Source organism: Aquila chrysaetos, chromosome 1 (genome assembly GCF_900496995.4).
Source record: "Aquila chrysaetos chrysaetos chromosome 1, bAquChr1.4, whole genome shotgun sequence".
In the NCBI taxonomy this organism is placed as follows: Eukaryota; Metazoa; Chordata; class Aves; order Accipitriformes; family Accipitridae; genus Aquila; species Aquila chrysaetos.
The window spans coordinates 77623286-78092297 of record NC_044004.1 but is presented as its reverse complement, the minus strand read 5'-3'; the positions used below and the strand labels follow the sequence as shown (position 1 = coordinate 78092297).

Here is a 469012-nt window from a genome sequence, read left to right as displayed (position 1 = left end):
GATAGTATCACAAAATAGGGAGGAAAGTACACTTCTCGTTCTGTTAAATTGACTAGAACTTGACAAGTCTTACATTTCACGTTAACATCTACCCAGTCTGTATTTTGTAAATGTACAAATTTTAGTGAGAAATCAATTGTGTGTTTCTTCTGTAGATTTTATGAGCAAATGTAAACTGATTTTTTTCACTGTCTTTGGAGCTATGCTATTTACCGCATTTTGCCAACAGTATATTTTTATTTAGTCTAAGCTTTACCTTTTATGTTACACTCAACGTTATCTACTCTTACCATGTGCTATGTCATGGCAATCTGCAAACCTCTTTGCACACTGAAGTGTAGCGACCACTACTGCATATCTTGGATTCACAGTAAGAGTTTTTTCGCAAGATTCTGCTGCAGTAATGTTTGTCACGCTTACTTTCTGTTGCTGCTTTTTGTCATTCAGTGGCCCTTAGAGAATGCAAAATTACAGTGACTTGAGCATAAATCTTCATTTTTGCATTGCTTTGATCAGAACTTGTTCTCCGAAGCCTAATTTAGTCAAGAAACTTGTCATTTAAAAGAGTGCACATTTGCAGGCATTTTTAACTGCAGTGAAATGACTACTTGATCATTAATCACTCAGGGTTTTTTACCTACCCTTTGCCTTAGATTTTTCTACAGAATGGCAGGAGTGTGTTTACATGCTTTTCCAGTGTGCCTTTTGTTAATATGACATAAATAACTTGCATCAGCTGCTGACATGCAAAATGTTTTGCAAACATCTTGCATACTTTTTAGGAAACGTACGGTTATGTATGGCTGAAACTGAAATATCAACTTAAAACATTAATCAGAATCTAAAAGGCCTCATGACTACAAATATGTGCAACACAAACAACTTCCTCCTACCTCAACTAGCTATATGTATCAGCAGTCTTTATAGTCAAACAGGTAGTTCTCTGAAAAGGTGTCTTGAAGCGGTTGTTGGAGCTGCTACAGGGGGAGCAAGCCAGCCAGCAAATGTTTTGAAAATCCACAGCAGAGCATGGCTGCTGTACAGAAGTCATGTGGCAATCCCCAAACTAGGGCCAGAACAGCCAAAGCCTCTGCTTCCTGTGACTGTAAACATGCAGCTGTCTTGGAATATTGCAGCCCAACTCCAAAGCAGTTTGTGCAGACCAAAACCCCCAAAAAGGTGTATATATTCTCACACTACATGTGAATTATTAGTGAGCTATGGCTTCTACCTTTACTTACGAATACGTGGGTATCTCTTCACCATCATTTCTTGGTTTCTGAAGTACTTGATTTTTCCTGCCTTATCTAACATTTACTGTTTAGGTACTTAGAAAAGGTCTTGGTTATTCCACATGGGATGTCTGCGTGGATTGACCCCAAGGTAGGTTTTACCAAATCTTTAGAGTTGAGGTTTCTCATGCTTAAGCAAATGATAAAGGAAGCCTAATTTATTAATAGAACTATGTTCAATGAAAACTGCTCCTGTACCCTCTTTCTGATTGTTGAGGGCTGGGGCAGCGATGCAGATAAGCATGCGTGGCCTGATACTGGCACATGGTTGTCTGCAAAGCCACATGTTTTGTGTGATGCTGTTACCTCGGGGTGCAGCTTTCTGCTGTAGATTAGAGGCTTTAGATGTAAACAGTTCAAAAGGTTATAATGTTTATTAAGTAACCTGATGAAAAAACTCAGTGAAATAATGGACATTCTAAACCCACACCACTATTACTGTGTTACAGTTACATTATGTAGTACGTTTTTACAGCTGTAAATCTATTATTAGCCTTAAATCATATAAACTGTGTATATTAACTATCGAACTATAATTCTATTTCCATTCTTTCCCTAATACTCGGCACTAGAGTACAAGTTAGCCCCTCCTTGGACCAGCCTCCTACACTGTCTTCAGACACAGACCTGATGGGGAGTCCAGCAGGTGTTCCAGGAGGTTTCTAGATTTGACTCTGCAGGTTAGCGTCACTGCTAGGCAACTTCAGCCTTGCTCGGTTTTACTGCTGTGGTCACTTAACATGTGGGTGGTCTTGCAAGATTCTGCGTGCTAAAATTCCTCTACATTGGCAGTACTAGTCAGAAGTCAGTAGTACTCATATCGTACTTACATTCTTAAGGGTGTCTTTAAGACTAGTCTCTCTTTATTTCATAGGCTCAGTGTTTCCTATGTCTTTAAATATTGTCTCACTTTGTTTAAAGGAGATTTTTTTTCGTTCTTTTTGCATGCTGTTTTAAAAAGTTATCAAGCAAGAAGGAATCTATGTAAAGAGAAGCATTATTCTGCAAAGATTGACAAGGTAGAAGGAACTTCTATGAATAAATTTCTTGCCTGTTTTCTCATCTTCTGTGTCATACTGTATTTAGGTATTACTGTTATTATGAGCTGCCATTTGGAAGGCATCTGATTTGAGAAGAGGGTGGAGCTGATCTTTTTGTGGCTGGGATGAGTGACAGTATTTTGCTTTTCGGAGTCCTTGTGGGTGGGGACAGAGCACTCCTTTACTGTGAGAAGAGAAGATAAGTAGAGCAACAGATACCAGCACTGTAAGTATTTTCCCGTTTTGGCAGAAAGCTATCATTAACACCTATTTTCTCTTTGCAGCATTAAAGAAAACTGCTGTTTTTTCCATTGTTAGTCTGTTTTTAAGTATAATGTGAAATACTCCATACCACACCCACCAGCAAAACACATCAAAGACTAACCGATAGGCTGATAACTGTTGTAGTAGGCTTATTTTCATCGATTACAGCTTGCATTGTTAGCATTGAGTGGTGGGTTTTGGATTGTAAAAGATGCTCTTATTAGTTGTTTCTTTCTGCATAAAACTTACAATGTCACACACAGTCACTTTCAATGACTGACTTCATCTTCATTTGAAGCAAGCACATTTCTGAGATTCCTCAAAAAGATCTTTGTGAATACTTAAGGCAGTATATGTTCACATGGATTTATACATTAATCATCAATTTTATGTTAGTTGTTTCTGGAAAGAATTGGCCATGTAAGTGTTCTGGGACGTCGGTACCTCAGTTACCTGCATAGTTATTAGTTCAGGTGCATTGTTGTTTTAATAATGTTTCCCTGTCTCTGAACATTTTTGAGAACTACATGTTTTGCTTATGCCAACAAGAAAAATGTATCCTGCAAAAAATACAGCAGAAAGCTTGTGTAGCTAAGGAGAACAGCTCACAAAAAAAACTTGCTGTTTTGGGTCTCTTTTCTGAGGGAAGCAACTTGGTACTATTACTTCTATACCTTTTGCTGTATGCCAGTGTAAACTGGTATTTTATATTGCTTTAAAAATGATATCTTGTAGGTGTCTTGTTTTGAGTCTGTTACCTGTATGCTTGTATGCTGGTAAATGCTTTTGGGGGCTGCTTTTATTGTGTTTAAAAAAAAAAAAAAGGCAGAGTAGTAAGTCACCAGTGAAAAAGACAGTATCATTTAACAAAGAATACTCTACACATGATTTTTATATGTTACTGAAATTTATTAAATATAATCTACAAGTAACTTTTAATAGTTTTTTCAATAAATAGTTTTCTCTCTAAGTTTATTGACAAAGTGAGAACCAATTAGTTTTCCAAAGTACATTCTGAGCCCGTAGGGCTTACGGAAAGGATCAAATGTGATCTTAAAACAGACTGTCTTACCACCCAGACTAAGAACATACAGTGGTCCCAAAATAGACAGCAAGCTGGTAAGCCACAGGGCAAAATATATAAGTTAGTGATAATTAAATATTTAAATAAATAATGTAGCAGTAAAAATAAAAATGGTTTTCTGATTATTTTAGCATAGATCTCAGAAGGTTGTTCAGTTCTTGGTGAAATGCAGGAAAGTTCTTCTTGTCGTTTGCTTCACAGATCTTGCATCCAGTTCCTCGGGGAATTAGGCCCTGCAATACAGATATTTTTGCTGATTGGTGATAGCTCTCTTGCCAGCTAGTTTAGCAGTAATGCATCAACTTCTGTATGTTAAGTTTTTCTTTAAGAAGAAAGAACCCTTAATATTTCAGGGGATTGGCTTTTTTCAGTTGGTAAGTGTTAAGGGATGATATGATGAAGCTGCTGCTTATAAAGGAGATTTTTGTAAATGTAAAACTACTACAAGCTAAACACATTCACTGTCTATGATAAATACTGCAGTAGAGGCAGATCTTAATTTCTAGCCTGGAGAGGATTTCTAAAATGATACAAGGATATCTCAGCCATGGAATTTGTTTATGTAGTGTATCAAGGGGTACTACATTTATTGTTGGGTCCTTTACAGTCGTAAATTTATGGCACAGGTTTTGAAGCCATTGCTAATTGTTATGCTCCTCAAGGCAAGTTTTTGTCAGTGTAAGATGTCTTGCATGATTCAGTAAAGAAAATAAATGTCATATTTTTTCAAATGTTGGCTTGTATAACTAGTACGGCTCAAATCTGGTTTACTCTATTGGATTATCATGCAAATAGATGGTGTCATATAGTTTAATGTTATGATATTTTTGTATAAAATCCTGTATTCTCAAGAGATGATAACACATAGACCTTGAGGCATAAAAACACTGATTCTGGCATTGTTTTTCACTAACACTGAAACACTTTTTTTCTTCTTTTTGTTTTTTAACTGGGTAAAAAGATTGCCTACCATAAGACTCTGGAGATTCTTTTTGATATTTCGAAGATTATCAACATCCTCATCTTCAATTTCATTCTCCAAGGTGCCCAGTTCTGTCAGGTAACATTGTAGAGATGTCCGGCTGCACTCCTGAAACAGTCAGCAAAATCATTATATATGTAACTTGCTTCCTGAGAAAAATTGATTTGATTTAAAAGAATCTCAATTGCCCATTGTTTTTATCCTTATATCAGGAATTAAGCTGTTGGTTTTCTACAACGTATAGTTCATTTATTCCCTCCTAAAGTCGTATTGTAAGGTGTTACATGTGGCCTTAGTTCTATGGTAGATTATTGTAGCTTTTGAAAAGTGAGTAATCTTTACAGGGCACTTGAAGTGTTGGGATATCTCTTGGGAACACGAAGCTGTAGTATTTGCTCCTAAACCAAGCCATACTCCTAGTTGTCATTTGGAAGTCACGTCTTAGCAAAGGGGTTAATAGTCAAAGCCCCTGTCAGTTTTACAGTGGCCTTTTTAGAGCCATCTTCAGTTAATGCACTTTGGTTGCTCTGTCTAATGTCTGCATCTGATCTGGCTTTTGAATATGGTAAATAACTTTACGCATCAGTCTTACAAGCTCTTTCAGGCACTCAGTGACAGTATGTAATTACTCTGCCTCATACATTTGCATTTAAGCACTGGAGCTCTGAGATAGTTATGTCTTGATGTTGCCAGCATATGAGAAAGATGACTCAGATAAGGAAGTGGTTGCAGAATCTGGCTTTAAATCGTTACTGAAACAAAATTACTGTTAAGTGAGAATTCTTCTGGATTAAAAACTTAACTGAAGGTTCAAAGTAGTTAACAGATAACTTGCATAAAGTTTTTAGCTACTTCCCAATGCTAAGTAACTTGATGACTTGATGCTCTTGTTTGTTGGTCTACTTGCACGCTGAACTTAAAAGTAGTACAGATCAGCAGCCTGTCAATGATGAACAGTGGTAAAGCTGTACTTAGAACACTATCTGCACTCTGATGTGCAATTTTTTAGAAAGAAGCAACCACGATGATAGTATTCTTGTGGAACTAAGTCTTAAGCATTAACTAAATACCATAAAACATGAGTATATAGCTAATATATCTAGAATGGCTTGGTAAAGTTTTGTTCCTGAAAAGAATTAGGTAGAGCATAATTGTGTTTCATCATTGGTGGGATATAGAAGACACATAACATCTTAAAAAGAATTGGCTAGAGGCTCTGCATCTAGTTTAGATAAAATATGGGCAATTTCATATAGATATTGCTTTATTTAATCTATTTCTAAGTCTAGTTTCATTCTCAAAATTGTTCTTGTGTTAGTGTTAATACAACAGTATTGCCTCCTGCAAATCTTACGCAATGCTTAAATAATTCATAAAATGTTTTTTCCTGTGAACGCAACCGTGTATTAAGCAGGATGAATAGGGAGGATTCCTGTTGTGTTACATGCTGCACAGAACAAGGAGGTAATACTGTACATCAGCCTGTTAATGTTTGAGCATACACATCAAATGCAGAAGTATCTTTAAGAAACTGCACTCCCCACACTGAATTCAAACTGTTCAGATTTGTCTTTTATATCTGCCCCCCTGATAAGTGAATTGTTTTGGTGTGACTCGATATATCATTTTAAAGTAGCCATACCTTAGAAATCCTTCTGAAAACAGAAAACTTAAACTCACCTGTTTCTCATTTGGCGTGTAAAGGTCAAAATGAATCTTCTGTAGAGAAGGGGGAGAAAAAGTTAATTTTTCTGAAAAAATACGTAGAAAAAAACTAAATAGAAAAGGATCTTACAATAGAAAATCAACCACTTACGTCCTTGCTTTTTTCCAGGAATTTTAAATCTTCTATTAAAGCTTTAAGAAGGCGGTCTCCTTCTTCTGATAGAGATGCTCCATAAGCTGCAGTCATAAGCATTACTGCTGAAATACAGCTGAAGATCAGTACTTTGCACATCATGTCAGTGTTCTGATTATCTGTATGCTAGTATTTGAGTTGTGATATATGATGAGAGCTGGTAAGTTGTCATTAAGTTGTTTAGTGTATTTATACTCTTCTTTTGGGGGGGGAAAAAGATGGGGGCGTCATGTAAAAGAGGTTTTATTACACATTTTTTCATATGTTCTACCTGTATGGCAAGAATCATTACTTTTGTTTTTCCTCCCCTGATGACACTTTGGAATTTTTATAAAGCAAGAGGGATTTTACCTACATTCACTGGTGTAAGAGAAGCCCACACTTACTTTGGCAGTCTCTCTTTGTGCTTTCTGCATGAAACACTTTTTCCCTCATGCGCTGTCCCACTCCCCCATAGAATATGCCATAGAATATGCTACTGCCACACAAAACGTTGTTCTGAATTGTGTAATTTAAATGTTCTATTTGTTTATCTGTATATATTTATCCTTTCACAAATCCTGTGGCATTATTTAAGTGAAGAAGAAAGAAGCATTCTCATTTTAGTAATTGTTGATTAAACAACAGGAAGAAAGTTGGCTTCCTGTCTGAAGGTGGTTTTACCTGTCATCTTTTGCAAAGACAGTTAGTGTAAGTTTAGGTGCGTAAGTCAGTCTTTATACCATCAAATTTAAAATGTTTATGAAAAAAACTTCAGCAGGATTCTGTTTTTTGGGGTATTAAACAATTTTTTCTATTACTTTGTATCTTAATGCTGTTCTTTTTTCCTGGTGCGTACCTTTCACTTTTCTCCAGCTTATAATGAAAATGCACTGCTTTTTAAAATATTTACAGATTTTCTTACTGATACCTAACCCACTGCATTTTGTGGTATGTATCACAGTACTGAAGTTGAGAAGCAAGCAGTCATTTGACACTGAACTCTTGTATAATATTGCTGAATTGTTTTTCTTTTCTGATTCAGGGATCTGTTGGCTGGTATCTTTGTAATGCGATGTGCAGTGTTTTAAAATTCATAGTTTTTTTTCATTTTGAGTGTAGTTCTGAGCCAAATACTCCCCCTACTGCCCAGAAGTCTCTAACATTATGTGAAATATGGTTCTTTTGCTCTGTGAATTTAGCTGCTGAAGCTCTGTGGAATAAATTCTGGGTTTGCATGCTACTGTGGTTTGGAGTTTTGTAGCATTCAGGATGAGCAAGATCGGATGGGCAGCTACTTCACCCGCCATTATATATAAAACTACACGTGGAAACCTACTTTACATGTTCTGATCATGCAATATGGGGGGGAGTGGATCTGATCAAAGTTGGTTAGAATATGCTTTTGCTTGGATTAAATACAGTCCATTACTCCAATTCTTTTTACTAGTATCTGTCTGCTAACCATTAAACTGGTGTTAATTAGCAGTGTGATCCCAGCTCCTGGAGAACTTGGTCTTCATTTCCTGGTTTTGAAATACGTACAAACATTTAGTATGTAAGGTCATACAGAAGTCCTAGTAGCTATTGTAGCTTGCAATATGTAGTATTTGTGCAGGTTGAAACCTTTTTTGGCACTGTATCTTTTGTCTCCTATTTATTCTTGATAGTAACCAACTGCAAACGAGTTATGACTGCAGAGGTGAGCTGCTGAGCACTGGGTTGTCAGCTTTTCTCTAGGGTGCTTATAAAGTTAGGTCGTTTTATTAAAGGTTTTTAGTTGTTTGGTTTAAGTTAATGTATTTTGACTGTGTAAAGTATTGAGAAATACCTCAATAGTGAGCACAAGATGCTTTTTATTTTTTTTAATTCTTGCTTGCTGTTTTCCACACTATTCAGTCTTTCCTATGTCAGCTCTATAAAATTACAGAGGTTTCTCTCTTCTTTGTAAAATATTCCATGGAAACACATTTGGAAGGACAGAGTTTGTGATTCTGAATCTGATGCCTTTCTGGAGTAGTTTTTAGCAGTTTAGTTTAGAAATTGCTCCAAGCACTTCCTTTGTGCTGGAGTGTTGGGGGTTTTTAGCATCAGTGCTTAAAATACAACACAGCCAGCACTGGATTACTCCTTTATTTTCCCAGCATTCTACTGTTTTCTTTTGCAAGTCTTGGAGAACTTAAAAAAAAAAAAAAAGAAAGCCTGAGCATTCTGTAAAATTTTTCAGCAAGTTAGCAGTTAGGTCTGCTAAAGAACTAACGCTATTTAGGTAACTAGCTCCCATGCATCTTTGGCCATAGGGCTTTTAAGAACGTTTTCTGCTTAAGCCCTTTATAGGCCATAGTATACAAAACCATGATTTTAGTTGTAGTCCAGGTGTAATTGGAAGCAGATATTTATCTGTTAATTGTTTTCAAAGACTAAAAGAGGCTTGCATTTCAGGGGCGGGGGGAATCTGAATATGCAGTATTTAATAAGTTGTGCACAGGAGTTTGAGTGATTAATTTTTCCATAGTATTTTGCTGCAGGCTTTGTGGTCCAGTGGAAGAAATCAATGGATCTTCTTTTGACCATTTGTATTGGATGTGCCAGGTGAGGGGGAGATGGCTTGGAGTCTGTTGATAAACCCAGAAACAGCACAAACTCAATGTTAACACACAACTTAATGTTTGGATTATACCTTAAGTTTTGGGAGAATCTCCAGCTTGAAAGTTTTAATCTTCACTGTGCTAGCTAAGCAGTTCCCAAAGTAATTAGATTGCTCTTACAGGCTATTCTGTCTTTGCTGTCTATGTGCAAGACAAACAAAATCTGACCACAAGTAGTAGAAAGAAGTTGAATCTAAGGGACAAAGGCAGAATGTTCATGGTCATGGTACTACTAAGACCGTAGGTTGGCTGTACAGCAGCTTTTGTGTCGTTGGTGTGCTGTCAAGATGGTATAAGCCCCCTGACAATTCCCAGTGGTACTATTGTGTTTGAATAGACTTGTGTCCAAAATGTCTTCATCTTTTTTTTAAATTAGGTTTTTCTTACTTGCATATTTTTCACTTCAGTGCTGTCCGTGAGATTACAACAAAGCATTAGTTCAGTGTATGCTCAGGGGCTCATGTACTGTCAGAGATGGATAGCTTTTTCAGATGAGAATATGCTGATGTGCTATAACTTTTAAATACAGTAATAGTTCTCTCTGTATGGTGCGGGACTTCTGCGCTGGCCACATTTCAGTAATTACGCTCAACCTGAGCTTGTGTTTTTTACTGGGCAAGGAATTACTTAGGGTTTTATTCAGGGGTAGAGTGTTTTAGATATCCCTCCCTGCTTCACCGCAAAGTAGATCGCATTTTAACAGGGCATGAAATTACTCCTTTAAATTGCCTTGGAATCATACAGGACAAAGCAGTGCTGCCAATGCTGAAACCCCAAAATCCTGCCTTTAAAAAGAATTGGAGCAAGTACTGGTCACCATGTCATACTGCGGGTTTTTTGTTTCGGTTTGGTTTTGGTTTTAATGCACAATTATGAAAGGTTAGTTCATTTATATCTCATTTTCTTTCTAAATAAGATAGCATTACCCTAAAACAACATTGTAAGAAAAACACTGTAAAATGCACCATATCTGAAAAGCTTTAAAAGCCTCACCTAAATTTTCAAGGAAGATTAATTAGCAGTAAAGCAATTACGTTAAAGGGAAACAATGTTTGTGGATCAGGAAGCTGGGAAGGGAGAAGAATGTTTGTGTCTTGCTGTTGTTTTAGTAGATGTTTATACTTTTTGTAGTACTTGTGCCTAATATAAAGAATAAGGGCTCATTTTCTCTTCTAGAAAATGAGTAAAAGTAAATGACACATGCTTACTAAACCCCTGATCTGTACAACTTCAAAGTCTGGAAAAGTTTTTACATAGGATCTGACTCCTCGCACTTTAGGCTTGCATTTTTTGTGTCTTTCTGAACTGAAAGCTTGCATATTTTCTTTTTTTTTTTTTTTTTCCTTTTTTTTCTTCTTTTTTTTTTGTTCCTTGCAAACCTGATGACTGGTGAATTTTGGAGAGAAGTTTTGGTTTCATTGAGGTGTTAGGCATCTTGATCAAGGTACTTGCCTCCTTTCTCCATCACCAGAACAAAGTGGTATTCAGCTAGAGTCACTGTGAATGTTTTGTTTGGTATACTTAAGTTCATGTGCAGGTGTTTTTCAGACTCCTACTATAGTAGCATGCTTTTACAAGATTACTGTCAGCAGAGTTGTAGGAACCGCAGCAGAGTTCATATGTCTGATGAAGGTGATAAACATTGATTTTTTGATCACGGTCTGTTGATTTAACTCTTTCTAGCTGTGTTCTAGACCCATTTTAAAGAATTTTGAATAGCAGAAGTTGTCTTCTGTTTGCAGATCTCCTAGTTCTAAGCAATAACCTGTGGAAAGTAAGCGTTTATTATTCTGATTCTGCTCAGTAGGGAGACTCATGTAAACATGTTGAAGTGAAGATTTGAATAAAGTGTTGAGTGACATTGTTTTTCATGTGATTTTAAGCCATCAAAAGGAGATAACCACCTCTTTCCTTCTTCAGCCTTTTCTCAGTCTTTCTCTTCAGCCAAGCAGTAGCAGAGGTTCGTGATCCTGCCTGCGTTTAAGAAATGGAAAATTAATTTTATTGAAGGTATTAGGTTAATAACAAAAGAATAAAAGTTTAACAGAAAATTAGCACTAAGCTGTATGAGTGTCTTACACCCTCTAAAATGGAGCACTTGCTTCCTAAGTCCCTGTGATCCTAAAACTTAAAATCTCTAACCTATTGAATAGGTGACTGCTCTATTTTCTGTTGAGCAAGAGCAACCACAGCAACATCCAAGTTACAGCCAGTAATCTGTGTCTCCCATGTTGCAGTACATTTTTAATAGATACTACAAGTAGAACAGTTTTCAGATAAATGCAATGGATTCCTTAATGTGTTAGTATTTAAATATAGGAGTGAACTGATGGCTGTGTTTATAAGGAAAGATAAGCAGGAGAAAGCATTAGATGTTTTTTCTTTATTGCTTCTAATGGGATTATAGCATGAATTTTGCTGATTTGCCAATGCATGTGGTATCGCTGTGATGATAAAGGATGATGTGGGATGTGTGACAAGGACAAGTGAAGCAAGGGGTAAAAGGGGAAGCAAGGAGTTGCCATATTGGATTAGAACAGTGGTTTTAACTAGTTGAATATTGTGCCTGATTAGGGCAAGTGCCCACTGTTTCAGGGGAAAGTGCCAAAAAAAAAAAAAAAACCCAAAGTGAGTAATTCTTAGAGTGAATTTTTCCTGCAAAAATAGCAGTGCGGTTTTGGGTTTTTTTTTTAAAGAAAGGGTTTTGGGTTTAGAAGGTTAACTAAAATGATCTGAAAATAGTTGACAGTTGGGAATCTCTTCACAAAATCTGTGTCTGAAGTGATTTTTCATTGAAAGGACCAACATTAAGAGGGAACACTTTAAAAAAAAAAAAAAGTTCTAATAATTATAAACTAGCCAGTCCTTGGGGAAAGAATTTTAATCTTTCCTTAGGAACTGACACACGAGTTTTTATCCTCCTAAAAGTCTTGTTTGTAATTGTTTAATAGGTGTGGATTTAGTTAAGTTATGGGATGATGGACTTAAGGGAGCCTTGGTGTTTCATGGCACCATGGATAGCATCAGCTAAGTGCATTCTCCCTAACAGTGTAGTGAGATCTCATAGTATAGGTCTCTCCCCTCTGCATATTTAGATAGTCATGAATCTGCCTTGCGCACAGCTGTGTGGCCTGATTTTCATTTTAGAGAAGTGGTGTCTTACCATGCATGACTGCTGAGTCCATTTTTTTAATGCAAGTCAATAAATGCTGATGATGCTGGTTCTTCCTTGAGAGCTTAAGAACTATCTCTAACTGAAGTTTTCAAAAGCAAGCTTCACTGAATGTAGAGCATTTGATGTACTCGCCATTACCTGATTTATTGTTGACAGCAGTGTGTTTTGAATATTCATTTCTGTTGGTGTATGAAATACATGCAACCAAAGATCATGGTGATTGTTTATCTCCACTGACTAGTAAAAAGCAAGAGCAACAACAAAAACAAAGGATAAGGGGAAGGATCTGAAGAACTAGAGGCTGGTCAGTGTCACCATAGTCCCTGGGGAAGTTGCAGAGCAAGTCTTTGGGGCCTTGAAGGACAGGGAGGTGACCGATATACCAAAGGGCACCTTCTCCTTTACCAGCCTGATTGCTTTCTGTAATGAAATGATTAGTTCTGTGGGTGGAGGGAGAGCAGTGGATGTTGGTTATGTCAGCTTTAGCAAGTACAGTTGCTGATGATATCCTTTCAAGATTGCGGAGATACGGGCTGGATAGGAGGACTGCAGAGTGGGTGGAAAAAACAGCTGGACCATCAGGTTTGAAGGGTAGGGATCAATCATTTGCAGCCTGTAGAGGCCTTGGGGTGTTTGTAATAGTCATCTCTTGTGGTGCAGGTATTGAGGAGGTAGATAGGCTCTTCTCTTGACCTTTTTATATTAACAGTTGATGGTACCTGCTAATGATCCCACTAATTGGTTTTACATGTGTGTAGAATGGCCAACAGGTTTTATGGACTTACTATAAATCAGTATTTTTTTAGTCACACAAGTGTCGTGACCAAACATGCAAAAATATATATATGGCAAAGATGGGTCATTTGATACCTGAATTATATTTAAGCATTGGAGTAGCAATCTTCAAGAAGTTACTTTTTATACTGTCATAATTATTGGTGTAGGAGTTGCTACAGAATTTTATTAGAACAAGAATCTGAAATGACTAAAAAGTCAGATAACAGTATGTGGTAAATGTTGACCATCCCTAACTTTTTTCCTTTAATTGTTGGCCACTGTAAATAGAATGCAGTTAGGGCGTTACAGGAAGAAGAGCTTCTTCATTACACATGAAGAAGAGCAACAGAAATTAAAAAAAAAAAAAAACAAAACAAAAAATCTCCTTTTCAGAAAGTAAGCTAAGATTATGAAGTTCAGAGTCAGCGTTTTCATTTTATGGTAAACTTTGGGGTGATTGCAAGTCTGAATGAGAAAATGGATTACTGTGAGAGTTATAGCTTAATGTAAAGTAAGTAGGGTTGATAAAAGGGTGAGGATTAGGACTGGATGTAATACAGGTTAAGATGGTGTGCTGTATTTGCAGAGGCAATAGTTGAATTTTTGCAAGATTTCTAGGTGAACTTGAGTGACTTCTTTTTGTGTAGGTATAATCTGTCTTCAAGAGGTCCAGCATACATTTATAAGGATGATTAGTCCTGTTTGTTTGTTGTTTCATTTTGTATCCAAATGGATTTTTTTAAGAGCTGTCTCCACAGTTAAGTGTTGCCAGTATCAAAACTTCAGTTACCAATTTCCTCTTAGTTGAATGTACACCAAACCTGCTAAAATTGTTCCTGATATACCCACAAAATAATACAAGTGTTAACCTCTACTAGTTTTGTTTCACACTTCTTTTTAGGTGAAGAACTCTAGAGACCAATACAAACACACAGCTGATGAGACACGGTTCTGTGAGTTTGACCCACTGATTTTGTTGGCATATGGGTGGAAAACTGAAGAGGTTCTTCAAGTGCTTGTTCTTAATGATTTCCAGGGAGAAATACGTATTCTGGACCTAGATGTTGTGTATTTCTCTGCTTAAGAAAAGGGAAGGCAAAATGGAGGTATTCTGAAGAGAGGAAATAAAATCAGAGTGTTGTTCTTGAATGGTGTCAGCATGGGTTAACTATTACTGGTGCAGTGTGATAGGGAGGAACTACAGAGTGAAAGTGTCATGAACCCTCTGGGGTTTTTTGCAGAGATTCTTTCTAAAGTTGTTATATAATTATTTGTTGTTTTAATGTATATCAAAACTCTTAAATACTTAATGTGGTGTTCTATGTATGTAACCTTTAGGAGTAAGCATTGGTGACGCCTAAGCTGTTTGGCCACCAATATAATCATCCTGGTGGGCATAAGACAAAGAGGTGCTTTATTGTGGCTGGAAAGAAACTGAGATCTGGCAAACACTCTAGGTAGCTCAAATTGGAACCATACTTGTTTTCATTTTGGAATGGGCAGGTCACTTAAAGGGTAGGGACACTCTGGAGGGAGAGATAAGGGTGCTTTCTTCCATACTTCGCTTTCAAAAGCCAGTAAATACTTTCATGTTTTCAGGGCAGAATCAATGTGTGGTGTCTCACTGGAGCTTCACTGTACTGGGTGGTGAGTGGTGTCAAAAGTTGAAGAAATTCTCATGTAATAGCCAGTAAGCAACCCCATGTGAAAACCTGTTGAGCCATTTGCTGCCGCCATGCAAACTCTGACCTTGATTTCTCCTTCAAATACTTCAGGAACGTGCCACAGCCTGCTTTTGAGTTGCTTTAGAGAAATTTTAAGTTGCTGTGCTGAAATACAGTTACTGCATTTATCTCAAGTGAGACACTGGGTGATGTAGAGCTCGCATCTCTATTCTTAAATACTGCTTGTTAGTTGTGTGACAAAAAACAACTAGGGAAGGCTATAATAGTAATTCTTGAAGTCGAACTTCGTATGCCTTTATTCGGTGCCAGTGACTGCTGTCATCATGCATGTGCAAAACCAAATAGGTTGGGACAGATGAGCTTAGCAAAATACTTCCTGATCTATAAATCAAAGAGAAGATGTGTCGTCATTTCTCCCCCACCTCCCCAACACCAAGTGTCCTGAAAATACAATTAAATGGCAGATGATGTCATATCTTACCCAAATAAGACCAGTCTTCAACACATTACTTTGTGAGAAAGGAAGTCACGCGTTCCTTTAAAAAATGTGTTAGCAGTTTAAGGTTTTAGTACTGCAGTACATAGATTTAGGTCCCACGTGGTTTTTCAGAGGAATTTATCTGAGCTGCAGACTGAATGTCTTTGCCAAGGTGGCTTCTTTCTATGGTTGGTAGTGAGCTTGTAGTATGGTAGAGGGATGGACTTGAGCCTGGTTTTGTAGTGATTGGGAAAGGCAGATTAGATATTGACAAGATGGACAAGGACCAGAATGGGAAGCTTCCTGTTTCAGACTCCTGAAGTGCAAACACCAACTGACTTTCACAGATGGATTCACAACCATAATAGAAGGACCTGGGAAATTCTCAGAAGATCATCTTGTTCATTTTAAAGCTTGTGTTTTTTCACTGTATCTTTTAACTTCTGTTACGGTCCCTCTAGGATGTCTAGGTGGTCTATGTAGGCCCTCCTGTATGTACATCTCTTGACAGTCTGGGTGCCTGCCATGTTGTGATGCAGTGTCATTTAATGAGAGTAGCACTAGGATGGGGATTCAGTTCTTGTGTTCTGTTCTTTGTCTTGAGGTACAGTTACTTGAGTGTATTTATTCATGGTATAAATGCTGATGAAAAAAAGCCACCTTTATTCAGCATACAGCGTGTTGAATGATTGTTGGCTTTTAAGGCAGTGCTATCTTGTCTCAGGATGATAACCATAATGCTGTTAATTTCAGAGAGGGCATTCACACACCAAAAAACTCAAAAATCCTCCCTGTTTTTTTTTTCTCCCATCATACACTGTGTTGTAGGGGACTGAATATGAAGTTTTCTGTCAGATCTTTGTCAATTTGAGAATCAGCCACAGGGGGAATCCTCTCTGCATTTCTGTTGCTCAGGTTTTGCAAGCGGGCTTTAACAGGGGCAGGTTACATGTTTCAACTCTGCAGTTATCTATTTGGGAAGACTAGTGCAATCAGGTATTCTTTTTTTGTTTGTTTTTTTTCTTTCTCATTTTAGCTATTGGAGAAAAAGCCTGAAGGCAAAAGATTTCTGGTTTTCTATACTATTGTTTTGCAGTGGGAAAGAGGCTGGTATATACACTGGCAAACTAAGTTGTTGCCAGACTATTGTCAGTCTCTGGCTTTACGAAATGCACAGTAAAATGAAAGTTGAATTCCCCTACTAGGTCAAAAGGCCAGTGTCAGATTATAACAATACAGGATGTTAACAAACCACAAACGAAGAATATTGTTTTACCTTACTGAATGCTATGATAAAGCACATGCTAAGCAGATGGCCTAGATTCATCACTAGATAGGGACAAAACCTATTGAGGTACAACAACAGTGCTGGCTGGCAGTAATAAAGGCTCAGAATTGTATACAGGCATTTTTATGACAACGTACCTGTTCTCTTAAAGTTCAGTTTCTTGATGCCGTTTTCTTTTTGCTCACTTTTCCCACTTGCTTCAGACTGGTTGTGTGGGATTTACTGGGGAGGGGCAGGGGCTTCCCCACACGTACTTACTTTGCCTACTGTCATACCCACAGCCAGTATTATGTTCCTGTACGTCCTGTAGATCCTGCATTCCTGGTTGAGTGTTACAAGCGTTAGTGCAGTAGAAGTGTGTGATCAGAGACTGTGTTCCTCTTATTCTGTCCATGTTAGGCAACCCTTCTGTCTGTAGAGACCCTGTGGAATTTAATGGAGTTCTGTTGAAGATACAAGGGATTTGTTTTGAAATAGTCTAAACAACAACATTGGGAGGAGAGTAACAGTTTATTTTCCTTAAATTCTGGAGCTATGCTTCATCACCTGAAGAGTCTGTTTAACTCAGTTCTTCCTCCAAAGGTGGCCACAATCAGAATCTTAGGGCATGTGATACTACAGAGTACTTTCCTGTATGCCAGCTGTTGTCAGCTCAGATGAATTACTCTGTCAGAAGTGGTTCCTTTGTACTGACTAACCCACAATGTATGTCCAAGGCCTGCCTTGAACCGTGCAAACTCTTGGCATCCACAGCATAAATGGTTAGCAAGTTCCACAATTCTGCCTACTGTGGGTTTGCTTGTTTTGATCCTGGTTCCTGCTAGGTTTATTTGATGGTGTTACCTTTCAGTCCTTGTACTGGAAGAGGCAGTGAGTCTTCCTGTCTACCTCTGCTGTGACACTCAAAATTGTGTACAACTTTGTCCACAAGAATTGCCTCTTTTCTAGGCTGTCTCTCCTGTCCTGCTTGTTTGTTGTACAGAACAACAGAAATTTGATAGTTCTTGTTGCCCCTCCTCAAGTCCTTTGAAGTTTTCCTTTGGAAATGAGAGGACTGCAACTGATCTTTTTTTTTTTTTTTTTTTTATAATACAGTTGCATGATAGTATTTTCTGGTTTGTTCTGTGTTCCTTTGCTTATAGTTCCTGCCATCAGATTTGCTTCTCCAACATAGGCTGCACACTGAACTGACATTGGCATGGCACTGTAACTCCAAGATCTTGTTTCTAGTTGCTGATTTTCAGATTTGAGGCCATGTCTTGTTTTTGTCCTTCACATGCTATCTTGCTTTCTTTGGTGAAGCTTCTCCAACTCTCAGCAACACACTGGTATTTTAAAGCAAATAGGTTTTAACAATTGAAAATGACCTGTGTCATATCATTCAAAATCTGGCTATAATCTGTCATTGTCAAATAGATGGCTTATACCAAATGTTTATTTGTCATACCCTTGATTTCTTAAGGAATTGCACAAACACATTTTATCTCTGTAGTGTTTGGGTTTGCTTTCATTGTCGTGCTAACATCAACTTGGGTGTTGCTCTTAGTTTAGTTCTAATCCATATACTGAAAGAATTGTGTGGGGTAGTGTGCTTTCTTCTTTCAGTCATCTTTGAATACAAGTCAAAACCTGAAAGCAGCATCCTTTTAGAATGAAGACTTTATCTAGATGCGCATGAAAAATACGTGATTCTCTTTACTTGCCAATAGTATTTCACCAATTTCTTCTTTCTTTTATTTGGTGCTGCAAGACTCCCTTCTGTTCAGTGGTGATGCTTGTTACAGCCACTATGCAAGCAATTTATGATGTAAGTTGAGGCAGACAGCATTTCTTAACTTTATGCTGTATTTGTCCCAGTTATTGAAAGATTTTGCTTGGAGTTACCCTAACCCCAGAAAGAGGTAGACTCTTTAGAGTTAGTTGGGTGTTTCCTTCAGCAAAAAATGTGACAACTGCTATTTAGAGAGAATAGTGTAGCTTTCATTTGTCATCTAAGCAATCTGTCATTCTGTGTAAGGAAGTGTGACAGTGAATCTAGTTTCTTAATATCTAATTTTAGGAATTTTTGTAATGAAATAACAACTGAAAAGGTGATGTCATCTCAACTTTTTTCCAGGTTCAGAGGTAAAAGGAATTCCATTTTCACTGCTCTTGTTAGATGATGTATGTCATAGTCATAAAGAGATTTTTTTACATGTGAACCTGTTGTTTGTGGTCTCCAAGGACTTAATATTTTCTTAGTGTCTGAAAGGTATGTTCTTGCTCATTTTTCTGGTCTATTCAAGACAACTAAATGATGTTTGTGACATTGTAAATGCCATTAGGCACAGCTGGAACTGTGAAGAAATGAGACCATTGTTGAGACAGCTGATTTGTCATTAAGGTGGCTTTCCATTATGGCTTCTGATAACTACGACATAACTAACAACGGTAAATTCTTTGCCTGTGGTGATGATGTGGTGTTGGTCTTGCTCCCTGCTTAGTTTCAAAGAATCACACCCTCATTAAATTTACTTTCAGTGGATGGATGATGGCAGGAAAGTGGTCTTCATCCTTAAAATGAAGAAGTTTATCTAGTAAGAGGCAAGTGGTCTATGAGCCCCTTCTGAATTCTAAGAATTGGGTATGTGCACCTGCATGCAGGAAGGTGTTCAGAAACTCCAAATAGGTGGTTACTTGTTCCTGCTGTGCTTTCAAAGTCTAAAATGTGGAAGGCTATACAAGTGTAGAGTGTTCTAGGCATGCCTGTTTCTTCTTAGGGGTTTTTTGAATGTAACACAGTAGTGACTAAATACAGTATTTGCTGGGGAAGAAATTGATCCCTAAGTCTTTGTCATCCAGTGTCTCAAAATGCTGGACAGTGTTGTCTTTTTCTGTCTGTGCATTTGAAATTAATTCTTAGAGGAACAAAGTGATGAAACAGTAATAAATATCAAATGCATCTTGACCTGTAACAGAGTTTAAGGCTTGATAGGAAAAGATTGTGCATAGCCTTACTTCAGTTGCCATGAGGAAGAGGAGTCTACACAGTAGCTCTACCCAGGCTAAAATTAACATTTCTTAATGCTTTGCTGATTTTCCTTGCCTGTTACATGTTCAACAAATTATTTCCCTTACAGCTTCTGGAGTGGAAGGAAGTGCTCTACTGTTGAGTATCATCTTCACACCTCAGGTGCTATGTGACATGGAAGGAAGGGGCAGGTGACTAAATAGGACCTAGCTATTAGAGTAGGGTTTATTTTCACATAATGGTTGAGGTTGGAAGGCACCTCTGGAGATTATCTAGTCCAACTCCCTGATCATGGTAGCGTCAACTAGAGCAGGTTGCTCAGGTTCACGCCTAGTCAGGTTTTAAGCATCTCCAAGGCTATAGACTCCACAGTCCTTATGGGCAGCCTCTTCCAGTGTTTGACCACTGCTGACATTTTGAATAAAATAAAAAATTAATAAGATTTTTAAAATCTTATGTTTAAGTGGAATTTCCTGTATTGCAGTTTGGGCCAGTTGCCTCTTGGCCCGTCACTGGGCACCACCGTGAAGAGTCTGGGTCTGTGTTCTTTACTCCTCCCCCAAATCAGGTATTTATACACCTTTATAAGATACCACGAGCCTTATATTCTGTGGGCAGGCTTATTCCTCCCCACGTGCAGGACTTTGCATTTCTCTTTGTTGAACTTCATAAGGTTCTTGCTGGGAAATTTCCCCACCTGTCAAGGTCCATCTGAATAGCAGCACAACCATCTTGTCTGTCAGCCACGCCTCCCAGTTTTGTATCCTCTGCAAACATGCTGAGGGTGCACTCTGCCCCATTGTCCAGGTCATTAGTGAAGATTTTAAATAGTATTGGCCCTGTATTGACCCGTTTGAGGGTTAACGGTGCCATCACTGATGAAGGTACTTTGTTGGGCCTTCCACCTACTCTCTGCAAATAGAAGCAGGCTATCATCTGCCCAGTACATCATAGCTAAGCTGATTATGTGAATATAGAGAGTAGTTTAGATGCCAGTTGGGGATGTCAAGGAAGACTTCAGCTCATACTCAACAGGAAGTTCTCTATTAAAAAAACTTCTTTTGAATTAGGTCTTAGTGGCCTAAAACTAAGGAGGATTTGAAAAATTGTCCTGATCTTACATGGGTAAAATGTAGCTGGTGCCACTCAGGAAGGCTATCTTGGCATTAGAGTAGTTCAATTCAAATTTCATGTCAACACCCAGTATTAATCAAAAAGCAGAATGCTAGGTACTACTAGGAAAGGAGAACAAAAAGTCTGCTGTGTAAATCTGAGCTGCACCCACATCTTCAATAGTGTGTGTAGTTCTGCCCCACATCTCGACACAGGTAGTGGCAAAGCAGATGACCAATGGAATGAAAACGCAAGAGACAGCTAAGTAAACTCAAACTGTTCAAGCCGAAAGAGATGTGAATGAGGAGAGATATTAGAGGCCTATAAATTCAGTGAGCTGACAGAGGGTAAAGAGGGAATATTTCTTCAGTTGAAGTATAAAGAGTGAAACAAGTTGAGGTGTTGGGTTCCAAATGAGATGAAGATTTCCTTCTTCCATCTTGGTGTAGTTAAGCAGAGGAACTCCTTGCTACAGGATGTTGTGGGTACCAAAAGCTTACATAGTTTCATAAAGCCATTAGACAAGTTTATAGCTCCAATAGTATTTTTATTCCTTTAAAACCAAAGATGCTGTCTTTTATTCAAGAAGTTCTTAAACCACAAATCATAAGTGACTCGGAGACTATACTGAAGACGTATCTTCCATAGGTATCCTCTGTTGGTCCTGTCAAACAAAATGTTAGACTCAGGAGACCTTTTGGAAAGAGAGTTGGAATGGATTATTTGCAGCTGTTGTTTGTAGCAGAACCCTTTCTTAAGATGATTGTATCTACACTAACCCTTAATGATGCAGGTCAGGGACACAAGGATGCTGGATCAAATGAGGCGGCTGTTGTTTCTTTTTCACTTAGCATAGATGGTGTGTAAAATTCTGCCTTGCAAGTTTATCCATTTTGTCCTAAAGACAACATGTGAGATTTGTGGTACTGCCTTAGTCTTCCTGTAGTAGATTAATTGATTAATCAACTTTAAAAAAAACTAAAACCAACTGAAAGTTGCAGTTTGCTTCAGAGTGGGAGTTTTAAGGAATACGCCACAGAAATAATGAATACAAATGCAAATTTAATAGTGATTACAAGGGAAGATTTCCATACTGGTGACCTGGCACAATGTGAATTTGATGATAAAACCAAAGAAAAAATATCTTTTGCTAGGAAAATCCTCTGTGGGTGTCAGTGGCTGATTCAGAGCTAAGGAGCTTTCCTGGTTCTTTCCCTTTCACTCATGTTGAAAATCATTTCATTACTAACATAGATGGAGCAAAGCCATCTTTGGTCCTAACGCAAATGCTGTAATAGAAAAGCTGAATTTCATATGTGTCTGCGATGCTTTGTAACTATTAAAAATATTTTTCCCTCTCGAGATCATAGTTTTTATGAGTTTGCTTTACATTTATTCCTATCAGGCACAGCAGTTCGGTATCTAGTTCATTTAAAAATGATAAGCTCAACACAAGTGATTTGTTTCTTTATGCATAGAAAAATCACAAAATCAGTTGATTTGGCATAAGGTCATCAGTACAGTGATCAGAGCTAAATTTTTATACTGCTCAAGGTCTCAGTAGTGTAAGTGTTAGCACTGTGCCTTTTTTGCATAACACTAAACACTTGACACACTTGCATATACTGCTTCATATTGCAGTAGGTCAGAGGGTTATTTTCTGAGACATTCTACTTTTGCCATAAGGGTTAATTTTTTTTTTTCTAAATGGACTGATAAGCTTTTCGAGATAAGCATCTCTTTACAACATGATGATACGGAAGCTGCAATTTCACCCAGCTGTTTCTAAAGTGCTGACAAAAGCTAGCTAGCAGAAATAGCTCTTCTGCTGTTTGTATGACTTACGTTCTGGAGTACGTCTCGTATGTAGGCTGACTGATTGGGACCACCACGCTGTGTATTTCCAATAGTATACAAGTTATATCTTCCCCATTTAGATTCCATTGAATTAATGAATCTTGAATCATCTTTGTTCACTTGTTCCCAATGACATGGCACTGTTTGACTTGCATTAGTGCTGGGAGTTGAAGAAGGCAGATCTTGCTAAATCAACCACCAGATAAAATGCTGTAGTTATTTTCTAGCTGTGATAATCTTGGGATGGAAGGGGTGGTGAGTGCTGTGTTCTGTTAGACAAACTGATGGTAGGGGACAAACTGTTCAGCAGTCCTCTCATCAGATTTTGTTTACCTGTACCTGCCTGGGCAAAGTTCTGGGCAGATAGTGCAGGCATATTGGATTTAATGCAGCATAAACTTTGCATATCCTTACATACAGAACAATTGGTGCAAATCAGATAATGTGCGTGGTATCATCTCACAATAAAAGCTGCTTTGTGTGTTTGCAATGACACAGAAGTGTTTTTCTTTCCAGATACGTGTTCTGTGATCCTGCACTGCATAGTATGAAAAATACTTTGGGATAGCCATGGATTTCGGGAGACTGAGACCAAAGCAAATAATGTCTGTAGTTCTTCCTTTCACTCCATCTTCTATCTGTTAATGTCATTTTCAAAGCAAATGTTGCTAGACAGCACAGGGTGAAGGATAAATACAGCAGCTTCTGTATAGATCTCTCCATTTGTGTAATGAGTTGACAGTCAAGACAATATAGGCATGAGAAAGAGAAGGCTGAAATTGAGGACAGACCTCCTTCAGGTCCTGCTGTGCAGCCCCGCTTTGTAGCGTATTACTTGAGACTTAGCAATCCAGACAAGGACAAGATGATGTTGTGCCAGTTCTCCTTAGCATGGAGAAATAATTGGTTGCTGCCGCCCAGATATTGTTAACCTCTAGACAGGAGGTAGGAACCAAGAGAACTCAAGTAACCAGTTTCAGCAAAAACAAAGTACTCCAATGAATGGGTATTTTCAGTAAAATAAATTTAAAATCAGTTATGGAATACAGTAAATGAAATAGCAATGTGGTTTTCATGAATTTAGTGGGAAGAATAGAATCTTAATAGGGAAATCTTTATGGGTTTTGGGGATGCTGAAAACATTATCAGATGGGTAGCCTATCAGGAAGAAAGTTTCAGATGATGTGAGGAAGCAAAGGTATTTTTTACCTGCAGAGGAAAATTGCCATACCCATCACAAAATTAAGGCTGCACGAACCCCCCTTCGGTGAAGAACCCTGTCTTACCTAGTTCTACACATATAGCTGTATTTTTGTAAGTGTGGCAAGAGGATGTGCCTAACTTGTTCCATTCTTTCTGGGCAGATAGACTTCAGTTTTATAATCATATTTAAGCAGCCTGATCTTGCTCTGTGGTCACTTCTAGCTGTAGACATGGTTCTACACTTAGAACCATTTTCCTTGATGTCTTTTGACTTAATTTAGGGTAAAAGCCTTACTTTATCTTAAGACTATTGAAAGGTCTGCAAAAGTCCTGTACCATTACTATTTCTCTAGCTTTCTTAATATATTTCCAACTTGCTCTTTAGGTTAGGAGTACTCATTTTGTTCTGTTTGTAAAGCCCTTGGGATAACAGGAATGTGGACTCACATGTACAGCTTGACACAGCCTAAACGGTAGGTTTGCTTTGTTACGTATTCAAACAGTTGTTACTGTGCAGTTGTCGGGAGGTAAGGGCGTTTGCTACTGGATCATTAGAGAAGTTGGTGGATTCACACAGGTGATCTCCACGGTTGTATTGGGGTCATTTTGTACTCTTTTCTGCAATGAAGTAATGAGTGTGTTTACCTTGGGTTTTTGTGCGTGTTGCCAGTTTTGCTCTTTTGCAACTACTCTGTCACCCAGCTTACCTTGTTCCCTTGGTTGAGGAACCCTTTCACTAACCACAGGGATAGTAAAAGGAGTCTCGTCACTGTTAACTAACAGAGTACAGAAAAGCAATGGAACCTGCATTTGTGAGATCGAAAATAAGCTTGTCATGTCTAACGTCTAGAGTAGACACCAGTGAGAAGTAGCTAGGTTAGCTGTTAGCTGTGCATAGTGGTTTTTACAAGCTTCGTGCAAACAAAGGGGAGAGCTTTGGGGCTGAGCTGGAGGAGAAGGCTGGGAGGTGTCCTCATAGAATGCCTAAGAGAAGGCTTCTACCAAGTGATTCATCCACTCAGGATAGCAGTATCTAGGATATGCTGTGCACCTAACTCTGGGGAAAGTAGAAAGTATATGAAAAATTACAATGAAATCCTTACATCAATAGAAAATAAAAATTATACGTCATAGGATGGTAACAGCATATTTCAAAATTGGAAGTCCTGTGGTAATTTTAAAAGAGCGCATGCACCTAGAACTGCATGTCTGCCCCAGCCACGTCATGACCCCGTACCCATGCAAGACCCATATGTACGTCACCTTCCCTCCTGTACCTTGGTTTTCTCAGAAAGGAAATGCAGTTGCGTGGGTTGGAAAGGAGATGCTGTGCATTCTAGCTAAGTTGTGATCTGGACGATTAGTAGAGCGCTCCTATCAGCTCACACCCATCTCTCAGTCTAAATGGAGAAATCAGAAACTATAGTGTAATTCTTCCCTTTAGTGCCTAAAGAGCATCATAAAATTCCCTGAATAATTGGTGGATCTTGGTAGAAGCAAGTTTTTCCGAGATTTGTGTTAGAATGGGGGGAGTAAATTTCTATGGTACTGAGCTAGTTAGGCGACTGAGAGTATTAAATTCCAAACCAGCGGAGACTACTTATTTGGGAAAATTGCAATAGAGATCTGAAACACTTCAGACCTTGAACATGTTTTCTATTTAAATGCATGCACTATTGTTTTTTTATTCATGTTATAATAATGCCCAGGCATGACAAGTGAAATCCAAATCAATTCTACATAAATGTAGAAGGAGAGAAGCTACTGTTGTATTACATTGAACGTGCGCCTAAATAATGATGGGTAATAATAATTCCTAGAAAACTTGTGTTCAGTAGGGTTCAGGTGTTAAGTCCTGCACATCTAAGTTTTCTGGAGTTTGGGAAAGATGTTTTTACATTTGTGGAGCTCTGGAAGCAGTTTTCAGCGAGGAAAGACTGAAGAGCATAGTAGCAGAAAGAATATGACTGATTTTCACAAGAGAAACTGCAGTCCTCTGAAGCAATGGATTATAATCTGAGGAAAGTGGGCTACTGTATCCAAATACCATAAAGTCATTTGGTCGTGACCTCATTATATCTGTATATTATCATTTACTTTTGCTCATCAGTAATAAAAAGTGCAGGAAATTGAAACTTTGATCATGTAGTTAGAGGTTTTCGAAAGGACCACAGTGATCTGATTAGAGTTTATTCTCTTCTTGCTCTATTTTTGCAGTCTTGATGGAATATGAGAAGTCTATTAAACCACAGAGTACGAGTTCAAATTGCATACAAGCTCTGCACAAGATGTAGGGTTATTTTGGGTGATTCCCTGCTTCAGTAGCTAGATACGAAGGTCAGTAGACTGTATTGTGGAAAGCAAGGTTGAAATTTTAGCGCTGAGTTCTCACTTGGTCTCTGGACTTTCTTATTGACAAATTTGGCAGTGGAAGCAAAAGTGATGGAGAAATTTGCTTGGGTATTGGTCTTCCCACCGTTATTCAAATTACTGTACTTTTTACTTTCCATATCTTGCTGAAGGAAAGATTGACAGTGATTTATTGGTGGCAAATGCATCATAGCAACTTCAGTCATATATTCCATAACCAAATGCGTGAGAGAGTAAGCATTTTGTCCCCCCGCCCTGTTCAGATCCCAGTTTAAAAGTTTTAGTAATAGAAAGGTTTTGATATAAATGAATAGGAGCAGAGAGGCCCTTGAACCTGTCATTTTGTGCCTATTCAATTTTAAAGCTTTTAAGAAAAACATCTTTTGGATTTGCTCTGTAGTGTTAGCATATCAGTAATATCAGCACCTGTGAAAGGCTGGCTTCCATGAGATAAAGTGGGGAACAGTGAATGTGTCATCAGTGAAAAGTTCCCTTTTTAAGCACAGAGAGTACCAGTCACTGAAACAAGTATAAAAATGACTATGGCTTACTTAGACTGTAATCACCTAATCACGCTTTTGCCTATGGGACGAGCTGTCAATGGAATGGACCTGATATTCACATCCAAATGTTAAGGTGTTGCTTTCTGAAAGGCAACACTGCACAGGAGAGAAACCAGGGTGGGAGAGGAGAATGGGATGGACAAAAAATACCATGAAGACAGATAACGTAAATGCACCTTCCACCTGTGGAAAATGGAAAAGCAAAGGACTTTAATCTGATGCAGCATATAGCCCATTAATACTGCAAATACAAATAGAATGTAAATATTTTGGACACTTCAGGATTTCACGTAGGGATAGTTACACCTTAGATGCTCAGTGCATGAAACTGCTACCATGTATTATCACAGTAATGATAAAAGGACTTTTCAGTGCCTTTGCTTCAGACTGAGGCTAGAGGAGGAGAAGTGAACATGCAATATTGTCGTTATTTTGACTCTGGGAAACTGTTTGCTATTATTTTTATGCTGATTTTATATAATATATTCTTTTTATTGCAAATCATTCTTCTTTTTATTGCAAATCATTCTTCTTTTTTCAGCCTTTAATGAACAGAGTGATCTAATACAAGGCATTTATTCCTAAATTGAGGTGTAAAGATTTGAGCCAGACTTCTGCTACTGGCTTGTAATCCCTACTTTGTAGAAGCCTTTTCTGGTAATAAGCTTTCTGTGCAAAATGGGAGGCTTTGATCAGCCTTTGAGTGCCCCAGGAAAAGTTCTTGACATTTCCAGGAGGAAATGAAACATTACCTCTGTGAAATATCTCCTGTTCAAAAGATTTTGTGATTATGTTTCAGTGTAGTGTGATTTTTAAATTTTTTTTTTCATATTTTGACATGAAATTACCATCAGATTTTGATTCCTGCTGTTTTAAAGAGATTTCTTACTGATGGTTCTTCCTGATCCTGTCAGGATACTGTAATTGGTTATGGAGTGTAAGACTTGCCCATTGTTAGCAGGAGCATCTGAAAATTGAAGCTGATAGAATTACATGTATTTGTGGGTGATTTTCTTCCTTTTCTGGTGAGATGTTTTTAGTTTTGGACTTCTGAGTCAGTAAAACACTTCATGGCTGAAAATTACTTCCCCTGATGGCAGAGGCAAATCATAGTACCCTTTGAAAAAGGGAGTTGGTATCACCTGGTAATATTAGACATTAAAATCTCTTAAAAATACTAAGCATTCAAGAAAATGAGAAAATTTACTCATGCATCAAACTGACCGACTGTTCACTAGAACAAAGTAGTAGAGGCAAGAAGCATACATATGTAGTGGAAGGAAGAAGGGAGTTCTTGGGAAGGTGTCACTTTTCAGGATGCCAACACCTAGAGGATGGCAAGAGGATTCTCTGACTTTTTAAATCCAAGAATCCATTCCCTGGTTTTTTTGGAGGTGTGAAAATAAGCTGTTGAATTCTACGATTTGTTCTCATACTTCACCTCTTTTCTTCCATTTTGTAAGTAATAGCAAAATTCTTACAGCAGTTGCTGCCAAAAACATCAAAAGTGACTGTCATGTTGGAACAATTGTGATTCTGCTTTATGTGAAACAGGAATCAACTGCTGTAGAAAATAGAGTAGTAAGAGAGATGGATAGTCTTCAGCGTGCTTTTCTGAAGCACTATGTGACATTTACACAAAACTTACAAAAGGTCATGGTAGATTTTTTTTTTTTTTTTTTTTTTTTTATTTATCCCCAAATGAAAAATGTCACTCCTTTGAAAACAGTGGTTGAGGCTTCAAAATTTAAGAAAAGAGTTCACTGCCTTTCCACTTTTTAAACCTAGACTTTGTTGCCAGATTCATGGAGGAACCCTATTATGTGAATCCAGTTATGCTGAGAAATTCTAGTTTATAATGCACAGGCCAGCAGTAATGCAGAAATGGTTATGTAGTGGAAATTTGGATCAAATTTCAGGTGGAGATTCTCAGCTTGAATTTTTCAGCTCTTAAAATTTAGTCAATTTTTCTGTGAAATAAAACTTTGTAGTGTATCTCTCACTGTTTAGTGACCGTAATTTCAGGAGGCTCATTTAGAAAGTGGGTATGCATATGGGCAGCGTGAGTATGGAGTGCAACATGCAGGTGAAATGTTTTAACAAGAGGATGGAGACAGGTTCTTTCATCTCATGGGCTGCATTTTCCAAAATAAAATCACCACTTTGAATCCTAGCCAGTACCCTGACAGGTGAAGGCTAGCCTGTGTGTTCATGGTGTACTAGATTGCAGGTTTTCTCTGCAGCTGTGTTCATAAGCATTATTAAATAAAACCATTTCAGAGTCTTGAGATACTCTCTTTCATGTTGCAAATAGACCACAACTTAAATGATGTTGGTATGTAGGGACCACAAGGAGTGGCGGTTCCTGTGACTTCACAATCAAATGTGAGACGAGAAACAAGAGAATGAGAGAAGGACCAAGGGCTTCTAATTCAGGTAATGTAGGGAGCTCTAGTACAATGAAAGTTTTTTTGGGTTGGGGTTTGTGTTTTTTCCTCATTTATTTTATACCAAATGGCTATCCTTGACTTAAGCACCAAGAAAACTATCTGTCTAAAATTTTGTTTCCTTTCGAGTATTCGAGTCCTTACTATTCTGAATGCTGGGTTATCTTCCCATGCTAAAACTGATCTCCTAGTATCTCACGAAATTAATGTACAAAGTCTGTGGGATTGAGACAGATTTCTCTTACAGTGCAAGAAGCAATAGCAATTTTGACCCCATTTCCTATCTTTTTAATAAAAAAGTTAGGATGAATACAGAATATCTTTTGTGGTTTGGGTTATAATTTCATATTAACAAATGTGATTCATATGTAGAACATAGGGGTTTCCCCCTATCGTGTATGGTATATCCTTGCTTGTGGTAATGCAGAGTTTTTCCTCTCCTGCCTGTTTAGTTGGCTATATAGTCTTAATTCTTCCTTTTCTCCTAGATGACTGTATATTAATTTCTTCCTTTCTGTCCAATGCTGGTAGGTTTTTGTAGGATTACCTGGTGCGGTGAATTATGACCTTAAGTAGGGATGTGGTTTAGAGACTCCCATGTTGTCATTCTAGTTATGACGGTGCCTCCCCTGTTACCTGGGGAAGTTTCTAACTCCTGCTTTAATCTTCCTCATGAGTAAATGAGAGTGAAATTTCATCACTACATTTTGCAGGAACTTTGTGCCAGCTTCTGAATAATCCAGTCCTCATCCTGATCTCACAGAAACCACAAAGTGCTTTGCATTGATGAGTCGCTTCATTTTGATGTACAGCTTTGGAGCACTTACACATACCTCCTGATTTTGGCTCTAGGTTTTTTCCCACTGGAATCAGTGATAAAATAATGCATTTTGGCTTAATGGTAGTAGCAAGGGTGACATGTAGTTCTGAAAAATACACTACTTATCTCTGGAGGGTATCTTCTTCCACTCCCAAAGTAATTTTATTACTTTATTACATTTAACTCCTGGATTGCCGTAGTAAAAATGGATTTTAGACACCGGCATCTAAGATGTGGTTGATTATCCTGGGTGCACCATCTTACTGCTTTAGCAACTAGGCAGTGATCTTCCAGGGTCGTGTGTAGAAGTTTGCATAATCCTATAAATGATTCTTTAAAGTAGGAATCGGGGATGTATGTGTCAAGGTCCAAGGTTAAATTCTAGTTCATAGCCCCAAAAGGAAGGTATGTGATATTTTAATGAAGATTGTTGTAATGTATAAGGGGTGAAAAAAATCAGCATTGTGTTTCAGAACAGTTTTTACAGTGACACCTTGTATTTGAAATTACTCCACTGCTTTTGCCGTAAGGGTTGGAGATTTGAAGGTCTGGTTTTTGGTTTCTGTCTCTCTCCCCATGGCTTTCTCTTGCACTCGTTACGGCTCTGCTTGAAAGCTAGTAGCATGAAGCCTGCATTGTCTTTTTCAAGGAAATGCCCCGAGACTTGCAGTGAAGGTGGAGTGAAGAAGGTGGGGTTTCTAGCTTGGCTACCAAACCTCTTTCTGAGCAGCATTATCTTGAGAGTGAGGCAACCTTTGAGTACCAGGAGTACTTGCATAATTTTACATGTATGCAGAATAACTCTGTGCTGAGTGTGCTGCAAGTTTCTTGTGTGTTCTGAAGCCACACATACTGTACGTGTTCAGCCAATTGTATATATCCATCTTCAGACCATCAGAGGGCTTTTTCAAACTGAGAACTTAGTACCTCATCCAGGGACTGTTGGCTAGAGATGCACTGCTGCTACCTTCCCAAGCTAGTCAATGTGTTAATGACGTTGCTATCAGAGCATTTTCTATTATATGGCTAAATTATTTTTCCCTAACACTGATTTCTTTATCTATGTAAAATTTTACAAGTGGTTACTGTGTTGCTTGTGTGGCAATAAGTAGTTCACTCACGGCTATTAAACTGGTTTTCATGAACTGTTACATGGGAGAATCCATATAGTCATAGTTTAAAAAGAGGAAAAAAATCACAGCAGTCCAAAGGTCAGATCATAGTCCTAGCAAGCAAAATTATGTGCTTTTCTCGCAAGGTACTGTTTGTCAAATCCTGTTGATTCAGAGTTGACATTATACACAGGGATCATGTAATTGATTGCTTCCATCTGTTGTACGTATGGTTAGTGCCTAGAGAAGGAAAGGGGAAATTCCTTTGTTAAACATCTCTGCAAGACTTAATTCTCCAGTTACTGCCTGAAGTATAATGAAGTCTGGTACCTATGAAAATCTATACATTTAGATTCTACATTCAGAGAAACTGGAGGAATGTTTTATGAGACATTGTATGTTTTATGATGTCACAGAGCAGTATTATTACTGTGCCTCCAAAAATCTTAGCTGTACATGGCTAAACAGAAATGTCAAAAGGTTCCATTTTAAATGCCTAAGAAAAAAAGGCCAAGGGTGAAACCAAGATCCGGGGGAGACAAATTTCCGATGTTCAACAGGAAGCATAAATATTCAACAGAAATGTTAGCAAAAGCATCATTAATAACTTTATAGATGTATACATGTTAATCTTCTCACTCATTTTTCCCCAACAATTATTATTTTGTTACTGGGGAACTTAAAATAACCTAAGCTATCTCATTTAATATTAAAACTGGAAGTTACGAAAGTGAAAAGAAATAATCTGTGTGTTTACCAAACACATAATGGTGGGAGGAGAATCAACCAGTGCTGTAGCCATGTAGTTTAGCCACTGCTAAAAAAGGAGTTGTGTTTACTCTTTGCTGAGTTCAACACTGTCAGTGTTGAACAATATCAAACAATCTGATGTTTGTGTTGTAGAGGTAACATCTTGCAGCTTCTTATTCTTGATGTTCTGTAACAATACCCAACTGTTGAATAGCAGTGTGAATTGGTACATCTTAATGCATTTTACAAAGAAAATTATTAGTGGTTTTCCTGTTTGCCATGTGTAGAATTTGAGAGAGGTAAAATGAAGTTTCTGAAATGCCAGCAGCAAAATCAGTAAGATGGTAGCAGTCTCTGAGGTTGAGTATGTTGCTGTATCTGTCGTGCTATTTTGGCATTTATATGGAAGCAAATGAGTTTCTACAAATAGCAAGCTGTTGGGAAATTCCTATATTTAAGACTATTCACTTTTAAACTGATGTCTTCTATGGAGGGGAATGTCAGTTTTACTGTTGAGCGAATGAAATTGGAACAACATGGCTGTAGGCACATGGGAATTTGGAATGGGAAGAGTTGTTAATACAGTTAGAAAGGTCAGGACATACGATTTTTTTGCCAGTTTTGCCGTTTGAGTTGCTGTGTAACCTAATACAGCTAATGTAAACTGTCTGTGTCTTAATTTAATTGTACATGGAATGGGGATGATAATTCTTTTCAACATGCATGTTCTGGGAAGAAAATTTAAAGTTGTTCAAGTGAACAACGCTTCTACTCACTACACCTGAACTTACCAATATTTCTAGTATATGACCCTGTTCTTGATAGCTCAGCTATTTATAGGCAGTTATAGCTACCTATAAGTTGTTTGGCTTGAAAAACTGAATAGAGTTCGTCTGTTATAAAAACGTAGTTGCTGCATGATGTGTATGTGCAATTTCTTGGTCCTGATGGATGACTAATACCTTTGGGATGTCTGTGCTGATCTGCCTTTGAAAAGGCAAGCAAGAATGGGTCTGCCACTTCCAAAAATAAGGCCGGTACGAAGTATTGTATTATTTCATTATTATGTTAATATATTCATTTTTACCTTATCTGGGTGATGACTTCTGGAGGAAGACACACATGGTTGTAAGATTTTTTAACAACGTTTAAAAAAATCTTGAATTCTTCATGTTTTAATTTGCATTATTCTGTAGTATTTTTAAGTAGCCTGTAATATAAACCTAAACCTTTTCAGCTCCTAAAGATTTTTACTTTTTTTTTTTTTTTTTTTGATGTCTTTGCAGTTCCCCTCTCCACAGAAATGGTTTAGCACCAGTAAAAGTTGAATACAACTTTTTTGGAGGCCAGTGAGTTGAAAAATAAGCTATTCATATGCTACTTGTGGTGTTCCTTGAGCTTGATTGGGATGCAGATGAGAACATGTGCCAGCTCTGGCTGCAGAGGAGACCAGACTCAGACAGGTCATGGGGTGTAGTAGAGAAGGGTTGAGAGAGAACAGCTGAGACTGGAAGAGGAAATGGTGCAAGAGCTGTGGGGAAAAAAGACATGGAGGGACGCTTCTAGGGTTCTGGGGGACAGAATGTGGCAGGAAGCAACTGGCTTCAAGAAAGGTGAGAGATTGTGGTTGGGGCCAGCTAAGGGTGCGGGGAGGGCGGTGGATGTAGCTGGGCAGAAAGGTGTTACTGGGAAGGGCTTTGGCTATGGCATGAGGGGTCTGGGTGTGAAGACTGAAATACTGATTGTCTGTGACAACTGCTAGGAGATGATGGGGAGATGAAGTGGATTGTACTATTCAATGAATGCGGCCGTTCTCAGAAAATATGGAATTAAAGCCCTTGTAGCATGTCTGCACAAGAAAGAAGTTGGCAATCAGTAATGTTTGAGTTCTTTTCTTTTTTATGTTAATAATCTTTTAATATTCCTTTTTCTATGCAATTCATTGTTTGCACAATAACATGGAATGCCTAAAATACTGAGGAAGTGGAGGGTACTAATATTAAGCATTTTGAAACATACTAAAATATACTTCAGGTAACTATCATTGTACCTGTGATTAGAAGCTCATAGACAAATTGCTTTGCATGCCCACAAGCAGTGACTGATGTTAAAAAGTTTGCCCCTTTCTTGTCAATATATACACACAAAGGTCCAAATATTCATTTAAATCTATGTGTGTCTGGACATTCTCTGCAAATCAATGGAAGCAGAGAGAAAAAAAAAAAACAGCGAGATCAAGCTCATTGGATTTGGGAGAACTCCAGAAGTACCATATAGTGCACTGGAAATGGAAAGCGTTTCTCTTGCTGCTATAGACGAAGGGGTGCGTGGGGCCTCTTGTACTGCAGTGCTTGTGAGAATCCTGAATTCTAAGTAGAAGTGAAAGGACTTTTACTTGTATTCAGAAACTAACCTGATGTTTTTTTCCATCCAGAAAATGATTGAAAGATTGTAAAGAGAAAACAACAAAAGAAAAAATCAGAGTAAGAAAATGAGTAGGCCTTGACTCAATGTTTTATTATATTTAAAAAGTACAGGTACATTAGTCATATTCTCTGAAGGATTTCTTGTAAAGGAGCTTTGCTGTTTGTAAGCTTTTCCTGTGATTAATTTTTTTAATAAAAGTATTTTTTAAATTAAGTGAATTGGTACTTCGGAAAGTGATAATTATGGAAACTGAAATTATCTGGTCCTGACTTTCAGGGACACTAAATGATGAGAGTACGGTGCAGAAGGCTGTGCAGAGGAAGCCATTTCTGCTGAGGTTGAGCTGGTGTGTGGTTCTCAGCAAACCCCAGGAGATGATACAGTACCTGTTGCGGGGCACCATCTGCTGGTGCCTCCTCATCTGGCTGCTGCGTATGGGTATATGTCATATACAAGGCGTAGTCTGTATGTTGTCTTACGGCATGGAGCACCTGCAGTTCTCATTGGGGTCAGATCCCTCTGCTTTCAGTGAAGGTGGTTGATATTGCCCCTGGTCTTGGATAATCATGTCCCATGACTGCTCCACGGCAAAGAAGTAATGGGCCACTGTGTATTTATTTCAGTCTGCTAATACATTGTGCTAGTAATGTTTTAATATTTTCTTAAGTGAATTTACAGGAGAGAGGAACGGAAGAATTGACTCCAGTGCTCCCAGATGGGGAAAAATGTGGTGGTATCAGAGTCAGTAGAATTCTCCATGCGATGCGTAACAAGTTTTGACGTACTGGCATCCCCAAAAGGCAAGACGTGGTATGCGTAAGACTGCAGGCTGCTACAAGGCAGTTACAGTACTTACACTCTGATGCACCTGCCAACTCATGAATCTGCTACTCTTTCCTCTTTTGTGCTGAAGGGCCGGATACTGTAGGAGGCTGGAAGGCGGGAGACGGTAGTGTGGAAATTGATTTGAGAGAGCTAGACAGTCAGAGTTACGTGAAGAAGTTCCCTGCTGCTGAGAGTGGAAGAAGTAAATGAAAACAGAACCACCACCATGAGGCAGGTGTGAGGAGGGCAGTTTAAAGGAGCAGTGTAAAGGTGACTGCCATTGAGACTTCATGGGGTTGCTTCAGCTGAATTGGAAAGTCAGCAAAGGGTCCCTGCAAAGCCAAGCGTGCAGCACACTTGTTGCACTTCAGTCTGAGATTGTAGGCTACAGCACGTTTCAGTAACCATTGGACACTTCCCAAATACCCGTATCCTTGCTGTCATCCCCTGCTGAGGGGCTACTTGCTAAGTTTTGTCCTGCAAAGTGTCACTTCATCTTACCAGCTTATTGCCTGGTTAGGCTTTTAACCATAGTGATAGAGATAGAGGCAAAATAAAAAGTCATTGTTGCTTGAGGCCAGAACTATAATGAGATCGTAGTACCAGGCAGGGAAGTTTGAAATTGTGGAACTTGAAATCTCAAGTTGCTTTCTTGCTTCGTATCAGCTTACAGGAGTCAAGAAACATGGAACTGCATTTATACCAGGATACCAGTCTGTCGAGCCTGTCTGTATTTACTAAAATCAGGGTTACCCTGAACCTAAGAACTTGCATGTTCTGAACGCTGTAACCGTGGCTGTTGACAGAAACAAGCTACCCTCTGGCAGTGAGACATTTTACCTTTCATTGAGAAGTAAGCTGCTGCAGTCTTCAGGCTGGGGACATGCACAGGAGCAGTTGCCATCAGGTAAGCCTCCCTTTACTGAGCTGTAGGTTACAAAGGAGCAGCTGATGTAGAATACTTTGCTCTGTTGCCTCTACTGAGTGCAAGGTCTTTGGATATGACCTTTTCCTAGTCAAAGCATCCAAGACCCGTATCTTGATTACTCACCAGAGATAATGATGTTGATCGTTTTGGAATAGTCTTTCCAGAGGCTTTAGTTAACAGTGTTAGATAAAATGGTCTTACCAGCAGAGAACTAGCTATTTATAGAAATGACTACATCATATTGCTAATTTTTGAGAGTCTGTGATTTGAGCTCTCTGAAAATAGCAGATAACCTATGTGAAAAATGGAGATTCATGACAAGACAGCAGTCCTTCTCCCCTTGCTACCTCCGAAGGAACGAATGCCACATCATGCTGGTGAGGTGCTGTTCCCTTAACTACCAAGGCATGAGATATGCCACCAGCACAGCTGCCTCATGCTACTCAGCCTCCCCTTGTAGTCTGCTGAGACCAAAAGTGGTGTCTGATTGCGTATATTTGTTGATGCTGCCTCTGTGGAGAATGCAGTTAATGGAAGCAGCAAAGGCAATCCTACTGGATTATTTTCTTAGTCTGCCTCACTGAGTCCTTGACACGCTGCTAGTGAGGAGGTGACAAGAGCATTATCTCCATCCGGTGTCTCCTTCGGCTTGCTTGGGGCCGCCTCCTGCGTTTGTTAATTTCTAGGGCAGAAACGAACGTTGCTGCAATAGGTAAGCCTAAGCAGCATTCTCTTGTCAGGTGAAGTTAGCCAGTTTGCTCTGCTTCTAACACTAGTGACTAAGACTTGCTTTTTTGACAGATGTTGACAGTGGTGCTTCTATTTTGCCAGTGAGGACCTATTCTCTTCATTTAAATCTTGAATGATAAGGTAGGAATTAAAAGTCGTACAGTGCAAAATAAGGGATAAGTATAGAGTAACAGGGAAGCTGCTTCCATGTTTGTTATGTTGCAAAGCAGCTAAAGTTTATTGAAGCTGTGTAAATAATAATAAAAAATTGGGCCACATCTGGTATGATTTTGGATATCAAAAGTCTGAGATCTAATTACTGTCTGACTCCTTCGAAGGTCATGTGCTAGAACCCATCAACATGACCAATTTTTAGCTGGTTATTTGTGTCCGTTAACTTGGGTGTGGTGAAAAGGGGAATTTGGAACTGCAAAAACTGAGTAATGGCAAAAGGATTCAAAAAATAAAGTTGGTGATTAGCACCAAATTGCTGTTTCTGCAACTGTTGTTGCAGTAGGATTCACAGTATAGAATTCAAGCGAGGTCAACACTGTGCTGTTTTAAAAATTCCCCTGTAACAATACTTCAGTTTATCCCTATAAAAACTCACATCCCCAGGCAGAGAGATATCCCCCCCTTAGAGAGATATCTCAAAAACATGTTAGAAACAATTATAAAAATATGAATGTAACCTTCTTGCACTAAGTATTAAACTAAAACAGCAGGTTACTATATAATACAATTTGTAGACTATGTGTGGGCCTGGTGACAGCTTAAAGGAAAAATGCTGGTTTTGAAATTACATTGGCTACACAATGAGTAAAACTGCCAACTTCAGCAATCTAATGTTAAACATCAAGTTTATTTTTCACTGTATGGCATTGATTGGGTTTTTTTCTGTTTATTTAGCAGTGAAGTGCTATCACTTTGGGACATTCGTAACTAGTCCAGTACTACCTGTTGGACAGGCAGTAAAAGAGTATGCCTCTGACAAGTGAAATAGGGCACATTCAGATGCATTTTTAAATTGTCCATCTCTAGGGTTAATAAGATCAGGGCATGCATATGCTGTATGTGTGAACTGTGTGATGGTAGCTGGTCACATATGTCTGGAAAATTTTTTATATATAAGCAGCATTCAAATAGAGTAACAGAAAGAACCACAATTTAATCATAGTTCATGATAACAATTATAAAATACTATGTTACAAATGTATGGAGCTACATATTTGTCTTGAACTTACAGAGTTTAAAATATGTTTATCACGTATTTTAAAGCATAGCACAACATTTCTTTAACTTAAAAACTGAGCATGAATTATCCAAAGTCATGTGACTGCTGATATCTGACTGTTGGTGCAGAGCAATTTCACTGAAATGAATTAGTTGTGTTGGTGCTTTGTCTTGATGGAAAATAAGGAGATCTGTGGGGGCTGGGAAAACACCTTGGGTGCTTTTGATTGTGAAATGGGTTATTGATGGATCAGTACTCATACAGAAACTTTCATAGAGGGAGAAGTTTTAAATGAGATTATTATCCATTTTTGTTCTCCCATTGACTTTTCAACCTACAGTTTCTTTTATTCCATAAAGGGATTTACTGTTTGCTGTATACCTCTGCTGCTCTTCGTCTGACTTTCATCACTGTGCTGCCCACTGAATTTGACTTAAAGGCTAAATAAGGCATATGCATCAGACTGGGAAATTTGCCAGACAATTGTCACAAACACTGAGATAAATCTTATGAGAACCAGATAGAACTGGCTAGAAAATATTTCCCTATCTCACAGAAGTGTCATTTTTTTCAATTTTGACCTTTTTTCCCATGTCACGCTGAAATGATGTTGAAAACTTCCAACTATTTTAATAAAAAACACTCAAGAAAGAGAGGGACTGATCCATAGCAGTCAGTAGCCTGTTGAGGAGGCACCTCCTCTGGCATCTTGGTGGAGCACATCCAAATAGAGAAGCCAAATAAAGCAGAGCGGGGATTGGACCCCAACTCCAGCAGTCGCTTCCCTGGTGAATGCCCATCCTAGAAACCTGCTCTCTGCTCTGGTCTGCTCTTGTTCACGTGTTTTTAATAGAAATTCTATTTTTAATAGAAATTCTAATTTCTTGTTTTTAATAGAAATTCCATCCTGGACCTGAGAAATGGTTTTTGTTTAAAGTTTTGTCAGACTGTTTCAGTGAAAGTTGCAAAGAAGAGTTTCAGTTTCAACAAAGTATTATCCTCCAGTGGAAAAACATTTCACTGAAAAATTCCCAGCTCAGTCTACTTCTGAGTTTGCCTTGTACATCATCTTTTTAAGGAAAGTCTTATAATGCAGAACATTCGTGCTTAAGGAGGACATGTTTTAAAGGCAGTTATTGGTTCATCACTAACAAATCCAGGTGAGGTTCTTGTCTGAGCACTGCAGCGAGCAGCCCAACCTGGTGTAGGTGCCATGGGTGTCAGCCTGGGGCAGTGATCTCGCCACAACCGGAGCTCCTTGAGCTGACTGGGCTCATCTTTATCCTGATGCTTGATTCTTGTTTACATCCTCTGGCTGCTTGTGCTGTTGTGCTAATTCATGTCGTCGTGCAAGTTCATGTGGTGGTGCAGTGCATGTGTCTGGGTCAGAGAACTGACCCAGATCAAATACAACTTGCCTTCTTGCCTTCCCACACCCAAAAAATGCAACTGTTGGGGGCTGGTAGGGGGCAGAAGTGGGAATGGTTTCAGCCAGCCCTGCTCCAGTGAAACAGAGGTGAAAAGGAACTTGAGGCAGTAGCTACCCAGTACTTTGTTCTTCAGTGCCATAAAAAATTCTTGCTGCCAGGTCAGGTTGTTACCTGGTATTTGTTCAACAGTTTGTAGGGCCATGGTGTAAACCAGGTAATGGAAAGAATCAGTCAGAAAAACCAGACCCCCGACCCCCCCCCCCCCCCAAGCTGTTTTCAACCTGAATCATTTTAGGTTTGGAGAGCAGTTGCAGTTATACTTGCCTAGCTAAGACAACAGTAAAGGGTTGGCATTCAGTGAGCCGAAAGAGTGGATGAGGATGGGGAAAGGAACAAGAATTTCTGAAGCTAGTCTCACCAAACAAAACTTCATCATATACATCTGTCTAAAAATATTCCTGTGAAGGTAGGGACTGAAGAAACTAGGGGGGGAGTAGAGTTCAGCATCTGTCTGACAGAACGTGGGACACCTGAAGAGACTGAGAATTGAAGCAAAGATGGTGTGTGCACCAAGAAGGGAGGCAGTAAGCTGATAAGGAACGCTCGGAACTATCGTTCAGTTGCAGATGCTAGGTTAGTATTTCAGAAGTGGGCCGAGTGCTCCACGGCCAGGAGGGCAGCAGCGCTCCGTGCCATGGGAAGGGTGGCCACTGCAGCACCGAGCCCCTTGGAGGGCAGGTTTAGTGATGACTCCAAGAGAGGCCTGCTAACCACTGAGCCCTCCCACCTCTTCCTGCCCCAGCGGCTCCCTGCCTTATCTTCGAGCTCTGGGCTGACTCTGGTCCAGCTGTTTCCTCGCGAAAATCAGCAATTATGTATTAGTTGCAGCTATCAGAGAGAAATTGTGTTTGAAACTGTTAGAAGGGACGTGTAAATTCTTCCAGGGATAGTAAAGAGCCGGTAAATTTTTCTGCTTGTTATTTGTGATTTGTATGCATATTAGTTTTCAAGTGACGCTTCTCTTAATGGTACAGTGTGGCATTGATGTTTTTGAGCTTTCACCAGTAGATTCCAAAATCTGAATGGCTTTTGCTGTTTTGTGATTAACAGGCTGTATATAGCTGAGAAGCTAGCAATGATATGGATTCTTCCTAGCTGTTCAGTATCCCAACAGCAAAGGTTTTATGTACTGGTAATGTGCCATCTTCAGCCTTTTATACAAGCAGACTGCAGTGGCAACTGGGAATAATTTTAGTGCTTTTCTGAGTATTAAAGGACCTGTGACATAAGGTGGGGCAAGATTTGCCAATACTTTGTCCTGTATGGCGTTAATGCAAGAGAGTTGTAAATGTCATGCACCTTTACACTGACTTTGTCTAAAGGAGAGGAGGAGGGTAGAAGAAAAAGAGAGTGAAAGAATGAATGAGGAGGGAATAAATTAAGATTGGGAAAGAAATTAATATAGGAAGAGGAAATAGAAATTACTAATCAGATGGCATCTGAACTGTGCCTGTAAAAGAGAACACAACATGGAACCAACAACAAACTCTCTTAAGAAACTTCGTAGGTAGGTTTATGCCTATTTTCAGTTTAAGTAAATTGATGTCAAAATATTTTTGCTTAAAAATACTAGTTTTCCACAAAATGAACTCTTACTCAAAAAAAACCCAAAAGCCAACCCCACCACACTGCAAAAATGTTCAGTCTTATCATAGAGTATGTTTGAGAGGTGAAGTAAATTGTGATGGGTGTTAAGGATTTCCTGTGTGTCTTGCTCACAGAACCCAGGCACAGAGCCTTTAGTTTTCTTGATAGTGCTTTTAATATACCACCAGGTAAGCCAGATGTTTCTTGCCGGGTTGGCTTGATTCACTGGTGTCTTTATATACTCCATTTTCTTAAGCAGCCTTGAAAAGGGAGATCATATGTGTGGGAGGGAGCAAAACATTGTAGAAATGTCCAGCTTACTTCCTTATAGATACTCAATTTAAAATTGGCCTCACCATTACCAAGTACGGATTGTCTGAACAGGGTGTCTTGTGCCCTTGTGAAAAGCATTCATAAGATACTAGGTGAGGTGTTAGGAGGATGCATGCGTGCATGCTGGGTGTCATATGTACATGTCTTCATACATGTCTGGTAAAGGTGCTGGACCGGATTCATTAGCATCATTTTGCTTCACTCTGTGCCTCTGATACAGAGTTCGTCTAAAGCTTTGGGAAAGCCACTGATTACTTTGTGCCTGACTTATTTTCCTGTTGGTAAAATAGGGAATAATGATATACTGATGAGATGAATTATTTATGAGGTCCTGAAACACAATGATAGTAGGCTTTATAGATACCTGATGCATAAAATAATGTTTTCTCTTTTTTTCCTAATATTCTTCCTTGTCCCTGTTTTTAACCTGTTGGAATTAACAATGTCTGTGCAGACATTATCCTGTTAACCAGATAAAATTATCTTCAGGACTGATCAGATCTGTTTCACTGAGTTTGGGCCATTGTCAGGTAAATGTTGGATTTTCTTCCTAAGAAGGAGTTTACCCAACCTTCAAGTATCTTAGTTTGTATTGAAAAAGTCAACCTTATAACTTTTGATCATTAATTCTTTCTCAGAAATGGGAGCATTGTCGCTCTTTTTAGTAAGTTACCTTTTTGAACATTATTTCCCCACGTTTGAGGGTTGGTGAGATTTAATTTTTTTAAAAGCTGGGGTGGGGAGGGGATGTGGAGGGGAAGGTCTGTTTTACGTTCTCAGTTGCCTGCTGCCCTCTTGTGCTATGATCTGGTCTTTACACTGGTGTGTTTACTTGCCATCCATAAAGGCAGTTCTAAGCTTGGAGTTGCTTCTCGATTTGATGAAATGCTGGATTTGGTGTGCCAGCCTCACATGTTTAACTATATTTCACTCCCTACAGATACTGTCTTCCGTTCAGCCCCTGTCTTAAACTGGCTCTGGCCTTGACCCCTTTTTTATTCATTGTCTCTACATTTGTTTTAAGGTTTTAAGGGAGGATGGAGAGCGCTGCTCTGTCACAGTGTTAAAGCATTTGTCTGATCTGTTGTGATAAGCTTGATAGGAAAAGTACTGTATCTTCTGTTACATCTGCTTCATGAGTGGCCCCCTCACTTCTGTGGCTTAAAAATTAAAATCTTTCTGGCTTCCTCGCTGTAAGGATGTTCTCCCGTTGGATAATCCTTTGATATTCAGCCTAGAGAGACTGCCAACAATTCATGAGCCATACTTTTTTGTGTGTGATTTTACACTGGTTGATAAAACAGCAGTTGTGATGAATAAGGAGTTTAATACTGATGTCTACTGGCCCTTATAAAGTTATGTTCAACTGTTTTTCCATTTTAATGGAATTGTACAGCTGATGTTTATGCATCATGTAACTGTCAGAAAATCCTTGAAAACAGAAAGGAAATTGGAGGAAGCATAACAGAAGGAAGAAAGTGAATTGGATTTGGAGAACAAATGTGGGAAGTTAGAACAATAGGAAGAAGAAGGATGGAGAATCAAGGATGGGCATGGAGAGGGGCACAAGAAACAGTAGGGAGAGGTTTAAGAATAAGGTCATTTTCAAAAAGTGAAAAGAGATAAAAATGAGAAAGCTCTTTACAAAGAAACTAAAAGGGGCAGGAGAAATCCTGATAGGTTGTTGGACAGTTAATGAAGGGGAACACGAACACAGCATCCATTTGTACAGCCTCTTACAAAGGGAAGGGAGAAGCTAAAGAGGCTAACTGGCACGGTAAAGGAGGCTGTTGACATCCTTCAGAAAACTGGTGATGTATTCAAATGAAGAAAATAGGATGATAAACCGGCAGATACAGTGTAAAAAAATTAATAAATAAAAGATGGGCTAAAAAAGAGTTTGAGGTAACATCTAGCAAAAATTAATACTAAAATCTTCTTTTAAATGTAGGAGCAAGAAGTGCTGCAAGAGTGTTTGTAAGATGATGATCAGCTATGAAAGGACTGATGAAAGAGGATAAGACTATCAAAGGCAAGCTAATTAATTATTTGTGTAGAAGAAACTAAAAAGTTCCATTTGGAGTAAAGTGAGAATGTTGGCAACTTTCTTCATGAGGAAACCATCAAAACATCTCTCAGGATCTGAAGTGGCTAAAAAAAGTGTGTGGAACAATGTTTTAAAACAAAGAGTAGCAGTCTGCTGATGATATTTCTCCAGGAGTTCCGAAATAACTGAATTGCTAAGTGGGGTATGTAACCTCTCACTCTAAACTGCCATGATAGCTGAGAACTGGGTAGCAATGAATGGGAAGCCGACATTTTAAAGAGGTTCCACAGGGCATTTTGGAAACTGAAAGCTAGTAGACATTACGAGAAAAAAAGTTAATTAGTAGGTACCTGAGTAAATATAATCTGCTTAAGAAGAGTCACTGTGGCTTCTGGAAAGAAAAATCCTGCCTTACACAGTATATTGGAAATCTTTGAAAGGATTAAGAGTCATATGGGTAAAGGTGATTTGACTTCCATAGTCATGTGGTTTTCCAAAACTGACAAAGTCTCTCCCTGAAGGACAGTAACTCTAGGCATCAGTAGACTTAATACGAGGTCATTGCATGGGAAACTAATTGGTTGAAAGATAACAAACAGAAGACGGAACTGATGGTGATGCAATTCTTGTAATAGAGATTACCTTGGAAAGTTTGCTGATGGTAGGGCAGTGAGGACAAGGGCAGAGCGTAAGAAGCTCTGGAAAAACCTTGTAAGACTGACTGGACAAAAGAGTGGTGAAATTCAGTGTTGATAGAGCTAAAGTCATGTCTGTGTGTCTGTGCAGGGGAAATCCCAACTTAACGTGTAAAACAGTGAGGTCGAAGTTGGACATAACCGCACATGAATGACACTTTTGGGTAACATGATACTTGCACAAAATTGTGAACTCAAGGCTCAGGAGTGCTCAGAAAAGCAAGTTAAATGTTAGGAATTAAGAATAGAGAACAGAAAACATCACTATGCTACTGTATTTGAGCAAGCAATCACAGGGAACGTTGCTGGACATAAAGATGGCAAGGTGCCTAAAGGCAGCGTGTGGTAAGTATTTGGTGTTTATGTACATTCAGAAGTAGGAGTCTTACTCCCTTCTTATGACAGCAATAAGAACAGGGATTTGTATTCACTGCATACCATATCAAGTCCCTGATTTAGGAGGATTGTCTTAAGTTCCATATACAGATGATATGGAGAGATGTTCTGGATGATCTCAGTTGACTGTACAGATAAATTGTTATCTGTTGGCAAGTTGGTACCAGCAATGAGTTTTGAGGACTCCATCTGTATTTTTTTGCCACAGCATGTAAATCTTTGTCATAATCAGTGTTGCTCCAGAAGGAGTTTTGGAGGTATTCATTAAAGATTCTTATCTTGGTATTTTGTTATACCTGGGAGCGTTACTGCCCAAGGACAATGCTACAAGTAGCTGCTATCCTTGTCAGCTTCACTGCAAACTTCTTTACTTCTTGGGGCTACAAGCCAATGTCAGGATAAACACCAAGTACCATGACCTGTGAGCCAGGTTTGATCCAGTTCTATTTTGAAGGTGATTCTCTGGAAAAATAAGCCAGCTTATTGTCCAAGAGAAAATAGAGAGACCTTAACTTAGCCTCAGAACATCTGTATATAGATAGTGTGCTTTCTCTTAATTTTAAACTAACTTTTAATTTTCTGAGTGACTCCATATTGCCATACTTTCAATCTTCATCCTCTCTAATTCCTTCAGAAGTTTTAGCTACCATGTAAACCCTTCATCCTCCGTAAGTTGTTTCTGATACTTCAGTCTGTTCAAGAGTGGTAGAAAATGCAAGAAAGATGCTGAAGTGATGGAGTCCTGCGATACATAAATAGGTAGAAGAGTGAGATACGAGAACACAGAAACAAAGCTTCCATCAGAAATAAACAAATTATTCTGTATGAGTAATGCCCCGTCTTTTGGGTTCTTAACATCTCTGGAGCCTAGAAAATAGAAAGTTTTTTGAGTATTTTTTCAGGTGTCTTCATTGTGGGTTTTTGAAACATAACACTTCATGATGTTACAGCAGTAACACGATTGGACAAGAAAAGAATATTGGGAAGTCTTCAGCTGTGTAAGCAAGAAAAGGGAAAACTAAATGGGAAGTAAAGAACTTAGTTATTATCTCTGTAGTGCATCTCAACGCAAACTGTCATGAGAATGATCCCCCCCCCCCCCCCCCTCCAGCTTACCTATTTTGTATCTGGAACTGTTTTGAATTTCCATACAATTATCAACAGGTGGCAGTACAGCAATTCAGATCATTAGCTTAGACAGAGAAGATGTTTGAATAGGAAATGTTCTCTTTCACCTTTGCTCCTTTTACAACATGGATCATAAGCACAAGTGCAAAGCAAAGAACACTATAGGACAATTTTGTTTTGTTCCCCACAGCTGTTGGGACAATATGCAGGGGCTGTAAAAAAAAAAAAATATTGAGAGAAAGAGCATAGCATTTCTGTGCAGTACAAACCAACATATTTGAGATGTTCCAACTCTGAAAGGGAGTTCTTTTACATCTATGTAGATATCCAGGTCAATTTGGGCAAAGTTGTGCCTAGACTTCTCAGCAGAGTTAAATAGTTGAGTTGGTCTAGCATTAGCACAGTTTTCCTTGGTTTGGGGGGCTCCGTTGTTCTCTGTTGCACCAGCGCATAGCCATACAATGCACAACCTGCGTTGTGTGCTGTGCTCCAGCAAGTACTTCTGAAGGTATCAGAAGCCTAAAGCCTTCTGTTAAAGCTTCTGTGTGATCTCTTGCAGGTTCTTTGAGGTCTATAGCATTACAATTGAAGTTACAAGAATATGTCTACACCGTGAACCATGTACTTAGGAAGGCAAAGTAGCCTGGCCACAGGGCTTCGGGGTCTATTTGCTTCCCACAATGCAGTGTCAAGATACTTACACGCTGTGAGTTGCCCACAGCAGAGACACTGTTAGATCAGCCACTAATAATATTTCTGAAATCATACTTACATATTTAATCTGCATTTGTTTTTTAGTTTCCTGAGATTTTAAAAGCAAAGAAATGTCTACTGCAAGTATTTTCCTTCCTGTATTTTCTAATGTGATTGTAGCTGTTAGGTAGAAATACTGAAAGATGCAAATAAGAAATAAAAGCAGTGTATATGTGCAAAACTAAATATGTTATACTAGGAAAGAGAGGTTGTAGTGTATTTAGCAAATATGTGCCTGGAGACACTGCATCAGCCACAGAAAGTATCCTGAACATTTTGGCTTGCATCTAAATCCTAGGTAGTTTGAGTGAGATTCATCTTATCTAGTCATAGGCATCAAATATGTAGTTATTTGAGTGAGGACTATTTCCTATGCTTTTTTCCAGTCACCTATATTACATACCTAGTTTGGAGTGGGTTGACTTGTTCCTGCGTATGTCTGCGTCTTTTCATTGAGTGGACAGATGGCTCAGATTTGACTAATAGTTAACTCTGGGTGAATCCCAGCACACCTGACTCCCACTGGTTCCTTGTGTGCCAAGATAGGAGGAATTGCTTGGATTAGACCCTATTGTTTTACTCTTCCCTCCAGGCACTTTTACAGGGTGACGTAGGCTGCAAATTCAGGTGTTCACCACCACTGAACTATTTGGGAGCCAACAGGAGGCAGCTGGCACATCCAGCTCCTTGGGAGTCAGTCTGATGGCTCTTTTTTGGAGAGGAAAATACCTATTAGATGGAGCAGAACTGCTTGTCTTCTAGGAGAGAGATCATAGCAGCATTGTCCTGCACATCGGCCTCTGTCCTGGGTGTTGGAGCAGTTTATGCCTGAAGACTCCAGTGTTTTACGAGACTTCCAACTTGTTTTTATTTATTTTTGAAAGGATTTTTTTTTTTTTTTTTTTTTTTTTTTTTTTTTTACGAAAATCAGGCCCAACAGATGCAGATGTGCGGTGACAGGAAACATAATGGAAGGAGATACTATTTGAGTCAGTGTTTTCTGAACAGATGAAAAGAGATGGAATAGCTGTTCAACTGTTTAGTCTTTGTTAGAACTTTGTCGTTGTTTGTTGGAACAAAGTCCATTTTTGTTACATTGTAGGGAAAACGCATTTTTATAAAAGATAAAACATAGCTACCCTTATAAAGTATAATAGCTAAAAATACTCATTTTCTGAGAACTTCAAAACATCCTATCAAATTAGGATGTGAAAGAGGATTGATATTTCAAAGCTAGAGAAAAGTAAGATGCGGAGAGAGAACAGTGAAAAACAGACTGGATAATTGTTACTTCTAGAGTTACGTTTTCAGGTGTTTGACTTTATTCTGTGTAGACTCAAACCATGAAGTTACCTGATTTTTTTTCATGTCAGTCTAAAGAAGTCTAGGTGACGTGATTGAACCTGCTGTGAGGTTCAGCTGCCGAAAGGAATTTATTAAGCCTGAAAAGCCAATTTTTTAAAAGATTGTCAAATGAGATGGGAACAATAAAAAATTAACAACACCTTCTTAACAGTTATATAAGAATGGGGGAAGATAAACTTTGTATACCATGTCCCTAATCTGATCTGGCAAAATCTATGGCAGTGCACGCTAGTAAAGTTCACTGAGGGGTCTTACGGGCCACTGTCAGGGTAGGAATGGTCAGAAGTTTTTAAAGAACAAGAGAAAAACGTATTAGCTAAAATTATTTAATGTCACAGGCGTATAAATAAATCAGACCACATAGTCCTTAGTATGAACATTCCATTCACAGAAATGAAATAAATAATTAAATTAGATGAGTCAATTGGTATAAAAATAAAGAATCTTCTCAGGAAAAGTAAATAATATACAGAATTATATATACCATGCTAAAACACATCTTGAAGTGCCTGCAAAGGACACTTATGACCAAAATCATAAATACATTGTAAAACCTCCCTGGGAGGTAATGAGTTTTATGGCTTACTCTCATTAAGTCAGTACATAAACATATGTTGTTTCTGCAGAGAGTGCAGTTAGTACAAAGAGAGTTCATCTTACAAATAACAATAAGTCAAGATTGTGTACACATCTGGAATTGTGATAACTAGTCCTTCCTAGGGTCACAAGTCCCTTCTGGGGCATCTTCATTTTTTCTCCTGAGAACGGTGTCGAAGAACAAGATGATGTCTTCTTGAAGACGGATCTGTCCTTACTGATTTCCTGTTCTTCATTTGGGATTCAAATAACACCCCCCAAATAATGCACTTAACCTTTCGTAACTCTGACAAATCAAAGAGTTAGCAGGAAGTCTCAGCATCGTGTGAGTTGGAAGCGTATTTGAAGTGTACAAAGTTGCCCACAGTGATTGTGCTAACACTGCCCAGAAGCGTGGTGTTAACTAAAATGAGCTGTGATAATTTTGTGATTATTATTCTCCACACATACGTGGACTGGATTGTCCAATAAATACAGTTTCCTGCAAGATCTCAGAACAATTAACCCTCTAAGTTACATTTGTTACAGTTTCTCACTAGTTTTTTGAATCCTATGAATGAGCGTTTTGAATTAAATGGTTCTGCAGGTACAAGAAATAGCCTCAGTTAACAAATGAGCATATTACATTTAAAACAACAACACCAAAACCCTTTAGCGCTATGCTTCGTGTGATAAGATCCATAATTCAAAAACAGTTTGAGCAAGTCTCTAAACAGAAACAGCTACATTACTTACTGCATTACATGCTGCCTTGTGTACAAAACCCAGAAATTGTTCCAGTGTAGGCAGGAGTAACTAGTTAGCTTATGACATTCTGGTAGGAAATTGCTTTTCTGTCGTAAAATATCCATCCCAGGTACAAAAGTTGCTTCTCAATGCTTTATAATGATTACTAATAAATATGTAATGTACAATGTTCTTTTTGTTAGGGCTTGCTAATCACATTTCATCTGTGCAACAAGAATTATAAGAGGCTCTTTTAGAATATTGGTTTGAATGCACTTAGTGAATTACTGGAAAAGACATTTACTAATAAAAAAATACATACTGTATTCTTTGTACAAAAATAAAGCTCTTTCCCTAAAACTCTGCACATGCAAATATCCCGTGGAAGTGAATGAAGAGTGCTAGTTTATCAGTCGGCTGCCTTGGACTCACCAAAAAAAGCACTTAGTTCATGATAAAGGCATTCAATTAAACTCCTCCGTAAAAATTTAAATGTAACATTGTGGAAACATCAGCAGGTAATCTGCGATTGCAGGACTTGCTTTAATATTTTCCCAGTTGTTTTTATCAAATCTGAGATTAGGTTTTACCCTAACTTTCTCTAGTTCTGTAACTTTAAAATCCATTGCAGTCACAGCAGCAGCTTTGCATATTGCTTACCAGTTGGTGATCAGGAGACTTTACGGGTAGCAAAGTCAGAGAAACGGGGATAAAAGGTGCAGAACACCATTTAAATTTAGTAGCTTGATTACTTACATGTGAGTGGTAGTTCATGTTTAGAATGTTAGTTCTCATGCAGTAATGTGGAAACATTGAGGTATGAGATAGAACATTACTCAGAGGAAAAGTGGTTTTTAAACAGAAAAAAAAAAAGAAAAAAAGACTATCTAAATCAAAATAGTCATCACTAGAAAGAAGTAGAGTTCACTGTGGAAGCTTGGTTCATTGTTGCCCTGAGGATCTTCCTTCCTCCTCTGACATATGTTTTTGAGGAGGTTCACGTTTCAGGACAGCGAAAATGTGGAGGAAAAAAAGCTTTTTGTATTAGTTTTCCTTTAGGCTGACATTGGTAGGAATGGAAATATTTTTAATACTACCTCATTATTTTTGGAGGTAACTAAGCTTGTCATTTTCCATCGGAACACTAGATGTAGTTTTCCAGTTTCCTCTCTATACCACATTTCTACTAAGTAGAGAGAAAATTAGGTGGAAGATTAATTTTTACTGGAAGATTTTACACACTCTTCCAAGATCAGTGTCCTCGTGTGGGGCTGATATCTGTTTGGGGGTAAATTAACAGTTACTTCTCAAATGGAAGAGTCTAGAGGTACAGAATCATTGCAAGCAGAATATGGTGGTATGTAATTAAGCTGCTAAAAACTAGTTTTAAGTGCTATGATACTCACTTTTGTTCTGAAAAGTTTCAATGCTATCTCTGGCTATAGTTCCACAGAAATGTTCAGGATTCAGAAGCTCTACAGGCAGGTTTCCACATAACAAAAAACTTGACCGATTTAAAAAAAAAATGGCAATTGAAACTTAAACCGTTAAAATGAATCGAGTAGAGAGAAGGAATAGTGTTACCGGTACATGAATATGAGTGTAAAATACTGTCTTCTGAGAGAGCAATATGCATTTGAGCTGCTTCACTGTGAATAATCATCAGTTACTGCATTTTGTTGGACCGTTTGCAGTGGCTGATCATACCAGTCAGTCATGCCTCTGCTGTATTTATCACATTAAGTTGAGGGAGTCTAGGTGGAATTCCGTCTTCTGAAGTGTGTTTTTCACCACAGAATCCTGTATCTCCACTTAGAGCATGTGGGTTACTCCTCTCCCTATTGAAACCCGTGGCAAATGTGCCATTAACTTCAAGATGGACACAGGCAGACCCATGCCATACAGTATGATTTGTAAATGTTTTTCCAGTATTCATAAGACAGTTAAATGGAGGATGTTTTTCCATAGTTAGCTAAGATACAGTCTAAAAACTTATAAATAAAATTGTCTGTGTGGTATTATTGCAGATAAGGAAATCGGTCCAAGTAGACACCTTCCGAGGTTTCAAAGCCTCTGATAATTTTTTTTGTTCATTTTCTTTAAAAAGTTTCAGACATCCTATATGAGATTCATTTAAGATCAAAGCAAGAATAACGAGTAGTCATCTCATGTATTTCTAGTTCAGCAGAAGGTGATAGTTAAGTCCCTTAAGAGAGCCTATTTTTGTGAAATTACAATTTAATTTTCACTGTAAGGTGAGGCGAGGATCACTTTCAAACAGCATCCATCTTATGTACAGCCATCCAAGTAAGACTCCTTAATATTTTGGAAGAGGCGTTCACTTACCACACACAGAGCACAGCATAGTAGCAATGGAAGATATTTACATTTTTCACGTTGTCTTAAATAACATAGTGTCTGCTTTAAATAGTAGATTTTCAGTAGCCTTCAGCTCTGGTGTGTCCTAGATTAGTCCTTGATTAACTGTAAAAACAATGCATTGTTAGAAATAGTGTAAAATAAGGATATCTTAATTGTTTGCAAAATGTCAAAAAGCACCCAGGAGGAATCAACACTGATTACCTTTTTGATCAGTTTTGCTAAGCTCTTCAAAAACTCTTTGGGGTTTTTTTTCTCATAAGATTCACATGAAGACTCACACTGCTGAAAGATAAAGAAAATCATGCCACTTCTAAACAGCGCATCAGAATCATAAATAATACTTCGAGCTTTCTCACTGAAAAATCAAGAGGGTTGTAATCAAAACCTTTTACAAATGGAAAAGCTGAGACACAGGCTATTTCAGAAAGGGAAAAAATACAGTAGCAACACTTTTTGTTCACTTTTTTTTCAGTAATACCTTGTCCTTTCGTCCAGCAAATTGCATGGTTGCCAAGTACATACATGTAATTGACTGCTAGGATCAGAGTGAACGCCTTTCCAAAAAGTACAGAAAATTGGACATTTTTAATTTCCAAAGTAATGAAAGGCAGATTGGTTTTTCTAACAAGATTGCTTTCTGAAATTCCACCATTGCAGGTGGTGTCTGCTATAGAAAATAAGGAGCAATGATCACGATTATGAGCATTGTGAGGAAATCCTACCTTTCTAGGGTTGATCAAGGTGAATCTTTTCAAGACTTTAACAGTTTGCGTGAATGTAGAATTTACTTGGCTGTTTTCTGGTTGTAATTTCAGTATGCCTTTCTGGAAGCAGGTCACAGCTGTGAACAGGCATCCATCCTAGGGCAGGAAAAGAAGGAACAGTCTTAAAACGGATGTTGCAGCACTTTTTCCTGCATCTGTTAGGTTGTGGTCCACGTGCAAAAGTAAGTATCCAGGATATTAATTGAGAAGATTCAACTGTACTCTTTGTTGTTGTTGTTGTTAGTTTTAGATATGCAAGAGATCTTTAAACTTTACTCTGCCTGTTCTTTGATAATTACTTAAGTATTTCCTCATAAAATAAATGCCTAAAATATCCACTTGGATATTAATCATGACAGCAATTGAAAGAAAATGCTGCTGAAGAGTAGATCATGTTACATCTAGTCAGTTTTCACAAGCACAGGTATGAGTATTTTCCTATTAAAAAAAAAAAGAATATCACTCTGGACTGTTCCCCAGTGCTACATGTGGGAATTTTTTCTTCCTAATTGTGCCCTTTCTAATATTACTTACTTAATAATTATACTTAGAATTGATATAGAACTGCGTACTTTCAAATACTAGTGAAATGTTCTCACTTGATAGTGTGGGAAAGGAAGGTGAAGTTAGTTAGTTACTTTACTAAAGGGCTAAGAGGGATTGAGGAGGAGAGGCAGGATACGGAGCCAGGCTCCTGGCTTGAATTGTCTTACTGTGTTGCTTTAAATTCAGGTGCACGTTAAACCTAAGTCAAGGAAAGTAAGCATCATCTATACATAAATTGAAAAAGAAGCCATCTATTCAGATGATATAAATTTTCTGTTGCTGCTGCTTATCTGGAATTAAAGCAACCTGCTGTTTTCCTTTCATGGTGTAGCTGCATATTAATTTTACTGATGCTAAAAGAAAGACTACAAGCTCTCCAGCGTCTCCTTTCCTGCGTAGTGGCTGTTTTCTTTCGCTAGGCACGCAGCTATGGAAAATATCACCAAAACTAACCTATAGTCAATAGAGAAAGAAAAGCAATGTTTACTGAAGCCAATTTGTAACTCGCTTTCTGTTTTCCGAAGAAGGAAACATTTAGAACTGCTGATTACACAAATTAGAAAGGCTCCAAAGCCATCATCCCTGTTTTGCATGCCAACTGCTACCGAAGCTGAATCTCATCTGGTTTATTAGATGCCGCTGCAGTTCGCTGCTTTGGCAAGGACAAGGCAACCTTCATGTATGTTGCTTACAGCAAATTTTAATAGCAACATTTTATATTGGTTAGTTATAACATTTTATTTTCCTTAAAAACCACACGTTTATGTTTGTTTCAAGCTTCTTACCGTAACCAGTCTTGCTTACTGGAAAAAAACCACTCGTTTTTAAAGAGATCAATTTTCCAGCTGAAACTGAAAACATTTTCTGCCTCATCCGTGATGAGCTGAGAAACCAGCATTTCTCATATATGCTGCTTTTTTTTTTTTTTTTTTTTGCTGAGTTAACAGTTAGCTATAGGCAGGCCAGCAGTCAGAGGACCACAAGGATTGTGGGTTTCAGTATGTTGTGATGGGTTAAGCACTTCGATGAAGAGCTTGAAAAGCATAGACCACTGGTAATGTCAGAGGGGGCCTAGGCAAATGTAAAATACTTGTATCAGAGGCAATTTGCGGCAATACTCTGCATCTGACTGAAACTACCTTTACAGATTAGCCTGAAAAGCCCTCACTTCCTGAATTAGCGATCAGTGGGGTTAGATGCTGATCTGATGTAAATCAGCATTGTGTCACTAGCTCCAGCTGCAATGTCAATCACCAGCAATAAATCTTATTTTCCCTCTGGTCTTGCATCACTTCAGTCTTAAGACTACTTTTTTAGGCTCAGCATATTTTCCCTTGAGTTGATATCCTTTGAGCTTTTAAACTTTTAACCTCCCTTTTGTTAAAAAAAAGGTATTTCATTGCTAAGTGTACAAGGAAATTGTGTGGGATTGAATTGGGGCTAACACTTAGTCCACTCACAGGAACCTCCAGGAAGTCAAAACAAATAGTGATAAACCACTGAATTTTGAATGTTATAAAAGGTAGTCTTCTTCCTGAATATTCAAGGCCAAATGTAAATCTGGCATAAGCAGGTTATCACAGAAGAAATACTTAGATATTTGAAATACAGTTCTATGAAAGACTTTTTATTAAATCCAGGGTCATTATAGTGTGATTGCACCTAATCACCCTGAGTGCAGCTCTAGCACACTGTAATTCATATCTTAGTATTTGGACAATTCAGTAGATGTAAATTTCACCCTGTAGGATGAAAAGTTTGTTAATGTGGTAGCTGCTGATAATTACGATTAGCACACTAATTTTTTCTTTCAAGTTTTTCATCAGAGGTTGAACCTGTATCAACTTAGTACCTTCTAAATATGTGAATTCTCTGTCTCCTCTAGTTTTCAGCGGAGGTACTCGGGACCTCCCAGAATCAGACTGTAAAGCCCTAAGCTGCAAATGAGCTGTTGTCTTCCTTCCTGAGGTGACCATGTTTTTTGAGAGAGAAAAAAAAAAACACCCAACCTGATTAAGCAATTAGTCACTAGTTGTATTTGCTTTGTTTCAGAGGTAGTGGCAAACACTGCAGTAAAATGACAGCTAATCATCTACTTTTCACTTTGACACCACAAGTTAGAAAGAGTGTTAATGAAAAAAACCCAGCAATTAGTTAGGGTGCATTAGGTTTTTGCACTGCAGTTGGTTCTGGCGATGAGAAGGAGTGTATCTGTTTTGGTGATGCTTCTCTATTTTTTTGGCAAGTAAAAAATGCAACAACTGTAAAGCCTAGGAGGAGGCTAACAAAACCTGTGTGAAATGAGGTGAGTTTTTTTCCTTTCTTCTTGTCATTGTTTTGCAAGAGTTTACAGTTGTGAGTAAATAGCTTTACACTCCAGGCATTTTTCAAAAAACTATGCCTAATGATCATTTTTGTACGTCAATCAAAATTGTTTGCTTTCTGAAATAGTTGTCAGGACTCAGAAGTCAAAATTACGGGTAAATTTAAGACAGCTAATAACAGAAGTATGACATTAGATTAGCCACAGCTAGCTCTAGACCTTTGTTTCATGTTGGGGATTATCAAAAGAAAGCAGGACGCGTTTAGCTTCTAGATTTCTAAGACATGCTGTTACTATTATTGGTATTTAATTTCACGGTAAATCCTGCATCCTGCCACTTTGAAGTATGCACAGGCTTTCTGTGACTGGTGTAATTTACTGCATATAAGAAGTTCCTGACCTTGGAACACGCAAAATATCAGCATTAAATAATGTATAAATAAATATCTGTATTAGGAAGGGATTCACAGGGACCTGTTCCTGTAATTTTAGCTAGTTATAATCCAAAGAGAATACTTGCAGAATGCAGTTCTATCTTCCCGTTGATAGCGCAACCCTTGCATTCGAATAGTCTCTGAGAAACCAGTGTGACTACATATGAGAGGAAGCGCTATGTAATTCGGCCTTACAGTGCCACTCTTGGCATTTAGCTTCAGTGGGAGGGAAAGTGGGGTCCCTGTGGCTTCAGCTCAGCAATGCTCCCAGTGCGGCTGGAGCTCATGGCAGCTGGAGGCACTTCCACTCCCACGACCTGCATCCCCAAGAGCGCTGCTGCTTATCTGGATCTTGTACGGATCCTTACTCTTAGCACCATTTCTTGAGTAAATGGAATACATACAGATTTGAATCTGTGGGTGTGTTAGAATACACACACGATAGCAAAGTAGTAGTTAAGATTACATAATATAAACGCTTCTGCCATTAAAAATCCAGAAATAAGAAACTTTTATCAAAGTATTTTCTTACTCAGTCTAGCTTGCATTAAGACTACTAGGTCAAAGATGTGAAAAAGCAGGTATCTGCTATTTGTCAATGGAATAAACCAGTACAAAATCAAATTGATGTAATTAGAAAGAAATGTTAAAGCAGTCTCACCGTAGGGTTTTCTGGTGTATGCAGCAATTCAACATCCTACAATAAAACAAATCTAAGTTAGAAAAGTTTAACATTTGAAAGTGATGTCCCTCACAAGATATATTCTAAGCAATGCATAATGCTTGAAAATAACTTCAATATTACAACAAATACTTTGCTTACCTTATCTTTCACTGTGGTTTCTAACAGGTTAATTGTCTTCAAAAGCTGTTTGTATTTTGCTATTTTGTATGGAGCTGCAGTCTGCGCCATACTGGAACAGAAGAAAAGCATACAGAAAATAATCATCCTCTCCATACTGATGAGTTTTGTTTTAAAACGTTCCAGGAGCAAAGTTGTTCTATTCAAGATGAACACTTCAGTTTGAGTTGTGCTCAGGTATGCTATGTACCTACCTATATATTGGTCCTTGCTGGAGATGTAAAACCCACCCATTTCAGTTTGGAAAGCTTTGTAGAATGGATTAATGAGTAACCCTTTTTTCTTTTCCACTGGCTAGATGCATGTATGCAAGTTTGTGCGTAGGGGGCAGGGATTGATGGAGTGAGCGAAAATATGCCCCATCTGCACATTGGACAGGAAAAAAAGAGAAAAGGGTGAATTCCCATTTTCACTTTGAGTCAAGAAATGAACGTAGTAAAAAGTAGGTACTTAGAAACCACAGACGTAGGTAAACAAAGATTCTGCATTTTTTTTCCTGTTTCTTAGAGCAACGAATCTCTCCAATCCACCTGAAGCTCTTCTGTACCATGCTGGAGAAATATGACAGGACTTCAGAACTTAAATGTATTTATCCTACTTTCTTTATGGCTCCAAGGGGTGTTTGTTAGCTAGTTCCCTCTGATGTCTGTGAACCGCCACTTTTATATTCTTAGCTTGGTTTTTGCGACAGCTGTGAGTAAAAGCTCATCTTAGCATTTAAGCCAGCTGAAGTTTGCTTTATGTATACTTGGGACCAATATCAGATATTTTAACAGCATCGTAGAGAGTGTGTCCACTGGGAGTGAAAGTTGCAGGGAAATGCATTGCCCTGGGAGGGGTGGATCCCTGTACCATGCCCGTTCCCCAGGTGGGAGCGATACTGGGAGATCAGGGACTGAATCCTGGTGAGTCCCAAGGGACGCTACCACTTTGCAGTGGTGGTCCAGTGCTTGTAGCAGCTAAACACATTCAATTACATTCTGCAGCGGCTAGGCTTGAGGTTAGTTTCGCAATTTAATGCAACCCCTTCAAAGGAGATGTGATACTGAGACCTGAGAATTCTCTTGAGAGTGTAGAAGTGCATTTGTTTTGTGTGAAATCCAAACAGAAGTGCGTACTTGAAAAAATGTAAAGCCAGAATAAAACCAGCAGAATTATAGGAATTAAGAAATAAGGCAGACTCTTGGCATTTCCTTCAAAACTGATGCCTGTTGTAATTAAGTATATATGCTGCTTTTGAGGAAATTTATTTAATATTTAAAGATGTGCATTAGCGAAGGGATTTTTTTCCAGCAAATGCTGGTAAGGAATGTTCTCTTATGGGGACTTCCACAGCTGCTTTCTTTCTAAATGACTGCCACTGAAGTTAAAGGTATTTAAAGGTATTCTTCTTGAGTATACTCCTTTTTTTTTTTTTCAGTTGCCTTCAGCCCTAGCCCAGTTTCTCTCACTCTCGCTGAGCTGCACTGTTCTCAGTAAGGCTCTCTGCAGGCACTAGGGACTTACTGGACTGCCAGCTCTAGGAATCAGTTTGTTTTAAAATCAGTGTTCCTAATATTTCCTCACAAGGAGGAAAAAAATGATTTAAATGGCTTTTATGTATTATCATTACTAAATGGTTATCAACACTGTGTTATTACCGTTAAAACGTTCCTGTGTGGAATTAGTAGAGGGCAGTTAAAGTCACTTGGACACCTTCACTGTGGTGAATAAAAAGATTCTCAAGTGTCTTTCAAATTAAATCTTTGCCTCTGGAAGTCTGAAGATTTCAGATGGCTTTGGAGATGCTTTACAAAATCTACACAGTGTTTGGACTTCAGTTGGGTGTCTAGAATGCTAGTCTGTGTAATATGCTGACATCGTATAAAATGCACCTGTATGCTTCTGTCTGGTGGGTGAATTTGGGTAGTCAGGTTGGATCACCTACTTCTTGTGGTTCATTTCAAAATGAGCATTTAAGCTGATGAGAGCTCTGTCTGGCATACTCAAGTGTTTTCTGTATACAAATGATTATTTACTGGATGCTGGTTTTGTGCTTAAGACATTTTTAATCTTTAGAAAATGGATAGCTTAAAGGAATAGATTTTACAGGTGGATACGTAGATACACATAACGCACTCAAGCTGTCATGTATGCACACACAAAATCTCTCCTGGTGAAAGGGATAGCTAATCACACTTGATAGAACAGAAATCCTGAAAAATAAGAACTGAAATAAGTAAGAAAAAAAATACTTTCTTCTACCACACAGTCTAAAATTTAATTTCTTCAAGAAAAGGTAGTATGATCTTTTTTTTTTTTTTTTTTTTTTGATGAGCATGTCTTGAAATAATTTAGATAAGCAGCACAGCTGGACTGTGAAGTAGGGGGTATCTCAATAGGTTTTATTCAGAAGTTGTGTTTATCTATAGCTAAGGCTCATTAATGGAAATCAGCAGCATCTCTTGTTTAAGGAACCATGTGGTGACCAGTACTTATTTTTATCCCCCTTTCCCCCATCCCATTCATGTGAAGTTTTGCAAAATTTTTTTTTTATCTGTTGTTCAACACCTCTGTAAGGCTGCTGAGAGGGTGGAGAGATTATTTCTGATAGTGGTATTCTTTACATGAAGAACTTGGGTTCTTAGCTCTGCTCCTCTTTACCATAACTGAACCTTTATCTTCTCTGTAGGTTTTTTAGTAACTTGGATGAACGTGCATTGTATTCTCAATCCAGTTTTTGACTATGCTGTTGGAAGTGTTGAGAGTCAAGGAGCAGGCTGGTGATAATGTCTGCTGCTACTTTTTATTGTCAGTATTTCAACTGTGAATTATTTTGTGAAGCTCCTTGGAGCCCAGCTACTGTAGATGATCATGCTAGCCCTGTCAGCCTTTATTTTATTCATCTTTATGTGGTTGATAGGTTGGAAGCTTTCCACTTGGAAGTGGAGTACAACTCTATTAGCTCTGCCTCATTAGGTGGTTGGCAGTTACTCATGCAAAGAGATCACTGGAGATTGTTTGCGTTGACCAGACAACTTCAGGACCACTCAAGAACTTCAGCTAATGCACGATGTGACTGTCCGTGTATTTTCAGAAATGCAGGACTTGAAGGGACAACATAGAGGGCATTGGCTCTTGTCATTGTACAGCCACATTGTATGGTGGCTTTAATATTTTATCATATCAACTAGAAATACTTCACCTGTTATAGATGAACATTGCATTTTTCTTTGTCCTTGGTGATTTGCTAGACAAGAGCATGCATAACAGCATTCTGGATATAGCTATGACTCTGGGAGTCATTTCCAGATACTGGTTCTGGTCTATATGGCCGCACATAATGACACCCTACAACTCCATAGCAGAATCATACCTGTGTAGCTAACAGCCATTTTAATTTTCATCTTTTGTTTTTTTTCATAAACTTGTAATAATTATGGATCTCATGGAGTGACCAGGTCTGCTTCTGGAGATAAAATCTGAATAACAAAAGAGTGAGATAATCATAAGGCTCAGCATGTTACTAGCCTGGACAGTCCTGAGATCCTGTTGCTTTAGGGAACAAAGAAATATAATGGCAGACAAAGGCAGCTTTGAATCCACTGAACCAAGCTGAAGCGTGGTGAGCACTGTTTTGAGGAGTTTGAGTCATGACAAGCTTCATGTTTAAGCAACGCTGTTATGTTAGGCTGTGGTTATTTCCTTCACGTTTAGGTTTACTCAGTGGTCTTGCAGACTGAGTCCAAGGGGGGAGCCCTGCTGATGGCTGGCGGGTTGTGTGTACTGTTTGTGGTCCTAACAAAACAAACCTTCTTGTACAGCACTGCACTGCACAAGGCAGTTTCTGATACTAGAGGAGATAAAAAGGTTGATTGTGGTGAAGACTACTGCATATTTTACAGTAAACCCCACTGTGTGAAAGAATGGCTGTATGCTAATACAAGAGACCGTTTGGGCGGTAAGTAGTAAGTGAAGCATCGTCATTTTCTACCAGAAGCATCACAGAAATATGGCAGACTTTATTCATTTGCTGGTCCAGCAGGATAATTCATGGATTTGCTGGAGGCAAACCCTCACCAAATTAATGGGACGTGAGATGGCTCTATCTGAGATATTCCTAAATTAAGTCTGTTATATTGGAAATCAGTTTTAAAGTTGGTGCAGTGATTGGAATGCGAAGCTAAACAATAGGTATTTGGCAATGCGGTAGTGGGTGGTTGCATATCATGTCTCTAAAATTGTATCGTCTTCTGTTTTGTGTTAGAGGCTATAAGGTCACAGTAATTGCTTGAAGAAAGGCATGCTGACAGAGAAAGTGAAATACAAGGACAAAGAAGGACTTCCTTTTTGTCTAGGCAGTGGAGAAAACTCCTTGATATCCCTCTTATCAGATAAGAATGAGCAACATGCTTTTTATATACGTCACTTCTCTTTTGTGGCTTAGGAACATGCTGAGTCAAATAATGACACTCTCTCTCGCACCGTCGCCTGCCCGGACCCAGAGGGATGGCTGCAGAGTGGAAATCTGAAAAACCTCCCATCCCAGGCCCGCGAGGCTGAGTCCTCCTCTTTCCTCTTTGCGACAGTGCCACCCAAGTGCTGAATGACTTCGACCCTGAAAGCCCAGTTCCCCCACCCACATTTTCCTTTACAGTATAGCTGAATGGAGGCTTTTCCCATAGCTTAGTCATTGCTATGGCTCAGCCAAAGAAACCTGTAATGTACAGGGCTGCTTTCAAAGAATTTTTATAACTTACGTACGTGAAATCTCATGTGTATACTATCTGTGACTTGGGGGGGGAGTTGTAGGAGAGCAAGGGGAGAGAGTTATGCTGGAATATGGGAGACTAGGAAGAAGACTCTTGTGTAACAGATTTAGGAAACCGAGTCTTTAAGATATTTCTGACAACTTTGCAAGTTAGTTCCACCCTCTTTCAATCGTATTTTCTTATTATAAGCTTTGGTATAATTCTTCTGTCTTTTAACCTTGCTTTGAAAAGAGAAAATCCAACCTGGGAAAAAATCTGTTTCTAACTTGTAATTGTATTTGCTATAAAAATAAGAGTACATACAACTCTGAATGTGGTGTTATAGACACTAAAAAGTTAATAGACTTCATACAGCAGTATAAACCCACTGACATTCTCCATGATGTTCCTCCAGAGTTAACGTATAGCCAGCTTCTAATCTGTACTGAAGTGGGTCTAACATTGGCTAATAAAAAGATCCCATGCAGTAAATGAAGGAATAGGAGGAATAAATGGAGCAGCTCTTAAAGGAGATTGTGCATTTCTGTCCTGAAAGAAAGTACTGAAGATCAAAGAGATGCCAAGCAAAAGCTTTTATTACAGAAGAGTCTTACTATATCATGTAAGGGTAATTACTTTGAGCAAAATATTTAAGACAATTCGCGGTTGCTGGAAAACAAGGAGAAGAGTATCACAAATGCTCAGCTGGCTGGGTTACAAAGTGAAGTGAACTGTTCTGTCTTCAAAGGACTTGTGTGAGTGCCAAAGAACCCCGTCTGCAGTTTGTAATAGGGGCTGAAGTGGTACCTGGGTATGTGGGCATGCTGGTGTTCGGCCTCTAGCTGTTACCAAATTAAAAAATCATTATCTTACACTTCTAGCAGTGAACATTACTGACATTATAATCTGTGGTTCTCAATTGCAATTAAGGCTGAGATGTGATGCCACATAACAGAAAAAGAGGCAATGTAAGAATGAAAGAGACTTGGTGGATGGAAAGTAGAACCTGCTTTCAAGAGCAGACAAAATCTTTCTGAATCTAGTACAACCCTGCTCATGGTTTTATCTAAGCTTTAGAAACAGCTTCAGCTAGTGAAGGTGCATGAGAAATGGAAAGCCATTTGCAAATGTTCCTGTATTGCCTCATTTGTTTGCTACGAGCCATTATTGTCTTTGTTCTCCCTGATTCAGCAGAAGTGTGTGACTATGACTATAAAGCAGAACAATTTAACATTAACAGCAATTGCATATACGTTAAATACCAGGTGCATCTAACTCCTAGGTCAACCCAGTGATGCTTGTTATGCACGTAGTTTGACTGATGTATTTCTAGCCTTACCAACTACCTATAACAAACCATATTGAGAAAATGTCTTGTCAACATCCAGAGCCTGAGACAAGCCAAGACCCACTGTGCACAGAACCAGATATTCAGAAGAACCGTTCTCTTGTGACCACGTCCTTTCAAGTCTTTCCTTCAATGTTGGAGCAGCCTCGCACTTCCTGGGTCACACCTTTCTCTGCATGTAGGATGGAAGAAGCCTCGCTGGGTCACCAAGTCTGGTCTTCTGCCATTGCAGGCATCCACGTCATATAGTTCCTTTCACATCTCAGCTAAAAACTCCTGCGTAAGGCCTTATCAGTTTGATCTCTGTAACGATAAGAGCTTAGAGCTTTTTCTGTGCCTGAGCTGCGTTCCAGCTTTTATAGGGCAGCTTCATTCTTATTTACAGTACTACTAATAATCTTTCCCCACTACCAGAGGACAGCCAAGTTCAGAAGACAAGGCAGCAGTTCACAGGAAGTCAAGCTACCACAGTTCTCTTAACAATTTGAGGGCAGAAAGTAGTTGTTCAGCTGAAAGCCACAGGTGGGGAGAGGTGGGGGCAATAAGCAAGAAAAGTCAGCGCTCTTTTCTGAGTTGCAACAATGACTTCTCCTGCAGCTCTAGTGCTTGATGGCATTGCACTGCAGATCCTCAGGTCTCCTTGTGAAACATGGCCCAGCAGTGTGCAATCTTTCTACCGCAGAAATGTTCTCTGTATGAAACATAAGTTTCCTGACGACTCCCCTAAGAGTCTGGCCTATGGTGTGAAAAGCAGTGATGTGGCAGTCCTGAAACCCAGCAGTATATGTCACGTTCGTTCAAAATGTTCAGAAAGAAAAATCCAAAGAGATACCTGCAGATGTTGGACAGTGAATGGAGGAAGCAGAATGGCACAAAACAGAATGCTGCCTTTGTTCATTTACTAATGTTAATGAACAGAAGGAGCAGCAGTCAGAAGAGAGTTACTTCTATGTTACAATATCAATAGCATAAAACAAATAAACCCCAAACCATTATAGGCTCAAGATGGACAAGTCTGGTGCAGAGTCTACTGCAGCCTGTGGGAATGCATTACATGTGTAACTATTCCACTGGCAGTTGGGCCTTCCTGTATCCTGACATGCCTTGCGTGGAGATCAGCGTGACACTACAACTTGTGTTTCAGTATCAGAATTAAAGGTTTGATGTTACAGATTCTTTTGGGAGTCACTCTCGGGATTTTGGTGAGGCTGCTGTGCTGGTGTGGGATCTCTGCAGCAGTACGATTGTTCCCCTCTTACACAGTCTAGAGCAAAATACAGGGTGCAGCCAGTGAGGGGCTATGGCCTCTTTTCCCTCCTCTCCAGCAAATCTGCCCTGATTTAAAGATCAGTACATAAAGTTATCTTTAAAATGCAGTTTTTCGCTTTTTATTGTGCTTTACTTTTTGGCATGTATTGGTAGAAGCAGATGACTGAATACCACTTTTATTTCTAACTAGTTTCACTTTCTGGTTCTCAGGTACTACCAAAATACTACAGATTGTACCCTCCTTCATATGTGTATATATGTTTACTGTCTATACACAGTTTCTATTAGAATTTTTTTTTTAATGATAGTGTCGGTTTTAAGTTCTATAAACTCATTCACATTGTTCTCCTGACCTTTTTTTTTTTTTTGTCTTCCCAGGCCCCGGAACAGTGTCATGTCATACCACGCTGAGGCATCTCTGTGGCCCAGCAAGAAATAGTGAAGACAGAGGAGCAGCCTGAGATTGCACTGGAGGATGTGGTCTGCCTCCCCTTGGAGCGACTCCCAAGTACCTGCTTGCAGACCAACTCCTCAACTTCTCCTGTGCGCTGCCACTATGTGTGCTGCAAACTACTGCATCAGCCATCAGATGCTGCTTGCACTTCAGCTCCTGCAGCATAGAAGAGGCTCTGGTGTCATGCTGCGTAAGCAAAGGGAAGGCTGAGGCAGAAGCCACCTCTGCAGGTCTCAGGATGTAGTAATGCAAGTGCTTTCTTCAGCAGCAAAGCCGTTTAAAGAGCTTTCTACTTCAGGTCACTGACACTCTGCTGTATCTCTGCATCACAGTTTATTGCAGTCTGAGGAGCCTCTGTTAAAGCAGCTTGGGTCATTAAAATGATCCAGGTGAAAAATTCCTCTTGCAAAGGCCTTGAGAGTTTGTTTGGTTTGCTTTGTTTTGACTGGAATCATTTCACTGTCAACTCTACTTTCTCCTTAGCACAACTGCCAGATTTGCAAATAGCAATGAGTTGCTATTAGTCAGAAACTCCTCTTCTGCTGGCTTTACTACTGATCAAAACTGTGGATCGCCTACACAACAAGTACCTCCTTAGCACACAAGGCTGAGGGGGCCAGAAGGTATCGCTCAGCAACATCATTCCAGGAACAGCAATTTGCTGCCAGTGCAAACAGCGTTCAGCCCTTCAGCTGTGGCTGAAATGCAATTTCTGGCAGAATCATTTTAAGGAACAGGATTTAGGGAAAAGTCTTTACTCTGCAGCCTGGTCTACATTTTGAGAGTCTTGCAGGTATAATATCACTCAGGCAAGATTCGTTGTTACCTTTCAGGCAGTTACACTAATACAATCTCTGATGTGGATTTGACTATACCAGTATAGAATTATCTTAAATAGGAATATTAACTATTCTGTTTTTCATATATGAATTACTTTGTGAATATGATGCACTTTGTTATGACTTTACACTTAAATAAATCTGCTATTTAATTGTTTACAGCATGTTAGGGAATGCTCTGAGGTGACTAGCTCATACTGTCCTTAACAGATAAAACTTTAATGTTGTATCTTTGAAAAAACAGCTTTTCTCGGTAAAATTTTTTTTCAGACATCTCTGTTTCTGTCTTCTATAACTAGACATATATAACAGATACAAATGTGTGTGCCTGTGCCTACAGATGTATCTTTTATATATGCACACATACAGATTTGAAAAGCTATATAGCACGGTTGTTTTGCATAATGAGTTTCATTTTTTTTCACAGGTCAGCACCTTAAGCGAACCTTGGAAAAACTATTGTGTGATCAGTCATCGCACTGAAGCAGCAGCACCCGTTTGGTAAAGGTAGTCTTGGATAAAAAGCTGAATGCTGTGGTTTCAGTGACTTATCGTTGAAACCTTGTGGTTTCTGTGTAGGAGGCTGTATAAGCTGGACACGTTTGACATCCTTGTTTCTAAGCTGTGAAATCTGTACATCTAATTTATGAAAATAATCTCTGGTTTAATTTTATTCTTTTTTTAATGAAGTCAACATATTTTCCTTGCATTCAGTGGAAACAATAATGGAAATGTTTTAAGATGTACTGTGAGCCTGTTTTGACCTCAAAAAGGGAGAAGAATCAAGATATTCTTAATTACGATTAAGGTCTAAGAAGGAAATTAAAATTAAATACAGGGAGTTAGCAGTGAGAGGAAAGCATTTCTCAAGTGTGGAGACAAATAGAGAAATTAACTGTGGGAAATGACATAGACATTATGAAATAAAAAACTTCCAAGTGAGAATTTGATTGAAAAAAACCAAACAACTAAGTAAAGTTATTTAGAATAAACCATGGTACTGGCACCATTTAGGGTAGCCAGAAGTATCTTTCAGGTGGTCTAAATAAACAAATAAGTTTACATGTAAGGTAAATCCAAGACTAATGAATCTAAAGGTAGGACAAAGAGGCAGCCGCAGCAGAAGCAGTTGCAATCACAGAAAAATGTAATTGAACATTAGATCAGTTACATGCTTTTTTCTTTCGTAGTTGAGTTTTATGCTACGTTTAGTGAATTCATTCAGTTTATTGAGGGGTGAAATGTGCTAATGTTGGTGCAATGGATATGGCAGGTACGCACAGCTGGAATTGGAAGAAGGGAGGGAGAGTAAGTTTCTGGGCTTTGCTATGCTATGTAGGTGTATGTTGTGGTTTAACCCCAGCCAGCAGCTAAACACCACGCAGCCGCTCACTCACTCCCCCCCCACCCAGTGGGATGGGGGAGGAAATCGGGAAAAGAAGCAAAACCCACGGGTTGAGATAAGAACGGTTCAGTAGAACAGAAAAGAAGAAACTAATAATGACAGTGGTAACACTAATAAAATGACAACAGTAATAATGAAAGGATTGGAATGTACAAATGATGCGCAGTGCAATTGCTCACCACCCGCCAATCAACACCCAGTTAGTCCCCGAGCGGCGATTCCCCGCCCCCACTTCCCAGTTCCTATACTAGATGGGACGTCCCATGGTATGGAATACCCTGTTGGCCAGTTTGGGTCACGTGCCCTGGCTGTGTCCTGTGCCAACTTCTTGTGCCCCTCCAGCTTTCTTGCTGGCTGGGCATGAGAAGCTGAAAAATCCTTGACATTAGTCTAAACACTACTTAGCAACAACTGAAAACATCAGTGTTATCAACATTCTTCACATACTGAACTCAAAACATAGCACCGTACCAGCTCCTAGGAAGACAGTTAACTCTATCCCAGCTGAAACCAGGACAGTGTAGCAGAAACAAATCCACGTCTGCATTGCCAGACTGGAACCAGGAGAGTCACGGACCCATCTGCATTAGCCTTCATTCCTTCCCTTTCTCTTCTCCCTTCCGCTTTGGTGAGTGCCTACCAGCCTGTAACTCCCCAGAAAGCTGAGCTGTAGCAATACAGGATACTCGAGCCTCTAATATTGGCAAATCCTGTTCCCTTCACTGTCATGAGCAATGACTGCAATGACTGCCCAAACCTTGAGTTTTCACCAGCAACAATTTTGCCCCTGGCAAGCAAGCTCCCAGAAGCATATACACCATTCCCTGTAAGTGAACCTATGGAAACGTATTAAAAATGAGCAAAGACCTCTGAAAAGAAGACAAAGGAGAAGAAAAAGAACATTCAAGGTACGAAACAAAGTTTGTTGCAGAACTGTAATTGAAACGACTACTTGTGTGAAAATAACTACTCGATGCATTTGTGGGAGTATAAAAATCTGTCTGAAAAGATTAGTCAAAGATTTCTGTGTGAGCAAAGATAGAAAGTGTGATCACCCACTGTCAATTAATTTCAGAGGGATGACTGCAAGATTCATTGTAATAATTTTCAGTAATTTCTATATTGAAACATCAGTAGAAGATCATAGATTTTAATTCCTTGCTACTGTCTGATTGGTCCTGATAGGAGAGTTGTTCCTTTTCAAGCAAAAAACAAGTGTTACTCTAATGTTGTACCTTTGACTGGAAAATTAAGGTGTCTTGTCCTGCTTGTGTTTTCCTTCCAGAAACCTGAGCCAGTAAACATGATGGCTGCATCTGTAGGTGAATATACAAGAAAATAGTAAAATTGCTGTCTTAAAGTAGTCTTCTGTACAATGACATTTTTATTGCCTGTTATCTGTGTGCTTCCTGCAGACTTAACACTTGGTACCCCATTCCTTGAGTAGACAGTGCTGCTTCTCTGAACTAACTTGTGGGAAACCAAGAGAAGAACAAGGAGGCACTGTGAAGATGCTAGTACAGAACAATGGAGGCTTTTGAAAATCACATTTTTCCCATAATCACTGCAAACGTGGGATATACAGATAACCAAGGAAAAACTCTCTTGGGCATCCAGAATTTACCCAGAAGCAATATCATAAGATTCAGCATTCCTCTCCATATAGCTGAATTTCCAGTCCTGATGCTCTTCCTCTGATTATCATAGGGATTACACAACTACTTTTTTATTGAAGCCGTGGAAAAACTCTATCTATGCCTCTGTTTTCTCTTTTTCTGTGTAACTAAGCCTATGGTTCTTAGATCCCTGGTTGGTGGCATTTTTAGGTGGTTTGTTAGCCACTACATTTCCATTTGTATCTCCGAGCCCGTCTTCCTCCTAACTTCCCTGCCTGTTGCTGGCCAGGGATAGGGAGTGAAGCACTAATGCCGCACCTCTGCCACAGGCACCCCTTCTCCCTCCCACGATGGTCGCATCCCGGGTGCGGAGGAGCAAAAGCAGCTGCTTAAATCTCTCCCTTCTGCAGGCTTGACCCCCCGCCGGTGTTGAGGGCCCAGCTGAAAGTCACAGGCGGTCCTTTTTTTCCCCATCTTTCTAGCACCAGTCATTCACCTGCTCTGGTGTTTGCCTCTCGGGGAACAAGTTAGGTCACTGACCCTGCCAAAAGTGTACCTTGCTGTGGCAGGGAGCTGTTAGGCTGGACCAGCCGTCACGGCGGTGCGTATCCTGGGAGGTGCTTGACTGCCTGGGCACAGAGACACTGCAGGTACCTTGCCATGCCTTCCCAGGGAGATATGCTCTTACCAGCTGAGAAATGCTGGTTTGCACTATGGGCAAATGACTAAGATAACAGTGGAAGCTTGCCTCAGTGGTATTTTCCTAGTTTTTTAAAGTCATCTTTCATTGTCCCACAGCCTAGAAGGTTACACCTCTTCTGTCACCCTTCTCCCGTTTTGTGGAGTACTTATTTTAATGCTCATCTTTTCAGGCATCTGATTTACGAGTGGACCATAGGCAATTGTTGCTGCACCACTGAGCATGGTGGACTATGACACCCAGCAGGCACGAGAAGGAGAGGGTGGCTGTGACTGTGTCCTACCCAGCCTTCACCTTCAAACCAGACCTTCATCTTCAAACCAGACCTTCACCTACTACTGCCATCAGCTGAGCCACTGCTGGCAACTTACGTGCTTGGAGCCCAACCACAGGCAAAATAAAATGTTAAGAGCTTAAATCACTAGGAAGATTGCGTTTTACTTGCCCTTTTTACTGGTCAAAGAGTGCACATGTACCAGTGCTTTTAGCCTCGACACCTTGATCTCCTAGAGCTGTGTGACTGTATCGTGCATCGCATGTAAGGAGTTGTTTATTGGACTCCAGAGGCTGCAAAATAATTGTACTTGATATTGCTGCACAAAGGGTGACAACATGAAAGGAAATGGAAACATTCAGGCTGAGAACAGGAAAACTCATGAGAATGTAAGAAACGGCCTGAAGAAAAAAGGAGACAAAAGATGTAATTTCCAAAACAATAACCGGAGATCAAAGGAGGCTGATGTTCTTTCAAATCGCTGTTTGTGGTGGATCTGCAGGAGAAGGTTAAAGGACATTATTTTGAAAGGTGCTGTGAAAAACACAGAGTATTGCAGAGACGCAATAGACCCTGTAGTTTTTTTCTTGGCTCTGTTCTTGCCGTTTCCCTCTGCATTTCTGTGTTGGCCATCCTGAGTTTTTCTGAGAGAAATGCCACCATTCGCTTCACTTTAAATTGTCTTTAAATTGAGCAGAGATCAAGCAGTTTTATCCTCTGATACAATCATATGCCATGGAAACTCTCCTTACTCATTCTCCAAGCTGCCTTGTTTTCTGCTCCGGTGCTAGATCTAGTTCAATGTTTTTAAGGCTCGAACTGCACAGATTTTTCCTTTTAGCGCTATTCTTCATCATATCCTGATTGATTTTATTGATTTTGTCCAATTTCTGTCAAAACTAATAAATAATTAGAAATATCAAAATGTTTCATGCTGACACTTTCATATGAGCATTTCGATTTTCCATTTATGATATTTCATTATGAAGTTTTGTTTTATTTGAAATAGTTTAAAAGCTGGGAAAGAAACATTTCTTCATAGTTTGATGCGGAATGACCGGCCTGAAGTGAGCTTTTTTTTTTCCTTGATCATCTCAATAATTGCAATGTGTTTGTGCCACTTCATATGTCTTCTGGCAAATGAAAAAATCAAATGCTCGCCTGTCGTGGTTTAACCCCAGCCAGCAACTAAGCACCACGCAGCCGCTCACTCACTCCCCCCCCACCCAGTGGGATGGGGGAGAAAATCGGGAAAAAGAAGCAAAACCCACGGGTTGAGATAAGAACAGTTTAATAGAACAGAAAAGAAGAAACGGATAATGATAATGATAACACTAATAAAATGACAACAGCAATAATGAAAGGATTGGAATGTACAAATGATGCGCAGTGCAATTGCTCACCACCCGCCGACCGGCACCCAGCTAGTCCCCCGAGCGGCGATTCCCCGCCCCCACTTCCCAGTTCCTATACTAGATGGGACGTCATATGGTATGGAATACCCTGTTGGCCAGTTTGGGTCAGCTGCCCTGGCTGTGTCCTGTGCCAACTTCTTGTGCCCCTCCAGCTTTCTCGCTGGCTGGGCATGAGAAGCTGAAAAATCCTTGACATTAGTCTAAACACTACTAGCAGCAACTGAAAACATCAGTGTTATCAACATTCTTCTCATACTGAACTCAAAACATAGCACCGTACCAGCTACTAGGAAGACAGTTAACTCTATCCCAGCTGAAACTAGGACATCGCCCTATTTTCGGTAATCAGTCTGACATATAACAGTAATTCTCTGTGCTTTCTTAGATCTTTATGATTCAGTTTACATGCTCTGAAACATTTCTATGCTTGATTTTTATTTTTTCACAGGTGGGAAACAATGCCAGGTTTATATACAGTGGGTAATCAGTATTCCAGAAAACGAAGGACAAAGAAGTAACTGTTGAAGTACACAAGAAAAGCCTGACCTTTGGCATATACAAACTCTGAAATTAGTCCTTGTCCTTCCTACTTTATGCATGAGGGTTAAGTGATCTGGTAGAAAAAAAGGTGCCAAAGTAGGACTACCCAGGCACTTGAAGGCAGTTTATAAGGGTCCAGGATAATGCAGGTTGAAGAAAATACTGGGACTTGAAGGACTCCTGGGAAGAGGGGGCTGGGAAACTGTGCACTGGGGAGAGGTCTGGGCCCCTTACCCTGAATTACTTGCTGTAGCAGTAAGCCTGGCACCGCTCCCATGGCCACTACCTCCACTTCCCCGGTACTATCCTTACGTGCACCTGCCCCTGGTGTTCGTCCTCGCTCTAATGCACTGGGTGACATACTTGGGTGACCAAGTATGAGTTGGCCATGGGGAGCTGTGGAAAATCTGTGAAAGGTTTGTGCAGCTCAGGGAATAGCTAGCCAATGCGTATCTGCTTAGGTCTGGGGACTGGAGACAAGGTGATGTCCTTCTGTGTTAATAACGTCTGTCTGCTTCTAACAGGGCCAGAGCAATTTTCTTTAACTTACCAGACCAGGGTAGGGAATCTGGATTTACCAGCTGTTTTGACAGGTAGTAGTTTCCTTTATCTTTTTCTCTTACATAAAGATAAATAGTGAGGTGCTTGGAATTTAAATGGTGTCTTTATATTTAACCTGTTCCTTGATGTTTAAAGAAAGACAAGTTTAACCTTTTTATAGGGTTAAGAGAATGGTCAGGAGAATCCAATATTTTATACAATAAATTGTCTTCTCTATATAAATTTGTATTTTATAAAATACATTGTCTTCTCACTAGTGTAAATCATTCTTCAGTGTAATTTAACATCTTCCATAAGTTAGATGGCCTAATATGGGTTGCTGTGGACTGCTGTACCTTACTAGTTCTTTAGACATACACAGCACTCCTTTGCACCTAGTGGAAATGGGGTGAAAGAGCCTTATTTAGCTATTTTTCAGTTCCCATTTTATCCACTGACTGGAAAGACCAGGCCCTTTGGGTGCCTGTCGCTCCGGACCTTGTCCTGTACTTCTTCCCTTCTTGAAGAAATTCAAGGGAGCTCACAACATGTGGCACTCAAGGCTTGCTTAAGGAAAAGCGTGTAACTCAGCCCTGCATTTCTTCAGTTTAAATGAAATATCCCAAACTAGAATATGAGATTTCTGTAAGAATAATGCTGTGCATGAACAAGACCAGATCAATGCTGAGAGAGAGCAGTGCATTGGTATGAATCAGAGTAGCCTGAAGCCACACCTCCCTTGCTTCTCAGTCTAGTACTGAGAAAGCTTTTCAGGTCTGATTAGTCATTTGAGTTAAGTGTAATAAATGTCAGAGAAACTAATTAAAAAAAACCCTCAGTAAATGTGAGGCATAGCTGCTCTCTAGTGGACTTGTGAATAGTGTCAGCAATGTAAGTACACTTAACATCCCAGAAAATAATCATGTAGATATCTGCTGAGAGACAGAAGATGAAAACTTCCTACACGTGTGAGTTCAGCTGCCTCTTCGTTTCCTTGCTGTCTCTCCCCTCCTTAGGTGGCTGACTTACACCAGGGTTACAGTGAAACAGCAGAATGCAATAGCAACTTCAAAAAATGTCTCCTGTCCAATGCTGTGGCGAGCAATATTTCATGATCTGTATGTTGTAGTTTTGTTTGCAGATGATGGTGTTTCCATTTAGCATCATGCGAGAGTGGCAAGTATCTTAGACCTGAGGAAAACTGCTTTATCAGGAAAGGGGAGGTGTACAAAGTACAAGTACTTCTTTCCTTACGCTGTACAGAAAGCTAGCAGAGAAGAAAATGCCTACAGCACATACGACCTTCACATTTGGGAAGGTGAGATCCTTTCAGTCTTTCTTGGGAGAAAAACTACTGATTTCAGGGGGATCAACATCAAATCAAGTCAGCACGTCCAGGCATAAGTGCATGCACACAGAGGACCTTGGGCAGCCTGGCTGCCCAGCAGGGTCTGGGGCTGGCTGTGGTACGGAGCAGTGCTCGGCCTACAGACGCTCCCAGGGACAGCAGGGGGCTGAAACGTGGCACTCCTGTTCCTGACCTCTCCAGCAGCTTCACTGGCTCAGTGTTTAGCTAGCTGTCCACTCTATGGCAAGAAGTTCTCCTACATTCACCAAAATGCCCCCCAGAAGTAATCTTCTGCCTGTGTTGATTTCTTGATGGGTAATCTTTAAAAGGATTTCAGAACAAACCTATCGGTTACATTCTTTTATTGCAGTAACTTCAGCAAAAATCGGTGACAGATTTCATAAGGGGCCCTGAAATAACTTGGGGACCAAATAACGTGATTCAAACCCACTAAAGGTTTATGGGAGTGACTGAAAAAGTTAGTTACTAATACTGTGAACAAAATTATTTGTGCAACAAAATAGCCTGTACTTAACCCAACCTTGTTTTTATATATATGCAAGAAGGTTTGCTTAAGATGTAGTGTATTTCAAAAGCACCTTTAGAAATAACCTGGACATTCCATTTCTTAGATTTTTAGTTAAATTACTGAGAATAGTGTTCCTACCATAAAGAAGTCTGGCAAAATACTGAAGAAGCGAAAAGAGTATCCTCTATTATGAAGTCTTAAACAACCGTAATCATTCATCTGTGCACCAACAAGTTATTGTGGTGCAATGGTAAAGACAGTGTATTTAGAGTTGTATTATCTAATTAAATTTTAAAGTAACAATACCCACCTTAGCCTACAGAAAGTTATAAAAAGAGAAGAAAAAAAGAAAAAAAAGGTAAAGAACAGAGTTGGTAAATGGCTTCTTTTGGGGGTCCTCTGGTCCCCTCCAAGGAAGAGTCCAGTATGCTGCCTGGGTCAAGTCCCTCAGCAAGATACTCCTTGCTTGGTAGTGTTGTGTTACACAAATACGTTGTAGTAATAGTAGTGGTATGTACCTGCTTATGAAGGAAAATAGACGTTACAGTAAATTTAGACGACGTATTGCAATCACGTGCAAAACTACCAGAACACAAGTGTGGAAGATAGAAGGAAGGATTGAAGTCACTTCTAGTAGACACAGTACCCCATGTTGATGCAATTACATAAACAAAAAATGTCCTTCATCAGTATAGCTCATTCTACCTAGAAAAGGGATTTAGTATGTGCTGGTGGAAGAATTCAGCTATAGGTCATCCGTAGTTATACCAGCAAGTCCTGTTAAGTATAAAAGTGTAGCACATCCTTCTCCCCAGTGGTCTGTTGCCCAAGAACAAGCTGCCTGAATGATGACTGGGGAGTTGAGGTGGAATTTCACCTGAGTTGGTGCTGTTAAAATCTCCATCTAGTATTTAGGGGGTTTTTTATTGACCTTGAAAGGAAACACAAGGGAAAAATGCCACTACGTTCCCTTCTCACACCAGCAGTGCAGAAGTACATGAGGCATGGTTATGTGGGGGTCAGCGAACACCCAGAACATACGCATGACTACCTCCTACCTTGGCTTTTTCAAAGCACCACGCTCTTTCCCACTGTGGTGGGTTGACCCCAGCTGGCAGCTAAGCACCCCCACAACTGCTGTCTCACTCCCTCCCCTTGCGGAGTTGGGGAGAGAATCGGAAGAGCAAAAGCAAAAAGACCCATGGGTGAAGACAACATTTAGTATTAAAGTGAAGTAAAGAGCAGGGGGAGAAGTGTTGCAAAGGCAGTCACTCACCCCTTCCCACAAGAAGACTGATGTCCAGCCAGCCTCCGAGCAATGGCTACCTTGGAAGACAGCCCCCACCCCCTGTTTTTATTGCTGGGCATAACTTTATTAGGTATGGAGTGTCTCTCTGGCCGTGTCCCCTCCCAACTCCTTGCCCACACTCAGCCTAGTTGCTGGGGTGGGGGCTGAGTGAGGCAACAAGAAAGCCTTGATGCTGTGCAAGCACTGCTCAGCCCTAGACAAAGCACTGGTGTGTTATCTGCACCTTTTAGTCAAAAATCCAAACTACAGCACCATATGCACTGCTGTGAAGAAAGTTAACTCCATCCCAGCTGGAGCCAGTACACCCACAATGATTTATGGTTTGATTGATTTGATTATGGGTCCTCTGATTACACCAAACCGCATGCATTCTTTTCTGGCAGGGACGAAGTCTAGGATTTCTGACTGCTAATCTGTTGCTCATTAATAATTATTTGCGTCTCCCATTGGGAAAGAGTTCACTGAGTCCTTGTCCCGTCACATACCTAGAAAGAGGGTGGTATTTGGTTCTGTACCTGAACTGAGGATCTAAGCTAAGCATCTGGAAGGGTTTCCACCTCTGCATCTGAGCACAGGTATTAAACACTTTTATTCAGACTGAGGAGAGATTTCCTTACCTTATTAGAAGTAAAATTCTGGATTTTGTAGTCTGTATCCCCAAGCAAATGTTGCTTATTTTACTTAATTGCAGCACTCCTCTCTTTTGTACCTGGTTGCCAGAATTTTTATTGCATCCCTTCTTGGCCAGGTTTCAAGTCTATCACAACTATCCTTTGAGGTTATGGATTTGGAATTTGTTTTTAAACTCATATGTTGGCCCTTGCCCCTTCCATTATGTGCATGTTTGAAGGTGTGTGTTGCGAGGTGCAGATCTTTCGCATTACACAAACACCAAATCCTTAATATTGCAGTATATATGCCATTTTCAGCTGATGCATGGTCTCCCCTCTCCAGCAGACAGGTTGTCGTATCTTCAGCACGGGGAGTATTGCAGCTCCGTGAACTGGCATGGCAGTGCACACAATCGTTGGTGATGCCTGAGCCCCTAACCCTCCATGAGAGCTGATGCTCAGGGGGGCACCAAGGATTCTCCTGCCAACCTTCAGGCTGTGGCTGTCCCTCTTCCCCAGGCCCAGAAACAGTGTCAGCTCCGGCATACCGATAGCCTGCTAATTAGGAAATGCCAAACAAAACCTTAGAGATAAGAGGTGACAATATCCCATATCTTAAAGGCACAAAAGAAAGAAGTTCTGGGTGAAGACATCTGCCTTCCTATTCATTTCACTGCCATCAGAAGCATTTTTGAGTACCTCATGATGGCACCATGCTTTCCCAACTAATACAAAGGCAATTCATATTGCACTGATTTCAGCCTTGTAAGCTGATTGTGCTCATAATAATCTCAACAATATTATAGCAAGTAACGTACCAACTCCATGCAGGATGGGGAAGCATATAAGTCTTGCTAAACCAAAAGAAAGATGCTTGGAAAAAATGCATGCTCATGTTGGTTATAGCCTGGGTGGTTCTGGGTGGCTTGTTACGAGAGAATGGGAAGTAAGTCTGACTTGTGCTACCCTTATTAACCACCTGATACATCTTTTAGTTCAGTGGGATTGAGGTAACAGTGGTTTAAATGAAAAAGGCTCAAACTTGAAAAATAAAAATAGGAAATGCTTTTTGTCTCCGTAGTGAACATAACAGGCTCATCTGAAGGATAACCTTGGTCTGTGAAAATATGTCAGCCTGAACTGTGCAGAGGTCAAAATATATATATGAAAAGTAATATTTTCTATTTCCTTTTTGTTCAGCTTCCTGTATGCTGAACCCAGGTTGTTTATTCTTCTGAATGATGCAATGGGTTAACGGATAGTATGTGGGTTATCAGTAAGGAAATCTGAAGGTACAAGGACCATAACAGTACCTTATGTTTCACTTTGATTAAACTGGTGGAATTCCGTGTAAATGGAAAATTGTGAAGGCGTATAGCCTTCATTTTATCAAGAGGATACAGTAGGAAGTAACTTAAAACACAAACTATCGTATTATTTCTTATACCTAAATAATGAAACGCCTTGAAGTCTTTCCATTCAAATCCGTGCAGTCTTTTTACAAAAGGTAAAATACATGTGTAGTCCTTCCTGCAAAGGCTGAGATTTAGGGAGATGTGAGGCTCAGGGGAAGGGTTTGATGGACTTACTTAGGAACCAAGATAAGGCTCCAGGAGGCTGCCATTCTCTGACTTGGTTTGCACAAGCTAATGAGTTGAGTTTCCTTCTGGAGACTTCTTTCTATGACAAGCAACCTTTTGCATGGAAAAGCACTTTATTTGTTTTAGAAATCTAAGTAAATTGAGGATATTTTAAATTTAACTTTAAAAAAAAAAAATCTCCTTTTTTGTTTCTTTACTTCTTTAGAGTGTGTACAGCAATGCAGGGTAAGATCAGTTGCCTTTTAGAAATAAAAAGAGTTGGTGCACAGGGAAGCTGCCCTCAACCCCCCACACCAGAGAGCTTCAACGTGCGTGCAAGTGACACACATGAGCGTGGCAGAGCTTCCTCTCAGGGACCCACACCTGGGCAGGCATCGTCCAAACCCTCGTGCAGTCCAGTCTGCTCCCCTCCAGGTAAGCCACAAGAGACGCCCGAGTACCTGTCCACAGGTAAAGGCAGACAGGTGTACCAGCAGTAGGAACACTTCAGTAGTTATGTTCACCATCGTGCAACTTGGTGGTTCTGAAGTACATACGGGTAGTAGGAACATGCCCTTTGTGTCTTACACAAAAATAGTTGATACTGTATGTGGACAGCAACAAACATTTTCTTTGAGGTGGGTCTGATGATACACGTTGTTTCTTTGCTTAACTGCTGTTGCTTGAATAAAGATCAATAATAACGTTTCTTAAAAAACAGCTGGGAGGGAATGCCCTTGGTTTACCCCACCTTAGTGCTGCATGTTGGTGTTTTGAAACTAGGGTGGGGTGGTTTATATTTTGATAGACCATTATCTAGGAGGGAAGCAAATAACCTGAAACCTCGACCTTTCATGTGCTTGTGATCTGAATAATGTTTTGTTCCTCACCAGTGGTGGTGTTGCTTACGTGCTGCACAACTGCCTGTGAGGGCAGCCAGGAGCTAAGGAGGGTCGTTTACACTGAAGGCTTCAGATGGCCTTTTATGTGATGTGGCTCAGGATGGAGGACAGTAGCATCAAATAACCATCCTTCACCTGAGTTTTTTCTCCATATACTCCACATACAGCACAGTGCTGAGCAGGTCAATAAGTAATCGTCGTAGGTCACGCACAGGGGAATAAATGAGCAGCAAGAGGTTTAAAAATAATGGAGAAGCGGCAGCAGGTAAATCTTGTGCAAGCTGCTTACAGTCGTTGGTGGTTCATGCCTGAGCACCTCATGGGGCCACTCAGTCCCATAGGGCAAACCTTTTGTGCCTCTCCTCTCTTCCCTGAGCTGTCGAAGGGGAAGCTGTTGGACTTCCCTTCCTCTGTGAAGAGCTTTGAGTGGAAAATGTTACAGAAGAGCCCTGGTGTTACTGTTAATACAGGCAGTCTTTTACATGACCATGGACCAGACCTAAATGAAGTGCACTTAGTTTAGGACATAGAAAAGGAGCCTCTTTTCCAGAATTCCTTGACTCTGGTACTGACAGTTATTACCTAACTTTCAATGTGCTGTACAGTAGAATAAGCAGGGCTCAAAGTATATAAGCTACAGCAATCCTCGGGGCAGTACTGTACTGCAAAGGATGAGTGGAACTGAGCCTGCTCTGACTTCCCTTCTCGAGGAGCCTTGCTGTGCTGATTTTATGTAGTCCAGAAATTTGTCTCCAAGCTCTTTGCATAGCCAGAATTAAATCAGTCTTGGACCAGGTTCCCAACAACTGGCTTGCGGTAGTGTAGACATCACATCAGTGCAAGAGAATCAGCTCAGACTCACCACTGGTTAAATAATCCTTTAGTACCTGGCTGGAAAGCTGAACGACCGCTGTACAAATTTTGCCTGAATGCAATACATATTAATGGTTTGCTGGACAATCTTGGCAGAAGTTTGTAGATGGAGAGGTTTGATGAGGACCACAAATAGTTCTGAATGACATCAAAGCCACTCTCCAGACTCCTCCTATTGTTAATTTTGTTGCTCACATGTGGGGCAAAAAAGGAAGTACTAGGTCCCACGCAAGTACTTTTGATGCTGCCGTGCCTGTTTAGAAAAAGGATACATCAATGGAAATATTTGGGACATGACTTAGGACAGGACTGGAAGGAACCTTGAGAAGTCACTTCCTCTTCCCCATGTCCGTATTTGGTATGCTTTTTTGTGTTTATTTGTAATAAATGGCAAGAGCAGACAATCTAAAGTGAGAAGCAGGGTGCTCAGCTACCCAGGAGATGCAGGAACATACTACAGAGTGCTAATGCTAACAGAGTAGATGAAGGCTGCCATACTCCTCTGTCCTGCCTCTGCTCCCCAAGGCTTGCAAGGTACACAAGTATGAAGGTGATCACCTTATAAATGGTAAGAGGGAAAGACAGGAGCTATAGGTTAGATTTAAAGGGACTTTTCTGATAGGAGGAAGAGGTATCTTGACCTCCTTTTGGAACGTGTCTCTCCTCATCTCTTCCCATAATTTTCTTCTTGCCCCCATCCCCCTGAATTTCCTGCCTCTTTCTGCTCTCAGTTGTGTGAGGAGGACTTTTTTTCCTTCTTGCTCTTTGCTTTCTTAATGTTACACTGGCAGCACTGGGGCACTCTGGCGTCTTTCACCCTTGCACCAAGCAGTAAACGTCCTTCTCTGGGTTAATGTGAGGTGGTAATTTTTTGCTGGGTAACTGTGCACCTGAGATCCTGTCTCTCACGGTCACGAACATTGGTCTCACCAGTTGAGAGAAGAGCACTTTCCAACGGTCTGAGATTGATAAAGGACCTGTAATGCTCAGGTCACCTCCAACTGCAGTTCAAAGGGCTGATGATGTGGTTACGGTGGGTGTCTTGGAGAAGAGAGGGTGACACTAGAGAGGTGAAGTGGAGTCCAAAATCCTTTGTGCCTGGAGGAACACCATCATGACTCAGGAGTGCCCTTGTAGGAGACAGCTACCCATAGGAGCTGAGCCCTGTGTTAGATGACCAGAGGTTCTTCAAAATTTGGGCTCCTTGGTAAGATTTGCAGACCAGCAGGCAAAGGCAGGCCCAGGTCCTGGGTGGTTGCAGAGCACAGGATGTCACCTGCTTGCTCCTGACTGGACACGTTGGGCAACTGCACCTACCCAAATGCCTGCCTGCCTGTCTTGCATTCTCCAGGAGGCAACATCTCCAGCACCTTTGGGAACAGCTGCTGCAATGGAGGTGCCAAGCCACCCTCTTCTCCTTCAAATCCTTCCTGGCAAACAGTTTTCCTGGGATGACTTCACCAAGTAAATTAGTTTACCCAAGGCTCTGAGAATTAAATGTACAGGCAGTATTTTTCTCCTAAATTTATAGGCAAGAGGTACACAAGTAAGTGACTTCAGCGCCTAGGATGTACCTCCTGCTGCAAGACGCAGGACCTGCACGTTGTCAGCACCGCTAAGAATCTCTATGGCATTAGTCACAGCTAGCTGCTACCCGCAGTCACTCTGGCTGTCTGAGCAAGAAAACTTGTGGTTTTATTTCAACTTCCTTGCTAAGAGTCTCAAAGCCAGGCATCCCCATTTTGGGCAAGAGATACACTCCCAAACCTGACTTATCCCTCTTACTACTTGTTATTTTACATCTGTTTCCTCCTTGGCTTTGATTTTACATTCCCCTTCACTTTGGCCCTGCAAGCACGTCAGCGCTTGGTGCTCCCACAGCGTTACGTGCTGCCTCGACGGTATCGCTGCATCCTCTCATCCGCCGCTTCCTCCCCCCTCGCCCCAGCTCCCGCCGCCCCGGTGCATCGGTGACGTCACCAGCCGGTGGCTGCGACAAAATTGGCGTGTCCGCATCACAAGCCCTGCAGTCCCCTGATGGCTAAGAAACGGCTCTCAAATGCCTCACTGTTTTTAAAGCCCACGTCTCCCAATTTCTTCTTTTCACCTAATACTGACCATTTCTCTCTCTGCCTTCAGAATCTTTGTTTCTGTTTTAAACAGATGAATTTTCTTTGACTTGAGAGAGGCTTTTTCATACAACTCTGCCACATTGATTCTCCACTCCTTCCTAAATCTCAGATGGAAAATGCCTTTTCCTGTCCCCAGACTTGTTTTTCTCTTCTGCTGGGACTGATTTAACTGGTCGTTATTCCGCACTTCCAACATTGCTCAAAAGATGTTGCAGAAAACAAAGTTGTATTGTATTGAAACAGAAAACAATTTCAGAATGGGATGAATCACCCTTTCTTCAACCCCCAGCTAAAAATCAAAAAAAGATGATTCACTGTAGAAAGTCTGTATGAGGTTTCTCAAATTCAGTTCTGGTTTATTATCTGTGAGGCAATTCTGTGCTTGTCATTCTGGCAATGTGGTATCATTTTACTTGAAAACGGCCTGGTGGTTTTATTGATTCATTCTGGGAGATGACTTTATTTTGTTGGTAAATTTGAAGGCTATTTTTTGCTTATTTCATGAAGCATTTGAAGCATAGCTTGTATTTCAGACTATAGAGTATTTTGGAAAATTTAAGCAAATACATAATAAAACATAACAAGAAGTATAATAAAAATACAGCACACTTAAAGCCAATGAAAGGCAGTGCTTTTTTACGCAACACACAATCAAGCTGTGGAATTTTTTGCCTCAGTATCATCAAGGGCAAGGCCTTTGTGAGATTCAGGACAATGAGGCACACTGATAACACCGTCTATAGTTAAATTACAGAAAATAGATAAAAAGAAATCATTGAAACGGGGGGACAGTGATGCCTGCAGTGCATTCCTTAGGATGCGGAAGTAGTGCCCGGTGCCGCGGGCTGCCAGTGCTCCCTCGGCTGGGCGCTGGGGCTGGTTTTCGGTCCCCTCAAGCTCTATCCAGCCTTCCAGTTCCCTTGGCATGGTCAAAGGCTGCAGCTGCCTCTGCAGCCTCTGTAACGCGGTTCCTCGGCAAGCAGGGTTGACACCTGGATGCGATGGGCCACTGGCTGACTTGCAGTTTGTTGGGGCTTTGAGGGACAGTGATCCTCCTACCTACGCCAGAATTCCTGGCCCTGCTGGTCAAATCAGACCAAAAGTCCGGCTCAGCATGCAGTCTGTGTTTCCGAGCTCTCTATGGTGAGCGGGGTGAGTGTTTTGTCATCTACATGAAAATGTATGTTTTTCACATGATCTTTCTGTCTACTTCTCTGTTATCACACCATCCCCAAAGAGGAAGACCACAAAACAGCTTTGGTAGAAGTTGAGTTGTGTCCATTAGCTGCGGGAGCAGTCTGGAGACCCAGCAGCTCTTTTGTGGACTGGAGGGGAATGGGTGCATTTTGGGGATTGGTCAGGGAAAGTAAGGGAAGTTCCTCAGTTTACGACAAATTGCACTGGATTTAAATAAAAAAAATTAGGTGTAGTATTGAAATACTCTTTATTTTGCATTTCCCTAACAGGCTTTTTTCAAAATGATTCCAAAAAAGATTGTGAAGTGACCAAGCGTTGCTACCCAGGCAGGAGCAGAGGAGCCGAGAAGTGGCACGTGCCTCCTCCCGAGCCCCCCCACCATGGTTCCTGCAGGCTCGACCCCGAGCACGGCAGGCAGCTCCTCTGCCAGCTCCTGTCTCCTGCAGGTCAGTGCAGCACCGGGTGACTTCAGGAGGAAGTGTCATTAAGAGGGTAACAAAAGTTACTGAAGACTGCCATGAAGCCCTACCGCATACGAGGTGTGGTATTTATGGCAGTGCTGACACGCATGCTGTGAATTGAAGAAAAAAGGGCACATGAGGTCAAATGGCCCAGCTCTTTGACTTTTCCTTGCTGAGGGCTCTCTGGAGTAGAAATCAAACTGCTGCATGGTGAAAGCTTTTTATGAATGACTTTTGATTAATACTTGTGAAGCTGGTGGGAGGGGGAAAGATGAGGAGGAATCAGCACTGAATGTGGCCAGAAGCACTGCTGCTGACAGGGCAAACTTGCCCTGTTGGCAGAAGCACAATGGCAGCAATGCTGTACAAAGATGTCCATGTCCACATAAACTGTATGTGCTGGGAGTTTCCCCAGACAGACTTTGTTAGGATTACCAACCAATCAGAAAGCCTCCTAACCGAATTTTCACAATCTACGCACTTTATTAGAGCTACTTTTGATGTACCTATCAACCCAATTTACTGTAAGGCAGCAAAAGTGGTAGACGTGATTTGGTTACGATTTATTTAGAAATTATTTCATATAAGTTAACTAGTGTGTGCTTTGTTCCGGGGAATTTGCTTTTCAAAGATATTCTTCCTAGTGTACTAAGAGTAGTCATATTCACGTGGGGAAAAATGAAAATCCCTCATCCATGACTGAATTTCAAGCTGAATATATCACAGAGAGAAAATAAGATATATATTTTTCATGCCTTTGGTGTATTCTAAGTCTGTGAGATGTCACAGCAGTAAATGACCATCTCTTAGGGGCAGAATTGGGAGTCTCAATCCCACTTCAGAATGTAATGCTTGGCCAAATGCTTTTACCAGGCTTAAGACAGTGAATTTTAATTGTGAGCATTGCTTAAAGCGTGGTCAGCTTGCAAAGGACGTAAATTACTTCCAGAGAAAGTGGGGACTGTTGGGAAGACAAAATGCTGGCTGTTGTTTGGTGTTTCACGGATATCCTAGTTTTGCCATGAAGAGGTACGGCACCGTCAGGTGAGCGTTTGCAGTTACAGTGCTTAGCTGGAGCCGTGATCGCCGGGCGTGTGAACACTCCTGGTTCACTTCGGTGCTAAATGAGTTGGGTAGCTTCAGCAGCGCACCAAGGTACTGTTTCTCAGCTGGCGAGCGCTTGCTACTATCATCATCTTCCTCTCTTCTCTTTGCTGGCTGTTAAAGATAGGGGACTGGATCTTTGGTTAGATCTGCTGTGACCATTTTCATACTTAGTGTATGCTGAATTGGTAAAGCCTAGTGAGGCATAATAATGTGTTAAACATCTTGAATTACACTGCATGTGCTCCTTCGGTGCCGCCTCAGTCAGTTCTCTTGGGTCAATGGCTGAGGTTGGTGTATCAGATGGGAAATCTGGCTCACTGAGAAAGGCTGTGTCAAAGCTGAGATTTCTGTCCTGGAACCGACACCTCCAACTTCCCAGGAAAGGCACTATTTCTGTTTGGGTAGTTGCTGATATTGAATCTTAGTATCAGCTATGACCGTTCCCCAAATACTGCAGCCACATTCTCAAATTTCAATTTCCCAAGCAATTTTGTATATCTGTCTGCTGTGCCAGTACTTAGTGGTGTTCTAAGCCAAATGTGTTTGTGCTACTGGTGGAGTGGTTTTTCCAAAGCACTGTTAGATGATGGCATGCCTACTCAGCGGAGGGCAACAGAGCCCAGAAAAAAGATGCTAAGATGAGCTCAGACAGCAAATTTTAGATGTATTTACTACACTGTAGAGCAGCAAAAGTGGTGTATAAGTTTTGTCACACACACGAGAGAACAGTGTGCTTTGTTCTGAGGAATTTGCTGTCAAATTAGAGATGAGGGGAGTTCAAAACCGGCAAGAGCAGCAATAATTATTCAGCCTGAAAAGAACTAGGGGGAGATCCAATAGAGGCTTCCACCCAGCTTCAGTCAGGCTGACAAGATACAGCTTCCCTTTACAAACCTGGATTCACTTATACCCATAGGTCATCACAGCTACAGCAACATGCGTACTGCAGTTTCTACCAGGGTGCTAGCAGTTCCTTTCACCTGCACATTGGTGTCCCTTTCTTCAGTGACAGAAAACCTGGGAATATTCAGAAACTGTTAGTAAACAACTCTCTGTCTACAAGTGTCAAAACCCGCGCCTTCAGAAACCCCGCTGGGGTTTGTGGTCACAGACGCTCACACCTGGGCACATGCTGGTGTCAACTTGTTCACTGTTCAGTGTTTTCAAAAAGCAAACGTCAGTGTGCAAATTTGTGCTGTTTTGTGGCAAAACGGAACATGGGGTCATTCACACATCCTTTTTGCGGGTGCCCAGGTGGTGTCTTCTGCTTAGAAATGTACGCCTTTAACATCAAATGGTGAATTAAGATATGACCAAACCTCAACGCTGTAACTACCATCAAGAATATTAAGCACGTGAACGGCGGTAAGGTGGTGTTTTAAAAAAGAACTGTTATGAACAAGGCAGCATAAGAAGGGATTTAAAGATACCTTGTTTTAATGAAGTGAAATATAAAAATGTAGGCTGATCTTCTGTCACTTCTACTGGCTTGCCTTACATTTTGCAATCCAGTGATTGCAATGAATAGCAGTATATTTTTATCCTGACAACAATTTGCTCACAGATTTGAATTTCTGAGGATCAAATTTGCTTCTCAATATACAGACAGGTGTTTTGTAGGTTTGGCCTTAATTACGGGCAAAGGCAAACTTGTCTACCAAAGCAGTGTTCAGCCATCTCAGAGTTTTCCAGCAGCCAGTAATTCTCAGATACTGAAAAAGTTGACAGACGTCAAAGCTTCTCATTCAAGACTGCCTTTAAAATGATATTGTCTGTCTACTGCAGATGTTTTCTTCCTGAAGACTAGTGTTTGTTTAGGTATTATTTCTGCAACTGGAGATGGCATAAGAGGTTTTTACTTGGTTGTCACTGTAGAAGGTGAAGTTTCACTAAGCAGAAAAGCAGACTAGGATTCAGATATTCCATGCAGTTCTCAACTGAATTAAATAAAGCTACTTAACGTCAATGAATGTGAAGTTAATTTAAATTTACATTTCTGTGAATTTAAGGCCTAAATAACCTAAAATAAAGAATTTTACGTTTACCAAGTCAAAAGAATAGCAGCAGTCACCGTACAGTTTGGAAAGGCTCCTTGTTCTGTAGCATAACCAAATGAATTCCTTTCTATTGCACACATAATCAGGCTCAGGGTAGAAACTTTGATTTCAGACTAATTACTTCTCCTAAAAGTACTTAAATTTGTAACTTCATCTTTGTAGTTTGCCATGCTGCTGCTGTTTATATTACGTGGAGTTTTACTTTAGTATTCGTTCTTACAGATCTGCCCATTGCTCCAAATCATGCGTAAGTCACTTGCTGTAGCAAGGATGAAAATATCTGCAATTAATTTTGGTACTCAGTGTTTAAGCGGTTGGACAAAGTATCAGAAAACATTTGCATATGTTTTATATACACAGTAATAAAAATGAGAGGGGTAGCAGAAGGTTTTGCCAGACCAATGCCAACCATGTTATATGACCTAAAGAATGATCCGAACAATGGGATAGGTTCATAAATACAGCAAAAAACTGTTGAAGAAAAATGTCTTTATCCACATACTCATGGAGTAACATTATAACATGGCCAATCTTACCAAGTTTCACAATGAATAGTAAGTGGGAACTGAAAAAACCAAACTGTTGCCCAAACATCGTTACCGTAAATGTAAAGGAAAAGAAACACTGTAGGTGGGGATAGTAGTTCTGAGCCATTCCTTTGGTGTCTTATATATAACTGTCCCAAAAAACCCCAATAGGACTTCACCGTCAGAAATCTCCCGTTCTGCAGACTGTCTGTCTGTTCTTGCCTCGTTGGCCGCAACCCCTGAGCACTTCTGACGACAAAAAAAAAAAGAATATCATTTGACGTATTTCACATTTCCACTTCTGTTCAGTGATCTTTTTTCCTTCTGTCTGCGGTTGTTTAACCTTGATCCAGTCATTCAGGTGAGAACAGAGAAAAGCGGAAACAAGTCGATGTTTTTTCCCCCCCGCACGTTGAGACGCAGCACGGCTACCATCTCAGCATGGTCAGAGAGGGACTCAATGGCCTTGAAGCTAAAGTGTCCTTTAAAAACAAAACAATATTTCGATTAATGCTCAGTGATATTTAATTTTTTCAGCCAAAAGCAATTATTTTACCGACTGGCTGCTGAAAATAGTGACTGTTGAATTTTCCCCAGGGTATGGCTTTTGAACCACGGAGGAGAGTGTGGGAAAGCACCGTTCAGGTGCCAAGCTCCAGAAGCTACAGTGCCGGCAACGATCAGTCCTACATTTTGCAAAATCTTCCTTTGCATGAGGTATGTTGTGCATGTTTAGGCCTTCTTATTTGCAAGCTGTTCAGCTGCAGTAAAACTTTTCAGTGGAGCAGGGAGCTGAGAAGCATGCTTAGGGATAAAAGCCAAGCTGGTCTTTCCAGCTTGCAAGTTGGCTACATTGCACTGGCAGCTATGAATTGGGTGACTCAGTCCTGTGCGGTCACAGTCAGTCAGAAAATAGCAATGTTTGTGGCACACAGGGTGGTGTGGCCAGTCCCATCCTATTCAGCAAATCAGTATTTAAACTGAGCACTGCACTTTTCCTTTCCCTGGTGCAACACCCAGACCAGCCTGCTTAACTTTTCAATATCCAAGTGTAATGGGTGACATTTGGGCCAGTGCTTTCAAAAGTAAGTCTTGGAAATTGCATGTGAAAATTGCCCCCTCCATTTAGACACCCAAGTAAAGTGCCTACCTTCAGAAACACAGTTCTGAAAACCCCGGACTTTATCATTAGTGACATTTTGTTGAGATCTGTTATCTGTGCGGTTCCACAAGTGACCTAGAATAAGAAGAGCAGAATTCTTGTTCTTAGAAATGGAAAAATTTGCCCTTTAGGGAGTACTCCACCACACAGAAATATTCAGGCATGTACAGGGTGGCCGTTTGCCTTTGCTTCGACTATCATTTCATAGGATGCTCTTTCTAAGCAGTAGTGGAATCGCCCAGTGGCGATCGACGAGCTGCAAAAGCAGCTGGAGACGATTCAGGATGGTTTTGTTCGCAGTGTTATTTTCCCAGGGCAAGCAGGGTTGGGGAGGATTAATACAGTGCAGCGCAAGTCTGCAGCAGGGCAGCAGAGCAGGGGGAATTCGTGGCACGCCACAGCATTTGTAGTGACTGCTGCAGGCCGCAGCCACAGTGTGGATTGAGGTTGCCCTCGGATTTGTCAGTGATTTAGCGTATCTGCAGCCAAAGAATCATCTGTCTGGCTTTCTTTTAGCTTCACTTCAGAAGAGCCAAAGCAGATTTCCTCGTGTTAGCTGCAGCAGGGTGCAAAGGCTTGGGACGGGGTTCATGATTAATGTCTGGGAGTGCCATACAGGTCCTGGGTGCTTAGCACAGTGAGGGGACTTGCGTGGGCAGCTAAGGACGTCAGGCGGGTTTTGGCTGTGTATGTCTACTGTTTCGTGTTGCACAGAGCCTGGCTGCGTATTTATATCAATCGGGAGTCACGCAGCATGAAAATACCGTACAACCATTTGCTTTTATCATTATATTATCATTATAAATATGCCACCCCAAAGACCCTAATTCTGGGTGCTAGCTTATAGGAAGACTAGACCCTGCCTAATCTCCACTAGGAGTTCTCTTCAAGTTAGTCAGCTCCAGTTAAGAATACTTATTTTTTCAGAGGTAAGCCAAGGCAAGCCAAGAGCAGAAGGTATAGCTCTTACCAGAAGGAGTAGTATCTTTGAAATTACTGGTTGTGGAGGGGTGTTATAGGACTCAGTCCGTATGTTGAAGGGTTGGTCAAAGTTGACTAAGGAAGGGGTCCCTAATTTGGATTAGTATCTTCAGGTACAACCTTGCAGTTTCCCAAACATAATCCTTTTCTGATTGAATAATGAAGGGGAAAATGGTTTGCTGAAATGGCATGTGAGAGGCAGAGCACTGTCTGATATTTAATCTGGACAAAGTTACATTAGGAAAAGAAAGACATAGAGGAGACTACGATCTATTTTTCTTATCAGAAATATGCAGAAAGAATTGCCATGCTAGGCGAAGTCTGCCTATACATCCTAGAAGTTCAGTATTTAGAAGAGGTAATCACCAGCGCAAGATGTTCTTTCTCTCTTTTGGCAACCTACACAAGAAGGAATAAGAATGGATAAACTACATGGGGACCCATCACTCTTAATCCAGAATACACCTGTCTTCACATGGAGCTATTCAGAAAGATCTGCTCTTCAGCAGATCCAGATTCTACCCTTAGAAATGCATAGCAGGAACATCAGCTTAAACAAGAGCTAGAGCCTTCCCAAAACTAAACAGACACTGTTCTGTAGTCTTACCTTTTTAGTGTGCATTCTCCCTCCGAATTACTCATCCATAAAAATGCAAATGTCAGTACTGAAATGAAAGCTGTTCAAGGGAAAAAAATAATGATTAAACCATTTGCCTCTGTCAATGGCTTGAAGACAAAAGCCCACATCTGCAGTTCTGCATTTCTTTGGTATAGGAAGCAAACAGGTCTGCAAAGAGGCTTCTTAAAATAAAAAAAATTTCAGCCTAACCGCTGGTTCTGCCTGTGTATTAGTACATCTCTTGGCTTGTAGGGGCTTCTCTTACTCAGAATTGAACTGAGACTGACAGTAACATTTGTTTACTACGTATCTGATCAACCATATATAACCTTTGCCAAAGCAACTGAATTAGGAAGGAGAGCAATGCATTCATTAGGATAGGAACGTAATTTTTAAGGATTACTTAAGATTAAAAACATACACAGGTCATAAGCACGCATGTTACTGGAATGAAGTTTTGCAGAAACCAGAAGACACTTGCTTTTTCAAGGCAAAGATTGCTAAAAAGGAATGTGTGGTATGACACAGAAAAAGGTAATATAAAAAGAAAATAAAGAATATCAGTACAAGAAGATATAAACTCCGAAGTCTCCAGCTACAGATCAGATACTTTACTGCTTAAATAGACTCTGCTTGTTTCCTCTAAATTCAAATTTGCAGTGTTGGGCTTCAGAATTCCCTAAATTTCCATGAAATGGAAGATGTGCAGCTGAGGGCTCATATCGTATCAAATGAAAAGGAATTAACAGCCAAAGACCTGCTGAGAAAACCTGGCATCATCCTCAGGGAATATTTTTCCTAAAAGCCTCATGCCTGCTTTGGAGTGAATTATTCTGAATAAAAAAGTAAGGGGTTTGCTTTTGGGGGGAAGAAGAGGGGTGGGTTTTTGGGGCTGTGTTGCTCCAGAGTATGGATTGCAGCCAGCGCGGGTTGAAGCGCCCGCTGTTACTTCTGCCCAGCACTTTGTTTACAGCTCACACTGGCAGAAGTTTTTATGTCAGGCAGCAGAGCGATTATCACTATTATTAAACTTCACTTCCAATAATCGATCCATTTCTGAGAATAAGAAAAAAATATATATGTATTTTAATTGTTACAGCTCTTTCACTGAGAGCCTGTAACAATTCCGACCTCTGGAACAAGGTTGTCATGCTTGTCTGCAGGAGAGGGAAGGTGTCACCCATACTAGTTTCACAAAACCACCTTCCTCAAATGCAGCCAGGTACCAAACCCTGAGCATCTTGCTGGCGGGGGCTTTCTAGAGGTTGACGGCAAAATTGCCCGAAGGACCTTCCCCTCCCTGAGGATGCTGTGGCTGAAGGTGGCATGGCCAACCAGCGCGTCCTGATCGGGGGAGCCAGCTGTGGCTTCAGAATTGAAATTAAGACTTTCTCCTAATATCCCCTTTTCCTTAATTTCCCTAACAGAGAAAGCGGTGGCGGTAGAGGAATAGAGATCCCGAGAGGGAGAAGGCTGGAGGGCAGACGTGTCGGGTTAGGCGAGGGGGAGCTGGACAGGCGAGGGAGCTGGCAGGGCTCTGGGGTGGTGGGGCCAGAAGAGGACAGGAGGCATCTGTGCTGCAGGGCAGGGGTGGCATGGCAAGGCAGAGCCGGTGCATCCGTCCCTCCTGAGGCAGGTCCACGCAGAGGATGAAAAACCTTTGTGCTTTCACGTCAGTCGCTAGCTCCAGAGGCAGAGGCCAGCGCTGGGGCTGTCCATATCCCAGCTGCCCTGGTCACGGAGAGCTGGCGCCCAGCTGATTTCTGAGCTGGGGATGCAGGCTTCCCTTTTGTTTTACATGTTAGAAATCAAATAAGCAAATCAGCTTTTACCTTGCCTCAAAAGACACGCTGGTAAAAGCTTGTTCAGAGTTCAGAATCCTGGGTTCAAAGTGAAGAAATTCCCTGACAACTTTACAACTCCTTTCTGCACAATGCCGGTGTGTTTATGTCCTTCCCACCCACCTTTGCTTTTTAAGGCTGCGGCTATGGCTTGCACTGTGAGAAAAGCCTTTACAAGTCCTCAAAGTTTGAAAATCATGAGTCAGACCCCTCAAAAGAGTGGGGAGGGGGGATTGTTTTTTATCTGCATAACACTCACTTGATACCTTTTATCTATGCGTGTGCATAAGGCAGTACAGTGTTAATTTTTTGGCCTCTGGGTAGGAGATATCTGTCGATTTGATGGTGTGGGGCTTTCAGCTGCTCCCTAGATTACCAAACCTGAAGTCAGGCTATGTCCTCTCATTCCCCTCCCACCTGTCCTCATCATCCCAGCAATTAATCCTGCCCCTGATTTGATCATCTTCCACTGACCTCCTCTAACAAGGCACTTACAGAAGCCATTTTGTCTGCACAGGTTCCTAGTCTTCACCTCACAGACTGTGAGTAATGCCTAGCAAGCTGAAAAAAATGAGATTTTTGCAACATGGAGCCAGAATTTGTGTATTTTCTAGGTGCCCAACTCAGAACGCCTGGGGCCTTGCTGAAAAGGTGAGTACTAGCAGCTCTCAGAAAGCTGTACCTGGTGCTAGGTTTTGGCACAAAATACTAGATGCTCAGGAAGATTAGGCTCTCAGCATGAAAAACTCACTAATTTTCTTGACTGTATTGCCTGTACTTTCTTTGTGGATGTCTTGTTATGAGTAAAATAGGGAAATACTGTGATGTTGCTTTTCAGCTGTTTGAAAGTAAACGTGTTTGTGACTGTAAGGAATGAGGAGATTTGGATGAGTACACCATGTAAAAGAATGTGGATTTCTTTAACAAGAACTTATGCTGGGTTTACATGGTGTACAAAATAATGCAAAGAATGAGAAAGATCAATAAATTGAGTAATTTTTCTGTCAGTAGCAAGAATCCTATGGAAAAGTCTGCAAGGTCATGTAATTAAAAACTAATAATGGAACTCAGCAACAGACTGAATTAATGTTGAGCAAGCGAATATAGCTATTGTTCTTCTTAATTATGAAAGTTTGGCTTTGCGAGTGTACTGCCCTTTCCTGGCAATGTTCTGTGCCTCCAGAGAGCTATTGATTCTGTTGAAGACAGGAGATTAATTAGTCATGCCACTCTTGGATTTTGAGAGAGATTTGCTTGAGATTCCAGCTTTATTCCAAAAGTGAAACGGTATTCTCTTACATAAAACCTATAATATTAAATCATAGTGTAAAGAGGTCTGTCAAAGTAGGAAGTATATTATTGAAATCCTATGCTTTGTCACCCCTACTTTTCACAGGACCAGTTCCAAAATCTCAAGACCTTCTCTCCCATTTTTAATTATATTTTTCAGCTTCTGCCATTCCTGTCAAAGAGTTACAGAGATTTCATTTTTGGGTCCTTTGAACTGGCTAAAGTAAAACTTGAGACATTGTGCTGACCTCAGAGTCCTCCTCGGTCTGGGAGCTCTAAAACAAGAGTTGTCCTCTTTGAAGGTAGGAAAAAAATTGCACGTTTACAGCTTTCATCTATCGCAAAAAAACCAAAACCTCCAGATACATCACCCAGTGTTGCTATAGAAATGCCTTTGTAATGAACCAGACAGATTCTGCTCACGTTGAAGCTGTTCTGCTCTGTATCTGGATTTTTCTTCACAAGCTGTCTGATGTGGAACAACTAACCTTATTTACAGCAGAGCCACAGGCACAGTTGTGGTGTATGCCCACACAGTCTTCTCTTAAACTTTTTTTCTGCATTAGTGTCTCACTGCTAACCTCTGTTTTCCTCCATCTTCCCATGTTTTTGTACCAGAGCAAACCTTGGTTTTAAGAGATAGGGATGAAGAGGAGGTGCTTGAAACGGTTTTACAGGGTTTCTGTGTGCAAAAGCATTTCTGAACCACTTACAATCCTTTGGTTAAAGTAGATCAATATCTACCAAAAATAATCCCTCATATGCATTTCCACAGCAACACAAGCAGCTACCTGTGACCAAATTGTGCAAGTGGTGCAAGCTGCACATTACCAACAGGATCCTCTTTTTCCTCATCTATTGCATTCTTAGTTATGCCATGGAAGTTGCATTTGACAGCAAGTGCTATGATGTGATATAAATAAATCAGCCATTCATAAACAGTTCTACAAATTATTGTTTTGTCACTGTTAAATGTCAGCAAATGTTCATTAAAAAAAAGCATTGAGAAAAATTTTTTAAAAACTAATAGAAGAGGGGCATACAGTCATCAGATGGCGTGATATGTGTTGTTTTAGCACCATGATTTTCATGTTGTAATTAACATACCTTGTCTGGTCTGCTGAAGAAGAAATTATCAAGGGCTTCCATCTTTTGATCATTAATAGTAAGAGACTGACTTAAATTAGAAAGGAAGTAAAGAGCATTGATGGAAAATTATCACCGAAAACCACATTGTCCTGTATGCCTGCAGACTTTACTGGGTATCCGATGAGCTGCTGAGTCACTAACGTCAGACATCGGGCTGCAAAAGGATCGAGGTTGCGTGCCAGTGTTTAAAAGGTCAAATGGAAAGCTTGACAACTGATAAATTTACCACACGAGTGTCCGTTGCTGGTCTGAGCCAACAGATCAGAGGATTGTGTGTAGTTTTGTGCTCAGTCTTTGACAGTACTCTAACCAAAAGGCTGCTCCCTGTTCCTTTCCTTTAATATGAGAAGACAAACCTTTCACTGCACGTGTGTGAACCTGTCAGCTTGTTACAAATGGATAAAGAAAGTGTGCATGTCACTGGAGATGCTCAAGAAATTTGTTGAATAGTACTGTATTTATGCTTGCTGCCAGATCAAAAACCAATCCTTGAAATCGTATGGCTGCTGTTAGTTTCAGAAAAACATACTATTTCCCTATGCTTTGCTTGTGCGTATCTGAATTTTAACACAAATTATCATATCTCTGAAGCCATGGAGGACGTAGTATTTGTTAGCTTCTGTTTGGTGTTTCAGCCTTCTGACCAGAAAGCTTGTCGCTCAGCTGAAGAGTAAGAAAGGGTAGCGTGTGGCATAGCCAGCCAACACTAGTGATTGTAAATGCAAGGAGTGAGCGACTGACGTATTGGCAATTAGTAATTTTGCAGTTCAAATCGATCAACCCTCTGCTCTTACCCTGGAGGCATCCTCAATGAGTTACACCCAACTGAACTCCCGCTGAGCCCTGTTTTCACCTGGCTGGTAGAATGGGAGAGGGCAATGTCTTGCCTTCCTAGCAGGAAAGCGGTTTTCCTCTATCAGGCTGGCAGAGGGAGGTCTCTGTTTGGGAGCTCTTGGCTTCCAGACAGGGGATGAGTCCTTTTCACGTTTGTTAGTTGTCCAAAAAAAAGCAGAGTGAAGCTAGGGCTGGCCGGAGAAATGGGGAAATTATGTAAAATCATCTTAGGAGAAGCTACAGCAAGGATTTCAGTCCTGGTTCTTGCCCTGAGAGAGGTCTGGGAGCTCCCCCAGGGACTGGCTGGAGAGGCCTTGCTGGAGGAGATTTTTCTTAAAGTGGGGAGGAGGGAGGAAGATGCCAGTCATCTGGCATCTGCTTCAACAGTAGATCAGTATCTGCCAAAATTAATCCCTCAGAGGCATTTCCACAGCCACATGAAACAAGCAGCCACCTGTGACCAAATTGTGCAACACATCATGTGTTTAAAGATGGTTTATACCTTTGTGCCAATCAGTTTTGGGTGTTGGAAGGGATTTGGATTGAGAACTTGCTCAAGTGACCGTGACAGCTTCCCTCCTTTTCACTCTAAGCCTTGGAGGAACTTCCTCCATCGCTCTCTGTTGTGTTATTCTTCAGCTAAAGGTAAAAATTCTTCCACATCTCCTTTAGAATTCAGTTTTTAACCTTTAAAAAGGAAATCTGCAAAAATGTCAGAGATATTTACCATTAGGAGTCAGACTGAGAGTAAGCAGAACTTGTGCTTCTAAATCCTGGAGGTGTTTTGTAACTGTTCCTCGCCACTGACCGTGAGTGTGACTTTGCCCTTTGGGCAGTTTTGAACGAGGGGAACACATGGAAGTATATCTTGAGGTAAATGTTGAATTGTTAGAGCATGGACTCTGAAGAACAAGCATATCCGCGCTTATCAAAACCAACTGGTGGAAAAGGGGAAGGACAGATAGGAATGGTAAGCAGGAGCCTGGTGTGCTTGTAGTGGTAAAAGTGATGTCCTGCTGACACACAGGTATATAGAGGACCTGGTACTTCGAAAGTCTGGCTTCTGGCAACTGATGCCTGTTGTTATCATAGTTCAGGCAAACATAAAGATGAAGGTTAGACATATATGTAATTCTCTTCTTCCTGCAGAGTAAGTATATAAGGAAAGGGGAAGCTGAAAAACACAAATGATTTTGGCATAAATTCAGATTAACTACATTACCTGCCTTAGATCATAGTAAAGCCAGGGTCATGCAGACATCTTTGTGTTGCATGAAATGGCTGTCCTGCTCTGATTCCTGCCTTGCTCGGATCAGGACTGCCCCAGGTGACCTGTCTTTGCTTGGCTGCCCATCTGACCATGGGAAGGGGCTTCAGTTCACCCATCTCTTGCCCAAGGCTGGGTATTAGGTGAGGTTACTTTGCACAATTCTATGCAGAGTTTCTTACTGAGTGCTTATTGAGTTACTCACTGCATGCATGACTGCCAAATCCTTTTCTTTAGCAATCTAAGGGGACATGCTCAGAATTGGCTGCAGCTCTTCCTTCTCTACAGCTCATCCTGCAGGCAGCTGCTAACAGTGGGTTTTGCCTGGGCATGCACAGGTTGCACTGATCAAACTGAAACCAAGTTAAATCAAGTAGTTGGCTGAAGTATTGCAACACCTTCAGGGGTCTCTATAGCATCAGCTCAGTAATAGTTCTCTCTGGTCATCTTGCCATCAGTAAAGGACACAGGTAAAAAGGCCCCCTGTGCTATTTTGGGAGTTTGTGTTACTTTACAAGAATAACATGATTCTTGAAATTGGTGCAAATCTGTGTGTAGTAGAGGTGACATGAAGCAGCTGACAGTGTAGGAGGAGGTGCAGAATGAGGTGGAAAAAGAGCCAGGCTCATTGAGGGCGAGCTGAGCGCAGCGATGTGAACAGGCAGGGGAGCTGCTGGCTTCAGGGCTGGGCTTTGGCTGGGACAGCAAGCACCGAGTGAGGAGGTGTGAGCAGCACCTCTGAATTGCATGGCTTTGGGGAGCAGGAGTGATTATTAAACAGCATTATGCCAAAGGTAATGAGGAAAGTTTTAGGTGTGTGTATATGGCAGCAGGCTAGCAGAGAGATAGTAGGAGTAATCTGGTGCTGGGGAAGAGCTTTGCAGAAGCAACAGCAAAGCTGGCTGTATGTTAGTGTGGATCTGTTCAGGGATATATGTGCACAGTCATAATTTAACAGTCGGCTGAGCAAAGTGACTGTGACTGGGGAAGCAGGAGGAATTGGCAACCCCATTTCACGCCCCCCCTTTCTGCCTTGCAAAGGGCATGATAACTCCCCAAGGTGATACTTCTCTGCAGTTTGCTGTAAGTTTTTTTCCAAGGCGCTCTAGTATATTATGTATGAATTGCCATTGCTGCTGTCCACGCTTCTTTCCAGCTCCCTGCTGGAGGCTGCATGGGCTTCGCAAGGCAGAGAAGGAGACTCGTGCCCTTCCTGTCCCACCTGCTAGGCTGTCGTGCTTAGGAAAGGACGTTGCAGTTCTCATGAGCGTGGCGTGGTATATCACGTTAGTCATAGCGCTGTGGTTACTGACAGCTCCTCACTGCTAAACCCAGGAAGGTACAGGAAGCACGATGGAGTACATGACCCAACACAAGGCAGTAAGAGGGCACCTTTGGTCCCTGACATTGTAGCTGCTCCAAATTTTTGCTAGGTCAGTGTCATGCTGGGTGCTTCTAGTCCGAGGATGATGAAGGCAGTATCTTGTGAGCTCAAGCTCAGCACAGCTAGCATGTCTTAGCGTTTACCGCTAGTGTGATGTTTACGTTGCAGTCCGCAGGTAAAGAAGGGACTGGGAGCATGGTGACAAAACCAAATAGCAGAGGGTATATCGGAGAGTGCAGCGTATGGCCATCTCGGCCAGTCTGCAGAGAGGTGGAGCAAGATGGATCACACCTGGCTCAGCTTTCCCCTGCCTGGTGTGGTGGCTCTGTGGCAGCCACCTGAGTGTCTCCATACAGATTGCTCCCGTGTCCATCAAGGCTTGTCATACCAGATGTGCTGCCAGACCCACACTGGCTCCATGTGGTTGCAAAGCCTTTCCTCGCTTTCCTGAGTGCTCCAGGAACTCAAAGCTCTCAGCAGCCTCAGTCAAAAGCACCCAAATGTTTTTTTGTTTGTTTTTTTTTTTTTACATCACAGCAACTAATCTGCAAGTCGGTAATCTAGGAGTCACCCTGCCCAAAAGCACAGAAACTGAGTTTAGACCTCTGCAGACCTAGAGAGCTGTATGGCTTTGTTTGCTTGGCCCGTGCCCAAATCTGCTGGCTGTGCTCTGGGACTCTACCAGTGTCTCCACACTTGCAGTATGGCTGATCTGCAACATGGATTAGGAACCCCAAGACAACTGAGAGCTGGCTGTACTTGCTGTTTGATTATTAAAGCCCTGGCATCTTGCTTCTCACTCAGACTTGCAACTTGGGCATCATCTTCGACTATCCAGATACTGAATACACACATCCAGATTTAAACATTAACGTAAAGGTTTTATTCACAGAGCTAAACTTTCTTCTTGTATCTTTGTTACTGCAAGGTTCTGCTTGGTGTTCACATAGTCCTTGCCTGCTACTGTAAAGCTAATTTTCCAAGTCTACCTCTGCTTAAATAATTTCTGTGATATCTCTCTACTGTATTAGATGCAAGTAACCGGCTGTGATGTACCCTCAGCCTCGCAATAGTCTCCCACTTGCTGTTGGTACGTTCTCTTCTGTCTCTTACTGACCTGTGCTCCAAGGCTCTACCACCATCCTGTTACGTATTTAAGAGTGCATGTTTTTTGGTATTTCCAAAGCATCCCAGTTTCAGTCTTCTTCAGATGGCTTTATGAAATGCCCATTTTCTAAGAAACGTCTATCAGAAGGATGTTAATGTTCCTTGGATTTCTGGCCAATATTGCCTTACGTATTATCTATCTGTTATGAGCTGTCTTCCGCTGAGGTCAAAAGCTTTCTAGGGCATGGGGCTATTACTGTTCTGCTTGGATAGTCCCTAAAAATCTCATATGCAAATAATAAATAGTGGTAGTTGCTAGGAACTCAGTGAGCGTTATCAAGTAAAATCTACTGAAGTTGATGTAATGTTTTTAAAGAGACAGTGCCTTGAACAAGCCAATTTCTCAATGGAAACTGCTGAAATAAGTGTCAAATGATTTCATTTTTGTTGAAGACTTATGCCGCCTTCTGAACTACGAAAGTTTCAGGATAGCAACAATGCCACAAAAATTACTGTCCTAGACTCCATTTTCCATTAAATACCTAGATTCAGTTTGAATCAGTGCTTTACTCTTAAAAACAAATTATTTTGTAGGTTAAAAGGAACTCATCTGCCACCTTTACATTTTCAGGTGGCATTCAAAAACCACCTTAAACTTTTGAACTCCAGGACAGCTCACACACTATTCATTGATACAAATGCATTCTAACTCCAACCTGTAAAAGGCAATTCACCCCAAGAGTGCGGCTATAGATATTTAGAAATGTCCCAGATGGTGGCCATGAAGTACCTGTAAACAACTACTTGGCCATCGCTATAAAATAGTTTGCGTGATAAGGGATATGGTGAACCCAGTGAAGGGGGAACCTGTGGTGTAACCAGCTCCTCCCTGAGCCAGGCCAAAGGTGGAGCCAACCCTTATGACACGTCTTCACAAGAAAATGCTGGTGGTGAACACCAATGTTAAAACATCCAAGTGGTGACCCAGTCCTGGTAAAGATTCGTCGGGCCTTGTTTCTCCCTTGTTGGCATAGATTACAAAGGCAGGCTCTCCTGTCTGCCCTTCGGGCTGCATCAAAGGCACTTGGTCTAATAAATTAATACATGCCGAGACAGAGTTAGGAAAGGCTGGTTTGTTTTTTCCCTTGACATGTAGCTTTTTTCCCCTGTCTGTGCTTTCCTGTTTTGGTCAATATGAGCACGGAACAAATGTGACGGCGAATGGATGCCAGGAGACTTTTTCTCTCCTTTATTTCCTGCATGGTCTCGCTTCTTAACCTTCCTAGGAGAAGTTCAGGTGGCTAAACAGAACGGGAGGACAGTGCTGGAGGCGCAGGGGCAGTGGCTTTGCTAAGGAGGCATAAGGAGGAGGAGGAGAAGCCTCCGAGGAAGCGTGGCACTGGCGCAAAAGGATTGCGTTAGGGTTGTGGGGTTGGCTGGGGAGCTGATGCCAGTTCTGAGCCAAGTGGCTTATAAGCCATTGGAGACTTGGGGTGGGAAGGCTTGTAGTGCCTAGAACTGACAGAGGCTGTTTGATTGCTTTCCCAACGCAATCCCTCCTGGTGCCAGCTCTGCTGCCACCTGTGTGTGTGAGCACACATTTGGGGATGACGGGTCTTGTCAACTTTACAGGAGCGGCTTCTCAAAAGAGCTTTTGTCTGGAGCAATTGCCCAGACAGCTGGGCAAACCCATGTCAGTCTGCTCCTGTGTTTTCTTTCCCAAGAGCAATACTCAACCTTAGACTGGAGCGCCAGGCTCTGGCCCCTGACCCAGGATGCTTGCGGTCTTCTCAGAATAACACCACCCTCAACACGAGCTTGGCAAGTGCCACGGGGAACTTGTAGAAGGAAACAATATGGATCTGTGAGCAATGTCTTCAGTTACTTTCCCGGCGGTACGCTTGCAGGGCGATCATCTGAAGCAGCATTGGCAGTATTCAACTGGTATTGGCAAATTCGGAGGTCGAAGCCATCCTGGCTTATTGCACCCACGTCTGCAATTGTCCGCTCGCGGAGAATGGCTGAGAGCGAGCCGAGATGGGTGGGAGGCGAGAGGAGCATCTCTGGTGACCTTCACTGGAGCCCACCGGGGCTCTGCTGGCCACAACATCATGGCAAGGCTAGTGACTTCGGTAAGCCCCTGAACTTGAAGGCAAACAGCCTGGGCCGGATGGCCCGTGGGGAAGACCGTTAAGGGCTGAGTGCGACCACCCGTCACCGAAGAGCGGAGAGACGGGCCGAGGCGGGACGGGAGGGGTGGTTTCCCGGTGGCCCTGGCAGAACCCCGCGCGGGGAGGTAGCGCTGGTCGTGCACCTTACAGCATCGGGGTTGGCACACCAGCGGAGCTGTGGGCAGGAACGCAGGCAGCGCCGGCCGCGGGCTCTGCTTGCCGCTCCTTGTGCCCCGGGAACCGGGATGCTGTCAGCGACGTCCCGGACGCTGGCCCTGAGCCCGCGGACGCCGCCCGCGCCACAATCTTCCCCTTTGTTTTTGGTGGCGAGGTATCCAGAGGCTGTAGCTGCTTTTCCTACACCCACTGGGAGGATGTGGGATTTTCCTGGCTGCGAGGCAGAGGACGGCTGCGAAACGCAGCAGCAAGAAGCTCTGCAGGCCGGGCCAGTGACTCAGCTGCTGGCGATGGGCAGGGGACGGTACAGGCGGGCTCTCCCCTCTCGGTGCGTGCGGCAGCCCAAGCCACGGCGCCTTGGATACCTTAATCCTTTTGTTTTCCACCCTGCTCTTAGTTTTGCCGCACGAGAGGTGAAGAAATTAATCTCGCCAGCAGGAGATACCCTAACTGGTTTGGAGAAACAAACACATGATTTTTATTTTTTAAATATTTCATTCCTTTCATTATAGTCATTTCTGCAGAAACACAGTCAGAAGTTGCTGTGTAGGAGTATGGATTTCTGGTAACAAGGCCACCTACACAAATCCACTGCAGGAAATAGGAAGCGCATACCTAAAGCCTTCATTGTCTAGGGCCCAATTTTGCAGAAGTGCTAAGCACCGCTTAGTCCTGCTGAAGGCAATGGGAATAGATGGTGCTGAGCCCATAGCAGGAGGTGGTCAGGATTGAACCATCCTAGATCTTGACTCAGTGAGTCATAGTAGTGCATGGCATTTGATAGTCAGGAGAATTCTGAATCTTTGCACAAAAATCCCCACATAATAAATAATATCCTGTTTAATACATGTATTGCATCTTGTTTTGGTACTAGGAAGAATAAGAATACTTGTTTCTTCCCACCCCGCCTTCTAAAAGCTGTTTCATTTCTGGGAAAAGCTCCTTTAATTTTGATACACAAGCATTTTCAACTCCTATTTTCTCTTGGATTTGTAATATTACCTTTTTTAATAGTCTAAGCAATAATAAAATTGTTTTCTGCAGAACGATTCTAAGCATTTACTTCACCCAGGTAGTGACCTAGTTTATCAGGATTTGACAAAGAATATTTATTTATTTCGCAGCATGAACAGAAATAGTATTCAAACCTGTCGGCCATTTTGTTGAATACTTTATTGGTTCCTAATATGAAGGAGGAAGCTGAAAAATGGCCATGTAAGGGATATGTTTACCAAACACTACTCTCAACTATGGTAATTTTCTGCTTAGAGAAAATAATTGTAGTTTTTGTACCCGTTTCACCTCTTATTTACAAAAGCATAGGTCTGGTCTAGATGGACTGTACCTGCACTGACATGGATTTTTTTTCACCTAGAAAAAAAATCTTGTTCTGTTTCTGCAAAATGTACCTGTTGTTCCACAAGTAACAGACGAGACTACTGGAACTGAAAAGGTAATTGAAAAAAAAATAAAAAAATCTTTGTTTGCTTACTGTGCTCATTTGGTGTTTTAAGCAAAGCTGGTTTCTGTTTCCTCATGTAACTGATTAGCCATCAAGAACTGAGTAATTGAAAAAGAGCTTTGGAAATGGTGACAGGGAGAAACGCTTAAAAAATTATGGGCTTTAATATTTGATTTAAACAGGACCACCAGTGCTGCCTACTCCAAGTTGCAGAGAGGCCTCATCAGACATCTGAAACAGAATGAATAAAAGGAATCCAGATGTTGAGGTTGGTGGATCCCTGTTTAAGATGAAAATGATAGTTCTGCGTGACCCATTTTTTTGGACCTCATCTATACGTGGGTCCTGTACTAATTTAGTTAACTTGATAGGATTAAAAAAAAAAAAAAAAGAAAAAAATTACTTTGTTAAATTCCTATACCTCCCTTTCCAAAAGGAGCTATTCTGCAGCAATCATCTTCAACCTCACATAATTGATTACATTGTATGGACAGATTTAAACAGAACATTCAAAAGATGTGTGGAAGCTGTGCTTCTGTGGATTTCTTTGGGTGATCACAGCATAACTATCTAAAGAGGAAAGATCTGGACCCACCACCTTAGCTTTTGTTTTAACATGGGGAACACAGACTTAAAAACTGAAATGGAGATGATCTGATAGCACGTTTTTAGAAGTCAGTACAAATGTTGCTTTTTTGTATTGAAATACCTTCTAGTGTTTATAAATCAGATCTGCAGTGTTTGTAGTCAGTTTTTCCTTGATCTTTCATGGCACTTCTCATCTGGAGGGCAGAAAGAATTTACAGGAAAGCATGTATGTTTTCTTTATGTTGAGGGTATTGAGCAGAGGCAGGTAAAGAAGGAACCATACTAGGAAAGAACGTCATACAATAGCATGGATGTGTAAATTTTGCTGGTTTTGTTTGCGCTAAGCTACAGTTTTGGGCAGAGAGTGCTTTAAAATAATGCTGGAAATGGGCTAGGTTAGCTGTTGTATTTGTTTCCTATGGGAACCTTTTTTTTTTTTTTTTTTTTTTTCCTTCTTTATTTCATGGTGTGATGTTTTTTATAGTGAAACTTATGTCACTACTAGAACCGGTCGGAAGCTTTCAAAGGAAGTAAAGTGGCCTTGAGAACAAGGGCCGGCTCACTGAGACTGCACCAGTTAGTTGCAGACCCCGAACCTGGTACAGGGAGTTCCTGTACCAGTTTCCACAGCCCTTGCTGGCCCAGTGGGAAAGAAGGACTAGACTTCTGCTCCATGATAACTCTACCGTCCACAGATCCTATCCTATTTGGGACTAAAATGTTACAACAAATCCACCCTCTTTCCAACTGAAGCTTCTAAACATACGCTCTCACATTTGTACTTTTTGCATGTCAGAAGTATGTGAAACTCTAATAATGGTAAGACCGCAAGATTTGCATGTGCGCATACAGTATGCGTGTGCGTTCACATGCATCCAGCATGAGGGGAATAATAAATGCATGTGAAACTGTTAGGGCTGTGCCCAGAATTTTGCACGTTTGCAGTTCAGGTTCGATAACTTTGCTTTGCTCTTATTCACTGCATCAAATCTAATTCAGACAAACAAAAAAATGACTTGAGCAATTTCAAGTTTAGTAATTAGTGGCTGTCAGAACTCCAAAGAGGTCAAGAGCTATAGCTTTAGGTCCCCAACTCCACTCCAGCGGACCCTTGAAATCATCAAGGGCTGAGGCTCTTAAAAGTAGGCACCACATCGGCACCATTTGGGATGAAGCCTGAGATGCTCATGCATGTTGTGCTGCACTGCATGGGAGCAGGTTTGCTGTGAGCCAGCTCTGGCTCCTGACTCAGCAGAGAGATTTGGATCATCGCTTTCAGACCCTCTTTTTCTCTGTACTGCTGAAGGAATTGGGCACATATAAATCAGGTTTTGAAGCATCAGACTTTGCAGGTCCTCTGTCTTGCTCCACCCTAATTCCACATCTCTTCCTCACAGGCCCCCTGTATTTTTCCAGCAGTAAATGTGAGCTGTCAAGCTCTTGATACTCCAAGCTGCCTTTAAGAAGTGAAGGCAGGTGTCCATCTATCATGCTTTTGACCTCTGGCCAGGCAGTTGCCCAAAAATGTATTTCTTGGTCATGCTCCACCCCACAAGGCCACTGGAATAAGACACATCCTGGTGCAGACAGTCTCCTAAAAGGTCAACAAACTCACCTCGGGGACAAGAGTCTAACTCTCAAATCCTTGTTCCTCTCGACGTGAAGCAAGGCCACGATTCCAGCTTTCCCACATCCCAAGGGAGGGCCACAAGCATCCTGCAGCGGGGGCTGGCTCTGTCTCTCTGCTTGAAGTGGTTCCATTTGATAGCAGTATTCCCAAAGAGAGAAAATAACTCTATAATACAGTAGTGGTCAGAGCACTCAGGGGGACTCTGCGAAAGGCAAGTTCTGTTCTCCGCTCCCCTGAGAGCGTGTGTGTAATTATTGATACAGACAGAGTGGGAGTTTCAGAAAGTGTGGTTTGGGGGTTTAGCTTTGAACAACCAACTAATAATTACAGCATTTTGCACTTGAGTTGTGTGAGAAGCCTTGTGTTGTTTTCAGAAAAAAATAATTCTGTATCCAACCACATATTTCAAGTGCCAGCTGGATGGTGTTTGTTAGCCTACTTTCGATCGTCATTAAAAGCCACAGAGGAGGGAAATAAGCATCACTCATCTTACACGTTAGTAACTGGATGCCCTCTAGCGAGACTGTCACGCTCTCAGATCTATCGGTTCTTTATTCCCTTAAAAGAGAGAACGAAAAGACTTTTACGCCTTTCCTTAATGTAAAATTTAGGAGTGCATCCTGTAGTTAAGCAGAGCATGTAATGCTCACTGAAAGCAGAATTTTATGCCTGCTCAGCAGAGGTTTTCACAGAAACTGGGGGCTGTAGCGAAGGGGCAGTCCTGGCCGCCTGTTCCCTGGCCGCCTGTTCACTGGAGCGATTCGGAGAGACGTCTGCCTAATCGCCCTGGGCATTGGCATACAGTCTGTTCACAGCTATGCTCTTTATATTGATATATATGACAAAAAGGGAGCTATCTTTGCAGAATTGTCCTCATAGGGGTTCTTTGCTCAAGTGTCAAGGATTATCCCAGCCTATAGACCAAGCAGTTTGTTTGCTGCCCTGCACCAGGAGGTATGTGGGTTGTTCCTGCCCCGTCACTCCTGTTGAAGGATGTCTGAAGAACATCCCTAACTGATTGTTTGCTCTTCCTGCCTGATTTTTGTAAAATGTGTCAGACAGCTGCGGCTAGTTTCTGTTAGCATATGTAACTGGGTTTTGAAACAAAACTTGGGTTTTGAAGCTTCTCAGGAGCAGTATTTTTCTCATCTTCATTCGTTTTTATCAGTGTAAGGAAACAAAAATAATTTTCAAACAAATGTAGCAGGGAGAATAAGTTCTGAGTGAGCAGGAGGGCCCCTGGCAATAACACCTGGATGCAGTCTCAATGGTCCTGATTTGGCTTTAACATTGATATTTTGGGAGAATGGATGTTTGCAAAAAATGCACCACCTAAAGGCAATACATTGTGCCGATACGCTTGCAAAGATTGCTAAAAGTTCCAGCCAGTACATGGAATAGACTTAAGTAGTATGGTACTGTAGAGGTTTTGTCAGGGTCACAGAAGGATTTAACCCATGTCAGAAAAACGTGTTCTGCTAGTGTTTCCATGTGTCAAATGTGGCAATGATGAATTCTGGCCCACAGCACTTTCTACTGCCCGAGTCTTTCTCAAAATCCACTTACGCTATCCAGAGGTGTTTAAAAGCAGATGTAGTGTGGTGATATTTGATTTATATGAACTCGGTGACAAGATTTCCAGGAATTAATACTTAACGTTTCAAATATGTGGTGTGACTTCACCAGATAGTTTGCAGGGCGTGAGAGTTGTTCTTCAAAACTGTAAATGACCAACTTAAATATTTTAGTATTAAACGCCTCATCAGTTTATTGAAATATTTGGGCTCTGTAAGTAGGACTCTTGGCATGTGAAAGTACACAAAGTTTCTTCTGTTGCTTTCCCCCCCATCCTCTTTTAAATACCAAGATTTGGCTTACCTGAAGCTATTATTTTTCTGCAATGTTGACCCTGTGCTTATTGCTCTGAAAACAAACTCTCACCTAGAGAAGTGAGAGCGTAGCACTCGTTACCAGTTAACTGCACGAGCACCTCAAGCAATGCAAGACTCCACCAGTCTTTTGCAATCCCCTGTGCCTGGCCAGCCTGCTGTTTTACACCCATGTGGCGTGGGTGTAACTGCGAAGAAGTGAATGGCCTTCAAGATTGCTGCCTTTATCCACTTTTCACTGTGATGTGGTGAGAAAGCGCAACAGTCACTCAGTATCTCAGGTTGCCAGCTCAGATTACTTAAAACATCTTTGTGCACTAGATAGTCACATCTTGTTTTTTTTGTTTTTCTAAAGCCAACTGAAGATTTGCTTTACTGTGGGACTGGCAGGATGGTGGGACTGTACCGTGGAGCTGAGAGATGATAAAGAACTTAAAAGTTGCACAGGGGAGATAACAGCAAAGGTTAGTTTAAAATTGCCATGCAATTGGCATATTTTGGAATATAACTTGTAAGTGTATTTTTTTCTCTTGAACTATTTCGTATTTTATTAAAAGCCCAGTACATTTTAATTTAAAAACATTTTTTCATTGGAAGTCAACTACAATATTACATCCCAAGTAGCTATCACCCTTATCAATGCTTTGATATTTAGGTGCTTGCCAAATACAAATTGCGGTTCCACTTTCCTTTTTGTACAGTGTCTTACTAGCACGAACACTCAAACTGAAAACCGGGCTTCACTGACGTCACAGAAGGAAGGGTCTCAGCTGAATGCACGTATTGCAGCGTCTGAATGGCAGCCATCAGAGGGGAATTTACAAATGCCAGGTAAGAACCCAGCCTCCCTGGCGGCATGAAGGGGAAGAGGGATGCAGAGGATGAGGGTCACAGCCTTCTGCCTCCCCCCCTGTCCCTGGAAATGCCCAGGTCAGTCTGTAGGGAACGCAAAGCAGGGTTGGGACTGAAGCCTTCCCCTCCACACCAGGTGCCAGTCAGTACGCACTCACACTGGTGACCACTTGGATTCGGGTGCCTTGAGGGATGTGTCCTTTCATTCAAGGCAACCCAAATCACTGCTTTACCTCCTTTTTGGTGCTTCAGTGGAAAGGAGTTGAATCTAAGTCTCCTGGAAGTGCCCCAGCTCTTATTTTTGAGAATAGAGCAAATGGGAGGAGGAGGAGGAGAGGGGTGCAAGTGATGTGTCTCCTCTAGTGAAAGCCCTCCATTTAGGGTAAACTACTTGAGTAGGCACTAGAACAGAGCCCAGGAAAAATGTCTGCTGGGTACCCTCCCAGTTCATTGATCTGAGTCGTGTTCTCCAGCTCAGTGAAAGAATGAAATTCTGGAACAGGCGGTTCAGCACCTGTTTGTTCCTCACACAAACTGAACTCTTGAGTTCTGCCACTGGCTTCCATCAGGCTCCTTTTCCTCCACCACACGTAGAAATGTAAAAGATAAAACTCTAGAAGGGACAGGAAGGATTCACAAGGGCACCGAAAATAATTCATGCAGAACCACAGCACTGCTGTGGGCTGCTGTCGATACTGTCGTGTTAGTAGTCATACTCAGTGCATGGGGCCAAAGAGAGGACAAGATATCCCTCACTATCACACAAACTAAAGCAGCATGACATGCTTGTTCTATTACGTTAACACTTGCAAGTTTTGTACTAATTCAGACACTGCTCGACATTCCAGACTTAAGAAATTAATGGGCAAGCCAGAAATAACATTTCATCATTGCAGTATATATAGTAGGTATGATTGTGTGTCTTTTTCCTACCTTCAGAAGTCAGGTAATGGGATTAGAACAGGAAGAGAGAAGTGACATGCATCATAGGTAAACAACAGTCATCAATCTCTTCCTGTGGCAGCATTAAAAAAAGTACAGTCACTCTAATAGGCTCTGGGATTCCCCATAATCAACTAGAACTTCAAATTTCCCTTTCTGAATACAAGTGGCTAGTACTAGAAACTTTTAATCAGCAAAGTGGAAGACAGAGAGGAATTATGTGATAGACTACTGCACCCAAGAATTTCTCTCTTAAAAAGAAAAGATAAACGAAAGTGAAAATATACTTGGTGAACCACTTAACACTTCAAAATTATTTTTGAAAATTTAGTTTTCATAGTAAGCACACCAAGTTATAAAGCACACAAAGTCCTTAACTTGCAAAACAGTTTTATTTCACACTTATACAAAGTTAATAGACGTTTTAAAACACTTACAGTACTATAGGTTACATCTACTGCCACTGAATATGTTAATAGGGGACTTCACAGGTCTCTTGAGTTTTCCAGGGTGCTACACAATCCCTGTTCTCCCACAGGTTTAAGCCTGCTTCTGTACAGGTTAGAGAGGGGCTATTTAGAGTTGCTCAGAGTACAAAACTCAGAGGACCAGGGCAGAATGTGCCAGGTCCGCAGCTGCACGCCGACAAGAAGATAACATAAATGAACACTTCTTCCTGCTCCTGAAACCAATTTCTCCCCCTGCTGGGCCCTTACAGCTCATGAGAGCTGAGGCAGCTGTAATGAGGAGCTAATCCAGGAATTGGCTCTTCCGTCTTCTACAAACCTTGTTAGCGCTGTCAAGCAGCAGAAGCTGCCTGAAGAAAAGAGGGATCTTAACAGATACTGGTGAAATATTGTTTCTTCCCTCCTCTTCCCATTGAACCCTTCTGACATTTTGCTACCTACTTGCCACTTCACTGTGAGCAGTAACAAACTCTCCTTTAGGTGCCTTATTAGAGAGAGATGCTATTTAGGATTATACCATTTCCCTGCAGTTTTGAAGCTGATTGTCTAATCAGGACCCAAGGATAAACCCTCCTGCAGCACCACGTAATTGGATGTCATGTTGTGTGTCACTGCTCTGTCACCATAACACAGGAGGAAATGTGGCTCTCCAGTAAATCCTAGACTGACGGTATATGCAAGAAATATTCAAGAAAATGAAGGTACTCCTAAAAAAACCCCAAACCTGTGATGTCTGAAATTAATTTGGATTGCATGGATCTAAATATATTCAGTGTTCCATGAATGTCCGAGGTGAGCTATTTTTTCACTTCAGATGCAAGTCCTCCCTGCAGCTTGACTGTAAATAGCCAAAGACAACATGTACCCTAGTGCGCCACAGAACTGAACTTTTTAGATACCTAAAATCCTGGCGTAACAGCAGCTCTGTTAAGACTGTCTTGGGAATGAGAACAATGGCACGGGATGTTGACTGGTCATATGATAAACTTTGATAATCCAAGCAGGTTACGTTCAAGTAAACTAGGTTTCAGATGGTCAGATAAACAGAGGAACATCTACTGATGGCACGCAGTTCCAAATGAAGAACCAAATCTGGTTATCTACATTTGCTTCCCATTAGGTCCCAAAACAACTTGCCATGGGAAAAGTGTTTCATACAGAAATGAAGACAGATATGCAATTGGTTTTAGAGTCTTTCATGGAAATAAACAAAAGGAGATAAATACCAAAAGATAACCTAAAAGCCTTAAAAGAAATAGAAATACTGTGCTTGTACCTTCGTTCTGTAGCCTTAGGAAAGTCAGAAGTGGCCTTTCCCAGCAGCAGTGGGAATCTTCACATCTCAAGTGAAATGCCTTTTAGTTAAATAGCTGAAACACAGCATTCATTATCCAAAATGGCAATGAGTGAAATTGTCGAGGGGGAGGGGAAGGGACCCTGTCTTGCAGGTTCACTTCATCCTTCCTTTTCACTTCTGCAATATCTCATTTTAACAGTTCTGGGTACTGAAGCCTCCCTTTCCCAATTAACTTTGTTGAAAAAGAAGAATGAACCAAAAATCTCTCCTTTCAGATCTTTATACGGCAAAAAGTACACAGGAGACACAAGCCCAGTTTTTAAGTCTTTTCCAGGTTATCTTTTGGAGCAGCTGTATAGCAAGGCAACAAGTATTAATATAAGCTAGTTTTCTTCATGATTCTCAAAAATTCTTGCTCACTTACTTCTCCATCTCCATCTCGATCAGCTTCATCAATCATTTCCTACAAAACACATTGTACATTTGATCAGGCACTGGACTCTAAACACAAGACCTTCTATTCCTTAAAACAACAACAAATCAGAAGCACTTCATGTGAAAACATAACTATGTATTTGATTGCTCTTTGTATTTCTGACCTCTCGGCCCTTTTTGTATAGGCATAAATTTCCACCCAATCCTTAGGGGCTATGGGATTGGTCTGTGCCTGTTAGAAAAGCTCTAGCAAATTGGAATTTACCTGAAGCTCTTCATCTGTTAAATTTTCTCCCAGCTCCTTGGCAACCCTTTTCAAGTTTTTGAATGAAATTTTTCCTGTCCCATCATCATCAAATAATCTGAAAGCTTTCAAGATTTCTTCTTTTGAATCCTTTTCACTCTAAAACAAGAGTAAAACGTACATTAATTAGAAAACACCTGCCACCGAGATACTCCTTTTCAATATTTTTTTATGCTGTCACAAGAATTTCTATTAAGAATTCCTACCATTTTTTGTGTCATCATAGCCAAAAAGTCTTCAAAGTCAATGGTGCCGCTTCCTTCTTTGTCAATATCTGCTATCATTTTCTTAATTTCTTCCTTCTTTGGCTCAAAGCCTAAAGCGCGCATCGCAACCTGTGCCAAAAACCAATTCTGTTAGGAAGCTGCCAGAATTATGGTGTCATCAGCTGCACTAAAGCTTGTTTAATTTCCTCGTCCAAAACTGTAATAACTCACTGCAATGGAAACATCTTGATATATCTTACCAGCTTGTTTCATCTTTCTAAACGGTAATAGCATAGGTTTGATATCCTTAAGACTCAGACCTATTTTCTCTTTAGATCCATGTGGAACGTGGATATATTTCTGAAGCTAAGAGAAACTTTTTGTGTCTAAATTAGGCCAAGGTTCAAATCCACATAGTTCCTAAAGGGACTGGATTATCAAAATGAGACTTCAAGGGAGGTTGGAGACCAGGGATGTGATGTCCTTCCATTTGAAATTGAGGGCAGAATGCCTGTTAATTTTGACGGGTGCAGAATTACATCAGTTAACTTACATAATCCAGTACACAGAGATAGAAGAAATCCATATGCATAGCTCTTGGCACTTCTGGCTAGGTGGTGGGGAGGGCGGAGCGGGAGGGGGTAGGAACTGACAATACTTCCTAAGTGTCTCAGCCTCAGCAAAGCAAAGACTGACTGCTGTGCTAGTTGAGGAAAAGAAAAGCAAACCTTCTGAGCCTTACAGAGCACAAGCAAAGTATTACTGTAAAAACAGTTGTGTAAATTATTGTACAAATGCTTAATATTAACATTGTTTAAAACCAGGCTCTGGCATTTCACCAGCCTAGAACAATTATTTTGCTACTTGGGTGTTTATTACTTTCTGTTGTAAAATATCCATTATTTTGAATTAATTTTGAAAAACACAGCATTAAACGGTCGATGCTAAAATGTTTCAGTCCATTTTAAGAACTGTATTTTAACATGTATCATCTGTGTTCAGAGAACACACTTTCCTTAACCAAGGGTAAGTACTTCCAAATAAATCCTGAGATAAGCCGCAGGCTTAGGTAACTCATGCTTCTAGGTTACATATGCAGAAATTGAGGCAGAGTGTGTGTATGTGAGAAATCAAGGTCAAGGAGATAATTAAGATAAAAGGTTCACGCTTAAAAAAGATCAAACACGTAAAAATATAGGGAGACAACTGAAAATAATCTTCTCCCTCGTACTACTGTGTCTATGCATGCGCACACACACACTACCTGAATTGCTACTAAAATGCAATTCAGATCTCTGTTTTGTTCTTCCTTAAATTTAAAAACGGGTAATTTTTGGATTATGTATATGAAAATATGGTTGTATCTTTCCTGAATGTGTGCAAAATCTGAGTGTTTAGTTCTGAGATGAAGAAAAAATTTTACATGCTGACATTCATCCCAGAACAACAAAAGTCCACTTCCCAGAAACAAGATCTTAGCCAGTCATGAAAATTGTGTACTGAGTGTAGCTAAACAGAGGAACTGTTTAGTTCCTCTAATGCTCAGATATTCAAAGCTATCTGACCTACTGTCCATGCGTTAGAAAAGCTCTGCTCTGAAGTATTACATACTGAGCTTTCTCAAGTTAACTATGTAGTACACCCCAAATTCAGTCATGACAGCAAGCCATTACTCGTTTGTACTCCAAAACTATTTTAAAATAGTTAGGGCCGGACAAACAGGAAGAGCAGCTACAATCTTGAGACCCTTTTTCCATCCAAGAAACAAAAGTTTGAAAACCTTCAGTTCTTTTATGTCGATGCTTCCAGATCCATCAGTATCAAACAAATCGAAAGCTTCTCTGATCTCCTGCTTTTGGTCTTCTGTAAGTTCAGGTTTCAAGCCGCTTTTCTTCCGCTGGGCTGTACCTAAGCCAGGTTTTCTATAGTTGGATGCCTTCAGAAAGTGAAGGAGAGAAAAGATAAGAAATAGCTCACTCCAGGGAAAATTCAAAACACAACTAAATTATAAATAACAACAGTAAAGCTGTAGCAGAAGCAAGAGACATTCTTTGCTGCAAGTGGTAGACGCTGGGTCTCTGTGCTTATTTTCTTACATTATTCTAGAAAGAAAACAAGCTGAAGACTTTGTTACTGGGGAATATGCATTTGGGCTTCATGGTTTCTGTTTTAAACAGAAAGATCATCAGTTAAAGGAGTAATGCCAGAAAAACAGGTGGGCAGCCTGAAAATGAACACTCCACTGAGGTGACTTAAGACCTTCTGCATGTCCTGCTGGTTGCTTTGATGTGTCAGGAGTGGTTTCACCTGGAAAACAGGAGTAAATCATCCTCACAGCTAAAAAGGTTGGTTGTATAGGGTCTTGACTGTAAGTGGGACTCAAATTCAGCCACTCCTCAAAGTCAGCACTGAAATGGGGTGTCAGAGCATCAGCTCTGTTGGAGCAAAGTTTAAAGGGAGCTGCATAGCTCTAGCCCGTCTGTCCACCACCGAGCTGTGGTGCTAGGTAACAACATGCTGTGGCAGCAGTGAGATAAACACAAAATCTGTCCCATAATGAGAACTAATCTGCTTGTGCTGAGCTGGTGCATTATTATCCAGGACACTTCTGAGACACCCCCCGCCCCCCACTCAGCAGCAGAAATATTTTCCTTGAGTATAGGTTTTCTTCTAAACAAGCAGCAGACAGATTTTAGTCCCTTAGTCTTCAATCTGCACAGATTAATGGGAGGAAGGGCAATCCCTCCCACCCCCAACTTTAACTGGTTGGACTTCATAGAAGTAAATAAATACCAAGAAAGGAATTTGTTTTCTAGCTACTGCTGAGCAGTCTCTTACATCTGCTGAATTGTTACCATTTTTTGGATCTCTTTTACATGCCCAGTGTCTAACACAGAAGATTCCATTTTGTTGTATTTGGAAATGAAATTTCACTTTTTAACATGATTTGTCCCTCCCGGGTTGGATTGCAAACCAATCTGTCTGGCACACCTCTGACTTCTCCCTGCTATTAACACAGGCCATCAGATTTTTACTACTTCTGCTCTGGGAGAAACCCATGTGAGACCTCTCCCTGACCATAAAGAAAAATATACCAACACGCTACCTGAACCTCTTTTCTTGCATCCTGCGTATGCACCTACAAATCTGGTGAAAACGTTCAAGATCCTGAAAAGTAGCATATGCGTTGCTTCCTGTTCCATTTACTTAAAAACTTGAGTTGCTCAAAATCCATTTTATGTTTCAGCTTCTCGCCTGGCCACTGCCATTTCAATGTGCTACAGGGGGACCCAGTGAAGCGGAGGAGGTCAGTAAAATGCGCTAAGATTAACCAGGCATATTTCCTCCGGCTCACCCCACACCCTGAAACGGGGTGGCGTATTTTGCGATTCTCTCGGTGTTTTACCGGGGGTGTTTTTCCATAGTGCCGAGGGTTTTTTTTTGGGGGGGGGGGGGGGGGTGGGGTGGGGGGGTCTCCTTTCCCTTTTTGGCCGGCGCGTCCACTTCCGCGTTGTGTGAGGAAACCGAGCGGCACAGACCGTCTCGGCATCCGCCCGCGCGGTCCCTACAGCCCTTGGAGCCCAACGGCTGCCGGCCCGCCCGAGGCCGGGGATCGAGCAGAGGGCTCCGGGGCCCCGGGAAGGCGCCGAGGAGGGGGTAGACGGCGAGGGGAAGGGGAAGCCCGCGGCGAAGGGAAGGACGCTCACCATCGGGACTGCCGCTCCAGGCTTGGCCCGCTCGGCCCCGCCGCTCCTAACGGCCCGGCCCGAGCGCACCCACCGCCGCACGCGACGAACACGCGTGCCGCCCAATGAGAGAGCCGGGCGTCCCGGAGAACCCGCCCCCCCTTCCCTAACCCGGGCCAATGGCAACCGGCGGGCTCGTGATGTCAGAGGGGGGGGGGGAAGCTCCGCCCGCTGCGTGTACAAACAAGCGGCGGCGGCGGTGGTATCCTGGCAACGGGGCGCGCGCGGCAGCCGTTGGCGGCGCGCGGCGGCCGTTTGCCTCGCCTCAGCCCACCTCACCTCACCTCACCTCAGCCCGGCCGCGGGGAGCGGGGCCAAACGCAGCCGAATCGGTGAGAAACCAGCCCCCTGCCTGCTGTGGGGACGGCCGGGGGCCTGGGCCGGCCTTCCAGCCGGGTTGGAAGCGGCCGGGCCGCCACCAGGCCCGAGTAGGGCAGTTGCGGGGCGGCTGCCGAGCGGCCTCAGCTCCTGCCGGGGTGCCCGCCGCGAGGGGCGCGGGCCTGGTTCAGCGTGGGCGTTTGGGTTCGGCTGCACCAATCTAGGAAGCTCTTTCTCTTCCTAAGTTAGTGATAATAGTGCTGGTTCTGAGGTAGACCAGGTAAGTCGTGACATTTAACCTGAACACTCGGTGGTTTAGTTGCAAGCAGAGAGTTTTCTACCCGTTTCCCATTGATTGTGCACCAGTGCTGGCTCAAGACAATGTGTGCGCATGCATACACGCGAGCAAGGCTTTATTGACAGCGTTTCACAGAACTACATTAATTTGGAAAACTGATCTAAAATTTTGTTGTTGAGTTGTAAGACAAAGCAAGTAATAAGTGTTTAGCATACCTCTTCTATCCCAGAGTTTTTCACTTCGGACCCGTAAAACCTGTGCGTATAAACATAAACTGAACCTAAGGTCAAGTCTTATTTCGCTTGCAGAGAGGGGTGATGAGGCAGGCAGCAGTAGGTCAGCATGCAATTTGGCTCAGCACAAGCAGTAGTTGGTGTCTCACAGATGGCCGTCCTTCACTACTAGTTTGTTCCTTCATTCTCTGGGATGCCTCCTTCACTTTGCTGACCTCACTTGTGTTTGACTCCGAAATGCGATGCCACTTGACCCTTTACCTTTTCCACCTCAGACTGGATGGAAAAAGAGGTAAGAAGTCAGGGGATGGGGGGATGAAAAGTTGAATTTTGGGTCTGCTGTATATTGGTTCCTACAGCATAGGATAGCGTGGTGTTCTTGCCAAAATAACATGTATAAAACAAAAGACGGGGAGGGGGGAATATCACAAAATCCTAAATCACACATGCCAGAGGTTGTGCACGCAACGAAATAAAAACATTCTTTCCTGTAAGTGCATGCTCTGCCTTCATCTGGTTTTGCAGCCAAGCTCTGGGTCCATTTGGTTCAGGTTTATGGATCTGCAGGAGTACAGGCTGGTGTCCAAAATGAAGCTACACTTTTGAAGTATGAGTTTAAGCTGAAAGTAAGGGGCACATTTTTCAACTTAAATTTCAGAGAAAATCTTAGCTACGCAAGTTGCAGTTGGTTGCGTTGAGGTTTGGTGAAAGTGCACTGACTTGATAGAAGGTGCTGGACTAACTCTAATCTGTCTCATAACCAGTCTTGGTTTCGCATTCGTTGCAATAAAAATGCCATTCTAATAGGACAGTGGCTCATGTTGCTGAGCTGAACCCTCATTTGGGACTGACTCGGGAGTAAGAAGTTCACTGAAAAATGGGAACCCCTTTCCCACCAGTCCTTCCATAGTTGTCTCCCATCCAAACTGCAGCATGGCCTTCTGCCCAGAGCTATGTGTCAAGGACCTCGGTAGTGAGAGAGCATTACTTGGCCTTTCAGCATAGCTAATTTAGCTCTTTCCTAAATTGTATGAAGAGAACCACAAATTGGTTATTTGTTCTTTCTATCAAAACAAGAGCAGGTTGAGAAGTGACTGTTACTAGTTGAAAACTGCTTGAATTCAGAAACAGTGATCTCGGAGGAAAAAAAAGAAAACAAAAAAAACCCCCACCAAAACCCAACTGAAAAAAACACCAAAAGCGATTGTCTTAGTAAATCCTTAAGAGAAATCAGATGGAATGATGAGTTTTGGGGAGAGTGGGGGAAACCTGTTTCATATTAGATTCCATGATCCAATTATTATTATTTAATCACTTCAATTTTTTTGTTTGTTCTTTTCAAAACAAGCTACCTGCGATATTAAGCTAAGGATTCCAGTTAAGAAAAAAGAGCTTTTTATTATTATTATTATTATTACTGGAAGTACTGATATGGATACATAGCTTGACTAGACCATAATCGCAAGACATTGCCAAGAAAAATTTCCAGAAAAACCCTTAAGCAGGTTGGATGGACGTTTTTGGATGGGCATTCCCAGTGCAGTTTTAAAGTCAAAAGCACCTGCTTATCTAAAAGTCCTTTTCTTAAATTGTTGATTATGGATAACTATAGACTGAAACAATTTCTTGGTTAATGATTCTTTTGGTACTTCAAAATGTATCTAGTAACTGAAGGGAAAGTCTGTTGTCAGTTTGGGCTAGACTAGAACTTCAGGTCTGTCAGCATGTAAAAGTTACTTCTGACTGCCTACTCTGCTTTTTAAATTCACACTTTGTCTTCATTTGAGATAATATTCAGATGGACTTTCACTTGAGTGGGACAGAAAAAGAGTGTTTTGGATTTGAAATAGCTATGCAAAGGGACCTTTAGGGAGATGAAATAAATTATTTGAATCTGAGCATAAAAGGTTTATGGCTAAGGGTTCTTAATTCTTGGTGTGTATACTTTTTCATTCAAAGAAAGAAAATAAAAAGGAAGCTTTAGTTTAATCCATGTGGTGTGCCACAGGACTGTGGTGTGGAAGGGATTTCAAGGGAAAGAACATTTATTTTTGGCATGTTAAAACTGAGTAGTAGATCAAAACTTGGCAGTCTTAGCAGTTTGCTTTGTGAGGTATGAAGAAGTGGCATTCCTTTTCGTGCACATTCAATGAAGTATTGATGTGTACTAAATGGAATAAATTGAATTGGAATAAAATAAGTTTGATTATGTTTTTCCAGATATGAATGTTAAAAGTCAGTGACATAACTGTTGGTACCAAGATGGATCTGTACAGAGCACTTCTGTTTTGCACATAATTGTCCATTCTGCTCTAATGAACTTTTCCCCTAAGTAAGGCAAATAACTGAAATTCCAGATAGCAGGTCAGGAGAGAAATGGTAGTTCTATACAATCTGCAAGTTCTATACAATACACTGAAATTAAGAGCACTTTATTATCTGCCAGCAAGAAAAAATTCTGTGGTGTTTTAGCAATGCACCATTTCAGCAACTATGTGCATCGATGTCTCATAATAAGTGCACAGGATGAAGAACTGTTTATACAGAGCGCCTCACAGGAGAGCTGTGTTCAGTGTTAGACTGTTAATTTAATTGTTGGCGATACATGCTCTGGAGTGCTGTGAGAATGGGGCAATAAGTCTGTGTTCTGTTCACAGATGCTGCCTGCTGCCCATGGCTTTCCGGGATATGAACGCAAGAAGACATATTGGACTTCAGCAACTCTCATCCTTAGCGTTAGCTGGAAGAACATTATTGGGGCCAATGAAGTCATGTAAATTCATTGTGGATGAAAGCACCAACCAAAGCACATTGATTGGTTCTGCTGTGAGACTGATTGAAAGTTTGGATTTAACTAGCGCTGCCGGACAGCTTCTTAATGAAACCATTCAGGCACAAAACAAAGAGTTTAAGACTGGGATGAGCACCCTGTTGTTTCTTATTGGTGCATGGAGCAATGCCGTACTGGAGTGCCTCCAGCAGAATGTTCCTGTTTCAGCAATAGTATCTGTGATGTCTGAGGGCTTGAACTCTTGCTGTGAGAGAGTCCAGTGTCTTCAAATATCAATACACGATGTAAATAAAGAGCTGTGTTCTAGCAGTGTTAGGCCAAATGCTTTTAAAAGCAAAACTTGCCAAATTGGACACGACAGTCTTCTAAATCCTCAGATTTTCCTGTATTTTCAGAAAGATATTTCTGCACCAGAAGAAGTAATTCCAATAAGTTCTTGTTCCTATCAAGAAGATGGTTGTAATTCTAACAAGTGCCTGGTTTCACCTTTGGCTGGCCTTGGTTCAATAGCTTCTCTTGTCAAACCAGCGGGTGACAAAAGTACATCTGTGATTTCTGGAAGTGGTGTTACCACATCCAGCTGTAACAAGTTAACCCATAGCAGATACTTCAGCACTCTAGGAAAAAGCCATTTTTCAAGTCAGCAAGGTAATTTTCAGGGATACTTTTCAGGACAATCAGCAGATCCATGTGAATGTTACGGTTTCGGACACCTGGCAATGGCTCTGAGCCATGGAAATCAGGCTAGTGTGAAACTGTTACAAAGCGTTGTTGCGTACCAACAAGAGAGAGCAGAATGCAGTGGCTCTTCCCAGTTTAACATTGCAGAAATTGTGACGTGTTGTTTACTGGGCCTGCCTGAAAACTATTCTTGTGTCTCCCCAGGCTTTGTCACGTTAGTATCATCAGAACAAGCCACAGTTATTAAACACTTTGAAGACAAACCCCTTCGGATTCTGCTAATGGATGGTGACCTAACTGAACAATATCGTCACTTAGGTTTTAATAGACCGTGTAACGTAAGGACCATACTGGAGCATCCTAGCCTGTGGGAAGGCAGAGCAGGGGACTTGTGGCTAAGCAGTATGTTAGATATTCTGATAAACTTTGAAGTAAACTTGGTTTTGGTCAAAGGAAATGTGTGCAAAAACTTAATGGAAAGATGCATAGCAAACAGTATATTGGTAATTGGTTTTGTGACTCGGGATGTGTTGCGTGCCTTTGGGGAGGTCACCAGCACCCAGCCAGTGACATACCTCACCCAGCTGAATGCATCTTGTGTGGGGAGTGGAGCCCAGGTGGAGCTGTGGAAGGCCTGCGATGGGCGTGCAATGGATCTGGGTGAGCTTGTGCCGGTCAGGATAAAAGTACAAGGAATTCCCCTGCTCACGGCCGTGCTTACCACCGCTGTAGCTTCGAAGATGCAGCTCATTGAAGACCAGTTCTGGACTTTAGTGTATCGACTCCATCATGCTTTAAATGACAAGAATGTTTTTCTTGGTGGTGGTGCAGTGGAGCTCTTGTGCCTTAGTCACATTCAGATGCTTGCAGAACAGCCTTTACAGCCAGCAAATAAAAATGCTGTGAAAGAGTTTCACAATCCTTGGCTGGCAGCATCTGCGACAGAGTATAAATCAGTTGTGCTCCAAGCATTAGCAAGTGGCTGGAAGCAGTATCTTTCAGTGGTTATGTGTAACACTGCAAAAGCTGCATCGGAGTTGGAAGCGTGTACCACAGTTGATCATCACCTCAAAAAAGCAGCTGACTGTGGCTCTCCCTCAGCATATATATTGAAAGAGTTTAGAAGAGGTGATCTGCTCAGGGGCGGTTCTGGTCCCTTCGCTGACCACGGAGAGGGTTTAAAGGTTTATGATAATGTTACAGCCAAGATGGAGGCGTGGCGGAGAGCTCTAGACTTGGTGCTACTAGTGCTTCAGACAGATGCTGAAATTATCTCGGGTCCCAAAAGGAATCAGCTATTGAACTCACATATGTCAAGTGAGTTTATGTTTTTATAGGACTTGCAGGCTTTATTTATAAGTCCGTGAGTCAGTGGAAGAAGTCCAGGTGCAACCTACATTTCTTCATAGTTTATAAAGCAAACATTGAGATTTGGTTATGACTTTAGAGTGTAACAGCGGAAATCAGAATGTGAGACAGTCACAAGGTAAATATAATTTCCCATTTCTAGAAATGGGAGTTAAATAACAAACAAAAATCACTTGTGGGCTTATCTCCAACCCCAGCCATGCGTTTCTAACTATTGATATTGTCTGTATGGATAGATTAATCCAGTCAAACTGACTAATCTTATTTAGCAGAGCAGATGTGCAGTTCTTTTTTTCATTATAATGAGGAGCACTGGGCAGGTGGGTACATGTCAAGTCTAGTTGGAGAAAAGTTTGATTCCTTGGATATGCTTGTGTTCTGAACATGTGCTGCCTGTATAAGGTATTTGGACTTGTGTTCTGTAAATTATTCTTGTTTAATGTCTTTTAAGGTCTTCTAAAGAAGGGTAGGGATTTCTTACATAACATTGGCATACTTGTGTTAAATGAAAGAATATATATATATAACGTAATTAATTTTTAGTTAATATCTTGCTCTTAATTTCTGTAAGTTGCAAATGTAAGATTTAAAGTTGCAATAATGACCGTTACATTTTACGCTGTGAGAATGTATTAGTAGATGCTACTTTTGCATATTTATGTGGGCTATATATCTCCTATTTTCAAATATATACTCTTTGGGATTTCTGTTGTTTTGACATAAATTCAGGCTGAATCCTCCTTTTTTGGTATTACAGACTGGATGTATCTCTAAACAAAGTTTTCTTTTACATTGCGAGTTGGATTTTTAGGTTATTTCCTTTGGGCTCTTTCAGTTACCCTTGCAGAGAGGAAAATGTTGTTGTATGTTTTAGCTGTTGGCTAAAAACTGAAAATGAATCTATCATGATGATTGAGGCAAGGCATTTTTACTGTGTTTCAGCACTTAACATTTGAAAGCAGATCCATGGAGAACTGGCACTTTGTTGTAAGAAAGAGGTGTGTAACCATGGAGATATTTTTTCTGAACTTGGCATTCCGAATCACACTTAAAGTGAAATGTCTCACCAGTCCAGTGAAAACAGCATGGAAAAAGGATGGAAATGGTGATACTAAAGCGGATTCTTGCTTTTAGGAACTTTTTCATTAAAATGCTAATGGCCGGTGGTACTTGGGTTAAGCACTTCTTGTGATTGCTGGTGCTGATGGCAGACGGTCCTTTTGTGGTGAAAGCCAAGAATTGGGGTGGGTTGAAGAGTGTTTTCTGAGATGTGATTTAGTGGAAAGGCAGACAGAAAGCGAGTGGTTATTTTACTGTTAGAGCCTTCACTGCTACTTATTTACTATTTTAAGTGGATGTTTTTTCTTCTGGACTTATTTTCCTTGCTGTATGTCCTCACTGCAGAAGACATCTTGGGAGAAGAGCCATCAGCTGCCTCAAACCCCCATGACCACTAGCAGTCCCCCAGTCGACTCGTACTGAGCCTTAACACAGTTCTCTGTCTCTGCGCCCTGTTGGAGTTGCCCTTTTCTCCTGGGAAGGCCCTTCCCTCTACCTGTGCGTTTCATGGTGCCTAATTGCAGGGGGCTTGAGTTAATGAAAACGAAAGACAGTTCCTAAAATGCTTCCCATGTGGTGCTAACACTTCAGCACTATATCCCATCATCATTGTCAGTAGAAAATTATCAGATACTGTGAAATATCTACCTCTCTCATGTCCTCCAATTTTTTTTGTTTCCTTTGGTGTCTTCATCCCCATAACACATAATTCCATAACCTACAATGCATTCTGCTAAAAATAGCCCTTTCTGAGACTTGCTTACAGCTTATGGGTCTCCATAGCTGGGAGTTTCCTGGAGAGGTGGGGTAGGCTACTGAGGTTCTAAATTAACCTTAAGCATGAGATGAAATTGGGATCCTTATGAACAGCTTTTGAGTGTTGAACCAACCAGAAGCCCTAACTTCATTTTTATGAAGAGAAGAATCCATCTAAATGCATTTTATCCTGGAGCTTTCTTCTATGCTAATATATGTTGTATGAAATTATATACTCGGATCTTTCATAGAGCTGTGGTTCACACTAGGTGAATAATTGCTATATTCAGTATATAAGGAAAAGAAAGACAGAGATAATGAAATTCATCCTCAAATATTGTTTAGATACATATAGGTATACATGTGTATTAAAGTAGTGTTACACAGTGTATTTTCAAAGGTTTCATTCTCCTTGCTGAATTGCATATTTTTATTTTTATATTTGTATTTTACTCGCGCGTAACTGCAAGGCTCTTACGGAGGTTAAGGGAGCATATTAATAGCAGTTGCCGTTTAGAAATATGAGAAAAACTTTTCTTTGTGTAGAAAGCTATGTTCATAGTATTTAGCCGTCTCTGACTTGAAACTGTAAATATTTTAGTTTTCTAACAAACTGCAGGATTCAGTGGATTTTGGCAAAATCTCATCAGTACTGTAGGGGTTTATAATTTTAATTTGAAACAGTAGTTCCTAGCAGCATAGGGATCTAGCTATATTCAAGTTTTGATCATCCTGCAATTATATTTTCATTATTAATCAGTTGGCAAGTGATGTTTAACTGCTTGGCCACACTCATGGTGTACTAAGAGATGAGGGAGAAAGTTTGGTAGATCAAAAGAGGCAGAAGGAGCTAGTGGCTCTTAGGTGGAAAAGAAATGGAAATGCAGCATATAAATAAATATATAACAAACTCTGCTGCTCTGCAAGTGTTTGCAGCTCATGTTTGGCTTTATACTGTTTTTCTTGAACCTCCTGTACTGAGCATTGCATAATCCCTGTTCCCAAGAAAAGATCCAGTTGCACTTTATTTGAATAATAGAGTTAAGTGGATTATGGAAAAAGTGCATACATGAATTGTATTGAGGTGGTCCAAACATCTATTTATAGGGCTCTTAGACACTGAGAGCTGACGCACCAAATGTTGAGAAAATCCAAAATGATGTAATTTTTCCAGTCAGGCTTTTAAAAAGCACATAATGATAGATTTAAATATTGTGATGCAGAGGTTTTCTAAAAAGCTGTCAGACATTATATTTTGATTATTTAACACTTGGTTTTCTACAGGCCAATGAAATGGAAAATCTTATAAACTAGCCAGATACTCTATCCTGGATTACTTAAAATTATTTCTTTGATATGCATAGAAGATTAACACGCATGCTGTCCTCAAGGCATGCTCCTTCTGCAGTGTGAAATACAATATAAACATGTGGCTTCCTCAGCTTCAAATCTCTCAAACCTCTTTGCAATATAGAATGGAGGTCCTGTGCGTGTCTGCCATGGCTCTCAGCGCAGGGAATGATTTCAACAACTACCATGGGCGATTTCACCTTCTCCCGGGGAGAGGCTCCTCCTAGGGTACACAAAGGCTGTTTGTGTAGAGTATGATGTGATGGAAGAGCTAAGCTTGTACATGCCTGGGAAATTGGGAAATGGCAGAGATTTTAGGGAAGGGATTGTCCCAAGGAGTAGGCAGCGCCTCACTCCCTGTTGAAACTCTGTCCTAGTCAGGTGCCTCGTTTCTCCCTTGCATCCAAGTATCGTCATTCCCGGCTCACTCCTCCTTCTCTTTAGGGCTGATGCCATCTTATTTAATGTTTATAAGGCCAACTTTTTAGGCCTTTCTGCTCCTTCATGATTTCCTGAAATGTAGTAGAGATCTTAATCATAGCAACAAGACCCTTGTCCCAAGCTGGGCTAGCCTGGAGGACACAGCCTGCTTGCAAATACTGGACCCATAAGGACTGACAGCCTGGTGATCAATGGTTGTCAAGAGGCATCTGATAGTTTGCCAGCTACCAAGTATGCTGAAAAAAATGAGCTAGGAAATGTAGGAGGCAATGGTCCTGAGGCAGGCCAAAAAATGACTGTGGGAGGCTGGAGGCTGGGGAGGTTAAGGGAGTTATGGAGCAGGAAGGGCTGAAGGAGAAAAACCTGAGCTCACAAGAGAGTTGGGAGAGTTGAGACAGTTTAATTGCATTGACTGACTTGATATCCCAGGCCGGGGCTGCTGAAGAGGTTGGGAGGACATTTCCCTTTTTTAGGGGAGGGAGGTACAGACAGGGGATCTAGTCTAGGAGAAGAGTTACAGAGTGACAAGAGATTTTCAGCTCTGCTCACAAGGACGAGCTGACTGGTAGACCTGAGTTACCCATCAGTTGCAGGAGGACTGATGTAGAAGGTGCATCTCTGCCCTGAGGGGTGAGTTGTCCTGTCAGGGGAGACAGGAGATGCCTGCCAGTAAATTGAAGATTCTCACTTTGGTTCTTGTGCTGCTTTGAATGGAGAAAACCAAGCATAGGCTTGGATGGAGAACAGCTAAGGTGCTACCACTAGCATCATGTTTATGCTGAGGTATTTTGAGATGTGTCAGCTGTAGCTTCTGAGGCTGTAGTAGAGGTTAGCAACGAGAAGGCTAACAATGTAGATTCCACATGCTAGGTGAATGAAATAAACCCCTGACCTTTACAGAAGTGTGCCCATGCCAAATCTGAGTTAACTCATGGTTCAAGTGTTTGTTACCCTCACTCTGTCACTTCCTATATATACCTTTATCTTCTAATAAAAATAGAGCTTTACTGAAACCAAATTTTACTAGTGTATATCAGATGGCATAACCACAAGTATTATAGAGGTAGGAATGTGCTACAGAGCACTAGCTAGTGAGAAACTGGTGAGGTGTGTTTTAGTTGTACTGCTGAAGTTGCTTTCCTAGCTGTATTTCTCTAGAGTTCACGGTGCAAGTAGCACATCAGGGGTTACCGGAAGGAGGTTTGTTGTGTTTTTGCAAAGCCCAGTTTTCTGGAGTTAGGGTAAATGCTGTCTATCTCCCCAGCCACTGGGAAGCCTGTCAGCTTTCCTTGCATTTCTTTTCAGTATTTGAGAGAAAACTTCATCGTCCCAGCACAAAGATGTTAGCTTAAATCCCAAAGGCAGAAGGAAGTCTTGATTACAGGGTTTTCCTCAAGGGTTATGTCTACTGTAAAGTGACCCATTAGCATCATCAGAAGATTTATTAGTTTCTTTGCCTTGCTACAGCACAGTGGCTAAAGAAAAGAAAGAGCAAAGGAAGGAGAACTGGGATGGTCTGTGTCACAGATGAGTTCTGCTATAGCTCCTTCTCTTCCCTTTGGACCTTCTCTGTAAATTCTCACGTGGAAAAACTGAAGTAAGAATAAATTGTGTGTGTGCATATATTTAGAGAGAGGGATGTGTGTGACTGGTGCTCGCAGCAGGCCAAACATGCTACTAGGGCATGCAGCAGGTGTCAGCTTGCTGCCCCAGCCATCCCACCCGTGAGCTCTGTTACCCTGACTGCCCCGCTGCCTTGGCCGGCTGTGAGCTGGCTGCCCTGCCCTTCACCTGCCCAAGTGGGGCAGGCAGGGACTGGGGAGCTTGGTGTCTTCCAGCAAAAGCAAAACTAAACCTCCCTGAGCCAGGCAGTCTGGGATCACGAATAAAAGGGGTTGTTTTTTATCGAGCCAAGATGGTTTGGAATGGCTTGGTGGGAGGATACGGAAACAGACTATTTGCGATGCTCTTGTGGGCTGCCCTATCTCCACTTCAGTTTATCCTGGGAAAGATTCAAGTATGGGGAGCAGAGTGGAATTTTTTTTGGAGGATTCAATGTTTTTAAAAAATCTGCCTGCTGTCCTGTGCTCCTCATTCGGGGGAATAACATGGTTTGCTCTTTAGCTTAGAAACATCACCTGTCCAGTATGTTATCTTTTCACATGTTGGGGTCCGTAGTTAGTGAGACTAGAAATTACCCTTTGCTATTTTACTTTAGGAAACTGATACAAACTCACACAATATATTTTTGAACAATGTAAAATGACACTAGCAGCTATAAATTTTATATATCTTCTATACTCTCCATGAACTCCTAGGCCCCCATAAAATGTTTCTGGGTGGAGTTAGTAGTAGTATTATCTAATTGAATAAGAAGATTACTCTGGTGTCTGTGTATGGTAGCTGCCTAACCTCTTTCTTTCCTTTTGAACTTCTTGATTTATTCCTGCCAGTGTTTGTTTTAGAACAAATGTTCTCAGCATGCGTCTTGCCTAGCGATGTTAAGAAGTTTCCTTGTCTAAGGCTTTCTGCAGTGGATCAAAGTAACTCAGGATCTTGCAGCAGGCCAGCATCAAGAACCGACCTCCTATGAAAAGCAGGTTGGCTTCCCATAACCAACTCAGGCAGGACATCTAGAGGAGTTGCACTAACTCTAGCAGGTAACAAATGAATGAAATGTCTCATTATTGAATTTTTTTAAAAATCTTTTTTGTGTTTAAACTCCATAACACCCTGCTATATGACAGTGCCATACCCCAGTGTGACAGCTGGTGCTTCAAGGATGCGCTTGCTGTTACTGGAACCCACAATGTTGCCAGGAATGCTGTGCACAACAGGCACTTTTGGGAGAACCTTTAACAAAAAAGACTTATTACCAGCCTTACAATTTGTATAAGGCAAACTGACAGGGAGTGTTAAATTGTTCAGTTGTTGGTTAACTTCCAAAATGTGACCATCCATGCTGCTGTTTCTACAGATATTTCCTCAGAGTCACTTGTAGAAGTGTAACTTGCTGATAGCACTTTGAAGCAGAGGGATTATATTCCAGTTTTATCCCTCTTTCCCCGTAGATCAGTAATCTTTTTGAGATCAATTCCACACCAATACAGTTAGAGCATAGTTTGTATGACACGAATTTGGAAAAATCAAAAAATCACAGACTAAATTCTGCCACTTGCCACCAGCATTGCTGCATTAATTAGCCATTTATTGCAAAGCTGCAGGACCAAGACCCTTTTCTTTCAAGACGGTGTGTTAACAAAGTGTGAATAGATCCACAGTCTTAAAGGGCTTTTTCTTTGTAGATAACATTGCTCCAAGAACTAATGTCCACAGGGATGATTTCAGCACAGTTGAAGGGAGAGTGAGAACAGCTCAGGGATGTGCACAAACTAGAGACTGGTTTTGATTCTGAATGGTGGAAGGAAGAAAAGAACGCACTGCTCCATCTATTTTGGCTTCCTATCTGTTTATTCCGTTAGTAATATTCATTTCTTTAGACTTTTGAAAAACACCCGTAGTGGTGTCTTTTAGCTGCATTTCAGTGATGGTTTGCTGTGAGTGCTGGGATTCAGTTTGTTGCGTTACATTTCTGAAAACTTTATTTTTTGCTGTTTTTTCCATTTTGAAAGATGCAGTTGCATTTGTGGCTGTCCATGTGTGCATGTTTTGCAAATTCTGGACTGTGTATTCCACAGTGCCCAGCAGAGCTGGAACTGTTATGTGCATTACAGTAAGCCTTAAGAACATCACCTGAGCTGGAACCTTATGCAAGTACTTCTGCAAGTCCTTACAAATGCTCACGATACTCGCAGATACAGCAGGGACTGGACAGGAGTGTGTAATCAGAGGAAAGAACGTCTGAGGTGCAAATGCACTTCTGTTCCCCTGCAAGCACTCCCTTTTCCAGGCATGTAGTGTGCATTTCAAGATTTTGCAGAGGAATAAAAATGAAGTTAACAGTCGCATGTCTGCAGTGTTGAGTACTTTGGTGGCTTCTGAAAAGCCAGTTTTTCTTAGAAGGGAGTTTCAAGCACTTGCTGCTTGAAGACATTGCCAGTGTAAACTAGTCACAGCGAAGCTTCCTGCAGACTGACTAACGTGTGATCTCTATGGGCCAAGTGTTGACCACAGCATTCACCATCTCCCTTGCATTAATGCCTTTGAGCTCAGAGCACTGAATCCCCACAGAGGATGTGATAGGGAACATCCTCAGCCACCGTGCAGAGGGACGGTACTTAACAGCCTGATGGTTCAGCAGGGCCATGCAGAAGAGTGATCAGTGAATTCATCAGTGCATGGATTTGCAGACAGAAACCCTGCATTGTGGCTCTAGTAGTGTACAGAGCAGTTGCTGGAATAGGGAGCTCACAGAAAACCTGTACAGGCTTCAGTGCCAGCTGCGGTGGTTGAGAGCAGGAGGGGAGGGAGTGACAGGGCCTTCCCTGTCACACATAGTTCAGTGATGGACAAGAGCAGTTTGGGGAAGAGGTGCTTCCTTGAGTAGAGGGGAAAAAATAGTTCCCTAGCTTCTCCTGCCTCATCAGGCTCTCGATGGCACTTGGGGAGTGGCTTCATGTTGCATTTATTCCAACTCCAACTTCACCAGCACCATCCATAGCAGCCACGTGTTCCCATGATGAGGTATGTTTGAGAGGAATCCTAGTGTGCTGTTCAGAGGGGTGGAAAGAAAAGCTGGGCCATGATCATGCACAGATGGTGAAAGAGCTCATGGGAAGTGGGGGAAACCAAGGCCTGTATTTGGTTTCCCTGCCTGGCAGAGATTCAAAACAAAAGTAAAATAGAAACTTTACTTTACAAAAGTAAAATAGTAGATGGAAAGGAATTCTTTCCTTGGGGACCAAGTGCTGCTTCAAACAATAGGATTATTTTTTAATTATTGCAAGAGTATAAAAGATAGCATGTAGTTTTTATTTAGAAGTAATGGGAAGACTGGTCCCTGACTGTCTTGTATTTCAGCTCAAATCAGTAGATTGCGGTTTAGTGCTATTTGCAACTTTTGTCTGCTGTGTTGTGAGACCAAATATTTAACCAGTGTTGCAGATTTGCAGAGATGACTAAAAACAACACAGTTGGTGAACTGATTTATTTCCAAGGTGTAATCTGAGTCGCTGCTTTCACTAACTAAACTTAAAATAAAACCAAACAACAGAAAACCCCTATTTGTTAGTATTGGAGAGCCAAAATAACTCCAGAGGAGTTGTATAAAATAAATTTTATTTATATATCTACATATATACATACACATTCTAGAGCAGAACAGACACAGTTTCTCAGCAACATTAACGTGTAGTCTAGTCACACAATCCTGAAATAGGGCAGTTAATCCATTCACCTCCTGTTTATGTCAAATAAAACCATCAAAATACCTCCTTTTTCAGAATAACTATTATCAGTAAATCCTAATTTTGTCCAACAACAGCCTTGTACAAAAAGAACCCCTCCAGTAAATTGAAAGGAATTATGTCTTGTTTTCGGTATTAATTCTTGTATTTCATTTGCTGCTCCCTGCATTTACAGTTCCGTCTGTGGGTTGCAGCTCAAAGATCCGCATATACCATGCACATACTATTTCAGGGGAAGCGGTCATGGGTGCAATTACATGTGTATAATTCTATATCAGTATAATGTCTCTGATTCCTCTAGTGATGAAAATTAGACAGTACACCTGCAACAATACAGATATGTTGATTAGATCAATTTAATTAACTGGCAAAGTCCTCCTAATATAACATTATTCCAGTTCCTTGAGTATGCCTTGCTCAAGGTAAGGGGCAGTCAGTGGTCAGTACCTTACTTCTCTTCATCTCTTGGTTTATGTAAGCACTGTTTAAATAACCATCCCAAGTAATATCATTCAAGTTCTTCTGGTTCAAGGATCCTTGTTTTCTGAAGCCATTTAGCTGTGACAGTATGCTGATGGCTGCCAGGAAACTCAGATGTAATTGGTAGTAAAGTGGTGGTGAAGAGAGCTTTACTGGAAAAGAAGCCCAAATCTTTCTTTGTTTATCTGAAGTACCAGGCAATTAACTTAAATTAACTTAAAAAATGGTTTTACGTGTGACCCTGGCTATGCAATTATTCTAGCTTGTGTTTTCAAAAGTATTTGACGTCTCAGAGCACTCAATAGAATTGCCAAATGTCAGATCACTAATTATTATACATGGAATTGCTGTGGCTAATACGGGAACAGCTCTCAAATCTCTGCTCCAGTGCTGGATACTCAGGACTGTTTCCCAACAGAGCTTGAGGAGGACCTCCAGCCTTCCAGATTCCTCTCACAACCATTCATAAGGCCAGTGAAACTGTGAAAGAAGAGAGGAGTTTCAAGGCCAGGAGAAGCTGGAGGAAATGACTTAAAATTGGTTATTCCAGTGTCTCTTATTTGTTCAAGTCTGATCATTAAACAAACATTATTAAACTGCTGAAGAAAGGTCTTCCAAAATACGGGGGCTAATTTAAAAGCACGTGACTTCTGTCTGTGCCAAGAGGTACTGCTTTAATTAACTGTGTTTGCTTACCTGTAAAATAGAACTTTAGACTGCCCTACAACTTGATGCTTAGAATTTAATACATGGCCATGATGTGAAGAGACATACAAATAAGATGTTCCATTCCCTGCCCTCCCTCAAATGCTCACGTCCATCTCTCGGCTAACAAGTTAAAAGAGGATTTGTTATGATTTGGATTTTCTTTTAAAAGTCCAGTCAAGCTGTTTTCTTTCTGTTTTATGTGTTGCTATGAGCCACTACCACAGATTCAGTTCTTGAATGAGAATTTACAGATGCTTTTGCTGATGTGCATGTGTGACAAGATGTTATTTCGCTGATATGTTATTCTCAGGAGACTGGAGGGGAAGGGGGAATCATGCTTTGGTTGTGAATTAATACAGGAACCAGTCCCTTTTTCATTAAAAATGTCAGTGAAGTTTCCATTGCTTTGGGGAGTTAAAAGGCTTGGTCCCTAAGAAACAGATTATTGCAAAAACATCATCGTCCTTCCTCACTCTTCTGCATACTGGAAAAGGGTGTCTTTCTGATCATTTCTTAGTGGAAGGAAATGTAAAACTGAGGACTGCTAAAGCTGATAAGGAATGCAACCTTCATTAAAAGCCGCTCTTTCTTGGATGAACCTCTAATAAGCTTTAATAGCAATAGCAATTGAGTACTTAATGATGACCTGGAAAAACTTTGCTTCAGAGATGCAGTAGGTTGAGCCATCCTTTCCACTGAAGAATTTGATGAGGATTAAGAGCCGAGCATCCCGTGTAGTTAAAGAATGTCTCCTGCATGGAATGTCACTTAGGGAGAATGGTCAGCTTTGGAGACAATCGTATCTAGCTCTATCAATCTGTTTCTCACCTCTAAAACTGCAAACTCTGTAGAGAAGAAATTCTTTACTCTGTTCATAGAGTGTGTAACAAAATGAGGCCTTGGATAACAAATAGGAGTCAGAATTATTGTAGTAATGAATGAATGTTTGATGTCATTTAAGATTTGGGCTTTTTCACCTTGAAAGACATTTCCTTGATTTGCAAACCTGATAAAGCTGATGGAATTTCTCTAAAAGCCTCCTGCATTGCTTGGCCGTACAGAATTCCCACAAGTCTGGACTCTGTAATGATAATATCTAGGACGGGGTAGTTCTTGGAGGGTAGTAGTAAACCTTGACAATGAACACAGTAGCTCTTTTTTGGAATATAGGGTGAAGATTAAACCACAGTAGTTATAGTGTGCCAGGTACAGCTACTAGTAGTCATACAACATACAGTGCAAACTCAGTAGAGCAGAACGGTTCTTCTACATACAAACTGGCATACTGGCAGGATGGAATGAATGTCTTCTTTTTAAATATTCTGGAAATGAAATGAGACTGCAGTATGTGGGGTTTTGAGTTTCACTAATTCTTTTTAGTACCTCTTTTAAAGATAACCTGCAATAGTTTACTTTACGTAAGATCTCTTTATTTATGGCTTTAATATTAATCTCCAGTGTCGCATCCTGGTCTGTTTATTTGTCTTGCTCTGAGAAAAGCGTACGAAGTTGCCTCTTGTCATGTTTCCTGTTTTGCTGATGTGATGCAGTGCTGGTTCAGGCATTTTTGACAGCAATGGTTTTAATATTGCAAGGAGAAAATTAACAGACATTATTGCTGCAGGTTTGAGGAAAATCCTTACCTCTTCTGTTTCATTTTGGTTGGGTTTTTTTGGTTGTTGGGGTTTTTTGGGGGTTTTTTTTGGGTTTGTTTTTTTTTTTTTTAAGTGGAAACTTAAATTGCTTTTTTAGAATTGTGCTTTCATCTGTGTCTGGCTCTTCCCCTGCTCTGTTTGCTCTTGAGTCCCCAAAATTAGCAAGAATAATGTTCTAGTTTGCAGTGCAGTAGGAAAGAATAACTTGACTTTCTAAAATGTAATAAACAGTGCAAGACCTGGAACAAGTACAGACCTTCAGACAAGGTGAAAGCCCCCAGAAGAATACGTCTATTCAAAATGTCTGTGGATGTCTGCAAATACTGCCAGGAGCTTAAGTCTTGTCCTTTCCCTTTCCAAACATGTGTATTAGGTTTTTCTTTAAAAATACATACTGTATCCTTGAACTCTTCCATGCTTCTAGTCAAAGAAGGTAGTATTTCCATTAGACTAGTTGATTCATACATAAAATAAAATCTGTGAGACATTATTTTGGTCTTGGTTATTTCCCTCTTGCGATATTAGATGGAAAACAATCTTTTTGAAATACTCAAGCTTTGAAAAAGAGCAAAAGTTTCTAGCTATTGTGGGTTTTTACTGTGGGCTGTAAAAATAAAGTCCTCTTAATTATGCTTCCTTTAGAATAGATTCATACCCTATTTTGCCTTCCCTTGTTTACAAATTCATTGCTTTCAGCAGGAATTTTAAATAGATGAAAACCTACGTGCTTTACTTTAAATATTTATCTGAAAAAAACCCAAATTTCCTGAGGAGAAAATACACTAGAAGTTACCTGGCTCGACATGTCAGGAATTTCACTGGTTTTAAATCCGTTTCTAACTGAACTGATCCAGCTTTGTTTAAAATGTCACTTATCCTCTAAGACCTGTATGTGCTATACAGCAAACCTCCTGTAGGTGGGTTGTCTTCTCCCAGAGGCCAGCTGTCAGCCCACTGGGATAGCTTGATTCCACAGAGCAGCCTTGCAGACCAGGATCTGGCCCAGTAAGGGACCTCATTCAGCAAAATATTCTGTACTGTGCCATTAATAATAGTCAGATAAATAATCTGATCAACTATCAGGCTCTATGTCTGTCTCTGAACTCTGGGACCCATGCATGTAGCAGCTGTAAACTCAATTTTTTAAGCCCATGTGCATTGCTCTGCTGATGCCTCTTCATAAAGAGAGAAGCACGGTAAATCTGCTGAGGTAACTTTACCTTCAGTCTGTTTCTCTTCTTTCATTGCACTTCATTTCTCCATTGTGTTTTGTGTTTTACTTTTAAATGGCACTAATTATAATCTTCCCTCCTCTTGTTGTTAGCAACAAAATATCTGCTTTACAGACAGATCAAAAAGGTTTTATTTTGTGTAGGAAGCTCAGCTGCAGACTTATCTTTTCATAATGCCTGTAGGTTAAATTAATGTAGATAAAACCCTTCTATCCCACAATCTGTTCTGTACCTATGTCTCTAAACGCACATGGGATAACTTACATATAATATGCATAGCAGATCACAGTAATTTCTTCCTTAAATATGAACTTTGTCATTCTTTTGGGGTCAAATATGATGGAGTGCGAGACTGTTGCTTAATGTGTCATCTGTTCCACCTGGGTGACACCCATCTGTTTGAATGTCACAAGCAGAGGCTAATTTTGTTGCTGTGCTGTTGCCAGCAGCCTAAGAAGGATTCTTTGTGGCATTTATTTACTCCTTTTTATTTGCCTTGAAATCACTGCTGATTACAGCCAAAGTTTCTCTTTGCAGCCTGTTGAGAACAATAGCAAAAGTCTCACTGAAATGTTAACTTACTGGGAAGGAGTCATAAGTGGTCTAGGATTTATTCTTGGATTGCTCTACTGTGTCACAATCTTTTATTAGCTGATAATGTCATGTTCTGTAACGACAAGACAGTCAAACAGCATATCTTCTACGGTAGAGGTTGTCTTTACATGAGTAGCTTTTTGTATTAAAAATCTAGGCAAGAGAGAATTCTTCCTAGGCCTCCAAAATGTGCATGGAAGGAAGGGATTAATACAAAGATGACAGCCTTGTCATCTGATCTAGCCTCTTAAATCCTTTAGCATGTGCCAGCTCCAGAAATTCTTCCAACTTATTTTCTTACAATCCCCTCTATATTCTGTTTCTAACAAAGTCCTGTGAGAATGACTGCAACAGACCAGAAAATGAACTTGGTTTTGAGTCACATTTGAAATTGGCAGGAAAGTGAGAGACTTAAAGCCAAACCCCACAACATCCTCAAATAAGAAATATTTGGGATCAAGATCCCAGTGTTTGCTTCTGAGAAGAACTAGGGCTACTTGTGATTTGCTGCAATCAATCAGTCCTGTAAAAGAAATGTCACTGAAAATGAAGCGAATGTAAGACAGAGTCACCGTGTAGCCTTGTCTGGAGGACAGTACCAGCAGCAGATGGGACTATCTCCCTGACGTTACTGCAGTAATATATAAGGCAGGCTGTAGAATATCATGAGTTGATTTTTTGTTGCTGTTGTTTTGGTTTGGTTTTTTAGTAAGTTGATTACTAGAGGTTGGCTACGGTTGATATTGTTGATATTTGGGTACTCGTGGGAACCATGTGACCTTCTCAAACTACTGCACTGTCTATGAGGACTCCAGTATATTCTATAGGAAACTGCCTATAGTCTGTGCAGTCTCAGAAAGCACTGCTCTGGGGAAGGATGTATTGCCATTCTTCCCTTTCAGGGAGAAAATCTCCATTTCTGTTTTTCTAGTTTTCCAGCATTACCTATCTTTTGTTAACCAAGTAAGCCCACACCCCATGCCTTGCCTCCAGGTAGGTCTTTAAAGGTTAATTACTTCATTGTAATAATGAATGTCTGCTCATTGCCTTACAGGTAGAGGCAGTAGAGATCTGCTGCTAACAATAAATGGCAATTTCTTATGAGAGGTTTTGTAGTCGTTGCAATTACAACAGATAATCTTTTACCGTTACATCAGACATAATTCTGAAGGCATTACATATTGCTAATATTTCAAACTACGCTTAGAGATTGATACGGTATGTACGTTGCAGACTTTGCATTAATCTGAAGCAACTCAGTTCCACAAGAAATTCTGGAGACAAGTAACCCCTTGAAGCCTAAAACTGTTGCACTGTTACTATTGCTTTTTCTTTTCATTTTTAAATCATGCAATTAATATTTAAAAAAAAACCCAAAACCAAAAGGCAAATACAGACCATCTGTGAAACAATGAAATTGTTAAAAGCTGCATCCATGAGAGATCTCTGGGCAGAGTGCCATAACATAACTAAGCATTCAGCGAGCATGATATAATTATAAATTAAACATCTCTAAATAAAACAAATTCCATGTTGAAAATAAAATAAAAATCTACCAGACTTCTGCTTATTTCTTTGTGGTAGAGGATCATGTTAATCTCGGTTTTAGAAATTACCATCTATCCTCTTGGATACTGCAAGGTCTGTGGTGTCTGCATGCTCTCTACATGTGGGGTTTCTTGGAGGGGGACCTCATCAAGCATTGCTCAAGTCCATATTTCAGTCAAAAGAGACTGAATTCAGGAGGATTTAGAGCACGTCTGGAGCTTACCAATTTTTTTAGAGATACTACATAATGGCATGTAATGATATTCTCTGTTTATGACATATATAAATGTGCCTCCTGTTCTGGAAAATGGTATATTCAGTTGATATCAGCTGGATTCATTTAAATAAAGGGTCATTGACAATGATATATTGAGACATAATCTTTTTACACTTAAATTAGAACACAGCCTCTAATACTTTCTCATTTCCTGTAGGTTTTTTAGTAACGTATCCTCTATCTTACTTTTATCTAAAGGAACATTTTGCATTTAATGATGTTAGACAGAACCCTTAAGCCAAACTGGATCTGATGACTCTTGGGACATGCTTCAGGTAAATACTGTTTCAGCAGTGTTATCTAAGTATTTGTAATAACAATTTATGTTATCGTTTACTGCTATATTTCCAGGAGGAGCAAGAGTAACAAATGGAAACTTTAGTTACTGAAAAAGCAAAGTCCAAAAAAGAACTTAAATCTTGTAAATAAATGAAATGGTTGCTGACACAATGTCTAAGATTATTCCTGAACATTTTTTTCATGTAAACCAGATTTATTTTTTAATTTTCTGTGCATGACCCTATCTTTCACAGAATGTTACCCTCAGTTTTAGAGGTTAGATCCATATGTTAAATAGATCTGTCTTCTCCATCAAACCCAGAAGTATTCATTAGAATTGAAGATGACTGTAATAGAACAAAACTCTCCAGAATAAAATTTCTTCATGTGGATCAGATTAATCATGAGACTGAATAAACAGATTACTTTATCATGGAGGTTCAAAATAGCTGCAAGAAAATGGTTTGACCAGTCAGGTACAAAATAGTACACCAAACATTACACAATTTTTGGAACCTTCATAATTAAAAGATAAAAAATAAAAGTCCTCTCCCTCATAGATAATCAGTTACTAAGACATTTGGAGTAGGAAAAACTGAATTTTGTGCTTTGGAGAGGAGCATAAAGCAATCGGTTTTAAGGGAAGGCTCATCAGGTGAATTTTCTATGGACGTTCAAAGTCAATAAAGATGTCCATGGTAAACACAAGTACTGTAACAAATGTAAAAATTCAAGCTTTTGTGCTTGCTGATTAGAAGTTTTGTTTTTCCATTATGACGTAGTTATAAAAATAGAGACCATGTATTTCATTGTGAATTTCTGTACTTGGTTTTGGAATGTTAACCCTAAATTTTTCTTAGATTTTTCAATACCTGTGAAGGGATATGATTTAATTTCAGAATTCTGTCTGATGTGTATTGTAAGCTTTACTTTGATTGTAACAGCTTTTGTTTCTGATTGTAAGCCAGTTAACTGAGATTTCTTCTGTTTTGTGATGAGTAGAAAATCTGCTTTCTTCCTCTTCCCCTCCTGTTTTTAAAAAAAGCTGCAGCATTCATAACAGGTTATTACTGCTCGCTCTCCTAGAAAGAACAAGAAATTAGAGCTCTGAAATGAAAGTAATTTAAAAATAATAATAGAAAAGTAATGTAGTATAGTGACAAAGGTCATATTTCGTGATCTGCCAAATATGTAATTCTGAAGCACTGAACAGGTGAGATTCTTGGTCCTATTTCAAGGTGGTGTAAGTATACCACCAATGTATTTCTTTACTAGAATGGCTGGCTGGGGAAATCATTGTTATTATTTATATCCAGTCTGTTCATCTCCATACTCTCCTCCCACTTCTCAGCTCTTCCTTTGTTTCCTAGGTGTGTTAAATCAGGAAGTCTTAGCACTGCTGTCACCCAGTCTGTACTTTCTGTCTCTCTACCATCTGAAAAAGTAGTCTCTGGACAAATTGGATTCTGGAGTAAATCTTCTGTGTGCCTCATGGAATAACATGAACAGGAGCAGCCCAGAGCTGTTGTGCTTAGTCAACTTAAAATGACAGCTGCTGTTAATAACAATTAGAACTTGTTAACACCAATTGCATTGGTGATTCTTATGAAATAAATGCCGGCTTTTTCACTGACTATTTAACTGAAGTGACGTATAGACAGATTATCAAGCAGCCAACAACAGCAGTAACTGGAGAAAGACTATGAATCCAACTAACTTCCTCCACTTTCAATTCTTCAGAGACTGTTTATTGAGATTATTCACTCTCCAGTGAATAAGAAATGCTGAGTAAAAGGATATTACATAAATTGGCTGACATTTGCAGTGGACTAGCTTATTCTTATTGCCTTCTGTGTGTGGTGGCTGTGTGTGTATTCTCACATGTGCCTGGTGTTGTCAATGAGCTCCGGACCCACTCCCCTCTGCTCCCAGCAGGCTGTTACGAGGCTGAGTTTTGGGGGTTACGTAAGAGACAATCCAGGAAAACGTGCCAAGCTATTTGGAATTTACCCTCAGCGCTAACCTCTTTCCTCCATTGTGTCGTACACTTAAAAAAAAATTTTTTTTTAAATGTTTTTGTTTTGTGGAGTGCCGGGTTGTGTCTCATCTGAAAAAATGATGTCTGTCTGTCTTGGGGAAGGAATTGGGTGTACCAAAAGACGCTTGCTTGCTTCTGGTTTCCAGGGGCTGTGGCTGTAGTCCCTGTGGTAAAAAAACCTCTTCTTTCTCTAAGAATTGGGAATTGAAGATTAACAAAGGCAATAGTGCACCAAAGGGAGATTAAAAAAGAGTTGTTAGGGCTGTATCTTTACCCTAACCTATAGAGTGGTACAACTGCCATGCAAATGGCAGCTGCATCCTGGGAAAGGGCTAGCAACAGGTACTATGTATAAGAACAGTTACTCTTTTCTTCTTTCTGACAAATTATTTGCCTTAAAAAGTAATGTTGTGAGATTATGGCCAGTGAAGATGGAGTCATTTCTAGGGAGAATAGATTGATTTGAAAATCATAAAACATGTTCCAGTGAGAGAAAGCATGTCTCATGCATTTCAATATGAACATCACTTGTTTGCTATGTGTAACCCTCCTCTGAGTTGTGCTCATTCTGAACACTGTTTTATATTCCTACACATTTGTAAGGATTTTTTTTTTCAACAAGTTTTGGTTGATCTGTCTTACAACACCAGAAGCACACCAGAAGTAGAATTTTCTTATAGTAGTCTGGAACAGTACAGAGTTACTTTATTGCATGTGATTTTTCTCTTGTGGCCTAGAACCTTAATCCCGATTCCACTGACGCTTGTTTTTTCTTTTAAAGGCAGTTGGGATCAGACCTCTGTGCCCTGCCTCTGCTTTGTAATGTATTGAAGATAATGCTTTTAAAAGTGAGGAAATTCTTAACCATTCTGAGCTTGATCTTCTGCAGGTTGAAGTCAATGATAGTTTAGTTAACTACAGCTGAGCAGGAATTACAGCTGAATTACTCCCAGTACAACTGCTTTTCATATGCTAAGATCAATAGATCAAACTCAGACATGAGAGAAGCAAATGCAACTCCTTTGTTTATACTGTTTGTACCACATCTGAATTCTGGCCAATTCCATCTAGTCTAGTAAGCTAATTGCATAATTTGTTCCAGTCTTTTCATCTCATTGCTTACAGCATGATTTGCCTTTCTTGCATGTAACCATCCTGGAAAAAAGACTTGTGTCTGAGAGGTAATGTAATTGTGTTTTCAATTATCCCACATGGTAGTAATCCAAACATCATAATACACGCTCATCTTTTTTTCAAAGACAGTGCACAAAGTTGACATAAAGAGACTGAATAAAAATAGTTAGAGACTATTCAGTGCTGATCTCTTTTGTATGTGAATGGAAGAACAAAGGTAGCGTGGTTTACTAATTTTAATAACCCAAACTATTCACCTTTGTCACCTCCTAACACGTGATATAGTAACACGCATGCTGCAGCTTTTTTCCTAGACCACTAGGAATTTGGTGTTGTGTCTTGGGCATGTGGCAGCCAAAAAGCGTTTGTTCACCCCCTCATAAAATTTCAAGGGCCTCTTTTTCTTCCTCTTCAGAAAAATTACTACCATCTGCTAAATACACTTACTTAAAAAATAACTGGATAAAGCTACAAATTATGCTTTTTTCTTTTTTACGCAAGTCACTTCATCAGTATTTCTGTCACATCTTTACTCAGTTGTCCTTACTGCATGTCCTAGACCCAAGCAGTTTCACACGTGATGCATAGGACCAGGACTTCTAGCGAGAACTGGCTGGGAACTCAAATGTCTTAAAACCAATGGCTACCATGATCAGTTGAAAGAGTCCAATAGATTTTTAAGGGATTTGGATCAAGGCCTGAACTGACTCCAGTTTTAGAGTGCTGAGACGCTTTATTGGTGCTTAACTTGGAGAGTATGGGAGATGCTGTCTGGGAATCAACTGTTTAAAAATGGTAGGCAAAATGGAGATACCCTAAAATATCTAGTTTCTCTAGAAAGTTATGCTCAGGGTATTGAAGGTAAGAATGTAAGGGAGAATGACAGAAAAGGTTTGATTTAAAGAAGCTTGTCATCAAGCTAACAACTCCAGTGAAGTGAATTTAATTGCAATCATCTCCTAAACTTGAAAAAAGTTTTAAATAGAGCTCCCAAATAGGTCCAATTGACTCATGAAAACACTGACTAATTGTGTATGTCTGCCAGTCATGTGATACTGGCTGGGCTGCATTAAACATGGAATCCAGTTAGCTCAGAATAATAATTGAACTAGTCATTTAATAAAATCACAGACTTTGTTAGCTGATTAACCTAACTTTATGTTTGTTACAGGCTTTGGAGAAAACATGCATTGGCAGTAACTCATTCCTTATTTTGCATTTTCCGCTTCTTCCCATATATATTTCTTCCTGCTCTCCTACCCCTAGCTCCTGAGAGCTTTGTTATGATACTTGTAACTGTCTCGTCTATTTGCCCTTATGGCACATGGAGACTTCTAGAAACCAGACAACAAGAGCACACACTGTTAGATACAGCAAAACATGAAAATGGTTGCCTCTAGTGCTTACAGAAAAAGCTTTTCTGGCTTTCCTAACCAAATGTCTTTGGGCTGTACTCACCAGGTTCACCTTTCTTTTCTTTTCTTTTTTTTTTTTTTTAACTTTCTAATACAGTAGGAAGCTTGCTCTTCCCCTTCTGGTGACTGTTGGGATGAGAAAACAGACTGCATTCCTCCTGCTTCAGAATTTCAGTCTCTTATGTTTGCTAAAGATCACAGTTCTCTGGTGATCCGTTCTGTTCTCCATTCCACAGCCACAGCTGGGAAAAGTATTTGTGCTTATCTGTGTCTCTGTGGAGAAACTAGCCACTAGGAAAACAACCAATGTTCCCTAAAAATAGCTATGCTCAATAGTAAATCTGTGCATGAGATCGTATTCTTAATCTGAAAATAAGTATCAGAGTTTTTTACGTTAAAAAAAAAAAAAAGTCCAAAATGGTAGCAAGCAATAAGGAAGAAAGGAGAACCATTGCTCAGCAACTAGGTAATGCCTTTTAGGATACTTGGTACCACTGCGAAAAGGAGGTTTGAATACGTAATTGTCCTTGAAAGTCATCTTCACAGATATCCTTTATAAAAATGAAGTAGTTGGCATGGCATTGGTGTCATTGTACAGTATTTATAATGGTAGGGATTGTGACAAAACACCTATTTAGTGAAAACATGTATCACAGGAATTCTGTACAGCACAAGCTGAAGTAATTTGATGTCGGGCCATAAAGGCTTTTGTATACTTTTCTTGGGAACATACAAGTGCCGTAGGTAAAAATCTGGCTGTACCTTCATGTAATTGTCATCTGTATGCACTAAAACCCAAAATCTAGAGAGGACTGCCAAAGAAGTCAGTGGGGAGGTGCTATTTGAGGGGTGTGAGTAAACAGTAATGAAAATTCCACCCAAATAGGTGAGGTAGCCTGGGGATATATCCTGTGCACATCTTGTTCCTCCTTCCGCACACTGCTATGCAGGGGGACTTTTGTAGACCTGCTAACTATGCATTTAGCCTTTTCTGTTGCCTTCCCCGCTTTGAGGAACAACAGCATGGTAGCTTCAGAGAGGCCAGGGAAGACAATGGGTTTGCTCCTGTGGGAAGTAAAAACTTAAATTATTTCATCACTTTCTCCTTTCTTGTATTCAAATCATTCCAGAGCAAATTTTCTTACGTCAGTAAAAATGAGAAAGGATGTTGGCTCTGAAATTTTCATATGCTATTTAATACCACCGCAGTTTGGCTAGCAAACTCTAGTCTGTGAAACTGACTGCCACTACCCTCCCAATTCTTGTCTGAACAAAAAGAAAGTTTTCCCTCGTTGAGTTATGAAGAGCTGACCCCCAGCAGCTGACACCCACAAGCGCACGCTCTGGGAGACTGAAGCTCCTCGAGGGATCCATTTCATCTGCACAGCTGAATACGGATTGTTGCTGTTTTGTACAAAGCTCACCATATGACAGATTACATCTTGCTTTCTCCGGGCCCACACAGATGGTGCGAGTGACTAACTGATGCCTTGATTTTGCACAGCCTACACACTGATGTCATAAGAAAAGGCTAATATCTCTGAGGTGAGTCTCCTTATTTGTTTGTATTCCAAGAACAACAGTGGGAAGTGCAACAATGGGGAAGAAATTAATAAAAGAAAAGCCCAACTTCATATTGGGAGCAACTGACATAAAATGTGATGTGTAACCCACTGAAAGGAATCATCGATATTAATTTGGTCTTTTTACAATAAATGAATCATTAGATGGCAAAGCCCATAAATTGATTCATAAACTGCTGTCACTTTAATATGAAAACTCTGATATTATTCTGAAAAATTGCAATTCAATTATGAGTGGAAATAATAGCTAAAATCCAGCATTCATCTTGGCCAGGATGCCCAGTGAATTTTACAAAATAGACTTCTGAGCACTCAGTTATATGCGTCCTTGCATGCATAATATATGCACGCAAACATACGCACTAAAAATGCTAGCTGGCCACCTTGGTTTCATTTAATTCATTAAAATCATTAATTGCAATTAATTTGACTTGCTGGTCATTGAGGGAAAGGATTTTACCATTATTTGCTTACTGAGTTTTTTGTTGTTTTTACAACTTACTTGTTGACTTCAGTGAAATTACTCGAGGCATGCGATTAGTCAGAATGAAAGCTCTTAATATTTACGGCAATAAAGTTAGCCACATATATTTTTGTTATTTTTCCCCGCAGTGAAGCACTCCTAGATCATGTACAAGTTTGTGATTGGTTGCAATTGCTGAGGTAATCTATGTAATAGTATCTTCTGTAGAGAAGAATGAAGAGTTTTGTGATAAGAGTTGTAGGAGTTAAAAATTGTTTCAGCTTTTCAACCTTTTGTCAGAAAGGAATTCATGCGAGCTTGAAACTGATCAGTTAGAATTTCATCTAGTTCCACAAAATTTTAGAGGAAGCCTTGTGACTGATTGTGTTATAACCATTAAACTTGTCCAGATGCTTCAGAATAGCCTCAGTTAGAACTTCTATAACCAAGGGCTGGAGAATAGTTGAAAGGGAGGTACCAAGCAGGGCGAAACAGCCTCCCTCTTCCTCTGCCCCCTCCTTCACATTCTGGGGACCGCGGGGCCGAAGTGATGTGACAGTGTGGGGCTGTGTTGGGTCTCCTGGGGCGGTTTGTGTGGGAAGCAAGGGCTGAGGGATGGCCTGAGGAGCAGGGCTCCCAGCAGAGCTGGCTGGAGATTGTCCAGAGTTACCTGTTGTACATAGGCAGGCATGCCAGCATGATGGTGATGGGCAATCTGATGGGACTGGAGGCTACCACCCTGCAAGGAGAGTGAAATGGGGAGTTGGGAACTACTGTGAGGAGGGAAGGTGGTTGGGGAAAGAAAAATGAAAAAGTCTATTGAAAAACTAAGCTACAAGGTTACGAGGATTGGCTGGGGAATGAGAACGTGGGCTTTGAACTTCAAGAAAGGAGGCAGGGATTAAGAAGAGTGGGAAAGGAAACCTAGCTATGGAGCACATGGCTTGGAGCCATAGTGAGATACAAAGGACAAGTAGTCCAGAGGACAGAGCTTGGCATGAGGAGCTGAGGAAAGATTTAGAAACAGGCTAGAAACCTGCGCCTGACAGCAAGGGAAGGGAAAGGAACAGGGTGGGGACAAAGGATGAGAAGACGAGACAGGCTGGGGGTGGAGGGTGGGGCAGACAAGAGAAAGGAAGCTGAGTCTGTGCCTATTTCAGTGTCGTCCTGGTTTTCATTTCTGGGTCTGGGGAGGATTACACAGCCTTTCCCTTCGTCTGCTGTCAGAAGACTGTGAAGTCCACTGATAACCTGCGTACATTGACCCCTACTACTGCTGCTCAATGTTGTGGGGGACAACCTTTTACTGTTTATGTCACAGAGTAACTGTGGCCTGTGGCAAAGCTAGTGGGTCCAGCTTCATCTCCGTTACCAGCTGATAACCCCCTTAGGGTATCAGTAGAGAATTTGTGAGTTTTAGATTAGGGCAGATGAACAACATTAACAGACCACTAAGGCTTCAGAGCAAACATTCAGACTGGTAATGGCACCTAGAACTCTTGCTTTTCACCCTTAAGTCTGTGTTGCTTGGTGTTTGTACCTTCAGCATTCTCTTTAAGGTACAGCTAGCTTTTCTTGCATGTTGTTGTAATGTTATAGGGGTCTGTAGAGAAGTTTTCCCAAATGCCATCTGAAGTGTGAAATGGCTGGAATTCATGCTTGCTATTGAGCAAGGCAGAGGTCAGTAGCTGGCCACATCAATGTCGGAGCAAACGTCCTCTTTAGCATTCACTGGTGGTTCTTTGACCAGGTAAATACAGCTTCTACGGAGAAAATTAACATGCAACCAGTCAAGTATGAGCAGGTCCTTCTCCTACCACTTTCCAGATTGTCTGCTTTCATGTCTGTAAGCAGTGATATCTTTACACAGATATTTGATTGGTGGTGAAAAAGCCAAATCCGTTTGCACATCAATTTACTATCACTGGGATAAGGACTATATAGCAACATACAAACCCTCTTCCCTCTTCAGGTTGCTTTCAAAGATCAGCATATTCTCATAAAATTTCTATCAAGTGCTTGCTTGGTGGAAGACTGCACTTGATAAAATTAATAAGGGTGTAACAAAGTGTTTTTTGCAGGCATTCATTCTCTAATTTTTCCTGAGGGGGAAAAATGAATTTAAGCTAAATAGTGATTGTCATGTAATGAGTATTGCTTTTGCATAGAAAAAGACAGATCACTGAGCAATTTCACCTCCCAGATGCTTGGAAGTTAATTATTGCAGGTCAGGTTTGAGATAATACCCTGGACAGTGTTGGCAAAGTCATTTTTTTGGCAGATAACAAATTCTGTTTTGGCTTGCAGACAGCAGATTACAGTTTTTTAAACTACAACAAAGAAATGCACTAAGCATCTCTCCAAGAAACAAACAAGATTTCACAAGAGCCAGTTGGCTTAAGTTGCACTTACAGTACTTGTAACTTCAGATGTAGGAGGTGTAGGTTTGTGTGCAGTAATGGTAAACTTAAAGACGTAAGGAATGATTTCATAGCTGCGAAAGGGCAGAATCGCAGAAAGCGTTTCACCTAAGCTAGTTGTTGCATGGATGGATGCATTGGGGTGTGGTGGAGCAATAATAACTATATCCACCCCAGCACTAAATGCTGCCTCAAACTCATTTGGGATAGTTCTCCCTCCCTGGAACTAAAACCTAATACAGCACAAGGGACTGCATAATTTATTTGCACTTTTAATAGTGTTCCAGGGCCTGTCTCTCCTTTCTCAAATACTGGTGTGCCAATACCCTGAACAGTAAACTGTATTTGCGAGAGGTTTAATGTGTTGACTGTGCTACTGGAATTCTGTTTGTGTTCTGCATATGATGCTTGGTCTGTGACCTGCTGCTACATGGCGTTATGCGCTGGGGAACCCTTCAGTGGGGCTTAAGTTTGAGGATCCATGGAAACCATCCTGAAACAAAGAGAAAACAAACGGGAGAGTTGTTGTGACATTCCTTCTGGAATACTATCAGTACAGATTGTTACCAAGAGAGAGGGTTTTGGTTTTGTTTTTTTATTCTTGCTATTTTCCACCTACCAGCTAATATATTCTACAGAAATAATGCAGAGCAAGATTTCAATTGAGCAACTGGTAGAAACTAAATTAATGATCTAGTAAAATAACGTTTTTTTCTTCTTTGTAACGTCTCGCTGATCTCATCTCTCCTTGCCCTTAAATGTGAAATGATGAAAGCTGCATGATGTGGTAACTCCTGTTCCTTGGGAATAGTCTCTCTTTGCTATATTACTTCATGAAGTTAGTTTGGCCTTGTACTGTAACATACCAGTGAACCGAAAGAGTATTTTCCTCACCTCCACCTGTATTTTAGTTTCCAACTGCAGTCCTGTCAATAATTTAGCATTCGCCAGAATTAGCCCATATGGAAGTTATGAATCTTATAACCCTTATAAGACAAGAACCTAATTTAAAAGATCTGCAACAGATCTTCCACTATTTCCTGATCACTTGCTAGGCAGTGTAACACAGTGAGAGAGACAATTTTGACCCAGAATTGTTTGTAGTCGATGTGGAAATGTTTAGAGTTAAAATTGTTGGAATTGTTGCAAGTAGACTTGTTGCAACCCGTTCTAGGTGGCCCTGCTTCAGTGGGGGGGACAGACCAGATGATCTCCAGAGGTGCCTTGCAACCTCAACTATTCTGTGTTTATGCGAAGATCCACTTCTTAAATGTTTGTATGTGCTCTGTTCAAATGGCTTAATGGGTTTCTTAAACGACAACAACAAGACAAGCAGACATTGGCTGCATTTTTGTATCTGCCTCACAAGCACTGATTTCCCCCCCCACTACAGGGAAAAAGATCTCCCTGTAATCTCTTAACATGTGTCCAAGCATTTCCAGTGCAAGAGCAACTACTTTACCCTGTAGTGATAGAATGAAATTGAAAGGTGTCTTGAGTCCTAAGCAAGGGATAAGTTACTTTGGGACAACTGACAGGAGTACTGACTTATAACACATCATAACATAACACATCATAACATAACACAACATACCATAACCTGCCTTGACCCAGAGCCCACGCTGGGGCAGCTCAGCCACCGCTGTCCTGGAGACAGGAAGGACAGCTGGACCACTGACCTTTTCAGCCACTACCCTTCCAGTGGCATGAGATCAGGAGAGATAAATACCTAAATCATGATCTTATGGTTATAATGCAATGCTGCAAGAAAGAAATGTGGCTTTATGATTGTTCCCACTAAGGAATCCCTTACCTTAATAAATTTGGATTTCTCTGAAATCCATTATTAACTTAAATTCTTTGAGGTCATGATATTTGATTTCAGAGTACTTTTTTAAAATTGTCTTTTTTAATGAATATTATCAATCTTTATATTGATGTCGTTTATTTTCTTAGCCTGGAGTAATTTTGCTAATTTATATGTATTACTCTATAGAATGTGGATACAGAGAGAGAGTGCATATATGTGTTTGTATATACATTAGAGAGAGGGAGAGTGGTGATTTTGCTAATTCTGAACTCTAACCTCCATAAATATTTGTATTTAGAACACTATTTCTTGTTTCTCATAAGTTGAGGTCACTACTATATCTCTTATATCTGCAACAGCTGTCACTGCTTCTAGACAGTTCAGTTCTTTTTCCAAGTGCAATCATTTTGGACCATAACAAATTTGTTTTACTTCCAATTTAAGTCTCACTGGATTGCTAGTTCTCTTATCTTCAGCCACCCTGGGCTGTTGTTTCCAACATCAACCATTTGTAAAGACAACCCAGAACAAAGTTTTGGCCATCTGTGATCATATTCGGATTAAGCATATATTCAGAAAATTTTACTTTAGAAAGACATAAACAAGTGCCTACTGGTGCTTTACAGGAATAAAATACTCTTCTGAACTGGAATGGAGACTCTAAGAGGTTTATAATAGGGAGGAGATTTTTTTCTATTGTTGATGTGATTTCTTTCTACTATTTGTACCAGAAAAAAAAGATGAAGAGGGAGGAAATATGCTTTTGTTTTTTAAAAAAAAAATATTGATGAAGTGTTATAAAGTCATCAGAAAGGTAAATGAAAAGCTGAACTAATGTTACAGATTTTTTTAAAAAAGTGACCATGCAAGAAGACTTTCTAAGGCTCTTAATAATATGCATATATACTTAAAATACAGAAACTTTTTCTCATAAGCTGCACTTACAAATGTGAGCAAAAAATGAGACTGCTTTCTATAGTAACTAATATTTAGAAGAAAAATTTAGTCTGTTATAGACAGATTTGTGGCTGTATGCTTCCATCATACAAAGCAGCTGAAGCATGCATTCAAGCTCCTGAGTGAGCATATGAATATTGACCCAGAATATAAATATCAGCTATTGATGGTGAAAGAACTAAGAATTCTGGGGAATAAATTGCTACTGAATTCTTAAACTCATGCTCAGACTTTGAAGGAAAGACATATATACATATATTTAAAGTTAAGCAGTAATTTTTCCCCAGAAGTGTGTTATCTCAAACATAAATAATTCACTAGAAGATGAAGATACTTACTATATTTCATTTATCCAGATGTCTGCCTGGACTGCCTGCACAAAAGCTGCTCTCTCACATTAAGGTTATCTTCCACCTGGAGGGAGCACTGAGGTAGATTTATCCAAGGGCCACCTACATAATGCCCATTTTGTGTTTGGGTTTTTTTTTTTCCTAAGCTGGGGGAGACATCTGGAGCAGAGAATTGTAACATCCAGAAAGTTAGAAGAAAGAGAGAGAGAGAGAATGCTCTTCCCCTTTCAGATCCTAGTACAACTCTGTTCTTCACAAAGCACTAGAACTACAAATTGCCTTCCTCTCACTTTGCAAGCCCCTCTTCCTGCAGGGTTATTTGGAGGAAGAAACAGCCTGCCTTAATGCTAAGGGTTGACCAAGTAAGGCTGAATTAGAAGAACTGCAACCTGCTGTTAAGAGAAGTCTACCTAAGTCTTGGCTGTATATAAGGTTTCTTATCACTGCATTCTTAAGATTCAGGACAGGGTGTGTGGTATAACATTGATGATTTGGAGAGCATGAGGCTTACCCTTACTGAGGCACCGCGCGAAGCCAGCCGACACAGAGGCTATTCCCTGCTCCGACCGAGACTTGGCACTCCCCGGTGGCGTGTCACCAGCTGTCTGGCAGCTCCTGCGCTCCTGTAAACCGAGGGCCAGACTGTGTGCTAGCGTAACGCTGAAGTCAAAGACACTTAACAGAAGATTTGGCCACGAGTCTTGAACTCTGTGGAGGACGTTGCCTTTGACAAGTGAATGTCTGAGAATTTGGTGGGAGGCATTCATCATCGATACATGCTGGTGAAGTGAGAGGGATGTTTTTTCCACTGCTAGCTGAGCGCTAGACAACACAGAGAAAACTTCAAAAGAGGCACAGCTTATCCATCTCTTTTTGGCTAATTGTTACTTGGACATGCACCAAAGAGGGGGATTGGGAAGCCAAGAAACCCAGAGAATCAAGAAGTGCTGTGATGGACTGGAGGCCAGGTTACATTTCAAATAGTTGGAAGCATTTCCTGCTGCTGTGGTGATACAGATCATCTGCTGATATGTCTTAATGGTGGGAAGATGGATGAGCTGAGGTGTTCCTGTGTGTCTTTGCTTTCCTGTAGTTTTAATTGCTTTTCAAAAGTGAGGGCTTTTTTTGGTTTGTTTTAATTTTATAGTAAATCAGGTCTTCTGCAGATTAATTTAGCATGCTTTTCAAACACCATCTTTATGATACCTGTGTGACCAAACACATTGTAGAGACGTAGTCCTAGCAAACTGTCGGGGGCATATGGCTGAAACCCCTCTAAAAGCAGTTTCCATGAAAGGTGATTGAAATTTTTTGGGGTTGTCATATGGCAGGATTTGTAGTAGTAACTGCTGGAAAGTCTGGGAAAGTTGTAGGCTGAATTCTTGCACTTTGGATTAAAAATGAAAAACTGATGGAGTTTGTTACTCCTAATTTAAAATACCTCAAAAATTACTCTTGCATTTTTCAAGGTTTTTCTGTAACCAGGCTAACAATATAATTTAGGTTTGGTTGTGTGTTTTGTTTTTTTTTTTTTCCCTTTCTCCCCCCCCCCCCCCCCCCCCCCCGATGTTCTGAGTATGATGCTCCTAAGGGTCTCTAGAAATTTAAGCAGTATATATTGAATAAAGGCGATGTTTGGACATAAGAGATGGTCCACAGTTACCTACTGTCGGAATGGGGTGTCTGTCTTGTTTGTGAAGTGCCTTGTGTTCAGTATGACCCCTAAATATGAGAGCAGCACTGGATAAACCAGGTTTTTCTCTCTAAGAGGTAAGCTATTCCTGCGAGGAGCAGGTAGTCGGACTCAATGATCCTTATGGGGCCCTTCCAACTTGAGATATTCTATGATTCTATTAGAAAATCTAGCTGGTTACAAAACAATGCAAGACAAACACAAAAATGTAGGTAATTTAAATAAATGGAACAGGTTAGAGAATATGTCTCTAAGTAGAAGAAGTAGAAGTAAGTAAGTATTTGAAGTAGAAGGAAGGTAGGGTTGAAGGCATTTTAACATGGAGTATGTTTTATGCAGGCCAAGAGATGGCTTATGAAGAGGGTTGGAAGCAGGGATAATTAATGGTTTGGGTGGAGGGGAAGTAGCCGTATGGCTGTAATTGTGCAGAAGATCTAAGCTGAGGAAGGGTGGTGGTAGGGGTAACGTGGTTGACGCACAAGAAAGGAAAATGCTACTGCCAAAATTGCTATAGTCAATGTTAAGAGGAATATTAATGACCACATTAAGAGGTTGGAGTGCAGAAGAAAGTAGAATGGAGAAAATAAAACTGCTATGTTTTCCATTTGAAGAAGAGAAAGGAAAATATATTAAAAAAAAATTAAGAAAATTGGCAGATCTTGAAGCAAGTGCAATAGCTTAGGGAGTATGACCGTTCATTTTAGCTTTGTTGTCTCTTACTTCTAGGCCCCACGGATACAAGCCCCAATGACAAGCTTCTAAAGAGCTCTCAAGCCCCATAATTTTACTTGTAGCTGCACGAGTTTTTAAAAGGATCATTTGATAAGGAATTTGAGCTGATTACCTTACCCACCCTGCCACCACTGGGTTGGGCCCCATCATGGGGGCCAGAGCTCAGAAGACTCTCAGAAATACCAGGGTTCCCGTCCTGTAAAACCTGGTGTTTAAGCTGCAGGCAGCTTGGTGGCAGCGCTTCCAGCTGGCCAAGGCTGCGCTCGTGCGGCATGCTCCCAGGGTACGGGGGCTTGCTCCTGTCCTGCCGTCCGTCCCTGTCCCTCTTCCCAGAAGATGGAATGCTGACCTGTGAGATGCTGAAGTGTGATTTCCCAGGGCAACGCTCAGGGTTTGATATGTGAGAGCTGTGAACGGCCTGTTGTGTGTGCAGGGGAAGACAGAGTTACAGAAATGGTTGAGCGAAACTGTGGATGTTTAGTCTTTAGAAAAAGTTTTTTGGGTTTTGGGGTGGATTTTGGTTTTAAAAAAACCCCAACTTCTTACAGGTTTAAGAATTATGTTTTCACCCCTTCCATTCATCTACCTGAATCTACCTTCATCTTCCTTCCAAGAAAGAGGCAAGGACTTTGGCAGACTCTACAATGCAAGAATGCAAAATGCCCTGAACGCAGCTTCTGTTGCAGAAGAAGAGCAAGAGGAAATGAGGAGGGTCTTCGCTGTTGGCTGTGACTGTCCAAAAACTCTCAGGTACAGCGGGAACACTGGGATTTCCAGGAGAAATAGCAGAAAGTGTCGTAAGTGGACGGGTGGCAAGAAGCTGGAGAATGTAATGGGGGGGGGGGGGAATGCTCATGAGTGATGGGGCTGAAATCCCCATGCGTGGAGAATGACGGCAAGTGTGTGACACTTGGCCGCGCCTGCGGTGCTGCGAGGGGGTGGCTGGCTGACACGGGGGTGAACCTGCGCCTGCCCTGCCTGCTCCATTCATCATGATTAAGTCTCTGGAGTGAGGAGGTGGGAAGCAGTGTAATTGTCACCGATTCTGGTAAAGATTTACAATTTATGGCTTGCGAGGGGTCAGAGTCGGGAAGGGAAGTTGGCCGGCAACAAAATTCCTTTATGTACTTGCTCGGAAAAAGAATATTGCAAATTTCATATGCTTGACAGTGTGTCTTGCTTTGGCGTTTATTTCCTTGTGCGGGTTGCTGTATGTTGGCTCTGTGAAATGAAAAGACCAGCGTTAGCTGTCCCATTGGGATCATCCGGGGCTGCTTGTGCTGCCTTTGAAGTCAGAGAGCTTCCCAAGGTGCAACAGGCGTGAACAGCCCACTGCTAGAGAGGAGATTTGGGGCACAAAGTGTGGATTTGGAAACAAACCCCTTCGTCCTGTTTCGTTGTCAGCCTCAAGCACAAAATGTATTTGATGGGTCGATACCCTTTATAAACCATGTACGCGTTTGTTTTAGAAACACTAGTAGTGTTGTTAGAAGGCCAGTGCCAGAATTTTCACATGTTGCCTTTTGTAGATACCAGTTGATCAGTTCGCTGCAGTTCAATGGGACCAGAACTGGTTTCTGCCCAGTAAATGCACCGAAGTGAAATGGTTGCCACGTGGATTTTAACAGATCAACACGCTTCATTGTACTGGGAGTTAAACAATTTAATAGGATACAGAGGCCACGTAACTTCTTCTGGTTGAAAAATAACTCTCTAGTTATTCCTAAAGCCCGAGGAGAAGATGTCCGACCTCGAGTCTGGCACGTTTGCTGCATCCCCTTTCCAGCGCTGCCGGAGCGACCGGCGGCGGGGGCCGATGCGCAGCGCGGCAGGGCCGCGCTCTCAGGGAACGAAGCCCCGCGATTCAGGCGGGGATTCCCCCACCCCGCTCCCGGGACGGCCCGGCCTCGGGACGGGACCCGCCGTGCCATCCCCGGGGCCAGCCGGCCCCGCTCTGCCCCTCGGAAGCAAGCGCCGTTCCGCGCCCGCCTCCCCCGGCGGCTGGGAGCGGCCCCCGGCGCGGAGCGGGGGCGGTCGGGGGCGGGGCGGCGGCGGCGGGGGCAGCCCGGTGCCGCCGGGGAGCCCGTCCCCGGCGTGCTGGGCTCTCCCTGCCCGCCCTCCTCCTCCCGCCGGCCGGCAGCGCCGTTGCGCAGCTCCCGCGGACAGGACGGGACGGGACGGGACCCTCGGCCGCGCCGGGCAGCGGGGCCGGCCGGGCAAGGGCTTGGGGGGGGCGGCGGCGAGGCGAGGCTGGACGGCCGCGGCAGGGGACGAGGCCGCCCGGGGCTGGCGGCGGGGGGCGGCGGGGGCCCGGCGCGGCGGGGCGCCGCCGGGGCCCGGCGCATGGCGGCGGCGGCGGCGGGGAGCATCACCACGCTGCCGGCGCTGCCCGACGACGGGGGCAGCGGCGCCTTCCCCCCCGGGCACTTCAAGGACCCCAAGCGGCTCTACTGCAAGAACGGCGGCTTCTTCCTGCGCATCAACCCTGACGGCAGGGTGGACGGCGTCCGGGAGAAGAGCGACCCTCACAGTGAGTGTCCCGCTGGGCCGGGGCCGGGGCTGGGGCCGGGGCCGGGGCCCGGGGCCGGGGCCCGGGCCCGGCGGCCCCTCCGCCCCGGGCAGCGGGGCTCCCGAGAGGGGCCGGCGCCTCGGCGGCCGTCCTGCCCTGCTGAAGCCTCGGCAGCGAGCTTGGCTTAGAAAGAGTGCGTAAATATGCATACACGCGCCTGTAAATAAACGTGGGTATGTACGGACGTGGGGTTTATTCATTTGCACGTACAGGTGTGTATCGCGGCTGGTGGGTCCAGACCGCGCCGGCCTTCCCACTGCCGGGTACCACCGCATCGGCACCGGTGGGATGCTCTGCCTCGGTGCAGACTCCTGTTGGCATCTCCTCATTCAACCTGCCGCGGTCCAGAGCTTGTCAAACGCACAAAGATTTGCTTACGTGCTTGAAGGTGTCTGAATTTGTTTGCGTGGCTCTTAAATGGCTGTAGTGGCACTTGATGGCTTTACACGGCAGTGGTAAATGTGTTAGTTGCATGAAGGTAGAAAGAAGGTTGGTTTTTCTCCCAGGAGCGGGTAAGTCGTCATGAATAGAAGTACTCTTAGCGTACAAGTACTCTCAGGAACAGAGATGTAAATCTGTTCAGGGAAGCACTGTTTATAACAACGTACTGTTAGAACACCTTTTTGGCTTAAAATGTTGCATGTTGTGATTTATTTTTGTTTTAAACTTAATCAAGGATGGATAAAATACAGATCAAACAAAACCTATGGATTCCAGCAGAAGCAGTTTGTCCCCTGATACCTGATCTTCTGAGGGAGGAAGAGGCTCCTGAGCTTGGAACACAGCCTGTGGGTTGAGTGGTTAGTCCGGTCTGAGGGTCCGTGACCCGAGCTTGCCTCTGCCGTCTGCAGTGCCAGGTGCCCACTCTCCGACAGGCCGTCTCAGATGGAGCGTGGGGGCAGGTTGCTGTTACAAATGCAGGCTGTTCTTTGTCCCAGGAACAAAATGCCTTTTTGCAGACCTCAGAATATTTTGGAAGTATTCAGTATGGAGTTTTGCGGATGTAGCGGCAAGTTTTTTAAATGCCCATGAGGTGTTTCCTTCAGAACAGGTACAAGCAGTTGCTGTATAGATGTCTGTCAGATAGTCTCAATGCAGTTCCTTGTTTGAGAAAAACTTGTTATTGTACAATGCCTGCACCTTGACCTGCAAGGTCAAGCAGCGGCCTGCCTGCAGGTGCTTGGCATAAAGAGCAGGTGAAATGTCTTACTGTGATTCTTTGGCTTTTTGCACCTGTGCTCTGAGTGATAGATGCACAGATGGGACTGAAGTCAGAGGACAAAGAGAAAAAAAAGCTTTTCCAACAATTCCAAAGAAATACTGTAACAGACTTTGCAAATAACAGTATTGCCAGGTTGGGCTTCAGTCTTGAGGCTATTTTGTGACTCTGGTAGAAATAATGTACCTGACATGGGCTGAAGATATATGTGGAACAGCATATTTTGGGAAAGTTAGCATCCTTTATTAGGCCACCTAGCCTTCTTAGGAAAAGGTACAGGAAGCTTTCAGACTTGGTCCTGCGTGTTTGCATTTCTCTCTTTCTCAGATACTGGTTTAAAGGGAAGCATAGTTGATGATGTGCGAGTAGTAACAAAATAAGTTTATTGCCAATGCAATGCAGTAAATCATTGCATGTGGACTTTTCAAATGTTGACGCCTAAAGCAAAGCGTTAACTTACCATATAGGTAAGTGCTTTGGTTTTCACACATACCAGTTGGTTACTGCGCAGGATCAAGTCTGTGCTGGAAAGCGTGCAGTAATATATTCAGCTTGCTTTAGCTTTTTGTATTTGGGAAACGGGGGAATTCTTACAGGATATAAGTCTCGTTAGTTTGTCAAACATGTCATCTCAACCCCTAGAAGTAGCTGTGAGAATGTGCTGGAAACTTGTTGCAAAGGGAGATGATGTTGAGTCGAGGACGTACAAGGCTGAAGCTGGGTCTCCAGACGTTGCCACGGCTATCAGGTTCTTGTCTCATTCAGTACTTGCTGTTTGTGGTGAGAAATGCCAGTAGTGGTGTGTGTTCTGTGCTCACCTGGCTGGGCCAAGCTGCCCTGAGCGGTGGTGGTATTCATTGTTGTCATCTTTTTCATCACAGAGCTCCCCCCCCCCCCCCCCCTTTTAAAAATTTTTCTGCCAGGAAAACTCTTACTAGTTTTATGTTCTTGAGTCCATCTAATACATGTTTTGTCTTCCTTTTAAGCCTTATCAATGCTAGACATTTTTTAACTGACTTCTCATGCTGCTTTCCTAGTAGTGAATTATATTTGAAAATCTTTCTGATGTTGGTGATACTGCCTTACTCTTTCCCTTTCAAGTTTCTCTGTTCTGCTCTATAGCTGTATTTTTGCTGTCTTTTCTTTCTGGCTCTCCATTTTGTCTCTGTACTTTTTTTTTCTCTGCCTCTTCAGTCTTATCTGATCACTAGTATTCTTTCCCCTTTCCTTTTGGCACTTGTCTCCCTGCAGCCCCTCTCTTTTCCTACCCTTTTTCCTCTTGAGTGAGCGGTGGCAACAGGTGAAGGAAAACCTGAATTATAAATGACTGGCGTGGCCTCTGCCCTCTGCTGCAGAAAGTCAGCTGCTGGGGAGCTCCTCAGGTACCCACCAGCTTGGCACTCTCTGGCCATCTGCAAAAAATCTGTTTAAAAAGACAGGTTTGTAAGCATGATACAGCTGGAGGGCTGGTGGGATTCACTTCCAACAAGTGCACCTAGGCGCAGGAGTGCCCCCGTGCCCGAGCTGCTCCCTTGTCCCCTGCTGTCACGCTCTCCTTTTCTCATTATCAGACAGCTCTTTTTGTTTTTGGGTTTTTTTTTTTTGTGTGGGTGGGTTTTTTTTCCTTCCTTTCTTTTTTTTTTTTTTTTTTCCTGGAGGAACTCTAGTTCTGAGAAGTAGAGAAATCAGTGCTTGAGGCGTCAGCGAGGCATGTTGCTGCGGCATTACATGGTTCACATCCTTAGCATCTTTGTTGTGAATACGTCATTCGATACGAATCTGCATGATGGTGAACTCTGACCTGGTGAATGCTGCTCTGTGGAAGTCCCTGTGAAATCTTGTGGTATGCCTGGCAGGTCACGTTGGCATGGCAGATGGCAATAAATCTTGGAGAACGTGAGAAGACTTTAAAAAAAGAAATAAACAAAGAAAATATAAACTTCAAATAACTCATGGTGTTTTTCTTACTAAAAGGTTTTGTAAGATGGTTTTGAGAAAAGAAATATAATGGCTGCAGAGAATTTGGTTTAGAAATTTAATTAAAGGGCAGTTAGGAGAGATTCTTGTGGTAGCTGCTGTTCTTATGAATTAATTGTACAAAACAGCATTTGGTTAGCACAGCCTCATTTTTACTTTTAAAGGAAGTTCTTATTTTAGAAAGCAAATGACTATCTCTTTATGTTTCAGACTAAAGTCTAATACTGTAAACAAATTTCCATGATCCATGTCCTTTTTTGCTCCCCTCCTTCTGCCTCTAGTACTAAGGGACGGCTTGTTCGAAATATATGGGCTGGTTTATGTCATGGCACTGATTGTTTTGACTGTTTTACACTCACCCCATTCACCTTGGTTTATTCATAATTGTGTTGTTAGTGAAATTGGGAATGGAAGTTGACGTCCTGTGTTCTGGAGGATTGGAATCATATGATTCATGCAGCTAAAAAACAGGACAATACGTCTTACGTGGTCAATATTGCCACATCTGATGTGTGTTGAACAGTGACTTAAGTGAAGTGCCCCTTTGGACACACCCTGGGGACTTCTGTTGAGTTTTTTTTCCCTTGAAGAGGTATGTTTCAGACAAACAAGAAACAGAAGGCACTTTCTTAGAGTTTTGTTGTTTAAAGCAAAACAAAAAACATGACTGTCTTTTTTTGTTGTTGTTGTTGTTGATCAACAACTTTTGATTTATGCCCTGGAAAACGTACAAAGAACGCAGTCTTTTTGGAAAGGCTTTTAGAAACTCTCCTGAGGTGTTTGCCTCAAAGAGGCTACAGTGTTGGTGAAGGGGAAAAGCAAGGGGAATGGAAAGGGAACTCTTATCCATACATTTTAGAAAATGTCTAATAGTACAGCTGGTTCCCTTCACAGTTTCCCTCACTGAGGAATGGTTGGCATTTATATATTTCCATAATTTCTCAAGCAGCTTTATTTCACGGTGAGCATAAACCAAGGCGTCCGAGGAATCCTGAGCCGTTCTTGTCCGCTCTTTAATGAGGTGACAAGGCTCCAGCCTGTCACTCGGAAAGGATTCAGCAGCATGAGCTTTTATCAACCCTGCAGATGTCTGAAATACCTTCTTCCCGCTCAGTAGCTGGCTACTCTTCCACAGATATCTCAAGAACATGTAAAATACGGTAATACTGGTCCAGGAAATTTTCTTCTTAAGAAAGTTCCTTTCATAAGTAGTTGTTAGTGTTATGATTTTTACTTGTATCATACACAACATTTAAATGGTTATGCTGTAAATGTTTTGAAAAGACTGTATTGGAGTATATGCAGACTTTTAGAGCATACCAGCTTAATCAAGAAGATAGAAATCTGATTGCTGTTTGTGCAAATGGAAGAAAACTAACTGTGATCCTCAGAAAGAAAAATTTGAGCAAATGTCAAGAAGTGTTTTAGTATGAAGTTTCAGTACCTGGTGCTTAGTTTTTTATAGGTGCGTAAGTTATCTGGGACTCAGAAGATCTCCTCTCCCATTTCGGTGTCCCACAGGTGTGGCCAGAGCTGTTGACAGGGCGTCCTGTTGCAAATCTTAGCACTAGGTGAGATTGACTTTTTTTTTAAATAAAAAAAAAAAAAAGCAAAACCTGGCCCTAAATGTCCAAATATATTGCTTCTATCCACGTCCTTCTGTAAACGGACTCTTTTTGCATTACTTTTGATCTATTGCACAGACCTTAACTGGTTTGCCAAGTACTAATGCTTTGCGATATAGTCAACACAGAAATTCCTCCTGGCTCTTAGATATAGCTGGTTTTAGGGAGTGAGGTAGCGGAGAGCCCCTGTGCAAAAAAGTTGAGGATATGCTTCCTTTGCATCTTTCGCTTATTTTGTCATAGAAATACTGTCATACTGTTTTCTGCGTAGTCCTGCAGGGTAAATTAATGAAATGAGGGACAGACCACCTGTGTTGGCTGGGCTTGCTGAGGGATGGTGCTGTTCAGTGGAGGATGCTCTCTCCGCTGTCATCGTGTCTGCTAATCCTCTTACCCAGATTTCAGTGAGTCTCACCCACCCCAAAGGTGTGTGACCGAGTAGCAGGTACAGTCTGAAGATGAAGCAAGGCAAATACGAGATGTCTCTGGTGGACAATGAACTGTCCTGTCTCTCCCAGCTGTTTCCCGCCCGGTTTGGAAAGGGCTGTTGGAAGAGTGTGGAAGGTTCCCAGGGCATCACCATCCACAGGTACACTAGAGGGCAGGATTTAGCCCTTAAATCTTCTCACAGGCTTTAGAAATCAGGAGCGCTTATAGGTACTTACATTTTCTTGTTTACAGAAAAAAAGAATCCAACTCCTGCTTACCTGTTGCACAGCCATAGCTAAATGAATAAGACAAATACAGATGACATATAGTAGTTTGACAGTAAACAGTGAAATTATGGAGATAGCTGCATAAATGCAGATTCTTGCAAAAGCTGTCTTTATGACCCCCTTATGTGGGTGGATTAAAACTTTTGGTAAAAACTGCAGCGACACATGTATGACATTTAGTGAAGTCAGTATGAAGACTCTGGGACATTTGGCATCTTGATAAGATGGGGCTGCATATTCCTGAATTGGTCATCAAGAAAAGGAGATCAGGTGGCTGCTGATGGTTTTTATTTGGGTAATAAATGCTTGAAATTTGTGCAGCTGGTTCTAAGAAAGAGTTTATTGTGTGGTGGAGATATATTTAAAAGCATTTTGCAGAAGGTGAACTATGTTAGTAATGTCTTTTTAAGATATGATTTCTTTTGACATACTAGATGAAGAGACTAAATTGCAGTTAGTTAAAACCAGTGACTTTGGGTTTTTCGCCTTTTTTTTTTTTTTTTTAATGTGTTCGGTGTATATTACTGAAGATTTTTAAAAGTTGTTCAGATTCATCTTCTGTAACAAAAGCAGGTTCCGATTCTGTATTCTGTAATGGAAGCAAGAGAAGTGCCAAGTGCACAGAGAGTTGAATGGGCAAAAAGAGGTAGCACTGCTTTCGGCAGTAGACTTAACAGTCACAGGGTTCAGAAGATGCTTGAAGGTAGATCCCAGAAAAATGCCCTCTTCTCGTGGTCAGTTTCCACAGAATACATATAGCTGTCATATTTTCTAGAACACAGGGACCTGTTCCACTGCAGTTTTTTGGGCAGACTTCTGTTTAATTGCTGTTTAATTTATCAATGGTTTCTATACACTTCAAGTTGTTAACACACCAAAGTGAAACATTTAACAAGAGTTTCTCTGAAAGTTTTTCTCCAAGCTTAATTTTTTTTTACCTTTTTCTTCCTTTTTATTCCCCAGAAAAATGTTTTTCTGATATTTCTTCATTTGTTCAAGCAGTTTGAACTAAGTCCATGAACCCATCCATAACTTCTGATGTGACCAAAAGAAAACTGAAATTTCTATTTTGATTATTATGTTTTTTAGCACGCTTGGGAGTATTGCCCTGGGATCACTGGCCATCTGTTGTTTCAAAATACTTGAGAGGTGATCTATTGTACTAAACTGGTTAATAATCCTAGAAACAGTGGAGCATTTTCACTGTCGGTGGCAGCGTGTTTAGTGCAATTATCTAGTAAAAACAAAATGGACTATATAACCTTAATGCAATCCAGTTTTGAAATAAAGGTTATCTTGAGAATGCTGGAGTTACTGAAAAAAGTACACACTTGCATGAAATCTGTGAATTTAATATCTATAGCAAGTGATACTTGAAATGTTTATGGCATGACTTTTGAAGTTTAAAAGTCAGTAATGAGATTGCATTTCAATTCTGATGGAGAATAATAGCTTTTACTTTTATTAGTACCTGTTTAAGACTGTGCATTTCAAAATAAAGCAACTCTCTCATCATTTGTCATTTTCAGTAGTGTGTTTTGTGGCAATACATGGGTAAACTTGAGTTGCTGTCTGCCTCTTCTGCTGCCTCCTGACTTCTCAATAAAAATATTTAAAGGGTGGCACTCTGGAGTGCTGGTGGCATTTCAGGATTATTATCTTATGTAGTTTTTTGTTTGTTCAGGGTAGGGCCAGATTTTGACTGGAGCCTGATACGATCATCCCAGAATATAAATGAGATGATGTCTACAAAGTTGGGTGGAGGTCGTCTTGCACAAACTGTCATGGTACACTTCTGGTTGAGTGTTCCTGTCTGAACCAATCACTCATATTTGACTTTTAGAGTTTGAAACCACAATGCTTGAGTGATTCAAAGGAGAAAGATATTAAGGGTACTAGGAAAGGGTGAAGTAGGAACTAGACTCTATAGCCATTTGCAGTGGTGATGGGGTGAAAATATGTTCTTGTATTTTGGGGCTTGTTAACTTGCCTCTTACCTTGTGACGAGACTTTAGCAGATCTCATAAAACAGCAGTCATTAGGATTCCGGTTGGAATGTGCAAGTCACAAAATCATGGTACTCATGGCTATGAAATACTGTATGGTGTTGTGTTTTGTAAAAGCAAGAGAGATGTCAGCTGTGATACAGCTTGAAAATATTTGCAATCTGTTTCTTGGCTCTTGCCTTTCTACTCTCAGGCTGATGCAGCCTGGTGCCCACAATGCCTGGTGTCCATCTGCAAACCTTTACCCTGCAGATGTGCTTTATTAGATGTTCTGTTGCCATTCTGTTGTGGTGTAGCTCTGGGGTTATTTTTGCTGATAAAGGATGTTCTTAACATACTCAAGTGTATAGGTATCACAGCATCTTAATCTGCTTAATCTTCTGGGGAAATGCCCGTAGCACCCCTTGGAACTGGCACCATTTTTTTTGGCAGACTGTATCTTTTCTTCGTGTTTCTGGGTACTGGGGGAACAAATACTCAAGTGTTTAATCTCTATCCACGTGTCGCCTTTTTGCCTTCCCCTCCAACTCCCATTGTTGTGTTTTAACATCACCTGCTATGCTGTGAGTGGTGACTGGCCAAGGGATCCTTTGGCCAGACATTTCAGCTGATCTAACAAGTCTCTGCTGCTAAAAGGGATGGTCTCTCCTCTTCTTTCCCCCAGTCTCAGCTGTGCTGTAGTTGGCACCACCCGTAGCACCCAGTTCAGCAAAGGGACGGATTGGTTTGCTGAATTGACAGAAAAGCATTTGCTCTCTCTCTCCCCCTTCCACTGCATCAGTTTCTGATGGGTTTAATGCATTGAAGGAGCTCACTGAGATGTCGAGAAAAGTGCCAGAGCTGGTGCGAGGGAGGTGGTAGGAGTATGCAGCTGGGAGTGTGGGATGGAGGGACAGGAACTGTCCCTTTCCAGTGGCAGCTAGCAATTCGGTTGTCACTGCCTGTCGTGTGGTACCACGTCCTGAACCTCTCGTCTGTTAGAATGTAGGACAAGATACAGTGTCTTCCTTGATGGATGACTTGAAGACAATGAACAGATAGAGTCTATGCGGTTGTCGCCTATGGTGCATTTCAGGTTAGAATAGTAATTTTAGGACCCTATTACAATGAGTGTTAATGCAGTCCTACAACCCTGGGAAGACCAATAGTGAGACTGAGATTGCTGGCTGTAGAGAACCACACCTATAGAGTAGCTTTGTTCAGTACTCCGCTAGGTCCTGTTGGTACCTGTGGCAACAGAGATGGATACAAAAATGAGAGCATTTTTTAGTGTGGCGAAGCAGCCATTGAGGGCCATATAGAGGCTGTATGGGGAGAGGCTGTCATCTCTGTTTGGAAGTCACTGAGGGTATCCTGCTGCACAGATTTGTTAGGCTGAGCAGTTTCTGGGAAATAGTATATGGATTCAGTTCACTGGGTTTCTCCAGCTGTAATGGAGCAATTGGGATGAATAGCTAAACATATGTCTGGCCATGCCTCTGAATATGTAAATATGAAGGATTCATTTTGTGGTTTTACAGATGTTTACAGAGTCACTATGGATGTTTCACTGAGAGTAATGTAGTTCATTCAGGAAAATTGATGAAAAAGACGTACAATGCTTGTGTCCTTAGAAATGCAGGAATTCCCCAGAGCTGAAGAGGTCTACAGAAGTGTCCCATGTTACCAGTTCTAGTTTATTTCAGTCCCAACCGTCTGCTTGCTTTACTGCTTCAAAAAGCAAGGTCTTCCAGAGCGTTTAACTGTCTGTGCTTGAGCTAGTACCAGTGATTGTAAGGTGTTACTATTTGCTATTGAAGAGCAGAGCAAGGTGTCTCAAAATGAGGCTGAATTTCAGTGGTTAAGCTCTAGTTACATGGATCAGTATTGTCTATGTGATATTATATTAGGAGAAAGCGCTGTTAGGAGTGAGAGACGTCTGGCCTGCCTGCTGATTTGATGTGATGTAAGGCAAGACATTACGATTGCTGGTGCTGGTAGCCATGGCATACTTTGGGAGTGTGCTCTTGCAGTGAAGTCTGGAGCAGCATGGAGATTTAAATCAGCAAATAGATTTCAACCAGCATAGTTGGTACTAGTAATGGTCTGGCTGAAGCAGCAGAGAGCCAAGTAGATTCTTCCAAGCTGCAGATTCTGAGGTTTCTCTTTTGTTACCAGGAAAGCGCTCATGTCCCTTCTTAGTATGGTTTGAAGGTATTCAGAATAAGCAGTGGGTTTTTATTTGGAGAGCTGGAAGCTGGGGAGGTGACTACAGCCTGATCCCTCTCTCTGTGGTCCTGCAGACCCAAGTTCTTGGCTCCCCAGTACAGGCTGGGTCCCACAGTGTATACTGTCTGCTGCCTCAGAGTGATCATAGGGGTCTGTAAAAGTGAAGAGTGTTACCCAAATGTATGAAGGAAAGTCTAAAAATGCACTGTGCATTTTATTATTCGGTGTTAGGGAATTTGGTTTTGTACAAAGAACAACTATTTATACTCAAGTGAGGCTGCATTCAAAGGCGAATTACAGCCTTTTTGAGAAGACTCCAGTTCACTACTATTCTGGGTCAGCAGTGATTGACAGCTGTTGTCCTTCATCGCAGCTCGTGCTGTTCCCCTGTGGATGCATTATTTAAATGTCAGCATAGGGTGGTTATACAGCTTAATGGAAGGGGATAAAATAGATGGAGGATGAAGTAAGTCTCTGGACTTAATGTTGTCTTTGCATTGTCCTTGCAGTAACCGAGGTGGACAGGCACCAGTGAAATACTGTATGTGCATGTGTATGGATTTTGATTGGGTTTTTTGTTAACTTTTTGAAAAAATATTTATTAAAGACTCCATGATTAATTCAGTTTCATTGGTATTGGAGATTGAGGAAATGGAAAAACAGCATAGTCACTCACTATCTCTGAACCTTTTGGCCAGATTAAGAGCAATCAAATCTAAAGGGCAACTTAATTCGTAGGAACTGCTCCTTATCAGCTTGTTATTTCTTCCTACTCCTGTCTGCTATGCCATCTCCCTGGCACCCTGGGTGCCTGACACAGTTCCTCTTTTACCACTGTACTTCAGACTCTCTTGAAATCCAATTTGCTGATCCTTCTTAGCATTTCTATAATTCAGCTTTTCCTTTCCAACTGGGACACTAAGGCTTATTAACTATGGGTTGGCAATTTCTGACCACTGCTCTGGCAGCCTTTTCCTTTCATCTCATCAAATCTGTTACTGCTCCAACATCAGTTACAGCCCTAAAATACTATGTACTACTGAATAGTTGTTGTGAGAGTTGTATGTGAAGAAGGAGCACTAAAAACACCTTTTAAAAATGGTACATTTTACCTTCTTGGTCTTCTGAAGTGACATTTTTGGGCTTCTCTCAGGTCATCCCTGTTTTTATGTATGTTTATTTTGCTGCAAGTCAAAAACAGGTCATAGTTAAAAAGAGATTAGTGAATGCATCGTAAACATAAGGAGCAGAAATTGTGCAAGTTCTCTGTGCGTCTTCTGGTATTAGTCAATTACATCATTATGTTGGCTAAACAGCTGTGCCAGCTTTGTTCTAAAGGTGAACAACTGAAAGTGGTTATTCTGCGATTTACTTCAGTGAATAGCAAATGAAGTGAAAGCAGTTGAAAGAAACATGATGGATTACCTTACCCTTGTTGAGAAAAGCCCTTTGGGAAAAATCCTAAAAAATGTGTGAACATGCATTCCTTGTTTTGATAAGGAAACCCTCAAACATTTTTCTAAATCAGTAATTTGGGATAAAGGTATTGGTAACTTGGAGACTAGGCTTTGTTACCTGTACCCAGTAATGAATGAAGTTCTCCTCTGGTAAAGTTAGTAATTTTTTCTGCCTGGTTTTGCCCTCTTGACTTTAAATGATGCAGTCAGCTCATCTGCAATGACAACGAGACTGCAAACAGTGTGGCAGCTAGGTATTTAGAACAATTTTATACAATGGTGTACTTGCAGTTTCTGGCATTTGAAATTCTTACGTAATGCCAAGCAATCGCTGTTTACTTTACTCAGCAGCACAAATACCCAGGTTGTGTTTTGTAAGCAGAATACAGAAACTCTAGTGCTTTTAACGTTTAAAAGACTTGATGAAGTTTTATCAACCAGTTTATGCAAGCCATGTGAAATGGAGAAATGTAATTGTGTGTGTTTTACACGCGGGCACACAGGCAAGGAGCACTAAACCAGACTGTTGCCAGAAATTATGTGTGTCACATTATTCTGAAATTGTTCCTCTGTGGGATGACTTTAATGTCCTTTATATGAAATGTATAGGGAGCATTTGAGGATGCTGTGTATTTGGTAATCAGTGGTTTCCTGGGGAGGATTCCCAGTGTGATAGATATGTGTTAGGTGGAGTTGGATATTTGTAGGAATTGAGGTTAAGATATAAATGAGAACAGATGGAGAACCTGAATAGGGAAATAATTTTCATTGTATTCAGTATTTGTACTACTTAAAAAGATGAAAACTCTTAAAATCTGTGAATGTCCACGTTATGTGGTAGACTAGGTTAGCGGGTTGATATTTAAACAGTGACACAAGTTATTATCCTGTTTAAAGCCTTGGATTTACTCTTAAGTGTAACCGGAACTTTTTGAAGTGTTTATATTTCAGAAGTGTATATTTTTGTTGTAGATGTTTACATTTTAAAGACCTTGGGTCTGTCTGCGAGTGGTTTTATGCCTCTGGCTGGCAAAAAGGAAAAAGATACACTTACAATGTTGTCATGCAAAAGCAAAGAAATGTGCCTTTGTGCGGGAGCGTGACTCACTATTTCTCAGTGCGACACTTCATTTGCTTGATTGTTTTTGTTGCTGTTCTGTGGTTTTTGTTTATTAAAAGACCACCTCTTCCGCTAAGGTTCGCTTGCTGTTTTTCATATCTGTTTCTCCTTTCTCCCACACACACATGTGTTCCAGGTTTTAGGCAGCATGTACTTCAGCAACTCTGGTGATGGCACAGTTGTTTTACGACGAGTGTATGAAAGCGAGCAAAGAGTTGTTTTCATGTTTGCAGTCTCAAGACTGGGGATGCCTTGTACTTCAATGCAAAGCTTATCAGTTAGTGGAAGATATTAATATGCCATAATATGTCTTTGAGAAGGAGACATCAAAAAGTGTCAGAGACTAGATGTGGGGAAGAGCGAGCCAAAGATATTTCTAATTCTTAGAGATAAGTTACAGTGGGCATCACCAGCTCATGCGCCGGGGTTTGGATCCGTCCTAGTGGGGAGGTTTCGCTCTGGAAGTGCCAAAATGGGGGTGTTAATCTCCTGTGCGTGTGTGTGTAGATGCATGTGTACCTTTGATGAACCAGCACTTGGGTTTGGCAGGGTTTATTACGTTAGGTGTGGACTCTGTGTGTGTCTTGCTTGCACACCTGGCTGGGAATAGATGTTGCCCCCAAGCGTGAAGGACTCAGCCAGCTTCAGCCACAGAGTATGTGGGAGTGGGAATTTGGTCGTAAGGTGTTGCACTTCGTAAAGCATTGTTGATTCTTATTTTTCCCCCATTTTTTGTGAACTTCCTTGCATTTCTGATACTTACTCCCTCCAGAGGTTGTCCACCTCTGTAGCAGCGAGACTGCAAAATAGTTGCTGCTTTATTCTTTTCCGTGGGCATAGAGGTGCAGGAGGACGAGTGATGGGGAGCTGGCGCAATAGCTTCACCACAGTGTCATTCGGGGGCCTCATGGAAGGATTTTCCTTACAGGGCCTCTGCAAATATGTTGGAGGTGGGCCCTGAGCCTTTGGCTGGAGTTTAGCTTTTCCACAGCAGAGAGTGCAGTAATGCTAGTCATTGATCCAGAGACGTGCAGCCTGGGATTTTTCAGGGGGTACATAAACTCTCCCTCCTTGTAAACCAAGTGAGAGGTGTTTTGCTAATGACTTTTTTAGTTCAAATAAAGCAGCTGTATGTTAGTGAAAACAGGGGTTGAAATAGTATCAGATTCCTCCTCTCTTTCCAGGGTCCATAAGCTGCTCTGTTAGCTGCAGTATCTGGGTAAGGTATGTGTTTGCTGTTGAGAAGTTCACAAACTCCAAAACAATCTCTTGGAGCATTGGCTGATCAATGTTGTTGGGCACAGAGTCCCCTTGGTAAAATGTATTTCACATCCCATTCTCACAGGGTGTTGACTGTGATGTTACAGTCATGAAAAGGTCTTCTCTTTCCTGCTGCCTTAAGAAGGTTATTTAAGTGAGAGAGGCAGAGCGGTGAAGAGCGGTGTAATGTAGGCGGTGTAATGATGCTGGCGTCTCGCCTCGGGGTATTCAGGGCGGCGTTTGGGGTCCTGCAGGGAAGGGTGGAGGTACTGAAAGTGGATATCCAGCTTGCGTGGTCCTGCCCTGTGAGCAGCATTTCGGTGTGGTGGGAAAACTCGGCAGAGCATGAAAGCAGCCGCTGCAAGGGTAGGTGTGCGTGGGGCACTGTGGTTGTGCCTTACGGCGGTAAGAGGTGTAACTGCAGGAAATATCGGTGAACCCTTGTGAGCTTTGATTTAGCTTGCACGTACGTTTCACAGTAGTGAAAATGGGGCAGCAGGGTTTTCACTGTGAACTGATGGAGACCCTTGAGCAGGAGGCTGGACTAGATAGGGTCCTTCTGACCCGAATTGTGTGAGATTCTGAGACCGTGGCTAGGTATTCGTGGTTTTAGGCCTCACTGAAGTCTGTTTGTAGGGATCTTTACTAGGTAGATTATAGTGGAAGTATAGCTTAGGCTTTAATCATACACTTACGCAGGAAATAAAGGTATCCAAACCAGGAGATCATGGTTGGTTTTTATTTTAGGGTTTCTCTGCTGCCGTGACTAGATTTCCTATTTCCTTGTGGAGGAGTAGCAAAATTGGGATTTTATGAATCTCTTTGGCTAATGCATCTCAAATTCCACCAACTTAACGTGCGGGAGTTTGCCTCACGCTCCAGTACAGTACCCTCATGTATTGCACACTTATACTGCCCCGTCTTCACCGCTGCTTGCTCTTTACGTCTCTTGTCTTTCATTTTTTCCTAACACGTTTCTGTCCCTTTCTTTCCCCACTATGACCTTTGCTTTCCCTCTTCCTTAGTGATACTGTGGCATACTCCTGCCCCAGAACATCTTAGCCAACGCAGCTGGTATGAGTAAAATAACAGCACGTGGCTTCGCGCACACTGATTGCCCCAGGCAAAGGACTTGGGCTGCAGGAGGCTGGTGGCACTGCTCCGCTGCGGCTGCCAACAACAAATGTCCGACTGGGAGTGTGTGAGAAAGGTAGTACAAGCCCAGCATTGAGTAACTTCCAAAATGTGCAGCTCTCTTTTGCTAAAGTATTAAGTTGCTAGATGTTGCCAAGATCTTCTAAATAAACCAATTTTGAAGGAGATTTTTGGCCGAACCCTTTATGATGCAGAGCAATGAAACCATTTGGGACCATTTAAGTTAGTGCAGTATTATTTGGTCTGGGCCATTAAAAAGCTTTGCTGGTTGGGAGAACTCTAAAAGGACTGTAGAGTTTTCATTGTACGTGTAATTTTTCAGTTCTAGCACTCAGGGCAATAAAAGAACTTTTGGAAAATGTACACATTTTCCGTATTCTCCACATTTGCTAGCATCTTTTCTGTCTGTGTTGTGCTACTTGTCCATAAAATTCTTTTCTCCACTGGCGTATGCAAAACTGCATTGGAAATACTTTTTTGAGCTCTTTAAGAAAAGATGGGGAAGATCCAGTTCATAATAGAAATCTGAAACCTTGCCAACCACAATGCTATTAAACAGCACTTTTCAACTTCCATATTCTTAGAAAAGTCTCTCCAAATTGTGAAATAAATGCCCATTTGTAACTCTCTCTCAAATATGCTGGCTAGTTTAACCTACAACTTGCAGATGTGTCCTGACCGTGTACCCTGTGAAAGAGGGATAGTCGTGTATGTGTAACTGTAATTTTATGTCCGCAATCCACAAATGACATGAATGCATGCAGAAATCTGTGCCTGCAGAGCTCTGCTGGCTGCAGGGGAGGAACACATCAGTGCGGTCAGTGTTTTGTCTGTGTTTAACGTCACAGGATCAGGACCTGATCTCAAAAAAACCCCACCCCAAACTGTTGAACCTGTTTAATGTATATATCAGGGAGTGGTCTTGAAGAGGTTTGATCTCTGTAAATTGTCTTACAACAAAAAGGAAAACGACTGTTTAGTCATTCTGCTTTTCAGATGCTGGTAAGACTCTCTGTGCCTGAGTGTCACTGTTGGAAAGGGTGCACCTGCAGATTTCCTGTGTTAATGGAAAGGAAGCTGGCAAAAAACCCCAGGTTCACCTTGTATGATCATTTGTGTCTATATGCAGAACAGCTGTATTTGTCCAGGAGGGGCTGTGTGTAGTGGGAGGTGGGGAAAACCCTCTACCAGGCATTTTGGTGCATGTTGCAGTGTGGTTCAATGTCCTTTAATGCCACGAATTGTACTGGTTTCAGTGGAAATTCAGGTTAGGCTGTAGCTCGTATTGTTCTTCAGCCAGACCATCAGCAAATACGTATTCTTAACACAGCCTCTGTTTGCTGTAAAGAAAAAATGTCCCCTCTCTATCCTTTTTTATATTACTGGAAGGCATAATAGGTTCACTCAAGCTACATCCAAAGTGATGTGTTTTCCTAATGATCATCTCCTTGGGTAAATGTAGCTGTTTGGATAATCTGCCATGTAGAGATGTAGATGATATTATAAGCAAGAAGACATATGACTGTAAAATAAAATCTGGAAATTCTGAGTATTAGATTACCCTTACAGCTTTAGAAGGTCGTGTGTGTATATATATAAAAATATAAACAGTCTTTAATGATAGCTCTAACAATGTTAGACAACTCGGTGCTGAGTTAGGACTCCTTTTGCATGTCCTGTCAAAAATGAACATGGTCAAAATTTTCACAAGATTTACTCTTCCTTTATTTTGGCTCAGCTATGGTTCACCGGACCTTGCTGTGGAAGGTTGACAAACCATTGATGTTCGCTGTTTTGACTGTTGCGTTGAGGTGCAGAGGTTGCCACAGATCCTGGTGGAAGAGCTGGGCTCAGTGAGCTCTCTCAGCTCGGCTGCTGTAAGATGAAGTCCCATGTTCTGGAAATGGTATGCACCACCCTCAGCAGCTGGAGACAGGATTTGGACACAGTCTGCCTGTGGAAAGCATTTTGCAGTTCAAGAGGATGACAAACAGTTTGTGATTTTTTTTTTTTTTGGTATGGGAATCCTTTTGCAAAACTTGAGGAAAAACTCATTATCATAACAGAATGACTTAAAATAAATCTCTGGACCCATAATTAAAAATTTGATTTGTACATTTACATGTTTTTCCTGTGCCCGAACACTTAAGTTTTATGATCTTACCTGAGGGATGGTGGTGCTGCTGCTGTGTGGGTGAGTTAAGGGAGGAAGGCCAGGGCACAGCTAGTTGTACTCTACTCCCGTGTTTATTATGGCCCAGAGGAATTGGAAAACATGGTTCTAAGGAGAAGAGTGTGATGGGATCTCCTGATGTCACGGGCAGGGTGAACAAGGAGAGATTTGCTTATCACGTACTGTCAGGTACTGTATAGTTTTTCCCTACAACTGGAATGTTTATAGGCATTTCTTGCTTTTGAGCCAGGTAGCTTTTAAACAGTCACCTTCTGGTTAAAAATTTGTTCAATGCCTTCTGTCGTGTGGGCTATAAATACCTATTGATTAGTTTAATTTTGGTTTGAGAATTTTGTCTTTATGTGGCTTGTTCTCTTTCCATCTTAACGATACCACATCTGGTTTTGCACTTTTAACTGTGCAGCTTGTCAGAGGGCTGTATGGTGGCTTCTTCTGGGACAATCTTCACTGCAGTATTACGAACCGTGTTGTTATATCCATAAATTGCATTTTGTTAACTGATTCATTTCTTCAGGTAACAGGTTTGTGATTGTGCTGAACACAGGAACAAGGAAATGGCTCAAAGGAGACATTATTTAGGATACTCTTATAATTTTATCTTACAGTATTAGAAATTTGTGTCAAAGGAAGGTTTTAAATCTGTCTCCTGAATTATAGTTCAGCGCCTTAACTTCATTCCATTCATGTTTTCTAAGCCTTTTTATATCTTTCCAAAGATGCAACTTTATCCTTCTTCCTCAGAGTTTCTACCTTGGCATGAAATTAAGTTTGTATGTCTTACACTTCATTACTTCTTACTCGGCAGAAAAAGGGAAGATGATCATACTTCGGCTTATTATGAAGAGATACAAAAGAAAGTCTTGAGAGTAGTAAATTTAATGAGTCCTTTTTAGTTGTCAGTGCATAAAGGTTGCGTAGGTTTTAATTGGGGATAGGACATTTTTTATTTTCATAACTTTGTGGTAACTTAGCCTCAGTCCTCAAGATGTTTGCTCAGCATGCTAAGTTCTCTCTTGTCACAAAACCAGCAGGCATCGACCATAGCCTCGCACTTGGTGTTCATCACAAATTAAAGGGCATGCTATGAATGTGAACAGTGAAATAAGTTACTGCTGTGCTGGAGGGGGGCCCTCCCAAAGGACTGCCAGAATAACTGGGAAAATGCGCCTTTTTGGCCCTCAGTTTGTTAATTAGCTGTTTCACAACAATCTCTGCTACTTTTTTGGATTACAAGCTTCTTAATTAGTTTACTTTCATTTCTGGTTTTGAGGTTCAAGTATGCTGAAAACAACTATTACGAGTAGATCTGAAATGATGGCCCCTGTCTGAACTATTGCTATTGGTGACCTAAAGGCTGCAAAAGCTATGGATCATCGGTGTCGTTACATTTCTCTTACGACTGATTGTACCAAGTTGCATTGAGCTAAACCTAAAATTGTTGCTTCTGGTGATTATTGCATGGGCAAAATATGTTTGATTAAAAAGGCTGTATTGTATCTTGTCATCTCCAGATCAACGTAACACTGTGGCAAATACTTACCTTGCATTAATAAAGCCATAAAATAACGCTGAACCTGAAAAACTTACAGTACTATTCTGGCTCTGTTTATTCATGGTTTTTTTCGAGTTGGAGAGGAAGATCCAGTGAGGCTGATTTTGCTTTTGGGGCTTTCAGTATTGTAGCGCTTTTCAAACTCTGCAGGAAAATCTTTTTTCTCCCCACCCCCTTTTAAAGAGTAACATTTCTCATAAGCTTCTCTGAACTATACAAATATTTTTACAGGCTTTAAAAACCTTTACTAAAAGTTTGTTTTTACAGAATCTGAACTTCTGGCCCCGTATGACACTGTAGGAGTTGGTGTGCTTTTTTTGTCAGGAGAAAGTCACGAAGCATAATAAGTCTGTACTGCAGTAATTAATATTACTTTTCAGATATTTCATACAGCTGTTTCTTGTTAAGTGTGTGGTGAAAGCTGTATGCTTGGGCACATCTCAAAAGTCCATTTCCCCCAGTCCCTGCCCAGAGCACTTCTCCACATTCTTGCTTCCCCAGAGGGCAAGGAGTTGCACTGAAGGTTTTTGAAGCTGTTCACAAGCCTGATTTTGGCCTAATAACTTGGGAGGGCTGTATTTGGGATACTTGATTCTGGGATGAAATTAAACATTTCACTTAACTTTTTACAACTACAGAGCTTTCTGTATTCCTTGGAAGTCTGGAGTTATTAGTGAGAGGGTTTGTTTTTTGGTTTTGTTTTTTTTTTTTTTTTTTTTTTTTCTTTATGGAAAATGGCCACAGGCAAAATTCATAAACCATTTTATTTTCTTCGGAGTGCAGCATTTGTATTAATATGGCTTCAGTTGTGTATACAAATTAGTGGATTTATAAGCAACTCTTACTGATGGCTGTCTGTATCTAGGGAAGAAATAAGATGAAATAATTTCAGTGCTTAAAAAAGGGTTTGCAGCAATTATCCTAAAGATTTCATGTTCCTGGTATTCTTATTGTTGGAGTTTCTTCAGTCCTGTCCTTAGGAGCAACAGAAGTAAACGAAGTAAGTTTTCATTTGTATTGCAAAAATCTCTTTTTCTCCACAACAAAAACCCAAATAAGCAGCAACCACCCTCTGAATCTCAAGAGATGCTCCTGCTCCAAAATTTACGGTCACTTCAAGCATTTATTCTGGTGGCTTAAAAGGTCAAGCTTTTTAAGGCTGCATGGTTAAATAGAAAAAACTATACACTCCACAAAAGCAGGCAGGTGAAGGAAACTCATGTTTGAGATGATGTATACCAATATTGCCACCAGACTTTCCCCCCTAAACTGTAATACCAATCTTACTGTACAGAACCAGGTATGAGTTTCTTATGAACCCTTCAAAGAAAAATCGGAAAACACAAACTGATGCCGAGTACTTTTGAGTGAATGGAGCACAGGTGTTGGTTCCTCTAGCTGGGCTTTTATCATGGTCAGATCTCTGTATAGGGTGTTCAAATCAGAAACGTTTTTAACTAATTCCAAAAATAATTTCTGGGATGCAAGCAGAAGCAAGGATAGGTTCCAGCCTAGTTAATTTTTGGAAATACCGATAGTCTCGCACCAGATGAGTCGTATCCTTCGTTCGGACACCTGATGGACACATAACCAGTACCAGCTTTTGACATCCTGCTTGTTCCTTCTTTAGCTGCTGCAATTCTTTGGCAAAAGTCTTCTTTGTCTTTATACATCCCAAGAAGGTGAGAAGCTGTTTCTCAGCTATTCCTCATTTTTGATGCCTGTGTTGCAATGATCTTGCTTCCTGTTATGGAAGTATAGCTGCTCTGAAAAATCCCTGTTTAGTGGAACTGTGGAGGAAAGCACAGTGTTGTACAGAAAAACAGTATTCAGCTGGGCTTGCTTCTAATTGCTCTTTTTTTTAAGTGAGAGGGTTTGCAGATGCGGGTTTCACTGGAAATGATTGCCATCCAGAACAGAGAAAAACCTAGGAATTTTGGGAGATCCAATTCCTTGTGTTCTACTGTTACTGAAATGGTTGTGTTTGTTTTTAGCAGAAACGACATTGAATCATACTGCTTGTGCAAGCTGGCTTGATGGGATGGAGCTGCAGGGAATGGGCATGTATTTTCTGTGAGGGGGAGGAGAAAGGACCATATGTCAAGCTGCAAGCAGTCCAAAGAGCTTATTTGAGTTGCTGTATGGGCCTTTTCCCCTTTTTAAAGCGATGTTTTAAATAATCAAAGTTAGGTTTTCAGAGGGAGATGTTCTAAAAATGGTTGGAAGAGTACTGCAAGGTTTCTGTGAGGTTTAGGACAACATGTACCTTGCTTCCTTTTCCTCCTCTCCTTCTCTAGAAAAATGGCAGTTCAACAGAGTGCTTAGATTTCTTTTGAGCAGCAAATACCTAAGTCATGTCGAAGGTATCTGGTGAACTTTTCTGTGGTATTTGGTGTAGTTTCTTGTATTGTAGTATTCCCCATCCTGTGTAGCTGATGGTTGAAAAACCTGAACTTTGAGGTACAGTGTCACAGATACTCCTGTGAAGGTTAGGCTGAAATGAAGTGTAGATGCAACTTCCTGGCTCTGCTCTTTTAACCCGTTAAAGGCTTGATTTATTTCTCATTCTGAATGCAATGACAGGAATAATCAGGGAAGAAAAAAGAAGAAAAATAGCAACTAGCTCTTCTGCATTTAGGTGGAGGCCGCTTTTGGCTTACAGCTTGAAACTGGACAAAGGGGAAAACATTTGTGTGTTAATCTAAACTACTGGATGTGATTTGTGGCTAGAAAAATCAGTTTAGACTTTGTGTTAAATCACAGGCAGTAGCTAAAAGCTATGTGATATAACCTTACAGATTTAAAAAAAAAAAAAAAGACTTTTTTTTAAAATAATTGATTCAAATAGACCCACTTTTTGTGTTCCTAATTTGTATTACACCATTTCTTGTGTCTTTGCTATCCTTGTGTACTTCTGCAGTTCTTTCTGTTTATTCTAACCACTTGTTGGATGTATGATGTAAACTAATAGATACTTTTCTGTTGGGAACTGCTACAACATTTAGCGAGTGATACGGTCCTGAGTGCTCTTAATCATAGTCCAGACTCATGCCTCACTGACAATCTAGCCATATAGAGCTGCATGCATTCAGTGTCTGATGCTGTTCTATAAACATTAAGAAATATCTCCGTAAGAAAATCGGCATGAAAAATTTCCATTTTCTATGAGCAGTTGACCATGCCGTACATGGTCCTTCAAGGAATTGTATGGGTTTTTAAGTTGCTTTTATGAGAAACAGAGATAGAAGAATAACTCACGCTTATTGTTGCCAATTTGACGATAGCTACTTTCTTTGTAATAAGCATTTTCTTTGATGAAAAATGAGATCAGAAAGTTAGAGGTTGTAAGTTTACTATCTTCACTGCAAGCTGAAGCTCAAGCTTTCTCTGGTTTTAGGTTTGAAGCAGTAGGCTTCACTGTCGGTAGCGGTAAAAATTTACTTCTGTCTTCTTTGTTCACAGTCAAACTGCAGCTTCAAGCAGAAGAAAGAGGAGTGGTGTCAATCAAAGGTGTAAGTGCAAATCGCTTTCTGGCTATGAAGGAGGATGGCAGACTGCTGGCTTTGGTAAGCAGCGGGGTTTTTTAATGTTTATCTCTGTATGTGTCTGTCTGTGTTGGTAGGTCCTCTCCTCACTCTGTATTGAGTAACCTTTCCTCCAGCAGGACTTACTCAACTTCTCTGTGTGGGATTTATCAGGGAGAAATTAGCTCTGCAAAACTTTTGTCAATTAATTGAACTATGAACTAGGAAGAGATGGGTATGTCTGCCCTCGCCTAGAAGCTGCAAAATTTAACTAAATGGCCTGTCTGAGAGAGAAAAACCATAGTGATCACGTATAGAAGGAAATTGAAAGAACAAATTAATAAAGTATCTCCCTTCCCCCTCCAAGTAATTTTCTCCTCTTTCACTTACTTTCACATGAAGTGATTGTAAAGACTCTTTTAAAGTAGGAAGTAAAGCCAATTTTTAAAAATTTTCACTTTTCTGTTTTTGATAGTAATCTGTATGTATTGTTTTCTCATTTTCCTCTTTGTAGAGAATCAAGTTTTTTTTGGTTGTGCATACTTCCGAACTAGAAAACTGGCAAGAAAAACATTTTTGAAAATGTGATGATAAAATAAAATTAAAAAAAAGTTATGTAAATGTAGGTAAATTAAGCTAGTCTCTAATGAGACTAGCTTTAGTTTAAACTCTGTGCATTTTGTTGGTATCAGCTTAATTTTTAACTGTGTTTTAAAGCCAATATGTTTAGCAGACTCTGAAAGTTAATAAGGTCTCCTAGAGTACAAACGTTGCTTTAAGAGCTGCAGTTACATTCATTTTGCTTGTGAGACATAGACACTGTAAATCTCTCATCCATATTTATAACCTTCAGTGCAGACAAACTTCCAACACTTGTGAAGTACCACTGTAGGGCATCCTACTAGAATTTCAGTTTGAAATAATCCCTGATGCTTTGGTATCTTGAACACAGCCCCATTCAGCTTCTGTGCAAGTCCTCACCGGTAACCGGTGTTAATAAAGAGAATTCCTAACCCCAGCTGAACAGGAGCTAAGGAAAGACCTGTGCCAAGGGCTGCAGAAGTTACTTCTGATTCCCCTCAGTTCTGCCTGTGCCTAAGTGAAATTAGTCTGAAGGCAAACAAAACACTTCAGCAATTTTACATGAGCAGGCATCCCCCGTGTGCTCCTCACCACGGCGCGTTGCTGGCTCCCGGACGCCCATTTTGGTTATGCCTGCGAATACAGCTAAAGAACCTGTTTCAAGTTACAGCATTATTTACTCAGATATTGTGTGACAGCTCAGTTGAAGAAAATGTGAGTAGTCGTCCACTGTGCTATTCTTGAATTAAGGATAATTGGGAATTTCCTGTGGTGCTGGTGTGGTGGCATTCGGCTTCCCGTGCAAATTGCCCTCCTTACCCTGAGCGACAGTGAATGGTCAAAATAGGGTGTTTAGCACCATTTGTAAAATTATAAACACCTGGGTGTGTTTATATTTGGGATTTCCAACCTACTGTTGCATGGTGGGTTTTGGTTGTAGAACATGCTTCCCTTGCAGCTGTATGCAGCAATTTTTTCTGCTTAGCTCTTGTAAGGCGATGTGTTTGGAAAGTATCTGCCGTTCACTCGGAATTACTCTCTCAAAATCTGGTAAAGTTGGGTCACTTTGTACTTCTCACTTGAGCTTATAAAACAGTTGTTTTGCTTTGTTTCTGGAAATGAGTATTACTTGAATTGTGTTTACTGCAAACACTACTTTGTACAGCTCTGCATTTTTGCTCTTCGTAGGTGAAAACTCTCTACTCTTAAGATTTTGTTCTTCAACCAGCCTAATGAATACTTCTGCAATTTCATGATCGTTTTCTGCAGCACAGGCAATGTTTTTTCCATGAGGATTTCCGTACTATTACTTCCAACAGTTTGTGGCCAATTGTGCCTCTACTGTTTTCTGCCTATAAACACATTCATGAAACTGTTCCTAATTGCCAGCATTTCTTTTTCAGTTTGAGCAGTGTTGTGTTTCAGTGAGAGCTTTGAAAGAGTATATGCTGGAAATCTTTGTGGTGAAGTGATCTCGTCAGTGCACATGAATTTGTATCTGCTGAAACCTCTGGTTATTTCTTTTAAAACATTATGGAACTGTAATTTCTAAACACCTATTTAGTTCTCTAATCCATAGTCACTCAAGTGCTGTTCTGTCTGTTTTAACATCTGTTTTGTTTCTTCTTTTTTATTACTTTCAGTGTCAAGCATCAATTTGCGTAATGTCCTTGTTTTATAAATATATCAGCAACTTCAAAAATACTTTTGCAAATTATTATTCAGTGCTGTTTTTCATCTAGTTGGATGTTTTTGTACTTGCTTTGCTGAAGCATGTCTTCGTGGTTTGTTCCGAGTTTGGTTTTGTAAAATGATTTATTGCATAGCCAGCGTATCGCTGCTTACACTGGTGATTTGTGTGGTGGTGCAGTGAATCGCGTTCTTGTCTTAAAAGCTGGATGATAGTGGGTTTTAATTTAGCAGTTTCATGCTCTGTTTATTAACAGCCTCAGTTGTTGTGAGGGAGAGGTAATCTTGACCAGTTCAGTCGCTGGAGAAAATGGCTGGTCATTAATGCAGCTAGTCAAAACCTCCCCTTGGAAAATGCTGTTTTCACTAAAAATATTTGTGCAGAAATGTATCTATTCCATCAGATTTTTAAAGGAAAAATTGAAACATTTCACTTCCGATATGGCTTATTTTGACTTTCCAGTTTCATTTAATTATAAGAATGAAGTATTTTCACTTTATGGAATTAAATGTGTTTGATTATTTCATTTCATGAAGAAATTTCCCAAAATTTCCAATGAAAGAAAGAATTGCACTTTTGACTAGCTTTTATGTTTCACGAGAAATAATTTGTCATTTAAGGATACGACCTGTTTGTACTGTCTGTCATGGTTATGTGGTTTTGCTATGACCAGACAGGTTTTGCCAGACCGAAGGACTTGACTTGAAGGGAAATTCTTCTCTTTCGATGTTATGGATTAAAATCGTGGTACAAGAATATTTGTGAGAATAACCTTCATTTCCTGGCCCTTGGGTAGTTAGAAAAGGCTAAATATGATCATCACCTTTCTTGGGCCATACTCCATCTGCTGTGGTAGTTAACAGGTTAACCCTCTGGTTTCAGTTTTGAGAGTGAACAAACTTGAGGAATTTCAATTCCTAATCTGAGTCCCAAATGTCAAAACTAGTTAATTGGCATAATGCGATACTAAGGCAGATGCAGTTTGCACTGAAAAAATCAGTCAGTGGGTGGCGTTTGGCCATGCAAATAAGGGAGGAAGAACTTTGTCGCAGGAAGTTGCTGCTTCTTTCGGTCAATTAATCTGCCCTGGGTGAATCACCGTGAGGATTTCAGTGGTCGTTATGGTTTGGCTACTGTAAGCGGTGGCACACTGCAGACCGTAGTACAAGCGCGGCTATGACCAACATCGCTAACGTTAAAAACTCCGGCACTCAGTGTTTTATTTAGTTGCTCAGACTTCTTCTGGATGGAGGTCTTGCTTGGCAGCGGACAGAACACAGACTGGCGGCAGGGCAGGCGCCGAGTGGCACTCGCTCCCTGCCACTGCCCCAAGTGTTTTCCCTTCCTTTATCCTTTTCATGAAGGACTGTAGAGTTACGGTATTTCATGATGTGCTGTGAAAGCTTTTGCTGCCAGATCCCCGCTTTGAATGCAGCCTAGACCAAAGAGTATTTAAAAACCCCATTGATATCCAGGGTTTTTCCAGGGGCTGCGGTTCACAATGTGGTGGCTGGCATCCCACTCCCGCTGGACAGCAGTCCAGCTTCCGAAATGTCGCCTTTGGCAGATGTTAGGGAATACAGAGTTCATGAAGCCTGAACCATCATTTCTCGCCTAAATGTTCACTTTTACGTCAAAATATTTACACTGGCAACGTACTGTAGGAAAGCACTGGTATCACGTATGCTTTGTGGAGAAATAAGGACTTGAGTGTCCAGAGCGAATCCCATGGCACCTTTCAAAATATCTTTATGAATGTTAAAAAAAAACCAACAAACTTTTAAATTTTTTTCTTTTTTCACCTTTTTTTGATTTTTTTCTTTTTGTAACACCCATAAATTGCCTGAAGAATCTGTTTGAGGAGTTCAATTTATTTTACCTTTTAAACCTGAGAGATAGGAGGAAAGCTAAATAAAAACGATGCATTTCTTTGAGTTGCGATTGCGTTTACTTTGTGGATTTAGCACGTAGGAGAGGGGGTCGTGCAAATTTGCCTTTTGTCCATTTGTGGGGTCTTGTAGCGGCTGCTTAAATTCGCTCCGGTTGCACTGGAAGCCATTTCCTTCCTTGTGGTGGTCGCAGAGACTCGGTTCCTGCCGCTGTTAGGCAGCCGACCTACCTTCCCAGCTCCACAGCCGCAGCCGACAGGGATTTGCAGCCCAGAAACCAGGTGGTGCAGCATTCGGAGGCCGTGCTCTGCCCGGAACCTCCCCAGCGCCCGTGGCGCCCGCTCCCTCGGTGCTTCCAGAAGTTCGGGTAGGAGGCGAAGGCGAGGTGTGAGCCAGCTGCCATGGTCTCTTTGCCAGAATTTCCAGCTTGGGCGATTGAACTGAACTTGCCTAAACTCCGCTTAAAGTTTGTTTTTGTTCTTAAACACTTCTTTTCTTCATACGGTTTCTGTGCCCTACTAAGGCTGCTGTAATCCATTTCAGGCTTGGATCTGTGGCTTGAGATGATTAATGGATCTGTTTTCACATTACTGGAACAAAAGGCATTAAAATACAATTTATCTTGAGTAAGATTATTTAAGATACAAATCACGAAAACTGTTAATTTGATTTCTGCTATTCAAAATGTAAAAATATTAGTGAGTTACAGAAATGAGAAATTGCATATGGATTTCCTCTTATAAAAGTTCTTTTCCTCAGAAACCAAAATTTGTATCTGGAAGTGGTTGAAGTGGAGGAAAAGAACTATTTGAAGACATACGTTTGGAGACAGATCACTTTATTCCAGACTGCATTTGAATGACTTAATTGCTTGTAGCTACAGAAACTTGGCATATATGAGGAGTTACTCTTCTCCTGTATGTTTTCGTGCATACTGCATGAAGTCTAGTTGTTCCAAGCTCACTTTTTAGTTCTAGTTGCATAATTTATATATTCGTGAATATTAACAGAGGATTGTAACGAAGAGTGGCCTGCTCATTTAGAGAATTGGTTCACATTCCCTGCCTCCTCTCCAAGATTTTACATGCTTTCTTTTTAGTGACTAGCTTTTTTCCTCCTCTGGCATTCCCAAAAATTTGCTGGATAAATGAGTATGACTGAATTGATGGACTGACGGTGTATATGAAAAGAAAGTGACACACCCTCCCCCCCCCCCCCCCCCCCCCCCCCCCCCCCCCCCCCAGCTCCAATAAGTTCTGGCAGTGTTGAACTTCTGCCATCTTTGTATTTGAGAAGATAATTTTGAGAAAATAATTTCTGTTGATTAAAGCGTGGGTTCTGCAGGCAGGTTTGCCACTGTGACCGCTATGAGAGCAATGCTATCCGCTGACAGGGATATCCTGTTGCGAATATGCCTTGGGATAAATGCAGTTAAACCACCCATAGTCATCCTCTTCCTACAGAAGGAGATCTTATTTGAAGCTGTTGGTACGTCCTCTGATGTTTTCGTACAGAGGAACCATGTGGTGTCTTGGTGGTGGATTTCAGAAAGTAAATAAACTTTCCTGTTTTCAGCTGACTGTGAACAGCTATAAATACCAGTCATAGTTAAATTAGCTGGGTTCCAAGTCCCCCAGGCAGTAATAACTATCCAGGAAAATTTGTGGGTTGAAGTCTTGCAGTAGATAATGCCTACCTTAGATGATCTCACTGATAGGAGTGGGATCATTTGAAAATGAAGACTCTTTCTCTTCAGTACAGTCAGCCCGAGGGATCAGTGGTTTCTGCTGTGTGTGGAAGAAAGTGCATCACATGGTATTCGTTAATGGCAGGCTTACCTTTTGAGGGCTTTATATGCAGTCGAGTGTCTTCTATCTGATGGGGATCAAGTGCAGTGTGTAACAAAAGGTATTCATAGTAATTCCCTGTATTGGACTCCCAGCCTCCACCCAATCTCAGCTTTGGGGCCTTTTCAGCCAAGAATTTTTTTTACTTCTTTAGTAAATTTTAGTGAATTTCTTTTCCATCAACTTGCCCAAAAGTGACCTGAATCCATGCAAGCTGGGAGAAACTGTAACTTCCTACAGTAAGGAGCTCCATGGCTCAACTTTTACCTGTTGTGTGAAGAACCACCTTCTTTTTTATTTGTAGGTGCGAAGGCATGTTAATTCCACGTAGGTGGAATTCTTTTTGAAGACTTGCTTCCAGAAGCAGAACAATTCCATAGATGCACTTCTAAACACTAGTAGAGTATGCTTGGTTTCTATGTGGAATAGAACTCTTTGCCAGGTCTGATCTTTTCTTAAAAGTATTTTAGAAGTTTTGAATTTTAAAAAATCTTGAACAGATGCAGGCTTGGCACTGTTTCACAGTGCTATAAATACAGACCTGAATTAACTTTAGGAAAGTTAAACCCCCAAATTAGAAAAGAATAGGGAAAGGCTGAAAGTCTATATGCCATGCTATTTATTTAATTGATAAAAAGATTGGTTTGAGGAAGGCAAGGGAAACACTGCCTTTTCTCTTACCTCCTGCTTTTCTTTTTGGTTAAGTTATAACATAGGATGAGACAGCAGAACTGCTGAGCTTGGAAGTCAGTAAGTGCCAAGGGACGGAATTCTTCATGTAATTGTCTGAATTGCAGATCAGAACGTTACATGGTGAAAACAAACTACAATCTGCTTGGTCTGTGCTAAAGACAATAAATGAACCATAGTTAAAAACTCCTCTTCTTGTAGGTGTTTTTAACAATATTTTCATAATAACTGTATCTTTCTTCAAACGTGAACTGCTTCATGTGAATTTCTTAAAACCAAACCTACTGCTAACTTATGTTTTTGGTAAGTTAGTCCCATGAATCTGAAGAATTGATTTGTGATGGAGTATCAATAATCCTTTTCTTTTTCCCTTTCAGAAATGTGCAACAGAAGAATGTTTCTTTTTTGAGCGTTTGGAATCTAATAACTATAACACTTACCGATCACGGAAGTACTCTGATTGGTATGTGGCACTGAAAAGAACCGGACAGTACAAACCTGGACCAAAAACTGGACCTGGACAGAAAGCTATCCTTTTTCTTCCCATGTCTGCTAAAAGCTGATTTCCATGGCGGATTCCGAGCACATACGCCACACTACACTAAAGATGTCGAGTTTCCTACTCCTCTCCGAAGTAGCAGAAATATAAGCAATTATTTGCTGATACCAGATTAAAAGATGAATGTTTCATACTGTCTTTATATTGCTCTTTAAACCTATTGTGCCAGTGTGTGTGGAGGTAAAATTACTTGGAAAATGTATTTTCAGGATGAGTAACACTTCTGTTTTCTGCTAGATCTCTATGTAGAGCTATTTTATTTACCTTATGTTTGCTTTACAGAGTAAAGGAAGACAAATCTGATGCACACTTATAGCAATATTTACTTTTAAAAATAATTTATATCTCTATAGCTTATTAAAGAATAGAGTAAATAATTACTTTCTAATAATTACCTAAAAAGAAGTCCATGGATAATTTTAATATGGTCTAAATAACAATACAATAATAATTCTAAATTATTAACATAATGAAATGTGAAATGTATTGCTATCATGTAATGTTTCTGTAGGACTCGGGCAGCTCCCTGTGGTACAGTTTGTAGAACAGGCCTGTGTAGACAGCTGGAAACTCTCTCATGGTTATATCAATCTTCTCAAACCCTTCCCGGTATCCGTAAAGTAAGAGTTTAGCTACGTTGCTGGTGATGGGAGTAGCGTGTTTCGTCCTAGCAAGCTCATCGAGGTCCATCCATTCGCACCTCAGGCACTCCTGCTGGCAGAAGCTGATGGTGAAGGAGGAGGGCTCCAGGCGACAGATGATGTACATATCCGACTTCCCAAAGGCTCCGGGGTGTTTGTGTTGCTGTCTTATGCTTAGGATGGACTTGAACTCTGACTTGATGCCAGTCTCCTCAAAAACCTCTCGAACTGCTGTGTCTCCTAGGTGAAAGAGCAATCCTTATAACACATGTAAGAATAGCTTAACACGCTTTAAACCTCTTGATCATGGAAAATCTCTTAACTCGAAGCGTTCTCTGTTCTGCTTTGTAAGCTTTTCAAAATGTAAGCCTGTTTGTTTCAACAGAAGGATAAGCTAATTTTTTGCTCCCATGCTACATGCCTTTCTAGCGTATATCCTACAAAATGATGAAAGCAAGAAGCTTTTGATAATACTGTACAGGGTGTGGTTTTGAAACGGACGTTCTGATGGTTGCTGGCTCCACTGATCTCTTAATCCAAGAGAGCATTGCACCCTCTTTTCAGGCCTTTGAATCTTAGCCCCCGTCTCTCTCCTTGCCTCTGTCCAGTTTCACATTCAGACCCTGTGCAGCTGAACACCTGGGCGTATGTCAGATCACTCGATCAAATCAGTTTCATTGCACTTTGCCACAAGGGGTAACAAAATGGGTAAAACTAGTGTTTGAAGAAAGTGAAAGTTGGCACGAAGTCCTTTTCAAGATACATCTTTAGGTATCTAGCAACATTTCAAATATGCCATAATACCAGTATAGCACGTAGCCTGTTCTTGCAGAATACATCTGTGCTGCAGGTGTACATTTTGTGTACATCAACCAAAGCGATGTAAGTGTTAACATTCCTCATGACAAAAGTAGCTGTAACTTCACGGGTCTCAAGTGTCTGTGTACTGCAATTACAGCCAGAGAATGACCCATCTATCCAGTACTCTTCAAAAGAGAAGATTTTTCTCTTGAAAAGTAACTTAAATTGAAGAGCCCAAATGAGATTTTTGATATTCCACTTATTTCCCTAAAGTCTGCAGTTTCATTGTAGTCAGGTCAAATCCTACTTGCCTGGGGTAACTACTGGTAGGTACAATATTAGATTTTTCCAAATCTGTGTGTCTTGTTTGAGTGGTAAATGCATAGAGCTGTTTTGCAACGTTATCTGCTTCCGTTAGTTCATTTTCAGTAAGAAATGAGTGTGTTGGCTTACTTCCAAAAGCAAAATACATTTTAAAAGACCTTGTAGAGATTCGCCTCCCTATGGAAGCTTGCATCTCGACATGTCGGAGATGAAAGATACTCAATTACCCTGGGAGAGATTGCATTTTATGTTGCCCAGGGAGGTCTCTGCGGTCCTCTGGTTTAAAACAGTGGTTGTGAAGCAAACTCCCCGTGGCAAGTGTTTCTATTATTTGGCCAGGGGCAGCATTACACACAAGTGGTCAAAGAATGTAAACAACTGAGATCACGAGGAATGCTGAGGCAGGCTATGGTTAAGAAAAACTGAAATAATTCGGAGTTTCATTTAAGCTTTGAGCTTTGCTGTTAGATAAAGTGCCTTTTTCTGTTTCCCTTTTATTTAAATGTGTATATATATAAAAAATACATAATGACAGTTAAACTAGAAGAAACACTAGGACTTGAGTTTGAGAAATACTCAAATACAAAAACGTGTGCACTTTGCTTAATCTGCATTATGAAACTATTCAGATTACTTGCACGAGTCTGTACTCATTAAAGTAGGCAGCCATATATTTTGTCACTTCATATAATCACAGGATCTTCAAGCATTGCAATTGCAGTTTGTAACTGTAATTTGAAATTTAGTCCCTTGAACGACTGTGAGTTTATAGGGTTTGATGTAAGGATAGAAAAAGGGAAGTTAAGCTCTCTTATATTTTACGCTTCACTAATTTATATCTTCTTGTAATATTAAGATGTGATGCAGAGAATCATATGTTTCATTATTATATAGTTTAGTAGTGGCAGGAGGGGAGCTGTAAGAGACTTGTTTCCTCCCAGTTGTTTCTCAATACCTACATCCAGGCTGCAGCCATATTCTCACCTGCTACGTGGTTATTTGAGGAATGGCCACTGGCTTACTCGGTAACAGTATTCCTCTGCAGAAGCTGTTGCCAGCAGTGGTCATTCTTTCCCCTCAGTACAAAAATTCCTCCGGTATCTCCTGGCCTACAGCCGCTCTCTGTTACTAGAAGTGAAAAGGAGCCTGGCTAGACAACAAACGCAGCATTCGGGATTCTTCTGAAAACGTGAATCCATTTCACTATGTTACATGTATTTGCGCTGTCAAGCAAAGAATTTTGATTTCTATCACCATGTTTGACAAAAAGACTTAAAACATGACTCGTGAGTTATGAAAACTACAACTCAGCCATATCCCGCTAACTAGAAACTTTCCCCATGTACTGAAATAGCGAACTGGAATACAAGCCCTCCACATTGTTGCAGGAAGACTGCTAAAAGAGTAGATATTTCTAAGGTATGGAACAGTCAGGAAACCCGGGCTCAATACCCAGTTTGCCAGAGCTGCTGCATTGCTCTAGGCAACATTTCCGAGTTCTGCATTTGTGAGTTATTGGAAGGATATATTCATACCTGAATACTGATGTGGGGCTAAATTAATGTGAGCAAATGTAAATTTGGAAAATGAGACCTACCTTATCACTGCAGTATAACTTAAGAATTAACCCGTCTGTGGGTCATAATTTTCAGGGGTGAGAGAAAAGGAGAAAAAGCACAATTTTCTATCTCTTCATAAACACCCTTGTTCATTCACCTCTGAACATAGCTGCAGCAATGTTCATCATCACCTGTGCTGCGCTGGGTAGAAACGATAGGTTTCCTCACATTGGCATTGTTTGTTAATACAGAAGTGCTGTAGGTCTCTGGTTGAAAGTAGGTGCCCGCAAGACTGAGGCAGGGCACTGAACGCTGGTCCTGTGCCAAGGAGCTCTTAGTCTAAACAAATCAAATGAAAAAGGGTGGAAGGAAGCAAGTGTATTTATTTCTGTTTTGCACATAAAAAGGGAGAGTTGGAAATTTCTGCTCAGTACATCATTGAGCTCACTGCCCTGGATTCCAGTGTGAGCTGAGAGCTCGCTGTTTCAGTTTTATTTGGGTTATATACCGATTACCTTAATCCTCTGCACTTTTGGCTCCTATTACAGCATATCCAAGAAGCCTACAAAAAATCAGCTGGCTTCAAGCACTCACTTGAGAAAAATTGTGGAAAAGGGTAAATGTTATAAATGCAAAACTTCTCTGCCCTGAACATAATGTTACCCCATTACCATTAAGGTCATAGCATCATGTCACTTCATCTATTCACCAAAGCAGCGATTAGTCATGGGAGTGATGTGGGTCACGGTGTATTTCAGTACTGTTAATGTCTTTGTAATTCTGTTGACGTCTAACCTGTTATCCTAGGACTTACCAATGTCTTCGCCTGGATTAGACAGACCTCCTGGAAATTTCCACGCATTTATAGTCTGTATTGGAGGAAAAAAATATTAATGAAGTATGCAGCCTGTGTTGTACTCTCTAATACGAAGGAGACAACTAATGTGCCTTTTTTTGGTGGAAGTTGCAGTATTGCAATGACTTTTACAAACATCAGTATGGCTTTAAGTAGGAACTTCTCTGTTCTTGCTAATGTGATGATCAGAGGTATCTATAGTCTGTATGAGATATCGGAACAAAGCATCTACTGATTGAAAATACAAACTGTCTAACAGTCATTAGACAATGTTGCTGCTAGATAACTAGATAGAGTAGTTGAATATTAAAAAAAGCTGCTATAGACTATATAATCTTATATTTAATCACTAATGTATTCCATTTCCATGGTTTTGGCTTTTAAAAAATGTATATATATTTAATCTTACAAACAGGTATTATGATTGTAGTACTGTTCTATACTGCACTGGCTTTAAGATGACTTCGTGTGTCTGTAATAACCATTTAGCGTAACTTGTTTGTTTTCATGGAATACAAAAACTGAGGCCTTGTGTGTGATTTATATATAGAAGCATTTATTGAATTGCAATAAAGTTCAGTACTTCAAACAGAATGTGACGTGCAGACTTGGTGCTGTTATTGATACTGATAAAGGAGTCCCGGTTCCTACACCTCTTGGAAATGCACGAAGATTCACAGGCCTTACCTTTACATCTATGTACTACTATTTTTATTTCTTTCCTTATTAAAAGTTTATGTAGGAAGAAGTTAACCTTCAACTAGAAATTAACGCAGTAAAAAGGTACACTGGCAAAAAAAGGTAGCTTTTCTTGTACATGCAGCAGAGAGAGGGAAGTCGCATGCTTTCCAGTGATTTGAAACCCCACCAAGTACACTGGAAAATGTTGTTGTTGGTTTTTTTTTCTGGGCGCTCTTAAAGGGCTTGGATAGGAATTTAAAGTAACAGATGAAAAATAGTGCAGATGGAAAAAATATATATTTGCCTATTGGCTTTCAGATTTGCTTTCAGTTCCTGGAAATCTTTGTGTGCTGTGGAATTGTCCTTTCATGATTAAACCCAAACTGCTCTTAAAATTCCACTAGCAGTTTATTTTTTTTTAAGCTTTCAGAACATCATTTGTATTAAAAGTCACCATTTCGGGGAAATTGTTCATTTCGTGGGGAAGGAGAAGGGAGAGGAGTGGTGGAACTGACGGTGGGAAACAACCGTCTGAGCCAATTTGCTTGTACCGAGATATTTTATTTGCTCATTGCACAAGAAATGCGTGGGTATTGATACACTTCAGTTTCTATACTGGATTTTATCCAGTCACTAAAAGACAGCTGTAAAGAGGGGAGTCAGAAACACTCACTTTTTTCCTTTCACCTTCCTCACTCGCTGCGCTGTCAGCTTTGTTCTGGAAAGGTACGCTGAAATAGTTGACCTGACCCATCCCACTTTCCAGAATGCACCGGAGGGAAGAGCGGTGCCAGACCGGTCCTCTTGTGTTTTGGGGCCAGAGGCTACGGAGGTAATGCCTGGCGAGTACAGAATTGGACCTAGAACCTGAACAGAGCATCGGATGTCTCGCTGTAACACTGGATAGAGATGTCTGCACTTAAAATGGCTGTGGGTGAGCTTTAACAAAACCACAGCGTGAAGAAGTTAAACCTTAAGCCTCCCGGGCTTAGGAAACTACTGTTTCCTTCTGAATATGCAGAATGTGCAATTTCCATTTTTGAGACCTGCTTAAGATACTTACTAAAAGGTAACCATGCAGTTTTATAATTTCTGTGTGCATAAAAAGAAAAATAAAGGTAGCATTTCTGAAGTTTACAACGTGCTGTTCCGTTCCTGGAGACTCTCTAGAACTGGAACCACTGCCGGAGCCTATAGCTTGCATGCTGGATTTATGCTTTAAATGGTAATTACTGAATGTAGGCCTGAAGGTCCTGCTACAGAGGAGTCCTTGAAATTTTACTTTATGGCAAGTAAAAATATAAAATTAATAGTTTAGAGGAAAGAGGAAAAGGGTGTTTCTCTTCCTCTGAACTCTTGCCTTAGAAATTCAACATGCTGTATGATTGAATCTGCCTAGGAAAGCACCCTTTCATTGAAGTTCATTAGCTGTGTTGTTACCAATGAACTGATGTTTTGGGTCCCGAGAAGAAATCTCTTAGTAGCTGGTTCAGGAAAGACAGAAAAACGTAGCCAGTGAGATTCTGGCATAGTTTTAACCATATAAAATGAAAATTATGCATCCAGGTATACTTCAGTCTACGTATGTAAGTTTTGATTGTTACCATGTTAAAATTGCAGTTAATCTAGAGACACTTTAATTCGCAAATGAAAGCATAATGGAAGCTAAGTATATTTTACGTGGAAGAGCGAGCTAGTGGGCTTTCTGCACGTGCTGTATTACAACCTAGGTTAGCCTGACAGAGGCTGGAAGACGTTACCAGGGATGGATGCTTGGTTACCTCAAGCCACATCACACGACCCACCATCACCACACTAATGCTCTCTGGTTTGGCATTCTTGGTAGCGAGGTCAAGCACTTCACTTTGTGAGAAATTAATGATCTTTACACCTGCTGTACTAAGGCGGTCACCAGGTCATGGCCAACCATGTTACCGCTTATTTAAAGCCACAGATATGCCTGGAATTTTTGAAAACAAACAAAAATCAGAAGTCTTCTCCCAAAATCTGCTCCGAGCCATGGGGGTTTTCCAGAGGATCCAAACACAAGATCAGGGACTCTTGGGTCACTTACAGGAGAAAGCGGAAAACTCAAAACAGAAAGGGTACACAGTTCTGCTGATTCAATCGCCAGTTATAATTAACAATAAAGCCGTTGATTTTCAAAGTCTATTTTTCTTTTTCCTTCAAATGCAATACAGCAATGTGCTGATAGATGTGTTCCAAGACACTCGTAAAAGGAAGTAACTTTTAAGGATCACAATTTTGGACTGGAATAAAAATGTCTTTGTTTTATACTACAGAGTAGGCTTATCTAGATGAACTTCTCTATTTTATAATCGTATAACAAACTTACCCTATTTCTGTCTTGTACGACCAACACCTTTCCAGTGCTTTCATCTAGAACAGCACCTAGTAGAGAGATAATATTGAAAAAGATTGTTAGACAACTACGTTCAGTCTTAACAACCATAATTTAACATGTTTTGATAAAGCATGACAAACCCCTAATGATACTCGTTTTACAGTTAGCAAGATTTGTATGGATGAGTCGCAGAAAGTGGTTTGTTGGTGGAAAGCTGATATTCAATAAAATATTAAAAAAGGTTAAGTATTCTGTACAAAAATTCAAAGTTAGCAGTACCAAGAAAAACACGTCCTACGTATCAGTCCCAGATTAGACAAGAAATGAAAGGAATAATTCGCTTGTGTTACATTAGGAGAACTAAAGAATGCAAGATCAAGATGTCATCCAAATAATCGAGCAAAGCTGCTTGCTTCAGCAGAGACGTGTCTGTAGTCTTGCTCAAATAACAGAAATTTTTCCAGTGACTCTGGCCGAGTAGCCACGATGGGTAAGAACTTTTCTCTAGTGAAATTCATGACAAAAGTCCCTCCTGCTGTAGTGAAGATTTGAGTGTTTTCCGGTTAATGCACACAAGGTTTAGTACTTGGTAGGCTGACTGTACTGATAACATTCAACTGGGTGACTATCTGTGAACTCTTACTCTACTACCCAGCTAACAACTCGTGATAGGAACTGCACAGTAATCTGAGTCAACTTGTTAATCAAAACGCATTGCTTCCAAGTGGAAAAGTGACGTTTTCACTTGGCTAAAAAAAATAGATCAGGATGTATGACTGAAAAGTTCAGCTTTTCCTTGTGTCCTCATGCTCAGCCCATGACTTTCTCCCACAGATTACAAGTTTTCCTACTTTTTAAACCCCAAGTGCTTTCATGTTTAATCATCATGTCACACTCATTGGTCATACTTTAAAAACGTCTTCCCTTTAGAACAGGTCTTTTTCTCAGATTTTCAAGTGCGCTGCGGTGAGCAGAATGAGTACTGTGGTGCCGCTTACCAGGCTCTTTTCCACATCAGTCATGCATGGGTTTCAAATTAGTAGTTCACGATAAAAAAATGCTTGTCATTTTACAGCAGGACGAAGAGTATATGGCCAGCTCTGTGATGATATATGCATTTAAAATGCTATGGGGAAGTATTTCCACGGAAGGGATGAGTGTCCAGCTCAAAACATCCTCTGTTTTTTAATAATACATGGCAGACTTACGTGTAGGAGGAATATTTAAAAGATGAAATACCAATCTTCCTTCAAGATATGTCAAAGGACGTGCTTTAAGAGGGTAGTCACATATCTGCCTCCCCATGGCTTGTGACTTTGATTTCATTCCTCCTGTAAATATTTAGCAGTGTCCAGGTTCAAGTACTGTACTGATTAAAAAAGGGAACAAAAGGAAAGCAAGAGCAACTTTGATGCATGCTGTGATTACAGGGATTATTTTCTAGAAAAGCCATTCTTCAGCCAAATGATTTGCTGAGACCAAGGAGGACTGCCGAAGACAGGAAAACTGCAGTTTGAATCAAACAGAAAGAACGTTTTCTCTCCTCTGTTCCCCAGAAATCGATGCCTGTGAATGTAATTTTTGGCAGTGAAATTCTGCGAGATGTCCAGAATCTCTGCTAGGTGATACCTAAATCCAAAGCAAGAAGAAAGGAAAAACACTAACGGGATTTGCTGTCTGGTCTCATTTTCCCATGTGTAACTCAGGAGTCCCTCTGCTGAAGCTCGCCGGGCTGCACCTGGTTAGTATCAGTGAGATCAGAGCTTGGCTGCAGGCTCTGAACGGTGGTTTTAAAACTCTCCCTCTTGCTACAAATGTGGTACCTGGAGCTTTAAATCATCCAACGCCAGGATGACTTTCTGGAAAGGTTTAGACTTGTAACCTAACCAACTAATCACTATTGCAACACTGCTTTGTTTTGAATGTTCTTTTTTGGGAAATAGGTAAGGGAGTTATTTTTAAAAAAAAACAAAAAAAGCCAGACCCCTTAGACAATTCCAGACAATGAGTAATGGAGGGGAAAAATATCTTCATTCTACCTGTTTTATTTATGACTGATGTAAAAGTGTATGAAAAGATGTTCAGTGTTGAAAAGCACTTGTCATCCATGTAATGAGCGCACACGTGACTGCTTGCATTGTAAACATCAGCAGACAGGAATAGATATTACTTTGTAAAACAACTTGGGAGCTGCTTTTAAATCACTTTTGATTCCTTGGACCACCACTACCTATCTAACTCCATCTTCCTGTGCAGTTGGACATTTCTGCAGCCATTCATTTTACACATTTCCTTAAGTAACAGGACTGGCCAAGGCTGGTGATTGTGCGTGTGTACGCGTGTGTGGAGACCCTTCTCGCTCTTCAACTTCAATGACTTGTTTAAACAACTAGACTAAGGTAGGTAACAATGAAAATAACAGCCACGTTGTAAGGCTTATACTACACGGGAGGGAGAAGAGAATGACTTTTACTTTTCTTCCTCAACTTGCCTTCCTATGCCTTTGTTATGTGGCATATTTACAAACACGTCACTTTCTGGATGGCAGACCACTTCCTCCTAGGAGGCGGAGAATTTTGGAAATGCTTTTCAAAAACATCTTAATCATTTCATACACCAAAAGCTTTTTTGTACCTTGACATATTTGGAAAATCCTGCCGCCTACAAACGGATGCAGTTAAGTTAGTTGGAAGACACACCACATATTCCACTATTTCTAAACAATAATGGCCAAGCCCAATGAGTAACGTTTGCTACTCTCTGCTTGGCGACTCTGATCTAGTCTGGCAAAATATGACCTGACCTTGCTTATTCACACCTTTGTCATCACTTGGCTGGATGATGCTGAGGCACTAGGCCTGGCTGCGCAGCGTTCGCTGTGTGGGAAACTCCAGACAGGATGAAAAGCAGCTGCTGGTCTACTTGGCAATGCAGGCTCGCTACCTGTTGTCTGCTCCCTGTGCTGGCTTCCCGCAGGCTAGCAAACCACTCCCAACGTCTCCGCTTTTTAGGATGCTCAAGGGACTAAGTCCTGTATTTAAGTGATTGGAAGACTCTCATAAGCAAATTTGCTTTTCTTTACCACAGAAACTTTCTAAAATACAGTTTTTTGTTCAGGAAATAAAAATGCCTAGGGTTTGGCACACACACTATAAATGCACATATTTAAGTAATTTAATATTTCAATAAAATTAATTAAAAATAGAATGAAGCCCTTCCACTACCCGGGCTCTTCCTCCTGAAGTAGAAAGATAACGGAATAAACATATGCCAGGTGGTAGCCACACTGCTTAGTGTATTCTTGGGATGTGTTCCAAATCCACCGAGAGCGAGTGGAACCGAGGAAAAAAAATATTGCATTCATTATGTCACACACAGAAATCTGTTTGTTTACCTGCCCAAATGCCTTCTTTAAGTCTTTACCTCTTTTAAAGAAACTCCCAATAATGAATAAAAATGTGCAGGTTTGAAAAGCGGTAGCAAAGAATACATACATTATTTGTTGTGCAATTTTTAAATCTGTGTGATAAACTGTGAAATCCATATACCTGCATTTATGAAACTTTTTCTTTCCTCAAAGTTTTTTCCTACTTGCAGAGTGCAAAGTGTTTCTCTCGAAGTACAACAGCAAATTATGCTCTGAAAGTGCATTTTTTTTGTATTTTCAAATGTTTTGAGAGTTTTTCAGAGTTACGTTTTTTCTTATATTAAGTCCCTCCTGATAACCATCAGGGTCACAACACATCTGTTGCATTATTTTCTTTTAAATAGCACTTTCAGCTATGCAAAACCTACTTCAGAAAAATCCCCTTTCAGTTAGTCATGTTTCCTCAAACATGCAAGTTTTAACCGTAAGGAGTAACACGGTGCTTTTGCTAGGAGAATGCATTATCTTACTCGAGTTTAATGCCACATATTTTAATGGTGAGGTTTTCATACCTCAGGAAGACATGCTCTAACATGTCCATTGAAAAAATCCAAGCCTGTCTTCAGCTTCTACCCCGCCCTCTGCTGGCTTTGTAAATGAAAACTCCAACTGCCGATAGCAGCAGCACTGTTTTGCAATAGAAGGCATTGTTTTTCCAAAACTTACTTTCACCTGACCTGCTGCTACATAGAATAATCCAGCTTTTATGAGTCCTTCCTAACTAGATTTTTCAAATTGCTGTTTATGGGTCTTAACACCACTTGGTGAAGAATTAGTGTCCCACACAGTCCCTGCAAGCCAAGGACAAACAAGTCAAGCTTGTAACGGGAGAGATTTACTGTCCTTCTGCCATAACTGCCGAGGGTTATATAGTCTTTACCAGTATGTGAGGGGTCCAAACCAACCTCCAGATTACAGGAGATTACTGAGCGATGGGACACATAATTGCAGATCTGTGGAAGGCTGCTGAAAGAGAGGGCAAAAACATTCAAATTTGGTGAAGCTGAGTTCAAGTTGACTGTGTTTTTGGCTCACAATCAGTTCCTTGTACTGTGCTGTATTAAAAAAAAAAAAAAAAAAATCAGAAACCCATCTTATCTAGTTCCTTAGGAATCTACTCAGTTTTTAGAGCAACTCCTTTCCAACCGTGGTTGTGGGAGGTCTAGATGGGTAAGAGTGTGGTGTTCAGATGTTTGTTTGTAACATACACTTGTCTGGGTTGTGGACTTCTAGGCACAGCTTCGAGCAGCTTTTAGACTGTTGTAATTTAGGCTAACAGTTGTGCTAGCTCCTGAGCAATCCCTGTTGGGTCAAGTCTGCCCCATCTACAGACCTTAACTTGAGCATAGTTTAGGCAGGTGCATACATCAAGCATCTACAATAAGGACAGGGAGCAGAGAAGTGATTTTTTCTAAGAAGTTTGTAGTTACTTTTTCACTTTTAAAAACCTGCTTAAACCTTGAAATCCTACCTCTCTCACCTGCAAGGTGAAAGCCAAGATGCGTTTCTCAAAATTGCGTTTGATAAAAACAATATTCGTGCGTTAAATTTTAAAGCTCCAGGACCACATTTTCTTCTCCGCGAGCTGTTTACAATGTTCTCAAACTGGAATTCTTTTGAACAATCCCCTCTCTTCACTGGCCTGGTCTTAGCAATAAGCACCGCTGCACAGGCGCATTCATGAACGACACGCTTCACTCTGTAAAGTTACCCCAACAGTAAGCCGCTGGTTTCCACGCGGTGGTTGTGGAGAAAACCAGTCGATTTCCTACCGAACCTGGTCCTAAGGTCTCCTTCGAAAGGCCCTTCGTGGGCGCAACCGCTTTCGTAGCTCACCTGCAACTCCCAGCTGGTGGCTGGCATACCCCGGCAGCCTGCTGGGCCCTTCTCCCAGCCACAACGCCAAGGTGGACGAACCCTGCTCGGCGTGGTGGAAGGCGAAGCCTTGCGAAGCGGCCGCCGCCGCAAACCCGCTCTGGAGGATGGGGACGCGCAGCCAGACGGCGACGCGGCCTTCCTCCCGCCACCGGGCCACCGCCTCTGCGAGAGAGACCAAGGGAAGGAGGGTAAGGGCCGTCTGCCGCCGGGATTAAGGCGTGAAACTCCGTATTTTTACCTCGTTTACCTCAGGGTCAAACTACCGTCGGTGCGAGGAACGCGTCGGCAGCGACCGGAGAGGAGGCGCCGCCACCTCGGCGTTTTACGTGCTACGGTTTGGCGTTTACACAGAAAAACGACGGCCTTCACCTCAGCCTCTGCCCTAAGGCGCAGGGAAGCGGGTCTTTGCTCCCTTCTGCCAACGCCCTCCACCACAGGGCCGCGGCTGGCGTGTGTGTGGTGTCTGTGGGGAGGCCGGCGGCCGCCGCCCGCCCCGCGCAGCGGAGGCGGCTGAGAGGAGCCCACTCACGGGACCAGGCGCCACGGGGGGACCCGCCGCCCCCCGCCCGCCCCGGCCCCCCTCACCACCCGGCCCGGCACTTGCCCCTCAGCCATCGCCCGAAGGCGGCCCGCTCCAGGCGGCGGGGGGGACCGAGCTGAGCCAGGTCCACGCTCACCCCCCCGAACTTGTCCGGCCGCTCCCGCAGCCCCGCCAAGGCCCCCCAGCCCCGCGCCCGCTGCAGCGCCCGCCACGGCCTCGCCATGGCGCTGCGCAGGGCAGAAGCGGCGGGAAGCGGCCGCCCACCCCCCCTCCCCGCCCGCCCCTTCCCCGCTCCCCGGGGCGGTGCCGGCCTCTGCTCCCGGAACCGCTCGGCGGCAGCCGGCGGGGAAAGCATGGCCGCCTCCTCCAGAAGGAAGAGTAAGGGGCGCTCGGCCCCGGGAGGAGGAGGAGGAGGCGGCGGTAGCTCGCCGCGGGTTGCCCCGCTCCCCGGCCCCGCGGAGGGCGGGCTGCTGGCGCTGGGTGTCGCCGAGGCGGTGGAAGGAGGTACGGGGGTGCGGGCGGCGGGGCCGGGCTCACGCCTGTCGCGGCTCGGCGGGCTGAGGGCGGCTCGTTTAAAAACGAGTTGCTGTAAGAACCGCGCTCCCCGCTCTCCCTCAGCCGGCCCGGGCCCGAGGGGCTGCCCCGTCCCCTCACGAAGAGGGGCCCCGCGGGGCGGGGCGGGGCCGGGGGGGGGAATCTCTCAGGTAAGGTCGGCTGAGACCCCGTGAAATTCGCCTTTTCTTGCAGCGTCGAAGAGCGGTGAGGGCCGCGGAAGGGTCCCGCTGGTAGCTAAAACGGGGTGGAAAAGTCAGCAAGCAGCAGCACGTAACCGTGGGTGTTTTCAGGCCTGTCAGAAACAAGCGCCCCCCGTTTTAGCACGGTTTCCCCCCAAGAGGGTCCCTGCGCTTCCCTCACGGCCGGGCACTGCGCCTCGCGAGGGATCGGAAGGGTTTTGTTAGTTGTACTGACCGGGGAGCGCGAGAAATACCGATTTCGTCCGATCGGTGAGGAAAAAACGACGTGTTTCTTTTCTCCTGAAAACGTTAGGAGATGACAAAGTTCCAAAAATGTTGCGAAGAGCCCTGGCCCAGCTGTCGCTGAGCAGCATGAAGTCCGCAAACATATGCATAGGTCGCCCGGTCTTGCTTACCTCTGCTGATGGGCGGCAGGAGGTGAGACTCTTTCCTGTTCCTACAAGCGCTTTTCTTGTGCTTTCCGTGTGTTTCTGTGGTACTCAGTAGGGACCAAAATGGGTCATGCGTTGAGAAAGATAGCGAATGTGCTTTTCCATGTTTTCTACACTGTAGTTACGTCTTTATTCGCAGTACTGAGAAAAAATCCATGCTGCTGATTTTTTTCAAGAAATTTGTAAGTCATGTGTGTGAATATATGTATTATATATGCACACACATGTGTCTTGGTAGCAAAGGAAGAGTATAGCCCTTTGCTTTTCTTTCTGCTTTGATGTGTAGCATTTCCTAGTCAGCACAGTGTATGCTTCTGTGTCATCTACAGAACGTGTAGAGACCTGGTGGAATTTTTTTATCTCCTTTGTAGGCAAAATGTAACCCCTTCTTTCTTGAAAAGCATCTGAGATTGTATTGTAAGAACTCAGTGCTACTTGTATCTTACTCTGTGGCACCAGCTTTTAACCTAATCCTTCTTCCCCCTCAGCCCATGTTTTTCACAACAAAACATGGCTTGCTTTAACTGAAGGACTGGAAAATAGAGGGGGGGAAATCTCAACTGACAGTTGTTTGCTTTGAAACTCTTCCTAGGTCTGTACTGCTTGGCCTACCACAGGCTTTCCAGGTGGGAAAGTTGGGCTGAGTGAAACCACACAGAAGAACCTGAAAGTAAATCCAGGTGATGCTGTCACTGTGCAGCCTGTGACCGGTGCAGTTATCCAGGCAGAGGAAGTCGATGTGAAGTTGAGGTATGGAGCTTGTTATAACCTAGTGACATACCATAAGGTATCTGCTTTGCACTGCAGATTCTCTTACCTCTTCGAAGATGCTATTTTTCTCTCTTGCTTTGATGGAATTAGTACCCACACAAAGTCAAACATGTGCAGATATTTGTAGGATTAAGACTAAAGTTTAGTAACTGCTGGCTAACTGCTGCTACCTCCTCTGTGGGCAGTGGAACAGCTCAGCTGTTGTACAAAATCTCAACTGAGGAGTGGTGCTGTTGTGGAGAATATAATGACAGTAAGCTTGTTAGACTTAATTAAAGATTCTTTGTTTTATGTTAAGTTAATGAGTAGTAATGATAGTCCAGCACCTGAAGCAGAGGTCAAGCTGCCTGTGTTGCATTTGCATTAGGCAAAGGTGTGTAACTGCACGATCAAGGCAGATTCTTTAAACTTGTAAGTCGCTTGTAAAGGATGAGGATGATCTCTGTGCGTAGAGTTGATGTCAGGTTAGAAGGAGCCTGTGTTGCTGCTGTTGTCATTAGGAAGTATACTGCAAACTGCTATCTGAGAAGCTCTTGTTGAAAAGTCCTGTTGCAGTTGAGAGAACTACTGGCTGACAGGCTGGGGAGAGTGAAGTGATTTTTTTTTTTTTTTTTTTTAACCACTTCCCTTCAAAACTTCACCCTTCTATGTGCCTGGTTTTGTGCTCTGCTTTTATTTACTGGAATGTTTTTTTAGGATTGGAAACTCTCAGAGGTGTGTTTTTTTAGTTGAAATTCACCCAAACAAGGGAACAAAAGGTACAAGTCAGAGTTGTCTTGAAATCATGAATGCTTTGAGAAATTAGCAGTTTACTGATCTGCTGAATGACTTCCCATATTTGTAATTTTCATAACATTCCACAGAGTCAGCATTTGGGTTGATGGAGAATCTGATTATAGTTATTTCCTAAACAGAGTTATTTTACAGTTATTTTTGAAAGTGTCCCAACACTTTAATTTTTATAAATGAACTTCACTTCCCTGTCAAACCTCTGCCTTCAAACATGGCATTGTCATCCATTTTAAAGGGGAGATGCTGTTTTCCAGCATACTGAATCTCAAAAAATTTGGTGAGGCAATTTTGCTTTTTGTCAGTAATATCAGTTTAGCTTTAATCATAGTTTTACTGGTTAACTTGGCTGCACATTGTCTGCTGACTTCCTGGTGTCAGCTTGCTTTGCCCTCCATGCCTCTCTTCTCACCAGAAAATGAAAAAAATGGTATCTTTACGGCTTTTTGTTATGGCTAATTTAATCCTACAGGAAGTTTTATTATTATTGCATACTGTTTGGTTATAGAGGTGGTTGAAAACACTAATTTCATTAAAAAAACAACCCCATGTTAAATTAAATAATTAGACCTAATCTATTTATATTTCCCTATGTTAATATGCAATGCATTCTTTCTTTAAAGCTGTGACTTTTACTGAAATCCACCTAAGGATGAGGTCAGAGGGATTGCATGTAATTTCTGAAATACTTAAGATTACTGTAATTTTTTTTTAAACTGTTCCACAGCCAGAGTTTTCCCTCTCAGCCAGTCAGGAGTCAGGCTCTGAGGACTGTTCCATGTATGTACCATCAGATTAAGTCATATGAATGACTGTTTTTCTAGAATTACTCTAGGAGAGAAAACATGAAAACAGTAATTGGTCTGGATTAAGCCTGTTAATTTACTACAAACCATAGTGCCATCCTATCATGTAAGAATATAAATTATTAAAAGAATAAATGGAAATCCCATTTGAGAACTTCCTAGGTTTCTAGACAGTACAGGTGTAGTTCATTCTCTGCAAATTAATACCTCTGGGGAGTTGCTTGCATGCATAATTTAGCTTTTTCTTCCAGTTAAAAAATCAGTCCCCCACCTCGGACCCCAACAACGTAATTGAGTATGTGTTTACTTGTCAGGAACGGCTATGATATTTTGAGAGCTCTCCTCTAAATTGGCGTAATACCCCTCTTTCCCTCAAGTTGCTTTCTGGATCAGTAGAATTGAGAAACGGGTTTTTATTTCTAGGTTTAGAGCTCCCCCCTTTGATCACACTTTTATTTGCAGCAGCTGTATCTGCTTTAAATGCCTTTGGTGCTGCTGCTGTTCAGCCCTTGGTGTACAGCTTTTCATCATACAGGTGTAAGTACTTAGAAAGGTTGTGGGCATTCATCTGCAAAGTGGATGTAGTGAAACCTTTATTTTGTTATGAAAACAGAAGGGCTAATGTGCGAGGCTTGTACAGATTGGCTGAGGGGGGTAAATCCTAAGGAATTAAAATAAAACGGTTTAATGGGCTTTAATAAAAGGTAAAGTGGTAAATGAAACAGCAAAAAGATTTTATGGATAAACCGTCACTGAAAAATGATTGAATCACCACAGCCTTGTACGTTGCAGTGTATCTGAGGAGCGGGGATTGTTAATGGTGTTTGTCCTCTCAGTGAGTTGTAAATGTGATGTAAAATGTTTTAATATGAACACCAGAGAAAGTCATTCGCATAAAACACCTTTTACGTTTCATTTGCTTTGGGCTAAGAGCATATGTGTTCAGTCGTGTGTTAAATCCCAGTGATGAGTTGGTGTTTGAGAAAATGCTATAGGTCTGGCCGGAGCTGGTGAGGGAAGTGGCTTAAGGCTTATCTGTTAAGTCAGTTAAACTCAATTAAATAAAAGACTAGAAAATGCATCGTGGGGAAAACTTGTACTGTTTTGATAGTGAATGTGCAGTGCTTAAGACATGCACAGTTTTGCAAGTGCTCAAGGCGCTAGTTCAATCAATAAAAGATGTGTGCGTGTGTTTGCAGGGCTGGAAGAGACCTACCTTATCTGTAATTTTTTCCAATTCAGTAAATGTAGCAATGGCCATTCTGCCTGGTGAGATGAGAAGCATGCATTCCATGATTGTAGTCTTTAAGAAATGGTAAATATAACTTATGATGTTGTTTATTGCAGCATTTTCTGTGGGAAAAACTAACCCAAAATTAAATATATACTCTTCTTTTGTTACAATGTGTCTAATACCTTCAGAGTTAAGATGGTAGGATGTGAAGACTGTAAAGTGCTCATCGCTCTTTTCTGTTTGTGGGGTTAAATCATATACTGTAAAATAGGTGGTATTCATCATCCTGGTGCCTTAGTGGTGTGGACTCTGTTTTGGTTTGGAACTAGTTACTGCTTGGAAAAACAGTTTGTTTTTTCTCTTCCTGCCACAGGGACAAAGATGCCACCATTAATGCTGAGGAGATGTCTGTCTGTCTACTGAGAAACCTAGGTACAAGTTTTGTTGCTTCTCTTTTGACTGTTTAATTTTTGTAGTAGATCATCAAGTTTTGGATAGAAAAGCAAACAGTTTCCTCTTACGTTCTTAATCAAGGGCTTATGGCAAAACAGAGGATGTTATTCTGCTCACACTTCTAGGGATCTGCCTTCTTTGGACTAAATAATTTTGCCACGTTGTAAATATCTAATTTGCATTAATTGTGATTCCCTTCCTTCTGTCCATTTTACATATTGCTGGTTGAAGTTACGGTTGTTTAGTAATCGTTGCTGGCCTTCTGGCTGATATTGTGATCCATTTCAGAGTTTACTTGCACTATCAAGAAAAAAGTGCAATACTATGCATTAACAACAAGGTAAGGGATCAGTATTGACATGAAATCCCATACTCTGAATCTTTTTTTTTTTTATGTTGGTGCTAAATAAGCAAAATTGCTCTTCATTGGGTGGTGGATATGTGTAAGGCAGGCAAAAAAGCAAGGTAAGTTATTCAAGGTAGCGCTGCTCAACGCACTCACTACAAATAGTTCTACTCAAAGGGAATCTTCTGGTTTAGGAATTAATAACAGTATTGCTATGCTAAGAAGCAGGAAACATGAACTGCATTCCAAATTCATGAGTTTGGCTGGAAATAATAAATCTTGTTTACATTTTTGCCTGTGTGTTTTTTGTGCCTGTACGGTGCATTCAGATCACATTTCATAATCACAGGCTAAAACCTTACCTTTTTTAGGCCGAGACTCTCAAAGAAGGTGGGCTAAGCATGAAATACTGTGAACCTATAAGGCACACAGCAAATACAATATTTTTACTTCTTACAATACTAATTCCATAATCTCCCTTTGTATGGTGTATGAAATTTAAAATGCTCAAATTAATGATGGGTTTAGTATGAGAGATTACATATGATACTGACAAATGTTTATCCAGTTCAATCTGCTTGTGTACAAAAGGATCATTTAAATTACCTGAAATTATCTTGAAATTGCCAAACTACCTTTTGTTATGTTAATTTATAGCACTCTTTAGGCTTCCTGATAAAGAATGATTCTAATACAAGAATGTCTGAATGTTCTTGCTGCCAAAGTAGATTGAAATTTCTTCTTCTTTGTCTTTTTTTCTTTTTTTTAATCTTCTCATAGATGGGAAAATAGTTTTACCAGGAAACTTCTTGGCTTTCACTTTCTATGGCAAACCTTGTAACATCATGGTGATGAAAGTGAAAGGAACTGATGGTGCAGAGCTGACTGCACAGGACAGTGCCATTTCTGGTGACATGCATGAGCCAGACCTTGAAAGATCTGATTTGGAGACAAGTACGTTAGATTTGTCCTTACAGCTTGGCAAGATGGACATTGACGGTAGTCCAGAGGTTGCATCCATGAGCACACCAAGCAAACCGATGGATCCAGGTTCACCAGTTACACCCAGTTCTGCTGTGGCAGCCAGCGGTCAAGACTCTGGTCAAGGAGATAAAACCTACAGCAAGGGAGATGGTACAGACCTCACCGATGATTTGGAGTTGGCTGGGAAAGGAGGCAGTGAGGGACTCCCGCTAACTGGCAAAACTGGAGCAATAAGCTGTACAGACAGTTTTTATTTCATTTCTTCAAGAACTAGAATCAATTTTATTGAAACGAGGACCAATGTAGCAGAAGATGTTGATTGTGAATCCCGAGTCACCTATGATATGATAGGAGGTTTAAGCAGCCAGCTCAAAACTATTAGAGAAACAGTTGAACTGCCCTTGAAGCAAGCTGAACTGTTCAAGAGTTACGGTATGATGCCTAAGAGTTTGCTTTCTTCATTTGGTACTAGTTTTTTTTCTTAAACATGACTCGTTTGGTATTTTGTTTGTGGTTTGTTTTGTTTTTTTGGTTTGTTTTTTTTTTTTTTTTTTTAAACCCAAGTTATTCCAGGAATATGCACGGAATTTTATGTAACACCGATCTGGTATACTTGTGTGTCCAAACAATGTCAAACTGTTTTATAATTATACTGTATGGATACTATGAGAATGTTATGATTGGCTCGTCTGAAAAATAATTGAGTAGGAAAGAAATATGTGTGTCTAAGAAAATTCAGGTATGCATAAGCAGAATTTATAGCAAATAGGAAAGACTTCTATACTTGGGTATTTGAAAGGTGTAGATGTGTATGTCATCATAAGACTTTAATTTGTTTTGGTAGAGTCAACTAATTATATTTTTTAAGTTGAGAAAAACGCAGATTAATTCTTCTGCTGTTTTTATCCCTGTGTGTTGTAGGGTTTCTGCAAAACTTTAAGGAAGTGTTTGAGGCTGTTTACTCAAACTGCGCAGTGCGTTTAGTATGGAATTACGGGGTGGAGAAACTAACACGATTACTGTTGCCATATATAGTTATATCTAACATATATATGAACTTAGAGGATTTTTGTGACAAAGATAAAACTGTACTGTGTATTTATCACAAATCGATATGTACATAAGCAGGCATGTCTGGTCATTGTACTTGTCTAGGTGTGCATCACTGTGAGACAGGGCTCTTGCCTATAAATATTTCTTTAATATCACGTCTTTGAGGCCTTTTATTTCTCTGCCTTACGTCTTCCCACGCATATGCTTTAGAGAGGAGGTGATTTCAGTGATCACTGGGGCAATTTCCATAAGACACAGGTAGCTCTTTTGGTGTGCGTTGCTTGGGCATGATCAGCAGGTGTCAGTGGGATGGTGTGAGGTGTCTTCATCCATGTGTGGTCCAGCTCAATTCGCTGACCTCCAGCCTCAGCATCACTGCGTGGTTTTGTGTTAGCAGAAAGTTTGCTTCAGCATCAGTGATCTTCATACTTAGTCCCAAAAGTGCTTGATCAGATTATCTACTAATTACGTGAGAGATGATGATGTTTCCTCACTAGTTACAAACCGTTAGTAACCATCCAAATGTGGAGAGTCCTTGTCAGCTTAGGGGGAGGGAGGCTGTCAGCTGAGGTGAGACCTCTAGTTCAGCAGTTCTATTTCTTGCCAGTACCAGAAACGCCACATGAGGGAGCAGCACATGCTTTAATGGACTGTTGTGAAGTAACGTGTCCATAAAGATACTTACCTCTATCTTCTGTCAGTTAGCAGCTAATTTTTTTCTTTTTGAGTATATTCGTTCCTAAGATTCGGCTTTTCTGTCCATGCCAGCTGTATTGTTCTCTGTCACCATTGGGATGTGACCTGCCCTTCGAGCATCATTCCCTGTCTGGTATTGCAGTACCCAACTAATGTTTCTTCTTTGGTCGTATTTCAGCAATGTGTTTTGTGCCAGGGTCAGTCCTTTGTCAAACGTTTGTCTCTTCTTTTTGCTTTCTAAATTTTAACCTTCTCTTTTCAGCTTTGTGCCCATTTAATTTGGCTTGGCTGGTCTGAAGCTTTTTTTTTTGTCTCTTTACCGGGGATCATAATATTACTTCATGCGGTTACCTGTAGTTTCTGTCGAGTTTTAGCTGTACACAGTGGTACATTGTTCTTCTTCTAGTGTCCCTTATGTTCTGTGCCTGAATGTTTCTGTCTGTTTTGGCTCTTAACATTCGCCATTAAATCCTTATTCTTTTGATGTGTATTTTTCATCTTTTTTTAAGTATTCTTGAATCAAGCCTCACAATCTTTCTGAAATTTTTTGGAGTGTTGAAGAGAAGTGGTTTTCTGATGTTGGAAATTTGTAATAATGACACTGTAAGAATCATGAATAACTTTATGTCCATCAGTGTACCGTATTAGGTACTCAGTCCAATAATTTTTTGGAAAAAAAAACCCCAAACAAACACCACAACGCATAGGGAGCATTATAATGTTGAACTACTGAAAAATATAATGATTTAAATAGTTGCTTTTTAAACAGAATCATTTGACTTTAAAAAATGTAGGTGTATGTCCCATATAAGTGTGCTCTTCCCACTGAAAGCCTACAATTTTATCAAAATGATATGTCTGTTAAAGAAGTTAATGCTGAGGTCAAGTTATAATCGGTAATAACTGGGACAGTGAAATGTGCAAGTGCAGGTTGTTCAGTCCGGCGTTTACCACAAATAACTTTCTTCTCTGTTTGTGTGCATGTGCTTGTTTAAAGGAATCCCTCCTCCTAGAGGAGTGCTGTTATATGGCCCTCCAGGTACCGGGAAGACTATGATTGCCAAAGCCATTGCAAATGAGGTTGGCGCTCATGTTACCGTTATTAATGGTCCTGAAATAATAAGCAAGTAAGTCCACGCAATTTATTTTCATTAATTCTATAACCATATTAGCCCAAAATCTGCTCTGGCATCTCTCCATTGTGGGTAAATGTAGATGTAGAATTGGCTATGGGCTATCTGCCCAAGAAAGTCAAAAACAAATGGGAAAGGGTTCTCTCAAGTAGGGCTTATGTTTCTTCTTGTAATAAAAGAGGTTTACTGGATTTGGCCAAGAAATTTGTGTAAGGCATGGACTAAATTAAAGAGGGGACTAAAACTGCATGTGCGATTGTGTGTTAGTTCTGCAACGAGAAGAGTGACTTCTTAAAGCATATATGAAATTAAGATGTCACTGCACAGACTAATGTCTCCAGGGAACTAATATATTTTTGTTCTTTAAAAATACAGATAAAATTGTTTCAACACAGAAGAGATAAGCTTTTCCCTTTAATCTTTCTTCTAGTTACAAGATGGTTATATCTTTTTCTGTGCCCCATTTTACCATAATTTCTCATCCTTGTGGAAATAAAGATTATTGTAGATTTGCATACACTTCAGGACTTTAAAAGGGTGCGCTATGGCTTTTTGGAACACACGAGCAGTAATTTTCCAAGTTGCCTGGAAAAGACCAAAAAATGTTTTTTATTAAAATATTTTAATTATTGTAGGTTTTATGGGGAGTCTGAATCAAGATTACGTCAGATATTTGCTGAAGCTTCTCTGCGGTACGTTCTTTTGGATAATTTTGTTCGTGTTCACTTATTTGCGGTATTGGTTCCAGCGTCAATGTTCTTAAAAGAAAAACATTTGCAAGAATCTTTGAATTGGAATTTTTTCCTGCAGTGGTTGTTTAAAAGGGAATAAATTTGTTTATATAGCGCTTAGCTAGAAGGAAAGCAGTGAAATTCTAGTATGCCTATTAAGTGCTTTTGGACACTACCCTTTTTAAGGGACTGTTACAGATGGTGCCAATTCGCTCGATCTTATCGTTAGAGCATTGTACCTTATTTCAACAGATGGAAGCATGAGCCAGAGTTTCACCTGGATCCAAGTTTTTCTGTCTAGTTTTATCTTTGGAGACCAATGTAGTGCTGTGCTGAGACATGGAAGCCAGCTCTAAATGAGCTAGTGTTGGTACTGGATATAGCATGCCTCTGGATTAGGGTGGCATTCTGCCCAAATTTATTAGACTTGGTTAAGGCAGACTTTAGACTTCCAGATGATTGGTGTTCATAATATATTAACAAAAGACTATTGCATACTGTATTTATAGAAGTAGCAAATAAAATGCTCTCTTTTTACTCATGAAATTGGTGTATTCAGTGGTGAATCTTTGGGAGAGAGTTATAGAAAAGTAGATTGGTAGGTCATCTTAAAGGTATTAATTGTCTAATATATATAGTCATTTTAGTTATCTCTTTGAGTGACATCATATTCAAGGATCAAGCTTTCAGTTGCCTGAGGGAATGGGATACTTGTTAATTTTTGTAGGAACTGGGTGTTTTCCATAAACAGCTTTGCAATTCTCTGCCTTGGTGTTTTAAATCTTCCTGAACACCTTAACTTTTTTTTTTCCCCACCCCAGTCGCCCCTCCATTATATTTATTGATGAGTTGGATGCACTCTGTCCAAAGAGAGAAGGGGCTCAGAATGAAGTTGAAAAGAGAGTTGTTGCTTCATTGCTGACGTTAATGGATGGCATTGGCTCAGTAAGTAGACTGTATTGAGACAATTAATGTGTATGGGGACTAGCTGAAAAAAGAAATTTTGCTTCTATAATGCAGCCAATTTTAGGTCTGTCATTTGGGAGAAAGGAAAATAGGCTTAGGTGAGACTTTATATAGTAATATAATGCTTTATTGGATGCTAAGCAGAAGACATAGGAGGGGAACGTCTCCTGATAACTGTGAGATTAAAGAAAAGTAAGTTTTCTTCCATTCACTGTCTTTCCTTTGCCTTCTCCCACTCTTGTAATTTTGGAGATAAAACTGAAATTTTAGTGATAGCCCATCATTGAACAAGCTAGGTATTTTGAATCGCTCTGAAATCAAAGTCATCAAAATACTTCTGGTGATATGTAGGCTGCATTATTAAAGGCAACAGCAGCTATTTCAAGATTGCCATAGTAATATTTAGGACATAAACAAAAGCCTACTGAAGAAACAGTAAATTTAATTGACTTGAGTACATTATGGATTAAGCCCATAAAGTTTGCCAATCTCTCATCTATTATTTTATGATTATTAGCAGGAAAGATGAAAGAAATCCATCCACAGCATGAAAATGAGTAACTCTGTTTATGTAATCTGCAAGTTTCTTATTATTTTCCTGCATAATAATTTCAGTTGCCCAGTCTGGAGTTGTTCACAGGCAGAACATATTTTCTGATGGCAAAGACTGATGGATATTCTTTCTGGAGAAAGTGCTTCATTCACAAAAAGAGAATGGCACTGCAAGAGACCTCCTAGCTGATTTTGCCTCACTCTAAATGTGAAAAAGCAGAGCTTGAGGAAATTGGTTAGGAGTTTTGACCTTGCTTTTCCTACTGAACCTACAGGAAGCTTTATAACCTCCTGTCTCTGCTGGTTTTGATGCCTTAAATGATTTGTTTCCCAACTTTGTTTATTCAAGGTCTGCTGATACCTCTTTGTTCTTGTGCCAATGCTACCTTTTAGCTTAAACGCTGTTTTTTGTTTCCTTGGTGCTTACTTTCCTGATACAGGAAAGCAAGTTCTTGGGATTAAAGTGGGAGACACTGGGATGAGAGCATCCTGGAGTAAAGTTTCTCTTGTATTATCTGTATGTGCGTGCAGCCTATAGCATTGCTAAATTGTGGTTAGGGATAGGTTGGATGAGATCACTCATGGGGTATATATTCTGAAAAGTTTGCTTTGTTCCTTTAGAGCTAGCAACAGGATTTTAGTGTCTGTAATAGCTGGGAAGAGTAAGCAAGAAGTATGTTTATAAGCTGCGTGACATTTAATTGTATTTTAAAATTAATATTTTGCATTGTTTGATGCCTTCAGGAAGGCAGCGAAGGGCAGCTCTTGGTACTTGGGGCCACTAATCGTCCTCATGCACTGGATGCAGCACTGCGCAGACCTGGGCGTTTTGATAAAGAGGTAGAAATTGGGATTCCTAATGCCCAAGATCGTCTGGACATACTCCAAAAGCTTCTCAAGAACGTTCCCCATTTGCTCACAGCCGCGGAGTTGGCACAACTGGCTGATAGCGCACATGGTTATGTGGGTGCGGACTTAGCAGCCTTGTGCAAGGAAGCAGGTAAGACTTTGTGCATCTTATTTAGGATCTTTACTTTATTGTTAGTCTCTTTATTTTGTTTAAAAAAATAAAAATCCACTGTCTGTACTAATAGCTTTTAAAACAATGACATTTAATTAATTTTTGTGTCAAAGAAAACATAGACAAGCATGGAATATGAGGAACAGCAGTCTGCTCCTGGGCAGGTCAGAAAAACTCTTTTGAGTATTAATAGATTTTAAAATTGAATATTAAGATTAATAACACTAGGGAATCCCCTGTGCCATTTCTAGCATATTAGATAGCTAGGTGTCTCTCAGTAAACCAATGGTTTAGTGAGTTGACTGATACATCCCTTAAGAGTTTTTCTACTCTAGAGCCTACCCCTTCCGTACAAAAATCCCAAGTCACTTAGGCTAGACAGCTTGTCCTGCCGATCCTTGTTCCCAGGGTGTTGAGACTGTGGTGTTTACTGTGGCTCCCTTCTCGTTTTTTTGTGCCTGTATTTCATTTGCTGGCAGATGAGGAGCTTGTGGCAGGGGCTAGGAGACTGTACGCACCTGGGACGGCTTGTGCCGTGGAGCTGGGAGAGCTGGAGAGCATGCCTTGAGCTGGGGGCTGGAAAGTGTCCCTTGGCCTCCAGTACAGGCACAGCCCTGGAGAATTATCCATGCATCATGCAGCCAGGGTTCAGTATGTTCCAGGGAATACTTAAACATGAGTTCACTTCTGTTTTCATTGGATGAAATATTAAAAGTATGCTCTATCAATTCTTACATTTTGCTCGAATGCGTGTACGCAGTTTAAGTGTTGGACCTTAAAGCTACCCATGAGCAGCCTTTTAAAACAGCCTAGTCAAAACACGACTCTTCAGCTCTGCTTATGCATATTTGCTCCCTTGTAGCTCGCAAATATGTTTGTTGTATGTGCTGGTTACTTTTATTTCCTTTGGCACTGGGACAGCTTCCTCTGGCAGCGGCACAGTGCATGGTTAATTCTTGCATCAGAATCAACTATGAAAGTGACAGAAGTTTTATTAGGGGTGATGGCACCTGGAACAGTAAGGTTTTTACTTGCCAGTTCCCAGAATTTTTAAGGGATAGTTCTCAAATATGAATTTGTAGACTTTTGTATGGGTCAAAAAGAAAAAAATATGTACAGACACAGACTATTCTTTTTGTAGCACTCCCCTGTTGGCTTCGGTTGTGTTTTAAGCTCTGTTTTAAGTTAGCAAACATTCTTTTTAAAACAAATATATACAAACAACAAGAAAAATAAGATAAACTCCCATTTTATTTTCCTTCCTTTGTGTTTATGGAAGCTTGTCAGTCTGCCTGTGTCACAGTCCTCACATAGTAAATACTTAACTAATGTAATCTACACTTTTCAGTGGAAAGTGTTGTGGTTTCAATTCCAAACATGACGCAGCCTAGGCTTTACTTGTGCATGTGCACATGGATTCTGGACGTTTCATAATCCAGCTGTAAATAGGCAATATTTACCCACTTCATGAGGGCCTCTTAGAAAACAAATTTTGAATGTTGTGCAAATTGAACATTATGTGCTATGTAGATCCAAAACTTCTGGCATCTACCTGTGACTGATTGCAGGACGCGCTGTTATCTGGGAGCTTTGCATCCAAACCAGTGCTAGGAATGAGGGAAGGAGGATGTCCCCTTTCTATTCATCATCTTTCCTGAAGTCTGAATCGATACTGTTAAATTTCCCTGTTATTTGTTAACTTGGAGTGACCTCTGCTGGGGAGAATACAGTCCAGCGCCGTTAACTCTTTGCAGCCCACATGTGTTTTTCCCTTTCAAAGAGTTGCGGAAGCATGATTTGGTCGAAGTATTACATAAACTGAATTTAAGTTGCTCATGGTTAAGGAACGTTCTTAGTTGGATTCTTTTTTTTCTGACTAAGCTCTTGTAATATAAAAAAAAAAAAGATATCATTTTCAACGACTTGTAAAATACTACTGCTTTCACTGGAGTTAAACTTAGAAAAGACTAGCTTTTATGAGGTAGTGTTTCTCCTCAGCAGAGCAAGGTTATTCCATATGGCAAATTTTCCAGTGTTTTGTCTAGTCTTGTTTGTTGTTCCAAGCAATGGGCTTCTATTGCTTCACTTAAGAAACTGCACTGTGGGCCAAGATAGCTTGCTGTCCAGGAATGCTCTCTGATATTCAGCCTAAGTTTTCCTTGTTTAGTTTTATCCCATTATTTCTATTTACATCCTTGTATAACACGTTCACTCTCCCTCCTCAGTGTTTACACCCTTCAGATATCTCTAGGCTGTTCTCATGTCCCCTACCTCCTCATTCATTACTGAGCCAAACTGTAAATATTTAGCTCGTTTAATCTTTCCTCATAAATAAGTCCTTCCTGCCTTCTGAGAAATTATGTTGATTTTCTCTGAACTCGCTCCAGTTTGTCAATAACCTTTTGGTAACGTAGGGCTCAGAATTGAACATAATATTTCGTATGTATTACAACATAAATCATGATATAAACATACAGTTAAGACTGCTGGTGCGCATTTCTAAGTAACCAAAATGCTTAATATTCAGACAATTAGCCAAGTTAAGAGTTCTTTCACAAATCTTAAGGTTATTTGAGCCACTTAGACACTATGTGTGTGTAAGTACAGGTGAAACATGGAAACTAATTTAGGAGCAGGAATTCTGAACTCAGAAATACATGTTCAATTTTTGGTACAAGATTATTGTCGCTTGCTAATCGTGTTGCAGTAGTGGTCTTTGGGAGACTATTGAGTCCTGGTTACCCTATTTATATCTTTAGGTACTTCATTTGAGGCTGGAAAGCCTGAAAGTTTACAAGCTAAATATGTTTATATTCTTAATACAAAGTTTAGATCATTTCCAAAGGACTCATGCTTCCTTATCTTTATACTTCAACTCTGCTTTTTTAACAGATTTATAATATTATATATATACAGCTTATATAAACCAAGGGTGTAGTAATTAATGTAACATGGTAAATGCAGTAATTGTAGGGCTATGACAGGGAAGCCTTTCACTTTTGCATCTGTAGTTAGGTTTCCGAAGATTTTCATTATAAAAGCTTTGATGTTTGTCTTCTATATAATTCTGAAGAGCATGTGTTAATGAAAATTAAATAGCTATTGTAAATATATTCCAACTGTTTTCTTGGCAGAAGTTGTTTGTTCTCTGGTGCAAGAATTGCTTAGTGGTACTTCTGGGGTCAGACAGTCAAGTTTTCTGTTCTGTTCAGCAACTCTGTGCATTTTCATGGAAGTCATTAAGAAGTTTTAGGAGCTTTTAACATTCAGCTTGTGCTGAATGTTCCTAGGCCCATGTGTATATAGTATGTACAGAATTGTGGTGTTGTGTATGCTGGAATAGGCAGGAGAGGAAAGGTGGACAAGAAACCTGGAGAATCTGTGCAGTGTGCTCTGGACTTTTACAAACGGTATTATGACCAAACACCTGTGAAATAGTTGTATATAGATGGATATAATAATCAGTTAAGAGTGTTTTTATTTTATCTCCTGAATTTTGAAAATATTAGTGGATTTTTCTTCAAATACCTTATTTTCCTCTACTAAAGACACAGTTCTAGCTTCTCACAAAATGAAATCACAAAGTTTTGTGACTATATAGGAAAAATGTTAGTATCATGAAGCTTTGTATTGTTGCAAGAGTTGACAACAGGGTGACAGGCATCAGCTCTGTATGTGTATCTATCTCAGCCTTAATTGTTGCGCAGAGTACTGGTATCCCCCCTCATATGTTGAGCAAGTATTATTTGTCTGTTTTACAAATAACTATGATCATTCCAGTAAAATTAAATGTAAAACTGGTATTTCTAACGTGGCACGTATCACTAGCTTAGATGCAATGCTTTCAGAATTAGTGTACCTCATCTCTGTTCAAGGTTACATTGTCTGTAGTGACTACATTGGAGAAATTGGGATTTTCTGTGATTATCTGCTGCCTAGCAATATGCTTGTGATTTCCACAGTTAACTGCATGCTTTCGTATAGGTTAACAGCATAGTACAGAAAACCTGCAAATACCTTTATGGGTACTGGACCACATCCTGTGGACATCAGCTTGCAACGAGCTCCTCATGGTAGACTCTTGAGGACTTGAGTACCCTCTGAGGGATTTACATGGACAGAATTCTTGACAAGAAAAGGGCTTAGTTATCTGTGCGGCTGAGAAAGTCATATTCTTAAGACTGGGAGAGGCCTAGTGTGTCCTAAGTTATTTAGTAGACTACCTTTTAGTGTGAACAGCTGCCTTCTGAATTGTTTCATCTCAAACAGAGGCAGTGTCTAGAAGATAGACTCTGCCATATCCTTGTACATAATGTCAGTATTTGTATGCCCCTGAGATCTTGTTGCTTCTGCTTTAATTAATTGGCCTCACAGTCTTCTATTAATTCTGTAAAAAATTATAATGGTTTTAATTTAACAGCAAAGATAAGCACTGCACTTTTTTTTTTTTTTTTTTTTTGAAAAAAACATATGAAATGTTAATTATGTAGCAGGGACATGAATGGTATAAACTGTACTGAATGTTAGAAGATGCTTAGCAACAAAGGTTTCCAAATATAGCAATTTATTATAAACTTATCCTTCTATGGCTGCCTGTAGCATTTCAAGAGGGTGAATATAAATATAGCTTGATTTCTTCAAGAAGTGGGTTCAGTCATATTGTTTACAGAGAAAGGAAGTATTTGCTTTGTAACTCTTAAAATTTATCTTGAACATCCTTGTTCATTACACATAATTTCAGTGTGCTGATATAAAACACTTGGACTGTGATAAGATAGCATCATGAGGAGAGGAAGAACAAATGTCTTTGTTTAAATAGTGGTCTCTCTTGCAATAACATCTATTTGGTTCCAGTGAGGATGCTGCATTACAACCACTGAAACTTTGAGACTTCTGTGAAAGAAGCACTAATCACTTTGTTTTGCATCAAAGGTTTTTTTTTTTCAATTGCCTGATTGTAATACAGTTAAAGGTATCTTTCATCTTGCTTAGCCTTTAGGATTATAAGGGTTCACTGGCTTCAGCTGGCTGGCTGTTACAAAAAATGTTACAGAAATAAGAAATTGAGCTACATCTTTGACCAGTATGAATCAGCATTACTCTGCTGAATCTGTGAAGCTACTTGCATAGACATATGATATGGTCTCTTGTCTTATGTTCATAATTTTAAGAGTCCTGTTGTTTGGAGATCTTACTGTCTATGGTGTTCATTTGGCCCTTTTATTACCCTTGCGTTCTGATGAATAATATAGCTAGGATGGAGAGTCTTTATGCTGTGCAATTGGTAGCTCTGTATATTGATTATATGTAGATACTAGATCTGTAAAAGTGCAAGTTATTTAGAGGGATACTGCATTTGGCTTTTGTTGGAGCTGAGAAACTTCCTGCTGTATCTTTTGTGACCCCAAAAAGAATTTCTGCAATCTGCTTGCATTAGAAAGGGAAAAAAAAAAAAAATCAGGCAATTGGAGGGCTGGCTCCTAGTTTTTTTGTTTTTCCTTGTAATTGACAGGGAAGTAAATTCCCCTGAAACCCAGGAATGTCTCTTTGTTAGATCTATGTGGTTTCCCCCCCCCCCCCCCCACTTCTGCAGTTTTGGTAGCCTGGCCACCTGCAGGAAACGTGAGCCATTTGGGCTAATGTGATCAACAGTGAGTCTCTGTGCACCCTGAGGACCAGCCACTGACTGGTCTTTCAATTAGACAAACGCTGCGTTCAATATGTGGCTTCTCAGCCTTGTATCTCAAATCTGAGCTCTTCGTTTCAGCTCAGTCACAGTCTTGATGAAACAGCCTAGTGTTAGGGCATCAAGAATATCTATGCTTTCTTTAAGCCATAAAGGTTCAGTCTGAACCTTTCCCAACAGGATTTGGACCTGAGTTCTGCTGGGGGTGTACAACAAATGTAAATATTTTTCTTGGATTATAATCCTAAATGTATGAATGTGGGCTGAGACACTGTTGAAAGTGTAGATTTTGACAAAGGCAATTGATGGCCAAGGCAATAGGATTGTTTGTTTTGCAGGGTGTTTTTTGGTTTGTTTTCAAATTAGCTGATTGCAGTTACAGATTTTAAAGGGAAAGCACTGCTTGACATGCTAGAGTTATCTTATTCCCTTATGGAAAGTGACTGAAAATACCATGTCTATGTTGTTATTTATTTATTTATTTTTTTAGCACAGAAAAAGATTGAAGCTATGCTGTTGCAAATGATCTGCTATTGCATTCTCTAACTAAATACTGGTTCCCATGGGACATTCAAAATGAGGTGGGAAAGGCTGCTTGCCTTTTCATAAAAAGGTCATGTAGAAAATGTGGGGTTTTTTGGGAGTATTAATAACACGTATAGTCAGATGGTCAATACCAAAAAATGTGTTCTTATGAAATTGAGAGATTTTTTCAGAAATGGCGGAACACTGGATTTTGAAATGCACTGAAAAGTCCAGACACAATACAGAAGTAAAGCTACAAATTAATTTTTGGACTGGAACAATTGAGTTTTCTGACACTGTGTTCCATCATGTTAATTTATGGTGTAAGAAGACCAAGAAAATCCAATCCCCATCTTCAGCATTCGTGAGTTTTAAGTTAGTGCTGTGTTCTGTAATTTTAAAGCTGGGTCCTTAATGCAGAAGGTGTTTTTAAACCAAAGCAATTGACCTAGTCTTCCATCTTAACAGGTTATGAACAAATGCGTCCTTGCTTGCACGCACACATAACAAAGCAATGTGGCTTTTTTGGACTCAGACTGTAACATATGTTTTTTGATTGTTTCTTAGAGTACTAACTCAGAATGATGGCTTTCGTGCAGAAGTGGCTACATCTGGATGCTGCTGAGCGGCTTGAAGGAACATGCTTGAGACTGGGTGGAGTGTGTTGACCTTATTCTTGTCTGTGGTATCCCTTGCCCTCTTTCTTAGGATTTCTTCCCCCCAACATCTCAGGGCAAAGACAAAGTCAGAATTGGTTTTAAAATGGCTGTCTTAGTTGAACTAATTTAAATGTCTACTTTCCCAAGATTCCACAAAAATTGTATTATTTTAGCTGCATAGGGTTAGATTCTCACCCTTTCACTTTGGTTCGGTGCCATTCTGATGTGATTGGAAAATTTCTGAATCTCCTTTTTTTCCCCCATGTCTTCGCATATGCTGAGTGCACAGATGTTTCCTTAGTGCGACTGTCTTTGTATCCAGAGAGAAAAAGTCTTGCTCTGTTTGCCTCTCTGAAGAGATGCTGGTGCACGTTATGTTGCTTTTTGTAGTTATTTTCTCTTACATAAAATCTTTTGCTTTTTTTTAATGTTTGTTTGTTTTGTAATGGTACTTGATTTTTGTTTTTGTATGGAGAATGTTGTGCTTACTGCAGTCAGGGCATGTGAACTTCTGGTTTTCATCATAACTAATTTTAAGTGTGTTTTTATCTGAAACTGGCTTGCAGTTAATTGGATGATGGGCCTGCTGACTTCATATATCCAGGTGTGTGTTGAGTACTTTATAATCTGTTTAAAGCACATCCCATTCTGTCTGCTGATATTTATATAAGCAGGAAATAAAGAATATTTTCAGAAGAGTTGATCAATAACTGTTAGTAATATTTTAAATTAACCTTCATGGCAGATAGACACTGTGTTCTTGCTTTTGCAGCTTCAGTGGTACAGAAGAAACTATATTATTAATGTGTGGCAATACATATAGAAACTTCTGCATTTGAATGGGTTGGAGGGTCAGCCCCAAAACAAGTTGTTTGGTTTGAAGGGTGAAGGGGTGCAGGATGCCAGAGTAGCCTGTGTGGGTGCAGCCCTACCTGTGCAGACCAGTGGGCTGGGAAACGGCAGTCAGAACATCATTCCTCAGCTTGCAGATCCTGAAAATTTAACATTATATCATTTTGCTTAAGAACGTAATAAATTTTAGGGCAGACATTAGGCTGTTTTAGGCTGGGTCATTGGCCGAGCTGTGGTGTGAACAGACAGTTTATTTTCTAGACCTGGGAATCAATGCAGTGTTGGTAACCCAGCTCAAAGTCACATTGACAGGAGTGGTGTGCTAGTCGCTATTCTACTTACCTGGTTTTGCGTTCCTCAGGGGCTTCAGCTCCTGGGATGTGTAGCTGGACAAGAGCTGTGTGCCAAGCAATGTTATTCCTGTAGCAACAGCAGAAATTCTCAGCAGTCTGTATAGCACCTTTGAATGAATTAAAATGATTTAACCGAGACTAAACTGATTTTTGAAGACACACTTCAGTCCATTTTTATTTAAAATTTAAAAAAATTTTTATCTTTTAAATTATCCTATAGGTTTGTATTTTTTCTACAATGATCTGAGCTGCTTGCTCCCCTGTGTTAACTTTAAAGGGTTTGCACATCTAAGAACTGAAGACAACTTCCTGACCTTTAATCTCTGAGAAGGGCTTGGCAAATCCGTGGACTTTTACTTGGTAATGAAACGTGCTGTACATGGAGTCATTCATCTTAACTGGCATTTTGCTAACTGGAAGGTATTCTGCAGACTTACATGCTTCCTTCTTCCTCTCTCATCATGTCTTTTCTAACTTTCCACCTCCTGCCAGCTGAAGTAGCATAACCATGCTCACTGTTATTGCTGACCAGCACACAAGCACTGCGGTGTTTTTCTCTTACTAACAGAATTCACGTTCACTGCAGCCCTCCAGTAACGTGGCATTAAATTATCGCTGGTGATTCAGACTTGGTTCCTTGTGATGCAGAAAGTTATTTTATTTCCTGGTTCTGGAGCAGGCTCCAGTTATGAATTGGAATTACGTATTTGGACTAAAACTATTTTTTCTCCAACATAGAAGCATACTTTTGGGGAAATTATTTGTTTGAAAGGCGTATTACATTTTAAGAAGCCTTTAGTAACTTTTTTTAATTTTGGAAAGGCAATCGTTTTTCATTTTGTTCTCTGTTTTGCTTTTTCATGATGTGTCTGGTACTCGTTTATGCTACTTTGTCTTGTTTTAGGCAGAATTTCATTTGACACAGTTGTGTTTTTAGATAAGGTATCTTTTGAATTTTGGCTAACGCTTCTCTCCTTAGTTCTCTTCAAATTTTGTTTAATCAGTTGCTTTGCTCTTATGTTCTTTGAGTGACCATAATATGGGAACGTCTAGAGCTCAAGTACAGTGTCATCTTTGTGAAGCAGTTGATATGCATTTGTTTTTCCTTTCAGCTTCTGTGCTGAGACTGGTTTCAAATGTAACTTGAACAGCAATGGTAACAGACTCTGTTTCAAATACATTTGAGGTGCAATTCTTCCCATACTAAAAATCTGTAGGAGTTATGTTCCCCTCGTAGTACATGGGGAGTGACTGACTGTGTTACAGTTCATCTCACTCCATCTTGCTCTCCTGGCTTTAGAAAGATCCGATCTAACCCATTTAGAGTAGATATTCATCTTCAGGTTGCAAAGTTGCAAGCTTTCTCAGTATCTGAGTAAACAACGATGTTTTCCATAGCTGTGCTTTTTTTCTGAGTAAGCTAGCATCAGCTATACTTCAGGCAAGCTATTTGTGTAGAAATGGTACTACAGGAGAAAAGTTCAATGTTTTCTGACTCCCTCTCAGGCTCCAGGTAAAACGTTTTCCTGGAATATATAATAGCAGAATGAGGATCTGAAAGCAGTCTTAGTTCTTTCGTTTAATTGATAAAAGATCATAAAAGATCCTCTGGTGAAATGTAGCTTCATTTATATGTCTGTGTTAGTTATGCAGGAGTAAAATCAGTTAGCAGTAGGCATTTGTATGTAGAATGAATAGCTTCTCTTGGGGGGACAGAGCTTAAATATTTTCAGGCAAAGTTTTCACAGGTCTCCTGACTTTAAATTTTAGCTATATTCTGACTTGACAACATTCCTAATCACAGTTAGACCGGCATTTAGGCACTAACTGTTGCTTCTTGTCTTTCTGCCCTTCCTATTCTGGTAGCGTGGCAGTCCTTATTTTTCTTCTGACACACGTATGACTAACCTTAGCTTAGGTACATTTATGTATGAGAGCAGGCTAGAAACAGACAGTCTGGTATTCCTTATTTCCCTCTGTTGTCACTGTCTTAGGATAAATGATGTGTGTGTACCTGATCTGTGAATAAACTGTTTCCTGGATGAAAGAATTTTTGAAAATAAAGTTCCTCCTTCCTTCCTTTCCCTCCCCTGTTGCACCTCTCAGCAACTTTTAGTCAGCTCCATAGACATGTTCCAGCAAATGCCGGAGCTCTTCACGAAGGACTATAAATCCCATACATAATCCCTACAGTAGATTAGTGCTCAGGTTAGCCGAGTGAATTTGCAATGTTATGGTTACAAGGGATTTAAGGGCATTATCTTTCCTGTGCAAACAGTATATGAAAGTTCTTCAGAGATTTTCCCGTACAGCGCTGGCAGCTAAAGACAAATTGCAGAATATGGTTTCAAGAGCAAAAGTAAGGGTATGTGCTTCCCGAAATTTTTTCTAAATAGGCATGCATTTTATGTACAGATTAAATAAACAATAAGTAAGTTAAAAAATATATTTATAGGAGTCTGGTGCATGGATTTATTTTTTTTAAATTCCTTGGTAAATATTTTGTTGTGTTTGATTCCATACTTATGTACATTGGAGAAAAAAAAAAAGACAAAACAAAATCAATGAAACAAAACAAAAAACCCAAACCAAAACACACCAAACCCCCCTCCAAATTGTAGAAGTTTCTTAGGATGCAAACGGAAGAAAACATCTGAATTTTTCAGCTATTGGGAATGGTGGTTCCTGCCTCCAGGTCAGAGGAAAGCTTGCTAGTAGTCCACAGACATCAGGTGCTTGCCTGGTACTGTTCCATTATCTGGGGAGTAAAGGGAAAAAGCGCCTTTGCCTAGACATATCCCTGCTGTCCCTCAGTGCTTGTGGCAGCTGCTCTTGTTACTACCTAGTGCTGTCTCACCGTGATGGGTAGGAGAGCTGGTTTGCTGGGTCTGCACAGGATGGAAGATCGACTGAACAGGTAAGGATGTGTCTGTGGGACGTTCTCAGTGGAGCAGTGATCCTTACCAGGTGATGGCGAGGCTTCCATCTGCTAGGCAAACAGGCTTTGTCTGTGTTACTGTATATTCATGTGTAACTGCAAACAGCATACCTACACGTGTTCACTATTTTTTTTTTCTTGGATTTGACCATCCAATATCTTGATATAATGAAGTGCTATAAATTCCCTTTTGTTTATGATGCTATGATATGTTCAAGAATACATGTGATTTGTAGTATATGGTACTTGAAGTTCTATAAAAGACTTCCTAGTATGATTTTGGGGTTGTTGTCATGAATGAGTGCAGAAGGCCATGCTGATTAAAAATTGCCAAATATAAAGCAGAAGAGCTCTTTATCTCAAAAATATTAAACAGTGGAATAACTTCTGTATCCATTGCCTGTGAAGTCAGGTTTCTAAGGCTTTTAAGTTATATGAAATGCTTTTTTCTATGCATAAAACTGTTAAATTTTGAAGTATAGTACGTAAAGATTTAGAAGTTAGAGGAAGATGCCCCATCCAGTGCCATTAGGAAGCTGAAATCTTTCTATGTGCTGTTGAGCATTCTACTTCCAGCCATGCAGGAGGGTATCATGTTGGATCTGACAGCTGTTACAGGGAGAAATGGTATGCGTCTTCTGGATTTGGCCATAATAATTTCAGAGGGAAATGCCAGATTAGCAGCGAAAGAAGAAACATTTCCTTTTATAAACAATCTTCAAGAACATTACAATTTCTTTGAAGCTACTTACAAATTCTTGTATTGGGATTCTGGTAGAGTAAGTCCAGACAAGATGGATTTGCGGAAGAAATAGCTGATGGGCAGTGAAAGATGCATGATTAACAATTCGGTTTTGTTCAGTTAATTTCCTCAAGTGTTGTGTATATTCTGTTTTTGAAATCTGAAGTATATATGTTCATCGTTTTATGTGGATGCTTTCTATTATTTACAGTAGTGTATAATTATACACAGACTCTGACAAATATAGCAGTGTCATAGAGTCTATTTTTAGGCTCAGACATTTGTGATTATGATCTAATGTGCCAGCACTTAGCCAAGCTATGAGCAAGAAAATCTTACAGCGAAACAATGCTATCGACCTCATGCATAGCCTGGTACCAAAGAAGGATCATCTGTTCCAGGACAGGGCGTTCTGCTGTTTTTTTTCCCCTCTGTCCACTCGGTTTCCTCTGTTCTAGACAGGCAGGATGAGTTGGTGAGGTAGAGCACACAGTTGCTGGACTGGAACAAATTGTTTATTTTCCATTGTTTGTAATCATGCATGACTTACTGTGCTTTTTTCTTTTCTTTTCTTTTTTTTTTTTTTTTTTAACTGGGATTTTCCATTTATACTCCACTGAGAATCAGTGTTGTTCACTGTTGCAAAGGCTGGCTTCCGACTTAAGTTTCTGCTCTGCATAGGGTAGTCCTAGGGACCAGTCATGTATCCCCTTACTAGAAATAGGTAGCCCACGCCTGTGCAAACAGTCCCACTGACCATATGGCAGGGATTTGTGCTGAAATAAAACAGTGAAAACCTACTCAGCCGCTTCTGAGCCTTGTCAGTCATTGCCAAAAGGCTATTGATATTCATTAATCCTTAAGAATGAAGTAGCATCTGAAAAGGAGCAAGCAAAGCTGAAACAAATGCTGTGCACAGAGTCAGTTTACAGCAATCACATATACTCAAACCAAAACATTCCCATGTGAAAGATACTTAACAGCTAAGCTGAGATGCTCGATGTTTTCTGAGGTGCTATGTCTGAATCTTCAGTTTATCTGAGTTATAACTTCTGTAGTGATAAACTTGGGTTTGCTGTAGTGTTTCACCTCCTTTGCCTCTGCGTTGCTTCTAGCAGCATGTTTTGCACCCTACCCTGCATTTCCCTACATTAAATACATCTTTCAGTGTCTCGAGACAAGGATGTGTTTTTCTGCCTCCAGCAAGCCACTGGCTGTATCCTTCTCCCGTTAATAAGACTTTGTTCCCCCCCTCTGGTTAGAGGTCAATCTGAAGTGCAGGAAAGAATGATTATGATAACAGGAGGAAACAGGAAGAATCATGCTTTCTTTTTCAATCTGTTTTTTATTATTGTTTTAATGTAAAACATTGTTTCAATTAAATGCTGACCTGTGTAGTGGCGTGTGCGTGCACATGCCGAAATGAATTCAGGCTTTGTTTGGAAAGCTGTGACCTCTTTATTCCTGTTCTGGATCAAGGCTGTTGCATTTCAAACCCACTGCTGAGGACTGAAATTTCACTCATACTCCTAGTAGCACTGGCAGTAACAATCCTTAAGAGCAGTATTCTCCTTAGCGTTTTTATGTGCTGTTCTCTCTCAATTTTTAAAATAAACTTGTTTGGTTTTAGGAATTCCTCATGTCATGGAAAAAAGATAACCATGACACGATTAAAATGCATCAAATGGGCAGTGGGCTAAAATGGTACCTGGTGGAGCAGATGTGTATAGAAATGAGGAGCAGAGATCTTTATCAGTTACTTGCTTTCTCTATGACTTAATTTCATGCTATATTATTTATTCTTTCATTTTTTTAAAGTGAGAGTGCCATGTGAATTGGCTTCACCAAAAAGAAAACGTAGGACTCAACCCCAATACCTGCTCCCACACCCAAAGTGTTAGCTGCAATGACACTAGAATAAGACGCTGAGTTTGTTATTTGCTTGGATGTAATTTTTAAATCTGGAGGGGGTGAACCTATGTTGTCTTGCTTAAGTTTTTTGTTTGTTAAAATGAACTGTTTCAGAGGAAGGAAGAAAGGGGGGGAGGAATAACATGAAAATTGTCTGGGTTGTTAAAATGAGTCAGTTATATTTTATACTTGTCCTCTGGTGACCAGATTTTCATTTTTCTCCTTGGCCTCATGGAATGTTCTTATTTATATATCTTATTAGTTCTGGATGTTCTGTGCAAGGGGAAACCTGAATTACAAACTTTTTTTTTTTTTTTCCATTATTGTATTAAGAGCCTGGGTATTGAATGCAGGTGCTCAGACTCTACCATAATTGGCAGTTTATGGAGGGACACCAGCTGTACTGCTTCACAGGGGAGATATTATATCTCTTCACACGTTGTATATATATTGTAGGAAATGCAGAATTCCTGTCATTGTCAGAAACTTTGCATGTCTGCATCTACCAGTGCCTCTGTAGAAAAAAGACAACAATCCGCTGAAAGTTAAAACCATGTCTATTTTCAGAAACAGCTTATCCCTTTTATTGTCCTTTCATGTAGCACTGATTGATGTTTTGTTTGGTTAAATATAAAAAAGATTTAACAAATGTTTGTCTTTTTATGGTCATGCAAGGCAAACTGGTGTTCTACTAACTGCCTCTTTTTTTTTTTTTTTTTTTGTAACACATGACAACAGATGATACATATCTGCATGTGTGTGGATGTGTGTATACCTGTATATAGGATTACACTCATCATGTAAAAATAAACTAAATGACATATTTAACGGTTTCAGTTCACAGAACAGGGTTGGAAATAGAGGCAATAGAACTCCAAATTCTATTAGACCTTAAAAGGCATAATTATACAGTGGGAAAACCGTGATGCTTCTGGGCATCTTACACAACAGGCTCCATAGTTGCTCTCTCTTGGGAATGCCTGGGAGCTGCAGATGGTACCGCTTGGTCCTGCTTTGAGGAGTATTGATATATTGATGTGTGAGTAGGTGGGACTTGTGTGGCTTTTGAAGGATCAAATTATAAGGGGAAGCTAGGAATTATTATTGAGATTTATAGGTATTGTATGTGAGTGATTTGGCCAAACAGGAGAAGGTAAAAGCTATGCCTGCGTTTGAAAGGTGTCATCGCTGAGGGGAATGAAGAGCCATTGAGTGTTGCAGGGAATCTTTGTGGCGTATCAAGAAAAATATAGGTATCTGGCATCTTACTAGGTAGCAAAATAGGGTTCCAATGAAAGTAAAAGAAATCTCATCAGTTTAAGAGCAGCTTGGAAAACACAGTCCTAATAATAGAGGAATGGACAAGGTTGCAAACGTCTTATGTGAGCTGACTTAACATTTGCCTTGAATATTAGTTATCCCTCTTCCTCTGTGGTTTAGAAATGTGTTTGGATCGATGTATAGACATTTAGAGGTTTTGCCCTGTTAGCTTCATTGCCAGGAACACAGGGACAAGGCTGTTTTGTTCTGTCTTTTGGAACAGATTTAGTTTATATTCTGTCTGTGGTGATTAAATGCCCTTTTTCTTGCTCTCTCATCAGAAGTGTCTTGCATGTTCTTTGACCTAGTTAAGGCCCGGCATTGAGACGTTCTTTTGAACATCATTTCCTTTCCAGTGCTGCTGCGTGTTTGTGTGTTGTACACTTTATGTTTGTGAGAACCAGGAGGAAGTCTACATATTTCCATTTTTTTTTTTTTTTTTTTGTTTTTAATAGGTTTGTACGCATTGCGGAGAGCACTGGGGAAAAGACCTAACCTATTAGACAACGAGGTGGCTGGGTCAGTGATGATTACTTTCAATGACTTCCTGCAGGGGATGAATGATGTCAGGCCCAGTGCCATGAGGGAGGTGGCAGTTGATGTGCCAAAAGTAAGTTATTTTTTGCAATACGCTAGCAACATTGTTAGAGCCACGTTAAGATTTGCAGTTAGGTGTGGAAGTGCCCTACCAAAAGAGAGGTATTTTGTGAAGTGGAAGCCTCAAGTTACTAATAAATGTTAAATATGATCTTTTTGTTTGCGTATTTGTCTATTGAATTATAATTTTGAAGACCCATTTACAGAAGCCTAAGTTCCTAATGCTTTAGGAAGAGTTGGTAGTGCAGGAGCATATCTCCTGATCTGTAGTTTTATATGCTGAGTGCGTTCAAATGGAGTAAAAAACTTAAAAGATGTTTGCTCAAACCAGATCCTGAACAGTGGTGAAAGCTGGAGCCTTTTGTAAAGCAGACACAAACTTAAGCAGAAACCAACTGCTGGCGGTTGTAACCAAAGTGTATTGAAACAAAGCTGTGAAGAGATTGATTGCTGTGATTTTTATGTAAAGCAGTTGACTCATTCTACATGTAGTTCATACTGCTGTGATCTGAATGTCTGCAGTGGCATTATGTGGTTTTAACTGAGGGCAGAATTAGATACTGTAGGTAGGTTATCACTGCGAAGCGGTAACCTGTCAGGGGCTGTCATCATATGAACAGTTCTTTTGGCAGTGCCAGGTTCATCTTTAGCCCGCTCACTGCCCTCTCAGTTATGTATTATGGTAGTTCAGTAGCAGACACAATGTAAATTGGGCTGGGGAACTGATCTGGTTTAAGACTCTGATCTGGCTTAAGAATATTCAGCAAAAGAAAATGTATTTAATCTTACTAAATCTTGACTCTGCGAGCCGTTGTGCTGGTGTTTCTCAGCAGCTCCCCAAGCCCTAGAAGAAAACATTTATGTCTCATTGCATGAAGATGAGTCATCTGGGAATTAGATTGCACAACTGTAGACCCTTATTCCCAAACTATAGGAATGGGAAATAAAATCTGCGAACAGGATGCTGCACACAGCCAGCTCGGATATCACACTTGGCTTGTTAAGAGTCCACGCTGTGCAGTGAAGTGCTGGTTGGAAATGCCTGGGCTGGCCCCTGACAGCTTTTCCTGGAAATGCTGTAGTGGCATCAATATCTGCAAGGGCTAATTAGTTCTGCTGAGAAACAAGAGTTACTAATTCTCTTGTTGCTTATTGTGCTACTGGCTCTTGGGCTCATGTCATTATCACTGTGCTGTGCGTTTTAGACATACCAGCCCATTTGGTGCTGGATAGAGTGCTGCTAAACAGCACGATAAAGACAGATAGAAGCAGGGTCTCAAGGTAATGCAGGAAACCTGTTCTGAATCCAGGTCAACCTACTACTCAGGCTCCTGTTGTCCACTAAACCATCCTGCCAGCGGCTTCCTTGATTGTCACTTGTTTTTATTTGTTAAACACCAGCTGCGTCACTGGAATACTACTGAAATTCATTCCATTATTGAAGGGAAGATAACAACGTTGTGCAGATTACTTTTGCGCTGACAGGACCTGTGTTTTTACAAAATAATGCATACCCTCTGAAGATGTAGGGTAAGTTTCAGGCCATCTGCTTGGTGCCTGGGGTGATTTTAACATGGAATCTAAGGTACCGGATACGACAGGTTTTGTGCCCTCCCACATCACCTACCAAAGGAGGTGCTGGAATTCAGTTTAACCTTTATTTTGGGCTGCAGAGCTGCCAGCTTACCAAAACAAAGGTAACTGAGCATGCTCAGAAGCAGTCTGAGTATCTGGAGATACTGACACAACCGTCCATGGAAGTCACAGTAGTGTAAATCCAGCGTTGTAACACGACCGCCACCACCCTCAAGGCTAATTACTGCATTACCATTTGTATTTGAGGTGGGGAAGTGCCCTAAGTCAGCTCAGGTCCATGGGTTAGTTGAAGGACCTTGGTTATGCTGCAGCTAGGTTGCTGGGATGGCAGTGCAGGGGAAGCAAGCAACAGGAACCCAAACTGCAGCCCCCTGGGGGGCTTGCGGGGGGCTTGGGATGTGATGCAGGAACACTTGCAAACATCTGAAACTCATTCGTGTACTTTAGCATAGTGTAGCTATTTTAAAAAATTTGACCACTGTGTGGTTTATAGACATGCACAAGCAAAAAGAAATTAAAAAAAAATATCTATTTATCATTGTTATTAAACTTAGGTTAGTGTAATTTGCGCTTTATTAGCAAATAAGTATGCCGTCTTTTCACCTGATTGTTAGTGTCTGAGTGCCAGTCACTTAGTATTTAATGTACTGTTATCCAGAGAATTTACATGTTTGATTTGTTGTTTGGAACACAGATTGTAGCAGAAAATGTAATGTAGCTTGTAATTCCTTGGATACCTTTTTTTAAGAGGAGTATGCAACATTTTATGTTGCATGCTTCTAGTAATGATTTTTAGGTATGTCTTAATCTAATTTTACAGACTTATTTTTGTTTCTTTGAGTAAAGTTGTACATTTAACTGCTCTGGTTGAAGTTGTATGTTTGATTTCGCTAATGGTTGCAATTAATTGGATGCTGAAGTACTTGGTTTCAGTTGGTTGAAATGAATGCAACTGCAGAGCCGTTAGTTGCATCATTCCGTGTCGATGATGCTGTCTCCTAGAATGCTTCGCTGTTTAATATTGCTATGCTTGAATGTCTACTTCTGCAACACCTATGGGAAACCTTAAAATTACTTGCTTGCCACAGAACTGATGCTAATAGTCCTAATTTCTGTAAGAAGTTCTTCCTCTCTACTAATTTACCCCTCTTTTCAATACAGTGCTTTCAGTCCGTGGACTTGGGCCACTTACCCATTCAACACTGTACTTAGTTGACCGTTGGCCGTGGTGTACTGTGATACGTTGCTTACGTGCTCTGCAGTAATTTATACCAACAGAAACTGCCGTACTTACACCTTTTGCTGCATTCTTATCAAAACGTAAAAATTATAGCTGGGTGTGTGGGAAACAAAAAAGAAACAGAAAGCGTGAACCGGATAGGAGTCCAGCTTTCTTCAAGAAACTTAAAACTTGTTGTGTTTTGTTCTGTTCTGTTTTTGTTTTCCCTGACTAATGTATCTTTGTGCAATCATCCTGTATTGATTAATCTGCAGATACTTTCTGTCTGTAAGGACAGGCTTTTCTTCCCCTGCTCTCCTTGCCCCAGAAGCTATCCAGCTAGACAATTAATTGTGTGGGTAAATTTGTTAGAAAATTAGGGGTTACGTTCCTTCAGATTTTGGAGTCTGACCTTAACACTGTTTGTCATCTAAAAAATCCTTGCTAAAAATAACTTCAAACACTAAATAAATGATCAGCTATGAAATTTTTTCCAAAGAGAAGACAGAAGTCTGAGCTACATTAATAATACCCTTTTTTTTTTTGCTGTTTATTGCAGATGTATTATTCACTTGGCAGCCCCCTTGGTGTGGATAGAACTTTTGGGCTATGCAGTTAGTTACAAGTAAAACCATTGATGTACATGCTGAATTAAACTGAGACTTTTGTGATTTTGAACTTTCTGTTTTTCATATGGTGGGGGTTTTCATATTTCATTGCTTTGCAGTAGCCACGTGTCAATTGCATGAGAGGAGTTCAAAGCAACTTCTAAATGAAGCCACAAGTAAACAAATTTTGTTGAGGGAGTCCTTCCCTTATAGACATGACACCTTTGCCATTTATGGGCTGTTGGGTTTTTTGAAGCTGGTATCACCTCTGATACTGAATGAAAATAATTACTTGTTTTGTCATGAACTCCAAATTGTTTCATCAACACAGAACTTGTTCTCTGAAATCTGCAGAACATTGAGCAGGCTGTAAAGAAAACTTAGTTTTCAAATTAGTGTTTGGTTTTTAGGTCCTAGAATTGAGTACTAGCTCCTTGGCTGTTTAGAAGGCTACTAGGCTAAATTGCTTTTTTGCAGTCTTTTGTCTTATTTAAAACCTCAAAAAACCTCGTTATATGCTTATACTTGGTGTAGTAGCTAAAGACAAGGAGATGTATTAGCAGTGACTTGTTTGGGTGGCCTTGAGCAAGTCACTTTTTGGTGTCTGAGGCTATTTGATAACCTTTATAGACTGCTTTGCAATCTGCTTCTGAAAAGTGCTCTATGACAAGCTAGTTATTAGGGGTTTTGTCATTGACATAAATGGAGCTCTTTTTTTAGTCCAAGTATATTTAAGATTACTGGTGGGGAAAACAGCCAAAATGAAGTGAGTTTGGGGCAATAGACAGAAAGTGAGGCTGTGTGCAGGAGGAGGTGTTGAAGGCAGAGGTATCACCATGTGCTTTTTTTGTGTTTCTGCTTTCTGCGTTCTTTTGTCCTTCCATTTGTGTTCCGATTACCGTGCACATTGGCTGTGACCAAGGCAAATGTAAAATACTTGCTGCCTGGTTCCATGTAGCATCTTGCTTTCTGTTTTTACAGAACTGTTCTTGAACTTTGCTATGTGTTACAACCTTTTTAGAAGGCTGCTTTTTCTGCAGCAGGGATTTAGGAGAGAGGGGATGCACGTTATAAATCAGGAAGTTAATACTTCAGTTCTTTGGAGACTTGCACTGTAGTTGCTATTCCTCCCTCTCCTATGGGTCTTTCTGAAATTTTTGTAGAGTGCTATGTGTTTTGCTTGCCTGTTTCACTCCCTTTACTGTAACTCAACGCTCAGATTTGTGTCTTTGCAGCCAAAAGGTTCTGGATGAGACATCCTTTGCATGTCTGCTTTATTTCTTTATTGCTGCTGCTTAACAGCCTCTGGGGAGTTGCTGCTCTGCATCGTATCTGAGCTCTGTTGACCTGTGGAGAGCTAAAGATTAGGGCGGTAATGAAATCTTGGTGTTTTACACGCTGTAGCAGAGCACTGTCTTTGTATGTGTAAGCTCAGCCCCAAGGCTAGTCTTTAAAACCATTTCCACAGTGACAGAGTATCACACTTCATTGCTCATGTTGCAAGAGCTTTCCTCTGAGTTTGTGTGCAGGTAAAAGAAGTGTAGCTAGCTGTCCAAATGTGCACACTAGAATTTGTGTTAATTGCAGTTGGGAAGTTACTGAAGATATGTGTGTGAAACCAATCCACCTAGTTCTTCCAAGATTATATGAATCCAAAAGAATTATTACTTTTGAGTGTTTTATTGTTGGTGGACTGTTTTTTTTCCCCTGCTTATCTCTATCCTTTTGAAATGACAGGGAAAAAAAAAGAAAGTTTTGTTTAGGACTTGAACAGAATGTGAAGGTAGTGTTTTATTAGCTATTTTTCTTTTAATGCCATTGCTTCTTGAATTCTGCATCTTGTATTATAGAAATTCTAAATAAGTTACCTGAATTTTTGACTGGTTAATTATTTTCTAACTCATTACAGGCAAGCTCACATTTAGTGGCCCTGTTTGTATGTTCCGACCCAGTTGTCTCCCTTTCCTCCCCTTCCTAGTTTTAAATGTAAACAAAATCAGAATAAGTCTCCAGATTACTGAAAACAACCTTGTAAGGTGGTCCTGCTTCACCTTTTCTGTACAATTCTATTGCTTGTGTTGATGTTAAATGACAGGTAGTGGGTCTGAAAAATCATTTGAATAATGCCTTAGAAGACTTGTGCAATAGTCTGAATATTTGCAAGAGGGTAAAAATAACGTTTAGTTAGGTGTTTTCTCCCTGGCTTTTTGTATGTGTGCAAAGTACTGCTAATGGATATCACCTTCTTTTGCTCAAAGTTACACAAAATTCCTGATGGCTTAATTAATTTAAGAAGTTCTTGTGCATGTTTGTCAAAATCTTTGTCTAGCTAGAAAGACATGATGATAGGAATGACTGGTCCATGCTTTACCAGATGTGAGTAAGGATTGACACTGAAAAATGAGAAAAGCTTATGTTGTATGTCTTCTTTCGTAAGAAAAAGTTGTTTAAAAGTGCCAAGATTCAGTTCTGTGCAGTTTACAGAGCTGCTAGGTAGAATTAAGGGTTGTAGGGATAGGTAATTTGTATTTGTTAAATGAAATTTAAAACACTGACAGTGTTTCAGGTCTGACTCAGAAACACCAGCTTTTAGAATAAGGGAAGATTGGGATTAACTGTCTTGAGTTTAATTAAGTTGCTCAACCGTGAAATTTGAGTGAAAAGGGGTGGCTTGCATGGGTGGAAACCTGGCAAGGTGCAAGTGAGGTATCTGACACACGTCTTCACTTTTTATAAACTTGTATGTTCGCTTAGTTGTAATTAAAAATCTGCAGGTGAATTTCTGTGTCTTGTTGTGAAAATTCAGGTGGGAAGGGAGGATTCTTCTTACCTTTAAGCACTTAACTGCGGTGCCTAAATTGGACATCTCCTCGCCATATGTTCCCTCTAAAGGAAAGAGAGAGAAACCGGGTGTGCGACCACCTGTCTGACTTCTGAAAGAGAGTTTGTACTACAGCTGAATTGCTCTGCAAAGTCTCTCTCTCACTTTTGACTGTGTTGGTAGCCCAAGATACCCAGCTTAAAGTTGAGTGGTAGGAATTTATACTCTTGTTTCCCTCTTCCTTTCCACAGCGTTGTGGAGTTTGTCCCTTTACTGTTTTTGTTGAATTCATCCAAACACTTTCATTTCAAGACTAGAGACTTGTGCACAGCCCATTTTCGTCTGTTTGCTACCATTCCTTTAAGCCGATTTGTGCAGTTAGTCTTGCTTGTAGTATGAAGCAGCACTTCAGAAGGGAATATTGGCAGGTTGCAAAAGTTGGCTTATAAGTTACCAGAAGTGACATGCTGCTTTGGTAATGCCCCTGCTAAAATTCTTTCCTCCCCCTGCTACTGGGATACTCTTCTGTGTCTGATTCAGTCTTAACTTCGCTCTGACCCTTACTGAATTTGTGTTTCTTTTCTGTTTTTCTTCTTTTTTTCCATAAGGGAATCCTGCTTTTGGCAGATCCCTCTGCTCTCAGATCCTTCTTAGTAGGCAATGGTGATCAGCTCTACATATTTCATACTTCCCCAGGCTTATAAAGTAATTATTTAAGAGCTAGAAGCTGTTGGTCACTAAGAGAAAGAGAGAGTTGGTTTGTGTTTTTTTTTCTAGAGTTCCTGTCACATATTCCTGGTGTGAGAGAGATGATGTTCTGCAGACAGCAGATCGGCAGCTCCTCACCTTCCAGGTAGCCTTTAAACTCAAAATATTTCTGAGGGCTTGACCCATGCGTATTGATCTTTGCTGTTTGCTCTCTGCTGTCTTTGTAGTTTTCTTCTGTGTCAAGGGCTGACAATTGAGAAAAAGTTTTATTTGGTTTGCAGTTTGCTTGGACTTACACAAAAGTGCTTGCACCACATCCAAATGCTCTTTTTCTTCCACTTCAATAGTAGACTGAATTGCCTTTTTCAGGGACTATCTATTTTTAGTTTCCACTCTGTGTACTGGTATCAGGACAATAACAATGGTGACAAGCCAGGAGCGACACCAGTTTTCAAGTTGGGAGAAAGGCGATACATTGCCTGTTAGTAACACTCTGCTTGCCTTTTGAGTGTAGCTGACTTTCCAGAGCTGAAGAGTGATTTATATCTAGTAAATTTTTGGAAGAGTGTTTTAAGGCAGAAGATCGTTTGATTTAAGTGCATTTTGACATGCTTAATATTTGAAGTGGACGGGAATGGATGGTGACAGGACGAAGAACAGGACGGGGGATGTGGGGAAAAGTCTCAGGCTTGCTGACAGCGATGGGGGGAGAGGTGTAGCAAGTTTTAGATCTGTCTGCTGTTTTGGGTAGGACATATTAGTTCTGTCCCGATGTATGCCTGATGAGCCTGCCTTGTGTCTTCAGCAAAGCAAATTTAACTGCAGTTGTTTTTTAACTGCAGTTGGCTTTGAGCGTTGCTTTTTGGTGTGTGGTTTTTCTTTTCTGTAGATACTTGTCCGGAGGATTGTTTGTTCTCAAGCTTCTAGTCAAATCTGCAGTGCCCAAGTCCTATGTGGGAGTGATAGTGTCAGCAGGTGGAGAAACCTCCAAAACTTCTAACACTCAGTCATTTTAGTGGGATTATACAGCTGGGATCAGGGCCTTAGTCTGCAGCTATAAATAAAACCAGCTTGAGCTTGTACAGTCCTTTCCTTCAGGGAAGGCATCAAAGTAATTTACAAATTCTGCATCAGCATCACATTAAAAATCCAAGACAACTGAGTTGTGACTTTGCTAGTGATCACGCAAAGTGTTGCTGCCTGTATGATCATGCTGTCATCTTATTGGTTTTTTATTGTGTTCTGTTGTTGATGTTTGAAGTAGATATGAAATATTTTACCTACATCCTCCAGGATAAAGCAGGTCTAATCCCCCTTTACTTTGTGTGACTTTATTAATAATTGCTTCTTGTTTAAAAAGGCTTTTTGAAGAAGTGACTTATTAAAAACAAATTCATGAAATAAACAGTATGCATTCTACAGAGCATTTTTAGGTTTTTTTCCTTTTTTAATAGTTTTGCTCCATTGTCTGAATTCAGCAAACTGGTCTGCCTTGCAGGTATCTTGGTCAGACATAGGAGGGCTAGAAGACGTCAAGCTGAAATTGAAGCAGGCAGTTGAATGGCCTCTCAAACATCCTGACTCCTTCATCCGAATGGGGATTCAGCCTCCAAAAGGGGTGCTGCTTTACGGACCTCCTGGATGCTCAAAAACAATGATAGCAAAAGCTTTGGCTCACGAAAGTGGTCTCAACTTCTTGGCAGTGAAGGTAGGCCATTTACTCTTAAATTTTCTCAACCTCTGCATAACAATTGATAGTTTACCAATTTCCAGGGCTAGAATCCAGTGGCTCTTAGTGTTTGTGATCGTTATATATGCTACCGCAAACACCTTATAAATATCAAGTAACGTTTGTGTTTTCTTACGAAAAGAACTAGTGCTTTCTTGTAGGCTTTTTAAAATTTTATTATTTATTTTATCATAGAACAGAAATTATATGTTGGATGGGTGGGTAAGCTGTGTAGTGACATTTTGATTATGGGTATTATTTAAAATGATTTTAAAAATGGAAACAATGGAATTCTTAAAGCAGTATAAATGAAATACAGCTCTGGATAGTGGGCAGCTCTTCGTACTGCAATAATTGCTTGCAAGGAAATATTGTCATCTCATCTCTTACATTCCTTTTCATTCCTCAGGAAAGTCACTTTCTTTATCTTACTGTTCATGTTTCATTACAGATTTTTCTTGCCCTATTTCCCTTTTTTCAGGGCAAATAGTTCTACTTCATCAGTTTTTAGAAAGTTTGCAAAATCAGTTATATCCAGAGTACTCTTGGATAAGTGGGATATTCTCTCAGCATTAAGAAACACTTTAAGTATAGAAAAATTTTGGATTTCATTGCCTATGAATCAGTGTAATTGATCACTGTGGGTTGTATGGAAAACACATGAATGGAAGTTATTTAATAATAATACTGAGCTTCAACGCATAGGAGAAAAAAAAAGATAGCAGAGTGATTCCACATGGGGTAGCCTTGCAGCTGTGTCAGAATGTTAATGAAGTGCAAGAAAAAACATTTGTTTAAGTATTTTAAAAGTATCTCCTTCTCAGCAGTAAGATCACGTACTCTTGTCTGTTGACCATCTCTTTACTCACAAAGCCGCCTGTGTTGTTAGTTTCTACACAGCTTCCTCCTCTGCCTGTCCTTTCAGACACACTGTAACTGTAGCTCTGGATCCTGTCCTCTCTGGGAGCAGAGGCAGTCACACTGACCCTGAAGCCAGCAGCCCTTCATTGCCTGTGCTTCCCGTTATTGCAGACAGGCCTCTGGGTCACGGTCACATCAACGAGAGCAGCCTTGGAAACCTCAGCCCTTAAGAAACACTACCTTTACTGCCTCTTCCATAAAGACAAAGTAGTTCTTTGTACTCCAGAGTTACTGGTAAACAAGGTAACCTTTTCCTCCTGCACTCTTTAAAAGAAAACATTCCTCTTTGTCTCGCCCAAAGCACTGATGCCTGATAGTGTGGGGAAAAGAGGCAGCAGTTGGAAAAAAAAAACAGTTAAAAATGAAAATTATTGCTATCCTGTATTCATCAGTCATAGCTGCATCAGACATTTTTAATTGTCCAAAAGTAAAAGGTGGCTCACGCTGAATAAGAGGTATCTGAAGATGCACTGATACGAAATGCTTTTCTTCATGGTGGAGTTCTGATGGTGCAAACCCCCCTGTCATTGACAAGCTGCAGCAGAAGTGGCTGGCTTGGAGAAACTCCCTTTTATTCCCTGTCGGTTTAAACCCCTTGGCCTGGAACTGGCCAAATATTCAATGTACAGATGTTTCAAGAATCACATCTCTGGAGCATGTCCAGCCTTGGATATGTTGACTCCAGGAAGGGAACATAGCCCACTTTCTCTAACTTCACATTTGCTTCCTGGACAGAAAAGGCAACATCCATCATGTACTAAATGTGTTAAACATCATTGTCTGTAGCACTTCTTAAAGCACAACAGGCATGAATTAATTTCCACTGCATGTGTGCCTGCAATAAATCTGAAGTAGATGAATATGTGGGTTTTTGGTTGGGTTGGTTTTTTTTTTTTGTTTGTTTGTTTGTTTGGGTTTTTTTTGAGAGGGGGGATTTTTCTTGCTTACAGTCCTATTAATATTCCCCTTCCCTACGTTATGTCTGAAATATCTGTCCCTGGAACTGATATCAGGCTTTTTGAAATGGAAGTGTGTTTCTTGATAATTTACTTTTCAGACTTGCGTTTTCCTTTTAGTCTCTCCTGCCCCAAATAAGTGACTTTGATGAAAAGTGTCTGTTGTACTCTTTCAGGATAGTTCAGGTGGCTGAGGTTCTTGCGTCGTTCTCGAGAACGGGCTGCAGGCAGGAGGCACAGCTCTAGCTATGGGAGTTTGCTGCTGGATGCCGTCTCTCCCTGTGTCTTGAAACCTGAGAGGAAATTGAGTACGTTACATGCAGTGCTTACTTGGTCCAGTGATTTTTGGAAGATGGACCTATTATGTCTGCATGCTACATTTAAGATACATGGGCACAGCAAGTTCAACTCTCAAGAAGTGCTGAATGTGCTGTACTTGTCTAAGTTGGCTGTCCTGCTTGGGTGCAACAGGTATCGCTTCTGCCCCAGCCTGGCTCCAGGAAGGCTTTGCACTATTTTCCAGATGTGTCTATGCAATGTCTGTGCAGCTTGGACAGCTGACTGCTAAATGAGGTACTCAGCCGGATTATATGTAATCTGGTAAAATGTGACATTTCCATGTGTTTTGGGCATGGCTGGTTGTCATAATGCCGTATGAGGCATGGTCAAAATAGCGCAGCCTCCAGCCCATGTCTGACTTGTCTCTAATAAGGTTTGGAAGATGGGCAAAGTCTAGATGTAATTTCTGGGCAGAGGAGCTGAAGAAAATAACGTGATAACAGACGTTTGACGTTGCATCCTGTTCTCTCCTGAAATCTATTGTGAAGTTTGAATGGTTAGTGTTACAATGAATGTGGCCCTTTTGTAAACATGCTCTTTGATATTTGGCCAAAACTTTTTATAGCTATATTTTCACCAAGATTGGTGACCTTTTGCTTTTCCAGAGGAAAGCAGTCAGTTGGTGGGTTTGTTTTACAAAGCAATCTTGCATATAATTCCTAAGGGGGATTGTTTATTTTTATTCCTTCACTTGACTTTCTTTGTCTCTAATACAATGCATCTGCTAAATTTACTGGGGAGGAGGTTGTCAACTACTTTCCAGGGGATGGCTCTGCCTGCTCCCTCCCACCACACCTTTTTCTAAATCTTTTGCAGCATTGAGGCTTTTCAGGGTTTTAGTGGTCATCTTGATTATTCCCCCTCCCAAACCTCTGTTACAAAAAGACAACTGAATTGTTCTCAACTTCTTGGAGAGTTCTCAGTGTTTTGCGGTCATGGATACAAGCGAGTATAAGACTGCATGAAGGAATGAATTAGGATAACTTTTTCTTTCTTCAGGATTGAACATCAGTCTTGACTTATCAATAGTTTTTGATCTGGTTGAATTCTTGTTTCAGTCAGCCTTCTATGCACTTTTTTACTTCTTCACACTCCTTTTTGTGCTCGCCCCCAAATTTGTAATTTTCTTCTGACATGTATTTTATGCATTTCCTTTTAATAATAGGAAAAAAAATTGTATACAGACATTGGACCCACCAATATTCATAGGATGGGGGTTATAATTTTCAGCTTCTGCCAGGCTGATGACACCTCTCTGTTATATACAACTGTCTCTGTGACATTTTTGCTTTAGGTGTCATCTAGCTTTCTGAAATTGAACATGAAGAAAATGAAACCCTTTGTCACTGTATTATTTCTGTGGGCTTTTTTCCCCCTCTTTTCACTGTTTATGTGGTGGGTATCTCTCTGTACTGTTTTGACAGTTCCTGCACTTAGGGTCAGCTTTGACTGCCTGCTTTTTTGAGATATATGTTGATTAGACCACTATGATTTTTATGGTGATATTGTGAGAATATTTTTGGAGGAAACTTCTGTATCTTGCTGTATGGCATAGAAAATTATATCTGCATTTGTCTTGCATCTTAGTTTATTTAGATTTGTTATGACTGCCCTCTCGGATTTTTTTTCTTTTTTAAAAATTTTTTTCTAAATTTTATTTTTAGGAAATCCTGTGTCATTGTGTTGGGCTAAGAATCTAATGAATATTACTTTTCTTCACGGGTTTTCTGTTGGTTTTCTGGGAAGCAACTTGCAGAGAATCTCTGTGAATTTTTTTTCTCTTCTGTTATTGTGGTACGTACATAATTCACTTCACTACCAAATAACAAAACCATGTCACTTTTTTGTTTTTAACCTATTTCAAAATGAACACTAAAGTTTGCTGTTATGTTGTCAGGCTGGGAGGCACCATCACAGTACCTACCCAGATAAACTCCATCACCCAGTTATAATGTGTTCCTTAGCTGAGGGTCCCCATAGGACCACGGGGACTGGAAAATCCTTTTGCCCCTTGAGTTGCCCATAAGCCCAGGATGCTGCATACTAGAGGGATGTATGTTGTTGATGGTATCCTGCATTACATTACCTTCTCCTTACTCACCCTGCTAAAACCAGAGGGAGACTTTCTACTAATTTCAGGAGGCTTTTGCTCAGGATTATATCAACGGGGGACTTTGAGTTCTGTTTTCTGTCCAACAAGCAGATTACCTGAGTTTACAAAATAAATAACAAGAAAAATTATGTAACTTCTATATGCTTGTAATGGTTTTGGAAGCAGAATTTTTCTTCTTGCTGCTTAGTGCTTTTTAATATTTGTCTGTTTAAAATCAAAACTAAGGCAAAAACTCACTTAGTGACAGTGACAAAAACCAGCTTAAATTTTCAGAAAATTTAGACCTCCAAAAGTCAAACCCCTCAGAATTCAGCTGAGACACACTAATTGTTGTAAACATAATGAAGCAATACTTAAAAAAAACCAAAAACAACAACCCCCCCCCCCCCCCCCCCCCAAAAAAAAACCCCTAACCACCCAAACCCATCCGTGACAGTAAGTAGTGTTTAAGGACATTAACACTGAGCAAACCGACGGTACAGATGATGTGTACTAAACTGCTCTAAAATACTATTTGCATTGGTTAGGAGCTCCAACTATGGAGTGGGGAAAAAACCCCAAGGTTAGAAAACATTCTTGACATTTTATTTGCTGTTACTTAACAGCTTGGGCTGAAGGAATCTTTTCTTTTTTCAATTAGCAGTAATTACAAAAATATACACTGTTCTCAAAGCTCTGACTTCACCTTGGCTTGATTTAACTTCCTGTATCACCCTGCCGATGCTTTTGTACCACTCCCTGTGCTTGACATGTGCTTAAGCTTAGTTTGTCATCTGGGTCAATTATGTCAAAATATTTTCCAATTGAAGTTTCCTCTGCTTTTCCCTTCAGCTCTTGGCTGTGGCAGCTCAAACAGATTAATGAGGCTTGGAAAGGCCAACTGCTTTGCTTTGTGAAGAACTGTCACTGAATTTTGGGGAGATAGTTTAGCCTTTTGATGGGGATTTTAGTGGGCAGAAGCATGAAATAAGAAAGCTTGGTGCCTGTAACTAGCTAAGCAAAATGTTTAAGATGAAGAATGAAGAAGCATTGTGGTTTTATGAGAAACTGGGGCAAATATTCGATAAAATTTCTGAAAAGATCCATAGTATCACATTCACAGTAACTTGTTAGTTAATTAGCAGGTAGTGGAACTAGCTGTATTTGAAAAATTTGTTTAACGTTCTTTACAAGGGATGACAATTTGAGATACTTTAATGAACTCTTTCAGTCCTGAAGCTATCTCCATGTTTTACTCAAAATAAAATAAGGCATTCATCCACTCTTACCATAAGCTTCCCAAAAGTGAACATGCAGGCAGAAAATTATTCAAAGATAATCCCCTGTCTCTGTTTCCTTGTCCCTTCTCAATTACTTTGCAAGATTAATTTTTAGTAGCACTTAGTTTCTTTCTCTCTCTCTCTCCCCCCCCCCCCTCTCCAAGTTACCAAGGGTTTGTCAGCAACCAGGTAAAAGTAGCAATTGTGGAATGGGGTGTTGCTTGGAGGGGTTAAGTGTCAGCAGCCAAATGTTTTGCAGTGCGGATGGCTAATTTTGTGTCGTCTTGGTCTATGATTTTTGATCCCATATGGATACTGCCCTGACGGTGCCAAGCCTGGTCCTAGACAGAGTAGTGGATGGCAGCTGTTTAGCCTGTAGCGAAAAGTGGTGGAGAATAGGAATGGGTGCTGAAAATCCATGATGAATGGAAATGACTCGCAAAGGGATTTCTTTGTGGATGGGGCAGGTGGGCAGGATGGGTTACTTCTAGATGTGCTTCAACTCTGTCACGATAGAATTTCACCTCTGACTTGATAGTGCTGGGCCTGTGCTGGTGCAGCACTTCGTGAGCATGCAAAATCCTGGTAAATTTGAGTGACAGCTAAGCCTGGGTGCTGAAGAGGGCCCTCACTGAAGGCACCGATGCATGCAGTGAATTTAATTCGGTATTGCCAGTCAGTTCACACCACACTACAAACACTGGCTTCTGTATGGTGTAAAGAAGCCTCAAAAGATTGTCATTAAAGTTTGCTAGTCAAGGCAAATGGCAAACAAGTGAATTCTGAGGCATGCCAATAAGGAAGAACAGATATTATATTTGTCTTCACAGTTTAATTACACTGCTTTTAGCAACTTCACTGCAAGGATTGAGGATGACAATTTTTTGCCAGCCTACTCCCTTAGACACTTTGGAACCCATAAGCACCTGTTGAAATTGAAGTTTTTAAAACACTAGACAGGTGTCAACAAGTTTTTAAGGTCCTCTGGAATGCAGGGCAGAGGGAGAGGAAGTGATTAAAATGGTGCATGGCGCTCAGCCTGGAGTTTACTTGTGCTGAGAAGTTGGGAGTGCTGCAGATTAAATCATTAAACAGCATTGAAAGAGAAGTAGGCTTTATTCTTAACAAGTAAATATAATGCGTTTTCTGAGCAAATATTTTTCTATGTAGCGTAACCAATTACCAAATCACACATGTACAACCTTTGCGTTAGAAATAGCTTTACTGTTAAAATAAAGGAAGTCTCACTGTTTGTCTTGTTAACTCTCTTTCCTGCAGCCGGCCTGAGTCATGTGTTGCTTTGGTTTGACTGTGGTAGGGATGGGATAGCATTTTGCTGTTGAGATTACAGTATCAAAAGACTATGTAACTAATTACTGAGTCTCTTCCAAATCAGTTAATGTTGTTGTAGTAGATCGTCTCACCTGCATGGTCATGGAGCTGGAAAGAAATCACCAAGCTTCGCTCCTCTGAGCTGGCTGGCTATCTATGCTCCTCCTGCAGTTTGATGAGAAGTTAGCATATCAGTGAGGTGCATTGCATCTGGGAGGTAGACGTCTGTCTGTCCAAATCACTTAGTGCGAATGTCTAACTCGGATGCAGATGTCTGAGTGTGGGCAATGAACATTGCCCTAGGTACACATTGTGAACAGTTGAAAACTAATTTTGGCACCCTCTGTCTTTTTTTTTTTTTTTTTGACATTTACAGTAGAGAGCTCAGTTTCTAGATACTTCCATTTGAAAGTAAATATTCATTATGAATGATGTTTTAATGTATGTTTGATCATTTCTACTTTGACCATGGCAAAGAGGGAATTGTGCATTATCTATTGTAGAGTAATAATCTGTAGGATGTGATATAAATTCTCTAATTAATTGGATTTTTAGAATATATGAATTGTACTCTGTGGCTAACATAGTTTAGTGTGTCTGTGTTAGAGCCTAGAACTGGCATGTGAGGTTATGGCAGTATTTTTGACGAGAGTAGACAGAGCTGTATGCTGGAGAAATCTGGAGCCATGTCCATCTGGTTCAACAAGCATAAATGCCTATCTTGCCTGATTGTCAAAACAGTAAAAAAAATTATTTATAGAGGGAAGTTACTGACTAAATTTCCTATCAGTTGAAAGTTACTACCTCAGTATTTTCAGGTGGGGAAAAAAAAATCTGCAAGTGATTTTAAGCACTGCTTAGAAAAATTACTGATACGCTTCAACTTCAGGGATACCAGATGTTCCTCTTGCAGTTTAAAAACACTTTGAGAACTTCTGTCATAACCAGGTGTACACAAGCTTATCTCATGTTGCAGCCTGTATACAGGGGTTTTATCTTTTGTGCAGTTAATCTTTCAAGAGCTTATTCTGATCGTATTTTAAATGTAAGGGATTTTCTTTTTTTCTTGCTTTTTTTAATTAAAAAAAAAAATCAACACCCAATCCAGATCATAAACAAGTGAAAGGTTTCGTGATACAAGGGGAATGTATCTTGTAAATGAGGATGGGATAGTCTTTAAACAGAGTATACCCGGAAACTATCTCTACTTTGAGGTTGAATAAACAAAACTCAGCAGTATACAGTGGGCCTGAATTGGCAGATTTTATACTATTAGTCTGGACTATACCTCACAAATGGTATGCTTATATGCATGGCTAAGCTACAACTACTTCTGCCAATTTCCTGCTCCAAATCTTTTGCTGGTTTTGGAGTCACTGTGCAACTGACCAGAAGGAACAGGTTTTATTTCTTCACGTCCCTTCATATGGAAGATGGCTTGTGGCAGAAGAGCACAGAAGTATGCATCATTAAACTGGACCATTTGTTACTACCACCTCTTGGTCAGTATATCAACAGCTATAAACAGCTTTTAAAGGAATCGTTAGGCTCACCTCTGGGCCAAAAATGATGTTTCAACAAATGTTGACTTGCTGACTAAGTTGGGCTCATGTAATTTGATTTTTGAAGCAGTAGAAAAGCATTGAAAAATAAAAAAAACCGCTCCTGGTATTTCTTGAGCGGCCTCCAACTTCAAAGCAACCTTCCTAAAAAGAGAAGGTGGGCTTTGTGAAAATTAGAAGCCGTGTCAGCAGGTGACTTTGTGGCGGCCTGTAGACTGCTTGTCATACAGATCTGTCTTTTGAAAGAACTGCCATCAAGCTCAGCTAAAGGTCGGCCCATTTGCAGACAGGGTAAGGCAGAGGTTCAGCTCGGGTGTGACCAGAGCTGACCCAGTTCAGTTTCTACATCCAGCTTCTTTGAACATTTCTAGTTTTTGGGTTGTGGTTTTAAGTGTTTGCATGAGATGAAATGTATACCAATTCCCCCTCTTCTGTGTGTGCTTTCTCTTACTTCGGAGTCTTTTCCTTTATTGCCATGTACAATAAGAGTTCTAAGCCACTTGCAATAAAACCATGGTTCTCAACAGTGGTTTTGGTATCGCTCGTGAGTGGTGAACTAGGAGACCTTCAAATCAATTTTCATGAAAATTCTCCCTGAAGAGGCACAGGTCATTAATACATAGTGGTCTTTCACCTGGAGTTGCTGCTTAATGAACAGAAAAATGGAGAAGAACTTCATGTCAAAGCTTACAGCAAAAACCATGCATTCAGAATAATTCTCTTTGGAAACGTTTTAAACAGTATTTATTGCTTTGATGTTGCCTTGATCATATATTAATGCTTAATTAAAAATAAAACTCCAAGCATCTGAAATTATATTGTACCTTAAAGCTCAAAGAGAGTAGTTTTGGTTTTAAGTATTTTTTTGCTCAGACAAAAGAAGAGAAAATGTCAGGCTATTTGATGTTGTGTCATAGTAGAGTAGTACACTGTTGGCACTGATGTGTATGATGTTGGTTTCCATGAGAATACTGATGTGAATGAAGATTACTTATGAGAATAAGGGCGTGAAAGAGAAGGTCCACAGGCTCCAAGAAAAAGTTAGTAGAAGAAATCTATAACTGTGGGTAGAATCTGCAGAGGTTTCTCAGTGTATCAGCTCAGTTTAACAGAAAGCTAGACAAAAAGAGAAGCCTGCGCTTTTGTTCCTTAAGGATTTGTTAGGCCCATGCTATCAGATTCCTCATCTGCACTGAATGTGATGAATGGCAAGGGCCCGGAGCAGCTGGGTTGTGTCTCTTTGAGCTGCAAGCCTGTTCTGCACAAACTGCTGCACGCTCCTCATGTTCGGTGTCTAAAGCGAACAGTAGGAAAAGGCTTTGTGTTTGTCACTCTTACCTTGTTTTTCCTTCTCTTTCTTTCCTGCATTCTTCAATTATGTGTCTGAATAATTCTGTTTCCACACAAGTATCCAACAGACTCCAATTCTGAAGTTGTTGAAAGCCTGCAGGTGACACTTCAGTTTAAGTTACTGTAGCAGTTGCTTTAAGGGTGGATGTTGATGAAAGGAAGCAACGCTAATTGTATCACATTTCCTATGCGCAAGCACTGCATGCTCTTCTGCCATCCCTTATACGGTTGCTTTTACGTGTGTGGTACACTAGGTTCGGCTACTGCAGTATCTCACCTGGTCCTTTGGATAATAGACAACTCTTTGAAAATAAATAAATAAAAATAGTGGCATAGCCTGGATGTTTTGCTGATATCAGATAGCTTCTGCTTTTCTTTTTAGAGTGTATGTTTCTTTCCCATACGTATGCGCAGGTACTTTCCAATGGTGCCAGTGTCAAGATAAAGTCAGTGCACTGTTATTGCGAAGAGTGGAAATGAGTGTGGAGAGGGGAGACTGCAGCAAACAGTGTGCTGCATTTTTAGAGTAGTGAATCTGTATTCTACCCATCTGGGTACAAAGTCCAGACGGTCCTCTTCAAAGAGGGGTTGTAACAGAAGCTCTGTCACTGCCAATGTATAAATGTGCTTCTGCCACAAATTCTTAATTCTAACATACCTGCTGTTTAAAGCTGCCTTACTGCTCTGAGCCAAGTGTTACCTGGAGGTACTCGCAAGCTATGAAGCATAGGAAGGTTGTTCAGTTTTCTGACTGTGAAGAAGGTTGTTGTTTCTGCTGGTGAAATCATGAGGACACCTGTTCCCTGGAAAATAGATTGAAGCCACTGGCTCTTTCGTTCAGGGCAGAGGAGAATCATCGTTGGCTGTAGCTGCAGGTCAGTGTTGATGCAAACCAGGCTGAAGTCCATGAGTCATTGCCAATCCCATGAGAATCTTAGTCCCATTAGGAAGCATTATTTAAGAAGCCTATTCTACAGGATATAGCAGAACAGAAAATACTCTGAGAGTTTGCCATTGTTTTACTTTTTATAATTGTAAGTACTTGTTCAAGACTTGCACGTTGACCCTGTGGTCTCCGGTCTGTTCCTAGTGGACAGGGCTGTGAGTATAAACAGGCACTGCAGCAGCTGGCACTAATAATCGTGCTTGGCATTCTCAGCAGAGAGGAGAAGGAACGCGAATGAGCTAAGACACTGAACAGCTTTCTCGCTGGGGATGGAGTGCATCATGGATGGGTTTCAGGTGTGCTGCTATGGCAGCTTCTTTCTGGATGTGCAAACTGTCAAGTTCAAAGAAGTGCTGTTAGACATTGGTTTAAGTCACTGTTTTGGTGCTTGGCTGGACAGGATGCGTGTTGACAGTGCAAGTGTAATTCATCTTTTTGGCTGATTTGCAGCCCCCTTGTTGCTGTTGTTGAGCCAACAACTTTTAAGAACCCCAAAGTGTTTATTTTTTTGGTTAATTCCATTTCTCATGAAAGTACTAGGAAAGTATTATGATGGGAGGACTAAACTACGTGCATAGTTGCATGCATGCATAGTGCTGTAACAAACGGAGGAAGACTTCGTACAGGTAGAAGGTAAATCTAAAAATGCAGAAATAAGACTTGCAAGTGGCAAATTATCAAAATTCCTTGTAACAGAGCATCAGTAATGCAGCACTGGCAGATTGTCTCGGTCCTTTTATATGTAAATGTAATGTGGTTATTAAACTTTTTTTTTTAATTTTGCAGGGACCTGAGCTGATGAATAAATATGTTGGTGAGTCTGAACGAGCAGTGAGAGAGGTGAGAAAGGGCAAGCTATACATAATGTTACACATCAAGCTTTCTTGGCATTCAAATTCTTTTCTGCTTATAAGGTTACCTTAAACTTTCCAAAAAATCCCCTTCTGGTTTAAGTTTAAAAAAGAAAAGGAAAAAAAAAAAAGCAGAAGGTATATTTTGTTTTGTTTAACTTTTTCCTGCATCGGCCTAGTGACGCATGTCAAAAAGCCTCTATCGCGCAGTATTATGAATAACTTCTAAGAGGTCTGGTTTTTTGTTTTTTAAAAAAAAAAAAAAAAGACAATGCTTATGTCTGTTCTGTGATGCTCTGTAGATTTTGAGGTGTGCAGGGGGTGATAGCATTCTGTAAAGATTTTCCATCCCTTAAAACTGAGTGTTTAATTGTTGTTTTTCTAGATCTTTAGGAAAGCCAGAGCTGTGTCTCCTTCAATTCTTTTCTTTGACGAAATAGATGCCTTGGCAGTTGAAAGGGGAAGGTAAGTAATCCTGTTACAAAAATCACAGACATTATTTTCTGATAAATTACTCTTACATTGTGCAATCACAACTGTATTACCTTTCTAGAATTATTTTATTAAATATATTCATTCCACATGCAGAAGGATAGCATTTCTGACTTGTGCATTTAACTTGGCATAAACAGGTAAGCTGGTGGAGTTCTTCCTCCTTTCTCATCTCATTAGCAGGAATGATTCTACTGGTTCTCATGCCCTTTAGCTCTTTTCTGTGGTTTTAGCTTGCATTTATTTCCAGTAACTAACTCCTTTCTTTTCCCAGGCTTGTTGCACTGGCCTAATATAGCGTCTTCATCAAGCAAACAATACAATCATATGCTATATAACACAAATTTCCAAGGAAGCTACTCATATGTCTCAATTTACACTTACATTTAAACATTTCACCAGACTGGAGAAAACTTCATGAAAAGATTTGGGAACACTTATGTCCTTTCATGTGTGATGCTAAAAAGGGATTATTGTGCAAGCAGCTAACAATGTTTTGTTTAATATTCTGCTTTGTGATTCCAAGAGATGTTTAGCTCTTGTCTGAAGGAGGATTATAGCAGGTTTTAGTTGCTACTGTAGCATTTAAGATTTGACAAGCTCTGTAAGTGGTCTTTCTTGGGGGATACCTTCTTATAAAATACTACTACTTGTTGTGAGCAAGTACTTTTTTTCTGGTTTGTTCTGCATGAAAAACTATCAAATATGTGCATGTAGAAAGTATTTGTCCAGTTTAAAGGTGCATCACAACTTCATCATTTTTCTGGAAAAGAAGCTACCTCGGCACCTATACAATCAGATTCCTTTGTATTGCAAAAGGGCAATTTGTATCTGTTATTCTGACATTTCAGTGACACAAATAAATTGTTTATGTTATAGGAGGTGGCATCACATGCAGCGTAGAGCTGCCCTGTGAAACTGTTAAGAAATAAACACATTTTATGGTGAAAATGCAAAATTTGATAGAAGACATCTTCATCAGCATCCTTCTCACATGCAATGTCTGTAAATGTGAAATTTGTAAACAGCCTAGAAATGTTAGCCACCCTGTGGTACATACTGAAACACCTGCCTGCTTATCACAATAGAGAAGTTGCAAAAATGTGTGCTGGAATCAAGCCGATGGCGGGGGGCAGGGGGGGAAGAATATCTTCCCCTGCTGCAATTTTTCATGTTTCATGTGTTTAGTTTTCAGAAACACCACTTCATAAGATAAAACCTTTTGGAAGAATAAGCCATAGTACATTTTAATCAGCCTTTTCACACAGTGCCCTAGAGGCGTTGAGTTTGTTTGTTTGTTTGCTCTATTCTTTTAGGGAGTAAACAACCCAACTTTACCTTACCTGGGACTGTCTGTGGGGGGTAGTAGGCCTGGCACAGCTTGCTGAAGAATGTGGTATGACCTGCTGCAGTCATGTTGTGCTGGAGACATCTGGTTTTGGAGCTTTAAAAAGAACAGGGTGGGACACACAAATATTTCATTGTCAAATCTGAACCAGATGGGAGGTAAAATATGTAGCAGAGTTCTCATAAAATTCATCTGAAATTAAATGGTGTAGGAAACCAGACAAGGCACTTATTAGAAATGGCCTTTTTTTACAGGCTGACTTTGCACAGTAGGAATTTGCAAATGCATTAGAGATGCTAACGATTTGTGGCCTCTGGAGATCCATTTCCTGTACTATTACTAACCATACTGAACTTTTCAAGGAAACACCTGTTTATATTGTCTCCCGGTTCCCTCTGTTGGGTGAATTAGTTTTCTCTGCCTTGGCAGTGAAAAACACTCTGTGATACAGCTTTGTAAAAGTTTTTCCTCTCAGGTTAAATCCTTGTTAGGATTCTGTGGGCTGTGTGCTTTGTGCAGAATGTGCTCGATCCCAAATCTCCTCTCCTGATCCTAACAGGACGCGTCCAGAGATACAGAGAAGCCTAAGCTGTTAAGTTGTGAGAGTAGTTTTACGCGTAGTTCAGATCTGAAATACAGATGTGAAATAACATTGAGTAATTGCTTAATGCTTTTGCTCTTCAAAGCACTTTGCCAAGTATTCATTAACCCATTATTACTTGTTTAGATTTGACTAAAGCTTGTGGCTTTAAAACACAAACGTTTTGCTCCCAACCTTCTGTAGAGATCACAGAACAATCCCTTCTCATCAGCAGGCACATACAAACTAATAGACTTTGTAATTAATTGGAATACAGGTAGATCAAGAAAGCTAAGGAATTTTCTTGTTTGCACCATTCAATATAATGTCTCCTTTGCATCATGTAGTGGAGTCTCTGTCACTGCAGAAGCCATTACTCCATGGCAAACACTGGAGCTGCATTCAGATATGCCACAGTGTTTTATTTATTATACATTCCCAAGCCATAACTCCATAATTGTAATACATCTAACACTCTACCTCATGTAACTGTCTCGTATAACAGTTTTGTTTTACACAATGTATTTGTGTGCATTTATTAGTTGCAAGACATAATACTTCGAAATCAGCAAAATTTACATTAATTGACATTTTTCAGTGTCAAAATGTATTATTTCTGAAAAAATGATTTCTTTTCCAGCCTGCTTAGAGGTTCCGTATGTTTTATCTCTATGAAATAAGCTCCTGGGTTTTTTTTCTTGTCTGTCCACACCCCCCTCCCAATTTTGCATGTAGGCAGCAAACTAATACATATTAATCAAAGAATTAAAAATGTGGGCTGGATACATATCAGCCTCAAAGAGAATTTACAAAAATACAATCCTGCACCTCTGAAGAAAAATAGTTCAGTGTAAGGAGCGTTTGCTTGATGGAGAAGTCTGGAATTCCTTGATGCAAGAAGATGAAAGGGTGTTTCTGAACGGACATGAGTTTCCAGTGTGGTGGTGAAGACAGATAATTTGAGCTGTATTCACTTCTGCATTTTGTTCTGCTGCACTGTGCTTCTAGTGCTCTTGGAAGATTTTTTCCCTCTCTGGTTTATGTTGAGATGTTAGAGGAAGTTTAGAGACAATTGAAAATAAAAAATTAGGAGCTCAATGGACTGACTATAAAGAAAAAGGGAGGCATTCACTATAATTGATTCTAAAAGATAGATGATAAACATGTGGAAGAAAAGATGGTAGAAAGTTAGAGGTGTCATGATGAGTGAGATAGGAAAAACTTCTGCAAATCAGAAAGGCTTTTGGCAGAGAATTCTTCACTGTGAGTTAGTCACATGGGAGGAGCTCCAGCAACGTACCACTTGACATCTTTCAAACAAAACTGACATTTCACGAATTAACGTGCAGCAAGGAACAGTCGTGCACCGGGAGAGGTGAACTATTTGATGCACGGAGCCTTTTCCACTGCTTTGTGGTTCTAATTAGCATTTGCCTTCCACAAGCGGGTTATGACTTTTTCTTCCTTCTCCTTACTTTTGAAAGATGTTGTTATGACTTTTTGTAGGAGAGACTGCACTGAAGCGAGACCCGCAGGACTGGTCCAGATACAGCAGCGCATGAGGAGGAAAGTTTGCCTCACAGTAATCCCTTGCCTGGACAAAGCTTGAGAGGCTTTACAAATTGCACAGCTGCAAAGAGTTATGGGTATTTGTTATCCCTTGGTATCCTGACCATGTAAAACCTAATTCTTCTGGCCATTAGAGGTTGCCAAGAGGGAAATGGCTTGGTAATTAGACTTGAAAGTGATGAATGAACATTGCTCTGTGTAAATGCGGCACAGACAGTCTGTTTGCTGAACTTAAGAAATCTCTGTGCTTTGGAAATGGGACATTGTTTATATAAGTAGGATTTTTAGGATTTTTGGTCAAGAGACATATTTGTTCCTTTTCTTGCTTTTCAGAAGCAAAGCATTTTCCCCTTTAACTTCCAATCTTTGTAATGTAAGATGGGAAATGTTGTAGACTGATGTTGAAGACACTGACAAATGCCATTTTCAAAGGGAAAAAAAAGAAAGCCAAGGGACAAAATCAGTACCTTGCGTTTGACTTCTGGAGGCCAAAACAAGTTGGTAGATGAATAATGGTAACCTTTTTCAGAGTGAGGGTAGAAGTGACAAAGTGAAGGGACTTTGGTACCAGTGCCCTGAAACTACAATACGATGATGCTTTTCTGGGGAGGTATGTTATCCTGTATGCTGGGAGGGAGAACAGACACATTCCTAAGCCACAACTTAAAATGCTCAGAACCTCTGAAAGACGTACTGTTTCCACTTTAGGTATTAAAATATTTGCAGTCTTAACTTTTGAGGTCCTCAGGCCTCTAAATGAAGCTGTGAAGAACAGCAGCTTCTCTTCTGTACTGTGCCACCTCTGCTTCTAACAGGGACTGTGATAAATCTTCTGTTTTTAAACCAAGCTGTCTGTCTTTCTGGAATATTTTAGCACATATTTATACTGTACACTTCACATATTACACTGTACGCTTGAACATACTGTCGCATTTTTGTACCTATGCAAATTCCCTGGTGTAGTCGGCAGCCCCTTGTCATGAAGGAGATCAGTGTATTGCAGCCGCGCAGTGAAACCTACGGGCTGGGCCCTGCAGGGACAGAGCAAAGTGGCATTAGGTAGGATCAAGGTTCTCAGCAGAAAACCACCTTGCACAGGGTAAATTACCAGTAGTAGAGTTGGAGGAGGTACTGTCACTCTAGTATTACTCATGCAAAGGCAATTGAACAAAGAATACATGGAAGAAATGGAGTTTCCCGTGCCACACTTGTGTTATGAGGGACCTGATTCTAGCAGCTGGCTCAGTTAGGCAAGGAGGCTTATGTTGGCGCTGGTTGTCCCTGAATTGGGGAACATCAGCTGATTCCCTGTAATACCTGAGCTGTGTTTGGATGTGATAGAGAGTTGAGGCATTCAAAACTTTTGGTGACTGCTGCCTGAATTCTTTAAAGTTTTGGAATTTGGTATCCAAATAGAAATATTGTCTGGGAAAAAAGCTGCATGTCCAGTGCCAACTTTCTATGTTAGGCCTAGCAAGGAGTGGTGAAGAAGTAAAGTTTTGAAACAATTTAATCGTACAGTAAAGCTTGTAATTTGCTTTGGAATAGCAATTTTAACAAATAGCATTACCCATGGGTTGTGTGTATATATGATAAATGTCTGCAATGCCTTTAATTTTAAAACAAACTTGTTAACGCTTCTTGTCTGGCAAGAATCATAGAATGGTTTGGGTTGGAAGGGACCTCAAAGATCACCTAGTTCCAACCCCCCTGCCATGGGCAGGGACATCTTCCACTAGACCAGGTTGCTCAAAGCCCCATCCAACCTGGCCTTGAACGCTTCCAGGGATGGGGCATCCACAGCCTCTCTGGGCAACGTGTCCCAGTGCCTCACCACCCTCACAGTGAAGAACTTCTTCCTTAGAACTAATCTAAATCTACTCTCTTTCAGTTTTAAACCATTGCCCTGCATCCTATCACTACACTCCCTGATAAAGAGTCCCTCCCCATCTTTTCTGTAAGCCTCCTTTAGGTACTGGAAGGCTGCTGTAAGGTCTCCTCAGAGCCTTCTCTTCTCCAGGCTGAACAACCCCAACTCTCTCAGCCTGTCTGCACAGGAGAGGGGCTCCAGCCCTCTGATCATCTTTGTGGCCCTCCTCTGGACGCGCTCCAACAGGTCCATGTCCTTCTTATGTTGGGGGCCCTGGAGCTGAAAGCAGTACTCCAGGTAGGGTCTCATGAGAGCCGAGTAGAGGGGCAGAATCACGTCCCTCGACCTGCTGGTCACGCTTCTTTTGTTGCAGCCCAGGATATGGTTGGCTTTCTGGGCTGTGAGCGGATATTGCCGGGTCATGTTGAGCTTCTTGTCAACCAACACCCCCAAGTACTTCTCCGCAGGGCTGCTCTCAATCCACTCATCACCCAGCCTGTATTTGTGCTTGGGAATCCTTTATCACAATGTGTTCTAAATCTGTGTTTCTTCCTTTTTGTTTAAAAAACCCCAATAATTTGTAACTTTGCCAGCCTGTATTATAATTCAGACGTTTGAAGTCAGTAGAGACTTTCGTTGGCATCAGTGGAAGCAGGACTGGATCTGTAAACCCTTTTCTTGAAGTCATTCAAGTGCATGGATGAATGTACAGGGTTTAGAGGGACTAATCAAGTCTGTTAATATAGGTAAGCCTGTTCTGTAGTGCTTGGGAGTGCTGTGGCAAAGCTGACCTGCAGCAAGATGCTTCAGCCAAAGACATGAATTTGAGCCTCTGTCTGGATTCCTGCCAGAGACCCATTTGAAACAGATACCAGGATTAGAGGGATCAGAAGTGGGCATACGTGGTGACCACTTCAAGTCCCGATATGGCGTTGGCGATGGAAAAAGGTCAGCTTACCGACACTAAATGGGCCCAAGCAGGCTACAACTGCCTGTGGGGTTAGGACTATAACGATTGAAGGTCTTTTTTTATTTTCTTTTCTATTAATTTTTTTTTTTTTTACTTTAAATGAAATATAAAGGGAACATACTTGTAATTAAAACTTATAAATGAAACTTATTCCAGATGAAAGTGAACCTCTTATACTTAAATATTGTTATAATGAAATGAAATCCAGTCTACTTAGTTACTTCTAGGTCTGTAATACTTCCAACTTAAACTGTACTTGTTTCCCTGGTAGACATGATTCATTACAGTTTTCAACTTGATTAACTTCTAGGAATGTGCAGAGGAGAAATGCTGAGGAAAACAGAAAGAAAGGAAATGGGAAATTTACTGCGCATCAGGTGTGTGTTTGGGTTTTTTTTTTAAGGCAATGTCTGTGTTAACAGAATAGGAGAACTCTTGACGTTACCATCCTTCCTGTTTTAGCTAGGCGGTGCCAGGGCCAGGTGAAAGCAAGGTCTAACATCCATCTTTCATGGACGTGTGTCTGGAATTAGTTGCAGGCAGATGGAGATGCACAATGGATCACCACCTGGGTACCTAAGGATTTGGAGATGTGCTTGGGGAAAGCCCTCTGGAAGAAAGCCTGTTGATTCCAAACTCGTCTCAGACTGGCTCCTTTCTTCCTTTTCTCTCCTTTCATTGTGTTTCATTTTTCTGGGCCTACTTCAGTAACTTCGGGAGGCTGCAATAATAAGAAATTTGGGCAAATGGAAGAGGCTGGTTGCATGACTGTGGAGGATTAGGATGTTTCTTCAGCAGCCTATAGCCCATTTGTTTCAAAGTCACTTGCTGACAGCAGAGTACTGTTTCCTGTTTTCACAAAGCTCATCTTCCCTTTTTAGGAAGCTTGCTTAGAAGTTGGAGGCCCCTCAAGGAATACTAGAAGTTCTTTTATTTTTCTATGCTTTTCTAATGTCTTAAAAACCAAAAGACATGAACCGCACTTAATCAGTGAATTGACAGTTGGCAAAACACTGTTTTGGCCTGGAGGTGACTGTAAAGCTAAATATTCTACCCAGTCTCTGAATATCCCAGACTTTCCCAGGTTTCCTCTGGAGATTTCCCTTCTGTAGTACTTGAATTTTGCTCTTGAGGAAACAGGGAAGATGGGAAACAATATAGTGGGTAATAGCTCATACAGGTGCATACAGAATACAACAGCATCTAATTGTAGGGTGCTGATGGAGGGAAGGATTTAGGATTATCTTCTTTCAGAGTTTTTCTGATGACACAGGCAGGAAAATTCCCTGTTATGGGGAATGTTTCTTATCTTAGCACTGGTTTGGTTGTTGGTGGGGTTTTTTTTTGTTTGTTTGTTTGTTGTTTTGTTTTTTTTAATGAATAGCCAAAATATTTAACTGGTAACGTACAAGATTTGCATCCTGTATATCTCTCCTAGACTATTTAATAACATCCAAGCCTGTAGTATCTGTAGTGGTCTGAATTAATAATATGCATTGAAGTTGTATCATGTATGTGCCAGAAGTTAATATGGCCCAGTGTTTTAATAATGATCGCTTAGGCCTAGGTATGCTTGCTATGCCTTTTTGATTTATGACATACCTCTTTTGTTGTGAATGCATGTACATAGAGGAATCAATTAGTAATTGTGGATGACAGTTACGCAGCTCAAAAGAGGAATCATGCTTGTAAGCAGAAATAAGTACGTGATGTAAAAGGTGTTGTGATTTTGAGGGGGAGAGGGAAAACTGCTGTGGGGAAAAAATAGTGATATTGTGCTGATTATGTAAACATACATGTCTCTGTAAACCTAGTATATTTAGTAAAGTTTGGGTTTTGAAGGCCCAGTAGCATTCAAGGGAAAAAAAGTTCAAAGCTAAGATAAGGGCCCGCTCTGCTATCTTCAGAAATGACAATATTCTCACTGAATTAATATTTCAGCAGGGCATACCTGTGTGGAAGAGCCTGCTTTTTCTACCTGGCATGGCAATATCTATTCTGCTGGACAAAATGCCCCACTGATAGAATTTCTGAGTGAAATTTGATATCTGGGAAGATGCTGCAATTATTATTTTTCTAGTAATGCTATTGGAGTAGATTATTATTATTATCTTTTAATGCTGTGGAAAACCTTGAACTGCTGAAGCGATATTTCACCAGAGTTTGTGAGGGAAGGAAATAAAACAGTGTGACAGTCAATTATGATCCCAGCAGTTGGACTGAAAAGACGGACTTGGCAGGTGCTCCTTGCTGACAGGTTACCCCTACAAAGCCCTGACAGAAATGTCAGACTCAATAAAAATCCTTCAGACTGTGTGAGCAAGGCGACTCTCATGTGGGAGCGTGCTGGCAGGGGGCTTTGGTATTTCAGGAACCTTTTACCTCAGTAGTTTGTGGAGAAGCGGAGAGTCCTGCCAGAAAGGTCTGTTTCAACCTATATTAATTTTTTTGATACCAACCATTTTGTCACGTCAATGAGTTTTACATTTGTTTTGGTAGGAAATTATTTCCAGAGATTCCAGTAAAAGAATTATTTGAGATTATATCACGTCCACAAGTATTTTTAAAATCTGTAAATTTTGATTATGATTGCAATTCTTTTGTTGGGGGGGGAAAAATAATAAAGTCAGCTTTTATCTGTATGTAAATCTTGCCTGATACGACATTTTGGAAAAGAAGGTGGGCTGTACTCCCATCTCGCAAAACCTGCATTATAGATTTCAGCTGTGTGGAGATTAATCCCTCTGCAGTAATTTATCCTGGATACTTCTCCTGAGGTCTGCCTCTTCGACCTCGCAGATCTGCCTGAGGTAGGGTCATCTGTGCAGAAATGGGGCTTTTCAGGAGAGGGGCCCTCTCAGACTTCCTTCTGGTTTTGTAGCTCCACAGTTGCTGTGAATTTAAGAGTGCTCAAAATGCTGTTTTGTAAATATTTCTTGCATTTCTACGTCTACCTTTTAGCAGTGTAACTAAATTAAAGTCCTGATTCTGAAGCTAAGGTGTTCAGACAGGCTTCAATGCCATTGAAGTCAGTGATGGGATGGAGAGTCACTGGTTCTCCTTTGCAGGATTTAAATGGTGATGGAGACTTAAGTACGCTTTCCAATGAAAATGACATCTGGTGTTCTGAAAAAACATTCATTCCACTGGCTTTGGAAGTGTTCTAGGTTGTCAGATGATGCAAGTGTACGTTTGCATTAGCTCGCAGTGGTGATGCTTACCAAATTTCATCATGAGTTGAAACCGTAATGACTACATTCTCAGACTGTTTTGAGTTTTCAAATATTAAAAAAATCTGTTAGATAAAGGGGGAGGGGAGGGGAGAAGAAAAGGAAGTTAAATAAGTAAAAATGTACAAACCAAGAAGTCAGTTGCTGTCAAAAAAATGCCTATAGCAAGAAGGGTAACAGATTTAAATCTGGTGATTTCATACATCTGGTTATGTCTGGAAACAAAATCTCCTCGGCTTGAAGAACTATATAAGCTAGTGAACTGTATGTACTCCTTGATGCAGTGATAGAATCAGGCTGCGGTTGCTTTTATATCCCCAGGAAGAAGTATGAGAGTGGTTTAAGATGTTGAAGGGGAAATGTTGGTGCCCACTGAGATCTGAATCCAGCTGGTTAGAGTGGTCATTGGATAAGGCCAAAGGAGATAAGAAAAAGAAAAGGTGCTATGGAGAGTCCTCACCTGTTATACTGAATTTGGAGCTGGGGCTTACAATCTCTCAGTTCCATCAGACAAGGCCAGAATTAATTCGGATTAATTGTGAGGCTTTGGTATGCTGTAGAATGCATGTTTTATTCTGTCAAAATATGTATTGGAAGTGCCTTTAGCTAAAATAAAATACCAAGAACAGGTTTTGTTTTTCATATTCACCTTCAATAGTCTGCTGTAATCCATGGATAGTCTTACCTTGACAGGCTTTTGCCATTCAGGAAGTTTCTCTGATGGTCAAGTGAGGTGCCTGTTCAGGAGTGCATGTGTGCTTGGTCTGAGACTGGTGGGACACTTGCAGGATTAGCTGAAATATCACATAGGGGAGGATATCCGGCTCTAACTGATGTAATAAACTAGTAAGCAAAGACATTTTTTGCCTTTAAGACTCCTTCGTTGAGGATTTTAAAGAAAGAGGGGTTGGCAAAAAGATTAAAATAACACATAGCCTACAGACTGATGTATTTCATTAGGGCAACACAAGAGATTACTTGAAATTCTCAGGCCCTTATGGAGCAGCCAGACTCCTCTTTGCTCACACATTTTTTTATTTTGAAGTTCAAGGTATTTCTGGTTAGGGCACGGCTCTTGCATATGCGCACCCGTGCACACATGGCCCTGCATGGATTATGTGAGGGGCTTAATTCTGACTGCCTGGATTTGCAGGTGGCGTGTTGACAGGAAATTAGTTTGTACCAGGACGTGCCTTTTGAGGACTATTTCCATGCAGTTGTGATGATGATATCAACGTGTGGAGGTCAGGTGGGGGGGGGGGCGAAGGCAGCCCCTTGGCTGGAAGTTGGTTTTGGCAGTGTCTCCGTGGGACTGGAGGGTTAATCATAATTTGTTTCTCTGGCTGCCGTTTGCGTCAAAAGTCTGGGCAGCCTTAATGAACGTTGCCTGTGTTAATTTGAAACCCTTGCTGGGAAATCATGGGAAAATGGAAAAACGCATACTTGCGTGTCACCCTTCAGATTAACAGCTTGGGCAGCGCTAGTGCTCTCGGAGCGCATGGTGTGGCTCTGATGCAGCTCCAAGCAGCTGGTAAAGAGATCTCTCACTGTAAACCTGTGCCTGCCTATGATTTTTATGGGGTATCCTGTTAAGGCAAAAGCTAATTTGCTGTAGACTGTGCTAAAAATGGTGCATCATATGACAGCTTAGTGAACTATGTAAATAAAAGCACTGAAATTGGAAATTCCTGGTGCCATAGGTCCCAGGCACCTCTTCATTTGATACTATTTTTACTATTGATATTTTTTGCATGCGTGGTTTTAAAATTTTTTTTACTCCACTTTTAACAGGTAATAATAAAGCCCCTAATAATGTACTGGTATCCCCCTTCATTGTTTGACCTTTATTATGCCATCAGTGATTGCTTAACTGCAATATTCTGATTATGCCCTAATTGCATGAAAGTCTTGGCAGTGTACATACCCCTGTAACAGTGGGGGTTTTCTTTAGAATAAATATTTTAATTTTTTTTTTGTTTCTTTTCAGTCTGAAGCTTGTAAGAGAAATGTTTATATTGGGAAAAGATGTAATATCCGTTCTAGCCACCTCTCTTTAAAACCAAATATTTCTTCTTTGTATCCTTTTAAAAAAAAAAAAAAAAAAAGAAAAAGTTTAGCATCTCCCCCAAGGTGTTCTAGCTTCAGATCCTTTCATGTAATGTTAACATTTTGGTCCCAGTCTTACAATTATTTTTTCCTTTGCTTAGCTTTTTCTTGTGTGCAGTCTACTGGGTATAAAGTTGAGTAAATGTGAAACTTATGCAAGATGGGAGGCCTGAATCCCTACTGAGACTAGCTTATGTTACGAAGTTGATTTTAATTTCCTTTAAGCTCTGTGTCCTTCGAAAAGCATTTACTATCCTTGTCTAACACCTGAAGCGTTTTATCATGTTCAGCCCTCTATAAGTCAATGGGACCATGACCCAGGGGTATGTTAGAAATGTTCTAATATCACATGGGAATTTCTAATGCGGCTGCAGCAAACTGAAAAGCTGACGACTAGCTAACCCAAGTCCCTTCTCTAATATTTCTTAGCAACCTAAATATTCTGTTAGCCAACATTTATTATAGCTCCTCAAAGATATTTTCCAGACTGGGTCTGATAAGTTAACTGTTCTGCACTGGAAGATTACAGGACCAGTTGCAGAATAGGAACGTTAGAGAATTTATTTGGAGGAGATCTGTACAGCAACGATGGGGTCATTACTGTTGCTTTGGCTGTGGGGCATTAAGGAAGCACTATGGTTGCATGAGTGCTGGTGGTGGATGGCAAGTGCTGCAGCAATATATGTGCGTAATAACTATGCAACTATATGTGTGTATTCTCTATCTGTTGGAAATAATTGGAGCACTTATATTTTAAAATCTAGTATTTCTTTTTGGATACCAGTGTTCGACAGGGTGATTGTACTGCATTTGTGTGTATAGGTGCCTGTATATCTCTATAAACATTTAAGAGTACTTTTGGAAAAGGACTTTCAAAAAATTTGAGGTTAAAAAATTATCTTAATTCTCTGCAGATTTGGGGTGACAGTAGAAAAATGTACGTTGCAGGAAGAAACCCGGCCTCATTTTAAGCATCAGACTTCTTTTTGCTTCTTAGTATGAAATTAGAGGGATCTGGAAGAATTGGAGAGATTAATTTTTAAAAATTGTATTAAAAAGGGCCTGTTTAAGGGTAGAGAAATTAAGCCCTCCCATGTGCAGTGGAGGGGGGAGTAGCCCTGGAAGAGCAGTCCCATTGCTAAAGGAAGATGTAGGTGCGTGTGTGCCGTCCGCAAGGGAAGGTTGTGTCGTAAACAGTGAAGCTTTTGGCGTGTGCCAAGAGCGGGGCTCCTGGTTTCTGGCAAAGGACGGTAAAACCTGCATTTTTGGCACTATCTAGCAATCCCCAACCACTTTGCCCAGCCTGCTTCAGCTTCCGTGTACCTGCTTAGCAGAGGGAACTTTTGGGTCGAGCTGCTGCCTGCGCTCGCCCCGGCCCCCTGTACTTTATGCATAGAGTTGGGTGCTACAAGGAACACATATACATCATTTGTGTAGTGCATCTGCCAACATGTGAGCGTATACAGGTTTCTGTGTATGGTCCTAGTATCTCCTAGGTCTAGTATCCTTTCAAAAATAAAAAATTACATAGTGTGTGGTTGCCTATTTTTTATACTGTTTCAGAAATAAAGCCTCTTTATGCAGAATTAGAAGGATATTATAAAGAACACAACCGTTCATGAAATGTACTATTTATCACAACATACATGCTTGGTCTCTTGATTTGATTTATGCAACGTCTTCCTTTTCTGCATTCTTTGTTATACGTGTGAATATATGTACACACACATATATATGTATGCGCACACATATTTATGTGTCAAAGAATTGCCTAGGAAGAAGGTAGTACATAATTTCATTATTCTTTTTAAAATATTAGATGCTTTAATGAAAATAATAGTTTATTTCTAAAATGCTTTTTGTTACATGTAATTAAGAAATTTGAGCAAATTTTCCATAAACTTCAAGGTTACCAGAGTTAATTCCAAACTAAAAAAAAAATAAAAAAATGCCTAGAATAGTTTATGCTTTGTCTGTTTAGGTTTTTCACATATTGGTGATTTCAAAACTGGAGTTTTCTGTTTCTCTTCCCCCCCCCTCCCCGGTATCTGGAAAATCAGCTGAGTTGAAGGACTGATGATACTATTATGAGGCGGTTGGTCAACACTCAGTTTCTTCTCATTTGATGGGGAGAACACAAAAATGTAGAGCAACTCTGCAAAATACTTAACTACCTGATGTTTTTATACTGCATAGGGTGGTGTAAGCACTGACTTGGATGGTCCTAAAAATGAAAGCTTGTCTGACTAGTAAAGAAGCTGCATGACTTCAGTTATCTTAAAAATGTTTATTCCAGACATCCACATTGTGTTGAATTCTTTACAACCTACATAGCACGGTAGTAGGTAAAAAAACCTCAGTTGCTTTACTGAATACCAAGAAATCTTTTGAAGGACTAATTCTCTGATTTGCTTTTACTCACTTCGTATGACTGATACTGTTTCAGGGATTGAACGTGAAAATAAAAATCAGAAAGAATTAAGATGAAAAGATGGATCCCTGTAAATTGAAAAGAACAGTATATTCTTTCCTTTCTCCAATTTTCTAGGAAGGGGAAGCTAATGCTGTGACTTTTTTTTTTTTTTTTTTTTTTTTTTTTTTTTAAATCAGCTCTTCAAGTGCTGGAAATGTAGCAGACCGTGTCTTGGCTCAGTTGTTAACGGAAATGGATGGGATAGAACAGCTGAAGGACGTGACAATTTTGGCAGCTACAAACAGACCGGACATGATAGACAAGGTACGAATAGATGCACTGTCGTATATCCTGTTCTCTTGAGAAGACCAGATTTTGGTATAATTCCGTTCTCTTGTACTCTCCAGACTGTTGTCTAATCAATTTAATGATTAAGAGTAGAAGTTTGAAAATGAAGATAGGGCAAAGGAAAGGATTATGGTGTCCGTGTTTCCCCCCCCCCGAATTTTTAACAGAAACAAAATGTTTTGTGATAGCCTTAAGTATCTGTTTCCTAGAAGAAATTTTCCTTAAATCAAGCTCATTGAACTTGTGCAACAACATTTCTGTCAAACTGCTGCTGTGGTTTTTGCTTCTGTTGTGTTTGTTTATGCAGGAGTTTGCTGGAGTTTGTTGGTTTCATTAGTTACTTCCTTTCAAAAGATTAAATATCTCCTGGTGCCATTAGCCTGCTGCCAGCAATACAGTTTCCAACTGTAAACAGTGCAATTTCTCCTTAGATCCTGCGGCAGCTCCGCTGGAGCGACAAGAACATTTCAAGTTTGTAAAAAGGGGAGGGTTGTAACACTTACTGCAGAAAACCTCCAAACACAAAACCAACCCAGCAGCCCTCTAGAAAATCCACTTTAAAACAGTCTACCACTGCTGTGTCTTCTCACAGCTAAGTGCAGTAGACGGACCAGTCTGAAGTGATTTCCTTTAAGATATGTTTTGTAGTGTTGGTAAGGTTCTTTATTCCACAACTTTTCACCTTTACAACGTTAATGAATTTGATGACAAGTTAATGAAATTTATTTTTCCTGATCTTTTCTAGGGTTTCTTATAAGTTTCTTAAATATTTTTAATGCTAACAAGTTCTCCCATTTTAAACTGTTTCTGAAATAGTCTTTTCTGTTTGTCTTGGAGCATTCAGACGCAAATACATACAAAGCACACTCTTTTAAATTAGTGTTCATATACACATGAAGTCTTAAGAAAAAAAGTTGTATTTTGGCTCCAGAACACAGGCTCTTCCCTTTTGAACTGGAGGAAGCCACACAGCTGATGGTGTCCTGACAAAGGCTTACTTAGAGCTTACTTACACATTATCTGTGTGCCTGCCATGCCAAAGTAGAGCTAGCAGAGTTTTCAGTAAAAGATGGTAAAACTCATCAGTGAAAAATATGCTTGTGCAAAATTGAAATTTTCAAGATTCCAGTTTTGTCAAATTGATTTCAGTTTTCTTTAGTGACTATTCTTCGGGGTCAGACTAAGCTGAATTTGAAAAAAATTCTGTTTGTTGAACAGAGAGGAGATTTCCTTCTGTGTCAGTTCAACATTGTACTGTGTTATCTCCATCACCACCTGGTAATTCAGTTCTCTGTTATTCTCCCATTTGCTGTATTTCTCTTGGGCCCACAGTGAATGCTATTTTCTTACATTTTAGTTTTATTTGAAATACTGGCTTACTGGGACAGTATTTATTTGAAATATTGGCAATATTGGGACAGTACTACCATGTATTAGGGGTGTCACCCTGCAATACCAAGAACTTTTAGATAGAACCTAAGTTACTAGATCAGTGCCAACTGTACCTACATCACTGATGCAGATCTGGACCTCTCAGCCTCGGACTGCAAGTTTTCATTTTAATATGGTGGGTAAAAATTTGACATCTTTTGTGCATCTGAATTTTATGGGGTGGTAAACTGTTAAGAACTAACAGCACAGTTTTGTTTAGATGACAACATCTCTTATGTATTCTTTCCCCAAGTAAAGCTGATAGTCTTGACTCCAAATGTAAAGAAAAGGAAAAAGTTGTATCAGACAGTGCCCCCCGCAGTAGCAAGCTGTGTGACTATAGGAATTTTGTTAGCAAGAAGCCATGAATGGATATTTTAAATAAAAATCTAAAACTGTTTTTACCAAGATATAATGGGAAAAAAAAGTTCTGGTATCTTTGTAGAAAGCATTCACTTACAGAATAGCAGAGCAAAATTTCACCAATCTGGAGGAATGGGATTTTAAACTGTGATTTAAAGGGACTGGAGAATCTCATTTGAGTTGGTATTGCTCACATCATGCTTCACCCAGACCAGACAGGCTATACCAGGCCACCACCTTCTCCTGTCTCTATGCAATATTTGCAGTGCACGAGTTGTACTTTTTTTTTTCCCCTGGAAGAAAGAAGACTAACACCAGAAAGCACTTGTATTGTGAACTTCACTTAATGGAAATCTTTCAGTATTGGCTTTAGTTTACTTTGTGATCAGTGATCCCTTGGAAAAGGTAACATTTTGTTAAATCAATTTAATATTTTATATGGACATACCGGTTCAGTTATGTATTACAATAAAGGAATGTCATGTTTTCATAGGTGTATGTACAGTAATTTTTAATGCATGAACTTCACATATGGTATAAAAGCACAAGGCAGTCTGTTTTCTCTACTTCCAGAGACTGGGAAGATATCTGGTATACTTTTTGTGACTATCTTTTAGCTTTTCAAACCAAGAAATGCTTGAGGAATATATGCTTTGTAAGTTTTATATTACATGCCTACAAAATTGGTAATAATCCATTCAGCATCTTCATTTATGTGGCTGCTTCTTAACTGGCAAATATGTGATGATTAATCTTTTGTAATTTGAAAACAGCACATGGGAATATCAAATGTAAGGGTACTCCCCTGAGCCTAGTGCAGACTTCATCATCCCTGCAAACACTACAGTATGTTGCTTTTGGGTAGTGAATAGATTTTGAGTCAGACTTTATAAAGTTATGTTTAATGGTAAACTTGTTTTGACTTGTTACAAATGTCCATTAATAAGGTAATTTCTCTAAGATGTCATGATTGTATTGAAATATTATTCCAACCTTAAATTGTGTCCCATGTTTGTAGCACTTAGCTACTTTGCATCCCATTCATGTGATGCTGGAAATACTTTGGGTTAGTTTCAGTTTTTCATAAGAAAACAAAACGGGCACATACTGTTTTCAGCCATGTATGATACAGAAAGTGATTTCTCTTGGAAGGGAAATATTCTGGAACAAGATGTTCTGAACATTCTTTGAAAGTGATACAGAGACAAAACACTCTGAGTCAGTAATAATAGTAAAATCTTCCCTTTTATTCTTCATTCTATAAGTAGAATTGATGAGCAATAATTGGTGAAATGCTTTTTGTTTTTGGTAACTTACCCACTGAGGAGTGATTTTTCATACCTAAAATATTTTACAGTAACTTTATGGAGCTGCTTATGATTCAAAGCTTGTCTGTATTTTCCCATGTATCAGTTGGCCTAACAAGAGAGATCACTGACCCCCCAAAACCTCACATAAAATATTTTGAACGCTGTGTATAATGTACTTAGCTTGAAATTAAATGTTCTATTCAGACATATATGTGGACAAGTTTTCAGGTGTAGTCTGACAGATCTCCGTGGAAGAAAACCTAGACCAACTCATCAGGTTTTGTGTGTCCTTTTTTAGTGGAACCTGTTTTTCTAGCCTTTTAGTACTGGGCTTACTTCTTGGGTGAGAAGGGTGACTTGCTATCAGTACCTGCTCACGCAGATATCTTTTTTTCTCTTAAGCAGTGTTTCAATCTCCATTAGCAAGGGTAAAGAGAAGGAAGAGAGACTGTCAGATCAGCAGGGACCTTGGTGAATGTTTTAGCACAGGAAGCAAGATGCATGTTGCTGCGGCATCAGATAGTTTTACCTCCTGCTGGGTCAAATTTGAATGTCAAACACATTAGCTGTGATGTAAAACATGAGGCGCTGAGTGAAGTGATGGCCTGTGGTATAGGATGACATCCTGGTGCTCCTGACAGCTTCACTTCTCCTTATCGTGGGGTGCAGAAAAGATGTATCCTCAAATACGCTATTTGCATAAGAATGACAGGATGTGATAGGACAAATGAAGATTAATGAGATGCTGTGCTGTCAACGTTGCCCATTGTCTCTAGATTGATGACGGTCTGGATTTTGTCCGTGTTCATGGGCTTCAGCGTAGTTTAAACATGGTATGTTGAATACAGAAGAGCTGATTCTTTACGAATGTTGTTAGTACAGGAGGGCTTGGCTCCTAATTTCAAAGCATCTTGCATGTTGGTATAAGAACACGTGTTCAGCGTATTGTGCCAGTGCAGAGGATTTTTGCTGCCTCCTTTTGCATATTTATTTTGCCTTTTAAAAAATTCCTGCTCCCTAGCCTTCCTTCTCACTTTCTTCCTCTTCTATCTTCTCTTCATTCACCTGCAAGTTTTGCTGTTCCTTAGATAAGGTCTGTTGGCTTCACTGTATTAACCACTGGGTTTGAATTTAGCTTATTTGGTTTAAGAACCACATGGATACTACTGAGATCTCTGTTCTGCTTATGTGAACAATATAAAACAAAACTGCAGCCTATATTCTTCCTAGCAACTGCCAAGCATGAGGAAAGGGAATAAAGCTCCCTTGCCCCGTCGTTCATTTGGGTTTGGAGGAGTCTTTTGGGCAGAGAAGTGAAACAGAGGTTCATCAAGTTGATCTGACCCTCCAAATGTTGATTACTGTGTAGTTATGGGACAACCTTAATTTGAAGTGGCTTGTTTTGATGAAAATAAAAAATGCATGATAGAGCCATTTGGCAGAATCAGTAAAGAAATTATAATTTCTTGCCTGCAGCAAAAGTACATAATCTTTCCTCTTCAAAAACATCAAAGTTCTGTCTTTCTGCAGGCTTATGGAAGAAATTCAAATATTTAGGTTTTCAGTTTTACAGGTTAAAAGGAATAGGAAAATCTTGCATATTTATTCATTATTGTCTGGAAATGTGTATGTGCTGTTATAAAGCAGGTGATGCTACAAGCATATGTAGCAGGCAGATGCAGTGGCACAAACTTAACTCACTACCATGTAATATATTTTCCTATTTACATATTTGCCTATTTGTGATTTCCATTTTGGTCAGATATATCTTACTAGAGGTTCTTCCTATGTTACAGCTTTGACTTGGTAGGATTTCAGTTTTCCCGAATATGGAACTGTAGAGTTACAACCCACATAATCCATCAGTCATATGCTATGTTTCCCTCTGAGACACCCCTCCAGTTGATCAAAGATTATAAAATACTCTAGGTTGGAAGGAGCCCCTGGGGGTCTTCTGGTCCAGCCTCCTGCTTCAGCAGGGCCAGCTTTGGTGTTTGGTCAGGTCACTCAAGGCCGGTCCAGGAGAGTTTTGAGTTTCTCCAAGGATGGAGACTTCACAGCCTCTGGGCACCTGCTGCGCTGTTTGACCACCTTCACCGGGAAGATTTTTTTTCCTTATATTTAATAGTCTAGCTTGCCGTAACTTTTGTCTGCTGTGTACCTCTGAGAAGTGTCTGGCTCTGTCGTCTCAACAAACCATCCCACTACTCCCTGCTGCTTTAGATGCGTGAAGACAGATAGAATTGTACATGGAATTGTGAAGGAGAACTGTGATTTTTTTTTTTTTTTTCTTCTTTTCTTTTCTTCCCCTGTCCCTAGTACTCCGGTGGTAAACCCCCTAATCAAGCTGTGCCTGAAAGAAGGCCCCACCTATGCTGAACTGCTTTAGGACTCTGGAGGAGGAAATGTAAATATCTCACTTTTCCACTCTGCTCTGCATTGGATTTAGCTCAAGGATCAGCAGTCAAGTGTCCCTTAGACTTGCAGTGATACAAGATGAGCAGGGTCCCAGGCAGAGAAGGGGGATATAATATGTCTCTGGCTGTCATTTCTCAGCATTGCTTCTGTGCAGATTTCATCCCGATTTGGAAGATGGGATACAAGACTGGGTGCTTTTTGGAAGGAGATGGTGCTGGGACACTTATTGCTTGGCAAAGTATTTTATGACAGTTGAATATATTAGTACTAAGTAAACACTAGTTAGAGTGAAATCTTTTTATATACTTAATTTGGCACTGCTAGGTTACTGGAGATGAAGTCCTGTCTCGGGACTGGTAGAGATAACTAACAAGGAAGTTGCTAAACTGCTTTGCTTGCCAGATACCATATTACTGAAATCAGTCTTCATTTGTAGATGGGCTTTGTAGGCATCAGGAGAATAGAACAGGTGGGAAGGTATTTCAGAGTAGGAATCAAAGTACGTAAATGTCTCTCCACACTGCTGAACCATTAATTATTATTTTTTTACTTTAAATGCTGAAATGCCTCTCTGCTTGTCAAAGGGCACTCCTCATATTCTTGTAAAGCCCTGGGATTAAAAATAGTGAGATTTTGTGGGTCTCCTTTTCAGTCAGAGAGCACCTAGAGTACTTACATCATTTTGCCCAGGTGCAAGTATGGTTCTTTGAAATAACAGAAGATGTGGGATTTCTTTTGAAGACAAGATTGTTCTGAAGCATATAACAAATTTTCAGAAAATGAAGCTTTAGGGAAAAATGATATCAAACTACGTGCCATTGAAAAGAAGATCTGATATTCAAAAATAGTTTCACAATCTTGGCACCATCACATTTTCCATCAATTGGTTTTCTCTGGTATGTGTTTGGGTTTTTACCCTTAATCTTGTTAAACTTGCAACTCTGACTAGGGCAAAGAGGTGCTCTGGAAAGTAGCTGTTTCTCAAAGATCTAATTTTGCCTTTATTAATATCAGATATTTACACTCTAGGGTGATTAAGAGCTTACGAAGTTTACTTAAAAAAAGAAGAGCAAAAGAGCGAATGAAATGATTTAAAAGTTGTCACACATTCTTTTCACCTGCGAAACTGAAATGACTAAATAGACACAGTGGATGAGCACTGCTGTTTACTGGCCTAGACTTCCAAGTTGATGATTTGAGGCTGGATTGCATAGTGAACCCATAGTCCCGAAAGAGCCTGACCGCTCTGTTTGAAGGCAGAGGTAGTTTCTGTGTTCACGTACATATGTATGAAGTTTCTCTTTAAGTCAAGAACTAGGTTTTAAGATTCACCTGAATCTCTCTCTCCCCCTTCCCCCGCTTCCTTCCTCACTGATGAAAACTTTGTTTTCTCAGGAGTAGAGCAAATAAAATATTTCCAGGTGTGCAAAAGTGATTTTTGTTTCCAACTATTCGATTGTCAGAGTGTGGAGGGCTGAGTAGTAAATCAGCCTTAAGGCTGCTACGGTTTTAAAAAACAAAATCTTAGTGGTGACAGCTGAAGAGCACAGTGACTTTTTCACTCAAGATTTATTACTTGCCTGAAAAGAAGGGTTGGAGGGAAAACTTGCTGGGCTGCATATTTTCTCCTTTAACAGATATACTATAGGGCCAGGATAAGTTGGCTTTATTTTGTCTGTGAGAACATACATCCAAACAAGGTATGTAAAAATACAATAGTTTTACTTCAAATAGAACAGAAAAGTAAATATGCCTGCTCTTATTCTTTATAACGGAAAGCATTCTTTACATCAACTCAGTCATGTATTTTAGCATCACTAATACTTTCATAAACTTCTCTGCAACATATGCCAGAAAACTTACTTGAAGGTATTAAAGCATATTTATTTCATTTGGAAAAGTACAAAGATAGGAAAGTAAAGGCCGAGGGCCAAAGTTTGTTCTTATTCATACCTCCTAGACTCACGAAGTCCAGATGAGGAACACAACGTGTTAGAAAGCCTCCATATTATCAACAAAGTGGGAAATTCGAAAGGCTGTCAGATTAATGTTTGTTGTGTAAATACCATCCCTCAGTTCAATGAGTCTGTAACTGTGATACCAGCTGGGTGTTTTTGGTTTTTTTGGGTTTTTTTTGTGTGGCTTGTTTTTTTTGTTTTGTTTTGTTTTGTTTTGTTTTGTTTTTAAACAGTAACATGGAAATGACACTGTATTTGTAAGATAACATGGGAACATATGGGGTTAAAGAGAATCATGCCTCTAAAAATAGGGTGCGTTTGAGCAGTACATGTAGGCCGGGTATAAATTCCTAAGTGTTGGGTTAGGTCAACTCTATTCTTCATGTGGGTTTAGTGACAAAACAAGCAACTTAATTTAGAGAAGTAACACTAATTTTATGACTGAGTTTCATGTACCTGTACAGCAAGTTTTAACTGCTAAAACTTGTGTGTGTGCTTATAAAGGTATAGATTTTCACTTCCAACTTGAATTCCACGAGAACAGTCTACGTGATGATAACCTCTTCCTTCTAAATCCTTTCAAATGACTCGTCCCACTTTGTGTCAGTGTTTGGGTCCTGCAGGGGTGGGGTACAGCTGAGTAGCTCTCCAGCGATGTGTGGTTTGGCTTGGTTCCCGCGGGAGCATCCTCAGGAGCTGTCAGGGCCTTGCTGGCTTGTAATTGGGAATACTGGGCTTTGTGGCAGATAAGCAAAGCGCAGCAAGGCATATTTCGCATGTTGGATGGCATGAGTCTTTTTATATTTAATAAGCTTCATTAGGGTAGTGGTAACAGTTGAGGAAGTGACATTCCAAAAAGTCTTGGTTCTTAAATATTTATGGGAGTGATGCTGAAAAGGGTGTTAGTGTAGTACGGTGAGCTACAGAAGCTAGAGGAACAGCTGCAATTATGGTACTTGGGCTGTAGCCATGGACACATTTAGGGCTTGCTTTGCAGTTGGTCTTCTGCCCAGCTTTCCTCTTTGTGGATGCAAAATGCACAGTATGTCTGTAGTTTTTTGTGTATACAATATTAAAACAGCATTACAGAGAATGTTGTGTTTGAGGAGCACCCATGAGTTAAGAACTGCCATAGGTAAGATTGCGTGTACAATCTTAATTCATTCTTCTTTGTGCATGTGCATCATAATGCAATCTTTAATTACATTAATTAAAGTGGTATTCATTGTGCATGATTAATTAAATTACATTAATTTAGAAAATTATTTTTACAAGTCATTATGATCACCGCCACTTTAATTACCTTACTACTCGCATTTCCTTACTTCTGAGGGCTTTGATTTACACTGTTTAAAGTCAGATGAACAATTACTAGTTTCTGGGGGGAGTATTCAGATCCCATCGTGTGGTGCCATATTGAGATCTTCGTGGTTATCAGCAGTACAGGACCCTCTAGATCTGCCATAGAAAACTTGTTTGCTTGAAATAGGTGGTAAATTGACAACAATATTTAACTCCTTTGCTGTTTTTTGTGGGGTCTAGCATGCAGGAATGGGACTTTTACCTGTTATCCAGGATATTTTCTGACAATATAAGAATGGGTAGATTAATTACTTTTTTTCAGTACTAATGTTTCTTCCAACTTTCTATAAGCATAACTCCTTCCTTTTATTCTTTCCTTGATGTTTCTCCCTGTTCAAATTGCCTGCTATCTCTTTATGCAGTATTCTCTTGGTATGTATTTCTTATGTCTACTGACTTCATGATCTTCAGCAAACTATTCATCTAATCTCAGTATGATTCTTGCTTCTAGTCTTTTTGTTCAGTTGACATCAACTTTTTTTCCCTGTGCTTGCGCTTCTCATTGGATACATTCCTGCCCAGCCGGGGTTCTCCAGTGCTCTTTTTCCTCCCAGGCTTCCACATCTAGAGTCCTTTCTTAATGAGCATCAGTTTTGCCCCAGTGTCCAGGCTCTTGGTTTTCATGTGTTCACTCCTCATATAAGGCTTTTCTTTCTTGCGGAGTCAGCTCTGGTGTCCTTTCTCCTCCTCCTGCTTGACTTAGATTCAAGTTGACTCCAATAAGAGAGGAAATAATTTTCCTGCTGTCATTTTGGGAGCCTGGATCCAGCATGGCCTGCAGACTCCTTGAACCTTGGTAGGATCAGTGTTTGAGTGGTCAAAACTTGGAAAACGTATCTGCAACATGTCAAGAAACGTCACAAAGCTTTTTCAAATTGAGATGTTTCAAGTTCATCTAATCTGGTCAGATCTCAAGACCTCCCTCTAAAGGTTAGAGTGAAATAATTGTATTGTTATTAATTTTTAAAAATTGTAAATAAAGTGACATTTTTTCTGGTCTCCTTCTCATGCAACAGCTGAAATGTTTTGACTGGAATGTTACAAAACAAATCAGTCGAAGGCAGCCAGCCAGCTTGGAAAGGACAAGAAGGTCAAATCTCAGAATAGCATAAGCTACTAAATGTATGATTTTATAATGTAAAATGTTGAGTGACTTCTATATTAAGTGTTGATACTTATCTCTCCCCTAATAGGGTGGAAGCTGTTTCAGTAAAAACGGAAGTCACGGTGAAATAGAAAGCCCAGGATTGTACACATCACTAGTTTGGTGTCGATCATAACGGAGTGCAGCTTGGGAGGATGAGGTGGCCAGTGTAGTTTCATTGTTTGGTTGTACACTTTAAGGTGGTTTGCAGTTTTAGTTTTAGGTCTAGAAAACCTCTGAACCTCAGAGCTTTATAATGAGCAAGTTGGAATAATGATCAAGCTCTCTACATTGGTAAAGGACTCTATAGAGCCCAGTGTTTCAACAGGTTTATTTACCTTTGTTTATTTACCTTCATACTCCATTAGTTCTCTGTCTCTGTGTCTTCATCTAATTCCTTGTTGAATTTAGGGATTAGCTGATACACACTTGTTTCTCAGTAAGAATATTAGTAATATTTTGCTTAAGGTTCTTTATGGATGTTAGATGCTATGATTAGCATTCCATTCAGTCCATTCAGTTGAGAAGGACTATTTTTTGTTTGTGAAATCTCTGTGGGGAGAAGGAAAAATAGGAATCATAGGCAGAATTTCCACTAGTTTGTTTGTTTATTTTTGGTGTTGAAGGAGATTCAGCTTTACATTTTATTTGCTCTATCAGTGATGAAAGCTGGATGTCTCGCACACATGACGTACTTACTGCTTAGGGATAAGTAGTAATGCCATTAATGTGCAGTGCATATAACAAAGATAATAGGTTTGTTCAGGAAAAACAGGTTCTTTCTATAAGATCCTAGTTATTAAAGAAATAATTCTTAACATCAAGCTAAATGAAGACAGTACTACAATAATGTGGCATAAGAGAAAAGGGAACAACCTGGGGTCATTGGTTCATAATACATCATTTTCATAAGGTATGTAGAAGGATTGTGATGCACCCATGCAGGAGCGCAAAGCTAGGGCTCTATTCATGTCCAAGTGAGACATTAACATCTCTTATGAGTAGTGGAACCTTGGTGGATGACTATTTAGGTCACTGGAGTACCTCAGGGTTGCATATGCCAATGTAATTTAATAACAAAACTTGTTTGAAGTTCTGTATGATTTGATGTATATACAAGTGTAAGAGTTGGCTCAGAATCATGAGAGTTTGCTAGATTTTTAGGATAACCTAGAAAAACTTGTAGACTACAAGGTATTTGAAGCTGATTGAGAGAGAAGGGTCTGAAAGTCAAATGAGTATTTTGATTGAGTGGTGCCAGGCAATGGCTGGTAGGACTCAGCAGTTCTGGAAATCTGAAGTGACTGCTCCTTTTGGGGGTTATGTCTGTTACATGCTCTTACTTAGCTGAGGAATTTAATTAAACAGGGTGTAGTTACTTCTTGCTTTGTTTTAAATGTACGTGTATTCCCTCCATGGCAAATTAAGCTTTGTGCTACAGAGAACCATACACCAGATGTACAGAAAAGATTTTGAAAAAGCCCTCTCTTAATTATGCTTTGTACACACTTTATAACAATATTCTGATTGCTGCCTACAGCATCTTCTTGAATTACTGTTCCCTGTCATGTGCTGAAAAAGGTGATTTGGGGAACTGTCCTTTTGTTTTGGTGATCACGCAGTACTGACAATTCTTGCTTTGTATTACTCATCTCTTTTAAACCTAAAAATGAACTTCTTCGGTTTTAATAGCCACTGCTTCAAATAGGATGTGTGTTCCATTTTCCCATTAATAGCCTCACTCAAAGTTCTAATTCCAACATTAAAAAAAATCTGTTGTGAAAATAGATTTTAGAAAATAGAAAGATCTATTATGAAATTAATTATATACATTCAAGTTACACTGCCACTGCTGGTATCTTTTCCCTGTAACCTCATGTCAATAGCTGTAACACTCTACAACAAACAAATCCCCCTATGTTTCTTTCCCCCCCTGCCCCCCCAATCTGCTTTGTTATTTCCTGTACAGGGAGTTTTGCTTTGGAAACTGTGTTTGGGAACTGGGTTGGCAGGATGATAGAAAAGGACCTCAGAACTTGTATCAATGCCGCTAGAGTTTTTCTCAGGTGAAGAGACAGAGACAGAGAACTAATGGAGTATGAAGGTAAATAAACAAAGGTAAATAAACCTGTTGAAACACTGGGCTCTTTATTCAGAGGGCTGCAGCCATTGCTGACATGTATTATGGCCTGTGTATGAATACAGTTCTATGTCACCTGCAGTTGTACCTTCTAAAACACTGCTAAGAGAAGGGAGGGCAAATTAAGCAGCCATCAGTTCACAGGTGGAAGAGAATGAAGTGAAACATCACTGTGGCTTTCTCATTCGTATGTCATGGACAAGTCTAAAATCAAAATAACTTTGTGGGCATTTTAGAACCTATTTCTGAACAGAGCTGATGATAATTTTTCACTTTCTCTCAAGAAAGAAACAAGAATGATGCTGTTCATGCCAAATCATGCCTTTGTGCCCCCATTCCATATGTCTCTGTGCTCTGTTTGTGGCAAAGCAGCTGGTTCTCAAAACAACTGATGTGCAAACCTGAAACTTTACCTTTCCCTAGTGCACGCCCTTCTACCTTGCTGTGAAGCTATGTAATCGTTTCTTTAAAACAAAACAAACCAACCAAACAAACAAAAGATCAACTTCCGAATAACTGGAGTAGGTGAACAAGGCAGTCCTATGCAGAATGAAAGGAGAGCCAGCTGCTCCTTAAACAGAAACTGGTTTATGCCTTTGATCATCCTTGCTGCCCTTCTCTGAACCATTTCCAGATCTATTATATACTTTCTGAGAGAAAGGGGCCAGGATTGCATACAGTATCCAAGGTGTTGGGTGCAACATGGATTTGTATGGGTGTGTAATGATGCTTTCTGTTTTGGTCTTTGCTCTTTTATTAGCAGCTCTGAATTTTTAACACTTGATTTGCTTTTTTGACTGCTGCCAAGAACTGAGCTAAAGTTTTCATCACTGTCTATTAAAACTAAAAGTGGTAACAATTCATCTCAGAGCCCATCCATTTATATACGAAGGAAAGATTGAATTTCCCATGTTCATTACTTTGCATTTACTTACACTGAATATTATCCAGTTGCTAAGTCTCCTGAGAGTCTTGGACAGTTCTTTACCCTCACCTTTCATCCTTGTTGCTTTGAATAACTATATAATCAGAAATTATGGCTCCTGTATTACATCATTTCATTAGTATTAGGCCTTGTAAAGGAGATGCAAATTTTATACAGGAAAAACAGATGAAATGAAGGGGTCTGTATTGTGTCACAATAGAGAGGTAACATAGGAAAGGCCTATACTCTGCCAGTACATGCTGTTATCTATAGACAGATCCTGACAAGCACAGTTGGACTCTTATTGAAAACAGAGGAATGAGAGATAAAGCATCACACAATATAATGAGCTTAAGAGAGTTTGAATTCCTTTGCACTGTTGCACATTGATTCTGAAAAGGAAAGGGAGAAGAACAGTAAGCATGGCACTTTTTTGCTATGTCTTGTCAGAAATGACCATGATAGGTGAGCTGCAGGTGCTGGTGTTGATATCTCTGTGGAATTAAGTCCTGTGACTGGAGGAAAAAGAAGAAAAACAAAACAAAACAAAGGCACAGATTGGCTTCCAGCAGGCTGGGAAATCTATTGTTTTGTACAAAGCATGCCTTTCTGTTAGAGCTATTATACACTAGTCAGCATTTATTAAAAATAAGCAAGTAGAAACAAAACAAAATGTAAAAAAAATTTTTTTTAAAGAGAAAAATCATTCTAAAAGAAGACTATCTCCATACCACAGTGTACCTTGTCATTGTATGGAGAGCATGAGCATGCCCATCTCTATAAAAAGAAGCAAATAGTGTAACCGACAGTCTTTGAGAGTAACTAGCTGGTATGGAAAAATCAATCTGCAAGGAGGACCATGTCTTTACAGCAGGCAGCAATGAATGCAGTAAAATGCTGAATACCAACCCAGTCTGGGGGAAAACACATGCTGACAGTGATACAGAAAATGGAGGGTATCACAGAGTTGGGTCTTGCAGACAGAGAGAGTATACTGAAGATTGCAAATAGCTTAACTGTGTTTCAGAAGTTGTTTTTCTTAGCAGTGAATACTTTCTGCAGAAGTCACTGAGCGAGAAGCAGCAACATTAGCCGGTTTGCAAGGCAAGTCTTATTCCATTACTTAATAGGGAGGCACGTGAGATATGTAAGCAAGAACACACGCCAGGGTGTGTGGGTTCATCAGTCAACATATGAGGTGTGTGTAATTGGCAAACACACACCTTGGAACGTGTTACTGCACTTATAAAATAGCCATTTATTTTAGTTTTATTAAGGAATGTAAGTACTCTGTGCTAGCTTACAAAATTATCTCTTTTTTTTAATATATAAAATTGAAACACCATTCTTTCATGCATTTAATACTGAAGTGTGTTAAAGTCTTTAAATACCTGTTTTAGTGCTTAAGTATTGTTTTGATCTGATATCTGAGCTTCTCTGTTGTCTTCATGCACTCATGATGCCATTGGAGTGGGTGTGAGGAAATGTAACTGGCTTCATCCTAGATTTCCCCATTGATTCCTATTCCTTGTGCTCCTCTGAGCTTCCCTGCCTGTACTTAGAAACAATGCATTTCCCCGGGGAGCTAGAGTGCAACTCTTATTCTTCACCCAGAAACATTGGCTACAGAGGATATTGCTCTTAAATAATGGTTTGGTTCTATGAAACAGAAATCAAGATAAACCGTTCATTTCTTGAAGGAAAGGTATGTCTTAGCTAGATTCAGCAGTACTGGCATGTGCTAAATAATGCACGTTTGCTGTTTGGAAAATAACTAGTGGTTTTTATTTTCTTGCTCATGTGTGCATTTTGCTATCAGAGTGTAGACTTGCCACATCAACAGGGAGGTATTTTATGATATTGCTTCAACTGTCTGCCTGCTCTCCAGAAAAAGTGTCGTCAAGGGATGGAAGAGTGCAAAGAATCAGTGTATATAGGTTTAAGTATAAATAGGTTGTGCTCCTCACTGCAATTATGGCTAGCGTAGTGCCTATAGAAGAATGACACCTTCTTATTGAAGACCTCTATATCCTTTGTGCATCGTGAACAAGAGTGCTTGTAATAGTGATGGAAACAAAGTAAAATAGCTGTAATTGCTGTAGGCACTGTACTTGAGGCATTAGGTGCTGCTCCTTCACTGCTTCTTGAGAAAATTGCTGATGAACATGCACAGAGGACAAAATTCTTCCCTCTTCTATGACTGTGCAACCCCACTGCATCTGAAGAGATTTCAGAATTATGACTGAAGGGGAAGTCTTGTGACTCCTTGTTTTGGGTTACTTGTATTTTTGGGTTACTTTGATTTCTAGTGGACAGAGGAAGAAAAGTAAAGAAGCCACTACTGAAGGTCCTAGATCATTTGCAGGATTTGTACGAGATCATTTACAGGTTTTGCAGAGAATAGGAATCTGTTATGTCTTTGTTTTGCGTGTGAAAATAAGAGTATGTTTCACAGAAGATGCCACATCACAAATAAAGAAACTGTTTGAGCAGACACGTTTCCACAACAAAGGCATATTTTGACGTGATCTGCCAGCAATGCTGTGACAGAACACAAATAATGTGAGTTCTTTGAAAAGGCAAAATATGAATTCGAACCATTAACCTTGTGAGACGCTGAATATATTTTAAAATAAATGATTTTAATTAGTACTAAGAGAATAAAAGTTGCGGTTTGATTCAGAATCGCCAGAATTTGTGTACCTGGCGTGCCACCTGAAGTTCTGGGCTCGTAGAAAAATTCAAACTCATTATTCAAATGGCAGCCTGGGTTGTTTTTGTTTTGTTTTGTTTGTGGTAAGACTTCCATGGGTTTACTTTTTATTCATGTGGATCTTGTTCTCATAAAAATACTGATACAAAAGATCTTAACCTGGAACTTGGGTAGGTTTGCTGGAACTCCTTCAGTCCACGCTCAAGCTTTTATAACTGTTTTATTTTCCCCTACTCCAGAGATGGCATTTGTTTCCAACACTGGAATCATTTATGCAGAAGCTTTACTTTAAAGCTAAGCGTGTATTTGAATGTTTGCAGAATTGGAATTTTAGGAACTAGAAAAAGGTGACTAAAGTTAGTATCTGATCAGGCAGAAGTATACCATGGATACAAACTGGGCTGAAACAGTCATTGTTTTGGCAATTCTGAATCCTTTTTGTTTTAACATTGTCTGCTTATATAAATATAAATATTATATAAATCTATTTATATAATATATTTAAATAATATAAATATAATCACTTGGGTTTTTTTGGTTTTTTTTTTTTTTTTTTTTTTTTTTTTTTTTTTACCTTTCTGATGTAATAAAGGAATGAAAGAACTACAGCTTTGGTGTACGAACAAATTGAGAGGAAGAAAAGTGGGATATAAGAGCTCTCCCGCCTCATCAAAGATGAGGGAGAGAGTGAAAATAAACCAGGTATTTTCTCAGCCAGATGGTCCTGGTGCCCTGAGATGATAACTTTCTGCACATGCACAGGCTGCTACCTATCGCAGACACTTATACAAGCTAAAGCTGTTTTTACTAGCACAGCTATTCCTATATGAACAAGAGAATAAATCACTTGAAGTCCTGTCCTCATCCACAGTATGGTCACTTCCAAAGAGGATGGTAGGCTTGATTGTATTCACATCTCGATTCCATCATTTCAGTATCAGCAACCCATTCAGCCCTTCATGAAGTATATGCTTTCTTGAAGGAAAGAAAGCAGCAAAATTTGAGGGTCTTGAAAATGAATTTGGTTCCTGTTGTGTGTCTGTGTGTGTGTTCATTGAGATACAATGAAACAAAGACTTTACGTAAGAAATATTTTTGTGGCAAAATGGATTGTTGAGATGTTCTCCCTTGCGGAGGAGTATAAAGGGTAGCCTATTACTATTTTATATTTTCCTTGTTTTTTTAATAGTTGCTTCAGCTATGTTTCTCTTTTGTAGCTATTGTACCTGATTCTCTGTTTCTTACCATCACAATGGTCCTGTGTGTTACATGCTTTTGTTTCAATTGTCATCTTATTTATGCACACTAAATTATTACATTTTCTGTGTTTATCTAAAAATTAGCTGAAGGATGCTAAATACCAGGGCATTTGGTCTAATTTGTTTTCTTTCAACATAAATACCTGTTATCACTAATTCTCTCACTTCTTTGCTACCAAGAACTGAAGGAAAAACACTGAACATTTTGAAAGCTTTGTGCACATGTTTTTAAATAAGTCTTCAAGTTCCCTAAACATGGGATCAGCAGATGGCAGTCAAACCAAAGTTCAATCTGTTAGCTTGCATGAAGATTTCAAAATACTGTGCCTGTAGGAGAAAGTGGAGAGGGAGAGACTGTGTGACTGAGTTGTGTCAGAAGAGATGTTCTTACACATTTGTAAATAAATATAGGTTTGTCAGACCTTAGAAAAGAGGAGCTTTGATTTCTGCCCATCTGGGATTTGCATGTGTTTTTTGTTTCAGGTCTTTGTACTTGGGAAGCTCTTGAATTTTTTTGACTGCAGCTGTGGATGTTTTGAAAAGATCAAACTGGTGATTGGGTTGTCTCACTTGTATTCTAGAAATCTGTCTATTTAAAAATATTTTCTTATTCAACATGTGTGAGGAAAGAGCTTTGCTTTTATGCCTGGAGTGTCTGTCTCACTGTGGGGTAATGTGTTTTTTATTAATCAGTTTATTTTTTTATAAAAAACCATACGCTTCTCTAATTCACGGTGGTTAATGCTTATAACAGAGATTTTTTTTTTGTTGTTAATTTTAAACTTTTACTTTAATCGTGCTGTTTTGTAGAATACCAGCTAAGTGGCTGAAGAATATTCAGTATTATAGGGTATTTTTATTTACATCCTGTTCTAAATAATGGTGACAGTTGTACACCGGTACAGATGTATTTGAGTAGTTGATGGAGTAGTTTCCTAAAGATGCACCATCCATATGGCATAGTTGTTACAAGGCTTAGTTAGTGAAGGCATGAGAACTGAAAGGAGTTGCAGAGTGCAAAGTATCATTAAGCGTTTATGGTACTATTATTTTGTTCTATTTTGACGTTTTTCTTTTTTTCACTTTGCAACACATCATCAAACTTCAACCCTTGCTTTTTCTCATTTTTTTTCTCATTTTCTCATTTATATTGCAAATTCTGTCCTCTGTTGTGTTCTGCCTGCTATTAGGAGGGGAGGGGAAAAAAAACAAACCCCAAACAAGACAACGAAACAAAAAACCTTGTGGAAAAAATACTCAAAGGTTTTATCATGAGTCAGTATTTTCAGTTCACATATCCCTTTCCCCTAAAGGGGTTAACACTGCTTATTAATTGAAGAGCACAGTTTATACTAAGCATTATTTAACATATACTGGTGGTATTACTGTACTTCCTGTTTTGTATTCACAATAATAGGTTTCTGAAGAGTTGCCTTTGTATAAATACCTCACTGACATTTTAGGCAAGTATATTCATGTCTTGGAGTAAGCACGAAAGAGTAATGTGTTGGAACACTGCAAAAGAAGGAAATCTCTTTGTGTTTCATAAATGATACCCCTAAAGCCTTTTAAGAATATATGTTTTTAAATGACAGCTATGCATTTGTTTTGTTTCTTTACTTTTTGTTATTCTGGCTTGAATTGGCTCTAATAAGCCATAAAGGGAAAATTGTAGTTTCGGCAAGGAATCTTCTCTGCGACTGTAGTGCTTTGCCAGTAAGTCTGAAATACTGTCATACAGAAAAGCAAATCTGCAGAATGTATCTGTGTTAAAAGGAAGCGAAAGCTTCAGAATAAACTTGAGCTACTAATGCAAGTACTAATTTCCTTGTTTATCTATTAGTCCCATTTAAAGTCACTTGCAAAAAATAAGGGAGCTGGGGGGAACCCAGGGAGTTAGGGTTTTCAGCAGACTTTGTGTCCAAGTTTTGTCTGTAGTGGTTGTGGAACTGCAAAGTTCTTATGATGGCCAAAGCTGATAATACACAATGGAGATCAGGTCAGAACTAATTAGGTTTTATTATCAAAAGCCATTTTCTAATGCTTACTGACCATCTGGTTATTTCTGAAATTTATTTTGAGTCTCTAGAGAAGGAGAAAATTAGAGATAAAGGCAATAGGGACTTTTTTACATTACCTTTGAAATTAATAGAAAATATTTAGCTTCTGTTAAGGGGTTTAAAGTCCTCTGATAATGTTTACATTTATTATTTATTTGTTTAGAATGCACAAGATTGACATCCTTGCTGAAGTCTCTAAAACAGTAATTTTGCGAATGACCCTTTCTAAGTCTTATCTGCCCCCCTGGTATTATTTATGCGTACTGTTTGTACCATCTGAACTTTTATGGGCATTAGTGGTGTACAGCTCCTGTGGTATGGAGGAAAACGCAGTGAAGGAGCCTCCTCTCCTTCAGAATAGCTCCAGGGAGCAAAGCCAGACTACACGCCTGCTGGTGAATTTGGGCCGTGCTTGCAAATCTGCTTTGCACCTTGCCCAAACCGAAGGTACAGGGGTGTAAACTCTGTCCAACGTAACGTGGTGGCATTTAACGTTTCTTGTGCAAGGTGACTCTCGGTCTGGGACTAAGTGACGTGCCTGGCAATGGCAAACTGGGTCTCTTGAGCAGAGACAAGGCTCTAGCGCTGTCAGTTGCTGTGGTCCCTCCACCCCCTCCTGTTTTGTGCCCTGCTCTCTCCTCCTCTGACCCTTTGAGCTATAGCAATGTGCTGCGAACAGGTGAAGAACACCCACTTCGTGACTTGAAAGAGCTCGCTAAAGGGCCTGATTCTCTCTGATCCTCTGAACGCTCTAAATCTCTGCAGCAAAAATATATGTCAATCTGTAAAGACTGGTAAGACTGTCTTCTGCGATGGTAGATAAAGGACATTTTGCCTCTTCCAGGATGGCCAAGTCTATGTAAATGGTAAAGATGGAAAGGTATATTTGGCTCAGGAAAACGTGTTTTAGTTGAATACTTCCACCCTGGATTGCCAGAGAAACGCAGGGCAGCTTTTGTGTCGTGAATGAGGAGGAAGGTGAAGTTCTTAAGGATCTTAATGGGCCTGTTCTGGTTTTTGAAAGTAAGATTCAAGAGTGTGGGTGATCTGGGCATAATCCCTGCAATTTTTCTTCCTTGAAGAAAGGCAAAATACATGCAAGGCTGCTGGAAAAACATGCTCCCAATGGCCACTTGCACTAGGCTTGAAAAGGACTTGCGTCCATCTCTCTTTCCAGCGCTAACTTCTGACCAATACTTGTGTAACACGGAAAGGTTACACCTTATCTCATTTTAAATTGCCCGCAATTAAATTCCGCAATTAAATTCTGTTTTAAATTGCCCTGCTTTCCCTTCCCACTCTCCTTCAGCTTCTTGCTGAGGGAGCACGGGTAGGGTTTTTGCCAGCGTGCAGTGGCTGCCCAGTATTTTCCATGCAATCATGCAGCAGCAGTGAGAATCCTATCTAAACAGATATCCCATCTAAACAGATGCTCTAAAAATAAGTCCCTGTCATGTGGCAATGGCAAAAGATACAAGAAACTGAGAAGGCGAGTCAAGGGAAAAGAGCAATTGGAAGAAAATAGAAATTGTTTTGTTTTCTTTCAGTGGGAGGATGGTGTTGCCATTATGGCTGTGTTTTGAAGTACTGCACTTACATCTACGGAAACATCACGTTATGCAGATGAGGCAGTGAGACAGTAGGGTGTATCCAAATGTTGGTGGCAGGAGAAAACAAAGAAAGAGGAGTATGGGATATAAAAGACAAAAAATAAATTGTGTAAGGGTTACTAGAACAATAATATTGCAGTTGTCTGACATGACACTGTTTAGCCTGGGCTGTATCACTGGTTCTGTTTTCTTTACCTTTTAATTAGTTTTTACCATATGATGTAGGCACACAACTGCTCTCCAGGACGCATGAAGTGGTTTCTTGTGTTCCAAAATGCATAGAAAAAGTAAACCAATAGCCAGGAGGATAGTTTTTTCTCCTTCAAATTTAAGCTGCTAGCTGTAGCTTTACGTATTTGTCAGTTAAAATCTCTGATGAAAATACTGTGAAAAACAGTCTCCTGTCTTCGTGCTCTCAGTTTCACTTCAGTTTTCATCTGGTCTGTAAATGACACTCCAAAGATACTGTGTGTTTAATCCTGAAATCATCTTTGTCCTGTTTTATAGTGTGAGAGGAAAAAAAATGTGGGGAATTTCCTTTTAAGATACCCTTGTTTCCTGCTTTCTCTTTAATCTCCATACAAGATATGCTTCCTAGAGAAATGTCATCTGGCAAAAGACTAGCAGTAGCAATGTTGTATGTGCGGGCCCTGAACCGAAAAGAAATTCAATTGTTGCACTCTTGTGCAAGGTAATGCAAATTACACACAAACTTGAATTAACAGAAATTTAAGTAACTTGGCAATAAACCTCCCCTGTGCGCTAATTTTGATTTGTCTGTCTGAAATCCTGCTCGTGTCTGGTCTGCTCACAAGGTTTGTACAGTTGTGACCGTGCTGGTGTAGCTGAACGTCCCCAAGAGCTGTGTTTTTCTAGCTAAGCTGGCAGAAGGCTCTGGTGAAGCAGCAACATACTCTGACAGGAGGAGATTTTCTGCTGATGTAGCAGTACCTTTTTGCTGAATGATGTGAGCCAAGCCAAAAAAAAAAAGCCAAAAAAAAAAAAGCCTCAATTTTTTCTCGTTCTTTGACTGCTGTGGTAGCAAAACCTATAGGTACCACTATGGAAATAATGTCCGACATTAACCACTCTAACTGAAATATTCTGGGCTTGCTCTTTGTTTTGGGCTGACCTGTTTTTTTAAGTTTTCATGACAATGTTGTAGCTGATTCTGAGAATTTAAAAAAAAAAAAAAAAGAGGGAATAATTTATCAAGATTAAATCAAGTCTCTGAAAAACTCCAGGCTCTTCATCTTTGGAGCATTGGTGATGATCCAAACAGGAGAATTGCTTTCCCTGGAAGGATTCACCTAGATCTGGCCATGCAAAATGTATTTGCTCAGCAAATTTAATCAGCTTATCACAAAATTCTGCAAACGTCTTTTCTGTGTTTTGGGTAGTCTGGACAACGTACTGCTTTCTGTGTGTTAACTGCAGTCTCGTCTTCCATGATGTCTTTTGTCTGTGAAGCACAAAGCTAGACTTTGGGCTTGGAGAGAGGGAAGAGGTGAGAATTCAGAAGCTCCCCCACTGTCCTTTGTGGGAAAGAAAAGGGCAAAAGTATAAAAAAAAACCCAAAAAACATGCGTAGTCATCTCTTGAGTGAATGTTAATTCTCTGCATTTTATGGTCATTGTGGCACGGTATCACAGACAGAAGGCAAGCAAGGAGCGCTCACCCTGTTTGCAAATGACATGATTGAGATGTTGCTTGTGGTCATATTAGATGCTTGTGGAGAAGCAGAGGTCTAATTGTAACTGTACCAGAGCTCTTAAATAGCATCCATTTAGTCACCCAGACTTTCAGAGAAGTCTGCATTTGGTTGTGATGCTGGTAACCACTGGACCACATTCCTCCTTAGGGGCCAGAAAAGGAAGCCAAGTCTTAAAAGAAATAATTTCTCTGCTGCCTTGCAAATAGTAGTATAATCCACAGGCTATGTATCTGTGGTAGGGCTTTTGAGGGACTGGTCCACGTACAGAATAACATCCTCCTGCTACCACAAATTGTTCTCTCCATCCAGATGGAAAGTGTCTGGTCTGCGGATTGGCTATTTGTATTAGTATATGCAGGAAGAATACTGGGAGCCCTGGTGGTGAGGACCGTATTGTGTCGGGCACCGTACAGTAAAGAACCTGTCCCTGCCCACCGTAAGAGGTGAGGACCCCAAGTTGCTGTTTTGTCAGCAGTGTGCCACATGGTAGGCTCTCTGGTTTTCCTTGCAGATAGCTCTTCTTCTAACCTTCAAAAAATACATAGAGAGAATCTGATAAAAGACATACTAAGTCTCTAAAGCCAGTTTCTGGGAGTTTACCAGACCTGCATGGGCAGCTGCAACCTTATTTTGTTCTCCTTTGTGTGTATGTTGTAGGGCCCTGCCTGAGATTTCACGAGCGCAAAGTATTTGTTTGAGGGATTACTTATGGATGGCTCAGTGCCAGTGAAAATATCTGCTCTGAGTGCAGCAACAATCAAAAAACAAACAAAGTGTTAAGATATACGCTGAGCAGTATAGGGTTGATATAAAAATAGTTTGGTGTTATGCTCTCAAATGGAATAATGTGGCCAGTGCTGATACGGTGCTGTGGAGGAGGTTCGGGGATCAGTAATCTCAATCGTTTGGGGAGTACAACAACTTGCAGATAAGGGAACATGTCTTTTATTGTTATAATTTTAATCTTGGCTGAATGTGAGTACAAAGAAGGCAAAAGCGAATGCAACAGTGAATAGGAAAGAAGATGGAATGAAAATATTATTTGTATTCCTTGTAATTTGAAGGAGATAATTATGGTGAGTAGATAAATGGCTAACTGATGGATAACAGTGCTAATTAAGTGGCTAGTGAGAGAACTGAATTTAAAAAAGTATCAGAGAAGAGAGAAATAGCTCTGAGTGATCACTGCCATACAGTGTCAATGAGATGAGCATCTTAGCCAGATTACACAACAAATTTTCTATTTATTCAGGTAATATTCTTGATTAGTAATAATAATCCTGATTTCAAGAAAAAATATTGTATAAATGTGTTTTGTCATGTCTATGTTTTAAAATGAACTTAAGTCTTTATAATAGACGATATTAATCATCCTCTGCTTCCTGGAGCTTGGAGGATCCTTACCAAGTAGAGACTGAAGGTTTTGATACACGAACAGCAGCAAAGGTGGTCGTCTGCACTGTGGTAACTCTTCCTTTGCATGGCACGTCCTTCTTTATTTGCTGCGGTAAATTGTGGTAACTTACCCATCTTGATTTGAGTCATAAGCGGCCGCATTGCGGGGAAAATGTGTGTTCCAGCCACCATTGCAGGGAAGCTGAAAGGCAAAACGTGGTTGCCACGTATAAAGTGTAAAGGTATGCAGCTTCTTGTCATCAAATGAGTCATGGTGGTTCCAAGTTTGTAAGTACATAATCAGCTTAAAGGATGGAAAGTATGTAGGTAATGTTTCTTACCTGATGACAATCTCTCTGTCAAAGATATGTGTGAAATGAGATGTTAAAATAGACAGGTATTGTTTTTGTATAATAATGCCTGCTCATTTTTTTGTTTAGAGCAGTTTCTTGCTTTATACAGTACTTTATGAGAATATGTTGTTGCAAGCTTTTTTATTATTATTTTATTTTTATTATTGCTTTTGCCATGTTGGCTGTAGAAGTATTGCCAAATACTGAGCTGTAGCAAAACCACATGGGATTAATCAATATGCTAAATAATATATATTATTTCACTTTTATAGGATAGGAATCCCATGTGTGCATGCCAATTAATTGTGTTCAAGGAGAGTTTTCTTTTGCACTGCTACTTCTCACAGGAGTAGAAATAATGCTATAATTGCAGGGTTTTTTTTTAATCTTTTCCTTAGTGGTTTTTTTGCTGTCTCCAATGCTTACTGTGAAGGTGAACGGAAACAATTTTTTTTTGTTGATTTGTTGCTTCTCTAAATGTCAGAAAAGCCAAAAACTAAACTATTTTCTCCTTTTTTGTTTCCTTCTCCTCCGTCTTTTCTTTTTCCCTGTGCTTTGGAATACTGCAGATTTGTTGGATGATGTTCTCTCCTTTCCTGCTTTTCCTGCTTTGCATCTGCCTCTTCTGCAATACCATACTGGCAATTAACAGGGGCAAAATAAAAACTTGTTCTATACAGGATGAATAGGCAAGCAGAAAAGCAATGCAGAGCTATTGCCCTCTTTGCCCTGTGTGCAGCAGGTGAATATTAAAATGTTTGTTTTAGATGCAAAGGACCTCTATACAGTATAGGCATGTACAACTTATGTTTATACAAGCCCAGATCTATTTGACAGCTTTTGAAGATATCGGAAATAGTGCAATAAGGAGCAGTACTACAGACATGTGAGGTCAGAGCCATGATGTTTTAACATCCCTGTGCAACTTGGATAATTTCATAGACAGTAGAGGACAAGTATCTTTTGTAAATAAACAAATGTCATAAATGATGAACAGTTAACTAATTGAAACTGTCCACCCCCAGTCAGTTTTATAAACGGACTGCAATATAGCAAGTCATATAGCATTGCACAATTTTTCTAAGAATTAGAGGAAAACTATTTTCTTCTAAGCATCAGTTTCAATAAAGTGGATTGATGACATGTTCAGTTATGCATATAGGAAAACTTGGTAATTTGCTGAGGTACATGATGGTTTCGCTGGCATAAATTTGACATGGCTGCATTGCTCAAACTCTGTGGCTGTAAGGAGGTTTCTCTAAATGTGTGTCAATAGAGTATTTAAACCACACCACACAAAGCAAACGATGTAGTGCCACTTTTGTATGTCTGTACCATATAATTTTTTGAAACAACTTTGTTGAAGGAAAACGTCTTAGTTGTTGTTATGATACTTTTTGGTTAATCATGAAATATACTCCTCCCTGTGCTTGTAAGAAAGGACAATATTTAACTAAGATACAGTAAGAACTAAATCTAAAATACCTTTTCTGCTTATCAGGTTGCTGGACTGAGAGGGTCTGATGCTTTGCAACCTTACCAGCCTAGGAAAAAACCCAGAAAGCCAAGTTCCTCAGTGAAATACTTAGAATCCTCAGTGAAGGGTCTCAAGGTTGCCTGTGGTGGTTTGCAAGTTGTGGATCCTTCAGTTTAAATCCTTACCCTGGTATTTAACAGTGCAATTTCTGAAGTTCTGGCCCCTGCAACGAGGAGGGGAAGTGTGTATGTGCAGCAGGGAGGCAGAATCAGGGTTTTGCTCTTTTTTGTGTCTTAGTGGTAGCTATCTGGAATGGTAGATGAGACTCTTGAGGAGGGTGACTATCAGATGGTATGCAGGGAAGGCAGACGATGGTGCAAGACAAACATGACCCACGTCTTCCTCTTGAAGTCAGGTGCTTATGTGGTTCCAGAAGGCTTGCTTGCTTGCAAGTGACAGTAGTAGCCAAATGTAGATAGTGATTAAGTTCTTGTTACCCAAATTTGAATAATGGAATTCTTCATATTTCAGTAGGTATCTGAATTTTTACTTTAGTTCTGATGTTCTCTTGTTCCCCCTTATCTCAGCTGTTTCATTTTAGCATGTCAAGGAAGAGGAAGAAAAAAGACTGCAAATGTGTAGGGGCAGTCTTGTGCCTGGGGAGCAGATTACCTCCGGGACATACAGCTGAAATGTTTGAAACGCCTTTGAGTTTGGCAGCTTTCCGTTTGCTTTCCCTTTTCCTTCCTTTTTTAGTCCTCCAGTAATAGCTCCCTTGTTCCAAAGAACAAAACCAGCACTTAGTGGTCTTTCAGAAAGATTCATTAAAAACAGGAATGGAGTAATTGTAAACAGGCACCCCCCTTCTATCATCCCCCCCCCCCCTTCCATTCTAGCCCAGGGCACAGCAGCCTTGTGTTGTCTGGCTCCAGACAATTTTTGGGAGAAAAAAAGGAACCATAGCCTTTGGAGGTTAAAATAACCTTTCCTTATTCAGCTTTACAGTAATTTCTTAGAAAACTGAAAAAACAACCCCAATTTTAATTTTTTAAAACACATACGTTAACTGATAAATGTTCTTCTGTAGTAAAATCATAGCATAACTCTTTCATAGTAAAATAGAAGTAGTAACCATGCTAAGATTTTATTGCAAAAGGTAGGAAGGGTGGGAAACAACAATGGGAAGGTTAATTATGGCACTTTTCTTATAGAGTGGGGTAATCGGTGGCTAATAAAGCTATGATTCACTCACGGTTTGTCATTTTTACAAGAGCTATCCAATAAGTATTGCAGGTTTGTTAACCTTTGTGCTTACCAAGAATTATTGGCAGTGGTATAGGTTGCGAGGAGTAGTGGTAATTTGCTGGATAGGTGACGTTCGTGGAAAATGTTTCATAACTAAGAGATTTTTTTAATTACAGAATTACGGAAGGGAGCTGAAGACGTGCTCTGGGTTCCTCTCCTCCTCCCTCCCCTTTGACTCTGCAGCTGCGGAGCCCTTGCAGAGTGCATCCTGCCTTCCCCACCCTCATCAGCTCTGCCCAGGACTGAACTAAAGCTGGGGCTGCTAAAACACCAGGGTTTTAGATGCAAAACCAGGTGCAAAGTATTTTAACACTTGCAACTGCTCCAAAATTTAGCTTTTTATTGAATGACGGGTAGATACTTACTAAATAATTACAGCATTTTTGAGAGACAGATGGGTTGGCAGTGCTTCTTGTAGAAGCTGGTTGGTTACCTGCACTACTTTGAGAAGCACTTTTCAACTGGAAAACCAGATGACTTAAAAGCAGGAGAATCAATGTGTTTGTCTGACATGAGATTGGGCTGCACAGAGATAAACTAGATCTGAATAAGCCAGACCAGGTATCAGGGAACAGTATGGTGGCAACAACAGTAGTGTTGCTCTTCACATGGTGTGGAGAAATGGGTCTGTATTTAATCTGAGGGTTGCATTAATTGACCTGTATGACTGGTACCCAAATTAACTTGTGAATAACCCTGGGTATCTTCTCATGACACAGTATTTTGCCTGGGGGATATAAGTGGAATTGCTGTGAGAGGATTTTACTGAATGGTTCTGGTGCAAAAGCTGTTAAGGCTCAATTACAGCACTGTTGTTGCCATCGTGATAGGGTAGTGTAACCACTTAAGAATAAATACCATTAGAGCCAACCTAAATCCGTCTAATTCATTCACTGCTGTTACACAAGTGATTGGGAGGAAATTAAATGGTTAGCATGCTGATGAAACTTTTCCTTTGGTTAGGATCTATTCTGTTTATTTAAATGCTTCTCAGAGTGCCCTTTTTTCTTTTTCTTTTTTTTTTTTTTTTTTTTCCTTTTTCTTTCCCTAAAGCAGAAGAGGCCAGAGCAGGAACACATGGGGAGGGACAGCACGTATAGGGTCTCTTCATGTAACAAATGCAGAGAGACAGGTTTTGTGTGCATGCTGCCGGATTGATAGGATGTGGCACGGCTTCTTTCACCTCCAGCCTAACCTCGTGGCAGAAGACAGTATAAGTGGTCCCATAAGCAATAGGTATATAATGGGAAGTCGTGCGTGGTTGTTGAGTCAAAGCTTCACACCTGTTCTGTGTCATAACAACTTCCTTTGCGCATGGGGGGAGCAGCGGAGGGGAAACGAAGTGCCCTACTTTTCTCGCAAGATCGCCAGAGGCATAATGTCTTTGAGTCAGTAAAAGCTCTCGGGTTAAGGGCTGGCATTAAAGAAATTGGCTCGTAGTTTTATAGCTTGCTCTTTATGTGCTCGAGAAATGGCTTCGTAACTGCTGTTTTATCACAGAAGTGGCTTTTTAAAATGTTTTATTATGCATTCCTCTATGAAGTGCTTTGGGTTTTTGCAAAAATTACTGTCAATGAAAAATATATTCTCTGAGTTATTTATTTATTTTAAGTATTAATTTATTTGGATTACTAGGTCCTGAGGCCTTTTCTCTTTCTGGAAAATCAGAACAGTTTTCTGTTCTGTCAGCAAAGCTTCGACATAACTCTTTTTGGCTTCTCCTCCTGAGCTTCCTTATAACTACGTGAACGTCTGCAAAGACCATTATTATAAAGGCCTCTGAAATCATATCGTGATGAAAGATAATAATCACTTTTAACATAACTTTTTTCTTTTGATTTCAGTAAGTAAGCAAAGAGTTCTCAGGAAAAAATCGTGAGCTGCCCCCTCCCCGCCCCCCCCCCCCCCCCCCCCCCCCCCCCCCAATACTGTTGGTTAACTTAATGTCGTTGGATAACTTGGTGCTTCAGGGAATGGATGTCTTACCTGATGAGTTATGGAAGAATATACCAGTCCCACACTTGATTTGCAGCGCTGTTACTCCTTTTCCCCTACTTTTAGTTCTGGAGTTGACCTGCTTTGTCTGTCCCAGGACAGTGTTTTCAATCAGAGACTGAAACGGCATCACAACTTGGCAGCATCCTCACACCCACACAACCACATTCTTCTGTGGTTTTTGACTTATTAATCTCAGTCCTTCGTTGGTTCGTCCCTATATAAGTAGGTGGTTATGCTGTATCTTTGGAGAGCATCATGAGAAGCTGTTTGCTTTGACTTACGGTTAGGGAAGATGGAATTTCTCCCTGAACCAGTTCAAGTCACATGAAAAGTGAGCAGAAGTGTATTATCATCATCTTAATAACAATATTAGTTTGGCTCAGTGTCATGCACCATAAAGCTGTTACACTTTGGTAATCAGTCATAAATACAAGCACAGCCAGGGCATATTACACTTCACCTTTGTGATGGGCTTAGACTGATGTGACTCGAGAGTGGTACTCAAGGGCTTTCTTTTATAATAATGCATGTATTCCGTTTCTTTTGGTACAAAGATCTTAAAGTTCAGATTAATGTGGTAAATGTGGTACTATATATCTGTATACCTCACACTCATCTATCTCTTCCTTCGCTCAGATCTATTTTTTAATTGTTTTACATTTTTTGTGGTGAAAGTCACCTGATAAGAGTGACCAAGCTTGGGATACAGTGATTAGTACTATCTTGGATCTGCAGATACCATTTATACAGGTGAACACAGCTGTTTCTGTCTGATTTGATACCAAGCTGCTAATTGCTGACGGCAGGTTTATTTTTGCTACTGTGCTACCATTTATAGCCCTTGTAGTTGTAGACTGTCAAAATGTTACGGGTTTGGGGCCCTGGTTCTTCATTCCATCAGAATTGTATCTTGAACATAGCGCAGGTGGGATGTTGCAGAGGTCATCCTGTTCTGATTTGTGCATGTGAGGAGCTACTGAAAGTTAAGGCACATAGGGAATATGGAGTACAAGCATCTTTAGGAAACAGGATCACTGGCTGGCCCCAGAAAGTCCAAAGCAGAAACTTCTGCAACCTGACCTCTCTTCTCTTTTGAAGTATAAGAAGTTTGAGAAATTTAACTGGTGTTCGGAGTCTTATCAGAATTTCTGAATGTGCTATTGAGAGAGTAACATGTGTGTTTAAAAAAAAAAAAACCAAACATAGTGATTACACATTGCTAAGACTTTATGATAGCCCAGTAACATAAAGCACAATTTTCTTGTCATAGAAGATGCCTGTGCTTTCAAATATGAAGACATATATGGAATATCTCAGCTTTCTGTACTTGGGATCCATGTTATTAGTTTTGACTTCCACTGTTGACGTTTTGCACAATAGCTTCTGTAATGTGTAAATATACAGAGAGTCCAGTAAAAGGGTGACGGTAGGTCATGGTCTCACATAGAGGAGATAATACTAGATTTAAAAGAAGAAAAAAAGCACACAGGCGATGTAAATTATACCGATGCAGTTACTTTTGAAGTGGTAAGTGCTGTAGTATTACCATAGTTGCTCTTCCTTGCCTTTGTTCTGTCATTACCTAAGAAAAGATTGTTGTTTGATAAACAACGTGCAGCATTGGATGCCAGATGAAAGCATAGCCAAGAGATTAGATTACATTATCAAGGGAGAGAGGAAGGAAGATGCATTGAGGATGGGTCTGTTACAAGTCACCAGGTAATTATCAATCTCCATAATTATAAAGGGGTAGCCTCTCCCTTCTAATGTCTGTTTTAAATGTTAGTTGTGATTAAAAGCAGATCATTTGGGGGGGAAGGAGTGGGGAAGGAGGAGAGGGCTTTGTTTTTTCTCCATCCAGATTGTTCTTGAAACAAAGAAAAACTGCAAAACTGCAAAAAGTCCTCTAATGATGCATATATACGTGCATGTTTGGAGAGCAAAGAAAAAGGGGATTGTGGGAGCTCTGAACTTTTGATTTCTCGGCAAAGTGGGTGTAAAAATGAATCTGAAAATAGAGTGTGGCATGAAGAAAATTACTTTTTCTTCTGGTAATGAAGTCACAGGTCTGGTTTAGCTAATGTGAAGAGAGACACCAATATCAAGTGAAACCATTTTTCAGAAAATGATGTGTGACTTCAAGATCAAAGAAGCAGCAGTCCCGAGGGCCCACTGGTCTTGTGCTCCCATGAATCCAGTGATCAATAGTGGTGTGATACATTGGAGTATCTCCAGCTCTGCTGTCAACATTGGTTTCAAAACTGAGGGAAAGATAAAATTCAAAATGACAGGTAGCTTATTCCATATTACAGCTAATGCTGGTATCTCCACTGGATAGAGAATACAGTTTTGCCACGTGCCATGTTTTTTCTCTGTGTCACAGTTCATTGTAAACAAATTAAATTTTTGCTGGCTGTAATTACTATAATCTTAAAAAAAAAAAAAAAATAGAGCACAAAGATAATCTCAGAATATAACCCAAGGAGTCCCTAGCATTGTGCCTAGTACTGTTTCAACCATTCTGTCCATCTGTCTTCTACAATTTTAATGAGGTGTTACTAATACCCTCTTTTAATTTCAGAAAGTCATCATTTATTCCAATTGCAGCAGTCATAGTAGCAGGCCATGTCCTATTGATCAGAGCAGAAAATGATGGGGCTAATTTCAGCATTCTTTCTGGTCCTACATTATGCTTCCAGTCTTCCCACTTGTGGCAGTCCCAGATGTTAATAAAAATACTGAGACCTAAACTTCTGAAGATCAACCTAACCAGCGTGTATCTCTTATATAGTGAAGGGCTGAGCTCTGTTTCTTGGAGTTTTTGGGCAGTGTCTGGAGATAATGGAAAGAAAGCTCTTCATTCTGGTAATTTTTGGATTTGTACCATAACACTGGTTTGTGCCATTCTGTAGAAGGATAATGCTGGTTTGATTCCCTGGATTTGCAGTGCAGGGGATTTGGAGGAGAGAAATCTAAGTGACCTGTGTGCTGAACTGAAAAGCTATCTGATTGATGCAATTGCAAGTTAAGGCTCCTGTGGCTTGAGGTGATAAACCCCAACTTGTTGTCAGCTTCCCCCCTCTTACAGAATTGGCCTAAAACTTAGTGTTATGTGTGAATTATGAGTTAATAGCTCTATTCTTTGCTTACTGGTCACAGGGGCAGCAGATGCTGACAGTATGGTGAAATGTCTTTACAGGTTTTCAACTTCAGAAGTACTGGATATAATAAGGAGCAGCCAGTATTTTGTGGGATAGATTTCAAGGGAAACCTGCAAAATATTTGCTTGTGGGGATGCGTATATTTATTTTATATGTAGGATGTTGAGAATTCAGTTTTTTTGAGAGCTACTTGCTTTATGGAAATTGCAATTTGATTACTGTATGTTGTCTATTTAAAAAAAAAAAAGAAGGAAAAGAAATCAAGAAGATCATCATTTCCTTGTCAATGGTAATTCTTTCCAATCGTATCTTTTTCCAGTGGAGTTGCTCACATTCTCTGTTGCGGTTACTGAGTTCTAATCATCCATGCCTTTCCAATACACACCTGACTTCTCATGTAATGTTATCAGCAGAAAGAAAATAATTCCTGAGATTGTGCAGATTGTTCTGTACTTTGAAATGCGAAATTATAGTATTGCAATTCGACCATGCGTATAAAACTGTTGATATTAAAAGAAACAGGAGGTTCTTCCCTCTTTAGAATCTCTACATATGTAGTTGAATAAAGGTCATTTTTCAGCCCATATGCTCATCTGTTCCCATGTTTGCTCTGATGAATACTATACAGCCAAAACAGGTTTCCATCCACATAAAGTTGTCTAAAATCCCACAGGTAATGCTGTGGAAATGCCTGCATAACCACTACTTCTCTGAATGTGCCATATCATCTTAGATTTGGGAGCATGATCTAAATTTTAAAGTACTAAGTTTTTAGTCTTCATGCTTAGAATATGAAGGTTTTTAACTGCTTAGTTTTGGTAAATTGTAAACATGAAGTATAAAGCCTAATGGTCGATACTCGGATGTTGACATTAGTTGCTCACTTGTGTCAATTTAGTAAGAAGCATTAAGCTAATGTGCTTTGGGTAGAAAATATGCAGGCAATAATTTCTTTTTTTTAAAGGAGCACTTCTGTTGTAAGAGTTAGTAGATTAACATGAACCCCCGAATTCAAATCAGTTTTCATTACTGGTCAAAAAGGAAGGAAGAAAGAACACACTTACTCCTTTCAAGTCTTAGACTCTCACTGGTGATCTGTGATGATTACGGGAAGGAAGGCAACGTGAAAATTACGCCCAATTCCCCTCCCAAAATTCTGCCTTTTGGCATGAGTTTAGAAAATTCCTTCTTATGCCTTCAGTGTTTATAACTCTGACATACTAGGAAGATTGCCAGGTTGGTGGGAATGCAATGGCCTCCATACAGCTAGAATTCTTTCTTTTCAATTGTATTCACTCACCTTTTCACCCTTTTCTGCCTGCCCATCCCCGTCGTTGAACCTGTAGTCTCTGTAGTAGCAATCTCTCCAGAGAGGTGAGGCTTGCTTGGTGCAGAACACATGGGCTTTCAGAGAATGTGTCCTGGAGAGCCAAGAAAAGGACAGGCTATGGCTAGAAACATACTTTAATTGGCAGAATATCAAGGTGCCATAGAAGCAGGGGGAGAGGGGGGGAGAAAACCAAATTAACTAAGTAGCTTTCAGAAACATGAGAGAGGCCTTCTGATTTGGGCTCAGACCTGTAATATGTCTTAAATCACAGGCTACTACCTCAATTAAGTTCAGTTGCAAAAGAGAGCAGACACATGCCTTTGGAAGCCAAAGGGAAGTATTGATAAATAGGCGGCATTAGATAGTTCTTCCATTCCTAACAAACAATATTGTTCAAGAGGACAATGAGGGTGCTGTTTTAATGAGATTCTAACCCGTGACTGGAGTAGCTTTGTGTAAAACATGAAATTTTGCTTTGTTGAAGGTCTGTGAATGGTACTGAAACTGTAATTGTGGTCGGTGCTATTGTGAGATGAAAACACTGGAAGATGTGATCTTTGCTATGAGCTTTCACATGCTCGTTTTATGTGCCTGGTGGCTCATGTATGAAAAGCCTTGTCGTAGTTTGAAGAGCAGGGAGCAAATTAACTTGCTAGTGCCAGAGACCCAGTCTTCAGGTAGTGTATAAATTGCTATGAACTCAGCAGCATTTATTGCATGATCTACTGTGTTTAGCCTGTTACTCTAGAAGAGTTTTGAAACACTTCAATTTAAAGTCCTGCATTACACCTGATTCTCTTTGAATTGATTAACAAATTACAATACAGGATATTTTTTCATATTCGCTACCATATGTAGTCCACATAATATAGACTTGTCTGTGGGAAGCAGCCTGCCCCGATTAAGTAGTACTTGGTAAGGTCCCAGCCTTACTGAAAAGCTTTTCCCCCTCCCCCAACTGTTTTCCTTTCTCTTCTCCCTCTCTCTTTTTTTTTTTTTTTTTTAAGTAGGTTTTGTAGAAGTGAAGTATTACTATGGTATTTCAGAGCAAATTGTGCAGATCTTAAAAAAAAAAAGGTTAAAAAAAAAAGGGGGGGGGGGAAAGGCTGGGGGGGGGGAGTAGAGGGATGGAGGTAGAGAAAAGCTCCACATGGCAAACTATTGTCTCCGGAAATCAAACACGCCCACTAGGTATTTTTCCATCGGGAACTATTGAATTAGTCCTCTGCATCCTGATCAGAGAGATTGTAAAAGTAGGACGGTTGCAGTGAATAGACTGGTTTTTGTCAATAGCTTTGAAACTGCCTGCCAGAGCTCAGATGCTTTTGTGCAGTAATTTGTTTATCATTACTTCCTTCCTGTGAAAAGAGAATGAAAGGAGTGACAAGCAAAATACACTTTTGGATGAGATGTAGCAGTTTGAAGACTGAATTATTTAATAAGAGTAATTTGATGGTGTGCCATCAAACATGAGAGAGAAGTAGTCTGCATTGAACTAGGTTCCTTGAAATACTTCTATGTGATACAGAAAAAAGGTGCTTAGCAGCACAAATTAGCTGCATCTCATGACTGCAGCGATACTGTTTGCAATAAAAGTATTTCTTGGCAGTCACAAGCCACGGAGTTATCAGGTTGTGTGACTTTCCTACCCCTGAGCTAGGAGTTGCTGCTGAGATGAAGTAACTGAATTAATGCGTGGGTTCTTCTCCTGTGCCAAAGCAAGCATCATAACTTGAGCCATGGAGGTGGTTTAATTGAACTCATTTTATTTGGGATTAATTGCAGTGGGTTAGGACTGATGAGGTCAATCGCCATGCTTCAGAGGAAGGGGAGGAACTTTGCTGAGACTCAGTGATTCCAATAGCTTTTCATTGTTGTCTGTACTTTTATCAGGTAGTTAAGAACGGGACCTGCTGCTGGCACCTGAGGTTTGAGTCTTGCAGCCTGTGAGAAGTGTTTCTGGGCTCTGCACAGGAATGTGCCATTGTTCTCATTGTCCCCTTTGGGGGGAAAAATTCTTTAGACAAATTTAATCTAAATTCTGAAAAATGTAAAATAGCAACCCTGAGAAATTAAGCGTTTTTTTCAAGTCTCTGCTTTCCTCACTCAACTCTGGTAATGAGTCTTAAAATTAATTTGAGGTATCCTGTACAACGTAGGAAGCAGTCTCATTTTAGGTTTCAAATATATGGGAATGTTTGTTTTTATAGTCCCTTGTATTTAGGCTCTCATTCTGGCATAGGGCTACTGGTTTAATTTTATCTATGCTTTTGGCTGACCTCTGTTGCCTTCACCAGTAATGGAAGTTGAACTGAAAAATACTCATCTTTAACTGGAATATGTCTGTGTGCACAGTGTTAAATTTAGGATTCAGGTCTAGAACCTGCGTGATTGTTTTATCAGTGGAAATGCAGATTTTAACTGGGATCAGAATTAGGCCTTCCAATGTGAATTCAGATGGAGGATAATATCTTCAGGCAGACAACACTTCGGTTGATCCCTCTTCTTTGATTGTGGTGTCTAAGTGAGGAATCTCACAGCTGGTTGATGGCAGAGGTGGTATGAATGAACAACCAGTCATACTAGCTAGTGAGCTGAGCACCAGCACGTTTAACCAAACAGCTGTGAGGTGATGCTTACAGCTTTAGATTTCTCTTGAATATATGCAAGAATAAGTTGGTGACCCTCCACATTAAGCACTCCCTATCCCATCTCTTGAGTTGCCTTGTCCCTGGAGGGATAGGTGTGTTCATGTATTAGGTTTTTTTAATGTTCAAAAGAGAAGACATAATTTCACTCAGCTCTTCTTCAACAAAATAACTTAGTTTACAAGCCAGTGCAGCACAGACTTGGTTAAAAAAGTTGAAAGTCCTCATCGTTATTTTGTAAGTACTTATTAGCTATTCATTTCTCTTCAGATAGCGTGTAGTGCCTGTTTTTTTTCACATAGGCTTGGCATAGTCAATAAGAAGGCTATACATGAATAATGAAGTCATAATAAAAGAAAAAATCTCTTGGAATATAGTTTGTTTACCATTGTATACTAGCGGAAGGAGAGAGAGGAAGTGGCATGGTTGCCACGTGAATGTGTTGAGTGGGTGGCATCAGAGCGAGTGGTACACTTGGTGGTGATGAGGCCATTGTAGCCTTACAGTTCTCTGCGCCAGCGATGTAAAGAGAGCCTGGAAAGTGCGACGTGTTTTCTTCCATAGTGAGTCGTGGGTGATTAGCAGTTGGCAATGAGCTGATATGAAATGATAATGCAAGAGTGGCTGTGGTAATTGTTGTGTTGTCTGTGTCTCAGGAAGAGGTGTGTCTGCCTCTTGCCTGCAGTAAAATTGATGACATGGTCTGATAGACAAGTGCTACATAAAGACTGAGAGGAATTTATAGGCACCTGAAGGCAATACAAGCCGATGATGAAAGGCGTTCTCAATGTTAGACACTAATTCATAGTGAAGTGAAATCCTCACAAGGGCTTTGTGTCTGCCGTACAGCTTACCAGGATGAAAGCCCACCTAAATGGCAACAGGTTGTAATTCAAACATGGTTTGGTGCCGTATTGAAGTTCACTAGAAAAAAAAGTAGAAGTATTAATTAGACCTTAGCTGCAAACTTCTTATTGCAGCTCTTTCATAAGAATCTCCACAACTACTGCACCTTCTACTCTTATTGATTTATTTATTCAGTTAGTTAGTTATTTTACTATCTGTTTTTTTTCCTTTTGGTTTTCTTAAAGATATGTATTCAATACAATAATATCGGGAAATACTTCTGAAGTAGCGTAAAAGATACATCTGAACTAATTTGGTTAGAATTTTACAATGACCTCTTTTGCAGGTAACCATTTTGTTCTGGGGAATAACACATTTTCTCAGTCTTGTCCTCTGCTTCCAAAGCCTGTTTCTTTATGTAGTTCATCAGGTTTCTGTGAAGTGGGAGTAAGGTGACACACTCAAAAGATTCAGTAGTGTTTAAGAGCAATTTCACTTCTTAAAATGTTGCTGAGGATGTAAGGACTGCTGTGAACTAGTACTTGTTACTTTATTGTTTTTCTTCCAGAAAATACCAGTTTCCAATGATAAGCCAAAGAATTGTTATAATCCCAAATGCAGAATAGAAGACTGGGGCAATTTATGGGAGCAGATTAATTACTGTTATGTCCTATGTTGTAATCCTATTGTTATGGTCGTTGTGGTCTGGGTCTGTAAGAAAGGCGAGGCTTGTAGAGAAATACATAAAAGAAATGGGAGAACTTTCAGGCACATGTTCCTTTGATCTAGAGAGTGGTATGTTTGCCAGGAACCTTCTTTTTTTCCTTTGTCAGCTGATTCTTAAAACATAGTGCTTTTCCTGTATCCTGTTGAAGAGAGAGTTGCAAACTGCATTTTGGATGGCTGTAGCAATCCTAGCACTAGGCAGTGATGACTGATGTTTGTAACGTATTGTCCTTTCAGAACCATCATATCGGATGTTCAGTTTACTGGTGAGAGGACATATTCTTTCATTTCTCAGACAGTAGCTGCTGAATTTCAATGTCTGCTGTAATTCTGAGACTGCGTTTTTATGTATGTATAAATGTAATTACATTGTGTAATTGTCATTGTGCTCATTTTTCCCCCACGTACTCAAAATCTATTTGTTTTCCTGCTTATGGTCTGTATCAGTAGGTTTGCTTGCAAAGCAAAAAGCAGCGGAGTGGCAGAATTCGTTCAGAAATGTTAGGGGTGCCAACAATTATGGTGATGATACAAAGTTCATAAGTATTGTTTTTATTTATTTCAAAACTCATTTCTTTCACAGTCTGTCTTTACACTTTTGTCGTCTTGTAAGTTTGAAAAAAATTGGACAAAGTTGTTATGTCCTGTAAAAGGAGGCCAAGTTGTACTTTAATGCCTAAAGTCATCTGAGTCTCTTCTCAAATATGCCAAACAAGATCTCCATTTCCAAGGTCAAAATCAACTGGATCCCGGTATCTCTGGAATCCTTTTTTTTTCTTCTCGAGCCACCTTGCTGTTCTCTGGATGGCATCTCCTGTTCGCTCTTTCAGTTCATTCGCTTGAGTTAAGTCTTTAACCAAACTCTGTGTGGGTTCCCCCCCTCCGCCTCCAAATCTTTCTCAATTGTTTTTCTCTGAACCACAACTTGCCCTTTTCCACCACTAATGATGCTTTTCCTTCTGACTTGCTCCTTTTGTGAACACTGGGCTATTCAACGGCTGAATTTCTCGTTGCTCCCAGCTTGACCTTTCTTCATTCTGTTGACTTCATGCTTTCAAATTTTCGCCTGCTTTTCCTCCCTCTCTTTTTGTATTTCTTCTCTTGTCTTTTCCCTGGCACTGTATTTCTCCATCTTAGTGTGTCCCACCCTTCCTGCTTCATGTTAGCTATCTCTCATTTTGTCACTTCTGGCAAAATCAAACACCTTTGTAAGGAAATTTCCAATTGTATTGTATTTTCAATTTTTTGCTTTGTATGTGGTTTCTCTGATTCTGCCCCTTTTCCAGTAATCATTTACTATCTGAGGTTTTACAAATTGATTAGTGATGAGAGAGGTACTGAGTCAAAATAGTTATTCTGAAAAAGTGAAAATAAATGACAAATTGGAAAAAAATGTATCTTGAAAATAATTCATGGCAACAGAATCGTCTTTTTCACATCAACGTTCTTTCCTCCCAGAGCTAAAACAAGCGGTTCCACAAAGCTGCAAAAACTAATGAAACTTCTGATGGATTTGTTTGTCTCCTGGTTGACTGACTTCTTCCGCTGAATTTTAGGAAGGCTGTAGCTGAACTTTATGGTGTATTAAACACCACAGAACCCACTGCAGGAAAGAAACATGCTCCATCAGCAGGGAAAAAAACTTAACTGGAGTTGGTGCCAGTCTAGACACCGAGTAGTTAATATGGTAGAGAAATGGTGCCTTTGGAGAAGATTCAGAGGTATCTAGTTAGGGGGAGAACTCTGATCACCTTCTAGCTCTTAGTATTGGAAAAGCCTTTGCCACGGGCGGTCTCAGACACCTGGTGAAAGGTGCGAAGGTGCTCCACACTTGCCCTTAACGGTGATGCTGATGGAGTATCTTCTCTCCGCTCTCCTCCAGTCATAGCACGTGCAGAATCGTCAAAACTCTGCCCTTCTGAAGCATATGGGTAATGTGAGCCAGCAGTAGGGATGACATTGGCTCGGTTATCCTTGGACGTGGTGTGATGACATAGACCTAATTTCCTAGTGAACCCAGACCAAAATGCGTCAATGGTCTCGCGACTTTGCAAAATACAATTCGGGAAGCTGAAGACTGATGTATGTTGGGGTTTTTGTTTGTGTGTTTTAAAGTATCTTGTTCCAAATTTCAGGACTTTGGGTATTTTTCTAAGTTCTGTTTTCTTCTCTTTCCTTTTACCCACTCCCAAAATTTTCTTCAGTTGCATTTCTTTCTTTACTGACTGCTGTCCCTTCCCCACCTCTGCACTTCCTTCCCAGATTTCCCTTTCCTGGTATTTCTTGTTTTGAACTGACAGTTGCTGTGTTATATGTCAAATCTTTCTGTTTTTTTCTGAAACTCTTTCAGTGAGTTTTGTTTCTTATCCTCTAATTTCTACTCTTTGTGACTTCTTCCTTGCTTCTCCCTACTGCCTATTAAAGCAAAGTCATTGTGTTTTAAATTCACATTATCACTGTCTTTTGACTGCTCAGATCCTTTTCTGAAATGGATAAGTGGTTTCTTTGGTAACAAAAGCAGTGATGCCACCCTGCTTCTCCTTCCCCCTCCCTACAATACCCAGTGAATTAAAGTTACAACAAAGGGAGAAACGAAAAAGAACTTGTGGTGGCAGAAGTGGGTAGCAGCATTGCTTTGGTTGCCATAGAAATTAAGTTGCCCATTTTGGCATGGAGCATGCGAGTATCAAGAGATTTAAGTAATGACATCGATTAAAATATATTGTGGGTTTCCTGCAAGTTGGCAACAGTCACAGGGTTATTCTCAGCTATCTGGTTTTTTTCTCTGCTCTCTTAACCTTCCTGATTGACCTGTTTGCAAAAACATTCTGTATCCAGTCGCTGCCTTCCAGTCGGCCACAGCCCCAAGGGTAAAGTTCACTGTTTAATTCCACAAGTGCTTATGGACAATGTGTATTATAAAGGTACACAGGAGACTGTTGTACTTGCTCTGCAAGTGTTAATGGAACTAGTGTATTTGTCAAGAGGGGAAAATACAGCTACCCCTGTGTAGAAAGCCAGGACGCTCACTTGGACTGCATGGAGAAAAAGGCAATAAGAAAAAGTATGTATTGGGAGAAGAACATTATTGGTTACATTGATTCCCTCCTCGTCTACAGGGTATATATACCTGGTGAAGAATAAAACAACAATTTTATATTTATGTTATCACTTTTAAATAACAGCTAAAGCCTTGCATCAAAAATAAATCACAGAATGGAAATCACTTTATACCATGTAAAGCATCCCATTTCTTATTTACTGCATTACTTCTTATTTACTGCTACTGTAGCTTTTGCAGATTTTCTCATACTTGAAATATCAGCTATTTAAGAACCTGGTAGGAATACATTAGGAATGTGTTTCATGGTAGAGATGATGGCTATTAACTTATTAGGCCAACTTCTGAAATACATTTTTCTGTTGATTTGGACATTTGGGACTGTTTGCAGATGTACCTGAGGGTACATCTTTTAAGAATGTGATTTTTTCTTTACTTCCTGGCAATATTACTTATATAGATATTTAACTGTATTTCATTTATTTGTCCTTTTGAATCTCATTATTTTTGCCAACAGAGGGAACCTTAGGAAACAATTCTGGATATGATCATAACATAATAATATTAAAGCAAGCATTGATTTTTCTAATCTAATCTATTCAGTAAGTAATGTGAATGGAGGAAGCATTTTTACTTTGTGAATACTTCTTTTACTTCTGTGCTTCCAAATCAGAGTATTAAATATAGTCATTTTTTTTAATTTAAAGCTGTTATTTTTCTGCTTGAATGTACAGCATTTGCTATACTTAAATAAAAAAAGAAAATTGGATCCCAGCTGTCCGCTACTGTTGCTTGCAGCAAGCGGAAATAAAAAAGTTAAAACTAAGGCTGAATGGTTGAAGAAAGTGTGGGATTAAGTGGAGCGCATTAATTGTTCTTTAGCATCAGCCTGCACCAGTGAATGTCAGGGAACACCAACATAAAGTTTTCATGTAAACCTACTACCAAAGCTACATAAATAAAGCTCTTGGGTGCTTTGAAATTACAGGCAGCTTTAAACCATGAGAATGCTTCCCATGAAAGTAACTAAGGTTTAGGCACTTTTAAATTCCATTGACAGTTGAGGAAATAACCTGTTATTTAGTCATAGAACATTTTTTTTCCCTTACTTTGTACCCATTGCACCAAATAAGGCTTCCCCTCTATTAAGTGTTACTTTTTACAGTTGCTAAAGAGACGCTTTTATGCCTTGCATTTATTGTAGCTATTGGTGCAGGGCAATGGTGACTAAACATGTTTTGAGTCTAATTGCAAGTGATCGGTTTTTCACTTTTCCTTACATGTCATTGTTTAAATTCTGCTCTTTTGACATGTTTTGTCCTAAAGCACTGCCTGTTTACAATTCAGTACTTCTATTAGCTTAAGGCCCAGCTAAGCAAATCCTGTTCTGTGTTAGTAAATGTCTTAGTTCTTGACAGATGTTGCAGGAGGAATCTGATGGATATGACATCTACAGCATTAGAGCTGCAACGATGAGAAATAATCTATATGTTGTCAGCTTATGGTAGAATCAGACCTCTCAGTGGAATGAAACAGTAGCTGTTTCCCACTACAAGTAACAGATACATTTTTAGTTGGTTTGTTTGGTGTTTTTGTAGTTTGTTTTTTTTTTAATTTAGTGGGGAAAAAAAAAAGGCAAATCTCTCCCACAATCTGAATTTGTGAAATCAGTTGTAGTTATTAAAAAATTTATCTGAACTGTTTGGATCCATAAGCATCAGGAGATAAGCATCAGTATTTCTCAGACTCAGAAGGCTGATTTCTAGTCTTTGTTTTATGCACCCAGCTGTTTTGGATTTACTGGGTCTACACTGAAAACCGTGGCTGAACTTGGCCAAGGAACTACATGACTTAATCATAGAAAGTTGTGTTATCTTATGAGAAAGAAAATTTTCATGATAGATGTAATAGTCCCAGAGCTGTCCAGCGGTTCCCAAACTAGCAGTCAGGAGAACTGCTGGTGTTAGCTTTCCTTTTTGTTTCAAGTTAACAGGAAAGGAACAAACGAGCGGTGGAGATAAAGACTTTATCCTCCAAGGAAGTTCTTTGATCCTGTGGTGGCTATCCCAGTGTAACTCCTCACGAGGACGCTTGTATGCCAGGATGAGGATTCCCTTTTTTTCTGTTTTTGCTGTGTACAAAATACAAGCAGAAGAGGGTAAGAAGCATTAATCCTGGAATACAAGTGTCCCAACAGGATTAGTATAGCCATTAATGTCTTTGTAGAGAAGCCTGAGAGGAGAGAGAGTTAAAGCAGTCTGTATTCTCTTAATTTTCTTTTAAGAGTTCAAAACACTTATTACCATGCCCGAGGCAAAGTTCAGAGTTGAGGGGTACTTCACTGTGATTGTTTTTCCATACCTGCCGTCGTCCTTGTGGGTATCACAAAGAGGTTCATGCGTATCAGGAGAGGTGAGGTGCTGTCTACTGAAACGGGACCTTTGCCACGAAATGGCGTGAGAAGCTGCTGGGAGCTCCAAAAGCACCAGTATGGGAGGGGGGGCAGGACCTACCGAGCTTGGTGCAAAGGCTCTCAGGGCCTTCCTCTGACACGTATCGCACCCAAAATCTGCATCAGGCTGTTCACCTGTAACGATCACAGGCTTTGGTGGTGGGGAGTGTTTGCTGTGAGGTGAAGTAAGACAAGATACGTGCTGCCTCACTTCCAGAGCTTGGGGTTATTTAGCATGTAGAGTGATTCTCAACTTTCTTTTTTTGTTTCTCTCATCAGTGAAGACATGTTCTTAAGGATAAAAATCACAGTGGCCTGAATAAGATGGAAGCTGCTGACAGCTTTACTATTCTTTTTAATGGCTGTTATTCTCTGCTAGCAATGTTGCTTTTCCAAAAGTATTTTTGTGGGCAGCGGGATTCTGAAAATCACATCCTGAGTGTTTAAAAGGTGCTGTATTTTGTCGGTAAATCTTTCTTACTCCTTTTCTTTCCCCAAATTATGCTAATGTAGGACTTACTGTTCACTTCTTTTGAGCATATACTACCCTGAAATAGTCCCCACCCTGCTTTATAGTTGACATTCTGATTTGTGCACAACTGCTAGTTCTGTAGGAATATTGGATCCTCAACAGTAACAGCTTGAATTTTAAAATATTTTTCCAAACTCACATACAGGCAAAACTATATTCTTGCTTTGTAAAGAAATGGCAGAATAAATCATAACTGTCAATCATAGGAGTATTCTTAAAACTTGCGTGACAAATTCAGTTATACTGAGGGCTTGAATTTTTTCAAGGTTTTCATGTTTTAAGAAAGAAGTCTTCTGAAACCAATTATATTTGTAATATATACCATGTGTGGAGCATTGTCCTTTATTCTTAATTATACTCTGCAGGTTGCTGATACATGTACCTTTTGAGTATATCCTTTGGCATCCACAAACGTAAACAAAGCTGCAGACACTGTATTTTCCTCTACCAGCAGCGTGATGTGTTTGTGAATTAACTAAGTAGCCTTGAGTTCTACATGGGTTTCCCCATTGTTGGAAAGGCAATCTATTCCTTTAATGAGACTGGAGATTAAGGATTGAATTAAAGAGAAAATGTGGGTTGATACAAGAACCTGTTAATAAATAAGTGAAATTACTGGTCTTTTCAGTTGAAGGTTTTGAAGGAACAGTTTTAATAGCTTATGAGCTGTTTGCTTTCTTTTGACAGTGCTGAAGTGTTGGGAGTGATTGTTTTCTTATGGTTATAACCTCTAAGGAATACTGCGCCCTTGGTTTTTGGTAACTGAGAAACCAATGCACTAAAAAAGAAGGCCACTCCAGAAGTGGGAACGTGTGATTTAGGAAAGATCATATGAAGATCCTGTGGTTTAGAAAAGATCAAGCTGTGGGGAGGAGAAACCACCAATATTTCTAGAGTGCCATAAAAAGATTCACAGCAGGAGGGATATTTTGCAGCCATATCCCACTGCTGAGTGAACCTCTTTAGCTTAGTTAGGCGTATAGCCACGTGAAAGCTTAAATAGGGAAACCAAGCACAGCTCCCAGATGCATCCTAGAAACGATCAGGTGTTGGTTAATGGACCTTATTTCTGTCTCGCTCCTGTTTCCTGTGCTTATCCTTTGCCACCTTGCGCTTTTCCATATCCTGCAGGGAATTTTATCTCGCTGCAGGGCGCTTTATCTCCTGTTGCATGGGCGCTTACCCCTCCCAGCTCCTTCGGGGGACACGCGCCTTTTCCCCTTCCTCTTCCCTGCATCTCCCTCCTGAAGAGAGGGACAGTTCAGAGCCAGCTTCTCTTATCAGAAGTTCACAAGGTACCTGGCGATAGAGCGGCAAAGCATTTGAGCTTGTGTGTAGGAAGGCGAAAGGACCCTCTTGAGACTTCGGTATGTGTTTCATAGGCATGGCCACAGGGTCTGAAGGCACGGGTGGTGGGAGGGAGCCCCTTTTAGCCCCACGTGTGTGAGCAAGAGGCCACCCTGCGGGGCAGGGAGAGGAAGCCATGGGACTCCTGAGGCGCCTGGGACCAGTTAGGCATGCTAATGGATTTTGCTCCTTTTGGTTCTGTTTGGAGGTACAGCAGGGAGTCAGCTATGGTCCAGGTCTCCTTTGTAGTTGCAGAGGAAGTTGCTGGCTGGAGATAAGGTTTCTGAAGATCCGGACCAGATCAGACTGCATGTCTGGCGCTCGGCTGTAACCGCGCAAGGAAGTCTTTCAGCATCAGGGTGAAATGAAACGCAGGTCAGAGACTATGGGGTCAGAAGACAAAAATTGCAAAGTTAGCTTGAAATTCCAGGTCAAGAGTTTTTCCTCCTTTCATTAAACAGAGCAAAAGGCATTTCTGATTACTAGTGACACTGATAACACAGTAGCGTCTAGAGATCCGGATCCTTTTGTACTTGGCCTTGCACTGGCTGCCCATGCTCTGAAGAACTTTCTTGGAACTTGGACTGATGCATGAAAACATATTACCATGCTTTTTGTGCAAGTAACCTATGACTTATCATGAAAGAAAGCAAGCACTGAAAACCTTCGTAGCTTGAGTGCTTTGACTCTCTTTTTAAATTATTATATTACACATAATAAAAGATACTTGCTCATATGCAGGGTGAACAAAAACATGTATGTTCCAGAGCCCACTGTCTCATAACCAAAGCCATCCTGGAAAGGAGAGGGGGATGTTCCCCTTGAGACCATTCTCACTCTCCTTCCTTCCTGTGATTTTGTAGCCTTGTCTCCCTGTCAGTGGCCTCTCTTCTTCATCTCATGCTCCTGTCTTTTCCTTGCCCAGGAGCTATCTGTGTGCAGGGACATGAGCATTTGCCCTTATAGCATCTTTTCCCCACCCCTCTGCAAAATGGACTTGCTGTTGATCTGTAAAACACAACCAGATTTTGTTTGTCTCTTGAATGGTTCGATTTGCTGTCTTCAAAGATCTGAATGATTTAGCTTTCTAAATCATTTGGCTGACGTACCGTCTTTAGGTCGTTAGTAGTCCAAACTATAAATAATAGTAGTATAGTGCATTTGCAATCAAAATACAGCATATTATTTTCTTGGAGACACTCTCACGCTTGCCATTCTGTCTCATTGCATACAACAGTGTATTTTCCTCCACTGTTAGGAGTTGAATGTTTTGGTGCCATCTGAATTAAAACGGTAGAACTGCTTCCCTTTCTCAAATAGCGGAGACTTTCGTTAAGTTGTTTAGCCATGTATGTCGGTTAATCCTTTTGAATTTACTATTTGTTACCTGTCCATGTTTGTCTCTGAAGTAACATACTTGATGAGACTGCAACTTAGTGGCAGTTTGCCATATATTCTTAGTTTTTCTTGGAACATTTAGTTTAGGAAGTGGACTAATTAGCGCGTAAACATTGTTTAGCAGAAGGACTCCAATTAGCACTGTTTGGCCTGGCTTCAGCGATAAACAAAGTTAGATGCACGTCAGTGTTTGTCCTAACAGTTTATAAAGTCTATTTTGTGGTCCTAGGGGACAGCACACACCAGATACATTAAATAGTCATTGCAGTCAAGGCCATGAGAAAAAGCTTACTGTGTCAAGCTTAATAGGCTGTGCATGATACATTAGTGAGCTAGTTTGGAAGCCTTCCATTAATCTTAATTATTCTAAATCTTTCCAAAGTATGTCTTTTTCTTACTATTGTGTATCTCCTACCATATGGGGAAAAAAAAAAAAAAAAAGGTGACAAATGCACTCTTCAATTACTTCAATTATTGTAAAGTAACTGAATTTAGGTTTTCAATGTGTATTTTAGTGTCGTCATTGTATTTTCCTCATTTTGTTCAAGCCTAAAACTAAGCTAGATTCTTATCAGTACAAGTATAGGCAAACTTCTTGCCCCAAGAAAATCGCTATCCTTATTTTGGCGTGACAGAATTAATACTGATAAACAGGTCGGATAAGGTTGGACTACCCTTATGATAATATTGCAAGTAGCCAAGTATAGTAATGTATGCATGCTTTGGTGGTTCTTAAGGGAGGGGTGCTTGTTCAGCTATGGTGGGCTTATCTATAAGAAACTGAAGACTAGAAGGTTGTTGAAGTGTAAAATAACCATTCCTTCTTTCCTGTTCCAAATGCTTTAGACACAATTTTTTTTTTCTGGTTTTCCTATAAATTCCTTGAGCCTGTAAAGGAGCAGGGGAGTTGGAGAGAGTGAGTATCTTCATGCACCAGTCCTTTGTGTTGTGACTTTTAATTTATGAGATAGTCAAACTGGAGCTGTGGCTGAATCTGCTAGTGGTATCTTTAGATTATATTCAGTATCAGATGACTAAAGTAAATCTGAAATATTCTATGTGTACTAAAGATACTTAAACTAATTGAATTAATCCTAACTCTGTGTGAGAGAAGGAAGCAGGGAAGCAGCTCTTAACGTTTTGCTGGATCAGCTGTATTTGTATTTCAGAAATTACGATAACTTGGGGAACCAAACAGGACAGGTCTATTCTTAGCTGTATAGTGGTTTGAAAAACTCCTTTATTTCTGACAGCAGTACACAGACCACAGAAGCAGCCCAGATGAAGAGAGAGCTCTGTTCGATCTTAAAAATCAGAATTTTCTACTGGAAATTGAAACCAATTGAAAGGCATTTGTAAAAATCTAATTCTGATTTTATGCATTAGTCAACTGAAAAGTAACAGATGCAAATAAAGTAAAACTATTTCCATCACCTTCCTCCTTCAGACAATGAGACAGATCCAAATCTTATAAGCACCCATGCAAGGGTGTCTATTCTTCACGTTGGCGCTCTAGATTGCGTGTATATTCTTTGTCATTAAACGATGCAGGATGTAGAGCTGCCCATTTACTCATCCCTGTGTGGTTAACTGGGAGAGCGACATTGTCCACTCACCAGGAGAGAAAGGAAGCTAACCTAATGTTTAACTATTTATTGCACTTTACTGTCACCCATGCTCCACTGTGCCAGTTTCCTTGTGTATGAAGTCAGTTCTTCGTGGCTGACATTCTTGATACTCCAGCTGCAGAAGGATCATGTGTTCCTCAAATTAAATTTGTTGCAAGTTTTTAATAGCAGTTGGAGAAAATCCTTCCTCCGAAAATAAACACCAGAATCTACCATTGAAACCAAGTTGTTGCTGAAGAGTATGGGATGTGATTTGTGCCTCCTAGGATGGGGTTTAAGTTACTTGTTAGATTTTAACTAAACACATTTGAATTTTCTAACATTTGTTTTCCCTTTTGTGAACATTTTACTGTAATTTTAATTTTTCTGAGTTACCGCTATGTCTTCTCATTCCCCAGTGTTCTTTCATTGTCTCCCTCTTTCCCTTTCTCCTCCTCTCATTACTCTTCTCACAAGCTACTAATAATTAATGTGTGACAGCAGGCCAGATTTCAGTTTAACAGAGTTTTGTGTCTGATACTTTACTCAAACACTTGAGGAATTATCAAGTGGATGGTGCCCAGGTCCTATGGAAAGTATTGCTTCTCAGAAGTTTTTTGTCTCCTAAAAACAGATTCAGTAAATTAGATTATAATTACATTAATTAGAAAATAATGGTCTATTCCTACCTGCCATCATGTGAAGATACTTCAGAGGAATAGCCATGTACCATTTAAAATTCTTTATTTAGTTTATAGTAGTGAAGGAGTCCTCCATGAGTTTAGCAACAGCACATCTAAAAAGAAGTCTTTCAATATATGCCATGTTAAAAGATGCACAGAAATTAATTCCAATTTAGATGTCCAATTTTCCTAAGTATTCACATTTGCAAATTTAGTTCTCACTTGCAGAGAACCGATGAATGGCGTCTCATTAATTTCCAATTTGGTCAAAGTTTTTGTTTGGTTGGTTTTTAAGTTACAAGGGACCACTCCTGGGAAATATTGCAAAGGCCAGGTTAAAAATGAGCTGTGGTAATAAAGTTCCCGTAAAAGATGGGAACTGATTGATGGCAAGGTAAGTTGATAAAAACTGGTCCCACAGCAGAAACTAAATTACTAACTGCTTGACTTTTCTAAAGCTCTACTTGCTTTCTCTTGTGCCTTGGAAACTTTATTGGGGTTCTAAAACCAAACACACCCCTGATTTAATTCCAGCACATGCCAACTGAGGGTTGTGTACTTCTCCTGCAAGTTGTAAGAGATTGCAGGTGTCCTTTGTTATGGGAAAGCACTTGAAGTCTTAACTGTTAGGAAGCTGCTGTGTGACTGTACTGTAGAATATACCTTTATGAAAAAATAAATCTCAGTAGCAGAAAAGATAGAAACCACTAGGGGAAAGCATGGGAGTGGAAGTAGGGTGGTACCTAAAGATATAGATGGTACTCTCCACCAAAACGTCTGAGGAGGTCACAGTCATTAATGGTGTTTATACATCTAAGAAACAGGTGAAACAGTGAGCAGCTGTGGTAGCACATGTTAAATGCATATGCTCAAAACCGTATGGGAAACTAAAAGTGAGCTAGAAATTGGATCCAAATTTCTTTTAAGTCCAGTAACGCATTTTTCTTAACTACTCTTTTATGCTTTTTTCCCCTCCCCATTGATTTTTTTTTTTTTTAAGTCCGCTATAGAACAGGGCTCTAGTGAATTGAGCAGCAACTCATTTCCTTTGCGATCGCCAGGAAATACACTGAGCAATTAAGGGTGGCTGGATGGGAAAAGGTCTTTCATTTCACTGAGATACAAAGGTTCCCAGGCCTTCCTGGCTTTTCAGCAGCCTACCAGGTGGTCTGACTTGGAGCTAAGTCCCCCATGTTCCAATGTCCATGGTAGCAGCAACTTTGAGGAAACAGGACTGAAGGCCTGAAATATTTAATTTTTTTTTTAAATGTGTTTCATTGCTTGACAGTTCTTTTGCAAATCTCAGTTTCTTTTTCTTATCTGTTTCTCTATTATCTAGATCAAGAGCAGAGTCAAAGAACTTCCACTAACAGCATATAGATTCATGCAGAGTAGTTCCTTATTAGGAAGGAATATCTCCTAGTAATCCTTGAATTCTCAATGTGTGTCAGGATTAATAAGTATCCTGTATGTTTTAAGGGAAGCAAAGGAAGGGTGACCGTCCGCTGATTCTGTATTGCATGCACAGAGATGCCTAATGGCTGTTTTTCTTTCAAATGTTGACCTAAAAATGTAACATTTCCCCAGCAATGCAAGCTACATTTGACAGCAAGTTGCAGCTTGTTGAAATGCAGTATGCCCACTAGTGTAAAATGAGAATATTAGTATTTCAAGTGGAAACATGACTTTGGCTTGAAACTGATACAAGAGATTTACAAGATAAAACAACTGAAAACTCCAGCAAGTCCTAACAAAATACTCTCTTTAAATAATGTGCACTAAGTAAATATTATTGTTTATTGAAAACCCTTTTGCTATTAGAGTCTATTTTTGTCATTTACTTCTATAGGATCTCAATAACAATGCCAATACTATTTGCTAGGAGGAAAAAAAAGTAAAACTCAGTTTTATATTCCCCAAAAAATTAGGATTTATTTTTTCATTGCTGATTTATCCAAACTGAAAGAAACTGAACTACACAAATATTCATAAGTAATAAATAATTTGACCTGAACTTCTGGTTCCTTACCTCCATTGTTGAGAACTCACTATCTTCTTTTAAAGAGATCTCACAGTCATAACGGATGCTAAATTCATTGAGCATTTTTGTTCATTTATTGATAGTTCTATGGATTTATTTATTGTTGAGGAGTTTTTGTGTGTGTTTGTGTGCATGTGTGGATTATCTCAATTTTGTCTCTCCTTTCCTTCTTGTTTCCCTCTCTTATTTTAGTGTTTGTGCCACGGCAGTGTTTCCACCAGAGTTTTGAACTCTGTTTGAGGTTCATAGCCAAATAATACTGTTATAAATGTTAATTCTTTTATGAACAGTAGCATAGTTTCTGTGTCCTTCAATTCCATGGCTTTTAAGTGTACTGTGATCTGTAAGACTCATCACAGGATTAAGGAGCAAGAAGTGCTAATCTGGGTTTTGCCCCTTCCTGGCTCTGTAGTTTAGGCTAGTCAATGTATCTTCTGCCTGTAAAAGGAGAAAGCTGACCTAAGTGTCTCAACAAAGTGGGGGGAGGATTAATTAACTGCATATACAAATTGTTGTATAGATGCTAGTAATGTTTCAGCAAGATTTTCAGATGGTGTAAACTGGTACAGTTCAGCTGAACAAAACAGAAGCTCAAACATAAGTGGAAGATATGTTGATATATTTTTACATTACAGTTCGACACCATTTGTTTCGAGCTGTTTGGTACATCATAAAAATGTGCATTTTGTTACAAGAAATGTGTAATTGTTTGAGGGAAATATATCTGACAATTTTTTAGCTCTGTAAAATGCGCAAGAACAATTTCACTAGTATTTCACTGTCAAAATACATGCCAGGTTTCAAAATTTGCCTGCACCTGCTTTGGCATCCAGCTAGAATTTTCTTTCTAAAAGGGAGGAGTACAGTCTGTTACCTGAAATTCTAAAAATCTTGTATTAATTTGAAAAGATCCAACTCGTCATAGAGATTGGTATCTTATTAAGTATCAGGAAAATGCTTCATCAACCTTCGTAAATGACAGCAGGGAATTTCGAATGCAATTCCCAAGGGGCCTCCACTGCCTGGGACATCCAAATGGTCTACTACAAAAGCTCTGATGCAGTCCTCTAGGAATCCTGGCCTAGAAAAATGTTTGTATGTTTTAATTTGCCACATCAATTTTCAGTGCATACTCTAGTTTACAATAATATTGTTTGTTTGTTGGAGCCAAGAGCAGGAAAATAGGAACTCTATGGAATCCTCTGTAGCTATTGTGGAGGTTTGGTAGCATTAGACACACAGAAAACTGTACTCCCAAAGTGGCGTTAATGTCATTGAAACACCTGATTTTTGTATAATCTTGTATTTTAGAAAGCAAAAGAGAGAGAGGGTTCTACATACATGTGCACATAATAAATGTCAGTCTGGTTTATTCTTTCAGAATTAATGTATGTGGAACTGGGACTTCTGTAAAAAGCATTAGCCTGGGTGAATATTCTTGCCAATGCAACATTTGCATGATTGATGAATGATGTCTTGGTCATGCAAACCCTTGAGGAACAGAGTACAAATAGCAGGATCATTTTTTTTAATACTTACTCTTTCAGAGATTTTTACAGGTAAATCGTTGAGTAGAGTGGAATTTAAAAAATGTTGTCTTTTGACCACAGTGGTAAAGGGTGCTACATTTCCTTCTCATAAGTTCCTGTTTGGGACAGACAAAGCAGATGTTTGGCTTGGAAGCAGGCTTTATTTGGCGTGGTGGCAGGAAGTACTGAAGATTTGCTATTGACATTTAGTCCCTGATGTTTCTGTAGACTGTAAGACCAATTTTTTTTTTCTTTATTTCTCTCTCTCTCTTTTTTCCTTTTTTTTTTTTTTTTTTGGTTGCTTGCTTCAATCTATGTAAAATGAACTCAAGTCATAATACGTATTTGGCAAGGGAGCTGGAAATACTGTATTCTGTTTCTTATACTCTTGACAGTCTTACTCATAAATCCCAGTCCCCTGATTCCTCTGATCAGAGTGAGATTTTTTTATGCAGGTGTTTAAAACGTGAAATTAGATGTTTCCCCCAAAGCTGTACGTCTGATCTCCATCATTGCAGCGATCCAACTAAAGGGCCTATCCTCCAAATCATTCTGGCTTAAGGAAGTTTCTTCCTGCATCTGGTCCATGCTTTGTAATATTAACCTGTTTTTTAAAAAAAATAAAAAATAAAAAAAGAAGAGGCAGGGGGGGAAGCAGCTGAGAAGATAACTGAGCTGCAAAGGCAAGCAAGCTGATTTGCATGAAAATACTGAAATGAATTGCTGTTTTAATAAACTCTGACAGGTTTACTCTAAAACTTCCAGGATGGGAGATTTCATGCACAAAGTTATTTTGCAGAGATTTTTGCTGCAAACATCTTAAGAGTTAGAAAAAAAACTTGACCTGTATTCTGTACTTGCGTATTCATACAATAGACTGTCAAGGTACTATTTAAAATAATGTGGTTTGGCAGAATACTTGGGTAACTTGCTGCTTTTCTGTGTAAGCTTTACTTTCCCTTCTGGGTGATAATCTTGATCCGGGGGAGGCCCTGAAATTGCCCCTCTGGTTTTCCTCACCTGGAGTCTGACGCCCTGGGCCATGCTGAAACGAGCACTTCGGTGCTCCACTGGAAGCGATGAAGTGATGCTCTGAACATTTTATATGCAGCAGATTTGAATTCTGCAAAAGTAAAGTTACTGGGGGGAAAAAGCAAACCCATGGAAGAATTCAGCTAATGAACTTTATTTTGCATTGATACCTGAAATATTTGGTTTTTAGTGGACTGGATTGAGATGGTTTGAATGCTATATTGAACTTTGTTTAAAAAATCTGATGCTCTGCAGGAGTGGGGCTGGGGGCAAACTGAACCTTGCTTTTTGCTTCATTGCTTTTGTTGACTGTGTTGGGAGGAGATACAAAAGAGAATATGGGAAAGGAAGAGAGAATGATAGAGCTGTACCCCACCTGCATGATAAATGCAAATGCTGCTTGCACCTTGAGCCGAATACCCAAAGGTTGATACGCACAGAGCGCTACTGCATCAAGTGCAAGACTTCCATTTCTAAGGATACTGCTTACCCGGAGAGAACCCAGCTGTTTGTGGGGCAGAGTAGAGCCTTAGAGCTGCTACAGCTTGAACTGTGTCTCATGGGGATATGAGGGCTGCTTATATTGTGAGATGAATGCTTTGGAACAAGAATATAGCTCCTGCTATTAGGCAGTCAACAAAAATTTTAAATGCCTTTTGTTCTTAGGGGTAGTTTTATAAAATCTTAACAACCAGTGGTTTCCCGTTTAATTTGAATATAGCTTAATTTACCAGCTTGCCTTTCAAGATGGTCCTGGATTTACAACCTGAGCCACAACTTCCTTAATGTCATGCCAGAATAGTTTTAAGGGTAGGATATATTCAAATAATGTGGAAAATGTGTCCAAGAGAAGGAGTGTGTGATAGCTCTCGGGTTACAGTGTGCAGCAGAGTCTGTAGGAGGGTGACATATATTAGCCATTAACACTTGAAGAAATTAGTCCTGAAAAAATAGTTATTGACCAGAAAGAAGAGTGAAAAAAAGGCTAACTACTTTTTTTTTCCCCTCGCTAGTTCTATTTTTCACCCCTTCCTGCTGATTCTTAGAATGTGGGTATTCCGTTTTAAAGAAGAGCTTATCTGTGTAATTATGCAATTCTCTTATTATATAGTGAGTGTATGGTTACCACCAGTCAGCAGAAGTAGCTCTTCCACATCAACTGTAGCTGTTCTTGGGTGGCACTGAAAAAGAGAGTGGTTTTTAAAAGTTGTTTGAAGAAACAGAAGAAATAGTGAACCCACTGAGCATGCAGGGGTGGAGTACTGGTAGTGTGAAAAGCTCTTCTTCTTTGGAGCAGAAGGCTTCAAGCGGTACACCATGAAATATAAGTAATTAAAACGTTATAAAGGCTTGAAACACAATGCTCCTCCTGTCCTCCCATAACTGGAATATTTTTCATTCTGTGTTTTAGTCTCAGGTCTTGTTTTTGTTTGGGTAATCTTTATATCAGGTTTCAGGGTATGTTCCTGTGCAGTTTTTCCTAGTAGTGACAGCCAGAAATGGTTTCCAATCCATTGTTTTTAAAACTTTTCTAGGGTATCTATGAATTAAATGAAACTGCCTCAGGTCCAATAAATAAATTTATTCATTAATGGCGTCAGAATGAGTTTTTGGAGCATTCTGAATTTCCGTTATTCCCACTCTAATCTCTAGACTATAGTCTATCACCAGGCCTTTCTGTGCAGGAAGAGCTGCCAAAAAATCAGAATAGGAAAGAATTATATGACTCAAGTTGTAGTCACGTTGTTCACAGGCACATTGCCGAAGCCAGCCTCCTAATGGCGTACCAATCCTGAGGGATGGTCCTCCAGTTCGGAGCAAGGATTGGCAGGGGAGGGGCTGCAGCTCACCTTTTGCGTAAGACTTTGACTTTTCCTTTTTCAAACCTGCATTTAAGGTTGACTTTTTTTCATGAAGTTAGAGAAAAACAAACAAAAATCCCCCCAAAACCAAAACAAAGCCAACCACCAGGCATGTGTCCTCTGTCTGCCTGAGGAGCTGGAGCGTGTTAAGAGCTTGCCAGCCACCCCGTGGTGTTTGACTGGTGTCCACTGGGCTTTTTGCTCCCTTGTCCACCAACCTCGTCGTAGCTGGAAAACTGCAGGATTTCTGCTTCTCTAAGAGTTCCCTTCTTTCTCCTAGCTTCTGAAATAGCTCTGCTCCCTGTGGAAAAAAAAAATATTTAAGGCAGAAAACTCTTCTCCTCCATTGCTCAACCAAAACATGGCTGTGCCAGCAAGGAGAACTTCCCTGTTCATAACAAATGAGGTTATCCATCTTTTCTTCCACTGCTGATCAGCTGTGCCAGGCCTGCCCACCGGTCCTGGTTGTTTACGCGTAGCTAGTTTGATGGGAAGAGATCTCAGCGGCTATAGCAACTCTGTTCTCTCAGCAAAGAGTATGTATTTCTTGGCACAGACCTATGTCTGTTGATCCCCAAATCAACTGGGATTAGCGTGGGAGTCTCTGGGAGTGGGTAGCGTATGCGGGAGGTGGCAATGTCTAACGGGCAAAGCACTGCTCTGTGGAATAGAAGTATAAAACGAAGAATTAAATTTGTCATAGAAACTGTTGAGAGCTACAGACGAAAAACATCTAAACTAAGTTAAAATAATCATTAAGCTCGGCGGTGGGTCTGGAGGCCACTCGCAGGCTGCTCATGTTGGTTTGTGTTAGCTTCAGACTGTGAAGTGAAGCCCTGCCCCAGTGGCAGGGGAGTTTAATTTTGGCAAGTGGGTTGTAAGTGCCGGATGCGGGTGTGCTCCAACAGCACGTGCAAAAAGCTTCAGCTCTGTCCTCGCCTCTGTCAGCAGCAGAGGATGGAGGCCGTGCAGGGCGGGCGTACTCGTATTAAGTCAATGCTGGCCAATTCGGTGGCTTAAGTAGCTAAGGATAACCGAACTTAAGCGAGGAAAGGGATCACCATCTGTTGGGAGAGGAAAAGCGCAGCCTGCCGTAGTGTCCCACAGCATGCTCTTCCTTGTGGTCCTAAACACGCTGGTAACTAAAGCAGGGAATGTCATACATGGCAGAAATGCTTTAGTTGGGGCCACGCTGCTAGCATCTACTTTACTCTAGGAGTCTTAATTGTGGGAATATTTGAGACACCTGGTGAGAAGGGGTAGAAATTTGTGGGGTTTGTCCTGCTCTGGTTACTTTTGATAGGAAGGTTTTGCTGCAGAGTGACTCCAGGACTTGTGTCTGGGAGCTAAAGAATGGCAAGGATAAATTTAAAGTAAATGTAAATTCTTTTAATCTCAGTTATATTTTAATTTCCTTTTTTTTCCCCCGGTAAAGCAAGTTAGCGCTTTCTGATTTTTTTATCTGCAGCGTTAACAACGAACAGTGATCATTGCCAATCCCTGTAATTACTATTTTGTGATCTTTCGGGAGCCTGCTGTACCGAGGCATTCTCTTCCCGTTGCTTCAGCACCTGGGAATTCAGGCTCCAATGATATTTTCCAGCAGATGTGACTATCGGGGCTTGTTTATTTTTAGCTGGGGATTGTGCACCTTGATCTCGGTGGGAAGCTTCCTGTCCTCATTGTCTTTTATAGCCGGTTGTAAAGGCAAGTGGCTTATAATGACCTACCCTTACTTCCCCTCGCTGGTTCCAAAAGACACAGGAATGTCATCATCACATGTTATAATTTACTCAGGGACTTTCCGATGAGGACCTCACAGGTTTAACCTTTCCAAAAGCTGTGTTTATTCAAGAGGGTAATAGCATTGGTAGCTTGAATGTTGAGGCTAGGAAGTTACCAGATTGTATCTGATAAGTTCATTGATTTTTTTTGTCCACTGAACAGTTTTTATTTTGGGGCAAGTGAATGTGTGTTTCTCAGTGAGATGCCTCTTTTGATCACCTAATTCCATTATAACAAAATTTCAGAGGAAAACTGTGTTTGTTTTGGTTTTTTTTTAATGTGAGATATTGAAGTATGTGAAATTCTAACTTTTCTTAAATTAATTTTAAATAATGGAGAAGGGGCGAAACATTCAGAAATGGTTTATATTTCTCCATTATAAATGGCAGAAGCTACTTTTTCTAAAAACATATTTTAAACCATTCTAAAACTTTAAGCCTTGTTTGTGTGTGTGCATGTTTTTGTGTGTGTGCTCCTGCACGTAGGTGCCTGTGTATATTGTGTGTGTTTGTTTAGACTGGTGTGACGTGCCTGTATAAAAGCCTTGTGTATCAGGTTGTAATGAAATGTTTTTCTCTTAAATTTATAAATACCTTGAAGAAAATATGCATAATATAGATGCAAAGTGAGCTCTGCATTGTTGCTGAAAGTGATACACTTCCAATTTTTGTTAAAGAAAAAAGCATTCAGCAAGAAAGAGCTCTGATTTCAAGATCGGTACTTTCTTTTGCCTCTGTGAATGTTACTGTTGCAATGCTATTTTGTCTGTTTCCTGTTATATGAAAAACAGTTTAAGGAGCAGATTTCCATCTATTATACTCTTTAGAAAACAGACATGATGATCCCAACTGATGGTTGGGTTTAATATATAGGGGTTTTGGAATAAAGCCCAAACTTGCAAATCATTTCACCTTGCTCATATAACTTGTTTTGCCATTGTAGGGAAATGAATGTTTGTGTCCTAAGTACTCTATGTGGTAGATAGCGGAAACTACATGCACACTACTTTTCCCCCAGGAAATTTTTTCCACTAACAATATACAGATTATATTTTTGGCAACTATTTTGAATTTTGGAAGAGGGACACGATACAAGGATCCCCTTTTAGTATTCTTTTGTTAATATGTAAAAAGAAAACAGACATGTCCTTTTCTTTGCAAGGTAAGCAATTAACATGGGAGTGATACTGCTGTTGATGCTTGCCATGTGATATTTATTATTGGGTAACGTTGTGGGAAGAAATCACCCATCTAATTCTTCAGGATTGTTGTGGAATGCTTTTTGAGGAACACGTGAGACCAAGGCTCTGCCATGAAGCACTACTCCAGATTATTCCAGAAGAGGCTTAAAGTTTCCTTAGTGTTTGCTTTGCAGGCAACAGATATGATGACAAGAGCACTTTTTCTGATTGTTTCGGTATGTGTTTTGCCATTGCATTGCGTTGTGTGCTGATAATCTTGTTAGCTGTGGTTTTGGGAAGAGGCTCAGAGACCTTCAGTTCTCCTCGGTATTCTTAAAAGAAAACAAAATGTATTGTTTCAAACACCTGTCCCAGGAGTACCTTCAGTGGGTTGTTATGATTCTCAGTGTACATTTGATCTCTCAGAATATCCTACAAAGATTTGACACTTTCCTAATTGCTGTTCCACAAACATCACCAAATCAGACCTCCCCAAAACATCTGCAGTGGTTTTTGTTAGAGCAGAAGGTTGTATAGAAGCTTCTCTTGTCCCTGAATAATTCTCAGTTAGGCCATCCTTTCCGTCCCTGACTAGGAGACGTCATACCTAAACTGCGTTCTGTTGTCAATGTGAATGTTGCAGAACTTTTGGTTATGTAAAAAAAGTCAATCTTTTATACCATGGAAAAAATTGATCAATATTTTCCAGTACTGTAAACCGAGAGAGATTTTTTTATTTTGCGTTTGTTCCAAGAGTCACCTTTTTAATGGTTTAGTCAATTTTGAGGACATAAATGATGTTTTCAATTATGTATCCTGCTTCTTGAATGCAATTTGGTTTAACCACACGTCAAGGCTAGAATTCTGTATAACCAAGGGGTGATGTATCAGTCCTGCTCTTTTCCTGAATGTTTACTTCCAACTGTGAGAAACTACACAAATTACGTACTTGGGAACAAACTTTTTAAACTATAATTTTCACAGTATCATCCTAAGCATGTAGTAATGCTGCCTTATTTATCCTTAGCTACTACTCTTCTCACTGAACTCTGTACGTGCTTGCTTCTTTAGGTGTAGAATGCAAACCAGGTCACCAAGCAGGATAAGTCCTCTTATTCCCTTTTAGGTGTAGGGAAGCTGATGGGAGACTTGCCCAAGGCCTCACTTTAAGATACTAGAAGAAAAAGGTATTTTTCGTGAACACCATTAATGGCTCAGAGTCCAGAAAGCTCCGTGTGGGCTGTTGTGTTTCTCTTCTCATCAGCACAGGGACTGGTGGAAGAGACATATTGGATGCACTGTGTATTTTTCGCACCTGCCTTTTACAGTGTTAAAATTGGTCAACCCAAAACTCAACTAACCTGTATAAGAAAGATTCCTCTGAGGTTGTCGTTCTTCTGTTTAAAATAGTATTGCTGGTGAATGAATATATGGAACTTTTTTTCCCACTGGTATCTCTTGTAGTCAACATTTGTCAAAACAATGATAAAAAGCGAGCGTAAGAGAAAAATCTTGGTGTGAAAGCGATAAAATGGTCTCTGGGGACCTGGTAGGCTGGTACAGAGAACTCCCTGTTTTGTTCTTAAACCATTTGTGTGCACTCCTGGTACTGATACTGAAAAAAACCCTCCCAACATGTACCTACAAAGCTCTGTTGAATGGCACATCCTGACATGTGAAAGGAGAAGTGGTGAGGCTGAGCTACCTGAAAGAATGGCTTGGCATTCCTGTGGCTGAGAGGAACTGCTTTTGAGGAAAGAAAGAAGGTGGGGAAGAGCCTGGGCAGTGATGAGTGTGTATGGGGGGGGGGGGGGGGGGTCAGGGAGGTAGGCTGGAGCTAGAAAGACCACATCCATGTTTTTCCAGGTGTCCCTTTTGTAATCTTTCATTATTTTTTTAGAAGAAAAGAGGCAGCAAGTCCAGTCATTCAGAAAAATAAGTGACAACAAGAGAGAGAAATCAGACTTGTGCTGTGCTTTCACTGTTTTACTGCAGTTATTGCAAGTGGTACCTCATTTTATAATGCTTTCTCAATTACAGTGTCTTGCACACACTCATTGCCCCTCATTTTCTTCCCCATTACTTTCTTGCTTTGTTTAATCCTTTATAATGCATCTAACCCACTGATAGGGTTGCTTGCAAAGTTCAGGCTGCTGTTAAGATATTTTTGCTTGAAATAAATTAAATGGTTCCAAATTGTCTGTGTCTAGTGTTACACCCCCCCCCACCCCCCCCCAATCTTCTAAAGCTTCAGATTGTGCCAGAAATTAGTGACTTCTTCACTGATCAAACAGGACTTCCAGAATTGGTGCTTGCCTTCTACCTAAATGATTCAGGAGGCCCCCTCCATGGTTGAAACATATATAAATGATGAAAACAATTAAATGTGTACATATTTTACAAGATTTAACTTGACAAGCCTGAATAAACTAGCTTCTGCCCTGCACCTTTGTTCTTGCCCTAGGTCTTTCTGTGTACTTGCGATAGACTTTCAACTCAGTCAAAAAAATTCTTCATAACCAAAAGACTTGGCATCAGAATTAAAACACAACTGTTTAAAGAGTTGCTCATACCTTTCCCATTACTTTGGCAATATGACAATTACAGGTAGAAAAATTAAGCCACAAAACGCTTCAGAGCCCCTTTTGTTGCAATTGTTCAGTGTACGTATTTTCACAAAAGGATGTCCTGCAAAACAGCTTGCTGAAGAGAAGAAAGTTGAGTGTGTGGTTCATTAAAAATCTGTGTTTTTTCAGGTTAAGTTTGCATCTTTACCTTGCATTGTTTCAAGGTAATTTTCAGTTATAAATAGTAAATCTGTCTGGAAGTCTGCACTGGTATATCTTGCAGGCTAGGTGTAGCTGTTGGCAAGAACTCCCATTTTGTTATCTCACCAAATTTATTTTAATTTTGATTTTATATGATTCCTCATTAACCAAAATATATTTATATATGGACGTTTAAGTTCAAAATATTACAGTCAGTGATTTCAGAAAAGCAAATACTATGCTGAGAACATTTATTCTAACTTTCTCAATGAAAGCCAATGAGAATATTTTCACGGTGCCTGACCTTGCAAAAGTGTCTTTTTTTCCCCCTGTTTTTCTCGAGAGGTGAAATTTAGTTCCATGTTGCTGGCCCTTTGACTTTGTTTTTTTCAGCATGTAGTTCCAATAGCTGTTTTTCTTGTGTTGCTTGTGAACCTGTTCAAGATGCTCTGATCATCAGTCCAAATTAATAGATTGATGCAAGTTCCTGAACTGGTGAAAAAGAAAAGCCTAGTGACTCTCAGTGATATGTAAGTTGTTTACATTTGAGTTTCCAGGTATTTCAGTTTTCTGATAGCAGCTTACTGGTAGACCGTCAAGATGGCAGTCACCTCCAAAATGTCTTACATTGAATTTACTGCCAACTTTAGCTCCCAGCAATAGTAATGATGAAAAGTCCTTTCTGATTGCAAGGTAGTGGCTAGATTACACTGGAATAAATTAAGGACTTTAAAGCATCATGTTTCTATCCTAATTTGCATCTTTCCTGTTTATGTTAAATAGTCAGCATAAAAGAAGATATTTTGAATGGTACCTTTACCATCTAACCTTTCTTTCCCAGCTGAATGAATGTCCTTTATTAGGTTGGTGTGGTGGGTTAATGATACCCTCATTTACTTGTGTAAAAATCAGTGTGTTCTTGGTGTGAAGCTCAGAGGAACAATTCCACTGCAGCTGAACTGATTCATGTTGTTGGATGGGCATGTAATGTATCAGTCCCGCAAAAACACAGGTTCATACCAGCTTTTCTTCCTTTCCCTCCCTGCCAACTTTTCCTGTTAAATAGAGTGATCTTAGTGGCCATAAAGCGTAATTTCCCTGTATATACAGCTTTCTAAGTATCAGAACTATGTATCTATGTGTATATATACATACACACACATAAAAATCAAATAATATAAAGGTGTAAGGAGAAAGCCTGATGGTGTTTGTTTTTATTTGTAAGTGATGCTGTAAGCTTCCCCAGAAGTTATGGTTGTCTTTCTGGTTTTATAGCTTATTGAAAGATAAAAAGACTGCACTGCCAGAATGAAGATACATCTGGTATGAAGGACGTGATTATTTCATATAAAATGATAAATAGCAATACCTTCTTTAGAATTCGGTAGTGCATACTGAAATTTAGAAATGGTATTTGTGGGTAAGCAATACAGCCAAGAAGTACTTCATGTACAAATATACTTATTCAGAATTTAAAATCAGCTAATGCATTTTTTTGTTTGTTTTCATGGAATATTGAATGGCACGGGAATTAACATGCTTGGGGGTGTGTTGAAGGAAAAACCTTCTCTGGAATTGCTGGTGGGGCAAGAATTGTTCCCTGTCCCCCAACCACTCTCCACGTTCCCTTCTTTTAACTCAGATGTTTTTGTAGCAAGAAGGTTTTTAAAACAATATTTTTTTAAAAGATCATAATTCAAAAATTGTCATGTGCCTCTTCGTCTCATTAACCTGTAGTGCATGATCTGAGTTGCAAAACTGACAGAACCATCTCGGTAAAAGTGCATTAAAGGATTCCTTTCTGACTTTTTATACATGTATTGTGTTCTTTATTATTTGATGACAGACTAGGAGATACCCAATGATTTAAAGGACATAATAATTTGGAGGAAAACTTGTCTTAAAAAAAAAAAAAAAAGTTGTTGTTATGATTGTAAAGAAACCTGAGACATGAAGTTATATAAGTTGCAAATAGTATTGAGCTCAGTTTACAGCATATCTGTGTGTGATGCTTCAGCCTCTCATATGACTGTAAATTAGTATTACCTGTCAACAGGTTGTTATTCTGTCTGTTTTGCCTATAACTATTACGCAGGGAGCAGGGGGGAAAGCCAGCTTTGGTCATGACCCAAAATCTGATGAAGATAGTGGAAAGGTTTTTCATTGACTTTATCATGCTTGAGGTCAGATCCTTGGAGTCTGAAAAAAATCCAGGAAAGGAAAACAAAACCAGAGGTTTGAAAAAGAATTTTCTGTTACTTATTTGATTACTGTATGAAATTATAGCTTAATTCAGAGCAAGTGTTTTAACCCTGAGTAAAGAGAAATAATTTTGACATTCTTTCATAAAGGAAAGCTTTACTGAATAATCATAATATGAAAAATTTTGTATTTCGAAGACTTAAAATGCAATTTTACGCTGATGGCAATTGTGTATTTTAAAATAGGTATTCATTTAAAGGAAACTAAGCATGCATTAATACTTGAGGTTATGATTACATGTTTGCTAGTGGTTTGTTGCTGCCCCCTGCTCTGTATGTGCACGTGCATTTGTACGCCTTCATGGTAATATGCAGTGAGGAATTCAGCTAAAAAAAGAGCCTAGCAAAAATAAACTTAATTTCCATTTTCCCGGTTGTGGTGCACACAAGTGCTTACGACAGCAGAGGACTGGGGGGATGTGGTGGTGGGAATGTCTGGTCAGGAGAGGAGCAGCAGTTTCCTGAGCTGGCTCTGCTGCTAGTAAGGTACCCACCACGTTGCATATTGTGCACAACTGCTCTACCAATTTATCAGATGATTTTAAAATCTTGGGAGCATAAGAGTAGCCAGACTAAGGATTCATCTAGTCCAATTTCCAGTCTCTAGCAGTTGCCAAAAAGTAGATGCCTAAGAAAGAATACAAGAATTACTTAAACTCCCAATTTGCTCCTCCTTGCAGGTACAGAGCATCAGCATGTTTATCGGGAATATCATCTACACTGTTTTTTCTCTCTTGGGTATTAGAGTAATTGCCGCATTATACACAACCAAATGGTGTATTTACCAAGAGAACTGCAAAACAAAAAAAGCGATAAAAAATTTTGCCTGTAAAAATGCAGAGTCACAACTGCTAGTTATCATTTTACAACTATACCTGTTTTTTCATTATAAGCATTGTCTTTTGCAATTTTGTTTTCAAATATTATTGGATCAGCTCTATTAATAAAGGTGCCTTCGGGATATTTGCAGCCAGTTAGGTGGTGTTCTGGGTACCAATCCACAACTAAGTAGGAAACTGTTTGTTACCTTTTTGTATGCAGCAGTAACAAGTTTTAACATTAAAGCATTATGGTATCTGACTGCCTACAGGAAAGGGATATAATATTCACTTAGCAGCCAATGAATGAATGATTAAAATCTTAAAAGCATTTAATAAGATTGAAACACAGAGCAGGGCTGTTCTCTGGTGTAAAGTTTCAGAAGAGGTTCACTGGGTCAGAGAAAGAGTACGGGAGAATGAAATCTTTTTTTTTTTTTTTTTTTTTTTTTTTTTTTTTTTTTTTTAAAAAAATAGTAGCGTTACTTTTTGCCGTCAAGTCAAGACAGCTCGAAGGGGAAAACCGTAGAAGAGTGGTGGTATGTTAAAAACAGTGCAAAACAAAACAAAAGAATTGGTTCCACACCTGTAATATGTTAAAAGAAGAAGTCATTACTATACAAACATGTGCATACACTTTCTATCCTGACCATTAGTTAAAAACTCTCCTACCAGCCTCACACACACACTCATACCCTTGTTACCCAGACACTCAGAAGACTTTGTAATCCGAAAGAAAGCCGACTGGTCTGGAAGCTGGTGTCCCTTTGACAGAAAGGGTGCGTGGCAGCAGGGCAAGACTGTTCCCATCCGTCTCTTATTCCTTATGTCCTGGGTGTGAGACTGTAAATATTTCTCCCTCCTTAACGAAACCCTACCTGTGTAGTCCCGGGAGGATCATACTCTGGCCGTAATGATTAGGGTATTGTCAACAGCATCTGAATTTAAGGTAAGTACTCAGTCGAAACTGCAATTGAAGGAGTTAGTTAAGCACATGGGCAGACTTGTTGCCTGTGACAAGCCCTGCAGAGTGTGACAGCTGCATCGTGCTTGCTTGCTTGTTCTCTGTTCAATACAATGCATTTCCTAAGCGCTGCTGCACGTAGTGGAAAAAACTCTTGAAAGGATGAAGTAGCCTGCATTTTCACACTTCTTTCTTCTAGACTTAGCAACAGACTTTAGAAGGTGACACCTATTCAAGTGAGCAGAGAGATTTAGTTGTAATGGTTGAATTTTTTAAATAACTGTTGAAGCATAGATGCTCCCAAATAGCTGATGAAAGAACATAGGCTTCCTAACAGTAATAGTAAAGGATACAGCTAAGGAATAGTTCTATATTACATGGAAAAAAAATACAAAGTAGCACATGTTCAGCATTTTTACAAGGTGTTGTCGTCCCCATGTCCCCCTCACAGTGGATTTGAAAATGACAGGCTGTTTATTATTGACATCTGAACAGTTCAGTAGATCAACATATTGAAAGTGGTTTGTGGTATTTTCTGCATTTGAGTTTGGTGACACTGAGTTACATCTCTCTTGAAGATGAGAAGTTATACTTGGTTCTGTAAGGACCTTAAGCTTGCCAGAGATTCCTGCTAAACAATTTCTTGTGAGCAAGGAGGGAGCCCCAGTGAGCTGATGTGCCAGGGCTGCCTAGCTACAGTCTGTGCCAGCTGCTTTCTTGATTCCCCGTGGTAAGGAGCAGACTGAGACGCACTATAAATGAAACAGGGAGAAGAAGGGACTTTGGAAAGATGAAATTGTCTCCATTTAATCCTCCATAGCTTGAAGAAACTTTGTGTCTGCTGAGTAAGTTATACTGGAAGTCCAGCTCCAGGACTAGGGAGATGTATGTCTGCATCTGAGAACTGCAATTCTTTTCCTGGGATTATTCCTCTCCACCCTCATGCTAATGCTCAGAGGCAGTGAAATCAGGGCTGTGCAGTTTGAAGTCAAAAGGTTCCCAGGAACACTGAAAAGCCTTTGAATACCATGGTCTTCATCTGAAAGTACTATTAAAATAAATTACACAGTAGGTTGGGTTTTTTCCTGAGGACCCTAAACTATTTCATTTTTCCTCCATTTCAGTCTTTCTGCTCTATAAAACCTGCATTTTGAGTAGAGAAATTGGATTTGAGTGGAATAGGATCTTCTGTTCATTCATTAGTTTTTCTAAATGACTTGATCAAAACTGATAATTGCCTGCGTAGGAGCTTGCCCGCCAGCCAGAGGAGAGCATGCGTGCGCTGTAGCCCCGGTGGGTACATCAGCCGGGGCATACAAACAACCACAAGCTTTTCAATCCGCTTCTCCTCTCCAGATTCCATAACTAACATTGATTTTCAACTTTAAGGAAACAGCGTACTGAGATAAGAATCTTAATCCTGTTGATAAAATAACAACCAAAAAAAAAAAAACAAAAGGAAAGGCCGGGCTAACAGGTTTCTCTAACCCAGAAGTCTGTGAGGTATTAGAAATACGTTTTTCCTTCTCTCTGTCTGTCTCCCTGGCCCTCGCTCACCGTAAGGAGAGCATCGTTGCTCTCCCTTTCCCCATCAGCGTTCGTGGCGGCAGCCAGTCTGGCCTGGAAAGGAGCGGAGGCTCCGGAGGTCTCTCTTCAGACCTGGAAACGTCAGTAATTCACTCCCTCATCCCGCTCTGTTTATTCAGGGCGCCGAGTGCCTCCTTCACCTGAGGACGTTGTCAGGAGGTAGCCGGAGGCTTTTGCACTGTGGTTGCGTGCGGTTCGGTTTTGGTACACCCTCAACGCTACGTGTGCATCTGTCAGGAAGGGAAAAACTTCAAGACTTTAAAGCACAGCACAAACCGGAGAGAGGGCGGTGGAAGGCACCCAGCGGATCCCCAGCAGAAGCTGAGGTCCTCGCCTGGACTGCGGCTGCAGCCTGCTGCTGGAGGAGCCGTGGTCCCCAGGGCAGGGACCACATCGCTCCGGCTGCCCTCCGGAGATGCGCGCTGCTGGTACTAGCACTGCACGGACCGTGCTGAGAGCGGGGTTGCGCGTCTCCCGTCAACTGAACCGGCCGGCAGCCACCCAGGTGGTGCCAGCTCCCGCGAAGGCCTGAGCTCTCTTTGTCCCACCATCCCTTTTTCGTGAGTTGTGGGCTGATTTTTGGGCAGCTTTGAGAGGCAGCTCTGTGATGAAAGGTGTCTGCCTGAAGTTCGGTGACGTGGGCTCCAGACAGGCTCACGTGGAGTGATGTCTTGGAAGGTGACTTGTTTCACTGGGAAGTGTTAGTTTCTATTACTTGTGCAAAATAATTGTATCAGCCTAGGTTCCACCCTAGAGGTGACTGTGATTTAGTACGGGATGCAGCGATGCAGTACCTTGTGCTTTAGGAGTCCTCGGTATGAAATGAGGCATTACACTTTTGTTGGGTCCTACTGCAAGTGTACTTGACTGTGTAGTTATTTCTACAAGGTTCTGTTGCTTCTTGGTAGATGGAAAAGCACAAGCATGGCTTGTAATGTTATACTCACAAGCTAGCACTTATAAACAAAAGTTTTACATTTTACTCTTGCTAGCTTGATTGAGAATATTCTCAGTAATCTGGGCTTCATTCTCAATAACTCTGTTTTAGAATAAAATTAGTTTGTTTTACCAATATTAATTGGCAAAGAATCTGATCAGAATCAGTGGATCAAAAAGGTATTTCTTCTTCGTCTGATTGCTCAGTGGAAGTGAAGAGGCTTTGTTGCTCTTCAAATGCCTTGCTCACAAAACATTCTGCACCTTTGCTCATCACGGAAGTAGTTATTTTTCTATTGCTCTTTAAGTATTTCTTGCTTAATTTGTTGGCTAATGCCTATCTGCATAGATGACCAAATGAAAGGACTTCACATGGGGTTATATTTCAAGGTCTGTTTCTCAACTTGTATAATTTTGGTGGGAGAAACTAATTGATTTTTCTGCCTTCCATTGCTCCATCTATAAAATGGAAGTTCTGATGTTTTTAGAAATACTTTTGCTTCTTGAAAATGTTGATACTTATGCTTAGAGAACTGAAGTTGCTTGTTTTTAATTAGTGTGAAACACTAAGCGGCATACTTGCTTTGTTTTTATATTTTTGCCGTAGGAAAAAGGGGCATAACACAGGTATTAAAGGGCTGCAAAAATCTCAGAAATGCAGATTCTGGTTAGGCTTTTAATAGCTAGCATACAGGAGAGAACTACATATTAATTCATTTTGAAATATTATAGTTGGGCATAAACTTTAATTTTTCATTCTTTACCAAGTGGTAATGCCTTTGGACTTTGAGGACTCGAGCCCATTTCTCGGAGACAGAGCACCAATAAGGTTCCTGACCGAAAGAACTGATAATCTTAGTACAAGACTTGAGGCAACAAATGACTACAAGCAGAAAGGTGAAAACAGCAGAGCAACAAAGACATGATGCACTGGCCTCAGCATGTTAATGGACCAAATTTTGTAAGGCTTGTGGGGTTTAATGTGGGTGTGTGTATTTCATAGCTATGAAGAGTCTGAAGAAGTGCAGATAAGACATGCAGGATAAAGATTATTGGCAAAAACCACTCCCAAGTTCAAGCGTCGGGGGCAATGTAACATGTTTTAGATTTTGCTCTGTGTGTTTGTTTGTTTGTTTGTTTGTTTGTTTTTAAGTACACCAAGCAGGTGAGGTGGGAGTTGGTATTTTGATAATGAGTGAATCTATTTTAGAAATGTTTTGCAGAAAGGACGTGCTAAGTTTAGAACTCACATAAGTGTGAAGAACTCGGGAAATGGCCTGAGTCAGAGGTGATCAGGTTATAATCTCAATTGACAGGGTAATTTTCTGGTTCACAATGAGTAGGAAAAGTGATGGAGGTGAATCAGCTGCTGTATCCATGTCATTCCTGAGCTGACGGTGGCTCTCTGCAAGGATTTTTTGAGATGTTGCTCAAGAATTTTGAAGAAGAGAGTGAAACAACTGCAACAGAGAAAATTTGAGTATTCAGCATGAAAATGGTAGTTGTACTTATGTTTATGGCTAAGCATGCTGAAAGGCAGCTTGCGAGGGGAGAAAAGAACCAAAGGCAGTGAGCAGCAAGACCCCTACAGGAGATCAAAATATAGGAAACTGTTGGAAGGGATGCCTACAGCCAAGTTTTGGGAAGACAAACACACAGACCTATATTGATGTCAGGTGACATCATTGGTAGATGGGGAAAAATAGTTTGAATATTGGTGAGGAACATGATATCAGTTGATGCGTGTGGAAGAGGCTGTGGTGGAAAGTGTCACTTGGAGACTGTCTGGGATGAGAACTGGAAGAATGGGATGGCACACGGAGATCGGAAGAGGCTTGACATTGGGGCAGAGGGGGTGAGGAGTGTGATTTTTAGGGTGTTAGAAACGAAGTGTTTGTTTTGTGGAATGAGAGAGGCAGAGAACCCAAAAGGCTGAGGACAGGACAGACGTGGATTTGAAGGACCCAAGCAGATGAGTTGGGTGAGTCCAGAGGGGCAAGTAGAGAAATAAAAGGGGAAGGAAGAGACTGGATGAGAAGAGGGGAAACCGCAGCAGCTGGGACAGAAATGCGAGAGGAAAGACTTGCAGATACGAATGATGGTGGAAAAGGGAAAGATGAAGGTATAATGTTTTGAAATTTTCTATGGGAAGAAATTTTCTAGATTATATGTGGGAAAGAAGTGGAGGCAAGGAGGAGCACTGAATGAAAAGTTGGTAAAAGGGATTTAGGATTTTGGAAATTGTTTTCACTGAAGTTGGAGAAGCAGAGCTGACTTAGCTGGGAATGTGGAAAAATTAAAAGGGAGATGAACTTGCAGTGGAGGACCTCAGCCAGATCTTGAGATTTCCAGCAAAGATGATCCATAGTACAAGAACAGGAACAGAGGAAATGGGTTTGGTCTGGTTAGGAACACGCAGGTTGCATGGCAGATGTTTGGTTATCGGTTTGTCAGTGAATATAGATAGTGTTTCTTAATTCACTGTTGAAAAAATTGTTGCTCTGAAAAAGCCTCAACCATGTTGTCCTCTTACAAAAAGTTATTCCTGTCCTAACATGCTGTAAGTTGGCAGGAGAAAGTGTGACTGTTCCTGCACTGTCTGGAATTTGGACAGTTTTTGGCTGTAACCTCTCAAATAAAGGTAACAATAACAAGAAGTAATTGCTTTTTTTTAAAACTATAAATTACAGACTTTGGTTTGTACTGTCAGGAATTTAGAGCTGGAAGCTAGTTTCTGCCACCTTGTTCCATTTATGCTTTGAATCTTATTTGATGAGTAATGGAAAGAACAGGCATTCGAAGTGAAGCAGAATGGAGTATCTGGAGAGAAATTTTTGGAATTCGGAGCAAGACTGTACTGAGGCAAGAAGAAATGGAGATGAATATACTTCAAGGAGTTGTGCTCAGAACCTTGCTGTTACAGAAACCAACAAAATCAGGAAATTTATCGCTGGGGATGATACACTGTCTTAGCTTGCTGATTACTGGTTGGTGGGAACAATAATGTTTTTTACTCCCTCTCATACTTACAGTCTACTAGAATTTTAGAAGTCTCTCTACTTACGTGCAGTGAAAGAAATAAAATGGTGCTGGGTAATGTGTATATATATCTCCATGAAAAAAATTTGTGTGGGTATGCAGATATATTGTTTATTGATTCTCAGTAACTATTTTGGATCTACTGGGACCATCAAATATTTGGATATTGGTTTAAGTGAGAGAAAAATGAGGCTTACCAGGGGACAATGTAAAAATCTCTTAAATTTATTATTAAAATCTTTTGGGCCGTAATCAAACCTACACTTCCCCCACAAATTGCTTCTGTTCTGTGGAGAGCTTCCTTTTCTAATGGAAATGGGATTTTTGAGAACCATACTTGGGCATACTGGGTGACACATTCCACTGCTTTTTGAGTTTCAAAGAGGTGTGCTTGAGCTTTCAAGTATTCTTGTGCTTTTTCTCTGCCCAGTTTATCCTTGCAGAAATCACAGAGCATGTAAAAGCCTTTTCATCCTACTTCTCTTTAGCTAGTATCTTGGCAAAAAAAAAAAAAAAAAATCCATAGCTAGTTTGGGAGAGGGACCAGCGTTTACTTTTAACATAGGATCTGCAGCCATGAGCAGCAGCATGACCTGCACTGGAGCTGAAGCTCAAGTTTGCAGAGATGTGTTGCTCAAACTGCTCGGGCTTGCAGTGGAGCTTGCATCCCCATCTCTGCTGGGATTTCTTTGGTCCAGTCTAGCACCGAAGTCCAAATCACCTGTCTGAACCGGATGGGAGCTGGAGCTGGGGTGTATAGAGCTAGCCTGAGATATGTTCCAGGGAAAGATGTGTTTTCTGCGGTAGAGGTATGTCTTTTTTCTGCGATACAGGTCAAAGCTGGCCTGCAGTGTCGTGCTATTACCCAAGCTGCTCACCAACAGCTTGTTACCTAAGCCAGCCACTGCAGCTTGCTTTTCCACTTCGGTGCTTTGTCACAGAGCTAGAGTTGCTTCTGATTGCTCTGTGGCAGTGATATAGAAGTTTATAAGAATTTAGGAATTGCTTGAGGCCTAGGAGGATTAAAAAGATGCACACATATAAGACTAGAAGCAAAAAACTAGATGCTTGATTCTAATTTGAACACCGACTTCCTAGGATGCTTCTGACAAACCACTAAAAGTCTGTGCTCCCCAATTTCTGCACTTGTAAAACCGTGGCGTGCCTTGTTTCACAGAGATGTTACGAACATAAACTGTTGCTGTTAATATTACAGTATTTTGAAGACATAGAGTTATGAATTATTAGTCTTACTGTCTGATGCTGTTTTGCACCGTCCCTCTATCAGCATTTTTATGCATAATGTCGGCGATCGTAGCTAAGTGCAGTAGGGTTAACAGATTCTTTCATAGTCCTGACTGCAACTTTTACATCTTCTAATTTTCTTTCACTTGTGGAGCAGCTTGCCTGACAGAAAATCAACTGCAAAACGGCAGTTAGAGACTAGGCTCCAACCTCAAGTCCTCTTCAGTGCTCAGACTTTAAGGCAGTGATCTCTGTAGGTGCTGGGTTTGGGGGGGTAGCATGAGAAAGCAGAGGGCTCAGAGGTCCTCAGGTAGTTTCTATAGGCGCAAATATTGGGGGGTTTGCCTTTTTGCCTCCCTGCTCCACCTCCAAAGGAAACATTTACTGCTGATTTTCTTTCCCGGTAATACTGCATTTCTTTGTGTTTTGTGTGAAGTTACAAATGAAAGTGAATTTTTTTTTTTTAATGTTAGAGGTCTGGCTTTCACACTCCCTCCCTTTCCAAGTTCAGGCCTGCACTCTGTCCGCTGCATATCTGATTCATTTTAGTTACTCCAGGGATGTGTTTATATAACCTTTTAATACCAAGGACCTAGGTGACCTTGGCATAACACCATGAATCATATATGGGAAATGTAAAGTTAGCAAGAAGAAATGAAGTAAGTGTATTTATGGTCAGAAAAGTAATTGTACAAATCTCATCTTAGGCAGCAGATATACTTCCTGTGTATGTTTTGAGTTGTCTCTGCTGACTTTCCTGACAAAAATGAACCCACAGGGAACTTAATTGGCTCTCAAAACCCAAGCTGATTTTGCAGGCTGATAATTAGTGTGTTTCTGTGAGCATATTTATACACATGTTGAAAATAGACCATATCTAATTTAGATACTATTGAGAGACACAAGACAGGGACATCCCATGGTGTGATTTCATTTATGTTTATTTATATGGATTTATAAAACTCATTAAGTATGCATTTTGTGCTGTGGACTCCCAACACATGAATCTACATGTGCATCACTAATTTATTGTTATTTTATATAAGGGCCTGCTCAGCACATCTTAAATCAGAGCTGCACACCGCCTAACAGTAAAACCAATGAGTCTAGCCACATAAATCTCTCCAGCCTCCGTCCATCTCCTCTTTGGAGTTCAGCTGCACTTTAAACACAAGATCATGTGTGGCATATACCTAGATTGCAAGCACTCAAGAATGAGTTATTCCCAAAACAATTTTTGAAAATTGCTTTTCCTGAAAGGACTCTTCTTTTCGTCTCTTCCCCCTTGCCCTCCAGCTGATGAAACTTTATTAGCAACTTGTACTGTGCTGAAGGTGTCCCAGAAAATTGCCTGAGCTGTAGTCATTTTTCTAGGTAATAAAGATATTTTATATTATATTATTAATTCAGTATGATATGGCCTCACTGAAGGTTAAACTTTCAAAAGTACTTTGCTCAAACTTTTTTAGAGTGGAGGGCCTGTCTTGTCGCTAGAAGTAAGAAAGGAGCAGGCATTTGGGACTCACACTCCTAAAGCGCCTTGAAAAATTTTGAAATGTGTTATGAAATTTAGATATACCTTCCCTAGCTGACTTATCTACTCATGTTTTGTGATTTATTCTAGCTAGGCAAACTATGGTCATGATTCAAAAGATCCCTGCTGGCCTTTTTGTGAAATGCTTTGGAGAAAACAGTATTTTCTACTATTTTATATCCATTGGTTGTCATATTTTTCCTCTGCCTTTGCCTCCCTCCAGGTGAGAGGTCCATTTTCTTTGACAGTGCTATATAGAGCATTTCCTACACGTGACATCCAATATTCAGTTGAATTTAAATGACTAACAAGTCATTATTTTAATATGTCAACAGAATTTTTAAAAAGTAGAAAACAAGTAGAGGCGCTAACACCTATGGTGTCCTTAAAAAGATATTGGAAGGCTAGTTGGTTTAGTAAACAAAGGGTCACAGAGCCAAATTCATGCATTTGTGGGAAAAACAGTTGCAGTGCCTGTGCATACATGGTTACTGATGGACATCTCTAAATTTCACCATCGGAATGCAGAGACAAAACCAACCTCTTAGGTCATGCAAGCCACCTCCCTGCTAACATGTGACTGTGCTCTGTGGTTGAAGCAAATTGGAGGACAGTGCTGTCTGTACTTCATGCAGAAACTTCCCTAGCATCCAACAGTGTGTTAGAGATTTAGTCTGGCTGGGGTTGGCACCTCTTCAGAGAGATGACATGCAACAGGTACACATAACAGTTCTAAGTCGCACCTTGCTTGAAGCAAATTTCAGTTACCGTGTATGTTGCAGCTTTGTGCTTGTGTCCTTTTATTTTGGAATGAAAAACCTTTCAGACTTGACCTTTCCAGAGAAATAGAAACTCTTGTAAAAAAACCCTGTGAATTGTGAATCCAGGCAAACACCAAATTAGTGTGAGAGAGAATAACTCACCCTATATACAAGAACAAAGTTATCATTATCATGTGTCCAGCTTTCTATTTTCCAGACTTGCCTTATGCTTCTAAAGCTTTGCCAAAACTCAACCAGTTATTTTTTAATTTTTCATATGTTTTGCTGAAGTATTATTTAAAAACTGGGGAGGGTGTGTACAAAAATAGAAGGTGCATCTGGAAGGAAGGCTTTCTTGTAAAATTTTTGTTTGGGAGAAAGAGGTTATATCATGTCGAAAAAATATTTGGAGACTCCAAATATATTTTTTCCTAATGACTTCTTTCTTCCAGTTAGACAGCTTGGAATGAAAAACCTACTTAAATGTCTTGTCTGTCCTCACATAGTGTGGATTAATTTTACCTGTGCCTGATACAATGCACATAGGCAAGATTACCAGTGTTCTGTACAAGCATCAATTAGCACTATCTTGTCTACACAGAGGAAGCTGCACAGCAAAGCAAAATGAGAGTGCTAGTGTGTTGCCGAATACTCTTTCTTCTCTCATACTTTTAACTCTCAGGACTGTGGAGTTTCCCTGGGCAAACTGCTTTTACTTTTGCTTCTTTTTGCAAGATGGTATGCAAGTGCATAGAAGGATTTACAAGCAATTGCACTTGATTTTAATTGGAGAACATTTTTTTCAAGCAGTTGATTATCAATAGTTATCAATAATTAACTATTTTTGTTCGGGGGGGAAACAGACCCATTACTTCATTTTAAACAAGTGGTTCCATCTCTGGTTCAGATGCATTTGGAAGCCTTTTGCTTTTTGCATAGCCTGTTGCATTCTCACTTTCTCCGATTATTTTGTTTTGTTTTGTGAGACATGTAAACCAGGCAGGTGGAGAGAAGGGGTTTACAACTACCAAAACCTGCATGTTGCATTGCACACCCAGATCTTTAATTTCTATTACCCAATATAAAGTTAGACAACAGTATTCTAGGCACTGAGAAATCAATCTGAAACATTGTAACAGACTTAATAAATGCCTTGATTAGTGTTCTAAACTTCTAGGTACACCAAAAGCCATTAGGTTCCTTGGAAGACCACTTTATAACCCCAGAGGTAAAGGCTGTGCAAGAACATACCATGCTTACTACATCTGCTAATCATTTATCAATCAAGGAGGTTCCTGCTTGTTCACCCAGCTACCAGCAGCTCTACATTGAGAAGGGAGTTGGTGGATTTTACTGGTTGTCCAGCTCAGCCATTTTGCTATTGCATCTACTCCTTTCAGACAGCTTAAGTTATGTTTCCTGTATGGCAGCCTCCTGTGTTCGTATGTAGTACCTTCTACGCTTAACCAAGGTTTGATTTTTTTAGTTAGAACTCCCCCACTTTTTCCTGAGTCCTTTATTCTCAAATATGCGCTCTGGTGAGATCTTAGAGCTCTATTAGGTTTGCTGTTGCGGCTTGAAAAAGAGAGGAAAAGATTCTCAAAATGGCAATCTTAAGTCTGTCCTTAGGCCTTAGTTGACCAAAGTGCTTAAGCAAAGTGTTTAAGTCCTTAATTTTAAAGGCGGTTATTCACTGGCTTTTAAACGTGGAAAGGTTTTACTGGCTGACGGTTCAATCTCCTTAGCTATGAGCCGGCAGTAGCTTCCCTGAGCTCTGTCTGGTCTTCCAGGCTGCCGATTTATTCTGGAAACCAGAACGGCAAGTGTGTGTCTTGCCCACTGCTGGGAATCCAAACGTCTTGGGCAAAAGAGTGTGGATTTCTGTGTCTGACAAATAAAATGAGGACACACTTGTATGACTCAGAGATTAAACTGTTAAAATGAAAAACCTGAGTGCAAAGGTAAAGATGTAACAGTTGTTAATTGTATTTACAAAGTAGAACTTGTTCTCTGTCCTCTATAATCTACATAATATTTAAAACAGAGCCAAATGGTTTGCCAAACTTTTGTGGCTTCCAGGCGCTTTAAGATGTTCCCTCGTATGCAGAGAGAGGTGATTACTGAAGTTCATCATAGGTACAAACACAGGAGAAGCAACTGCTGTGTTTTGTCAGGTGACGTGAGGGGACATCATCGTTCATTGGCCAAAAGTACTTTATCGCACTCATTCTTCTTGCCTCTGCTATTGCTTCCAAAGGGGCTAAAAGCATCCCAATGGGGTTGCAGGTCAGGGAGTGAATACATTTACTCGGCCGTACACCATTTTGTTAAAGGCTGCTTTTCATTGTGTTGTGGTAAAGACTAGGGGCACCCATAAACAAACAAATGATGGAAACCTTCTTCAAAAATCTGGCAGTTTCAGTAATTATTTCAGGAAATATCAGGCAATAGTATAAACACTGTTGTCAGTCTGTAGAAAGTATCTTTTCATTCATTTTTTATTTTATATGTTCTTGATAATTCTGGATACCTGAGGATATTCAGAAAATAGCTATATGTCATTAGATTTCCCCCGTTGTTTTCCTGATTGTTTCCCTCTGACATCCTTAATTTTTTTTTGTTTCAGAGGAGGAGGAAATCTTGCAGAAATTTTTCTGCATGCATTTCTTCTGCCATGGAGATGTATTAATATCTGTTTCTTTGTAAATATCTGTACTGCCTTAATTGTTTCTATTTCTACTTCATTTATGCAGAGTTTTATGGCCAGAAACCCATTTTAAAAGATGGTTCTTTAAGAAATAGTTTCAAAATGTTTGATATGTGTGAGACTTCAACTTTATGCTACAAAGCATAAAATGTTTTGTTGAGATTTCTACCTGTTTGTTGGAACAGTTTTGACAACACAGTCATACTGCTTCTCCTTCACGTGATATCCAGTCTTTCTCATTATCTCAGAGGCAACAGCACAAAAAGGGTCCTGCTCCTGCATTCCTACAGCGCTCTGCCTGCCTTCTGGAGGTGACCGGGCTGAGAGTGAGCGGTAAGAAAGGATGGGATGCACTAAGGAGCTGGCCCTCATTTCATTGGTAGCATTTGCTTGTAGGAATGATGGGGCTAATTCTCATTTTACTTTCCTCTGAACGAAACACAGGCTTTCAACAACCCCTAGAAGTCTGTAGGTTTTGTGTGATTACCTTAATTCCTTGAGGAGAATTTTATGTTCCGTGATTGCCTATACGGGAATAAAATTCTTCATACTGCATTGCACTGTATTCATATCCATTTATTCTCCTTTGGAAGTCAGTATGTTTTCATCTCATATTTGTCCCTTTTTATCTACGCATTGCTGCAGGAGGAACCTCGTATTTCTGAGAAATATTCAAAGCCAATTGGCAGTTAAGGCATACCAATGTAGTTAACAGAGAAAGGTCTGGCCTCACTTACTGTGCGAGCATACGTGTAACTGGAAACATTTGTTTTCCCTCTGTTTGTGAAATTGGGGAAGGCTTATTGCCAAGAGAGGAGCATCAAACAATGTTGTAATGTCTTTTGATGTTTCTTGCTTGGTCTTAAATCATGCTCTGATGTTAATTAGTTTGGTGGGGTGTTTTTTTTTTTTAATCATTTAATGATTCAACTATATAAAATAATTTTCTTTGCCTACACCAAAATATTGCAGACTGGTGAGATGCTACTTAAGGTTAGAGAGGCTATGTGAACACCAGGGTCTTACACAAAAAGTCAGTCGGTAACAAACAGAACAAGTATTGCTACAAATTCTTTAGCAGCCTTAGGGTCTATAGTACCAAATGTTGATAGGAGCTGAAAAGTACTTTCAGTAGCTCTTAGAGAACCAGAAGCCACCCAAGGTGAAAGGTTAAGAAGTGGCACACGGTTTGTAGAGCCATAGCAGCTAATATCTGTGCTTGATAACTTGTTTTTATTCTGAACCTTTCCAGTATTTCTTTCTTGTTTCAAATTTTCTTCCGTCATCAGAGCACCCTTTGTTTTCATGGAGTTTTAGGTTTCTGTAACCTATTACAGAGTATTTGTGTTCAGGAAAATTTCCTTAAATAAGCCACTATAGAGAATGGCCTTTAAACGAAGAATGGTCATTCCAGAGAATTGGCCAGTAAAAACTAAAATAAAATGAGAAAAAACACCTATGAGAGCTGAATCATATAAATTTATCTTGTGACTACACAAAAGAAAATTATATTCATTGCATTTCTGCACTTTCATCGTCTATATTTTAATATGAAAAATACCCAATCATTTGAAATATTACACCTATTTAACATCTGTTGTTACATTAGCATCTTGCCACTAGTCAGATCTTTTAAATAGGGTTTGTTCTTAGTTATGCTATGTTATATATTATAATTCATTATCCAGAGGCTAAAATTATTTTGTAGGATAAGTGTTAAGGGGTACACAAATAAGATGATAATCTTATTAGCGTAAAAGCATGTCATGCTAAATGGTTCTGGGTTTTCTTACATATTTACCTTGGGTTTGTAATGATGATGATGAGGGTAAAAATAAATGTTCCAATGGTGAAGAGCAGAAAAAGATTCAGCTAAGCTAATCAAACTGATTCCCTTTATAGTCTATTGCACTTTTATAGTCAATTAGAGATTTAAGGGCATAAATAACTTTATTTAGGTATCTTTTTTAATGAAAAAATCAATTACACCTCAAACTCCCCTATCAGTGGTGTGCAGGGTGATTAGCTTGAAGACAGGTATCTATATTTAGCCAAGTGAACCCCATTTCACTGTGGTTTATTATCTGACACTTAAAATATTTACGCTCGTGACACAACAATCTGACTTATCCTCCCCTTAAATAAGGAAAAAAAAATAATCACTGAATTATTCTAAAGAGAAGGTTTCTTTAGGCTCTGGTCTCATATGCTTGTGCCATTGCTTCTCTCTCAATAGGGAAACAAAGCCCCTAAATGTTTTGTAGAAAACTTTCATCAAAGTGAGCATATTCCTGAGAAATACTTTGGGTTTAGCAAAATTATCAATTTTATTTATGAGGCAGTCTATCAAGGAAAACCATTACCATCATTAATCAGTTTAATATTTCAAGATCTTGTCTATAGATGCTCAGTTTGGCAGGCATCATATTTTGCCTGCACAGAGAGATCATGAATTTTGAGTGTTTCCCTTCTTAAAGTCTTCAAAAGCTTTTGCCTGTGTAACACTGTTCTGAGAGACTGGAAGAGAAGTGCCTTAAGTATAGCTAATTATTTACTTACCTCATCAAAGGTAAGCAATACTTTTCCTTGGGGTGAGTATGTGACTCACTATACTTATCTGTATCTGCTACCTTTTCCTCTGCTTACTATAACCTTTTAATTTTTTTAAGTAGAGATAGTGGAATGTGAACACTGTTCCGGAGCTATCAGCTGGAATGTCAGTGTGCTGGAAAAAGAAATAAAATAAACCTTAAAATAAGCCCTATACCCCCAAACCACTTTGGACATAAACTGTCAAGGGACTTAAATGTAGTTTGTAGCAATGCGCAGAAGTGGGTATCTACCCATGATACTGTTAATATGCATGAACTATGGTTATAACTATATAAACTATGGCATCTTAAGACCCAATGGCCTCTCTGGAGGCTGTGTTTTTTATGAATGGCTGGTAATAAAGAAGGTACATATTGGGGAACAATGTGTTCCTCTGCATGCTCTAGGCTTTTGACTACTGTTGAGGCAGCAAGTGTTTGCCTGGCAGCGGGGCTGGAAGAAAGTGGGGCAAGACTCTTGGGAATGACCTACACCAGTCGCTGTGGTTCAATGAACACCTATGTTGCCAATTTGCCTACCATCTTCTACTCAAAGCGGTATTTACTTTTTTTTTTTTTTAATTTAAAAGACCTCATTTATATTAATTTCAAACAGATTAAAGACAGAACTGGATGGATTTAAAGATGTTCATGTAAAAGTGGGATCAGCAATGGGGTTCATACAGACATTGCCCATTCTTTTAACACCATGTGTTAACTCATGTGAAGGTAACGCCTGTTAACCATCCCATGTGACAATTTAATGATGGAGTCTCTTTCAGTCAGCTAATTCTGAAAATACTGTGTCTTCACTGACAAGGTAGGATGACACAAGCTTGCCTCCTGCCTTAGTGAAGCTGAAGTCCTAGATGCTTTTTAGAATTATTATAGGTGATCTAGATAGTGCTGCCTATATTTAAAGCTGTCCAACTCTTTGTCAAATGGTTCAGTTATAGGGATCTTTATACATTACGATTCTTTGACCATTGAGACCATTGCCTACTTCAAGCTTTCTTCATGTCAGCAAAAACACCACTTCTGTGTTGTTCAGGACAAAACTAACAGAGGAATGATCTCTTTCCCCACTGGTTGGTTTTGCCCATACTGATACTGTTTTGGGTTTTTTTACTGTGGTTTGGTTGAGCAGCTCTGTCACCCCTTGTACACTAGAGAAGGGGCTTCAAACTTTTGTTACGTGTGTACCTTTTGTTATCTTTGTGAAAGATTTGTCCAGATTTGGGCAGATTTTACTTCTAGTAAACGTTGATTTCTACATGTATGCTAGAGGCTTGATGGAGGTGGCAGCTAAATGAAACAGTTGTCATTGGGTGTGATCTATTCTGGCATTGCTGTCATTTTGGTTTTCTCACCCATATTGCTCAGAGGGCTGAAAGTTGAGAGTGGGGCACCCGGAGGTGTAGAAGAGTGGAGAGCAATGGCATCCATGTAGCTGGGTATCAAGTGGCTAAACAAATTGGAGAGAACTGATGTAGAAGTTGATACTGGTAAAATCAAGCAGATGGATCTTGTAACTGGTACATTAAATGTCATATAGAATCTAGATTTCTCTGTATACTTATGAAATCAAAACAGAGCTGTGAAACCCAAAGGCACAATATATTCTTCATTTTCTTCTGGTGAGTGGCCCACCTAATGGACTGCTACTGCTTTATTAGCTCAAGTGGTAGATGTCTGTACTGATATTTCACATAAAAATCTGTATTATTCCACACGGTGGAGGGTTTTTCTACTGTGTTTCCTTTTCTAAGAAGTCAAATGAGGAAAATTCCCATAAATGTTGTACTGTTCATAATAGGAAAGTTTTTCCTTTCTCATCATATAAAGTAAGCTGGGTAATTCTGGAAAATGTTGACCTAGTTCTTTCATGTACAAAACAAAAAAGAGAAGAAAAAAGCACAGAAATGAACAATACAGTTGATTCCATATGGATCTCCTTTTGCATTTTTATATATAAAATAGCATTATAGGCAATAGTAAATAGACTTCTAATGTGCTAGGGATTTAGCCTCAGGTATTTGGCTAGCTTCCCAAGTCCTGCTTCTAATGCTGTGTCAAACTACACAAGGATAACCCGTCATTGTATGTTATGTGTAGATGATAGTAAAGACTTCAGGGTAACATGTTTAGACAGTAGGAAAGGTTGGGCATATTCCCTGGAGGAGTTCTACTATGTGCTTATCAGAGGAATTTAAGAATAGACATTGTTACACTGTTCATCTTTCAGATTAATTTTCATTTATGGTTATATAGATCAGGTCTTATGTACCAAACTGGTACATAACTTTTATGAATTTCTGTGCTAAGAGGCAAACCATGTTAATGTGGAATAACTTGGAAGAATTTTTTTTCCAGCAAAATATTAGCAAATAGTTTCCATGCTATTATCAATTATTATCAAGAATAATTTCTAAAATCATCTGACCTTGGCTAGCCTGGATAGATAAAGCTAGAATTTTTAACCATTCCTATTTCTAGAAAGCCGACAGCTTAATTTTGTTCCCTTTGTAGTTCCCTTTAACATGGAAAAGACTTGATGCAGTTTCTTTATCTCACCTAAAGTTGTCGAAGTGTAGTCGAGATATCCAGAGCCATCTGACTGAAGAAAAACAGGCTTCATTTTCCTCTTATGTCAGATAACTTCCTGAAGATGCTTCTGTGGTAAAAAAAAGTAAGATCAGTTTTTCGTATGAATAATCAACATTTCTGATTCAGAAATGAGGGTTTTCTTTACTAACCACTTGGACTTTTTACATGAGATACCTAGTTCACTGGAAGTAGTACTTTGGTTTGGAAATGCTGTTACTGTGCTTGCTAGGTACTGTAGCTGAGGTGCTTCACCCCTCTGCTCTTGGCCAGCACTGGGTGTCCCCAGAGCCTGCGCGCAGGGGCCACGCAGCTGGCAGCTGCCCCACGGCACCGTGCAGCGGCAGGGACAGCCGCGTGCATCCCAAGGGACACGGCTCGGCTGGGGTGCCCGCAGAATGTGTTTCCACCAAAGTTTACGATGTCCAAGCAGAAACTCCAGGGAGGCACCACATAACCGTTTCTGAGTCTTTTACTTGCTTTTCTGACCCAAAAGTTCTTACCCTGAAGTCTTTCCCAGAAAACGGACGCAAAAGTCTGGGCAACTCTGGCTGCTGGTGTTTGTTTCTATTCGCTATCAAACTGCAGTGCTGATTATGGCAGATCCTTTCAAGAGCTGCTCGTGTGCTTGAATCCTATTGACATCTTTGGCTCTTTTGACGCATCTTAATGAAAAATATTCTCTCTCTGCTTTCTTCTTTTTGGCCTTTTCTGTTCTCTTCTTGCTCTTCTTTTTTTCCCACTTTTCTCTTGTTCCTTCCTCCATGGTCTGGCTCCAACTCCAGGTGCTTTTCTTCTGTGGTAGAAACAGTTAGTGCTGGTTTACATTTTAGCTGCAATTCCCCGGTAAGGAAGCTCTTTAACCTGGGCTTTAATCCCCTGGGGCAGAATAGAGCCGTCTGTAATCCTCGTGCGTTGATCACAGTGAGTTAGAGATAATTTCCGAATTCTGGAATTCCCTGCTGGCCAAAAGGACTCAATGACAGGATAATGAGTAAGATTCAACCACCCAAGTTTTAGGATTTTGAGGTTATATAAACTTGCTGATTCATATCATGGAAAAGCCACTGGCCACTGTTTAATTTCTGGGACTAGCCTCTGCTGCTCTAAGTATTAGCAAAGTGCCAGAGACGACAGTGGAGCTACGCTGGTTTACAACGTCAGGCTGGGGCTCTTATGTCTTAATAAGTGTATCTGTACATAGTTACAGTGATTCTCCCTTCAGTAGACTCATCAGTGAAGAATTTGGGAAGGTAATGGAAGTGTACTATGAATAATAATCTGAAGCAAGCTCTGAAAAATAAAACCCTCTGTAGTCTAATTCATAGAACTGAGCAATCAGCACTCTAGTTGAGCTCAATGCATACAAACACGGTATTGCACATGTGAGTAATATATAAGCTATATATATTATTAAATCTCATATTAAAATGATGGCTGCTATAGAAGAAGAGGTTTTGTCTTCAAAAAAATATGTGCATGACCCAGTTTCCTACTGGAAGAGTGAAAATTGTAGAGATTAACAGCTACTTTTCTACTTTATACTTTAATAAATGTTGCCTGAGTGATATTCTCCCATCAGTTATAAATGGTATTTGAATAGCTTTTTTCTGAATTAATTCTCAGATTTTTAGAGTGTACTGTTAAATCAAACCACCATTTAGAGAGATTTTTAAAAAGTGGAGTGGGTATTTTAAGAGTGTTAGAAAACAGGATTTGGAAGTCTGTTCAGGTCTTCAATTCCATGGTTTTCTCTAAATATTTTACAGCTGTTTGTAGCCTTTTGTAACTGATTTTCATTAGTTTTATTGCCTCAGTCCATTACTGCCAAGTTCGATGTAGACTCCCGCGTACGCGAGGTGGATTTGGTGCAGGCAGCGAGTCTGTGCGAGGGCCGTGTCAGTCCAGTTCCTGCCTATGGCTCCTAGTGGGACCACTCATTAAACTCTCCTAGGAGCACTGCGGAATAAACTGCATCTATGTTACCTTTCAAATAATGTATTGTAATTAACGTAAAATGACTCACAGAGAATAATTTTCTCTGATAATCGTACCATTATTTAACAATAATTCCTGTGGGTTTACTTTTAAGTAACTTCATGTGAGGACTGTATGTGCCCCCAGGTACTGTTTAAAAGCTAGTTGGGTAATTAAACATTTTTGCTGTAATTGTTACCTCTTACAGCTGCTTCACTGAAATTCACAAGAATGAAAACCTGAAGAAAAAACAGCAGGAAATACGTAATAGAAAAAAAAATATCTTTCAGGACATTCCAATAGTCTGTCTTAATTTAAAAGAAAGTACAAATAGGAAGTTAAAGGAATTGTTTCTGATGCAACTTGCAGTGTGTCGAGTTTCATTTCAGCAATATGAATAGTAACATCAGCTGTATTATGATAATTTATCATCCCTTTAGTTAGTATATAGTAGTTAATCGAAATTTAAAAGACATTTTATTCCAGGTTTATCAAGTCATAATTCAAAAAAAGTGAGAAGTAGTCCTTCATTTTGATAAATTCAGTATAGTTATGTGGTGATTATTGTAAAGATGGTGGAAAAATTGTTTCTTGCTGTTTTACTTTGAGTAGGGTAGATTTTGCCAGTGGATCAGACCATTTCTGCTTACATTGTCTATATTACTGTCTGCATGGTTCTCTAAGCAGTGGTGTTTATATTACATTATAACAATCTCAAATCCAGTTCTTAGAAAATGGATTATTTAGGGCATTTATAGTCTGAGTTCAAGAAAAAAAGGTGAATAATTGAGACAAGCACCAGTCTCTTCATGGAGATGCGTCGACATGGTCTTTTGTCAAATTAAAGTATTTTCATTTTGAATACGCTGGCAAAATCTGTTTTCTGGGTGTATGTTATCTACTTCCAATATGTATTTTACCTGAAACTGGCCCTTTCTTTGTGAAGGAAATGTCAGATGTGATACTGAAATCTCAACTAAAAAAATAATTGGAAAAACTTTTGGGACTCGGCCATTAGCCATTCTATTCCTGTGCTCAGCAAATGCTTCAAAGTCCATACTTTTAAAGTTCCATACTTGATTTAAAAGGACATACAAGGGCATAGCTGCAATTAAGAGTACTCCTCCAGTCCCTGTGCCTAGCCCCTCTCCATCTCCTTTGTTAAAAATACCTGCAATCTAATGTAGATCTGCACAGACAACATGCGGTGGGTTAAATGTCCCGTTCCACAGGTGGGCTCTGACCGGACTGTGCACCGTGCGAAGGTGACGTGTGCCCAGCTACGGCCATGAGAGCCTGCTTGAACACAGCACAGGGTCAGAGCTCTACATCATCCGATGACTGAACTGGCCACTGAAGTAAGAGGACATCTTATTAATATTACCTACTCTGAAGGAGCAAAATCACTTTTGGGGGAGTTCTGTGATACCCTCCTGTGGTGCAGAGTATCATAATTATTCTACTACCCTTCCCATGGCTTGGAATTTACTATTAGGAAATAAAATTAAAAGGCCCAACTGGCTGCATTGCATTTGGAGCACGGTACCTCTCGCTGCTTTCCCAGGTGCAGGCTTTTGTATTAGATCACCTTTGTCCCGTCCCTCCCAGAGGCTTGGGAGGGACGTACCCTTTAGCTTTTCTCTCCTCCGGTCGTCGCTTTTCTGTCATGTCGGCACAGGCAGGGAAGGCAGGGACATGGCTTGATTCCGTTCAGCCTGGCATAAACCATTCAGGTTTATGGATGCGGAACTGAGAAGAGCTCCTCTTGGGCAGGAGGAGGGAAATGGATGTTTTATGATGAAATCCGAGCAATATATAAACAGGTGAAGCCTGGTGTTCGAGAGGACGCTTAAGAGCTCTTTGAACTTCGGCAGATAAATGTTTTCTTCTCTTTGGTTAACAGCATTTGCAGGCGGAGGGCCAGGACCAGGATTGCTCACCCAGTGAAGCCCTGCAATTATGTACTGTAGCCGAGAAGTCATAGTTGCATCGAAATCTGACAGTCATAATCCCCAACTCTGTCTGGGGAACAATTTATTTCAGCTTATGTTTTAATTATCTTCATTTCTGTGTTTAAAAAGTGGGTTTTGATTCATTGTCAGCACCCTTTGCGTCAGAAATTACAGCACCAAGAAATTTCTAGTAATTCCTGTAGAAAAGCAAAGTGTTTCCTGTGTTCTGAATTGAAAAAATGGTAGAAGTGCAGATAACGATTCAAAGAGTAACTGCTGGGAATGTCATCATGTGCTGTGCATATATATAGAGGAACCTTCTCTCCAGAAATCTTCTTAGTATGTTGTTTAGTTGTGAAGTTTCAAGAAGCGGAGCTTCTGCCATTCAGTGTAGAAAGGTGCTCCATAGCCAAGTACGTTTTTGCTGCCTGGAAGTCTACAGTAAAATGGTGTCATAACTAGCCCAAGTTCTAGCAGTGCCAGGCTTTTCAAAATTTGGAAGGGAGGTCCAGTCCTTTGAAAAAGAAGACGAAGAAAAGAAACCCTTTCCTTCATTTGAGTCAAATATCTTACGAATAGATTTCAGCAGTTGCATGTTAGTCCGATCCATCTTCACACATCAAGTGTATTTCAAGAATAGGGAGGCCTCCCAGAATGGTATTTCACTATTTTTTAGTTGTGACCCTGTTTTTCTCTAGGAATCCCACTTCTGTCAGGCTTACAATTTCAGGTATCATGACTGTGGCCTTAGTTTTTGGAAACACTGATAAAGTTCCTTTTTCTCCTAACTTCCTTCTTTCTTTGTTTGGGTCCCCATCCCCACATGCCCTCAGGATGCTCAATGTTTTGTGCATGTCCTGACTACTGTACAGTAGGGCCCCATCCCCATTAAACGGAGTTCCTCATGGGTGGGTGGCATCTTGTGAGTACACTGTGGTCTGTGTCAGAAACTAAATTTAGACCAACATGCTTCAGTCCTGATGGTATCTGGTGTGTGAGAAACTAAAAATGGGGTCGCTTAGGTAAGTGATAGCAGCCAAGAAAGGACTTTAATCTTCAGTTTAGGTCCAGTGTTTTCCCTTTAAGTCCATAGAGGGCATTTGTTTTGAGGGTGCATTTGCTTTAATGTAGTGTTTACCCAAAGTATCTTTGCATAGGCTAAGCCGGTGACAGTGACAGTTCTTAACTGGGATTTGGTTTGTGCCAGGTCTGGGTTTTGGGGACATGTGCAAGCCTTCAGGGAACACCCAGGCAATTCGCCCAGCTTCTGCGATTGTTTTGTTTCTGGTGCTTGTCATGAGAGGAGCTGAATTTCCTGGCATAGACTTCCCATAGACTAATTTCTGCATGCATATGCTATTGGTACCAAAAGATTGTATCTTTGCATCCCCAGAAAGAATCTGAAACTCTGATTTTTCCATCAGAGCAGCTTGAGTAAAATGAAATTCTCTGATCCTGCATATTCTGGCCTTCAGCCAAAGCATGGCTTTATGGATTCAGAAACTTGAAGAATGAATATAATTTTCAAAGCTAAAGAATATGTGAGAGGAAATTTCAGTAGTTCTGAAGCTCTTACTGTTAGAAATGTAGGTACTAACATGAAGTAGGATTTTTTTTTTTTTCCTTAGGTTCCTTTGATAAATCCTAACCCTAGAGCTCAAGAGTTGTCCATATTCAAAGGGCAACCATTCATATTTTCTCTTTGTTAGAGGGCAGCTTTGAGTACTGATGTCTCTGTGAAGTTAGAATAATCTAAACTTAAAATGTCTCGATACAGTTCCTGCAATTTGCAAATGCTTTGGGAAATCCAGATCAATAGAAAATAGACATAGGTGTCTCCTTACAAGCCACATTGCCCTTGGGCAACTTCAAGCTCTGGGCACATTATTCCTAGACTGCATCCTGAACTGTGCTATTGTCTGTCTTAAATGATACGTTGCATGCCTACATGACATCTTGAGAGTATTACTACGGAAGGACAGATGGAGTAATCAAATTGTTATGTTAAATTGACTACAGTTCAAATCTATTTCTAAACAGTGATTAGAGCCCAAGATAAACCTAGTAGTTCAAAGTGACTCCCAAGCAACTCACTTAATAAGCTTTCAGGATCAAACACTGCTAAATTCTGGGAAGACCTTAGCTATGAACACGGAAGATATTTCCTGTTTCCGCTTTGCAAATGAGCAATAACTCACCAGTGAAGTTTGGTAGGAAAAACACAATGCTTCTTTTAAATGATGGTGCAGTCAAGTATTTTTTCTGCTTGGCTAATACGTTACAGTTCCCCAGTGCTGAAGAGTGGGATTCTGTGACACTGGCAACAGGATGGGTCTGAAATGGCTTCTCACTATATTAGCTGAGAAAATGTACAGCTTGGGTATGGTAATAACTTAAGTATTTATGTTTTGAAATTACTGAAGGTTTCCAAAATTTGCATTCCATAAGGAGAGTAGGCTTGTTCAGTTAGGAGGCTCACACCTATTTGGACACCTGTAAACTGAAGAAGAGTAAAACTCCCCCAACACTTAACAAGAAAGCCTATCTGAAGAGCAAATTTACCTCAGGAGCTCAGCATGGCTTGTTTTCCTCCTTTCTGCCTGACAGCTTCATAGCTGGCACAATAAATGCAGCTTTCCAGGCATTCAAGTATTAATAAATCATAGCTGGTTTATATATGTAAAAGTTGTCAAAATTATGCAAATTAATTCTTCAAACATACCCTTTCAGGGGGAAAAAAACAATTTCTATAAATTACACCACAAGTAAATGCAGTATAAAAAGAGAAAAGAGATACACTGATGACCTTATCACAGAAGCATAAACAAGTGTTTAAAAGGTGATAGGAAAACACTTAGCAGCATACATTTATACACTTCAGGAGGCCCACTAAGGTGAAAACAAATCTTTATAACAGAAAAGTAAGAAATTAAGCAATGGTAATACTAAACAGCTGAGCAGTGCAATAGTCTATCAATCTTGGCAAATAAATGATCTATAAGTAGATATCCTCATAAAGCTCACAGCATAAAGGGAAGGACTTGATACAAAAGCAAAAACCAGGGAAAGCTATAAATGAATACAGTCCCAGAAAATGAAAAAAGCCATTGGTAAAAATAACTGAATTTTTTAAGTATGGAGTCAGTAGAAAAAATGTGATTGGGGAGGAAAAAAAAAGGCAAAAAAAAAGAAGAGGAGAAATTAAAGATGGCCTGAACTACTGTAATAATTAGCGTGATGCTGTGCTTTTTTTGTTGGTAGAAAAGTCCTCTCCTGTGCTGTTTCAGGCAGAATGAAGGGATCAGTTGAAGTTCAGTAGAACAGAAGATCATGTGCTGATCAGATTTATCCGCACCATAACTCAACAAAACACTCATTTGAAACAGCTCCCCCAATGTTCTATAACCTAAATTATACTTATAGATTTAAAGATAATATTTGGCTGTGTCCATCAGGATGGAGCCTGTAACATCTTGAAATGACAGGGTATGTTAAGAGAAGTAATTGCCTCATCAAGACTTTAGATCAAGGTGCAGCTTACTTGATTGAAGTACACATTAGCAGGATGAATACTCCTTTATGCAGACAATGGTATCAAGTAGAGGTGCAATCTTTCACCTCTCCTGTTTGGAGCCACTGTTCATTTAAGTGGGAAAGAGTGGGAGAGAAAAAGTTGACTCAGATAGAACATGCATTATGTTACTTAACAGAAACCACAGCTAGGTTGTTTTCCAGGTAACCTAGATCCAACAGACACTCATGCACAAAAGAAAGGGAAAAAAAAAGAAGGTAAGTTAAAAAACAAATAGACATAATGAGAACCACAGTAATTTTTTCCTGCGATAATGTGATACAAAAACAAGCTATACGCAAACCAGACGTCTTCACATTGCATGGCAGTAAGGTGTGAACGAACAGGATGTGCAGAAAGAGAGAGTGTAATATATCAGCGAGACAACAGCTGCATTTACCAGCATAAAGAAGATTTAGGTGTTGATAATCCACAATTTAAAACCGATCTATGAGTCTTCCACTGAAATTTTGTTTCCACCTTAACAGTTGGATGTGAAAGCTGGAAATCCACCAACGGTACAGACAGATGTCTAAAAGCTTTTGAAAGTAAATGCCTCGGGGAAATAGTAGGTATTAAATGGAATGAATTTATAACAAATACTGAGATTCGTCAGGGAGTTGAACAAGACTTAATCTCCTAAATTATCCAGAAATGAAGATGGAAATATCTAGGATATGTGGTAAGAATGAAGCCAGATCTGATGCCAGACTGTCTGCCATGGCAGGAATGCCTTCAGGCTGACTGTAGAACATGTAAAAGGGGCTGACCAAAATAATTCCTCCATTGAAAAGTGCTTGGAGATGGAAACATTACCAGTGACTTCACAAAGCTGGGGACAGTCAAGGAGAAAGTCAGATGGGCAATGATCAGCAGAGTCTCACATATGTTTCAAGGAAATCTTGGCAGTGTAGGGAAAAAAATGTGAGTTGGGTGGCACCAAAGGTTTTAATCTAATATTTCATGTCTATTAGGGGCTATAAACACTTGGCAGACCTGTAAAATGATTTCAGGACGTTTATCAGCACCGCTCCAGGCCTAATGATTAGAAAGTACATATTTTAATCCCAGAGTCCAAGCTCTATCTGTCACTTGCAACTGGCAGCTGCAGTAAGCCCTGTAATTTATGTAAACTCAGCACCACCCACAAGTTTCTAAGATCAACACACAAAGTGGTTTCTGCTGGTATGAGGGAGAAAACCACCAGGTTGTCTTCCTGCATCCGGGTGGAGGAAGTCAGTGATTGTCTGCTTGCAATAATAAGAGAAGGCATGTCTGCCGGGGCCTTTTCTTCAAGCAGAGTATCTTGGCTTCTGACCCAGCCAGTGCACCACTGTTCTTAATTAGCCTGTGTCTTGACTATATTAATATCCTGGCATGTAGCTATCTGGGATTTTATAATCAAGCATGCATTTCTTCGGTATTACCCGCACTTTCTCAATCTCTGGAACTGTCACCTGCGCTGTTACGCCGGTGGCATCCTTGGTGACCACATCTGGCTGTTCCCAAAAAGTCGTCTTCCCCGATATGCTTGTCTGGCCCCAGAAAGGCTCCTTAGCTGCGTGGCCGTGTTTTAAAGACTCACGTTGCGTGTCTACTGCTAGATGTCCTACATCTAGCAGATGCTGCTTAGAGGCTTCTTTCCTACTGTATATACTTACCTGTTTCTTTTTTTTTTCCTCCTCAATTTATAACTAAAAATGGATTAGGAGTGCATTTTTTGAAAGGGGGAGAGGGCTTCGTTGGTGTTCGGACATGTGGGCTGCTGGGTAGTGAGTTAAAAACCTATACTGTGTCTTCTGGTTGTTGCTATACCAAAATCCCATGGTTGGGATTCAGAGGCCTGAACAGAGGCATCCTGTGCTATTTGTTCTGCTCAGCGGGCTCCTGCCTGGCCACCAGCTATCCCCTTGGCAGGGAGAAAGCCTCATTGGTAATACCTGCCAGCCTCAGGGAGACATCCAAGATACCTTAGCCGGTCTCAAATGGTATTGGCAACTGCATTGTACCCAGTATGTCTTAGTTACGAAAGGGGCAGGAGGGCTGTACCTCCCAAAGAGAGGGGTTTAAGACAGGATTTGTTTGTTTCACGCCCTGTCTTTTAGGAATATAAGCCTCAAGACAGATTTTAAAAAGACGAGATCATGTTGGTTTCCAATTTCAAGTACAAATGAGTGATATTTCTTATGTCGTGACTTTATTCGCTCTACGAGTTGAATGACTTTTCCTTTAGCTTACAGTTATTGTGACCAGTATCTACTTCATTGCTTCAAATGGTCTTCCAGAGCCATGGTAGTAAAATAAGATCTTTCAAATAATGAAAACCAGAAACTACTTTTTTTCTGCCACAGTGTTGGCTGTAACGACGGAAAGTCATTGATTTCCTTTTGAAACTGTTTCTGGATTGTTTCCTTGATGTTGCCTACCTCTCTGCCGATCTCTTCTTTCTTTAGAAGCAGCTTGTTTCACATACCTGGTTTGTTCCATCAACATTTCTTTTACACTTTGTTTATCTGTAGTTTGTTAGACAGGTCTGAAAGTTTGGTCACAAGCCAGGTAAAGTCATCAAGATTTTTGTGGTAGGGTAATCACTGAAGTAACCAGGTGTAAGCAATACAGAAACTGATATGACAAAAGGTTATATAAAAACGATCATGCAGCTTTACAAATACATCTTCTTGTGTGCGGCATGTTTTTACCGCTGTTTGTCACACACTGAAGTGTTCAGTCTCGAGAACTGTTTAGAGCATGTCTTCTTAATGAATCCTATGAAAACGGAATGTAGGAGATGAAAAGCTGTTACAAGGCAGGTCCTGATGGAGCTGACCTGCTGTGGATTTTTGTCATTTGAGGCTAAGTTGTCTCTCTGAAAAGAATTTCATCCCATGCTGGTAATTTAATCAGTCAGAGCAATGGTAATATAAAGGCATAGCTTATATATGGAAAATGTTGTATTATGTGGTAGATCATTGTTACAGCATTCGAAAGCTTCTGAGGAGAATTGTAATATTTTGGCAGGAGTTCAAAATTCTCTTTCCTACAAGGAACAGGTTTGGTGGTTTTTTTTTTCCTCTAACATGTCATTTTGAGGTTACATGGTAACATCTGTCAGAGCTATGCTAACCTCTGTCATCCAGCTGTTATAATTGTGGTATTTTCCTTCCTTTTCCTTCTCTTTCCTCTCCTTTCTGCTTTCTCTTTCTCCTCCCTCAGAAAAAAAAAAAAAAAAAAAAACAACAAAAACCACCTCCTTTTATACTGAAACTTCAGGTGGAATGAAGTGGTTATAAAAGCATCTGTCAACACAGGAATAGTTTGCCAAGCCAAGTATTTGGGTTGGAAGTCATGCCTTCCCAACTGCTTGAAAACAGGAAGTATCTCTGTTAAGTGATGGATAGCTCTACTTTGCTGAGAGGAAGAAAAGGCTTTTTTTCTTTTTTTTTTTTTCCCCCCCTTTCTTTTTCTTTTTTGCCTCTGGGCTAGTAAATGAGTTCTGCAGTTGTTCCATGTATGTAAAGAAAGACTCCTGCAAAAATGTGTATATCAGTGCACATGTTTGTGTGTGTGTGTGTATGTGTGTGTGTGTGTGTGTGTGTGTATGAATATACAAACTAAAAAAAAAAAAACCCCAAAACCAACAATCCACTTTGTACATGATCGGTCCCTGTCAGAAGCCAGCCCAGGCACATCTTATCCCAGTGATTCCTGTAAAGCTCTCAAAATCTGTCAGAAACAGCCTGCAGGATTGCAACGGCTCCTGGGTGATTAATTGCCAAAAGAGTCTGGTTCCAGGTTCCATTACATGTAATTGTTATCTTTTCTAAAGGGGTTCTTTTATTAAACCCCCACCCCCCAAAAAAGAGGGAAAAGAAAAAAAAGAACTGACATTCCTGAGGTTTTGCGCCTCTTAGACAGGAGCAGGGAGGACTCTCTTATGTAAACATACGCTGACGAGGGTGTGTTATGTTGTTTATTAGCTGATGATAGATATTTTTTTTTCTTCAGTTAATTTTAACTTTACTAAAAATCATTTTATTAGAAATGGGGAAGGAAGAGCTGCATAGCATTTAGAGGAGAAGAGGGGGAGTTCCAGTGCCTTCTCCACATCAAAACCTCTCTGTGAGACCCAGCAAGTGGCAAAGGACTACATCACTCCTGCTCCTTACCAAAATTGCAGGAAAAGAGCGAAAAATTGGGACATCCTCCATCTGTACGCCACTGCAGTAAGACTGCTCAGATTGGACATGGGGACAGAACAAGATCTTCTGTCTGAAATCCCCCTTGCAAAGGAAGCCAGCGCCGCAGCCCTGAGCCGAGACTCAGCCGCTCAGCACGGGTGCAAGGAGAGAGCGGCGCAGCTGCAGCCTGAACATGTAGAGAAAGAAAGGTCAGGCGCTGTTTTTTACACAGTCTGTGACTTGAAAACATGTGTTTGAGTGTCCTGAAAATATGGGCAGATTGTGTAGAATCTGCTATAAATTGCTTCAGTTTTTTCTGAGACCATATTCACAAAGCAGGGGTGAGGAAAGCCTGATTCCCTGTCGGTGCCTCCATGTCTTTGAATACACGTAAGAGGCTTGATTTGGAGCTGAATTTCTGTGGTGCCAAATTGGAATATCTGGAATTGTATCAGTAGGGTCGCTTGGATTTGCACTGCTTTTACTGCATTGAAAATGTGCTGTGATACTGACAGGTTTAGACTTTTATAGATGGAGGCCTGGGCAAAGCTTGGCTCCCAGTGAGCGCTGCAGTAATTTGTGCCAACTGGCCAATTTAACTGTTTGAAATATCAGGGGAAAAAAGCATGGAGATACTGGTTCTGCAGCTGCAGAGTATCTGCCTGCAGATGTTTCTGCCAAGAGAAGCGATTGTAACTCGGTTTCTTGAGATATTTTAATCCTATCTGAACAAAACCACATAAAAACGTGCTCTGGTATTGTCTGCATGGGCCAAGGAGCACATTGTTCCTCACAGTTGTGTTTACACGGTCTCATTGCTGCAACGAAACAAGTCTCCTCAAGTCTTCTTTCTCCATGATTCCCCTTGAATTAGCTATATTAATCAAACTCTTGTCAGTGGCAGGACTGTGAGGTACAGCAGTTGGGACAGTGATTTTACTCTTATTTAAAAAATGGGAATATTTTGGTGCAGATTTGGAAATACAAGCCTAGCTTTTTTGCAGAGTTTTTCTCCTTCTGCATCCACAAGCAGTTTCTTTAGATGGTGGAGAGGCGGTAACCCCACCACCCATCCCTCTTCCCTGCTGCCCGTTCTCCACGCGTGACCACGGCTGCTGTCTGGCGCGGGAGCGCAGCCCGTGGCGCCGGAGGGACGGTGGGACGTGAGCTTAGGAGGAGACGGGGGGGCACAGCAACCTCTTCCCTCAGCTGTATAGGCAAGATAAAGCAGTGGAATAATCAATCGCTGGCACTACACGCTTGGTGCAATATCCCCACAGGCAGAGGCACAGCTACCTCTAGTCCGGAGCAGCCCAAACCGCCACGGTTTGGCAGCGAGGTGAGGGCTGCGGTGCAGATGCCAGGCTGCAGGCAGCGCTGCCGGGTGCTGGGGCATACGAGCCGGCCGTACGGCGGGCGCTGCGTGGTGGTAGCGCGGTGGCTGGGGACTCGGCCCACGGTGGGACCTCATCCACGCCCGACAGCAGATGTCAGGGAAAGAAAATAAAAGCAAAAGCAGCTCTGAATGCTTTGGCGGTGCGGAGGCTCGATATGCTTTCACGTCAACTCTAGAAATTTTTGCTTCCTTGAAGCACTTTTAGCGCTGCCTATTTATAACTTAGTTATCTAAGTAACACTTGTATCTGTTTAAAATCACTGCTGTTGGTGGAAATGACTGATTTGCTGTGAAACATGCAGAAGCAGGGTATGTCATTCAAGCAAGTCACGCCAGTGGTTTCTATTGAGTCAAGGCAGTCCTTTCCCCAGGTTTCATTTTATAAGGAAAGATGAATTTGTTCTTTTTCTGCACACTGGAACTGCAGGGTAAACTGTGTTTTGCTGTAATGACTAAGAGACTGATTTGTAGTGATAGCTGAAGGTGTTAGTTCCTGTTGGTAGCCAGCAAAGAGAGCAATTCCAGAAGATACATTGAATTACACGGAAAAGTTTCCCTCTGCTGATAAGACGAACTGGAAATGGGTAAAAATCAGTGGTTGAAGGAAGAGGATTAACTAATGGTAGTAGACCTGGAGGATAAGCAAAGCGAGTAGATGAATCCTACACAAGCACGGGCATTTGACTGCTTAGCAGTGAAGGACAGATTACATTCTTATTTTTCAGATGGTTAACTCTCCATATCGCTTCATCTTGGCTTGGACTCGGATGATATAAACTGTCTCCCTGTTGAAGCTGGTTTACTGTTTGTCGGCGTATCAAACCACGTGTTCGTTCTCTGCCTTTAATTAGTACTTCTGGTTAATGCCTGAGTAAAATGTTCCCGCTGTGCTCACTGCCACTTGATAGTGTGCATTCTTCCTGAACACCTGCTGTCAGACCTATCATGTCTTTTCTTGTCAACTTGCACAATGCTCCAGGTCTTGAGCAAGACTGACATGATGGAAGGGTTGTACAGCCTGATTTTTAGAAATCTATGTAGAAGGTGAAGTCTTTGCGTAGGGACTGATAACAAGAGACTGCAACATTTTGTAAGAGCTAGTTTCCAATAATATCTAATAAAATTCTGTTTGCGAATGCAGTTTTTGAAGTAGTGGATATACTGTAGGTTAAAGAAGCAAAGTGCTCCACCCTGAGAGGAATTGTAGCTGTTGTGTAACGACGACAGAGAGTAATCTGCACAAATCTTGGGAGAAGTACAAGGGTGGTGATCAGCAAACAAGTCATCAAAGAGGGGAACTGGTTAGAGATGTTGGCATGTGCTGACGGTGGTGACAGACGTTGGCACAGAAGGAAGAAGGTGGGGAGGAAGAAGAGTGTGGGGAAAGGGGCTCTTGGCAAGAAAAAAGCAGTATCGCTTGACTCGGGAGCCTGTAATTACAAGACTCCGGCCTTGTGACACAGCAAATAAGCGTGTCACCTGAAACAGAGGAATTCGAGGTTGCCTCCTGAAGCAGCTCGTGCCAGATGGAGGGGGAATGAAAAACCTTATGGAGCAATAAAATTTAGCTCTCCACCGGACTGTGGTTTTTAAGTCCTTAACGGTGACAGTCTGATGTGTCTTTTCCCTTCGGCACCTTGTAATTCTGGTAATTAATCCATGGTTGCAAAAAGCTTCCAGTAGCCTGTCTAGCGAGCAGGAAGGATGAGCTTCCCGTACTTGAAACTTTCAAAGATCCTAAAATGCCAAGCGCTTCCTGGTCTGTTGCGTTGGGAGCATGACCTGCTCTGGCACAGAGCGAGAACGAAAACATCAGGCACCGAGGTAAGCCTCAAAAGCGTAGGAGAAGCACCTTTGTGGGAGCTGACTTCACTCCTACAAGAGATAAATGCGATGGCACAAGAAGGCCCTTTCATCACTATTAACAAATTCACTTCCTCAGCCTATCTTTTACCTTAATACTTTCCACACTTGCAACACATCTGTCCTGACATGTGGGCAAACACACTGAAAGGATCTCACAAACAGTTGTTGCTTGCACAGACTACAGGAACAATATGGCTGACTTAAAAATGCTTCAGATATGTTCAAATACTGTAGTGATGAAAGTAAAAAAAATTGCATTACCAAATTAGATAACAAGATATAGAGTACCTGTCACATTCGGGAGTCCATGTAAGTAGGGACCACAACCAGCATTCATAAATAGCAATTGTTAATTTAAGTTGGAAGGATTTAGTTACAAAGGAAACAGATCGTTCTGTTATTTCCAGTCCTCCCCGTTGTCATCTGTGGTCTAATCCCAATGGACTCCAAAGGCAGGATTCAACTTTTAGTTGCATTTTTTAGGTTCTGCATTAAATTAATTGTATTTACTTGAAAGGAAATGTCTTAGATTTAGTATAAAAATCTGTTCCTACTTGTGGAGATTGATTGCAGCAGAGAACATGCAGTAACATTGATTCTCCAGATGAACTTCGTTACCTGCTGAACCTACTTGCTTTCTCTCACACACCCTCGATATGCCGTTTACTGTGCAGCTTATGTTTTGCTATGCAAGTTACGTTTTGCTAATGAAAATTTTGTCAGTTTGCCACTTTTTTTTTAATTATATTTATTTTTTTCTAATGTCAGGTTACCCTCTTGCACCATTTATGTACGACGTTTTGTTATAAGATCTGATTAAGAATGATTTTGATGAGTTAGGCATGGCTGTAGAAGTATGTCTGTAGGAAAGCTATTTTTTCTATCCCACAGGAAGCTCATCAGCTGGGTATGCTCCTGTCAGTGTTATAATTCTGCATTGTTTGACAATGTAGTTCTTGAAATGGCCAAGTATCCTTTGAAAAAGCTAACTAAAGATGGATGCTTTAAAAAAAAAAAAAAAAAAAGGAAAAGAGGAGCAGGAAAATTAGCAAAGCCCTAAGGTTAATTCTAGTCCATTCTTAAGAGGAACCACAAATATTTTCCTGGCTTTACCTATTTAAGTTTTCTTTCCTGAAATAATTATCTCCGTAATTGCACACAAAATACACATTTTTTAACTGGCTATCTTTTCCAATGATATATTTTGAAGTAATACTCTATTTTAATTACTACAGAATTTAAGCATTTCTTTTTGAAAGGAGAGCAGTTTCTTCTTAATTAAAATGCTTTTTTGCTGTTGATGATATTATGTATTATGTGACGATTATCCCACTTGCCTAGTGCTCCCCTGAAGAATATTGCATCTGTGTACCACTAGTAACCTTTCAGTGCCTGTGCACTTAGACCCCTTTCGTAACTGTTGTGGTAACAACAAAAAAATTACATAAACTTGCAAAAGAATTGCTTAATGGTATGAAGTATTCTGGTTTCTACCAAAACCCCAATTACTTAATTTTGTGCCCTTCCTGGCCTACATAAATTATGCAACCCTCACATCTCAACATCAGTGAATTATGTAGCTCTGCGCACACATCAATTAATTTTGGCCCCATCAACTTCCCACCTTCTGTGTGCTCCTAGCCTCAAATCAGTTTTGCATCTCCCAGCCGCGAGCGGTTAATTTTGTACTCCCGGCAGCTCATATCTGCCTGAACCTGCAGCCCGGCTTCAACTCTTCACCCTCCCCCACCTGCCTCTCCTCCTGCACAGCCAAGCCACCGCCTTCTCCTGCCGAATTCCTCCTCCTCCTCTTCCTCCAGCGAGCATCAATCCCAGGCGGCTTCACCTCCCGCCTCGCCAGCGGGTCAGCACCGGATCCCAGTGCACCCCGCGGGCTGCTCCGGAGGTGACCTGGGTGTCCTTATCGTTCTCCGCGCGATTTCCAAAGCGCAAATTGCAAGAGCGAAGCTCCGTCTTCTGGAACGGCCTGTGAAAGTCACGGCGCGCTTGGAGCGACCAACCTCCAGAACCCTTCCCGTGGGGAAGCCTGCGTCACGCGACACCCCGCTGAGAAGAGAAATAGCTTCTAGGTCTGTAAAGGCAGCGGCGTTGAGGGAAAAGGTGGTGCCAGCATCCATCAAACTCAGCGCTGCTGCCCGCAGCAGAAGGAAGCACGACCTGGGCCTTGGTGTTAAAGCTGACACCGCTGCTGCAGGTGTCCACACCAAATGCCATGGTAAGCTTCTCTAAGCAACCCCGAAAGAGCTCATCTTCCTCCAGAGGGAACTTCAGTGTGCAAAAACGTCAAGAGGGGTATCTTCTTCCCGTATTACCGATCTCTACGTGCAGCTCAGTTCCGAGCCCTGCGTTATTTTGGCCAAAAAGGAAAAGTATCTCCATGAGAAGTATGCGGAGAACAAAAGCCTGAGAGGGCAACGTGACGTCCTGCAAACGAGGACGGCCTCGACTTGCCGTTGCCCTCCGATCGCTTTCAGACCAGCGGGCAGCAGAGCGGCTCTGCAGCCCACCTACAGCCTCTCACCAGGGATTTGCCCCTTCCTCAACTCTCTCCCTCTGCTTTTAGTTCCTCAGGAGCGTAGAGCGGAGGGGGCCGGCGGCTTGCCAAAGGGACAAGGGTGGTGACAGCAGAGCGAGAAGCGGTCAGGCTGTGCCCAGGGTCACCACATTTCCCATCCGGCTGGACTGTCGGGAGGGCTGGTGGAGACCAGCTCTCAGTTCAATCTGCTTTTCTCTCCAGGGGCCGGAGGGAATTTGACTCTTCTCTCAAGTGAGGTTACAGAATATTTTCTCTCCTCTCCTTTTTGTCTATGTATATTTAAGCAGCGAGCGCTGCAGAGACCGACTTGTGCTTTTTTTGTACGGTTCCCAGCACATCTGGCCGTCTTGGATAAGGTCCCTAGGCCTGATTGTAGCAAAAAGTAATAATAGCGTGTTTAAAACTTGGGCCTCCAACTATGACTATATATAAAACGCAAAGCTTTTGGGACGAACTGGAGGAAACACAATTTTTAGTAACTGAGCAAAAAAAAATATATTCACTGTTTTACATCTGCAGTTGTGCTTTGCAAGCGTGGGTGCTCCATCGCGTTAGAAGACTGTGTCTCAGAACTGAAAGCCGATGCAACGCAGGGGAGCGCTTGCTCCCAGCTGATTGGCATCAAGCATTTTTCCTGTCCCACTTGCACAACAGCCATGGTCATTCATCAGTGTGAAGCTAAGCTGGCTCTAGAAAACATTCTAATTATCTAGGCGTCCTGATTAAACCTGCCTTGATTTAAAAGAGGCACACCACCGTACTCATGTGAACATTTCTTGTTTCTTCTAAATAATAGAATTAGCTATGGGCATTTCCTTAAGAGCATGCAGAATGCAATTGCAGTATAATTCCTCTCCCTCCAAGCCTAGTCTTGAAACATGCAAATTTCTCTTTCAAGTGTGTTGGCAAAAAATGGCAATATCCTGATACACGCATGATTTAGACGGTGAATTACACACTGGTTGAGTTATCATCAGTGGGTTGAGTTCTTCGGTGAATGTATCAAGAGTGCTGTGAAAAGTAGCGCAGTCTGCTGAGGAGATACCAGTGGATGGCTTGCTTCTCGCTCTGTTTAGTAGGGATCCAGTGTTGGCCACTGCCAGGGACAAGGTACAGGGCTGGATACGGACCTTTAGTCTTCCCAGTACAGCCTTGCTATATCCTTAGATAGCTCGATGTAACACACCGCAGTGCCGTGCACTTTCTGCTGAGCGTTTTCATGTTCTGTTTTAAAAATAACAAGACATCTCTTAACATTCAGGATACATTTTTCCACTCTGAAGCGCCACAACAGTCTTTTTAAAGAAACTCTAGGAAGGGTGTTAACTTGATCAATGCTGTGCAGGAAGGAAAGCTCTTTCCTACTATTTTTTCAGCATGACTTTCACTGACATGATCAGGCTGGGAAAAGACTTATTGGCTGACAGCCCAGGACAGCCATGCAATATCTCTAGTCATCTGGAACTCAAACTACTCTGCCCAAGGGAGAACCATAACATAAAAACAATTTAGGTTACATGCTGAATCTTATAAACATTGTTCAGTTTTTAAAAAATAGTTTAAATACTACTTATGTGCATTTGCTATGCACAGGTTGGGTTTTTTTCAAATGTCAAGTAAGAAAGGCTGGCGGGGTTTTTACTTTTTTACTGTAGACGGTTTTCAAAAATCTTGGAGATTTTTAAAAATACAGGGAAATGAGCTTCCTCTCTTCTCATAAATTTTAGAACTTGGTTGCTCCTACGTATGGGATACAAATTGTTTTATATGTAGATAATGTTTACTTCTTGACCTCATCCGGAAAGCATAGCGTCACAGAAGCGCTGGTTGGAGGGGGCTTCCAGAGGCCCTGCGGTCCCCCTCCCGCACAACACGGGACTGTCACCAGCACCACATCGGGGAGGGCTTGGCTTTGTCTGGCCGAGCCACAAACCCCCCAAGGACAGAGTTTCCGCAGCCTCCCTGATGACCTGCCCCGAGGCTGCGCTTCTCTTGTAGAGATTTTTTTCCTCCCATCCAGTCCGAACCCTCCACGCTGCCCTTTGTGGCCGTTGTCCCCTGTTACGTTGCCTGTCGCTGCTTCCCGGCGTTTGCTCTGTCACCTTCCCACCTCCCCGGTGTATATATAATCTGAGTAACCCTGGGAAACCAAAGTGCAAGGGCCAATATACGTGCATGAAACTGCAAAGTTGGGGCCTTAGCTTGTAACTGTATTCATCTGCTGAATTTTCAGTTGTCTTGTGGCACAAGAGAAGGAAAAAACAGTGTTAATACATGCTAAAATGTATTAACTGCAGTGCTTTTGCAAGTCTATGTTTTTTTTCTTTCCCTTTTTGAAGCTAAGCATCACTGGCCTCTGCCTGTTGTAACCTTATTTTCCATTAAAAACTGTCAGAGTAATCTGCTCTTCTGTAAGCATGTGCAGCTCTAATAATTTGGGATAAAGCAACATGAATCCAGAATGTAAGCTTCACTTCAAAAAATCTTTTTTTCTCCACTTGTTGTCTTGATTGAAGATCTGAACTTGGGATGTGTCCATTGCCACCTGTCCTTCTGCCAAGTCCTAACATTCCAGCACACCTTGCAACAAGCCTAAAATTATTATTTTAGGAAAATTACTATGGTTCCTTTGTGATTCCTTTTTTCCATTAACTGGTATTTCTCAAGCTAAGTAGCCTTACTGTCTTTTCAGCAACCGATCCATTCTAACATAGGAGAATAACCCTTCTTGCACATAGCTTGATTGTTCTTGTGCAGCTTCTTGCTTTTGCTGAAATTGTTGGTTATTTGGTGGCATTGTTTTTAATTGAGTTGTGGTTTTTACTTTCTTGATGTGATGTGCCATGTGCTATAACTTTTTCTGTGATGCTTTCGTTGCAGGCCTTGCTGAGACCAGGACGAATAGACAGAATTATCTACGTGCCGTTGCCAGATGCAGCCACCCGTGGGGAGATCTTCAAACTTCATTTTCAGTCCATGCCAGTCAGTGACGAAGTCTGCTTAGCAGAGCTCATTCAGCACACAGAGAAGTACTCAGGAGCAGAGGTAAAACTTTCTGAATGGTAATGTCCATGGAGTCGGTGCACAAAATTGTGTTTTTAAAATTGAAATCAAGTATCATCCAGGTATCATCCCTTGAGTCTTCTCAAAGTGGTGGGGGGAATTATGAAAGAGAATGTTAGAGAGATTTCTATGTTTCTGCTCAGAAAACAGAATGCACTGTGGGGCTTTTTTCTTTCAAGATCTCTGTCAGATGATTGTTGCCAGGTGAAGGGCCTTTTCCAGAGTGAGCCTTAGTACAATCATGGTGGCCTTATTAGGGATGTGGTGCCAGGAGGAGTGGAGGGAGGTGGGGGCAAGTGCCCCCAGACTGCCCAGGCAGTTCACCTGGGTCTCCCCACATCCCCAGGGATCTTTTGCATTGAGGATTGTGACTGAGAGCCTCAGGTGGAGGGAGGAGAGACAGAGTTATGAGACAGTGTAGGGGAACTGCAAGGGAGTCACTGATCATTTTGAAGCTCGTGTTTTCCTATTCCATATGTTCAAGACCTCACAGCAGCACTTATTGTTATAGCTCGTTGCTATTAGTTAGTCAGCTTCTGACAATGGACGTCAGACAATTATTTCCTGTCTTGGGTAGAAGGAGGAACTTTTGCAGATGTTGCTGCCTGGCCGTTGTAATGAGCATCGGTACGTTAGTGGTCACCACTCTGCTCCCTGAATATTATTCATGTCAGTGTCTCGTGAAAGGGTATTTCATTCTTTCCTCATTTTGATTAATTGAAAGTAGTTATATTACTTCAAAAATTCAAAGAATGTTATTAAGGTTGCCAGTTGGAGCTCTTAAAAGGTATGAAATACCAGAATTAAAATTTCCACCTTGCTGTAGCCAGTCCTAGCGTATGCATTACTGCACCATCTTTAGTTACATAGTCACCGACTACTTTTTCCATAGCAGAGTGGAAAATGTGATGTGCTTGCCTCAGCTCCCCCATCTTTCTGTGTGCTGTTTACAAGGGCAGGGAAATAAGCTAAACTTTTGTCTTGGTCCAAAAGAGAGGGTGACTGTGGAGTATTTGTGTGATTCCTATAATGCTGAAGGCCCTTCTCAACTGAACGGTCGTTGGATATGCTCCCAGGCAAGACCTTCGCTCATTTAGCTATCGCTTAAACGCTGGTATGTTGTAAAATGCTGCATCGCCTACTAGGAACCTCTGGCTGGTGAGGGCACGGCTGTGAGCGCTCCAGATCCAAGGGATGGGGTCAGACCTTGCCATACGCAGCAGCAGTGTCTGGGCTAGCCTCCAGGCTCATTCCGGGAAGCTGTGTCACGGCAGACACCAAAGTCAAATCCACAAGAGCTTTCCTCCTCCACAGCACAGGACAAACTGTGCTCTGGGAATGAATGAATGAAAGCTGCGTAGTGAGCAAAGCTGTTTTGTGTAGCACATCTTTTCGCCGCAGAATGTGGGATCTTATAATGAAAAAAAGGCAATAATAAAAAGGACTGCAGGCTTAAATGTTGGTCTGGAAAACTGTCGCAGCTCTACTGCCTCCACGCTTTGGAGTAGTGACTTGAAAAAGTACTATGTTTTTATCCAGATGTCAGTGATATGACTTTTGCTGCCCTGGGAAAATTTATCTGCTTCTGGCTGAGTTACAAGCCTCCAAAAACATAAATATAAACATATCCTCTGTTGTGTATGGAAACTGTCTTCTGACCAGGCAACAACTTAATGCTCGTATTTCAGAAACTCCAAGCATATGGGGATTTCCTTTGGATATGGATCAGCTGACGCTCTAGTGGTGAATTCCTGTGCCTAGTTGATAATGAGTCACAAATGTCTTGGTGCTGGCTTTGTACAGAACCAAAAATAAGTTAATGGGTCATTGAGTGCAGCTACAGGCTAGTTGCAGGGGGAAGAAAGCCTGCCTGTCTGTAATATGGCATTTCTCATGAATTTTGTTCGTTTGCATCATTGAAAGAATTATAATAACTGGGATGTAAAGAGTAAATACAGAAAAAGCCTCAGTCAGTGTTCCTTGGAAGAATGTATAAAAAGTCTTGACAGTTGGCACGCACAGTGGCCAGTTTCATTAAAGCCTTTTCTTCCTAGTGTCTCCAGCTTCCCAGCTTTACAAATAGTTTCCGCTGTTGAATGGCAAGTTCCCATTCCACTGTTCTACCCTTTGTTTAGAAAAAGAAATGGAAAATGCTTCGTTTTGTGACTAGAAGATGCTGTATGAATAGGGAGTTGCGTGTAAAGATGCGTTGAATCATCCTGACATGAGCTGAATAAACAGCAAGTAAAGTGGATAGTTCAGTATGCATCTGGCTTCCAACTTGGCCTTTTTTCAGATCAGATATTTGTATCTTTTTGCCTGTCATCACTTATGACCAGTTATCTCTATTTACCTGCTGGATGTACGTTTCTCTTAATGAGTACCTTTAAAGATATATCAAGATAGCAAAATAGGCTGATTACTTTCCACTGTTCCATGTGAGAGAAGATGGAAGATAATTTATGAGGGTGAATTACAATTTCCTTCTCTCGTGTGTAAGTGGAGTTTAATGTAAAGAAAAAAGGGCGTTAGAGGAGCAATTTCTGTACAGTTAGCTTTTATTATGCTAATAGTATAGGTCAAACAAAGCCTCAGCTTTCTAGAAATATTTGGGTTTGAGTTTGATCTCCATTTCTAGGCCCCTCTGAAGTAGTGCTCTGTGGCAGTGCTTGAGGCTTTTCTTCAGGGATCCTTCAGTATCTGTAAATCAGGAAAGTCAGAAATTGTTTTTAGAGGTTTCTGAAAAGCCAGGTTTGGCCGCGGAGCTGATGTTGACATCAAGGATCATTCCCTCCTCCCTTTAAGGCAACTTCTGTGGCTGCATCTCTGCCCTGAAGGTATCTGCCTTTTCCCAGGAGCACCTCAAGCTCTTTTTAGCTGAGCCGGCGTGACCGAGCTGTGCGCAGGGTAGGTCTGGTTGCTGCAAGGACGGCTCTGCAGTAACCGTACGTCTCGTTTGTCCTCGCACGCAAGCCGGCATGTTTCACCGGTGTGGCGGAGGAGCAATCAGAACTGCTCTTGTCTTTGCACCCAGCTTTTTGGTCTAGGAAATTTCTACTGAAGGCCGTGCCCAGGCAGCTGATGCCTGGCATGGTTCAGCAGGAGGCTGTGCTGGGCTATGCTGCACCGCTGGCCTCACCGGCACCTCCAGGTGCTGTAGCCTTAGCAAGGAGCATTGGTAGGCACGGAGGAGAAGTCTCTAGTCCTTGAAAGTAATAAAAATGGTTACAACGACAAGTGTCGTGCTGCATTGAAACTTTTATAAGGTTTATTCTAGTGTTCCTGCATTTTATTTTGGGCAAAATTGCAAGAGATCCAACTTCTATAAAACTGATCTTCTTTTTTTAATGGTTTTATGTAATTGGGATGTCTTCACTCTGAGGTTGTTCAGTTTGATCATAGCTTTTTCCTAGAGTATTTTCACTGTTATACTTCATGCCGAGAATTTTTATCTGTTTGATTTCTCACTGTGCTTTCTATAAGGTACAATTAATTAAAGATCCAACCACAGAAGTACTTAAAAGCAATGTTTTAAAGTGCAAGCCCTGTGAGTTCTTTGGGTCTCATTTGCTTGCTTTCACGGTGCTGCTACAGCCATCTTGCTTTGGGAAAGATGGGCCTTCCACAAACTCAGGTGCTCTACTTTTTTAATTGGGGGTTCAGATTATTTTTTTTCATAATTACTGGCTGCTCTCTGTTATAATAGAAAACACCAATAGTCTCAATGTACTTTCTAGTGCAAGTAAGAACAAAATCACGTGGACAGTATCTGATAGGAAATTGCTTGTCCTGTAATTTTTAAATTATACCTTGTCTTAAACAGAAAAGAAGAAAGGTTGTAGCTGGAACATGTCTTGGCCTAGAGGAAGGACACCTACCTTTATAAATGCAAAGACTGATGTCTTTATTAGACCTGCGTGGGAAAAAAAAGATTGTATCGTTTGCCTTTACAAATTAAGTGGGTGTGTCTGTCTTCAAATCCTTGGAGTTTGCTCTGCAAAAAGGGACAAGCAAGGGATGAAGACAGTGTTTCCCCACTGTAGGAATATTTTATTCCAGAAAGCAGGTGATAAAAAGGAAAATAAAGCCAGTAGAGTGAGGGACCTTCTTTTATTATCTGAGCCCCAGTCAGATTATGGTTTTGTTACAGTTTAGAAGGTAGTAGCAGAGAGTGAGGTTTTAGGCAGAAACTGAAATCAAGTGTTGAGTTGTTCTGAGTTTAAAGTTGGTTAGAAGTAATAAAAAAATAAATATTCTGGATATGATGACAATATTCTTAAGACAAGTGTGCTTATGAAAGTAAGCTAATGGGACTGACTGCTTTTAAATTGGTGGAAAGCAGGTCATGGTGAAAGCGAAGGCTGGCATTGTTTCTATAGTATTATCAGTTTCCATGCTTACAGGACACAATAGTAAAGCGGGAATCTGGGAACCTGTAAATCTTTCATTGGTTCTTAGTTGAAGTAGGATAGTTAATGTAAAAAATATCTTTCTCACTTTGCAATAACTCTCAATGGGAACACAGAGAATGAAGGGGAAAAAAAGCAAGCCAATGACGGTTTGCTCTGGCTCAAATGAGAGCATATTTGATGCCAAAAAGTATCTTTGCAGCAGCACACTAACTCGAATCAGCTAAAGCCTTTGACTCTTTAAATATGTATTCCGAAACATGCATGTTCTTGTTTACCAGGTACTGACATATTTAAACTGTAAACTTTAATAAAAAACCACCCCAAATAACCAAAACCTCCCCAAACTCCTCTCTTTCTTATAGAGGAAGGTACCGACTGCAAAAGAAGTGACGATGCATTCCATCATAGGTGTACAGGAGGGTAAACAGTCTTTTAAGAGATTGGGAGAAAAATGTGTCTTTAGTAAAGAGCATCTACAGTAAAGGTGAGAGAGGGCTTAGATATAGGGGGAAAAAAAGGACATCCGACAAATTAGGGTGTGTCATCTTTGTCACATCTAGTTTTCCATGAAGGAAAAGATCTTCCAAACTTAAGGGAAAGGCTTTCTGCTTAACATTTTTAAAGGGCAACGAATCCAATCCTGTACAGTAGCCTAAAAAGAGACACGGGCTTTGGGGAGTGAAGGTATCATAAAATAAAAAAAAAAAAAAAAGAGTGAAGTTTCTGTATGGGAAACAAAAAAACACTAGACCCTTCAAATCATGTCCTGGCTAAAGCTCATGGTTTTACTTTTTAAACACAAACATGTTTGTTCCTTTTATGCTTAGTTATGCTAGATGCAGATTGTGTTCAGTTCCCATTGAATTCAACAGGTGTTGAAGGTCCTTAACACATCATGCCTTAGGACTGGGCTCTCAGACTTTGAACTTCTAAGATACCACAAAAAAAATTATGCGTATGACTCATCAGAAATGTGTGATTTGAAAATACACTTTGGTTGTTAAAGCATCTGTGTCTGAAATACTCTGGCCTGACTCTGTTGGGCAGCCTTTCCTTCTGAAGGAGTTCTGCTTAGCTCCGCACCAGGATACGGTATTACAGTGAAATGCAATTTTCAAAGTGAGGAATGCCGTCAAATTGAAACGCAGCAAGATTAAGGCCTCAGATGAACCTCTGAAGTTTCTCTTGGAATGATGCAGAGGATCTGTTAATTTATATCACTCATTGAAAAGTGAACATTTTTGTGTGGGTGGGTGAGGAAAAGAGTCTCAGCCTTCATCCAATACGGGTAATATGGGATCACTGCCTTCCTACACCCATTTATCAGTGCTGAGGATGTGCTTGGCACAGGTGGCTGGAAGGTGAGGAAATACCTGGCATTCGGAATGTTTTCCGAATGTCAATGTTTGGGATAAACGAGATGAATCACCGGAAAGGAAATAACTAACTACACAGGACTTCCCATGGGATTTTGCTTACTGCTGGTCTCGCAAGAACCTTGTACGTGCAGAATGTGCTTGGGCAGATTGGGAACGAGGGCAGCGCGAGCGTCTGGGTAATCACTCGTTGACATGGCGGTGCTGAACCGCGGCAGTTTGTGGTGGTGTGCTGCCTCTCCCCGCTCTCCTTTTTAGTCACTTGGGAAAGATCTGGTTCCCCTCGCGCATTTTTCAGAGATGGGGTGGGGAGTTTGTTGCCCTAAGCGGGCTGATTTTTATCGCGTCTTGTCTCAGCTGAGACCCAATAAAGTACTGTGTGCATTCACCCTATGAGTATATAAAGCATGGTTGGCAATCAGCACGTTTGTGCAACATGTAAGGTTTGGTGTACGGGAGAGTATTTGCACTGAAATTTATGCATGGCTAGCTCATCTGGGAAAGAACATTTTTATGCTTCAGTGAGATAATGATTTGCTAATAGTTTAATCAAGCAGAGGAGATTTAATGCATCTGGCTGAAGGGATATTAGCGTTTCCGAAAAGGTCAGACCCATTAACAGCTCAGGAGGATGCAGTCAAAACTGCTTCTTAAGTAACTTGAAGAACAGTGATCCTCAGAGGAACTTGGGGAAAATGCCAGAGGGGATTTGAATGAGCCCCCAAGCGAGCACCAAACTGTGTAGAGGTATGAAATTCAGCCTGCTTCTCAAACCTGAGATTTTCTTCTTCTGTACAGCCCAAAGAGCTGAACATTTTGATTCCTTAAATGCTGAAACATTTAGGGTGCGGGAACACCTTACAGCTAATTTCAATATGTTCTTTTCTTCCTTTCTGTGTCTTCATTAACTATTTTAATGGCATCGTCCCTCCAGGTTCTGCAAATGAGCACTTGTGTTTGCTTTTGTCCTCCCTGTGCTTTTGAAGAGTTGTTTCTTGTTGCATGCCTGTTTGGAGAAAGAACCTGCAACAGGAGCATCACTTGCGTCAGGGGTAAGCAATCCTCTGACGACGGGGCCGCTCGCTTCCGATGAGCTTTTATAAAACAGCTGTAGCTTCACCAAACCAGCCGAGGCCACGGGAGACGCCTGCGTTTACCGGCAGCGCCGACTGTGCTGTTTGCCTCCCTCCTCTGCCCTTGCCTTCCCTTTTCCACACTACCTTCCAAAAAAAAAAGGAAGGAGTTACCGGGAGCTCCCCTTTGTTGAGGGTGGCAGAGGGGAGTGCGTTGCCAGCACAGTGGGCGACTGTTGAGCTGTCACCGAAACACAGGCTTATAAAAGAGGGACCTGGACTGATACTCTGTCAGCCAGCTTCACTTGCCCTCTGCTCTTGCCTGTGGCTTTGCTGCTTCATTGTCCTGGTTTTGGCTGTAATTCCCAGCAATGGAAAAACATGTTGCTCTTTAAAAGCAGATGGGAATTCATTCCTGAAGGAAAAAATATGTCTCTTTAGGCTACTGCTATTGTTTTCTTTTAGTTTTATTTTTTGCCTGTGAGTTATTTCTAGCAACTTTTAATTTAATTCATTCTTCCTTTTTTTTTTTTTTTTTTTTTTTTTAAATCAGACAGAGGGATTATTCTTCAATGTCTTAAAGCACATGCTTTCAGTATACCAGTGATCACAAATAGGGGTATATAATGCTCAGAGTGAAAACTGCATTTGCAATGATCAGGAAGGAATTGAAAATGTTGGTTTATTTCTGCCTTTTGAAGTATTTTCATTTACGTAATACAAATGCTTGTATCAGTTCAGAGTGGTGGAATTTGCTTTAATGTTGAAAAAAGGAAAGGAAAAAAAAATTAAGCACTCTTTCCTCATGCTGACCTGTTTTTCTGATTTAAACCTGTAGTGTTGGCACTTGATCTTATAAGTTATGATGTGTCACAGGGTATGTGGTTAGAAGTGAGCTTGCTGCTTTGAATTTGACTCAAGTCTAGTCCTAAAATATAAGACAAGGCATACAAATTATAGGAAGTCACCAAAAACTCATTGCACTTCATAGAAAATTAATTCCTCATCCTTGACTCTTACATACTTCAGGGCCAGATCCTTAACGTATACGAGTTGCTGTAAATACTGAGTATGTCTTAGTACATTAGCAAAAGATATGTCCAAAGTTTTTTGTTTCATTTTCTGTGAGACCGCTGATTTGTATCCACTTTTTTCATCAACAGGGGAAAAAAGTAAATATTCTTACATATCCGTTGCTATTTCTCACACCCTTAAGATTAGTGTGTGTCTGACTGGCTGAAGTGCCTGTTATGATTACTTTTAATGGTACACTATGTCTGACTATCAAACCTCAGTGTTCAATTTACCTTTCTCGACGTGTATATACATTTTCCTCGTGGATATGCTGAGGGTTTTAAGGGGGTCTCTCGTGAAGGTAGCACTGATGCATAATCTTGGGCATCGGCTTGGCCAGAAGAGCTGCAGAGGGCTCCCCGCTTCTGCAGTAGAATTTCCTTTCCATCCTTAACAGAATCAGTCCTCGAAAAATAAGGGTAGTGCTTGGACAATGATATCCAAAATAGTTCTGATTATTATCTTAATTGGCACTAGGAATATTTAAATGTAGTACCTGAAGGCTAACTCAGATAGGATGTTTATACCAGATGAAACCATACAGGGGAACACCTTGTGCTGGCCTACTCGTATTTCTGGTACTGTGCCAGATAAACTGCTGTCAGGGTGGAAGAAATGTTAATGAATGGCAGAGGAATAATAGAGCCCAGGTATAAAAGCTTATTAATCTACTTGAGTATTGTTGCTGTGAATGAAGAACGTGTATTTTAATGGCAACACTAACTGTTTACACTTCACTGAACTGCAAAGATTGGAGAGGTGTGTGTGTATGAATTAAAATATTTGAACATATATTGGTATCTTTGTGTACATATAAAATAGGATGTTTGCCTTTGGCAGTCATCAGCAAAGTAATTGTTTCTGTTGGGAAAATTCGGAACCTAATAATGAATAATAAAATAATACCTAATAAAATCAATAAGCGTGCCATTAGACTGTGAATATCTTAAGCAATAAATGTACTGAATTTCAAACTTAAAAGCTGTCACTGTTAAAGCTACATTTGTATGGAACATGCACCACCTATTCTGCTTCTATTGCTTTTTCCTATAATACAAATAATATTTCATTTGTGTAAAGTAAATGTTGAGTTTATTTTGGGAGGGATGGTCGTTACTGATAAAGTATTTGGAGAGGTTTTTTTTCTTTTTTTTCTTAACATTTTAATTGTGATACGCTTTAATATTTCCATCCCTAAAAATATGTATGAGCTGCAAGCTTACACACTTGTTGTCATCCCATGGCGTTATTTGAGTTGAAAATGCACTCTGCTGTATTCTTTCAAAGAGGTTTTGGTTATGTATAATTTCATTTTTCTGAGTGAGATTTTTTTTGAAAGAATAGTTGAAATATCTGCTTTTGTTCTGCTTTCTTTTTTTATCCACAAACTTTAGCAATAACATTGTTGGAGTTGGAGGCTTTTTGGTGAGATTAAGCTGCTCAGCAGTAATTCTGAAACAGTTGGAGAAGTTGCTAGTAATTAAGATAGTCACTGATGCTGAATGTGGGAACAGGGAAGCTTTCAAGTACTTGCAGCCAAACCTATGTTGTCAGACAGGGAAATTTTTATTCTTGCCGTGTAACTTCTGTTTTCACAGCGTGCCTGAACACTGGCTGTTCATGAGGAGAGCTGCAATCCCATTGAAGAAGGCACTTTAAGGGGAGCTATCTGTAGCTGGCTTTCTGTTTTGTATTTGAATCCTAACAAAGATTTTGTATTGGCACAAAACTTTGGTCTTAGCATTCAAACCATTGCCTGGAGTAGAAGCTGTCAAGTAACGTTTCTTAGCACTACTGAAAAGCTGATGGGTGCATGCACTACTGTAGCTCAGATTTTTGTATATCAAAAATTGGAAGTTGTTATTTCCAAGTTACCTTTTATGGTTTCCCTTGAATACATATGGAAATACATAAAGCTTTAGATTGCCTTTGGCAGAAGGATTAAATGGTTATTGGCGGATGGAAACAACACAATAATAATGCTACAGCAAATTATTAGCTATGTTAGAAGCAATTCCTTGGACTGTTTTGCTTTTTAACTAAAAACTTTTTCAAATTGTCACCTCGTTCTCAGCTTGAGCTTTTTGTTTCTTGTCTTTGAGTAATGAAAATGTCGAGGATAGTCAGGTAGAAAAAAAAACCTTTAAGGTCTTAGTCTTCTGTAATTTGTCCATGGCATTGCATGTATAGAAGTGAGCCATTGGATCTGGGTTGACCACTTGCAGTGGAAGGAAACAGAGCAAAATGCAAGATGACTGCAGTTGCTAATTGGTCTTGGCATCCCCATTGTCAGAGGAGGAGAACTAAGAGCGTTTCGCCCAGTTTAAAAGAGCTGCTTTGGATTTTGTTTGTTTGATGGTTTATTTTCTTATTTAGGGAAGCAGGGGGGGTTAGTTATGATTTCAGAGTAATTGGCGTCTTACAGAGATTGGCTTTGTGGTGTTTGATACTTCATTTCCTAGCAAACAAAGTAAATTTGTGATAAAACTAGACTATTAGTATTATACTTAACATTGCATGGCGAAGCACACCATTGGAGGGAAAGGAAGGGGAGAGCAGCAATCTGTCTTCTGTTTTGTCTTGTATATTTGGGTCTTACTGTGCTTTTTAGTGGGATAAACCAACTTTGTCTTTTTCTGGAACTGCTCCCTGTGAGCTACCATTTGATGAGAAACTGATGAAGGGGCGGGGGGGGAACTGTACCCGGCTCATAGGTTAGACTCTGTGGGTATCTGCAGCAGAATGTTTCCAAGTATTTGTGAGTCCGTGTCAGAAAAACTCTTTCTGCTCAATCTCTTTTCGGCAGCCACTTTCCATTGCAAGGCATGGTTTTCATCGTTCAGCCGAGAATGAAGGACCGAAGAGAAGAAGCCGGGAGGACATGTTTTGGGGGATTTTTCTCGTGACAGGCAGTGATGGGGGCTTGGGTGTTCATCATTGCCATAAGCAAGCAAGGAAAAAAAAAAAACCCAATCCCAAGCCCAAAAGTCACGTGCTGCTTGCATTTCTGGTTACCTCTGCAAGTCACGGTTGTGGCTGTGTACCTGCAGAGAGGTGGTTTGGGGAGTTCCCTTGCCAGGGAGGACATTCAGTGTGGCTGCAGGGACGCGGGCTCATCGCAGACTCTTGTAATCAGACATGTTACTGCTTTATGGGATCTTGCCATTTCTGTGGTCATTTTTGTGTATTTACGTGTTATATAAACCAAGGGGAGAAACAAACCGCACTCCTTTGTTAGCTAAACAAAATTTGCAGGCAAGAAAATGTGTTCAGTAATTTAGTATAAACAAGAGAGAACAAAACTTTTCTTGATTTTGACTTTTCTAGTTTAAGGCCCGAGGACTTCCAAAGAAGAGTTGGCAGTCTTGTTTTAATATTCAAACAGTAAGCGCTCATCATAATAAGATGTCAGTTCTCTTCAGAAACGGAATACAGTCAAAATGTTAAAAGCTGAAAACTTACTCTTCGTTTCTAACATTCATTGTTACTGAATTTGCAAAAGTATTTATGAATTCAGTGAAGTAAACTCAAGGACGAAAAACGTGGGATTTGGGGGGATTTTAAGAGAGTTTTTTGCATGTGATTACATTTCTTTTTAGTAAGTGTGTGTGTATATATATCTCAAAAGAACCTTCCTTTTCTTGTTTATGATTTGCTTCACGCATATATAGAAAAGTAAGTTCTATAAACTTAGCCATCCAGAAAGTATTCTGTTCTTTCCTTTTGTCTTCTTTTTTTGTATAGTTTTTGCACTCATGAGCTAAAAAAGAAAATATTTTGAAACTCATTGGTTTATTTATTTAAAAAAAAAAATCTATATTTTATCTTCATTAACCCTTGTTTATTAATAACAATATTTATGAAGAGCAGGGGGAAAAAAGCATGAAATCCATTTGTCTTCTATCAATGCTTGGAAGTTGGAGGAAGAAAGTGAACTTGAGAATTTAGACAGTATCTTACCGTAGGCTAATTGTTTACCATTAAAAAGAGAGCTTGCATGCAGGAGGGAGTGTTATGTTTTGGGCTTACTTCCTTGTAAGTCATAAATCTTGGCTGTATAAATGTTCAGTCATTAATTAAGGCTTTCAAATTAATCTGTTTCCTGACTGGACTTGGCTGGTTTTGCATAGAGCAATGCTGTTGCCCAACTTCCCAGTTTAGGAGTGCTCTCAAATGTGTGATATGGAAGTATGGTGTTTATTGTGGAGAATTAATGACCAGCACCTATGGGGAGGGGGAAGAAGAGGCATTTTGTTACTAACATGTGCAGGAAATAGGGCAGTGGTATCAAAATGGTTTTACGTACTTTAATTACTTCCCGTACTTCAAACAATGGCAAAAATGGCTTTTTTATATTCATAAATGTCAGTCCCGAGCAGTATTTTTCTTTCCTTTCATTATTCTAGGATAGTGTTCTGTCTTTGCAGTTCAGCCAGTTTACTCAGGATGATATATAAATACAGCCAAAAAAGTGTCTCTCGTGATGGAAAAAGATTTCAACTTCTGTTAGAGACTTAATTGGTAATGTTATCACTCAGGTAGTAGTAGCATTGCATTCATTTGAGCTGCTCATATAGTAACACGGTGCTCATTTGGGTCTTGCGTCCTACTTGTGTTACCCTTTCTTTACAAATATGTGTGTGTATATATATTTGTCTCTCCTTTCTTACTTAAGAAGCCGTATAGGAGCTTTTACCATATATTTAATTATTTCTGTAATATTTAGGATTTTCAGCAATTCACATTTGGGTGATGATATGTACAATATACATTGTACTATAAACGTCCGTGTTATCTTTAGCACTTAATTATACACAGGTCTGTCGTTGCCGTGTTGAAAGTGAGTCTACTAGCTCTTCCTCTGAAGTGAACATCCCCTAGGTCATGAAATGACTTTGCTGTTAAAGGTGAAGCGGCAAAAGCTGCAAATGAATCATCCAGCCAGGCGTGGTATTTTAAAACCAGGTAATCCCAAAGATGTACTACATTTTGTAGCTGTTTCAAACCAAAAATGTTTTCATTATCTGGGTTCCAGTTGACTAGACGTATATTGCAGCAGTCAACTTCCTTCAATTCCACATGTGCAATGCATTTCATAAATAACTTGTAAGGTTTCTGTTCCGAGCTGTCTAATTTGTACACGAAACCTAGAGAAGTAGGAGTTAATCATGAACACAAATAAAAAAGATCTCTCATTAGCTCTTTAAAGACTTAGTGTTCAATCTATGACAGTGTGTCACTGCTCATGTTTTCTTTGTCATGAAAATGCAAGGAGATACCGCAGTGCTAATCCACGTACCCTGTACCAAGGTACTAAAAAATAGTCTGCAATGCGTGCTTACAAATCTGAAACACTGTTATCTACCGTGAACGTATTTGTCATTACTTTCATGTATGTGTTGCACCAAGGAAGATATTTGTTTCTTAATGGCTAATTAGAAATTGATCTGGCCATGTTCCAAAGTCTGACAGAATTTGAAATCTGAATTTAACTCTTCAGCTGAATTTCATCACCTTTATCACTTCAACCAAAGCCAGACTATTAATACCTTCTCATTTCTAACCTAGTCAAAGTTTAGATTGTTACCCTACAGCATTTCAAAGATTTTCATGTGCGTAAAAAATTCCCTGTAACAAATGGAATTATTTAATGCACTTAAAATCAAATACATGTTTGAGCTTGCTAAATCCAAGGATTATTTCTTTAATTCCTAAAGGTTAAAATGCTTTCTAGTTTAATGTATATTATTAATTAGATAGCAGAAATAACAGAAGATGTATCAAGTTTTTCTTTATTTTTTAATTTTCAAGGTGTGATGTATTTTTGTAGCCATAGTCCATTGCTGTCACTTATGTGCCTGTCATTTCCTAACAGTTCATTTCCGTCAAACCAACTGATGCATGAACTAGCCAATGCTGTTTTGTGCGATTAGATTTTGATATAGCAAAATTATTTTTCCATGACCAAGAAAACCCCTTGCATTTTAACGGGATCAAAGGGAAGGCACGTTCTCGGTTTCAGTTAGTCCCATGCTAAGCCACTGTAAATGTTTCCAAGTCTTTCAGTATTGCTTTTTACAGATTTCTATTATGAGACATGGCTATATGTGTTTGTGAGGAGCTGTGGCCGGATGAATCCCTCTCCTTTTAGTTAGCGTTTTGAAATTGAGTACAACTCAGTGTGACTTCAATGCTACTGTAGGCATGTTAAAGAACAGCCTGACTTTTAAAACCAGATCTGCCACTCTTAGCACGTCTTTTTGAAGCAGCAAACTCTTTTTTTTTTTTTTTTTCTTTTCCTTGCCCCCATGAGATTATTGCCATCCAATGAGTTCTTTCAAAAATAGCTCCATCTGTAGAAATTGGCTACAGAGATGCAGCATCAAAGGTGCGTGGGCAGCAAGTGACCCACTGAGTCGGGCAGGCGGTGGAAATCCAGGTGAGCCTATCGTGGTAAAAGTACCATGTGGAGCACGATGGGAAGGCTGGCTAAATTATAAAACAGCATTAAGAAACTGTGGTAATAAATCTCTCTTCTGCCAGTCTACATTTCACTGGAAACAGTCCTGGACTTGCTGGGAGATATGCTGGATTGTCTCATTGGTTTCTTCTTTCCTGTGAATTTGATAAATCATTTGACACATCGTATTCGGTAGCAAGTAAACTGTATTTCAAAGCCTGAAATGATGCCTGTGTGACGTTTATAATTTGAAATCTGATGTTACATAAAACTTGGAAGGCGTTCAGTTTTGTATTTGGTAGTATCCTAAGTAACTACCTCAGTAACAGAACAAGTAGCCACCTAGGTAACAGAACAAATTATAGTTTGCCTTATTTCTTGCAATATACTTAGTAGGACTGGTTTTGCAGTGTGCAGATTCAAAATCAGGAACTACCTTCAAAATACCTGTGTGGCATTATTGCAAATTTTGTCTTTTGCAGGCCACGCATTCGTTTCGGTGCCTGGCTTCTGTGGGGTGTTACCAGTAGGTTGCATTGCACCGCTATAGACTGGCTGGTGCTAGTTTCACTGCCATTCTGATGCCATACCATTGAAAGGGGGACTTGGAAAACACAGCAAGGAAGCTTAGAAAGTTGCTAAATTTAAAAAAAAAAAAAAAAAAAAAAAAAAAAAAAGAGTACAGCAGAAGTAGTTCAACCTGTTAAAAAAAAAAAAAAGTGCTTAAAACTGCTGACTTTACAAGAATAAATAAAGAAGGTAAGTTAACATAGGTTGTGAGAGCCATGGCCAGTGACAGCTCCCTGGACCACAGGAGCTGCTCTACTGATCTCACGGTCCTGGGGCTCCTAAGGCTTTTCCTAAAGAGCCAGTGCAAAGACCCGTGCAGTATTGTCTTGCGATCGTTGCTCATGCTGTGGTTTCTCAAGGTGAACAAAACAACATTACTGGTGTTAAAATGATAAACCTAGTCCAGTCCTAGCCCAGTCAGGATCCGCACAGAACAGGTTGTTCCCTGCGAGTTGGAACAACACTGATAACATTTGGCAGGAATAGCAAATACGCATTAATATGTGCATTATGATAACAGAGAGAGTCTATTTTGAGGTTTATATTTGATACTAATAATTCATCGTTGGTTTTGAGATGATTCCTGAAAGAAAGTATTTCCTTCCTACAGTGAAAGGTCTTTCTTGAGAGTCTCTCGTTTTTAAAACAGAGAGCTTTTAGTCACTTTATTTTTACCATTTAAAATCCAGCAGTTTTGTTGTACTAAAGTTCAGCCTGCCAGGACTTTTTAGCACCAGATTTTTTTCATTTGAAAATAGTGAGAGGTTTTTGTTGTTTGTTTCTTCTTAATTCATATGCAACATTTAAGGAAAGCTTAATTAACCCCAGCATGCAGGGAGAGGGAGAGGAAACAGTGCTCAGCAATTGAGAATATAATTAGCTAAATTTATACAGAAGTGATTGTATTACCTAAAGTCCTTTTTTAAATTTATTTATTTGTTTATGGATGAGTTTGGGCGCTAGGAAGGGAGGGCAGGCACAGGCTCTGTAAAAAAAAAAAAAAAACCAGTGGAGGGAGTAAAAATGGTTCCATGGATCTGGAAAACAGAAATATAATGAGCTATCTCTTGTTTCTCTGTCGCGCTGAAGCGCTGGTCTTCCTCTTAAATTCTGACTCTGTCAAGGACTTTTAAATTTCAGCTTAGGAGGTTTGCAAAGCTTGGAAAAGCCATGCAGGTCGAATCCTATTCTCAAGGTGTAAACATAGGACCGGACTGATGCTGGATACGAAGGCCAGTCTTTTTACTGTTTTTTATTAAAATATTTTGTTACTTCTGCTGCAAATTAACATCGGTTTGAACATTTTCTCTCTTAAGCATTGTTCAGTCTTCCTCATTAAAAAAACATTTCCTCAATAATAATAGGTTCCATATGTAGATGTACTATGTATGTAAAATGATACATATTAATATAAGTAATCACACATGAAAATGTGGTTTTTTGCTTTTCACTATGTAATGACTCTTCCCGCTCCAGCCTTCTGCCCCCCAAACAAGCAGAACAACAAGAAAACCCATTGAAAGGAAATTCGCAGTTTTAAATAATTTTCCAGATACCACGTTTTCCAAGTCCGAATGGAGCTGGCAAAGGAGGCAGCCGGCCGGCAGAGATTGATCACCGACTTTTCCAGGAACAGCTCGACTTTCTGTGCAGCGTGGTCGATACCACGGGCTTGCGCGTGCCTGACGGCGAGCGTACTGAAAGGCCTCGGTTCAGGAAAGCTGTTCGGCATGTGCTTCGCTTCAAAAATGAGGGTAAGTCCCTCCTCCTTCAGGATCCTTCATGCTGACGAGGAGGAGACTTACTCAGGTGCTTACAGCTGAGCGTTTGCTCCGAGTGTTCTGCGGAACTGCAACGTTGTGCTGAGATGGAAAGACTTTACAGTGCTTCGCACACCATCTCAGAAACGTGTGGGGAAAGCATTTCTTAAAAGGAAGAAAAACAAAACCCCTTTCCTTTTTAGAGGCTTGCAACAGTATTCCAACATTTGCCTGTAGAAATAACACCCGACCTCCATTTCATAAAAAAAAAAGCGCTATAAAAAGCCAAGTTACTTTGTGAAATCTCTGTATTTTTTCACCTTTTGTGTATGATTTTAACAAAAGGAAGATTTCCGTGTGTTCTGGTTAAGTCCTGTAACATGATGCAGTCCGTTTGGCCGATGAGATGTTCTGCAAATATCCTGCAGCAGATGAGCTTGCCGGCTTCTGCGGGGCAGACGGTGTAGGGAGGGGAGGCGGGGGAGAGCTACAACCATTCTTCACTCCTGGCAGTTGCATGTGCAACAACGCTTAAAAAATTATCAGAACCATTTCCCAAAGCAAAAGGGACACGTCAGATTTTTCCTCAACCCAGAGGCTGGTGACAAATTAAAAAAAAAAAAAAAATCCTGAATAAGATGAAGTAGTACAGGACATAGCTGTCTTGTTACTTACATAGAAAAAAATGCAGTTATTAATTTTACTTTTATACATTTTGCTTTAGACTTTCTTCTGGTAAAAAATTATTTAGAAACACTAAATTGAATAATTTCTTTAGTTTTGTGTCATTGACTTAATTTTTTACATTAGAAGTAGAATTCAGAATGTTTCAGCTTGAAAAGATTTTATGTATTACAATTCAATATGACTTTTTCAAGACTTCTTTTCAATGTTGTTGCTAAGTGTAAGGAGTGAGGTTGAATTTGACCCTTTGTTTATTTGCTTTTGGATTAAATGATATATTCTGCTTGGGATATATTCTATTCTCCGTTCAGCAGAAAGCTTTTACAATTCTGATTTTGGATGAACCTAAAATTAGAGGGAGTTTGGTTTTCTGGAACAGGCAGAGAATAAAAAAAGAAATATTTTTTTTTTTTTTTTTTTTGCACATGTTGATAGATGGCCCTTTTACTTCAGCATCAGCATCCATTTTCAGCTCTTTTCCTGCTGCACTTCATCATTCTTTTGTTAAGAAAACTGAGCAGACCAGGTAGCACTAATACTCTGCAGGCTGCACTTTCACATGGACCCATGTGTTTATGTTCTTATATTTATATTGACTACACACTTGAAAGATAACGCTTTCTATCTCAGCTGGAAATGGTAAAGTTGTAGGAAATAGGTGTTACAAAGCCTACAGAGGAATATTTAGTTGATCTGTATCTTAAAACGTATTCTGTTTTGAAAATGTATTTAAATGATTGTATGATTATACATAGTTGTGGGTGACTAATCTAGTCTATTGCTGCAGGTCATGGGAATAGTCATAAAAAGTATTTATTCTGAACATGAACCCGGATGCATGCTTTTCCGACATGTTTCCCATATGGTCTGTAAGTAAACAGTAAATCAGATAGAGAAGAATTGAGGAAAGAGAAGAAGCATGTAAGTGGGGATTCTGCAGCACTAGAACTGCAGCCCTACGTGGTTTGAAGCTGTAACTTGTTTTCTCTCAGAAGCAAAGAAAAGAAAGAATTAGTTTAAGTGGAGCAAAGATGTTCTGCAGACCTAGGAACCCACTGAGGTACAGGCACCGGCAAAAACCGTAATTAAAATCTTTATCAGAAAAGCATTGATGGAAGCGCAGAGAACACTGGTCATCTCCAGAAATGGTGTGCCATTTGCTCACTTATGCTTAGTGCTTCAGCAGAGGCTGGTGCTTCTCTGCAGACTTCAGCCTGCACACCCTTTTCCTGAAACCAAAGTGGGTTTGGGGAATTGCTGGTTCCATTTCGACAAATTGCCATTCCTGTCATTAGTGACCTTACCTGCTTGTACCTCACCGGGCATATCTGCCAGAATATCCCCGTCAGACGTGTGGTTCTCTGCTTGGTCCTCTCTGCTCGCATCGGGAAATCTGAACCAGGGAGACAGGGACATTGCAGATGGTCTCTGCGGGATATGGTTAGGGGTCTGAGCCGTGAGGATGCAAAAACGCATTTTCTATTGCAGCTAAAGAACACACAAGAACTCCTGAGTTACAGACTTTGTACACTGGCCGTATGAGTGGGAGGGTGGGAGTTGTGCTTGGCAGGAGAAACCGTATTTTGATGTTGTCACTTCAATATACATGAAAAGCTTCAATCCCTACTCGTTTGTTTGCTCCGTGTGTATCTGTTTTACCTGACTTACCTTTAATTCCAGTTGGGGAGGCAGTCCCAAGGCTCTGCAGTGTTGTTCCTCAGTACTTGTAGCCTAAGCAGTTTTTCTTTTAGCCACCACGGTAATTTCTCAGTCACAGAAAGGGGCCATTTCATAGCTCCAGTATCTTAGGCTGGGAAATTTGCTCTCAGATGCAGCTCACGCAGGCTTTCCATGCCCTGCAATCCCTCTGATTTTCCTAACGTCCTTGCCTTCTTTCGTGGGCTAAAGAAGGTACGCGCTTTCTGTGGGAAACGATTGGGAGATTAGAGAGAAGAAGTTGGTTTCAGTCCAAAGGGTGGTGATATATATTAGCGCAGTTTAGAAGATAAAGCCAAATCTCTATTCTCTGTTACCTCGTGAGACTTCAGCCTAGGGCTAAAGGCAGCCACAGACGAATGCTCTTTCTTGTACTTCTAAGGGCACGTCAATGTGAGGAAGTTATCCTGGAATGAGATAGGGTGTGAATGTAAATGCAGTAGCTGTTCCAGCATAACATCCTGTGGAGACAAGGTCTCGGTGAAGTGACTAAAAGCAATGGAATGACTTTGGTGGAAGCTGAGGACACGGAGCCCCTGCTGCGGTCCCCCCCCAGCAGCCAGCCCTGCTGGCAGAGGACGGGCTGAACCCCATCTCCCCAGCCTTTTTTTTGGTGGGGATCCGATGTCTAACCATCTTTGCCCTGGCTGCTTTTCCTGTTAATGTCACTTGTGGAAATTGTGATTTACTGCTTATTTTATCAGTTGTCAGAATGAGGTCGAGGGTGATGGCCAGCAGTGTTGCTGTAGGTAACTTGTGAAAACGCAAACCGTAGTTTAACACCCAGTGTGTGAATGATGAGGAATGTTTTAGCTCTGCCATCTCTTACTGGGTTTTGTTGTTCCTACAGATTATAACTCAGGCTTTGATCATCTCTGCAGGTATCTAAGGTCTGTTGCTCTTGAAGTGGTGCAAAAGGAAACCTGCTGCAAGCAGAAAATGTATACTTGCACTTCTCTTTCAGAAAAAATTGAAACATAATGAGCTGTTTGCAGTATCGGAGAGTTATATGTGTGCACACGCTCTTTGTGTGGTACTCTGGGAGTTAAAAATCACCTTTTTTAACGCTTGTGAGGTTGCTACACCAGGTTTTAGGCCTATGCTATGTGATTGAGTTGTTACCTATTCTTTACGGTCTGCTGAAAATTAGTGTTTATTTTTAAAGTGCCTTTTTCCAGATTAAGTAGAGCATTAATTAGTCAGCGTGAGGAACAGAGTGCATTATTCTACCACAGCTTTCCATCATGTCAAAAACTCATTACCAGATGTAGAGATCATAAACAAACACACATGGCTGCTGCATGTAAATCTTCTGCAGGATAAATTACTGCTGATCTCTTCTGATTAGATCGCTTTGTCTTCCAGCTCATTAATACACTTTCAACCATGGAGAACATTTAGGTGCTAATAACTCACAAAGCAATATACCGGAGAGCATTAACTTTCCATATTTGTTAAACATACTTCAATCTGGATTTTTTGCCCATGGTCTAGGCTACTCTTTCTTTTTTTTTTTATCTTGAAAGAGTAGTTGCACGGGCAAAATCTTCCTTCAGAATTGGTATTTGCTTCTGCAAGGTCCATAGCGGGATATATAAATAGTCTTCCCAAAGCCACACAAGGATGATGCTACAGAAATGAATCTGAAATTATTAGGGCAAAGTCTTTGCTGGCACAATCCCTACGGGAGTTATGCCAGCAGATAAATTGGCCCGAGGATGAATAAACCTAATGAAAGCTGGGAATTGCTAATTTAGGACCCAATCCTGCCTGTTACCGAGGAATTAGATCCCACTACAGTAATTCCCGTGGCAGTCCCTGGGACCAGTCCCTGCCGTGCCAGGTACCCCAGCGACTGCTGTCACCCTCCGACACCCGTGGGCAGAACGGGGGTGGTGGGAACCCACGCGCAGAGACCAGCTCCGGGCACGGGGGTGTTGTGGATCTGCTGGAGACGGGCACGTCAGGCTCGCGCACTCTGGCCCTGCGTCCCTGCCGCATTCCTTTGTGCCCCTTTCAAGTATGTATTAACGCTTGTTCAGCTTTGGGTCAGGCTTCTTTTGCTCCTCAGCACTCAGCTCGTTAGAGGGAGAAGAGACGTTAGAGGCAATATTCCGTGCTCAAATAACAAACGTTTGTGGCAGACGGTAACAATCTCAAAGTCACGGTAGATTATTGCAGGTCTTGTTATTTCCAGTAGGCAGATGATAAATTTTTAAATGAGAATGAGTACCTGTATAAAGACGACACACATGCACGGACATTGCTATACAGGTTCTAACAAACTGGAGTCCGTCCCAGGGAGCTAATAATGGTCCGTGCGGTTTAGGATGTGAATGAGCACTGATCCCAGGAAGACAAGCCATCCCAGGTGTCAGCAGAGCCTTCTAGGTGGTGAAAAATGACATCCGTGGTAGAGCCAAGACTTGTAATCCTATGTCCAGTTCCTTAGAAAAGGGATAACGAAATGGCTGACTCCTGTTTGGAGTGACTTTTGCCTAACCCTGCCAAGGTCCCCGGTGTGTAATGTCTCCCACGCTCCGGTGGAAGAGCCCATATTTCTTATACCTCTCCCAAACTCTCCGAGAGCGCCGGCCACTGACCACAGCTTCCTGCCCAGCAGCCTTAGCAAAATTATCCAGCAGGGATGAGTAGCTTTGTACCAGACCTTCCCGTCTCTTCCTATTTTCCTTTTACTGGAGACATCGATATTTAAAAAGTAGGTAGAAATACTTAGTGACTAACTGTTTTATTGCCTCCTCTCTGCTTGTATTGCAGCTCTTAGTGGAAGCCCCTGGCTTTCTGCGTCGGGTATTTAACAAGCTTAGATGTGAAATGCAGACGGTTTACACCTTGGGAACAGAACATTTGGGTGACTGTGAAAATGAAGGACGGTAGTTTGTAGAAGATCTTTATGTTAAATACATACCACATGGGCTTTTGGGAGCCCAGGATACCACTACTTCTGATAGATGCTTTGCACATAATAACCTAGCTGTAACTAGTTTAATGTTAATGCTGTGTTTAAGATATAAAGCACGAAAGAAATGTGTCACACTGGTATTAATCACAACTACTTTCTGTTACCAGTGCACATATTTTGGCATTCATAAATTAATTGATCGAATCCTGTGCTGGAAACTGTCTCTAGTTCTAATAACGGGTATTACTGAATCCAAAGTTTTGCAGCACCAGTAAGTACCATCACCTTAAAGTACAAAAATGTCTTGTTTGTTGATTGGACAGGTTCTGCTCGTTGATTTATAGCTTCCATTTATCTTCCAGTTATTAAAAGCAGATAAGTGTTTTGGAACGTATTTAAGCATGTGCTTTACTTCAGTCGTGTTTACTGACGTCAGGGGAACCCGAAGCAGATGCGTGTGTGCTTTCAGGGATGCTTTCTTGAAACGAGGAGAGAGGAGAAGAGAGAGAAGTCTCTCCTTCCCTTTTTGGCTCTCCTCTTTTCATGTGCGAGTAACATATTGTGTGTCTGGTTTTGTTTAAATTCAAGGATGGCAAACAACCACATTCTGTGAAAACTTCCTACTTCTTCCCATCCTTCTTTATGGTTTGTTTTTTTCTTCTTGTTATTGATATTTGGTAACCTGCAGAGACAAAGTGATGTGAAACTTGGAGGTCTTTACAGAGGAGTTTATTCTAGTAGTGTTTGTGTAAAGCCCTGTGGTCCCACTAAAGCCCCCTAGTTCCTTTGCTTGGTTTGTTTTTTTAAACACAGCCTTAGCATGGGCTAATGCTTCATTTGCAGGGGGTCTGTTGGGAGAGAGGTGGTAGCAGGGAGAAGGATAGGAGAATCTCCCAGCTCACGACAGTTGATTAAATTGCCTTTTTGTACTAAAATAGCGTTCCTGAAGCCTGTTTCAGTCTTTTATCGCTCTCGTGAAATGTACGGATACTTGTTGGTAAATTACAAGTCTGTGAACCCAGTAAACCTCTTGATTCTTCTGAATCAAGTGTGCTTAATGTTCAGATGAATTTGTATCTTGAGATTTAAATGGCATTAGCGCTCATTATGTACTTTAACTAAAGTGTATATACAGACTCTGCTTTTTAGAAGGGAAAGAAATCAGTAGTATTTTTGTTTAGGGATTTTTTGTTGTTGTTGTTTAAACAGCGAAGCATTTCCTGACATGTTTGCAACAGCTAGGCAGGATGTTTGTTGAATTTGCCTGTATATGTAACTGTTACGTGGCTATCCCTGCTTTGCCAGCTACTCGATTAGTGTTGTGACAGACCGAAGAACTGCTAAATGACAGCGCTGAAAATTATTTTGCTGGTTTCTCGGGAAAGTGTAAAGACTAGACTCTTCTGCCGTCTAAGTCCAAGGGCCGTTTGCATTGCATCTAAAATACTCTGTACCTTTAAAGGTGAGGAGAGGAGGATTTTCGAAATAGCCAAGAGTGTACATAGTTGTAGCATTAACGGCTGGACGTCACATCTTTTTCTCTCCACCAAAGTTTGGCTTATGCAAATAGGGTTATGGTGACCCTAATTATGAAGTCTAGTGCTGATCTGAGATTCTAAACCCACTCTTCTGTGTGCAAAAATGTCAGTGTAAACTCTTGTTGAAGCCATGTAAACTTGATCAGGATCTTCTTTTAATAGAGAAATCATATTGGAAAATACATCTGTTCCCAATAGTTCTAAGAAATGCCTTGTGGCAATTAAAGCAATCGCTTGCTTAGAAAATAATACCAGGAAAATATCTAGCACATTTTTACTGTTTTTTTTCCCCTTCTAGATATATACTGTGTTAAAGAGAAGGATCAGCAGTCCATCAATAGTACATAAATTAAGAAGTCCCTTGGTGGCTGACTTAATAATCTAAGTAGTATGTATTAGCTAAAGGAGAACTGGAAAGTAGCACGTACATTTGCTGTGTAGCTGACTTGCTGTAAGGTTGTCAGGCAGTACTTATCTATAAATCTTGCAAACTGAAAAAAACCCTGATAAGATTACCGTGATATGACAAATGCCAGCTATAAATAGATTTTTGACTTCCTGCTCATCTCTTCTTCCTCCTGCCCTTCGTACTCGGCTCCGGTGTAACAGACTGCCAGGACTGTGCAGCTCCCCCAGGTGAAGGTCAGCTCTTGATATATTTTTGATCATCATGTAAAGTTCTCCTGTTAGTATGTGGTCCCCGTTTTAACCTCTTTGCAGATTCCCCCGATTATCCCAAATCACTTTCACATGGAGCTGAGGTTAAGCTTTATTTCTCTTGGCTTGTCCTTTCTGTAGCAGACACTTCCTCTTCACTTTGAAAGGACAAAGCGATGTTCAGCTGCCTGGGCCTGCGCCCAGCATTTGATTTATACATTATTTAATTTCCTTTAGAAAATTGGAAGCAGAACTGTAGGAGTGGAAGTCAGTCCTTTTCATTTGTTTAAGGATCTTTTAGGGCTAATATAATCATCGATAGTAGATGTCAGCATGATTAGGGTGACTTAAGGTAAAGCAAAGAAAATTGAATACCAGGGGAAATTCTTTCGTAGTGGCGAGGGTGCCAAGATTTATAGCTGTGCACAACATCTGTGGGTTATGAATTGTGGCATTAAAAAATGAAAATGGAAAATCATCGGGTTTTTGAATGACGTGTTGAAGACACCTGCCTCCCCTTGCTGCACAGCAGGCTGGGGCAAGAAAGGTTTGCACCCTTTGTGTTACATTTGCAATCATTTCTTGGACTGTGGTGCTCTCTGGAACTTAATTCAACCAACTAACTAATTCTGCAGAAATTCTTCAGTTAGTCCAGAGGTTTTCATTTGGGCTGACTCTGCATTCAGTTCTGCAATTAGGTCTGCACATGCCGTGAAGTGACTGCCAAGACAATTTGAAAATTTCTCATGCAGTAGAGTCAGGAAATTAAAAATTAACTCTGGAAAGGACATCATATAATATTTGGCAGTGTGGTTTGAATACTGTGTCCACTGAGGGGTGGAAGGTCCTCCTCTTACCAAAAAAAAAAAAACAAAGTATGAAAGTTGAAATACGTCTTCCATGGGATTTTGAGTGATCCTCAGCTGAGGGAAGTATCGGAAGAGGAGAGGCCTGTGGCATACACGTGCTTATGGATACAATATGACTTACTTTTGGCCTTTAATTTAGCTAAATAGCATTTAATGACGTAGAGTGAGAGTCCCACGTTGTTTCAGGGCTCTGTGGTGCTACGGCTGCTGTTCCCAATGTGGTTATGTGGGGGAAAAAAACCACTTCAGTGCTGGAGTGTTGCTGTGACTCTACGCCCATTACCAAGTCTCTCAGAATTATGGTATTTGATTTGTAAGTCATTACTGCACTTGATAAGTAGGAAATGCACATCACAGCGTGAGTGAGGCTTTCTGAATTACAGCTGTGCTGTACAACCTGCGCTTTCTGATGCAGCCTGTGAACACCCGGATGAGGCGCTTTGTATGTGCCCTTTTGGCTAAAGCAAGCGCCTTCACAAATTCGGGCTGCTGAGGTAACTAACAGGTGTGTGGTGTTGCACAAATGGAAGGAAGCAATGAAATCCAGCTTCCCCGTGACATTTCATGCATTTAAAACTTGCTCATACCATACAAAGCAGACTATTGATGTCACAAAGTCTTCCAGATACCATGAAAAGTATTAAATTTGATATCAAGCAGGAGATGTTAAGAACCTCTCCTGGTCTTCACAGGACTGAATAATTACAAAGTGGAGAGAAAATAGCATTTGGTTTTTGGTTTCAGTATGGAAACCAGTGCTTCTGTGGTAGCATCCTGTATGTGCTGTCTTCATTCTTTTGATCATCTTTTACTGTGTTTGGAGAGGGGCTAAAACACTTGCTGTCCCACTCCTGGTGTCTGCGCATCTAACATGAAATGGGTAAATACAGTACACTGGAAAGTGGAAAGCTCACGCTTTCTCATGCACATAGGCAATTCCTGAGCAAATCTTCTGAACTCCTCTCTTGACAAGGGGCTGGGGACAATACCAGTTGTAGAAATCTATGCTAGGAAGGCAGAGCAGTGGGTGCTAAAGACATTGTCAGTGTTGCCCGCTAATTAAGGTGTCCTTTATTTTCTGCCTCTTCCACTCACAGCCACTTGACACATGCTGTTGGATGCTGTCATCCTTAGCATCCTCCTCTACACTTCTGTGCCATGCAAAGTGGACTGCTAGGTGATTTCTGAGCCTGCTAGATAGGCTAGAATGGCACGAAGGAGAGCAGTTGTGCTTTATTGTATAATTTTATAACTTGGCTGCACAATTCAGCGTAGCAAAATATTTATGGAAATTCATGAGAAGGCATACGTGTGCTGCAGGCTGCAGGCTCTACCAAGAGGAGTCCACCCTCCTCTTGCTGCAGGTAAGAGGAGCAGATGATCTTTTCCTGTGTATTCGCCCAGCTTCCCCCAAAGAAGATTGCCAGATGTTTTGAAGATCCAGGCTTGCATTTTTCTTGTACAGAGGCTTGCAGTACAGGCTAAGACCGCTTTTTGTTCTTACTCTTCAGGCTATAGATTTGAGGGCTGGCTAGGATCTGTACAACCCACAGTACTGTGGTTTTTTTCCCTTGTTTTCTCCTTCTTCCCTTGTGCCAAAAGCCCTCCCAGCCCAAGGGTCCTGTCTGTCTTTGCTATTGCTCTCCATAATAGTTGTTCCCTTCATCTTTCTTTCCTCTTTTCTCTTTGTGGCCATTTGGACAAAGAGAGCTGATACAATTCCTTTCTCTAGTGCTGGAAACTGAGGGGAGCAGAAACTTTTCTCTGGCAGATTTGCACTCTGGTAGGTAAACCGGCCACGTAGCAAGAGGCATGCTCCTGCAGGAAATCTTACGGTAACTTCCATTTGTAACTGTCCCTCGAACATGACAGCCCGGGAGCACTTCAGTTGCACAGGCCAGTCCTGTTGCTGATTGCACTAACGTTTCTTAATGGCTTTTGAGGTTTTTTTTAGCTCTGTTATAGTTGACCTTTCTCAGCTCGCTCTTGTGGCATCATCTGCTGTGCTACAGCTGTAGCAGCTCCTTCGGGCGTCATTCCCTCCTCCCTTGATCGTTAGCCTCTGCCCTGGTGTTAGATGCTATCCTGGCAAATCTTCCTGGTGCCAGGAAGGGTGGGAGACACCTGGCATTATCTCAGTGACTGTGAAAACAGTAAATACTGTGTGTGACAGTGTCTACAGACAGCCTTCCTTAGATGTTAAGCACCTACCTGATGGGTGCGATCACTCTCACCTCCCGCTGTCAATGCTGGGAAAAGGTAGGTGCCTCTCTGCAGGGCTTGGGTGGCCTGAGGGGCTCCTGGGGGCTTGCGGATTTGTGCCTCCTGTGCAGAGGGCCCAGAGCTACTCTGCTTTGGTGCAAGCGCCAAAGGCACGGGCTTGAAGTGGGGAACGCTGAATCTAGAGCACTGTGGCCAAGGACAGCAAACGTCACAGAGCTCTAGGGAGATCCTCATGGCTGAATGCGATTAAGCATAAATTTCATAAATTTTTGGCCTTAAATTGTTTGTGTGTCATGCTAGTCTGTGACTTCTTAGAAGTTCAAATGCTGTTAACATTAAAAAGCAAGCTGAATACAACCTGGAAGAAAGGGAAGGGAGACTCCTCTGCTTCCTCCTCTGCATATTTACAAAAAATATTGAGGATAAGTTTTGAACATAAAACATCTTTGTTAAGTGAAGAGAAATGCAACTGACCCATTTTCTAAAGTCTTCATAGCGCTGGAAATTTGCATTACATTGTCTTGCCTAGACAAGGAAGGAGGGGGAGAAAACCCAAGAGACCAGGGAGGTTTTTGCAATAACGTGGCACAAACTGCGAAGGAGTTTGCAAGTACGAAAGAGAAGGAATGGAGGAATTTGCTAAATTAGATCTGTTATCCACAGAGCAGCAGATCCGGTTATCCAGAATACTGAAGTGACTTTCAGACCTGACATGGATTCAGTTTTCTCAGCTGCAGGAGGGCACTCAAATGAGAAGCTTTCATGTTAACAATGGAAAAGGAGATACCTTGTTAATCTGGTCACTCATAACTTTTCACTGAAGGTAAATGACAGCTCTGACTACAGGTTCTTACACTTCAGCATTTTACCTTACGCTGCCTCATTCTGTTCCACGGCTCGTTCCCAGAGTGATGGGGGCCAACTGTACTGGTGACAAGCTGCTCCGCTTGTGAGGAAGCTGGTACTTTGGGATAGTGCTGTGAATCCCTCATGGTACGCACTCAGTCATTCACTGGACTGGGTAATTTTAGACCAGAAGCAATGGGTCACATTTACCTATGGACTGTATTCAGTAGACACAGCGGGGGTACACCCGAGATGTATTGTTCGAAGCTTTTACTGAAACTAAAAGTGGTTAGCAGATATGCTGTTATTGACAGTAGAATTGTATTAATTGTTTTGTGACTGAATAACTCAAAATACTGGGTCTTTTTAAGCATGCAGATCTTGAAAACAGTAGATTGAGGGGTGTCAACTCAGGACACTGAGATCCTTATGGGAAACGTGGGGGCTGCCCACCTGAAAGGGCCGCTCACAGGCCGTCTGCACCAGTGAATGCTTCTCTATATAGGCCAGGCATATATTTTTCTTAATTAGATGCATCTTGCATTGGCTTTTGAATTGGCAGATGAGTGAAAGAATTTGCACAAGTGAAAGCATTTGTATGTAGGTTCAGTACGTCTCTAAGCTTCGGTGTGCTTTAAACCCGTTTTCTGCCGCAGTCTCGTCCTCTCCCTGCCTTCAGAGCCTTCCTCCCTTGCCTGCTTTCCTGCCTGCATCCTGGGTGAGCCAGTTCAGAGTGCTAAACCAGCAAAAACTACTCTCTTCTGTGTCCTGCATTAGGTTTCTGCTGGTTAGCACTTGAATGGGCTCATCAAGGGGCCAGATCAAAAAGAGGTGGTGACCAGTGCATCACTGGTTTAGACTGACTGTTGGGAACCACAGGTTACACTGTCATGTCTGTCTTACTGCTATTTCATTGACTTCTATTCCATTAAAATAGACTCCTTACATAAATCCTTAACTGAAGGTAATTGTTGGTACACCACTTCTCTTGTTACATATATTTGTATCAGTCATCTTTTTTTTCTTGCTATAAATACTTCTTTTTTCTTCTTGCACAAGCAAAACTTGCATTAAAACTTACTTTAAGTTCTTTACCAGCCTTATTGCTTTCTCCTTTAGGAGTAATAACCATACATGCAGGCATCTAGCTGTGGCTAACAGCATTGCTTTCGAGGTCTGACTGTCCTCCAGCCATATTCTGCCTCCCTGGAATACAGGCATGCAGTAGCCCTCTTCCCTGATTTTCCTGGGAAACGTGAGCAGCTGGGTACCATGGGAAGCTCGAAGAGGTAAACTAAGAAACAGTCTGAAATTCCTCTAGCATTCTGCTGAGGAAACAGATACTCCACAGGAGACATCTCGCACCTTCCAGGAACTAAGACCCCAATAAATAAAAGCAAGAGAGCTTCCATTAAGGACATTATTCATCTTGCAGTCTAAAAGCCCTACACAACAAATGTCTTTTCTCACTCCCTGCCTCAACTCAGGACGTGTATGCACGTGTAAATAGCCATGCGGAGACCCAGAAAGTATACGTCTCTCTTACTCTCATTATCATAGGATTTGTGTGCTTTCTATCCAAAGTGATAGAAACACTAAGCTTCCAGAAGATTTGCTAGACTTTCTGGCCATTATTTTTAACTGAGTTTGTTTGCTTTTACTATATTGTATTACGATCTCTCATATGTAGGTAACTACAAATACCGTTGCTTATTAACCTGCTATGCAAGATCCAAATCAGAGACAATATTTGCCATAGCTCCAAAGACACGATGAAAGGGAGAGTTTAAATAAACCCATGAAAAAAGAATTTTTTGCTTTCCTTTTTGCTGGGTGGATTCAAAAGTTTAGGGCTCTAGCAATCTTTAAAAGGTGATATAATGTAATAAAAATGCTGCTGGAGCTGAAAGGAATTGAAAGACAGTTCCAGACTGGCTGTGCTCTATTGACGAAAAAAATAAATATTTTTAGGGAAGGGAGGGCCCTTCTCCCAATTCCTTTTGCAGGATCGCTTTTATTTGCTTTGTTTTGATAGGAGTCTAAGGCCTCTGCTACTCTCCCAGGTTAAACTTGAGAAAGGAATTACTGATCTGAGAAGCAAAGGCATGAATTATTTTTCAGTGGAAGAAATACGGAATATGTTGAACGAATCGCCCAACCTCGTATCTGTCTGCCTCAAAATCTGAAAAGAAAGCAAGCAAACGGAACAACTGCATAACACCCACACTATGATAGGTTTCATAAGGTAGAAGCTGCCAAATCTGTTTTGTAGTTTTTTCTTTTGTTTTGCTTTTCTAGAGAGAAACTCGTGACAACTACAGCTAATGATGTCCACCAAGTCTTCTAGTTTTAAATTTTTAGTAGCATAATTCAATCTGTCTTGCTAGCGGCATTCAGCAAAATAGCATTGGCTCTGTGTGCAGGTCCTCTGTAGTAACAGCATACTGTGAGTGAGAACGCAGTATTCTGTTAATTACTTTTAATTAAAATGAGTGCGTGCACACACACACACACATGTACATATAGAAAGACTTTGTTTTTCTAGTGGCTTGGCTTCCTTTTCCTCATTGAAGGGAAGAAGTTAAACTTTCTCATTAAATGTTTATATAAAAATGAAATAATTCTGAGGTTAACCAGAAATGCAGCTTAATCTTGTATAGAAACATGTGTGAGACTTTTTTTTTTTTTTTTTTTTAGTTGCACAAATATAGCTGAAACTTGAAGTTGGCAGAGAGTGCTGTTTAAAAATATTTAGTCCCAGCATGTAAAAACTCGTTTTGTTACGGAATTCCTTTGTGAAAGGTGTAGCTATGCCATGTCTCTGCCAAAGCGATGGGAGCCATATCGACAGAGTGCGTTTTAGGAAATAGCTGCATTTTGGGCTTGTAGTTACAAAAGTTAAATTGGAATTTACATGTTTTGTATACTGCTTGGAAGGATACCACATCTAGTAATATTTTTTAAGAGAGTGGAAAGAAGAAGAAAGCAAGCTTGCAGATGGAGTCAAAGCTTTGCTCTGTTAGAACATGTCGGGATGAGCAGAGGTATGTGTGATGACACTTAGCATGTACCACTGAAGGCTCTGGTTTATTCTCTTTAGCTGTCATCATGTGCTATAGTTATGATACATATGCTTAATTTTGGCTACATACCTCATCTTTCCCTTCTCTTCTCTGGGCATGTTTAAGCTTTATAGAATAATAAGAGCTACTGATACATGCGATACCGTCTGCTGCTCAGGCACAACCCACGCTCGGTTTTTGGTACTGTAAGAGCAATTAAACACAGCATTTTGTGGCCTCCGCTGTCTGGTTAATTGTTGCCGTGATGCCGTTGTCCCACAAGAGCGACTGGCCAGTTGTCTGGCTCAGCCCCCGGCCGACAAGCCTGGCCCTCCTGGCTGAGAGTGGGAGGAGGGAGCAGAAGCAGGACTTGGTGGTCTCTGCTGCGGTCCCCAAGGCAGCTGTGGCCACCACGGAAAGAGCCGAGTGGGAACCGTTGTCCCGGTCAGACCAGGTGTATTCAGGTGGCACAACCACTTTACGTCCCTGTGCAGCACCTCAGGTAAGCTGTGGACACCCACGTGCACGGTCACATGCACACCAATCTGTAAAATTACACAAATAAGCAAACCGTAGATTAAATAGTGAAGATTTGGGGCAGTCTGTTCTGAACGAAGGTCGCTTACAGGCATCGTTAAAGGAGCTGGTTTTGTTCAATTACCTTTCTTTAACAACTTCTCATAAAAGAAATCAGGAATAGCAGAGATTGTTTGCTCAGCCTGTTGGGTCAGAGACACGAGATACACATAATACCTGTCCTTTTTATTTAAGAATTGCGAAGGTGCTGCTTCATCACTACAGACCTGTTTGAAAGTAGACTATCCAACGTCCGCTCATATTGAATGTCTCTTTAATAAACAAGGAATAAAAAAGTCTATCTTTTTATAAAAAATAATATTTGGTTACAGGATATCATTGCAGAGGATGGCTGCAATACGAATAGGAACTCATCTGTTCCACGGCAGTGTTCATGAATACCGAACCATATAGATGTATGCACTTTAACTTGAGGAAAACTAATAACATTTTAAAACATGGTTGCTTCGAGATCAAAGAAGCCTCTGTCTCACTGAGGCACTTGTGTGGCCTGTGAGTGCCTCGCACACTTTAGTTGGGAAAGTTTTATAGAGCGACAATCATATATTGAGTAAATTCGCTCCAAAGCTCCAGTGGTAGGTACAGTACATGAATCTGAGGAATGAATGGATACTGTATGAAAAGCTTTAGGCCAATATACTTTATCATTTTCTGGCTAGAATAGATTATTTTCCAATTGCAAAATGCCCAAATGTATAATCCATCCCATTTAAATCTACGGATCATAGAATTGAGCAGAATGAAGAGATACACACACAGGGGTGATTCTTTGTCTTTCAAAGATTAGATCAAAATTTACTGCGGGGTGACCAATTATTTCATAGTATTGGAAACTTTTTCTCCTAAACAGAACAAGATTTGTAGTGGTCTGTAAGACTTTGTCTTCTCAGAGAAGAGAAAAAAGGCATGTTCTCTTGTATTTTCCTGTTTTATCTGTTTTATACATGAAACAGGAAAGTCGAAACACAAGAGAAGCACTAAATTTAAACCTTTTTGAAATAAATCAAAAACTCCACCTCTGACCAGTTAAGAGCCTCTCGGTTTAGCCCATTTTAAAGGAAAGATGGTATTTGTGACATCTTAAAATAGTATTTTTATCTTTAAAAGTCGTATGTTGTACAAAAGCGTTATCTAGGGCACGTCTCCCTAGCCCAGCCAGCAGCATGCTGCGGTACCTGAGCTGGTTCAGACGGACCGACACGTGCAGCAGCAGCAGCAGCGTGGGGATGCTAAAACAGGGTAAGCGAGCACAAAATTTCATGAGGCGATCCAGCAGCTCTCTGCTACTGGAGGAAGAGGCGTCCCGCTTGCTGTGCTCTCCGCTCCTCCCATGCCGACCGGTGCTTGTCGAACGCCCCTGTGAGCCCATCTCAATACCCCAGTAGCAAGCTAAGGCGCTTTTTTTTTTTTTTTTTTTTTTTTTTTTTTTCCCCTCCCCCTGGATTAGTTTTCTGATGGTCTGGTACATTGAATCAGTTAATGAAAGGACCAGCTTAGCGCCGGAGCCAGCACAAGAGATGGGTGGGAGCCTGCAGCCGGCAGCGGGTGGTTCCCGCACAAAGGAGAAAGGGGGAAAGAGGGGCCACGGCGTCCCACACTTTTGAGCAGGAGTGACCCGCTGGGGCTGGCAAAAACCTAGAGGTATTTACCATTTCTGCCCAGCACTGCGCTGAGCCTCGTACAAATCCCTTGCGGAAAGTTGTGCGCTGCCGGAGTTGCGTTGAATCGAGATGTTTGTGTCGTTTTTAGAATACGGTCGGCAACCTTTCCCCGCTCTTAGCCTCTCTGCCTACAGCGCGTCTTCTCCCGATTTGTTTTCTCAACTCGTTTTGGAGAGGCGGCCATGCCCGCCTCTTTCCTCAATCAGGTGACGGCCCCGAGAGCTTTCCGACTTCCCCGGTTTTGTGGGGATAAGGCTATTGCTCTCCGTAGAGCAGCTTCTGACGCAGGGGTAAGAGGAGGTGCCTGACACGGGTAGGAATTGGCCTGAGTGCAAAACAGATGTCCTGACCCGGGAGTTATTCATGTCTTTTTAAAACGCCATGTATGAACCTTTTATCTCTCTTTAACAGAGCGGGAAAGCAAACTCCCCAAACCTATACACAATCTTCCTTTGAGGCTGCCTAGCAGGCGTGCACCGCATGGGCGCACGGTCTCGCAGGTAGTTTTCATCCAGGAAGGGCCACAATTTACGCTATTCACAAACCGCAGGGTACTATTCTGTTTCCAGGCTCCTAATCCCTCTTACACACAATCCCTTACAACTTTAACTGGCGGGGTGGAGGAGCAAGTTAAAAAGGAAGGAAAAAGGAAAATGAAACACAATGTACAGCCAGCCAGTGGCTGCCAGTTACTGCGCACACAATCGACACCAGCTGCAGCCCAATTAAACCCAACATTCACAGGTGTTCCCAACAGACTCTGCGCTAACAAAACCACTTTCTTGAAAATACCTAAGGCTTTAACACAGAAGCTCGTTTCTTTTTTTCCTCTTTTTTTTTTTTTTTTTAATTTTTTTTAAAGATTCTTTAAAGCTATTTAGAGCACTTTAAATACAAAGAAGCTGAAAAGGACTTTCAGTCCACTGGAAAGAGTTGGTGCTTAATGCCAGAATGGGGGAGAATCGGCCAAGCTGAATCAGCCAGTTGTAACCATTGGTTTCGGGAGAAAGATGGGTTATGCTGAATGCTGTTTATTCAGAGAACAGTAACTGGCACTGGGCATTTTATTGTTGCTGGGAGTGAAATGGGGAGGGAGGGAACAACTAGGTGTAAATCCATTGCTTTTGGGGGACTCATCATTGTTTGCACCATAGCTGTGAGCTCGTGTGTGGCTTTGCTTATTACTGATCGGTGTGTGTGTGGTTCAGAGAGCAAATGTTAGTTCTCCTCTCCTCCCAGGAAAACTTGATACAGTTGCCTTTTAGACTTTGAAGTAGGATTCTAGATTCGTTGTTTATTTTCTGATCTTAAAGCACTCATTCAGATGATAAGTCAGTCCTTTAAAAATATGATAATCTGTTTTTAATACATGAATTCAAAATTATTTCCATGCTAAGAGAGGACTGCAGACAGCAGACTAATGCATAGGTCAGTAATTTGCTCTCATTCCATTGAAAATGAGAATTGTGTTTGTTAAACTTTCATTTATAATGATAATTAATAATCAGACTAGGGTATATTGTGGTACTTATAGGTTCAGTAGTATTCAACCACACCTGGCTGGCTGTCTATTCATCTCTGCAATAACACCCCACACCTCAGTAGTTATTGCTTAATTACCTGGTGCCTGGTCTGTTGCTGTTTAATCACTGTTGTTTCTGACAGTCACTTAATGTCTTCATTATTGCTTTAATTGTCAATGCTGAAAGCCACTCTATATTCAGATGCAGCCAAGAATATCTATTTTGTCCTTCAATACACCGAGCTGCAATTTTGCCTTTGGAACAGGACGAGGACATTATTCCTATTCCTCACAACGCACAGAGATCCAAAAGATTGCACTTTTTTTGGTCTTTTTTTTATACTGAAAAGGTAAAAATGGTGATCCCTTGGATTTGTATTTGAAAATAGTTAAGAATTGTCTTAAAACTGGCAGATAGGTGATGTTGGTTCACAGCATTACAAAGGCAGGCAGAGGCTATTCATGCTGCTAAATGCAATGGAGAGAAAAGAAAATCACCCAGGCATCAAATTCACAAGTATACGACCTAAATTAGATATTGTCACTCAGGAAAAGATACTGGAGGCAGTGTGGATAATTTTTCTGAGAAAAATCATCTCGGCACTGATATGATGGCAAATATAATAATAGGAAAGGAGCTGCAAGCAACCCAGAAGCACTGCTATGCCGAGGTACAGCTCCCTCCGTGCCCTGCACGGCTTCAGCCGCTCAACAGCAAGAGGATAGAGCAGAACTAGCAAAAACGAAATGACGGACGGGCTGAAGGATGGACAAGTTCTGCAGGAGCAGGGACTGACTCACTGAGGACTCTTCAGCTTGCAAAGGCTTGACTGAGAGAGGGTGAGATAAAACTGTAAAATTATTGATGATACAGGGAAGGTGAACGGGGAACAACAGATAAATCACTGTTCTCTTAACGCAGAAACTAGGAGGCACTTGCTGAAATTACCAGGTTTAAGACAAACAAAAGTGCTTTTTTATACAATGTATGATTAGACCGTGGCACTCATTACAGGATGATGTTGTGGAGGCCGAAAGGAGAAGTGATTTAAGAAAGTAATTGGACAAATTCATTGAGGATGGGTCTGTTGCAAACTTTTAAAACTGATGATCTCGATGCAGCCTCTGGTTTTGGAGTGCCGCTAAGCCTGGGAAGGATCCGTGCCTTGCTGCAAAGCCGCTGGTTTTCTTCCTTTGTTGTCAGTTAGCCCCTTCTGGTACCTTCCCTCTTTGCCTCACTTGAGCCAATCTGTGTTGTTTTTTAATCTAGGCAGAAATGACATTTAAAAACCCTTCAGTTGCTTGGTCTAGTAAGAAATGTCCTAACATGACTGTGACAAGAAATACCTATGACAAACCAGTAGACCTTAGGCCAACAGTGCAGCACATTTCACCAGATGAATTCACTCTCATTTCGCTGTGGCTGTATTACACTTGGGTTTGCTTTCCACGAGTGATTTAGCTTTACTAGCTAGTGAGAATGCTTGTGAGGACCTTTTTTTTTTTTTTTTTTACGTTTGCATACTTGAACGAAGAAAAATAATCAAACTTGCCTTGTCGAATCTCTTACCTCAGAAACGTGATACTCTGGGTTAGCCAAGGAATGGAAACAACGCCACGTGACTTCTGTGACCAGACACGAGGGTCCAAATTTTAAACACTGTGCCATAAAGCCTGCTGTTTTTTACTCAATAATATATTAAAGGTTTAGTTCACAAAAATTCTGAGTGCAGCCAGGAAAAGAGAGAATGATAATTCATGCCTTAAAATTATTTCATCTTCCCTTAAAAGCAGCTGAAATGCTCCTGGGAAGCGGGGGGGGGGGGGGGGGGGGGGGGGAAATACCAGTTTTCTGGTGCTGCCTCATGTCTAGTAATTTTCAGTTATCACAGAACTTATGGTTCAGTCTTTAAGAATAAAATTAAACAAAAAAATCCTTTGGAGGTTAATTATCATCACTGTTACCGATACTCTTGGCAGAGCATAGAGAAAACGTAAAAGCATCATCAGAACTATCAGCTTATGGGCAAATTGCTCCTAAGTGTATCAGTGTACAAATGAAACAGGAGGAAATAAGACTGACAGTGGCGTTCCTTCTTTTTTGAATCCGCCAACTTGACAGTCTTTCCTTCAGCTTCTCCTTCAGTAAAACATATCAAGTCCTAACAAGTGAACGTCTTGTGCTGTAGTGATACCCTGCTGCATAATTTTGATGCTGTAGATGAGCGATGGTCTCTGTGAGCAGAACAGGATGGTCAAAACCTGCTGTACTGTGTTTGGGGTTTTTTTAATAATGCCTGTGAAAACCCCCAGAAGGTCTCCTCTTCTTCATTTTGTGGAAAACTTGCCCCTAGTGCAGTATTTATCAAGGGGGAATGGACCCCTCCTTCAAAGACCAACACAGGCTTAGAGTCCGGGGTGCTTGGGATCTGTTTTTCCATCAACGGTCTTCTCCCTTTTGAAAGATTTCTGGGTCTTGTGTTAGGCAGGGATGATGGGGGGGGGAGTTTGATCTGGTTTGGGTTTTTTTCTTTTTCTTAAGTAGCTTTCTATTTGTGTTAGCGATAGGGAAATAGTCATACTGTCTACTTAGAGAAAAACCTGAACGGAAAGTCCAAGATCCCTCCGTTAACTTTCTAGATGATGTATTACTTACCTCCGCAAGAAGTTGGTGCACTAAATCTCGGCTACGCTTCCACGTTTAACTGTCTTTGAAGTCCTGAAAAGCATTAAAATGCATAACAGCAGTGTTTAGCTTCACCGCTCATTAGAGCAGCACAGAACTAATAGTAATATTGTTGTAACTTGACAAAGCCATCTAAATCCATGCATGTTTTCTTGTGAAAGCTTCCTAAACATGCTGCTAAATCCTCTAAAAAGCTACTAAACGGCTTTGGCAACCATTAGCACAGCATAAGCGGGGGGAACTCTTTTCAGTAAGTGAACAAACAGAGAAAATATGCTGAATAGCTGGACAAATGTGTTTCAGCTGGCTCTTTCATTTACAGATATAAGGGAGCAGTCAATATCAATCACTGTTTTCCCTGTTGCACTGGAAATCACAATATCTCTTTTCATTCCACAAGCTCTTTTCACCACAGTAATGTGTCTTTAGAGTGACACTGGCATCAGTCTGTTTCCGCTGTCTGAAGTCCAGAGAGCTTAAAAACACATTGCAGGGTATGAGACCTTAACCCTCCTCCCCTTCCACACACCCCTCTCCTTCTAGCCTTCCTTTCTGAATTAATTGTTTTTACTTCTTTCCCAGCGTAAAGCTGAGAAAGAAAAGTGCCTGCAGAGCCTGGGAATATCTGCTCTTGCGCTTTGGGGACAGAAAAATGTAGCGCTGGTTGTTGGGGTTTTAATTTATCAGGTGTTGCGGGGAGTTTAGCGCAAGGTAATATGATTATCAAGTGAATTTGCGACATACTCTAATATGAAATGTAATGTTACTGTGGTTTGAATTGCAAGCTATACCCTGTTTCTTGGATGCCCTAATCACCTACAACCTCATTTATTTAAAAAAAAAAGTAGGAGAAACTCTGTCCTTGTGAGTACCTGGCATTTGGAGTATGTTGATATTCTTGTGTTCACTTTCTTCCTTTCAAGTAATATATTTTATAATAATAATAATAATGCTATATGTAGTTTGTTGGTTTTTTTATTGTTTCTTTGCAGATAACAGCAGTCTGTAGAGAAGCAGCCCTTCTAGCTCTTCAGGAAGACATAAACGCCAAATCTATCATGGGACGGCACTTTCGGTACGCACTGACTGTCGTGACCCCAAGGATTCCTGATTCGTTAATCCGGTTTTATGCAGATTATCAGCAGCAAAGTGGACTGCACGCACTTTGAAAAGCAAATTAATACATAGCCCCATTCACGGTGTGAATAGCAAATTTCCTTTCTAAAGCTGTCAAAAGCCAAAGAATTTTGTATTTCGAGTGAGTGGAGTGTCCGAAGTTAACTGAAGCGCAGAATCATGATAATAAATGCCCATGTGGAAGTTTGGAGTGTAACAGAGATCGTCCAAAACTTTGTATTTTACAATTTCAGTGGTATAATCTGCATTTTAGAGGTAGTAAGATTGCTGGTTTAAGTCCGTTTATCTGAGTGTATATCCGTGTATCAAAAAATAATTATGAAATTCTGAATTTTTGATGGATTCCTGGTCCTAAAGAGAGTAGCAACAAGTGTCATTACTGTCTTCATTTGTTCCTGCCTCAACCACAGTTTAATCCCATAGACCATCCCAGTGAGCCTCAGACCTGGGGAGTGGCCTCACTACAAAAAATGCTGAAATTTATTCTGAATCATTTGATTTATGTTCTCCAGAAAAGCTGCCAAACAGGCTTGCCGAACATAGAGTTCTCCGAGATAAAGCTAAGATATCCTGATTGATTACAGTGAGACATTTATCTTTGGTCTTAAACAACTCCTTTTTACACATACTAGGAAGGAGGCACCTTAAAAATTGTACATCCCTTGGCTAACCTGAAACCACTGCCAGGCATCAGCGAAAGATTTTTGGTTGTTGTTTGTTTCCATCGAAATAAATAGGAATGTTGATTGGTAATTTAAAGCTGGCCACTTAAAATCCTAATGAATCCTAATTAACGAATAAGAAAACCTCCTTGCAAAAACTGTTACAAATGACCACAAGATAGTTCAGGAACAGATAAAATCTCTTCTACTTATTTCTTTGTTATATCAAGGACGACAGGTCCTTATGGGCTCTCTGCTCTTGCACTCAGTATGAAATGCAATTAAGCAAACTTATTTTCAGCTTTTTTTCCCCACAATAGAAGGACTCAGCTTTTCTATCGCAGACATGAAAAATAGAGGGAAAGGTAAAGCAAAACCATTACAAACTTTAAGAAAAATTAAAAAAAAAAAAAAAAAGTGACAAACCCCTGAATTTCAGTGGGTAATTTTGTGTTTTCCTGGTGTTTTTCAGGTAAGTAGCAGAATTTACAGGTCAAAATTTTAGCCAAATCCTGCTTTCACTTGTTGGAGTAAACAAGAAATATCATTTCAGGCTGTATGTAAGGTTATTTTTTGAATTTGTTTATTGATGGTTCTGAAGACTTCTCTTTCTTGCAGTCATTATATATATATATATTCATGAGAGAGTAATAATTATTTAGAAATGTGTATCATTTTATGAGAAATATGTATCTAAGAGAGATTTCTTCTATATTTACTTACATTATCAATATGAAATTTAAAAAGTAATCTCTTGGCCTCGATTATGGTTTTTCTCTACTTAATTCCACGCTGTACACAATTTTAGCTTTTAAAAAGAAATCTACTATTTTTAAATTACAACTTTTCTGTTACTTTTATTCTAACCTTTTGTTGCTATAATGAACATTTAATTTTACTATCACTGAAAAGGATTAGACGATGGGGAAAAGCAGGTTGTTTACTTAGTTCATCTGATGTATGTGCAGGTTTTTTCTTTTTTTCATTGTTTAACTCTTTAATAGTACAACAGACAGAGGGAATTAGGAAAATTATAAACTGGAAAAGTTGCCTTGAGGATCAAGGCTGCATTTGAAACTACTTTATCCTTCTTTTCTAGATTCTATATACTCCAACTTGAGGCTCAGGATGCAAACCATTTATCATAACCATTATATTTTTGACGTTTCCAAAAATTAAATGCCATACCATTATCCCCTGGCACTTTCCTCCGGTGTGTGTTCCTGAAGGGAGGAAAGAGAGACCCTCATTTTTACTGCCAATAACGAATTCTGTCTGTAATTTTGTATCCTAAAAATAACACTACGTGATGCTCCAGATGAGTAGCAAAACTAGATCGCCATTCCGTGGGAGGTGCTCAGATCCCTTGGGAACGTGCGCCAAGGCGCGAATCTGAACTGAGAAACCCAGAGAGAGACAGGTAGGACCTGGCTGCCCTTTCCATACGTGGGTCCTGTTGCCATCAGAGGGAATTTTGCACGTTGAATTTTAGGACATTAGGAGAGAATGCTGGCCCATGACTGCTGTTTGTGCCTTGGGGGAAAAAACCCATCCCTGCAAGCGTTTATCCTCTCATCCACATGGTACCACATTCATCCACGTGGTACCAAATCTCTCGACACATACCTACGTGCCTGAAGTGATTTTAAATGTAGGAAGCTCCCCCTTTTATCGTTGGGTTTGTGGAACTTGATTTTTAAAAAAAAGTGAGATACTCTTTAAAAAATTAAGTTATTGCAAATTTGTGAAGTCCCTAGAAGGTTTATGTTGCTCCTAAATACTCTGCTTGGCCACTCGAAATCTTACTCTGTCCCAAGCCACAGATAAGTTGAGATTTAAAGAAAGGTACGATGATTCCCCTTCTCGTTCCTAATGACAGATCACTGTTACTGTGAACTAGCAACTTGAAACCCTCTTATCAGAATTCTGGAAAGTAACCAAAAATCCAGTTTTGGTCAAAGCACATCAGCAACGTAGTCCTTTCATAATCCAGTCCGGTGAGCACTTTTGCACCCTCAGCCTCTCATTGGAACTTACTGATGAGGGCACTGTAGGACAGGGCACTTCAAAAGTATCTTCTGTTAGCCTGTCATTTAAATGAGTGGCTTTTAATTCAGAGCTGAACTTTTCACAGCATGTTTTACCGAACACATTGTGCCTTGGCACCAAATCAAATTGCTTGCAGCGTGAGGCCATATAAGCCTGAACACCTCTACGCTTCAGACTAAATCAAAGATAGAGGCGTTCTTTCTTCTGCTGGGTTAATCACGTTTATTGTTGTTTGGATGTTTCCCTGAGATTAATTTTAATAAAACGATAGAGGCTCAGTGAACGGAAGAGAATGCATGTGAGAAGAACATCTCCCTCCATCCTCTCTTTAACTGCTGAAGTGGTTTCTAGACTTATTTCTTTATGTTCTTTAGAAATACAGTCTTTTTCCTGCCTGCCATTATCTTTTGGAGCCAGTTTTTGGCCCAAATACTGCTTGAGTTGCAGAATTGTTAACATTAAATCAGCTTTTCAATGTTTCAGGCACATTTTGTTTAAATACAAAGTCTAACTTTTTCCTCCAATAACAACGTCTTGCAAAATGGCATAAAATGTCTTTTGACAGGTTTGCCAAAAATGACCAGGAGAATATTTATGATCAAAATGCAAAAATGTCTTCACTTAACTTGAAAAAAAGTTCAGTCCTGTGTTCTCCCTAATGCATAAAACAGATTTTCACTGCGAGTACGATATACAATTCTTAATCCTGGAAAAAGAATGAAGTTTATTGTGGATAATTTTCCTATGGTCTCTAAATGAGAACAGGACATAAGGTTTACTGAGTTCAGGTGCGAGGGTGAACATCGGGGACAGAATAAAGATAATTTTCGAAGAGGGTTATTCAAAATCATTGAACTTAGACTTGTCAGCCCTTTCAAATATTGTGTCCTTAAAGTTGATTTTTCTGGTTTGGGTATGCTGGCTCTTTCCTTTTAGTTTCTTCACTCATTTTAAATGTCAAAGTGTGGTTCTTCTCCTTCAGAAACTGGGCACGTGCCAACCATAATGCTCCTATAACTGAGCGCCAGTCGGTTAGTGCTGTGGGAAGGCTGTCTGTGGGCAATGTCTCCCTGTGAAGCAGGCGTCAAACTCTGTGCTGGTGGGGTATGGAGAGGGCTAAAGAGAAAACCGAACCGTAAAGCCTGGTGTTTTGCTGTGTACTGCCCAGTAAGCTGAAGTTAACTGATGGACACAAAGTTCATGGGCAGGAGAACTCTCTCTCTCCTTATTGCAACAGGCGAGTATCAGGGCTGTGGAGGAGACTGACCCTTAAGGCTTTTGGTTGTTTCTGGCTCTCCCAGAGAAAGCAATTGACAGGGTGGGTGAAACAGTATTACCAAGGCTAGAAAAGCAAATGTCCAGTGGTTGTGGTAGCTCAGTATCTAGTGCTAGCTAGGAGAGAACTTAGAAGGAATTGTACTTGGAAGATGAAGAGTCACGCACCTGCCTGGAAGGCAGACATCCACTGTCAAAACCTTGGCAAAAGCCCCCGAAAGAATTAGTAAAAAGCAGGCATAAAGAACTTGCCTTGCTTTCTGTGATCACAAAGCTGGGACAAAACTGAATGTGCTTCCCTCACACTTCTGTGCCTTGCGATTACTCCCGTGCTAATGCAGTCAGGGGCGCGGGAAGTGGCCTGCAGTGGGAGCTGGGTACAAACTGACCTGCGCCTCGACCTGCTCGTGACATAAGTGATGGGCAGGTCCGCTGCTTGGCCACCGCTGACAAAGCCAGCACGTAAGGAAAGGCAGGGCGAACGAGGGTGGGTGATCGGTGCGTTTCAGCTACTCCAAAGTGACGTATTGGCCACTGGATACAGGAGCCAGATGGCCTACGTAAAGTTTTTTGTAGCTGCTCCAAACTCTGTCTTGAGGTCCTGGTCAATGTGGAGCTAACCCATAACAGAGTTGCATTTGGAAAATTGGTTTTACGTTGTGACCCTTTTGTATTTGTGTTTTCACGTTGTTGGTATGGTTGTGGTGAATTGCAATAATTTTTAGCTACTATGAACCTCAAAATCTTTTACTTTTGCTGATGCCTTTTTTTTTTCCTTTGACGTGAAGGAAAATACTGTAGGTGATCTAATGTGTGCAATTTAATAAAGAGCTTTTCCTAGGGAGTAGGTGCAAGATGCACACAGAATCACAATTGTAGTTGGGCGTGTTTTGAATGGCAGGTTAATATCTGGAAGACAAATATTTCAGCTGAAACCTACTCCTAATCTTGGGGTTTGTGTCTGCTCTTTCTGCAACTGCTACCTGTTCATTTATTAATCTTTTCTGTAGGAAACCCAGCCATGCGTTTTCTCCAGGGCTCTATATGTTCTTTGTTAAATATTTTAAATGGTGTCATTCTTCCCTGCAGACTTAAATCCAATGACTCCAGAGTCCTGATAGGAGGAGGAGATGTGTGTTTTCTCTCTTAACTGCTCCGCCAAGAACCGGACCGGTGAGGGGGAAAGAGCCCCGCTCTGTGTTTGCGTGGCAGGCCTCCAGCAAGAGCGCAGGTGTTGCAAGAGAAGGCAATGGCAACCAGATGACATTCTTTCCCCTTGAACTAGTGTGGAGCCATTGCTCAAACAGATTACGGGTCCTTCCAGCAAAATTTGAGGCTAGCGTGTTGACTGCGTGTGCCAGTGTAAAACCCATGGCAGTAAAGCTCCAATTCATCCAATTAAAAGATTAGGGAAGCGGAATCGCTCTCGGTTCCCTCGGCAGTTCATTGGAGAGACACTAGAAGATGGTCCAGACAGTGATTTATCCCAGCTAAGAGCTGAACTACCTTTCTGGAGGTGCTAAAGGGGTAGCTGATGTCAAGAGAGGCCCCTAGGCACTTACCAAGAGGAAGGGCCTAGAGGTAGATGGAAGGAATTGAGAGCAGTAACACTCAAAATATTGAGAAAAATATTTTATCAACTTGTGCAAATATATCTATCCTGTTTGCATAAATGGTTGTGGAAATGCCGTTGGTCTCTTCCTCTCAATACCTGTGTGTGTGTGGCATGGCAGTGTGCTCTTAACCGCACACCCCTCTGATTTTTTTCTCTCCTTTACTAACACAGTGGAGTTTTCACATCCCTGTTTGGTAAAGTAAATGGCTCCGCATCAGCAGAGTGTGGAAAGGGCTTTGATAACCTTCAAGGTGAAACACTTGTCAGCTCCCACTTTATCCAGGAACGGATTATCTGGGCTGTGGAATAATGAGGTCATGTCTTTCCTCCACACCGCTGGCAAGAGCTTCAAATTTCACACAGGGGTAGCTGCTTACATCAAGCCTGCTCTGCTTAATGCCGTTTAAAGCTACCTCCCTTCTGTGTCAGGGAGTTTTTCCCCAAACCGAGGATGCGAAATGTGTTCGGACAGCCTCATTTGCATTGCGCGTGAGGTGTTTTCATGGTGCTTGGATTGCTGTCTTAACGGAGAGTTGGTTGGGTTTGATGCAAGAGCGCAAGACGCAAGTAGCAGAGTGACTTGCGGGTGCTACTGCAGCTACGTACAGGCAGGCGCTGCTTATGAGGAATGTAGAGCGGGATTTGGCGGGTGGGTGCACCAAAGCCATATAGCTTTTTTCAGGTGAGTGTCCCAGGAGTCAGCTGGCTGCACTGCCACGAGTCTAAATCTGCAGCTTTAATGCAGAGCTGTTGTGTTGAGAGCGGCCACGGACATGAAAGATCCCTAAAGCACACAAGTTGTGGGTGTTGAGGCCTATGGGTGCTTAAGTAGATTAGCAAACAAATAAATCCTTTAACATTCTGGAATGCTTCCTCACCACCTAAGTAGGGATTAGTCCACCAAACCAGCAAATTCTACCCTTCTACCTAGTGTAAACTCTGCCTTTCAGATAACTGTGCTTTTTAATAAGCGGTACTCTTACGTTAAAAAAAAAAAGGAAAATATGAAAGCATATTGAAAACTTCTGTGTGGATTTCAAGAAAAGCGCAGAAATGGTAAAGAGACCCTGTGAAAACTGAGGTTACTACAGTGCTGGCAGTTGCATACGTAGGACGCTACACCAGAAAGGTCGCTACAACAGAAAATGTTATCCTTAAAATTTGTTTTACAGAACTCACTACTGTTTGATGTACAAACATGTGGCATAACTCACCCACCACTTTCTTGTTAGCGCTGTGAAAATCTTGGTTAAACTGTCTGCTTTCTATCTGAAACGTGTAGAAACGACTGATTACCTTGGTCCCATTCCGCTTCCAGGCTTTCATCATCTGTGATTTTGGTAAAAAGCTGCTTTTGTTAATATGTAATGCATCATGGTAACCGGTTACACTTTTACTACAAAAGGGTGTTTTATTTTCCTGAGGGATGAATAGTAATCAAGGATCAGCTGGTAGTGCCAAGTGCCTTGATAACACAATTGGCTGCATACAGCTTTGTTAGGCCCCTTCCTGCGCTTGCCAGGAGAGACTTAAAAGAAGATGGTAGGAGAGCTGTTCTTCACCTCCTTGAGTATTGGGGATCTGAATTTGGGGATCACTTTGTCTGCTGGGTGAGAAGGTAAGTGCCTGCATGGGAGCGTGTGAAGCTCCTTACTGATTTAAGGATGGGGAGGGGAGGGCGGGAGAGCAGATAGATAGAGAAAATGTTTGAAAATAAACATGTGAATGAGGAAGATTACCCTGAAATTAAACACTGACTGATTTTAATGTGGGAAGGTGGGGGTTGATGGAGTTGGAAGGAGACAGAAAGGGGGAATACTGATTATAATCAGAGTAGGGGCTGATTTGTGTTATTTTGATGCTGATTTGGGTGTGAAGGTGAGCTGAAGGAGGGCTACAGTCACCCTGGCTCTACGGTAGGAAATGTCTCACTGCTAAGCACAAAGTGGAATCCGGCTTTGATCTCATTAACCCCATCAGCACTGGATTAGCAGATGTGTTTCTGGAGCTTGACTCTTTCAGACACTTAAGGTGTCTATGAAGTGGCAGACATTATGATTCATACTTTCTTTGGGTTTTGGGGTTTTTTTTAACATCAAAGACTAAATTCTCTTAGGCCAGCCCTGGCTTCTGCATTGGTCTTGCTAAGTGTTTCCCGTGCAGCAGGAAAAACACCCTTGCACTTGCTTGCTTTCAGGAAAAAGAAATTCTCACATCTTCCCCCTCTCCTCCAAAATGGGCTGCTTTGACTGGAAAAGAGAATGATTTGCAGCAGTGTGACCTCTCTGAAATCTTTGGAGCAACCCCTCTTAAAGTGCAGCGAGCCCCATGGGTGCAGAGAATTTTTACAGATTTTTTTTTTTTTTTCCCTCCTGGAAATATTTCATTATCGTATCATTGGCAGGGTTCAGCACAGTTGCAAAAACTTTAGAAGAAAAAGTTAAGACATAGGTTCTCTTCTGAATTTTTCAGAAATTTAGTATCAAGTAGTGGTATCGAGAAGGAGGAGGGGAATTTTGCCCTTTTTCTCAGTGAGAAGAGGAGGAAAAGTTGGGGGAGTAAAAATCTAAGAAAAAGTGGAGAGGAAGAGAAATGAGTAGAAAGCGTGTGTGGAAAGTTTCCTCCTTTCTTCTGAGTCTGCTCATTGTTTTTTTGTAAACTCTACAAGAAAAACAATGAGATGGAGAAGAAGGAAAACCCACAGCAACAATAAGAAGCTCAAAGAGGTCTTATTTTTCTAGAAGCGTCTGTAGCCGTCAAAAGGATCTTGGACCTTCAACAGACCATTTTGTTTCTCACTACTGGTTTTCCTCTAAGTCTGCCTGGTCATCTCCTGAGAGGACCTGATAGAAGATGCGTGGCTTTTGAAAAAGGACATGCTAAAAAGCTGATGCGAGTTATGTGGAAGAAGCTGCACAAGCCAGGAGGGAGCAGTGGGGGAGAGGTGACGCAAGGCAGAAAGGATGACGTGACATGAAGAGTAGGGTCCCGGAACAGCACTTTTTAAAAAATTTTTTGCTGCCCTACCCTAGCCTGGGTGAGAGCAGCTGTGTTGCACTGTGCTGTCTCCAGAGGCAGAGCTGGAGCAGAGCTCTGAGAAGAAGAGCATCCTTGGACTGGTGTTCTCTGTGCTGCACAGAGCCCAAGTGACCTCAAGAGAAACCGAGGCAGTGCCCGGGGCTGCTTCTCTGGCCATCACTGTTGGTAAGCTCTGCTACAGTGCCCAAACAAGCTTTAGACCATTTGCTCTTATAATCCTCCTTTTTTTTTTCCCCCTGCCAGCAATGTGGCATCTGCCCTGGTATGGACATATGACTATTTCAAATTAATTTGAGGTTATGTTGTCTGAGTTCACCCAGGAAGAAGCTCGCACAGTGTGATGACAAAATCAGCCTCATGCTGAGCATCAGCTGGAGGAGAGGGTTGTTAGTAACCCTTAGGCTTTATTTTTTTCTTTTAAAGTCCTCAAGTTTTACACTAAGTACCAAATTAAAAAAAGCCCTAACCCTGTAAAAGAAATGACTGTAGATTAAATTAAAAAAGAAAATTCTGTGTGACTGCAGGTGCCTATTATCATGGTATCTAAAATGGAAGTATATGAATGTCAAGAACATTCAACAAAATCGATTGGGTTTGTCTGGTGGTTCCTTCAGAATAAAGCGTGGCTGACTGTTCGCTTTGGGTGGGTTTTCAAAAGTGCTTATTTGGAAGAGCATCTTGGAGATGGCTTTGCACAAAGATGTGCTTTGTATCTTGAAGTCAGTTCTGTTAGGATTGGACTTAGCCTGACTTTTTGGGAATAGTCAATATCTTCCATATTATGAGTGTCCTGTAATTTTAAGCTGGATTTATCCTATTGCATTGTCTTTTGGGGGGACCACAGAAGAAGTTGAAACAAAGCTGTGCAGACCAGGTCTGTCAAGGTTTTGAACTCTGCTCTGGAGTGAATAAGGAGCCTGTAGAGCTTGGAAGCGCGAGCAAAATGTGTTCAAGCTGACTTATCTTCTGAGGCACCTGGCCACGCACTGGAGCAACTCCAGTTATTTTCGTAGTAGTTCCGTTCAGTAGTCTCTGGATGGATAGATAGATAGGTAGCTACACCAATAGGTCCTCACGGGAGAGGAGGAAAGCCTCATAGGTCAAAAAAAAGAAAAAAAACCAACCCTGTTTTCTGAACACTGAGCACGCTGCAGTTACCCGAGAGCTGCAGGGACTCTACTGCGGTGAAGAGCAGTCACAGCAGTAGAACAACATGAGGTCCGAGGCTTTGATCGTCGCTCGTTCACAAACACCTTGTCCAAGCCTCGTGTTTGTCCTCCACCCTCGTTGGTCTCGAGCTGTCTGTTTTTCTGCTTTCTGGTTATTTCCTTCCTCTGGTCTTGGGGGTGGCATGAGTTAAAATACATCTATATGCATGAAATATAGCTGAAATTATATTCCCACTGGTATTTTAAGCTCCTGAAAATTGCACTATACTTCCCAATCACACATGATGTTAAAATTATTCTTTACTGGATAAAATAAAAGTAAAGTTCTGTGCTAGCTCTAAAGTTCCGCTGCTACATCTATTAAAGGAGAGATCCCCCCTCATGACTTTGATAGTAGTGTGTGTAGAAGGAAAATAATGGTTGTTATGACTTGCTAAGACACTCCAGTTGTAACACATTTGTCCTGTTTTATGTAAGGGGTGGAAACAAAATGTTTGTAATAACCTCAGGTTTTTAATCTCTGAAAAACATAATTAACTATTTGAAAGGGTGGTTGGAGGGTTAAGCTAGGAAGAATAAAATAGTAGTATAATAACATCTTTATTAAAAAAAAAAAAAAGCCAACACAGATTTAACATGTTATATAATCTCTGTTAAAGTTGCTCTGGGAAATCCTCCAAGAGCTAGTGTCAGTCTCCATTTTGTACAAGTCTGTACATAACCTTTATAAGAATTTGTATGAAGTTGGGTGGGGAAACAGTGAAAGAAAAAGTCAGAACAGAATGTAGCCTGACCAAAGTCTTTCTGCGATGGAGCATTCAGAGCAGGAATGGAGGGAGGTTTACTCCTTCGCAGGGCTTTCCATAAAAGCACCCACTCTGCGCAGGTGATTTCCAGTGCCTTATCCCAGGCACTGGGCTTCCCAGTGCAATCCCCCTTCACTTTTCGCATCACGTGGCAGTCCGAAAGGCTTCTAGGGGTATTAATCTCATAAGTAAGTAACCACTGCTTTGAGAAGTTACGGTAAAAAATAGTCACGCACTTCTTTCAGCTGGATGCTGCCATGCCATGGGAACAGTCTAGCATGTTGTTTATGGCCCTGTCAGCTACTCAGACGGTTCCTATCAGTTTCTGTTTGCTCTGTTGCGTACAGATACAGCAATTAATTTAATGTCTGCTAATAACACAGAACATGGACCGTACCACAGAGCTATTTCTTTTCCAGGAGCTCAGTCCTGCCTGTCTTATACGTAGATACAGAAAAACTTCTGTGAATAACTTGGAGCAAAGTGGTTTGAAGCGTGGTGTTTAGATACATGGGGGAAAGGTGCTGAAAACAGAGGGATTATTTATGCTCCTTTTGTGAAATGTAGAAGAAGCTCTTGGCACATTTCTGCCAAAAGACACGTCCGACTGTATCGATCTACTCCTCCTGCTGAGCTTTCGTCATCTTTTTTTCTGTCCTTTCCACCTTCCTCTTTCTCTTCTGGCATTCTTACGCTGCTTCTTTCCCATTCCCGGCCAGAAAGGATTGTTTTCCTTTACGCAGCTCAGCAGAGCAGCAAGTAGTGCTGAAAATACTGATGAAGTGGAAGTGATTTGGAACATGACATGTTTCATCAAACAAACATGTAATACAGTAACATGCGTAAGCTTTTACTGAGGCATCCTTTCCGGTGAAGTCAGTGGGATATCTGTGTGATAGAGAACTGGATGAGGAGATCAGGATTTGATTTTTCTGCTTTTATTTGCTTATGACCAGACCATTCTTCTGATAAAGATACGAAGTTCTCCTCAGGGAAGGTAAATTGTGAAAAAGTGTACTGCAAACAGTTCTATTGCGTTTGGTTCTGCAAAATAGGGCACGGTCCCACTTCCATTGGAAACAATGACTGTGTATTAAATGTTGCAAGAATTGAATCCTGCTTACAACTGCAAAGTACTTCGTGAAGGTCTTGCTTTTGTTTTCCTCAGAAGTTCACTTTTTGGTAATGATCTTTGTCAGGAAATCACTTGGGAGCTAGATAAAACAGTGCACTGGTGAGGTTAGCGCTGAATGTTAATACCGTTGAATGTTAATACCGTTTCCAAAACCGTGGGTCTTGCCTTGTATTACGACCTGCTTCGAGACCCAACAGAGTGGCTTTCAGTTTTGAGCACTGTCAGCAGGCTTTAAACAGCTCAATTGGTGTCCAGGAATTTTACTTTCGGTGAGGCTATGCAACTTATTTTTTATTACCAAGATTAAAAATGCATTTGACGTTAGTGAAGTCCACAGCGCTGGGAACTCCAGTATCTTTTTTTCCCAAAGCTTGAAAGAGCAGTAGGAAATGCAGGGTCTCTTTCTGGAGCACTGCATATGCAACCTTGGCAAGGATGAGGAAGAAAACATGCAGTGCTGACTGGATTCTGCTGTTTGAAGGCTTTGCTCTGGAGCCTGTTCTTCAACCTGCGTTTACAAATACAATTTTATTGATGTTTTTGAAAACGTTTATTGCAGTTTGTCTGCCCCTTCCTCATAGCGTTGTGATTTCACTGGAAATGAAGTGATCTTCCATGACATACAGTGAAAAAATATTTTTTCTTTTTTTTCTTTTAGTTCAAGCCATCTTCTGTCTAAACTACCTCTAATATCAACAGTTTAGCTAGTTTAGCTGTTCCGCAAAGAGCAAAGTTGAAATAAACAGTGTTTCATATTTACTACATCTCTCACATTTACTTTGCATCTTTATAGGTACAAATTAGCATACATATTGGTATTCGAGTACCTAACAGTACATGGGAAGATGCATGTAATTTAGAAAATCCATACCATCAGAAGTTCCCAACATCAGTTGACAGGGAACCTACAAATGCACTTGAGATTAGATACGCTTTTATTGACAGGTCTGTGTTCTCAAGTGTGTGGGTATGTGATAGCTGAAAATTCACCTCTCTAAGCTGTTTCAGTGGCAGACTCCATTTTTTATATTATTTTAAATATCAAATATTTCCTATGTTTCAGTAAGAGACTCTTTTGCAAGAGTTCTGGTTTTGAGTTAGTTTGGGTTTTTTTAAAAGCTTCAACTTTTTTGCATCTACCTTTCAGTAGAGTTTAGCTTTTATATTCAGTACTGCTATGACCGGTATATATATAAGGTGATATCGGTAACTTATGCTGACTGAAATTGATAATTGCTATAGAATTGACTTGACATCTAGGTAGCGTTTAGTGCTAGGGCGGTATGTTTCAATAACACTGCTAAGAATAAAAGACAATGTTTTCAAGATCTGCCCAGGGAGGTTAGACGATAGGAATTTTCCCTTCCTGCTTTAGAAAGAAGTCTCTGAGCAACTGATTCTTTCTGTGTCTTCCTAAGAAGCGCTGAGCACTTTTACTTTAAAGCAATTGGCACCCTGGAAAATTAAGTCTACAGGAGCTAATGAGTCTACAGGAGTGTTTGTAATTGACTCAAAGTTATTTTTTTCATGTGGCAAGTTTAAAAAAGAACAGCAAAGGGTTTTGAAAAGTAATTCTTGACACCGGTCCAGCTCCAAAAATGTTGTTTTCCATTTACTTCCCATGTTTCACACTGTTTGTGTGATGAAATATGAGTAGCGCTACTTCTGAGAGCCCTGATGTGCAACCTGCACGAGACCTTCAACAAAAACTCAGCATATGGTAGCAATATGCTGAAAACTCTATCTTAGCTGCATAAGACTATCATAGGCTTCTGTTTAAATTTGCTGGAGATGGGGCATTTGGAGAAGAATGAGAAAAGTAGTGGTAGTTTGCTATAAGAACAGAGCGGTGTTTAAGTTCTAACAGATCGATGTTTAAGTTTTGATAATTACCCTTTACAGAGCTGACATCCAGCCTGGTGATGACAGCTATTTCACTTACTTTAAGAGGTATGGACATAAATTACAGCTGAGCAGTTGTCCTCAATATCTGCTGAAGCTGAAGACGACCTTTTCTGAATACGCTGAGGTCCGTCTTAGAACGCACTAGGGAACTGTTGTCGGGCGGGGGGGGGGGGGGGGGGGTCCTGTATTTAATAAACGGGACGGAAAATTACTACAAGCTCTGAATTCAGTCAGGCAATGATGTCCACACTTCTAAGCTAACATAAAAAAGCAGTGGAAACACACACAATAAGTATGCTGGAAAAGGCACTGCGTTTTGTATTTTTCAACTGGACACACTTGGTATTTTTATCTTTATTCAGATGCTTCTTTTAAGCCAGATTATACCCCTGTAAATCTACGCAAACAGCTGTAAACAACAGTACAGTCCCTCCCTTGTGAATCCTTCAGTATTACAGCAAGAAATGTCTTCTTGCAGTAGCATTACTGCAGTGTTTTGGAAGGTCAGTGTGCTACTTCAGGGGAAAAATCCATTCTCTGCATAATTTTCAAAATTACTGAACTTCAGTTTCCTGAACTTGGGAAGCAATAGATACAAGATCCTAATTAGGCTTTGAGATGCTTTAACAAAGTATGTTTCAGCAGTAGATGGGACCTTTATATGTTGGAATTCTTTGGCTTCTCAAGAATAGCGTGTTTAATGAATCGCAGAAAGAAACAAGAATCACGGTAGTGGTTTCAAAATAGAGACTTATTGAGGGAATCTAAAAGAGGGACCACCCCACCCCCCAACACACAGAGAGACACACAATTTTTGGTCTCGTAACATACACGTGTGAAGTGTGTGTCTGTACATGTTCTTCTGGGTGAGAGCCAGCAGGAGAGGCAGTGCAAGCTTTCCTACCGGCTCGTGTTGAGTGAGAGCGGCACAGTTCCTGCCTCATCCACGGCCTGTCTCCCACCCTGATGGAAATGAGAGGTTTTTTCATCAATAACACGACAGTATGTGCGTCATCACGTGTGCTATATGTTCTTTATTGTCAAGGGTTTTCCCAGTTCTTTTTGGTGAGAGAAATCTGACCTTTTCAACCCAAAAGCTCTTGAGGGATAATATTTTATATATATTATATATATATGTGTGTGTGTGTGTGTATATATATGTGTGTGTGTGTATATGTGTGTGTGTATATATATATATATATATAAACCATGGATATATTAGATACAAAGAGCAAACACACAAACTATCTCCAGAACACAGAAGTCTCCTGACTTCATCAATCCCAAAGGAAAACAAGATTCACTTTGATTTCCCTAGGAACAGAATCCAGCCCTTGACACTGAATATTCCTTGACAGATAGCTGTTGTTATAGAGCAAAATTTCAAGATGTGATTAGCAAGCTCTTCTAGAGTACAACAAACAACATCAGACATGCAAGGGATATCTTGGCGCTTAATGCTTGAATTGCCAAATGCAAGCCAGAATCTTTTGAAGAAGACCCAGAAAATTGGGGGGGAAAAAAAAAAAAGCCAGATTAATAGTGAAATTATATTTTATCACTCTCTTATTGGGATGCAGCAAGCTACCCGTGATGTTGCTGTACTCTTCCAGAGTTGTGGCGAGAGATCTTTCCCATGTCTTTTCAACTGTAAAAAAGAAAGGTGTGGGGTTAGTCGCTTTGTTTTTTCCCATGAGAAGTCAGAATTGGTAAATACTTATGTACTGAAGTGGCTGATGCTGCAGCCAGAAACACATGCGGCTCTGCCACAGAGACATTCTGTGGCGCGTTCATTTTCCTGTAGCCAGTTTCTGGTGCCCTAGCTATTTGGGAACTGCGTCTCTAGATACGTGCTTTCATAAGCATCGTTTGGTATCATGCACCTGTATTAAGGTTCAGGGGAAGAAGTTTCTGTGAAAAAAATCATTGCTTGGTGTAAACTTCTTTTCAAGGGATCCATGGAAAAACTTCCTCCCTGCTTGCATTCCAGGGAATCAAAGGTTGTCTGTTACAATCTCATTGAAATGCCTTTCGATTGGTAAAGCAGAACCAAGAACGTGACATAGATGTTAAGTTACTGCTTCTCTACAGAAGCTGTTACAGCTGTGGAGGGAACCTAAACTTAGTTGTTGACACACTGTTCTTGAGAACGACAAAAGAGATTGTGTTCATTAGGCCAACCCCATCATTCTTGCTAAAAGCAGTCTCAGGTTTCCATGTATATTTTCAAATCAAATTAGAAACGCTGCTCCCGAGACCTCCTTCAGCTGACAGTGACGGATTGCACAACCTGATAAATAATAGGCATTCCTAGAGATGTACTAATACCCGAGTCGCCACAAGTGGTTAGATAATAAAAACATACACAGAGCCATGTATTTAAATTAGCAGAGAGCTTTACCTCTTCCTCTGATAATGCAGTCCACACCTGGGGAGTGGCCACTTCTCGAGCAGAAATGGGAAAGGTTTGTTCCTTGGTTGTTTTTGAAGCTAAATGCTATTATTCAGTCATGGTGGATTTCCTCTGGCTAGTTTTTTATCAGCTATAATTAAAACAGCCACCTCCTTTCCCTCAGCTCTCAGCACATACTTACACAGCTAGATCTACAGTACTTAATCCCACCAGGAGAATCTTTGTAGCTCCACCTGTTTGTTACCTAACTCAGCTGTAGAAGAAAGCAAGAGAAATGGAAAAACAGTTTAGTGGCCTTAAAAAAACCAAAGAGAACCCACCTGAACTGGTATGGTTGCAGAAATTGAATTACCCAGGTTTCCTCCACCCACTGAATCAGTATAGTCTTCACATTAGTGTTGCGGTTTTCTTGTATCAATTGTAGCTAAAAATGAAGCAGAATACAACTGGGGAGCCTGGGATCTGATGCCATAATCCAGGAATCCGGCACCTTTCAAAGATAAAATTCGCGTCGGAACGAGCTGTCTTGAAGGAGAGAAGCGAGAACTGCTTCCACCGAGCGTGGTCTTGGTTTGTGCCCTCTGCCACAGTAACGGGCTTTTGCGTTCAAGGGCTCCGACACGCGGCTTCCTTCTGGGGAGCTGGGGTTTGCTCAGCCACCTCATCTCATGCGTGGACGGAATTTTCACCTGGTAAAATCTTAATGGAAAAAGTTGAGCATTCGGTCAGGTGCCAGGCCTTCAAATAAGAGGTAGGTCGAAGGAGCCACCCAAACAATTACTCTCTTAATTGACTAATACTTTTATAATGCGGCTTTGCAGTGATGAGTCTTTTTGCAGTCTCTGACAGCAAACGAACAGAGCAGAGTCAGGACTGAGACATTTTGAAGTGTGCCCAATCCAAAATTAGGAGAAAGAAAGAAGAGCTTTTAACACTTAGCCCTCCTCTTAGCTTCATAGACCCTTGTTTCCTTCTCCTTAGTGATGTTAAAACTACGAGATATATATATATATATATATATATATATATATATATATATATATATATATATATATTTGTGATGATGTAGTTCAACACAGGAGAGTTCCTGTCGGTGAAAACTGAAACAGAGCAGAGCTTATTCTAATTTCTGTGCAAGGAATTGTGTCTCAATGGATAATAAAAGGCAGCTTGCTTCGTGCTAAGACGGGAAACAACGCGTCACAGATAATGTAATTTACAATGGATGTGAGTAAGTTGTTATCTGTATTAAGTAATAATGACAATTTTCCTTTTTCACAAAGTTTTTTATACAGGCAGATGAAGTAACATTAGCTAATTTGCTAAAAGAGTTAAAAATTAGTACAAAGTAACGAAGACATCATCAGTACCTTAGCAGCATATCTTGTATAAGTGCAGACAATGAGTACAGCAGCTAAACGTGAAGTCTACAGAGACAGTTCTCCAAGGAAGAAATAAACTTGATCAGACCACAAATAACTGTGGAGATCTGAAGGAGAAATGTGAATGTACCAGTTGCCTATATGGCAAGCGAGTAGTGAAAAATGAAGAGACGTGCTGTGGCCCGCACTTCGGAGAGTCAAGTTTTGCCTCTTGTTAGGTGCCTTTACTGGTGTGTTGTCTTTCCTACAGCTTTTCTTCAATGCTATTTGTCTTCAATTACATTTTTGACAGCAAAAGTTCCTTTGCTATTCTTCACAGCAAAAGCAAGATAGCATTAAAAACGACCATTTGGGAAGGCCAAAAAATCACATAGGTTCTACCTAAGTTGCAGCCCCCCCCCGTCCCGCAGTGTTTCTGGCTAATCCCCGTTTACCAAACTGACCTTTCAGTGATTCAGAAATAGCTAGCGGGTGTCGCTGACCTGACCACCAAACCCCGTATCTCCAGCTGCTCTCCGTCCTTGGGAGGAACACCCAAGGAAAAAACTCGTTTCTCTGATACGGTGCAAGAGATGGGGAAGGGAAGCATGTTCTCAGACTCCCAACTTACTGTGCGAAGCTTTGCAGGTTCTCTCTTTTTAACTTGTGCTGAATTTGGGCATGGACCAAAACCCTAGCTCTGCAGCGTTTCCCCTGTACTTTGATTGAACGTTCAAATGCTCATGAAGCAGGTTCATGTGGAGGTTCGTCCCTTTGTTCTCAGAGGTTTGCCTGGCTGCTGCCTTTTACTATCTCTTCTGCCTCTAAGAAAAACTGATGTTATCTTCTAAAGAGAAAACTCAAGATTGTATTTGCAACTGAGGATTTCCTGTGTGCCTACCCCCAGCCCGTGCAGTGACGGCGAGGAGTAGCTTCACACGGCTGCGCTTCTTCAGACAGCTTGAAGAACAGTCCTTGTGCAGAAGCTGAAGAAATCCCCAGCTACTGGTGCCTTTGATCTCAGATAAAGGTCAACCTGTCTAGCAGAGAGCGTGATCGGAAACGCTACCTCACATCACCCTTCACTTTCTCTTCCTTACCCTGAAATGATTCGCTGTACCTTTTGGGGTATGCCTTTCACCTCAGCACCTATGGTTTTCACTTCAGCTCTTCGGAATAGCTTTATTTCGCCTCGCGCGCCAACCAGCTTAAGCCAGGACCGCCAAGGTTTTCAATGAGCTGATAGGAAACTGCCCACAACGCTTATTATTACAGCAGTGTTTAATAGCGACTGTAGGATTTTGTTGGTTTGTTGGGTTTTTTTTCCACTATATATAGGCCTACTCGTGTAAGCGTTAAAAATTCAGTTGTACCGATCTTATCCCAATGAGCATGTATGGCTTCCTTGCACTGAGAGTTTCTGAGGCTCTCCGAGCACGCTGTGGGTCCCGAGCCTCCAAACGCTAACACCCGCAAAATTCCACCTAGCGCAACGTCCAAGCTGCTGACGCGCGAAGCTTTTGGGAGCCGCGGGTTCCAGCTGTTTCTCCCGACACCCACCTCTGCAAGATTAGCGCTGCACGGCTGGCGGGGGAACTACAGGACTCGCACATTCTACAGGCGAGACTGGCGCAACGATTTCGATTATAACTTCGTTACAAATGCCAACGTGTGGGGTTTTTTAAAATGCTTTTGAATTCCTCTATAACTTCAGAAATGTTGTTACAGCTGTGAAGGTTGGTTATTAACTGACAAATAACTTGCGTAAACACTTTCTCTGCTGAGTCTCCTCAAAGCCATATTGGCCTAAGATAGTTATCACCACAGAAGATGACTGACAGGAACAGTAAATGTCGAATGCTTCAAGTACAGGCTGTTTGTCACCTCTTCTGTCTGAAAGGATACAGTGCCGATTGATAGATAGGATAGCTCTTGCTTTTCACAGACTAAGCCACCTCCCACTGCCTAGAAGGAAGAGAGAAGTCCCAGTGTCTGGGACTGAGTACGTGTCCTCCTCCTCCTCGGCTGGGATCTGTGCCTAGCGGAGATGCCGCTTCGTGGGAAATACGATGGTATTCCCAGGTGGGACGCAACACGGGAGCAGCGTTGCTCGTCACTGATAGCGGGAGGATCGCGGTTTATCCAATTCATCTTTACAAAGGTGTAGTTCACTACCTATAAAGGTCAATCAAGTGACCTCGAGATGAAAGTTACTTCTGGGTGTGGATTAAGGGAAAAAACCAAACAAAACCCAACGAGGGACACTTTTATTTTGTCCAACACGCCTTTTGGCACGCCGAAGCTTGCACGAGGGAGAAGTAGCATATGACTGCAGAAGGTGGAGATGATCTCCAGTACGTAATCCTCGAAGTGAAAACGGAAACAGGGATTGAATGATGACTGTCAGCCATCATTCAGTCTCTTGAACCCAGTTCTGGGAGGTTTTTCAGAAGGATTAACTTTGGGCACAAAGGGCTGGTCCCTCTTGACTTGTTGTCAGTGGGAGCAACAGGCACCTTTAGATGACAGTTTGGAGATAGAAAATAACTTGGTTGCATCGGATTCCTGTCTGTGTGTCAATCCTCAAATTAAGGTTGTGCCAGGATGTAGTCATAAGGTGTGTCAATCCTCTTCCAAGTTGCCAATTTAGTCTCCAGCATTCTAGCTCTCCTTTTTCTAACGAAAGCTTCCCGCTGCTATCCTTTCCAAGAAAAATCTAATGAGATGACTTGCGTGACATGCAGGCGTGTTTGCTTGAGTCTGCGGGGAGCCTTCTGATATAGCTGTAGGGTTTTCCCTTGTTTCAGTGAAGTGTTAATTCAGGTGCCAAGTGACAGCAAACTGCTGCCAGTATTCTTGCCTGTTTTACTGACCCATTCAAGCCCAGTACTGTATTTCTAAAATCAAGCTCTTAACGCTTGGCATGGTTTTTTTAAGGTAGTACCGGCTTTAGAGATGTGAAAGGAAAGGTGTTAAGCCATGTTTTTACAGTAGTATCCTAGGAAAAACACGTAGGAGCTTCTGTGAGAAGACAGTCAGTTGCTAAATACGAGTATTCTCAGCCGCAGAGCGGAGCCCCGCTAACCCGAAAGGCTCGATTACCTGCCGTTCGCCTGCAGCTCACCTACTGCCGCCGCTGATGCTGTCGATGTCGCTGCAAGAATTGCTGTACGTAGCACACCTACACAAATGCTGCGTCTTTGGGTTTGTCTTTACGCAAAACGGAGCTGTTTTGTGACAGAAAGCTAAAATATAGCAGGAGAAGATAAGATTCGCACCACTAAGCGCTACTCTGCGGGGGTAATTTGTGTTAGTAGTTCTCTCAAGTCATTTTTGTTCTTTGGTAGGAATTTTTGTGGGTTCGAACTGTGATAGGTTCCAAAGTTTTCAGACGGATTTAACTGAACATGGTTTTGTACTTTGTGCTCGTAGTGTGTCTGAGAACGCTTTTGGTGACCAACCACATTTTCTAATTCCCCTCGCAATATTAATGATGAACTGGGATATTTTTATGACCGTGCCAAAGATTTTTATGCTGCTGTTTGTCACTTCAGCCTCTGTAGTTGGAAGACAGTATTTATAGTTCGTCCATATCAGCAGCCTGTTAATTACAAACTTGGAAGTATTAGTGATATACAGTATATAACCTTTAATGCATAAAGATTTTATTTCATAGAGAAATATGTGGTCGAAGTAAAGTTTTTGTATAATGATGGAAATTAAAGAAACGTAGTTTGGGTATTTTCTTTCCCAGCCTGGTGAAGTTTAATGAAAAATAGTTGCGCTACATCCGTAAGCGTGATCTGGGTGGACAGACCAGATGTCACAGAAGAATACCTTTGTACTGGTGTGTTCTCGTTTGTAGGGATTATCTGCTTTCAGGTGAATGTTCCTGCTAAGCAGCTCCATGTATTCTTAATACTTTTTTTTTTCCTTCTTTGGGGCAAAAGGTGGGAGAATTATGATTTTTGTGAAAGAGACTGTAAAAAGCCCGTTAGAATGTTTCAGATAAACTTGGGGCTACAGCGATGTTTAGCCAAGCACTATAAGTCTCAACTGTTCCGATACGTTGCGTGTCGTTATGAAATAATTCTCAGAATTTTGATTGCTTTTTACATCATTTCTCCGTGTTCTTTTAGTTGCCTTTTAAAACACTTTAGTCAAAAAACCACCACAACAACAACAAAAACCAAAACCAAAAAAACCCCCAACCAACCCACCAACCAACCCCAAAACATGCATCAAAGATAATATTTGGCCATAAAAGCGATGGCTTTGGAGGCATCACTGTGATGTCTCCAGCACCGCGGCAGAAACGCAGCGATGAATTTCGGAGGGCACCCTGCGGTCTCCGGCCGGGAAAGGCGGTAGAGGAAGACAACCGGGTAAACCGTACCATCTCCCGGTGCTTCCGTACCGTCTGTAAAACGGCAGGAAGAGCCGATTCCAGCCTAACGGAAGGATTACGAGGGTCAGTGCTTTCTGAAGTCCTCAGCTGCCTCCTTCCTAGGCCGAAAGAAGCAGAAGCGTTTTACGGGTATTAAATTAATGGCTATTCCACCTGGCTCGACCCTGCGTGAAAGCCGCCGCTGCTGAAACGCCCGGAAAAGAAATCTCCCCGAAATCTCCTCCGTTACGGGAGGAGAGCCGCACGGCTCCAGCCCCGCGACACGCTCTTCTGCCACCCGCCACCCAGAAATAAATCCCTTTCCTTCCACCGCCTCGCCTTCACCTGCCGCCTCCCCTTCAGCCCACGGCGGCCGGGCCCTCCCGCTGCACCGGCGGCCTCCCGCTCCTCCGCGCTCCCTCTGCCGGCCGGGATCACACCACGGCGGGGCCGGGAGCCGCCACCCGAGCCGTGGCGGCGGCGAGGGGCAGGTTCGCTCACGCACACGCAGGCACCGCCGCCTCGCCCGCGGTGGTTGTGAGGCGGCGTGTGGGGGGGGGGGGAAGGAAGGCGGCGGCGGCGGCGGCGGCGGCCGTGACCCGTGCGGGGAGCGGCTACCGGGAGGTCGTGGAAAAATCCACTCCGGGATTTCGGGGTCGCCGCGGAGTGACACATTGACATCACGGGGGCGCGGCCGGGCGGCGGGCGGGGGCTGCGCGCTGAAAGGCGGCGGGGAGCGGCCGGAGTCACTCCGGAACGGCGGCGGGACAGCGCGGCGGAACGGGCGTGCGGGACGGCGCGGCTGCCTACACTGCCCGGGCTGGACTCCGCGCCGGGGCCGCCAATGTGCCTCGGGAAGCAGGCGTTCACCTTGGCCTTAGGTAAGACCGGGCGGTGCTCGACGCTCTCCCCCCGCCGCATCAGGTGCCCGGGGGTGAGGGGTTCTCGCAGGCAGCGGGAAGGGAGAAGGGCTTCGGGGGCGGCCGGGGCAGGCGAGCGGCTCCCGGCCGCTGCGGTGGCTTCCCCGCGGACCGCACCGAACGCCCTCCGGAGGGCGTTCGGTGCGGTCCGCGGGGAAGCCACCGCAGCGGCCGGAGCGAGGGTCTCTCGTCGTCCCGAGTGAGCGCCGCTAAGCCGGTCACAGTTTGCTGGTAATTAAAAAAAAAACCCCGCCGGCTGGGTAATTGATCCGGCTTGCCTTAACGCGGGGATGTGGCGTTGCGTTGCCGGAGCCTCGTTGGATCCTCTCGGAAGACCGAGGAGGCTCCGTGGAGTTTTCGTGCGAGAGGTTTTGGTTTTTTGGTGGTTTTTTTTTTTTTTTTTTTTCTTCGCGTCCGGGGCTGCCTTCTGTTGCTGTTTTCTCCCTGACGTGCTGCAAGCCTGTCAATCGGCCTCCCGACAGCAACAGCAAGCACATGGCAGTTTGCAGAGGGCTCGCAGAGCCATTACGCTCTGCCTCTTAGCTTCGTTTGCAACTTGCTGAGGTGCGCCTCGAAAGCAAGTGCCTCTCCGCGACTTCTTCTCCCCCCCCCCCCCAAAAAAAAAAAACCAAAAACCCAACCAACCCAAAACCAACCCACCGCAACAAATCTCTTGCGCTAGGGGTTGTGGTTGCACTTTGCCGGGAGGGACTTGCGGCAAGGACCATGCGGTGAAGCCGAGCGCCGGACCCGGGACCCGCTGCCGTGCACTCACCCACCCCCCCCACCGCCCGCTCCCCAACCACCGCTCCCCTTCCCCAACCACAGCGTGCAGCGATCGCCCGGGACGGCTCCCGTCAGGAAAAGGGGAATCAGAAACCCGAGCAGGAGCCTGGCGTTCCCCGCGTCTTCTTGGAGACCCTCTTCGCCAAGCGCCCCGCGCTGCCTGATCCTGCTTCCCCGCTTGCCCGCGGCAGGCAGGCGGGCAGCCCTTGGCAGCTGCCTTTCGCTAGACCCGAGATTAAACCGTTCGCGGAAAGGGCTCGATTTGTTTTCCCCGTCGCCTCGCAGACCCGAGAGACTCGCGGCCAAAGGAGAACGCTTCTTCCCTCGGCCTCCCCGCGGGCACGGAGGGGGACCGGCTCCGCAGTCCGGGGAAGGCGGCCCGGCCCCGGCTCAACGCTGACCCCCGAAGAGGGGAGGGCTTGCGGCGGGCAGCGGAGCTGGATTTTCCTCCGCTCGCCGAGCCGGACGCGGGGATCTGCCTAGGGCTTTGCCGAAGAACGACGAGCGCAGCCCGCCCGCCTTACCCCCCCCCCCCCCCCCACACCCCGCTCCGCACACACACCCCCCCCGCGGGGCTCCGGGGCTGCAGCCCCGCCGTCACCCAGCCGCCCTCCGCCGGGTGGGTTTGCCGTCGCTAGCGACAACTTCGAAATAAGTAAGTGGTGGGGGGGGGGGGGGGGACGACGACACACGGGGACTCGTCGTGCTTTTACCGCGGGGGCGGTGCAGCCCGCTCGCTTGCACGGCGAGCAGGTGCCGCACCGCCGGACACCCCCCCCCCCCCCAAAAAAAAAAAACAAAACAAAAACAAAAACCACCTCAAAACCGCTGGGCTTGGGCTTCCGCGAGAGAGCCCCGCACTCGCCGAGGGGGTGTCGGGCGGGAGCGGGGCGGTCTGACAGACCGGCGTGCCCGGGCCGGGGGGGGGGGGGGGGGCTGTGTGGTAACTGCTTGGGGGCCGGCCGTTACGGGCGGGGAGAGAGGAGCGCGGTCGGCTGAAAACGAGCATAACGTCCAAAACCCCCCCCCCCCAAAAAAAACCCAAACGCCTCCTCGCAGGCGGCTCCTTCGCCGGGGTGAGGGGTGGTTGGGGGGGGATGTCGAGCCGGCAGCCCCCGAGCCGCGGCGGCGGGGAATCCCCGGCGCTGCAGTGTCCGGGCGCTGCCGCTTTAAATGCCGGGAAGTCCGCCCTCCTGAGGCAGCGCCGGCCTCGGTCTCTGCCCTCCCCCTGTAAAAAGGGGGGGGGGGGGGGGGGGGAAGAAGAAGAAGGGAAAAAAAAAAAAAAGAAAAGCCCTTGTTTTCATTCATAACTTTTTTTTTTTTTTCCCTTTTTCCCCTCCTCTTCCTTCCTCTCCGTCAGCGGCGTGCTCCGCGCCTCGCCCCGCTCGGGGCACAGAGGGCGCCGCGCCGCCGCCCGCCCGCCCGGGGAAAGGCGGGACGGGACGGGACGGGACGGGACGTGGGGGGGGGGATCGGCCAGGCGTGGGGAGGGAGCGCTGACAGGCGGCGGAGGCACTGCAGGCTGTGCCTGCCCGGGGTGCAGCAGCATGAGGTCTCTCGTCGTCTTTGCTGTATGTGATTTTATTTTATTGGCCGGGGTTGGGGCGGGGGGGACGGGACGGGACACCACGGACACGGACACGGACACACGCACCAGTTTAAACACTGGTTAGCACGGGGGTGGAGGTGGTTTGTTCTGCCGGGTCTGCAGTTGGTCTTGTCAGTCTGCGCGCCGTGTTGATGTTGCGCTTTCCCCCCAAAGATGGCACTGGCTGTCTTTCGCATTTTCTTGGGATATGATTTTTTCGTCCCCCGGGGAGCCCAGCTCCTGGTTGGTACAGCTGTAAATCTTTTTCCCTTTTCACAGTCATTCACCCTTGGTCTGTTGTGGATTTGTATTCAGCGCTTCTGAAGAAGGCACCTTGTTGGGGGGGGGGGTGTGAATTAGAAGTGAACGTGTTTGGGGGGGGTTGTGTTCTTTTTTTTTTTCTTTTATTTCTCTTAATCGGGTGACCCTAAAGCCCACACAGGTGACTTAAAACGTAAATTGAAATCTTTGACTGCTGGGTGAGCACAAAGATGTCATGTCCTGGCAGAAGCTGGCGCTTACCCTTCATTAGCGGCCAGAGTGATAAAGATGCTAACTACCTGTTAGAAGAAACCTTTCCTGCTCTTGTCCATCCCTGTGCTTCCACGCCACTGTGCGTTTTTCTCTCCTGAGTGGGGAACAGCTCCGTGCCGCCTGGGATCTGGGTAGGCGAGACAAGACTCTTTCTCACGATTATTGGATGAGTTTTGGAAATGCTTGATAGCACTTCACTTTCTCCTCTCTCAGGTAAACGTGTATGACATCTTGGGGGGGGAGAGTGAAAAGGGACTTTTCCCCCAGCTGTCAGTAAAGGAAAGCAGTTTATTTTTGTAGTTCTCTGTATAAATGTGGCATTTAGAGACTCGTCACAATTACCATATAGCTACAGAACTGTCACTGCAGTTTTCTCGATCGGCATTGCAATCTTCATGTCGATAGCTAGGCAGAATGGAAAGGAATGAAAATGCGTACCGTTTGTTAAAAAGATAGACTGGAAGTTGCTATATTTATTTGGGAAGCTTTTAATCTGTCTGTCTTGTGAAAGTGGATTTGTCCTTTGATTGTGTTTTGAGGTGGTGGTTGGGGGTTTTTTTGTGTCATCTGCTCTTAAGTTTCTTACGAATCCTTAGGTACTTTTTATCTGACACCTCGTTCATCTTAGCCTTTTCTACCCCTTTTTCTTTCACACCCTGTAGTGGTCAGAAAATACTTGAAAACGGGCTGTTTGCACCCTTGCTTTAATTTTATAAGGAGCATATTAGATTTGTATGCTGAGTTACTTCCTTACAGAAAATGTCTTGGCCACTTGACAGTACTTCGTTCGAGACTTTGTAATGCACATACGTCACTTTAAAAAGGAGACTTTCCAAATGTACTAGCAAGCAGATCTGTTGAGCTTTCTGATGCTGCAGATGCAGACAGAAGGGTGAGAATTGCGCATGTTCTTTATTCTGCCATACAGGACGTGAACCTGATGGTGTTCTTGCCTGTTTCCAGCTTAGTTTGGGGGGCATTCAGAATTGCTGCTGCTAGTTAGACAGACTGTTGAGTTTGGTAGCAAGTGAGAAGCGCTTTCCATGGCTTGCCAAGTAAGCGTACAGGTTAATACTGGAATTTATTTTTTTGAAAAAAAATTTTTTTTTTTTTTTTAAATGGCATGGGGTCTCCTTTGCATTCCTCATCTATGATGCCATACCCAGGCTCTCCCCGTTACTGGACTTTAGCCAGATCCTCAGCGTTGTTGTAATCCCCTGCTGAAAGAGATCAGTACCAGGTGGCTAGGGCAATTTGTGGTTTGCCATATCATTTCTGTTTTCGAAAAGTATCCCATTCTTTATTCCTCTTTCGCCCTTGATCTTGTGTATATATGTACACACCCAATGTTTATTTATACCTTCTGTCTTCTTATTATTATTTTAGGATTTCAGATGCATGCCAGGTTCCCACTGAATGCCAGAAGTAGAGATCACTACAGATGGAGCCCCAAAGTCAACATGGCAGCGGTGGTTCGCTAGTGGTGATTCAGCAGCCCTCCTTGGACAGCCGGCAACGGTTGGACTATGAAAGAGAGAGCCAGCCAACAGCTATCTTGTCACTGGACCAGATCAAGGCGATCAGGGGCAGCAACGAATACACCGAAGGTCCGTCTGTGGTGAAAAAATCTGGTCCGCGGACAGCACCCAGGCAAGAGAAGCATGAAAGGACTCACGAAATCATACCAATTAATGTGAATAATAATTACGAACACAGACCCAGCCACGTGGGGCACGTGGCGCACCAGCATAACGCGAGGGCTCCCGTCTTGAGCAGATCGACCAGCACGGGGAGCGCGGCCAGCTCGGGGAGCAACAGCAGTGCTTCCTCAGAGCAAGGGCTGCTAGGACGGTCACCTCCATCCCGGCCGGGCTCGGGCCACAGATCCGATCGGACGATCCGGGCGCAGCCCAAGCAGTCGTCTCCGGTTGTAGATGATCTGAAGGGTCCTTTGAAAGAGGACTTGGCGCAGCACAAGTTTATCTGCGAACGGTGTGGGAAGTGCAAGTGCGGCGAGTGCACGGCCCCGAGGGCCCTCCCTTCTTGCTTGGCCTGCAACCGGCAGTGCTTGTGCTCTGCGGAGAGCATGGTGGAGTACGGCACCTGCATGTGTTTGGTCAAAGGGATCTTCTACCACTGTTCTAACGACGATGAAGGGGACTCTTACGCGGATAATCCCTGCTCTTGTTCCCAGTCACACTGCTGTTCTAGGTACCTGTGCATGGGAGCGATGTCCTTGTTTTTGCCTTGCTTGCTCTGCTACCCTCCTGCGAAGGGATGCCTAAAACTCTGTCGAGGGTGTTACGACCGCGTCAATCGTCCAGGTTGCCGATGCAAGAACTCCAACGCGGTCTATTGCAAACTGGAGAGCTGCCCCTCCCGGGGTCAGGGCAAGCCCTCATGATTTTTGGAGGGAGGTTTACTTCCTCCAACTTCTGTTTTTCAGGTTGTAGCTGATTTTTTTTTTCCCTTTCTTTCTTTTTTTCTCACCACCCGCCTCCCCGCCCCCCCTCCCCAGCTTTTGGGGGGGGGGCTGTTCTTTTTCCTTTCCTTTCTGTCTTCCCAACTTCAAATACACACGTTCTTCCCTTTGCGTCTTTGCTCTCCTCTTCCTATTGACTTGGCTGAGTGTGGAGCGTTTTACGTAGTCGTTGCTGCTCTTTGGTAAGTGTGGACCTGGTATCTGCATCTGCCGCTCACTTTGGCAGGGTCTTTCGAGTTTGTAACTGAACCACTCCTGAAAGAGACAGTGAGGGCTCACTGGGCTCTTGAAGCTTCTTGCTCTGTGAATATCTTCCCAAAGATGTTTTTTGTTCTCAGCAATTTTATCCGCCCCCCCCCCCCCCCCCCCCCCATGCCGGGTACCAAGGAAGAATAACTTTCATGAGTGAGCTGGATTGTGAAATAACTTTTTTTGTGTGTGTTCTTTCTGGAGAGGGACGTAAAATAAAGGCCTTGCCAAATGAAAGGCCTGACTCTTCTGTAAGCAGCCTCCTTTTTTTTGCCCCCCCCCCCCCCCCCCCCCCCCCCCCCATCTTGTCTTAACTTTTGGAACATTCTCAGTCCTGAGAATTGCCCTGCCTCCTTTTTTTACATTTTCAATGTAACTTCAGTTTTTGCTACACTATGTAGATCTTCACATTGGAGACATTATGGCTGCAACATACACATTTGTTTCTTTTGCTGTCAAATCGTTGAAGGATATGGCTCACTCCACCCTCCCACTCCTGTTTTTATAGTCTATCAGTATCAGTTGATATTAAAGTTGGTGGTGTTCATATATCCAAACAGCCTTCAGGTGTCATTGAGTCACCTAAATGTTCTTGAGTCCTTGAGGTTTCTTGTGATCCTTTGGTTTAGTGAATTTAGCTTTGCTCTGTACTTTATAATTTTATTCTGTCCCTGTTTTATTGCCTTAGCCACAAATTGTGGTCCTTTTTTGTATATTTTATGTATAAAACACAAAGTTGAATCCCAACTATTTTTAAGACAAAAGTCTGTTAAAACTTTTTTTATTGTAAAGAATATTTATTATGTGAATCTCTATTATTTTATGATATTTATTGCAAAAGACTTTGAAAATGTACTCATGTCTGAATATAACAAAATATCAATACTTAACGAAATAAGGATGACACGAAGAAAGTACATATGTTAACTATAATGCAGAAAATATATTAATTAATGAAAATGGCTCTTGAGTTCTTTTGTTATAATGACAGGTTGTGAGCTATGTACGCATATTGCTGGGTTGTTGGGCTTTCTCCTCCTTGCGGTCTGTCAGGTAGCAAATAACTTCCTATTGATACTTCAAAACCACTAGTCTGTGCTCTAGTTTAGTTTACATAATTTTAAGTTTCCTAACTATATATCAAGTTTTTGCTATGGGATATTTAATACAATTGAATGTATACGTTGTGCTTAACAATGCCAAGAAGCGTAGGCCCTATTTATTTACCAAAGCATTTGCAAATACAGTTGTGCAGGAGGAAACCGTAACTTCGAGGTTTTTTGTTTCCTAAAGAATACCAAATTAAGATGTAAACCTATTTTAAATTTTCCTATATAGAACTTCTTGGCTGGTTAAATTGTACGTCAGCTGAAGTAATGAATCTCCCAAGCTCAAATCTAAATAAAAGGCCAGAGGCAGGATAAAAAATAACGGTTGTGTTGCTTTAGTTTGCTAGCTTTGAAATTTGGGGGGGTGTGCATGCGCCTATGTCTACAGCTTGTTTGGTCATTTTCCCATACGGTTTCCCAATGTCAGCTGAATCTATCTTCTGTCTTTAAATTAAAGGCTCTTAAGGGTGACCTAAGTGCCACAGCTACTTGTGGCCATTTAACACGTATTGAACAAAAAGCTTTTCATTAAGAGTGAATGGGGAAACCCCATTCTTCTGTTCATGTGGGTCAAGGCTAACATCGCAATTCTTCTAAAGTTAAAAGTTTATTAAATGGATGTAATTTCACATGGTGTCCAGAGTAAGTGGTTCTAGAGAAACTCCACTTTAAGAACACAGTAATAACTTGACAAATCTGTCGTATCTTGCGTTTTGAAGTCCTGCTGCTTTGAATTGCCATATTCAAGCTGTTCTGACTCCTAGCATATTGATGATTTGAATAAGCTCGGCTTTTGTAGTTAACTCTGTCAAAGCTGATCCAGTGTCATATAATGAGCTGACTGAAAAGTTGCATTCTTTATTAAATGGCACGGATGACTTCTGTGAGGTATAAAGTGAAATCGTCATCTGGCTCCATCTAGGAAACCGCTTGCTTTGCAGCGTACAGTTGGCGATAACTGCTCTCCCGGCCTCAGCGTGACAAAACTGACAGGCTGGGAGGCTCGTGGGGCGGCAGTGTATATATAGGAAGTCTGCTTTCCAAGATCTATTCTTCGTGAGATGAAGCAAAGCCAAGAGAAGAATGTTTCTGAGGAGCAGGCGACTTGCTTTGCGCTACTTTCCGATCACCGATACTTCTTTAACAGTGACAGCTGCAAACAGCCTTTGGGAGACAATGAAATCCTTGTCAAACAGTCACCATTGGTCAGATAGGACCATTTTTAAGACTCTGTACTGACGCTCAAAAATACTGAGCCAACTGCCTTTTCATAGCTGGATACAGTCCAGCTCTGTGTTGAGTAAGTTTGCTCGAAGGGTGTTAGTTATTCCTCTTCAAGAAAAATGGTACACTGCTTACCTCTGCGTATCTCTCTTTTTTCAGCCAGGTGACTTATGTGGAGGTTTGGTTTGGTTCCTAGCAGAAGAGAAGAAAGCCCAAAGGACCCACACGTACTCTTATCTTTTGATGATTATCTTCCATCACGAGCTATGTTTCAGATTTCTTTAAAAAAAAAAAAACGACAAAACTCACGCTCTAGTCGGTCACACTGACTAATGCTCCCCTCACTAACTAAACTCTGGGAGTAACTTCAGGGTGCAGTTCCTTAGGAGGAAAATTTGACTTTGACCTACACAGCAATGAGAAGATATCAGTTTCTTGTATGTCTGAAATGGTATTCTAATTGCCGGGTGTTACGCAGAGAAGGCAGTGTTAAAGCAATGAGAATAATAGGGTTTTTTTCTTGGGTTAGATGCTGTTCCATTTGTACTTAATATACATCTATACATTTCACTTTCAGGTCTTCTGGAACGCAGGGTCCTTGCCTTATGTTATGGAAATGACTGTGACTTCTTTCAGGCAGACAGATTTTATGATGTAGAACCACACGGAATTGCGTGAGAGCAAATGAATGTCTTTCGAGCGGAAAAAAATTGAGCAAGCTGACAGATGTATGAAGTAAGCCTCCACAGCTTGGAGAGACAAAAGTTATTTTAAATACGCCCTAAGTGGTCAGTCATTATAATCTGCTCTACTTTGTACAATATCACAACTGGAATGACCATCTAAAGATACTGTGTTTTGTTGTAAGGGGGTTTGCTAAAGGCTCCTGAGATTGCTGGCGATTAGGAGACCGAAGTGCAGGTTTCAGTTCTTCAACCCAAAATTTGTCAGTGGGCCGTTCGGGTTACTTTCTACATGTCTGCAGACTGCCAGACTGTCAGAGGTCTGTTAACGATTGTAGATTGTAAAAATTATTTCTTAACCGTTTCCAGATAGCTTTGAGGTCTTATTTTGAAAAATAGAGAAAACTCTGTATAGAATGATTGTGTAATTAGGCGACAAGTTCAGCTGACCTACTAACCTAATTGTATAGGTTGGTGATGGATTTGAACAAGCCTGCCATCTGGTTATACGCAGCGGAGTCCTGAAATGTGTCACGTAAGGTCTGGCATGAAGGAAAAAGGGAAGTCCCTCCAGCAAGCCGGAATTCAAGTCTTGGTTTGCTTATTGTTTTGAAACTCGTGGCGAGAGATGAGTTTTGGAAACAGATGGTAAATAAGTTTCCACGTTCCCTGCTGGAGGAACGCATTGCTAGGGTGAGAATTTGAGAGAGTTGGGGTGTTTCTCTAAAGACGGCTTCATTACACTAATGCTAGTGTGGATGATAGCATTATCCAAGGGGGGATAATGCTTAACAAATGAAAAGTACTTGCTCTTGTTTATGGTTCCATATCATAAAGACAGGTGGGAGAGGATTAGCTCCTCTGTCTGTGATAAAGCAAATCTGTTAAGAGGGATTAAAAGGGCTAGATGAAGTGTTTTAATGGACTTACATGAAGTAATAGATTTTTGTCCTGGAGGAATGTTCTGGACTCACTGATACTTCTGTATTTCTTGTTCTGCTAAAATTGCCTCCAAAATCTAAGGAATCCTGATTAATTGTTGGCCTTCTTCCAGCTGGAGCATTTGTGTCAGTCATGGTGGTGCTTCGAAAAACCTGGAATACAATTTTGTTCTGCTATCACACAGCTGGATTTACCAGCCTTACACAGTGCATGGGTTGCGCAGGTCTTGTTTTGATTAGCCTTCATCAGCGGGCAAGTTGCTTTTAGGGCAGCTCTTAATCATTTGTACTTCCTCGCTGCGGTGGTTTTTCACCTTTCTTTTGCTGATAGGAGTAGCCAAGGCATGGCTTCTACCCTTGGCATTAGTCACCGAGCCGTATGGGGCCTGTGTTAACAAGCTTTATACTTATTGGAAGGATCTATTCAAAAAAACTTCTAAGCTACCCAGAAAGTTCCCTTCAGCATGCTCTGCTTCCACGTTGGAGCGTGGACTTGGCCCGTCACCAGTGCACGGGACTGATGCCCCGCTGTCGGGTGGGGGGATAAGGATGGTCTGTGAGTTGGGCAGCAAGCGCGGCCCGCAGATCCGCTTTCTGGTGCCGCCTCAGCATTTAAAAAATCCCAGCACGGAGTTATTCAGGCTCTTTGTGCACCTTTGCGCTGTGAATACTCGCTCGCTGCGAGTTGAGAGCTCTCGCGGTGCACGTCCCCGCCACCGACCACAGTGCAAAAGCCCAGGCCCTCGCCAGACGTTCTCAGGAGGCATAGATCCCCGCAAGCGTTGCGATGACCATTAAAATTTAGGTTGCGTTTTCTGTGCCTGCGTGCTTTGAAATGAGCTTTGGTTTTTAGGTACGCAGGTAGCGGTGTATAGGTACTGACTGCTCTCACTTCAACTTGATTGGAAATACCTTGCTATGTCCATGTACGTGTATTCTGTTAGATACTGTGTTTCTCGGCTGGAGTGTTAAATCCGAACTTGGTGTCTGTTAAAGGCTAAAAGAGGAGTACAGACATACTGGCCACCATATCAGAAGCCAACACAGGTGGAACGAAGCATTATTCCTGGAGTGATACTTACTGCTCAGTTTATATTTGTGATAAAGAGATGCAGTGCTGTTGTTTTTCCTGCTATAATGCTTGCCGCTGCCACTCCCACTTGCCCTGGTGAAGGTGTCTTGAGATGAGATACTTCCTCATTTAGTTTATTAATAAATACAAATACAGGACAGATTTCCTGCAGACCACACATGGTCTTGTTTCTTAGGTCTAAGTATGTAGGGGTGAAACCCTCGCCTTACTGAATAGCTTTTGATTTTAGCTTCAAAAAAGGACCAGAAATTCACCTGGATCTTTCAATATTCCTGACATATGCACGTGACAATGCTGTAAAAGGAAGAGAAACGGTGTACGTCCAGGGGAATGACAGCATTGTGCGTATTACAAAATCAGCTATCTTCAGCTTGAAAATGTAGTTGTTGTGAATTGCTCTTTCTGAAGAAAAGAAACATACATTTGTTTTAGCCCTTAGAGCAAGGTGTGCCTGATAAGCCGTGCCTCTCCAGCATTGTAAGCACGCCTTGTTTTGTAAACCTTTGTATACGTGTACAGTGCTACGAATCTGAAAACAAATATCTTACAGAACATGTTGTCAGAAGGCACAAACATCTGACAGAGCCTCTACCCCAAAGGGCTGAACCTCATTGTGTTTGTGCAATAAGGAGCACAATGGGACTCGCATCCTGCCTGACCCTTCGGGGTCGCTACCGTAGTACGACTGGTTTTATACCACGGAATATTTCTTCTGAATGAAGTCAATGGATTTACACCAGTGATTAAGTTGGCCAGGCGACAGCGTACCTACGCTGGGGCCTAATGCCACTGCAAGCCGTTCTGAATGGACTCGATACCGGTGGTAGGGTTTTTTCCTTGTTTTCTTTTTTGTTTTTATTAATTGGGCTGGTTAATACAGCACACTGTCTCATGAATGCCTAGCGTTCATAAGTGTTTGGATGTTCTTTGTTTAGATGGTAAAGATGTGAGAAGTTGCTGGAATACCCTAAACAGATGCTGAAATTACATAACTGATTAACTACTTAACGGGTATTTTAAATGAAATCGCCTGTCTTCTGGTGCATGCTTCAACTTCCAAACCATCTGACGATTCTTCCAGTGCCGTGAGGATTCCTCTTCCACGCTTCAAGCAGGAGGAAAGGTTGAAGTTACCTGGCCTGGTAAAGGTCCTCTCCAAAGCATCATTTCTTGTGTGGTGTTCGATTTGATGCTTTTGGATCTGTGCGCTTTAGGAGTAGGACACCTCAAAATGAAAATGAATAAACTAGTTGCCTGGAAGGATGGGGGAAGTGCTGGGGCTTTTCTCCAGCCTGGATACTGGGAGATTGCACGTTACCTTCTTTTTAATATCAAGGTCTCATAGCTGCTCCTGCTCAAAATCCATTTTCAGCAACATTTATTTCTTTGCAAAATCAAGTCTCATTTATGCGACCCCTTCTTTTTAGAGAATAATTGTACACGTGTTCATTTTTCTACATAGCATGCAAAGTTCTTCTGGATGAAACACGCTACGACTACGTGAGCCTTCTGAGCTACTACTGAAGCACTTGCTGATTTAATACATTTTTACGTGTCCTGTATCTCTTCTGAAGCACGATGAGGATGAGCCTGGTTAGTCAGGGTGGGAAATACAGTATAGTTGGATCTCACGATTTTGTTTTGGTCCGAAGTTCAGATCTAGGCATGAGCTTTGCCAAAGTTTGGCAGTAGCTGGTGTCTGGTCTTGACTTAACTGATCTGCAAGAGTACGTGAGGAAATACTGTTATAGCTGAAAATGCATCAATTCTGCTGCATTAAATAGCCAAAGCGTCTCTCTGTGAGCAAGTGGTAGACAGGTAAGGAGCCCTTTGAGGTCTCCATAGAGATTTTTGTACGGCCTTTCAAATCTCGAGCTTGAGAGCCTGTGTGCTTGTTTGCCCCCTTTCCATCTCCTGCCCTGTACAGGAGCAGGAGCACTTGCCATGGTAGTTCCAGAGTCATCCATCACTGCTGCCAGGTGCAGATAACATCCCCTGTAAATGTTAATCTGATTTGCTGCTCCTGCTGACAACTCTAACACGCTGGGTTTGGGATAACTATTCTGTTCAGGTGGCAAAAATTACAATATCTCCTTAACAAGTAGCTCAAAGCATTTTGCACTTGGACTTAAATTCTTTTAAATCAACTCTGCCTGATAAAGCGGCTTTGAGGAAAATATTTCTCTTTTGCTGCTGGGAAAACTGAGGCCAGAGGGCTGCGGGGAGTCACGCCGTGAGGCACCAGCACAACCAGAAGTCTTTGACCGGCAGTGTGGTGTTTTACTTACCAAGTCATTCTTCTGTACAGAGAGATGAATGGATGGGAAAAACCTCTTCGTGCCTGAAACTGTAGCACTTTCTGGGGAATATTTATAAGTTGTACGTTGTAACGTGCCATAGATTGCGAGTGCGTGCAGGGTTTTGATGGTTTAGAAGCAATGTTAATACTCTTATGGGGAAAAATACTTAATCCTAACACAGGGACCAATTGAAAACGTTCTTGATACAGCACACTCTACAGTATGATCCATCTGTAATGAACAGTTCCACCTTTATTAGTTTTTGGGGTGTTTTTTTTTTAATAATATTTGAAAATGGCAGTAATCCTGATCTCCGGGTGTCAGCATTCGGCTATGTGGGAAACTAGGTAGGAGCCTAAATAATACATGTTACTTGCGGGGCTAGAAACTAGAGCCATATCCTATGGCCTTCTAATTAAAACTCTTTATTTCCACAGATTTATTCTGTGGGCCTTACTAAATAGATCAGCCTTGGGTTTCTAATGGTGACTACTTGAGGAGGAATGTAGCCTTTGTTACTCTGAATAGTTGGGAGCAGATTACCGGGCTGCCAATTTCCTGTTGCCTTTCACAGCTGCAATTTGAGCCCTATTTGCTCCTGGCTCTTGCACAATTGAAAACAATGGGTGGCTTCTTTCAGGTTTCACTTCAGAGCTCTTAGAAACTAGGGAAGTGGCAAAAGCCCTACTTTACAGGTAATTAACAATAGATGATGTTTGCTCTGCGTTTTTTTTCCCCTTTTTTAAAAAAAAAAAAAAAAAAAAAAAAAAAAGGGCTGATAAAGGTAGAAGTACGCACCGAGCTTCCAATATAGATACTGCACAAGTAGTCTTATGGATGCAGTCCAGACATAACCCTAGCAAGGTGATGGTACTGGGTCAAACGTACCTCCAAGCAAATAAACGAAAAAGCAGAAGAGAAGAGCTGTTGGGTCGCTAGCAATGCTGAAGGCTAAGCAGCAAAGTCTGGACAAGCTCCCCTGTTTCAGTCAGCCCAATATGTGAGTGTTTACTGTTATGAACCTGCTCTTTGATTTAGGGCCCCTTTTTATTGTATCCTCTATCATCTCCTTTATTAGGTGCACACTTCTCATACCTTGTTGACATTTATGTAGGATAGTTAAATGTTTTCTTCTGTATATTCAGTCCTAGGAAACCACCTGTCCTGTAAAGTTTATCTTAAATACAGAAGCTTGTTTTACCACATAAAGATATAAGTGTCTGTTGTTTAACCTTATCTTGTTAATGTAGAGCTGCGGACACTAGGAAGAAGATGCAAAAAAGATCCTCTTGCATCGTTATTAGTATTTATCTAAATATAGGTTGGGGCAGACAGAAAATGTCTAAATTGGGATGCTCAGGCTCCTTACAGGTAGCAGGGAAGAGATAAACATGAGAATGAGAGTCACCTGCCCTCAGAAGTGAATTTTGTGTCTGAACATCGTAGGCTGTGAGGTAGCATGCTGGCAAGTTTTGGAAAAAGAAATGGGAAAAATGAAAATGGACCTTTGAACATGCTGATTGCAGAAATTTCTCTTTGGGCATGTAGAGCTAACTATTTATTTGGCCTTGCTATGTACGTGGAAAATTCCTGAGGACGCAAGAGATTCGTGCACACACATAATGTCGTTGCTCAGTATGTAAATGCCCACTTGCATTCTGTATCTGCCAACCTTACACGTGCAAAAACCGGAGGAGAGATGGAAAAGCTCGCTCCGGTAAAACCTGCTCCAGTAAATCCTGGCTAATACAAGTAGCACTACTCAAATTTTTGCTCAGGGTGAAACTTAGCAAACCATACTTGCGCTCGGCGTCTCTCCTACGTTTGCCCTCCAGAGGCAGCTTCTGATTTTGTTGGTCTCTTTCTCAATGAGGGCCCAGTTTGGTGATGGGACTGCTGGTTTGAGAAGCTGCTGCCTCCCTGGGTAATGCTGATGCAACTGTTTATACAATACAGGGTACCTGGGCGAAAGGAGGGGAAGGGACTTCTCGTGCTTGACTCTGGCGGCAGGGGAAATGTCGTACAGTGCTGTACCTGGAGGTAGCACGTGCTCTTTAGAGCTGCCTCTCCGTGTTAAATGTGCTCTCAGGCTCTGAGGCAGTCATCTGCTCTCCCTTCTCGCTTCCCTGCCTGAAGACACAGTTTTGTAGGTGGTTGCTGAGACTGCAGACATGGATGTAGGGCTACGAGCCAAAAAAGGGACGTATCTAGCTGCACCTGAGGAAATTCTGTCCGTGCACTCCATCCACACGCATTTGAACAAGTAAGCAAAGTATTAGAAAAGAAATGAAAACAAGAAGCAATTCATGCCTGTGTTTCTGAGTTTCCCATGAGGCTTGTAGAATTTCATTAGCTTTAACTGTGAACATGACTTTTGCTTCTTGTTCTCACCATCTGCAAGGCTTGGAAAAACTGTCTGACTCAATAACCTACTTCTGTTTCTCCTCCTTCCTCTCGTAGCTGCCCCTTTACTTCTGTGACTTAAGTGATACCTTTTAGACTGTAAATCTTGCAATAGAAACCATCCCAGAAAGAGAAGAGGATGGCAGAGTTGCAACACTTTGGATGTACATCTCCTCCAGAGCAGGAACAGATGAATGGATGGCCATGCTCTCTGTTGCTGATCTTCATCGGGAGCTCTGGAAAAGAGGGAGGGAGAGAGATTCTGAGTAGAGGCTTAGAGCCAAGCTGTAAAATTGCTTCACTGGTAGCTTTGTTATGGGATTGTCATTATTTCCTCCTTTCTCCAGTTCCTAGCAGATAATTTAGGAAGATACAGGAGATGTACCTGAAAAAGTTTTCCTTTCTTTGGAAAACCACAATACATTTCAGCAGAAGTTCAATAATTTTGGCTTTTGCTACTACTGCTCCTAAATCTTGTACCCTTGCATTAGGGAAATGTGAGCTGCTGTAGCACTAGATGCATTTACATGTAACTTACTTTTACAACATAGTTGTATTTGTAAATGCAAACTGCTTTGGACCATACCAGTCCACTTAAAATCCAGCCCCCCCCACCCTGTTCTCCGTTTCATCCTCTAGCAGCGTAAGCACCTCCTGCGTGCCTGCGCTTAGTTTTTAGGTTTATTAGATTCTGTTCTCCAGAGGGGAAGCAGAACTAGCTCTCGGTGACCAGAGTGCAGCTGCAGAGATCAGGCTGCCGTACCCCTGTGGTCCCCGCGCCGTTAGAGTCCTTTCCAGGTATGTGCCCATCACCTTTCCCACCCGCGACTTCTGCAACTCTTGCCCTCGGAAAGACACATGCCTCCCCCTCCGATGTCCAAATGTGGCCTGGACATTGCAGGTCTCTTTCTTTAAAAGGTAACTAAGCACCCGTTGCTAAACCACGTATAAATCCTAGTGTAGCTGATCGCTCCCTCTGAGAGTTGGGAGATTCTCCTGTAAGGTTCAAATCTAAAAGTCACAAACGCTAACTTTTAGCGCAGCCCAGTAAACGTGGCAAGGATTGCCTCGCCAGTACAGGTAAGGGAAATACCAGCCAAAGCAGGAGGGTGCCCATCTCCTATTTATTTTCTTCTTCTTTCCAACCGAATTTATACCAAAGAACCCAGGAGTTCCTGATTTACAGTCCGTTGTCACGGAAGTCTGTGTACGCGCAGGTTGCATGAACCGGCCTGTGTTTGTACACCTGAGAGAACAGACATGCGTTTTGCAGGTTCAACAGCTCCACGTAGAACAGAGAGACAAGTCCATTGGATTTAGTTGCAAATTCAGCTCAATGGACCCTGTGGGATGGGAGCCTGGAGAGAAGCTCACGACTCCATGTAAGGGCTACCTAAAATTTGGCCTTGTTCTCTGGATGGTGCAATCTCAAAATTTCTGAAAATCAAGTTAACTCGGTTCCTACATATGAATTTCAGAAAATAACTACAGGCTACTGGCTTTAAAAATATTGGCCTTGTAAGTCCATTTTGCCTTTAATTGATAATTTGAAATGGCCAAGATAAAGCCAAGCATTGACTCTGATGTATGACGGCCACACCAGTGAGAGAAGAGCTGGGAACGGAACGGTTGCAGGGGTGCAAATGGAGAGGAGCACTTAGATGCACTTTTTTTTGTCTGTCTACACACTTTGCGCTCGAGGTTTTGTAAACCTTAATACTCTTAAAATTTGCTTTTGAAGTTTCACTGAAGCTAATTACACCAATGGGAAGAAAAGTGATTTTATGTTGTATGTGTTTTCTTTTTTTTTTTTTTTTTTTTTTTTTCAGTTTTTGTCCACCTGGAACTCGACACCATAGGCATTTACTGTGTTTTTACTTCTGTTACAGAGTTAAGGGGCATTTTTTTTCCATTATAAATACACTCAGTTTCTTTCAAACAACTCTCCTACCTTTTCCTGGCAGGGGACGATACTGCTGATCAGTACTGCTCAGCACAGCAGTTGACTTAGAATTGCTGCGATAAAATATATGTTTTCCCCTTATTTAATTATTATTTGCCATTTCACTGCAACTATCACTTCTTACTTAGCACACACAAGTAAGAGTACAGAAGCCAGGCTGGTCCCTCTCAACTGGACCAGCTCTTATGTTCTTGCCGCCCAGCTTTAATAAGGGTATCGTAGAGCAAAAGGAGAGCCTAAGCTTATATTTTAATCAAAAGAAAAGTCCAACCAACGCAACTGAGCCAGGCCTAAGTGTTCTCTCTAGGCAGCACGTGCTGCCACAAGCAGTGCCACTGCCAGTGACTCTGACGAACGAAACTCTGGTCTGACCTGGAGGGTGCTGTGGCCAGACAGTCCGTTTGAGAACCTGGGTTGATGTTGCTAGACTGCATCCATGACTCCTTCACCATTGAATTTATCTACAAATAAATCACTGGTATAAACTGCATGGCAGGCTTGCAAAGGTGGCCAAAATAAAAACCTTGACGGGAGGGAGTTAATTTCTGTTAGCTAGATTCCCCACCGAGCTATGGCCACCTGAAAGCCTTGCTGTGTAGGTTGGGATTCAGCTCTCTGCTACTTAGATGCTCAGCTTTCTGGCAGCTGGTGGCCACACTGGTCGCCTGGGCTTCCTCTGCGATCAGAAGGATGGGAAAGGTAGGACTGGAGGTCATTCAGCCCAACCTGAGGACGGTGGGGTGAAGCTCTCGGTGGAGGTACCTCGCTCTGATGGCTGTTGAGGAATCACAGCTGAACAGCTAAAACTAGATGCCTAACATTTAGGTGGATGAATTTCGGTAAGTGAGGTGAATCCCACCCCTGGGTCCTTAAACTCAGTGAAGTCCTTTTTTCTCACGTTCTTTTTTTTTTTTTTTTTTCCATCTCCTCCTCTGGCTTGCTTTCTGACTTTCACTGAGACATGTTGGCAAAGGGTCTTTCTGTCTGTTCTGCAGCGTTTATGTAAAATACAATTAATGATAGAAATATCTCCCATGATATGAGCTGCATGAGAGACAACCCTTTCCTCCTCGTGCTTCTGCATTCTGTAGGCACAGTGGGGATATGTGCATATGCACTCAGCATAAACCAAAGTTGTTCCTCTCTTACATCTAAAATCTCCCCAGCACATTTGGGCAGACTGTTCTGTTGGTCAGCCTTGCTCATACGTGATGTTCTGCTGCAGAAAATGATGTCCCCATCACGTTTTTCGGAGGATGTAAATTTGCCAAAACAAATGATGGGCAGAGGAATGCCTGACAACTTTGCTTGGATTTTACGTAACCTTTACAATAGCCTCTCGCAATGCCTCCCAGATAAGTAGGTGGTATGCCAAAAAAAAAGAGAACAGTTAAAACTTGTAATGATCTCATCCGATCTCTCTGTTTTAAACAAGATGCTTTTTGATGGGTTATGAGACGTGACATCAGAGTTTTCGGTTTCATGCCTGAGGTATGCCGGAGGGAGCCTGCTGCTGCTATGGTGGTAAGCATCCCACAGAGGCGAACCCAGTCGCTGCATAGTAAGGGCTAAAGACGGAAGAAGTGTGAGCGACGACAGCGACAAGACAACGGGTGAGTTGGACAAAGTTGTGCGATGATACACCAGAGTCAGAAGGGCAAATGTCTTTTAAAATTCCCCAAGCTGGCTTGAGCCTTGGCTGAGATGCAAGTGTAAAGGGAGGTCAGCACACCCTCAGCCCCCCCGGTCTTTCTTCCGTAGAGACAACTCTCATTCCTCAGTCTGATAATAAGCAGTGGTGGAACCTGTTTCATAGTCTTCTTTCCTTGGGAAAAAACCCTGCTGTTCTAATAAACTGTGATCTTATACTTTATGTATGTAGGAAACAGTGTGAACGAAAAGACTAAGCCAGGAAGATCTGCCTTCAAACCCCAACCTTGTTCAGGGACAACAAGCAAAACGTCCCATCTTCCTGCCTCTGTTTCCCACAGTACAGGTAATTCTGACCATAATGGGTATTTTATGAGATGTTACTGCTCTGTGTTGATACTGTACTTCAATAACAGACTGCAAAATTGTTACATATGTATCCGAGTTGTATGAAGTATTTTTTTATTCTGCTTTCTGGAGGCATTAGTAAGAAGGGAGCATGCAAAGGGAACCATCAGGTGCAAAAATTACGGTCTCAAAGGTGACCGTTTTAAAGGCTTATATACCCTCATTTAAGTTTGTGGAAGACACTTGAGATTTTATCTCCTATTATTTAGAGATATCACTCTTCCTGGCATTTTTGGGTAAAAGTGGTAACCTTTGGTTTTACTTCCCCACCCTTCCCTGCTTTCGCACACCATGTGACCGTACCGTATGTACTCCACAGAGCAAGGCTGAGGATTTTGTGCAACACAGTCTAGTTGTCATTCTATGGCAATCGCCTTACTTTTAAAGCAGCCTCTCCCCAACAGGATTGCCACAGGGCTGGAGGCTGTGAGGCTCAAACATAACTGGAGTTAAGCACTTCCCTAAGCGAAGGCGACAGGAGCCAGATCTCGCCGGGACACGGTTTATAAAGGGAGCGAGCGTTTTGGGTGGCGGTGGCTTTCTCTCTTTTGCCTTCCCGCGCTGGAACCGCAGGGGGTGGTCTGTAAGGCCAGGTGGGAGGTAGGGGAGAGCCACTAACACAGCTCTTGAGCCTTGGCTTCAACAGCTGGGCAGGGGGTGTTAGGTAAAGCCCCCTGTTTGCAGCTGGTATCTACAGGACAGGTTAAGACCACGAGGACTCACTGGCAATTAAAATGAGGCCAGGGTGGCACTGCTGGAGCTATGGGACCGTGGCAATTCTCCCACGCCCGTGGAGTGATCTCCGATGGCTCTGTTTGTCCTTGAGCATGATGACAGCAGCTCTTCTTCAAGGATAAGCAGTCTTAGGATTTGTTTTCTGTCAGAGTCCGCATCCCCAGGTCTGTGATCTTCTTGGAAGGACTGGTTCCAGTATTGGCAGCACCTTGTCGACCAGCTGGCTTGGCAGCGTTTGCTCTCTTTGGGACAGCCACATGTTTTCCCTGCTCCGGCCGGTGGGGCCGTTGCACCGCGGCTGGTCCCACCACCGCCTCGCAGGACTGCCCTGCAAACCCCACTAATACCGCTCGAGTACACGGCGTGTCCTGCGTTCGGCTGCGATGCCATCCGTTCCCCAACTGCTCGCTTGACTTGCCGGTCGCAGTCACCAACCTGAATCTTTCTTCTTGCTTGCCTTGGTCTTTCCTTGATGCCCCTGTGGCATTATCCTTGTCCCTGGTTCCCACTCCTTCCCAGCTGGATGGATGTGGTTCTAGTCCTGTCTCCTCCTCATCCCATCCCTTGTGGTAGAGGTATTTGGGCTCCCTGGCCCTGCCTGCTCTGGTACCCCTGGGGAACGGAGAGCTGTGACCCTTAGCCAGACCCCCGACGGCATTTCTTGTCCAAAGAGCCTCAGCTTCAAGTTTCTAGAGGAGAAAGAGTTACTGCTGCTTGTCTGTAGTACCTTCTGCTCAGGCCAGGCGTACAGAGGAGATGCGACCTGGCAAAGGGAAACAGGTGAAAGCACTTAGTCATCTGCAATCATTTCCTTAACAAAAGGACTTGATATTGTCAGCTGGTGCATAGCCTAGGGGTTATATTCTTATCTAGACCCAGGCAGGAAACCCTATGATTTACAACTGGATGTAAGAAATAGTGATTGCCTGCCTAATCTGCACAGCAGATTACTGGAATATATTTCTCTCAGGCTACAAACCTTAAGGATCCCAAATCGGCAAGACAGAGCAGCGCATCTGTGGGTTGTTGACTAAGCAAGTTAGGATACTGAGAACATGGTAGACTAATGCTCCGGAGTCTGTAAATTCAGGGTAAACTGAAACAATTCTGCCCTGAAAGATCTGAGCGACCCTTGTGGTGGACTCATTTCTGTCCCTCGAGAGCAGCTGTGTTACTCCACAAAATTAGCAGGTGCAAATTTACCACAGCTGAGGGGACACCAGGACAAGAGCCTTTGCTTCTCTGTAGGGGTATTAAAGCAGTCTTGTTCTTCTCGATACGGTTCATAGTTTGTCTGGGTCTTCTTCAGGCTTGTCACAAGACCTGCACCCTTAAACCCAGGGGTGTTATTACAGGAGAGGTGTGCTGTGTGCCTTCTGGAGTCCCGCTGCCTTTTTCTTTCTCGCTGGAGTTACGATGGAGTATATGGCATATATTTGGTGAGTCTCTGCTCAGGTATTCGACGCTGTAGTGTGTGCTTTGGGAAGTGTGTTGGTAATAAAACCGGCCTGTGATCTGTGATTAAGCTACAGGTTTTTAGTATGTGAATTACAGTATCTGCTTTCTGCAAAATGCTTGTTTTGAGTCTGCCGGAGAGACCAGCTCGAGGTACTTACCAAATGAAGGTACGCTTATTCTTTGTTGGGTGCCTAACTAGAGATGAGCCTTGTCTAGGGCAGGGGCTTTGAGTGCCTTTTGTGATACAAATGGTGCAGGTTTAAAACCTTGGAAGCCCTGTATGTGGCTGGGAATGGGAAGCTGTTTGTTTGAGGGTATTAACTGTCTGCTAGCATGCCTTGCCCGCATCGAGGTGGCCCCACGAGCAGGGTAGCTTAGAAATGCCACTTGCAATTAAAACCTGTATTTTCAAGTGCAGCTCTGCTGTTTGTTCATGCTGAGAAGGGTTTCCTATCTTTCAGAGTCTTTTGGTCGCTGGGCTACACTTAATAGGATGAGATTTATTTTTTTGGTTTTTTTTGTTTTTTTTTTTTCTTTTCTTTCCCCCTTGAACCACAAAGCTGCCAAGCTGTCCAAGGAAGGGGCTTGTAATTAATTTTAAGTGAAGTGGAAGCCAGGATGGCTGCTTAGTGTAGGGCTAGTGGGCCGTGCTCTGGCCTCAAAGAATGCCAGCGTAGCTCTGAAATAACTGTGGGTCTCCAGGTTTTTAGCCCATGGTACATGGGAGCAGAAACTGCCCCCACTGCGGTAAAGATGTTTGTTGTGACTGCAATGTGAATATTATACCTCTGGGCTGTGGAAGCATCCCTTTGGGTGGATTGCTCTTTTTGGGCACTCCAGGAAAGGCTAGATTTGCTTCTCTAAAAGCTCTGTGTAAGTTCCTGTTGCAGGTTGTGACCTGGGAGTTTGGGGCTGCGATCTTGATGATAACCTCATCATCTAGCCTTGACTTGTCTGTAAATGGGCCGCTCTGGGGACATATGTTCTTGGATATCTCCTCCTTCTTGCACAGAACTTGGTTGTTCCAGTAAGTGGTTTCAGTTCAAGTGTTGAAAGTGGCTGTTAAAGCAGCAGTAGTCTTAACCTGAGGCTCACCTGCTTTAAATTTGGGTGGGTTTTTTCCACCTTCAGGTTGTTTTCCCACTGGGTTTGCAGAGTGAGCGGAATGCAGTTTCCATGTATGCTATATGGATTATATACCTTGCTCTGAGCAACGGGACAGGGCTTTTTGCTCAGCTCTTGAGGAAATAGGGAATGTGGTGGGAAAGTCCTTTGCTGTGCTTTTCTAACACCTCCTGGGTGTCTAAAAATCCTTAGAGAAAAATGTCTGTGGCTGGTTAGAAACCCTTAGTTGGGTCAAAACTGAGAATAGATCAGTACTGAGTGGCAAAAAAACATGTGAGGGGCAGGGAGAGTGACACTGTTTTGGGTTTTTGTTGTTGTTTTTTTTTACCAGCTTTATAATGGTCCATTTCAACTCCATGGTTTTCCTTTGTTGGCTTTGTCTCTCCAAACTATATTCCACATTTCTGTATCTGTTTGATATCTAGTCTTTTGTTGAGACTGTAGCAGAAACACTGGTTTCTTTGCATGGTGCCTTAGCTTTGCAGAGCTGTAGAGAGCAAATACTGCAGCTGTTGCAGTCCTTGGTTTGACCATTTGGTCAAATTGCTGTTACTAGTGGGTTTTTTTTTTCTGTCCTGTAGCAAGTAGGCTATGGTGGAGGACCTGCTGTGTCATGTTTCTCAGTTTTAACTCTTGCTTTGTGGGTTTTTTGGTGGTGGTTTTTGTTGGTTTTTTGTTTTGTTGTGGTTTTTTTTTTTTTTTTAAACAAAGACCCTCAAGTGTCAAGCTGTGTCAGACTTACTGAGAATTCTTGAGTTTTTCTTGCTTTTTGACAGTGACCTTAGAGAAAATCAATGTAAGGAATATTTTTTCTTGTCTGATGTCTTCATGGATCTCTCTCAAACATATGGCGGTGTTTCCCAGCTGCCTTGGTTTCTCGTGCAGATGAGCCCTGCCAAACAGTTTCCTAATGCACCCTGTTAGGACAAAGGCTCAGTTGTTGTTTTCTGTTGATAAACTGGACATTTAACTGGTTCGTTTCCCCCCTACTACAGCAGGATTAGTCAGTGGCTATTTGCTCAGGCCCCAATCCTTGGGCTTGCTGGGACAATTGCTCAAGAGGTTCAGATTTAGAAACCAATGAATGTCAAGCTGAGCCTCTGAACTAAACTTTCTTTGAGATGAGCCAGAGTGACCTGCAGCGAGCTGTAAAGAAGAGTGCAACGACCCCCCACCCCTGCCCCCCCTTCCCTTCCCAAAAGGAAAAATATTTCCCAGAGCACTGGGAACCCTCCTGACTTCCTCTCCTGTGAATTCTGGATTAGTGTGATTTGCATGCTTAAAGTTAATTCACTAGTGAACGGAGGAGGTGTCTGGGAGCTTGAATAGATTCCGCTCCTCGCCGCCGAGTGCCAAGGGCCTCCGGTGCGAACCACGTAGCGAGGGAAAGTGAGGACATGTAGGACAACTGCAGGGGTGAAGGGAGGGAGGAGGGATTGTACCATTTGTACTGAAGTGTTTGCAATTCTGCCCTCCCACAGGCCATGGCAACTGGACTGAATGTAATCTGGCCCTTTTATTTTCTTGCTTTCATTCAAATGAGGCCATATAACAAGCGGAGAGCTAGAGGAAGGGGGGAAATGCATGAAGTATACATAATAAAGGTGATACAGCTGCAAACGCCGTTTGTCGTTTAAAAAACGCGACCAAACTCGGTGTATTGGGTGGGTTGGGAATTTGAGCGTGCTCGGTCCCTGGGAGGTTTCTTCTGAAGCCATCTTTAAAAACAAAACAAACAAAAAAGCCCCGTCTGGTTATCCACAGGCCTTGCTCCCTGATAAGAGCCATCTAGCATGACCAAATTAAATCGCGGGCTCCGTCTTGCAGCTAGCACTTGATAAGACACGTCTGCCTGTTGGGAAAGTTCCCTTTTCCAATTTCTTGGTGCCTGGGAAAGCCGCTTTTAAATTGCAGAGAGGGGGGGAGAGAAAAAAAAAAAAAAAAAAAGAAAAGTTTGAATCATTGCACGGAGTCACTGGCCCCGCTGAGGGGGCTTTCTCTCTCTTCTGAAGAACAGACCACGCACAAAGCCAGATGGTTCCCGTCTGCTGGCTTTATTCAATGCACTTCCTCCCACAGACGGGAGCCCTTTTGCCCTCCTTCCACCCCCCTCTTTCAAGCATCCACCACTGGGCCTTTCTGTTCTGCGGCTGGAAATAATCTTTTATTGCCCAGTTGTTCGGAAGTGACCTTTTGCCCTTGATTAGATAGCACCAGGCTCTATCACCGGATTGCTTTTGAGCTGGCAGTTGCTTTTTTGTGTTCGCTGATCCGGTGTCAGGGAGAACAATGCAAGGCTTTGCAAAATTTTAGTCTGGCTAAGGCCTCATGTGGGATGGCTGGGGGTAGGGAGGAACGGCGTTGTATAAAGCCGCCTCGCGGACCATGATTAATTATATGAAAACATTTCCTTTAATAAACTGCAAAACAAATTGTGTTTTGGTTTGGTTTTTATATTCATCTCGCGCACCGACGCAAAGTGCTGCGCGCTCCTTTCCGAGCTGTTAGCTACTCCTCGACGGCGAGGAGCAAAACTACTCCTTGTTTCTCTTCTACAGGGTTTTGATGCCTGGTTGTGCAGGCAGGTGAGCTAAAACCTGCCCCCAAACCAGGAGGCCCAAACCTTCCAGCTGGTGTTGAGCTTTGCATCGCTGTGTCTCACTGACAGGGTGGCCAGAAGAGTTATTTCTGGGGAGATGCTCTCAGGCCCTGGAGGAAAAGGCTGATCCCTCTCTCTTCCAAAAAGCAGCTTTGATAGCTTTACAAAGAGGAGGCTTTCCAGTTACCTGTAGACAGAAAAGAGGCGGTGTTTGAAGAAGGTTAAGTAAATTCTGTAAAACATAGTATGGAGAAAAAATAGGTGTTTCCAGAGACATTTTAAAACCAAAACCCTAGAACTGGTTGTGCATTATATGTCACTTGGCATATCAATTATAGGCACTTATGTTATTTGCTGTTAAACATAAAACGTACTGCATCTATTTGGTGGGGCGGGTGGGAATCTCTTTCCTAAATAAATGGATAAGCTATGCTTGAGCTTTAGCCTAAAACCAAACCAAACAAACCCCAAACCCACCTCCCCCCTCCAGCTTGATCTGGACTGACTTAGAAATAGCAGGAGAGAAGCGGTTATCCTGTAGGTTATTCAGTGATCCAAAAGCTATAATCAAGAAAGTTGGGTGGTTGGGGGTTTTTTTCGGGTTTTTTTTTTTTTTGAGTTTTTCAATATGTGTTCAAGATGACTTAGTCTTCAGCAATCTGGGAAAAAAAAAAAAAACACATCTGGTTTCCAGTCCTACAGAAGTTAAAGGAGAAAGATCACTGTTCTGCAAGGTTTTTATTGTTTGTTTTTGTGTTTGGTGTTTTTTGTGCTTGGTGTTTTTAAAATTTTTTTTTATTTTTTTTTTCCTCCCCTGATGGAGCTTTTCTTTTGGGTTCTGTCACTACCCAACTTTGTAGGAATTTTCCAGGGACTAATTTGTTGGTTACCACAATCCCTTTGTTACTGGTGTGCACTACACTGCTCCCTTAAATAGTAACCTTTAAAAAAAATATATATTAGCTCTCTTGGACTCACTGATTCATCAGCAGCTTTTTAATTCCATCAAGGCCGCTCCTTCATCTGGGAAACAACGTGAATGTCCGTGGTGTGAATTGGACGCGTTCTGCGTCACGATGGCAGTTTGCGAGCTCTGTTCCCCATCTGTCTGGGCTGCAGCTGCCGGAAAGCTGGACCCAGTGAGGAATGGTGCCCAGCCAAGGTGCTGCCATCTCAGGGAGCTGGGGCAGGTACCTCCACCTCGGGGCTGGGAGCTCCTCCTGGCTCCCACGACTTCAACACAGTCCAGCTCCTATACAGGGAATGAAAAGCATTTAATGGCATTGGTTATTTTGTTAGATCAAGCATTTGAGATGCTTTTTCTAAACCTGTGCCATACCACACACATTCTCTGCCCCCCCGCTTTTACTTTTTTTTTTTTATAAAAGACAATTGCGTGCAGAAGTCTCCAGTAAAATAACATTATTAAGGCTTTTTGGTCAGCCCTCACGAGCCAGGAATGATCAGAGTTAGGGTTTCCTGTGCACGGTTTGTGGGTAGGCTTGCGTGGTCACCGGTTACGTCGCACGCAGTTTTATTTTTGTTGAGAGACCCCAGCCTCAGCTGGCGCGGAGAGCGGGTCTGTCCCGCGGCTCTCCCCGGGCTGGGTGCTTGGGGGGGCTGAGCACAGCAGGGAGGTGCAGGGAAAGAAGGGAGGCAGTCTGTCTTAAAGCGAAGGGTTGTCGCACTGGACAACCGTATGTGGTTTTTTAACCCCGGTCGCTAAAATTTCATTCTTTGCAGGCTGTAAATAATTGTGTGTTCTTTATTTCTTTTGGATGCTTGCCCTGGCACCCGCGGGAGCTAGCTTGCAGCGCTCCTAAGCCCACAGAGGTAGCCGGAGAGCCCTTCCATCGCGCGCCCTTTGCTGCTTCTCGGGCATCTCAAACTGAGCCCCGAATCTGATGGATGTGTTTGACATCGCTGCCTCCCTTCCCCACCCCAGTGTCCTTCGGGGTAATAAAAACCCCCTCGGGGCTGGCACTTAGAGCGGTGATGATCATCTGTTATGTTAAAAGTACTATGCCCGTGATGAAGGAAGGTGAGGACGAAGGTGAGGGGATCCGTGTGTTTCTGTTAGGCTGCCTACTGGTAGTCACAGGGGCAACCGATTTCTGCCAGTTTTGCAGCTCAAAAGTCAATTAGCTTCATGCTCAGGCTTTTAAAACAAGCAGGTTAAGGATATCTGTCTCACAGGGGTTGTTAAGACAAATTAATGCATGGGAAGCAAGTGGTTACTGGGGTGAACGGCATCGCAGGAAAACTGTTGAAGTAAATAATCATTCTGACTGCAGAGTGGGGTTTGAGTGTCACATAGTAAGGCTTCAAGACAGGGCAATGTGTGTGTGTGTGAAAATTAACACCTTCTCCCTAAATATACACAAAACGAGGCAGAGATGCTATAGGGAAAAAAAACCTATGCACCTAATCGCGTGATCCAAGACTCGCAGCGTGTTGTGCGTGCTGTGCATGTGTTGTGTGTGATACAGTCAGGTAGGTTAAATACAGTTTGTGCAAACAACGATAGCGTTGCTGTTCCTGAACTGAGGCATTTCTCTGTATGTTCGTGTTTGCTTATGTTTCACAGTACTTTCCCCTTTAAAGTCTGTTAAAGAATTACCTGCTAGGTAATACCAGTTAGTCTAGATACGACGGTTTGAAGTCCTACATACCTCTCCATAGAAGAACCATCCGTGTGTTTTCACAGTCTCTCAAAAGGACTTGTGAAAAAGAGTTATCTCACTTTTTTTGTGCATTTAGTTGCACTCCTAGGGTGTAAAATCTTCAATTGAAGAATAAAACACTTAAGAACAGTGTATTTATTAAGTTCTAAAATAAACTCTGAAGTGCGCTCTGTCAAGGCACCTGCACAACCAGGTATATTTGGAGATTTGTGGGTCATGCCTAACATCCTTCCTGTTATTCAGCAGGGAGAAACGTAGCCTTGGGCCCTCAACATGAAAACACAAGGCAGCTCATGCTGATTTAGCAGGGAAGAGTAGCTTCATGAAGCTAATTAGTTGTTGGTCAGAGCAGTTTTTCTTTGGGGATTTTAAAAATTTTTTTCAGTTTTTTTTTCTACCCTCTCTAACTGTTCCCCAAGTGCAGCGGGTAATTATTTGTGTCCTACCCGAGTTCCCTTTCCATTTTTCTCTTGCCTGATACAAAAGACTGTTGTACATGATAACTTGTTAGTGAGCCTAAGTTTGGCAATGTTGGCGATAGCTAATCTTGCATGTCTTGGGTAAAAACATATGTACAATGTATATACTGCAAACATAGGGTCTGGTTCCTGATTTCTACCTATGTTGGTGTTGAAAGGCCTGAACTTTTGTTTTCGTTGCCTACGTGAGATCTGAGCTAGAGGGTTTATTGCTTGGGTTTTGGTTTGGGTTTTTGTTTGTCTGGTTTGGGGTTTTTTGCTAGCTCTGTACCTGGTAGAACCACTTGTTGCTTTACAGAGGTTCCCTTCAGAAGCAGTGTTAAAGCCATTCAAGTCACTGACTGATTTAGTTGGGGTTTTTTGTGTGCATACATACGCACATAGGTATATGCACCCCCCCCAAATAAATCTGCCAGTGACTTGGCTACATATATATCTATTCATATATATATATATAAGGATGTTTTAAGGTTGACTGAGATGTTACAGGCCAATGGTAAGGTCAGGTTAGTTGTTGACTGTGTACGCCCAGCATATGTGACTGGAAGTTGTTGAGCATCTCTGTGAAAGCTGGTAGGTGACGGAGGATTTCAGTGTATGCCTGGAAGCACCAAGTGTGTGTTTGCAGGCGTTGTTCCAGTGTCACACAGTGACGCAGGGTGAGCCATGCTCAGCAGCAAAAGGGAAGGGCTGTGTGCCTCTCGCACAACAAGCTGGTGGCTCAAAGAGAAAGGTGTTCAGGCTCTGGGTTATGAAGAAAGTCTGGCTAGGCTTCGCTTTAATTGCTTAGGAGAAGCAACAAAACTTTCAAGCAGATGTTTCATTTTTTCCGAGATGAGTGGGTAAAACATTTGCTATCTTTAATGCCCGAGAGAGGAGTTCCTGTTCTCTCTGTATCAGTTCAAGGGTGGAAGAAGAAAATGTTGTCAGGCAGCTGTTTGAAAGAGGTGTTCTACTGGGAGCAAGGTCATAGGGGTTGAAAGTGACTTAGTAGTGTGCTTGCTTGCTTGCTGTCTGTAGCAATGTTTAGATCTTCACACAAAAGAAAGGCTCGGAAGTTGGAAGAAAAATGTGTTGGCAAGTAATGGAAGTGACAGTGAATGAGGCATATCACTAGCAAGTGAAGTGGGGACATGGGAAATGAGGGAAAAGCCGTAACTATGAGTCTGTGAGTGGTAGTGGACCCTGCAAAGTAGTCTTTTGGACAGCATGGTCTGATACGAGCTTATGTGTTCGTATGTTTGTAAGTGCAAGCAGACCACAGAGGAGCAGTTCCTGCCCTCTTTCTCCAACTGCTTCTGTTTTTCCGGAAGGATGTGTTTAAAATGAGGATGTAACGCTTGGTGTATGCATGCAGGGATGTTACCTGAATCCTGTTGAAATAATAAGAAATATTTGGAATTAACTTAGATACTAAATGAAGGACTATGTTATGTGGTTGTACGACCTCCATAGAGATTTAAGTTCCTGGTGTGATTCTTTTTAACTCTGAAGCCTCTGGATGGTGGAGGAGCTGGTGTTTGGCCTGTAACCCTGGGATAAAAATTCTGTAGTATGTCACTTAAGTTTCCTGAAGCAAGCCCTAAAACACCAGCCCTAGAAAATTTTGGAGTGCTCTCAGGGTGATGTGCTATACAAGCCTATTGGTTTCACCACTGTTAAGATTTCGTAGGACTTCTCTGTGAGGAAGAGTTTGCTTATGGTTCTTAGTGAATTCCATGCATTTTCCCTCACATACCCATTTTATCCATTAAAATGTTATCTTTGGACAGTAAGAAACATTGAAATATTTGCATAGATTTAGTTGCACTGCTTGGAAGATTTGTCCGGTGGTAACTTGAGCGCAGCTGAGAAGCAGAGGTTGTATCAGCTGTAGCTCTCAAAGCTACAAGAAACTGTTGAATTAACACAGGCTGTAGAGCTTCATTCATTCTGCACATGCTGTACCCTTATCTTTTGGTTGTAATCAGACTTCTGCTCTGTCTTCTCCCTCATGCCTAAGTTATCGCTGTGATAAGGAATTTAAATCTTAAAATATTTTAGGTTGGAAGGAACCTCAAAGCAGTAGTTCCAGTCTAAATTGCTTTTATATAGTTTTTAATTTGTGCAAGTTCAGGACACTTTTTTTTAAAATGAGAATTGATGAAGAACAGCTATCGGAAAATTCATGCCAGCAAATCTATTTTAATTCTTTCCACTTGTCAAATCTCTCATGTGGGTTCAGTGATGGCAGTATGATAGTTACTCAGTCAGGTTTGAAAGAAGTTGATAATAGCAGAAGAAACTTGAGAGTAACTCATGACTTTTTATCAAGCGGAAAAAACATAACCCAGTATGAGGCAAAGTAGTATATCTAGTTCTCATCGTCCTGTGTAGGAACCTGTGTATGTGTAAAGGCTATTTCCACTTACTAATGTCTTTGCCACTGTTAGCCAATAAGATGCCCATGACTGTTAGTAATGTTGTTTTCAGCTGTGTGTGCATGTTTTCAGATTTTTTTTTTTTTTTTTTTTTTTTTTTTTCCACAGATGGTGACAACTCTTTACCCACTGAGTACATCTTGCGGGCTACCAGGCTGGGCTACAGCCCACAGCTCTCACGATATGCCCACACGTGAAGGGTCCTAAATATCTGTCAACATTTCTGGCTGCAGTGTTGTAGTACAGAGATAGGCAAGGCAGCTGAAACTTCAGCAAGCTAACCACAGCAGTGTGAGCTGTAATGTGGGCTACCTTACCTAGTTTCCCCCTGTAGCATCTGTGATAACATGTTCACAGAGGAAGTCATGCTCTAACCCACATCAACAAGTGGTCATTTCATGCCCTAAATCAAGGCTTATATCGTTTTTAAAGTATAAATCAAGGGTTATAGCCGCCTTAAAGTAATTTCTATCTTGTCAGAAGCTGGTGCTTGCTTGCACAGTCATAGTTTGTGCCTTGTAACTTGCTGATGGTGCACAGGGGCCACCCGCGTTTTGGTTCAGTGTCATACTTAGCACACGCTTCCTTGCCTGCCTCCAGCGCTGCAGCTTTGCTGAAGGTTTTACCACGCCAAGCTGGCTGTTGAATTGCTTTTACTGGGTGCTACCTGGCTCTGGAAAGCCTCGAGGCGTGGGTTTCTCTTGGCCGGAGGCTTGATCTTTCCCATCCTCTATTGAGGGGTGGGCTTCTGGTCAAGGTTGCGAGCTGCTCCTCACCCTTGACTAGAGACGGCACCTAGGAGATTTCGTGTGCTCAGGTGGAAATCGCTCTGGCTGGGCTGCTTGACCTCCGTTTGTCCCTACGAGGTCCAAGCCGAATTTCAGCTCATGACATGTTATAACTTGGGTGCAGCCGTGACGCCGCTGGAGTGTCACCAGTTACGGCAACTATATTGTTTTGATCATCTCTAGCCTAGGGTGACTTTAACTGAAGTGATACACCTGTGGTTATCCAGTGCGGAGGAAATGGGGAAGGAGCTAACTGGGAAGCTTAAGGGAAGTGTGGGACAAATTATTTCATTTCTACAGTGTTTGAGTACAGTTTTCCTTGATGGTTTTGTTTGAATTTTTTTTTTTTTTTTAAATACTTCATGGAGGCTGAATATCAGAGCTGGTCTTTGCTTGCTCACAATGTTCTGTCTTGAATAATCTTTTAAAGTTTTTTGCCATGTTAGACCTGCCTAAATAAATTGTCTTTGGAAAATAATAAAGCATTAAGACACTGAAAAACTGGGCTGCATACAGAAGAAACTTCAGATACCTGAAGTCACTTCACGAGTTTCAGGATATGCGTGCATGTGGTGGGAGATGGGAAATGAGTTAATTTTCTATATTCCTAGCTTGTTCCTTTCTTCTCCAGCACTGTTTGCCTGGGAAAACAATGATTCCCTTTCAGCCTTTTCTTCCCTTTCAAAGAACTGGCATTTAGTCAATGGGACTATTTACATGCAAAACGTGAAGCATATGCATAAGTGCTTGCAGGATTGTGGCCTTTTATTGTTGCTAAAGTATCACTGTTTTCCGGTTTCAGATGAACTTGTCATTTTAAAACTTGTAATAAACAAAATTAAGTTGTTGCGGGCAGGTAATTAGCCTTAAGAAAAATAAACAAGCTTTAAGGAGTTTAATAAATGTTTTCCCCACGCCCAGCTGGGGAAAACGAGGCACTGAAATAATGTTAAAGTGCAGGAATAAATGTGTTGAAATACAACAGGTGATGATAGTAAGTGGGGTAAAACCTGCTCGTAGTTGCATTGAAAGTAAAACTTTGACTAAGACCTCTGACAGTGTTGGGTTTTTCTACTTGGTTTATATTTGACTAGTTTGTATTTTTCCTGTCTGTATTGGGAGACCCTTGCAGACACCTCAGTGCACTTCCAATGGTTTGCTGTGCAGTTTAGTCTGCTTTGTAAAATAACAACAAAAGCATGATAACCAAAATATCTGTCCCCTCCTCTGTTGCTCAGCTTAATACCTTTGATTTTCTTCTTTAGGTAGATTAACGGAGGCGCTTGTCTTCTAATTTGGTGACTACAGAAGACAACTGTGACAGGAAACTGGTTTATCAAGATATAGCGAAGAAATAGCCGTAACTGTGAGCCGATGTTGCAATGTTTGGAAGCAGCTAGGCATCACTGAGTGCTCTTGTTAAGGCTCCTTGAGGTGAGAAAAGCTTTGTTGTAGCAGAACTATTTTCCATGTGATCTTCATGGTGTACGTATCCTACTTGAATTGCACTGGGGTCTAATTCCGAAAATTGACGCTTTCCTTGGGTGTTCAGCCAGGATTTTACAGTGTGTAAAAATTCAAGCCTGAGGTAGGCTATAAAAATTACTGGCTTCCTAGATGGCAAAATAAGGCTCCTCTCTTAGGTTCTCCCTCCGCCTCTATCACCTCCTATCCCCACTGCAATAACTAAAACCATACAAAATAAAGCCAAGAAATCACTACACTCCTTACTACGAGCAAGGGTTCTATGGCCTACTCCTTGTACAGCACTGAGCCCTTTTTGAGAGCTAAACAAGTAACAACCCTCTCAAAATAAACCAAGTTAAAATGGTAGCAAATAAAAGAGGAATACAGTAATATTGTGCTCCTTTGCCTGGCTAATGTTTCTGGGTAGTCAGCCCTTGGTGTTATTGCCTTTATGAGATTTACATAAATTAGTCATCACATTTTATCATTTTCCTTTTACATATGTATGGCTGTTAGATGTGTGTGAAAAAATGTCATGAGTATCAGAGGTCTATTTGCATTAGAATTTCCAGTGGAAATGTCAAGTATGACCTTTCCCTTGTCCGGGTGGCTAATCCCATTTGAAATTCCTGCCATGCTCCTAGGGAGGGTCAGTGCACTTGTGAATTGAAGCACCGCACCTGCTGCAGCCTCCGCTCCTCCTCTTCCTCCCTGAGCTCAGATGACGGAGCTGGCAGCCTGCAGACCTGGGCTGATGCTCTGCCTCGCTGCCCTGCCTGGCCGTGGTTCACTGCAATCTCTACTCCTGAGTTATAGGACTAAAATGTGTTCCTATGGATTTTTTTTTTTTTTTTTCCTTGACGTGTTGTTTTTGGAGGGCTTAAACAATGGAAAAGAAAGGTGCAACAGACAGGTTAATGGTGACTGCTTACTTTTGAAATAGAGGAATGGTGATTAGGAAATTTTAGGGCAGAAAAATAGACTTTTTCTTATCTTGAAAGAAAAAAAAAAAAGCAAGAATAAAGATATGCGTGGGTTCATAATGCCTCCTGGATTATTGGATAAGAGTTGCACCTTTTATGATGAGTGACTTGGAGTCTTCCATTGTGGCAAATCAGTCTGGATGCTGTAAGCAGGTGCAAATATATTGGCAGGATATCGAAATGTTCCTCAAAGGCAATGCTAAAATAAACCAACCCTGTTTTGCCACTACGTGGGTCTGTTGACAAGTTCCCATTACAGGAAATGCTTTTTGGTATTAAGAGGGAACCTGCTCTTAAATTATAATGTCTATTTCTATCATAGTGACTTTTTAATCCCACTGTATGTTGAAGGGATTTGGAAATAAAATTTCCTGCAACCTGTGAGAGAATAACTTTTATAACCTTGCTTATCCCTAATTACATTTTATTATTTTTTAGATGTTAGTTTATTTAAATATTTACTTTGGGAAATAACCATCAGAGATTAAGTTCTTGGTTCCTGTAGTAATGTGGGTATTATCAGTTTATGGTTCCTTTCTGAACCGGCCCTCAGTCAAATAATTTTCTGTCAGACTGGAGCTGTATTGGCAAGAACAAGAACCAGTGGTGCCTTTGTAATCGGATCCTGACATTAGAGATAGTACGGCCAGTTCCTGGGCCTCCTCGATCTTATATAAAGTTTGATTAAAGCACAAAGCCAAGATAGTGGGAATGCCAAACTTGCTCATAATTCTGCTGCCAGGTTGCTCTATGAGCTCTAGCAAATAACCCATTTATAATCCTTAACCTTTGCGCCCACCTATCAATCGAAAATAATATCCCATCATGTGTATGAAGATTCTTGCGAAAAAAATAACTTCATTAAATAAAATTCAGTAGTATCTTGTGTAATACTGTTGGCAATTTACCACTCCTGGTGTGTCCTATAATCATTATGACTACGCACGGTAAGAACTCCTATCACAAGAGCAGGAGTTGTTAGCCTCCGTGGTCCTGCGAGCAGGTTGCCAAAATCTTTGCGTGTCACTTGTACTTTGCAGTGATGGGAGGTGCTCGAACAGTTTGGGGAGAGGAACGAACGGCAGCATCTTACCGAGGTGAGCACGGGCAGTGTGGTGCAACTGGCCTTGCACGTGGATGAGGCTTGGACTCTGCAGCAACCTGCTTCTCCTCCTGGTTGCTTCTCCTCCTGGTTTAGACCTCCTGGGCAGGGTGGGGACCTCGTACCTGTGGGATGCTACCAACACTTTAGGTCCACCGGGAGCTTACCTGTTCCTGTGGCACACAGCAGCCTGGTGCAGTGACTCATTAACAGCTTTCCATCCATGGTTTAAATTGTATTGTAGTGTGTAAAACCAGCACACTTAAATTATTGCATGACAGCAGGATGTTTAACTCTTTATCGCAAAACTGGCCACCACGCCAACTGAATTATTCCCTTTCCTTTTCAGTTTAAGAGGACCCCCTCCCTGCAGCATCTGATTGAAATTGGTCCCAATGCCTTTTATTGTTCCTAGGGATACAGTATAAGCATATGTCTTACAGTGAGTGTTCTGGTGGGCGATTAGCGTTCTTTTAGAGCATAACCTTCAGCTCTCTTCCTGAGGAAGTGAGCTGTACTGACAAATGAAGCATGTTTATCTGTTGAATAGAAAAAATACAAATAAGAAAAGTATTTAACTGGGAGGTGACTCAGTATGTGACAGGTGGGATGCTGGTTACATATTTTCCTTAAGGAGTGGTAAAAGATGACGGGAACAAATCTGTCATGTCCTCCCAGGGTGTGTATGTGGGCAATGTGAATCAATATATTACAAACATGGAGACTATGGGGGTTGGCTTTTAATTTGGTGCTTCTAAATCACTGGGGGCTAAAACTGAGGTCTTTAGGCAACAACCTGTCCTAATGCACTTTGCTAAAATACTCCCCTTGGGCTTCAGTGAAGTTACTTTTGGCTGATGTCAAAGCAAGCACAATCAAGATTAAGTCCAGTGAGAGAAGTGCAGAGTTTCCTTTGTGGAAAAAAAAGTCTTGTTTCATCAAGCAGCCAGTTCCATGTGTTTATTTGAAAACAGAACATATTCTTGAAATGACTAGTTATAGTCTACTAACATTTTTACAGTAAAGAACATTGCTTGCCCCTCTGAGGAGCAGTAGAGCCTGCTGCCAGCAGAGCACCTGGAGTAAAGTCTAAGAAGACTGGACACAGCAGTTCCCCTTCTGTCTCTCTGAAAATCTAGATGTGATTTGCAATCCATACTGTCAACTAGGCAGGCCGTAGGGAGAGAAGAGACACCTTGACTGTGTGTACTAGGCAGCCACAAGCTCATTAAAACTTTAGGAATTTTTTTTTTTTTTAATAGGAATCTTTGTATGTCACTTTGTTAGTTTGTCAGGCCTTCCTATGGCTTTTTGTTACTAAGACAGAAACAGAGGAGGAAGCAATTCTCAAAGGCATGTAAGCAGGACTTACCCTACGTAGCCAGTAGTGGCAGTGGCTGCTGTCGCATTTTCTTCCCCTTAAGCTCCCTAATAACCACTTCTGGGTTATTCTGTACCCCACATTGCTCTTACAGGAGGAATTTGACACTGATGAAAGGACAGAGGTGATTGCTGTACTGTCTTGAGCCCCTTGATGAACTTGTCTTTTTTGCTGCCTGGTCATTCCTATGAGCTCTTAGGAGTAGTCCCCATGTTGGACAGACAGCTCTAGCCAACTGGTCTGATGGGAAGTGTTCTCATGTCCTCAAATCTTCCCGTAAGTCTAAATTTTCCTTTAACACAGAGCCTACTTCCTTATATAGGAAATGCAACCTCTCCCGTGAAGATTTAGGAGCCTCTCCAGGCTGCATGCTGTATCTTTTCCAGGCACTGTGCTGATACAAACAGGCTGGGTTTCTGATTCTGTGGAAACCTTACAAGGTAGCAGCCAGAACCTCTGTAATAAAACCTTTCTGTTTATTAATGACTTCCTGTAGCTTTCACAAGCTATGATGCAAGCTGAAAACAGCCTTTTTCCAAGAACACCATTTCCAAAGGCTTCAACTACACAGGTTAAAAATTCAAGTCAGATCAGAAATATTCTTTAACACTGAGTTACTAAAAGCTTAACAGTATATCGGTTAAATGGCATGGGCGTGACACAAAGTGATTATATTTAAGGAAAACAGAGGACAAACTAGGATCATAAACAATCTTTATAGTACTAGGACTGGGAAGAGAGAACTTAATATTCTAAGGCATACTATTACATTTGAGCTACGTACCTGTCCCCCTCCCCCTTTTGTTCCAGTTTCCTTAGATTGCTGCACTATGGATCAACACTGTAGATCAGAAATCCTCCTACATGGTCAGGTAAAATACCCTAAATTGAGGAATTTTCTCTTGGTATGGTAGTGGCATAACTCCCATCCTCATGTGTTTGGTTTTTTTTTTGATACAGTGTTTCTGAGGAAATAAGGGGACTAATTAGGGGGTTTGCTGTTGCGCTCTGGCTATCATCAGGGCTTGTTTAGGCTTCCTCATGCATCTGAAAATAGATGTACCTCTGCGTGAGCTGCTAACACTAGCTGAGGGGCTGAGGAGCAGATGTCACTAATGGCATTGGTAATCTGCTAGGTCTGATCTGCACCAAAGCAGTTTGAGTAGAATTGAGGTGTAGTCCATTGCCTTTGTGACTCATTTTGATAAACATGAGCTAATTAATTCTCATGCTGGCTTGTGAGGTCGCTCTCAATCTAGGGAAAAACCCAAGAGTTTTGACCTCATAAAGGTTAAGTCCTAATCTGTTAATTCCATTTTCCAGACGGAGAAACTGAAACAGTCCTTGAAGTCGCAGCAGACAGTTGGTGGCAGATACCTGATTAGCAGGGCAGATTGTGTCTCCGTTTGTTTCTCAAGCTAGCAGGCAATAGCTGTCTGTCCTGGCATATCATTGTGCCTGAACTCTGTCCAGGCAAGCAAGCATTTTGACTGTACAGGAGCTACTTAGGTGTTCTAAGTGTCTTCTGGGTCAGTACATTGTTGAAGATCTGCAAGATACTTCTTCATGTGTTCAGAATCTAGGTCCAAAGTTGCCCCCAACACACAATATTTGACAAATGCTGCAAAGTGCTAGATAAAATAAGTATTAGATTGCTTGACAAGTAGGGTTTTTTTTTCAAGTTTCTGTATTTTATATTACTGTGATTTCAAACATATGTGGTTATAAGCTTATCAGATTTCTAAAAATGAACTTTCTATAAAAATCACACTGGGCCCCTCAGCTGTGTTTTCCTCTATTATTTATAGACAAATTTAAAACAAATGGTCTTCTCTTTTTCAAAAACAAAAAAGCACGATGAAATGGAAACAGCTGTCAGAATGTGCTTTTCCTCCCAAAGTCATCTGCAATACAAAGTAAATCGGAGATTATTTCCTTTAATCTGAAGTACATTGCTGTTTAATGGTGGTTTCAGTGGCAATTCAAGTGGAAGCTGAAGGGAAAAGTGTCAAGACTGTTGCAATGGGATGTAAAGGGTGGTCTGTTTTAAAAACAAGTCCTAGTTAAATGCCTTCCACAAAATGAAGAGGGAATTCTCCCTCCCCCCCCCCCCCCCCCTTTTTTTTTTTTCCTTTTCTGCAGCTGGGATTTGTTCCTGGGTAGCTAGAACTGCTGCTTTGGTTTTTGGGCCAGAACATGCAGCCCAAGAAAATAGGAGGCAAAAATTTTGTTGCCCAACCCCTGTTCAAGGTGACTTACTCCTTCCCTCCTTCTCCCCTTTCTCCATACCCCCCCCCTCAGCACAAAAGGACACCAACACTTACTGACAGTGCCCTGGCTTCTTTCACTTCTGCTTCCTCCTGTGACACACCCTGACTAAGCTAATGAGCCTGCTCTCATGAATAAGGCCTGCTGCAAGATCAGGAATAGAGTTAGGGCTCCTTGCATGTCGCCTTGCTGAAGCACAACACTGCTCTGCCTATTTTTGCTGTATTTTTCTCTATTTATGGCAAAACTCATTGCAAGAGAGCTAAAAGCCCCTTTCTTGGCAATGCCACATCTGTACAGCATCGTACTGTTAGAGGGTGTGTGAAGAAGATTGCTTGGTCATTAGAAAACAAGATATACAAACCTGAGGGATTGATATGTCTGAGGTCAGATTCATGCCTGTGCGTGTTAGTTGGAGCGAGGTGGCATTTTTCTATTCCTTCACACCACACTTTTAATGGGGACTGTGACTAATAAGTAGGGACTAATGATTGTGGAGACCTCTGCAAAAAAGTCTTCTGCCTCTGTGGTGAGCATGACTATGGTCAGTCAGTCAGGAGTCAGTCTCGTCTCCCTCATGCATGAACAGGGATACTTCATATTAATTTTTCCCTTGCTACTTATGCTGGAGCCCTTCAGCTGAGAGGAGGCAGAGGGCTGGCTGCAGTCCCGCAGGTTTCCCAAGGCAGTGTAAGAGATCCTGCTACAGTAGGGAAGAGATGATTATCTGGTATCCACGCGTGCCCCATTTCAAGGACTGCGATTAAAGCAGGAGCCCAGCAGTGCTGCCAAGGTGCTGGATTCAGGCACGTTTCAGCCGTGCCCTCAGCTCATGCTAAAGTCGTGGCTAGGCATCTGCTTCCTTTTCCCATGTCCTCCTGCATTCCTTCACCAGTCCTTTGGTTTTTGCAGGTGAGAAACTTGGTTGTGCTGGCTAGAAGGCAGCCACAGCATGGATAGCGTAGGATGGGGTGTGGAGATACTGATGCCTCGGCACGCTGCAGCATATACTTTCTCTCCTGGTTAGATATAACCTGTGTGGTGTAAGCCTTGGCCTCCCTTAGTGCCTGTGAGAAGGGTGTACAAGTGAAAGAAAAGCAACAGAAAAGGGAGTGTTGTCCTGCAGAGTGATGTGGATAGCTTAAGGAGTTGGTCCTGTTCAAACAAAATGTGCCCTGCTGTATTCAAATGAGAAATTACTCACCTAGGAGCAAAAAGTTGAAGTTTTGACTCCTGAATGGGACCTGTGTCCCATAAAATATGTCTGGGAAAGGATTTGGAGCTCAGAGGGGACAAAAGTATTAACGTAATCCTTGATGCGTGAACAACAGCAGTGAGACCAACACTGGAGTACAGCATACCTTCTGACTGCCTGTGCTTTTTTAAGAGGATGTTAAAAGACAGAAGGGTGCAGACAGCTTGAGAGCTAGTTTAAAGGCTTGAGTTTTGCATGGAGAGAAAGATCAAGAATTCAATCTATTTAGCTTATCACAAAGAAGGTTGAGGTGTGACTTGATGACAGTGCTTAAGCACCTCTGTGGAGAGGAAATATGTACTAAATGCTCTGTCATTTAGAAGGATAAATCACAAGACTGAACTTTAAACCAGAAAGCTCAGAGTTAGGCATGTATCTTTAGCAGTGAGGTTTAATAACCACTATAATAAACTACCAAGCAAAATGATAAATTCCCCAGCTCTTGATCTATTCAGGTCAGCACTGCAGGCCTACTTGAAAGAGATGCTTGAACCAAAGACAAGCTGCTGGGATGAGCAGAGAGGTAACTGTGACTAAATGGCCTCTTGTACAGACACTGGGATCTTAGGTGATGCAATAGTTCCATTTAGCATTAAACTTCATGAATTTATGAAGTGATTCTCTTGATGGGGTCACCTGTTCCAATAATAGACAGCAGCTTGAACCTGCTGAGTGGATCACCTTGTGCACGGAACAGGTCCACAGAGCAAACATATCATCCTTGGAAATAACACTTGCCATTGCCTTGTAGTTATGTTAAGTCCTTGCTGTATTACAACACTACTGTAATTCTTCTGGGTTTAGGTCCTGTTGGAGAAGATCCAGTCTGAGCTTTTGTTTCTATCCTGACTCCAAACTTGGATATTCAAACTTCTATTAGCAAACAAAGCCATCTTTAATTTGTATGCATGTGTAAAAAAGGAAACTGCTAGTTTTTATTATAGTTTTCTTTTATGAAATAAGTGTACAAACTTTTATAAAATAAGCATACATAAAATCTCTGGTACCAGATGAAATAATTTGCTTGAGTTACTAGAGTGTCTATTTGCCTCCAGACAACCTCCCGTGAGCCTGCTAAGAACAGCAACTGTACGTAATTTAGTAAAAGGTAGTAGAATAGCATTTACAATGGGAGGGGGAAGAAATCAAGATGATGAATGAATGCTTTGATAGTGTAGTACATCGTTAAATTTCTGAAAGCTGAAACAAGGGCAACAGGAAAAAAAACCCCAAACCCCATAACCCTTGATTTTAAACTAAAAGGGTGTGTCTATTTCTCTATTTCTGAGTTACAGAGGCTTCAGGGAGAGCTGACCAAAACCCTCCTGCTGGTTCGATTGCATTTTGTGTGCTTCATAATCTCCTCTAGTTGCCATGTTTCTGCTTCTCTGGTGTCCAGCTTTTCATCCCATGTCCCAAATGGCACTGTGCACCCACCATACTTAATTGATAGAAGTCCAGTAGCTATATGCAGGCAGGTGACTGTAGGAAGAACTCTGACGTCCTCTTATGTTGTTGTTAATTTTAAATACATATATATATATATATATATAAATTTACTTATTTTAGGTGCCCATTGACTTTTTGACTGCTGCTTTTTCAGCAGCTGAGAATCTGCAGCTCTCAATCTAATATCTAAGCTGTCTCAGAATGGGCATCCCTCAGTGGTATCAGTTCAGCTGCATTTTCTCAGTGCCTTAGTGAAATGTGGTGGTGTGGTCTCCTGGTTCTTCCTCCTTTTCATACAGTGCTGAACAGAATAGGATTATGGCCTAAAAGCACAATCTCGATCTATTAAATAATACGCAGTAGTTAGTCATATATGATAATACATGACTTGATATTTTAGACAGAGGAACATGAGTAAGAGTGACGAAGGATGTTCAAGCTAATTAATGCTTTGGAATTAGTATATGTAATCATAGGTGCAAGGTACTGCAAAACTGTCAGTTGAAGAACGCTCACCATACTCTGAAAAGCTGTCCTGGGTTACTGTTAGAGACAAGCTTATGGACAAAAGCGACTATTGTTCTGATAATGTATGGCAAACCCTATTTTCCTTACAAGAAACAGGAATCAAAATTGGAATTCAAGTTTTTCAAACACTTGAGCATGCGTGGGCCCAGATATGTCTTTATGTAGTTTGTACTTACTGATTTTGGTAAGTAAGTGTGTATGCGCCTATGTTCTTCTAGTTACATAAATACTTGTTTCATTTTTTATTACCTGCTAAAGCAAGAAAGAGGTTTGAAATCTTTGCGTGGGGCCAAAATCTCTGTACTCCTCTAGAAGAAAGATTGCATCTTTAATTGAATTAGGTAAATCCTCTTCATCCTTTTTCTGCTTTCTCTATTCTTAAATATCACTATTATTTTGCAGCCATCTTTGTGCTTCACGTTTTACAAAATTTTACCTTAAAATTTTGTGTTAGGAACTAGTATCTCTTAACTAGAGAAGGTGCTTTGCTACCCCTTCTGTTTTGTTTTTGAATCTCGCCAGCAAAAACACACAGTTAATGGCGATGACTGAAGAAAAATAACCATTAGAGCAGCGCTACTGTGTGGTATACGCTCTGTAGCCATTACTTTCAGAAATCACTTAGTTTAGGGCACTTCCTTGTGACTTTTTTCTCAAACACACCCTATTAACAATGCACTTTGTCTCAGACTGTATTGCAGCTGATGATAAACAGATGGATCTTGGTCACTGAATGAATATGAGAAAGCTGTTTGAGCATGGTATGGTTCGTATTCCCATCCAGCTGCCTCGGGCTTCTGTCCTCTTGAAACCCTGCTGAACAGTGAAGGCTTCTAATTAGGCTTGAGGGTGAGGGTCTCTTTCGGGCCATATATCACTTTCTTAGGCAGGGCTTCCCCAGAATTTGCAAGAAGGAAAAGGCACGACGCTGTCAAAACAGCATCTTCTTCAGAATGACCTGAAAAAATGGGGTTTGTGTGGAAGTTGGCTCTTTGGGGGAGGGTGGAGAAGGGAAAAGAGGGAAGAAAGATGGTGAAAATTGCTGACATCTCCCATAAAACAGCTCTTGGCATGCTGATTGGATTGAAATGATGTTGTGAGTCCCTGGGGACGTAAACCAATATAACTGACTGCAGCACAGTGTGGACATGTGCGACGTTGGTTGTGTGCCATTAAGCGATGATCTCCGGATGCTTGAATTGCGTTTTGTTTTTTTTTTTAAGGGTTGTTTGCTTTCATGTTAAAACTTCCTTTTGTGGCAATAAGGTCTAATGCTACCTATAGTGCCACTGTGGGTACAAGAATTCATCTGTGTGAAATTAAGTGGTCTGATGTGATTGTAAGTCCACTGCAATCAGTAGGAAAAACATTTCCATGTGGCTGATGCCTTGTGTGGCTGGAATGGAGCCCTGGCACTGTCTAGGTGTGCGAAAGCACCCGTCGGCCTCTTGGAGAGAGGTTTTTGTCCCCAGTTCTTAGAAACGATGACGATAGTAAAGATATTGGGTAGCGAGATAACAGAAAACGGAGTCATCTGGCTGCATTTTGGTGACCCTTTTGCCCAGTTTGTGTGTGTGAAGGGCAGACCACCACCTCACCAGGGGAAGGCTTCTCACAGCGAGAGGGAAGGCAAGGGCCGAGGAAGATATGATACAGGTTTCTCTTTAATTTTTATTTTTATTTTTCCTTCAGCTGGACCTAGTGGATGCGTGGTTCAACTGGTACTCAGGAGCCAGCCTGCAGACCTTGTGTTTTTAAATTTACTGGTGATCTAAGGCGTGAGACACGCTGTAAAACTAGATCTTACTCCCGCCCGGGTGCCCCTGCGTGCCGCATGCACGAATACAGCTGGGCAGGACCAGCACAGAGCCAGCTAGGCACGGCGACACTGACCGAATAAGCCGGGGATAGAAAGAAATTATAGCAGAAAACCCCTTTCCCGCTCGGTGTGCCCCTGCCGGGCCGCTGTGGGGGGGAGGCCGATGGTCACGGGGCACCGGCGGCTGCGGCGCCATTTGCATCTCAATGGCGGCTGCCTGCGGACTCGGTGCATTTCCCTCCTTCTCCACCCAGCCCTGTCGGCGCCCGCCCGGGTCAAGGCTGCAGGCGGCGGAGGGGGTGACGGGAAATGGCGGCGGGGACAGAAAATGGCGGCGGGGCGCTGGCGCCCTTGTGCCGCCCGTGAGGTCCCTCACAAGCCCGCTGGGCCTGAGGTACCCCAGGCGGGGCCAGATGGTGCTGAAGCCTTCTGTTTAAAAAAGTATGGAAACGGGCTTTTCTCCACGGCCCGCTCCCCTGGGAGAGCGGACCGGGAGGCAGTTCAACGCTGCCGTGAGCCACGGAAAAGCCCCGTGTGCTTGGTTGCAGCTTCGTCTGTCGCACCACGAAGGCGCGGGTGTCGGTGGTGTCCAGTGGAGGTGGCCGAAGGCCAGAGGGGGCTGCGGTGACATGGGGAGCCTCTCTGGCCGGCCCCGTGGGCGCCCCAGGCCTTGCCTATGTGTTACCGGCTGGGTGATGTGACTGAGGGCTTCGTCAATGTTGCTTTGTGGTAACTTAAGAAGGTTTTATACCCATGTTGCGATACCCTCGCAAGGAGGAGTGGGGAGAGAGCGGCCGAGGCTGCTGGAGCATTTTCTAGGCTCAAAAAGTTGCCCTGCTGCAGGTGCGGGTCGTTTCCACTGCCAGCCATGCTGATAACCCTCACCTCCCGGACCACAAATAAACTCTGCGGTTCCCAAAATGTTGGGACACATCCTGCAATTCAGCCTGAAACGGGATCATTCAGCTGTCAGTAAGTGACCCATTTTCCCAGCTGCTGCTGGGTGCGCTTAGCTGTGAGGCGGCCTGGGTTTGAGCTGTATCCCTCCCCCAAAAGTGCTGATGTATGAAGAGAAAGTAGGAGTTTTAGTGAAGCTGTGTTTACCAGGTCGATAACATTTGAAAACCAAAAGGAGGCTGAGGTAGATACTAAGAAGTCACCATAAAATCACAAAAACCTAGTTCTGGAATAAACCTGTACTTTTCCAGCGTTTTTGCTCACCGTAGGAGCCATCGCAGTTAAGATAAATCTAGGTTTAGAGGGCCCTTTTTAACATATCCAAGACTGATTCTAGGGAAGGAGGGGATGAGCAGCTATTTAAAATGAGGATCTTGCAATGTTCGTGAAAATCGGATGTTTGGTCTGTTTTAGCTTAACCCTATCTGCATTGTAGATTTGCTAGAGGCTCAGATATGTTTGTGCATTAAGGACTTCCATCTCAACGTAACGGGTTGATGCTGCCTGCAGGAAGGAGGACCTGTTGTTTCCACATAGCCTTTCTCCCTTTCTCTTCTATATCCTATTGCGCTCTCAAACAAACCGCAGACCGTCATTTTTGTGCTGCTTTCACCGATGCCTTCTGAGCTGTTTTTGGAAAGCAACAGGAAAACCTTAAAATATTTTTCTCACCTTGAGGGTGGTATGCTTCTAATATACGGGTTGGGACTGAACATTTTGAAACACAGGCTAAATAGATCATATCTTTCTACTGAACCATTAGAAATAACCATAAAGGCCTTCTTGGATAGTATTTTGTATATGAGTGCAAATAATTTGCACTACGTTAGCATTTTAAAAGTGGGCTACTGAAATAAAAAAATGATGCTCATAATTCTTTTAAAGGTGTGAGAAATATCAGTTATTATTTAACCTTTCCCCTTACTAATGGAAAGTATTCATATCTATATATAAAACATAGTTTCATATGAATCTCCCAATTTGTTCCTCTTTCTCACATAACAGTACTTGTACATTATGCTCTTGTGTGTTTCAGTAATCTCAATAGCTCCCTTTTACCTTGGGAGTGAAAAAAATCACGTGTACACCTGTCCCCACTCTCGGAATAATAAAATCTTTATGTTCCAGTGAGTATTTATCTCCAACCATTGACACTAAATCCCTCAGATGGGGCTGCGCAGAGAGTTTTAAAGTGGGATGCCCTGTGGCAGTTCATCATAGCTAATGTGGATCTCAGGAGGAAGAGGAAATGATTTTATGACTAAGTGGAAAAAGGACAAATAAACTGGGCTAGGAAGAGGAGTTGTCGTGTGCAGGGGAGCCTAAGGCTTTTGGTGTGGTTGCAGGAAATGGGCTGTATGCATCATGAGGGGTGCCCACAAACACACTCCGGGCTTTCAGAAATCTATTTAGGTCACTGACACTTTGAAAGCTTCATACATTTTAAGCCTAGGGGCTGTAACAAAGGCATGTAAACTCAGAGTGAAGGCTAGCATCCATCCGTGGCTGGTCTTATTGTATCCACAGGAATTTCAGATCAATGAAGGATGTTAGCAATTATGTGCTGAAATAACTAAGTA

General features: G+C 41.1%; 7 protein-coding genes and 1 long non-coding RNA gene across 20 annotated transcripts; 5 read left to right on the top strand and 3 right to left on the bottom strand.

Annotated features, from left to right (window-relative positions):
* Positions 1-39217: 39217 nt before the first annotated feature.
* Positions 39218-56462, bottom strand: LOC121233533. Its single transcript, XM_041126004.1, has 4 exons — positions 56328-56462; positions 56166-56201; positions 51916-52297; positions 39218-39435 (listed from the first exon to the last, which is right to left on the bottom strand). Exons 1-4 carry the CDS (start codon positions 56460-56462, stop codon positions 39218-39220), a joined length of 771 nt encoding a protein of 256 aa, XP_040981938.1.
* Positions 56463-64094: 7632 nt separating this feature from the next.
* LOC115347460 lies at positions 64095-69926 on the top strand. 2 transcript variants are annotated; one of them, XR_003925499.2, is made up of 4 exons: positions 64095-64960; positions 65434-65513; positions 67697-67733; positions 68900-69926. It is a non-coding gene; the product is annotated as an uncharacterized LOC115347460 (long non-coding RNA). The 2 variants fall into 2 exon arrangements; XR_003925497.2 differs by having other exon boundaries at positions 67697-69926.
* A 37921-nt stretch (positions 69927-107847) lies between these two features.
* Positions 107848-114063, bottom strand: LOC115343522 (caltractin). Its single transcript, XM_030019513.1, has 5 exons — positions 113891-114063; positions 111964-112119; positions 110184-110312; positions 109939-110076; positions 107848-109701 (listed from the first exon to the last, which is right to left on the bottom strand). Exons 1-5 carry the CDS (start codon positions 113891-113893, stop codon positions 109612-109614), a joined length of 516 nt encoding a protein of 171 aa, XP_029875373.1. The 5' UTR covers positions 113894-114063; the 3' UTR covers positions 107848-109611.
* Positions 112689-122874, top strand: BBS12 (Bardet-Biedl syndrome 12). 7 transcript variants are annotated; one of them, XM_030019444.1, is made up of 3 exons: positions 112689-113333; positions 113431-113556; positions 117436-122874. In XM_030019444.1, the coding sequence occupies exons 1-3, from the start codon at positions 113317-113319 to the stop codon at positions 119585-119587; spliced, it is 2295 nt and encodes a 764-aa protein (XP_029875304.1). In that variant the 5' UTR covers positions 112689-113316; the 3' UTR covers positions 119588-122874. The 7 variants fall into 7 exon arrangements, with proteins under 7 accessions (XP_029875304.1, XP_029875312.1, XP_029875299.1 ...); XM_030019461.1 differs by lacking the exons at positions 112689-113333; positions 113431-113556 and adding exons at positions 114188-114261; positions 114971-115070; XM_030019452.1 differs by having other exon boundaries at positions 112689-113490.
* Positions 122875-151985: 29111 nt separating this feature from the next.
* On the top strand, positions 151986-181801 carry FGF2 (fibroblast growth factor 2). Its single transcript, XM_030019528.2, has 3 exons — positions 151986-152488; positions 174479-174582; positions 181616-181801. The coding sequence occupies exons 1-3, from the start codon at positions 152302-152304 to the stop codon at positions 181799-181801; spliced, it is 477 nt and encodes a 158-aa protein (XP_029875388.1). The 5' UTR covers positions 151986-152301.
* A 222-nt stretch (positions 181802-182023) lies between these two features.
* NUDT6 (nudix hydrolase 6) lies at positions 182024-195093 on the bottom strand. Of its 2 annotated transcripts, XM_041126664.1 has the most exons (6): positions 194934-195093; positions 194272-194491; positions 189418-189521; positions 189016-189074; positions 185937-185991; positions 182024-182678 (listed from the first exon to the last, which is right to left on the bottom strand). In XM_041126664.1, the coding sequence occupies exons 1-6, from the start codon at positions 195091-195093 to the stop codon at positions 182290-182292; spliced, it is 987 nt and encodes a 328-aa protein (XP_040982598.1). In that variant the 3' UTR covers positions 182024-182289. The 2 variants fall into 2 exon arrangements, with proteins under 2 accessions (XP_040982598.1, XP_040982596.1); XM_041126662.1 differs by lacking the exon at positions 189418-189521 and having other exon boundaries at positions 189016-189071; positions 194288-194491.
* An 89-nt stretch (positions 195094-195182) lies between these two features.
* SPATA5 (spermatogenesis associated 5) lies at positions 195183-426902 on the top strand. Of its 5 annotated transcripts, XM_030019407.2 has the most exons (17): positions 195183-195374; positions 195918-196042; positions 196649-196806; positions 200030-200088; positions 201236-201871; positions 204186-204315; positions 204957-205013; positions 205874-205997; positions 207315-207570; positions 223033-223187; positions 231625-231834; positions 243420-243473; positions 243870-243949; positions 258260-258386; positions 360758-360922; positions 377458-377659; positions 399642-402985. In XM_030019407.2, exons 1-17 carry the CDS (start codon positions 195224-195226, stop codon positions 399656-399658), a joined length of 2706 nt encoding a protein of 901 aa, XP_029875267.1. In that variant the 5' UTR covers positions 195183-195223; the 3' UTR covers positions 399659-402985. The 5 variants fall into 5 exon arrangements, 4 of the variants coding, with proteins under 4 accessions (XP_029875267.1, XP_040982569.1, XP_029875287.1 ...); XR_005933346.1 differs by lacking the exons at positions 377458-377659; positions 399642-402985 and adding an exon at positions 343590-343715 and having other exon boundaries at positions 360758-360839; XM_030019427.2 differs by lacking the exons at positions 377458-377659; positions 399642-402985 and adding an exon at positions 426817-426902 and having other exon boundaries at positions 195184-195374.
* SPRY1 (sprouty RTK signaling antagonist 1) lies at positions 426872-429121 on the top strand. The gene has a single exon (XM_030019489.2). It carries the CDS (start codon positions 426872-426874, stop codon positions 427832-427834), a length of 963 nt encoding a protein of 320 aa, XP_029875349.1. The 3' UTR covers positions 427835-429121.
* Positions 429122-469012: the final 39891 nt, after the last annotated feature.

Bases quoted from the DNA above. Each gene is read 5' to 3' on its own strand.
- LOC121233533 (XM_041126004.1), bottom strand. From the start codon at position 56,462: ATGGAGAGGATGATTATTTTCTGTATGCTTTTCTTCTGTTCCAGTATG. The intron at 52,298-56,165 runs GTGAGACTGCTT...TTCCTGCCCTAG, and splicing joins ATACACCAGAAAACCCTACG to GATGGATGCCTGTTCACAGC. The intron at 39,436-51,915 runs GTATTACTGAAA...TCACTGGAGCAG, and splicing joins TTGCTGGACGAAAGGACAAG to GGCTGGCTGAAACCATTCCC.
- BBS12 (XM_030019439.1), top strand. From the start codon at position 113,366: ATGCGTTGCTTCCTGTTCCATTTACTTAAAAACTTGAGTTGCTCAAAA. The intron at 113,557-117,435 runs GTGGCGTATTTT...TTCTGTTCACAG, and splicing joins ACCCCACACCCTGAAACGGG to ATGCTGCCTGCTGCCCATGG.
- LOC115343522 (XM_030019513.1), bottom strand. The intron at 110,313-111,963 runs GTTTTCAAACTT...TTTTTGGCACAG, and splicing joins TCGACATAAAAGAACTGAAG to GTTGCGATGCGCGCTTTAGG. The intron at 110,077-110,183 runs GTAGGAATTCTT...CTCTTGTTTTAG, and splicing joins CTATGATGACACAAAAAATG to AGTGAAAAGGATTCAAAAGA.
- FGF2 (XM_030019528.2), top strand. From the start codon at position 152,302: ATGGCGGCGGCGGCGGCGGGGAGCATCACCACGCTGCCGGCGCTGCCC. The intron at 152,489-174,478 runs GTGAGTGTCCCG...CTTTGTTCACAG, and splicing joins GGAGAAGAGCGACCCTCACA to TCAAACTGCAGCTTCAAGCA. The intron at 174,583-181,615 runs GTAAGCAGCGGG...TTTCCCTTTCAG, and splicing joins ATGGCAGACTGCTGGCTTTG to AAATGTGCAACAGAAGAATG.
- NUDT6 (XM_041126664.1), bottom strand. From the start codon at position 195,093: ATGGCGAGGCCGTGGCGGGCGCTGCAGCGGGCGCGGGGCTGGGGGGCC. The intron at 194,492-194,933 runs GCAAGTGCCGGG...TCTCTCTCGCAG, and splicing joins CTTCGGGCGATGGCTGAGGG to AGGCGGTGGCCCGGTGGCGG. The intron at 185,992-189,015 runs GTAAGTTTGTTA...CCTCCAATACAG, and splicing joins TCGTACAAGACAGAAATAGG to ACTATAAATGCGTGGAAATT.
- SPATA5 (XM_030019407.2), top strand. From the start codon at position 195,224: ATGGCCGCCTCCTCCAGAAGGAAGAGTAAGGGGCGCTCGGCCCCGGGA. The intron at 200,089-201,235 runs GTACAAGTTTTG...ATCTTCTCATAG, and splicing joins CTGTCTACTGAGAAACCTAG to ATGGGAAAATAGTTTTACCA. The intron at 231,835-243,419 runs GTAGGCCATTTA...TTAATTTTGCAG, and splicing joins TCAACTTCTTGGCAGTGAAG to GGACCTGAGCTGATGAATAA.
- SPRY1 (XM_030019489.2), top strand. From the start codon at position 426,872: ATGGAGCCCCAAAGTCAACATGGCAGCGGTGGTTCGCTAGTGGTGATT.